Source organism: Chrysemys picta, chromosome 8 (assembly GCF_011386835.1).
Source record: "Chrysemys picta bellii isolate R12L10 chromosome 8, ASM1138683v2, whole genome shotgun sequence".
In the NCBI taxonomy this organism is placed as follows: Eukaryota; Metazoa; Chordata; order Testudines; family Emydidae; genus Chrysemys; species Chrysemys picta.
Genome location: NC_088798.1, coordinates 2,302,825 through 2,869,072, shown reverse-complemented (window position 1 = coordinate 2,869,072; position 566,248 = coordinate 2,302,825). Strand labels below are relative to the sequence as shown.

General features: G+C 50.8%; 9 protein-coding genes, 13 non-coding genes and 1 pseudogene across 46 annotated transcripts; 10 read left to right on the top strand and 13 right to left on the bottom strand.

Annotated features, from left to right (window-relative positions):
• Positions 1 to 662: 662 nt before the first annotated feature.
• DYNLT4 (dynein light chain Tctex-type 4) lies at positions 663 to 5,631 on the top strand. Of its 4 annotated transcripts, none has more exons than XM_065555341.1 (3): positions 663 to 778; positions 2,332 to 2,388; positions 4,773 to 5,631. In XM_065555341.1, the coding sequence occupies exon 3, from the start codon at positions 4,795 to 4,797 to the stop codon at positions 5,515 to 5,517; it is 723 nt and encodes a 240-aa protein (XP_065411413.1). In that variant the 5' UTR covers positions 663 to 778; positions 2,332 to 2,388; positions 4,773 to 4,794; the 3' UTR covers positions 5,518 to 5,631. The 4 variants fall into 4 exon arrangements, with proteins under 4 accessions (XP_065411413.1, XP_065411411.1, XP_065411412.1 ...); XM_065555340.1 differs by having other exon boundaries at positions 682 to 778; positions 2,315 to 2,388; XM_065555339.1 differs by lacking the exon at positions 2,332 to 2,388 and having other exon boundaries at positions 678 to 778.
• Positions 5,632 to 8,807: 3,176 nt separating this feature from the next.
• PLK3 (polo like kinase 3) lies at positions 8,808 to 20,313 on the bottom strand. The gene is made up of 15 exons (XM_065555335.1): positions 19,989 to 20,313; positions 18,448 to 18,555; positions 18,206 to 18,322; positions 17,184 to 17,313; positions 16,981 to 17,068; positions 16,379 to 16,474; positions 15,229 to 15,427; positions 14,546 to 14,672; positions 13,881 to 13,990; positions 13,562 to 13,679; positions 12,821 to 12,904; positions 12,175 to 12,337; positions 11,396 to 11,525; positions 10,946 to 11,056; positions 8,808 to 10,370 (listed from the first exon to the last, which is right to left on the bottom strand). Exons 1-15 carry the CDS (start codon positions 20,187 to 20,189, stop codon positions 10,176 to 10,178), a joined length of 1,977 nt encoding a protein of 658 aa, XP_065411407.1. The 5' UTR covers positions 20,190 to 20,313; the 3' UTR covers positions 8,808 to 10,175.
• An 11,356-nt stretch (positions 20,314 to 31,669) lies between these two features.
• Positions 31,670 to 41,317, top strand: LOC101932994 (uncharacterized). Of its 2 annotated transcripts, none has more exons than XM_005303030.4 (2): positions 31,670 to 31,830; positions 39,856 to 41,317. In XM_005303030.4, the coding sequence occupies exons 1-2, from the start codon at positions 31,812 to 31,814 to the stop codon at positions 41,100 to 41,102; spliced, it is 1,266 nt and encodes a 421-aa protein (XP_005303087.2). In that variant the 5' UTR covers positions 31,670 to 31,811; the 3' UTR covers positions 41,103 to 41,317. The 2 variants fall into 2 exon arrangements, with proteins under 2 accessions (XP_005303087.2, XP_042707427.2); XM_042851493.2 differs by lacking the exon at positions 31,670 to 31,830 and adding an exon at positions 32,374 to 37,518.
• Positions 41,318 to 48,457: 7,140 nt separating this feature from the next.
• On the top strand, positions 48,458 to 64,267 carry BEST4 (bestrophin 4). The gene is made up of 10 exons (XM_005303046.4): positions 48,458 to 48,535; positions 49,832 to 50,009; positions 50,601 to 50,695; positions 53,191 to 53,424; positions 54,683 to 54,837; positions 54,992 to 55,069; positions 55,809 to 55,967; positions 57,634 to 57,714; positions 58,954 to 59,108; positions 60,304 to 64,267. Exons 2-10 carry the CDS (start codon positions 49,858 to 49,860, stop codon positions 60,704 to 60,706), a joined length of 1,512 nt encoding a protein of 503 aa, XP_005303103.1. The 5' UTR covers positions 48,458 to 48,535; positions 49,832 to 49,857; the 3' UTR covers positions 60,707 to 64,267.
• A 2,156-nt stretch (positions 64,268 to 66,423) lies between these two features.
• Positions 66,424 to 66,555, bottom strand: LOC112059351 (small nucleolar RNA SNORA35). The gene has a single exon (XR_002888621.1). It is a non-coding gene; the product is annotated as a small nucleolar RNA SNORA35 (small nucleolar RNA).
• A 956-nt stretch (positions 66,556 to 67,511) lies between these two features.
• Positions 67,512 to 73,423, bottom strand: RPS8 (ribosomal protein S8). The gene is made up of 6 exons (XM_005303031.5): positions 73,267 to 73,423; positions 72,573 to 72,679; positions 72,054 to 72,153; positions 70,314 to 70,489; positions 68,971 to 69,100; positions 67,512 to 67,676 (listed from the first exon to the last, which is right to left on the bottom strand). Exons 1-6 carry the CDS (start codon positions 73,268 to 73,270, stop codon positions 67,567 to 67,569), a joined length of 627 nt encoding a protein of 208 aa, XP_005303088.1. The 5' UTR covers positions 73,271 to 73,423; the 3' UTR covers positions 67,512 to 67,566.
• Positions 67,915 to 67,985, bottom strand: LOC112059343 (small nucleolar RNA SNORD38). Its single transcript, XR_002888613.1, has one exon. It is a non-coding gene; the product is annotated as a small nucleolar RNA SNORD38 (small nucleolar RNA).
• Positions 69,936 to 70,008, bottom strand: LOC112059342 (small nucleolar RNA SNORD38). Its single transcript, XR_002888612.2, has one exon. It is a non-coding gene; the product is annotated as a small nucleolar RNA SNORD38 (small nucleolar RNA).
• On the bottom strand, positions 72,236 to 72,341 carry LOC112059344 (small nucleolar RNA SNORD46). The gene has a single exon (XR_002888614.1). It is a non-coding gene; the product is annotated as a small nucleolar RNA SNORD46 (small nucleolar RNA).
• Positions 72,750 to 72,834, bottom strand: LOC112059341 (small nucleolar RNA SNORD55/SNORD39). The gene has a single exon (XR_002888611.1). It is a non-coding gene; the product is annotated as a small nucleolar RNA SNORD55/SNORD39 (small nucleolar RNA).
• A 3,798-nt stretch (positions 73,424 to 77,221) lies between the features above and the next one.
• Positions 77,222 to 77,337, top strand: LOC112059335 (U5 spliceosomal RNA). Its single transcript, XR_002888605.1, has one exon. It is a non-coding gene; the product is annotated as a U5 spliceosomal RNA (small nuclear RNA).
• Positions 77,338 to 80,727: 3,390 nt separating this feature from the next.
• Positions 80,728 to 80,891, top strand: LOC112059355 (U1 spliceosomal RNA). The gene has a single exon (XR_002888625.1). It is a non-coding gene; the product is annotated as a U1 spliceosomal RNA (small nuclear RNA).
• A 1,895-nt stretch (positions 80,892 to 82,786) lies between these two features.
• Positions 82,787 to 82,959, bottom strand: LOC112059333 (U2 spliceosomal RNA; annotated as a pseudogene).
• A 2,632-nt stretch (positions 82,960 to 85,591) lies between these two features.
• On the top strand, positions 85,592 to 85,755 carry LOC112061663 (U1 spliceosomal RNA). Its single transcript, XR_002890340.1, has one exon. It is a non-coding gene; the product is annotated as a U1 spliceosomal RNA (small nuclear RNA).
• Positions 85,756 to 90,710: 4,955 nt separating this feature from the next.
• On the bottom strand, positions 90,711 to 90,904 carry LOC112059331 (U2 spliceosomal RNA). Its single transcript, XR_002888603.2, has one exon. It is a non-coding gene; the product is annotated as a U2 spliceosomal RNA (small nuclear RNA).
• Positions 90,905 to 92,043: 1,139 nt separating this feature from the next.
• LOC112061762 (U5 spliceosomal RNA) lies at positions 92,044 to 92,161 on the bottom strand. The gene has a single exon (XR_002890365.2). It is a non-coding gene; the product is annotated as a U5 spliceosomal RNA (small nuclear RNA).
• Positions 92,162 to 101,352: 9,191 nt separating this feature from the next.
• On the top strand, positions 101,353 to 149,347 carry KIF2C (kinesin family member 2C). Of its 6 annotated transcripts, none has more exons than XM_065553702.1 (22): positions 101,353 to 101,482; positions 106,372 to 106,517; positions 108,904 to 108,998; positions 109,542 to 109,649; positions 109,968 to 110,016; positions 113,641 to 113,763; positions 117,147 to 117,260; positions 118,789 to 118,889; positions 121,255 to 121,350; positions 123,331 to 123,385; positions 123,480 to 123,642; positions 124,005 to 124,095; positions 126,896 to 126,959; positions 127,918 to 128,009; positions 128,258 to 128,400; positions 131,278 to 131,482; positions 137,027 to 137,137; positions 137,823 to 137,890; positions 144,332 to 144,443; positions 145,333 to 145,449; positions 145,829 to 145,949; positions 148,673 to 149,347. In XM_065553702.1, the coding sequence occupies exons 6-22, from the start codon at positions 113,664 to 113,666 to the stop codon at positions 148,750 to 148,752; spliced, it is 1,833 nt and encodes a 610-aa protein (XP_065409774.1). In that variant the 5' UTR covers positions 101,353 to 101,482; positions 106,372 to 106,517; positions 108,904 to 108,998; positions 109,542 to 109,649; positions 109,968 to 110,016; positions 113,641 to 113,663; the 3' UTR covers positions 148,753 to 149,347. The 6 variants fall into 6 exon arrangements, with proteins under 6 accessions (XP_065409774.1, XP_008164941.2, XP_023959672.2 ...); XM_024103904.3 differs by lacking the exons at positions 101,353 to 101,482; positions 108,904 to 108,998 and adding exons at positions 103,323 to 103,515; positions 112,490 to 112,537 and having other exon boundaries at positions 106,423 to 106,517; XM_005303032.5 differs by lacking the exons at positions 101,353 to 101,482; positions 108,904 to 108,998 and adding exons at positions 103,324 to 103,515; positions 112,490 to 112,537 and having other exon boundaries at positions 106,423 to 106,517; positions 145,826 to 145,949.
• Positions 149,348 to 151,352: 2,005 nt separating this feature from the next.
• On the bottom strand, positions 151,353 to 174,459 carry ARMH1 (armadillo like helical domain containing 1). 7 transcript variants are annotated; one of them, XM_065553704.1, is made up of 12 exons: positions 174,383 to 174,459; positions 168,214 to 168,432; positions 167,618 to 167,686; positions 166,614 to 166,780; positions 165,533 to 165,729; positions 163,753 to 163,837; positions 158,856 to 158,978; positions 157,426 to 157,498; positions 155,513 to 155,642; positions 154,694 to 154,771; positions 152,586 to 152,703; positions 151,353 to 152,245 (listed from the first exon to the last, which is right to left on the bottom strand). In XM_065553704.1, exons 2-12 carry the CDS (start codon positions 168,417 to 168,419, stop codon positions 152,226 to 152,228), a joined length of 1,266 nt encoding a protein of 421 aa, XP_065409776.1. In that variant the 5' UTR covers positions 168,420 to 168,432; positions 174,383 to 174,459; the 3' UTR covers positions 151,353 to 152,225. The 7 variants fall into 7 exon arrangements, with proteins under 7 accessions (XP_065409776.1, XP_065409775.1, XP_065409777.1 ...); XM_065553703.1 differs by lacking the exon at positions 174,383 to 174,459 and adding an exon at positions 174,232 to 174,346; XM_065553705.1 differs by lacking the exon at positions 174,383 to 174,459 and adding an exon at positions 172,142 to 172,275.
• On the top strand, positions 153,626 to 153,789 carry LOC112059356 (U1 spliceosomal RNA). Its single transcript, XR_002888626.2, has one exon. It is a non-coding gene; the product is annotated as a U1 spliceosomal RNA (small nuclear RNA).
• Positions 159,975 to 160,091, top strand: LOC112059337 (U5 spliceosomal RNA). The gene has a single exon (XR_002888607.2). It is a non-coding gene; the product is annotated as a U5 spliceosomal RNA (small nuclear RNA).
• Positions 162,489 to 162,681, bottom strand: LOC112059332 (U2 spliceosomal RNA). Its single transcript, XR_002888604.2, has one exon. It is a non-coding gene; the product is annotated as a U2 spliceosomal RNA (small nuclear RNA).
• Positions 174,460 to 174,595: 136 nt separating the features above from the next.
• On the top strand, positions 174,596 to 182,510 carry TMEM53 (transmembrane protein 53). Of its 4 annotated transcripts, XM_065553700.1 has the most exons (4): positions 175,546 to 176,268; positions 176,680 to 176,792; positions 177,137 to 177,216; positions 180,634 to 182,510. In XM_065553700.1, the coding sequence occupies exon 4, from the start codon at positions 180,670 to 180,672 to the stop codon at positions 181,288 to 181,290; it is 621 nt and encodes a 206-aa protein (XP_065409772.1). In that variant the 5' UTR covers positions 175,546 to 176,268; positions 176,680 to 176,792; positions 177,137 to 177,216; positions 180,634 to 180,669; the 3' UTR covers positions 181,291 to 182,510. The 4 variants fall into 4 exon arrangements, with proteins under 4 accessions (XP_005303092.2, XP_065409771.1, XP_065409772.1 ...); XM_005303035.4 differs by lacking the exons at positions 175,546 to 176,268; positions 177,137 to 177,216 and adding an exon at positions 174,596 to 174,751 and having other exon boundaries at positions 180,634 to 181,450; XM_065553699.1 differs by lacking the exons at positions 175,546 to 176,268; positions 177,137 to 177,216 and adding an exon at positions 174,828 to 174,846 and having other exon boundaries at positions 180,634 to 181,450.
• A 26,274-nt stretch (positions 182,511 to 208,784) lies between these two features.
• On the bottom strand, positions 208,785 to 532,859 carry RNF220 (ring finger protein 220). 7 transcript variants are annotated; one of them, XM_065553696.1, is made up of 16 exons: positions 532,671 to 532,856; positions 525,568 to 526,307; positions 396,608 to 396,682; positions 328,794 to 328,923; positions 307,174 to 307,219; positions 291,691 to 291,786; positions 281,670 to 281,712; positions 271,354 to 271,475; positions 270,196 to 270,328; positions 249,576 to 249,672; positions 248,312 to 248,398; positions 246,429 to 246,484; positions 244,163 to 244,241; positions 226,167 to 226,275; positions 224,752 to 224,826; positions 208,785 to 212,287 (listed from the first exon to the last, which is right to left on the bottom strand). In XM_065553696.1, exons 2-16 carry the CDS (start codon positions 526,190 to 526,192, stop codon positions 212,216 to 212,218), a joined length of 1,845 nt encoding a protein of 614 aa, XP_065409768.1. In that variant the 5' UTR covers positions 526,193 to 526,307; positions 532,671 to 532,856; the 3' UTR covers positions 208,785 to 212,215. The 7 variants fall into 7 exon arrangements, with proteins under 7 accessions (XP_065409768.1, XP_065409769.1, XP_005303095.1 ...); XM_065553697.1 differs by having other exon boundaries at positions 271,432 to 271,475; XM_005303038.5 differs by lacking the exon at positions 396,608 to 396,682 and having other exon boundaries at positions 271,432 to 271,475; positions 532,671 to 532,859.
• Between the last annotated feature and the right edge of the window lie 33,389 nt (positions 532,860 to 566,248).

The following is a 566,248-nucleotide window of genomic DNA, read 5'->3' as shown; positions in this document are numbered from 1 at the left end:
CCTCAGGAGCAGGGGGCTGGTCCCTTGAACATCTGGACTGGTCCTGGTGCAGAACTCTCCTGTTCACAGGGTCTGTCCACACAAACAGACACCAAAGCAGGGCTGGAGGAAGGCGAAAGCACTTCAGGCTCGTGCCAACTCCTGGCCCTTGGGGCCAGATCAGAATCTCAGCATTCACTAGAAAAAAAATGTCCCTCGCCCTCATGGCTGCAAAGAAACGTTTGACATGTGACCTGTCTCCTGGCTAGAAGGTGTCACTTCTCCCAACCCCCTCCTGGCTCAGGTTACAGCTCAGGTAGCTTCCTTTCCATCTCCAATGGAACCCCCCTGCAACATTCCCAGGTCAAATCCGCCCCGCTCCCTGCTCCGTCACAACAGGCCACAAAACAATCATACGCCATAAGAGTTGGTTCTTTTAGAGTTGACACCCGCAGTCACTCCCTGTGTTCAGGGAAGTTTGTTCACACACTCGATGCTACAGGGAGCTAGATTTGGTAGCTAGACAGGTATAGATTTGGTGTCGGGATTTGTCACTTTCTTAAATGAATCCCCAAAGAGAGAAGGCGTGTGTTCGGCAGAATGCAGAGGAGAGCTCCCGGTACCGGGCAGCGAAGAGTTAAAGCTATTCTGCATGAGGGCCAAAGGATTTCAGAGTCACATAGCAACACCTAATGTTTCACTACCAAATAAACACAATGCCTTTCATTTTTGGGCAGCGTCCCTACTACACAATGTCCCGGCCCCTCCTGGAAAGTCACACGGGAGCGGAGGGGGAAAGGTAGGTCTGGCGGTGAAGAAATCAGCGGCTAGGCAATGACTCCAGCTCAGGAGAGTCATGGTGGGACGAGGCGGGGGCTGAGACTGGACTGAGTGGGTGGGAGCAGTGGCATGGAGGGGACCAGGCAGGTTGGAGCATCAGAGAGGACCGAGGTCGGGGGATGCAGTGAGGGAGGGCAGAGAGGCCGCAGGACAAAGCAGTGTGGAGAGTCAAAGGACAGTGTGACCAAGCAGGAAGGATGCGTGGGGTGATGTCTGGGAGGATGCATGGCACTAGTCCTGGGAAGCTTTGCAAACCAGGCCGGGCAATTCTGAATTGGATTCTGACGGAGGCTGGGGTGAGAGGGTCCAACAGGTCCTCAGAGCCAGAGATCAGTGGGGTCGCGACATCCCGAAGCCTCTGAAGTGCAGAGTGGAGATAAAGGAGACCATGAAAGGTGTGGTGATAGCCAGGGCAGGACGTGATTGAGAGAGGAATACGGCTCTGATTAGAAGCAGGGTCGAGGCCAGGATCCCTTCCCGAGAGAGGCAGGGGACTCAGAGACCAGGGACAAGATCTACCAAAAGTGAGCCCTGGTTTTGGGTGCCCGGCTTGAGACCCCTTAAAGCCCCGGCCCTCTGGAAATCAAGGCCTTTGTATCCACTCGCCCCTTCTGACACTGTTGGCCAAAGCAATGAGGGAGGAAAAAGGCGTCTGGGGTGAAGTGGGACTCCCAGGTTCCTGCCCTCCACTATGGCTGGGCAAGGAGAGGGGCCAGGGACATGCGGGCAGTAGTGGATATTTAGGTCTATGGCAGAGACGTAAGGGAGCGTCTTGATGCAGGGGAGGGCCAAAGACAAGTGGTGAGTGAGGAGGGGGCCGATAACAACCCCCCCGGGGTGCTGGGAAGAGCTGGTGGAACTTCCTTGGCTGCCAGCCCCAGACACGTGACATGGGTCAGGGTACAAGACAGCGGTACCCCCGGCACATGGCAAGGGCTGGTATCGGCTCCCTCCGGGGGCTGCTGCCCCTTTAAAAAGAAAAAAAATTGCAAATAAACCTGCATCTCACCCCAAACCGAGGCCCCAATCCTGCCATTAGATCTCCGTGGGTCAAGTCTAGCCCCGGGGGTGCCCCATGGGCGCAGGGGGTGCTGCTGGGATCCGATTCCAGGATCAGGGCTGGGAGTCAGGGCTGGAGGTCGAGGTAGGTGATCTGTTGGCCCCTGCCAGAGGAGGGGATAGGACAGCCTGGCCTTGCCTTCTAGCAAGCAAACCCTGCTGCCCAAAACGCCACAAAATTCAGGAGGGAAAGAAGGAAAAAATCCCAGGGCTTCAGAGAAATCGTACAGGCAACACAGTCACGGATCGGAGCCTGCCTGCCCTGCCCCCGTCCTTTTGAAAACTCTTGCATTGAACTGTCACATCAATGAGCCAATGATTTACCGCAGCGGGGGGAATTATTAAGCCAGCAGGCAGGGGCAGGGGCCTCCAGGGGAGCGCACAGCAAGCCAGTGCAGGTGCTGGCGAGATAATGGGCATTAACACTCTTTCCTAGGGTATCTCCGCTCACAGATCCGGGGGACGGTGACCAATCCCACAGCCCCCCATCGGAGCGGGTGGCACTGCCAGGTGAGAGCGCGCCGGAGGCTTGCCTGCTGAAATGACCCCACACATTCCTTTCGCCCCACTGCATTCGGGCTGTTTCCAAGTGAAGGATCAATTATTAATGGCAGGCTCGTTTATTTTCTAGCCCTTGCAAAGGAAAAGCAAATGACAGTGAAGCTCAGAAATAATATTGCCCCGGCTTCCATTGTGACTCGCCTGCATGCAGATGGAGCCTCGTGTTCTGTGAAAACGCCCCAGTGCAGATGGGACGCGGGCAGCGAGGTGTCCCGCTTGTTTATTTGTTCCCACTGCATTGCTTATAGTACAACTGAGCCTTCCGGGACCGGGACCGGGACCGCCCACCCACCCCCATGCACAAGGGACGTGAGCTGGCACCCGTTGGCGTCAATGGTGAAGCTCCCGCTGAATTCTCCGGTGGAGGATCAGGCACTGGGAGATCCCGCCGAGGTGTGGGTGGGGGCTGGGTCCCAGCCTACAGCCACACTCGGAGCTGGAGGTGGGACACCCAACTCAAGTAGGGTGAGAGCGAGCCGGCTCAGCAGGATGGTGAGCCGTGGGAGGGGCTAGCCGCCCCAAGTACAAACCCACTGAGACCTCATGGGTAGCTCTAGGACAGCTAGCGCGAGTATGTCTCCTGGGGCTGGGAATCACGCCACCAGCTCCAGTGTAGACACAGCCCGGTGGGGTGTACTCACCTGCTCACCCGCCCCGTGAACCAGGGGCACTGCAAGGCTGGGGTCTCTGCCTTTGTACCCAGGGCACTTGCACCTGACTCAAAGAGCAGGGAGACTCCTGCCCCTTGGAAAGATGAAGCAGGCGCGCTTTAGTGGCTACATATTCTCTCAATGGCGCCCCCAGAAATGAGCAGGCTCTTTGCATGAGCTGGACAAAGCAGTGGAGAACGTGTGTGCCTTGATCCCAGAGGAACGTCCTTCCTAGCTCCTGTACGTCTCTGGCTGGAATTTGTTTCTTATTAGTCCATTTAAAGGGGGAAACCCCCAAGCGTGCCCATGTCGGTAACGGGGAATGGCACTGAAAACTTGGAGAGACGTGTTAACATCAACCCCATGCTCGCAAGGGGGTGACGGGTGAATTTCAGTGAAGTTTTCGGGTGTGGTCCAGCTCGGCCCCCAGAGGCTCCGATCCTTAGTCCGACTCTCTGGCCGGGGCTCTCCTGACACCCGGCGTAGGGGTGAGAGACTTCCCGTATCCAGCGAGGCCAGAAACAGCCCAGAAAGCCAGCCTCCCTCCTTGTCAGTTCTGCTTCTCGACTCTGGGCGGCAGTTGGGACGTGCAGCCCCAGGGAGGCCAGCCAGACTCCCCCACTCCTCCACGGAAAGGAGAGTGCACGCCGGGTCGGGGCTTGTCCCGGCCATGCCAGTTTTCTGCCAGTCACAAAGGCACCAGATACCACGGGGATGGGCCCGAGGAGACTAAAATAGGAAATCTCTTGTCAAAGCCAAGGGAGCTGGTGCTCCGTTTAAAATGCCCCAGTCACATGCAACGGGACCATCCTCCGGGCCTTAGTTACATCCCTTTGACTGAGTAATTGGCCTTTCTTGGAGGCCCTTGTCTTTGCTGCCCTTGGCACAGCTACTCTACACATCTCCCAAAGGGAAAGGGGATCGGCTCTCGGTCATCCTCCCACCGGCCCAGCCGCTGGGACTCTTGCCGGGGCCTCTCCGGAGCCGTTTGGCTCGCCGTGGAATGCAGAGACTTGGGGGCAGAGTAAATACTAGCGAACCAGAATAGAAACAGCCTTGAGCTCACCAGCTAAAGCACAGTGGCTGGGGAGTTCAGAGCGGGGTTAGGGACAGGCAGAGTCTGATGCTGCCAATGGCTAGACACAAGGGGGGGAGAAAGCAGCCGGAAGGAGTTCATATGTGTCTGTGAATTAACTCGGACCTTCCTGGCTTTTGTGGGCGTTATCCCCAAAGCACCACCGCAGCACAACAGGAGAGCGATTCCCAGGGAACTCGCTTAGCGCAGGCCAGGGCACTTGGCGGGAGGCAGCTCCGGCACCGGGGTTCCTGCGCTACGCGGGTTGGAAGCAGGAGCCGCTCGCTCAGGCTCGCTGATGGTCCCAGACACTTTGCTAAGAGCATCCGGGGCTATGGAACGTGCCTCGAGCTCTCGCTGCACCAGGGAGATGGCCCCTTGTTCCAATGGTTGTCAGTACCAGGTCCGCCCAGATCCCCGTCCCCATTTGGTGTTGGAAGCTCCTTGAGCGTAGCAGGACAATGCCATTTCCAGCACCGCTACGGGAAGGCGTTAGTCGCCATAACCCTGAGCCCCGGGGTCCTGCCTGCCATCGGCCAGGCAGGCGGCGAGCTGGGTGGGTGGTGGAAGCGGGGTAACCTGACAGCACAGCTCTTCTCTTTGCCCAGACCCAGGTGTCACCCCAGGGCCATGGCAGGCAAGCCGCTAGCACTGTCCCAGGAGGCTCTGGCCCAGTTCAACCAGGCGGTAGCGTCAGAGAACCCGGAGGCCGCACGCCTGAGGGCGGGCTCGCTGTCCACCCGCCGCAGTTCTCACTCGGTGGACAACCCGCCCAGGCCCCTGATGCGGCTGAAGAGCATAGAGGAGGGGAAGCCGCCCTCCCTGCACTCCCGGAGGAGCTCCGTCATGAGCATCGCCAACGCCCCCTTCACCAGCCGAAGAAACTCTGTCTCCATGGCAACGGGAGGGAGGCGCCTCTCCATCGGCCCCTGGATGCACAGCGGGCGGGTGAGCTTCTCGGGGCTCCCCCTCTTCCAGCCCATCCGGGAGACGCAGTATGAGAACACCTACAAGACCCGGCCAGACGAAGGCTGCAAGTTCGACGCCTGCCGGGCCCAGCGGGCACTGGAGTCCATCCTCACCAGTTACCTGGGGGATGCCAAGTACAACCCGGTGACGAGCGGGCAGCTGGCCCAGAGCCTGTCTGAGCTCATCCGCAGCCGCCTGAAGGACCTCACCCTGCCCCGCTACAAGCTGGTCTGTAACGTCTTCCTGGGCCAGCAGGGCCAGCAGAGCCTGCAGGTGGCCAGCCGCTGCCTCTGGGACCCGGAGAACGACAGCGTCGCCTCCGCCACCTTCGTCAACGCCTCCCTCTTTGCCGTGGCCACGGTGCACGGGCTGTACTTCGAGTAGCGCCCGGGCCAGCTCCTGCCAGGATCGGAGTGCCACACTCCGCCGACGGCACGGCAGGAGAGGCCCGGCCAGCAATAAAGAGAAGCCCGCCCTGACCTCTGGGGCTTGTATTAACTCATGTGTTTTCTTAACCAGATGTGGGGCTGGCCAGCGGCACGGGGAAGCCTGGCTTTTGTGCTTTGCTGGCATGGCCGTTCCCCAGGTTCCACTCACTGTCGGGGGGTTGCGATGGGGACTGCCGTACCACCTAAAGGCTCCAGCGGAGTTCGGGGCCCCACTGTGCCAGGCGCTGTACGCCAGAGGGAGAGCTCAGTGTGTGCACTGACCAGGCAGGCAAAGGGGCAGGAGCGGGGACGTTCTGCCCCTTTCGCAGAGAGAGGAAAGCTCAGATTGTTACACCTGCCTACAAGGTTTCGACATCTCGGCCTAAGGGACTTTCCCCAGGGCACATGGGGAAGCTGTAACAGAGCCGGGAATTGAAGCCACAACTCCTGCATCCCCCGCTGGCGCCTGGATCGGGGCCTGTCCTGCTGGGAAAGTGAGGGCGGAGATTGAGCACCAGAGCTCTGGCTGTTCTGAGCAAGTCCCTGGGGCCCTCCCAGCCCCAGCTTTCTGGCTACTCCTGCGGTAGGAGAGGCCACTGAGCCCCGTGGACAGGGGCGCATTGGAGGCCCTCCTGCCGCTCCACCTCCACCCAGCCAACCACAGCTCGCCCAGCCTGCCCTGAGCCACAAGGGACTGGTCTGAGCCAGTGGTCCCGACTCGTCTCCATCGGGCGAGAGGGTAACTAGCCCCTAAGGGCAGGCCAAGGACCAGCACGAACCGGAGGGAAGGGCGCTCATGGGCAGATGTTAACACCCTCCCACCCAAGCCCAGGCCTTGGGAGCCTTCCAGAGGGCACGAGTGGGAAGGTATGGAGCGCCACCCTCGCCCCACGCAGGGCAGGGAACTGGGCGCCAGAGGACCCAGCGGGTCTGGGCTCGCCGGTAGCCCTGCCTCCCACTCCCACAGCCACAGCAGGGCCCTGCAGCTCTGTCAGCACGTGCCCCCATTGGCGCTAGGCCCCAGCTCGCTCGTGCTGTGCCTCCGGGGGGGCCCAGACTGAGAGAGTAGCTGTGTCACCGCCAGCAGCCTCCCACCCACAGAACAGCCCCTTTGTCTGGACGCTGACAATGCCAGCCCAGTCTGCGCGGGCGCCCACCCGGGAGGAGGCAGGTGCAGCTGGCGCCGGCCGCGCTAGTGGGGTCTGCAGGAGCCAGCTCCGGCCAGGAGGGCACTGGAGGCAACAGGAACGGGGCAAGGGGTGGCTCAGAAAAGGAGAATCCTGGGGGTGCTGTCAGAAATGGCTGGAAAGCTGCAGAGGGAAGGCGCACCCTAGGGAGGAAGGCTGGGCTGGTACTTGGGGAGCGGGGCTGGAGGGAGCTGGGTTCAGGGCCCAGCTCAGCCACCATTGCCACCTCTCACCTTTGAGGGCCCTCGGAAAGCCCCAGCTCCTGGAGGCACGGGGGCGTCGCCGCTTCCCGTTCAAAAAGGCAGAGGGAGTTCCCAGCCCTCGAGAGCGTGGAGAGAAGCTCAGAGAAAGGAGCTGAGGGGACCCCACAACTCAGCCGGTGGAAGGCCAGGTTCAGGTCTGAAATCTGGGGACCTTAAGCCAATCTCAGGGTTTTTGACTGCGTGTGGTTGGCAACCTGCTCTCCGCTGGTAGCACCCCAGCTCCCCCTCCACGCAATGGGGCGAGTTCTTCCCTGCCTCGCGGGGTGAAGCTGTTAACCAGCGGCAGGTGCTCACATTCTAGTGGCAAGGAGCCCCTTGCTAGCCCCTGCCCAAAACTCCCCGCCCCGCAAGCACCAGGCAAAGGAAACTGCACCGTGGGGGGCTTTTTACTTCCCTGGGGGGAGCAGCGAGCACCTCCTTGAGCCAGACCTGCAGCCAGGCCACACCCACTGGGGAGGAAAGCCAGCAGCTGGGGGATTTAATGCAAGGCCAGCTGTTCTCAGGCCTCTCACTTTCAGAGCTCAGGGGTCGGGCACGGGATTAAAGGACTGCACGTTCTTGGCTCCTCTCCCACCTGCTTTCACAAAGGCTAACCCTGTCCCAGGGGCCCCATTGTGTCCTACCAGCCCTATGAGCCATGGAAGGGGGCTGGCTGGACCTCCCCCTCCCCCCAGAGCTGCAGAAACCAGCCCGCTCTCAGCTGTAAGTCACTGCCTAGCCTCTCCACCAAGGCAGAGTTCAGGCTGACAAGCCGCGCCCGCTGCCTTGCCAATGCACCAAGCACCATTTCGGCTCACGCGGCACCTGGCCCCTGTGCCTGCCAGCTCACCTCGCTGCTGCGGATTGAGGGGGTTCTGAAAACGTCAAGCGGCTCATAAGGAGAGAGCAGGTGTCTAGGAACCCAGATCCAACCCTCTGACCTCCACCCCAGCAGCCCACATCCGAGACAATCTTCCTCAGCCCCTGCTTTGAGAGCGCTTTAACCACCACTCCTTAGTAGGCCATGGGCAGGAGGTTTCTCTGCTAAGAGCTCTCCTCCCTCCAGCCCCCCTTCGCACCTGGCCTCAACCAGGTAAGGTGGCACCAGCCCGACCCTTGCTCAGAATCCTACAGTAGGTAAGCAGGGGCGGGAGCAGCGTTTTGGATAGGGGCACGGATTGATTTTGCTCCAGCAGGGTGGAGGGACAGGAGTTGAGCTTTACTCCGTCACCATTAAAGCAAGAGGGGCCTAAAACCAGTTTCTCTTCTCCGCCAGCAGCGACAGCCCCTTGGGGGTTGGCGGTGACAGCCCAACCAATGCCCAGCAGCAATCAATCCCGCACAGGTGGAAGCATGGCTGTGGTGTGTCAGACCACATTGAGAATCAGCACTGGGATGGCCCTGATTTTAGGGTGCTGTCTTTCCAGCACCCCTTACTCCCCCCCACCCCATGGGAGCACTAATGCTAGCCCGGACTCCGCTGACACCCAGCACTCAGACCAACCCCGTACAGAACAGCTGCTAAATAACAGACTAGGGTACTGCCCCCCTGCTATAAACACACCCCTGCACCCATCCTAGGTGCCATGCTCACCCTCTTGGGAAGGGGCAGCGTCCCACGAGCTCCAGGAACTGGAGGATACATGCGAGTCGTCTGCCTAGGGAAGGTTAATGTCCTCAGTGCACATGCACACAGGCAACCATCTTCGAGCCGGGGCTGCCTGAAGGTTGCTGCCCTGCTGCGTGAGATGGCCCTGCCCCCTCCAGGGCCAAGCTGCCCAAGAAGGCACAGAGAAGGGCGGTAGCAGGCCCTTGTGTTTTATAAAAGGAACACTTTTATTACTGAGCGAGGGACAGAGCAAACGGGGCCCTGCACAGACAGGAGACCAAGGAAGGGGTGAAATAAATAATTCACTATAAATACAAATACATAAATAATTTCATCAGGCCAAAGCACCGGTGTTTGGAAACAAGAAAAAAAAAAAAAAATCAACCCTGTTTAGGGCCCAGCTGGCCGAGGGCTCGTGGGGTCCCTTAAAGCATTTTGTGTCTGTACCGTGGCCATTCACATTCCCTGGCGCACGCTGCAAGACAAGCAGGGGATGCGCCCGCACCGAGGACCCCGCCCCCTCATTAGTGTAACAATTCTGCAGGGCTCCTGTTCCCCACACATGGCCAGAAGGGGGGCCAGCCTGGGCTGACAAAGGCTCTGCCTTAGAGCTCTTGGCAGTGGTAAGATGGCAACACCCCACGCCCTCCCTCAGAGCGAGCACGGGCATCATCATTCCCCCCGCGCCAGAGCCATGAGGCTCTGGCTGCACCTTGAGCATTACGCTCAGATTTTTTCAAGTTGAATAAAGTATTTCCTGGTAGGCTGGTCTGCCCCACAGCACAGCAGGCTCTCCCACCCTCCTGGGGGGCCCCAGCCCCCGTCCAGCTCTCAGGCCTCTAGGCAAGAGGCTCGCTTTAGCCAAGATCCCATGCCCACCCCGAGAGCCAGACAGGGACATGGACGACGCCCTTGCAGAAGAGTCCCTAAGGGTAGCAGCTCGGCCTAAGCAGCTTCCACTTCACCCCAGCAACCCACAGGCTGGGCAGGTTTCACGAGGAGCCTCCCCCACATGGCCAGGCAGGGCGGGAGCAGGGAGGTTCTAACCAAGCCCAGATGGAGCAGGGTTCTCAGCTCCCCCCCCAGCTCTGAGGCCAGACAGGCATGGGGCTCTTAACATTTAGACAATGGCCAAAGATTTCTCTCCTCCTTAAAAGTCAGGTTTGTTCCTTCTCTCCTCAGCTTGCTCTGCACAGGAGGAGAAGGAAGAGCTGTCCCCCGGAGATTCCCCTTCCCAACCACGTGTACGACTTAAGCTGTGTAAAGATTACACAGGAGTAAACTGGATGTGTACCTTCACCCCCCCACACACACACACCTCCCCTTCTCCTCCATGGATTGAAGCAGTCAGCTCACAGACGCCAGGGCAATGATTTCAGTATAAACAGCTGGCAGGCATCCCAAGATGAACGATGCTGAGGCCAGCTGCTGATAAGCCAAAATATCCAGATGCCCCTATCTAAGTTCCTTCCGCCCGGCAGGAAAGTTCTGGTGGGCAGCCAGCGCGGTCACTCATTCCATTGACACGACAGGGGAAGGCTTTCGACTCCAAGGAGGCCTCTCCCATGGCCCCAGCTTAGGTGTCGGCCCTCTCCTGGAGGAGCTTGAGGACATACTTGAGCCGGTACTGGAGCTCTGGAGAGCAGCCCAGCTCCTGGATGCTGCTCAGCTTGTAGGTGTAGGAGTTGCGGTCCTTGGTGACGTAGGTCAGGAGACAGGAATGGTCTGGCTTGCTGAGGATCACCTTGGTGTGATCGTTGTAGAAGTTCACCTAGGAGAGACAGTCGAGTTACTTCTCCAGCCTCAGGCCTCAGCCAGCCCCTTCTCCCTGAGCTGGGACAGAGCTTTGCCTGCTCCACACCCCATCCCACGATCAGGAGGGCAGCCACGTGCCACGGCCGGGCCCAGCAGCAGGGAGCCTCCAGGCTAATGAAAGCTGGGAGGGACGCCCGTGGCTAAGGGTCCCATGCTGGGAAGCCCTGGGTGGGCTACTCAGCCAAGGAGCCCCCTTCCCCTTACAAAGGCTTCCAATCAAGAGGTTAGCCGAGCAAGAGACCAAGCGGATGGTGCTCTGTGGCTGGTGTCTCTGCCTAGGAGCCCCAGAGCTCTGGGGGAAGACTAAGAAATCCCCCGTAACTAGAACTGGTTCCTAAGCCCTGGGGTGAAAACTCCAGCCCTGAAACAGATTCTCTGGGGTAAGTGGAGAAGCACTGAAAGCCGCCATCAGCAGAGGCGTGGGGGCTAGCTCTGTAGAGCCAGCCTTGGGAACCCTACCCAGAGACCTAGGGACCGGCAAGCCAGGCAGACGCCATCTTCCCTCCTCGAGCCACAGGACCCCACACGTACCTGGAGCGTTCCGTTGCTGAAGAGCATCAGCAAGGCCTGGTCAGTTTTCACCCACTGCAAGAGCAGCAGCGCAGGCTGCTCGATCTCGTCGATGCTGGGCAGGTCTCCCCCCTAGGAGAAGAATCCGCATTAGCCGCTGATCCCTGCCCGAGCGGCCGCCTCTGCAAGCCGGGCCAAGGACAAGCCAGCTAGCGTCTCCGCCATGCGCTGGGTCCGGGTTTCTGCTGCGGTGAAGCTTTAGACAGCGCCTGGGCCAGGCACAAGCCACCAGCTGAGCTCCCCACGGAGGACTCCCACGGTGCATTCCCGGGGAGCACCCCCGGCCCTGTGTCCCGGTAGTTATGCGATGCCACCTGCTGAGCGGCAGACTCCCCCTTTCAGCAAGCGAGTGCGCTCTGCCCGGAGACCACCCCCCAGCACCTGCTGCTGGACAGCCCGGCGGCCACTCACCTTCATGAGATGCTGCTCCATGTAGGAGGCGAAGTACCGCAGGACGCCGGTCTGGCTCCGCAGCTGCTCTGGGATGGCCGACATGGGAAAGGCGAAGTGTTTGCTGTTGGTCAGGTTGTAATGTACCATCCTGTGAAGGGGAGGAGACCAGGTGAGCTTCCGTCTCCAGCAGCGCGTCCCTGCACTGCCACCAGTGCAATACTCATGGGCTCCACCATCAGGTTCCAGACTGGGGGGAGCCCAAGTCACCCTCAGCTGGCTGGGGGGTGGGGGGGTCTAGTGTAAGCGGCAAAGCCAACAATAGTCTTGGTGCTGCTCCCATAGGACAGTGGCCCTGCGGAGGAGAGGAGCTGGCAGCCCTGTTAGAGTCTGATCTTAGACCTGGGGAGAAAGGCATTGGCTCCCCGGCCCAGCCCAAGCCGGCTTGGAGTCTAGGAACAGGGCTCACAGCCAGCCAGGTCTCCGGCAGCCATGAGACTCGTGGGATGGAGCAGTCGTATCCCCTGGGACCTGAATGTGCTCCTTGGAGTTCACACCCTTCAGCGTGTACAGTTACTGCCTCCCGCTCCCCATGGGCCTGTAGCCATGCTAGTCCTTGCTCGGCCCAGCCCCTGGGGAGGGAAGACTGCTGTTACGCACTCACTTTCTCCTCCCCTTCTCACTTTGAGTTCTAAGTGCCCTGCAGCTGCCCAGTGGCCAACGCAGAAAGAAAGCCAGGAGATCCCTCCCGCCCCCCACATGGAGCAGAGACATCCAGGCGGCCCACGGCCTCCACTTACTTCCGATCGGCCGACAGAGCCATGTGCGTCCCGTCGTTGAAGAGGACCCCGATGCGGTGGTTGGACAGCTGGTAGCCGAAGCCGTATTTGTTAGAGTAGTCCACCCACTTGCTCACCCAGGCGAAGTGCTCGTGGCAAGCCAGAGAGGCAGGGTTCCGCTGGGCTGGCGGGGGCAAGAAGGGCTTGTGAGTGGGGTGACACCCGGGACGTGGCTCACGAAGGAGGATGCTAGCAAGCACCGGGTGGCCTGAACCTCCGCTGGTCCTAGCAGGTGGATTTGGAGCCAGCCAGATCTCCAGAGGCCCAGTCCTCTGCTCCAGCCACATTACCCACCCCAGCTACCTTCCTCCCTAAGCCTATTAGGCCGGGCAACACCCCCAGGCTTGAAGATAGCACCAGAAGTAGCCGGTTCCCTACAGGAGACACCAGTCTCCATTCTGAGTGTCTTACAGATGCTGGAGTCCCACAAGTACCACTGGGCAGCCATGGGGACACATCCCCCCCATAGGTGTCACACTCCAGGACTTGGGAAGCCTTTTCTGACCAAGCCAACACCAGCCTCGAGGAGAAGCGACTGCCTGGCCCATACGCAGGGTTAGCAGGGGGATGCTTGGAGAACTGGCAAGAGCCCGAGAAGCCACGTTACCTGGTGGCATGGCAGACAGGCAGCTCTTCAGAAGCCCGATGGCAGAGTCGGTGACTGCAGAGGCGGTGATGCACTCTTCAAATGCTGCAGGGGAAGACAAAGCTCCATCCGTCAGGCCTGAGCTCCGGAGGCAGCTGAAGGCACCTACTAGCCCGCGGAGAGCCGCCGACCAGCTCAGAGGCTGAAAGACAGGAGCCCAATCGGCTGCTGCCGCGGGGCACGCGGTGTTTGAAGCCAAATGAGGTTCCAAGACACAAGAGGACGTCCCCTCTCGTCCCGGCAAGGGCGGGGATTGTATGGCGCTGCCACAAAGAGCTACTGTTCTGTTTGAATTCACAGCTCTAAGGTCAGGAGGGGAATAGAGGGGTTCCATTGAGGCCCCCCCGTCTTCACAACAGGAAACCACATCAGCCAGAACCAGGGAGTCAAGCATGGGAGGAAGAGATCTGGGGTCTACAGTAACTTGGCATTCAACCCCCCTGCCCTCAGCTGGGCACAACGTGTTCTCTAGACAGGGTCCTCTCCTTGCTGGGAAGAGCAGCGTCAGCACCAACCCCCGTGGGGCAGACGAGGATCAGCGCCCCTCCCCCAGCCCAGTGCAACACTTCGGCAGCAGCTCCTGGGTCTCCCCGCCACTCCCACCCGGCAGGCCAGCGGCGGGACTGCAAGGCGCTCGAGAATCTCCGCACAGGACAGCGCTACATACAGGGGCCGCTCCAAGCAGGCTTCCGCCTCTCTCACCTTCACAGCTGCTGGCTGCTGTCCCCCTAATGGACCTGGAGACGGACTTCCGCGAGCCCTCTTCTGCCAGCGTCTCCACGGGGTTGCAGCTGGCGCTCAGACATGTCACGGGAGTCACCTGGAGAGAGGTTGTGCATATCGACACTGTGCCACCTGGGCCCCGCTCCAGGAGCAGCCCCACCTCCTCCCACTTTGAGATTCCACCTCACCCCTGCTCCCCTGCCAGGACACTGACCCTTAGGGAAGCACATCCATGTCCAAGGAGCCAGCGAGCGTCCAAGATACAAGGAGTTACTCCTTTCACAGCCTCCATTCTTACCTCATTCCCTTCCATGGTTTTGTAGCTCATCTGCCTGCAGATAGAGGTCTTCATGAGGCCAACCACCAACTTGGAGATGTCATCCTTCTCTTCAGAGTGGCCCTTCTTAACTAGAAGGAAGGAAGGAGATGTTTAGTGAGCAGACCCAGCAGATGTCAGGGAGGCCAGCAGAGTTGGTGGGTCAGAGGATAGATATTTAGAGTCCTTCCGCTGGCCCGGCCGAGAGCAGAAGCAGTTTGACATCTTGTTTACATTCTCCCACCCCCTGATTCTGTTCCAGTTTGGCACTTCACTCAGCTGGACCAGCGAAACCAGGCTGGGCAGTTTTAGTCAGTTTCATTTCCTGGTTCTCATGCACCCGCTGACCTTGCGAAGTTGCGAGGGAACATTTGCATCCCCAGGGAAAGGGATTGGAATGAAAACGTCAGATCTGAGCACGCCCTGCAGCATCTCCGGAGCGGGGCCTCGCCTGCTCGGAGCAATGCTCTGTTCAGAACGCCGGAATAAGAGCTTCCGGGGGAAGGTCAGACCCCAGATTTCCAGAGAGCGACTGAGCTCCAGGCAGCTAGGCATCAGGCGTGCCATCCTCCACCAGGTTTAACTGGCTTCATGCTACCTGCTGGCCAACAACAAAAGCCAAGACAGACGGGAGGGAGAGAACTTACTTTGGGGTTTCTTTTTCCCAAACAGCGTCTTGGTGACTTTTGCAAATAGAGTCTTTGCCGGGTTGGGAGGATTGAGCTCAGGCACCATCACACAGCTGCTGGGTGGGAGCTTATCAGGTGTGTAGCCCTGGGGAGACAGAGTGTCATGGTCTGGTTCACCTTCCTCAACGGATCACACATCATACAGCAAGACAACAGCTGCCCTGGGTTTGGTGGCAGTGGCACTTTCTCTCCTTTGACAGCCAGGGGCAGCTCACTTCTCCAGGGAGCTGCATTGAAAGGGCTACACTTGGGAATCGTCCAGCCCTGAGACGCAGCCTCCGCTCACGTGGAACAGCCACATGGCCCAGGAGTGCAGAACTGCCAAGAGCGAAACAGCTCAAATGGATACAAGGGGATTTAGACGGCACACAAAGGCTAAACAGCCAGTGATGTTAATGGCCAATAGGCCAGGCTCATAGACAGCTGTCACTTGCAGGTTGGTGTCTCCAGCAGACTGGTGTCCTTTGCAAGGGCACTGGGTCATGGGAAGAGCGCAGTGTACTGAGACATACACCCTGGGAGGTTTGCCACCTGAGCAGAGACCAGGCCCACCCTGCTTTTATTCTCCTTTGACCGGTGGGGGTGGCGGGGGGGAGGGGAAGGTGGAAGGGGGGATAGCTACCCGCAGGAGAGCCACTCACTTTGGTGAAGAATTCATGGTCCAGGATCTCCTCCAGCGTGAGGCGGTCAGACGGGTTGCGTTTCAAGATGCCTGTGATCAGCTGCTTCGCTGGCGTGGAGAGGAAGGCCGGGAGGGTGTATTCCACCTGCTTGATACACCTGTACGTCTCCTTGAGGTCCGAGGTCTCAAAGGGAGGGTTCCCGCACAACAAGGTATACCTGGAAAGAGAGGTGGTGGGGGTGAGAGCTGGGCACACGTCCCCCTGGCCACACCCCGGCCTGACTCACCCCCGGCCCAGCAATTACAAGGCACGGAAGTTATTCAGGTGCTGACAAGAGGCAGCACCTGGCTCCAAGTGTCACCTGTGACGAGCCTCTGAGCAAACACCATCCTCTGGGGAGCAAGAGGCTGCAGTCACATCCGGAATGCCCCAGAGATAAGGAAACCTTGGGAACCAGGAATGTCGGTTGAGCCACGTCTATATTTAGCAGGGGCGGGGCTAAACTCTGCCCGGGTCCCGCCCCCCGGCAGCTGAGCTCACCGCTGTGAGAGCCCACCTTCTGTCTGCATCTGTCCAAGCGGCTGAGTGAATGGAAAGTTCAACAGGAAGCCTGTGGCTTACCAGGGTGAACAGCCACGCGTGAGATGTTTATGATTCGCACTGCGGGGAGTGATCACCGCCCATATAAATAGATCAGTGATCGGCCCCCGCGCCTGACATTTTCCATTGTTTTGAAAGCGCTCTGAAGAGCGGTGTGGTCTGCAGCAACACAGGACTCGGTAGCACCTGGGGGTCCTGTGTTGCTGGGCTCATTGGAGGACACCCCAAGAGCCAGCCATTTACAAGCACGGCGGTTCCCCCCTTAACTGCCAGCCCTGCAGATGCCCCAGGATCAGTCCAGCTGGGCTTTGCTTCCAATCCATGAGAAGTAAAAACCTCTGCAAGCTAAACTCGGCCCTCGGCAAGGCCTGAGCAGCTCCCACTGCTCTCAGTGGCATCGGACCGGTACTGGTGCAAACCGCAGGCCAGAGTAGAGACCAGCTCGCTCATCTGCACTGGGGAGTGGCTCTGGCTGGATTACCCAGGGAGCTGCTCAGGACGGCCTCATTCTTCCAGCCCCTTTTCCCGCCAGCCCGGCCCTGCTTTGCAACGAGAGCTGGGAACTTACACGACACAGCCCAGAGACCACACGTCCGACTCTGGCCCGTGGCCCTGCCGGTGGAGCACTTCAGGAGCGAGGTAGTTGGGGGTGCCACATATCGTCCTATGGGGAGAGCAGAGCACGGTCAGCGGCGCGGTAACAAACCAGAACACAAGTCAACTCTGCCCCAGCTGGTGTCCTCCTCCATGCAGCCCCCTGTCTGACAGGGGAGGAGAGCCAAGCCCTGGGCTCCAGCATGTCCATTCTGCATCCAGAGCAGCAGAACTCCATCACCCCCATGCTCAAGGGAACGCACTAAGCACCCCGCCCCATCCCTTCAGGGTCCACTTTAACCCCCACAATCCCTCCACACTCTGCTGACCCAGCACCAAGCTCCCTCCAGCCTCAGATCCCCACACAGCTGCCCTCACCACCGCCTGGGTGCGGGGCCAGGACAAGGAGGCACCATCTTCCCTGTGCATTCCCCTCCGCTCTGGCCAGGCAGGGCCACAGTTGATTACAGCAAGGTAAGCGATGGAGGGAAGTGCTGCATTTCCCAGGCAGGGTATGGGGCCGAGAGGAAGAATCAAGTATCGGGTGGAGGTGAGCAGGAAAGCCTGGAGACTTACTTTTTCTTCTGGTCCATAGACTCACGCCGGGTGGCAAGGCCGAAGTCTCCAACTTTCAGTTCCATGTTGTCATTGACAAAAAAGTTGCCTACAATGGAAGGGAGGCGTTAGGATACCAGCGCAGGGACAGATGCTACCCAGGATTCTCCTCCACACCCCACACTCCCGAACAGGCGCTCAGGGTCTGAGGTCATTGTACACACCCAGTTTGAGGTCCCGGTGGAGGATGCCTTTGAGATGGAGGTACTTCAAGGCTGATATGATCTGTTTGAGGTAATACCGCACCTCTGGCTCCAGCAGCGTGTGCCGGGCTTTCCAGATGTGAGCCAGGGACTGGAAGAGGAAAAGCAAAGCTGTTAGCGACACTGGGCCAGAAAGGCATGGAGGATGTTTTCAGAGGCCTGAGACACTAGTGTGAGCAACAGTTTGCAGCGTGCAGACACCTGATTTTAATCTGGCTCTGGTACCACCAAGGCTGTGTGAGTAAGCTCCGGTTTGTTCTCCGGCCCAGACTAGATCACCCCAGCAATTTCTTCCGGCCTCAGGCTCTAGGACCAAGAGGTGCTGCCTATTCCTGGAGCACGTTTTGTCAGGCCAGAGACTCTAAGTACCACCTCGGGTGAAGCTGTGGCCGTGAGCTGCTCATTTTACACAGGGACTGTTCTGAGAAGTTGCCAGCGTAACTGGCTGGTGAAAGCCGGAATTGATCCAGGCAGGCCCAAAGATGCCACCTTAGCAGCCTTGGGGTACTGAAGGATTTTGGGTCAGCCCCATTGGTGTTTACAAGAGAGTCCATGAAGGGAGTGAACTGCTGGCAAGAGAGTCAGACTAGAACAGTTCGTAGAGCCTGTAAGTTGCTCGAACAGCCCTGCCAGAAGCCCAGTCACAAGGTTAGTGTGGTTATGCAAGACCAGCACGTGGCGTTTACCCAGCCGATGACACATGAGGCAAGGACTGGAAAATGAAAGGGGCACATCTGACAAGCAGCTGAGTGTGAATTCAAGCATCCGTTAGAAAGCGAGATTTGCATCCGCGCATGAGTGGTGAGTCAAGAGGGGCCTGCTTGGACTCCGGGAACAAAAACACAGCTACGGCCTTGTCTACACTAGACAAATCGGGTGCGTTTGCTGTACAGTTCCCCCCCCCTAACACGACTGACACACTCCAGTGCTCCCAACAGCGTCACGCCAGCCCTGGTGTCATACGGGGCGAGCCCACCACTTACTTTCCTGCTGCAGTGTTCCAGGAAGATGTAGATGTTCTCCGAATCCTCAAAGTAATGCGAGAACTTGACAATGTGCTTGTGATGCAGGCCTCTGTGCAGCTCGATCTCATTCATAATCTGAAAAGGAGGAAGGAGCTCATCAACCAGCAGCCCCATCACTCTGCAAAGACCTTGCTCCGGGCAAGCTTGAAATCTCTGCTCTCCCCCAGAGCGGATCGCTCAGCCATCACCTCCACACATACCTTCTCCCGTTGGTGTGGCTTAGCCACTCGGCTGTGAGGAATCACTTTCACTGCATAGGTTTTGTTGCTGTTGACGTCTGTCATTTCATAGCATCTCGCAAATCCGCCCTGCAAAGGAAGAGGCAATCATTACCCCCGTCACCAGTTCTCCAATCCTCCCCTCTGCTCTCAGGGAAGTCACCAGAGCATTCAACACATGTCACTGACTCACTTAGTCACAGCTCCACCCGGTCCGGATAGAACAATTGCCATTTGACTTCCTGGAGGTTTCCCCGGGGACACATGGGCTTTGAAGACAGCCAAAATATCTGGTTTCCTGTCATACTAGAAGCCCCATTATTAAAACCTGGAGTGACAGCCCTGAGTCAGGCCAGTTTTTAAAATCAGTTCCTGTAAAGTCTGTAGCGTGTCTCGCCTCCCACCACACCATCAATACTGCGAGTCTGCTCCCAGAGAGCGACTGGAAAGTCCTGCACATGGGAGGGAAGTGAGAACAGGCCGAGATTTTGGACCACGGGGAGAGAGAGAACCGTCCAGGCAGGTTTTTCTGCAATGATGCAAGGCACAAAGCCACAGAATCCCACACCATGCGCCTTGCCATGGGTGGAACAATGCTCTGAAGGGTAAGGAGAAGGCGAGCTGCTCTTTCTTGGGGGATCAGCCTCTGCCCCACAGCACCAGCAGCCAACGGGCCCAACCATGAGGCACTGGCCAGGGGTGAACAAAGAACTCAGCACTGTTCAGTACTTCCCCTCCCTCCGGCTGTGAGGTCCGGGGCAGGGCTTTGAAACAGAGGTGCTAAGAGGAGTTTGCAGAGCTGGGCTGAAGGCAGCATTTCACCAGAGGCCTCCAAAAGCCGCAGGGGGGGAGAAGGGGGTGTCTCTAAACATGAGTTATGGAGTCACAAGGGTGAGAGGATTGAGCCAGGGACACCTCCCTCCACAAGCCAACTGGGGTCACCCCAGGCAGGGGAACGTGGGTGTGTCTCAGCCAAACACCTGCTCCAGCTCCTGGATCCGGGGGCGGCTCCCGGGGCAATGAAACCGGAGGCCGTTTCAGAAAGAGACACAGGCACCGCAGGGGCTCACCGGGGGCGGGGGGAGAGACCAGGAAGGCCCGGGGGAGATTTGCCGGGTCCCACCCCAGAGCAAGTCCCTAAAGCTGCCAGCGGGCAGCCGAGCCCGGGGAGAGCCCGAGTCTCCCGATGCCCAGTGCCGGGGAGGGGGGCGGGAAGGAAGGGGTGACTCACCCGCTCACAGCCGCAGCACCCCCCCAGGGCCGTGCACGCAGATAGCGGAGCCAGGCTGCCTACGGAGGCCTCCACCCCCCATCGGCAGGTAGCCCACGAGCAGCTCCTACCCGCGCGGGGGCTGGGATCGGAGAGCCCAGCCAGGCCTCGGGAGTGGGTCCAAAGCTTCGCCCCACGACCGCACGGAGAGGCCAGGGGAAGGGCCTTCTGCCCCCCCTAGGCGCCGACCCGGCCACAAGGCCCCCACCCCAGCAGGCCACCCCTTGCCGAGCGCCCCCGCGACAGGCGGTACCTTGCCCAGCAGACGTCCCTTGCAGTAAAGCCTGCCCTTGACCGGGTCGGCGATCATCCGGGTGGGCTCGGCCGCTCTGGGCTGCGGCGGTGCCGGCTGGTGGGGCTGGGCGGCCCCGGCCGCGGGGAAAGGCGGGTGCGGCTCCGAGCCCATGAGGCTGCAGTGGAAGGGGTGATGCTGCGTGTAGCAGGCGAGCTCCATGGGGGGCGCCGGCCGATCCGCCTCCAGCCCCTCACACGTGGCGAGCCGCCCTGGAACTTTCACACACTGGCGCCGCGCAGCCAGGGAACCCCGGAGGCTTTAATCAATGAAGGGACCTGACGTCACCCCCGGAGCCCCGCCCTCCCGCTGGGGGCGGGGCTGGCTCTTAAAGAGACCGCTGCGCTCACAGGCGGGGGCCGAGGACGGGCGGGGAGAGGGGTTTCCCTCGAATTCCGACCGAATGTGACTTATCCCGGGGACACGAAAATCCCCCGCCCGCGCCTCGAACAGCTGGCGGGAATGTTAACCTCCATTGGCTGTGCTGCTCCCTGCTTTCCTTCCCCTTCCCCCTGGACCCGGCTGGGGGTGAAATCAGAGCAGCCGGGTCCCTGCTCAGGGTCTCCTGCCCGCCCTGGCGCAAGTGCTGCGGGGTTTGGGTGGCAAAACCCGCGGGGTATTTCCACTGGCATGTTCAGAAAAGCGTTAAACAAACTAACCTGCAGGTGGGGGGTAAATCTGACCTGACACCCCCCCCAACCCAAAGAAGGGCAGTTCAGCTCACAGGGGCAGGCCTGGAAACTCTGAACCACTTCACAGAAACCAGCACAACAAAGGCTGCAGATTCGTTCCCTGGAGGGTTTTGGTTTTGTTTTTAATTTGTTTGTTTTAGTCCTTTGGGCCCTAACGCTGGCTGCCGGGTGTTTGCTTCCCTTGGTGGAACGGCCACAGCCCCTCAGAGCCCTCCTTGTCCCCGGCCTGTTTCCTAGACGAACAAGAGATGGAGGTTTCTTTCCAAAAGTATTTTATAACCAAATCACTCCGCTATCCTGCAGCAATGGCCCCAAATACTGCAGCAACGCTCCTGCAACCTGCTGCGTTTGGGTCTATTCGGGTAAGATAATGGCCCAGGTGCTCAAAGGTATTTAGGCACCTAACTACTGGGATCCGGGCCAATGTCTGACGGGCCCAGGCCTTAGCTGCCATCCCTGTGTTGCCGGCTCAGTAACACACTCACACATCTCTTGGTGGCGCGAGCATTGGTGTCCTGCTGGCAGACGCTTCCTTGCCTCCTTCTCCAGCTAGGGAGTTGTACAAGATCTCCAGGGGGTTCTTACTCTACCCGGCCCAAGATTTTGTCACCAGCAAAGCTAGAGTCCCAAGTAGCAATTCTTCCAATGCACTGAGCTGACGATGGCATGCAGATGCTGCCCTCCACTAGCGAATCAAGGCATTGCCCTCCCTGCCATCAAGAGCTGTCTTTCCCAGGCAGGCTGGTTTTCCTGCTGCTGCAGTTCGCACCCTGGTGGGACTTCTAATTGCCACAGCTGGCTTCGAGATTAATGACCCTCCAGAAGGAATCAGAGAGGGAAAGGGGGGTGGCAGGTTGTAGAGGAGACAAAAGGGGCTTAATTGGCTTCCCAGTCACGTATCAACATGGGGAGCGGGCTGGTGGGGTCCCAGGAATCTCTCTTCTAGGGTTCAAAGAAACAAGACTTCTCAAGGGAGCATCACTTACTTCACCCCCATCTCCCCAACCCCGCTGTTCTCCTCGCCTTCCTGGACCACCCCAAGTTTCCCTCCAAGGATCCCCTCCAAAGAAACAGACCCAATGTTGTGGCCCAATGGCCCTTAATGCAAGCGAATGCAAAGAACCAATTCCTTTGTCTTTCCCAGGCTCTGCCCCTGACTCCCTGTGTGATGCCTCTTCCCTGCTCTGTGCCTCTGTTTCCCCACCTATCCACTAAGGGACATGTTACCCACCCACCTCCCAGAGGGGATGGGAAAGCTTCACTGTTCTTTGAGGCTGCAGAGAGCTACATACTAGAACGACTTTCTGCCCAGCTCCAGCATCCAAGGAGCTCAGCACTTCACAAGCACAGACGGATTTAGCCTCACCCCCATTTTAGAGATGGAGAAAACGAGGCACTGAGCGTTAGCAATGGTTCCTTGCTGTCTCTCCGCCTTGCTCTGTTTCTCTCACATTTCCAGCTGTCACACAGGAAACAAACATACCAGCCACCACCACAACAAATACAAGGGAGCTCCGCCCTTGGTGAGAACAGATGCCGAGGGGAGGACCTTCACCACTTCACAGAAACTAACCCTCTCCACCCAGCCGTAACCACCCCCAGCCCCTGTTTCCAGGCTTGGGAGGGGGCAGGAGGCGTCACGGGGCAACCCTGCACTTTCCGTTGGAAGCCCCAGCTTGCGTGGAACCTTCTCCACAGGGAGCTGACTAGACAAGACAACAGAGCCCAAGCGCTGGAGGAGCCCCAGTAGAGCTTGATTGGCCGTAAGGGGGCTGGAGCCTTTCACCCTTACATTCAGGTTGGGCCTATGTCTGTGGCTGCTCAGTGGCCTGTGGGGGATGGGAGACAGGGGGTCACAAGCCAGCACCTAGGGGCAGCAGAAAGGATGGCCTGGTGCTTAAGGCACTAAGCTAGGGCTGGAAAGACCTGAGCTGAAATCCCTGCTCTGCTGCAGCCTTCCTGCGTGACCTTGGCCAAGTTACTTAAGCCCAGATCCTCCAAGGTAACTAGGTGCCCAGCTCCCATTGGGGTTTAGCCTCCGTTCCCCATCTGTTCCCTGCCAATGATACCACTGCCCTGCCTCACAGGGGTGTGGGAGGGTTAACAGCTGTCAGGTGCTCAGATGCCCCAGTAATGGGGGTACACGGAGAAGTACCTAAGCCGGAGGCTTGTTCGCCAATGTCCCCAGCAGGGAGGTGGATGGGCCGTGGAGACCGAGCTTCCCTCTCCCTTTCGTGGGGATTCCTCCGGGGCAGGGGTGCGGCTCACCAGGGCATGGGCTCAGGTCGGAGCCCTGCAGGCCTAGGCAGGAGGAGGGGCCCAGCCAGCCTCACGTCGCAGCATTTGGGAAATGCAAAAGGTGCCACTGGATCGCCCTGGCTTGCCCAGCCCAGGAACCGCCCCCAGACAGGCTGGCCAGCCAGGTGCCTGCAGCCCCCAACGCCCCCGTCAATCGGCCACTTGGCAGGAGGGGGTGACCCTGATACCATCCCCCGGTTTGTTTCCTGACCATGGCTAACTGGGCTGGGTTCTGAGTCACAGGCCTTGGGAGCCCTCTGCTGGCTGCTCAGAGCCCAGCAGCTGCGCTCCGGGTTTGCCTCCCCGTCTCCTAGTCACACACGGCTCGGGGTCCTTCCTCCTGGGTGCGTGGAGCCCAGAAACACCCCGCTCTGCTCTTTGCCCCACTGGCGTAGCCGCTGGCCAGTCGGCGCTGATCCTGGCTTGCAATCGGGACGCTCCCCTTCTCCTCCCGGCCACAGCTGGGGAAGCAGTTTCTTAGCCCCGGGGATGGCAGAATTTCACACACCCCAGTCATCCCTGCAAACCATGAGCCTCAGCCAGAAGTGAGTGTCCAACCCCGGGGCCCAATCCTTTACGTCAGCGGCAGCAGGACCAGGCCCCAGAACACAGGGCCGGCTCTACCATTTTTGCCGCCCCAAGCAAAAAAAAAAAAAAAAAAAAATAGCCGCCCGGAGTGTGCCCCCCAAGAATGGACGGAGTGCCGCCCCTTAGCATGTGCCGCCCCAGGCACGTGCTTCCTCCGCTGGTGCCTGGAGCCGGCCCTGCCAGAACAGCATCTGTGACTGCACAGCCCAATAACGCAGGCTGGTGTCAGCATTTTGCCATTGGCTCTGGACTCCTGCCCTTGGGGGTTGAAAGCTGGAGACAATTCGTGAGTGTCACTGGGGCCCTGGCATGCAATTCCCCTGGGAGCACCCTGGACAGTGCTAGGATAGGACAGCAGGTCTGGGGCCGCCCCCCAGGGCTGAGAAGTTCCAGCCCCCCAGCAATGTGGCCTCCCCAGTTAAAAGACGCCAGCCGTGCCCAGAGGCCAGAGCTGGGTTCATTTAGGGTGGGCCGGTTCTTGACTGCAGAGGCCAGACCAGGACTTAGAGAGGCTGTGTGGTGCCACCATGCAGCACAAGATGGGCTACTCAGAGAGCGCCACAGGGTCGGCCCGTATCCAGCAACCTCAGGAAAGATCCCTTCTTGCATTCGCTCCACCTGCATCCTGTTGCTTTTCCACCACGAGGCATACTGCAGACACTAGCCAATGGATGACTTGGCCTGGGAATCTGGCTGAATGACAAGGGGCGGTTTGGGTGAGGATCCCGCTCCTGAAAGCAGGAGGACAGAGCTCGGCGGGGAGCCCTAGGCCAATGGAGTTGTCACTGCACTGATCCCTGCCACGACAGGACTGAACCAGGAGATAGGCAGCAAGCTCTGTGGAGTGGGAGCAGCCCGGAGATCCGCAGTGCCTTTAAACATATGGCTTCTAGTTTAGTCAATAGGTTTTTTTCTGTCCTAGGAGCCAGTTTTCGTTCATTTTTAAGCTACATTGCGGCCTCCCCTTCTACTAGTCCAATCGGTTCCCATCGACACAAGTTAAGGGGCCGTGTTGTTACCCACCCCACCAGCAGGGGGCGTGGCACAGCCGGCAGGGCACATGGCAGTGCTCATGTGTCAACGACATGCCATGGACAGCGTTTCGTTCCCGACGTCGATTTCCCTTGGGTTATGTTGAACCCTTTCATTCAGCACCTTTGCCCCTTCTTCATTAGTTACATGCCAAGGGGCATTAAGACTGTGAGGAAGGGTGGCCCAGCGGCTAGAACAGTAGCCTCTGACTATAGCCATCTTGGTTCAAGTCCTTGCTAGCCACAGACTCCCTCGGCCAAGTCCCCTGCCTGTGCAAAGGGGATAACTGCGCTGCCCTCCTCCCTGGGGTGGTGGTAGGATAAATACATTAGAAATTGTGAGGCATTTGGCTACTCTGGTGATGGGACCACAGAGAGATTGAATTAAAGGCTCACTGATTGAATCAAAGGGGTCCAAGCTAATGAAAACAGAGGATGGAGTTTGTATTATTATTGATGCAAATGCTCAGTTCCTGAGGTTTTGATCAAACTGGCTGGAGGCTCAGATAAACCAGGGGCCGCATGACAAAGCATGGCTGACCCAGGAGTCCTACGAGAACAATAGACAAGGGTCTAGACAATCCATGTACCAGCACAGGGCCTAGCACCTGCAAAGCACTTTCCATCTTCCCAGCCCCGAACAAGTGTTACCTAATTCAACCCCACAGCCGCCTCGGAGGTAAGTATCAGTGTCTCCATTTGACAGAAGGGGACAATAAGGCATGAAGAGATGAAGTGATTTGCCCAAAGACAAAGCGGGACCAGTGCCAGGCCTGGGCTCCCGTCACTAGGACTCACCTCCCCATACAGCTCAAGGGCAGAAGGTGTAAAGATCTGATGATGTTTTAAGTGAACCCGGAACACAGAACCGGGAGGTGACGTCTGAGTGTTTGAAGGGTCACACGTAAATCCCACCAAGGTCAGAGGTCACGCCATGTCTTCGGAGCAAGGTCTGTCCCCCCGATTCGCAGTAAGGATTTGGATTTGACCCATGGCCTGAGTGTCGGGTAACTATCAAATTCCACATTAGGAATAATTTCTTTGGTGGGCTGACTTGGGGTGAGGGCACTTGGTTCTCTAAGGCTGCTTAGAGGCTTGGGGTGTTAGAGTAAGTCCCAGGGGAAATGGACGGGTGGGCAGAGCGATGCAGAGGAGATGGTCAAAAGCACCTGACTGCGATCTCCATTGCTATAGGGGTTTGCAGTGTATCATCTGGATAACACCATGTAGGCGATTGTATGCATGAGACAGCACATAGGCCGCATGCGGGGCGGACTCTGCTCCTGCTTGATATTTGTGGGTACTGCTGCCCTCTGGTGGAGGGACATAGATGTGACGTGTGTGTACACACACACACACACACACACACAGAGAGAGAGAATGGACTCTGACCTGCTGAGTGTATGTTTGCAGAGCTGCTGGGGCCGTGTTGGTCCCAGGAAACGAAAGAACCCGGGTGGGTCAGGTCATATCTTTAATGGGCCCAACGTCTGGTGGGGAGAGAGACCAGCCTTCGAGCTCCACGGAGCTCTTCTCCCGCGAGTCCAGCTCCTGTCTTGTTGGGGAGGTGCCCCCGCAGCTGGGAGGGTAAGGCTGGGTTTGGTTTTCTGCCCCCTGGCATCACACTGGGGCAGTGAGGTCTGTATTGATTCAGAGGGGCCAGCGCCTCGTGTGGCGTCACCCACCCCCTTCCCGTCAGCAGCCTGAATATTCTCCTGGTCATCTCCCATCCAAGGGCTGCCCCTGCCCAGGCCGGCTTAGCTTGTGAGAGCGGACAAGACCCCCGCGTGAGGTCGAGGGGCTGCACGGTACACCAGCAGGCCATGTCTATATTCAGACGTAGCAACAACCGGCTGGAAGGTGCCCTGGGGAGCAGGGGGGCTGGAACGATTTGTATCGTGGGGGTGCTGAGAGCCATTGAACTAAGCTGTAAACCCTGTATATGATGGAGACCACTTCCAGCCAGGGGTGCGGCAGCCCCCCGAGTTCCAGCACCTAGGCCTGGGAGGGGCGTTTACAGAGTTGTATGCTGGACCTGGACTCTGGCCTGGTCGGACCGGCCCCCATTTCATAACCCACCTTTGCTCTTGCTTCACCAGTTTCCACACATCCGTGCATCGGCCCCAGGGTCAGTGACCATTAGCTCCCTCTGCTGGACACGGTCCATCCCAACCCATGCAGGGCCCTTGCAGTTCATCAGCCCCCAGGGCGTGAGGGCAGAACCGTGTTACAATCAGTTTGTGGCAGGAGAACTGGGACATAACGCAGGGGGAAGGGGGGGCCTCGCCTGAGCCACAAGCATCACCAGACCATGGGACCTGAGCGAAGCCAGCGATAGTAACAAGGGGGAGGAAGAAAGGAGGAGTAAGAGAGATGAGCCATTGGGCCCAGCTCCACCCTGTCAGCCTTTAGCAGGGCCCATGCAGGGGGCAGTTAAATATCCCAAGGCGCAGGTTGAAAGGAGGCAGGGACCAGCTTTTATTTTAGAGTCAGGGGAGACCAAGAAAACAGGAAAGGGAAAGTGTCCATGAGCGCAAGGGGGCAGGTAAGGGGGCGTGCATCTCCTTGGCATGGCTGGGATCCACCCACAGCTGCCTGGAGCACTACGCTGCCCGCACCCGGTGCATGCAGAATGGCGGTCGGGGCCTTCAACAGGATGTGGTTTCAGCCACTCTGAGCCCCCCTCCAGGCACCCGATTTCCATGGGAAGGACACAGGGCATTACAGACCAGGGCTGAGGTTTTCAGGAGGGAGTGCCCCTGTCTCAGTGCCCAGCTGTCATGGAGAGAGCCGACCAGGAACCCCTCTGGCTGGGAGGACAGCCTACAGAATGAGGGTAGTACCCGGACTCATGCAGCGCTTTTCACTCCCGGAGCTCAGCGTCCCTTGCAAAGTTGGGGCAGGGTCACTATCCCCCTTTTGCAGCCGGGGTGTGAGTTCTCCTGGGTCACCCAGCGACAGAGCTGGGAATGGCCAATCAGGTAGAGTAGAGGGGTGGGCATCACCTCCGGATACAGCATCAGCGAGGCCATTACTGGCTGTTGCATCCAGCTCTGGTATCCGCACTTCAGAAAGGATGGGAACCAATTGGAAAGGGTTCAGGAAACAGCTACAAGGACAATCTGAGGTCTGGAAAACCTGCCTTCCAATGAGGGTCTGAAGAAACTCAATCTAATCCCCAAAAAATTAAGAGGGGACTTACTCATGGTCTACAAGTACCTCAGAGGGGAGGAGATTTCTGAGACAGCCGAGGGCTCTTTAACCTAGCAGGAAAAGGCAGAACGAGATCCGGTGGCTGGAAGCTGAAGCTAGACAAATTCAGACTAGAAATAAGGCCTGATTTCTAACAGTGATGGGAATTAGCCATCAGAACAGCTGACCTCAGGGTGGGGAGGAGTCTCTGTCATTTTAATTCTTTAAATCAAACCCAGATATTGTTCTAAAAGATCCGCGATAGCTCAACCGCATGTCGCGTGCGCGCGCTGCCGGGATCGCTGGGCGAGGCTCTAAGCTCTGTGTTGTCAAGGAGGTCAGGCGGGATGATCTGAATGGTCCCTTCTAGCCTTAAACTCTAGAAATACCCAGGGTCTGGAGTCCCAGCCAGGCTCTGACCACTAGACCACGTTTGCAGGGCTGTGGGGAAGGCCTCTCTGCTTCCAGCACTGAGTATTGCATAGCAAAAGCCGTCCATCTGCAGTCCTTGTCTGGTCCCCTTCTCCATAATATCTGAGCCCCTCACAATGTAGTGTTCTTACCCTCGCAAGACCCCTGGGAGGGAGGGCAGGGCTATGACCTCGTTGTACAGATGGAGAACAGAGACTAAGGGACATGCCCTGGGTCACACAGGGAGACTGTAGCAGAGCAGAGACTTGAAACCAGGTTTCCCACACTAGCGCCCTACCTCATGCACCACCCTTCCTCTCTGCACCCTCTTCCTGTAACCTTCAAACACTCGTTCCCTGCATCACACCCAACAAGGAACTGTGTCTGTTTCTGTTTCACCCGCTCTGAAATCCCCAGTCAGGCACGCTCGGCCTTTTGTTGCTATGGAGTTTGTTTTGTTTGCTGCCTGCTGCAGACAGAGCCCGGCTGCCTTTTCACGAGGCCCGTTGCTCATCTGCTGCACTCAGCTCTCGCTGCTGACCCACCTGAGCTCACGAGGGGATCGCTCCGGGTGTGTCGGCAGAGTCTCGTGGGGACAGGCACAGGGTCATTCAGGCAACGGGAAGAGAAGTAACACTGGAAAGGCAGGCGGGGGGGACTCCAGTGGACTCCTTACAGTAATGAAACCTAGTCCCTTTTCAAACATGAGTTAAACGCCGTTTTGAGACCGGGGTCTCCCTGCCAATTTCTGCGGCTTGACAACCACATTTTCCTGTTTTTCAAAAGTGTTTTTCTCACCCTCACTGCTGTGAGAAAGAACCATGCAGACAAGACGGGAAACTGACAAACCACCTGCCTCTGCAAAGGAAACCGTGAAACTGAATAGACCCAACACGAGGGCAATGTACAAAGCTAACACACTGGAAAACTGAGAGATTCTGCCTCCCCCCCCAACCTCTTTCAGTTATAGCGATCTTAGCTGTCACTTGTAACAGCAGTGAGGGGGAAGCCATGGACCATGGCCCCACTGCACACACGGAACAAAATCTCCAGGTACTGCACCTTTTTAAGTGGGTTACATTCCTTTAATCGTAAAAAGCTCAAAAGACGAACAAACCAGCGTAAGCGCTAAATACTATTACAACTTGCAGGGGTACCTCACATACGTCAGGTGAGAAAAGCAAAGAAATAAATCCTTTAAAATATTGGCCCCTACCTACCTTTGTCTTAAATGATGAGCCATCCGAAGAAGTGGGCTGTAGCCCACGAAAGCTTATGCTCTAATAAATGTGTTAGTCTCTAAGGTGCCACAAGTCCTCCTGTTCTTTTTGCGGATACAGACTAACATGGTTGCTACTCTGAAACAACCTCTCAGCACATCTTACGGCACCGTTTATTCCAGGCATGTTCTGTGATCTCTGGCAGGCTTACTAGGAGCTCAGGAGGCAGAGGGGTTGGAGAAAAGGCCGAATACATTTATTAGTAGCTGTAGAAGCATTCAGCTCACCCCAAGTCTCCTCAGGCTTCTGGAAACATTTAGCTTGCACTGAGCATGCTCAGATACAGATCTCACGCTAGGGCAGGTCTACACTTAAAAGTTTTGCCGGCATGCGGTGCTGGTTGGGGTCCCATCGTTTTTATGATGTAGCTGGGCCGGCAAAAGCCCTCGTGTAGACGCAGTTATACTGGCAAAAACCTGCTTTCGTCTGATTTCAAACTGGGATGAGCGGTGCCAACAAAAGCTCCTTTGTGCTGGTATAACTGTGGCTACACTAGCCGGATTTTGAAGGTGCAGCGACAGCGGCAGTGTTTTCAAGTACAGACAAGGCCTGTGAGTACAGTCAGACCCACACCAGTATTATACGGGCTCCATCACACACTCACTCCCCGGCTAGTCAACCGAGATCTGATTCCCTCCAGTCTTGCACAGTCACTTACGTATGTGCAAAGTGGGTGTCAAACGCTACTGGTTTGATGCACAAACTTTGCACAGGTTTAAAGGATGGTTTAAGGTTGAGGGCGCTGGGGCACCCCGAGCCTCAGTTTACCTAGCTGTATGGTCATTTTTATCTGCCTCCACCCAGAGTCATGGTGGGAATCAACATTCTATGACTTGCTGGAGCAAGGATTTATTCGTTAGCATGGCCGATGTTTCAAAGATGTTAGTTGCCAAGCCTCAGTATTACGGATTAATAATTTTCCTTATTGTTCTGCTTTGTTTCCTCAGCCTGGGGCTCTTTTATCTCTCTGGTTTCAAGTGCCCCTGGGCTTTCGCTTGTACTGGGAAAAAGAACATTCACAAGAGACACAACGGGAGGAAGAATCTTTGATCTATTTGGCCCCGATCCGGCAAGCGTTTACATTCACTTTTAACTTTACCCACAGGAGTTAGGCCCAGATCCTCACAAGGCCTAACTCTCTTCACTCAGCACCTAAATACCACTCAGGCCTTAGTGCCACTGAACTCAACAGAAATACTCGTGTGCACCAAGTTAAGCAAGTGGGTGTTTGCAGGATCACGGCCACAGACAGAAGGACACCCCTTGGGTCAGCAGCCAGTCCGATCCTGCCCCCCTGCATTTCCCAGAACCAGGAATGGAGGGAACTAGAGATGGATAACCCCCCTCGGAGCTCCTCCTGGCCCTACAGCCCAATTACAAGTGCTCCATCCAGTTGGTCCATCCCAAGTGATGGGGTCCCAGCCAGGCCCTCCCACAGGGCCGCTATTGCCACACCCCAAAGCCCCAGCGTAAGTGTTCCCCTGCTCAATTCCACCCTAATCGTTCCTAGTTACGGCCCTTTGCACAGGAACACCAGTGTACACAGAGACGGCAGCGGGGCCCCGGGGGTTAGTTAGCCTCCCCGGGGCAGATTCTCTCCAGGGCTCCTGTTTTTACACACACTCTCAGTCACGGAGTTGTGCGCGTTGCCTGGGCTGGTGTCTCCAGGCGGGTTTCCACTGAAGGGGAAACAGACCCACAGAAACACACACAGCTGCTTCCCACCATCCACAGGGGGTGGGGGACTTCAGCCAGGTGCCTAGCAGGGCCCTGGGGGCTGGCGGGAGAGAGGCTGGAGAGTTGGGGGGCTGGAGGCTGAAGTTGAGGCATTCGGGGGGGGGGGGCTGGAAGAGGAGAATGCTGGGGGCTGGGAAGAAAAAAGGGTGCAAGATATGGGGGGGTTGAAAAAGGAGGGTGGTGGGGCTGTGGATTAGGGAGGGGGCTGGATATTGAGGGGCTGGGGAACCAGAGGAAGACTGCATCCCGGGGGTGCTGGGGACTGAGGGGGGGATATGGGGAGGCTAGATGGGAGAAGGGTTAGGGAGGAGAAGGGGAGTGCGGAGAAGGGGCTGGAGAGGGGCGGCTGGGAAGGAGAAGGGGGCTAGCTCTGGGGCACGGGACGGGGAAATCCCGGAGGGCGGGGAGTTACTTGCCTCTGTTCCGCAGGCGGCCCGAGCCGAGGCGGAGCCACACCCCGGGAGGGCCGGCCCGAGCGAGCGCGGAGCGCAGCCCGGCATGGACACCTGAGACGGGGCCCCGCCGCTCGGCTCCCCGGAGAGCCCCCGCGGGAGGATGGGACCCGCCGCGGGAGGTGAGTGAGGGCCGCCCGGGGGCTCTGTCCCGGGACCGGGGTCCGCCTCCCTCCAGCCCCATCTCCCCCGGCTGCCTGGGAACTGCGCGCCGCCTGGGGCTCCGCGGGCGCGGACTGGCTCGGGCCAGGCTGCCGGGGAGCGGGTGCGCTGGGGCTTGGCTGGGTCTCCCGGGGCAGGGGCCTGCGTTCCCCGGGCTCCATTCGCAGGGGCCACCGGGTCCCTCCAGCAGCCCGGCGCGGAGCCCCCTCTCCCCCGTGCCACCCTGGCCGGGAGTCCGCTCCGCGCCCCCTGCCCAAGCCGAGCACCACCTGCCTTCCCAGCACGGCCCCCTTGGGCACTCGGGTGCCCCAGCGTTTGGGCTGGTGTCTCAATAGGGGGCGCTCTTCCTCCGGCGTCAATACCGACTTCAGTGCCCCAGGCCAGCGGGGGGTAGTTTGCTGCTAGGGAGGAGATGGGAAAAAATCGTTCCTGATCGTCAGCGGGGTTTAATTTGTGCCAGGGCCCAGCACCTCTGGGCCTGGGGGTTCATAGCCCGGCACCTCTGGGCCTGGCGGTTCAGAGCCCCTGGACTTGCTGCATCAGTTATGAATGTAAAAACAAAAAATTGCTTGAGCCCCCGGCACCTCTTTCATTACAAATGAAGCCCCACTCCCACTTCTGCCGCTGACTCATTTTGTAACTTGGAGCAAGTCTCCAGGAACGTGGGAAGTCTGTTCATTTCCTACGTCACAGGCGGATTTGAAGCTAAATTCGCGAATGTTTGTCAGGTGCCTCGAGACCCTTGGGTGGAAGGTGCTGGCGACGTGCAAAGTGCATCCTGGCTGAAAAGGGATGTGGGACTTTCGGGCTGCAAGAATGGAGCTGTCAGAGGCCCAGATTTTCCAAAGGGGCTAGTGATTTTGGGGACCCAAGCTGAAACCCCTCAGGGGGCCTATTTCTCAGGAAGCGCTGAGCAGCCCCTGTGAAAAACTGGCCCCTTCCAAAGAAATTGCAAGTTAGGTGCCCAAATCACGAGTCCAGCAGTTCCCAGAGTGTGCCACCAGCAGATGGGGTGGCGGCGGCCCCTCATGTATGGAGGACGCCATTTTGTGACCTCGCACGCACCATCCATGTGAGACCACAGCGCACGGAGGAGACCATTCTGCTCTACAAAATGGCGTCCTCCATGGTGTCTGGGGTCTCGGGAGGAAATAATGAATTGCAACAGGGTCATGCTGGCGACAGGTTTGGGCTGGCCTTACGGCACTGTGGTCAAGAGGCAAGAAATAGGGCAGGCCTGGGCTCCGAGGCCACAGAAAGAAGTTCGAGGCAATGTGTGGGGGTGGCAGCAGAGCCTGGGGGCGATGAGGGAGCCAGCAGGGGCCGGGGGTGACGGGCAGGGGAGCCCAAGAGCCAGGGGCACCGTTTTCCCTAAGGCCGGCTCTGAACCCCTGGCCTAGTCACTGTTGAAAATCTTGCCCAGAGTCTGTGAAATCGGACGCTAACCGGGTGACCGCCTTAATGATTTTCCATGTGTACCCATGCACGAGTCGGGCAAACGCTGCTCTCAGCTACACTGGTGTGAACCCAGGATCCACGTTTTCTCTAGAGCCTCTGTAACAATGGGTGCGCGCCTGGGGGGGAAGGGGATGCAGTGAAAAGTAAGTGCAAGAAGTGCTTTCCTCAGCTCAGCGCCCAGGCCCCCCGGGATCCGAGAGAGGAGCAGCAGCGCAGCATGCTGTAACCAGCCAAGGGGAACGGGCCGGTTCTGCAGTTGCACAGAGCGAGTGGGAGTTCCAGTTGGTGCTTCAGAGGCAGGAGGGAAGGTACCAGGAGCCGGCTCCACTCCCCCTGCTCTGGCTGGCTGTGCTGGGGAGCGGTGGCACACAGCCCCACACGGGGCCTACAGAGACAGAAGGGACTGTGAACAGAGCAGGAGTTGTGCTGATCACCATGAGCTGGGGTCCAGCTGCACTCGGGCTGGATACCCCGTTGCTGCTGGACTCTCTCCTGCTGTGTCAGCGAGCTGCTTGTAGCTGCTGCCATCCAGGACCCTGCTGGGTGTGTGTGCCACTCTGTGCCACGCATGGGGGGAGAGTTGAATTGGCAGGGGTGTCCCTGGGCTCTAGGAGAGGGGATAGCAGTTCCAGGCTTCTCATGAGCAGGGCTCAGAGAGGAACTAAAACTAGGTGCGGGGCCTCGGTGAAAGCTGCTAACCAGGCTGAGCTGCCGCTCGGCGTCACAGAAGATCGGGGGAGGGCTGCCCAGATGGTCTGACCAGACCCTCAGTAACAAGCACCTTTCTCCCGTCCATTTCCCTGCGGTATCCGGTGCGTTCTAAAGCCTTCCTTCAGGAGGTCTGCTTTGTATCACCAGTGAAACGAGTTTGGAGGCCTCAGCCGAGAAACATCTCCCCCGCCGTGTAACGCAGTCTCCCTTGAGTGAACTGGGGATGGGGGGATGCGAGTTAAGGCTGAAGTTTGTTGCCGGTAACTGCTTGGAAAGCCACAGCACCAGCCTCTACCATTGCCAGGTGCCAGCTGCACAGAGCGCGTGTTTGGGACAGTCACAGAAAACAAATGTTTCGAGGCAGGGCCGGTGCGCAGTTGGCATCCCAGGGGCCAGGCTTAGCTCTGTCGGCTGAGCTGGGTGACCAGTCCTGCCGGCACAGTGCCCCGTTCAGGTGATCACATCCAGTGCTCGGCCCTGGGCCGTTGCCAGGGGACAGGCCTCGCCAAAGCACAACAGTGTCACTATAGCAAACAGAAAGCCAGTGCAATGAAAGGGACATGCCTTGTGGCTGAGAGGGCTTCCAGCGCTGCCGCTGGCTCTCCCCTCCCCTCCCGGGAAAGCGCCTCGCCTTGAAAAGCTGCTAACAGGCTGCCCTGGGCCCCACATTTCCTGGGAGAGCCTCAGTTTTGACAGATTTGTGTCACAGCCTGCGAGATCCAGCCCAGAGAGGAAGAGAGCAGCGCTGGGCCATGGGGCCTGGTTCTCTTAGGGGCAGGACAGGGCGGGGAAAACACCAGGAAGGCAGCTCAGGGTCCCCTTTTGGAGCCCATCCCCACGGCTGCTTTCAGTGTGAATTTCCTGCCGGTGAAAGGTGCTCCGCTGGCAGCCCGGGGGTCTCGGGGTATCCATGGCCAGGTACAGCCAGGGCATCGGCAAGTGGGCTCCCTCCAGCCGTGACAGCGTCAGTTGCTCTCCTTGGCCTTTTGCTGGGGCTACCAGCGAGGGGTAGGGGGTGTTATTGCCAATTGGCCTGTGCTGGATTGGAACAAGCCACCTAGTGGTGAAAGACCCCCGGGACCCCCGGCCTAAATGCCATGTCCCCCAGCCTCAGACTGGACTGGAGTTGGAGGTGAAGGTCTCTGCATCCCATCCTGGTCCCCTGAGCCATCCACCCCCCCAGGCGCACACACAAATGCACACACCCCATGCACACTGCCTCTTAACTAGCTGAGCAACACACGGTCCCTCGTGAGACCCCCTCACAAGAGTCCTTCCCACAGCTGGGACCAGAGCCCCGTTTTCCCACATCGAACGACCGAGCCCTCGTCACCCCGGCTTCCAGAACAGGCCTGCTCAGGGTTTAAGCCGTACAAGGCTCTTGGTTAAAAACCAGGCCTGGGCCTTTAAGGAGAGCAGGGCGGGGAGGTAAAGCCGACGTCACGGGCAGTGGCCAGGAAGGGCCCAGGGAGTGTCGGGCTGAGCAGGAGTTCCGCTGGGGATGGCGTGGCTGATAAGCAGAGATTGTTCATTGTTCCAGCCCTGCTCAGACCAACTGACGGTAACCGGAACACGGGCCAAAGTGCTGCCGTTTCCTGTCCCGCACAATGGCAGGGAACGGAGCCCGGGGCCCTGTAATGTCTCCAGCATACAGTATTATTCCTATGCACGTTACCGTAGCGCCTAGGACTGGGACCCCATGGTGCTAGGCGCTGTACAGACGCAGAGCAAAGGGGCGGCCCCTGCCCCAGAGAGCTTACAATGTAAGCCAAGAGCCATCAGGTGGGGAACAGGTGAACAAAGGAAACACTGGCCCGTGTGACAGGCAGGGCTCCCCGCACACCAGCGAATTAGCTGTCGTCCGTAGGCATCATGGCAATGGAGAGCTGGGAGGGACTTAAAGGGGGAGAATGAGTTTGTTTTGCAGCTGTTTCCAGGGAGCTCCTCCTAAGCACGAGGGGCAGCCTGGGGGAAATCCCCAGGTCCTCATTTGAACGCTAGCTTGTATGGGCAGCACCTCTGCTGAGGGCCTGAAGACACAGGCCGGGTTGTGTATCAGAGACATTCTGCGTGGACCTGCCGTCAAAATTCCCTCCACCTGTTGTGCCTTGGGGCTGCCAGGCCCTCTGAGCCTTGCCATAAGGAGGCGTCATGGACTCATGGCAGAGAGTCAAGGGGGAGGGCATGAGAACTGAGGGAGGGGCAAGGGGAGAAGGGAAGCGCTGGGAGCAGAAGGAGAGAAAGAAGGGGTGAGAGATGACTGCAGGGTGGGGGAGGAGAGGCAAGTGCGGAACCAGGACCGCCAGGTAGAATCACCGTCCCACCAGCCCAGGGAGTCATGGATTTGGGGGTGGCGTAGTGGGGTCTCTGGTAACCCCACTGCTGAGGGCCATTCCTGGCTGAGAGAGAGCCGGGAGAGAGGAAACAGCGACTGTGACTTGGGGCTCGGGTTACCTTCAGCACCGCAGCTGTGGCTGGTCTTTGTCTCCAGCCCTGGGACTGACACCCTGGCCCCAGCTGTGCTGATGGCTCTGGGGAATGAGCGGATGCACCACAGGTCCCGGTGCCTGGGGCTTTGATTCCCAAGGAGCTCCCTCCTCGCCCTCCAGCGGTTCGGCTCCTGAACCTTTCCTGCATCTCGGGCATTGTAAAGCATTTGGACGCCTCCCTCGGCACGTGCTCCCCCGGAGCCCAGCCTGACAGCCCAGGGAACTGAAGTCCCTGCTTCTCCCCAGGACATGGGTAGCGACAGGACGAGCTTTCCACACACACCCTCGACCCTGACCCGAGGGGGGAGTTCAGGCTCCTGGACTCTGGACTAACACCCACCAACCTGTTCTGCCCAAGCTGCTGACCAGTCTCCAGGAGGTACCCAGGCTGGTATCTGGGCAGGATTGGAGCTGGAGGCGGAATCCTGAGTCACCCAAGCCCCCTGAATGCTTCCTCAGTAAACGTCTGACCCTTAAATGGGGAACGAGGCCAGGGCACGGGCCTCCCTCGCCCCACAGCCGTCGCAATGCACCAGAGGACCCACTAGGTGTCGCCGATTACTCCAGACAAGGGGAACCAAGCAGCGCCCATCTAACTCCAAGCCCTGCATACAGCCGCTTCCTGGGTGGATCGAACCCCCTCTCCGGCAGAGACCGGTGGGGTTGACTTTTTCTTACCCTGCAGCAAAGCCTGCATAGCTTGTCCTGCCAGTAAATTTCCACTGAATTGATTCGTCCTGCATAAAGCCTGGCATGTAGATTTCAACACCCCCTACCCCGCTGCACTGCCGTGGCCCATCAGTACAAAGGTCTGCCCACTGAGTTGGCAGTTTGTCCGTAGCAGGGCATTCTGGGATAGCTATACACGGTCCTAACAGGCCGTGGGGTGGAAGAGAAGGTAGGGTCGGACCTGTTTGCAGTGTTGTCGGTCCCAGGATATTGGAGATTCAAGAGGGATGAGGTCATATCTTTCAAGGGACCAGCTGCCTGGTAAGAGAGAGAAGCTTTCGAGCTTACCCAGAGCTCTTCTCCGGGTCACTGGGGTCCGACCTGTCAGACTGGAGTCCTGGGTGGACTTTTGTTAGACGAGCTTTGTTAATTTCTCTGGTCCTGTTGTTGCACACGCAGACAGTGTGACGTCACCTCCGGAGGAAAGCTCACCTGTTCCAGATCCCTGCCCCTACGCCCTCGCTCCTGCGTGCTGGGGTGCAGGGAGCCCCAATCCAGGACACTCTTGGGGTGCAGACCCCTCTGTGCAGTTCCCCATATTGTGCCCCGGGCTCTGTGCAGCAGGATCACACCGATTCCACTGTAGTGAAGGCCCTCTGCACCAAAGGAAGGGGAGCAGGATTTCCCCCCTGTAGGCTGCGTGGGGAAGTAACCTGGCTGGCTGTCCTTCAGAGAAGTGGCTGTGCTGTATGGAAGTATCCTAGAGAGATGCCTCCAACCACCTGAAAGAAAGGCCATAGGCGTGGGAAGGAGGTTATGCGGCATAAGAGGAACAGGCAGATAGCTGGGGCTCTGGTGAGGATAGTGGAGGGCATCAAGTCTGAAATCCCTGGACTCCTTGAAACCAAAGGTTTCTCTCCCAGCAGGAACTAACTCAGCCTGGCATCTTTCTGCAATTTACTGTGTGTGTGGATGAGCCCTTTGAGTCCATGGTCCTGTCGGTGCAGCATAGACGCCGCCGACACCCCTCGTCCTAGGAATCTGGATCACTCGTTGGCCAAGTATTGCAGGGTCGTGGGTACCCAGTCAATCTCTGTGCCTTAGGGCGGGTGATTCCCACACGCCGCCTTGGTGGTTTGCCCAACACACGCCCCTTTTCAGTACGAGAGCTGACAATTGCCCAGCCGTTGCCTGGGGAACTGCTCTCCTCTGGAGCAGGTGTAATCAGGGTGCTCTTGAGCGCCGAGCTGATTACCTGGTGCAGGTAACCCTTCGCAGAGCAGCAGGATCTGGCCAGCTCAGAGGCAGGGCTCCTGCCCGTGTTTGTTTGCGCCAGGGCTGGGTTGCTTCAGACACTGTATTAGAAGCTTGACATCAGCTGCCTGCCAGAATCAGCCCTGGTCTCGTGCTCAGTCAGAGGGAAGTCCTAGATGGACGCAGCGTGCGGGGGGCAGGCGGGTTCATTCTCGGGAAGGGGTTAGAGCGGGTGGGTGAATTTAGTTAGTGGCTGAAAAAGGAAAGTCCCTCCCCTCACCTCTTCCCTCCTTTCATGCCAGATGCAACTGGGAGATGCTAGTGGGTCACAGATATTTAGGGCTCAAAAGAAGGACGGGGGGGGGTCACCCCAACCCTTTCCTCTCCCCTGCTGCAGGATGTTTTAATGTGAGATGCTAAAGGTGGCACAATCCCTCGAATTACCTATAAGTAGCGATAGTGGCTAAACATGCATTGCCAATAGGGGGCGGTGTGCTGCTGCTGGGGGGTGCCATCTTTCCCACGACACATACAACGGCGGCTCTGAACATTCATTGTTGTTAAAGATCCCATGGCAGGTTTCAGAAGAGCAGCAGGGCCGGCCTTTGCTAAGTTCTCATCTGGGTACCTGCAGGCTGTTTCCCTGTATTTCAGTTAGGGTAGGATTCTTTTTCACCGCCTAGCTTAAGTCGCTTTGCAGAATGACTGTACGCTGTGGGGTTCCACCCCAGAAACGGCTACTTTTCAGGGCTGGGTGAAGTGACCCTTGTACAGATAAAGTTTGGAAAGTTTTTGAAGAGAGAAACTATTCCCCAATAGTTAAATTGACCCATTAAACGCAGGGGTGGCCAACCTGAACCTGAGAAGGAGCCAGAAATTACCAACGTACATTGCCAAAGAGCCACAGTAATATGTCAGCAGCCCCCCAGCAGCTTCTCCCAGCACCTCCCATCCACCGGCAGCCCCGCCGATCAGTGCCTCCCCCTTCCTCCTCGCACCTCCCCATCAGCTGTTCTGTGGCGTGCAGGAGGCTTGGGGGGGGGGGGTGGAGCGAGGGCACGGCAGGCTCAGGGGAGGGGGCAGGAAGGGGTGGAGTGGGGCCAGGGCCTGTGGCAGGGTCAGGGATTGAGCAGTGAGCAACCCCCACACCTCCCGCACATTGGAAAGTTGGCACCTGTAGCTCCAGCCCCGGAGTCGGTGCCTAGACAAGGAGCCGCACATTAACTTCTGAAGAGCCGCAGGTGGCTCCGGAGCCGCAGGTTGGCCACCCCGGCATTAAACGGATCGAACTGCAGCTTACTCAGCGATTGGTGTTTGCTGTACAAGAAATGTTGTGAGTTAGTTACAAACCTTTTTTTACTCAGAAGAAATCACTAATCTATTTTCCTCTCCTCTTTGCTTTAGGTCGCGAGCTGTGGGCATTCATCCTCTGGGCTGGGCTGTTGCTCACCACGCAACTTGCTCTAGGAACTGTGGAGGAAGCCTGCAACTGCAGTACCGCCGTGGCCTTCTCGGATTTTCAGGCAGCTCCGGCCCGCCAGACATGCTGTTTGAACTTCACCGGGGCTGAAATTGGCTCCCTGGACTGGAGCCTCTTCGGTGGAGTAACAGGCCTGAGAGAGCTATACCTCTCGCACTGCGGCGTGGTGGACATTGTCAATGCGCCCGGTGCGCCCGGCAGGCTGGAGATCTTGCACTTGGATCACAATCAGTTGGAAAAGCTTCCAGAAAGTTTCCTAGAAGACGCCCCGCGATTGAGGGTCCTTCGTTTGGACAGCAACAAGCTTCGCAAGCTGCCCAAATCCTTCCTGAGAGCTTCCACCCAAATCCAAGAGATTCACCTTGGCTTCAATGACTTGGCCTCCCTTCCCGCCAGTGTCTTTAAGCCCTCTCTCACCAGGCTCGGCCTCGCCAACAATAGCTGGGATTGCACCTGCGCCTTGCTTGGTGACCTGGAGAAGTATCCCCCAGAGCCACCCAGCGGGGACATGCAGGGCCCTGTCGTGGTGTGCAGCACCCCAGAGCGTTACCGCAGCATGGACCTCCGAGACATCCGTAAGCAGGAGCTCTGCCGGGCCCACAGCTTGACCGCCCTGTTCATCTGCTTGCCCCTGGTGGTCGTTTTAGCCCTGGTCGCCTGGTGCTTTTGCAGGCAGAAGAGAAAGACGGGCTACGCCCTCAGCCGCAGGCCGGAGTGCCACCTGGCCACAGTGGAGAGGAACGGTGCCAAGGGGCTGGCAGAGCCTCACCGCTACATCCAGTGTGAGCCGCCCACTGCCCCAGCCGAGAGCGAGAAAAACACACTGCTGAGGAACCAGGTCCTGCTGAAGCCCTCCACCGCCCTGCTGGGGAGCAACAGGGACCTCTACGAAGAGGTGGAAATCAAGCTGGGGGCCTTGGAGGATTCCTTTGTGCTGGTCAACCAAGGGAGCCTCAGCCAGGAGACGGGCCCCGCGGGGGCACCGGCGGCAGAGGAGCTGGCGGGCAGCGACCCGGAAGCGGAGACAGTGAGCGTGACGGACGTGCTGAAGGACTCGGTGGACCGAGAGAAGCTCTACATGGGCCAGGCGGTGGATTATTACAACCTGGTGCCTGCCATCGAGCTGGAGGACTCCGACCAGCAGGAGTACGAGACCATTGACCTGCACTGAGGCTTGGCCCGTGAGGGGTGTCCCGGGAACCTGGGGCCGTACCCTGCCCTTGCTGACACCCAGCGCGCTCCCAGGGGTGGGAGAGGGTGGGAGCTAGCGCGGGATGCGGCTGGAGGGCAGTGAATTGAGCTTGTCACTCAAACGACCGTTGTCATGTCGATCCATTGGACTGGAGCGAGAGCGATTGTACGTGAGGTATAAATGTCTGGAAATGACTTCGGCTGGCTCATTGCAGAGCGGGACGTGCTGCCTTCCGAATTCCCACCCCCTTGGCCTGTCACGGTCCGGTCTTCCCACACACTCCCACCAGGCAGGAGCGTATAACGCCGTCTGTCCCAAATGCGGAGCCTGAGTCTCACCAGCCCATCATAGGCTCCCGCGGCCGCCCACGACTGGCGCTCAGGGCCAGCCGTCCTTAGCAGGGCTTTGTGCTGCTCCCTGAATGCCCTGGAAAACTATCCGACCCTCTCAGGCACGGCGCGGCTCCCCTCCTCCTGCCCAGGGGGTTGGCACCGCAGCGGCTGTGTGCCCCGCTCCTGCCGGCCTGGGCACGCAGCGGAGGAAGCGTGTCGAGGAGCCGCAGCACCTCTTGCTCCACCGCATATGCACCAAGCAGGGGGCACGGAGCTGTCAGTGCGACCCCGTGGGCAGGAGGCAGCTGGAGACAGGTCACGGGCATGGGGAGCGGGAAGCCCTTGCCCAGCCGAGCCCCAAGAACGAGGTGGTGGCACTGACACGGGGTGGGTCTGAAAAAGGCTTGGGACAGGTTTTCGTCTCCCTCAGGCTTGAAAATTAGACCCAAGCAGGCCTCTGCCACGCTCCCACCCCTGGCCTGGGGTCTGGGTAGAGGCCAGGGCACTGGTTCTGCTCCTGCCTTCGGGGTGCAGGTCGGGAATATCTCCATCAAAGCCACTGGGGTGACCCGGCAGCAAAACTGGCATGAGTGGGAGGAGAATCAGGCCCTGGAAATCCAAGGCTGCGCTGCTGGGGACAGAGCAGGGTCACTGGGGGAAGAGGAAGGACCCAACGGTGAGGTGTCTTCGCGGCTCTTGCTGTCCAGAGACGGGCAGAGTCCCTGCATTTCCCTGCAGGGCAGAGAGGGAACCGGCCACAGCTCCTGGGCCCCCAAACCCAATGGCGCTAATAAAGAACAGTGTCCCGGGGCACGAGGGCGGCCGCAGAGCTGAGCTCCTGTCCCTTTAACATCTGGGAGGCGAGTCAGTTATTGCTGCAGGGACGTAAAACGCTGGGAAGACGCAAAGCAGAACAGGCCAGCTCCCCTCTCCCCTTGGCTCGGGCTAAGGAGCTCAGGATTTGGCCCTGCGTGTATTGTTTATGAGGCAGCCGGTCACCACGCCCACCCTGCTGCCGCAAGGGTCGCTGACGTCAGCCCCACATCCTGTGGCTCCAGGGCTCCCTAGGCCTGAGCATGGCAGGGGTGTGGGCTAGTGGCCGGAGCACAGGAGTGGGAGCCAGGAACGCCACAGTCTAATTCCTCTTCTGCCACTTCCTGTCTGGGGGGCTGTGGGCAGGTCTGCTCCTCTCTGTGCCCCCAGCTGCTGTGTGGGGTAAAGCTGACATGGCCCTGGGGCTGGGTGGGAGGCTTCATTCAGCGTGCAGAGCGCAGCGTGAAGCTGAGAAGTGCCGAGCTAAGCAGGCTTTGCAGCTGGCCGGCCCTGCTGCTGGACCACATGGGTGTCGGCCTCAGAAAAGGGCCAGATCCAGCCACAACCACCCAGTCCCCAAACCCTTGTCTGACCTCTCTGGCTCATGCTTCCAGGGGCCCCAGTGCAGAGCTGTGTCAGGGCCGCTGGCTGTGTGGGGAGGCAGGCGGCTGGTGAGGGGCATTTTTATCCTTGTTGGAGTAATGAGGAGCTCCTGGTTTTCCTCCTTTGAACCCCAGCCTCATGCCCACCCCTCCTTGCTGCCACTTCCTTCCCGCCGTGAACCAACCCTGCCTGCAGCCAGCTGGCATGCTGCTGGAGCCAGGGCAAGCCAGCAAAGGGGACCCCTCCCTGAGGCCCACAGGCAAAGCAGCTGAGGATGAAGGATGGTTTTATGAGCAGCCATAATCGCTTCAACCCGAGGCCAACTTTTCCTGGCGATCGACTCCACAGCTTATCTTTATGAGGCCCCTGACACTGTAACAGCCGCGGCCGCTGCTGGGATCCCGCCTCCTTTCCCAGGGACGTGTGGAGGAACCCCGTTTCCACTCGGGCCAGCCCACGTCGCTCTGTGCAGGGCAGCGTCCAGAGCCAGGCCGACGCTTTCACAGGGGGTTCGGCCTCTCGGGGGACAGCGTCAGCAGTGTCCGTGTATCCCTCCCACCGCTGCGGACTTCTCCTGGGCCGCCCAGCCCGGCCTGGCCCCGCCCTGCAGTGGGTGATTTGCACCCTTTGCACAGGGAAGCTGTCACCGGAGCAGGCCTGCTGTAAATCAGGGCTGTTTACCACCCTCTCCTCTGAGCTGGGCTCCAGTGGGAAAGAGGAGAAGGGAGCAGAGGGGTTGTAAATCATCCCCTACCCAGTGCAGGGCCAAGGCAGAGTTCAAGGGATACGTCCGCTGCAGGCAAAGGAAGACGTGAGCATAGGCTGTATGAGTGCTGACACTCCTACCTCAGCCCCTCACCAGGGCCCTGCCCTCTGCCTGTGGAGTTTCTGCCCAGCTAGCCCCACCCCCGGGCAGCATTGGGGATCCCCCTGAACCCCAGAGTCCTTCACTCCAGCTGCCACAGCTCCTCCTTGGAAGAGTCGCTGCGGCCAGTGAAAGAATCCGGGCACACAAAGGCTCAAGGAGGCAGAGGCTGAAATGAGACGGGAGGGAGCAAGGGCTGTGCGGGGGACAGAGCAGTGGGTGGCAGGGAGTTAATTCCTTCCTTTCTCCAAGGTCACCAGGCTCTGGGAACTGAGACTTCCCAGGACGCCAGGGAAAGGAGCGGTCTAGGCTGGCGTTAACCCTCTGTGGAGGGACGTACTGGCCCCAGGAAGGAATGGCAGAGTTACGGGGAACGTTTCATTAACATTCACTCAGCCTCAGCACTGGAAGGCCAAGCAGGTTCACCGGACACACCCCAAACCTGACGCCCTCTCCTGGGAACCGACTAGCTCCCAAGGTGACCTGCTCCAGCGTGGCCTGGATCTCCCCTAACCGTCAGGCCAGATTCTCCCCTAGCTACCACAGCTTCAGCGGGTGCAAAGATCTGAGTGGGGACGGGGAAGAAAGGGGTGCAGGATGCTATAACTGGCCTTATCAGACATACCAGCACTAGAGGTAAGGCAGGACTGGGAGATGAGAAAGAGATCCAAGGAACACATTGATATCCCCGTTAGAGGAAGCAGCATTTGCTGCAAAGAATATCGCTCCGAAATCTCTGCTTGGCAAGGAGCTCCCACCCCATATGTTGTTGCTTTGTTTTGATTTGAGCATTTATTTATATCCCACCAATGCTTTCTTCCAGGGGGGTACTTCAGGGTAAGTCCGAAACACGCAGCAGCAAACTTCTCGGCTCTTTGAGCTGTGGTCAAAGTGTTAGTAGTCTCTTGGTCTATCCAAGGCCGTGATCAAGTGTCTTGATGTTTTTGGTCTTTTGGCCTCGGGATGAAAACCTTGCCTTTGCTTCTGGGACCTTGAAGTGAAAAAATTCTCTAAATTACTCAACACCAAGGCGGGATCAATATCCACCGGGGTATGAAAGTGAGGGGGATTAGCACAGCCAAGACGCTCAGGTGATACACGGTTTCCTTCCAGAAGGGTTTGAGGAAAGGAGAGTCTTTTAAGCCACAGCACCTGGATAGCTCAGCCTCTTCCCCACCTTGTGGAAATAAAAAATGGTTAACAAGATAATGCATTTAGTTTTCTCAATGCCAGTTAAATATAGAAGACCCAGAGGGGCTGCAGAAAAATATACTTAATCTGCATATGTAAATTAAACAAAGAAATTGAACATCAGGCTTTAATCTAACATGTTTCAAAATATCTTCATTAACACGCCCTGACTAGCAGGTCAGTACCCCGAGGGCGGTCCGGGAGGATTCCAGCAGGAAATGCAGCTGGAGGACACATCCAGGCAGGAAGGTGAGAGCATTACCGGGACATGGATGCCACGCTCGAAAGCAAACCCCAGAAAGCTCCTGGGAGGGCCGGACGTTCTTTGTGCATCTGCCTGCAGCTGCAGTGCTGGTCATCCCAGCTTGACATAAAGAACAGGAGTACTTGTGGCACCTTAGAGACTAACACATTTATTAGAGCATAAGTTTTTGTGGACTACAGCCCACTTCTTCGGATGCATATATATGTTCCACTCTATATGCATCCGCAGAAGTGGGCTGTAGCCCACGAAAGCTTATGCTCTAATAAATGTGGTAGTTGCTAAGGGGCCACAAGTACTCCTGTTCTTTTTGCGGATACAGACTAACATGGCTGCTACTCTGAAACCTAGCTTGACATGTTAGGTTTCCACCACGCCTGCTTCATGACTTTGTGTTTTGTTATCCCCCCGCCCCGGCAGAGACAGAGCATTGTAACTAGTTTAGCTGTGTGGTAGCCTCACTCAAGAGACTGGAAACTATTTTACGTCCCATTGCAGCTTTCCTTTTGAATCTCAAGGGAAGTTAGTTCAAATCCACCATTCTGTGAGAAACTGGCTCCTTTCTAGCATTGAACAAACATGGTCACGTTCCCACCAAGGGCACTCACCTCAGTAATTCAATAAAGAGATGCTTGAGGAACGCCGATCTGGTCAGAGTCTCAAAGGCGGAATGGTTGCCTGTGAACAGAGCAGCCACCTCTTGGGCACTCCCTCATGGGCTGAGGTCACTCTGCTGGCACCCTGCCTCGGTTTCCCCACTTTCAGGGCTCGCTCACTCACTCAAGCTACCCAACAAACTCTTCTCTGGTTCAGCTACTGCCCTGCCCCCCAGGCTGGGTTTCTTAAAAGAACAAAACCATTCCCCAAACAAAGTTTCTTAAAATCCCCATCAAGTCTGTACTCCCCATCTTTCCTATGATGACAGGGGGAGGGGGGTCACCCAGGCTCTCCCGGCCTGCAGCCTCTTTCTGAAGACTCAGGACTCCCTACGGGGAGCCTACTCACTGCCCCCCTCACCCGAGTTCTCTCTCCCTGGGCCTCCCGCTCTGTGCAGTTCGGGGAACCAGCCCCTCCCGACTCAGCTGGTTCTGCTGATTAATCTCCCAGGTGTGACAGGCAGGGCTAATTAGATGGGTCACACAGGCCTGGTCCAGCTCTTAAAGGGCCAGGCTGCCCCAGCACAGTGCAGAAGAATTCAATGCCTTCAGGGTTCCCCCATCCGCTGTTCCCGGGCAGAGAAGCGGAGAGGTTGGCTGGAGTTTTTCTCTTGTGTTCAATGAAGTGAAGGGAGGTGATTCAGGCTCACCAAAAATCATGAGATTGGCTATAAAATCACAAGATTATGTAAAAATAATCGATTTGGGGGTTTGTTTTATTTGCCTTCTGCTTTTTGACCCTTTAGGGTGTGCTGGGGGTCACATTTTGAAGCTTTCTCCTCAGCCACGAGGGCTAGAAACTTACTTTTTCTTAAAGAATGGAGGCTGAAACCGTCACAGATCCACCTGACTCCAGGCGCTGGGGCTTGAAGGAAAACAAGAATGGTCATGAGACTCCTGACAAAATCATGAGAGTTGGCAACACTGAGGAATCATATGCCCTAGTGCGTTAGAGCTAACGCTGTGGATGCTACTAGTACATTTTCTCTCTCTAAGGCCTTGTCGACATGGGAACGTTACACCGGTTTAGCTGATCTCATTTTTAAACCAATGCAAACCCATGTGTGGGCACAATTACTTCAGTATAAGAGGGACTTATTTTGCTTTTGCTTATTCCTGTTCTCACTTGAATTAAACTAATACAGCAGTTCTCCAGCTGTGGGCTGGGACCCCAAAGTGGGTCGCTCATGACCCCATTTTAATGGAAGTGCCAGGGCTGACGTTAGACTTGCTGGGGCCCAGGGCCAAACCCCAAGCCCCACTGCCCGGGGCCAAAGCCCAGCCTGAGGACTTCAGCCCTTGGTGGTGTGGCTCAGGGTTACAGGCCCCCTGCCTGGGGCTGAAGCCCATGGGCTATGGCTTCCCCCCCCACCCCACCCCAGGGTGATGGGGCTTGGGCTTTGGCCCTGGCCCCCTTTGCCCAGGGCGGGCTCAGGCTTCGGTCCCCACCTCCTGGGGTCATGCAGTGATTTTTGTTGTAAGAAAGGGGGTGCGCTGCAGTGAAGTTTGAGAACCCCTGAGCTAATACAAAAAACAAACAGCAACAACCACAAAACGGTTGGTCTGGAATAAGAGGTTTGTTGAATTAAATCAATTGAAATTCTCAGTGTAGGTTAAACTGGTGCAATTTTAAATCATTGCTTAAAACCAGGGCTCAGAGTAGGGGGGAAATTGGGCTGGTCACCTACTCCAGCTCTGCTCCTAACCCCAAAATCCACCACAGCCCCAGAGGAGCTGGATGCTTTGGCTACATTAGTCAGCAATGAAAGAGTTAATGTTCCAATGTTCACTGTTGTCATTAGGCTCCAGAATAAACCCCCCATTCACTCCCTTAGAACCATTGTCTCTGTCTCCTTGCAGATAGAGGGGGGGTCAGGTTACCTTCACAAGGTTTCTTTGCAACAAGAAAGGCTAGAAACTTTAATTAAAACAACAACAACACCCACATCTTAAATTCTGCTGAATCTTATGGGAGCAAAGAGACGCAGTGGCACAGAGCAGTTGCCTGATCTCTCTCTGCATGACCCTGCTTGGAATGCCTTGAGCCTGCACTGTCTGCACACCACACGCAATCAAAACCAGGCGTTTTCCAGGCCTGGGTTCCCCATAACCAGAGCCAGCTGCCACGGTTTCCCTCCAGCGTGGATGGAAGCTCCAAGCATTGCCTCTGCGTTAGGTTCAGCTGGTCCTCCCAACGCCAACCCACAGTGCAGCGCTTCATGTGTGCAAATGACCCAGAGGTCCCTGTTCCTGGCAGCAATGCCAGGCGCTACTGCGGAGGTTGAGCAGGAAGCCCAGGATGCATCTGTGCATGGATCTCTCCCGAATCTCTGCTACACGGGGAGTTAGCAGGCAATGCCCATTTGATGTTAGCGGCCATGTGCCACGGGCCAGGCAGGCCTGCGTGAGGACAGCAGGACGAGCTGGGAGCGCTGGGAGTCGGAGTGCTGGCTATACCTCGCCAGAGGGGCTCAGTTAAATTCAGGACACAGCTCTACAGTGGAAGAGGCATAGCTGGTGTGACCCTCCCTGTGAGTTCCCTGTTCTCTGCCTGGCGATAACCCCCAATCCATCACCCTGAGGAATGTGGTTTATGGCCCTGGGGAGGTATTTAAAGGGAGAACGTAAAGGCTCTCTCGCTGCCTGGACGTTGGTGGGACAAAAAGGGACAGGCTGGACTCCTGGTGCAGGTAGGAGGCTCTCCCATCAAGGGGAGCAGCAACTGGTGTGGGTAGGAGCGGGGGGAGCGAAGGCTGCTCATTTGGGGATGTCACCCTTGAAGTAGTTCTGGACTAGCAGTGTCTTGTAGGGGAGCGTATGGGAGAATCACCTGTTACCACTGAACCGGCTCGTGGAACAGAAACAAATCGTGTGTATTCTCCATGCTAGTGTCTGAGCCAAAGCAGCACCGTTTTCCTTCAATGGTTTTCAAGGGGGACTCTGGGAAGCAAGGTGGGAAGGTGGAGGGGTCACCACCTTGTTTGGGCTGCATCCCCTTCTCTGGATACTGCTAAACCATCCCCGGCAGGGGCTGACTTTTACCCTGCCTGAAGAGCAGGTGTTCACCCAACTGCACCATACAGCATGGGTATTCCCCAGAGCAGAGACCCCCAGACTAAGGGCTTCTGTGCCCGCCAGCCTCCCTCCAAACCATTCGGTTCACACCGGGCCCTGCACCAGCTGTGGGTTTACATGTTAAGCAGGGAGAGTGTCACTTCTATAATGGGCCAAGCTGCAGCCTAGAGCGATCGATTATAGGCGTGTTAGATGGGATAGTGCGAATCCAGACCTGGGGTGAGTGGCTGTAACTCCACTGAGCTCAGCCCAGTTCTATCGGATCACACCTGGGCTGAATGGAACCAATCGGTATTAATAAAACTGGCATTATGAAGAGACGCATCTGCTCAGCTGGTACTGTCTACTAACAATGGGCGTATGCACTCGCCCGTGTATCGATCAGCTGGTGCCATCTAGTAACAGTTGTTGCTCTGGGTGTGTATGCGCTTGCACGGGTATGGTTTCCCCACCAACACCATGGGATGGAACACAGGACCTCTACCACCTGAGCTAAAAGAATAACTATCACATGGTAGATGTAGTAGATTCTTACCCTCTGATGTGGAACAGCCACTAGAGGGCGACAGAGACATGCACGCCTAGCGTGGTTTACACATGCGCCACCCACTGTATGGGGGGTGTCAGGCGGTGTGCATCGAGGCGCACGGCTGCCCCTTGGTGGCTGAACGAGCATGGGCTCGCAGTTGGCTGACAAGTGTGGCGTCTGCGGCCATGGATGATTATGGGGCCTGCACTGGAAATGCGTGCTGGCCGCTGGATCCCAGCCTGATGGCCCGAAGTGGGCTCGGGCTCGGTCTGTGACCTCCAGCCATGGCACTGGAGACAACAGAGCTGCCTCAGACTCGCAGGCGGAGCTCCAGCGAGGCGGAGGGGAAATCTCACTCTAACGCCGTCTCTCCCCGCTGCAGCCCGGAGGGGGCGGAGGCAGGCAGCCATGACAGTCTCCTACACGCTGAAGGTGGCCAATGCCCAGTTCGGGGGCTTCTCCAAGCTGCTCTTCAGGTGGAAGGGGAGCATCTACAAACTGCTCTACAAGGAGTTCCTTGTCTTTGTCATGCTGTACGCGATGCTGAGCATCACTTACCGGTGAGTATGTGGAACGGCTTCCCCACATGGGCTGTCCACACTCCAGGGACAGAACCCAGGACCTATGGCAGCCCTCTGCCACCTGGGAGAAAGGATTGATTTCACGAGCCAGCAGCAGTAGTAGGCTGTTCCCTTTTCGTGCAGCAGTCAGACTGTTTCACTTGCACATGGACTTGCTGGAAATACCTGTGTCCTTTACCCACTTGCTGTTGCTGCTTCTCTTTTATTAACCCCGTTTCTGCTGATGGACAGTGCCTGCCATTAGAGTATCCATCCATTTAGCTGGAGAACATCTGGAAATGCTAGTCTCAGGGAAAATCTGTCACTGGAGAGATCCTGCAGGCGCCCATCAGTGGAAGATCCCTGGCTTGGGTGACAGCTGGAGTGGGAACTCTTTAAGAAACATACCACAGGCAGGCTGGTGGGGGGGGGGGGTCACTTGGGCAGGGATAGAGCCGGGAGAAGTAAGCGCTCCTGTGCAGGGCAGTGAGGGGAAGAAGAATCTCAAGATGAGCGCAGAGGAGTTGGAGGTTCCAGGCAGTAACGCACACCGGGGTGAGCGCCTGATCCTGGCTCTTTGTGTCCCTGCAGGCGGTTGCTGACCGAAGAGCAGAAGCGTGTCTATGTGAAAGTGGCTCAGTACTGCAACCGCTCCACGGACCTCATCCCCATGTCCTTTGTCCTGGGTAAAGTGCCCCCTCCTGGGTCTCCTTCTCCTTCCTTTTCCATCCTTAGTGCCCGGTTAAGGCTGGAGCGAATGGATCAGATGGGCCAGGGCGTGAGTCTCGGAAGGGACCCAATTCTTTGGCTCCAGGCCCCAGAAACACATGGGCAGTTAGCTCAGTTCCAGCATCATTTGCACCTTTGACCCCAGGATCTCAAAGCACCTGCCACAGGAGGGGCAGCACTATCATCCCCATTAGATTACAGATGAGCAAACCGAGCCCCCGGCAGGTGAAAATGACTTGCCCAAAGTCGCACAGCATATCCAGGGGCAGACCCAGGGACAGAACCCAGGCATCCTGCCTCCAGCCACTTGACCGCACTTCCTCCCACTACAGTCCATTCGGCCTCTCTATTCCCCCTGCTGCATTCTCCTTCACACACTCTGCTAAGCTGTTATGTAGCACTGCTGTTCTGCCCCAGAGGTGGCTGCAATTCAGCGACCCCTGTGGATAAGTACCGCACATTTAGGATCCTCTGGGGAAGAGAAGTCCTGCAAAAACGTGAGAGACGGTTGTATGTGTGAGCAGAGGGCACAGATAGAAGGGAGGGGTGGGAGAGGGCACCAAGCAGGAGTGGGGAGACTGGAGACTGGAGCAAGGAGTTAATGATTAGACATTTACCGGCTAAAACAAGCCCTCGCCCGGCCAAAGCTTCCCAAGCTGGGAGATGTTTGTGGGAATGCAGTGGCACTCCTCAACAGCTCTCCCACCCTGCTGTGCCCTGGGAACGGGGTTATCTCTGACAGATGACTGGTGCATTATTTAGTGGCCCCTGCCCCTCCCTTGTGCAGGAGAAATGAGGAACTTCTTTGCTCCTTTCTGAGAGGTGACTCCTGCAGTAGCTAACCTGATGGGCTGGGGTGGCTGCCTGCCCTCCGGCTGCCCCCTGGTGCCCAGGCCTGATATTCACAAGAGCTAGAAATTCACCCCTGTGCAGAGCTTTGCTGGCACAAGGCGTGCGCACCAACAGGGTGAATTTCACCCTGTCTGAGCATCCCTGAAAGTACCAGCTGTTCCCTCGGGAATTCCGGTCTTTTCACTGCTCTTTACAAAATCTCCTCTAACGAATTCAGCCAGAGTCTGGCTAACTGCTTGAGCCGTTCACTCAAGCCCAGCTGTAGGTTATCGGATGTCAGTCCTGAGCCTTCCGCTATTGCCAGGGGAAATGAGTCAAAGGAAAAGCACAATGTCCCTCCAAACCGCTCAGCTACTCTTTATCTCTCCTGCCACAGAGAAATCCGTCTCCCACGGAAACCAGACAAACATGGTGACCGGGTGTCTTCCCACTCCTGTCTCTTTTCTAGCCACAAACCGCTCGGGGACCGTCTTCTGGTTACCTCCCGGGTGCAATTTATATACAGCGTTCTCCTCACCAACCTTACAAACGTGGGCAGCTCTGGACTGACAGCTGCATGCACTCCTTAGCGCACACAGCCATGGAGGGGGGAGACAGAAGGTTTCTGAGAGGCAGAGGGCTCTGGCTCGGAGAGTGGGTAGGTGGGTGGGTCAGTCATGTTGCTTCTCTCTGCTCTAGTCTGGCCCCCTGTTCTTCCTTCCTGTGTCTCTTCAGCTTTCTGGGCTCATGGGTTAATTAGCCTTGTCGTGATTTCCTGCCCATCCCCAGTTAGGCCCAGCTTTGCCCCTCAGGTTTCCTCCAGAGCGCTGTCATTGGTGGTCCAGGGATCAGAGTGCTGGTACAGTTGTCACAGGTGAAAACTACCTGCCGAGGGGAAAATCTGTCTCTTCTTTATCGTGTGTAGAAAGGGTGGAAAGAGCTCCTGGGCCTGCCCCCAAACACCAGCTTGGTTTCTGCGTTGGGAATATGAGCTATGCGAGGTCTGCTTTGCCCTGGCTTTGGTGGGAATAGTGATTCTTTAACAACGAGCGTTTTCGCCCTGCTGTTGCTCAGGCGTGGCTTAGACTTGGATTCAACATGGGGGCTAACACCTTCCAAGTAATGCATTGGAGAAGTCTTCTAGGGTGACGGGCTCATACATGCTGAAGGGGGCACGTTCAAGCCAGTGGAGGAGGGTAGGTTTTCACTCACCTCGTTTAGCGGATGTTGAAGGCAATGGGCCAGATTTTCAAAGGGCTTGAGAGAGGGACCTAGTGGGATTTTCAGAAGCACTTGTCAGTCTCTCTAGGGGCCTAGATCCCCTTGGAAATGGGGCCCCATGAGCCTTGTCTGCACTTGTCTTTTAAAACCCGTCCGTTAGCACACGCGAGCTCCCGCACACTCACATCCCATCTAGACAAGGCAACGCAGCAACGTCCCCCACTGCAGCTCTGCCAGCCCCTCACGCTCAGCACAACCCGCACGTCACCAGACGCCATCCCTAGTTAATGACCCCGTTTGCTCCTGCCTCTCATTGCTGGGTCTCCGACGCTCAGCTGCGGCTGCCGGCACTGCCTCCCCAGCTGGTAACCGTGCCCCCGTGGGCTGTCTCCGTGGGCAGGTTTTTACGTCACGCTGATCGTGAACCGGTGGTGGGCCCAGTACACCAGCATCCCACTGCCTGACCAGCTGATGTGCGTCATCTCCAGCACCGTCCACGGGAAGGATGAAAAGGGGAGGATCCTGCGGCGCTCGCTCATCCGTTACGCCAACTTGTCCTCCGTGCTCATCCTGCGCTCGGTCAGCACCAGGGTGCTCAAGAGGTTTCCAACCATGGACCATGTGGTAGAAGCAGGTGAGCTCGTCTCAGGGCCGGGGCAGAGCACTGCTGCGTTGGTTAGTTTCCAGGCTACGGCCAGCAGCCTTCTGCCTACGGAGCAGCAAGGGCTGGAGTTAAGGTCAGTGTCCAGGGAAAGCCTAGCGTGGCAGGGTGTTTTCTTGCAGGGATGATTTCCTGGCCCCCTCCCATCCTGAGGGACCCACTTCTCCCTCTGCTTCGTACTCTTGTGAGGCCTGATTTGACGCCTGCCAGCAGCCCTTCATCAGCCGTGGAGCCACGCAAGGCAGTCTCTGCGGCAGCTGCAGACTCGGAGCCAGCAGGGACTGGAAGCTGAACCCAGGTCGCCCACGTGGCTGAGCAGAATGCTAGCCACAGGGCCCCCCATCCCCCGCCAGCCCAGGGAGCAACGGGGTGGGGTGGGGCCTGGCAGAAGTTAATGGCAAAACTCGCCTTGACTTCCACGGGGCCAGGCTTTCAGGGTGGGATTGGAAATCTCGGGGCTCCTGCTGGGAATCGGCCTCCCCTGCTACAATCCCAGCAGCAAGTCATGCCGTGCTCCGTGACGGCCTTGGAGTCTCCTACTCCCGCCACTGACCGGAGACTCTAGGGGCCATTTCTCCAGGGGTGGAGCCTTCCTCTGGAATCTGTGACCCTGAGCGGCTTCCTCCTGGGCAACCAGGAGGCCAGGTTAGCAGTGAAACCACATGGAGTTTGTCACCAGTTACTGAGGCAGATGGTTCCAGGAGCTCCCCATGGCTGGCTGAGTCGCAGAAAGGGGGCTGGACAGCTCCGGGGGTGGTGCTGGGAGGCAGAGCTCAGATCCAGCCCAAGTCGGTAGTAACTGGGAGTTGCTGATGGCTGCCTGGTGGCCTGTGTGAAATGAGCTTTGGTCTCAATCCGGTTCCTGCTAAGAACAGGGGTGCCCATCACAAAACCCACCCCACACAACCAACTCCCTTGCTGGCAGCATCAGCAGAGAGCTCAAGGACTGAGCGGGTCATGGACACTGATCTGCCTCCTGGAGCGGGTGTCCCCGCTCTCGAGATGGGTGCATATTGACGGGGCACCGTGTGGGGGGCTTGCCCTGCTGCTGCCCGCGACGTATCTGTTCTGAGGACTGAGGGCTGCTGCAGCCAGGCCAGACAGTCTGGTCCCTTTCACCAGTGCTGGATTCATGGGAAGCAAACCCAGGAACCCGCTGAGCAGGGGCCAGGCAAGGGGGTGAAGAAGGGACCCTGAATCTCTCCCCTACCTGCCGTCTCCCACGCTGCAGGCTTCATGACACAGGAAGAGCGCAAGAAGTTTGAGAGCCTCCACTCGGACTTCAACAAGTACTGGATCCCCTGCGTGTGGTTCACCAACCTGGCTGCCCAGGCCAGGCGAGATGGGCGGGTCAGGGACGACGTGGCCCTCCGCTTACTCATAGATGTAAGTTTGGGGGGGACTGGAAGGTCAAGGGATGGGAGGGAGTGTGGATCTGGGAGCTTGTTGCTGGGACCTGGGGTGTCAGCTGCTGGTGGCGGGAGCTTGTCCAAGGCTGCTATCACCCAGGTGATAACCCCGCTTTCCCCTCTCTGCGTAGGAGCTGAATCTGTACCGTGCCAAATGCAGCATGCTGTTCCATTACGACTGGATCAGCATCCCGCTGGTGTACACACAGGTCAGTGAGTGCCCAGCCTTCAGCTCACCCTCCATTCCCAACCCTCCAATGGCATCCGGAGGTGGGAACCACATGGCCCGTGGAAACTGACCCCTCCAGCCCCTTCACAGCAAGGGAATCAGTGACAGTTCCTTTCCCTGCCAACCACACACCCTTCACATGTAAGCCGCTTCGGGCTAGTTCTACAGGGTAGAGACGACCTTTTACATGTAGCATCTGCAGAGAGCTTATGGGGCCCTGGCGGCTGACCCATGGTGAGGTAGATCCATGTCTTCCTAGATACAACTTGAGTTTCTCTATCACTTTTCATCTCAAAGCACTTGGCGCTTCACCCACCACTACACTGCATCCACCTCTGGGGTGGGGTGCAGCAGCTGTTTAACAGCACACCGCAACATTGGACAAGGAGAGGTTCAAACAGGGAGGGAAGAAGGATCCCGTTTCTTAATGAAACTGTAGGAAGAGTGTAGAGCGGCAGCATGGAATCACCCCGAGTTGGAATTTGGCAGGGATACCAACTTACACAGCACGGCTACTCTTGTGAGACGTGCCACAAGACTCTTTCACGCTCACCAGTGGCAGGATCTCAGTGTTACTCTCATCTATCTCCGTCTGTCAAACTGTATCTAGTCTCATTTTCCAAAGCACTAGTTCCCCTTTTAGGATTTCCCATGTGCATTGGGACTAGCCAGTGGCTCCTCCACACCCAACTCTGGCTAACCGAGTGTCTCTGATGCAGGTAGTTACAATCGCCGTCTATTCCTTCTTCGCCTTCTGTGTGATTGGGCGGCAGTTTCTGGAGCCCCTGGACCCAGAGCAGGATCAGGACCGGTATCTGGATCTGTACGTCCCTCTGACCACCCTCCTGCAGTTCTTCTTCTATGCCGGCTGGCTGAAGGTGAGCACGTTCCTGGCGCAGGACCCTGCCGGGCACCAGCTTGGTGGGAGAGCTGACCTTGCCCCCGGTTGTCGGACTCCCCTGCAGCCCCTGTCCCCTCTGTGAACGTGACGTAGGGCACTGGGGCATGTCAGGGGAATCAGTGAGGAGCTTTTCACTTCTAGGTCACTGTGACGCTCCCCAGGCGCACCCACTGCCTGCCCTTAGCACGAAGCAGCTTTGTCTGTCTCCGCCGTGGTTCAGCTCCCTGAAACCACCCACCTCTGGCCCCGCAAGCCCATACTTCTGGGTCTCTGCAGTCTCGCCCTCTCTGTGCAGGCTAGTGCTAGGTTTACACACAGCCACCCCCAAGTCCTCACGGCGCTCCTTGCAGCCCCAAGTTCGCTGTCCCGGGAAGAGAACAGTGCGCACGTCACCTTGGTGAATCCAGCCGAGTCGTCGCACTTCACTTGACACCACAGCGCTACGAGTTCTTTCTAACCCAAATACGATTATTGACAGAGCCCAGGTCCAAAGAGCCAAATGTGTCATGAGCAAGAATATTAGCAGCAGAACAGTTACATGGAAAACAGCCGGATACCAGGCTTAGCAAAGTCAAAACGACTTTAACTGCTCACGTCCTTGTCTAAAGCAGTTTCTCACTTTCAGCGATATTCCCCAGTGTGACCAGGTCAGATTTTCAGTATATAGACACAAGGATTAAAATCACATCGGTATATGCATTTCACAGTGATATGAAGGACCAACATGATCCTGGCTTTCACTGGAGACCTTACAAGGCCCCAGGGCCGTCCTTAGGCATACGCAGCTGCACCAGCCCCGGTGACCAGCCCTATCCCTCGGCCGGCCCCCCCTGCAAGGGCCATCCCTAGGGGGGTGTGGGGCCCCGCACAACTCCCTCCATCCTGACTCTTACCTGGCCCCCCGCTAATCCTCCAGGCCACTCTGAGTCTGTGGGGCTCCCAAAAGTGCCCCCCCACAGCTCCTGCCTCCCAGACCCTGGGGGAGGGGGGGCTGCATAGGGCACCCAAATGACTAGGGACAGCCCTGCAAGGGCCGGTCGTTTAGGGATAAATCCCATGAAAGCGATCTGTTAGGCGCAGCGAGTTTTTCAGCCGTTAGGCGTTGCTGACACAGAGCTGTGAACCCTTTGCCAACTGGCACCAATGAGCTTGTGTCTCACAGTCACAGGTGTGGTTGCAGCCCAGGTGAGTGAGTCTTTCCCAGCTGATGGACTCAGTGAGAGACCTGTCCCCCTCACACAACTGAATTCTCTGACTGGCCCCCGCTTGTGGACCCTTTGAGCAATGACAGAATGGGCCACTGGGACTGAGCTCCCCTCTCTGCCCTAGAAGGGGTCGCTTCAGCTCAGGGCAGATGTGTCTCAGCATCGGGTTTCAGAGTAGCAGCCGTGTTAGTCTGTATCCGCAAAAAGAACAGGAGGACTTGTGGCACCTTACAGCGCCGCTTCCCATCTCTACCTCGTCTGCGGGCAAGCAGAGGCCTCCAGGGCGGCAAATCCCTGCTTACGAGGCTCCTTTTTCGGTAAAGCCTTCAAGTGAAAATCCACCGCTGTTAGTGTAGCGTGTTTCACAAGCACCGGAGAACCCTTAGCCTGGTGTCTGAGTGTGTGGGTCTCATGGGGTCTTCTGCCTTCGTTCTCCAGGTTGCAGAACAGATCATTAACCCATTTGGAGAGGACGACGATGACTTTGAAACTAACAAGCTGATCGACAGGAACTTGCAGGTGCGCCCCGTCCCTCCAAAGAGGGTGTGGTGTAGAGACAGGTGTGCCGGCCGGGAGCACATCTTCGATGCCTCGGAGGCTGTTCTATCAAACTGGAATAATCAGGACCGCACAGAGATGCTACAGGCCAGGATTAGGGGCAGGACAGGGAGTCTTTTGCCTCCAAGTCAGATTCAAATCCAGTCCTTGTATAGGTGTTCCGAGGTTCCTAGATCCAGTGAACTGGGGCTCTCCGCAGGCAGATGTCCACATCACAAAACTGACATCACAAGTGACCCTCATTGGCATTGCAGTAGAGAAGACACAGAATGAATGGGCTGTATCTGAACTTCAACTTTGGGGTCTCTCCAGAACAGGGGTGAAGCCGAGCCTCAGGGGATGGTGCCCGTGTGACAGGGAGAAGCTAGCGCTGCTAACGCCCATGCGGTGGGTGGCAGACACCAGCCTCTGGGATTAATTAGGCTGGCACCATGCACCAGCCATAAAAAAATCCACAGGAGAAATGGAAACAAATAAAGGAGAAACGCTAGGAAAGTGTGGAGCCGGAGGATTGTTCCATCACAGAATGCGTCTCCCTGGTGCCCAGTTCTGCACCTGCTGCAGTTGGCTGGAGTGGGTACAGGATGAGACCCTGTGCGAATGCAGCCTCCGGGTCTGACTCTCCCTCAGGCAACATCCTCGCTGGAGTGAGGGGGAGTTTTGCCTTTGATGCACGAAACGCATGTCAGGGTCACCCTCGTGGCCTGCCTGCCTTCTCTGTAGCACCCCCGCGTGGGCACCGCTAACAAACTTAGACAATAGTCCCAAGGGACATGTAAAATAGAAGGGTCTCTGCCCCTCCCGAGATCCCCTTCCGCCTGCTCTCTGAGTGCTGACCCTCCCCACTTCCTACCCGAGCTGCTGATCCTCACGGCTCCCTCCCTGGAGTCTTTCCCCCAGTCTAGATCCTTATTCCCAATCTCTCTCCAGGCCCCCTGCCTAGGGTTGGGCCCACTCCTCTTTCCCTCCTGCTACCCTCTTCCCTCAGGGCCAGTCACAGAGGACAATCCCCCCCCAACCCCTTTCTGGAACTCAATCGATGCTTCCCCAGCTGGCTCTGATAACTGAATTGAAACCCCTGATGCCAGAGCATCAGATCAGCTGATCCCTCACAGGCAAGACTGCGCCCCACTCCCCTGAAAGACCCAACCAGCCTGTGGCATGCTCTGTTCCTCTGAGCCTGCCCTTTGCCACCCTTAGGTGTCCCTGCTCTCCGTGGATGACATGTACCAGAACCTGCCTCTAACAGGGAAGGACAAATACTGGAATGAATCCACAGCTCAGCCGCCATACACCATCGCCACGGCTGCTGAGACCTTGAAGCCCTCCTTCCTGGGATCCACCTTCGATATGCGGTAAGGTCAGCGGGATCATTCCGAACGAAAACAGCCGCTACGGCCGAGAGCCTCTGGGATTGCTCTGAAGGGTGGTTTGGACCTGAAAAGCCACTCTCAAAAGGGCCGGGCGGGCTCCCCTTTCTTGCCCCTCAGACACGCCAGATCAATTTACTCAGTTTACAAGTAGGAAGGTGATTTGTCTAATAACTGCTTGTGTCACAAACTGATCCTGGAATCTAAGAGGCAAGTTGGGGGGTGGGAAGTTCTAGCTTGTGCCTCATCCATTTCTAAAGATCTGCAGGTCAAATTCTGCCCTTAGTTACACCTAAGTGAACCCCGTTGTCTGCAGGGGGAATTGAGGGCAGAACATGACGACAATTGGGTGCACTAAGGTAAGTGAGGGAAGACTCTGGCCGGAATCATCTGAATTACTTACCAAGCTGCATGAACTGGGAAGAACCCAGCCTGCAGTGAGATTGCTGGGCTTGTCGTCAGGGAAAAACATCTCTTACTTTACCAAGCAAATTTGGTGCAGAATCGTCTGGCTCTGCACTTGGAGTGTCTCACTCCTGATGATGCATGAGCCAAAAGAGACTCCAGCTCCCTCGGCGTTGAGCTAACAGGAGTAAAGACCGTCTCCTAGGCAGCAGCTCTGGCTCCAGGATGCACAGGAACAGGTCTGTGAGGGAGATGGGGCTACTTCCCGTAGGGTGACCAGATGTCATCCTACCGATTTTATAGGGACTGTCCTGATTTTGGGGTCTTTTTCTTACATAGGCTCCTATTACCCCCCCCCACCCCGTCCTGATTTTTCACATTTGCTGTCTGGTCAGCTTAACTTCGAGTAACAATTTTTCTTACGCGAACCCCGTTAAATTGTGTTCGGGAACTTGGTTTGTGAGGCGAAGGGCAACAGCAGCCCTTGCTCTGGTTACCAAACCCAAGCTCAGATATTAAAGCAGGGGACGCTGATGCACTAGCCACGTTTTAGTGCTTTCTTTCAGCCCCCTTGCTGAGGCAAAGCTCCCAGGAGCGTCCAGGGCAGCTTGGCTGAAGGTCTGTGCTGGGTGGGGCCTTGTGGTCCCAGGAGCCTGTCCCAGGCACGCCGATCTGACGCCGATCTGAAGCCCTTTTACATCAATGGGACCTTTTCCCCTGCCTTCCAGTGGCTCTGACTCGGAGCCTGCGCCCTAATCCCACGCTCCTTCCCCAGGATGAGCGACGACCCGGAGCAGAGCCAGCAGGTGGAGGCCTCGCCCAGCCTGCCCCGCATGCACACGCCCTTGCTCAACCGCTTCCTGACCGCGGCCGCCTCCCCCGCTGTCAGCCTGAAGAATTTCGGGAGGAGCAACCGGGCCCACCACCACCTTTTGCGCCTCAGGGGTGAGGGCGGCTTCCCCTCTCCCAACCCCCGCTCTGGCGAGGACCCCGAAGCGGTGGGCCGCATCGAGGAGGAAGAGACGGAAGATGAGGCCAGCGAGCCCCCCACACCCGGCACCCGCCTCAAGATACCCAGCCGGCTGGAAGCCTCACAGGGGCCTCAGAGGGAGAACCCCCAGATCCGCGTGAGGCAACCCTCCGACGAGAGCATTGCCACCGACCAGTCGGCTGCCTAGAGGCAGCGAGCTCAGCGTGCCTCGTCACTCCACTCTCAGTGCGAGCTGCGCCCCGGCATCTGTCCTCTAGGCCTGGCAGCTCGTGTGATAGTGCTGTCAGCTAAGGGCCTGATCCAAAACCCACTGAAATGAAGGGCAAGACTCCCCCTGACTCAGTGGGCATTGGAGCAGGCCCACAGGGCCAGAAGCCAGACTGTAGCGATCAGCTCAAACGCTGCAAAGGGTTCGAGAAGGATCGTGCTCTACAGAAAGCCCCGTCACCAGTTCCCCATCACACCCCTCTGGTTGCCATGGCCCAACTGTTGGATTCACTGGGTGACAAAGAACCAAACTGAGGGACACAGGAGAAATATTCATACAGGGAACTTAAAATGCTGCAAGACGCCTCCCGTGAGGGTAAATAAATCTCTCCCTAGCCTCAGCTGTGTGATCCTTTATTGCGGATGTCAGTCGTTTTCAACAATACAAATGCAGGGACACCAAGCGTGCATGGCACACGGGGAGCAGTGGGGCTAAAATAAGACAGGCAAGAGGGATTCTCTTCTGAATCATTCAGACTTTCAGCTGGAGCCGTCGTTTACTGAGTTGCGCCTCCCTCACACCTGCCTAGGCAGTTGTTCGGTCCGAGAGGGTAAGGTCAGAAGGGACCACTATCTAGCATGCGCACCTGCACCCACCCACTAGCCTCACAACCAGAATGAGACCAAACTATTCCAGCCCACAGATCAGCTTACATGATATTTAAAAACACAAAAAAACTTTCCAACCTGGTTTAAGTGATTTGGTGTTTTTGTAAGGGGATGACGTAGTGATCAGAACAAGTTCCATGAAAATAACACAGTGATCACGGATGAGAAATCAAGCCTTCAACGTTTGAAATGCAAAGTTCAGGCTGAAAATCCCCCTCCCTCACCCTCCAGCTTAAAATGAGCTATTTTTCTAGCATACAGTATGGAATACCCACCCCCAGAACCACACATCGCTACACAGGTGATAGGACATAATCTCCAAAGGGGATTTTGTAAAGTCTCAATTAAATCTACAAAAAACAAGCCACGTTGGAAGAAAACTGGTCCATTTGTTTAAAAGCTACAAACATTTAAAGGTAACAAGGTAAAATATTTCCATTTGGTTCCTAGCATAGAGCATTTCAGGGCAGCTGTCTCTTTTCCCAGGCTGTGTGTAAATGTATAGGGCTACTTCAAGGCTCCGTTATTAATCAACTAGCATCCCCTACAGTTTGCAACAGGGTACACACATTGTGTGACTTTCGGGAACTGCACAGTGTGCCCCCTAGAGGCTGCTGCTGCAGTAGCCGCACCAGCCTGGTCCCATTCCAAATTCCCAAGCCTCTTTGGGGAATCTGAGGTGGATTCTCTCTCCTGTATACCCTCCCATCTCAGGACATGAAGAGACCAGTTAATCAAGTGCCAACTTCACATTAATTCAGAGATTGCAAGGCCAGAAGGGACCATCGTGATCCTCTAGCACGGTGGTTCTCAAACTGTGGGTCAGGACCCCCAAGTAAGTTGAAACCCCATTGTAATGGGGTCACCAGGTCTGGCATTAGACTTGCTAGGACCCAGGGCTGAAGCCAAAGCTCAAGGGTGACAGGCTTGGGTAAAGCCTTGGTAAATTGTTCCAATGGTTTATTACTCTCACCTTATCTCTCGTCTGAAAGTGTCTGGCTTCAACTTCCAGCCGTTGGACCATGATAGACCTTTCTCTGCTAGACTGAAAAGCCCATTCATATTTGTTCCCCATGGAGATAGGTTGTAATCAAGTCACTGCTTAACTTTCTCTGTTAAGCTAAATAGATTGAGCTCTTTGAGTCTATCGCTACAAGGCAGGTTTTCTAACCCTTTAAACATTCTCATGGCTCTTCTCTGAACCCGCTCCAATTTATCAGCATCATTCTTGAATTGTGGGCACCTGAAGTGGACACAGCATTCCAGCAGCGATCGCACCAGGGCCAGATACAGAGAGAAAATAACTGACCTCTCTGCTCCTATTCAAGATTCCCGTTTATACATCTCAGGATCACATTAGCTCTTTTGGACACCGCATCACACTGGGCGCTCAGGCTCAGCAGACTATCCGCAACTGTCAAACCTTTTCCAGAACCACTTCCTTCTCCACAGTCTCTGCCTTCTGTAAGTATGGCCAACAATCAAACGGGCTGTCTCTGAGTGAAGCTCTCTACAGCATTTTTCAGACAGGGAAATAAGCGGAGGATGAAGTGAATTGCTAGGGGAGTATTGTGGCCAGATGGATGAGACATAATCCCACTCAGCAAGAGACCTGGTTTCTATTTCCCACCTCACTACTGAATGTGATCATAAACAAATATTTGCCTCAGTTTCCCCATCTGTACAACAGGGAATATCCCATGAATGTTCTGACCCATTTGCACTTGCATAGAAAAGAGATGGGGTACTGGCTATGACATTTTTCTAGGATGCCTTTTATTATCTTAAGCCCACCTCTGGCATTTCTTTGGTGGTGGTTGGGGGGGGGAGGGAGGGAGGGAAGAAAGTTGATTCATGCGATATGGTGAAGAGTGCTTGTGTAAACTGTATGGCAAACCTCCAGGCCAAGTTCAGGTCTGCTGTAGGCAGGCACAAGTCTCACTAACTTCACAGGAAAGGTACCCAGTTACCTCACCGGTAAATTTGATCCTCCATTGCCTGCCACGTCTCAGACAGCTGCAGTTAAGGGAAACATGGCCGAACATGCTGTAGTACTAGAGTTTAGACACACCAAAACCAGCTGCACCTCTTTGTCTGCTATGTGAGAGAATGTGGTGGGCTGGGCACGGAGGACACTGGCTGGGGGTTACATGAGACACAGCCACTTCTTTTGCACATGCTCTAAAGTCAGAATCCTTTTTCCTTCCACACGACAGGATTTGGTTCTTGTGCACCTAAAAGGTCTCTAGAGAAATAAGTTGTATAATCACCATTTTATACTGCATTGAAAAGCAATGTTTTAAGCACATACGCAAATGTTTTTGGTTTAAAAATATGGGTGGTTTAAGCCCACTGTATACATTTGCACCTATTCCCAAGAAAAATCGGTGTAGAGGGAATTAGTAGTTCTCTGCTTTTGAAACTAGTCAACATTTGAAAGGGAAAATAAATGTAACCAAGGGCTTGTCTACACAGGGAAGCTACTGAAAAACAAGCTGGGGTGTGAATTTAAAGGGCAATAGCTTTTCTAGGTTATTTCCCCATGTAGACAAGCCCTAATTTCTTGAGTGTATGCAAGTGGTTACTCAATTCTTCTCTGACACTATTTCAGACTGGATTTGAGGACACTCTTCTCACTGCCGGCAGTTCCCTCTACAAGCTCTCTGTGCATCCTCTGTTAGAACAGCTCAGCCACGCTCGTGACTGTCTGCTCCCTCCTGGTTAACAGTATTACTTCTCATTTTGTGGATGGCCGAGCTACATTTGCAATCGTGACCTTCAGGGTTTAGCAAACATTAAGGATGCAAGTGCTCCCTGCTATGGGGTGCTCCCAGTGCTAACAGAGGTTTGTACAAAGACCAAGAGCATGGTTATACTTTATAGGTAAAAAATAGGAAAGTGACACCAGCAACTGTTTATACGGCCATTTTCACATGCAGTTATTCCCTCTGTGTACACACGTTACTGTAACTAGCCGCACAACTAACACGGGGGAATTATATGAAGATCTGCGATGTCCGGTATCACACTGAAGCATAAAGGCAGAATACCTCCTTGTGAGGAATAAAGCCAGAGCCCGTCTTAGAGCTATTTCAGGTTGTCTGCAAGCAGGAAAACAATACAAACAGGCTACACTGGTTTAGTAGCTTCTCTTTAGCCACGGGGGCTGTGAAATCTGGCACATGGGCTAAATAAAAGCTTTATGCAGCCCAGACATTTGACACCAGTTGTGCGCCTTCTCCACTGCCCCCTAGTGGATGGAATAGCTCACCACCAAGAAGGTGGTGGTCACCTTGCTAGGACAGAAGAGCAAACCCAAGAAATAAGGAGAAAGGAACAGACTTGCATAGAACAAAACACTCGTTGGGTGAATTCTAGTTATGCATCAAAGAAGTCTGCACCTTTCTTAGATTCAAAGGCTGAGTTGCATTTCCAACCTGATAACCTACAGGAGACCTAGACAAACACGCTCAAGCAGAAGACTTGTTTAGTTTGATGCAGATGGGAATCTTGTGACTCGTTTTTTCCTTCAGCTGAAATGACCCTATTAGGGAATGAAAACCAATAGGCAGGGGTGCATCTTTTCACAATGGAGAAGTGACACCGGGGTCCCCCGAGGATCTGTACTGGGACCAGTGCTGTCCAACATACTGACAAGTGATCTGGAAAAGGGGGTGAACTCCGAGGTGGCAAAATTTGCAGACAATACAAAATTACTCAAGACGGTTACGTCGAAAGCTGACTGCAAAGAATTACAAAGCAGTCTCACTAAACTCGGAGACTAGATAACAAAATGACAGATGGAATTCAATGTGGTAAGTGCAAAGTAATGCACATTGGAAAATATCCCAAGTATACCCTGTTTCCCCGAAAATAAGACAGTGTCTTATATTAATTTTTGCTCCCAAAGATGCGCTAGGTCTTATTTTCAGGGGATGTCTTATTTTTCAGAAATGAAAAATGCCTTATTATCGGTGGATGCCTTATTATCGGGGAGGTCTTATTATCGGGGGGATGCCTTATATTACAACGAGAGGCAAAACTGTAAGTAGGCCTTATTTTCGGAGGATGTCTTATTTTCGGGGAAACAGGGTACATCAAAACGATGTGGCCTAAATTAGCTATTTCCACTCAAGAAAGAGATCATGTGTGGATATCGACAAGTCATGTTGTATATGTCTCTGAAAACATCCACTCAATGTGCAGCGGCAGTGAAAAAAGCTAACTATGTTAGGAACCACTAGGAAAGGAAAATATTGTAATCCCATTATATAAATCCATGGTACGCCCAAGCCTTGGATACTTTGTGCAGTTCTGATAACCGATATCCGAAAAGATATATTAGAACTGAAACAGGTAGAGAAGGGCAACGCAAGTGCCTGGGGTAGGAACAGTTTCCATACAAGGAGAGATTAAAGGCTGGACCTGTTAAGTTTAGAAAAGAGACAGCTAAGGAAGGATACGATAGAGGTCTATAAAATCACTTTCTCTACGCCATGTGTTATTTACCCCTTCACATAACACAAGAACCAAGGGTCACCAATGAAATGAATAGGCAGCACACACATAAAGAAGTACTTCTTCACACAACACAGTCAAGCTTGTGGAAGTCATTGCCTGGGGATGTTGTGAAGGCTAAAAGTATAACCAGATTTAAAAAAGAATTAGGTAAGGTCACAGATAGGTCCCTCAATGGCTACTAGCCATGAGGTCAGGGATGCCACCCCATGCTCTGGGTGTCCCTAAGTTTCCAGGTATCCCTAAGCCTCCAACTGCCTGAAATGGGATTGGATGACAGGGGGATGGTCACTTGAAATTGCTCTGTTCTGTTCATTCCCTCTGAATCATCTGGCATCAGCCTCTGTCAGAAGACAGGCTACTGGGCTAGATGGACCATTGGCCTGACCCAGTACAGCCATTTGTACGTTGGAAAATAATTTTGTTCACCCATGTCCAGGGTCTGGCACCTCAGAGGCACAATCGACAGCAACCTCCTCTCCACTGGATGGTAGGTGAAGAGAAAGGGAAGTTTGTACCCAACCATCGAAAGAGACAGACCACTGAAATAGCCTGGCCCTTCTGCTAGAAGGGAGTTCATCTTGCACTGCAATGAGACTCAGGAGGTCAAGGAGAAGACCAACCAGCCACTTGGCAGTGCAGCACCAGTTCTAACCAATGGCTAACTTGAAACAGAAACAACTGAAATTGTAGAGTAACTTCTCAATCAAGCAGGAAACCGTAAATGTGGGTTAAATGTCCAACTAGTTCAAAATAAGTACTGGGTGTGTGGCGTTTGGAGGAGCACTCCAGAGCACTCAGCTGCAGAATATTGACTGAAATAGCGTAGTAAGATTTTAAAAGTTACATTTGTGAGTTAATAGCACACAGTACCTGCTACAATAGAAGTTACAGTGTCCAGATAACACAGTGATGGGGGTAGAGGAAAAAAAGATAGCCTGGCTATCAGTTCTCATGTTGCAGTGTCTACGCTGTTCCACAAACGGACGTCTGAAAGGAAAACAAGTCAGCCGGTCTCTCTTAAGTAAACCCTATTAGCCAAAGCTCTCTGTACAAAATGTAAATCAATGTACAGATCGGAACCAGTGTCCAAAATGGGCAATGTTTCCAAATCGAGATTTTCCCAGCACCCAGTAAAAAGACCCCATTGGTGCCGTATTGGGTTAGCAGCTACAGGTTATTAACACCTCCTGTAATGAATCAAGTACAGGAGACAGAAAAGACTAGATAGACCACAGGTCTCCTCCAGTCTAGGAATCCCCATTTACAGCAAACACCCCTTTACATCGGCAATGGAAGTTCTAGATCTAGAACAGCTAGAACTGCACCAATGGTGCAGACTACAAGCTGCTGCACAAACCAAGCCACTAACAACCCCCCTTTCTCCACACTTGTGTTTGCCTCATTAAGTCACTCCTACACATTTCCTGCTAGGTCCTATCTTAGCACTGGGGCGTGCAGGTTCAGCGCTTTCCTAGGGCTGAAAGCATGGAGCGAGCAGCAAATCCTGATTATAGCCTCTTTGCTTTCAAGTCTCTGCAGGAGAAAGGAGCTTCCCAAGCCCTGCCTTACTCCACACACAAATAAGCACACTACCCTTTTATAACAAGACTCGGGGGTTTTTATTCGGTCTTTTAGTTGCATATCGTACATTCATTTGCCTTTCCTGGCCTTGATCTTCCTCAGGTAGAATTCTAGTTCCTTGCCTTCCAGAATATAGCCGTCTGCTCGGCCACACTGTCCAGGTCTGGAGGCGATGCAAGCTGCAATGAGAAGTCAGCCATTAGGTCAGGGAAAAAGAAATGGGAGCGACACTGCTATGGACTCTCACATCACAGTGTCCATCCAAACAAGCTGGACTCTTTCTTGCCCTCTATGGTCAATCTTTCTTGGCCTCTTCAAATAAATCAATGTGTTAGTGAGCATCTCCCTGAAAGGATCCCACTCAGGCACAGCTGTGGGGCTATGCAAGTGTGAGGGGAAGATCTGCACTAGTGAAGTCCTCTTCAGATTTCCAATTGTCATCATTTAAATTCAGTAGCAGAACTGGACAGTGTTCTCATCACCAGAAGACTTCAGAATACCAGGCCGCCCATGCACAACGGCAGATGGGCTTAACAAGTAACGCCTTTCACCTAAGAAAGCTGCTCACTGCAGGGGATGCACAAGCAGCCTTCGGGCTGGTCTTCAGCACCGTACTGAAGACACTACTAAGCCAAAGGAGAGCGTCTCCCACTGACTTGGCACTGTCTACCCCAGGGGTTAGGTTGGTATAACTACGTTGTTCAGGAGAGTGGATTTGTCACACCCCTGAGCGACGTAGTTAGTACAGACCTGGCCGTAGGCTTTTCACAACACTGGCAAGTCTTACCAGAGAAAGGCCTATAGAGAATGACCACTAGCCAGGGCTGAGCAATTCCAGGAGCTGAACAAACATGCCAGCTGTGAGTGGGAAATTTTTCCTTTCCACCAGGGCCAAAACTGCTGGACCTTCCAGAATCCAGACACATGAAAGGAAAGCTGTGGCTAATATCCAGTAAAAACATTTTACAACTAGGCGTGGAAGGATTCGTTTTTTTTTTTAAATATTGGTAGATGTCTATTTCACCATACAAGCACAAGCTGATGAAACAAACATTTCCAGCTAACGCTATTTTAGAACTTAACAGTTTGATTTAAAGATATTTACTTGGTAGAGTTTGACATGTGATGCTCATAATTTGTGTTTTAATGAATCTCAACATCTACGGTCATTAAATAATTACTACTGGCTAACACCCCCATAATTGCCTGCAACTGTGAAAAATTTAAAATAGATAAAAATAAATACTTAAAAACAAACACAGATAACTGTCAAAATTATAAAAATCGAGTCCTGCCAAGCCTTACAACAGATGAACTCCCCCCCATCACTTTCAACCTGCACCTCTGTATGGCTGTATCAGGCTGGCTAATCCAGACAGGATTTTAGAAACACGAATAAGAATCGCTTCTGCTCTGGCACCTTCTCTTTGTGCCTGTATCGCCCACCGAGTTCTCCCTCCCCTGGGGACTCACCAAGCAGCTTTCCCTGCTGGAACTGCTCCTCCAGGAGGCTGCTGATCTTGGCGTTCTTCTTCCGCTCGTCATATTTCTTCTGGATCTTCTTTGAACGCTTTTTGTTTAAGATTTCCTCCTCTTCAGGAGTCTGAAACAAAGCCAGAGAAAGGACTGAACAGGCTGCATTTAACGTATAGCTGTCCACCTTTTGAAGCCTCCCACTGCATTCCCCTTTTCTGGTCCACGGCATCATCTCTATGTTCCTTCCAAGTCTGGAAAGGAGCAGAAATGGTTTATGCAGGAACAGGCAAGATTTTAGAGCATAGGACTCAATTGTCATGTCAGACATAAACCCTTTGTATTTCCAGTACCATTTTGGAGAACACTACAGTGCAATAACCCTGGTTACAGTCCTAGCCCAAAACATGCCTGATCACGTATGGAAAACACAGGGTAGGAGAGGTGGCGACTAACAGTGAATGAGTGAAAGCAATTGTCCCCCATCTTCCAGCAATGACTGCTATTAGTCATTGTCCACTCACATAGAATAGGCAACCTCTGCTAGCCAAAATCCTTAGCTACGAGACATGAATGCAGATATAACTCCAACCAGCCTTTGCGGTTAGTTCACAGGGCCAGGGATCAGGCTCTGGAAGGGATATGCACTACAAACTCTTTCTACGGTTTGTCCTCTTGGAAGTCTGAACTACCCTCCTCCCCAAAAATCAACTTAATCTCCCTTCCCCCAACCACACAGTCTGGAGCAATGATCTGAATGTGTCTCCAAACAATCAGACAATGAGAACAGGTCAACCTTCACCCACTATCCAACAATAAACCGAACAGTCCTAACTATGCCCCCACCCCCCAAAACCATTGCAGGCAGGACCCAAATTCCTATGTAACGGACTAACATGCAGGAATCTGTTCTAGAAGCAGAAGCTTTCTCCCTACAGTGAGGGCCCAACCTCCCCCTGCAAAGTCTTCTTCAGCGTCACAGGTTGTCATCGCTCTCCATTCAGTAGCAGAACTGGACAAAGTTATCATCATCAGAAGACCAAGGAAGCTCTCAGGGGCAGATCCCTCCACTAATCTAACACAGCCAGGTGCAAAAGCCATGGGGGTGGCTCTGTGGAGCAACGGTTTTAAGGAACCAGCATTCCCTTTGGAACGGCCATGTGACTCCAAATGAGAACATCTCAAATGGCTAGAATTGGTCCGGAATGCAATTCTGAGATACTTTGTTTAAAATTGCTAAGAGGCAGAACGGACAGCAGTGCAGACTATGTAATCCCTGCCCAGTAGGCAGACTGGCATGATTCACACAGCATCAAGAACAGATTGCCCAGCCCAGCACATACCAGTTTAGCGCCCTTCTTGCGTCCGAGGGGCAAGGCATAGTGGGCTTCATACCACTGTCGGTACGGCGTACTGTCAATGAGAACAATGCAGTTCTTCACCAGGGTCTTTGTCCGCACCAGCTCATTGTTGGAAGCATTGTAGACCACATCAATGATTCTGGTCTTGCGGGTGCAGCCTTGGAAAACAAGGGAACTAATTAAACCCCACACAAGCCAGACAAGCTTTTACAATGGATGCATCATAAACACGCAAACGGACAATACAGCATCTTCAGTGCTCAACCCACACTGGGAGCCACAGCTCTTCAGAAGTTTATCCTCCAACTACTTGGCGAGTCCTTTCAGTATCCTTCCCTCTCCCAGGGCAGCCTATATGGGCTCAGGAAAGAGACCTGCAAATGGAGGGCTACACACGCTCTAAATAAAACACGAGATGCACAGGGCCATGCTGGAGTTTATCCTCCTCCTCCCCAGGTCTCATCTGTGGAAATCAGACTTCTCATCCGAAAGTTATTACCACACAAGTTGCATAAAAGGCAAATGCAGAGAGTCAAGGCCCAATCTGGTGAAACCTTCCCAATCAACCCCATGGAAGTGAATGGGACTCCCCCTGCAGCAAGCACTACACACGGTTTGCAGGATCAAGCTGGGTTTCCCACCCTCCACAGGCCTCTAGAGACCACAGATCACTCCACAGTGGGGTAAAACACCACTTTATGGTAGTCGTTTTGCTTTAGTAAGGTTAGCAGTTGCCTTCCCTGGGGACTCAAGTCTTTAATTTGTCCACAGGACAAGCACAGCAGCAATGCTGGCTTTCCCCACACTGCTCAGCAGTGCTGGCTCATGCCTGTTGGTTAGGGGGAAGGCGCAGTCTTCATGGCCCATTCAATTTTTGGCCTCCCTGCTGAGATTGCTAACAAGGGCTGGTGATTTTCACAGTACGGATACTTCTCCACTAGAAGAGACCATTTCCCCTCTACCTCATGTCAGACAAGCCACCTTTCAGTCATCATTAACCTGCACCAGATTTACTATTTATTATTTGTATTACAGAAGCATCCAAAAAGACAGCCAAGATTGGAGTCCACTGGTCTCAGCATGGCACAAGCAAAAGACACTCTGCCTCCAGGAGCATTGATGACTGCAGTAGAAGGGTTACAGATCCCCCTCCTCTCACCTTAATGCCTGACTCCTTTTTAAAACCTCTTCCCCACCCTCCAACCCTGTTGCAGGGTATTCGCCTTCCAATCCACCTGTTCCAGCAAACTGTTCTTGTCAAAGACCCTCACGCTCTGCTTTACTGTTTTATCTTGCTTTATTTAGATAACAAACACTTGGGGACAGGGAGCACATTCTGCTGAAAGCTGTAAATCTACACCAATGATTTGACAATCAACATTGTTTTTAATGTGAAAACTCCATGAGAGCTGCTCCCCTCCTGAGATAAGAGCTTCTGTGAGCAATGTACTCAGTGTAACTATGACATTCCTATCACTGTGAGCTTTACAGAAGCCTCCAAGACTTCTAATAAGTCCACCTAAGGTCAAAGTTATCATCATTATTCACACTGCTCCAGAACCAAACACTGTACAGACAACTACATTGCTGAAGATCAGCATCCAAGCTGTTTGCTTGCATCATTCCTCCAGTCCAGCAGTAGCATGGACGGCTGACACAGCGAGAAAAAGACACGGTCGCTTTCCAGATGCAAAAGGCCCGCATTCTCATCTTTCTACTTACATTCAGAGCCCCAAGAGAAGTTGCCCACATCCAAGCGCAGAGCACGATATTTCTTGTTACCACCACGAACCCTCACTGTGTGAATTCGGCGTGGGCCAATCTGTAACAGCAACAAAACCAGAGCTGCTAACAAAACAACATCCTCAGGGGAGAGCAGACGGTGAGTTTCAGGTTGAAAGGCAATATGGTCAGTGTAACTATGACAGATCCTAGCATTGGCAGGTGCAGTAATTGCGACCGAAACGGTCCATAGTACCCACCTAAGGCGAAGTTCTCATCACTCCAATTGCCGTCTAACCCAGTAACACTCTGAACTAACATAATGCTGAAATCCCACAGGCAGGGGGGGAAGTGCCACTGCTCAGAGGAGCACAGGAAGAAATTAAGAGTACTGATTGATAAAGCAGGGCATTTTCACAAGCCCTTATCACCGGGACATGAAGCCAGAAACTAACACAGTGTTTTCTAAGCTGGCCAGGGCAGCAACATCCCGTTATCCCCAACGGCCAAATCCCCCACCTTGGTGTTGGCGGGAGGTCGCCCCAACTCATACTTCCTCTTCTTATGGTAGGGCTTCCTTTTGCCCCCAGTCTTGCGACGCTTGTGCCAGTTGTCCCTAGAGATACCTGGGTTAAACCAAAAAGCAGCAGGTCAGAGAGGCGGACGAGCCCACCCGATTGTACGACAGCAAGGCTGGGAGTACTCAGCTCTCCAAGGTTGATTTCCACATGGTGCATTCGGACTAATGCAGCAATTAGAGAAGCTTCATCACAGATACTCCAGAGCCCCCCGCCCGAAGCGTTCAGCAAAGCCAGCACATGGCACTAAAGGAAACTGTCCCAGCCTGGGGCCTTTGCGATCACGAGCCCCGCACCCCAGCCCGCGCTCACACCCACCTGGGTGCAGGGCGAGTCAGGCGGCGCTGAGGCCTCAGGCCCGTGCAGGGCCCCCCAGCCGGGGGTAGGCGGGGGGAGCTCTGGGGCTGCAGCCACCCCACCCCCAGGAAGAGGCAGCGGGCCCGCCCCAGCCCCCACCCCCGCCGCGCTGGACCCCGGCCTCCCCCCTCCTCCCGCCCCGCAGCAGCAGCGGCCGCCCGCCAGCGCGAACCCCGCCGGCCCCGCAGCGCCCCCGCGCCGCGCCGGGTCCCGCCCCGCCGGCCCTGCGGGCGGATGGCGACGGATGGCGGCAGGCCCGGAGCCGCGGCCCCACTCACCCATCCCGAGCGGCGCCGGCTGCAAAGAGGGGCCGCAAAGGCTCACGGGGCGGTTTGTGGGGCCGAGCTCTCGCGAGACGGGGACGTCATGCCGCCGAGCCCGAGGGGGCCGCTGACTGACGACATCCCCCGGCGACCTGCGCACGTGACGCTGACGCGCTGGCCTGGGGACTGCGTAGGTTCCGGGGGGGGAGTTGCTGGGAGCGGTTAGTTCCCGCCCCTCTCCTAGGCCCCGGGCACGACCCACGTGGTGGGCGGGCCGCGCTCCCTGGGCACAGACCCCCCCCCCCCCAGGCCCGGGGGATGGACCCGCCGAGCTCCCCTGTCGCCTCGGGCCAGGGCGTGACCCTCGGATCCAGACCCGCCCCTTGCCCACAGTGCGGGGCACGGCTCCGTCCCGGGCCCCGGGAACAGCCCCCCCATCTCCAATGACTGCCCCATAGATAGACCCCCCCGCGCGCCCCGGGAACAGCCCCCCCATCTCTAATGACTGCCCCATAGACAGACCCCCCCGCGCACCCCGGGAACAGCCCCCCCCCCAATAACTGCCCCTTGGACAGACCCCCCCCGCGCACCCCGGGAACAGCCCCCCAATAACTGCCCCTTGGACAGACCCCCCCCCGCGCACCCCGGGAACAGCCCCCCCAATAACTGCCCCTTGGACAGACCCCCCGCGCACCCTGGGAACAGCCCCCCCAATAACTGCCCTTTGGACAGACCCCCCCCGCGCACCCCGGGAACAGCCCCCCCAATAACTGCCCCTTGGACAGACCCCCCCGCGCGCCCCCCCTCCGATAACTGCCCCTTGGACAGACCCCCCCGCGCGCCCCGGGAACAGCCCCCCCAATAACTGCCCCTTGGACAGACCCCCCCGCGCGCCCCGGGAACAGCCCCCCCAATAACTGCCCCTTGGACAGACCCCCCCGCGCCCCGGGAACAGCCCCCCCTCCGATAACTGCCCCTTGGACAGACCCCCCCGCACCTAGGCCCTGGGAACAGCCCGGACTCCAGAAGAGCCCCTTCCCCTAGGGACTGCTGCAGGGACTGTCCAGCTCCATCTCAGCCTTGGGAACAGCCCCTGGACCAGGCCTGGCTCCCCCCAGGCAGCGAGAACAGCCCCATGCACAAACATTGCCCTCCAGGCCTCGGTAGCAACCCTGTGACGTGCCCCAGGAACAGTCCCGCCTCAGGAATATCTTTACACACCCCAGGGACACTCCTGCTAATAGCCTGCCACACTCCCTCCACGAGCAAAAATCTCACAGGGACGGTTGACAGCCCCAGACGCTAACAGCAGTAACAGCCAGAACAGGTTCTAATCTCGAAGCAGGGCCGGCTTTAGGAAGTGCAGGTCCCAATTCAAACATTTTCGGCGGGGCCCCAGAGCGGGTCTGTTCCCGTGTTTAAAAGAAAACAACACGTTAAAAAAAAAACCTTTCATTTCTTCCATGTATTATTTACTTTCCATAACTATATACATAAAAACAAAATTATAGATTACGTATATTGCTGGCTGGAGGCAGGGCAGGGGCTGAATGGAGGTAGGGTCTGGCTGCGGGCAGGGCAGGGGGTGCGGGGCTGGCTGCAGACGGGCTGGCTGCGGGCAGGGCAGGGGGTGTGGGGCTGGCTGGAGATGGGCTAGCTGCGGGCAGGGCAGGGGGTGTGGAGCTGGTCCGGGCAGGGGGTGCGGGGCTGGCTGGAGATGGGCTGGCTGCGGGCAGGGCAGGGAGTGCGGGGTGTGGGGCTGGTGCGGCCAGGGGGGCGGGGCTAGTGTGGGCAGGGGGTGCAGCAGGGGCTGGCTGCGGGCAGGGCAGGGGGTGCAGGGCTGGCTGGAGACGGGCTGACTGCGGGCAGGGCAGGGGTTGCGGGGATGACTGGAGACGGGCTGGCTGCGGGCAGGGCAGGGGGTTCGGGGCTGGCTGGAGACGGGCTGGCTGCGGGCAGGGGGTGCAGCAGGGGTTGGCTGCAGGCAGGGCAGGGGGTGTGGGGCTGGTGCGGGCAGGGCAGGAGCTCCCCTGCTTCTACCGCCCCAGCCCTTTAAATAGCTGCCGGAGCCGCCCACTACCTCAGGGCTCTGGGGGCTATTTAAAGGGCCTGGGGCTCCCCTGCTTCTACCGCCCTGGCCCTTTAAATAGCCCCCAGAGCCCTACCCCACGGCTCCAAGTCTGTATATGGCCCTTTCTCAGGAAGTGAAGGCTGAGCAAGTGGCAGCATTCTGTCTGAAGAGTCACGGCTTCATCAGGTTCTGTGTTGCTTTTAAACAAATGGAAGGTGAAATGTTCTTTATAGTCCCCCCTCTTTTCTGATCTAGCACTTCGCATGAGAGGCTCGTATGATAGTGGCAAAGAGGCCTGTGTGACCTGGGTTGTAGAATAGAGTGAAATAGGCTGAGGGAACTGAGCTTGTTTAGTCTGCAGAAGAGAAGAATGAGGGGGGATTTGATAGCTGCTTTCAACTACCTGAAGGGGGGTTCCAAAGAGGATGGAGCTCGGCTGTTCTCAGTGGTAGCAGATGACAGAACAAGGAGTAATGGTCTCACGTTGCGGTGGGGGAGGTTTAGGTTGGATATTAGGAAACACTATTTCACTAGGAGGGTGGTGAAGCACTGGAATGGGTTCCCTAGGGAGGTGGTGGAATCTCCATCCTTAGAGGTTTTTAAGGTCAGGCTTGACAAAGCCCTGGCTGGGATGATTTAGTTGGGAATTGGTCCTGCTTTGAGCAGGGGGGTGGACTAGATGACCACCTGAGGTCCCTTCCAACCCTGATATTCTATGATTCTGTGTCCTGAAAGGCATGTCCTGGCCTCAGTTTATATGGAGCTGATGTCATATCCTTTTGATGTCAAAAGAAATCACGAATTAAGCATCTGGCCTTTAGCGTTTCCATATTAGCTCCTAATCTTTGATTGTCCTGTATTTATTGGGAGAAATGGAGCTGCGATCTTCCAACCCCATTCAAATTCTCCCTAGGCCTGGAAACACACACTGTCATCAACAATTCTAGCTGTAGGTTAGTTACCAAACGGCTGAGCAGCAAAGAAAGCACCAGCCCTGGTGGGGTCTGGCACTTCGTAACCTGATTTAAGTAACACTTCAGATTCTCGCAGGCAGTATAGTTGTAGCCAGGTCCAGTCCCAGGAATCCAGGATATCAGAGAGACAAGGTGGCCCCCACCTTCTGCTGGGGAAAGAGTGCAGCTTGCATTGTGCTTCTCTCTCTCCCCACCAGAAGTTGGTCCAACACAAGAATTACCTCCCCGCCTTGTCTCGCGTCAGTGTCTTGTCAGTGCAGAAGGGCAGGTGTTGTCACCCACTGCAGAAACTGGAAGGCCCCTTGATCCCTTTTGTTACCTGCCGAACGAGGCTGAGTGCACAGGCAGGCAGCGCCCTTTGAAGCTGTTCCCGTGTATCAGGTGAGCTGCAGCGCAGCGAACCCCAAGGATCTGAGGCCGACCAAGCAGCAGGTACAACGCGGGGTCGCACCCGGCTGGGGGATAGACTCGCATGTCCGAGATCCCGGCTCCTGTTACTTTGCAAGGCGTGTGCGATTGCTCTGGGTTTTAGCCGTGGGCCAATTGCCCTCTGGCTTCTCGGCCGGGCTCCGTCCTCTATGCGCCTGGGCGTCAGCGGGACTGTCCCAGGAGAGCAGCTTCCCCAGCCCCCGCCGCATCCCCGTCTCCGCCCAGCTGGGGAACGAGCAGCGGCAGCCCTGAGCGAGGATGGGCTGGAGAATCTCATTTGCATACCCACAGTGCCTTGCGCGCAGCGAAGCGAGTCCCTGGTCAAGGGGCTGGTTTTGCTCCCAATGTCTCCGGTTCCGATGCTCCAACTCGGGATGTAAACCGGTTCAATTACATTTCCTGTAAAAGCGAGAGCTTTAGCGGGCAGTGAGTGTAGTCACCCTGAGGTGAGATGAACACGCTGTTGCTCCCACCCGGCTTCTGCAGCGTAGTCTGTATACTCTGGTTTCTCTTCAGATCGTATAAATCTTTCGCCTTTTACTAAAGATTTCCGTGGAGAGGAACATTTATGAGTTTCTACCCAATTTTTTGAGGCTTCATTTCGGTGAAGCTACCTTTTGTTGTGAAAAATAGAACAATTTATTGAAAGGAACTTGAAATTTAGATTGTTAATTAAGTCAACATTGTTGTACTATGTGAATGCGTGAACAGTTTGAGAGTCTTAGTGACACTTCTAGGAAATTAAGAGGTTGTTTTTGTTTTCTCTGCTGTTAGGTACAGCGTAATCTTTTTTAGTTTCTATTTGCTTTCCCAGACAACATCTGTAAGGTGTTTTTTTATGAAAGCTTTTTCTGACAGTTCTTTACGTGTTGTTTCTTCTTTCCTGTGTTCGTTAATTTTCAGATTAAGGATTCAGGACATTAACTAATCCCCAATCGTGGTTTTTTTTTACGCACACTCTCTACCTTGATCTACAGATTTTCTATGTTAATATTTTATGATAGAAAAGAAAGCACCCGTAGTACTGTGTATGGTTGTTCTAAATGATGTAAACCAAAGAATTTGCTTGCAACTAGTGGCATTTCCCCCCATGTTTTTCTATATTTGTGGTAATTCATTCATCATTTTAGGTTTGTAACTCCGATTTGTAGCTGAAAAGATGTAAAACGGAAGCAGTCCTGTTCAAATAACCGCTGCTGTTCCTTTTTAGGTCCTAACTTCCTTCTGATTATTTGTGGCAGATTTATTCGGGTCACCCTGAATTCAAAGCGGAGTGCTTTAGCCCTGGTGGTGTTTTTGGAGGCACATTTATTGTGCTACCCTGGTTTTTCGTCATAGAGTATAAAATATGTTGCTTTTTTTTTTGTTAAAGTGTTTTTTGTTGAGAAATTCTCGGCTCTCTGAGCTGTGGCGCAAACATAGTTTCTGAGTTTCTTATTGTTTTTTTCCAGCTTTGTTTTCGTAAAATTGTTCCCTGGTATGTACAAAAAAAAAGATGAAATGTATTAGAAAGGATGTAACACATGCTAAATCTTTTTTATTATAATTTTCTATAATCAATATTGGCTGAGTTCTGTGTTAACTTTTTTTATGGGGAAGTTAGAATGAAGTCGCTTTTTCTTAGGGGTCTCTTTTTGCCTCAGGAAGCTGAAGCCTGTAGGGAGCGAAGCCTGAGATGAAGTGTTTGAACAGACGAAGCAGCCGGGTGCAATACCAGTTTGCACCCCTACAGGGCTTTCCTCTGACGCGGGAGGATTGCACTCGGGCGCGTATTGTCGGTGCTCCCCAGCTCCACCCCGGGTCTCCGCTGGTGGGTTAATGAGGGGCGCGGTGGCTGCAGGCGAGCGAAGCCCAGCCCCGGGTAACCAATGCAGGCGCTGCTCAGAGGCCCGGGCTCCCCTGCGCTCTCAGACTTACAGATGCCTACCCATAATGCACTGCGCATCGTGCCCTGTATCCCTGGTCCCTGGGCTGGGTTTGCTCCCAGAGATCCTGGTTCCGAGGGTAAAAGCCGGGCTTTAAGCCGGCCAGTGCAATAGGCTGTAGAAGGGGGCGGATTGGCGGGCTGTCCGTGGAGCTCCGCCCCTCTGCGCTTATTTTGTGAAAAAAACGGAGCGTTGGTGATTCATTCATTGAAGTTGTCTTAATGGTTCCATTTCTCAGACATCTCTACTGGTTCTTTACATGTAACTTCTCTGGAGAAATACAACAAAATACTGTTTACAATATGTTTAGAGCTCAAATGAGATGTTTTTCCAACAGGGGGTTATTTTGTGTTCTGTATTCATCTTCCTGTTTGGTTTCATATGTTTTTAGTACTAGTGATTTGCTGACACCTTGCATACTGTAGAAAATAACTTTCAGGTATGTATTCAAATGTCATGTTTTTCATGCATGATCTCATTTCCAAACGAAGGGATTTGAATAACTAATCCCCATGTTTTCGGTGTTAATATTTAATGGTACAAAAAGAGTGTTCACACTGGCCGAGCTGGTTATTCTAGATGACTTTATGCAGCAGAGCTCATAATTCATAAGAATAATTAATTCTTTCAACCCCATGAGATCCTGTAAGAAGGCTGGAGTGGGTCAGACCAATGGTCCACCTAGCCCAGTGGAGTATACAGAACAGGTCAATTTGGAGTGATCCACCCTCCTCTTCCACTTCCGGTCTCTGTGTAGTCATAGATTTGGGGCTTTCCTCAAGCATGAGATTGCATCACTAACAACTCTGGAGAGACCTAGTCTCATCTCATTCTCTGTGGAAGCCACTTCTACTTTTTGCCCTCACAACATACTATGGTAGGGAGTTCTGCACGTTAATTTCGTCAGGTGGGTTCCCCCCACCCCACCCCTTTACTGTATTGTGGGAGAGGGTAAATAACACTTTGCTCTTCACTTCAGCCACATCATTCATGGTTTTATAGACCTCTATCATAGGGGTTCTCAACCTTATTTTACCAGAGGCCCTTAAAATTAAATACACAGCCCTGCAGATCCCCAACCAGAGGGGAAGCGGGGGGGGGGCACATGGGGTCACCTGCCCCCCCCCAACGTTCTCCCTTCCATTTTGCTATGCTCCCTGAAATGCTAATATACCAGGGCAGCGCAGAGCAATGGCACGTCTCCTTGGCTAGCTGCAGCCTGCTCGTCGAGTCAGGGGCTGTGAGGCAACCCTTGCTGATGGCAGGGGGGAGATCTCTCTTCTGCAATTTGTGATGACCCTCCCGCCAAGCAGGCTTGGTGAGTCCCTGAAGTTAGTCGGAGGTGGATCAAGGCCAGGTTTCTTTGGGCAGACACCTGGTTGAGAACCAGTGCGGTATTGTATCCCTCCTTAATCATCTCGTCTAAACTTTGGGAGCCTGGTATTTCTGGTGGGGAGAGAGAGAAGCACAATGCAAGCTTATCTCTTGCCCCAGCAGAAGGTGGGGTCCACCTTGTCGCTCTGATATCCCGGGTTCCTGGGACGGGACCCGGCTACATGCAAGAAACTGCAGTGTTATTGCAATCAGGTTACAGCTTTGTCGGGCCCCGCCTTTTCAGAGCTGGGCTGCAGCACGTGACGCAGCGGCCCGGCCGCCGGGGAGACCGGGCTCATCACAGGTGGGGGGAGGGGCGACCGGGGCAGCACTACGGCAAGGACCGCTGCTGGGGCTCGCTGCGGGGCTCTTACCGCTGACGAGCCGGGGGTGGCCAGGGGAGAGAGCCGGGCCTGGGCAGGCAGGGGGAGGGGCCGACCGGAGGGGCGGAGCCGCAGGAGCACGTATGCAGATATGGATGGGAGCATAGCATTGTGGGAGCGGAGGCAGGCTGCCCAGCAGGGCCCGAATTTGGCAAACGAGGCTCGGCGTGGAGAAGGAAGGACCCTCGGGACAGGTCGAGGCAGGTCACGACACTGGGGGCCGGTGTGGGCGAGACCGGCGGTCGGGGCGCGGCGGTCCGCACCGCGGGTTAAAAGTAGGAGGCGAGCGAGGGCGGGCGGCGGCTGGGCGTTAGGAACTCATACTTACCTGGCAGGGGAGATACCATGATCACGAAGGTGGTTTTCCCAGGGTGAGGCTCATCCATTGCACTGCGGGTGTGCTGACCCCTGCGATTTCCCCAAATGCGGGAAACTCGACTGCATAATTTGTGGTAGTGGGGGACTGCGTTCGCGCTCTCCCCTGGCGATTGGTTGCAAAAGAAGATAAGATTTTTAGCAGTATTGTTTAGTGGCCTTCCTGTTCTTTTTTGGCTCATCTTGAAGCTGTGTCCATGGAGGGGGGGCTTTAGCCATATCCCTTCCTAATTGTCCTTTCTTTTCAGGAGGAAGGTTTGCTCCGAGGGGCACAGCTAGCTACTTTAGTCTTCTTTGCGCGCCTTGAGTAGCCCTGCTGATGTGTCCAACAGAGAGGAGAGGAAAACAAAGCTCAGCTCGCAAACTTTGGCTTTCGGCTTATAACACTCTCGGCTTTCTTCTGCTCTGTTGCTTTCCTGTCCTTCCCTGGGCTTTTACGTCTGGCCTGCTCTCTCGTCTGCCTTTGGGGGGGCTTGGACCAGTGCTCTCTTTTGCCCCCTGGCTGTTCTGCCTCTTTCGCTTGATCTTAGCTCATAAAGAGCCAAGAACGAGGTACGCAGACCCCTGCACCCAGCGATTTCTATCTCACCCTGACGAGCTCCCAGACACGCAACAAACACCACAACTACTCCAGTGGAAAAATTCAAAGCAAGAGCCCATAACACACAATTCTGTTCAATTTATAGGGATAGTTGGGATTATGTTTTCCAATGTGCATTACTTTGCATTTATCAGCACCAACGTCCATCTGCCGTTTTGTTGCCCAGTCACCCAGTTTTGTGAGATCTCTTTGTGGCTCTTCGCAGTCTGCCTGGGACTTAACTATCTTGAGCAATTTTGTCATTTTGCCACCTCACTGTTTACCCCTTTCCCCAGACCATTTATGAATAAGTTGAACAGTGCTGGTCCCAGTACAGACACCTGGGGATAAGAGGGAAGATCCTCTTCTGACACTGGCAGACCAGGTGCCAGCTCATGCCAAGGCCCCTAGGCCTTACTGAGAAGTGACAAACGCATGGCTGGAAACTAGTCTTGCTCACCTGTTTGTTAGTGTTGTTTAAAACAGGCATGAGATTTATAAAAATGTGTTTTGTGTTTAGATTTTATGAAAAGCTTGTGAGTTGCTGTGACTCCATGTTCAGGCTGTCCTAGTGCCTGAGGAGTTCACACTTGATACTTGGCGGGTGAAATCGAGATGCGGAACACACAACCGTGAGGAGCCCCGCTGCCTGCCAGCCCCAGGCGCCCCCGCGGGGCTCCTGCTCTCTGGGGCTGTGGCTGCACTAGAAAGGTACGTTTCTAGCTTGCCTGGTTCAGAAAACTGGAAGGGAAATAAAGAGAACCCACGTTACATTTAAAAAAAAAATAATCCTCATGGTTTGTAAGCCACTGTCATGATTTTGGGGAGTCTGACTCATGATTTCCCAAGAGTGAGGGTGGCAACGCTGAGAAGTTAAGGGTTATTATTTACCATTTAGATGACAGTAGGTTTGGGGGGAGGAAATCAGGATTGGGACCCCTGTGTGCCGGGTGCAGCACGACACCTAGTGCCTTGTCTTGATCTTACGAACCGAGATACATAGAACGTAGGCCGGGTGGAGAGAAGGCTATGTAACTCATGCGGTTGTTGATATACGTGTGACCTCAAATATTACCAACCGCCCCCCCAAAAAACAAACAAACAAAAAACTAACCAACCAACCAACCAACCATCTCCCCAACAGACCCAGACTCTGGAAAGCATTTGTCCCTCATACTGTTGAAAAGATTCACAGCAGAAAAAAGGATCCCAGCTTCTTAAATAATCCTCTAGCAAGACAAAGAACAGCCTCACATCTATTGACACTCAAAACACTCCCAAGAAATTGTAACAATAGTTTGTTTATCATAAAGAAACCAAAGCACAACAAAGACTTCAGATTTTTCTGCTACTTCCAAAAATCTGCTTTAAAGAAGTACCATCCCAGTTTTCTGTTTTTGTAACCAGAAGATTCTCCCCAAAAAGGGAGGTGCACCGTTCCTGGAGACACTGCAATACCAGGCCGATACATAGGGCAGACAGTGCAAGCTGCTGTTCTAACCCCCTGTTTCAAAAATTAATTTAATATACAGTCCTTAAATAAAGGACATATCAGATTTAAATTTTATTAGAGAATATTTAGAAAAAAATAAATGATACAGAAAATTTGAAGCGTTAGTTATTGGTCATTGGGGGTAACATACAGAGAATAGGGGTATGTTGGTGATTTTGGGGCTGGGCAGAACACATAGTGTATACAGACTGCAATGTCCCCAATGAGGGGTGGGTAACCGTTGGGCGGGATCAGGAAACAGTCGATAAGCGGTGAGGGTCTAACACCCATACGGGAAGTAGAGACAGTCATGGGTATAAGTAAGCGGGCTGGGTAATGGGGATGGGGTGACCCTTACGTGGCGGGATTCAGCTAGGTTTTATTAAACTGATAAGAACAGGTTTAAATTTTATTAGAGAATATTTAAAGAAGTAAACGATACAGAAACTTTGAAGCGTTAGTTATTGGTCATTGGGGGTAACATGCAGAGTAAGGGGGTATGTTGGTGTTTTGGGGCTGGGCAGCACACATAGTATATACACACTGCAATGTCCCCAATGAGGGGTGGGTAACCGGTGGGCGGGATCAGGAGACAGTCGATAAACGGTGAGGGTCCACCACCCATACGGGAGGCAGGGACAGTCATGGGTATAAGCAAGCGGGCTGGGTAATGGGGATGGGGTGACCCTCACGTGGCGGGATTCAGCTAGGTTTGGTGGGTTTAGGGCTCAGGGGATAGGGTCCAGCAGGGGGTGTGTGTGGGTGCACGAGGTCTCCCCGGCTCACTCTCGGTATTGGCGGTGGCCGGTGATGTGCTCGATGTAAATGTCCCGGGACCAACGGATAGTGTCCGAGACCATGAGGCGTCTCATGAGCCGCGCGTAATGACGGCCCACCCCACAGGTCCTCAGCACGCGTTCGTTACACGGGTCCCAGGCACCCAGGGCCCCAACGAGCAGAGCGTCGACGTGCACCTCGTAACCCTTAGTCCGCAGGGTGTCAGCCAGGGGGGCGTATTTTTCGAGCTTGCGGGCTCGGGCTTCGCGGAAGGCCAGGGTTCTGTTCTCGAACGGAATCGTTACGTCGATCAGGATGATCTTTTTCCCCACCTCGTCCGTGACGACGATGTCCGGGCGCAGCGGGCTGTCAGTGCCGGGGACGGCGCGGTTGACGGTGATCTCTCCCAGACGCGGGTTGATGGCCTTCACTAGACGGTCCTGGACGGCGTTGTGGCGTAGCTGCCAGGCTCTGGCGTGGGGCTTGCAGCAGCATAGGACGTGGGGCAGGGTTTCGTTGACGTACCCGCACTTCCTGCAACGTTTGTCCCGGTTCCCGTGGCGGATGGCACCGTTGAGCGGGACGCAATTCAGCCGGGCGCGGTGAATGAACTGCCAGTCGGCGAACCGGGTGAAGCTACCTGTGGGGAGGAAGTGATTGCTGGAGTCCCACTTGCTGGTTACTTCGAAGACTTTACCCTGGTCCGGCTTTTTCTTCAGGGTGTCCACGTAGAGCGCGTGGACGGCGGCCTTCAGTGATCTCTCCAGCACGCCTCTGGCTCCGGGGGTGACGATGATGTTGTCCTCCGTTCCGATCCGCGGTATCAGGACTCCCAGCTCCTGCCGTTCCTCGTTCCATTCCCAGCGGCAGCCCAGGCGCTTTCCCAGCCGGCGCGTGGCATTGCGGGTGCGGGTCCACAGCGAGGCGAAGTCTCCCCTGTCCCGGGCGAAGTCGCCATCCAGGGAGCCGCTCATGAAGGTGGCCACATCTTGGTCGGAGGGAGGTCTGCCGATTCGTTTCTCGGTGGCGGCGTGGAGGGCGGAAGCGATGCTGAGACTCTGTGACGCACACACACCCCTGCACCCACCGATTTCTATTTCACCCTGACGAGCTCCCGGACACGCAACAAACACCAGAACACATCCTCTGTCGCTAGGTTGCCTCCCTCATTCAGTAAGGTCCCACACTTTCCTTGACTTTCTTCTTGTTGCTAACATACCTTAAGAAACCCTTCTTGTTACTCTTAACATCTCTTGCTAGCTGCAACTCCAAGTGCGATTTGGCCTTCCTGATTTCACTCCTGCATGCCTGAGCAATATTTATTTTTATACTGCTCCCTGGTCATTTGTCCAATCTTCCACTTCTTCAAAGGGCGCTGCCTGCCTGTGCACTCAGCCTCACTCGGCAGGTAACAAAAGGGATCAAGTGGCCTTCCAGTTTCTGGAGTGGGTGACAACACCTGACCTTCTGCACTGACAAGACACTGACGCGAGACAAGGCGGGGAGGTAAATTCTTGTGTTGGACCAACTTCTGGTGGGGAGAGAAGCAAAAGGCAAGCTGCACTCTTTCCCCAGCAGAAGGTGGGGTCCACCTTGTCTCTCTGATATCCTGGATTCCTGGGATATGGGGCGTGCAAGAGCCAGGGCTGGGCAGGGGAGAGCGCGGGGCCCGGGCAGGCAGGGGGAGGGGCCCGACCGGAGGGGCGGAGCCGCGTGAGCAAGTATGCAGATATCTGTTCGAGCCGAGGATTGTGGGAGCGGAGGCAGGCTGTGGAGCAGGGCCCGAATATGGCACCCGGGCTCGGCATGGAGAAGGAAGGGACCCTGGGGCCGCGACGGGGCAGCTCGCGGCATTGGGGGCCGGTGTGGGCGAGGCCGGCGGTCGGGGCGCGGCGGTCCGCCCCGCGGGTTAAAAGTAGGAGGCGAGCGAGGGCGGGCGGCGGCTGGGCGTTAAGAACTCATACTTACCTGGCAGGGGAGATACCATGATCACGAAGGTGGTTTTCCCAGGGTGAGGCTCATCCATTGCACTGCGGGTGTGCTGACCCCTGCGATTTCCCCAAATGCGGGAAACTCGACTGCATAATTTGTGGTAGTGGGGGACTGCGTTCGCGCTCTCCCCTGGCGATTGGTTGGGAAAAGAAAGAAAAGTTTTTAGGTATGCTGTTTTGTGGGTTCAAGGTTCTTTCTTGGTCCACCCTTGAGCTGTGTCCTTAGTTTTTCGAGGGGGGTTTTACCCACATGTCTTTCTGACTGCTCTCTTCTGCAACTTGTTCTTGAGAGAAACCCGATAGTCGGTGTCTATTTTTTCCGTCCTTGTAAGTCTCTTTTGCCGTACTTGTAAGTAGCCCTCTGCACTTTGTCATTCCCACTGGTGATGGGTCCAACAGAGAGGAGAGCAAAGCAAAGCTCAGCTCGTAAACTTTGGCTCTCGGCTTTCTTCTGCTCTGTTGCTTTCCTGTCCTTCCCTGGGCTTTTACGTCTGGCCTGCTCTCTCGTCTGCCTTGGGGGGGGGCTCGGACCAGTGCTTTCTTTTGCCCTAAGGGGAGCTGCCTGGCTGTTCTGTCTCTTTCCCTGCTTGCAGCTTTTTGCCCGTCCCTCCTTCTTGGGCTCTTCCTCCTTTGATGGGAGCACGGCCTGTCAAAAATGCCTGTCCCACCTGGTCCCCTCGTCCAACGTGCAGGCTCGCCCCCTGCCCTGGGGCCGCTTTGGCTTTTGCTGTCTGTTCCCGTCTCTCGGTGGCCACCCTGTCTGTGCTGCGGAGAGTAGGCTGGCACAACCCCATGGCAGAGGAGGTCTTTCCGTCGCTTTAGGCCCACCGCCTCCCCGAATGCCCTTAGCTATGCTGGGGGTTAGGTCGGCGTGGCCGTGTCGCCCAGGAGCGGGTTTCCCTTTGGCACACCCCCTGACGGACGGAGCTGTTTTCACTTAACTGTTCAGCGCGCACCAACCCTCAGGCCTAGTCTGCACGGGGAACGTAAGTCGGCACAGCTACATCTGTCCGCGCCGTGGACGGAAGAATTCTTCCGTCGACCTTGCTCCCGCCTTTCGGGGAGGTGGATGGCCTGCGCCGACGAGAAAAACCCTCTCCAGGCAGGACCCTTCTCCGGGAACAGTGCCCTTCCGTTTGGGGAGACTATGCTGCTTAAAAAAAGGGAAATAGTTTCACTGCATTTCTCTGTGACAAGGTTGACTTTGTATTGCTTCCCTCGTGGCTCCTTAAAGCAGTTGTGTTCTGAAATCTTTAGGATTTTACTTCATTTATGATGAAATCTTGCTGTAACTTTATTCTACTTTTGAATGAGTAGCGAGACATGAGCTTTTTGGTGTGTTATCGGAGGATTGTTTAAAAACCTGGGATTCCACTTTCTGCTGCCTTTCAGTTGCATTTCCTCTGAAAGCCCACTTAAAACCGCCACTTCCCACACAACTCTCTCATCAGGCATACATAAGATGCTTATGGTTTCACTCCAGACCAGTTCCTTGCTGTTTCCTGTCTAACCACTGCACACATATGGTCTCCCCTCCCTACCTGGAGCTGATTCCCGGCTTTTGCGCTCAGCACAGGAAAACGAGAATTGAGAGGTAAGCTGTGCCGGCAACTCTTCCTCAACTTGCACTCCACTCCCCGAGGGACTTTCGGGGTCTTCTACGGACTTCAGGTTTCATTTCATTTCCAAGGTTTATGGTCTCGTTCATTAGCCATCTCCCCTAATGCAGGGATCCTACGTGTCAGACCAAAGATCGATTGCCCAGAAGAGCTAGCAAACAGAAATAAAGCTGAGCGCTAGGCGTTACATTTAGATGAGTATCCAGAATCTGTGCGCGCCCTGGCGTGTTCGACGCGGCCGAAAGAAATCAGAAAGTAAGGTGCTCGTCGGGTCCCTCTGCTAGCACCCAGATCTGGTGTCTAGTCAGTCTGCTGGGAAATAAGGAAAAGAAAATCAATAAAGAAGTCAGGCGCTAACAAGGAAATGAAGAGGTTTGTCGAATGGGTTTCTGTCCGATTTACCATCTTCCCAGCTACCCGTCAAAGTTAAAGACCTAAAGTCAACCTATCGGCATAAGTACAGATTGTTAGATGGAAATTAAAAGGAGCTGCTGTCACGAATGTGAAGTGCCTGCAAGCAGCATGCAGACTGTTTAAAGGCACCGTAATTAGAGGCTCGGATGAAACGTATGCCCTAAATCAGAAACGACAATAGGAGGACTGGAAGAACGCCACCCTAGGTAAATGGCTGAGTAATGGAGGCCGTTAGAAGCAAAAAGTCATCCTTCAAAAGCTGGAAATCAAGTCCTAGTGAGGAGAATAGGAAGGTGCACAAACTCTGGCCGCTTAAGTGTCAAAGTCTAACGAGTCAGGCCAAGAAAGAATCTGAGAAGCAACGTGCTAAAGACACAAAAGCTAACCATAAGAATGTTTTTAAGTACATCAGAAGCAGGCAGCCTGCCAAAGAGGTGGCGGGGCCACTAGCTGACAAAGGAGCACTCTAGGAAGACGAGGCCATTGCAGAGAAGCTCCATGCCTTCTTTGCAGCGGCCTTCACTGCAGAGGACGGGAGGGAGAGTCCCACATCGGAGCTGTCCTCATTGGGTGACAAATCTGAAGTACCATCCCAGTAGAAGAGGTTTTAGAACAAATTGTTAAATTAAGCAGGAATAAGTCACCAGGACCAGATGGCATTCGACCACGAGTTCTGAGGGAACTCAGATGTGAAATTGCAGATCTACGAGCCGTAGTACGCAAGCTACCGCTGAAGCAAGCCTCTGTTGCAGACCACTGGCAGGTAGCTGACGTAACGCCAATTTTTAAAATGGGCTCCTGGGGCGACCCTGGCGATTTCAGGCCGGCGAGCCTAACTTCAGTAATGGGGAAATTGGTAGAAACTAGAATGATCAGGCACCCAGATAAACAGGATATATTGGGAAAGGGTGAACACAGCTTTTGTAAAGGGAACTCGTACCTCACCAATCTTGTAGAATTCTTTGAGGATCTCAACAAGCATGTGGATGCCGATGATTCAGTCGATATAGCGAACTGGGATTTTCAGAAAGCCTTTGACAGGGTCTCTCACCAAAGGCTCTAAAGAAAACAAAGTGGTTATGGGATAAGAACGTAAGAACGGCCATACTGGGTCAGACCAAAAGTCCATCTAGCCCAGTATCCTGTCTTCTGACAGCGGCCAATGCCAGGTGCCCCAGAGGGAATGAACAGAACAGGGAATCATCGAGTGATCCATCCCCTGTCCCCAATTCCCAGCTTCTGGCAAACAGGGGTTAGCTAGGGATACCGCTGGCGAAGCGCCATCGATGGACCTATCCTCCATTAATTTATCTAGTTCTTTTTTGAACCCTGTTATAGTCTTGGCCTTCACGACATCCTCTGGCAAAGCGTTCCACAGGTTGACTGTGCGGTGCGTGGAGAAATACTTCCTTTTGTTTGTTTGTTTTAAAGCTGCTGCCTATTAATTTAATTCGGTGACCCCTAGATTTTTTTGTTTATGAGAAGGAGTAAATAACTCTTCCTTATTTACTTTCTCCACACTGGTCATGATTTTATAGACCTCTGTCGTATCCCCCTTTAGTCATCTCTTTTCCAAGCTGAAAAGTTCCAGTCTTATTCATCTCTTCTTATACGGAAGCTGGTCCATATCCCCTCAGCATTTTTGTTGCCCTTTTCTGAATCTTTCCCATTCCAGTATATCTTTTTTGAGATGGGGCGACCACATCAGCACGCAGTATTCAAGATGTGGGCGTACCATGGATTTATATTGAGGCGCTATGATATTTTCTGTCTTAATGATTCCCAACACTCCGCTGCACATTGAGTGGATGTTTTCAGAGAACTTTCCACAACGACTCCTGGATCTCTTCCTTGAGTGGTAACAGCTAATTTAGACCCCATCGTTTTATAGGGATAGTTGGGATTATGTTTTCCAATGTGCATTACTTTGCATTTTTCAGCACCGACGTCCATCTGACGTTTTGTTGCCCAGTCACCCAGTTTTGTGAGATCTCTTTGTGGCTCTTCGCAGTCTGCCTGGGACTTAACTATCTTGAACAATGTTGTCATTTTGCCACCTCACTGTTTAACCCTTTCCCCAGACCATTTATGAATAAGTTGAACAGTGCTGGTCCCAGTACAGACACCTGGGGATAAGAGGGAAAAGCCTCTTCTGACACTGGCAGACCAGGTGCCAGCTCATGCCAAGGCCCCTAGGCCTTACTGAGAAGTGACAAACGCATGGCTGGAAACTAGTCTTGCTCACCTGTTTGTTAGTGTTGTTAAAACAGGCATGAGATTTATAAAAACGTGTTTTGTGTTTAGATTTTATGAAAAGCTTGTGAGTTGCTGCATGCATTATTCTCATCTATAATAGCCGTATCCCATGTTAGAAGGTGATATATAAGCGTTGGCACTAAAACTGTAAACCCCCTTGCCGCCACCCCGCCACCAGTCAGGAGCGAAGCATTACCCAGTGTGAAATGCTAGTTTACCAGAAGAGGAGACATCTCCTTTCCAACAAGAGAAGGCCCTGAGACATCAGACAAGCCACTGTGGATCATCTGTGGACAAAAGACTCGGCTGATTGCTTCCCCTCACACACCCATCCACACCCACGAGGAGGCGGAGACCTGCACAAAGACTTGCCCCCATCAGCTTGAGCTCTGGGGGAATGAAATAAAAATCTCTGTCAAGAAGAAACTGTTGTGTCCCCCCCCTCCCCCCCCCCCCCCGATGCTGCTTGGACTTCAGGGAGACGGCACGCCTTCTAAGCATAAGCAAGGGAGCCCGGCTGTTTGGCTAGGGTTAGCCCTAAGGGACATACAGAGCTTGCATGTTACAGCAGCTTCTACTACACCTGGGTGGCAAGATAGAGTCTGGGTGCCCAAGGGGGCTGTCTGTGACTCCATGTTCAGGCTGTCCTAGTGCCTGAGAAGTTCACACTTGATACTTGGTGGGTGAAATCGAGGTGCACAACAAAGACTTCAGAGTTTTCTGCTACTTCTAAAAATCTGCTTTAAAGAAGTACCATCCCAGTTTTCTGTTTTTCTAACCAGAAGATTCTCCCCAAAAAGGGAGATGCACCATTCCTGGAGACACTGCAATACCAGGTTGATGCATAGGGCAGACAGAGCAAGCTGCTGTTCTAACCCCCTGCTTCAAAAATTAATTTAATATACAGTCCTTAAATAAAGGACATATCAGATATTAAACTGATAAGAACAGGTACTACGCTTGATCTTAGCTCATACAGAGCCGAGAAGCGATGCTGAGACTCTGCGACGCACGCACACCCCTGCACCCACCGATTTCGATCTCACCCTGACGAGCTCCCGGACATGCAACAAACACCAGAACTAGGGAACTCTAAGTGAGGGTCATTTCCCCGAAATGACTCCAGTGGAAGAATTCAAAGCAAGAGCCCATAACACACCATTCTGTTCAAAGACAGACAAGTCTTGCAGATGCCTTCCTCTCGCTGGTTTCCCTGTATACTCCTAATTTGCATAAAACCACCCACTGACCTGAGACTAGCAATCTCTCACTGTTAACTCTTACAGCAAAACTGGGCAAAGAAAGCCCATGCAAGCGCTATTCCGCAGCCCCAGTGCTCTTTTCTGCTCCTTCCCACAGAACTATCTCAAACATACAGTCAATTGCATCAAATCAATTCCTTGCCATTGCAGAGCCTGGAGCATTGCCGCTCTGAGGTGATCGGCTGGTTCCTTCTGGCTTTAAACGCTATGAATCTGACTCAAAGGGCCACAACCTTCCTCCTCTTCTGCTCCTATGAACTGTCCCTCGTCTGGGCAAACCATTTACAGAGATTGTTTCCTAAGTTGAAACAGTGGCGTTTTCCCAACGGGAAAGGGATGGAAAAATGTATCTTCTGTGGGGAGACGAGGGAAACCATGCAATCCCTTCTGGAAGGTATGCTAAGGAGAACGGTTTCAGAACCTACACAGAATAGACTAAGAAAGCAGCTCTTTAATTGACCTACCAACAATGACAAAGTAAAATCTGCACGAGCAGCCTTTCAACTCAGGGGCCTAATAATAAAAAGTAACCAAAGAGTTCCCCAAACGACTCAAAACCATCCTCTTCGTACAATCCAAACGTTAACAGGGACAACAACGCATTTCTTTGCTGCTCTTCAACCCTGATATAGTCTCCTCCACCCTTCATGCCAGAAACCTATGAAACCAAACAACTAGGTGAATACAGATCGCAAAATAGCCCCTGCTGGGAAAAACATCTCACTAACACATCAAGCGCTAAATACATCGCAAACAGCTGTTTTCAAAGCTCTGGTCTTCTTTCAGACAATACAGAAGCTTCAGCTGTCAACATAAGCTCAAGTAGCAAAGTCCAACCACCTTTCTACTTTTCTCACAACAACAGGGAACAGCCTCACCGAAGCAAAGCCTCAAAAAAAATTGGGTAGAAACTCTTAAATGTTCCTCCCCACGGAAATCTTTAGTAAAAGACGAAAGATTTATAGGATCTGAAGAAAAACCAGAGTATAGCAGGGATATGCTGCACAGGCGCTGCCGGGGCAACCGCGTGTTCATCTCACCTCAGGGTGACTACACTCACAGCCCGCTTAACCTCTAGCTTTTAGAGGCAATGTAATTGAACCGGTTTACATCCCGCGTTGGAGCATCGGAACCGGGGACATTGGGAGCAAAACCAGCCCCTTGACCAGGGACTCGCTTCACTGCGCGCAAGGCACTGTGCATATGCAAATAAGATTCTCCGGCCCGTCTCCGGCGCTCAAAGGAGTCTTTTCTCGGGGCTGCCTCTGCTCGTTCCCCAGCTGGACGGAGACGGGGATGCGGCGGGGGGCTGGAGAAGCTGCTCTCCTGGGACAGTCCCGCTGACGCCCAGGCGCATAGAGGACGGAGCCCGGCCGAGAAGCCAGAGGGCAATTGGCCCACAGCTAAAACCCAGAGCAATCGCACACGCCTTGCAAAGTAACAGGAGCCGGGATCTCGGACATGAGATTCTATCCCCCAGCCGGGTGCGACCCCGCATTGTACCTGCTGCTTGGTCGGCCTCTGCTGCAAAGTAGCTCACCTCAGATCATAGATTCATAGATTCATAGATTCTAGGACTGGAAGGGACCTCGAGAGGTCATCGAGTCCAGTCCCCTGCCCTCATGGCAGGACCAAATACTGTCTAGACCATCCCTGATAGACATTTATCTAACCTACTCTTAAATATCTCCAGAGATGGAGATTCCACAACCTCCCTAGGCAATTTATTCCAGTGTTTAACCACCCTGACAGTTAGGAACTTTTTCCTAATGTCCAACCTAGACCTCCCTTGCTGCAGTTTAAACCCATTGCTTCTGGTTCTATCCTTAGAGGCTAAGGTGAACAAGTTTTCTCCCTCCTCTTGGGATTCGCTGCGCTGCAGCTCACCTGATCATAGAATCATAGAATATCAGGGTTGGAAGGGACCTCAAGAGGTCATCTAGTCCAACCCCCTGCTCAAAGCAGGACCAATCCCCAACTAAATCATCGCAGCCAGGGCTTTGTCAAGCCGGGCCTTAAAAACCTCTAAGGAAGGAGATTCCATCACCTCCCTAGGTAACGCATTCCAGTGCTTCACCACCCTCCTAGTGAAAAAGTTTTTCCTAATATCCAACCTAAACTTCCCCCACCCCAACTTGAGACCATTACTCCTTGTTCTGTCATCTGGTACCACTGAGAACAGTCTAGATCCATCCTCTTTGGAACCCCCCCTTCAGGTAGATGAAAGCAGCTATCAAATCCCCCCTCATTCTTCTCTTCTGCAGACTAAACAAGCCCAGTTCCCTCAGCCTCTCCTCATAAGTCATGTGCTCCAGACCCCTAATCATTTTTGTTGCCCTCCGCTGGACTCTTTCCAATTTTTCCACATCCTTCTTGTAGTGTGGGGCCCAAAACTGGACACAGTACTCCAGATGAGGCCTCACCAATGTCCAATAGAAGGGAACGATCACGTCCCTCGATCTGCTGGCAATGCCCCTACTTATACAGCCCAAAATGCCGTTTGCCTTCTTGGCCACAAGGGCACACTGTCGACTCATCTCCAGCTTCTCGTCCACTGTAACCCCTAGGTCCTTTTCTGCAGAACTGCTGCCTAGCCATTCGGTCCCTACTCTGTAGCAGCGCATGGGATTCTTCCGTTCAAAGTGCAGGACTCTGCACTTGTCCTCGTTGAACCTCATCAGGTTTCTTTTGGCCCAATCCTTTAATTTGTCTAGGTCCCTCTGTATCCCATCCCTACCCTCCAGCCAGTTTAGTAATCTACCACTCCTCCCAGTTTAGTGTCATCTGCAAACTTGCTGAGAGTGCAGTCCACCCCATCCTCCATATCATTAATGAAGATATTGAACAAAACCGGCCCCAGGACCGACCCTTGGGGCACTCCGCTTGATACCGGCTGCCAACTAGACATGGAGCCATTGATCACTACCCGTTGAGCCCGACGACCTAGCCAGCTTTCTATCCACCTTACAGTCCATTCACCCAGCCCATACTTCTTTAACTTGCCGGCAAGAATATTGTGGGAGACCGTATCAAAAGCTTTGCTAAAGTCAAGGAATAACACGTCCACTGCTTTCCCCTCATCCACAGACCCAGTTATCTCCTCATAGAAGGCAATTAGGTTAGTCAGGTATGACTTGCCCTTGGTGAATCCATGCTGACTGTTCCTGATCACTTTCCTCTCCTCTAAGTGCTTCAGAATTGATTCCTTGAGGACCTGCTCCATGATTTTTCCAGGGACTGAGGTGAGGCTGACTGGCCTGTAGTTCCCCGGATCCTCCTCCTTCCCTTTTTTAAAGATGGGCACTGCATTAGCCTTTTTCCAGTCATCCGGGACCTCGCCCGATCGCCATGAGTTTTCAAAGATAATGGCCAATGGCTCTGCAATCACATCTGCCAACTCCTTTAGCACCCTCGGATGCAGCGCATCCGGCCCCATGGACTTGTGGACATCCAGTTTTTCTAAATAGTCCCGAACCACTTCTTTCTCCAGAGAGGGCTGGTCACCTCCTCTCCATGCTGTGCTGCCCAGTGCAGCTGTCTGGAAGCTGACTTTGTTCGTGAAGACAGAGGCAAAAAAAAAGCACTGAGTACATTAGCTTTTTCCACATCCTCTGTCGCTAGGTTGCCTCCCTTATTCAGTCAGGGGCCCACACTTTCCTTGACTTTCTTCTTGTTGCTAACATACCTGAAGAAACCCTTCTTGTTACTCTTAACATCTCTTGCTAGCTGCAACTCCAAGTGCGATTTGGCCTTCCTGATTTCACTCCTGCATGCCTGAGCAATATATATATATATTTTTTTACACTCCTCCCTGGTCATTTGTACAATCTTCCACTTCTTCAAACGGCGCTGCCTGCCTGTGCACTCAGCCTCACTGGGCAGGTAACAAAAGGGATCAAGTGGCCTTCCAGTTACTGGAGTGGGTGACAACACCTGACCTTCTGCACTGACAAGACACTGACGCGAAACAAGGCGGGGAGGTAATTCTTGTGTTGGACCAACTTCTGGTGGGGAGAGAGAGAAGCAAAATGCAAGCTGCACTCTTTCCCCAGCAGAAAGTGGGGTCCACCTTGTCTCTCTAGTATCAGGGGGTAGCCGTGTTAGTCTGTATCTACAAAAACAACAAGGAGTCTGGTGGCACCTTAAAGACTAACAGATTTATTTGGGCATAAGGTTTCGTGGGTAAAAACCTCACTTCTTCAGATGCATAGAGTGAAAGTTACAGATGCAGGCATTATATACTGACACATGGAGAGCAGAGAGTTACTTCGCAAGTGGAGAACCAGTGTTGACAGGGCCAATTCAATCAGGGTGGATGTTGTCCACTCCCAATAATAGATGAGGAGGTGTCAATTCCAGGAGAGGAAAAGCTGCTTCTGTAATGAGCCAGCCAGTCCCAGTCCCTATTCAAGCCCAGCTTAATGGTGTTAAATTTGCAAATGAATTTTAGTTCTGCTGTTTATGTTTGAAGTCTGTTTCTGAAGTTTTTTTGTTCAATGATAGTGACTTTTAAATCTGTAATAGAATGACCAGGGAGATTGAAGTGTTCACTTACTGGCTTATGTATGTTACCATTCCTGATGTCCGATTTGTATCCATTTATTCTTTTGCGGAGGGACTGTCCGGTTTGGCCAATGTACATGGCAGAGGGGCACTGCTGGCACATGATGGCATATATAACATTAGTGGATGTGCAGGTGAATGAGCCCTTGATGGTGTGGCTGATGTGGCTGGGTCCTCTGATGGTGTCGCCAGAGTAGATATGGGGACAGAGTAGGCAACGAGGTTTGTTACAAGGATTGGTTCCTGGGTTGGTGTTTCTGTGGTGTGGTGTGTAGTTGCTGGTGAGTATTTGCTTCAGGTTGGGGGGTTGTCTGTAAGCGAGGACAGTATTATGTGTTATTATACTGTTATATATGATGTGCGCTACATGTCGTCTATATTGAATATATATAAGAAAAAGTGATATGGCCTCAAAAGTGAAGTTTAATTATTTAAAGTTTACTGTACTTCTTTATATGTAGTGAGTCCTTTCCTTTCACCAGTTCTTCAGTTTTCTTTCTCCTCATGTGCCCACACATAGATCACATTTTTCTCAGCAGTGGTTGATTGCTCTTTAAGAAGGCATGAAAGTCTTTACAATAAGTTTGTCTGAAGTTGTACTGTACAAGTAGAATTCCTTTCAGCGACTCAACATTCAAGTTGTTCCTTTCCTTTGTCCACTGGTTTTGCATCAGTGAAAAAATTCACTCTACATTTGCATTGTGAGAAGGAATAGCAAAGAAGAACTGTGCAATCTTTAACAGTTCTGAATGACACTCAATGTTTTTGGATTTCTCAAAATATTTGGTCCACTTCTGGTGTGCTAGCAAATAATTACTGAACTCTTCATCACTGTTACAACTTTCCATAAACTTCTTCAGGTTGCTGACCTGATCAAAACACTTCATGTCATCAATTTGCACCCCACTATCAATCAGGTACTTGATAAAAGGTTCCACATCACTCCAATTCGGTGTTTCACTCAGTGTAATCCACCTGAAACAAAAGAAGTCTTCCAGGGGTCTAAACCACTTCTCCAAATATTCTAAGCATCTGCTGTACATATTATCTACTTCAGCACAGAATTTGTCACACTCTTCATCAATTCCTTCCATGCACTTTTGTGCCAGTAGTCCCTTAACTTTCAGGGACATAAAGTTGTGAGTCTTGTCTTCAAGAAGGATAGTGCGAACCGAGTTCAAACTTTTCAGCACTTCCACGACAGAGTTGCTTTCCCTTTCAATTTCTTGGATGTAAGTTTGGAATACACTCATGAGTGAATGCATGTGCCAGAGGTAAATCTCACTTAATTCATACTCAGAAAATGTCTTAAGCACTGTGGGTGGTTTGTCCTGTGACAGAAAGAATGACTTCAAGGCCGGAAACATCTGTATCAGCCTTGTAATGCCTGGAAATAATGACAGCCATCGTGTCTTGCTATGAGAAAGCAGCTTTCTCTATTCAACATCAACAAACTCACAGTACTCCTTCAGCCGCTCAGTTCGGCCAGTGTAGATATGAAAGTACTGGTAAATTTTAAAAATAATGTTCTCAATATCAACGTTCATTCTTTCTGCTGCATGGTAAACACAGTTGTTCAAAATGTGTGCTGGGCAACCCACACCAATTAATGTTCTCTTCTGCAACAACTTCTTTAAGTTTGCAAACATATTCTTTCCATCTTCATCATGCTGGAGTCCTCCAAACATTGTATTGCAGTTGTCACCTGTAAATGCAATACACTTCTCGAACAAACCATTTTTTCAAGCGTTTCTTTTACGTAATGAGCAATTGTGTCGGCAGTCTCACTAGGTGTGCTCTGGACCTCAATCAATTTTGACTGCAAACCACCATTTTTCCAGTCGAAATACTGAATAATTACTGGAAATATTTTCACTGAACCGTGATTGCTTCCATCTGTAGCAACTCCACAGTAAGCTATGTCATTTTCTTCAAACGTTTTCAGAACATCATCAACAGAATGCAGTGAAAGCACAGAGATAACAATTGCTTCTGTCTTGGTGCTAGCACTTGAAAATTTCCATTCTACTTCTGAATCAGGGAATGTCTTCTTCAAGAAGACAGATGCGCAATCCACTGACTTAAAGCTATTATGTTGCTTAACGGTGTGACATGCAAAAGCACCCTCTGCTGCAGTAACAGCATCCTCTGATTCACTGCCTGGTTTTACAAAATAATCTGTCAATTTTGTTGATAAGCTCTCTCCTCGAACTGCTTTTTTGTGCTTGTCTGAGTCCACATGAGTTTGTAAATCATTAGCGCCTTTATTTTTCACAGAGACGTAAGTACCAGGTCTACATACCAAGCACCCAGCTTCCCATTCTTCTCTACCACTTCAAAAACATGGGAATTTCATCTTTAGTTCTGCAGTGAATTTACACTTTCATTTTGGCATTGTGTTTAGGGGTAGTAAAATAAAATATCAAATAAAGAGCTCTGGAGGAAACACTACCGTGCACGGTACAGACTCCGAAAAGAAACTGAAATTGTTGACGTTGCACTATCGCCACTATGGAAAAATGATCATACATATCTGGAACCATAGGGCTAGGCGCCAACTTTCCTCGGCGCCGGTGGGAGCTCGCGCCCCCCCACCCCAACTTCACCCCTTCTCCGCCCCCATTTCAACCCCTTCCCAAAAGTCCCCACCCCAACTCCTCCCCCTCCCTGCCCCATTGGACCCCTAACCCAAATCCCCGCCCCGGCCCCGCCTCCCCCCTGAGCACGCCGCATTCCCCCTCCTCCCCCCTCCCTCCCAGCCATGTGAAACAGCTGTTTCGCAGCACAAGCGCTGGGAGTTAGGGGGGAAAAGCGGGCACTCTCTTGAGTGATCAACATTCACTTTCTTTCTTGAACGATCAACATTCCCTCTCTTTCTTGAATGATCAACTCTTCTTTGGGGAAAAATAATAATGGCAAAATCCCGAACGTTTTTAGATATTTAAAAATTCCTCCCGGACGGCGATTTAAGAACCAAAAAGCTGGACATGTCCAGGAAAATACGGACGTATGGTAACCCTAGTGTCCTTCCTGGGATTGCGATCGCCCTCTTTTCCCTTCCCCTTTCCCGCGACAGGGTGAGAGGAGATGGCAAGCAGGGCCCCCTGGCAGCTAGAGGCCGGCACTGCACTCTCCAGGCCTCCATATCCCCTGCCCCTGTCCCCACTGCAGTGTACAGACGTACCTCCACATATGGATGTCAGAGCTTCCTACAGACGTACCTCCACATATGGATGTCATAGCTTCCTCTGATGCAGCTCCTGAGTGCTGTTCTCCAGTGACCCTCTGGCGAGTTGCAGAGGGTCACTGTTTTGGGTAATGGGAACTGCCAGGCAGCTTGTTGGAGCCCTCGGAGCAGGAATGGGAATTTTGATGCTATTTGCGAATTGTGTGGATTTGTTCAGTGAATGCAGCAAAGTGAATGGAGAGCAGGGGATGCGGCGCCTTCTCTCAGAGATCTTAAACTCAGGTCCCTTCTGCATGTGGCCAGAGGAAATTAAAGGACACCTTTTCAAGAGTCAGGGAAACCTTCATTTTCTGACCCCCATCCTGTCTCAGTAAAACAGACTGCAACGTCCCAGGCTGTTTGAGTTGCTGCATTAGCCTGACACAGTCGCTGAGCAGCGAGAGCTCCTTGTGATGCACTGGGCTACAGTACATTTGTGTGTAGATTCCCTTAGGGATGTTGCTCTAATCTCACACATCCTCTTTTCTTCAGGTGCTACTGCTCTGATTCCCCAGGTTATAACTCAAGCTTTCTGGCAGAAGTATGGCTCTAGCCGTAGTTTTCATCCTGTCTAATGTTCCCCCATTCAGACCCAGCCACACTCCAGCTTCCGGAGCCCTTGTCGGTGTATATACAGCAAGCCGCTGCAGCAAAAACCATCGGGTAAGAAAATTCAGAGCAAAATACAAAGGGAGATTGTAGGAACCAGGCGGGGAACCAGGCCACCTCGCTACTTAAGTCAGGTGAGTCGGGGAATTAGCCTGTCTGTGCAGCAGGCAGCAGCTCAGGCCCTCAGGCAGGAGCTGAGCAAACGGTTTAATAACAGGCCCAGGCCCAGGCCCTGGGTCAGGGCCGGGCAGTAGAGAGTCAGTGGCCCAGGCCCTCAGGCAGGAGCTGAGCAGACAAGTTTAGGAGGCCCAGGTCCTGGCTCCGAAGGAGCTGGGAGAGGGGGAGACGGCCACCCGCACGTTGGGTGGCAGGGGGGGCACAGGCCCACCCACCCCACTGCGTCCCGGCCCGGGGCTCTAGACCCGCTGCTGCGTCAGTGGGGATCCTGGCCACAACACACTGACATGGGCTCTGGATGTGCTGCAGCCAGACGAGGGTTGGCTGCCCCCGGGCTATTTCCTACCTCCCCCTCTAGAGGTACCTGCGTCTGGACGGAGTCTTCCAAAGAATCAAGCACCATGGGCTCCTCTGGGTACCCGGCGAGCGGGAGGCTTGGCAGCTCCTCTGGGTAACTTGCCACAGGCGGGTTTACCAGCTTCCCCAGGGTCTGGTCGGCGTCTGGCCAGTCCTCGGGTCGGTCGCAACCTGCAAGAGTCTCCCAACCGGGAGCTAGGCCACAGGCGTCTGGCTTCTCCAGCGGCCAGGCCTCTAGTGAGCTCTGGGGTTGGGCTTTTGTAGTTCCTCTCCTGCACCCTGACCTCTGGGGGGCGGGCGCAAGCTCCACTGGCTCCGCCCACTTTAGCGTCCAAAGGGGCTTGTCCCCCTCCGGGGCGGCGGGGAACCAGTCTGCCTCGCTACAGGGATTTATACAGCATTTAGAGAAGCTGCTTCCTTCATGGAGAAAAGGTCAGTCGTTATCCTTCCAAGGGAATCTTTAGCCCTCTGCCATTGCTGTCTGAGTATTTCCCTGTGGCTCTGCAACTCCTCCATATAGACTTCGGGGGCTTTCATCCATCCACAACAGTCCTCAGGAACTTAGAGAGAAGCACTTCCGCTTGGGTAGCAAAATCCAGATCCTCCCCTGAAATTATTCAGAGCTTTTATTATAGGTGAAATATAATATCAACCTTTACTCCGGCCATTAATACAGAGTCAGAATGTTCCCTCTGTTTCCAGGCCAGCATAGAGAGGGACAGTGTTAGCACCTTGCCACAAGATGGGCCAATGCCAAATTGCTCCCTTTAAAAGCAGAAGATGACACAAAACACCGGCCATGTTGCTTTCTCCAGTGATGTGCTCAATAATGAAATAATGTAATTTACTGTTCCACCCTGGATGCTGCATTCTGTGGGGTAACGTAGTGGATTTGCTGGGATTTAATATGTAAATCAGATGTTTTTTATTGTCAATCGTTAAAAGAATTGTAGAGCCCCAAACATACATGTTAAAAAGTTCACATGCAGCCATGGGCTTCCTGTTCAGTTTGAGAATAGCATCCGTCCTTGTTCATTGGTGTTAGTCATTCGCTAGTGACATGGAAAGATGGAGGCATCACGTTGCACTTGGATCAGCACCACACCTAAGGCAACAGGACTAGAATCTGTCCCTCCAAATGGCTAGACGTGGCTCTTCCATTTCATTCCCAGAAAGCTCCTGTGGTTGTGGGAGTCTTCTCCCATGCAGAAGAGCCTTGGAGCCTGACTGCGTTGATTTCCTTGCAGCGTTCTAGCCAAGGACTCCACCAAACTGGCCGAAGAGATGATCCAGCTGAGAGTGGTGCACGGCCTTATGTGTGCTATGGGGAACCAGGATCACACCACCTGCCAGAGACAGGCCAGCATCACTCTAGAGGTGAGTATCTCTGTGGGGGGCAATGTGTATTTTAATGTGGATTCCCCCTAAGCTCCTGAGCAGTGGGTGTTATTCAGATAAAGGGGATCAGGCACACTGGGGCAAGGCTGGAAAAAAAGGGCATTGATGATACAGCAACGTCCCTACGGGTTCTGTGTCCCCTCTGCTGTTAGTGCTTGAGGACGAGCTTATCCAACTCCAGTTCTCCTTCTGCTTAACAGTCATGATTCCCCGACAAAAAACGTTCAGTGAGGTGGAGTTAAGGGCAGTAAATAAATGAGAAGAAAGCTTGAATGAAATGGTGGTACCCGTCTGGTGTGTTCCCTATAGTCTGCAGGACATTGCAAGGTTGGGGAGCAGTGCTTGACCTTTGTCACAAAAGGTGCTCCAACAGCGCTGTTTGAGTCTGTCTCATGTCCCTTTCCGAGGCCATGCACTCTACTTTGATGCTTTGAGGTTGCACCAGGAAACCTTCCCTCCAAACTTCTGCCTTCAAGGTCCTCTGTTGGGATGCAATCACTAGTTCCTGGAACATTTCCTCTCTTGTCCTTTTTTTTCCAGCCTCTCTGCACGTGCTAACTTCCCTCTTCGCACAGGCCGTGGCGTTACAGGTGCTAGAAGAAACCAGAAAAAACACAAGGCCTTACTATCCCCAATCAATGCTGGGACCAGCTCCATGAGTGTCCCCTCACCTTCACTCCTCTGGCAGTGTCTTGTACATGTGTTAGTTCTGGTGACTCATCTCCAGATGGGACTGGACATGCTGCTAGCTCTCCAAAGAGGACTTTGTGGAGTCTCTAGCTTCTCCTCTTTTAGAGTTAAAAACTGCTGGGGAAGGATTTTTCTTTTTGATTCCCCCCCCCCATTTTTGATGGGAGGATTTATTGGGTAGCGGGGGTGTCAGTGTTGGGAGTCAAGGGGGGGAGGTGAGGTAATATCTTTTGTTGAAACTACTTCTGCGGGTGAGAGAGACAAGCTTAGAGCTCTCTGTAAGCTCAAAAGCTTGTCTCTCTTACCAGCAGAAGTTGGTCCAAAAGATATTACCTCACCACCTTGCCTCTGTAATATTCTGGGACGAACAGGGCCACAATAATACTGCATACAGTAGTGCTGGGAGCGTCATTCTGAAATACCTCTTGCACTCTGGAAGTTAATTTCACAGCCCGAAATGCCTGAAGCGCAGAGGCCCTGTTCCACACCACACCCACAACATGGGGATGCAGTTCAGCCCTGTGTGGAGGCTGAGGGCTGCAAGGGCATCGTGCAGGTGAACTTCCCCTTGGCCAGGCCGAACCCAAACAGCTGCTGGCGCTTGACACAGGGAAAGACACCGCTTTACAGCTTTCACTGTAAATACATGGAGGTGTTTGTAATGTAACCTCCTGCTCAAGGAGAGAGCAAGGAGTCCAGGCTGGGGATGGAAGTGGGGTGGCCAGTGACTGTCCCCTCTTTTCCATTATCCCTGATTATTTGGGTCCTACAGGCAGGGGCAGGGGCGGGGCAGGGCCTCCCCCCCGTTTCCCCATTTCCTCCCCTCCGGTTGCCCCTCGAAAGGGAACCCTGCCTGGCGTGTCAGCACCACGTGTAAGCTGGGAAACTGTGACCGCCCCGCCGCAGGACTACATCTCCCAGCGTGCACCGCGCGTAGAGGCCCCGCAGCGCTCTGAGAGAGGGGCCCGCGGCATGATGGGAGTGGTAGTTCCCAGTAGGTGCGCTAGGCCGGAGTCCCTCGGCATGCTGGGAGATGGCGTTCCCTGTACACGCACAGCATGCTGGGGGTTGTGGTTCCGAGGCCGCGTTTCCCGGTAGGCCCCGCGGCACGCCGGCGCGCGGAGTTTAAATCGGCGGCGGTTGCCGGGGGCCCGCCATTCCCAGCTGCTGATTGGACGCGGTACCGCTGGGACCACAGACCTTCACGCCTCTCCGTTTCTAGCGGCCCCGAGGAACCCCCCTCGCTCCCCTCCGCGCTATGGACTCCGCGGTCTGCAGCCGCCTCCAGCCCGGCCGGCTTATTAAGATTCAGCGGAGCAACGGTGAGTGCGGGGGGAGCGTTCGGCGGGGTGGTGGTGGGGGGTCTGACAGGACTGACCCCCGCCGCTTTCCGTACCGCCCCCTTAGCGAGGTGTGTGTGTGGGGGGGTCTGACAGGACTGACCCCCGCCGCTTTCCGTACCGCCCCCTTAGCGAGGTGTGTGTGTGTGTGTGTGGGTCTGACAGGACTGACCCCGGCCGCTTTCCGTACCGCCCCCTTAGCGAGGTGTGTGTGTGGGGGGGTCTGACAGGACTGACCCCCGCCGCTTTCCGTACCGCCCCCTTAGCGAGGTGTGTGTGTGTGTGTGTGGGTCTGACAGGACTGACCCCGGCCGCTTTCCGTACCGCCCCCTTAGCGAGGTGTGTGTGTGGGGGGTCTGACAGGACTGACCCCCGCCGCTATCCGTACCGCCCCCTTAGCGAGGTGTGTGTGTGGGGGGGTCTGACAGGACTGACCCCCGCCGCTTTCCGTACCGCCCCCTTAGCGAGGTGTGTGTGTGTGGGGGGTCTGACAGGACTGACCCCCGCCGCTATCCGTACCGCCCCCTTAGCGAGGTGTGTGTGTGTGTGTGGGGGGGTCTGGCTGCGGGGGGGGGGGGGGGGAGGCAGCTCCCCTGCAGGCAGAGCCCGAGACGTGTGGGCTGGACGGGCCCCTCGGGCTGAGGCAGGAACCCAGAGCCCATCGCTGGTTACTGGGGCCTAAATCTCCCCTCGCGGCGTGTCCCGGCCTCAGGCGATCCGGGAACAATGGATTTCCCCCCCCCCCCCCGCCGGTCACGCCCTCTCCCGTCCCCGGGGCCTGTTCTCCGGTCCCCGCCCGCCCGCGGCTGCTCTTCTCCGGGCTCCGCACGTGCCCCGCTGTCCTGCCCACCGTTCTCAGCTGCGCTCTGGATGCTGCTAATGCTCGTCTCCAAAAGCAGGTGCCGCCCCGCCCAGCTTGGCCTCGTTTGCGCACGTTATAAAAGTGTGCGGAGTCTAGGCTGTTCTCCAAGTCCTTTATGAAAGTTTTGACTAGACCCAGGCCAGATCCCTGCAGGTCCTCACTCCATAGGCCCTTCCAGCTGCACTGTGAACCAGTGATAACTACCCAGGAGTATGGTTTTCCAACCTTATAATAGGTTTGTCTAGGATCTATTTCCCCAGTTTGCTTATGAGAAGGTCACATAAGACCGTATCAAAAGCCTTGCTAAAGTTGAGAGAGATCACATGTTACTCTCCTAAAGAAGGCTATTAGGTTGGTTTGACTTGATTTTTTTTCTTGACAAATCTGTATTGACTGTTACTTATTACCTTATCTTCAAGGTGCTTACAATTCATTGTTTGCACCGTTATTTTTCCAGGTACCGCAGTTAAGGTGACTGGTCTATAATTCCGTGCGTTATCCTTCGTCCTCTTTTTATAGATGGGTTCTATATTTGTCCTTTTCCGGTGCTCTGGGATCTCTCTCTTCCTCCACAAATTCTCAAAGATAATTGTTAATGGCTCAGGGATCTCTTCAGCCAGTTCCTTAAAATATTCTAGGGTGTATTTTGTCAGGGCCTGCTGACTTGAAGACCTCTAACTTGCCTAACTAAGGCCTGGTCTAGAATAGAAAATTGGGTCAGTGTAACTACATCTCTCAGGGGTGTGAAAAACCCACACCCCGTGAGCAGCATAGTTACACCAACCTAAATCCTGGTGTAGATGGCGCTAGGTCAACTGAAGAATTTTTCTGTTGCCATAGCTACTGCCTCTCAGAGAGGTGAATTACCTATGGCAACAGGAGAATCCTTCCGTTGCCATAGGTAGCGTCTATGCTGTAGCATTTTAAGTGTAGACATACCTTAATTCTTAACTTGTTCTTCACCTATTTTAACCTCCGCTCCTAATCCATGTACGCTAATGTTAACTATGTTAAATTACAGCAAAATGAAGTCTGGAGTCACATGGGCAAGTTCCTGCATACTTTGCTGAGTCTCAAGGCATATTTGCTTTCTCTCAATGGGTCAGTTGTATAGCTGATGGTCCTTAATGGGTCATCAAGCAGGCTAGGCAGAGCTGACACCAACTTGTCTGGGGTCACCCAGAAGCATAGCAGAAGTTTGAAATACAGACCGTATAGAGCCAATATTCATAACTTCAACTACAAAAATGATACCCATATACAGATAGCATAACCATAACCAGCAAACCATAAGCTTGTCTTAGACACCCTATTTGACCTCCTTTAGACCAGATTTGGTGCCACTACAGGACCTTGGTTGCAACCATGTTCTATATGGTCCCAGTTTAAGTCAATAATATGATACAATGCAATTTAAAAAGTGGTTTCTGGTCCTAAACAGACCCTTGAACTCCCCCAGGCAATCTTTGTGTGTGGCTTTCTTTTTTAGGGGACTTTTTTTCCACTTAAAAAAAAAAAGTCTCTTCCCTGGTTGCCGTGTAGGAAAACCCAAATAAATGGGAAAACGTATACAAAGTGCTGTCAAAATAAACTAAGTAAGTCAGAAGTCTTTCAGTGTTCGGGCTCTAAAAATAGCACATTGCATCCCTGCCAGAAAAGGAGTTGTCTTTAATGCCACAGCAAAGGGACAATAATAGCTTAATTTCCTTTGGGCCGCTGCGTCCTCAAAGGTATTGGCACTCCTAGGAAATTGCTGGCTGACAGCAGAGTTAATAGCTTCGTTGCTTTTTTGTGTCTTGAATGTTTATCCAATATTTATAGTATGTAGTATGAAGGCCATTCCCAGATTTTAACAATGGCTCATAGCTTTGGATACGGAATACTGACAAATTCCTCTCTGAAAAACTAGCCTTCTAATCTTGAATTGGTATTACAGAGCTGAATATGGGGACTTGTTCTCTTCAGCAAAAGTTAAGTGTGTTGTGTTGAATGACCTGATGAAATGTGAACTTATCTTTAATCCTTAGGCTTAATTCACAGTGCAATTATAAAGACTGTAAATGTCGAAAGGCTGTCTGTCTCGGTAGAATGGTCAGAAGGGGACTCAACCAAAGGAAAAGAGGTGAGTGAGAGAGGTGTTCCCACGCTCACTCTGTCTGGAATAAAGCAGCAACTTTGAATTGCATAGTTATAAAGCATGGGGCTGAAATCCATGACTCTATTAAATAAAGATCCTTTGGGCTTAAAGCCAGTTTTCTTACGTGTTTCATAGAATTCTGTGGCTCATTAAACAGGGCTAAAAATATAATCTTAGTATTTCTGTCACCTAGGACAAGGAGAACAGCTTGGGCAGTTCACTTTTTGCTTGTAGTATGTTCTAACTCTTCAGATTCAAATGCATAAAAGTTGTAATTTGGTTTGTAAATGCTGCAGATGAAGGTCTATCTGTTGCATTACGTTCCAATGAAAATTAAGATTTTATTGGCCTTACAAAAACTAAGTCTGTTTTTTACAAATCCTTAATTTTGGGCCGTGTTTGTCTTTGGCTCTTTAGTTTGAGGGTAGGAAAGCTGTGAAAACCCCTTATCGCTCATTGCTGTAAACTGGACCCCTATAATCCAACTAATCACAAATAATGATTACAATAGTATTGCTGACACACAATGCCTCTGAGGGCAATATTTTTTCTAGTAAGAATAGTTGATTCAGAATAAAACTAAATGTTTATGTATTTATATACATACATTTGTTTTACGACTCATAAGTGGTGAGTTACGACTTCTTCATTAGTGCTGTACTGTCATGGTCTTAACAAAGCCCCAGCTTATGCAACCTTGGCAGCTCTATACTGGTATTCAGCACCTTTAATGATCTCTTAAAAAATTTCTGGAATAATTCCCTGACCTATGGCAAAATGTGAGATTAGTTGGATACTTTGGGCATTTCCTATCCAGTTATGCATTAAAACCATACTTAAACTTGGTGATCCAATAAAATATCTCCATTGTCTTTGAAAGACAAGCTGAGAGAGAACTGGAGGTATTTCTAATATTCTGACCGATATCTTCCCACTCCATTGGCTGTAGAAAAGGGTTTTCCTTGTTTCCCATTTGGTTTGGACTCGGATTTTGTAAATCTCCTCCCAGCTTCCATAATTTACCACATTCCTTTCTTTAGTTCTGCTTCTTTTATTTACACTCTGGGAAACTTTTGCTTTCCCTGACACTTAGTGTCTGTGTGTAGCGAGGAGTTTGCTCATGAGCTTGTTGCCGGCCCAGAGGGCCCGAGGGGGGCAACAGGGTTCGTTGCCCGGTGTGCGTTGCACCAATAGACACACTAGGGTGGAGAAGCAAACCAAATTTATTTAAGAGCTTTGAATAGGCACTAGGAGACCAGCATGTTTTAAATTAAGCGCAGCAAATACAAGCAAGTGTGTTATTTTATATTTTAAGCTGTTTTGAGTAAGCCTTTGTTTTTTTTTTTTTACCCCTGTTTTGGTTACAGCAGGCATTACGCCCAAATGCATGCCCTCATCCCATCAGTAGGTGAGCTTGCAGCTCCTCCGTACTCCCATAATAACAAAAACCTGGCTGACAGGCTCAGCCTTCAGGAAAAGGAGGGATGGCTTTATTCCACAGAGGGAAAAATCCTCCTAGTGGCACCAACAAGCTCCCAGATGTCTTTGCAACAGATGGGGAATTAGCCGTGAAGTTTGGGCCAGAGTCCAACTACTAATTGCATTGTCTGAGACTTGAAACTCTTATCAGATCTATGCTAGTCAGAAGTCTAAATATGTACTGGCAGCTAGAGGTAGATTTGAAAGATGAGGTGGCGCTCTGACATTGAAGCTGGGTATGCTATGTCCTGCATAATCACCATTAACAGATGTTTTGCAGGCAAATTAGTTTGAGCTCTACCAGTGCAAATCCCTGAGCATAAGCTCCATGAGGTTGCACAGGTATCATGGGGGCCTAGGTTTTTTTACTTGCAGAACCTCCAGAGTGATCTGCCATTGTAATGGGACGAAACCATGACTGTCAGAGCCCAGGTGAGTTTGAGGGACTGGCATTTAACAAGGTTTTACTTAAAAGTGAGTAAACTTGATGATGATTGTCCTGGGTTTCCATAATACTTGGGGAGACCATCACACATCTATAAATCTATTCTAAAAATCTGGTGAATACTTTAACTTTTGTATGAGAACAGTTAATATTGTATTTTTGCTCATTTTACAGAGGATTAAATCACATTTTTACCTAAAGCCTCTAAAAGATTAATATTTAATATATAAACTTAACTTTCTTGTGCAGAATAGGTGCTATTTCAATATCAAAGGCAGTTTAGTTTCTGTGGAGGATGAAGTGATAATTATACAACTACCTGGCATACAAACTCAGTGTTTTATAAGGTCATCTTTACACAGTAAAAACGAGGGAGAGAGGCTCAGTTTGTGCCTATGTTTTCTCCTTCACAGCCCAACTCCTCACTACCCCCCTCTTCCCCCACAGACACTTGTGACATCACACTTTTCCAGAGCTGCAGAATGTTGTAGATAAAGGATTATGACTTCACTACATGGTAAACCAGGAGTTTGGAGGTTGAGGTGAAATCACTTATTTACTCCTACTTGCAAATAGCAGGAGGGTGAATATGGGGAAAATGCAGATTAACTTAATTGTTTTGGTTTAAATGCTGAATGCTTCATTTACCTCAGTGTGAGTAGCTTTTTAATAAAATTATTTCAATAAACACAACTATATTGTAAACTCGTAATGCTCTCCTAGAGCAGAAATCATGGGGTGATTGAGAGCTTTACTAAGATTAGCCACAAGAGATTAAAACAGTGACAAATGTGCTTTGCTAGTGTTTTCAGAAGTGCCCAATAGCTCCTGCGGCACTGAGTGGTGGTTGGCAGACACTGGTAGATGGTGTAACTAGCAGATTTCTATTACAGTCAGATTAGACTGCTCAAGTGGAATTTAAAATACTACATTATTAATCAAGGCAACCCTAATTTTTCATATCAAACAAATGAATGGCTTATATTTTGCTGTCTTTATTTAAAGTTTATGTCAAGCTATTTGTCTTCCATTGGGAGTTAGAACAGAAATTGTCTACTATCTAAATCTTGTCTTTGCTTTTGTAGATTGAGATTGAAGATGTGATAACAATAAATCCAGAGATTTTAGAAGAAATTCCTTCTGCTTCTGATGTGAAAGAGAACCTGCCTCTGCAGGAGAATGTAACTGTACAGGTATGTAATCCTTAAACTCTTCAGACTCTTGTTATAGTACTAAAATTCAAACAGCAGCATATTGGAACATAAATAACTACAAAATAAGTACAGATTATTTTAAAAACTGCTTTGATTCTTTCACTTATCTTCCACTTTAAACTTTGAGGTCTCTGGGTATGCATGTTTTGTTCCATTTGGATTTTTTTGGGCTTCCTGTGCTGTTTTTTATAAAAACAGGCACATTCTTGTATTTGTTACCATATCTTAATTATATAATGCAAAGAGCATGGTAGATGCGTCAGATACTTACTGCAGTGGCTTTTTAACTTTTTGCAGAAACAAAAACGTAGAACAACCCTTTCAAAAATTCCTGCTCCACGAGAAGGTAAAAATGACAGTCTTCATTCTTGTCTATAGTCATAAGACAAAAATAAACTATGCTGGAGATTTACTCTAATTTAGGCAACACAACACTACAAAATGTGCTAATTAAGCAACTGTACTTTATGCTGGTTCCTTATTGAAATTTGAGTCTTAAATCATAGTCCTAAGGCATTCTGAGGTTTTTCTATGTCTTGGAGGCTTCCTACCTTGGGTACCCTAATACAGGCCTACCGCCAGCAGGAGGCTTTTGTGTGTTTGAGCTGGCAAGTTGGTAATCACAGTTTGCCTTTTATCACAACAGTTCCTCCTCTCCCCCCCCCCTTCTAAGTTGTATAGTTCTACAGGTTTCAGGGGAATTCTAGTAAATTCCACTTTGCAAATTCCATATTCCAATGGAAAGTGAATGTGTAGAGAGGTTCCAGAATACGGTCAATGGTTCTTGTGTCAACAGAATAAAATGTTTTGAACAAAGCTAGTTGAGGATTGGGATGTTGCAAGGGAAGGTGTGGTCCATAAGAGGTTATTCTTCCTGGGCTGGCAGGTATGGGGCTGGCTGGGAAATACTTCCCTTCCCATATCTAACTTCAGCTTTCAGATTTTAGTTGACTAATGTATTCCTTGGGGCTTTTTGTTAGTTTGGGGAGGAAAGATTACTAGTGTGTGTGCAGTTTGCCATGTCGATGCTAATAGTCACATTTGTGACCATTAGCAAAGTTCTGAATTAGCATCCTAGGCTAGCTATGTTCTCCTTGCCCCCTGCCGTGTTGGCTCTGCCTTCCTTCCCTCCGAAAGTGCAGCAAGCCTCCTGCTTGCCACCATTTGTCCTGTCCCGTATAGTCTGACTAAGTTCTGGAACCGGAGGCTTCCACCTCAGCTGCTACTGGCTTTCTAAACTCTCTCCCTCTCTTGGTTCTCTGTGATGCTGGAGATGGAAGGCAATTCAAATCTTGTTGCAGGGAGTGGCAGATCTGATAGGAACAACCCAGGCATCCCAAACTGACACAAATTCACGTCCCTGTCACTAATCCAGGGAACTCTCCATAAAACTGGTAGACTGGAAATTCTACTAGGAGTTAAGTAGTGATTGTCTCTAGGCTGGTCACTCCCTGGTAGTGAATGGCTAGCTGACCAATCAAGTGCTCTTAACCCAGCCAGTCACTGACAGATGGGCAATGCCCTCCCTAGAGGTCACTGTTGTACTCTGAAGCATAAAATATAAGTGAAAATCTGCAGTGCATGTTGCCTGGCTATTGTCCCAGTGTTTTAGTGCAATGGTTCTCAACCAGGTACTTAGAGGTCTTCCAGAGGGTACGTCAATTCATCTAGATATTTGCCTAGTTTTACAACAGGCTACATTTAAAAAGCACTAGAGAAGTCAGTATAAACTAAAATTTCATACAAACAATGACTTGTTTATATTGCTCTATATCGGGGGTCGGCAACCTGCGGCATGCGTGCCAAAGCTGGCACGCGGCCTGGTTTTTAATGGCATGCTGCTGCCAGCTGGGGTCCTGGCCACCGGCCCCGCTCAGCCCACTGCCGGCCTGGATGGACGGAACCCGGGCTGGTAGCGGGCTGAGGGGGGCTGGGACCGGTGGCCAGAACCTGGGACCGGCAGCGGGCTGAGCCGCTCAGCCCGCTGCCGGTCTAGGGTTCCATCTGCCGCCCATGTTGCTGGTCTGGCTCGCGAAACCTTAAATTAATGAAGACTTGGCACACCACTTCCCAAAGGTTGCCGACCCTGCTCTATATACTAGACAGTGAAATGTAAATATGATATTTATATTTCATGATTTATTTTATAAATATATGATAAAAATGAGAACAAGCAATTTTTTGCTCAAATTGTAAGCAAGTAGTTTTTTAAGTGAGGTGAAACTTGGGGGGAACGCAAGACAAATCAGACTTCTGAAAGGGCTACAGTAGTCTGGAAAGATTGAGAACCACTGTGTTTGTGCATAAAGAGAGACCAGCTCCGAATCCAGCAGGAAAGCAAAGTAGTCTGTGTTCCCTTTTGCTAAACATCTATGCTACAGCCGCAGGGAACAATATTCTCCTATTTTGAGTCCTGCATTACATTGGTTAGAGAGTTCAACACTTTCAGGTCCTGCAGACCTCTTAGTCTAGCACATAAAAGGAAGCAGAAAGTCCCCATCAGTGTGTAATGTACTACTGGATCTGCTAGTGAGGGAAGCTAAAATAAATGGTAATTTTTTCAAAGTTAATTGTAAAGCTGGCTCTGCCTAAACTAATTTTGCTAGTGTTCTGAATTATGGTATTCTGTCCTGCTAGGGAGCAGTGGTGTCACCATACTGCATGCCGTTTCTTTCTGTAATGAAGTGATCAGAGTGCTGGAGACACTGAGAGTGTTTCTGGTGAGCTTAGGTTTGGAAATTGTTACACTTCACAAAGGACATAGCATTTAATTCCATCTCCAAGCATAATGAAAGTACAATTCTTTTTTGTTCCTAAAGTGGCAACGGTAACACCTAATATGTCTGCGCCCGAGCAGCAGCAACCAGGTAAAGTGTTCTGGTGTGATCTGCACTGAGCTTCATGGGCACAATTACAACTCCTCTGCACAGGGTTTATCCACAATTCTAAGAAACATTTGGTGTGCAACAGAAATCTTGTCTTCACATGAAACTACTCATTGCTCTATTCTGGATAAATTCCTACAATTGCTAGAGGTGATAATAGATCTAATTTTTATATTGCACTCCAAATTTTTCATGTCAGATTTGCTTTCTTCACAAAAAAGGCCTATTTTAAACTATTTGAATGGGTGCTATAGCCTTGGCATAAAAGCTCTAAAAGAATTTCCAAGTAAGAAGCTGGCCACTATCTTAAAGTAATAGATACCTAAATGTGTGACTGCTAAGACCTTAATTCCCTTGCAGCTTGCATGGTAAACCTTGAGAGAGTGCAGCTTTTATTAGACAGATGCTGTAATCATCGCTTTTAAGTGAATTTAGCATTGGTGGAAGTTTCCACGCTGGCTCTAACTGTACTTAGGTACCATGGTGATGGGCATGATACCTCCTCAACCCTCACCTGGGGAGACAGTGATCACAAAGAAGCTGTCTTCATGCTTATGCTGCCTTTGGAAGTCTCCACAGAGACTTTAACCAAGGTGCCAGTTTTGTGATGTGTGGACTAAGACAGACAAATTCCTGTCAAATAGTCACTGGATTTACAACACCTTCATCAAGATTGGTTGATCCAGTGACCAGAAGCATGAAGATGAGCCTTCTGGTCCCTTTCAGGAATGGTAGCTCAGGAACCTCCGCATAAATTAATTAAAAAGAAAATTAGGATTAATTAAAGTGGAATAGGAAAAGGAATCCATTGGAACTGCAAATCTGGAGTGAACTATTTATCTTGCACTAGTGGCATTTTTCAAGAACACTCTTCACCAAACTGATGACTTTCTAGCACTCTGCCTCACCCTAAACTTCTCTAAAGGTTCTGAGATCCTGCTGTGAATGGTATCTTTTTAACCAGGCTGCTTTCCTTATTGTTCTGTACTTTCATGAGCATACTGATCTATTTTTTTTTTTTAATTAAGAAACTGGCCTGCTGTTGTCAGTGCTCAATACTGACCTTGAATTTTTTGTTTCCTAAGTATTACGTAGCCGTTCTACCAGAATGTCTGTTATCACAGAGTCCCAGGGCAGCCTCCAAGATAATGAGATGGAGGTGGATCCCTCCACTTCTACACAAACAAGAAACCATTCAACAGTGCCTGGTGAGTGGAGACAAGCCCAGTAAAACGTGATTAAACTGAACTGAATGTCTTATGTGTTTCTAAATGCTTATCTCATGGGTGTGCAAACTGTAAGAGCAGAAAGAACTGACCAAAATCTCTTCCCCTTTTAAACAGAGAAGGGAAGAGACCACAAGAGGTCAGTGATCGTGCATTTTACATAGGGCTTCTAATTAAGAAGGATCTCAAATCACTTTAGAAATTCTGCTGATGTTGAAAAAATAAATCACTTAATCCACCACATGCATGTCTTGGGATGAATCTGACATCTGTTTAACAGTGCACAATAGCATACGTAATGCTAGGATGGGAAGTGAAATATCTGCTCTCTTGGAAGTGCGAAGTGTATTTTTACCCATATGGCAATTTGGTTTGAGTGGCAGGGTTAATGGCCCTACTCTTGCTAAAAGAGCTATTAATAGTGCATTTTGTATCTCATCTGAAAGACTTAGCAAGGATAACTTAAGATAGGGACAATATTTGGGGACAAAAAAAGCTGGATTGCCTCTGAGCTGTACTGGGTGGACCGATTCCATTAATTGGGTATATGGATGTACTTGAATGTAACTAAAGTACTTCAAATTCTGCATCAGTACTGATTACAGGTACAGTCACATGTATTTACACCTATTGGGTAAGGAAAGAATTTGAGCCCTGCTTTGTTCTTTTGGAAATGCAGACTTAATGCTTTATTGGTAGTTATTGCTGTTAATTTTCCTACACCACACAGCAAAAGCATGTGTGCTGCGTGTTCCATATTAGTTTTCATGATGGGCCCTGAACTTTAGAGAGGTTGCCTGTTAAAACTCAATCTGTTCCATGCAGACTTTGGACTGTGGCTTTGAAAAAGTAGTCTAAGTGTAACAAAGTTGATTTTTTATTTTTTTTTAATTGCCTGTTGCGCATGTGTGACAAATGTGGGAACTAGTAATTGGAGTCCTATGTGCCTCAGTTTCCCTCTGTGCTTTGCATTGCTATGCACAGACACTGGAAGGTTAAAGCAGCACTTGGGCAGAGCAGGAAACATGAGGTGCATTGTATCACATAACAGTCTGGGTGAAATGAATGGGTGGTTAAAGGTCTGGCTGAAACAACCCAATCAGTGGAGGATCCAGAAGGACAATGAGAACCCAAACAACTGAACAATTGACAACTATCCACAGGAAACTCTGGCAGGCAGAACATGTGAACTCAGCATGAGTCTGCAGGAAGAAGGCAGTGTCCTGAGGTGACAGGAGGCTAGGGTAAGAGTTGGCCTTTGGAGAGACACAGGAGCTCACCTAGGATGGACAGACAGGTCTGATCTACATCTAAAACTTAAGCTGATATAACTACGTTGCTCAGGGCTGTGAAATTTTGCACCCCGTGCTCTGTATTAGGTCAACCTAATGACCACTGTAGACACAGCTAGGTCAATGGAAAAACTCTTTTGGTCACCATAGTTACTGCTTCTTGAGGGGGGATGGATTTACTGCAGCACAGGAAAAAAACCTGCAATCACCGTAGTAAGTGCCTGTGCTACAGCAGTGTAGCTGCAGCTGTGCCGCTGTAGCGCTTGTACTGTAGACATAACCAGAGAGAGGAAACCAGTATGGGAGCTCTGGCTTGGCCAGTATGGACTGTCTTACCTTTGCTTCTCTACGGTAATGGAAGGACTTCGCAATGCTGTGTTCCAGTTGAGTAATAAACCCTACTCTGCTTTGAAAAGGCTGCCTGGTGTCACTACAAATACATGCTGAGGTTCATTGATCCCTGAAGAGAGCAGAGAGTCTCTGAACAGGAGTCTTCCCCAGTTAGACTTGCTGGGCAGAGCTCATGGTGTGAAACAAAAAGGCTGGAGCCCGGAGGCTCAGTTGTGGAAGAGTTGGACCCCTTGCTGGTCTGGTACATTGAAGGTTCCTCCAAGGGACACTGTAAAAGCTGGGGCATAGCACAGATCCCGTGGCTCTGAAACAGCATGTATAACTAACTTTAAGGCTAGACATGCATCGCTATGCAGATGCAAAGCATTTTCTTAAGCACGGTTCTCAACTAGTTTGCTTTAAAGTTACACTGCTTATAGTAGGCAAATGCCCTACTCTTCAGACTTATATCAATGAGATCTATAAACTGCAAAAACTTAGCCAAGGCTGAAGATACTGCATAGATCTTGAAACTTGATTTCATTTATATCTCAGACCTCTAATAGGAGTCAAGCTTGAGGGGGGAAAAATTAATAAAACTACTAAAGTTATTCACATTTTAAATCAAGACCACTCCTCCTAAACTGTGATGTGTATAAATAAGGTAGTCCTGAGCCTACAGCTCTTGCCAGTTTCCTCTTAATAGGCTATTTTTCCCCTAGCCAGTACTTTTTTGTAGCTTCCCAAAATCTTTTTAAGAAAAAATCTAAAGGTCCTACCCTATTCTCATTGAAATAAATGGCAAAGTCCCCATCTACTTCAGTGGGAGCAAGATCGGGTCCTAAGGCTACTCAAGCATCATAAATTATGTTAAGGCTTAAGGGAGACCCGGTGGGTGAGGCAATGTCTCTTTTGCCGACAGAAGTTGTTCCATTAAAAGATATTACCTCACCCATTTTGTCTCTCATATTTAAGCCTTTACATGAGTTTATGCTGCCGAAATCTCTTAAAGACCTCTTGCTGGTAGAGGAGAGATTGGTATGGGGTGAGAAGCACTTGTGCCTCACTTAAAAAAACAAAACAAAAAAAACCTGCTCACTATGCATTTAAATAACCTTATGTAGAAATATGTACTTGGCCTGCAATTCTGACACTGGGCAAACCTTGATTTTAAGAAATCCGTGCAAAAGATCTATCTGAATACAATGTTAAGGCTGTACAGGTAAGTAATAAAGATAGAAATGCAGAAGCTAAGGTACAGTGCATAGATATCTTCACTGCAGTAATCTTCAGTTCCATAGTCAAGTATTTAAGTAACTTTACCTTGGATCAAATACATGCAAAGATGTGATCGTATAATTGGCAGTACCATAGTGCACACAAATGGGAATAAAGCTAAGGCTTACAGCAGAGTTCTGCAATATCCGAATACAGTGTTATATGTTGGCCTATTAAAGGAAACACTTACGAATTGTGAACTATTATTGGATTGGCAGTTTTTTTTATACTAAATTACTATGAAGTGGCCACTGGGTGCCTGCATCCTGTGCAAGTGCTCTCCCTCATGGGTTAGCCCGGTCTCCCTCACCTACCATAGAATGGGAGAGCAGGGCAACTCATGGCCTGACTCCTCTCCCCCCCACGCTCTATTGTTGTCTTGGAACCCTACAAATCACAATTCTGTTCTCCCTCACTTCTGAGGTCTAACAGATACTGTTCTATTGACCTGCTTCCTTTCAACAGCTGGCCGAGCCCGAACTACCAGGCCACATTGTGCTACAGAACCCTCACTGACAAATGTACATGAAGTTCTAGAAGAACATCCATCTATCAGAAGCAGCTCCTCAGCAAATCCAGGTAAATAAGGACTATTGTCTGAGGACTGGCTGGCTCAGTGACCAGCATTGCATCTCTAAGCAATGTTGGTTAAGATTGTTTCCCCATATGCTCATAGGTTTAATGTGACTTCCTGGAATGTGGCTTAGCAGCAAAAGCAAACCTCCTGATGACTTCAAATTTAAATATGGTACAGTTTTGATATACAAATAGGTCTGCTTGGAAGGACTGGCTCCACCCCAGAGTAGCAATACAATGGCTTTCTAACTAGCTTCAGTAGCTGGTAGCTATGCACTGAAGACACCACTGGTCACTGTGATTTTTGTTGGGGGTGAATCGTCCATACCAGTAAGGTGACCTCCTACCTTTTAGCTTTAGGTGCCTTAATGCTGTGCTGCTATGGCTTGGAGTCCTGACGCTAGTAGCCAGCCCACAAGCACAAAGTTCTCCCCTGGCTTCCACCAGCCTAGTTACTCCTTGTTGGGTGACCCCAACAGCCCTTCCAGTCTCAAGTCTACTAAGTTCTGTAACTGCCAGGCACTCTGACTTCCCCTCTGCTTGTCACCCCCCCAAAGGTCTGAACAGCCCCCAGTTATCAGTTCACTTTGGCATGCACACGCCTCACAGATTGCACAGTAGAGACATGCTTGAGGTAAAAAATAAAGTTCACTTAATAGAAAAATCACAGATGAACTAGTAAGGAAAAGGCAAACACAAGTTACACAAAATAAACATAGACACAACTTCAGGCTTTACACTTCTATATTGGATAAATTCCCTTTGCTAATACAGTTACCCATTGCCTCGGAACAGCTTCCCACCATACTCCCTGTCGCAGAGGGGATCCAGTGTTTCATGGACCTGCTTCCTGCGTAGAGGCTGCCCCTGTTTCTGAAGCCTTTGTCCTCAAACCCCTTCCCTTTTTAACAGGGTTTACAGCCTTTTTTTCTTTCTCTCAGATTATGGTTATTCAGCGTGTGGGGAATTCCCTCTCTACTTGATAGCTGGGGCGTCTCAGTGTCTTCCCATTAACTGTAATGGTTCTGTGTTTCTCTTCCTGGGCTATATTATGGACCATCACTTTTGTTTGGTTCGATAGGAGCCCCTGCCTGCTGTGAAGTGTATTTGCAATTGTAGTGCAGTGTATGAGCACAATACTCTATGTACAGAGATTCATAACCACAGTCTGTATAAACCTCTCCTAATGACCATCCAGTTCAGAACACTACAAGCTTTCATGAGACCTTACTTGTATACAAGGTTGTTAATAAATATATCAAAACCAGATGATTCAGTTGCCAACTCCTTGGGATTCAGACCCTTGTGGTGTCTGTACCTGGATTGTCACAACCACTGGACACAACTGATAAGGAACACTATCTCCCGGACAAGACTCTAGGTCATGATATCCCAGTTTGTACAGAAGAGGGTTTTGTATGTCCATGGGTGGGAGGGGAGGGGGTGTAGCTAAAGAAATTATTCTGCTTAAAAGAAACTTGTTTGTGGTAACAACTTCACAAAAGTGATGTAAATGTCTGTCTTTTTCCAGTGCGGAGGAAATCTAATATTGTGAAAGAGATGGAGAAAATGAAAAGCAAGCGGGAAGAGAAGAGAGCCCAGATAAGTGAGATCAGAACAAAACGGGCACAGGTGCAGTATTTGATCAGGGAGTAACCCTTGGTTCTGCAGAATAAACTCAAATAAGAAAAATTCTATAGGATAGTGTGTTTATGGTGGTCAAACTAAAACACATTTTGGACCAACATGGCCAGTGTTTGGTTTCAATTTATACTCCGTGTGGATTTTGTTTTAAAGTGTCATGCATAAGGGTGTAATCAGAACCGGTCTGATCTCTCCAGACTGAATTTGTTTAGGGGTCTCCTGGGTAGCTGTTTCTGCAGTTGAAGGCTTTTAAACCCCAGACTTGCTCTTTCAGTTGCAGGTGGCATTTCTGAATCGTAGAATCATAGAATTGTAGAACTGGAGGGGGACCTTGATAGGTCATCTAGTCCAGCTCCCTGCACTGAGACAGAATCAAGTATTAGACCAGCATTTTTCAAACTGGGGTCTGTGGACCACTGGGGGTCTCTGAGGGTACTCCAGGGAGTCTGCTGGCCCCACTGATCAGCTGTTCCCCAGTGTGCAGGAGGCACTGGGAGGGAGGGGGAGGAGCAGGGATGGGGAGCGGTTGGGGGAGGGAGCAGAATCATGTCCAGGGCTGCTGGCCCCGCTGATCAGCTAGGGTTCCACCCTCTCAGTTTCGCCAGGAGTCTACTGGAATCAGGCTCTATCTCCCAGAGGCTACTGAAGGCAAGCTGGGAGATTTTAGGTGCTAAAAGTCTGGCGGGGCTAAGGCATGCTCCCTGCCTGTCCTGGCTCCGCGTTGCTCCCGGAAGTGGCTGGCATATCCCTGCCCCCCTTCAGGGGAGGAGGGGGACAGGGGGTCTCTGCATGCTGCCCTCACCCCAAGTGCTGACTCCACAGCTCCCATTGGCCGGGAACTGCAGCTAATGGGAGCTGCAGGGGTGGTGCCCGCAGGCAAGGGCAGCATGTGGAGATTCCCTGGCCCCCCTGCCTAAGAGCCACTGCCAGAGGGATATGCCGGTCACTTTCGGGTGCCACCTGCGGTAAGCACTGCCTGGACGGAGCCCTCACCCCTTCCTGCACCCAACCCACTGCCTCAGCCTGGTGAAAGTGAGTGAGGGTGGGGGAGAGCGAGCAACAGAGGGAGGGGAGGATGGAGTGAACGGAGGGTGGGGCCGGAGTGGGGCCTTGGGGGGAAGGGGTGGGGCGGGGTCTGGGGCTGACTGGTGAGGTTTGGAGGTCCCTGAAAATTTTTAAATCAAAATGGGGGTCCTCCGCTTGCTAAAGTTTGAGAACCACTGATCTAGACCATCCCTGGCAGGTGTTTGTCTAACCTGCTCTTAAAAACCTCCAATGAGGGAGGTTCCACAGCTTCCCTTGGTAATTTTGTTCTACTGCTTAACTACCCTTACAGTTAGACAATAGGAAAAACTTCCTAACTCCCTTGCTTCAACTGAAGCCCATTACTACTTGTCCTCTCCTCAGTGGATATGAAGAACAATTCCTCCTCTCTATAACAACCTTTTATGTACTTGAAGACTGTTATCATGTTTCCCCTCAGTCTTCTCTTCTCCACACTGACAAAACTGGGCTTGTTTAATCTTTCCTTGTAGGTCATATTTTCTAGACCTTTAATCATTTTTGTTGTTTTCCTCTGGACTTCCTCCAATTTGTCCACATCTTTCCTGAAGCCCAGAACTGAACACAATGTTATTGAAACTATCACAGTATTTTACTGAAACAGATTTAATCACTTTTTTGGATCATTGAACTAAGCATAAATTGAACAAAATGATTGGCCACTAGCAATGGAAAAGAGGAGTGGTGACAATTGCAATACTGGGACTCGTTGACAAATGGTAGCGTAGGCTGATGACAAAGTAATCGGCCCATAGATAATCCTAGATTACTGTTGAATGGTCTCTCCTCTTCCCTGTCCTGTGAATCTACCTCAGGGAGTGCAGACATAATGCGGTATTCTTATTCTCTTCTCGCTACGCACGGGGAGGAATTTACTATGCTTAAAACGTAATGCTCTTACTGTTCTGCATTGTCAAGTCTTGAAACTCATCAGTATGGCAGTCAGAGTAAACTTCCCAGCTTGATTGAGGTGCTACAGCGCAGACACAGCACACAGATTTGGTACTACAGAGAGGAAAATTGGGGTACAAATGGAGAAATGTGAGAGAAGGCAATGGATGGGTAGAGAGGAGGTGTGCTTCTCCGCAGTTGAAATGAGTACTGAAAACTCCTTCAGCTCTGTCCCTCCTGCCGTATAGGAAGATTCCCCCTTCCAAGCAAAATGAGATTAGAGTCCTAATCATTCCATCAGGTTACTTCTAGATGCAGAGTCTTTCACATGTCTTTGCAGCATGAGGACAGAGTAACAATATACTGATAAAGTACGCTAATGCCTGTCATTGCTTTGCAGGAATTTGATAGCAGCTGTCCAAACTGGGAGTTTGCACGGATGATCAAGGAATTCAGAGCTACTTTAGACTGCCAACCAATATCTATGAATGACCCAGTAAGTAAATATTTGGAATTCTTGACTGCAACGTACCAATATTGCCTGTGTGGGTTTTTTTTTTTCCACTCATTGAACACTAGTGCTTAGATAGTCATTATCGAAGACATAACCAGAAATACCTTGACTTGCCTAGTTTAACTTGGTGTAGGTATGGATAAGCAGGAACAGCGCTACATCATGGCTTAGTATTGAGTTCACACTACAACATGGAAAATGTAAGTTCAAAGCAGATCAGCAGAACAAGCTGTGAAGATGGTGGTGGAAACTGCCACCACTGGAGTTAAGACTACATTAAATGCCAGAATAACTAAAGTATCATCCTACCCTTGGAAAAATATTACTCTGATCTGTCAGTGACAAAACTTGAGTCTGGAGAAGTAAAACGTAGCTTGCTAGCTGTCAACCCGTGTTCCAAACTCTTGACATGTTGGTCAAATGCCTCTAACATGAGGAGGCTGAAAACGAAGTGGTGATGTTGTAAATGCCACTAAACTGCAGAATAGGGATTTGCCCAGTCAACAAATTCTTTAAATACCTCTTCTGGCTCGGCTCAGCTCAGCCAGTGACATATGCGGAATGCGGTCTTTCCCAAACAAAATGATCCTATATCTGGACTTCAGAGATTTCTAAACTTACTGCAGTGTTAATGAAGAGCTCTGATCTAGTGAGGTCACTATGTAGTTGACCAGATTTGCATATTGCAAAGTTATTACATCCAAATTCAACCTTAGTGTCCCACTGAAATCAGGGGAGCTACTGGAGGGCTGAATTTGGCACATTGATTATAAACATTGCAAAATATCATGTCTGGATTTTTAATCTGTTTTGGACCAGGCTCTCATTAGCCCAGCACACTATGTATAGATCTTACAATATTTGCAGCAGGGTGAGTTTTCTGCAATAATAGGATATGGTCATGGATAACCTGCCAGCAATTGCTCTCCTCTGATCAGTAGTGTTAGAGAAAACTCTGGTGGTTTTCACAGAATAGTGATGGGGAGTGACATTTGGCTATTTCTACGCTATTGACTTAAGTTGACCTACATTAGGCTAACTTTCAGCCATGGCAGTAATTACTGTGGTGGTTCATGTTCACACTATCTTCCTTCAGTCAGTGGTGTGCGTCCTCACCTTGAGCACTTCCACTGACTTAAGGGGACAATGTGGGGGGCTGAGAGTCAGGGCTCTCAGCTCCCTGCCAGGCTGCCCCTTTCCTCTTCCCCCTGGCTCCACGCCAGGAATGGGGGCAATCGCACCAGGCCTCTTGGCTCCCCGCCAGGGGCATGGCAGCTAACCGGACTCTAGGTGCAGAGCTCCCTGCCAGGCATAGCTGAGCTCCTGGTGGGGAGCAGGGGCCAAAACCCCAGGAGGGCAGCCGGGCTTCGGGCGGGGAGATCCATGCCTGGAGCCTGCTGCAGCTACCCCATTCCTGTTGGGGAGCCGTGGGGGGCAGCTGGGCTTCCAACAGGGAGATCTGCACCCAGTGTCCAGTTGGTTGCCCCATTCCCAGCAGGGAGCCGGGAAGCCCGCTGTGGCAGTAGGGCTCCCTGTGGGGAGCCTGGGTGGCAGCCCAGCTTGGAACAGAGCAGGCAGCAGCCTGGCTGCCAAGTATGGAGCCATGAAATTGACAAGAATGACAGCCAATAGATGCAAGTAACGCAGTTTTTACAGGGACACTGTCACCCGAACTACACCGACATAATCCCTGCACCTCTTGTGGAGATGTCAGTTCTTGACCTCTTGATGGAGTTATGTCGGTGTAGTAGGGCACTTACGTTGGCAGGAGAGAGGCTGTATTATGTACGCTGACATAATTAGGTTGACGTAAGCTGCCTTATGTCAACCTAACGCTGTAGTGTCGACCAGGCTCTTGTATCCTTACAGCCTCCACTGCGACACTGATTTAGCACAGGTGTGGTTGGGGGGAATAGGGATACTCTGGATTCAGTCTTTCGGTAACCTATCCTTCTCTTAAAGATAGAAGAGCGCAGGATCTGTGTTTGTGTAAGGAAGCGCCCTTTAAATAAGCAAGGTAAGTGTGCATGTGTATTGGCAAAATTTACCCTGGACTCTGACGCCAGTTTGACATCACTGATTCATGTTACAAATATTTTTTCCATCAACAGAACTTCACAAGAAGGAATGTGATGTGATTACAGTTCCCAGCAAGTGTGTCCTGCTGGTGCATGAGCCGAAGTTGAAAGTGGACCTAACAAAATATCTCGAGACCCAGGCATTTAGATTTGATTTTTCATTTGATGAAACTGCTTCCAATGAAGTGGTTTATAGGTAATGCATCTTCTTACATAGTGGGTGTGAGCAGCACAGGATTAACATGGTCACAGTGAACATTTAAAGGGTTATTACCTCAGATTGTCTTAGTTTAAAGGGATTGATAGTTTACAATACAGCTAACCATATTTGGTTTTGGTAGAGACCAGTGGACTGTGAAACCTCTAACAGGAGCCCTTAGCTTGGTTTCTGTCTGATCTTAAAGTTTACTACTTGATCCAATTCCATTTGTTGGGATTCCTGGAAATTATTTGAAGATTCTAGACGTATAGTGATTACTGAAGCCAAGTATACGCTAGTCAGGTGTCTGCCTCCTTTCTTTGTGCCTTATTCTTCTTTTTATACTTTTGAATTCCTAGGTTCACTGCGAGGCCTCTTGTACAGACCATCTTTGAGGGTGGAAAGGCTACGTGTTTTGCGTATGGGCAAACTGGCAGCGGCAAAACACATGTAAGTGGCTGACTGGCTGTCTTCTAAAGGCCTCAGATATCTCAGTTTAGATAAACTGATTAAAGCACTTCGGGATATTTAAGGTAAATAGCCTTTCATCCAGCATTTGGATCTTGGTTTTTGATCGTCCTTTTGAAATGATAATGGAGAGAGGTCACTTATCTTACCAAGAGGTGAGTTAGTAACCACTAAAACTTCAGCAAGCGAATAGCTGCTTCCTTTCGTATTGCACAGACAGTCATGAGGCTGACTCTGTCAGTGTTATTTAGTGGTTGAAGACCAGGCCCAGGCCCTGCTGACTTGTAATCCTGGCTCTGTCCCTAACCTCAGGCAAGTCTCAATCTGTCTCCGTTCCCCAGCCTGTGAAATGGGGGACTAGCCTACTCAAAGGTGTAAGGATTGTTTGTATCATATTTTGAAGATGTACACTTTAAAGGCTCTCTCAGCTCTTCCAGTAATACTTAATACACTTACAAAAATAAGCCTCTTCTCATGCACAAATACCCCCTGATCTGGATATTGCTTGTGGAGTGGGCAGATCTTCGTTGCTGGGAGTTGGGTATCTTAAGCTTTTCTCTTTCACTTCAGACTTTCTGCAGATGTTCTGTGGCATCACACTCTGGTCCTGGTTCACTGCCTCCATCACACCAGCTTTTAGGTTGTGGAGACCTTGCTAGTGTGGACACTTTTTTGCCTACAGGATACTCAACACTAGACTTTCAGTAACTGGAACCTGTTTCCTTCCCCTGTAGCTTTCCAATTATTGGAAGCTAAGTCTGAATTTCTCTCCCCTCAGGTCTGTGTTTTTTAGTAATGATTTTCCCCAGGTCATGTAGCAGAGTGGTCTAACTCAAACCTTTAATCGGTTAGTACTAGTTGATTAGACACATGACTAATCCTGGTATAAAAGATTGATGCTAAGGAAGATAAAGGTCCAAAAAGTAGCCTAGGAATTGTCTTGTGGCTTGTTACTTCCCATTGGTGTTACCCAGACATGCAAAGAAAACAACTCCTTTTGCAACTTTTTAAATTTCTCATAATGGAGGTGATCCCTGGTTGTGGCCACTCCCTATATACCTTACTGATTGAATTCAATGGGCTCATAAATGTTTACACCTATAAAATGAGATTTATTAGCTTCATCTAAAAACTTCCTCGTCATCAGTTTGGTGCTGCTACAGTCCAGCAGCAGAGTCTGATTTCACAGGCAAAGAGCTTAGGCCACTTCAATTAGCGTGGAATGGGCAGGTCTGTCCCAGCAGTGATCTTCAGCTAAGTAGATTCTGCTAGGAGATCTAGGTACAAATTATAGGTAAGAAAACTACATTTTTCCATTTTTGATCACTGATCCAGGATCAGAACTAGTGCTGGAAAAAATTGGCTGCTTGTGGAAGGACTTGTACTGTACATTGAACCCTGGCAGACTAAGATACTGGATCTTGTTAGGCTAATGGTTTATATTAAATAACTCCAGTTCCAGGCTTTAGAGGGTGTAGTGTTAATAACGGTTACAGCAATTAACTTCAGCAGCTCCCTTCGTTTTGTTGGAATTGAAAGTATTGTGGATGGATGAGCCAGATGGTAGTCACAGTGACACTAACAAGGTTCTGCCAGGTTTGGAAACAAAGTGAATTCTGCCTTTTCAATGCCACATAGAAAATTTTGCTATCTTGGAGTGCAATTTTTTTCCTCTCTGAACAGAGGAAGTCAGGTTACATTGCTAAGATCCCAAATTCTTGCTTGTAGATAAATAGTTGGCTGGAACTCATGTGACTTCCCCTTACATTTCATAGCACCTAGAGGGTCCCTTTGTCCCAGGCCAGGGGTTCCTAAACTCCTTGCTGGTATGACCCCATTTTAATGAATTATTTCTTCCTGGGACCCCAGATGGCATGAAGGACACAATTTTGTAGAGCAAAATGATGCCCTCCACACAGTGTGACCTCTCATGCATCATATATGCACTACATACATGCTCTCCAAAATGATACCCCCTGCACAGTGTGACCTCACACACACTGTACATGTGAAGTGACTTTGTGCAGAGCAAATAGTGTCCTCCACACATTAGGGATTGCTATGACCCCACGTGCTGATGGCATGACTGTCCTTGGAGTAGGGTTACCATATCATAGAATATCAGGGTTGGAAGGGACCTCAGGAGGTCATCTAGTCCAACCCCCTGCTCAAAGCAGGGCCAATCCCCAACGAAATCATCCCAGCCAGGGCTTTGTCAAGCCTGACCTTAGAAGTTTTTAAGGATGGAGATTCCGCCACCTCCGAAAGAGCTGGCTCTGCATCCTGAATGATTTCTCCTGCTGTGTCCGCAGCTGCCGGATCCTACCCATCCTGGCTCTGGCTTCCAGCCCTGGGAAGGGGGAGATAGCTGTCATTGTATCCCAGGCCTGCGCCAGCCACCATGACCAAGAGCGACATTGCCCCCCACCTCGAGAGTGAGGCCACAGGCATCCCCTCTGCAGTGTCCTCTTTTTGGGAACCTGAAAGATAATCCTAATTTGGGGTTGCAAGCCACAGTTTGGACACTGTCCTAGGTGCTGGGAAAAACGTGGTTGTCACACTGACGTGTTAACTCATTTTGAATGTTTGGAACTAAACTACATCAAGCTGTAGTTTTATCCTGAATTACATTGCGTAGCATCATGTCTAGATAGTCCATTGAGATCACAGGCTGTTCATGTGGACTCTTTTCCTAGAATATTGTTGGAACTACAGTTGAGTGATAACTTGGCTTGCTTGGACTGCACCTCTATAATGGCTTGCTTTTTTTTTTTTTTAATAGACTATGGGAGGCGACTTCTCCGGGAAAACTCAGAATGTCTCAAAGGGGATATATGCTTTTGCATGTAAGCTGACTCTTCTTTGTTTTCAAATCCAAGTTGTGTATAGTAATTTTCCTTCATAAAAGACTTCAATAACTTCTCACACATCTATATAAAATAAAGGCCTTATGGACTTTACTAAAGTTCTTTATGAATAAATATTTAAAGAATTCCTATAAACCCTGATTATCATATGTTGTCCCCAATAAGCACTGACAAATTTAGTTGCAATATTTATGTAAATTACCAACTATAGATATTACCCAATATATAGCTTCTGGATATAATGGTATTAACAGTAACTTTTATTAGAGCAAAAAAAATTAATCAAGATCAAAACAAGCTCTCTGAGGCAGAGACCTATGTTCTTTGCTTAATGTTTGTTTAATGTGCGTAGGGTAGTGCTGGTTCCTAGCAAATTAGTAGTAGTAGTAGCCTGGCCCTGAAGGAAAGTTGGTGTGTATTTTTTGGGGTTTTTTTGGGTGGAGGGCGGGAGGGAGTGGTGGAAGGAGTTGGATTTACTTTTGAACTCTCCCTTTCAGAAAATAGAGGAAGATTCTAGTTTTGAACTCTACCTGCAAGTCTCCTTGTCTAGGAATCCCAACTAATAACACTTTATTTAAAAAAACCAAAACAACCAAGTGATTCAAAGCTATAGAGGATTGTAACGTTATGCCAAGTTAAAACTTGTCTGTGTTAACCAAGCCAGAAAATAAAATCTTTGTTCACGGATAACGTCAGAAGTAGCAGCTCCCATAATCCCTTTCTTTTTTCAGTCCTAATGAGGACACAGCTGAAATCAGATTCACTTGGAGGTGTCTTACTGTCCACTACTATCTGGCTGGGGCATTTGTCATTCCAGCTACTAGATACTATAACTGCCTTGCTGTGAAGCACTTTGGAAGGGGCAGAGTCCCAGAGGCAGCTGAAATTGTTGCTCTAAAATCTGATTGTCATGTTTTTTTCTTCCTTTCCCCATCAGCACGCGATGTCTTCCTCCTTCAAAGCCAACCCAGGTACAGGAATCAAGACCTGGAGGTCTATGTGACATTCTTTGAAATATATAATGGAAAGGTGAGATCTTGTGTCTTGACTTTATCCTGAGTTTTTTGACTCTGCATTTGATACATGGTACGATTTTTATTTAGCGGTCTGCATGTCATTGCTGGATCATGGGCCCTTTGCGCCTCTGGTATTGAATTGGAAAGTCTGGAGTATGCATTTCTCATATGCATAATTCCATGCTATGTACCTGTCCTTTAAACGAGGAAACTGAAATAGAGTCTTTACATGTGCCTCTCCATCTTCTTGCTCAAATACAGGTGTTTGATCTCTTGAATAAGAAGGCAAAACTCCGAGTGCTTGAGGATGGAAAGCAGCAGGTCCAAGTAGTTGGCCTCCAAGAAAGACAAGTCAGCTGTGCAGATGATGTGATCAGAATGATCGAGATGGGCAGTGCCTGCAGGTTTGTCTCTCTGGGCTTCTGCTTCCTTAATGATTTTTTAGCTTTCCAGCCTTTATTTCCTATTACAAGTTTTTATAGGCTATCTATATAGCCAGGCTTAAAATAAGGGGTAATGAACATTGTCCCCCAATAACGAGCATGTGACTCAGCACCTTGACTCTAAGGGAGAGGAAGAAAATCAGCCAGTAGACCCAATCCCAGAGATGGGAAAGCATGGACATGGGTGTCTTACAATAGGTTTTAAACATGGCTAGCTCATGCGTAATATTCAAAACCTATCAAGGTAACTGTCTGGTTAACAGTACCATGGGATGTCTGGGACAGCACCTGTGCACTACAGGGTTCTGAGTGGGAGGCAAGGACTGTCTAATGCAAATTGCTGGTCATGGAACAAATCTGAATTCTTGAAGGCTCTTCCTATACCAGGGTTGAAAAAACAGTGGTGACAGCATGGCTGTGCACTGCTGATTCCACATGTTGTGGTGGCTTTTCTGTGAAGCTCCCCTTTGGTAGCTAGTTGAGTTTTTAGAGAAGTTTTTCCTCCAGTTCAGTAGCAAGCAATCTTGTCATGACTCTGAAGAGGCTGGAAGTGCAATACAAAACTTAGTTTAGAGCAGGCCTTGTGTATCACACTGAATATCTGCATTGATCTACCCTAACCCATTCTTAGTCTAGAACTCCCTAAACACATTCAACTGAACTTGACAATTGGATTTTTTTAAAATCTTTCCAAACTCTAATAATTCCCACAGCAATATGTTATGAAGAGTTTTTGTCTCCCTAAAGGTTTGAGGGGAACTTGCCAGCCTTTTCAGAGTGTAGATGGTAATGGAGGTCAGGGGAGGGTGGGGTTATGAAGGTAGCTTATCTACCATCATGCTAAATGTCCACACCCATATGTGACCCTGTCTCAGCATGCCCAGGATTGTATGTCACCTTTTTATCCCCAGCCTCTGGCATGAGGGAGTTTATCTTGTGGTAGCTGGGTGTCAGCTCTTGTACACAACCAGCCTTTCAACCACTCATGCTCTCCTCAGGATTCTGCCAGTCCTGTTTTGCTTTGCAGGCTATTAGATGCACCTCAGAAGTATCAGCTTGTAGTGTCCGGTCCCATGCACAGTAATTACCAAGTCTGCTGTCTCTCCCAAAGGGAATTGTTTGATTCAATATAGGATTCACACTTTGCTTAATACCACAATACTGAGATGTAGTTATAATACAAAAAAGAATCCGTTTATTAATAAAGAACAGATTCACATGAGTAGTTGAGTAAGAATATTAAGATCAGGTTACAAATAAAACAAAATATCAAATGCAATCCTAACTGTACACTGAATAATGGTTACCTTTCCTATTCAAACAACTAGCGGTCCTCTCCAGAATTCAGTCTTTGACAGAGCTGCTGGGTTTTCAGTCCATAACCAGGGTCCAGATTTTCATGAATCCTCCTGTGTCCTACAAAGGGGTTCTTTTCCCTTCTTCAGTAGTCCAGTAAATCTTTGTAATGCACCCCCAAATCAGACTTCTTCCCAGTTGCTTGTTCTCTAGTATGCTGGTGCTATGTTGAGTTCACATCCCCTCCCCATCAACCTGTTTTTCCTGTTGACTCTGCATGCAAATGGGGCTTCCTTTGTGTCAGCTTTACCATGCTTAATTTGCATTGTACAGAGACTTGCCTTCCCTCCTGTCTGGAAGAGAATCTGTTTCTCTTTGTTTAGTTACAGACTTTAAAGCATAGGCACACACAATTCATCATGTAGTGTCAGTGCATACATTGCACAACAATAGTGCCGACCAGTGTGTCATCCGATTCCATTTGATACTGCACAAGACGCTTCTTGGGTAAAAACTCTGAAAGCAGTGTTAGGTGTAGTGGGTTTGTCAGGCCTGATAGGAGTTGCTGACAGAACAGAGAGCCCTTTCCAGCTGGCATTGAGGGATTCTTAGGATCACACCATATACTTGCTGAATACGTGTAGTGCTGCCTTGCAGCAAACCAAATCTGGACCTGTCAACCCTCCAGGGGTTATTAATTAACATACTTAAAAATCTTTAAGGATTTCAGAGCATCTACAGTGCATCAGATAGCATTAACTGCTGGACTAACTTGACTGGTACCCAAGTGTGAATGGTACTAAACAATGGGTAAACTGTTCCAAAATAAGGAACCGGTCTCATCTTGCAGTGTAAACACAAAACATGATATGGCATGGTGTGTGGTCTATTCCAGGGTATAAATGGTAGGGAAACGGAATGAGGGTTATAAGGCTTCAAGAGAGGGCAGGTATCATTCTAGGCATTGAATACCTGTGAGCAATCGGAGTGTAGTCAGTCAGAGGCATTCTAGCTAGGCAAGCTGATTCTGTACCCTGAGACCTCTCTAATTGCTGGCAGTGCACACTCAAACTACAAAACATCAAGGTCAGACTTCTGAGGCACAGGGGTTGATGTATTTCCTGTTACTAGTTGGGATTGGTGGTAAACTGCTTTCTGAAGCATTTTTCTCCATGCAATCTGGAAAAATGTTCCTTAGTAAAAGTGACAGCCTCCATATACAGCTTCAAAGTCTCTTCAAGAGATGTTTGATTTGAGTCTCAAAGTGCAGCCAATAATGGGAGTGTCTGCAAAGGAGTATAGCAGAGAAGGATTAGGGCTTGATTAAATCAAGCTGTGGGAATAATGAAATGACTTTTTTTTAATTCAGTTGGATTAATGTCTGAAAGGTTTTGTTAAAACCGACCAGATAAACTAGACTTTTTACTGACTTCATTTGTGAATAGCTTATGAATGTTCTTGCTTAGTGCTGGGGAGCTAGGCATGAAAGATGCTTTGTGATATCTAAAATTGTAATAAACTTCATCCATATCTCCACTGTAGGACATCTGGACAGACCTTTGCAAACTCTAGCTCCTCACGGTCACATGCCTGCTTCCAAATCATACTACGCAGAAGAGGGAAATTACATGGCAAATTTTCCTTGGTCGACTTAGCTGGAAATGAGAGAGGTGCAGATACTTCTAGTGCTGATCGGCAGACACGCATGGAAGGGGCAGAAATAAACAAGAGCCTTCTGGCTTTGAAGGTAGAGTAGAACTCCGAGCAATGTCAATGTGAATCAGCAAAGGTTGGATGGAAATGCTATTGGATTATCTAATCCATCTTCTTGCAATGCAGGGCTGTTCCTTACAGGATGCTCTTTTAGTCTTTTTTTTTAAATGGACAGTCCTCAAAGGAGGCCAACTCTGTACATTGAAAGTTATGCTGCACGTCTTTCCATTCAGAATCCTTTTGTCAGGAGTCTAATAGCTTAAACATGCGTCTGACGAAGTGGGTATTCACCCACAAAAGTTTATGCTCCAATACATCTGTTAATCTTAAAGGTGCCACAGGACTCTGTTGCTTTTTACAGATCCAGACTAACACAGCTCCCCCTCTGAGCTTAAACCTTGTTGGCCCAGGGACTGCTAGAACATTCTCTGAAGCGCTACCCAAGTAGTGTATTTAAAAATCCAAGCAGTTAGGATTGTCTAAGGTGTTCCTGTAAGAGTCCAATAGCTAGAAGCTCTGAGGCAGGGGCCATATCTTCCTTTGTGTCTGTATAGTACTTAGCAGAATGTGGCTTTGACCCTGCTTGAGTCCTCTAGTTGCTGCTACAATAGCTTATTATTGACTAGTTCTTAGAGTGCTTGCTCATGTTTGTTCCATTCTAGGTGTGCGTGTGCCCACGTGCACAGCTGTCGGAGATTTTTGCCTTAGAGGTATCCCGGGGGTCGGCTGGGGTGCCCTCTTGAGTGTCACGCTCCTGCGTTGATATATTAGGCGCCACCAGCCCTACACCCCTTCAGTTCCTTCCTACCGCCCGTGGTGGCTAGTTGGCTCGCCTTTTCCTTGGCTAGCGGTTTTTCGTCCCTTCTGACTTCAAGCCTTAGGACTGTGTAAATAATTTGTTTATAGTAGAGTCCCAATGAGGATTTCTGCTTGGACTGCAACAGGCCTATGCCTGTTAGTGACCCCCCAGAGCAGCTGCCTGAAGTGCTTGGGGGAGTCGCATGTGAAGGACAAGTGTTGCATTTGCAAAAACTTTCAGCCCAGGACCAAGAAAGAGCACAACATCCATCTGAGGGCCCTTCTCATGGAGACTGCTCTTTGCCTGGCTTCCGAGCCTTCCTGTCCAGACTTTATTCCTAGTACTTCGGTCTCGGTGTGTAGCGCACCGGGGTCAGCCCAGCACCACTTTCCATCACTAGTGCCCAAAAGAAGGCCAAGAAGCATGTCTCCCCGGCACCAGGCAAGAAAGATCATGGAGTATCAGGCAAAGGTCCCAGTTCAGGCTGCCCGCCCACACTGGAGCCACATGGACATGCTTCCCCAATCAGGGCCCCTAGCCCCCCAAGGGATCCACCACTGACTCCCAGGAGCTGCAGGGGACCCAGACTTGTGGTGGGGCCGACTCCTTCCCAGACTCCACTGGCGCCTAAAGAGCAGAGGCCTCTACCAGTGCCGACTGCACTGCCTGTGCTGCAGGAAGTGGCAAAGGCTCCCTTCGAGGGCAAGCCAGCCATCAGGACGCCCCAGAGGGCAGTTGAGTGGGACGCGGCTGACTTGGCGGCGAGGGTGGTCACATTGGCGGTGGTCGTGAGGCGCAGCTCCTGGCTTCAGACCGCTGGCCTGTCCCAAGAAATGCAGGCGTCAATTCAAGATCTCCCATTTGATGGGAATGGCCTCTTCACAGAGCAGACTGACTCGTGGTTGCATGACCTAAAGGACACTTGGGCTGCCTTTCGCTCCCTGGATCTGCATACGCCGCAATAGTCGAGGAAGCCGTTCCGGCCGCTGCCACCAAGGCCTTGGCAGCCTTGACAGGGGTCTGCAAGGAGAAGGGATAGAGACACGAGCTTTAGTCATTGCTGCCCTTCCTCCTCCCGCTAACCTGCGCAGCCCAGCCCCCTAAAACATCCCAGGGGCCAGAAACGCTCATTTTGAAGGTGTGCTCGAGAGCAACGTTCCAGTCAACTCCCCAGATCCACCTTGTTCTTTTCTCAACCATCTTCGTCCCTACCATTCGGCCTGGTCGCGGGTCACCGCAGTCACCCCTCCCTTCCATCCCCCCTCTTCAGGGACCCTTCTCATGAGGTCGAGAACCTCCTGGACCTGGGGGTGGGGGAGGAGGAGGTCCCTTGGGACATGAAGGGACAGGAATTCTACTTCAGTTGCTTCCTAATCCCCAAAGCAAAAGGGGGCCTCAGACCCATTCTGTACCTACGATGCCTCAAATATCTCAGGAAGTTGAAGATTTGCATGGTCTCCCTGGCCTCCATCGTCCCCTCCCTGGTGTAGTAGGAAGAGAGACTGAGATATAACCCCTTGTATTAGAGGCCTGGTATGAGGCAAGACCTGCTCACAATCTGGCAAAAACAGGGCTGATATTGCAGAAATACACATTCCTAAGAAGTGCTAGTCAGATTATTCATGCAAACTGATATCAAGTGGTACCAGAACATCCCGATAGCAATGATAGTACAAAAACATTACCCAAGGATAACAGGAACACGCTGATGCCTCCTAAAAGATAAGGTCAGGATGACCGTATGTAAAGGAGAGGTTTTGATCGAAGCAACATGTACAAGATGATGGGTGATAACTAGTGATGTCAGGGGGCAGTAACTAACTTGTTTGTCTTGGGGTATAAAGATGTATCTCAAAGGAAGTATCTGTCTGGCCTTAGGGAGGAATGGAAAGTCCCGCCGTTCACTGAGCTGGTCAGTTGTTACGGGCATATATGTATTAGTGGTCTAGTAGAGTCTGTGGGATACTACTACCATGCTTTGTCGACAATAAACCTAGCTGGATGGCTGTCTCTTAATGGCTCTTGTCATTGGACAGTTCACTCATGGTCTGCCGTGCCAGCTGTCTGCACAGAGCTGGGACCACACACCTACCTAACCTCACTGGTGACCCCCGACTACTGATCAGGTAAGTAAACAAGCAGTCATCTGTAGGAATCGTGATCTAACATAACAAAAAAACACCCTTAACCCCTCCCTACAAATCCCCTGGTTTTTGAAAGGTCTGGAGTGCCTCTACCTGCACATCAGGGATCCCATCTCTCCCTGAGACTTGAACCTTGTGCTGTCGTGGCTCATGGGTCCTCCCTTCAAGCCTCTAGCTTCCTGCTCCCTCCTCCTCCTGGAAAGTTTCTTTCTTGGTCGCGATAACATCTGCCCATTGGGTCTCTGAGATCAGGGTGCTTACTTTGGAGCTGCCCTATACGGTGTTAGACAAGGACAAGTCCAGCTGCAGCTGCACTCAGCATTCCTGCCCAAGGTAGTTTCCCAGTTTCATACTGGCCAGGACGTATACTTACCTGTCTTCTTCCCAAAGCCTCATAAATTGGAACAGAAGTGCAAATTGCATGCTCTGGACGTCAGGAGGCACTTGTTTTCTACATCGTCAGGACTAAGCAGTTTCGTAAGTCAACGCAGGTGTTCATTGCAGTGGCAGACAGGATGAAAGGTTGCCCAGTGTCTGCTCAGAGGATTACATCCTGGATCATGGCCTGCATCCGCTACTGCTACGAGCTGGCAAAAGTGCTGTGACAGGTTGGATCACAGAAACCCCCTGGGGGTTGCCACCCGATGTGCCAAGACTACTTCTGCCCTTGCTTTCCTGCCCTGCAGCCTGGGACTTCAGTGCCCTGCCTGGTTTGAGCCAGACCCGCTAGCCTGCTGCAAACCCGGACCCAGGATCTGAACCACGTCCCCTAACAGCTATAGGCTTAAATGAAAGCAATTTACAGAAGTGTTCCTGTCTTTAACACTCAGATGTCCAACTCCCAATGGGGTCCAAACCCCAAATAAATCCGTTTTATCCTGTATAAAGCTTATACGGGGTAAACTCCTAAATTGTTCGCCCTCTATACACTGATAGTGTTTGCCGTCCCCCTTTTCCCCCCCCCCCCCCGGTATTAATACATACTCTGGGTTAATTAATAAGTAAAAAGTAATTTTATTAAATACAGAAAGTAGGATTTAATGGTTCCAAGTAGTAACAAACAGAACAAACTGAATTACCAAGCAAAATAAAATAAAACCCGTGAGTCTGTCTAATACAGTAAGAAACTGAATGCAGATAAAAACCTCACCAGTTACAGTAAGCTTCCTTTTACAGACTAATCTCCTTCTAGTCTGGGTCCAGCAGTCACTCAGACCCCCTGTAGTTGTTGCCCTTTGTTCCAGTTTCTTTCAGGTATCTTTGGGAGTGGAGAGGCTCTCTCTTTAGCCAGCTGAAGACCAAATGGAGGGGTCTCCCATGGGTTTAAATAGACTTTTTCTCTTGTGGGTGGAGACTCTCTCCTATGCAAAGTCCAGCTCCAAGATGGCGTTTTGGAGTCACATGGGCAAGCCACATGTCCATGCATGACTCAGAACTGCAGGTAGCAGCCATTGTTCACATGCTACCTTGAACGTTCTCAAGTAGACTTCTTATGTGGATTGGAGCATTCCAAGATCCATTGTTCTTTAAGTGCTTCTTGATTGGGCACTTAACTTTGCAAATTCCTTTCTAAAGAAGCTGACCAAATGCCTTACAGAGCTTACTTAGAAATCAAGCAAGTATACAGCCAATATTCATAATTTCAAGTACAAAAATGATGTGTACAAATAAGATGAATAGATTCAGTAGACCATAACCTTTACAGAGATGTTATATGGCACATGTAGCATAAAACATTCCAGTTATGTCATATTTCCATAAAGCATTATGGGATACATTGTCACGAGTGCTTCCACCGGTGACTGTGACTGCTCACTCGACTAGGATGCAGGCTTTGGCAGCAGCCTTCCTAGCCCAAGTGCCGACTCAGGATATCTGCAGGGCCGCTACCTGGTCATCTAGCCACACGTTTACATCTCATTATGCGCTTACCCAGCAAGCCCGAGACGATGCTGGCTTTGGCAGAGCAGTGTTGCAAACCAGACGACCGTGAACTTTGAGCCTGCCTCCAGGGATACTGCTTGAGAGTCATCTAGGATAAAATCGACATGAGCAAGCACTCGGAGAAAAAACAGTTACTTACCTTTCGTAGGGGGTGGGGAGGGATAGCTCAGTGGTTTGAACATTGGCCTGCTAAACCCAGGGTTGTGAGTTCAATCCTTGAGGGGGCCACTTAGGGATCTGGGGCAAAAAATTAATACTTGGTCCTGCTAGTGAAAGCAGGGGGCTGAACTCGATGACCTTTCAAGGTCCCTTCCAGCTCTGAGATAGGCACATCTCAATATAATTTTCAAGATGTGTTGCTCATGTCCATTCCATTACCTGCCCTCCTGCCCCTCTGTCGGAGTTGCCAGCAAGAAGGAACGGAGGGGGCATAGGGCTGGCGGCACCTAATATACTGACGCGTGAACATGGCACTCAAGAGGGTGCCACAGCCAACCCTACAGAGACTGCTAAGGCAAAAATCTCCGGCTGCACATGTGGGCACGGGCACACGCACACCTAGAATGGAATTGACATGAGCAATGCATCTCGAAGAACAACAGTTACAAAAGGTAGGTAGGAACTATTCTGTGGAGACTTGTCAACCAAGATGGCAGACATTACATTAATGGGATCTATTTTGCCCCTTCAGGAATGTATCCGAGCACTAGGTCAGAACAAATCTCATACACCTTTCAGGGAAAGCAAGCTGACCCAGGTGCTGAGAGACTCATTCATAGGGGCAAACTCCAGGACCTGTATGGTAAGTGTAAATGCTTTGTGGGCACCTTAAAATGCATGTTCTAATTCTCTATCAATTTATCATCTTTGAGGTTCATAATACTTAAAGTGTGGGCCAATCTGACAAGTGACTTTCTAGGTGACTCTGTGGTTTCATATTTGTCTTGGTGACTCCAGGCCAAATTGGATAATTTCACGAGTGAAAAGAGGTTTACCTTCTTTCCTTGCATCAGAAAGCTGGTTCTTGGCTGGTGATGAGCCAGAAAGGCTGTGCATTCAGGGTGTAGATATTGCTTTATAAATACATGAACCAGAAAGTCAGTGAAATCCGCTGCCCATCCCACAGCTTTACAGGGATAAAAGCTAGTGAACTTTCTTGAGTCAAATCCCTGATGCTTCTGAGTAACAGCCGGGAGCAGGGCCAGAGTAAATTGCTGAGTAAACTTGCACTTCCTACTGGATGCTGACTGATGCAGCATTTTACTCTGATAGAACATTAGTGCCCTTTCAGAAGCCCAAATGAGCCAGTGGCAGAGCTGGGAATAGAAACCAAATTCCCAGTTTTAAGACTTTCTGTAGCAGTCAAAACTTCGTGCAGTTTTTCTAGGAATAGTTTTGCTTTCTAGAGAGCCTTTGTCTTGTCAGGCAAAGCATTTATCAGTAAGCAAAAGCTTGACACCTGCTTATTATCTTCCATTTGTTTTCAGATTGCAATGATTTCCCCAGGCATGAGTTCGTGTGAGTACACCTTAAACACCCTGAGATATGCTGACAGGTAATGGCCTTTCTCACTTGTATCAGAGGGGTAGCCGTGTTAGTCTGAATCTGTAAAAAGCAACAGAGGGTCCTGTGGCACCTTTAAGGGCACATCTATACTTACTTCCTGGTCCGGATGTAAGCAATCGATCTTCTGGGATCGATTTATCGCGTCTTGTCTAGACGCGATAAATCGATCCCGGAAGTGCTTGCCGTCGATGCCGGTACTCCAGCTCAGCGAGAGGAGTACGCGGCATCGACGGGGGAGCCTGCCTGTCACGTCTGGACCCACGGTAAGTTCGGACTAAGGTACTTCGACTTCAGCTACGTTATTAACATAGCTGAATTTGCATACCTTAGTCCGAAGTGGGGGGTTAGTGTGGACCAGGCCAAAGACTTGCATCTGAAGAAGTGAGGTTCTTACCCACGAAAGCTTATGCTCCCAATACTTCTGTTAGTCTTAAAGGTGCCACAGGACCCTCTATTGGTTTCTCACTTGTGAATTTCTTCTCCCATTGCAATGGGGATCATGACTCTCTAACTCCCGAGCAAACATTTTTATCGCCCGCCTTAGGTCACTCTTCAGAGCAGCTTGGTTTTCTATGTTTGTTCTGACTCCGGGTCAAATCTGCTCAATCAAAATGGGTTCTAAAAGCCAACTTAGAGCCTTCCTGGCTAGGGCATAATTACCAATAAAGAGAATGCATTGAAACCTTGGTTAGGTTTCCTAGCTTTCAGGTTAGGATTGCACTTTAAAAATGGCCTGAGAAGTGAAAACAGGATTTGTTCCCTTTTCTGCTGCTTGCAGTTGTATAGAAGCAAAAGGGGAGAGTGGAGGGTTTTAAAAAAATCTGCCTGCCTTTACCTTAGAAGGATCAGGAATGTGAAGTCTTGCCTTCCCTGGCCTGCTATCAGCCTTGGAGAACTCAGAAATGCCCAGGCCATGTTTGGTTGGTTTTTCTTCCTGCTATTTGTCAGGTATTAGTAAAATGAGTGTTTATTTTAAGTTGCTTGGATACAAATTGCTTCACTTCGTATACAATGTTGTACCAACTAGCACTTCAGGCTATTTTCCAGGGAAAAACAGTTTGGACAAGACCTGAATTTCTCTGGTGAGAGAAAAAGCAAACTCTTTTGGAAAAACCCAAACCTTTCAGGCCCTTTATACTTTGTCAAAAAGAAACAAAAGGGCAAAAACTCTAGTGTTTCCTTGTTGCGGGTCATCAAAGGCAAACTGCAGAGCGACTATCTAATTTAAAATTACATTAAATTTATGTACCAGTTGTGTTGGGGTACTCTTGCAAATAATGCCAAATCTCCTGAATGGTCCCTTTTCCCTACAAAGCTGGCTAAAGGGATGTGTAGCCCATAAATCTGTATGTTAACTTGCCAAGCTGTCTGGAGTTTTTTTAAGTTGTAATTGTTGGCTAAGGCATTAGGCAGCGTCTCATTTGGTTGGGAGATGTAGTTGGTAGAAGATCATCAGTAGCTGGTGATTAATGTTGATGGCACATCTGATCAAAGTACTTTAGGTCCTGAATGCTACTGACTTTTAAACAGTAGATAGTATCCCACAGACTTATTAGTGTCAACCCTGCAGCACGAACTTAAATATTTACGGCCCTCATTACCGTAGTATGAGTGCCTCACAATCTTTAATATAGTTGTCCTCACAATGCCCCATTCAGGTGGTAGTATTCCCCCTTTAGATGGGGGGAAATGAGGCACAGAGCTGACTTGCCTGTGATCACACAGGAAGTTTGTGGCAGAACAGGGAATTCAACCCAGGTCTTTGTAGTCACAATCTAACCCTAGACACTGGACTATCTTTCCTCTCTTCCACTCAGTTTAGTGACTTGTTGAATTCTTATTTCTCTCTAATCTGAGAAATTTAATAGTACTGCATTCAATCTCATAAAGTGAGCACTGTACACTTTGTATTCTGTATTGCAATTGAAATCAATATATTTGAAAATGTAGAAAATATCAAAAAATATTTATAATTTAAATTGGTTTTCTATTGTTTAACAGTGCGATTTTAAAACTGATTAATCACGACTTTTAAAATCTAATTTGTTTTGTGTTAATCGCTTGAGTTAACTGTCATTAATTGACCTCCTGATTAGGAGCCATTAGGAAAGGAATAAATAATAAGACCGAAAATATCATAATACCACTACATAAATCCATGGTGTGCCCACGCCTCAAGTACTGCATGCAGTTCTGACTGCCCCATCTCAAAAAGATGTTAGAATTGGAGAAGGTACAGAGAAGGGCAATACAAATGATTAGGGGTTTAGGACAGCTTCCATATGAAGAGATTAAAAAGGGACCTGTTAGCTTAGAAAAGAGATGACAACTGAGAGGGAGGATATGATAAAGGACTATGAAATCATAAATGGTGTGGAGAAAGTGAATAAGAAAATGTCCCCTCCCCTCCCCCCCAAGGGTCACCCAACAAAATTAATAGCAAGTTTAAAACCAAGAAAAGGAAGTACAATGTTGCCAGGGTGTTGTGAAAGCCAAAGGTATAACTGGGTTAAAAAAAGAACTAGATACATTCATGGAGGATAAGTCTGTCAGTGGCTATTAGCCAAAATGGTCAGGGATGCAGCCTCATGCTCTGGGTGTCCCTAAGCCTCTGACTGCCAGATGCTGGGACTGGATGACAGGATGGATCACTTGATAACTGCCCTGTTCTGTTGATTCCCTCTAAAGCATCTGGCACTGGCTGTTGTCCAAAGGTAGGAGATGGGCTAGATGGATCATTGGTCTGACCCAGCTTGGGTTGGACATTTTTAAATTCATGGGTCCAAATAACCTGCAACAAGAGTGGTTTTTTTTTTTTTTTTTTTTTTTTTTTTGGAGCTTGCTGGTCTGTTGAGTTTTTTTTTTCAATAAGTCTTGGGGCACTGGGGAAGTCCCAGAAAATGGGAAAACGCTAATATTGTGCCAATTTTTAAAAGGGTAAATGGGCTGACCTGGGTAACTATAGACCTGTCAGACTGATGAGGTGGCTAATGGGGGACTCTATTTTTAAAGAATTAAAGGTAGGTAATAGAACTAATGCAAATCAATGTGGGTTTATGGAAAATAGATCCTGTCAAACTCACTTAATTTTTTTGAGATTACAAGTTTGATTGGTAAAGGTAATTGTGTTTGATGTAATATACTTAGATTTCCGTAAGGCTGTTTAAATGTCATGCAGTATCAAGTAAGATTAAAAAACCAGAACAGTACACATTAAATGGATTAAAAACTGGCTAACTGATGGCTCTCAATGTAATTGTAAAAGGGGAATGGTCTTTAAGCAGGTGTGTTTCCAGCAGGGTCCAACGGGCACCTGTTCTTGGCCCTGTGCCATTTAACATTTTTATCAATGACCTGGAAGAAAAAATAAAATCATTGAATGTTTGCAGATGATCCAAAAATTGGAAGTGGTAAATAATGAAGAGAACAGATTACTAATTCAGAATCGCTTAGTTAACTGGGCACAAGCAAACAATATGCATTTTTAATATGGCTAAATGTTATTGCATAAATCTAGGAACAAAGAATGTAGGCCATACTTACAGGATGTGGGTGACTCTCTACTGGGAAGCAGTGATCCTGAACAAGATTTGGGGGTCATGATGGATAATCAGCTGAACCTGACCTCCCAAGGTGACACTGGCCAAAATTGCTAATGGGATGTTGAGATGCATAAACCGGAATCTCAAATAAGAACAGAGAGGTTATTTTACTTCTGTATGTGGCGCTGGTGTGACCACTGCTGGAATATTGTCCAGTTTCTGATGCTCACAATTCAAGAAGGCTGTTGATAAATTGAAGTTCAGAGAAGAGCCTTCAGAATGATTAAGGCATTTTTTCTAATCCTTTGAGCTTCTTGAGTCTATCCCTTTAAACTATTTAGTTTAACAAAGGGAAGGTTAAAGGGGGACTTGATTACAGACTGTAAATATCTATGGGGGAAAATGGGCTTTCCAATTTTTCATGAAAAGGTCTAACATGATTCAGTGGCTGGAAGTTGAAGCTAGACACGTTCGGACTGAAAATAAGATGTATGTTTTTTATTGGTGAGAATAATTAATTAACCATTGGAACAATTTACCAAGGGCCGTGGTGGATTTCTCCATCTCTGACTAATTTTAAATCAAAATTGGATCTTTTTAAACAAAAAACAAAACAAAAAAAATCTGCTCTAGGAATTATTTTGGAAGTTCTCTGGCCTGTGTTATACAGGAGGTCAGACTAGATGGATCAGAATGGTTTCTTCTGGCCTTGGAATCTGGGGTTGAGGGAAGAAATCCCACTGATGCAGAACTTGTCACTTTTGGATGATGCCGGATGTTAAAGATCAGGCACCTGCTCTCCACAGGTTTCTATTCCTCTGCAGTCTTCCTTTCTGCAACTTTCCCCAGTATCCCATGAAAGGCCATTAATTATCAGAACCTTATGAAGGGAGCGGTCTCTAGTTCATAGATGTAGATCTGCTGCAATCATTTTCTACTGAGGTGTTAAATAGCGTTTTCTTTTGTCTTGGATAATCTCTTTGGGTAGACTGACTATTGCTAATCTTGACACATGTTCCTACATGCTTCCAAATCTGATGTTCCACTTTCAGGTCATTGATCATAATACCTCTTTTCCCCAGTCTCTAAATTCCTATGTTTCATATATGGGTGTTGGGAGGTGATGGTAACAGCTGCAGCTGCTCTGAAATGGAATCTTCTTTCACACTGACCTTATTTGGGCCTGGTCTACACTACAGAGTTGGGTCGCTGTAAGCTGCCTTACGTTGACCTAATTACGTCAGTGTCAACACTACAGCCTTGCTCCTACTGATGTAAGTGCCCAACTACACTGATGTAATAACTCTGCCTCCACGAGAGGCATAGTGCTTATATCAGTGTAGTCAGGGCAATCCAGTGTCTACCCAGACACTGGCTTACAACTGCCCATGTCAATTTCACAGCTCTGCTCTGCAGCAGGGGGCTCACAGCTGGAGCCACGAAATTGACAAGAAAGGCTGGTAGGCTCCCTACTAGGAAATTGAGCCCTGCATGGAGCTCACAGCTGCCCTCTCCCTGCCAGCTGGGCTCACAGCTGGAGTCTCCAATCCCCCACCCTGAGGTGACAGCCTCAGCTGTAAAACTGGCACTGGGCTCGGCTCAGCTCAATTTCACAGCAGAGAGCCTACCAGCCTGTTGTGTCAATTTCACAGCTTCAGCTGTGAGCCCCCTGGCTGCTGTGAGCCTGAGGCAGTCATGACATTGACAAGAAAGGCTTGTAGGTTCCCTACTGCGAACCCTATGCCGTGCTCACAGCTCAGGCTGTCACCCTGAAGTGGGTGGGGGGCTCCAGCTGGAGCCTGGCTACTGCCTGGGCTCTCAGCAGCCCCCCCTCCCACCCCTGTCTGTTAAGTCAATGCAAGGGCTCCTAGTGAGGATGCACACCACCGACAGGAGGAGGGTAGTGTGGACATGAAAAACTGCAGTAATTACTGCAGTGGCTGTACGTTGACTTAAGTTTGTAGTGTAGACATTCCCTTAGTCCAGTTTCCTTATGCCAGCGCCAGTCAAACAACTTCTAGGTGTAACACTGGAGAAAGGGCACTGCACTATAACCATCTAGTGCCTGTTGTGTGCCCAATTGCATACTGGGGGTGGGGAGGGGAGTGCCGTATATGAAATATACCATGGCAGGTTTAACGGCCATAGGTGGCTTTAAAGCTCTTTAAGGAAATACCTAAATCTGGATACTGACTGCATGGAGCTGAGAGAAGCAGAGTTTTGATGCCTTTCAGCCGTCCGCCTCGGAGCCATAACCTTTGAATAAATGGTTCCAATAATCACAAGTGTCCCTTGCTCAGATTATTCATGGTTATGGGAAAAAGGAGCTGGTGGGTTGATTTGGTGACCATCCCCCCTTCCAGGTAGGTTACAGCTAATTTAGTACTGAGTATTCAAGTCACAGCCTCTGTCTCGAAGCAGCTCATAAAGCAAATGTTTAGCATTTAGGTCAGCTAACCCCAATGACTGCTTAAAGTCCTAGCTGGTAATGACATGTCAGTTTGGGAAGTTCGTCTACAGTTAAAGTTCAACTGACAGTTTTCAGTGTTGCCAACCACCTTGGCAGTTTGTCTCTGATAGAAACAGTGGCTTGATTAGACATAAGTCCTAGAAGCCAGGTAGACCTATACTGATGAGGCACCTTGGGAGAAGCACCTCCCAATTGTTAAGGAATTTAACCTCCCAGCACCCCTAGGAGGGTTTTTGCTACCCGTGTGTGTGCTGTGTGGGGAGATAACGTTCAAGGCTGTCAACATGGCATCTTTCTCCGAGCCGAATGCTGGCTTGGAGAGATCTGGAAGTAGCAGTAACTATTTAAGGTGACCCTTACCAAGTAACAGTTTGGGGCAAAGCAGACTTTGTCATAAAGCAGTCTTCCTCCTGTGCAGAGTGAAAGAGCTCAGTCCTTACAATGGTGGGAGTGGTGAGATGCAGAATTGTATGGAAACGGAGAATGAGGAACTGGACAGCAGTGAAGAAGAGTCAAGTCTTCAGCATGACGTATGTTGTTACACTCTATAGTTAATGGCTTTCCCACACTTCAGTTTATGAAATCTGCTTCAGAGACCAAATAACCAGCGCTAGGTACTATGCTACCAAAAGCTAGTAATGCACACTTCAAAGCAAAAACTATGCTCTTGATGCAAAATTGCAAAAGCATCTAAATAGGTATATTTGTGCTAAAAAAAATTGGAAAAATAAAAACAAACCATAGATTGTAGTAAATGATTTGGTCTCTTACTTTATAATGTAAGTTCATCTGTGTATACATTTGGGTTACTAAAAACAAACTTTATCACGGGGCATCGCACAAACCAAAACATCCAGAAAATATCCGTGTACAGATTAAAAAAAAATCCTTGGGCATCTAAATTACAAACTCGTCCGTTGCATGCTAGTTACCCATATAGGGTAGATTGAAGTGCAATCAACTATAGAGATGTTCTAAAGACTACTAGCCAAGCCAGGTCTAACTGTTATTAAACTGATTTTGCTTAATATACACCCGTGGTTTAAAATTTCCCATTAATATATGGCTAAACTTGATTATTGTGTAAAAGCAAATCTATCATTATTGTATACTTTGTTAATATAATAGCATCTTATCACAAATGTGCACAAAATTCAATGAATGGGCAAAAATCTATTTTGCAGTCTAGTATCTTTCACACTAAACTTCAAAGTTTAAAATTATTGGTTACATTTCAGAATTATTTAAATTTGCAATATCTACTTAAAGCAGGGATAATAACCCCCCCACTATTTTAAGCCTCAGACAGTGAACATAGCCAAGCAGCTAGGAGTAACCGACTTTGGGAACAGAATTTGGAGGCTCAAAGAACAATTTCTCTATACTTATCAGGGATTTGTTTCTTCCCATGAACACTAGCTCTCCAAGGAGGAGGAAGAGGAGTTGTCTCCCCATATGTCCAGTTTCCGTGAAGCCATGACTCAGATTAGTGAACTGGAGGAGAAGGCTGTAGAAGAACTCAGAGAAATGAGACAGGTATGTTTGACGATTCGGGTGAGCCCAAGTTGTCTTCTGCATATTGATATCAACTTGCCATATTTGAGTAAACTGTGTTTGGGCGTTCTAGGAACTGGGATTGTGATGCACATGGGAATTAAATGTTAAAGAATGTTCACCTTTTGCTCATTAGTGACTTATTCTAGCTGTTTCTTTCCCACCCTCTCAAGGTAAACTGGCTTGTGGTAATGTCTAGCCGCTACCAGTTACAACCTTCAGGTGGTTGGTGCTGGCATTGGCAACGGACTGTCTTCAGAAGCTCCGATCTGCTTAACAGAAGCATAGGACGTGCCATGAAAACATTCCGAACTTGCACAAAGCCACTTCCTAATCAATGTCACTTTTCTAAATCTAGAAGATGACTGAACTCAATGACCTGTTGGAAATGACAGAGCAACCAGACTATGATCTGGAGACATTTGTGAGCAGAGCCAGATGCTTCATAAAGGAAGGATCAAGAAATTTCATCAGCATGGGAGGTAAGCTGGGATTACTTCAGAGCTTGCTGTCAATGCATACCTTCGAAGCCCTGTTAGTGGGACTTCCTTGTAAAATATTCTGGGATCCTTCTGGATGCAACTCATCCTCTTCCACTGCCTCCTGTGGTGGGGACAGAGCTGAGGTGATTGTCTAAGCAAATGGTATGTCCTGTTGCCTATTCTTTCCTAAGCAATATTCTGGCTGGTGTCGTCCACTCACTAACCAGTTAGTACAGAAAAATCCTTTCCAAGGGTACAATGTAACTCTGTGATCCACAGTACCCAGTGAAGCCTAGCCAAGGATGCTGAGCGTATCCTGACTTGTCTAGGACATGATCATACGTTTTCCCTTGTCGGAGGGACCAGTGACCGTTTCAAGGTATAGGAATGGATGCTGTATACCCCTGGAAAGCTTGGGATCTCTGCCTTCCATTGATGTATACCAATTATTTTGGTCACTCCCAGGAGAAGGAACATCAGTTTAGACTGGGTCTTGAGTCTAACTTGTAACAGTTGCTGATATGCAGGTTCTAAACATGGCTTGTGGCCATCTACCACAAGGCAATATTTGTAGCCACTGCAGCGAGCCATGTATTTCCAGCACCCAGGGCTGGTGTGCACACTTTCCTTTTTTTTAAATCCAGGCCATAACACTTGCTGTAGGGACTCAGTTCCCCCCTCTATGTGCATATAACCCAGCTCGCTGGCCCTTCTTCCCAGATCTGTGCAGAATGAATTGCCTTGTATGCTTCTGATACTGTTCTGTACGTGTTCCCTAGGCGCTATCTCAGCTACCTTGATTTTTCCCAGAATGCACTAATAGCAACAGTGAGGCAGGCAGCATAATGTGAATACACACGGTTGACTGGTTGACACGTGGTGATGTTGCGGAGCTATTTACATTTTAGCCATGTTTATACCCAGGCCAGACTAACGTCAGACTGGCTAAACAGTATTTGGAATACTCTTGTCTTTTTGTCCCCACTTCGATATCAACTTGGCTTTAATGGTCCCTATTTGGAAGTACTGGGGCTACATCAAACCCTGAATGCCTTCTGAAGGGTGGAGGCATTAATCTCTGTCCAGGAGCACATGGGAATACTAACTGCTAACTTCATGAGGGACTTGAAGTGAAATGTTTGGGGAGCAAGGTGGTTTCTGTACACAAATATCCTCGCCTCAGTCTGCAGCCCTGTGATGTATGGCAGGATCCTGGGAGTCCGCAAGTGGAGCTGATGATTTGGAAGAGGATAAGAACTGCCCCTAGTCTAGCCTCCTCCAGTCCCTGGAGAGGCCGGAGAGGCATGGCATTCTGGGGGCTGCTTTGTGTGGCACAGGTAGAGGAAGTAATGTCGATTACAGCTGGGAGATGAAGCTGCTGATGGGGGAACAGGAGCAGAGGGAAGGAGCCTCTCGGGCCAGGCAGAGAGCCAGATCAGGAGCTGAGGGAGTATGACATTTCATGGTGCAACCCAGAGCAGTGAGGGGCTGTCACCACTTGCCCTGCAACTTGGAGTGCCTTGGTGCTGCAGCTCCCACCTAGGCTTCTGCAGCTCACAGCCTGAGTGTCTGTAAAGCCACAGCCCTGAACCAGCAGCCTGTCAGCAAACACCAGCCACACTCCGGCTTCCACCAGCCTTGGAGGGTGACCCAACATGCTCCTAGTCCCAGATTTCCCCCCAGAAATGTCTTGCACAGTACAGATATATTAGGTCCATTGCCCTCTATGGGGATCAATACATAACAGCTTGCCACCTTAAATGGAGTTACCTAAATGAGTCACTACACTAGATAAACTTGTTTGGTTCTTTAATCAAAATTAAACTACAAAAAGACCAAGTACAAGTAATGAGGCATAAAAGTTAGAATTGGTAACCAGAAAAATAAACAGAACACTTTCTAAACTTGGTTCAAGGTGAAGTTCTTACTATGTTGTCAGTACATTGCTGACCAAACTCTCAGACCAGGGTCTGCTCCTGAAGTCCATAAGAGAGAGAGGCTGGGAGAGATCACTTGGTATTTTTGCCCTTATTTTTATAGTTCAGTCACCCTTTCAACAGCACTTTCCTGAGAGTGACCCCTACTTACATTTCTTGCCAGCTGAGAGCAAGGAGACATGGAGTCTGGTGGAGGACAGAGGCTTCCTGCTTTCTTTTCCCCTGTGTATGTTGAAATGCAGATTTTCTTTATCCTCTTTCTTCTCTTGTTGTCTGAGGACTCTGTTTATCTCAGTTTGCATATAAGCTATAAACATGCACCCCTTTGTTTGACAGGCCTGTTAGGCCCAATTAGGTAGAACTGGTCAATGTGGGTTTGAACATGTGCCTGTAACATTACACATAATGTTGCTATGTACATTTCACCATGATATCATTGACCAGTGAGAAGGAGTTGTTCAAACAATACCTCACAAGGCATATTTTGTACAAAGAGGATCACAATAGTGTGTGTGGGGGGGTGAATACCGGGGTGCATTTCCTTGCAGGCGGGTAGGGATAGGAGTCAGGGACTCAAGGTTCTCACCAACCACCCAAGTTCCTGCTGTATTCTTACTTCCCCACCTCCTCCCTGCTCAGCTCCTAGCTCTTCCTGTCCCCTTCAACCGCACAAAACCCAGATTCCAGTCTCTGGGCCCAGAACAAAGGTGAAATTGAAACTGTCTCAACCGCTGAAGTCAACGTGTGTCCAAGTCAATCTGCCCCTAACTCCAAACTTCATTGCAGATGTCGTGGAGTCCCTGGCGCTTGCCCTGCAGCTGGAGGAGCAGGCCAGCAAGCAGATGAGTAAGAGGCGGCCTCAGTAAATGTACCAAACCCCGATTCATAACCACCATTTTTCTCTTCTCTGTATGTGTCTGTTAACTCTGCCTATTTTAAATGTGATACAATAAAGTCTACTTCAGTCAGGTCTACCTGAAGACAAGAGGTCAGAATAGCAGCTTTTGACCATGCAGTAATTGTTCTAGAAATGCCCCCTTGACAGTGGGGGAGGGGAAACTTGTAGTTCTTCCTGTCATTAGATGCCTCTTCCCCTCATTTAGTGACAATTATCGGCTCTGATGTAACTAGATAAACTTGTGTATGCTAGTGTACATAAACTTTTTTTGCTTCTAGATATATTGTGAAATGGTTTAAAAACTGCAACTCTAGCTGCTTTACAAAGGAAATGGACTACACTTAATTGTAAAAAGAATAAAATAAAGTCTGTATTTTTTTAAGATGTTTGGCTGGTAGATAAATATTCCTGGATTTATTAACTGACTTGTGGAAAATTCTCTGAAGACCTTCCCTCCAGAACAGACTGGCCTTTATGGCAGAGACTGGCTTTTGGGACTGGTTGGTCATTAAAACCTTTTGACGTTTGTAATGTTTGTATTTAAGTAAAAAAAATCAATTAAAGTATCTTGTCTCTTGGTTTTTGGAAGGGGAACAGGGGATAAGTCTTTGGACTAGTGAATCTCAGCTACAGCCCAGAGTGCCTCAAATCCACTTTATAGCACTTAGCAAAAAATTACTTTTTGAAGTACATCAGAAGCAGGAAGCCTGCTAAACAACCAGTGGGGCCACTGGACAATCAAGATGCTAAAGGAGCACTCAAAGACGGTAAGGCCATTGCAGAGAAACTAAATGAATTATTTGCATTGGTCTTCACATCTGAGGATGTGAGGGAAATTCCCAAACCCGAGCCATTCTTTTTAGATGACAAATCTGAGGAACTGTCGGAGATTGAGGTGTCATTAGAGGAGGTTTTGGAACAATTGATAAACTAAACAGTAGTAAGTCACCATGACCAGATGGTATTCACCCAAGAGTATTGAAGGAACTCAAATGTGAAATTACAGAACTAACTGTAGTCTATAACCTATCCTTTTAAAATCAGCTTCAGTACCAAATGACGGGAGGATAGCTAATGTGACGCCAATTTTTAAAAAGGGCTCCAGAGGTGATCCTGGCAATTACAGGCTGGTAAGCCTGACTTCAGTAGCGGGTAAACTGGTTGAAACTATAGTAAAGAACAGAATTGTCATTCATGTGGATGAACATAATTTGTTGGGGAAGAGTCAATATGGTTTTTCTAAAGGGGAAATCATGCCTCACCAATCTACTAGAATTCTTTGAGGGGGTCACAAGCATGTGGACAAAGGGGATTCACTGGCTATAGTGTACTTAAATTTTCAGAAAGCCTTTGACAAAGGTCCCTGACCAAAGGCTCTTAAGCAAAGTAAACTGTCATGGGATAAGAGGGAAGATCCTCTCATGGGTTAGTAACTGGTTAAAAGATAGGAAAAAAATGGTCAGTCTTCAGCATGAAGAGAGAGAGTGAGTGGTGTCCCCCAGGGGTCTGTACTGGGACCAGTGCTATTTAACATATTCATAAATGGTCTGGAAAAAGGGGTAAACAATGCAGTGGCAAAATTTGCAGATGATACAAAACAATTTAAGATAGTTAAGTCCCAGGCAGACTGCAAAGAGCTACAAAAGGATCTCTCAAAACTGGGTGACTGGGCAACAAAATGGCAGATGAAATTCAATGTTGATTAAATGCAAAAAAATGCACATTGTATAGTTGATTATGTTTTCCATATAAAATGATGGGGTCTAAATTAGCTGTTACCACTCAAGAAAGAGCTCTTGGAGTCATTGTGAATAGTTCTCTGAAAATATCCACTCAATGTGCAGCAGCAGTCATAAAAGTGAACAATGTTGGGAATCATTAAGAAAGGGATAGATAATAAGACTGACAATATCATGTTGCTTAAGTATAAATTCATCATACACCCACATCTTGAATACTGCATGCAGATGTGGTTGCCCTATCTCAAAAAAATATATTGGGATTCAAAAAGGTTCAGAAAAGGGCAACAAAAATGATTAGGGGTATGAAATGGCTTCTGTATGAGGAGAGATTAATAAGATGGGGACTTTTCAGCTTGGAAAAGAAACAACTAAGTGGGGGATATGATAGAGGTCTGTAAAATCATGACTGGTGTGGAGAAAGTAAATAAGGAAGTGTCATTTACTCAAACACAAGAACTAGGGGTCACCAAATGAAATTAACAGGCAGCAGGTTTAAAACAAGTATTTCTTCATAGTCAACCTGTGGAACTCCTTGCCAGAGGATGTTGTGAAGGCCAAGACTACAACAGGGTTCAAAAAAGAACTAAAGTTCATGGAGGGTCAGTCCATTGATGGCTATTAGCCAAGAGGAGCAGGGATGGTGTCCCTAGCCTCTGTTTGCCAGAAGCTGGGAATGGCAGTGGGATGGATCACTTGATTACCTACAGGCCACAGGTAGTACCCTCTGTTTGTAGCATTACATTTCAACATAGAAAACATGTGGATTACACTAAATTAAGTGCATAGAAATTACTAGCTGGAAACAAAACAATTAAAGAAAATGACATTTGAAAATGTCTCTGAAAGTTATTTTCAACAAGCCTTTATTATATAAACATTGAATTGGCAAGTAACTCGTGCTAAATAAACATGTTGAACCAACGAGCAGGATTAATATCTGTGACAATGTACCCACTGGAAAATATTCTCACCAACATAATGGGAGCCCAAAGCATTCCTAGGCTTAATTTGATGGTTTCACACAAATAGCAAAAAAAATCCCTCCTTTTACATTTAAAAAAAAAAATTAAATCTAAATAATTTAAAAAACTTTCTTAAACTCCGCAACAAGACTTCCAGTTTCTTTTGAAATGTATTACAATTTGACACTGATCCTGGGCGAGTGGCCGGGACACTGGGCAGGGGGCTGCTTGGCTCCACACCTAGGGCAGGTGGAGGGTCCTCTGTGGCTCTCCACAGCTGCCCACCCAGCTCTTGCTGTGGCTCAGAGCCGCCCCCACCGGCTGGAGCCAGGTCAGGGAGAGCAACGCTGGTAGCTGTGAGGAGCTGCGGCAGGCCCTCCACCTGCCTTGGGTGGAGGGCCCGAGCAGCCTCTGGCCTGTGTCTCCGCCCCACAGCTTCCTTGCCCAGCATCCCTACCCCCTGCCCAGTGTCCCAGCCCCCCACCCAGGGCAGGTGGAGGATCTGTGCTGCAGTTTTTCACAGCTGCCCACCCAGCTCTTAACATCAGAGCCCTGCATGGATACAAAACTTGTATCTGCATCCACGCTGCTATCCACAGAAATGGTCCAAAGATGCGGACATAAAGCAGATTTGCAGGGCTCTAGAGACGGGCATGGCCCAAGAGGGAGGCAGAGGGCATGGAAGAGGGGAAAGAGGCGAGGCAGAGGAGCTGACCTCATTCTGTTGTTTGAAGTTTTCATTCCGTGCTTCCTTCCTCTGGAAGAACAAAGCAGAGCCATGAGTCGCAGAGGGGCAGTGACACCAAGGAGCTCTGGCTGCCCCTGGTGTTAATGCTGGGCAGGGTTGTGTGGGGAACCCTCTGGCATCCAGACTCTTACATGGGACGGCACCTGAGCTCCATGCAGGGACCTGGATTCACCCTCTGCTCTGGCCTCTTGCTCCCTGGGCTGGCCCCACACCCATCTGAGGCTCGATTCTCCTCTCCCTTCCACTGGGGGATCCCCACTGACTTAGAAGGGCTGACTCTTGATTTATGCCTGTCTAAGCGAGAGGAGAATTGGTCTCTGAGTCAGCCTTTTCATGACCCCCTACACACCTTCCATGGGCGGCATCCTTTCTGGGCTTGCTAAACTTCCTGGGATGTTCACTTTATTCGATGCCAGAATATCAACCTGTATTGCATCCATGTTCATGTACAAGGTCTTGGCATCTCTCTAGAACCAGCAAAAAAGGTAAGAGGTTAGCAGCTCGCAGGGACTTGAGCAGGCAGCAAGGACACGAGAAGGGCCACCCAGAGAAGAAGGGAAGTTCCTGACAAGCCCCCTCAGAGGGGCAGTCTTGGCAATAACAAGCCAGTGGAGTCCTGGCAGTTTCCTTTTGCCAGTCTCCACACGTCATTGCACTGAGCATAGCCCTCAGCCCGGGGGCTGGCTGGTGTGACTGACTCCTGAGTAGAGAAACCAGCGAGGGGACTGGGAGCCTGTGTTGGATAGTCTTGGCACTCCCCGGTAAATGACTCCTGCTCTCAATGGTCCCTCTTATTTTTTTACATCCATGTGTGGAATGAATTTTGTTATGTGCACCAATATGGAGGTGATGTGTGGTGGGGCAGGGGGTTGGACTAGATGACCTCTTGAGGTCCCTTCCAACTCTGATATTCTATGATTCTATGGGGGTGGGGCCGAGGTGTTCGGAGTGTGGGAGGGGGCTCAGAGCTGGGGCACAGGCTTGGAGTGCAGGGGGGGTGAGGGCTCTGGCTGGGGGTGTGGGCTCTGAGGTGGGGCCGGGGATGAGAGGTTTGGGGTGTGGGAGGGGGCCCAGAGCTGGGGCACAGGCTTGGGGTGAAGGGGGGGGGTGAGGGCTCTGGCTGGGGGTGTAGGTTCTGGAGCGGGGCCAGGGATGAGGGGTTTGGGGTGCCACGGGGCTGCGGTGGGGAAAGAGGACTCCCCCAGCCCTCTCACCGCAGCAGCCTGAGGCTGGGGGAGAGGGGTCTCTCCCCACTGTGCCTCGGTGCGGCCACACGGCTGCACAGCTTAGAGGGAACTTAGCTCTCCGCTGCTGCAAGGTAGAGGCTGTTCACATTAGAACTGTTTAAGTGAGCCGTTGGCTGTCAGGGCAGGCCCACAAATCAGGGTGTAACCTGTGCTGTAGGGGAGATACCATGATCACGAAGGTGGTTTTCCCAGGGTGAGGCTCATCCATTGCACTGCGGGTGTGCTGACCCCTGCGATTTCCCCAAATGCGGGAAACTCGACTGCATAATTTGTGGTAGTGGGGGACTGCGTTCGCGCTCTCCCCTGGCGCTCGGTTAAGCAAAGGAAGACGAAGTTCAACAGCCATGCACGAGAGGTACATAACAGTCCCAGACTCTCTTCCCTCCATCCCCTCCTGAGGATGGGCCTGGGCTATGAGCACCGTGCAATCAAACTTACAGAGCCAGACACCCACAGGGGGTAAATTGGCACGGCCCTTCTGAAGTTAACGGACCCAGCTGTGTCTCTTTTCGCCAGCTGAGGTTGCCATCTACCACTTCCCCCAAAAGGAAATAAAAGGGAACTGGGAAAGTCTTATTAGGCCCCATTGAGTCGAGCTCGGCCCAGGATTGTTGCCTGCAGGACATTTCCTATGGCTTTGTCCTGCTCAGGTTTAAAGGGCCCATGTGACAGGGCTTCCGCTGATTTACATGGTGTTCAGTCCTGAGCTACCTCAAGGCAGGAGAGCTCAGATGCAGACGGAGGCTCAAGCCTATCTCCTCGTTCTGGGACACTGCTAGCCCTGCATGTCTCACCACTTTTCCAACATCCCCACGCAAATGTGAGTCCAGACACGACCTCAGTGTTACTCCATTTACACGAAAGATGGGCCCCAAGTCAGAAAAGAACCATCCCCTCTCCCCAGACTTCAGAACTCAGGTCCCGCTGTGATTTGCACCATTGTCCCACCTCATTAGTACAGATGGATAGTGCAAGTGCACATTGATATCCACTGCATGGAGTGAAGTCTTTGGGGGTGTTGGGCCAAAACCAAAGCAATTCATTTAACTGAGGACATTGTGATTGGACCCCAGTGGTCTCTGGAGTCTGATCAGGAACTGGAGCTCCACTGCGGCTTTAGAGGAAAGAAACCCAGTCCCCATTATCCCTGCAAAATGGACCCATGTTCCAGACCAGTAACAAGCCCTGGCAGTTAGAGAAGCCCATTTACCATAAAAAGCTGGAACAGAGTCTCTCCTGTTGCCTTCCTCACGTGCTGCTCCACCATGGGAAATGTCCGGACAAAATACTGCAACAAAACACTCCCAATAAGTGCAAAAGGAGGGAGGGGGTGTCTGGCTCCACTGAAAAGCAGCACCCTCACAGGATGGTAAAGTGCTCCAGTTCAGTGCTCCTTCCCACCTGGATTTATCTGTCCATTGCCCCCATTCTGCTGTTCACCTCTCTGAGCGCCAACACGGCTGGAGGCCGGGGTTAACTAGCTGGGGAAAGGGTTGGTACAACACCCAAGCCCCACCCATACTGCTAGAGCAGCTGGATATTTCAGTTTCTGTGATCGGCAGGGGTACGGTTAACCATCACACCACGGGCTTTAGAGCCGACGTCCCCTGTGGACCGGAATGGAGGACCTTCACTCTGGATTTCTCTAGGTTGCAGGCTTTGGGTTGGGTTTGAAGCCTGGTCTTTATGTTGAATTTCCTGATTTTGTATTATTCAAAACTGCAACCCATTCCATGAAGGTTTCTTCTCATTTATTTACTGCCCTTAACTGCACCTCAATGAAGGTTTTTTGTCGGGGAATCATGACTGTTAAGCAGAAGGAGAACTGGAGTTGGATAAGCTCGTCCTCAAGCACTAACAGCAGAGGGGACGCAGAACCCGTAGGGACGTTGCTGTATCATCAGTGCCCTTTTTTCCAGCCTTGCCCCAGTGTGCCTGATCCCCTTTATCTGAATAACGCCCACTGCTCAGGAGCTTAGGGGGAGGAATCCACATTAAAATACACATTGCCCCCCACAGAGATACTCACCTCTAGAGTGATGCTGGCCTGTCTCTGGCAGGTGGTGTGATCCTGGTTCCCCATAGCACACATAAGGCCGTGCACCACTCTCAGCTGGATCATCTCTTCGGCCAGTTTGGTGGAGTCCTTGGCTAGAACGCTGCAAGGAAATCAACGCAGTCAGGCTCCAAGGCTCTTCTGCATGGGAGAAGACTCCCACAACCACAGGAGCTTTCTGGGAATGAAATGGAAGAGCCACGTCTAGCCATTTGGAGGGACAGATTCTAGTCCTGTTGCCTTAGGTGTGGTGCTGATCCAAGTGCAACGTGATGCCTCCATCTTTCCATGTCACTAGCGAATGACTAACACCAATGAACAAGGATGGATGCTATTCTCAAACTGAACAGGAAGCCCATGGCTGCATGTGAACTTTTTAACATCTATGTTTGGGGCTCTACAATTCTTTTAACGATTGACAATAGAAAACACCTGATTTACATATTAAATCCCAGCAAATCCACTACGTTACCCCATAGAATGCAGCATCCAGGGTGGAACAGTAAATTACATTATTTCATTATTGAGCACATCACTGGAGAAAGCAACATGGACGGTGTTTTGTGTCGTCTTCTGCTTTTAAAGGGAGCAATTTGGCATCTTGTGGACTCTGCAGATCTCTAACAGGAAGTGAGCTACAGAAAAGCATGGAGACAGAGTTTCGGGATTCACTGGGTCAGACACTGATTTTGGTTTCATGCATTACGCTGTCGATGTCAAATTGTTAAGTCGAGGCATTTCACTACAAGAGACTCTCTGCTCCCCTGAGAATACAACAGGCTCTGTACTGTTATGTAGCATGGTTTGGTCCAGGTAGGTGGCAAGGTGCTAACACTGTCCCTCTCTATGCTGGCCTGGAAACAGAGGGAACATTCTGACTCTGTATTAATGGGGGGCCGGAGTAAAGGTTGATATTATATTTCACCTATAATAACAGCTCTGAATAATTTCAGGGGAGGATCTGGATTTTGCTACCCAAGCGGAAGTGCTTCTCTCTAAGTTCCTGAGGACTGTTGTGGATGGATGAAAGCCCCCGAAGTCTATATGGAGGAGTTGCAGAGCCATAGGGAAATACTCCGACAGCAATGGCAGAGGGCTAAAGATTCCCTCGGAAGGATAACGACTGACCTTTTCTCCATAAAGGAAGCAGCTTCTGTATAAATCTCGGTAGCGAGGCAGCCTGGATCCCCGCCACCCCGGAGAGGGACAAGCCCCTTTGGATGCTAAAGTGGGCGGAGCCAGTGGAGCTTGCGCCCGCCCCCCAGAGCTCACTAGAGGCCTGGCTGCTGGAGAAGCCAGACGCCTGTGGCCTAGCTCCCGGTTGGGAGACTCTTGCAGGTTGCGACCGACCTGAGGACTGGCCAGACGCCGACCAGACCCCGGGGAAGCTGGTAAACCCGCCTGTGGCAAGTTACCCAGAGGAGCTGCCAAGCCTCCCGCTCGCCGGGTACCCAGAGGAGCCCATGGTGCTTGATTCCTTAGAAGACTCCGTCCAGACGCAGGTACCCTAGAGGGAGAGGTAGGAAATAGCCCGGGGGCAGCCGACCCTCGTCTGGCTGCAGCACATCCAGAGCCCATGTCAGTGTGTTGTGGCCAGGATCCCCACTGACACAGCAGCGGGTCTAGGGCCCCAGGCCGGGACACAGTGGGGTGGGTGGGCCTGCGTCCCCCCTGCCACCCAACGTGCGGGTGGCTGTCTCCCCCTCTCCTGGGCCTCCTAAACTTGTCTGCTTAGCCCCTGCCTGAGGGCCTGGGCCACTGACTCTCTACTGCCCGGCCCTGACCCAGGGCCTGGGCCTGTTATTAAACCGTTTGCTCCATAAAGGAAGCAGCTTCTCTAAATCCTGTATAAATCTCCCTTTGTATTTTGCGCTGAATTTTCTTACCCGATGGCTTTTGCTGCAGCGGCTTGCTGTATATACACCGACAAGGGCTCCGGAAGCTGGAGTGTGGCTGGGTCTGAATGGGGGAACATTAGACAGGATGAAAACTACGGCTAGAGCCATACTTCTGCCAGAAAGCTTGAGTTATAACCTGGGGAATCAGAGCAGTAGCACCTGAAGAAAAGAGGATTTGTGAGATTAGAGCAACATCCCTAAGGGAATCTACACACAAATGTACTGTAGCCCAGTGCATCACAAGGAGCTCTCGCTGCTCAGCGACTGTGTCAGGCTAATGCAGCAACTCAAACAGCCTGGGACGTTGCAGTCTGTTTTACTGAGACAGGATGTGGGTTTCCCTGACTCTTGAAAAGGTGTCCTGGGATCTTTAATTTCCTCTGGCCACATGCAGAAGGGAACTGAGTTTAAGATCTCCTCTGAGAGAAGGCGCCGCATCCCCTGCTCTCCATTCACTTTGCTGCATTCACTGAACAAATCCACACAATTCACAAATAGCATCAAAATTCCCATTCCTGCTCCGAGGGCTCCAACAAGCTGCCTGGCCGTTCCCATTACCCAAAACAGACAAAGCTGATCTCTGCAACTCGCCAGAGGGTCACTGGAGAACAGCACTCAGGAGCCTGCATCAGAGGAAGCTCTGACATCCATATGTGGAGGTACGTCTGTACACTGCAGTGGGGACAGGGGCAGGGGATGTGGAGGCCTGGAGAGTGCAGTGCTGGCCTCCAGCTGCCAGGGGGCCCTGCTTGCCATCTCCTCTCACCCTGTCGCGGGAAAGGGGAAGGGAAAAGAGGGCGATCGCAATCCCAGGACGGACACCCCACGTGCTGGGACTGCACCAACCTACCCATGGAGCTCAGCTGCCCTGATGAAGTGGGGAGGAGAAAAGATGGAGATTCCCTTCTACCTTGGCCTCTTGCAAGGCAGAGCTTAAGGGACACATGGTTTCTAGGTCCTCCTGGGAAGGGGACGGGGGCGCCTCGCCCCTTGCTATGTTTCCTGTGGCGGTGGGCATCAGCCTCCCAGCTGGACCCAGCACCAGCCAGTTGTCGTCCCCCCCCCACCCCCCATAGCCAACCGCTGCAGGTGACCTCACTGCTCCCTGGAGAGGGGGTCCAGGCTGCAAGAGGAGCACACAGGGCCCACTGCAATGGGTACCATGCCCACTAGGAAGAGATTTCTGCATCTCCTCTTCTGAATCGCCGACACCATCTCAAATCAGCCAAGAGGTTGGCTGCAGCATCTGACCTCTGCCAAGGTAGCGCAGGGATGGATTAGCGAGGGCCGGTTCCACCCAAGGAGACTAAGGTACCAAAGTCGCCCACCAGTGGCCGACCAAGCAGAGAGAGCAATCCACTTCGCAGCACTCGGCAGCCTCCAAGCAGACATGAAGGGAAACTGTTGTGACCTCTTACCTTCCGGGGCTTTACCTTTCACTTTAGCAGTCTCTTTCCCCGGTGGTTTAAGTAATTCAACCAGACCCTTCAGCAGCACTGGCCGGACTTCATAGGCCATGAGATCCTTTATCAGCTGAATGGCTAGAGACAAGGAAAGAGGCCAAAGTGCCACCTTGGTGCTCTAACAAGGCTGCACAGCAATCCCAGCAGCAGGTGAAACATCAGAGACAATGGTTTGAACGCTGGCTTCTGAAAGTGCTGTATTTTCCTTCTGCCTTAAAGTAAACCTCCTTGACTAGGGTTGGATTCTGCTCCGTTCCCTTCTGGAAGTTGCTCGGAAACAGAACAGGAGGCCAAGATATGCTCTGTGCATCTGAGAGCAGAAACATGTTCTCCTGGGCTCATAGATCCTAGGTGACATTATTACCCCATGGCTGGCCAGCAAGAGTATGTGGATGGTAAGGAGCCCAACCAAAACATGGCTAACTTTCTATTACGGCATGAACCTCTGTATTGCATAGAGCTCTCTGGGACACAGTGGGAGGGTGCTGGGGTATTGGACATGTGAGGGTTACATACATTTTACACACGTGCACCATTGAAAGCAGCGCTGGCCCACAGCAGGCTCCAGGTGGAAGGGGCAGGAGCAGCTTCCCCACACACCTTTCAGGAGTTTCACTCTGGGAATGTTGGGAATTTGGAAAGTGCTGGCACACGGAGGCAACAGCTCCTGCTGGGAACTCCCAGGCCCTCCACCTGCAGGGGGCCACACTCAATGTCCCCCTCAGCTTGCAGCCACCTGCTCTGATGCCTCCAACAGCCGGGCAGCAGAGCCAACCACCCCCAGGGCAGCCGCTGAGAGGCCACAAACAGCTCCGCACCAGCACTTCTCAGCTCCGCTCACAGTAGAAGGGAGATGCTGGGTCTGGTCTGGGAGCACCAGCTCATTTGCATACCCACAATGCATTGCACATTGAAAAGCCTTTCTTTGAGCATTTCAGTGTCCGTGGAAAGATGTGCCAATTTCTGTTCCACCTCCCTTATGAGGATTGGGCTGCACAGAGCACAGAGCTCTAAAATGAAAAGATTTGTAAGAACCCTCAGTTCCCCTCCAAAAGTCATCCTACTTTGATATTTAGGATCTTTTTTCTCCTCAGGGGGAATAAATCTTTTGCATTTTACTAAAAATTTCTGTGGCAATAAGCTTTTCTGAGTTTACATGCAATTTTTCGAAATGTTCTGTGAATGAGTCTAATTTTTGTGGAAAATAGATAAATTTTTTATTTGAGGTCTATAAAAGCTATGAGTCAAATGCTTTGTTTTCATAAGCCATTGAAAGTTTAAGTTAAATTGTTTTTTCTAGGGGGGGGAGAAAAAACCTAATTCTTTAGAAGTTGCATAAATCCCCATTCTGTGTCCTTGCATCCCCAGTCCACATGCGTCCCTCTACCCCCACTCAGACACCCACTCCCCCCATCCCCATGTGGCCCTGCACCCCCTCCCCTGTCCCTTTGTGGCTCTGTACCCCCTCCTCCTATCCCCCTGTGTCTCTGTGCCCCCACCCAGCCACTCCCCTATCCCTATGTGTCCCTGTCTCCCCTCCCCGTTCCCCCCATCCAGCCATTTCCCTGTCCCTATGTGTCCCTGTCCCCCCTCCCCCTGTCCTCATGTGTCTCTGTGCCCCCACCTATCCAGTCCTCTGTTCCTGTGTCCCTGAACCCCCTCCCCCTGCCCCATGTGTCTGTGCCCCCACCTATCCCTATGTAGCTCTGCACCCCCTCCCCCATCACCATGCACCTCTCTCCCCTCTGTGGCTCTGTGCCCCTGCCCCAGTCTGTCCTCCCCCACTAGCCCTTATGAGTCCATCTGACTCCCCCAGCACCCCACGCTGTCTGTCTCCTGACCTGGCATGACAGGCGCTGTGAAGAAGTCAGTCTTTCTCTTAGCTGGCCAGGAGCTGTTGCTTTGTTCCATCACCAAGCACCCTCTGGTGGGCAAAAGGTGGAACTACAACAACATTTTGACAGAAGCTTTTTTCTGAGCAAAAATTTTTAAAATATGTGGAGCTCATTAATTAATGATGCATGCAGTAGCGCAGAATTCCCCCAGGAGTAAAAGAGAAATGGTGTAACTCTGGGCCTTTACAAAGTTGCTACACTAGGCAAATAGATGAGCTGCTGGCTCTGCAATATCAGTGCTTCAGGCGGAATTCACCCGCCGAGCTGTTTGCCCAGAACTTCTCAGTCATGAATTCCAGAACTAATGTCACCTATTATCTAGAACGTATAATCTCATTCCAAAATAAATAGTTTTTGAGCAAGGCCTTTCAGCATCATCAGAGTTAAGCTAAAAAGATCCACCACAAAACCCAACCGCCATCAAGTGAAACCTTCAAGCACAAACTTTGTTCCTTTCATTTTCTGCACAGACAATAAACCCTGTTAAATTACAATAAAACACCTCAAATCATTCTATTTTTTACATCAAAAAGCAACCTCAGTAAAATAAGGCTTCCTTTGTGTGTATGTTTACCTGCTTTAACCTGGGAAATAAGTTTCTTATTTCTTTTCCTAGTTAATAAATATTTAGTTAGTTTATTATAGGATTGCCTATGAGCATTGTCTTCGGTTTGAGATCTCAGGTGCAATTGACCCAGGTGAGTGACCAGGAATGACCTGTCACAAAGGCAGGCTCACCTGGGTGGCAAGATAGATTCAGGGTGCCCAAGGGGACTGTCTGTGACCCCATGTTAAGGCTGTTTTAGTGCTTGAGGAGTTCACACTTGATACTTGGTTGGTGAAATCGAAGTATAGACCATACAACTATGAGGAGCCCCGCTGTCTGCCAGCCCTGGGCACCCGGGGCTCCTACTGTCTGCCACCCCCGGGCACCTGGGTTCCCGCTCTCTGGGGCTCTGCTGTACTAGAAAGAAAGGTACGTTTCTAGCTTGCCCGATGGCAGAGAAAATGTTGAAATTGGGACCTGAGAGCACCTTAAAGGTTCAGAAACCGGAAGGGAAATAAAGAGACCCCATATGACATAAAAAACAAAAATCCTCATGATTTTTAAGCCAATCTCGTGATTTTGGGGGATCTTACTCATGATTTTCCAATGGTGAGGGATGGCAACGCTGATAAGGGTTATTATTTTGAATTTACATTACAGTAGGTTTGAAGAAAAAACCCAAACTCATCAGCACTGGGACCCCTGTGTGCTGGGTGCAGCACGACACCTAGTGCCTTCACTTGATTTTACAAACCAAGATACATAGGACATAAGCTGGGTGGGGAGAAGTCTATGTAACTCAGGCAGTTATTTATAGACCTGAGACCTTCAATATTACAAAAGAAAGAAAGAAAGAAAGAAAATCTCCCTCACAGACCCTCCAGTCTGGAAAGCATTAATTCCTCGGATTGTCAGAAGGATTCACAGCAGAAAATAAAACCCCAGCTTTTTAAACAATTCTCCAGTAAGACAAAGAAACTGACATCTATAGACTCCCAGAATGCTACAAGAAACTTTAACACTATTTCATCGTAAACAAACCAATGCATTTTAACTACTGTAAAGATCTACTTCAAATAAGCCATACAAAACAATCTCCTTACAGTGAAATTCTTTCTATCTGTCTAACCAGAATTTTCTCTCCAAAGGAAAGGTACCATTCCTAGAAATACTACCATAGCATGTTGATACATGGGGTGGACAAAGCAAGCTCCTATTCCATCACCCCATTTCAAAAATTAATTTGATGTACAATGCTCAAATAAAACACATATCAGACATTAAATTGAAAAGATTAGGCATTACACTTGATTTTAGCTGAGAGCAGCAGAGAAGTAAGGTGGAGGCCCTCGGATGCTACATAGTCCCCCTGCCCCCAATACTTTTATGTCACCGGGAACTGGGTGTCTGGGTGCTGGAGACAGATAACCTGCTGAGCAGTTTTCACTTAAAGCCTGCAGCTTTGGGGGCGTGGTCCAGACCCAGGGTCTGTGTTGCAGTAGGCTAGTGTGTCTGGCTCAACAAGGCAGGGTTCTGGAGTCCCAAGCTGGCAGGGAAAACGGGCTCGGAGGTAATTTCAGCACATCAGGTGACAGTCCCAAGGGGGTTTCTGTGACCGAACCAGTCACACCCCTGTTTCTACAGCCTATTGCTCTGGCCCAATTAAACCGTGAGTTTGCTCCTCGGAACCAGGGTCTCTGGGAGCAAACCCAGCCCCTGGACCAGGGAGTCGGGATGTGGGTCATGATGCACAATGCATTATGGGCATGCAAACAAGCATCCCGGACCTGCAGGGGATCCCATCCCACCCCCTGCGGTCAGTACAGCCGACCTGGGGCCAGCAGAGAGCGGGCGGCTTGTCCCCAGCCCCTGCCGCCCCCGGGCTCTGCCGCCAGGGTTGGGCTTTGCTGGCCTGCAGCCACCGCACAGCTCGTTAACCCGCCCGTGGAGACCCGCGTCCCCAGCCCCGCTCCTGCCTCCTTGGTAGAAGAGGAAAAGCTGGAAACACGCAAACCTTTGCACGAGCAACACCCCTCCCGGGCCGGGCATGGAGGCTGGAGCTGGAGAGCGGCGCGCTGACAACACGCAGCTGGGTTACAAACCACCCACCCCCATCAGATCCGGTATTGCACCCAGCTGCTTGGTCTGTGCAGTAACGGGCACTCCGCCTCCGGGCCTTGAGACTCGCCTGTTTTCCTTTCCTGTTGCCAGGTCAGTTAAATTCCTTAGAGCCCAGTGAGCAGCCGAAAGGCAAATACACCCAGCCCGGTGCTCACACTCTCCGCTTCGGCTGCTGCCTTGGAGTGACTCTTGACAGGCTCACTGAGAACCTCCCCACGAATGATTCAAAAGTCTGCGTTCCTCCTCAGTAGACAGCACAAGGGACGTGCAATACAGTGATGGTTCCTACCTTCATACTGAACTTCCAAGTGCATTGAGCTGAGCACGCCCAGCACAGCGTCCACAATGCCGGGATGGGCTGCTCCCACGATCGCCTGACAATGAAAGGAACAAGAGGGGTGTTACTCCTCCCGGGTCTCACATCTGCAGCGCACTGAAATGTTCACACGTGTTTGATCCTCAAGATACAGAGAACTGCACAGCACTTCGCTCTGAGAGACTCGGGGAAATGGGCTCTTGGGGCTGATTCTGCACCCATTACTCAGGTCCGTGAGCACTAGGACTCCTCGTGTAAGTGCTCACCAATGTAAGGGCTGCCCAGTCTAGCCTATGGTTCTCAGACTAAGGACTGCAGTTATTGGGGGGCAGCAAACTATTCATTACTATTATTTAATATTTTTAATATGGCAGCAGCCAGAGGCTCCAATCAGGATCAGGGCCCCACTGCTCTGGGGCTAGACAAAGAGGTAGAAAAGTCCCCTGCCCCAAAGAGCTTACAGAGAAAGAAGACAAATGTTCTACAAAGTGTGGGGAAAAGGGGAGACAAAATCTCGCCTCCTCTCAGGACTCCTCAAACGTGAGCATGAGTTCACTGATCTCCTGCTAACTGCGGCACTAGAACAGCGTTACGATTTTAATAGTGCTCTATCCGGGAGCCTCTCTCTCTCATGTGGTATGTAACAGAAGAGACAAAGACATAAAATGTATGTTCAAAGGTCAAGGATCCATGATCCTGCAGATTTGGGGGGGGGGTGGTGGCCACCCCCACCCTTCCTTGCTGACAAGGGACTGACATTTCAAATGGGAGATTGTCGGAATTAAATTCAAGAGCATCAGACTGCATCAGAGCTGCTACCCACCTACCTCACTGCTTAGCTCTATCTTAGTCTGGGTACTTAACATATAGCTAGAATTTGTTATGCAAGTGCATATTTCCAGGCCAGGGAGAATTTAACAGGGGTCAGAAGACCACAACCCCATTCTCTCAATTAAAAGAACAGCACAACCAAAGTGCAGGATTTAAAACAGTAGCACTAAAGGCCGTATAGTTAATCCTGCATGCCATTCCCTTTGAAGTTCCCCACGGAGGAAGGGCAGGACATGTCTTTAGAGGCATATCCTCTCCTACAGCCGAGGTCATACGTTTTCATACCAGGCTTTCACAATAAGTAACAGACCGGAGGAGAAGAGGAATGATAAAATATCTTTCATATTCAATTTATTTAAAAGCAGCATATTAGATCCTGATGGAGCATGGCCTATGTAGACAGAAGTAGCAGCCTTTATACACTCAGCACTGGCTCACACACAGCCTTGGAGTCTAGCATCTGTGTTACTGAGAGGGAAAAGTCGAAGGGGGGAACTGTTCATGATTCCGTTATCCAAATCAGACAGAAAACAGTTCTGTGCACCCCATTGATTTTCAGTGTGTTCTCAGAACTCAGGCACAGGAACTTGAAGAGCGTACTCTGTGCTGATGACATGCAACTTAGCGCAAAAGGATCCTGGCTTCAGGCTTCTGTTATCCAGTATTACCTCAACAAGGCACTTTCAAATCGGGTTGGCTTATCCACACAGGGTATGCAGCCTTAGGACACATCAGCTGAGTACATACTGGGTGTGCTTGTGGATGCAATAAGCTCTTCTCTGGGCTCCTTAATAAGGCAAGAACTGTAGCAGGATTTCCACACACCTCTAGCCTCCGGCTTACGATAGATTCACTATGAAACAGAGTGTTCTGATGAAACTAAAGACTGGGCTAAAGTTTGATTCCATCCCGTTCTGCTCACCTGCACAGTTCTGAGTGTCTGCAGAGACAGCTGTTGGGCTTTGGGGGATGTGCATGGCAGCAAAGCAATCAGGCCTTTGTATACTTGGTTCTGATACTTGGGATTGCCGTGGCCTAAAGAATCCAACAGAATTTGCACTTGTTCTTGAGTCTCTTCAGACTTGGAATTGGCCAAGAACTCAGCTATTGATCTCACACCTGTGTATAAGAAAGCCCAAGTGGTTACATATCTGAGGTTAGACGACAACTTGGTAATTTTATTGAAATCCAGAAAGAATCAAAACCACTGTCCCATTTTAATCACTGCTGCTGGAGAGGTAGAGATGGGGAATAATCTTTGGCAGTAGCTATTACGCTGATTTTAAAATATAATGGGCCAAATTCTCAGCTGGTCTAGAAGGGCAAAATGCTGCTGAAGTCAATTGAACTACATGCATTTACACCAATAAAGAATCTGGCCCCAGGAGGTAAATGGTGCATACTGAGTCTCACTTTACTGATTCCATCACACTCATCTCACTGCTGAGGAAGTTGTTCAAACCTTGAGCATCTGTCACTGATTGTACTGATGGGTTCCCCTTAATAAATGCTTTTTCCATTGTATTTTTCCAGTCTTCAAAAACATCTGAAGAGATCTAGCTTTCCCTTTTCAGAAAAAATTCCTGATTTTTTCAATAGATACCAATCAGAGACAATTTTAGCCCCAAGAGGGAAGGTTTGGAGAGGTAGCAGTGGGTGATCACAGCAGGTTATAATGGAAACTTTTGCAGCCTTAGCCATAGCAGTTGCAACCAGCATGATTGCTGGAATACATCAAAGGAAAAACACTGTACAGAAAGTAGGCTCATTAAAAATGAGAAGGGGGATGAAATGTAACTACTCAGCAATGGCTGAGACTCTGAACTCCTTTCAACAAGAAAAGTACTAAAATAATCTTCCATCACTAGGACTCTCGTAGAGTGAAAGGAACAGGTTCGGTTCTGTAAGGAGCCCTTGACGTTTGGAGGTCAGAGAGTACAGACTTGCCTAAATGGATGGAAGCCCATTCCACTGATAAAGACCATGGATGGCACGGCACTTACCATAACTTTCACAGATGAGCTCCTTATACTTCCTGCCAGCGTTTGCTACGAGTTGGAGCAGCTTTATCGACTCCCTTTTGTCCTCTTCCTTCAGTTGCTTCAGCCCTAGTATTTCCAGGAGAGTCAGGACACCTCCAACCTCCAGAAATTCAATAAGATACCTGTGGCTACAGAGATGAGCAGAAAATGTAACACTTTGAACCAAATCTTCCTTCCTTGGATCTCCATATTCCTGGGAACCTTCTTCCTACCTCCTTGCCTCAGTTTGTGTCTAAGTTCCTGGACAGAGAGGACAGGTACTAGAAGCTTGACTTGGAACCCAAATGTGAATGCCTCACCTGGCAGTATGATGTGCTCCCAATAGGCTACCAGGTGAGATATTTACCTCTGAGTGTCCACATTTGGATACTGACCTACATGCACACAGAACTAGGGGCTCCATACACAGGGTGCTCATCGGATCCCTAACGAATCAGACCGCTCCTGGGAAACATGAGGGACTCACTGAGCAATTGCATAGCATGGGCAACATCATAAAATATTTACAGTATTCTTGGGAAGCACAAAGGGTCTTGGCTTTGACCAGCCTTGTGTGAAGTAACATATGCAGCACCTCCCACCTGCCCATGACTGATTTATCTATTTCTACAGAGTGCTCATCACCATGGTATCTGACCTCCCCAAACAGGGGACACAATTCAAAACAGGTCCAACTGCACAACCTACTAAGTGTGTGTGGGAGTCACCAGGCATGAAGGAGGCTCACAGACTGTGGGGATCCAGAGAGCTGCAGAGGAGAGAGGAGAGGCTTGCCCAGTTATGGGTACATGCAGACAGCAGGGTGCTCAAAAGCACAGATCATGGACAGTTGTCTCTGTTGCCCTTTCCCAGACCATCCCTGTAGTAAAATATTAATACCGGCCCCCCTCACCCTGGGCTGGCACAACTCTGGGATGTTAAAACCCCCCAAACAATTCTTGTTGAAGTGACACAATAGTACTCACCTACTTGCAGCTGACAGAAAGATGCCAATGGACTTTAGCTGCTGATCTAGGTATATTCCATACATATAGCTGTTTGACAATGTTAAGGAGCAAATACTGAGACAATTTTTCTCATTAAAGCTGGTCTGGCTGGTAGCTTGATGGCAATGTGTGGCACTGCACCTGGGGAACCTGTCTTTGGGAAAGGGCACAGGCCTTAATTTTCCAGGCCAGCTGGGTTGCAAGCCACTAAGGAGGCAGCATGCTCATCCCCAGAGTAGGCGTGAAGTGGGTGCCTGCGGCATTGATGGGCTTGGCAGGGAGCTTACATTTTGTCCTCAGCTAGAAGGATGGGATGTCCTGATGTAGGACCTATGAGAGGGGCCGGAGAAAACAAGGGGAATCTTGCAGAGCAACTCAATAATACCCTTGGTGTGGAACTTCCCTCAGATTCCAGCTTTCATGGCTGAGCTCTTCTCCCTGAACAACTTAGCTGGACTCAGGTATTTCCACAGAGAGGGGCTACCTTCAATCGTATTGGGGAAAAGAACGTTTGGGAGAGAATCTTCCCCTCGATCGCCCCACCACCTCCGCTGGCATCCCGAGGAAGTAGATACGTCAGCCTCAGCCATGATGTTAGGCGGGCCAGAAACAAGCTGGCTCCCTGTGAGAATTCCAGCTCCAACTCTGGCCCTGTCTTTCCTTGATTTGCCTTAATGAAATTATCCAGCATGTGGCTTCGAGCAGCTTTGCTAGCATTGTCCCATTCCTGCAAGAACCCCATCAGTCTGCTGATGGCTGCCTGCTCCTTTGTGGAAGTCATGATCAATACCCTCCTATAGGGGAGAGAGAGAGGTTATAGAAACCCTTAAAGATAAATGTAGGCTGTACAAATGAGTAACACCAGCACTAATTATACTTTCCCCTTCATTAGTGCTTTCCAGCTAAGGATCACAAAGCACTTGACAAACATTGATTAATATAATCTTATCTTCCTTCATTCCCATTGCTATCTCCATTTTACATCTGGAGAAACTGAGACATAAAGAGATTAACTGATTTACCCAAGGCCACATGGTAAATCTGTGGCAGAGCTGGGATTAGAATCCAGATCTCCTGCTTGAACCACAAGATCATCTTCACAAGAGCAATCTCCCTCCCAGATATGAATAAAGCACTATAACGTTGCAAATGTTCTTAATCTCAGATGTTGCTAGCTTCCCAGGATGGATACTTGATCCCATGCCAGGCCCTGCCAGAGGGTAAGTAGGATGAAATAAGAGCAGAGATGCACAGGACCTTGACGATGTGGATTTGGGAAGCTTTTGCATTTTGAACCTTTTTGTCCTAGTTCATGTCTTATTATTTAATTTCTCTTCGAGTGCAGAGAGCTTTCAATGGCACATTTTAAAATAAACTCAGGGGGGAAATGAAATAATAATCCAAGGAATAGGGCAGCTACAGAAAACCCCAACTGACCCTGTGACAGTGATCCCCATTTTGCCGAATTTCTTTGACATATTTGGGCACTCTCTGTCTCCCCCTCCCCCCTTTGTGGTGTAATTAGTTCTGGCAAAAAGTGCAGATTGACAGCTCTGAAAGCTAAAGATGGTTTAATCACATAGGTCCCAATCTTGCAAATACACATGCTTAACTTTAAGCTTGTGAGTAGTCCCAATGTGGGGCTTAAAGTTAAGCACGTGCATGGGTGTTTGTAGAATTGGAGTAGGGTGACCAGACAGCAAATGTGAAAAATCAGGACGGGGGTGGGGGGCAATAGGAGCCTATATAAGAAAAAGACCCAAAAATCGGGACTGTCACTATAAAATCGGGACATCTGGTCACCCTAAATCGGAGCCAAAGGAGGTACAACACAGGCAGCAATACTGCAAGCTTCTCTCCACGCAGCCCTGTCAACATGCTTCATCTGTGTCCTTCTGTGTTCAGTCTTTGCCTCTTGCAGTTCTTGGCCCCTTTGCTGAGACGGAAGCCTTGTCTAAGTGAGAAAGTTGCATTGGTTTAATTTAAGGTGTAATTTAAAAGCAAATTAGTTAAACCAATGCAACCCCCTGTCTGGACACTTATTTCAGGGCTTCTTTCAGTTTAGTTTAAATCGATTAGGTCCGTTTGGGTCTATGCCTATTTCCTATCTGTAAAGTGCCTAGCACTTGTCTACTAGGAACTTGACTGAGATTCCAAATCCATTTCACAAAAGGCACCAGATGGCTGCCCAATGGTCACTTTCTGTCACTACTGCCTGGGCAGGATGGAAACCAATGACCTAAAGGTGAAATGCTCTGTAGTTAAGTGTATTAAAAAAAAATAAAAACCAAAAAACCCACCACCCTAGAAAGTTGGCTAAAGAAACAATTCTGTGGTGTTAAGAGGAGTTGGCATTTCATTAGGGAATTAACAGTCTGTGGTTTGTAGGAGTCTGTGTCCTTGGCAGAGTGTATTCAGGATCTCCTCTGAGGGAGGACAAGGTTTAAAATAAATCAGTTTTCCCAAAATAGTTGTGATTGAAAGTGTTATTAGCCATAACAAATGTTAGTGCTGATGGGAGACTGGCCTGTTAGGACCCCTTTGTCGAAAGTCGTATTTCACAGCATCATGAGCTTTTCCCAGTGATTTACAGAATATTTGTGAAACATTATGTGCAAGGCTCACGATGAGAGAACAGCTAGTGTGTTGAGGGAACGAGTATTTCACAGAGACCGTTTGCATAAAATTTACAGTCCCATAAAGAGCTCCTATGTCCTCTACAGAAATCTAGTTAAAAGAACTTAACAGTCTGAAGCATCCCAAAATTGATTCTAAATTAACATTTCCATATTTATGTTTGAGACGCTGATGCTGTGCTCTTATCCTGCTTTTATTAAGAAGCAGCAATAATCCTCACTGTTCAGAAACACCATCACCAGCCTCTGGACAGCAGGATTTGAGGAATAAAGGGTGCTTTCCTATTATCCATTCCAGCCAGGGAGCACAGTTGGTCTGAAAACGATCACACAATACAACTAACTGAGGACACAACGGTACCAGACTTTGACTGTTATAATACTATGCACCTATACGGTGCTCTTCACCCAAAGAGCTCCAAGTGCCCTATAAATAGGGGTAAGGATTCTTATTATCCTTATTTTACAGATACAGAAACAAATTCACAGAGAGGGGAAAAGACTTGCCCCAAGCTCACACAGTAACTCAGAACAGAACCAAGTCTCCTCACTCCAAATTGTCCGTTCTAGCCACTCAATGAACTGCCTCACTCATCTCGCTGGCTCGGGTAAGCTTAGAGGGTTGGACACCAAGTCAGTACTTTGTTGGGAGGACTCTAAGGAAAACCCAGGTGATTTAGGAACTGGTGTTGGCCATTCACTAGGTAGCACTTTTCCTTTTGAATCACTTCTGAATCGAGGAGTCCAAGTTAAGGGCCCGGGAGCACTGTGCTGCCAGAGGTGCCCGCCTCAGTTGTGAGTGGTGCAGCCCTGGAGGAGTTGGGAGACGGGAGGGAAAAGGTGGTTTTAAGATATCTTGGCACCCACCAGATTCCAAGCCTTGCCCAGCCCCTGGCACAAGTTGGAGCCTGCTTGGCCCATCCACCTATCACCATGGCCCCCGCTCCTGCTCGTCCTCTTCCCACCGAGGCCCTGCCCCCTGGCCAGGCCAGCAGCTGGAGACGGGCCCTGGGAGCCCAGGCAGCTGTGGAGAGCCATGGATCCCATGGGTGGAGACCTGCCCAGGGGGGGGGGGGAGGGCCTGCCCAAGAGTTGCCCCTGGCCCGTGTCCCTGCTCCCCGGGCCCTCCGCCCAGGGCAGGTGGAGGGTGCGCGGCTCCCCACAGCTGCACTGGGCAGATCTTACCATGGCGCAGCTCCGAGGCCCTGCCCCCCGGCTGGAGCTGGGTCAGGGTAAGAGCCACGCAGGCAGCTGTGGGGGCCACTGACCCTCCACCTGCCCTGCACAGGGGACCCAGGAGGTGGGGACACAGGCCGGGGTCTGCTCTTGGGAGCCCCCCACCCAGGGTAGGTAGAGGGTCCCAGGCTCCCTAGCCCTGCTCTGGCTTGGCTGTGGGTGGGGCCTTTGGGGGAAGAGGTGGGGCAGGGGCGGGACCAAGGAGGGGGGCTTGTCCCCTCCACTTTTGGGAAGGCTCTGCGCCCCCCCCCCCCCCCCCACCAAACCCACAATCCCCACTGATCCAGCAGGCCCCTTCCTTCCTCCCTCCCCTAAAGCTCTATGACCCTTGCTCCTTCTCCAGACCCCCTGCTCCAGCAGCCCCCTCCAGGCACCTACTATTCCCTCTCCTTGGTCCCACTGACTCCCCCAGCACCCTTTTGCCCCCAAACCTGGTACCTACTCTCCCTCTAATCCAGTTAGACCCCAAATCCATCTAATGCTAGTTCCCTTGCCAGCTCTGTGAAACTCCATTTCCGCCAATGCTCACCCCACCCCAGCTGCGATGCCCCTACACCCTCTTCAGTTCCCCCATGGCTCCCAATAGCTCTTTGAGAAAGGGGCTGTGTGAGATACTGGTCATTCCCCCTACCCATGGTTGTCTTCTGGGGGTGATTGGCTGGCTCTCACACCATGCTCATTATGCCATGAGGCACTGTGTCTCCTCCAGTCCTAAAAGAATCTCTTTGCCTTACTCCTCCTACACAGCCAGGCCAACAGCAAACTAAGGAAAGGGATAGATCATAAGACAGGAAATTAGATACATTCACGGAGGCTAGGTCCATCAATGGCAATTAGCCAAGATAGTCAGGGATGCCACCCCACACTCTGGTTATCCCTAGCCTCTGACTGCCAGAAGCTGGCAGTGGATGACGGGATGGATCACTTGATAACTGCCCTGTTCTGTTCTTTCCTCTGAAGCACCTGGTACTGGCCACTGTCAGAAGACAGGAGACTGGGCTAGATGGACCATTGGTCTGACCCAGTCTGGCAATTCTTATATTACACCTCTACCCTGATATAGCGCGACCCGATATAACACGAATTCGGATATAACGCAGTAAAGCAGCACTCCCGGGGCGGGGCTGCGCACTCCGGCGGATCAAAGCAAGTTCGATATAACGCGGTAAGATTTTTTGGCTCCCGAGGACAGCGTTATATCGGAGTAGAGGTGTATTATATTCTTATACACTGACCAACCCCCGCTGCCCTCCCCCACTGCCTGCATCTACCCCATCCCCCCACCTACCAACCCTGCCCCCTGCACCCACCCACCCCACCTACCCACCCCCCCGTCCTGCCCCCTGCCTGCGCCCCCCCACCTACCCACCCCCCGTCCTGCCCCCTGCCTGCGCCCCCCCACCTACCCACCCCCCCGTCCTGCCCCCTGCCTGCGCCCCCCCACCTACCCACCCCCCATCCTGCCCCCTGCCTGCGCCCCCCACCTACCCACCCCCCCGTCCTGCCCCCTGCCTGCGCCCCCCCACCTACCCACCCCCCCGTCCTGCCCCCTGCCTGCGCCCCCCACCTACCCACCCCCCGTCCTGCCCCCTGCCTGCACCCCCCAACCCCATCTACCCACCCCCCGTCTGCACCTCCCAACCCCATCTACCCACCCCCCGTCCTGCCCCCCGCCTGCGCCCCCCGTCCTGCCCCCTGCCTGCACCCCCACCTACCCACCCCCCGTCCTGCCCCCTGCCTGCACCCCCCACCTACCCACCCCCCAGCGCTGCCCCCTGCCTGCACCCCCCAACCCCATCTACCCACCCCCCGTCTGCACCTCCCAACCCCATCTACCCACCCCCCCGTCCTGCCCCCTGCCTGCACCCCCACCTACCCACCCCTGTCCTGCCCCCTGCCTGCACCCCCCACCTACCCACCCCCCAGCGCTGCCCCCTGCCTGCACCCCCCAACCCCATCTACCCACCCCCCGTCTGCACCTCCCAACCCCATCTACCCACCCCCCGTCCTGCCCCCCGCCTGCGCTCCCCGTCCTGCCCCCTGCCTGCGCCCCCCACCTACCCACCCCCCAGCGCTGCCCCCTGCCTGCACCCCCCACCTACCCACCCCCCAGCGCTGCCCCCTGCCTGCACCCCCCAACCCCATCTACCCACCCCCCCGTCCTGCCCCCTGCCTGCGCCCCCCCACCTACCCACCCCCCGTCCTGCCCCCCGCCTGCGCCCCCCCACCTACCCACCCCCCATCCTGCCCCCTGCCTGCGCCCCCCACCTACCCACCCCCCCGTCCTGCCCCCTGCCTGCGCCCCCCCACCTACCCACCCCCCGTCCTGCCCCCTGCCTGCACCCCCCAACCCCATCTACCCACCCCCCGTCTGCACCTCCCAACCCCATCTACCCACCCCCCGTCCTGCCCCCCGCCTGCGCCCCCCGTCCTGCCCCCTGCCTGCACCCCCACCTACCCACCCCCTGTCCTGCCCCCTGCCTGCACCCCCCACCTACCCACCCCCCAGCGCTGCCCCCTGCCTGCACCCCCCAACCCCATCTACCCACCCCCCGTCTGCACCTCCCAACCCCATCTACCCACCCCCCGTCCTGCCCCCCGCCTGCGCCCCCCGTCCTGCCCCCTGCCTGCGCCCCCCCCCCGCCTACCCACCCCCCGTGTAGCCCCCACACGCCTGGGGGCGGGGCGCTGTCCCGCGAGCGGCTCTACAGCCTTAGCTACCAGCCCGGGGCTCAAGCGAGAGCCGCTGCTGCACTAAGCTCCGGAGGTCCCCGGTTCGATCCCGCCTGCCGATGCCCTGGGTCTGTGGGCGTTACACATCGCCCCGGGGCCCCCTACACAGGGGTGTCGATTGCACGCGGCTCCCTCTCACCTGCCCGCCAGCGCTTCAGTTTGATTGACATCCCAGACGAACCAACCACAGACCGCGCTCACCTAGCCTTCGACCAATGGGTAGCCTCATTCCGACCCGGTGGGCGGGGCGCTGGCGAGACAGCGGTTGCTAGGGGCGCGGGTTCTGTTAGCCCCTGAGAGGCGCGTTGCTAGGATGTGAGGTCACAGGGCGTGGGCCTCGATCGCTCCTATTGGCTGGCGTCTCAGGAGAGGGCGGTCACTTCCGGTGTGGAGGGCGGGCGCTTCGGCCCGAGAGTGCGACGGCGATCGGCGATCTCCCCCGCGCGCCCGAGCATGGGGGGCAGAGAGCTGGACTATACCATCGAGCTGCCGCCGGGGGGGCGGCCGGGTACGGGGCTGGCGGCGGGGCGGGGTCCCCATAATCCTCGCGGGCGTAGCGGCTCCGGGGGGCGGCGGGTGTCTGAGACCCCGCGGGGGGCACAGGTGGGGGGAGGGTGAGGGGAGGGGGGTGTCTGATGCCCCTGGGGGTGGGGGACAGGCTGGGGGGGGTGAGTGTCGGGGGAAGAGGTGAGGGGGGGACAGGGTGAGGTGGGGGGAGGGTGTCTGATGCCGGTGAGGTGGGGGGAGGGTGTCTGATGCCGGTGGGGGGGGGGGACAGGGTGAGGTGGGGGGAGGGTGTCTGATGCCGGTGAGGGGGGGGGACAGGCTAGGGGGGTATCTGATGCCCCTGGGGGTTGGGTGGGGGGAGGGTGTCTGATGCCGCTGGGGGAAGAGGTGAGGGGTTGGGGTGAGGCGAGGCAGGTGTCTGATGCCTCTGGGGGTTGGGGGGGACAGGGTGAGGTGGGGGGAGGGTGTCTGATGCTGCTGGGGGAAGAGGGTGAGGGGTTGGGGTGAGGTGAGGCAGGTGTCTGATGCCCCTGGGGGTTGGGGGGGGCAGGGTGAGGTGGGGGGAGGGTGTCTGATGCCCCTGGGGGTTGGGGGGGGGACAGGGTGAGGTGGGGGGAGGGTGTCTGATGCCCCTGGGGGAAGAGGGTGAGGGGTTGGGGTGAGGTGAGGCAGGTGTCTGATGCCCCTGGGGGTTGGGGGGGGCAGGGTGAGGTGGGGGGAGGGTGTCTGATGCCCCTGGGGGAAGAGGTGAGGGGTTGCGGTGAGGTGAGGCAGGCGTCCGATGCCCCGGGTGGAGGGGTGCGAGTGCCTGATGCCCCCAGGGGCTGTGCAGTGTTGTCCCTAGTAGCCCAGAGGGGCTTAGTGGCTGGGGTGTTGCTATTGCAGGACTTGCCCTTACTCCTTCTATCTCACATTCCTGTTAGCAAACAATCCTGTGTGGATACTGGGCTGTGCTCCCTGGTGGCTTCAGGGGAGCTGGGGATACCCAGGGCTCCCGCCTCCTTTAAATCACTTCCTCCATTGTGCCTGGGAGTGTTAAGCAGAAACAGTTATTCGCGGCAGAATGGGTGGCAGGGCCAGACCGTCACCCTGTAAGCTTATTGCCTTCTCCAGGTCCTTCTCCAGCTGGCGTCTGTCGCTGTCGTTCCACTGTATCGGATATTAGATTGGAAAATCTTTGGGACAGCGACCACATCTTTTTATGTCTTTTGAAAGGGCCAAGAGCACTATTGGGGTGGCTTAAAAATAAGACAAAACTAATATCTTTGGGCTTGCCTACACATGGAGTTATTCCTGATTAACTCCCCATGTGGACACTCTTATTTTGGAATAATAGTGCCTTGTTTCTGTTTAGCTTATCCCACTTTCAAAGGATCAGAGCTAACTCCATGTGTAGACAAGCCTTAAGTAACTAACTGAGCTGGAAACTTTTTTTTAATGCAAATGTAAACTTCTCCAAAAATCAAGGCGCCTGTTTCCCTCCCCGTACAGTGATGGGAAAACTGCCATTTGTCACTGGTAAATGGATTTTTTTTGAAACCTGAATTTTAGAAACATTTATAATGTGAGCTTCTAGTTTTTAGCATCTTTACCCCCTTATTTGTGTCCTACCTTGGCCTGTAGCCTTTTTGTCCTTCTTTACACTATAAGTTGTTTGGGGGCAAGATTTGTCATTTTATTTTTTGTACTGTGCCCAGTACAATTGGGCCCCAGTCTCGATTGTTTTGTAACACAAATAATACGGCAATAACAGCTAAATGATAAACTGATAGGCTACAGAAGGAATCCAGTTATAAGCGCAAGAGTTGCAGTACAGGCTTTGGGTGGGGTTAAAATCGCTATCCTTATTAAGTAGGTAGGTTGCAATTTCACTCTGACTCTAGTGGACTGAAGGGCAGTTTCATTTTTTAAAAATCTGGTTTATTTCAGACACTAGTCCAGAGATGGGAAACAAAAATAACCGGCCTGTGGTAATTCTGCTGGGGTGGGCTGGCTGCCGTGATAAACACCTGGTGAAATACAGCACCATCTACCATCAGAAGGTGAGTAAATCATTCATCTTTCTATGCCAATATAAAGCTGTAGCAAGGCTACCGGAGGAATTTTCTCCCCTGCACTCTGGTGAAAAGACCTTACCCCTTCTTACGACTCCAAAGACGCCCTAGAAGAAAGTGCTGGGCTTATTTTTGTGTGAAAGCTCCTTGCATTTTCAAATAGCATGTTGACATTCTCTGCACGCTGTCTTTAAGACCCTGGTTATACTGTGTGTACAACGAAGAGGCAGGAAGTGCTTCCTAAAAGGAATTCCTTTTTGCCTTTTTCAAAGTTTCTGAAGTTTTAAAGATTTGAAAACCGGTGTAAATCTTTGTCCTCCATTTATCCACAGACTATGTATAACATGGGCAGTGAGAGTGCAAGCTGCATACGTCTGTACAGAGCTGGCAGGGCCAACTTTAAGGGTCAAAGGCAAGTTCAACCATGACTTATTCAGCATCTGGCCTTTCTTCTGAGACTAACAAGTGTGCTGGTTATTGGTGGCTTTTGTGACCAGGTTGCCTAGCTACTGGGGATTGATTTGATGCCCCTAAACTCATTTCACACATTTATGGAACAGCCATCAGATGGTAACAATGTTCAGTCATTACCAATCTGGACAGGATTTGATATAGTGACCTAGAAGTGGAAGTTTCTGACAGTGTCTGTCCCATTATCAGTCCCCTTTTAAAATATCTTGCTTTGTTGGTCCACGGAATGATGGAAAGTGTGTGGCTTTTGGACCTAGTGGAATTTAGGCCCATTATGTGAGCATGGACTTTGTTTTGGATCCAATTTGTTGCAAAGATAGATGCCAAAGTTCTCCTTTGAATACTACCCAGCATGACTGCCTCACATGGCAGCCTCTGAACTGTTGATGATTAACCTGACATGTGAGATCCATAAATTAAAGTGCTACAGAGAGTCCTGTGGCACCTGATAGACTAACAGATGTATTGGAGCATGAGCTTTCGTGGGTGAATACCCCTGCGTCTGACGAAGTGAGTATTCACCCAAGCCTGACGAAGTGGGTATTCACCCACGAAAGCTCATGCTCCAATACATCTGTTAGTCTATCAGGTACCACAGGACTCTTTGTTGCTGTTTACAGATCCAGACCAACATGGCTACCCCTCTGATACATAAATTAAAGTGTGTTCTAGTACAGAATGACTTGTGACTCCATGTCTCAGGATTGATAACAGCTCGGTTGCTACTGGCCACAGCATTCTGCAACTGCTCAGTACCCTACATGAAATGCATTTGGTGTCTCAATCCCGTTGCCAGAAAGACAGGTGTCTGCATTCGAAAATACACCGTTTCATTTAGTCACAACTAGTTCCCTTTTAAGCAATCCTAGTGGAGACTCTAAGGATGGAATGAGCCATGGAGAATGAACTTCCTTCTGACCCTTATATCATGAATATTTAGCACTTTAGAAGGATTAAGCTACACAACTGTGTCTGGCAGAAAAATTTCCATTGCAATTTTAATGGAAAATGGAGTTTTTCACTAATTTTTTTGCAAAAAGCATCTGCTTTCTGTGGATTTGTTGTTTATTACCTCAAACACCCAAACCCAGAACATTTGATTTTCATGTGGGGTACCCCGGTGCCTTATGAGGGTTGTAGTTCTTTTATGTCATGTACCTATTCTCCTCTGTGGGCTGAACGCCCCAGCTAGGCGGCACCTGCCACATGCTGATCTCTAGTTGGAAAAATTAAACAGCTCTTTGCCCCACGGATTTTATTTCCTAAGGGCTTGATCACTATAAATGCTAGCGGTGGGTGTGGTGCTTGCGTAGGGTCAGTGTAACCACTATCCCAGATATACAGACCTTGAGAGAAAGTTTCAAATCATAAGGTGTTGGAGGGTTGACGAGATGCGGGAGGGTTTGTTTTTTGGTGTGCTTAGCTGCAGTTATTTGAGTGGTTATGTTACCTTGGCGTTTTTATTATTATTGGTTTTTATTTCCCTAATTCTGAGATCTCTTAAATGAACTTTTTGAATCTTTACAAATGAAGCTGAAGCCATAGGGTGGTTATGGACTCAGAAACTGAATGGGGAGGGTACACCTGATAATTTATCGTGGCTTTATGTTCTGCGATGCCATGTGGGAGACCCCAACTCCCCTGCCAGCCTCATGCTATGTGTGGGTGGGAAGCCCAGCGAAGGCTGCAGGCTCAGCCCGTGGGAGAAGATGGGTAATGCAGTACTTTTTATTGCCTGGCGGCCATCAGTCACCCCTGCTGGGCAAATGAGCGTTTTTGACATGCTGCCATGGGACTCTTGGCAAGTCTTCCCTGGCCAGAAGGATGATGGGCAGGATGCAGACCCTCGAGGGTAGGAAATCCAGGGGAAGTGAAGGGTTCTAATAGGGATATGGGTGGACCTTCCTTCCCCTAGGAAGAATGAATGCAAAACCCAGATGATTTAAAATCTCCTAGAATAGGTGAAGATTTCTTCCTCGCTTCTCCCCAATCCCCTCTGGACATAGCTGTTTTCGTGCCTTTTCTCTGCATTTCTCAAGCGGAAATGCCAGTAAATGCCTTTGCTGAGCTAATGTGAAAGATTGAGCATTTATACAACTAGCTTCACCCACGTTTATTTAGAAACTTCTGTGGGGGCCCATTGCTTCAGCACCTGGGTGCCTGCCATCATTAAAACCTGCCATTAGTACAGGGAATACTCGGAGTAACACAAGGCATATATCTAACTGTGGGGTCTTAGCTATATAGCCAAGCGGCCCAAGCTCTTAGGTACGTGGTTCCGCTTATGAGCAGTTCCTCAGTTACCAGCAAAAGCTGCCATTAGCCATCAGTTGGTAATAAGTGGAAAGCAGATTTGCAGGGCTGCAGCCAGGGAATGAAACACTGGGCTAGACCTTCTCTGGCTGCAAGCTTGCGTGCAGGGCAGCACAGGGAGGGGGCTGCAGCCCAGATGCTGGGGCTTTCTACAGGGAGCCGGGCACTGGGGGCCTGTGGGGTTGCATGGTGACTCTCCTTGGTCTCCCTCTGGGTTGGGGCTCAGCATGTCCTAGTGCTTCCTTCCCTAGGTGCAGGTAGAGGTACTGTGCAGCTCTGGCGTCTGGGCTGCATCCCCCCACTCCTTCCCTGCCCACAGCCCCTTACCTCCTGTGCTGTCCCTGGGCACAGGCTGGTTTACAGGGCTACAGTCCTAGAAGGAAGCACAAGGGCAGGGTGAGGGCTGGCTGGAGGCAGGTTTGCAGGGCTGCAGTGAGGGGCGGTATGTCCCAGCACTTCCTTCCCTGGCTGCAACCTTGCAAACCTGCCTACAGTTGGGGTCTTTCTTCTAAAACATGTTGTTTAATAAGCAGCATGGTATTACCAATATCCAAATCCTGTTAACATTAAAGTCAATGGGACGGGATTGGTTCCCACCCAAATGTTGCTATTAACCAGAAGTTGTCAATATCAAGGTGGCTATTAAGTGGAATCTACTGTGACCAACACCCCCTCACCCCTCCCAATCTGATCAAATAGCTAGAGGTTAGCAAGCTTCAAAAAAGGATTAGATGTAGGCCACCCATACAAATGGCTTCTATATGGGATCTTGGCTGGGGTAAGTATTACCAGGTCCTGATGGTACTGTGCCCAAATGATCCCAGCCAGGGACAGGAGGAAATTCCTCCTCCTTCACCAATGTTGTGGATGATGTTATACTAAAGATACACGAATGGTGAGCCAGCACTGGCCAATTTCTGATTCAGGAAGAGGGACCATTGCTCTGTCCTTTAGGGCAGAATGAATGAACACAGTGGCAGATTGGGATCCTGAAGGAGCTTGTAACATGCAGCCCTCGATGGGTGTGTCTCTCTGTTCCTCCCAGGGGTGCACAGTTATCCGCTACACAGCTCCATGGAAGATGACGTTTTTCGCAGAATCCTTTGGCATCAGGTCCCTCCGGACCCCAGCTAGGAAGCTGCTGGAGCTGCTCTTTGACTATAAAATTGAAAAGAAACCGCTGCTGTTTCACGTGTTCAGCAACGGCGGGGTCATGCTTTACCGCTACATCCTAGAGCTCATCCACACGCACAGGCAGTTCAGCAGCCTCAAGGTGGTGGGCACCATTTTTGACAGTGCCCCCGGCAAAAGAAACATGGTGGGGAGCCTGCGTGCCTTGGCAGCTGTCTTGGGCTCAACTAACGTGCTGCTCAAGTATGGCCTCCTGCTTGTCTTCGCCATCCTGGTGGTGGTGCTGCGGATCTTGCTGCATCCAGTGACTCGCTTCTTCCATGAGACCCATTATGATGCCCTGCTGAATGGGCCTTCGAGGTGGCCCGAGCTCTACCTCTACTCCAAGGGGGACAGGATCATCCTGGCCAGTGACGTAGAGCACATGATTGAGGCCCGGCGGCAGCACAACGTTGCAGTGAGAGCTGTGGACTTCTCGGACTCTGCTCATGTCAGTCACTTGCTGGCATATCCCTCCTATTACATGAGCCTCTGCACCTCTTTCATGTATGACTGCGTTGGATGCTCGTAGGTTTCACACCGGCAGAGGTAGCAAGTGCCTGTGTAAAGACCCCCAGCAGATGCTCCCTCTTCACTGGGATCACACCGGAAACAAACTGCTCTCTCTCTATCTCTCTGCCTCTCTTTCGTCATCATCTCTCTGCTTACAATAAAATCCTGAGCCCAACATCCTTCCCCAGAGCGTGGAGGCACAGAATTGCTGATTTCTCGGCATCCCGTACACAGCTGGATGTCTGAAGCCTCCAAACCAGTTGTTGGGCTGGGCAGAAGTGAGGGTGCTAAGTAGAGCCAAGAGAGTCTAAATGAATGTAACTTACCTGATAGGGGTAAAATTCTGACCCCACTGAAGGCAATGGGAGGTTTGCCAGAGGTGGAATTTCACCAGAGGAGGCTGGAGAAAGGAGTGAAGTACTGACTGGAGGAGCATTGCATCCCCCTTTTTATACCTGCTTCCTCTTTCCCTGCTGCCCTCCACTTCGTAGTCCCTGGTGTACAACTTGCATCACCATCCACATCCGCTCTCCGTCTTAAGAACAGGAGTACTTGTGGCACCTTAGAGACTAACAAATTTATTAGAGCATAAGCTTTCGTGGACTACAGCCCACTTCTGTATGCATTCGAAGAAGTGGGCTGTAGTCCACGAAAGCTTATGCTCTAATAAATTTGTTAGTCTCTAAGGTGCCACAAGTACTCCTGTTCTTTTTGCGGATACAGACTAACACGGCTGCTACTCTGAAACTCTCTGTCTTGTTACACTGGAGCAATTCTGTGACCCAGGGCTCTCCAGTTAGCCTAGGTTTTGGGTTTTTTCTCTGCTGCTTCCTCCGGCCCACTGTTGAGTCAGTTGAAGCTCTGCAGAGTCCTCTCATTCTCCCACTCCCCACCCCACCCTTCTATTTACACTCCTCCGGGCTCAGCCCTGCATATAGTCCCATTGAGGAGGACAGAATGAGACTCTTGGCAGAGTCTTTAATAGGGCAGACCAATGCGGGTCCCTCCCTATCCCTGCCCTCAAGGCACTGCCCCTCAGCCCTATTCCTAGCTGGAGATCAGCTCCAGGAATCAAACGCAGGGTCTCCGAAAGGGCAGTGCAGGTAACCGCACCCCAATGTGTCAGCCTGGTTCTGTTTAACAGAGCTGGGGCAGAATGGCCAAAGGGCTGCTCCCTTGCTGGTTGGCTCAAACCCCTGTAGGTGAGTTAATTTAAAGCTTTATCTGTGAAATATCTAACACGTCTCAGTGTCTGGTCTTTGTTCTTCTCCCCTGACGCTTCCCTCTCATTGCTGAAATTGTTGGGTGAATAGCTGTGCTTCGCTGGGTAGATTTACCGGTCTGTTAAGGTGTGTGTCTAGGAGTGCAGGGAGGTCACTTTGGGTATCTGTAACCCCGAGTTCTATCTCCCCTCCTGGGCCCAAATTAATTGGGTCTTTCAGAAAGTGCTTTCTCTCTGATCCTCTAGGGGAGAGCCTTCATTACCAACTAGCCTCATTTGTCACATTCCAGAAGACTTATTGACTAGTCTACACACGCAGACACTTCAAAGTGTGTTGCTTACTCCCTGTACAGACGTGTTTGATGGGATGAGCCAAGCTAGCAAACACACTGTTGTTCGGGTTTTCCTCTGTGGAGGGGGAGTGAGGGGTTAAAGTAGGGGAAGGGCTATACTACACTTTACCAAGGGTGAATTGGTTGAATTCTAACTGATCTGACTTTCCGTGTGTTCATGGAGCCTGATTTTTTGGGGGAGGGCGGGGGGGTAGATTGAAAGCCTGCCGCTTTCCAGTGCAGCATGATTTAATCTGGGGCCTCTGAAATGATGCTAGTCCCCTGAAGGTTCCAGTGCCTTGTGAACACCTGTACAACTGGCTGAGGACACAGTACGTCCCTGTGGTTTTCTGTGCAGCCTCCCCTCCTGCATACAGCCGTCATGCTGACTAGAGGAGGTTCATGAGTTGTTCCCCCAGCAAGAGCCACTTTGTAATGTCCTAACTTTCCTCCTCTGCAACCCCACAAATGTGAATCAGAGCTGAGTCGTATAGTACCCTGTCACTTCACTGAGGGGTCCAGGAGCAGGGGTGGGAGGAAATGCTTATTCAAATGCACTTGAAATGGGGATTTAGAAACGTATTCATACTGTTTATAATGTGTTTTTACAATCTGCCTCAGTTTGCAAGCAGAAACAACAGTCCAACTGCAGCTTTTTTCAGCTTCCCAAACCGCTCAGAGAGAGGCCTTACAGCCGAACTGAGGAGTCCTTCTAGCTCTTCTTTTGACATGTACAGGACTGGTTTTGTTCTTCATAGAGCACAATGTTCTGCCTATGGACGCTGAGGATTGCACATCATGTTTCCTGAATCTCCTCTGTTAAACTGACCCCAAAAGCCTAACGCTGTGGCGAGGAATTAAAGAGGGGAGGGGAAAATAAAATATCAAACTTACAATGACTTAAAAAAAAAAATCACCATTTCTGCCAGTCACCATGCTCTAGAGGCTGTCCAGTGAATCCCGTGTAACACAGACACTGAAACTCACTCCTGCCGAACGGAGAAGCAGATTGTAGCATCCTGTTTCCAGGTGTTGAGCTTTTGGTGGAGATAAAAGCAGTCTGTCAGTACGTTTCCCCCTCCTCATCACTTCTCTTCCCCCTCCCCCCCCCCCCCCCCCCCCCAGCATTGCAAGCAAACTACAGGCACAATGGGAGGGGAGAATGCAGGGTCCAGGAGCAATGGAAAGCTCTAAAATCTCTCTGGAGAGAACAACTTGCACTTTTAAAAAAGTGTCGACATATCATGAGTTGTTACCAATCCCTGAGATTGTAGGAGGGACAATGAGGTTGCTTTTAGGTGAACTATGAAGGAAAAGAATAACACACAATGTAGCCACACAACCCTGTCCTTACATGTTGTGTATAAGCGGTGTGTGTGAATTAACTGGAAAGATGACAGTCAAGTGCTGACTTAATTGGGTTCATTTTAATGAACTTGTTACAATTTTTTTAATTGGTAGTTTTCTCCCAGCACTGGGGACATTTTTCTGTGGTTTGCGTTATCTTCTCCCCCGTCAGAAGGCTTCAACTCAGATTTTTCCTCCCATTCTGCTTGGACATAACTAAACCCTCCTGCCTGTATCCCAAACAGTGCCTTCAGAGCAGTGTAGAGACAGGAACCTTTGTTTATGGTGTATTTTTAACTTTAGATGCCAAAAACAGTCCGGAAGCCAATCTGGATGCACAGTGTTCTTTTGGTAGCAAGTTGCTTTCTCTAGCATTCTTGTTCACCAGGGGAATCCACGTAGCCACGGCTCTATTTTTGTTTCTGAACATCAAACCGAAGAGTTGCAGAATTGTAAAAGCCCCCTCTTAAGGAGCGGAGCTACTAAAGAAAGGTCATTAAACTAACTAGCCCTTGCCTCAGCACTGATTGCTGTAGGTGCAGCTTTTATAGAAACGTTTAAGCGCATTCCAGTGAGCACAACTCATGAATTAATACCAGCATAGTGAGTGGGAAAGGTAGTGCTCACATTTGACGACTCAAGTACTGAACATTGTGGAGGATCTATTGGTGTGGCTATTCCACAACATGGCCAGCAGGTGGCAGCACTAAACCAACTATTCCTCTGCTCTATTGTCTATAGAGAAAACGGCTGAAATCTATTTACAGGAATTTCCCTGATTAATGAACCCTGTTTAAAATTAAGGACTAATGTACACACCCAGATATCCACTTGAACATTAGGCAAATGCATATCAAGCCAACTGAGTTACAGAATAACCTGTAACCACAAAGCTTCAGCGGTGGGCTCATTTTTCCACACCCCATGAGGGACCTATAGTTTTACTTGTGCTCAGGTGTGGTATAATATTTGGTATTCTATATGGCTTAAAAATCGATGTTTGTCTCTTCCCCCCTTTTCAGCTATATAATACATGCCCCTTTTTTGTCCCCTTGTGTTTCTGTTTGCTGTTGTTTGAAACAGTGGGTTAATACACCGGCTATCTGTGACTGGAGAGGTACATTCAAATACTAATCAGATCACGAGTGAAAAATGGTTTTAGTGTGTAATCTGTCTTATTCCCCAGTGGGCTGGACGATCCTGGCACTAGACTGATGTGGGGTATTGCAGGTCAAAGCTAAGGGGTGATGCCTTCACAGCAGGGGCTGTGGTCACAAGGGGGACCTAGGTGCCCAACTATCTAGGGGCCTAAATCCAACTGTTCGATGCCACTGGATTCACAAAGCGTCTGCTCAGCCGCTGTCTAACCCTGTAGCCACCTAAATTCCCTCTGTGCCTAAGTTTCCACTGGTAAAGTCCCCATGGCCCCTACATTTCTACTGGGGTCCTGCACACAGCAGCCGTGCTCCTGACCCATGCCTAAGCCCCACTGGGATTCCCAAAGCACGAAGAGGAGAAGGTGGTGATGGCACCTAAATCTCCCTTGCGAAGCTGGCCCTCGCGGGTTTTACCGGATAAGGAGTAGTGCGTGGTATTAGCACCTTGCTGCCACGAGCGCCAAATTTACCTACAAACTAAAAAACGAAACAATTCTTTTCACTAGACTTGAACCACCTGCAGATCCAACCCATCACATCAGGTCTCTGGTAGCAAATGAAGGAGCCTGGAGCCCTCTAGAGGTTCATGACAGTAATGCAGATGGCCCAATTTTGATTAATTTCACAAGTGCAGACCTGCAGGTACATAAATCACAACAAGCTTGTCCCTGTTAGGAGACTGGCTGTCTATTCAGCCAATCATCCCATGTGTGGCTTTACCTCTATAGCCAGTAAGGAAGTTAGAAAACCTGTCAACAGAAGAAAGGTTAGTGTGGTAAAAATGGATATATACTTCCATTGCAGTATGTAACCCACGGTGACCAACTATATATACTCAACCCTTGATCAGTGTATTGCAAATTCTAGTCCTAAAGAGGATTGCTATTGAGAGGATACTTAGAGGTTCCAGGGTGGTTATTCCTTTTATACTCTGCAGACCAGGGTGCTATTTGGTTCAGCTTACCACCAAAAGTCACTGCAGAATTTGGCACAAATGGCCAGCCCTGCCCCACCGAGCCACGGAACTGGAACAGTAGGGGGTGTGCAGAACAGACTGGAAATGCAATGGCAAGAGCTGTTCTCTGGGAATTACCTATGTAAAACGTTCTCCTAACGTGTGCTTCTGGCCTTTCACATTTGATGATCACCACATTCACCCAAGCTTTTGTGTGGGAGAGGTGGATGGGCGATGCAATTTATGCATCCGAAGAAGTGGGTTGTAGCCCACGAAAGCTTATGCTCTAATAAATGTGTTAGTCTCTAAGGTGCCACAAGTACTCCTGTTCAATTTACAGTGCTTTATTTGTTGAGATGATGCGATGCATAAATGTTAAACTGCAACTGAAGTTGGACAAAGGGAATTTCCATGGATCTAACTTCATATTCTACATTTACAATAATGGTATCATCCAATAACTAACAGGCCCTGGAATTATGACAATATATTGCATGCACAAACATTTTTTGAAATCACTGTTCTCATGCTTATTGTTTTGATATAAGATCATGATCCCGGAAAACACGTAAACACGTGCTTAACTGTAGGCATGTGAAGTCAAGTTAAACATGTGCATAAGTACTTGACTTGATCAGCACCTAAATCTCTGTCCAGCAGAGCATGTGCCATAGAGACGGTAGGAAGCGTAAAAAATGGATTAAGTTTTGAAGTGGTGGAAAGATTGTTAAAGAGGCAGGATTTAAAATAAGGCAAATAGGTGAGAGTTAAACTATGCACACAACTAGGGAAGGAATTTTGAAAGGTCTTCTGTTGCATTCCCTTCCTCTCCTCCAAACTGCCTTTTGTCTATTTATTTGGACAGTAAACTCTGTGGACTGGGGCCCTGTCTTCATGTGTGCCTGGAAAGCTCCATCCAAGCCAGAGGGCTATATAAATAATTTAAAAAAGATAAATCATGGATGACCAAAAAACCTACATAACCCGCCCTCTCCCCAACAAAACAAAGCTCTCCCGTGCACACACCATTTCCCCCATGGGAGAGGATTGGAGAAAGAACGAGCCAAACATGGCAGATCTTCATCACGTTGCTTAACGCACAGCTGGAAGGTGCTCTGATACAATGGTGGAGGAGGTAGGAGAACCCATAACGGCTAGAACTGTACTATAAATAATGGCAATTTATGAAAAAGATACCTGTCGTTCCAGAAATGAGCAACAGGTGGCAGCACTACACCTTCTATTTCTCCTGTCTTCTACGGTGTGATTGATGTTCACACTATAACCAATTTTTCTGCAAGCCAGACATCAAAAAAAAAAGTTTGATAACATTCCTAAGGTGACTCTTGCGAGGTCACGTGCTTTCCTTTTGCATCTGAGTAGCTCCGTGGCAACAGAGCGCTATAGATGTCATGTTTGCAGGTTGCCAAGTATCAGAGGGGTAGCCGTGTTAGTCTGTATCACAAAAACAACGAGGAGTCCGGTGGCACGTTGAAACTGAAAAGGTTTATGAGAGGCAAATAAAACATAAGAGGGCCTTCTCCAGGCCCAACACGCTACCCGCATGTCTGAGGACAACCACCTGCAGTGGGTGCTCTGTGCACTGCCTAACAGGAACTGCACAGGTGGCAAATCTGGGTTCAAAAGTGATGGAGCAGGCTTTGAACTGGGTGAGAGTTGGGAAGCTGTCACGTCACACGGGTGATGGGGCCTGCATATCCACCACCGAGAATAAGGAAGGTGGGATTGTTCCGAAATAGAGGAGAAGACTGGGATTGTTTAACTTAGAGAAGAGATGAATACAAGGGGGCAGGATAATAACGAATGGCCTGGAGATGGTCCATCAGGAGCTTGCATTCACCCAGTCTCATAGCACCAGAATAAGGGGACACATTCATTGGAACTGAAATGTGGCAAATTTACACTAATAAAAGGAAATACTTTTTCGCGCAATGCATACTTAGCTTATGGAGCTCGCTGCCACAATATCTCACTGGGGTCCAGAACTTGGGGGCTTTGAAAAAGGGTTGGACAGTTTAGATGGAGAACAAGGGTTATGCTGATATGGATTAATAATAACCAAGAGTTTTGGCAGGGCTCTAAACCCTCTCGGTTCAGGGCTCAAACCCACCTCTAACTATTGGGAGTTAGGATGAAGTTTTCCCTACAGGCAGGTTACTCCGTAACTGCCTGACACCGGGTTTCTTGCGCCTTCTTCCGAGGCATCTGCTGTTGATGATGTCAGAGACAGGATTCTGGACTAGGCCGATCACTAGTCTGAGTCAGTCTGGCAATCCCTGTGGTCCTAAGCGTAGTCCTGTAAAAAGTGTCTTCAGAAATGCAAGGAGCGGGGAAAACCATCCAGAATTACAAGTGCTGCGAAAAAGGGAGATCCTGACTTAGTTGGAGTAGCTGGGATATTCTTAAGGCTTGTCTGCACTTGAAAGTTATTTCAGGGTGTGGTTTTCGGTTTTAACTAATCAGGAATAACTTCCCACAGTCGGGCATCCACCCAGCTTCGTTTATGCCGGTTTAAGGTATTTCCTTTTTGAATCATTGTGTCCACACAGCGCTGCACTATTTCAGAATAAATGCATAGCATTCTGAGCAGATAGATCAAAACCGGGGATAGCGGAAACACCGGGATCTGCGCCCAGAGAGAATTTTATCTGCAACAAACAAACCCAAAAACATGCAGCATCTCAGAGGTTCCTAGGCCACCCGGTGCAATAGTAGGCTGGAGTCACCAGACGGCGCTAAGAATCCTAGTTTGACAAGGTCTGGAGCTCTGTGTGTGTGTGTGTGTGTGTGTGTGTTGGGGGGAGTCTGTTCTGTGCCTCAGTGGCGGGGGCTGTGTTCAGAAGCAGTTGCAGAAAATTTGGCCCTTCCTGAGTCTCCCTGGTGAGAATCATTTCACAGGTGCAGAGCTGCTGACCAGAGCAAATCACCCCAGTACTGAGGGTCTCTGCAAAGACACAACAGGTGCCCAAGTCCCATGAGAGGCTGCGCTACGGGGAGGGACTGGGCTGTAAGGGGAGGGGAGGGATCTAACAGGTCTTCTCCATCTCTGTACATGTCAGTAAGGGTTTTGTCATTGTGTGGGTGCTTGTGTCCGTGTGTGTACATGGCCGTATTCTGCCTGCCTGCCAGCTTGCAGCGATGCAAGTGAGCGTGCGTGCGTGTGGCTGTGCAGGCGTTTGTATGCGTAGGTGTGCAGGCCTGGATGTGTGCAGGCTTTTATTGTCATGTACGCAGCATAGGGGTGTGTGGAAGGCACACAGGAGCTCACAGCTCATGTTGGGGCCCAGAAAACACACAGCTGCAGACCCCTCCCCTGGTGATGTTTTGAGATTCTCTAATGATCAAAGGTAATTTCAGTTTCAGTTACCGTCTAGCCCAGGCCTGGAATAGCCGGGGAGCCCTGAAGCGCCGGGCCAGAGCTGTGTGTGTGGAGGAGGCAGGGCTGGGGGTGGGCCTGCGGGTGGGGATTGAGACGCATCAGCAGAGCTGGCGTGGGGCGGCCAGGCCTGGAATAGCAGGGAGGCCGCAGGCGAGGACGGAGACGCATCTAAACACTCGACATTGGCCATACCCCTCAGCAGACCATAGTAAACGGGAAAGGCTGAGGTTCGCCATGTCCCCAAAGTCCTGCCATGCCATCATGCCTCAGCACTGCCACAGCCTCTGACCTCCTCCTTTGATTAACGAGCTGACAATAGCGTATTGATAAGGAATTAACCTTGAGCCCTTGCTGCCTGAGTGTCAATAGACCAGGAGCCAAGTACATGCATTGGTTTGGAAATCTGTGTTTAGCCTCTCGGTGCCTCTGCACATTGATGTGTGAGCCCATGAAGCCGAGGTCTGGGGGCCAAGGGTTGGGGGGGACGGGACGAATTCCAGTCTGGCGTGATGTGCATGGGAATGAAGTCATTCTCCCCCAGCTGCCAGGGAGCTCCACAGACCCTGCACAGGTTCTCCCTGTCCCCCCCCCCCGAAGGGGCCGGCTTGAGCCATAGGGCTCCTTACCCGTCTGAGTGTAGCCCTGTTCTGTGATTATAAAGCAGCTTCTGCCCCGGCAAATCCCCATGTGGATACAAGCGAATACACAGGGACTGGCTTCACCCACCACTGAAGTGCAGCCACCTCTGGGGGTGGGACGCAGCAGCAGGTTAACAGTTGTGCAGAGAGGCTGCAGGAAGTGGTGACTCCTGTTCTCAGGTAGACGTGCAGGGGGATTTAGGGAGGCTGAAGGCCGTGCCTGGGGCACGGGGGATCTCTCGCCTGGGTTGAGAGTGAGCATGGCCCTCGGGACTGCCTCACTCTGCAAGGTGTCAGAGGCTGGCTGGGGGTCAGACTTTTGGGTACCTCATCTACACTTTGTAGCTGGTTTCCCCCCTCCCCGCTCAGGGATCGTCAGTATCCCTTATGAAGCGCGAAGTCGCTCCCCCATTTTACCCCCGCATTAGAAACCTCAGCCCATCAGCCAATACGGGCGACATAGGGCGCCCTTTGGAGCCAGGCTGTGCTGTCCCTGAATCAGCCAGAGGGGTCGCTGTGGAGCACGCTGGGCAAAGCACCAAGTGTGGGCCAGAGAGCGGGTCCCTTTGTCCCATCAGCTCCAGCACAAACCCCTCAGCGGTTCCCCCACAGAAGCCTCCTACCAGTCCCTGGTGGGTGTGTTGTGTGTGCGTATGCGTGTGCTGTGTATGGGGTGCACGGGGTGGGTTTAGACATGGTGTGGGTGTGGGGTTGTGTGCATGCTGGCTGGGGGATGTGTGTACATACACAGCTGGGCGGGTCTATGAGTGCTGAGCTATGATGATTGTTTATATTATGGTAGGGCCTACGGGCCCCCATGGGGGGTGGGGCTCTGCTGGGCATTGTATGACCCTACAGCCTCAGACCAGCTGCCAAGTCACTGCCGGAGCACCGGGGACATGACGGCCTCTCCATTTGCCCCAGCGCTTGTTCGGAGAGACGGGGGCTGGGCCCCATCCAGCCCGTGACTCCACTTGGAGGCCGGGTTGTTTAATGAAGTGTTTTGCCTAATGGGACTGCCTTATTTCCATAACAAACTGGCGGGCTGTCGTCCGCCCAGCTCCCTCATTCATTACTGTTAATTAGATATGGATCCCCCAGAAGGCGGCGCGGGGTGATGGACGAGCCCCCTGACACGCACTAGTACACATTAGCATTTTCTCAATACATTCAATACATCACTGCCCTCCACTTTTTAAAGATATTTTAAATAAAATATTAGCAGCCCATTGGGGAGAGTCCTGCCCGCAGACGGGCCTCACGGCCTCCGCCTGGCCTGGAAGCAGGTAGCCCCTCAGATTGCCTCCCTTTGCAGCCCTTCCCCTGCCTGCTTGCTTCAGACCCCCACACGCCCTTTCTGATCTCTCCTTCCTGCTTTGGAGTGACTCCCAGCGGGTAAAGGGGGGGTGCACTGGATTCCTCTGGCCGCAAGTCTCAGGGCATCACCCCGGGCCTGACTCCTGCCTTGGAAGGATCCACCTCTATGGGGCAGAGGAGAGAACCCATCATCTCATTTTAGGTGGGCAACACCTTCCAGTGACTACCGACCCCTGCCAGCTGATGGCCTGGAGGTTTCCCTTGCTCCCTCTGTCGTTCGCTCAGGTCATACCGGCCCCTGGCACATCCCGCACCTCTCGGGGAAGCGGGGCCTGCTCTCTTCAGATGGAAACAGAGCCATTTATAAGCCCAGACCAGAGGCAAGAAGGAAGGTTGCACCCACAAGCCCAGTGCTACCAGCGAACCCCAGCTGATGCCCAGAGCAGCTGGCAGGTCATCCAAGGCAGACAAGTCACTCGATGAACCACTGGAAGGAAGAGGCCCAGACACCACAGTGATGGGGCTATTTAGTGTGTTTCTTAAAGCCCCAGCTCCTGGAGTCCTGTGATGATATGAGAATCTCAGCTTGCGTTTTTTTTTTTAAAGTCAGCTTCTAACCCTCCTAGTTGTGCGGAAAAGCTTGAAAACATGATGCAAGTGACACCTCCGCCAACAGCCCAGAAATTAGGCAATAAAGAAAACGACCCAGTTTATTATTTTATGAGAGTCTCAAACCAAGCTCATCAATTTGGGGGGCCTGGCTCCTGATTTCTTGTGCTGGGGGGGGGTGGCGGCAATTCTGCGGGCGAAAAACCTGAAAAGGATGGACCGGCCTCCAGCAGGCTGGATGAAAGGGCAGGGGAACCTTTCACAATCACATGCTACTGACAGAGCCCAGCGGAGGAGCTAAGGGAGAACAACGCGGAGCCAGGATGGCCATAGCTCTCCTCTAGTGAGTCCCTTCCCCGGTGTCCCTCCACGCCCCCTCACTTAGCAAAATGGGAAGGATTCGAACTACCCTAGTCTGCTCCTCAGCTTTCTGGCCATTGGCTTTTGGCCCAGAGGCTGTTTTTCCCTTCCTGTTTCTAGCCTGCTGCACTGTCTAGTTTGCGCACGCTATCCTCATGCAAACACCACAGAGGAAAGTTTGAACCGGAACAAACTGTAAAATTAATAAAACCAGTCTATTTCAACTGAAGTAAAAAGATCCTGAGAATATGTTTATTCATATTGCACTGGGTGTGTGTCTGCCCTCTACTGGATAGAGTCAGACCAATCATTTGTGTGTCATAAGCCCTGTACTGCAAAGAGCAACTGAAGATTCTCCTTGCCCCCAGGGCCTGTGCTTTTGGAACAGGCCGATCTGCATTCCTGTCCCCGCTGCCTGGGAAGTTCAGACTTCAGCATAGCCGCAGCAGAGCCGTCTGGGTTGGCTATGGGTTTGTGACAATACTGCTCATTCACACTGCAAGTGACAGACAGCTGCTCCCTTCACGTGGCCACTCAGTGGCCCCTTGTGTGACATGAGTTGGAAGGGCTCAGCCCTGGTCCCAGGTGTCCTCCTCACGCTGCTACTCCTGTCCCTGCTCGGTGGAGAACGACAGCGCAATCCGGATCAGGTATTTCATGACCCCCAGTACCATGGCCTCTGAGCACATTTACCCTCCCCTGCCCTCCCCCGCCGAGACGCAGGCCGGGGCTGCTAGCCCCTTCGTGCAGATGGGGCCCTGACGCACCGAGAGGCTAAGTGACCCACCCAAGGTCACACAGAGAGTCTGTGACTGAGCAGGGAATTGACCCCAGAGCACCTGAGTCCCAGGTTGGTGCCCGACCCCCTGGGCTAGCCTGGGCATTTCCAGGCTCTCAGTCCAGTCCCCACACTCAGTTATGGAGCACCACGTTCTCCGCTCCCAGGGCTGGGCCTGCCCAGCCGGCGTGTTCTGCCACTGCCCCTTCGCCCCACGGACACAGACTGGCGACGACACCCTCACCTGCGCAATCACAGCGCCCCTCCATTATGACAGGGCTGGGCAAGTGCCTGGCAAACAGCGAGGCAACGCCACAGCTCCCCTCTGAGGAAGGTTTTACAGCAGGGGAAACCGAGGCACAGAGCGGTTAAAGTGACTTGCTCAAGGGCACCTGGCAAGTCAGCGTCAGGGCTGGGAATAGACCCCAGAAGTCCCGGCTTCTATGCCCCCTTGCCCTCCTGGAGCTGGGAACAGGACCCAGGAGTCCTGCATCCCAATCCCACCCTACACTAACCACTGGATTTCATGGAAAGCCCCCACCTGTCAGGCGAGGAACATGCACCCTTGGGGAGTGATGACAGAGCCGACTCCCCAGCTAGGCGAGGGAGCCGGGGGCGAGGAGCTGATGCCAGATTCCAGTGTGGGGTGGGGGGGCGCTTGCCTACTGGCTGGCATAGCCTAGGCCAGAGGCAGTGGGGAACGGGGGGAGTGGGGGGGGGGAGTGGCTTGATCGACCCGTCTGCACAATGTTTGTAAACTAGCAACTCTGGCGCCACCTGCATCCGCCCAAGTCAGCAGAGCCGGTGACCTCCAGCCCCATGGCCCGGCCTGCTCCCCACGGCCCTGGCACTGAGCCCCCGGGTGGGGGCGGGGGGGAACTTGACACCAGGGCCTGTGGTCTCCTAATGCAGGCGTATAGATCTGTTTGGGCTGCACCCCGGCCCCCCCCTCTGGCGAGGGAAAAATGACAAAATAATGCAGCTGCTCTGACTTCATTAGCAGGGCGTTTAACAAAGCCGACACCCCATCCTTCGCCCTCCCCGGGCCGTGGGCCGTATCGACGGGGTCAAAGGGCAGCCGGGACACAGACACGCTGGTCAATTCTAATTGGGTTCTGGGCTCCTGGCTGGGCTCAGGACGCACGCCGCTTGCTGTGGGGTTCAGACAGTGACGGCGCGGAGGGGCTGGCCAAGCCCAGGCGATGGTGCCAGCTGGGCCGTGAGCAGGACAGGGACTCGCCCACGCCACGGGACTGGAGCAAGGGCCAACGGTGATGCTGCGTTAGCAGCTGGATTCCTCCGGGCTGGGAGGTGCCACCCCACATCCATCAGCCCTCTTGGGGATCCCTGGTGCCGCCACTAGCATTGCCAGCGGCACTGACCCCCTCACAGTGCCCCATGGGGCGAGGGAAGAGCCGGCGCGGAGGCAGGACCGAGGGCTCAGGTGTCAGGCTGAGAAACAAGGGGGAGCTGATTGCCCTGCTGGGGCTCACGCTGCCCGGGGACCCCACTTCAGCACCAGCGGAGTGCCGCTGGGGATTGAGCACATGGGCTGTGGCTGCCATCTTCAGGTGCCCACTTCCCCCCATGGGGACATGGGGTGCCCACCTCCCTCCGATCCCTCCCTCGGGGTGCCCACCTCCCCCCCCACTGGGACATGGGGTGCCCACCTCCCTCCAGTCCCTCCCTCGGGGTGCCCACCTCCCCCCCCACTGGGACATGGGGTGCCCACCTCCCTCCGATCCATCCCCCTGGGGTGCCCACCTCCCCCCCCACTGGGACATGGGGTGCCCACCTCCCTCCAGTCCCTCCCTCGGGGTGCCCACCTCCCCCCCACTGGGACATGGGGTGCCCACCTCCCTCCAGTCCTTCCCTCGGGGTGCCCACCTCCCCCCCCACTGGGACATGGGGTGCCCACCTCCCTCCAATCCCTCCCTCGGGGTGCCCACCTCCCCCACCACTGGGACATGGGGTGCCCACCTCCCTCCGATCCCTCCCTCGGGGTGCCCACCTCCCCCCCCCCACTGGGACATGGGGTGCCCACCTCCCTCCGATCCCTCCCTCGGGGTGCCCACCTCCCCCCCCCACTGGGACATGGGGTGCCCACCTCCCCTGTCCTGGATGCTCCTGAAGACTCAGCCGCTTGGCTCAGTAGCACTCAGATCTGCCTCCGCTGCTGGTGTCACCCTAGCTCCAGCCCCACCCGCTCCCGGGAGAAGGTTCCAGCGTGTGGGGGTGCACTGTGACCCCCCCCAACACACACACACACGTGCGTGCAGGCTGGCACGGCTCCAGCAGGCGGTGGAAGAGGGACCTACAATGTCATTTGCTGTGCGGTGGTGAAAGGTACCCGCTAGGACCAGGGCAAGCAAAGGCTGGATCTGACCAGGTCACACGATGCCACAGGTCAGAGGTTCAAGTACATGTGAGAGAGGTTCTCTCAGTGCCCAACGGATTGGGGTCACCGCCCGTGGGCGTCTCGGTGCTAAGCGACCCGGTGCAGAGCACGGCGCCCCCCGTGGGTGTCTCGGCGCTAAGGGACCCGGTGCAAAGCACGGCGCCCCGCGTGGGTGTCTCGGCGCTAAGGGGCACAGTGCAGAGCATGGCGCCCCCCGTGGGCGTCTCGGCGCGAAGGGGCCCGGTGCAGAGCACGGCGCCCCCCGTGGTGTCTCGGTGCTAAGGGGCCCGGTGCAGAGCACGGCGCCCCCCGTGGGCATCTCGGCGCTTTGAGTGTCTTCCCTGGAGTCAGAGTGGGATGTTTTCAGCCAGACGTGTCACTCAGAGCAGGGATCTGTTGCAGGGCTGGGAGCCCAGGAGCCATGACAGCGCAGAGGTCACGCCGAGCCCTTTCCTGCCCAGCCCCAGTTAGCAGTTCCTGGCCCTGTTTCTAGCTGGCGGCCTCGCCCGTGCGGCTCCTATTCCTCCCTTGGCAAAGCCGGACTCCAGCCATTTGCACCAGTGACACTGTCTGCCTCACCAGCGCCCCCTCCCCTGGTTCAGTGCAATGCCAGGCTTGCTGCTCGCTGTCACGCCCGGAGCACAGTCCGGCCTGGGGCAGAAACGTCTCCCTGCACAGACACCTCGCGCGCCTTTCGCTGCCTGTCAGTGGCCTGCGTGGGGCTGTGGCCCAGGGCCGCGTGGCGAGCTGAGGAGGGCTGCCAGCGACGTCTAGAGCCGGGTTCATTGGGTTCGTGACAAGCTGGCTGCCCTGAGCGCCACTTCCAGCCACCCTGAGCTAGTGAGATGGTCGCTATAATGGGGGGGGGGGTCTGCAGAGGCAGTGCCTGGGACCTCCTGGGTATTGGGGGTGGGGGGGGGGTGTAATTTATTGTCTAGGCTTTAGGTTACTGCAGCTGTGCCTTATGGCCCAAGCTGCCCATGAGCTGTCAATATTACGCCCCTGTTTCCCCCAGCAACTTCCCTCCCCCTCAACCCCCAACATCCCCCATCCACCCCACCCACACATCCTGGGGTGCGCCGTCATATCAGCAACTGCTCCAGGGCCAGCAGCGAAAGCCGCCAGCGCGTTGTCCTTAGTAACTCAGCGTGGGCATTGCGGGGGACCAGGCGGCAGGACGCCTGGGTTCTTTCCCAAGCGCTGGGGAGGGAGGGATGCTGTCTGCAATCAGCGCAGGAACTCGGCGCTCTAAGCCGGACTCTGACACTGCCTCAGTTTCTCTACCCGTAAAGGACACAGACAGGGCAGATGGACTCGGTGCAGTTTCTACCTGAGACGGGACTGGCTCAGGACTGGGGGGCTCTGAGCAGTTACTAAATGAGATGTACCAAATTCTGGTGCAAAAGTCCCTCGCCCCAGGCACTGAAAGGCGAAATGAAAGCGTCGTCTATTTATAAGACAAATAACAACACAACAGCCTGTCCCCCCCATGGTCCCCTGCTTACTTCTGTGCCATTTCCAGTAATACCTGCTCCCACCAGGAGGTGTCAGCAACCCCCCACCTGCTAGCAGCAGCTCTGCGCCGAACCCAGCGCCCTGTCCCTTTCCCTGGCGAAGGGCTGCAAAGGCCGCGGCTCATTGCGAGGGGCACCAGTGGCCTGGCGGCACCTGCCCAGTGCAGGCCCAGGTCCTCGGGCAAGGAGGGGCTGCCAGGGACGAGGCAGCGGCCACCCCCTGCCCCACAAGCCCCTCAGCGCCAGTACCACGGCGAAGGTTCCTTCACCGTCTCTGCCGAGCTTGGGCTGTGAACGATCAAGTCGTGCTAAGGAGCCGGTGTCGGGTCGCAGCTTCCTCCCCCTGTGGCCTGGCAGAGCCGGGGGCCCAGAACCCCCTGCTCCCAGCATTCACTCGGCTGCCGCCCTCCCATGCACCCGGAGGCCACCCTAACGACCCAGACAGACCCACCCCGCCCAGGCACAGGTCACCAGTGCAGCCAGAGGCGGGACCCAGGCATCTCCTCCCGCCCCAGCAAGCGCTGGTCCCTGCCTGCTTGGACTCAGACCCCAGATCGGGGTCTCTCCCAGACAGCACATGGGAGAAAGTGGTGTCCAGCTGCTCAGGGAGGAGTCCGGACTCCTGGGTTCCATTCCCCAGCTGGCCACTTGTCTATCACGCTTCGCTCGTGAGCTCTTTGGGGCAAGGATCGGCGGCTTCTTCTGATTGTACAGGCCTAGGTACCGGGGACCTGGTCCCTGACTGTGTCTCCTAGCCACTACCCTACTACAAAGTGCAACAGCCAGGGCACCCAGCACCGTGCTACCTGTGCACCAGAACCACACACTAACTCAGTGTCCCCACCTGTGAAATGGGGACAATGATCCTGACATCTCTCGGCGGTGGGCTGTGAAGAGTCTTCACGGTGTATACAGTGCTTTGGGACCCTGAAATGCCCAGTGAGTGCTAATTATCCAGGCGGGGGCCGGGAACCACATGACTGCGTCTCCGTTAGCCACGAGGTCTGTTCTCTAGCACCTTGGGAAGGGGAAGAAAACAACCTTGTGCAGCCGCAGGCAGTGGGGCTATCAAGGCGGCTCACGCTAGAATTAGCACAGCGCAGGGGTGTAATGGGCCGTCAGCCATAGGGAACTACAGATTGACATTGAGCATATGAATGTGAATGGGAAAGATGGGTTCTTTTTATGACTCCATACAGTTTTTATTACAGGGAATTAGGTCTTCGAGATAAACTCCCTGTCCTGCAATACCAGGGGCTTAGGGGGAAATAGATCATCTCAGCCTGGAGCACGTGCCGCACGCCGCAGAGCTCGCAATGCAGGTGGAGGGAGCCAAGGACTGGGGCAGACGTACCACTTTCAAAGCCCTGAGTGTAGGGCATATGGGGGGGCTTGGCTTATCCCCAGCCTGAGCCTTCCTGGCTGGTGAGGGGTCGACCCAGGAATGAGCCCGACCCCTCTGGCTGCAGTTTGTAGGGGTGTCGCCTCCCCCCCCAGCTGTGCTCTCTGGACAGGGCCGGCTCCAGGTTTTGGGCTGCCCCAAGCAGCCAAACAACAACAAACAAAAACAAACAAACAAACAAACAAGCCGCGATCGCGATCTGCGGCGGCAATTCAGCGGGAGGTCCTTCGCTCCGAGCAGGAGTGAGGGACCGTCCGCAAAATTGCCGCCGAATACCTGGACGTGCCGCCCCTCTCCGGAGCGGCCGCCCCAAGCACTGGCGTGGTAAGCTGGGGTCTGGAGCCGGCCCTGTCTCCAGATGCTCCCAGCAGCTTTGGTGGCGGTGACTAGCGGGGGCATTGCTCGTCGCACCTGCTCGAGCTTTGCTACTGCAGAGAGCTAACCCCCAGCACAGCCGGGGTGGGAGAGCTCCCCGGGGGCACCCTGGCTCAGCGAGCGATTTCCTGAGCCCAGAGGGATGCACCGGCTGGCATGAAAGGGTGGGTACTTTCAAAGCGATTTCCCGGGGAGACACCGCCCTCCCCACCCCATGGGCTCTACCACACCCGCTGGCAAACGGCTTGTCCTAAGCCCCGATCAGCGGCCCGGGGCGTGTGTTTAGCCAATAGCCCCCCTCAACCGTGTCCCAGTCGCGCTCCTCTGTCCTCACACTGCCATCCCGAGGCCCGTTCCCAGGGGAAGGCTCCCGTCTCAGCTCTCCCTCGGGCCCAGGCTCAGCCCCCGACTTGCCACTTCCGTAGCCGCTCTGCAGATCCTCCCTGTGATGCCCCGGTCGTTACGACCCCTGCAGCGTGTCGCTCCCACACAGCGAGGGAGGGCTGCGTGGGACCAGGCTAACGGCCCCGGCCGCGACCGGGAGGGGGCAGCCCTTTCGGTGCCCGCCAGTGGTGGCTCTGAGGCGCTCCTTAGCACAGGAAATCCGACCCCGCTCAGCAGCCCTCTGGCTTGGGAGCAGCCAGGCGTCGGCCAGGCCGGTCCAAGCGTCGGTGCCCAGGTGCCCCGCGGGCTCGGGACCGTGAGGAAACAGATGCGGAGACGAACGGCTGAGACGCAGCGGCCTGGAGTGTCTCCTGCTCGCGACAGCGGGATGGGGATGTGTGGGCAGGAGCCAAGGGGGTTCAGTGAGGCTACATCCGGGGGGAAATTGTAGGGAGGGGGCTGCTGTTCCCAGGGGAGAGACGTCCCTAGCGAGACCCACCCTGCTTTCCTCTCCCCACTTGGAGTCGATGGGCGTGGGACCAGGCTGGTGCCTGACTGGCTTCCAGCCCAAAGCTGCCCCGGGTCCCAAGGAACCTCAGCCCCACACGGCTCCTCTAAGGCGAAGTTGGCCAGGCCAGGCGTTACCCCACAGCTGTGTGCTGCGGGGTGGGTGCATGCAGCCGGCACCTCCCACCCCCCGAAAAACCAGCCACCCCCGCAGCCCCTGCCCCGCTGAATAAACGCGTCGCTCACCCAGCAGCCAGACGGCCCCCAGACAGCAGCAGCTGCCACCTCCCCCAACTTTAAGGGCCGGCTGCAGGAAGCGCTGCATGCTGGGACAGGCCCCCCCCGGGTGTTAAAAGGGGGGGGGGGAAGTGCTGCATGCTGGGACAGGCCCCTGGGTGTTTAAAGGGGGCGGGGGGGGAGGAAGCACTGCATGCTGGGACAGGCCCCCCTGGGTGTTAAGTGGGGGGGGGGGAAGCACTGCATGCTGGGACAGGCCCCCCCGGGTGTTAAGTGGGGGGGGGAAGCACTGCATGCTGGGACAGGCCCCCCGGGTGTTAAGTGGGGGGGGGAAGCACTGCATGCTGGGACAGGCCCCCCGGGTGTTAAGTGGGGGGGGGAAGCACTGCATGCTGGGACAGGCCCCCCGGGTGTTAAGTGGGGGGGGAAGCACTGCATGCTGGGACAGGCCCCCCGGGTGTTAAGTGGGGGGGGGGAAGCACTGCATGCTGGGACAGGCCCCCCCTGGTGTTAAAAGGGGGGCGTGGGGGGGATAGCTGGTGGCAGCTAATGTTGGCCGAGCTGGGCTCCGTGAAGGGCTCCGCGCTGCCGGCTCCCAGGCTAGGTGCCTCATTTTGGTTTTAAGGAGAGGGACGTTTTGCCAACGCGGCTGTCCAATGAGATAAAGGGCTCTCTAAACCCAGCCTCAGCGCCACCCCCCCGATCCCTCGTCACCCCCAGCTCTCATTCCCCTGGGCCCCGCAGATGGGACCTTTCTCCGTGTCCGTCTCTCGATTCTGCCACACCAGCTCCCCTCCAGCCCCAGCGCCCGGCCTCGCTGCAGCAGCCTCTCGGCTGGCAGAGCAAGAGGCCGATGCTGGAAGGGCGCCGGCGTCTCCTGCGGGGGCTGCGGCCTGGTGTCTCCGTGGCCTGGCCGGTCCTCGGCCCCTCCGCTGCAATGGCCGTACAGGACGGGGAGCGTTGTCGTGGACACTTGTCCGCCCCAGGCCTCCGTTTAATTTCTCAGTCACTGTCAGCCAGGGATCACCGAAGGGATCCAGACCCCGGTCCCACCCCTACCAGCTCTTCGACCGTGCCATCGGCTGGCCAGCTCCACCATGGTTAACGCATGTTTAAACCCTGCCCCAGCCCCCAAGAGCTGGCCTATTAAATATACACAGGCAGCGAGGCCTAGCGCGAGTTCTAGGCCCTACGCTCTCCTGCAGCGTGACCTGGGGCAAATCACCTCCCTTTCCTACTTGTCTGTTTCGACGGGAAGCTCTTCGGGGCAGGGACTGTCTGCCCCGTGCAGCGCCGGGGAGCTGAGCTGAGCTGAGCTGAGCTGGGGCTGTTACCGCAATGTTTCTAAAGGCACCGAGCCCACCACCAGGCGGCTGAGCCACCTGCGGGATTTGCCTTTGCTTAGGACCGGGCCAGAGTGACGTGCCTTGAAGCTCAGTTCTGCGGGGTCTCTGGACGGGCGTCTCACTGCACCAAGCGCCCCTTGTGCAGCGACGGCCCAGCCCAGCGCACGGGATCCAAGGAAAAGCTATTCACCCTGTTACCCTGCCTGGGAAATGCAGGGCCCTAAGAACAGAAGTCCCGTTAACCTGCATTAGGCCAACCCCCCTCCCCCGCTCGCTCTCTGTATCCATCCGGCTCCCAACGGTGCTCCGGCTCACAGCATGGCAATAGGAGCCGTCGCTGGCTCCCTCCGCCTGGCTCGTTCACATCCCCGGCGCAACAAATAAATAAAGGAGCAGCCTGGAAGACAGAGGCAATTAGGAGTTTTAAAATCTTGTTTGTTTGCAAAATACAGTGCCCAGTTCATTGCCTGCCACGGGAGGCCCTGCCACGGGAGGCCCTGCCACGGGAGAGGCGTCGCCCTTTCCGTACTGATTTCTGGGGTGGGAGCGTCGGCCGTGCTGCATATTTATGATCTGGCGAGTCAGCGGCTGGGTTTTGGATAGCTGCGTGTGAGGATTCTGGCAGCGGCTGCCTGCGTGCATGAGGCTGGAACGAGGATGCTGGCAGTTGTGTGCTAGGCCATTGCAGGGGTTTCTGCGCAGGGGCAGTGCCCAGGCAGACGCAGGTACTGCTCTCGAGTCTCCTGCCGACACCAGCCTGGGCACAGTGGCTGACAGGCCCTGCTAGGGTCACGTCCCTGCCACCGGAGGACAGGGCACCTCCCAGCCGTGCCGAGCACTTCTCTTCTTGCAGGGCGGCGCAGCGGACGCTCTCCTGGAGAATGGGTTCAGGTCCCACTTTGCCTGGTCTTATATGTTGTGACAGGTGCCCAGAGGCTATGGTGATGGGCACACTGGAAATGCAATTGGATAGCCAGCTCGTCTGCATAACAGCAAAGGTGGCTGCCCCGTGTCACCCTGGGGCTCTGGTTCCTCACCAAATATAGAGTTCCAGCCCACAGTCCGTGTTATTCTACTGCCACGGCATCCTCGCAGAGCAGTCTTCCACCGGGATGCTGACACGGGCCACCAGGTTTGGGGAGACAGGAGTGTGAAGCTGGGGGGTTGACTGTGGAACTCACTGCCCCAAGACAGAAGTGACCACAGGCCTCGCTGCACGCAGACCGAGCTGTGAAACTCAGCTCTGAGACCTAGCAGCCCCTGAATTAGCTCTACATACACCCACAGCATGAATACTAATCTAGTAGAGCTCTGTTCCCCTGCGAGCATCCCCGTGCCAGAAGGCAAAGGGCTCCCTGGTACCTAGCAATGCGACTGGCCGCACCAGCTCTCTGTAAGCCAACTCCCTGATGTGTGTAAACGGTGCCATGTAAAGTATCACTGGGAACTGGTAACACACTGGGGGGCCATGAATATTATTACATGGCGTATGTGCAGGTGACATATCAAATGATAAAGATGTCTGTCGTGGGGTACTAGGCCAGAGGGGAAACTGGGGTGGGGCAGGGGGAGGCCTCACCTTCTGGGCAGTGAGTCACTAAACCTGGGCCGTGGAGCCTGGGGTAGTGGTGCCCAATATTCCCAGTATGGGACAGTTGCACCTAAATCTCATGGGTGGTCACCACACACTGTAATAGGTGTGGGAAGGGGTAGGGGGACCTGGGCCCCCCCTACTCCATCGGGTCCAGACCCAGGGCCCTGTACACCTGATTTCAGGTTCCTGTCTCATTAAACACGTTCCCTAGGCGGCTTCCTACCTGGGACTCCAGCTCTGGCAGTTCCTCTTGGGGCGGCGACCGCCGGCCACTCTCTGGCTCTGAGGTTGAGTGGGGGCCCGCTGTGGACTCGGTCTGTTCAGCCTCTGCAGTTGGGGGCTCTGGCAGTTTCCTGGCAGGGGCCGGTACTGTGCGTCTGCTCTCCTCCCCAGTCAGCCCAGCCTGACCTGGACTGCATCCTTTTATACCCTGCTGCCAGCTGGCGCGTGCCTAGCAGGGGTGGGGGGCGTGGCCTCCTGAGCCCACAGCGAGGGCTTAACCCTTGCTGACCCAGTGTGGGGTTGATACACCCCGTCACAATGTGCCAGAAATATGGTCTGAAAAAATGTGTCTGGCAGGTAGGGCTTAAGTCAACGCCTAGACAAAGGAATGCGGTGCCACCTGCTTGACTGTGTCTCCAGTGTAAAGGGAGCAATGGAAGTACGTGTACCTGAAATGGTAAACAAAGCCATTGAACTAGCAAGTGGGGGGAGACAGCCACCTAACCATCCCAGCCGGGCTGGAGCCTGCCAAAATTAACATGGTGGCAGCTCCCTCGTGGACACAGCAAACTGAGCCCCTCCTGGGCTGCCTGACGCTGAAAACAAAGAGAACCATTGAGGCTCTCAGCAGCCAGCGAAAGCAACTTCGGCAGCCTTCAGCTGTGGTGCCAATGGAGCCCAGCGCTTCGAGCTCTGTGCTGGAGCCTGGCTGAGGCCTGACCAGCCACGCTGGACGAATGACTGTGGGGAGAAAACGACACGAGTTTGTTAAGTCCAGTTTTCCGCTTTGCCGCGTATTTCTCCTTTTGTTTGTGTGTAACCATTTCGCTCCCCACTCCTGCTTGGGATCCCTTCCACAGCTACTCTGAATACACCGCGGCGTGTTCTAGCGCACACCCAGCTCAGAGCGGTGTTTCAGACTGATGCGGAAACGCCCCAGCTGAACGCACAGGCTGGGGCCGTGCACCGGCTCGTTAAAGGACCCGGGTCCATAATAAGGTTTTGCGAGTGTCACCGTGAGATGGGCTGAGCACAGCAGAGGAGTTGATTTTGGGGGAGACAGGACTGGAAGGTGCTGGGGCCAGGGTGAGGTCATGGTCTGTGAGCAGGCTCCTGGCCCCAGGGCGCTGAGCCAACGCACAGCACAGACACACCAGGGTTACAGGGCAGGTGGCGACAGATCCCCTTTCCTGCCTGGCTGAACCCCCATGTCCCCCACTCCAAAGGGGACCCTGGCGTGGCCCTTTCTCTTCAAGGGCTGACCCCGTCAACACTGGCTCGCATCCAGTGAAATATACACAGCCGCAAACCGTTTCTCTCCCTCTCCGGTACCTTGGAAATCCATTGCCGTGCCGTGGCCAGGCAGCATGGCCGGCACGAGAACCAAAGGCCACGATGGCAGTGGCCGTATTTAGGAACCGGACCACGCTTCCCTGACCTTGGTCTTGGCTCATTCCTTGCTTGGTGCTGAGATGGTGGCTCTGAAACGGACATCGACGTCTGTTTCCTGCATATATATATATATATCTTTCTACTGTATTTTCCACTGCATGCATCCGAAGAAGTGGGCTGTAGCCCACGGAAGCTTATGCTCAAATAAATGTATTAGTCTCTAAGGTGCCACAAGTACTCCTGTTCTTTTTGCGGCTACAGACTAACACGTCTGCTACTCTGAAACCTGTTTCCTGCAATGCTGATGGCTGGGTCAGTGTTCCGGCTTTTGAATCTAGATCCATTAATGGACACGAGCACATGCAGTGGGGGCCCTGTATTTGTCCAACGTGGCCTCTGTCCTGCTCACATGCTGCAGGCCTGATCCTGTGAGGTGCTGAGGTGGCTCTCGAGGGCACCCAGCATTGTACACACTCCCCAAGTGTTCGCAAAGTTAACCCGCTCAGCCTCCCGTCAGGGCAGCCATGTTGCAAACACGTGTTTCTCTCCCCCTTATTCTTTCCAGTATGTAGTTTAATAGTAATAATGAGTAGTCTAGCCTGGGTATGTCACCCCTGCCCTCTACTGCCTGGAATCAGAACTGATTGCTTGTGTGTGTCCTATGCCCCATACTGCTACCCGTTCACAGTGCCGGGCCTTCAATCTGCCATCGAGGCAGGGGCCTCTGCTGCTGGCTCTGACATGCTGTCACCACTGTTGCTGTGATGTTGCCGGTGACCATGAGGTGCTGCAAGGTGACGTGCGAAGTCTAGGTTACACTTCATGTTGTTACTCCACAGCCCGTGCAAGGGCTGAGCGAAGGTTATGCCAAGACTCCCCGCCATTCGGCTTCTCAGCGTTTGCATCCGTAACCTTAACAGACAACTTGGTTTTCTAATGCGCCATTTTTTGGTCACGTTCTCTGCGCTCTGTCACGTTCCCCCAGCCCAGCGGCTTCGAGCAACCCTACGATAACAACCCAGCACACGCAACTCGGTGTGGGTGAGCGATCAGGGGCTGGGTGGGAGCGATCTTCGGCATGACAACACCCCAGTTTCAGGGGGGTTATTCTTAACAGTGTGAAATGTACCAGTGGGATTGAATTCCCTCGCTAACAGCCTTTGAGCATGTGGAGAAATGACAGGGTTCAGGCCTGCGAGGGTTCAGGCCTGCGTGTTCTCTCCTCGGCAGGTTGAGTCCTTCCTGCTTGTGTCCCCCCCCGGCCCCAATCGCTCCTAACTAACCAACACGGCAGCTTTATTTTCTCTCTCCTTTTGTTCCTTTCATAGTGACATAAGTCTCCCCATGACACGGAGCCATTCTTCATCCCCACAGGACATGATTGATCTCGGCCGATTACCATTTTCCATTTATCTGCGCAGGAGTTAACCTCGTTTTCTTGGTAACCGCATTAGACGTTTCATGAATCCTGACTTCGCGGGGAGTTTCTGGGAACGGGTGGGGAGCACAGGGAGGGATTCGATTCCAGGGGAAGGGGGGAGGGGAGGAAGAGAGCTAATTGGCAGGAATTGACGACAGGATGAAAGGATCAGATTGGTGCCTTGGCAGCTCTTCCCAGAAACCACCCCGCTGAGAAATCCCATGTTCACATTAGCTGCCTCCCAGCACCGCCCCCGGAGTTCTGGTCTGGGGGGAGCGACATGCCCACCCTGCCTCTCGTTCCAGGCGGCCTCCCAGTTTAGAAGGCGGGCGACAGCCCAGAACGCAGGGCTCCGTCTTCCTGACGAGTGGTAACAATCCTGTGACATTTTAAACCACATTCCAATGGCAACCGTTTAGTCCCTGCGGTTTGGTGTCGCGGCCCCGGAGCGGGCGTGGACCCCCAGCACCATTGGCACCACAGCCAGAGAGCCGGGTGCTAGCCTGGTACTCCTGAGACCTGGGTGTGGCGCCCTATTGGGCCACAGGTGCTGGGCAAGTCACTTAGGCCCATCCCCAAAGGTATGTAGGTGCCGAACTCCTGCTGAGTTCAATGGAACGGAGGAGCTGGCCTTGGCCTCCTTGTGCCTCATTCCCCCAGCTATACGACAGGGATCAGAGCTGTGCTCTTAACACAGGGATGTGCTGAGGATACATGCGTTAAAGCGTGCGAGGGGCTCAGATATTACAGTAAAAGAGGCTAAATCAGTACCCTAGGTAGCCCTCGATAGCGTGAGCTAAAAGGAGCCCACTATCTGCTAGCACTAGTAGACCATTACCCCTGCATGAGATATCTACTGGAAAGGGGACACGGTGCACATGTTACAAGCGTGGTCTATTTGCAACTCCCCGCAAAAATGAGGTAAGTGCAATTCTGCCTCAAGCCAGTCCCTGCACCTCTTTGTGCTGGTTCCTTAGAGGTATAGACTGACCGGCCACCTGGGGCTCAGGTCATTCCTGTGCGCACACAATTCTGAGACCCTCCAGTGCAATGAGCCAGCGTTATCCCCAAACATCGCACATGGCCTCACGCTGCTGCATGAGAGCTGGAAAATGAAACTGACTCGTCTACTTTTCAGTGTTTGCTTTTTTGCATCTCACTCAAAGTTCGTATATGAAACTCTTCAGTGGTGGTGATAAAAGTGGTAGGAAAAGTCTGACCTGGCTCAGGAGACAGGGCCAGTTCTCACGGGAGATGCGGTCTAACCTCAGGCAGGTCAGGGATTGTATTTTTCTCACGTATGCCCAGCACTTTGCAGAACAGGGTCAGATCCGGCCGCCTAGTCCTACCTACCGTACTAGAAATAAAAGGTCAGTGCTTGGGCTGGGCAAAAACTGGACCTTAATTTTCAAAACTAAACTGATTTTCTTAAACACACACAGACCACTCCCTTCCCCTGCTCCAGTTCTTCATTACTGGGGTATGGAGGTTCTGGGCATCTGCACACCACAGTATATTTTGCTGTGGAAAATCCCATTAGCACAAGCCTAGGTAAGTTACCTGGAGCACAGAACTTTGTTAGGGAAAAGAGCACAACTGGACTGAATATGCCTCTCTTCTGCACCGGGGTGTTGTTTGGAATGAGAATTTGTTTTATTCCCCTTTGACCAGCTGGGAAATCTTAACAATTAAAAAGCAATTTTTTCAATCTGAAACTTCCGCGCGCGGGCACACACACGCACACACACCCCACACACACAGACACACACACACACACGGCAAATCAGGAAATCTGGACTCAAGAACTAAAAAAGTAGTTTAAAAAAAAGATCAATGAAGTAGTCAAGCAAAGAGCAACTGCCAACTCCACTCACAGGATATGAATATATAATATGGATTTTGCACTGTTGGCAAATCTAAGGGGAACTGGTGCATTGTGCGCTGGGATGAGCTAAGGAGGAAGAATGCCCACTTAGTAGTATGTGCTGATACATCCCGGCCCTCTGCACCGGAGGAAAGGACGTACGTGGGGAACAGACATTTAACAATAGGCTCTCCAGTCTAGCAGAGACAGGTCTCACGTGATCCAATGGCTGGAAGTTGAAGCCAGACACTTTCAGACTGGAAATAAGGCCTATGGTTTTGATGGAGAAAACGATTGGACCAATTCACCAGGGTTGGGGGGGGGGGGGTACTCTGGGAATTATTTTGCGGCTGGCCTGTGCTCTACAAGACGAGCTCATCACAATGGTGCCTCCTGGCCTGGGAATCTCTCAGAGGTTTGAATGGGAAGCTGTCTGCTTATGATCATCTCCATTCTGCTTAGTCCAGAAAAGAGACAGGAGGCGGCTGGAGAAGTGTCCATCTCCCACTGTACTGCTGACACCCATTCCAATTGAGGAGTGGCCACCTCTAGACTCTGCAGAGTATTGCTAATATCCTCCAACCCCACAACTACCGTGTGCCCGCACCTAGAAGCGGCAGCTCTCTCAGTGCTCAAAGCCCTTGGCCACAGGCCAATACCGGGTGCAGGAGCATCTTAGTCACATCCCCACCCGCTCCAGAGCGCCGAGACAGAGACCGGGAAGGAAGGAAGGAGAGACCGGGAAGATTTATACTCGTTTAATTAATGTCAAATGTAGTTTACAAACGGGAATGACAAGTACCTTTTTATATAATATACATTGACACACAATCATTGACACAACTGGAATATCACCTTGTGCAATTGGGATTCTTTGGGCAAAGAGAGTTAATTCCTTTTTTTGTTTTTGTTTAAGCTCATTGTGGAAGAGGAGAAAGCGAAAACGCGGCTGGCTCCTGAGAAGGCCAGAACAAGACTCTTCTCTCTCCATTCTCCCCTCAGATCCCCACCCTTCCTAAAAACAGGGACGGCTTTACATTAAAAAAAACATTACTGGTTACATATGGTTTTACAGCTACGTACACAGCACACTGCTGCTCCACAACACACGAGAGAGATCCTGGCTCTCAGTGCCTCCTTGCAAGGCAGAGCTCGGGCCCTGGGGACCCTGCCCTCCCCACTTCCCCATTCCCAACTGCCTTTAAAAAAATAAATAAATCACTGCGCATTCTCCAATTCCATTCACAGAGAGATCACGGCTCTAGTCCCAAGGCCACCCGCAGCCAGTGCTGGGCATGGCTGCCCCACCAGGCGGAGTTTATTATTCCAATTTAAAAACCAAACCTGCTGACTGCCTTTCCCAGGGCTTAAGTGCTACAGGCAGGGCTACTTCCCAGCATGACAAATGGCATTCATGTGCAGCCCTTCTCTCTACTCTCACAGGTCTGGGGAGAAACGTCCCAACTTGGAATGTCAGAATCGCAGATTCTTCTCCATCTCCCAAACACTGCCCAGGAAGGTACATGCGCACAGCACGTCAGCTACCAGGGAAGGGCCACGGATGCCCAAGATAGACTCACATGGGCAACAACTGTACGGTAGGTAGAGATTGCTGCTTTGAGAGTGTAAGGACCCAGGAAGCTCTGACTTAAGTGATATCGTCTTTGTTGGGGGGTGGGGAAGGAGGAATATAATTCCATCAGGAGACAGATTGATTTTGTGCAACAGGGTCCTTTAGAATTCAAACAGCAAGACACTGACCAAAATGGCAGCTCCCAGGAGAAGACATCATACACTCAGGCAGGGAAGTTGTGATAGAAATATCACTACTGAGACAAGCTGCCTCATCAAATCTTCTGTTACTGCAAAACACAAACCACCTTTGCAGTGCTGGGGAGGAGTCCTAAGTAGTAAACCCTCTTGGTGTCAACACACCCTCTGGTGGCCAGGTGTCCTACACCAAGAAATCCAGCAAGTAGGAGTGACCTTGGCTTCCAAACAGCCTTCAAATAACCACTGACGTGCAATGTTCCTGTGTCTAGCTTGTTCTGGTCTCTCCCCCAGGTTCATGAAGCGAGACAGCTAGTGAGAGAGAGCTGCCTGGAGAACAGCAGCACAGGGTTACCTTCACCAACTTCCCTTCTCCCACATTTCAGCGCTGGGCTACTGCCCTGCAAGGGCACCACCCTGGCAACAAGAGCCACTGGTGAGCGCCTTTAAACAACTCATGCAGCCTTGCAAAACTCAACTGGCTCGAGAGGCGAACGTTGCTTTTTGGTAGGTAAAAGCGTATTTGTTTCTTTGTTCCCGAGGTAACGGGGGAGTAGATGGCAACCCTCAGCCGGTGACAGTTGTGTGCGCCTGTGGCCCTGGAAGCTAAGGACAGGTGAGAGCGGCTGTAGGTGCCGCTGTGGAAGAAGCTAGGGGGAATCTCCCGGGAGGAGGCCATTGGGGATCACTGGCACTGACTGGAAGTATCTGAATCTTTGCTCATCTTAGTCAGTTCAGTGAGGCTGGGTTCTCCTTGCCAACTCACTGGCCTGAGAGGGGGGCCCTAGCATCACCCTTTACTTAGATGTGGAAGTTACCTTGCATTGTTTTAAGAGGAGGAACGTGCACCATGTCCTAGGAACCCCGGCTCAGGCAGGCTCTGGAAGAGATCGGCGATCTCAAGCAACCTTCCACTCTAGCAAAGAGCTCGTACCAGTGCAATTCTGACGCCTCTCCCGGCCAGTACTGGCAAAGCGGCAGAACAAGGCAGCAGGATGGACGCAGATGGCAAAGAAGGCAGCACAGCGGCCTCCCCAGAGAACACCTCGAGCAAGAACCTTCCTTCCCTGCACTGTAGTCGCCTCCTACTCCTCAGCCCGTAACGGTCTCAGCCAGAAGGGAGAACAACCGGAAGCCTTGGCCCTGAGCCTGTGCCACGGCCCCACCTCTCCTGCGGGCAGAGGCGGCGCTCCGGAGCAGAGGGAACCCCCTGGGCCGTTGGGCAGTGAACTCCTTTCCAGTGGGAACAAAACAAGCCAGTGGCAGGGGCACGGCCTTTGGGTTTCGGGGACAATGGCTGGGTTAACTGAAGCTTTGGACTGCAGATTCCCAACCCCTGGAGACAGCGGCACTTGGCCATATCCATTCCGGCCTCCTCTCTAATCTCAACTCCTGCCCCTGCCCCATGTGGAAAAGAGGCAACCGCGCCTGAGCCAGACCTTTCCAACCGCCCCCCTTCCCCGATGAGAAACTAAACGCCGCTGGCTTTCAGTGGGAGAAAGCGTCTATTAGAAATAGCCCCATTAGCGACGGCTAATGACAAAACCCAGCTCCCCTACTCCCCATAAGTCTTGTAAGTTATGGGCGATGCTACAGCCATTACTAAAAAGCTGTTAACTTCATATCTGACCGAGGAAATATACACCACAGAACATTAAACCATTTATATTAGAGATATGTATAGATATATATACTTTTTTTAAACTAATGACTTTAATGCCAAAACTTTGCAGAACCAAGAAAAATATGGGTTTAATGTTCTCCGCTCATTTTTTTTCTTCTTTAAAAAAAAAATACAACCAAAAAAAGGGCAACTTATTAGTATGTAATGTTTGTGTCTATCCCATTTATACACAACATTGTAAACGTATATAATCTATATTACATGTGCTTCATTTTCTGCCTGTGGGGTTTTTCTTTAAACCTTTTTTTTTTAAATCACTAGAACACCACCAAAAAAAGAACAAACAAAACAAAAAATAAAATAAAACAAACCCAAAAAACAAACAAAAAACAAAAAAACCCAACCAACCAAACTGAACAAAGAACACAAGTTACAGGTTATTTAACATCTTTCTGTCAAGGGTCCCTTCCCAGTCTTCTGGGGTTGTTGAGTGAACAGCACAGTCCAAAGGAAGGGCTCACAAGCCATCCGCGATGCACAGCCAGCTCTGGGGAGAGGGGAACACTGGTTTTAAAAAAGGGTTTGGTTTTGCCCGCTGTAGAGTCGCCAAAGGAGGTCCCAACATGAGAGACACGGAGGCCGAGGCTTTCCCGCGGCTCCTTTATCCTTGAGTCCACGTCTGGAGTCTGTGTGTTTGAAACGTCCTTTCTTGTCGTTCTTCCCCCCCTTGGTGTGATGAGCTGATCCGGGTAGCTGGGTCCCGCCCTCCGGCTGCGTCCTTCATAAGTAGATGCGCCTGAGGTCTCCGGGAGATGTGATGGTGTTACACTGAGGGCAGAGCTTCTTAGCGCCCTGCAGCCGGCGGAGGGAACAGAAAGAGAAATGTCACCTGGGAGGACGCAGGACGACGGCGTGCGTTTCCCCTGGGCTGTGATGCTGGGGATGACAATATGGAAGCAGGAGAGGCCAAGGCCTCCCAATACCCAGGACCCCTGCCATAAAGGAAACAGACCAGAGAGGCGACACCTCCGAGCAGCAGGTCTGAGCCCTCTGGGGGAATCAGGCGCTCCCTTCCCCAACGCAGTCCCTACCAACCCAGAGTGTACCTAGGAGGTCCCCAGCCACGGGCACAAGGGGGAGGACAACCCAGCCTGAGTGCCTCTCGTTAATGCTTTGACTCATCAGGACCATTCATTCTGCAACCTTTTAACACCCCCCCCCCCCACGCCAGCTCTTCTCGAGAGTCCCCATCTCAGATGTGCTGGAGCAGCACCTGCTCCGAGGAAACAGCCAGGAGGCTTGGAGCTGGATTAGCGCTCGGCAGAAAACTGAAATTCAGTGCAACAATTAGCCAATTCGCCTCCCATCCCCTTCTTTGCAGCACCCACTTTGGCTCCAACTGTCCCTCTCTATCCTTCCCACCCGACCGAGCTGTGTGCGCTGCCCCCGGGTGTCAGATGTACCCACACTTGGCGTAGCTCTGTCCCCAGCGAGGGCAATACCAATTGCTTCCAGCCTTTGCGCTAGCGGAGCAGGAGAGGTGCATGTTTTAGCAGCAGAGGGCCTGGGTCTGACCCCCAGCAAGGGGCGTTGTGTCACGCAGAATGACGCTTTCATGGCAGCTGTGGCATTCCCAGAACAGGACGACGGGGAGCGTGGGGAAAAACATTGCTTCTAAAGCTTCAGTGCTCCTCTAAGCAGGGGGAGCAGCATGGGGAGTGCCAGCCCCATGGGGAGTTCTTGCTTTGCCCCTGACCCTGCAGAAGCCCCTTCAGGGGATCAGGAGGGGATGGAGCGGCTGTCTGCAGATAGCGTCCCTAGGCCAGGGCTGCTCCAAGAAGAGTTAATGCAGCCTCCACCATCGCCCCCCCGCTGTGCAGTGTTCCTGTGGGTGCTGTTACACCTGGGAGGTGGGGGGCCAGCTCAGCGTCACGCAGCCTCCAATGCCCTGTGGGGCTGGACGTTCTCTCCCTGATACTGCGGCCGGGGGCCTTTGGAGCCACCCAGGGCCTCTCAAACCCCATGTCCAGAGCACAACACGATCCACGATTCGGAGCCCCAGAACTATACAGACCGAGGGCCTGTTCAGCCCCCCAGCCTGCCTCGGGCAGCCAACGGGAACAGGGATTCCCAGCCCTCTGCACCACGCTACAGAGTCTGTATCTGCTGCCAAGATGAATGGAAACGCGCAAACTCCAAACCCAGGCGAGGGAACAGACGGAGGACACGAGCACTGCATGAAATGGAACAATGGCTGGTGCCATCTGTCATGGATCCTGACAGGTAGAGGGTGTTAATAAGCCTCAGAATCGGGGTCAACCTAAGCTGGTCATCATTAGATTGGCAGGTGTGACAGACGGCTGATGAGAAAAATGACAGAAAGATGGCTCTGCGGCACCTGATCCTCCGCTCCCAGCGAGCAGGGCAGCAGTCCCGCAGCAGACCTGGCAGTCAGGCCGCGCTGGCTTTAAACCCCGACAGAACAGAACCTCCTGACGCCTGCGTCAAAGCGGCAAGCACAGGCTCCGTCTGAGCACCCCGACTCTTCTGCTTGCCGCGGTCAACCCGCTCCCCAGCAGCTCCTTTCCAGCCCCGCTCCCCAGCCAGCATGCACGGCAACAGGTCCACGGAATCAGATAGGCCCCCAGGGCTGCACAAAGCGGGGAATCCCAGCCGGCTGCTACGGCTCGCAAGACTGACCCAGAGGAGGCAGAGTCTCTCGGGAAGAAGAGCAGTGCTCCCAAGAGAGGCTTGTTTTGATCTCTGCAGCCAGGGCAGAAAGTGGGCGTTAGGAGCAGGGGGCTCGGCAGGTTTGCAGGAGCTGGGCTCAGTGGAAGGGCAGGTTCGGATCTGGTCACGCTGCACTGATTGCCACCAGTGGCAGCTCGGATTACAAGAGAAGAGATGGATGCTATCCCTGATGCTACAAAATATCTGTGAAGATATCTGCACAATGAGCACACACGGGGCAGGGAACTCCTCCGACTGCCAGGACAAATTCAGGCTGCGTCTACACTGGTTTATAGCCACTGGTGCAAACCCCTCAGTGAGGACAAATTACATCAGTGCAAAGGAATTTGGACCATTGCAGCTGACCCCAGCGTCAAACAGGCGTCAGGCGTGTCTGTCCTGGGGCTTGCACCTGTGCCACTAAGAACCCAGTGCAGACAAGACCAAGTCCGTTCTCCTCTCCCTCCTGGTGCAAGCTGCCGCTGACAGGCCTCCAACCTCGTTTTCGGCAGTGTAGTGGGAGCCGTGATGGCCCCAGTACACTAGAGACAAGGTGGGTGAGGGAATACTGATCTCTCTCCCCAGCAGAAGCTGGTGCAATAAAAGATATTACCTCACCCGCTCCTCCTCGTTTGCTGACCTTCTGAAGGATCAGGTTTCAAGGGGCTGAACACTCCATGCTCGGTGCCTCCCAGTCAGATCTAAGGTGTCACCAAAACCCCCCCAACCTGCCTTGGAGGCGAATAAAGCCACTAAACCCCCTCAAATCACTCCTTGTGGCTTGGGCAGTAGACTGGGAGTCAGGAGAGCTTGGTTCTATTCCTAGCTCTGCGGCGACCTCAGGGAAGTCCTTTCCCCGCTCTCAGCCTCCGCTTCCCAACCTTTGTCTCATCTCTGTAGATTTTAAGCACTTCAGGGCAGGGCCTGTCTCTCATTATGCCTGTGGAGAGCCTGGCACAAGGGGGTCCATGACGCAAGTACCTTCACAGAGCCGAGTTGATCTCTAGGCGCTGCTACCACCACCCCATTATGGCGGGCTGACTTAAAAATCAGTATGTGCACTTTAAAATGCCCAGGTTATAATCCAGCTTTTCGCTTCTCTCTCAAGACCTGTGTTCTGGAGTCTAGAGCTGCCAAGAAGAGCACATTTCTTGGGCTGAATGCTCGTCTACAAAGCAGATCCCTGTTCTTGGGGGTCAGGGCAGGTCGGCACGAAGCAGAAGAGTGACCGATTTTTAAAGCTATTCTCTGTCACTTCAGGCTGGAACCTGTTGCACTGCTGCTGAGATTCAGAAATCGGGGGGCTCACGCTGCGTGCATCGATATGATGTATTTCAATGCACAGCCGACAGAACCACTGGTCTGGCTGTGCAGATTCTCTGCCGCCTCGGGGCTCCCCACTGTCAGCAGGAGGGCAGGGGGCAGGATCTCCGGAGCAGAGAGGTTTATGCGCCGCAATCAGTGTTACACAGGGTGGTGGTTGGCAAGTTCTCAACTCTGGACTGCAGTGTGCCCCAGCAAGCAAAAGTGAGCATGCAACTGGGAGTTTAAGGATTCCAGATGTGGCTAGCTCTTGAACATCTGGCTCGACCCTTTCCTTCCCAAGAGGCACGCCAGAGAATGGGAGCAGTTCGTGCAGGAAAAGCCAGTGAAATATCTGTCCAATCACACCTCACTGCTGATTACCCAAGGGAAGCGGATTCTTTCTGCAGCTCCCACCCCCTGGAATGGCTTGGTGCTGTCACTCTGCCTCCAGATACGCCCTGCAGCCTCACTGCAGCCAGTGGGGCTGCCTGGCTGGAGCCGAATGCCGCCAGGGGAAGAACTTCAGTGGAACTTTCCCTGCTCGGTTCGCCCCATAGAGAGGACCCACCGCCTCCCGGCGTGTCCCGAGAGATGGGGACCAGCACACCCTCCTGGAATACAGAGACAGGCCCCAGTGGGGGGCAGATTACAAACGGGCAGGATTCTCTGGAGTGACAGAGCATTGTCTGAGCAACACCTGCAGACACAACTCCTAGGAAAGGGGATTAGCAGCGGGGGGCCCCCACCTGAGAAAGGCAAGGGAAACTCTTTCCATCAAGTGCACCTTATAGAACGGAGGCGTTCCCACCGCACAGCCAGACCCGGCCCTCGCTAGGCCACCCACTTCGCTGATCTCCAGAGCTTGTGGAGAAGAAAGACAAGGAGGGAAAACGCAATTCAACCCCAAGATCACTTTGCTGCTCCAGCCTGAGCACAGAGATGTCTCCCAGCTCCCTGCTCTTCTCCGGGAGATCTGCACTACCTACAGATCAGACACCTGAACGCTGGGAGCTTGAGAGGGACAGCGAAAACCTTCCCGTCTGAAAGCCATTTGCGTATCGTGTGCGCACCGTTCAGCTCTCTCCACACACTGGACCCAGTATGCAGAGTGCCCAGGGTGCCTGTCAGTAGAACTCGTCCTTCAGGTGGTGCCATTCCACCGCTCAACGCCCACCAGAGCATAGGACGGAGCAAGGGCCAGGAGTCTCTAGGAATCATTTGGGGACAGTTCTCTGGCCAGACTGGATCCCAGTGGCCCCTCCTGGGGTTGGAATCGGTCCTTTCCCTACTTAGAAAAAGGATCTCAAACTCAATACCCTGCAAACCGAGGGGGGCTGCTTTGAATTGCTGGCTCCAAACAGGCCCCTCAGTTCTGGTTCCTTGAGGAATCCCAACCCAAAAGGGTTTGTGCTTTCTGCTTCCAATGCAGCTGGGAGCTTGTGGGAACTGACCTCCACGCATGAGATTACAAGAATTTCATGAAAACAACTTCCAGCCACATGAGCTGGCAGAAATCCAACCATAGGTGGTTTCTGCCATTTTGACAGTCTCTTATTCCAAGATCTAGTCCTGATTAGCCCTTGATTTGAACCCTACTCTGGATCTGAATGGAGCCTCAAAGTGACCCAAACCAGAGAGATGGGAATAGCCATTCCAGTGCCCCAAGGAAGGCTGAGACCACAGACACGAGAATCCAGCCCTTCCAGGTAGGGTTAGTATTTCTCTCGTTCTCACTTCAGGAACGTTCCTACGTCAAGGCACATAGGTACTGACTACGCTGCAGCAAAGTCCAAACCAGCAAGCTGGCTCCCACCACGAGAAACACCCAGTGTGGATCATTCTGTGATGGGGGAGGATGCTGGTTCGCTGCGCTCAGACAGGACACCTTCTTCTGGCTCACAGGGCGGGGCGTACCGGAGCGTGAACAATGCCAGCTTAGCTACCTTCTGCAGCTCGCACTTTAAGCAGGCTGGCTGCACACACAGCTGGAAGGCCCGGGGTCTCTGGGTCCCCCTAGTATTTATGTTTGGTGTTAAACAGTCCAGGGAAAAATAATGACTTTAGTCTCCTGGGAAGAATTATGTTATTTAAGCTGACGTCCCTGCATACATCAGCACGTGCGCTACATTCAGAACCCCACGTTCTAAGCGTGGAGTTGTTTTTTTAAGCACTAAAATCACTTACAACCTCGTTCCTTGCGTTTGAGCACATTTTTGGTGGTGTACAGTATTTATTACTATAGGCAATTAAACTATTCTCTCACACACATGCCCTGGCACAGGGACAATGGAAAAGTATTTGTTTCCCCCTCCTCACCTGCCAGCTGGGGTTACTAAACTTTTCCCTTGAAATAAAAATGGTGTGGAATAATAAGTCACACCTGTCGGCCAGTCCCTCCACCCCCCGTCCTTCTGCTCCTTTCATCATTGCTCCATGGAAAAGCCTTGATGTGTTATAGCAGCGTGTGCTACAGTAACGGCCATCTCAGCTTTTCCGTTATAAACCTCAGTTTTCAATGGTTTATAAAACTCTACTGCAAGAAGTTTGCTCCGGGGCTGAAACACGGTAGAGAAAAGGGGCTGGGATCAGGATGGGATTTATTTTTCCCTCCCGTCTTAATTAAAATTTGGCAAGTGATTGATCCACAATATGGGCTAATCACTTCGGGTCGTCTGAAAAATAAATTAACGAGAGCTGCAACGTTGAGAAGCTGGTCCTGGCACTTGGTGCCAGGAAGGACTGGAGCTTTTTGTCTTAAACTACCTCTTAAAAAAGAATTACACTACATTTGTTTTCAACCAGCTAAAGGCAGCAAACTCGAAGTGAGGGCTTGGGCCGCTCCTGCTATCCTGTTAGTCTGTGAACAGTGATCAGTCTCCAAAGAGAATGCACTCCCCAGACGCAAAGGAGATGAAGGCAAATAGGACTTATATAGCCACTCACAGCATTCGAAGCGCCTCACCACAGTACCCCTATTTTACAGATGGTCAAACTGAGGCAGAGAGGGCTGCAGGAAGACGCCCAATGTTATAAAGAGAGCCACTGCCAGAGGTGGGAACAGAACCCAGGTTCCCCTGCTCCTGAACTAGACCATACTTCTGCCCCTACGTATGGGTGTGTGTGTTTGTGTATACAAAATGTGCCCACACACTATAGGCCATATTTCAAAGCGTACCACTCATCTGTGCTGGTGTTTTTTCATTTATTTCCACAGCAGGGATGCATGTTGCTTTGCGGACCAATATAAAGCGAGGTCCAGGCCCTAAAGAGGATGGAAGTGGGGAGAGTTGCTGCCCCATGAGGCTTCAGGAAAAATCCACAAAGGATGTGGCGCAAGCCAGTGAAAGGCAGGAATGAGTTACAGCTTTCCAACTGTTACGGCAGCTTTGCAATACGTGGGCTGGATTTTGGGACACGTACTAGTTACCTGAGGAAGGTTACCAGGCTCCATAGTAACTAGTACCATCTACAAGAAAAATATGTATTAAATCAGTGAACAAGGCTTTCCTGACAGATCAGTTCAGAAGGCACTGTTATGGGGAGTTCCAGGAATCTCAAGATTTTTTAAAAGCTCATTTTTGGTCTTGCAGTGCCATCATTTACTTACATTCAAATATGCCTTAGTCTGAGAATTGCTAACCAGATGATGAGTGAATATGCAAAGGAGGTGCTGGGTCTAGAGGCACAGAACCCAGAATAAAAATGCAATTCCATCCAGAATTACAACACAGCTACACCTCGTACAGTGCTCATGTGCTGAGAGACAGACAGCGGTCTTGGAGCTGTAACTCATGTGAATGATAACTGGAACTCATTTAAGAACACCTAATTAGATGCTGAAAAGCCACAATCCCACAACCGAGGAAGGAGGGGATGGTTAAAGGGGGAGAGTGAAGGCAGAACTATAGAAAGAAAGAAAGGAAGTTGCTAGTAATGAATATAAATCAGAAGTTAGAAATTGTAGAAAATTGATAAGGGAAGCAAAGGGACACTATGCCAGAGAAATCTATGGCCAGCAGAATTAAGGACAATAAGGAGTTTTAAAAATATTATTAGGAACAATAAGAACAAATCATCCTGACAATGGGATTGGTCCATTACTAGATGGAAATATTAGAATTATCAATAATAATGCAGAAAAGGCAGAAGTGTTCAATAAATATTTCAGATCTATGTTTGTGGGAAAAAACAGGTGATATAGTCTCATCTTATGGTGATGATAACAGTCTTTCCATTCTACTAGTATCTCTGGAGGTGTTAAACAGAAGCTACCAAAGTTAAACATTTTATTATCAGTAGCTCCAAGTAACTTGCATCCAAGAGTTTTAAAAGAGCTGGCTGAGGAGTTCACTAGACTGTTAATGCTGATTTTCAGTAAGTGTTGGAGAACTCAGGAAGTTCCAGAAAACTAATGTTGTTCCAATTTTTAAAAAGGGTAAATGGGCTGACCCAGGTAATTAATCCCGGGCAAGAAAATGGAGCAGCTGATATGGAACTCAATTAATACAGAACTAAAGGAGGATAACATTAATGCAAATCAACATGGGTTTATGGAAAATAGATCCTGTCGAATTAGCATGATACTTTTTTTGATGAGATTACAAGTTTGGTTGATAAAGATAATAATATTGATGTAATATACTTAGACTTCTGTAAGGCGTTTGACTTGATGCCTCATGACATTTTGATTAAAAAACTAGAATGACGTAAAATTAACATGGCACACGTTAAATGGATTAAAAGCTAACTGATAGCTCTCAAAATGAAACTGAATGGAGAATCGTCCTCGAGTGGGCCTGTTTCTAGTGAGGTCCTACAGAGATCGGTTCTTGGCCCTACACTACTTAATATTTGTATCAATGACCTGGACGAAAACATAAAATCATCAATGATAAAATTTGCAGATGACACAAAAATTGGGGGAGTGGTAAATAATGAAGAGGACAGGTCACTGATTCAGAGCAATATGGATCACTTGGTAAGCTGGGCGCAAACAAATCATGTGTGTTTTAATACAGCTAAACGTAAATGTATCCATCTAGGAACAAATAATGCAGGCCACACACATACGATGGGGGATCCTATTCCAGGAAGCAGTGACTCTGAAAAAGATTTGAGGGTCATGGCGGATAATCAGCTGAACAGGCGCTCCCAGTGTGACGCTGTGGCCAAAAGGTCTAATGCAATCGTGGGATGCATAAACAGGGGAATCTCTAGTAGGAGCAGAGAGGTTATTTTACCTCTGTCTTTGGCACTGGTGCGACCGCTGCTGGAATCCTGTGTCCAGTGCTGGTGCCCACAATTCAAGAAGGATGTTGATAAATTGGAGAGGGTTCAGAGAAGAGCCTTGAGAATGACTAACAGATTAGACAACCTGCCTTCTAGCGACAGACTCAAGGAGCTCAGTCTATTTAGCTTAACAAGGAGAAGGTTAAGGGATGACATGATCACTACATGTGGAACAAATATTTAATATCGGGCTCTTCAATCTAGCCGAGGAAGGTCTAAAATGATCCAATGGCTGGAAGTTGAAGCCAGACAAATTCAGACTGGAAAGCAGGTGTAAATTTTTACCAGCGAGGGTAATTAACCACTGGAACAATTTACCAAGGGTCATGGTGGATTCTCCATCACTGATAATTTTCAACTCAAGTTTGGATGCCTTTCTAAAAGCTCTGCGTGAGGAATTCTTTTGTGAAGTTCTCTGGCCTGTGCCACACAGGAAGGCCCGTCTGGCTGCAGACTATAGTAATACTTTACTTGGAAATTCTCAGGCGAGGATTTGCAAGATCCTGGACAGGCTTCCAGTGTGACTTTGGGAAAAAAAAATCACTTAATGTTTGTACCTTGGTTTTCCTGTCTGTAAACTGGGGACAACCATACCTCTTCCTTCCCTGACTCGTGGGCCTTGCAATTCGAACACTGCAGCGATGAGCCCCACAGAAAAGCCTATAAGTAAAAACTAGCCCACAAATATGGTCTGAAAAAAAACAAAACAAAAACTGCAGACAAATTAAGCAGTAAAGGTTAGACTGATTACACTGGAAATCCAGGCAGGGCCATACTGGCCCTAGGATATGGGCACATGCTTCCCACTCACTGTCCATCTCCCACGTACTCAGAACCATACGATGGTATGACAGCGGAGAAAATGCAGACCCAGAAGCATGCCGACTGCTGCCTCTTGGGCCCCGGTTGGTTTGGTTATGCGCAGGCAGTGGGATGAACAGTTAAGATGGTCACTTGTTTAAAGTGCTCTGACTGTTCGTGTCTGCACAGATGGTTTCTCCCCAACTCAGAGTGGCCTCTGCAAAGCAGCATCTAGGTGGGCATCTCCCATTAGCATTAAGAGGCACTGACCAAATCCTTGCGTTTCTCACCCTTAGGACGCACCCGTAAAGTACAGCTCTATTCTGGTGAGTAAGTAGGAAGGGCTCTTCTTACTAACCTGGCCTGCATCCTGTGTGTATGCAATCAGATCTGCTGACTTGAATCACTAATGCAAGCTAACACAGCAATGGGACGGAGAGCTGGAGTTTGCGCTGCTCAGGTCTCATTCACAGAACTGTTAGCTATGTTCCAAATGCAGAACATTCGTGTCAATGACGCTCTGACCCCGGGGGAGTCTGTGGGATCAGCTGGTAGAAAGCCATACCCAGGTGTTCACTTATAAACTCAGCAGATCTGATCTGAAGTCAGACACACACACACAGCATGAAGCCCCATGATGCCATTTTCAAAGTGCCTCTTTTTCAGAGCAGGACATATTAAGGGCCCAATGCTGAGGACTGCCTGGGACACAAATGGAAGTCAGTGGATGCTCAGCCCAGGACAGTCTGGCTCTAGAAAATCTTCAGACCCTATAAGTTGTTAAAATTATTTCACCCTCCCTGCCCCATGGAGATTGATGTGGGCAGCAAGTGCCCTCCTGCGTGATGTTAGAAGCTTTGTCTCCCACTTTGATCCCTTGTTTCTAAGGCCTTAATATATAACATAAGAAAATCTAATCTAACATTAGGTGTCAGCTGTGCATATTAAAACACAGGCATAGAAAATCTGGACTTTTCACTAAGGGGGATGGCAGATCTCCAGACTGTTCAGAAGCGGCCGGAAGCCCAACACAACTCACCCCCCCATAACTCCTATTAACTCCAACAAATTGTTTATTGCACAACAGAAGAAAAATGTTGCCCCTCTCCCCACATCAAATCTTTCCATGTGTGCTGCACGCGCAGGGTATTTCTGCTTTCCCTGCCACCCCCACGGGGAGCTGGCTTTATATCCAGGGAAAGGTAACAGCAGCAATTATTACACACACTATCCCACAGCTCCTCGCTTGTTAAAGAAAACAAGAGTCTCTTTTGTGCCCGAAATAAAAGGAGATACCTTAATTAGAACAGTGCAGGTTGGTGAGTATTAAACACTGAGCCCAGCTGCTGTATGCCATTAAATTCATAAAAAAAAAAAAAAGGGGGTGGGGGTGGGGGAGGGCAGTCTTAACGAGATTACACACATTGACTTTGATCAAGACACAAAAGCACCAAGGCGTTCCAGGGTTTTTATTGCTGTCTTCGGGCTACATTTTAATGGCTACATTAGAAACATGCGAATGCAGGCTGGGAGATTTGGGTGAAGGGAGAGAGCCCGAGCATGCCTCGTGAAAAGCCCTGGTTTAATCAACTGCGGGCTGCAGGAAGAGGGTAGGGCTGGGGAACAGATGAGCGGCCACTTATTAATTGCTTCCCCCACACAAGTGCCAGCACCTAACCCTACGTCCTGCTGGAATATTCCCTTCCCTCCTGCCTGGTCAGAGCCAGGCTCTGGGCGTGGCCAATACACAGCAACCCAGTCCCCACCTACCCCACCACACAGCAGTGTGGGGAAGGAGGGGTGAGACCAAATCTAAACACTCCTCTCCTTGGAGAAGTGAATGTTAACCCCTTAATGCCAGGAGCGCAACCTTCTAGGGGTTCGGTCTTATTGCAGGCTGCTGTGACGCTGTCAGTGGAGCAAAGGGGCTTGACAGACGTTGAAGTGTGCCTGAGCCTCACAAGGGCTCACAATAGGTGCTGCTGGCCTAAAAGACCATCTTGGGATGGCGGGGAGCAGAGGGGTGAAGGACATGGAGGAATAAAATCCAACACGCTCTATTCTCCATTTGCAGCCAGCACCGCAGAATCGGATTATACCTAGGAGCAGTGGGGCATATATTCATCTGAACACCTTACTGCTACGTAGCTGTGCAGGAGTCTTTTGCAATGTGCTGCTAAATGCCTAAAAAAGCCTGTGTAATCTAAAGAGCGACAGGGGTGTCGCTGAATAGCTAGAAAATACAGCCTGGGGACAGTCGAGTTACTGAGGTTGCTATTAATACCCAATGCTGCAGGCATTTCACCCTCCCAGTAACTCTTCTCAGCCGAGGGATTTAAGAGGCAGTATCTAGAGGCCCATCGCCAGGTTAGCTGAAGCTCCAAGTTTACAGTGTGGTCTGTAAAAATAAGATGTTGCAGGACCTAACAGCAGCAGCTTTTAGAAGAGGGCGAGTCCCCGTACATCGTTTGCAACCCAACCCTGCAGCAGCCTGCTAATGCCTGAGCATCAAAGTGAAAGTGACTAGCTCAAATCTCCATTGCCCAGGCTGCGCGAAACAAAAACGTTGTGGTCAGCATCACGGGGGAAAATAAAAGCCGAGGAAACACCAGAAAGTCAGGGTTAGGAAAGGAACCGGCATCACTTTGTTTAACAAAATATTAATTGTAACACAAGCGTGTCCCTTTGAAACGAACAAAAAGGCAAATCCTGGGGGCACTGGGCCACCTCTTCTACACTTCCGATAGTGCCCAACTTTCCAGACAACCAACCACACTAGTTCCAAATTGCATGACGCTGTTTCAATTACTCAGAAGAGGGGAAGGAAACCGCACCGATGGGTGCTGCACAGGTCAGCGGATCCCAGCTCAGTGGATCTCAGTGCAGCTGCACAGTGCATTAAACTCCTTTGGAAGTCGATAGGAATTCCACACGCGGTGCTGTTCCAGCCCTGAGCCCTCCCGTCAGAGAGTAAAGAGTGAGCAGGACCACTCTTCAGTGAGGGTAACTCAAACCCAGCTCCGCCCAATGAAGGACTCGAATCTGACGGGCGTGTTTAATAAAAGGTTGGGCACCCCACATACGCAGAACCCCACTTCATATCAAGCAAGAACCCTGTCCTCTAATGTAAGTACACGTCTGGGGAGAGGGAGACGTCTACACGTCAATGAGAAAGTAGCCGAGTGCCTCACCAGAGTCCGCAGCCAGCATTCTTCACAGTGCACATGCCAGCACTGAATGGAAGTCAGGGGCATCGTGTAAGAGTCCTGAAAAGAAAAAGCAAAGACATTCTTGTCAATAAAAGGCTGGCGGATTGCCAGCCTACAATTATGTCACCAGGATACTGGCGTTGGGGAGGGGGCAGCAGAAGAGGGCAGATCCCCAGAGTCAACACTCCCCATTATTCCCCATCTTAATAAGAACACAGCTCAGGAGCTGCTCCTTATACAGTGAGCAGGTGCGACGCATCGGACAGAAACGAAGCACAGAAATCAGGCAAATCTCACTGACTTCAGGACGGAGTGAAAACTAAGCAGGGATCTAAACTTTAGCTCAAGAGTAACAGAGGTAGAAAGTCTCCTGTAGGTCATTGCTTTGCCTGACAGAAGCCCATAACCCACCTGGTGGTGACACAGCTCAACCTGGTTAGCTAGAGGTACGTCTACACTGCAATTTTATAGCCCCCCGAGTCTGAGTCAGTTGACCTGGCCCAGCCACGGTTATTCCCTGGGTGTTTTATCGCAGGGAAGTTGTGACCACGTATCATTATTCCAATGGAAAGGTCACCAGATTGCGCAAGAGCAGAGATAAGGGATAAGATTAACTCTCCTCGCAACTGCCCACTCTGCTGGAATAGCGTAACTATCTACCGAGAATAATGCTGTCATTTCAGCAGGCACGTGTTCGCACTCAAGTGATTTATTAGTGAGGGCAGCAATCAACAACAGACCGTACGTCCTGCCTAGACTCAGAGATGGGAGTCTGTCTGATCCAGCTAGTGCCCGCTGTTCCACTGGCAACTCCAGCATCCCAGCAACGTTTTTCTCTTCTACTGAACCATGGGACAAACAGAGCTCGGCAATAAAACCAAACGCGAGAGGCAAAAAGCTGCAGGTTGTGAGCCATTAGAGGGAGCTGCAGCCCTTCTTTAGGGAAGCCAAAGCAGCAACACACACATAACTAACAGGACACAGGCAACTTTTAAACGCACAGGCAAAAATCTTGCCTTCAAGCCACATGGTGGGTCTCAAATCAGGCATTCTCCTCTCCTTACGCATGTGCAACTCTGCACCTGCAGGAGGAGAAGAACGCAGGCACTTGGGAGCTCTGCATGGTCAATCTGAAAGGGGAATGCTGTCCTATGAAGTTAGAAATTTCTGCTCCTACAGACTGCTACGAACACCAATGAAATGATATAACTGATACACACACACAGAAACTGGAAAGAAACTTGCAACACATTTACCCAGAGAAAGGAAGAGATTTTTCCCTTGTGTAAGGACAGGGATGCATTCACCTTACCAAAGTAGTAGGATTCGCCCCTTTCCCCAAGTCAAAGGTACGGAGACGTTTTCTGATTCATTGCCACAACTGAAGTGCTACTCACCATGCAAATGAGACATTTATAGCGGTCTCCACGGGAAAGCTGCCTTTCTAACTCCCGGACACGAGCCTTTAACGCTTCAAATGTTGTCACTGCAGAGTCTTCTGTAATTCTGCAAGAGATGATGAAAGTCAGGGTAAGGCTTTACAAAAGTTAAATTTATGGTCCTTTTGGTAGGTGCAAAAAGATCCAAAGAAACAAATTCAGCATATGCAAAGGACTATTTGAAAAGGAGGGTTATTAAGAAGCCCATGGTCTGCGGAGATCTGAAAACGAGAAGGATTGTGGGTGGGTAACATTATACAGAATGTGTTTCAGCAGAAACTAAATGGTGGAAACAGGAATCACGCCCCATTACTCCCTTCTTTCCCTATCACTGCAAGAGGCCCCATGTCAGCGCCATCCCAACAAAGCTCGAAGTGCTGCTCCAGAGCTGGGAAGGTGTGTTTCTCTCAAGAGCAACAGCAGTCATATCACATGGTGATGATAGCACTCTTTCCTTTCCACTAGTACCTAAGGAGGATGTTATACAGAAGCTATTAAAATCAGACATTTTGAAATAAGCAGCCCAGATAACTTGCCTCCAAGAGTTTTAAAAGAGCTGGCTGAGGAGATCTCTAGACAGCTAATGCTGATTTTCAATATATCTTGGAACACTGGAGAAGTTCCAGAAGACTGGAAGAAAGCTAATGATGTGCCAATAGTTAAAAAGGGTAAACGGGCTGACCTGGGTAATTATAGGCCTGTCAATCTGACATCGATCCTGAGCAAGATAATGGAGCAGGTCACAAAGAACTTGATTAATGAAGAATTAAAGGTGATTATAATTAATGCTAATCAATGTGGATTTATGGAAAAAGATCCTGCCAAATTAACTGGATACCTTTTTTTGACGAGATTACAAGTTTGGTTGATAGTGTTAATGTAATATATTTGGCCTTCTGTACAGCATTTGACCTGGTGCCACATGACATTTTGATTAAAAAACTAGAAAGATATAAAATTAACAGGACACATGTTAAATGGATTAAAAGCTGGCTAACTGATAGATCTCAAAATGTAATTGTAAATGGGAAATCATCCAGCAGGTGTGTTTCTAGTGAAGTCCTGCGGGGACCAGTTCTTGGCCCTACACTATTTAACATTTTTATCAATGATCTGGAGGAAAACATAAAATCATCCCTGATAAAGTTTGCAGATGACACAACAATTGGGGGAGTGGTAAATAATGAAGAGGACAGTTTACTGATACAGAGCGATCTGGATTGCTTGGTAAACTGGGCACAAGCAAACTGTACATTTTAATATGGCTAAATGTAAATATATACATCTAGGAGCAAAGAACATAGGCCATGCTTACAGGCTGGGGGACTCTCTCCTGGGAAGCCGGGACTCTGAAAACGATTTGGGGGTCGTGGTGGATAATCAGCTGAACATGAGCTCCTAGCATGCCGTTGTGGCCGAAAGGGCTAATGCGATCCTGGGATGCATAAATAGGGGAATCTCAAGTAGGAGCAGAGAGATGATTTTACCTCTGTATTTGGCACTGGTGGAATACTGTGTCCAGTTCTGGTACCACAACTGAAAAAGGAGGTTGATAAATTGGGGAGGGTTCACAGAAAAGCCTAGAGGATGATTAAAGGATTAGAAAACCTGCCTTCCAGCCATAGAACCAAGGAGCTCAGTCTATTTAGACTAACAAAGAGAAGGTTAAGGGGTGACTTGATTACAGTTTATAACAGAGGTGGGCAAACTATGGCCCGGGGGCCACATCTGGGGAACAGGGGGGTTGAATGGGGGTAGGGGTCCCCAGGGGCAGTCAGGAAGGAGAGGGGGGGTTGGATGGGCAGTCAGGGCGGAGGTTCTGGGGGTGATCAGGGGACAGGGAACGGGGGGATTGGATGGGACAGGAGTCCCAGGGGGCCGTCAGGGGGCGAGAAGCAGGAGGGGTTGGATAGGGAGCGGGGGCCGGGCCATGCCTGACTGTTTGGGGAGGCACACAATTTCGGAAACCCGATGTGGCCCTCAGGCCAAAAAGTTTGCCTGCCCCTGGTCTATAAGTACCTATATGGGGAACATATTTGGTAATGGGCTCTTCCACCTAGCAGAGAAAGGCATAACCTGATGCTATGGCTACAAGTTGAAGCTAGACAAATTCAGACCGGAAATAAGGAATAATTTTTTAACCATGACAGTAACCAACCCCTGGAACAACGTCCCAAGGGTTGGGGCGGATTCTTCATCATCGTCAATGTTTAAATCAAGGTTGGATGTTTTTCTAACAGACCTGCTCTGGGAGTTATTTGGGGAAGTTCCATGACCTGTTTTATGCAGGACATCAGATTAGATTCTCAGGGGTTTTCAAACTTCATTGCACCGCGACCCCCTTCTGACAACAAAAATTACTATGTGACCCCAGGAGGGGGGTAGGAGTAAAGCCTGAGCCTGCCCAAGCCCTGCCACCCTGGGTGGGGGGGCCGGGGCCAAAGTCCTAGTCCCACTGCCCCGGCAGGGGGCCTGTAACCTGAGCCCTGCCACTCAGGGCGGAAGCCCTCAGACTTCGGCCCCGGGCGATGCGGTTCAGGCTTTGGCTTCGGCCCTAGGCCCAGCAAGTCTTAAGCCAGCCCTGGCAACCCCATTAAAATGGGGTCATGACCCACTTTGGGGTTCCGACCCACAGTTTGAGAACCCCTGGGCTAGATGATCATAATGGTCTCGTCTGGCCTTGGAATGTATGACTCTAAAAACAGGCGCACTGCCTCTGCTGGGATGCTGGCCCTGGTAACTCAGGACACGAATGCCACAGGTTGCACCAGGACAGACAGGATGCAGCGGTGTTCTGCTAAATGAAGTCTCACTTTTCAGATTACTGGCACTGAAAAGGAGACGGGATGGAGTGCAACACGAAAGCTGCAGACGCCGTATCAAGGAGCTAGATCTAAAAGCAGCTTTGCAAACCTGGCTTGCCCGTTTGCCTGGGGTCATTTTTGACAGGCAGCATTATATGGTCACACAGCCACCGTCATAAGGACAGGCAAGGACGTGTTGGTGATTCTGCCAGGCTGACAGAAAGAGTTAGCTAGCAACCGAGAAACGGGCAGACGGCAACAGCAACCCTGAGAAAATGGGATGCATGATGAGAGCTACCGAGAAGGGTGTCTCACTCCAGAGGAAGAGGAGAAACACTGGCCTTTCCACTGTGTAGACATAACTAAGCTCCCTTTGACTTTCCTCTTAAAACCTCTTACAGGATATTGCAGTGGGGCTGGGGCTAGAAAAGGAGTTCGCCGCTGAGGAACGGTGGCGCACTTTACAATTCATTCTAAGTTCATTTCAGGTCAAATCTTTGCAGCTTCCATGTCAGAAGAACGGCAAGAAAAACCCACGATCTGAGACTGTAGAATTTATTCTACGTACCCTAGTAACACCAGTAATAGAAGCCAGTCCCTGGGCTAAAGAACTTATTTAGCAAATCGTGAGCTAACAGGTGGACACAACAAGTGGTTTGAGGCAGGGGCCAGTGAAACCATCATGATTGGGATAAGCAGCAGCAGTCCCAACACACCCACGTACTTGATGCTTTGTGTATTAGTAATCACCACCTCTAGTCAAGGCTCTGGAAACACAACTTAGACGGCCATTCTGTTAACTCTTCATAAGCAGAATGGAGTCTAGCTAGTTTCTCCCACTGCCATGTTGGCTGGGCAGAGCCAACGTGATGAAAAGCCTTAGGTGTGGCAGTAAAGCAAGCAGCCAGGAATTACAGTGGAAATGGAGCTGGGTAGTAAAGGAGCTTCAGAGTCACTTGCAGATGGAAGGGGTGCTGCAGGCCTACGTGGGGTTAGGAACAATCCTTTGGACACAATCCGTGCACAGCTCACACAGCTCCAATTCTAGCCTGCAACGCAGGACGGACCACCAACGTTAAGGCTGCCAAGAGCCTTCTCACTTGCCCACCTGACCTGGGCGCTGCTGCACTGGAATGCTGAAGGATACAGCGAGACGACGTTGGAGGCAAATTCTCCCCTCTATCTCGTGAAAGGCATAAGGGGATTTCTGATGGCATTTGAGCTCTGCCAGAAACCAGAGTCTCGCAGGTAACCAAGCAGAGGTGGGTGACAAGGAAAACTTCAGTGCTAATTGAACTCTTCCATGTTCACATTAAAACAGAGGGTTTCTAGCTCAGTCCCAGTCCGACCAGGGTCAGAGTCTGAAAGGGAAATGTACCAGTGCAACTGGAGGGGATAGCAAATGGCTTGTTGGCAGAAGTCTAAAGGGCTGATCCCATCAGCCAATTTTGGAAAGTCGCAGAGATAATTGCGCCTGTCCAGTAATAAATGACTGAAATCAGAAAAGGACGCTGACTAGAGGTATAAGCAATAGCGCTCAGAGCCTGCCGGATACAATGGCCAATCAATAGTAGGGCTGTAGATCAGGGCGCTAGTTAGCTGGAAAATTACCGCATGGCTGTGTGCGTCACGCTGTAGGGATCCTGGACAATCAATGTGGGAGCTATCGATTTAGTTATTATCACTTCATACGCTCCAGACATTGTTAAATATACATTTATTAACAAGGCTGGGGTGCAGTCGGTAGATGGAGTTTTAACAAGTGCAACCTCTCCTAGCTCTGCTCAAAGCTCAGCCACTAGTCTTTAACCTCCCTGTTCCTCCCCGTCAAGCTTTACCCCAGAACAAATCCTAAGGAGCTAGTCAGTGGATAAGACCCTGCCCCATCTTGTGCTTCGAGAGAAAGTATTTGCCCATAAGTGCCCGTCTCGCGGTTGCGATTTTGGGAAAGCCTCCTGGAGCAGCAGAAACAAAGGACACGAGGCTCAGGGTCCAAACAAAACAAGAGCTACTCACACCGCTGCTTCCAAAGAGAGGGAGGAAATGAGGTCCAGGGAGAACCTTAGTACACAGCAAACTGAAGCGTCTTCCAAGGAGGGGTAAAGAGAGGAGTCGCTTCCCACGTGCCTGGCTCCAGCAGTGGCCATGCCACTCAGAACACCAGCTGTTCCACTGACATATTTTACCATTAACCGGCTGCTTGTATCTTAAAATTAAGCATCACTCAACAGCAATCCTTCCTGCAACAGGCAAGCTGGGAGCTCCATCAGACATTCCCCACCCCTTACACTTGTTTGTCTGGAACAGGCTGGGAATGGCTTGTGCAATGCTTAAGAAGCAAGTAATACCAGGGGTAGGGAGTCAGCCACTGAAGGGGCATTGCTGGGTGAAAGCAGGTCATGTACAATTGTCCTGCTGGCCAGGGGAAGCAGAATAACTAGCAGACAGTGCACGGGGCAGGAGGTCAGGACTCCTGGGTTCTATTGCTAACTTCCTGTGTGACGTTGGGAGAGTCTTCTGACCCGTCTGCATGTCCGTTCTACCTTTTCACACACGTGGACAACCATGTTCCTCAGCTTTGGTAAACTACTTAGAGATCTAGGACGTCCTATTGCTACTGCAGCTGTGAGGGCATGTCTGGTACGGCCTCTGGCACCAGCATTTCACCTAGTCATCACTACGTATGCACACTGCTGAGCTGCTGCGTCTCCCTTTGCCTCTCCCTGTGGTAGGTATCCAGAACACACTTGTCTCTTGCATCCTGTAGCCAATAAAGGCCAGGAGCACCATGAAGCTGGCTCACTCAGTTTCTGCCCATTGGCTGGAGAACCACAGCCATGTGACCTGTAGCAGGGGAAAGAGGCACCTAAAGCTTCCTTGAAGGTGAAGCTTTGGCCAATGCCATTCATGGTCTAGTCACTGGATTTCGTGGTCAGCCACGCAGCCACCCATGGCCAAGGTGGCTGTATCTGTTCATAGAATCATAGAATATCAGGGTTGGAAGGGACCTCAGAAGGTCATCTAGTCCAACCCCCTGCTCAAAGCAGGGCCAATCCCCAGACAGATTTTTGCCCCAGATCCCTAAGTGGCCCCCTCAAGGATTGAACTCACAACCCTGGGTTTAGCAGGCCAATGCTCAAACCACTGAGCGATCCCTCCCCCTCCCTGTTGCAAGACCGGAAGCAGTTCTATGGAATGGGATACAGAATTTGGGAGAGTAACTAAAAACAGCATCAGAAGTATATTTCTGGAGCTGTTCACAGCAGTTTTCTTTCTACACTGAAAAAGAGACACACTCCTCCCCACTACTATCTCGCAAACCCCAACAGAACACCTGCTCTGTTCAAGTACTGGAGACCAGGGGGACATAGATGCACTACGCAAGAGAAAATGATCGGTGTGTAAGTCAATTAGCATCATTATTCAGCTATGATGGGTTAGGAGAGTCAAGTTCCCCCCCCACTCCTTGGTCATTGTCAAACATTTGCATGCATGCAATCTTTGTTTCTTCAAATTAAACCGAGCAATTCCCACCTGACGTCCCAGTGGGCAATCACAAGCAATTCCGTTAATTAAATTATCTCTGATTCTGCAGCCCTGGACTCTCTCAATATCCCGAGGATTGTGATTTCTCAACAAAATACTTGACCAAAAGAAAAATAATGCTGATGTCAGCGTGACTCACTTCTGTTAACCCTTCGCAACAGGTTACTACAGACAGCCCTTTGGGAAAAGCGGCAAGAGATGTCAGATCAAGATGGGCTCAGCAATCAGAGCTGTGTGTAGCAGGAAAAGCCTTCATCCCTGCAGGATGCCTACTGCAGCAGTTCAGGAGGGATTCACTGCACAGGACAGTTACACAGAACAGACAGAGAAGAATGCCATTGCATTCAATTCCCTGGGTATTCAGGGTGTGATGCAAACCACAACAACATGAGGGACAGGGAAGCCTTCGGCATGACAGGCTCTGAAAGAGGGCCCCACCTCCCTGGGATTTCATTCAAGGAACTCGGTCATCGAGTGCTCTCCATAAAACATCCCTCTGGTTTGTTTATTTCAGCTGGGTATAAATTTCCCCTTCTTCATAAATGGTCACACTGTACATAACATTCCATCAATTTTTACAGCTCCGGTTTGTATGCACCTTGTACAAAACATTTAGCGCTGATTAAATGCACCACCAATAAAATTTCATGAGCTACTTTTGACACTTGATATTCTGACCTTCCCTTCTCTTCCTTACACATTTATTTGTGTTTTCATTGAGGGCAGGTGGGAGAATTTACCGTACTTCAAACAAACTCCTGGGCAATTGTTTTTTAAATAGACTATTCATTCTTCTCCTCAAGAAGCTGATAGGGACAGAAAACACACTCCATTTTCTCTCGCTAAGGGCAGGGGTCAGGTCACTAGCCTATAATGGAATAATTTTGGGGGAAGGGAATGGATTTGATTCAATGGAATCATGATGCAACCAACAAAACAACGCAAATCCGCAAGCACATCGTTGTGACCTTCCTTCCTTGCCCCACCCCCTTCTTTCCTACCACTCCATTTACGTCTGAACTCGAGTGCGAGTTCTGTGGAGCAGGGACGGGGTTTTATTAGTCCGTAGAGCCCCTGCATAGCCCTGGTGCTGTGCAAATAGTAAGGGAGGTACTTATTCAGCATCAAGGAATGGTACAGCGTGAGGAGGTAGCTTTGCCTCTCACTCCCACGTCAGACTCAACACCAGCCAGTCCTGTACCATCTAAAGGGCACAGCCTATTCATCTGGTTAACGGTGAGGCTCAGTTCTTGGGGACCAAAGAGTTGAAAACATTTCAGCTAAGAGGCTAGCCTGTCACCCGCTTTCAACGTTACTGGTGAGAGTGCGAACCAAGGCCCTGATCCTGCACTCCGATCCATTTGGGCAGCCCCATGCGGAGTCCCGCTGAAGTCTCTGGCGCTCTGCGCAGGCACTCGTGAGGACAGGACTGCGGGATTGGACACACAGGTAAACCAGCGTGGGACCAACAGCAAGGCAAAAAGGAACTTTCTACATTCATAAATACACCTCTACCTCAATAGAACGCTGTCCTCGGGAGCCAAAAAATCTTACCGCGTTATAGGTGAAACGGCGTTATATCGAACTTGCTTTGATCCGCCGGAGTGCGCAGCCCCACCCCCCCGGAGCGCTGCTTTACCGCGTTCTATCCGAATTCGTGTTCTATCGGGCCGCGTTATATCGAGGTAGAGGTGTACCTTTTTAGCCAGAGGGTTTTAAAAGGGGGCAAACGTGATACAACCACACAGTTTAAGAGCCTCAGGACTTTGCAGGAACTCCGGTGTCAGACATCTGTGGCAGACTGATTACATGCCACCCCGGAAGGTGCGGGCTACCAGTGTGGCAGATAAGCTGGGATTTTATTTCACTGGCTGAGCAGCCAAGACAGAAGGGGCCAGATCCCTAGCAGGTATAATCTGCCTAGCGATGCTGAAATCAATGGACCACCACTGACTTGCACCACCTCAGGATCCAGCCTGTCGTCTCTGGGAATGCCAGCGTGCAAGTGGCTCTTCTGGCAAGACGTCAATATTTGAGAAGCTAGCTTCCCCATCCCCAAACCGAAAACCTCATTTATTGGGTTTGTTTATAAACTAGCCTCCCTTAAAAAGGCTGATTTATAATCCCGTAAAGGACTGTCACATGTACTGGCACGGATGCTAATTTATTGTCCTCTAGGAAAAAAAAAAAAAAGCCCTCTTGCCTTGATTCATGTATGTTTTTGTATTGTAAGATATTAAAGAATGCGGCTTCACCTGTAATTATAGAAGATCGTTTATTTTGGCGAAGTGCCCTGGCGCCTGGTTGCCAAGTTATGAATAATACAACGTTCCGCCTTCTAATTTCCGTGTTCGAAGTTGTGGATTCGGAGTGGGTGCACGCAAGGGCACACACATGTGGGGCCGAGGCTCTATTTTATACTTGCTTGCACAACTTGTTAATGCCAGCAGCTGCTTGCCAAGCTTGGAGTTCGCTGCTGACTAATTTCATCTTGATGCAAACCAAAAACATTGTCTCTTTTCTCCCCGCAAAGGAATTCTCTCTCTTACACTTGCATGCACCATCACAATAGCACTGAAGGGGGCTTACCATCGTGGGGACGCATTCTAAGCCGCAGTTAGTTGGGACCTGGGTAGAGATTCCCCAAACAATTACGCTTCAGAAGAATGAATTACGCTTTCACACTTCCCCTGCACACAGAGCCCGACGACGTCTTTTCACAAGCAGGGAGTAAATTCAGATGCTGGCTCAGTTTTTTTGGCTTGCATTTTATCAGGACACGTGCCCAGCCCCAATCCAAACGGAAGCAGATGGCACTACTGATCATTCCGAACGTAAGGAGCCTACGAGTCAGCATGTTTAGAGGCCTCTGTAGGGCTTCATAGTATCCACTGGCCACTGAGAATGATTTAAACGGGAGGTTAGAGAACCGCTGAGCCTACGCCAAAATTCTAAGTGCGCCATTTGCGTGATTACGGTTCTACATGAAATCTGGGAGATAGACTCCAGGGGTCAGCCTTATTCCGATTGACAGACTACGTCCCCTGCTCCAAAGAGAACATAAATGCAATTGCATTGCTCTACCGAAGAAGCTGCAGCTATCAAAGAAAGATCTTACGCCAGACGACTGTTCTGATGCAGCAAGATTCTCTACTGAAGCAGCAATGGTCGTTTTAGGAAATGATTTTCTAGGCAAAATTCCCAAACATAGCTAATGTTATAGCTGATATTTTAATATGTCAGGTCGCCTTTCAAATGCGTTTACCATACTGGTGGTGCTAAAAGTATTTCTAGCGGGGTTCATGAATGGGTCAAGCTCCCTGTTGCAACACAGAGGAAGCCTCCAAGGACAGCCTGTGCGGTTTGAAAATGCAGCCCTCCTCTTTAATGCGGGGCCATGGCACACGGAGACGACAGGTTGCAGCAGACAGCATTCAATCTTGTTCTAAGGGTATAGCTAACATTGGAGCTGGAGGAGGAACTTCCAGCCTGGGTAGACAGACATGTGCTATTTCTGACTGAGCTAAAATAGCATAAAAATAGCAGTGTGGCTGCGATGGTGTGAGCGGTGGGATGAGCTCGCTGCCCTGAGCATGTACCTAGTGTTTCTGACAGGATTGCACTTGGTGTAGCGGCCCCGTCTCACTGTTCAGACATGCTGATTTTTAGCGCACTGGAATGTGGGTATATCTGCCAGAGTTGGAAATTGCACAACCAGCTCCAGTGTAGACATACCCTAAGGATGAACCTATTTGGATTACAACGGGGCACGTCACGCAGAGATCTGTAGTCTAAACAGGCCGCGCTTCTATCTTAAAGAACGAAGGTGGCCATAATCTACAATTGTATGTAGACTGGATGGTTGGCCTTGTTGAGATGAAGCATGGATGCCCCAAAGTAAAATGGGGATGGCCAGTTCCTGGGGCTAAGAGAGGTTCTTCAGAAAATCAGGCACTTGGCAGAGTCTTGTGTCCACTCCCTGCACAATGAAATTCTTCTGACAGAAATTCTTCTCCGGGGACAGAATCCAACAGCTGAAGGAAACAAGAATTTTCTAGGCTACTACAGTAGCATCGTGAATTCAAAGAGCTCTGCAGCTTTCTAAGGGCTTTAGCCTCTAGTTGATACATTCTGCAGAACTTCCAATTAATGATAATTGATTGGGAGTTACCAGGGCGTCACGATAACATCTCCCCAAGGTAGTTTCCTGGAATCACACAGCCTGCCCTGGAACTTTTACACATAAGTTATTGAATGTCTCCTTGTGTGCTGAACGAATGGACCAGAATTGGTGGCATTTAAGCTAGCCAGCCAGCTCCCTTGCTGTGAAAAGAAGGCAGCATAAAGCCACTGAAGGGGCCAACTGTATTTACATTATGTTTCCTTATATTGCATTTTAACCAAGTGTTCGGCAAAAAGAAACCAGAAACCATCAGAAAGAGACAAAGCTGAGAGCAATAATGGGCTACCCATAGGGCCATTTCCCCACCTGCCCCAACTACTCACTTCCCATTTGGGATAATATAGATTGTTCCAGTTAGAAATGTATTAGATGGTAAACTCTCTGGCTCAGGGACTCTCTTTATGAGTCTGTACAGTGCCTAGCACAATGGAGAGCCTGACCGTGACCTCTGAACAGTACCATGGTAGCCATTAAACAGCTTAGAGGGCCAGAAATCCATAGTCTAAGCCCCTTATTTTTTGGAGTTAGTACAGGCAAAACTAAAGCACTATTTTATAGAGTGGCCACATAAAAAATTGGTACCTAACAGGTAAGCACAGCCAGGTCCGCTGAGGAAGCAGGGCCTAGCTGACAATGTATCGCCCAGGACAGGGTGTTTGGTCACACCCTGCTGAAGCCTCCATCCTCCAGTGAGCTGAATGAATATGGGAACATTTTGATCAAACTCAGAATTCAGCCTATGATTAATAATAATCCTTATTTATTATCTATATTACAGTAGGGCCTAGGCGCCCCAGTGTGTGAGGCACCACACAAACCCTCACAAAGAAGGCAGTCCTGCCCCATCAAGCTTACAATCTAGGAGAAAACATTCAATCAAATCCTTGAAATACTAAAAACAATGCAATGGGGTCAAGAGACCCTCATCAGAGGCATCATTAAGTGGAAAAGGCTGATTTTAGGGCCAGCTTCTCTCTCGGACAAGCTGCTCACACATCCAAGGGCAGAATTAAACTGCAAGAAGGCAGCTGTTTGTGTTTTATAAGCTAAAGTTTCTCTTACCTATGGAATAACCCCAATACTTCACAGGGAATCATCATCCATCTAACTGAAATACCCTCTAACGGCCCATCAGCCTCATATCCCTTTTGAAATAGCACAGCTGAGCACTTGCTGGGCCACGATTTATTTTTTACCTTCTCAGACATCTTGCTAACTCTATAGCTCAACAGTGACAGTCGAATTTCACACTGTGATAGCCCCCCATCGATTTTTCACTCTCGAGAAGCAACTCCGCAAATTAAAGTTAACAGCATTTCTGAAACTTTAAAAGAAAGGGGAGAGAGGCTTGAAGGGCAAAAATGCCTGAACTGCACCTCTGACATAAAAACATCCTTCCTTGATTAGTTGTGGCAGGAGGAATACAAGTGTCCCAGAGCCAGGCCCTGGACTCAGGGAAACTGCAGCTCTGGCCCCGGACTTGCAGCCTGAGACCTTTAGGATCTAAAGCAGGAGTCGGCTACCTTTCAGAAGTGCTGAGCTGAGTCTTCATTTACTCACTCTGATTTAAGGTTTTGCGTGCCAGTCATACATTTTAACGTTTTTAGAAGGTCTCTTTCTCCAAGTCTATAATATAGAACTAAACTATTGTTGTATGTAAAGTAAATAAGGTTTTTTAAATGTTTAAGAAGCTTCATTTAAAATTAAATTAAAATGCAGAGCCCCACAGACCGGTGGCCAGGACCCGGGCAGTGCGAGTGCCACTGAAAATCGGCTCGCGTGCCATAGGTTGCCTCGTCCGATCTAAAGCATTATATAGTTCCTCCATTACGGGCAGCTGCAGAACGGGGGTATACAGAGGAAGTGTACCCAGGGAAGCAGATTCTCCGGGTTCCTGGGTGCACCTAAAGTAAAGGGACAGCTCGGAGTTCCCTTGGTTAGTTTGCCTGGCTGAGTTATACCGTGCCAGGCTGCAGATGAATTGCTATCTAAGACTAACCAGGATTTAGATAGAGCTAGGTTGGCCTGGTGATATTATTGTTTTAAACTATTACCTGTACAGGCAATTTCTCTTCATAGCTCGAAGACAAGGGGCTGAGTTAAGAATCTCAGCCCGGCTCTCTCCTCCCTGGCAAAATCATTCTGAACTTCAGCCCCATGGGATACGCTAACACAGATTAACGACTTTACACGAACCCTGAAACCTATTCACCAGCCTTTCTGAAGAGCAATGTTACACAGTGGCATAAGTTCTGTGCACTTATTACGTACTGGTGACGGCATTTCAAGGGAGAACCATAACCTTTAAAAAATCCACACGCAACCCCCCAAGACAGGTGCAGCCCTCTGCCCAGTGACTGCATGATTCAGCCCCAACCCAGCCCCACATGGGGCACTGCTCTTGTTTTTGTCTTAACTTGGGTTTTAATCCTGCATTTGACTCAGTGCAGGCAAAATCCCTGGGGAACCAACCGCAGGATCAGGCCCTCCGATGGTACATTCTTCCAGGAAGGGACCCTACCTTTATTTTGTAGAGCCCATGTGCACTTATAGCACCACCTCAGTATTATTTTTACTCTTCTCTATGTGCTTTTTTGCATTGGCATCCAAAACCCATTAATGGTTCGGTATCTACGGTGCCGGGGCTGGGAGAGATTATCCTGATGTGTGAATTCATGGCATCTTCTCCCCTGTCCCCTCCAACACGCTGATTTAAGGGTAGATCTGTCTCTTTAGGCCAGCGATAATCCTCTGGCTTCACACCCACCCTGCTCCCAGCTCCAGCGCCGTGTCTGAGCAGGAGAGAAGTCCCCTGAAGAGAGACATTGCGATTTCATGTGCTGCTCTCAGCGATTACTCTTCAGTCCACCCCAAGCCAACACAGCAGCTTCGCTTGCTTCAATATTAACCAATTCCATTAGTCTTGCCAGGGCCGCTGAGCTCCCCTGGAATTGGTGTTTTTCGAAAGCTGCTTCAGAAAGGTGGTGGGGGCGGGGGGGCGGGGGGAAGAGAAATGAAAATAAACCAAACGCAATGGCTTTTCTTCTCTAAAACCCTCTCCTTAACCCAACAAGCAGCTCGTCCAGCGGAGCGTGATGAGCATGAAGTGTTATATAAAGAAGATAATTATAAAGGGATTTAATGCTTGGTGGGCTTAAATCAGAAGGTTTATAGCAAAGGTAGCGTCCTTGCTTAAACAGCCGGGTGCTCTGGTTTGCTATTATGCGAGCAGCACTGATGGGGCTAACTGGAATCCAAAACAAGATTTGTTTTATGAAAAAAAGAGCACAGCCCCTTCCCACCACGGATGGCAGCTCGAGTCCCACCTCCTTCCAGTTCTGTTCCATCCCTGATTAATGAGGTTGTCTGCCTGATTTATGACCCACCCCAACAGATTAGAGTTTCCCCCTTCAACCTCCCCGCCGCTTCCCCCCCCAAAAGGCACAGCTACACTCCGCTGGAAATATTAGAGAATTATTAAATAAACATTCATACGTCATGTCTCTTCCCATCCTGAGCTCATTGCAGTCAACACTCCGCAGCCTGGGCCTGTTTGCTTTCATGCTGACACCAAACAGCTGGAGTGATTCATGGAGAGGCTGGCTACAATGTTTCATGTCATATATCATGCTAGCAGCGCTCCCTGCCCTGACTGAGATAAACTGATCAACCACAACGGACTGGAATGAATTTATGACAACACAAAATTGAGGAAAACAAATGGGAGGTGACCCAGTGGGCCACTAACCCAGACTCTTTTGCTGGCCTGCAATCTAGTTTGGTGGCAGAAAGCAAAATTGAACATTGGCACTCTGAATTAAGATGCTGGCTTTTAACCCCTGGGAACCTTGATTTCAAAATGGCGCCAGGTTACTTGGGTAACGTCTTGGGAGGGAGGGGGAAGGGAGAAAAGGAGGTCACAGCTTCTGCCGCTCATAGCTAGTCGTGACACACAACTACAAGACCCAGCACAATGTCACCGCTAGTGGAGGAGACCGGGCACATGTCTGAACAGTTACAGGAATCGATTAATCTCTCCAAGCCCAATGCAAATCCGTGTCTCCAGTACAACCAGAGGCGTGTTTCACGTCCGGAAATCTGTCCATCGGCTGAGGACTTAACCCACCCTTCTCCCTACCCAATCCCCCTTTACTAACCCTTTAGAACTAAACAGCATTGCTTCAGAAAGTTAATGGAGTCAAGATTGGAAAGTCACACTAGATCCCGACGTCCCGAGTGTAGAGGGATTCGTCCCCAGACCAATCCTAGGTCCATCTTGTCAACCAGGGCTACCATCTGACGTTCAAACACAAATGACGCAAGGGATCTGACGTTCAAACACAAATGATGCAAGGGGCTAGGTCACTGGTATGGGAAACAATGGAGACCTGTCAAGGTACATGGAGGTAGGGAAATCAGTGTGGACTTTCCTTGCATCTCTAGGCTTGTCAATTTGCTTGCAAGAGAGTCTTCTAAGGAAGCCTGAAGTGCAAATTCCATTAACTTTCAACCAAAGCACATTAGCGGCACGCCAAAACAAGGACAGTGCATTGTATCGTATTAGCTAATTAAAAAAATACTCTCCATGCCTAGACTTATTTTTGGAAAGGGGGGAAGGAATGTCATTCTTATAACAGTAGGATCACTAAATGGAATCACCACTAACTCTATTACCCATTGTTCTAAATGGAGAGCACAGCTGACACAGGTGATAAACCATGTGCTTCTAAACTTTTTAAAATGCTAATCAGATGCTACATGGAGCTTAACACACCAATCAATAACACCCAGATTTAAAAGCAAAAATTAAAGTTATGAACAACGGAGCAAAGTGCTTCGGCCTAGAACTTGCTGCAAGCGCCATCCAAAACAAGAAAAATGAAACCAATTTAGCTCCAGATTAAGAAACAGGAACTGGAGATGAATCAATTTAGCCTGTTGGGCTGGGTCACCATATATCACGGCTCCTCAGCAGAGTGGGAAGCAGCCAGACAGTATGAAACACCTCCTCCCCCGCTTTCTGTAGGATTCTAGGGCTGAGCGCTGTTATCAATTAATTTAACACAACCCCCCCTACGCAGACAAACATGCAGAGCATCCAGGCTCCTTAAACAGCAGGACAGGAACTATTTATCACACACACACATCGCACGGGGAAAGGTGGGAATCCACCTCCAACACCATCTTACTTTCTGATCCTGACAGAAATAAAGGGGGGGGGGGGGCCTAAGTGGGGCAATTTGCCCCAGATCGCGCAGGGACCCCCACGAGAGTTTTTTGGGGCCCCTGGAGCGGGATCCTTCACTCGCTCCAGCGGCCCTGGAAAACTCTTGTGGGGCCCGGGCCCCAGAGCTTCTTCCGCTCTGGGTCTTCAGCAGCAATTCAGCGGCAGGGGCCCCCGGCCGCCGAAGACCCCAGGCCCCCGAATCCTCTGGGTGGCCCTGCTCAGCTCTCCTCGTTCCTCTAAATGAGGAATTTCTTGGGGAGAGTCAATAAGCCAGTAAGGCTTTACCTGTCATTTCTAAGGAGTTTTGCCTGCCTTCCAGCAGCTCCAGCAGGCCTGGGAGTTGAACTGGGGCAGGGTTATGATGGGACAGGACGGATACACATATTTCACAATGTAGTTACTCTACGCATCATCTGGAAAGTGCTTGGGGATCCTTCCAAAGACTCTAGACCAAGCTTTAATAACCTGATCAAGGAGGCAAGGTCAATTTATCACTTGAGCTCAAGTGTTCTGGAAACGGTCAAATCCTTTCAGCTTTTCAACAGGAGTGGATTTGGGAGGGTAGAGAGTCACTGACTCTAAGGAGAGCTTAGGAGGCCCTACGAAGGATGAGCAACAAACCAAAGGAGGGTTGAGACAGAGGATTTCTGCTCAGGGATTCAACACCTCTGACACAAAGCACGAGAGTGGTTACTCTGAAAAATAGGCCTCCTATTGCGGTGTTGTCAAATCCCCAAATTCTGTGGTCTAACTTTCAACCCACTGATTGATAAGTATGAAATCAGAAGCTATATGTAGAGTATGAGCAGTGTGGATCACCCATGTCTGGGACACATGGGTAGAGAGGCTTTAAAACAGAAAAAAAAAGGTCCAAAGACCAGAGGTCAGGGTGAGCAGGGAATTACCTCAGCTAACACCTGACCATGCACTAGTGCTTCTTAAAGCTGCTTTAGCTGTTAGAAGTCTCCAGTCTGCAGGGGACATAGAACCCTGAAGTCGGGCCTGGGCAGGTCGATGAGGAGAAGGAACTGGATTTCAAACTAATCCGAGATAAAGTTATTTGGAATCTTCGAGCACAGAGATGGGAGATGCTTCTGTCTCATTCAGAGCCGGTTTATTCCTTACCCGATCAGAGTTGATTTTAGGCAATAACCAACTCGCTCTTTTTAAAAAGGGAATTAAAATGATCCACTGCAGCCTTGGAGGATCTTGAAACTACTAGGCCGGGATTCCCAGAGGCACTCACGCGGCTAGGCGTCCAACAGCCAGGGTTTCCCCACAAGCCTTTAGGAAGAGGGTGGGAAGGGGCAAGCCACCCGAAGGGGTGTGTGTGTGTGTGTGTGTGTGGGAATCCCCAAAAGAGAAATCTGAAACAAACAGTGCCAAGAACATGACCTGGCTCCATCCTAGGTCATGCGTACATGCATGCAGTGACTGGAACTAGCAGGAGAAGGAGATGGTGACAACCCCCCATTATCAGCAGCACAATGGGCTTTCACACAGCTTAAACACTGGGCTGCAGGCTCTTGAATCAGGGATGGAAGGATGCAGATGAAACATGCTCAGATCCTGGGAGATGGAGGCTCAGGGTGTCTCATATTAGTGACTCTCTCCGGCTCTCACAAGGACCAATGCTGACTGCTCCACAGGGAAGAGTATTCAGTGTTTGCCCTCAAAGTGCGGCCTTTGGGCTGCTCCGAGTCCTTCCCACGGAGAGGAGGAGGATGGAATATGTAGGTTCCAAGGCAGAGTCTGAGCGGGGACGAGGAGAGAGCATAGGGGGCTTCCTTTAGGAGAGAGATCCTGAAGAACACGGAGCTTACCAACAAAGCAGGCGGCCCTCCCCGCTCCACACCACATGCCTGCTGGAGATCACCGCAGTGAGCGCCAAGACACAGAGGTGGGGTGTTTCCTTTGTGGAAGAGAAGTTGCTACGGAGCATGGAAATCAGAAGGCCTAACCCCATGATGATGGAACCCCCCTGTTATCAGCCACTTCAGACAGCGGGAGCTAGGAGCGGAGATAATGCAATGCTGATGTTTGGGACGGAAGTAGCTTATTTCAAGGATAACTGCTTCAGTGGTCAAGGGTGCCAAAATATGCCTGTGTGCGCCTGAGTTCCCCTGACGCTCAGAGAGCTGGGGGCAGTTGCTTACTTCCACAGAGTGGGCAGGGCGGTGCGCTTTATACTCACTTTTCGATGTCGCTGTTCTTACAGGTCTTGTGCAGAGCCTCCTGTTTACTGCTCTCCCCGTTACTCGTCGAGGGCATTTCTGTGGAGGGAAGGCACAGGGCATTTAGTCTAAACGTGTAACAGGTGCAGGAGCAAAGGACCCAGGAGTCACTTTCCCGGAACTAAGATTTATTTCAGAAAAGGTTTGCTACAGCAGCCATGCAGAGCGGGTTTCCAGCAAGGCAGGACTGGACGAAATTTGCCCCACAAGAGGCAAAAAAATAAAAAGCCAAGATTTTCCAGTGATTGAGGGATTTTGGGCACCCAGCCAGAGATGCCTTAAAGGGTCCAGACTGAAATTGCTGAGCACTGCCCTCTGCAAATCTGGCTCCTTCAAGGGATCTTAAACGGGGCACCCAAAGTCACTAGCCACTATCTTGGCCAATGAGTCTATGCAGAGCAGCTTGTGATGTGTTTGGGTGACAAGAGCTGTAGAAACCCAAGCTAATACCAAGCATTAGTGCTGTTACTTCTTCACCATCCCTCCAATACATCTACTGAAGGAGAGCTGATTTATTTAATTCACCGTCTGTGGTAAGTACTCCAATTTCCCTTATCCAAGACAGTTTATTCTCTCTTCTCTTAGGAAGCTATGTGGGTGCTGTGTCACATACAGGAAAGTGATTAAGAACAGAGAATATTTAATACACTTATTTATAACGTCCCCGGTGAGACCGCCATTCCTCAACCTTCTCTTCCCCTTCCCAGGTCCAAGCCCCACGTTGGTTTGGTACTGTGCAGTTGCCCAAGCCCCTGGTTGTGGACTCTTATGAGGCCTGGGCGTCAGGCACCAAGCATTCTATTCCCAGTTCTGCTACTGCGTTCCCTGGGTGACTGAGGGCAAGTCTCCTAACTTTGTTCTGTCTCGGTTCCCTCTTCTGGAAAGCAGGGACAACAGCACTTACCCAATGTTGTGATGTGCTTGGGGCTCTACAGCGGGAACGTGTGAAGTTTTATTACTGGGGGGCTGCTCACACTTCCCACTAGTTTGTTATTGTAGGGATGGGTATGTGCCCGGGGGCCGCTGGCTTTTAAAAATAAAACCACCCCCGATGGGTTTAAAAAACCTCAAAGAACGACACATGCTTTCAATTGAGTATCAACGTAAGTCACAGCTCAAACCATTTTCTTTGTCGCAGATCATTATTGTGGGCAGCTTCCACCGTGTATCCTCAGCTGGGACAGAAGCCAGGACATGCCATGCTAAAAGCTTCTGCCACTTGGGCTAAAGGAAGAACTCCATGGGAACAGCAATAGGAGGCATTATTCTCTTATGCTGACACCACAGAGGACAAGATCTACTTCGGAGGTTGCATTATTAATCTCATATGTCCTTTTAAAAATGGGACGGCAACAAAAAAGGGGCAGCATGAACGTGTGTCTGGGTCAAGCCCCCAGAGACTGAACAGCAGCACTGGGGAGTGAAGCTCGAACAGCTGCTTAAGTGAACGGAGGAGGAGGAGGACCCAAGACAGTGTGGTTTCTGCTGGGGAGGGAGAACTTCCATTACATGTCCATTATTGCGCAGAGACCTCCTGACCAGCTGGGCAGGCTCCTCCGTTACCCTGCTCCTAGACAATCAGACCACAGAGGGCAGTGCCCCCAGGACACCACCCTCGCTATTTGACTGCTGGCCTTAAAACTCCCTGTTCTCTACAGATGGGATCTCACTCTGACTCTCAACGTCAAGAGACAAGATATGGCTCCCACCACAAGAGACCTCACTGGCTACCAACTGGCATCCTGTGGCACCAGGCCAAACAGTCACCAGCTGTTTTTTTCCCTTTCATTCAGATGCCATTTTATGACATCATTCAGCTCAACAGGAAGTTGGTGCCCTAATGGGCAGCGCCCAGGAGTGGGAGCCCAAAATGCCAGAGTTCTAATCCTGTCTCTGACAAGTCTCCACCTTGGGGTCAGCCCCTCAAAGGCCCAAGAGGAGGAATACGCGTGGGGCCCTCTGAGATCCCCAGAATAAAGGTGTTCTGCCAGTACCGAGTATTGTTAATGATACTGTTTGGGGGTCAAGGGGCTATCTATACACAAGATCACTGCCTGCTTTTATTGACATGCAGTTACCATGACCACTACAAAGGCAAGTGACTGCAACTCGAAAAAAGTGGAAGATCAACCCACTCCCCCGGCACCCCCCTGCCCTCCATCCAAACCTGCAGGAGAAGATCTGCCTGTTCAGGATGGAACAGTAATTTATGGATCTAACACTCACCATCACTGGCCCATTTGGAAAACTCTGGCGTTATTCGGGTACTGGGCGTACCACCACTAAAAACAGAGAAGAGAGAATGCTGAAAGCAGGTCACGGGGAGTCCGTGGCCCCTACAACACACACAAGCCTCACTGGTTTTTGTAGGTTTCAACAGCTTAAATACCAACATTCCCTCCCACTTAAATCTGGGCATCAAAGCAAGGGACTAGCCTTCTCTAGAACTGGGCTTTGTTCCCCGCACAGCTCTCCCAATGCTCCCAACTCCTGCTGTGCCCACACAGTCTGTACTGAACCACTCAGTGGTTGTGATGTAGACTGAAGGCTTTGGATCCAAATTCCTTCCCTTGTAACCTAAGGCTGAGTTTTGCACCCAGGATTCCAGAGGCAAAAGGCTTCTCTCTACGTACAACAGACTCTCCCTCCAAGAATAACTGCCCCTTCTCACAGGCGGGGCCTTTTAACGCTTCACATTTGGGACACCCATTACACTAAAGCATATAGACCTGGCAAGCGTGACCAGTCACTTGTGAGCCAACAGAATAAAGGAGGCAACAGCACAAGAGAATCTTTAAAGGCGCCTGGGTAATTATGAACGCTAAGTGACATTTCCAGCTCTGCGAGCTAAGAGGGTTACATTAAAAGGGTAATCTAGCCTCCTGCTTCAGGGCATGAGCTAATAATTACACTCTGCATTTCTCCGGAGCCTTTGGTCAGAATTTCAAAGCACTTTGCAAATATGAAGTATAATCACCCCCATTTTACAGATGGGGCAAATGAGTCGGAGAGGGTCTCAAGGACTGCAAGGCAAGACAGCGTTGAGTGACAGAGCCACATATGGGACTGTGACATGGTAGGTTCCAGGCTCCTGCTGTAATCCCCACACCACACCTCCCCACTACTGTCTGCGGGCACTGGCGAGGGATTGCCCCCCCATGGTTCTACCTCACTCTGAAGCAGAGGGATTGGCTGCTGCTGAAGGCCCAACGGTCTGATCCAGCCTGGCAAATCCCATGTTTCTACAGAGTGGAACCTAATTTTGAGCCACTGTTTGTGACAGGCTAAGCAGTAAGAAAGCTTCATTTCACTGCTTTATCAATCACTTCACCCTTGACCTCACAGGATCACTCAGTCTACGAGACAGAGGGGAAATTGAAGCCCTATTTCCGTGCAGGGCAGAGGGCTAGAAAAACAATCCTAGGTCCCTGTTCACAGTCATTTTGTTATTTGCCTGAAGCACTTCCCCCAGCGCCTGGCTCACATGGCACCCTGGCTGCCTGCCTGCATTTCACAGCCTGGAGCAAGTGAGGCAGGGCTCTCGGTTCCCAGTGCAAAGGCCTGCCCCACGAGGGAGCGGCACAGACCTGCCCCTGATCAGTGCAACATGCAGAGGGGTCCGCTGGCCTGTTCTACCCCACCCCGGGCAGTCCCACGCACGGTGCTAGCCGACACATACTGCACCCAGCGCTGTGGCATGCAAGGGGCAGCTGCGCAGCTACAGATCTACCCAACTCCAGTCCGCTCTGGGGGGTGGCAGAGCTCAGGGCCCCCGACCGTGAAAGGTCTGCCCAGAGGGGGATTGCAGCACCAGTGTCTTCTCCACCCGAAGTTAGCAGCTGGCCAATGCTGCTCTCAGAGTAGGTGGCCCTTCTGGGGAGTGGGTGTGGCCAGAGTAGCTGGGGAATGTGCTTAGCAGGGGCTTCTACGAATCCCTAACCATATCCTCATTTGCCCCTTCCTACGCCCCGGGTGGGGAATTCAGCCCAAGCCACATGACTTTGCCTCTCTCTTGCCACGTCTCACACACACACAGCTGAACAGGGATTTCCCCCTCAACTCTCACCCAGCCAGTTTGGTGAAAACAATTCCAAAGCCCAGGCGCTTACTTTAAGACGGCACCGCGGAGTGCCTCCCGCTCTTTGGCTTCGCCCGGCTCTTCCCCGGTGCAAGGGATGATGTCTGCCTCGGTATACCTGAGCACAGAGGGTTAAGGAGCAATACAGCCTCGTCGAGGGGGACTGTGTGCGCTCGGTGGTGCGCCTATTTCGCGGCACTGGGGGCTCAGCCAGCCAACTTTGGCTCCAAAGGATACACAGCGGGGTTCATTCGGACAATCTACCTCAACAGCTCGCTTCCCGAAGCTTTGATTTCAAAGGCAACATGGTAACAAACTTAGACAGGAAGGTAACACCCTGTGCCATGTGGAGAGAGTCCTTTGATAGTAACATACGGGAAGAGCTGTTCTGAGAAAGAGAAATTCTCCATCTCCTGTTCGGTTTTGTTTGGAGAATACCAACTTTAGGGCCGGATCCTCTGCAGGCCTCAGTCAGCACACTGCCCCTGCCTCTATGAGAGAGATGCTGACTCACACCAGCTGGTGCAGGTTTAATTAAATCCCAGAATAGAGACAATAAGCCTCCCCCCCCGAATGTCAGAGTGGAAACATTGCCGTCAGGGAATTCAAATCGCGTGCCTGTCCCCCTCTTGCTAGAGGCCTGCACTGAACAGCCGCTAGAGCTGCTTGGTATAGTCCAGTTGCTCTGGCCCAAATTTCTGGATGGAAAAGCTCCAGCCCTAACCAAATAGTTGGAGCAGAGCAAGTGAACCGGAACAGGGGGCTGGGGGGGCCATGGCCCCATTACTTTTTACTGGCCTTAATGGTGAGCAATGGGAGGGGGGTGGTGGAGAGGAGAGAGCGGGTGGTGGGATCTTAGGGGGAAAAGGGGGCTTGGGAGCAGGGCCTCGGGGACGAGGCAGTGCAGGGGCAGGGCCTCGCGGGAACGGGAAGGGCCACAGTTCGGCTTTTAGGGAGCTTCGGACACTCCTGGAGCAGAGTGCATTTTGGGAAAATCTGAGCGTATGAAAAAAGGAGACACAGAATGATTCGCTTTCGGTGACGTAGAAAAAGGTGGTGTGGACGAAGGAGGCACATGCCAGGATGGGGTATAGGTAACTAACAAGGACAAGGAAGTGTTGTGTCAGAGACATTAGGGAAATAACCCAAAGGATCAAGTGTATGATATGCAGTGTGGGGAGCTGCTGGCATTTCTCACGGGGGCTGGCTCACTCAACGTTACACAGGGCAACGCTGTATCACGGGGTCAGAAGCATCAGACCCACAGCTGAGTACGAATGTCTCAAAAACGATACTGTGGTTTCCCGTATTCCAGTGTGTCATCTCCATCCACGTCGAGATCAGCGTCGCTATCCGGATTCTCCTTGCCACTGCACATAATGAATCCGGAGCCTGGAGGGAATAAAATGGGTGGACTAGTATCACGAATCAGTGCGCTGTAGCAAAACATCTCACAGAGCAACACAAGGAGATCCCTGGAAAGAAATCCTAGGACAGAGGCTGGGCTGCGTGGACCATCCTTCAGAGCTCAGCCATGTATTTTAAACAGATTAGCAGCAGGAACCAGCGCCAATCAGAAAGAATGAGACAGTTTAATTTTCAATTATGAAGGGAATTTTAGAAATTTCCATCACCCTCATCATAACTTTACTTTTTGTAGCAAGGAAAAAGGGGAGCTTAAGGGCTATAGGGGGTGGTTCAGAAATTGGGATTGTCTCTCACTCCTGGCTGAAAGCTCAAACATCAAAAGAAGTTAGTGGGTGTAGCTAAGTTTGTTCATCACATGGTTTCTCAGCCAAACATGACGAGATAAGGCCACTGGGAAACATGAGGACTATCAGTGGGGACAAACAGACACCAGGATAATAAAACACCTATTTTTGTAACGAGCGTTGGCCTCTGCTTAATTTTGTCCAATATTAAATGTTCATGAATGAGAATAAAACGACTTCCAGGAAGCAGATAAGGAACACACTAACGTTAAGGGCCCTAACGAGCACTTCTTACGCAGGCAAAATCCTTGCTGAAGTATGAAGCGCTGCGTAGGCCCAGATCCTGTGAAGTGTTAAGCACTCCTGATTAACTCCTAGGGGAGCTGAGGGTGCCCAGGCTCTCACAGGATTGAGTACCCCCAAATACTTAGTAGAAAGTATTTAGAAAGCCACATAAGAAGTGCTAATCTTTAGGAGAGAGCCAACACAGGCAAGAAGAACAGGAGTACTTGTGGCACTTTAGAGATTACCAAATTTATTTGAGCATAAGCTTTCGTGGGCTACAGCCCTCTTCATCGGCAAGAAGCATCTTTGAGCGTTGTTGTTATTGCTTTGTGGGCATGCCAGCCAGGATGAGGTTCTGTTGAGCCAAATGTTGTACAAACCACAGCAAGAGTGTTCACACCAAACAGTTACAATTCAACATCTCCGTTGACCGATGGGGAAACTGAGGCCTGAGTCCCAACCCAATGCATTAACCGCAAGGCCATCCTCCCTCCATGTTGAAGGGCTGTAGCAGAGTTAAAACATTTTGGTATCAGATCACTAACTCTGGCTCATGTCAGTTTTAATTGGGCTTTGAGAGCAAAGGCTTCTTGTGCAGTGTGATTGCGCCCAGGAAGGGAGGAGATGGTGAGTTTCAGTTAGGGATATTAATTTTGGGAAGGATTATTAATTGCTCCTCATAAAAACAGAAGTCCCCCCATCCCTCGAGTCACCCTCTTGACAACACAAGGGCCTGACTCTTCTCCCAGTCCACTGTGCTCTCCACCTAGTTTATGGTGTCAATACCGGATCTGTGTCCCCCTCCCTGACCCCCCCATGTTGGTGGAGCAGTATTTCTAGCTGGCTATATCCCCAGTGGGAGCTAGACAGGATACAGATCTCTTTCCAAGGACACCACTCGAATGCAGTATGTCACTGTCAGTCTCTGAGAACGTACAAGTTATCAGTTAAGCTGCTAATAAAATTTGTTTATAAAGACTTGATCTCTCTCTTCCCCCATATAAAACGAGGGCCTTTAAAGAGTGGCACTTTCAGCACTCCATCAGGTTTCAGGATCGCCTCTCCAGATTAACTCAGCCAGCCCCCGCCCCCGAAGCAACGACCAGCTACCAACCTGCCATTATTGACACCTGTGCAAGTGCAGCACCCAACACCGGCTTCTGAAAGCAAGGCACTGCTTTGTGACAAGGGGCACAGCCTTCAGAAGCATACAGGGCAGCGCCCTTGCCAGCCGAGCCCGTCGGAAGCGTTTCAAGTACTGGCTGAGTCGTGTTATATGCTGGCAGCCAAAGTACAATCTCAGCTTCCTTCTCTCACAGCAATGGCTCATCCACTAAATCTTGACTCTTTCAGTTCATCCCAACGTTTGGGAGAAGATTTAAAGGAATACGAGAGACCTGTCAGAAGAGCTGGATATTCTTGCAATGCTGCCTGAGAACTCGCAGCGAGAGAGGTCGTGGTAATTTACAAGCATGACATTAAACCTCCAGTAACACCATTTTCTGCACCTGGCATTACTGTAGCCCATCACTTCTCAAAGGCCATAAGCTTTGGACGTACAGGTCTTCATTTTTCTTTCCAAGAGGTGGGAAACACAAATCATGCAAAGCTGGAGCAGTGACTTGGCCAGTCCCAGAAGTGATTTGAATGTTAGCCAGATAATGAATACTTGGAACGAGTGCTTGAGGGAGGTGGTGGTGGTAGTGGTGGTGTCGTCGGGGGTCAATTGAGTGTAAAAGGGATTTCTCCTTTGGTTCCACTATCTGCAAGGATGCCATGCACAGGGGAAACAAGCATGTTTTCAGCAGTTTGGTTTCTAAATCATCCAAGCCAAAGAGTCTAGTGGATCATGGTCAGCGTTTAAGAGCTATAGCCTGGCTTCGGTGGTGTAGCTTACCAACATTAAGGCATCTGATTTCAGAATCCTAACCCCACCCTCACCGAACTCTCATTTGTGTATGGGGAAATCCTTTTTAAGGCTAATAATGGCGGCACTAACACCTCCTTTGCTACCTCCCAACTCTGCCCAGCTTTGGAGAACACGAGCTCAGAAATGTTCTCTATCGCATTCACAGTAAAGGTCTTATCCCTCCCCCGAAGTCTGCCCTGCAGTACAGCCAGAGAGAGAGAGCACGCGCCATTTTGGCAGTTTTTGCTGTGACTTTTTCAGTTATGGGAGTTGCTGATGGAGAACTGGAGGAATCAGTGGTGATATTCAACACCTGCGATACTGCTAGGTCTGGGAACTTCCATTCTGACCTCGGGGATCTCAGTTTGGCCCCCTATCTCAGCCCATGGAATAAGCCGTTTGCTCAGTCAGTACTGAGTTACTAGCCCTGGGGGGAGTTTTGTAAAGTGCAATGCCAGAGCAATAAAGGAAGCTGGACAATTCAGACCATAGGACAAAAAACTTTCCTGAGATGTTTCTTGGATGAACACAATCCACTCATCCTCCTTGTTATATAACCTCACTCCCTTCCCACCAGAGCCTCCTACTACCGCAACATGACGTGCAAAAGAGCATGAAAGCAAGTCTCTTCTTTGATCACCAGTAGGGAAACAACATCTGTCTGACACTGCAATAAGAACGGGCATACTGGATCAGACCAATGGTCCCTCTAGCCCAGTCTCCTGTCTGCCGACAGTGGCCACTGCCAGCTGCTTCAGATGGAATGAACAGAGCAGGCAATCATCAAGTGATCCATCCCCTGTCACCCATTCCCCAGTTTCTGGCAGTCAGAGTCTAGGGGACACCATCCCTGCCCAGCCTGGCTAACAGCTATTGATGGACCTATCCTCCATCAATTTATCTAGTTCTTTTTTGAACCTTGTTATAGTCTTGGCCTTCACAACATCCTCTGGCAAGAAGTTCCACAGGTTGACTGTGTGTTGTGTGAATACTTCCTTTTGTTTGTTTTAAACCTGCTGCCCATTAATTTCATTGGGTGACCCCCTAGTTCTTGTGTTATGAGAAGGAGGAAACAACACTTCCCTATTTACTTTCTCCACACCAGTCATGATTTTATAGAGCTCTATCATATCCCCCCTTAGTCGTCTCTTTAGTGCTAGTTGAGTCCAGACTAACCCCAAGAGACTAGTGAGTTTGGATGCCTCAGTTTAGGGGCAGGTACTCGGCGCTTCCTGCAAGTCAGGCCCTTTAAGCCACATCGAATTTGGGTACCCAAAATTGCTAGTCACTTTTGAAAACCTTGGTTTAATGATACTAATGGGAGCAGTGCTGGCCAGACACGGTGACAGGTAGCAGGGGCCAGCCAGCACCAGCCTGCCTCGTGGGGAGGGGAGAAGGAGGATGGGCGTGGGAAGCCATGAAGATGTGTTACGAAAGAAGATACTTTATTATGATGTGACGGAGCTAGAAAGCCACGTCAAGCAGGGCAGCCTCCTCAAACAAAGTGAACGGTTTAAACATTCAGATGTGTTGCAGCACAGGGCCATTCAGCGAAGAGGCTGGAGGACATGCTTTCCAGACTGATCAGCTGAGGACTCCCAGTTCTGGGCCTGGAGGGGCAGCACTTCGAGGCTAATGCCAGGTAACCCTGCCCTAGGTATTTCTCCAACACACAATCCTGACTTCACCTAACTTTACCAAATAAGAGACAGGATTTTTGTAACAAGAATGTGAGCTGTTACAGATTATGCGTTGTCAACAAAATGGAGTCCGGAACTGTATTTCTCTGTCTGTGGAACAAAACCAAACCCCCTAGCTAGTGGGCAAGTCAAAATAGAAGCAATGCTATTGATCAGTTTTAGAAATTTACAGGTTCTTGTTCTCTGAAGGAAAAACATGTTTCTGAGAGATGTCAAGATTGAACAACAAGACCATCGATCCTGGAATCGCCACTACTTAGAGGAGAATGCTAGAGAAGAGAAGGCAACGCACAACCTGACCAGAGATCAACTTGTGAAACCAATGACCCATCACACACTCTTTCAAAAATGTTTCACCCACGGGAAGGTTAGTTTTAAGGCCGGTTCTGATAGGTCAGGGTTTGAAGCCAGAGTTTTAACTTGTCCCTCCTGATGTAACTTTTCTGGTGTTGCCTCTCTGAACAAAGCCAGTGAAAACACCCAAGCAGCTGTTCAAATATTTGACGTCTGAACCGCTTGACATTAATTATTCATCTCAGGCTCATTCAAACCAGATTTCTGGACAAGTGCTGTTATAAATGGATTAAGAGGACCACTAAATGCAAGGAAGGCCTGATAGAAGCAGGTGTGATCCTAACTCACTCAGAGTGTAAAAAGGACTCAGAACTCCCACCTCCTGCTTACCCTTTGCCATGGGCACGCTGCCATCCAGAAACAGGGAAAATATGAAACGGAGCGCGGGGATGGCCGCAGAGCTAGCTTGTACTCGGTGGTACTTGTAAGTGCGGCTGTTGTACTAGAAAAAGACGGGAACGTCCAGGAGACACCACATCACATTGTTCCACCCAGCTGATCTATGGCTCATTGCAATGCGATGGAACACGAGAGGAGTTATTCTGGGCTGGCTTAGTTGTCTGAAGGCGACACAGTAATTCACTATTATCAGCAAAGCTGCCTACAGAGGAGGTTTAACACCAGTGCCTCCCTCCTCTTCACAGAGAGGGCAGTTCTGAGGACTGAACTTTATGCCAACATGTGAATAAAGTCACAGCTGTCACCTGAAAGTTAAGGTGCAAGTTCGATCTGGGAATTCGTAACAGGCCCGATCCTGCAGCCATTACTCACAGGGGAAGCCAGGGATTATACAAGGAAGGAGAGTAGGATAAGGCCCAAAGTGCATTGTAATTACACTGCTTTCGGATTAAAAATGAAACCTGCCACATCATTCCATTTTCTAGCTGAAGCATTCTCTGCTCATGCTGTGTGTTCTGTCTGCAGCAGACCCGGCCTATGCTGCCCTGTGTGAGAACACTAACCCTCCAGGAGCTAATGCAGTGCAATTCTCCGACAGTCTTAATCCCAGCTGCCTCTTTAAGGGCCAGACAAACAAGAGTGAGCAGGCAGGTCAGACGCCGGGGCCATTAAGCCAAGAAAAAACAAAGTTACAGTTCTGTCTCCTATCCCCATTGCTCTTGGAGCCAGGTGCGCTGACAAGCAATTCCAGCACTGTTGTTGAGTGGCACCTTTATAAACCATGTGACAGTTTGGGAGACAAACTCTCCCATCAATCAGAATGTACCTATCAAGATCACTTACCTAGAGTGTCTGCAGCCCTCTGGAATGGCGTATACAGCGTTACTTTGGCTGGCCTCAGAGGAACTGCCCTGAGCACAAGAGTCAGTTCTTGCTGAATATTCAGAATAAGCAACACTGCCACTGAAATATGGATGTGAAGCTTTGCAATGTAAAAACAAGGAGGCCTATTTCATATGCCTCTTGGCCAACATGCAGGCCGCAGGCTCGAAGGAGAATGGAAATGCTTCCCATGGCCTCCTATACGTGGAGATGAAAAACGGATATCCTGGCAGAAAGGACTCTTTTCTCCTCACACAAGTTTCCACAGCACCCCTGTGCCTTCTCCCAAGCCCGGGGGCTGTTCCTTGTATCTGGAATGACTTTTCTGACCTTGCCTGTCACATGGCCTTCCTTCAAATCCCACCTCCCTCTACATGCACTCGGAGGACAGCTCACCTCGCATTTTCAGTGTATACAACTCAAGCTGCCTAAGATTCCGTCATTAACTGAATATCGGATTTAGACTATAGATGTAGAGAATAAAGAGATTTTACAAGGGACCTGAATTCAAGCTTGTGTGTTTCTCCTGTAGGAGCTGATAACAGAGGTCAAAGTGACAGCGTACGCGGCTTCACTTGTTTGCAGCATCAGCAGCAGCTCTTGCAGGGAGGAACCCTGCATCTATGTGGAGGCTGGCGAAGCTGGAAACAGAAAGGCAAGAACGAAGCAAAGTTGCACAGACTGAGATGACCACAGCCCAGCAGGGCAGGCAAAGCCCTCATTGGCCCAGGCTCCACTGCTCAACTCCGTCCTGGCGGGTGAGCTCGTTTTCTCAGTTTTAAGTATATTTGTTTGGTGTGCGCTACAAATGCAAACCCAACAGGAGACACTAACCCTTAGGTTCTGTGCTCCGTGCCACACTGTAGTTATGATTTGTGTTCCTACTCAGGGACCAGGACCTCACTCCGCGAGGCACCGTACGCCAACAGAACAGAGACTGGACTCGTGAGGACCAAATCCCTCCTGGCATTTATTCCTGCTTCCTGAAGGGTCTCACTTTTCATCTGCATTGCTCAGACCCTCAGCAAGCTGAGCTGCCAGGGACTGCACCACCCCATTCTTAACCAAGCAGAGGGACTGGGAAAGGCAACAGCCCACAGCATGAAAACTGGTCTGTAGGCTAGGGTCGAGCTGGTGAGCACTTGGGACACCCTCTTGAAGGAGATCTGAGTTCTAGCTGCTGGGCTCCAAGGCGGGAGGGCTGGAATGCTGGTCAGGAACATTATAAAATTCTCAATTCCTCCTTCAAAAATAAAACATTTTACAAGTGGGTCTGACTCCAAGTACAACTCTGTAGTGCGCAGGCTTGATGGGGGCTGGAAGAGAAGCTTTTGAGCTGCTCACAGGTGATTTACACGTGTTCAGGAAGAAAAAGCCTCCCGTAAGTTTCCAAGACTGTAGGTTTGGCTAATTACCCCCCACCCACAACACCCACTGCAATAACTCGCCTCAGCACAGCCTGCCCTTCTAGCACATGCAGTGTATTTTCTTAAAGAAATGTCACTCACTGGCTTCTTGGAGAGCAAAAATAAAGAAGCAATAAAAACATTTGGTGCAGAGACACTACCAGGCCCTCACAGGCTTCCTAAGAGCAGCTCTACCGCGGGTTTATTTCCTCAGCTGCTGAAATACCCCGAACTAGTGCTAAGAGGACAAGATGGCACAGCCGTGGCTTTATTTTTAAAAAGTGCATTGGAAGGAAAGAGAAAGCTTTTTCTTTCTTTTTACAGAGGGGAGCAGAAGAAGAGGCCATCCTAATCAGCCATCTTTCTCCAGATCCGATTATCAGTCAAGTGGTTCCTCTACTCCCCTGTACCATAGGAATTCTGCTAGCAGCTTTCACCAGGGGAAATGTACATTCCAAGCTCATGGAAAGCTGTTTGCAGGACAGAACTGTATTTCCAAGTGATGTCAGGAACCCAAATCCAGTTCACAGGAAATTGCAATTGATCAGGGAAATGGACACAGAAGAGCACATCTGCACAGGCCTGTCCAGTAGAGGTGTCCCTCCCAGGTTACCCCTGGGCTGGTAGGTAAAAGTGTGCAATTTGGTCAGTAGACTGAAAAATCAGTGTCCTAGACACCGGCAGTGATCTTTACTAACAACCCGAAGAACAGCTGGCTTTAAAGAAAGGGCTGCAAAGCATTATGACCACTAACGACATTTGGTAGCAATACATGCCAATGTCAGGGAAATCAAACATGGTTCAGGACATGAGCTGATCACTGAGGGGTCGGGAAGGAGTGGTTTTCTCCCGCCCCCTACATTGTGGCACTGGCTAGGGATATTGCAGGGATTTCTTTCATGCCTCCCTGCGAAGCATCAGCTGGAGGCGGTGGCTGGAGGCAGTGAAGTGGACATTCAGCCCAGTGGTCTGATCCAATATGGCACTTCCTGCCTAGCATCCTGGAGCTTTGTGCCTGTGTAATGCACTGAGGGACGAGCCTGCAACCTTGCCTCTATTTGGAAGGCTGCAATTCAAACCTCGCTGCTGCAACACAAAAGAAGAATCAGAACCACGGTCTGAGCAGCCATTGGCTTGATTTCCATGATCGAAGGAGGGTGGCTCTGAAAGCTTTAGTTCCCGTAGAGAGTGGGTGGGAACAAAAAAGGGACGAGGGGAATTAAAGTAATCTTGAATCACTAAGCAGATTCACATCACCGGATCAATAAGCACTGCTGACAGGGATCACAGGAATGTCGCAACTTTGCCAATAATAAAGCAGCACGGAGGAGCCAAGAGAATGCCTTTTCTAAAACAGCCGAGCATGACGCAGCGAGGCTGGTGAACAGCTGAAAGTGACACCCTGGCTTACCGAGGCCATCGCCAGCCGCAGGCCCCATTGTCATTTGCTTTAAGTAATGATAGGCAGAGAGATTTTATTTGTGGGTAGAGGAGGAAGAGTGGGTGGAAATGGTCACGGGCTGAAATAACAAGGCCTAAATTTCATAAGCCAAACCCGCATGCTCTACTCCAAACTAATTCTTTTCTAGGCCAGGAAGAAGAAAGAAAATCAGTGTTAATTTAATCAATTGATCAGCCTATTGATTGCGAAACTGGAGCTGCTAGTTAGCCATGTGCAGTAATGCCCTCAAATCTGAAACCACAAAACACACCATTGATTTCTTCACTTGCTGCTCCAAAAGAAAAGAAAAAAAAAAAAACCAAAAAAAACCCCCAAGACGCACTTTCAAAGGAAAAAGCAACTTCCCAGCCCAGGGAGAGGATGCAAGTGAATCAGAACACAAGCCAGGGAACAGGGATAGCGGTGTCTTGCGAGTTTCAAACTGAAATTAGTTACAGATGCAGTCACGGTGTCTTGTGTAAACTCTATCGATTGGGTAGCTGACAGCCTTAGGAGCCTCGATGCTAGGACAATCAATCGGGCTGCAGTGTCACCTGCCACTTTGCTGAACAGTTGACAATGCAATTATCCAGTGTGGAGGCAGGGAGTTGGCGTGTGTCAAACGCAGTTAGCCACTTTCCGGGCACTACTCGATAATGCGTTTCACCGCCTAGCGTAAGAGACGACATGCAGAGACAGGAGCTGTTTAGAGCCATTGAGACCCGCACGCGCTTTTCCTTTAGAAAAATCTCACTGCCCCACACTTAACAGCTGTATTCGAAAATGCTATTAAAATCACGTCAATCAGCTACTTGGTGGGTAAGGCTGAAGTTTGACCTGAGAGCCCAAGAGGTAGGCTGCAGTTCTAGCAAAACTGCAGACTGTTTGAAAAATTATCAAATGACTGTCTTAAACCCTGGGAATTTCAAAGCTGGACTGGACAAAGCACTAGAAAAATGGATTGGAGGGAGCAACTCTGTGTGTGCAGCAGATGGGACCGGATGAGCTTATACGGTATGTCTAACATCTAGGAAAATAGAAGTTTAAAGGGATGCTGTCAACTTGAAATCTAGTCAATTTCAACAACTGAGTAGTTTCAGGTGCTAGGCCTGCCCCTTGACTCTCCCTGCCAATTCTGGTAGTTTTACAACCACTTTTCCTTTTTATTTTTAATTAATTTTTCTCCCTCCCTTGCTGCTGTGTGACAGACCCACTCACACACAACAGGGGAACCGACTGCACTCAAAACACTGTCAAATGAGCCGAGCAAGTTGAAGGAGAGAATATTCCCCCTCCAAATCTCTTCCCAGCTACAGTGATCTTAGGTGTTACACACGGCAGGTAAATCATTAGACATTAGTGTTTAGTTGATTACGTCCCTTTAAACAAACACTGTACAGCAGTTTGAGCAAAAAAGTTAGGTTCTCTTAAATTGAATAAAGACTAATATTAAACTGAAACTTGTGTAAAAAAGTCAAACACCATCACAGTAGAAACAGTCTATTGAGATGTAAATCCTCCCTATGCATTGGGTCACTGACCGAGAACCCCAAAATGAAGCCGACTAGTCTAGTTTCATTATAAAAATTGATGTAAACGTACTGCATCAAATGCTGCAGAGTACATAGGACTTTAATATTTTAGGATATGCTTCACCTTTGTTAGAAGAATTGGAAAAAGAGATTTTTACTTTGCAGTGTCCCATTAACAAAGTATGTAAGCAGAGTCAAGTACGAATCTCACACATTTTGCATAGCGTGTTCCAGAATGAGTGTTACTAATGTTTGTGAAGCGAGACCTAAATGTTATCGATATGATGATATATCAATTACTGTGGGTTAGACAATGCTCTCTTTATGTAAGCTAGGGCTTCGGACAATCCCTAAGCCCCTCCCCATATCTCTTTGTCCTCCTCATTAAAACCAACTCTTTCAATACTACTGCCTGGCTACTTTATGGCAGAAAGGGTTCAATGGCCACTGAACAGACCTCTCCCTCAATTCCCACACACTAATAAAACCCTTCCGGGAAAGCTTAACTCTTGCTTGTTAATTACATTCCTACAACAAGGGTCCACAACAAACCAGTCCTTTTCTGCATTCTGAGATCAAGAACCACCTCATGGACAAAGATCTGCCTTTGAGACTTTTCCATCACTTGGAGCAGTGCAAAGAGAAATGTCATTTTACACAGCAAAGCTGGAGATGCAGTGGGAAGCTGTGTTAAGAACTGCGTCCCTGGAAAGAGCACTCACTGGGGAGGGGCACATTTAAAGCACCAGTGGAGTGCACAGAACTATACAACAGATCCTCGCCCAGAAGAACGTAAGAGTCTTAGACAAAAGCAAAGATGACAAAAGGAGTTTGGGAGAGCAAGAGTTTTAACAGATCATGAGAGTTGCTTACATGTACATACTGTGGGAAGACGTTTTAATTGAGGGGCAAAGCCAAGAGGGAGGCTGGCGATGAAAAAAAGTGAGGGGGGGGGGGGGGGGACCGGACATTTCAAGCCGGGATCAGGAAGGAGGGGGAGATTAAAGACTTCATATCCCTTCCTGCACTCTTCTGCTGGTGACTCTTGCATCCGACTTCAAGTTCACTCTACCCTCTCAGCGGGTACCCTGTCTAGTCAGTGCAGAAACAGGGATAACGATATTGGTTACTAATTCATTCATCCAGAGGGCTCTGAAGACACTACAGACACCTTCCATTTCCTAGCCCGTCTCCTGGGAAATTTCACTCTCTCGCCACTCATGCACTAGCAACGTCACGGCCAAGTCTCTCTAAATGTATTGCCCTGCTTACTCTCTCTTTGGCTTGACCTTAACTGCAACTTTAACTCGTTGGGACAGATGGAGGGAGGCAGGGTTGGATCATTTTTGCAGGCTCTCCTGTATGCCAGGTTTGGTTTTGGTTGAGACAGGAGAAGCTGCTGATTGCTGGATGGGATGTAGGTCAGGAATTGGAGGTGCTAACCCCGGCTCTGCAGGCATGACCTGGGGGAAGTCACTGCTGTGTGCCTCAGTTTACTCATCTGTAAAACAGGAACGATAAGCACTTCAGTGAGATGTGAAACTGAACGTTTTGAGATCTTGGGGTACAAAAATGCTTTGGAAGGGCAAGAGATCCATATTTTCTCCTCAATTTTGGAGCCTGCTCTCAGACTCCATTCTAATTTAAAACGGTCAGAGATGGAGCTACCAGACAGGTGCAGAGTGCTGTTCAATCATCTGCTTTATGGTTCACCTCAGCCCCCATGTGTGTCTGTTTGGAGTGCAAGATGATTTGGGCGGAGACTTCATCTTGCTCGCACTCTTCTAGTACAACGCACATTGAAATAAAGCACAGGCTGTGGAGAAGCCCACAGCTACTGTAACTGCACTTCCAGACAAGCAGATCGGCATTTGTTTCAGAAAGGCTGTCCTAACGACAGTTGCTGAAGCACGTCTTGCTATTGCGAGGATTGACCGAGAGCTGACAGTGGGACTGCAGCCATCTGCTGGAAACTTTCAGGCATTTGTATTTTAATAAGTTCCACTTTTCAAGCAGCTGCACTGATTGCATGCGACACAAGAACCAAAGCAAATGAGCACCCCGGAGTGACTTTGGTTTGTCACAGTATATCAGGCTTCATCAAGCCCCCTGCCTACACTAACTGCTGCTGTGCACAGGGAAGAGACCCGGACCGCCTGTGGGGGCGGGCTCGTCTCTTCGTAAGGACATTACTGGAGCTGGCTATAAATCCTGTGCCATCTCAGAAGGGGGGAAACAAAGAGAAGCTCAAGAATTAAATATCCCCTATGGGTTTCCCCTCAGTCTTGCAATCTGTCTTAGTCAGGTTCCTGTCTGGTTGATCTTCGTTAGAAAGTATCCTTCCCTGAAAATGCCTTGCTTACCGTTGGCATGAATTCCAAGGCTTCCCCATTACGTTATTTTCTAGGCAACTGAGCTGCTCGAGGAAAAGAAATCCATAAAAGCACTGGGTGAGCGGCTCACTACTGTGCCCACCGGAAGGGCGGGGGGAAACGGGCAGGTGGAGAGAACTTAGCTACAATTCTTCAATTCTTTCATATCTAAAGAGGACAGCAATCTCTGTTCTATCAGACAGGGCGGTTCGTAGTTTAAATGGTACTTGCTGCTAGCTTGCTTTTCCTGTCTCTGTCTCTCTCTCTTTGAAGTTGACTGGACAGCTTCCTCAAGCTGGCGTTATCACTCCCTCTAACCACTCTTGGCAGGCAATCTAATTCCCCCTGAAAAGGTCACCGCCATTTTAACTGCCTTTCAATCACATTAAGCACGCTGCCGCTCCTGCTCAGAGCACTGTGCCTGCAGCTCTCCTGGCTGAGGTGCGATCGATAAACTGACATACCATCCCCCCTCCCTGGCCGGCATCCCCAATCGCTCCCCACCTTCCACCCCGATCCTTCCCCTCTCAGACAAACCCCTTGTGCTGAAGGAATGACAAGAGATGCCAATTGACCAAAATCCCCCCGAAAACGCGATGCAGACAGGAGCTGCTAACCCATCACTCCCTGATCAACTTGCCCCATCTGCTAAGAAAAGGGCAAGGGTACATCCCTCTCCCATAGAGTTATAGGAACGGTGACTTCCAGAGGACAGTTTGCTCAGGCATCAGTCCAGGCACCTTTGAAGCTGCTACAAAGAACCAGCCTCCCTCAAGCTTCCCTTAATGCAATCATTACTGTTATCTCTCCCTCGCTCTCTTTTTCCCCCAGTTACCAGTTGTGTGTTCCACCCATCGATCCTTGTGTAAGACACTGTTTTAAGTCTGCTTGCCTTTTGACTGCGTTAAGCCGTTTAAGAGACGACAGCGGCTTCTATCAGTGCGAAGCTGATGCGATTCTTTTCAGATAAAGCACTTTTTTCCTCTCCCCCCCTCCTCCTTTCAAGTAACAGACACACACACACACACACACACACACACACACACACACACACACACACAAAGAGACACTGAATGTTTCAAAGAAAACCCCCCTTTTGAACTTCTCTTAGGAATTCTTTAAAGGGATAACTTTGCAGTGTAAACACTTGGGGTAATGTACATCCATGCTGGAGAGGAACAGCAGAACTGGTACAACAAATATGCTGAGAGTTAAAAATCAGAGAAGGAAACGCTCAATGCTTTCGCTTGCTGAGCTTTGGCTGCTGCCTAAATACAGACTGGCTCGAAGCTTATTAGACACAGATTGCGTGAAATAATCCCTTGTAACAAAGAGCAACAGAAATGGAAGATGTAAATGACTAATGCAAGAACCTTTCCCCATTGATCAGATGGGTAGTCAATGCTAGGATATTTCAAAACAAGTTTTCGTCCCATGACACTAGGGATGAGATCTCCTGATATTGGGCAAAATCTCTTACCACAGTATCACACACTGCTCTTCAGGAACACGTGTTCAGACACCATTATTGCTGGGGGAAGGGGGTGTTACACCTCTTCAACAGTTTCACTAAGATGATTTCTATTTATTTAATCTCTCACTTACAAGGACCTGATTAGAAGCAGCATCTGGAAGATGTTGCACATTTGTGGCTTTCCCCCCAAATACCCGGAGGCTGCAGAGGGAGGAGACAAAGGAGAAAGAAGATTGCCCTTCCTGTCCAAGGCAGATTCCTAGTTTAAACAAAGATCTCTCCCTGAAAGCAGCACATGACCTATACCATGTCCCATTACTGCAATATCTGACCTGGCCCCTGGGAGAAGAAAAAGAACTAGAATCCTGTGTAGTTGTTAACATTCTAGATTCACACAAGACAACAGTACCGGGTTTTAGCAAACAGATTTAGTGATGACAGTTGCCAGTGTTCTAAAAAATGTGAAGACAGCTAAAAATGCCAATGAATCCCTATATGAAATGCCCACCCCACTCTCCAAGACCAGAGAGCCAGCGTGCTGATTGTAACACCTAACAATCACGTCACCGTTACCTTCTCCTGGGCTTCGGTTTGTTTTTTCCACCTGTTGTTTCTGGACATACGCTCAGCTCTCTGGGGCAGGGACGGCCTTTATTCCATGTGTGCCCAGTGTCTAGTGCAATGGGTCCGGATTGGGATCCCCAGGCACTACAATACTAGTAATGTACAAGCTACAGAGGAGTCCGATTCACAACGACAGCCTCTCCAATCACAGATGAGACGATTCCCAGTCAGGTTTAGAGAGCGCAAGAGCTCTGGCCCAGGAAACGGCACAGACAATATGAATAGACGAAGACACTACAGCTAAGTACGCAGCTTCTAGACAGAAAAGCCGTGCAGGCCAGCACTAGGGGGGTTCAGTCACACTTGCTTTTTGGTATTTTCTGCAAAAAGCAGAAAACTCTGGAATAGGAACACAAGATTGGCCATTCTGGGTCAAACCAATGGTCCATCTAGCCCAGTCTCCTGTCTTCCCACAGTGGCCAACGTCAGCTGCCCCAGAGGGAATGAACAGAACAGGGCAGTTATCGAGTGATCCAGCCCCTGTTGTCCAGTCCCAGCTTGTGGCAGTCAGAGGTTTAGGGACACCTGGGTCATGGTTTTGCATCCCTGACCTTCTTGGCTAATAGCCACTGATGGACCTGTCCTCCATGAACTTATCTAATACCTTTTTTGAGCCCCATTATAGTTTTGCCCTTCACAACATCCCGTGGCAACGAGCTCCCTAGGCTGGCTGGCTGCACTGTGTGAAGTAGTACTTGCTTTTATTTTAAACCTGCTGCCTATTAATTTCATTGGGTGACCCCTGCCTTGGGTTACATAAAGGGGTACATAACATTTCCCTAGTCAACTTTCTCCACACCAGTCATGATTCTAGAGCTCTGTCATATCCTCTCTTAGTCTCTCTCTTTCCAAAGCTGAACAGTCCCAGTCTTTTTAAACTCTCCTCATAGGAGAGTGCCATGCCTGTAGTCGTTTTCGTTGCCCTTCTCTGCACCTTCCCCAATTCTAAGGTGCCTTTTGGGAGATGGGGCGAGCAGTATTCAAGGTGCGGGCGTACCATGGATTACGATACATTCAGTCTTGTCTCTCCCTTTCCTAATGGTTCCTAACATTCATTAGCTTTTTTGGCTGCCACTGCGCTGATCTTTTCAGAGAATTATCCAGGATGACTCCCAGGATCTCTTTCTTGAAAGGTAAGAGCTAATTTAGACCCCATCATTTTGTATAAATAGTTGGGATTATGTTTTCCACTGCACATTACTTGACATTTACCAACACTGAATTTAATCTGCCATTTTGTTGCCGTGTCACCCAGGTTTGTGCGAGTCATTTGTAACTCTTTCCAGTCAGTTCTGGTCTTAACTATCTTTCTTGAGTAATTTTATCCCATGTGCAAATTTTGCCACCTCACTGTTCGCCCCATTTTCCAGATCATTTATGAATACGTTGAACAGCACAGGTCCCAGTACAGATCCCTGGGGGCCCCTCACTATTTACCTCTCTCCATTGTGAAAATAGACGGCTTATTCCTATCCTTTGTTTCTTATCTATTAATCGGTTACTGTTCTATACTATACACCTCTACCCCGATATAACGCGGTCGTGGGGAACCAAAAATCCCTACCGTGTTATAGCTGAAACCCCGTTATATCGGGGTAGGAGCAGCAGGGCTCCAGTGGTGATTTAAAGAGCTCCGGGCTACGGCCGCTGCGGGGAGCCCGGGCCCTTTAAATCGCCAGCAGAGCCCCGCTGCCGCAGCCCTGGAGTAGGGGTGCCAGGGCTCCGGCGGTGATTTAAAGGCCCTGGGCCCCCTGCAGCAGCTGGAGCCCCGGGCCCTTTAAATCGCCGGCGAGCCCCGCTGCCGCAGCCCCAGGGGAGCCCTGCTGCTACCGTGCTATACGCGAACTCGTGTTATATCGGGTCGCGTTATAGCGGGGTAAAGGTGTAGTTTCAACCAATTTGCCTGGTACTGAAGTTAGGCTTACCAGCTTGTAATTGCCAGGATTGTCTCTGGAGCCTTTTTTAAAAACACACGTTACCTGAGCTACCCTCCAGTCATCTGGTACAGAGGCTGATTTAAGTGATAGTAGTTCTGCAATTTCATATTTGAGTTTCTTCAGAACTCTTGGGTGAATCCCATCTAGCCCTGGTGACTTATTACTTTTTAATTTATCAGTTTGTTCCAAACCCTCCTCTACTGACACCTCAATCTGGGACAGTTCCTCAGATATGTCACCTAAAAAGAATGGCTCGGATGTAGGGATCTCCCTCCTATCCTCTGCAGTGATGGCTGATGCAAAGAATTCATTTAGCTTCTCTGCAATGGCCTTGTCTTCCTTGACTGCTTCATTAGCACCTCGATCATCCAGTGGCCCCACTGACTATTTACCAGGATTCCTGCTTCTGATGTACTCAGACAATTTCTTTGCTGTTATATTTTTGTCCTTAGCTAGTTACTCTTCAAATTCTTTCTTGGCCTGCCTTATTATACTTTTACACTTGACTTGCCAGCGTTTATGCTCCTGTACGTCTGAAGAGCGTGATCACTGATGTGATTTTTGTACATTCTGACCAAAAAAACTAATTAAAGGCTACGAATTGTTCCCAGTTTGGGGGCAGTATTGCAATACTGCCTGCTAGATCTGAGCTGGAACTGCGCAATAAACGCTGGCCACAGTCTCCTATCCCCCCGGGCTGTGACATCTCCTCAGAGCAACACACACGATTAAAAGGGAAATTGATGAGACACATGGACATCTATTCTCCCTCCAGTTTTATGCATTTCTCCATGTCATCTCTCTAGACACTAGCGACATCCATGTAGCCTAGCAAGGTCTGTTTGGCATTAAAAAGGCCTTTGATTTCCACATCACTGATCCTTCTCAGCCAAGGGAATTGGGCCAACTATGGGGTCTGGAGTGGGAAGGGTTAATAACAGTACCACCAATTCTGCATGAAGCAGTTTTTATCATTGCAGGGCATCTCCAAAATGCTGCACCACACCGCTGGGATACAAACGAAGAGCCCTTTGTCCCAGAAAGGAGGAGTCAACGTTAATACAGGGAGAGGAAAGGGTGAGTTGCATTTAGTTCCCCTGAAACCACACACAGCAGGTCTATCAAAGGAAGCCTCAGCACCCTGGCAGTCAGAGCGGCTTGGGGCCCAGACAGGAGGGAAAGGTTTACATCACCTGGTACCTGTTTCAGGCTAAGAAAAACACACACACCCCTTCCAAATTCAGGGACTGGTCCAAGCCAGGAGTTCCCAATGCCTAAAACAGGGATATCCAGCTGGCAGGCTGCAGGCATGTTCTGGGGAAGCCTACGCAGAATTCTAGGGATTCTAGGCAGAGAACTGGTGGTAAAACATTCCCCCGCTGAGCGGAGAACACATCTCCCTAGGGGAGTGGCCCACTGGTGCTTGGCTTGCCCTGACTAGTACACGCAGCGAGAGTGGAGCACTTTTCACGAGAGACGCGCAGAGAAGACAGACCCTAGGTGGGAACTGCTGAGTCTGATGAGAGAGGGAGTATGTGCCGTTGTAGGGATCCCCTCCCCTCTTTGACTGGGGAATTCTTTCAGCCATGAAAGAACAGAGGTTTCTCCTTCTCCAAGTGCAGAGAGAGGAGACATCAGAATGGAAAGCCTCTTGTACTCAGCCTGGCCTTTTGGTAAGAACTAGATCGGTCTGATGGCTGGCCGGAGTATCAGGGAAACGGAGTCCACAGTCGAGAGGTCCATTGGTGACTACTGTGATCCTGTGAAATATTCCCAGCTTGATTCCCCCCACCTCATCTAGTGACCATCCCCCAGCCACCTTCTGCGCTCTTTTACCAACCAGCATTCGCCACCCCCCTCGAAGACGTGGCGAGGTTCTCCAGAGAGCAGACGGAAACCCTGCATTCACTCAGAGGATGAATGCAACATGGGACGTTACGATTATATCGGTGTTGGATACTTGTGTTTGGAAACGTCCATGCACGCTAGGAGCAGCCCTCTACAGGGATAAGAGCATGGCCCTCGTTGCCGCGATAAGTTGGCTAACCTCTAACCAATTCACACAATGGAGCTATTGCATTTTCAAGACCCCTGTGCAGCTGACCCCTTTAAAAAGAGAACAATGAGCAAGGACCCTGCATGTTCATGAAGTTTAATCATATGGGCTGTAGAGCTCTCTCCCGACCTGCAGCGTCATTTGAAATACTGTCCCCGTGACTGGGGTGGGACTGAAAGGTTAATACAACACTCCAGTTAATTAGCTAGAAAGGACTGGGAATATTATCGGAGTGAAGTGACCCAGCGATAGCGTCAGGGCCGAGCGACGGAGTCTACCCTGCTCACCAGAAGAGCCCATAGGAACCGGAGCGGTTGAAGAGGAGAGGTCACACAAGCACAGAGGGGCAGGAAATAGGGCAGACTGGTCATTGTTCATTTAACGCAAGATGATAATCAATACTGTAGCACTGATTGGACCACAGGAACAGACCAGCATCCCGTGCCCCATACTACCAATGCCAATAGTTATGTTAATGAACAAAGTCTAACAGTCTGCACCGCCTCTCTAGAGCATCATGTGTAGGCCTGCGAGTAAGCAGATGAAGCTGTGGGTTTGCAACGATTATTTCCAGGAGTCAGGAGCGTGCAGCATTGCCTTCGCTAGAAACACCGAGAAGCTGCCCCATGTTCCGGAGCATCTGCTCCCCTATTCCAGAGTTACAACTGAATTCCGGAGCATCTGCTCCCCTATTCCAGAGTTACAACTGAATTCCGGAGCATCTGCTCCCCTATTCCAGAGTTACAACTGAATTCCGGAGGAAGGCAAGAGTAGCTCAGGAGTGCCGGGGCATCACTTAACAGCCGGCAGGTGCTTGGGCATGCAAGTCTGACTCGTTCCCTTGGGAGTCTCTCCCCTTGAGACATTTTAAATTAAAATCCAAGCTGACGTCTGAAGAGATAGCATCCCCTCCTCTTTATCGAATGGCCAGAGCCGGCATTTCTGGTCTCATTAGGGCTGTGTGTGTGTGTGAGAGACTCTCTCCTTCGCGCTGGCAGTTCACACCAGAGAAGAGTTTAGTAAATCCTGCTGTTGGAGGCCAAAGGGCTGAGTGTAAGAAAGGGCCAGGTTCCCAGCTACAATTACATTCACCAGTAAAGCTCACACGAGGTCAAATTTTGCTATAACTCTCTCTCTCCTCTGTAACTGGTTTCCCCGTCACTGGGGAAGGAACAGAAGGAGGAGGGAAAATAAAATGTGTTTGTCTGGGAGCCCTGAGGGCCTGCAGCGCTGGAGGTACACAGCAGGTTGCTGGATTCTCATTTATCAACCTTAAAAGGGATGGAGTGATAAATGCATAACCGGCCCTTTAATATTTTATGCAGGTGTTAAAGCGACTCCGTTGTCACCTTCAATACATCACCAGCAGCTGATAAACCAGCTTTCGTCACTCCAGGCTGGGAATTTTTACAATTTCATTTCTCTCTCCCCCCCACCCTTCAAATACAGCCATGTATTTCTTAATGTGTGCAAACAAGGAATTGATTCCTTCCCAAATGATCTCCCCTCTACCTGCTCCCAATCTCTCCCCCTGTGCGGCTACGTTTCCTGAATACTAAGTAAAGCAATTCTTCTGTATTTAAGATCAGTACAAAATGTTACCCTTATTTTCCCAGGTGTGGTAAGATCTGAAATCACTCCTGTGTAGTGCTGGCAAAACTTGAAGTTCCCACCCATCTTGAAAGGCAACCCTGTGGATGTTTACGCAGCTTGAACCCCTCCCCCTGAAGAGAAGTGACTGACTCAACACTCTTTTTTAAAGCACAGCAGAACTGTCCTCTCTGCATCTCAGATGTGCCTCAAGTCAGGGCCCCCCGAAACGCCACCCGTACCTCGGAATCCCCCCTCCAGGAGGGTGGTGGCACGTATCCTCTTCTGCCCACACCACTCGTATTCCTCGAAGCGATTGCCATTCTCGTTCTCGATGTCCACGGAGTCGTCCTCGGTCATGCACGAGCCTTCTCTCTGTGCCGGGCAGAGGGTGCAGAGAATAAGACACCCTAAATTCCCTTGGGGGTCAGGACTGCTCCCACTGGAGCGCTATCAGGAGTGGGTAGCAGCATCTGCTTCCCCACAACGAGCCTGATCCTGAGAGTCAGTGGGAGCGGAGAGCGCTCAGGACCTCTTAGGATCAAGAAAACGAGCAGCAGTGGTCCCATTTTATACAGGGACGCTTAAGCTTTAGTTCCCAGGACAATCCTGGCATGTGTCCAAATGCAACCTGTCTGGCACCATCCCAGCTCGTGAGCTGCTGCCCAGGAACTGAAACCAGCAGCTCCCCTGGTCCAGGGGCATAGGGTGGCTCCCTCAGCAGGGCCAGGAGCGGAAGGATTTCTCAGGACACCTGGCTCAGGAAGGCTGGTCAGAAACCAGTTCTTTTAAACCACGCTTCACTTGGGACGTTCTTGCTGGGTGTTTGACTGGCAGAAACAGGAAACTACAGAAAGCCCAAAGCGCCCACTCTCCCCCTTGCAGCACGTCTGCGGAGTTTACCCCTCAGTCGCTGGGAAGGCTAACGAAGAGACAGGGCTTACAGTCCCACGGGAAGGTGGCAGAGGAGTTTTTAGAGCCCCTAACTCCTGGTGTGCAATGCTCAAGTGGCATTTTTAACAAATCCATTTTAAAAGGGCAACATCAAACTGGCTGTTAAAGCAGAGAACAGAAAAGAAGAACTCTTGCTGTGCTAGGCAGGAATCTTAACACATTACACAAGGCTTCAGATGGCCAAAGACCTGCAGAGTTTGGTCTATTAAGCTGGAGTTCATTAACAGGGCTTGGGGGACAAGAAAAAACAAAGCTTCTCGCATGAGGCAGGCAGGAACCTATATGGAGCAGTCTTCCAGGCATGAGGTGACTGCAGCTCCCAGCCAGCGCACCCTGTGCCCTGGCCTTTAACCCAGCAGGGTTGGTTTCTGCCCTGGGTGGGAAGGGCAACTGCAGAGAGAGTAGGGAGAAGGGAATGGCAGCAGAAGGTCCCACTGCGCCTCTACCTTTGCAAGGCATTGTTCCACATGTCTACTCATCTCCTCCTCGGATCCTGACAGAGGCCGGCTGCAGAGGGGACATACCTGCCCTTCGTCTTGCTTCCTCCGTTTCATTTTCCCAATCCGAGCTGCATGGAGAGACCGGGGAGAGAAGAAAAACACATCACCTTTATAATTGCCAGAGCGAGCCTCTCTCACCTGCCTGCTCCCCCAACAATAAACTCCTTAGCAGAGGCTGTGAGGACACAGGAACACGGATTCACTGACTTAAGACCAGAAGGGACGATTGTGATCACTCAGCCTGACTTCCTGAATAGCACAGAGCAAAGAATTTCTCCCCACACTTCCTGCATCAAGCCCATATCCAGGAGCTGAGCTAGGGCGTGTTTTTTAGAAAGACATCCAGACTTGATGGAACGACTATGTGATGGAGAATCCACCATGCCCCTAGTTCTTCCAGTGGCGATCACCCTGACTTATGTGAGAGAATTAAAGCACTGGAGGGTCACATCCGAAACCGGGAATACAGAAGTTGTGTGAGTAGCCTGCTACGTATAGATAACAGCATGGAAAAAACAAGGGAGTGAGGGTGATGGGTAAAATAGACAATGCTGCACAGACAGATAAAACGGAGGAAAAAACAACAGGAGAATACCTAGGCTGAAGTAGTAAGCCACGTAGATAACAATATGAGTGAAGAAATGTGTGATCAAGACGTGCCAAGAAAATGTAACCCATTCAGGAAAAGGAGTGCTGTGTGACAATGGGGCATGTATACAGCACAGAATACATCAAATACGGAGAAGGGTGATAAGTGATCAGTTAGGTAACATGAGGACGGCGTATATGTGATGGTAAGTATATGAAGCATAACAGTATAAAAGAATGTGGACTGTTGAGCACAGATGGAGAAATGCAGGACCTCCACACGATTGGACCAGCATGCACCTGATGATGACAGCTACATTCTACCAGTGTCTCAAGATGGGGTAACTGATCACTGCCCTATTCTGCTCTGCTTTACTTATTCTTGATTGTGGTGGGGACAGTATCCCCAACATTCTTTTAATAAAGCTTTAAAACTGATTAATTTAATAACTGGGTGTGGACTGTGCTTTTTGCCCAACAGTTACAAATTCACACCTTGTTTTCTAGCCTGGACTATCCGGTGATTGGACCTTGTTCTGCCTTTATTCTGATGGATCGAAGAGCCCTTTGCTATCAGAAATTTCCTCTTCTTGTAGGTACTTGCTCAGAACCCTGCAAGACTTGAGGTTTAGTTGCCTGAGGTGTCCTGCTTAAGTTACACAACAGTCACTTTCAACATCTCACGCTCCCATGCATGCCTGAATAGTCCCTTCCTAGAATGTCAGATACAGGTAGGTGCCACATATGCAGGGTAGGCAGGTTGGTTTTGGAAGAAAGAAAGGTATTCTGCATCCCAGGATAGGGCTTTTACTCTCCCCTGGTTCTTAATCTGATTTGCATTTGTGTTATTTTTATTTAAAGTACATCCAAGCCACGTAGTGAAAACTTGGAAGCTGCACTGTGCACACAAGAGCGCAATCTGGGTAAAAGACACAGAGTCATGCTGATTAGGAAAAGCAGCTGAGAGAGCCTGTTACTTAATCCAATCTCTGGTTAATTTGAGCCATCGTTAAACGTGATCAAAACATCTGGAACCAAATCATTTGCATTAAAAAGAACTTCTGTCCTTTATTATGATGGCTTTAGGCAGGTATTACTGGATAACTCAATCACTGGCTGGAGAAAAGTCTCTGTTTAATTAACAAGGAAGGTCAAAATTCTGAACACGAGACAAGTAAGAGCCTAAGGAAAGCCCATGTGGTAATGAGAGATGACACCACTGAAAAGTTGTGCTAGTCAGAGATTGGTATTGACATTGTAAGCAATACCACGTGCTCCGAAAGCGGCGATGTTCATGCCAGCGTCTGGATGGATAGCAATATCAAAGCGAGAAGGGGAAGGTGCTGTTGAACTAGCTAGGTGATGGACAACAAAGCAGGGAGACAACAGACCTAGAATTGTCACCCGTCCAGTGTATCCATCTCACAGAATGAGCTAAACTAAGCTAGCCGCCCTAGGGATGTAAGATTCCTGAGCGTTCTAGTAGGGCTTTCTTGGTTTGCCTGGACAAACTCACCCCTATATCCGGGTGCCCGACTTCCAGAGCTCTGGGCCAGAAATACTCACTGCACTCCATGCGTTAGGGCAGAATCAAGGGTCCCTCAAACCTGTTCCCTGGGAAAAACTTCTTCTCAAAGATACTCTCCTTGCTCTGCTAGAGGAGATTAGGAGCAGTAGTTGCCTTTGCACAGCGTACCATATAGCAGCCTGGAAACGACAATGGAAGGCCTCCAGGGACCAGATCCTGTTTACAACGAGGATGTTCCCTAAGCTAATACACAATGGTTTCAGCAAACATCTAAAATCCATCCACCCTTGCTGCTCCAGAATTCTATCCATCTGCTACAGTGGGGTGTATCTCACGTTGGCTAGGGGTTATTGACAGTTTAACAACATGCCTGCCTCCCAATATAAGCTTCAGATGCGTCAACATTTCTGGGGGGAAGCGCTCTTCGAGTTTCAGCATCTGTTTTGTCTGCTCTAAACCAGATGTTTCACTCACTGTTATCACCTCCTTCCTCCCAAGGGAAACTAGTATTTTAAAGTAGCTTTGCCCAGAGAAGTAACTCCAATAAGGCACCACAGGGCCTTATTTATGTTCTCAATAAGTCCACATCAACTCTGCTCCATTCTTAAATAAAGCAGAGTTTTTTCTAACTGCCTGCTAAGCAAACTCCACCTGGGGTCTGAGAGTCAAGCGGGGCACACTCTAGCTCACACTTCATCACCCGTTAGAGCGATTTTTGCAATCCTGGTTAGGTTTTTTGGGATGATATTCCATGCAGATTAGAATCCAGCTGCCTCTCCCATAGCTCTGCAGAGGCAAAACAGTTAACAGGGATAGAAAGAAATAGCATGAACTTCGTATAGTCAGAAGATGTGGCTACACATGCAGATCAGTTAAGGGAAAAGATAATCAGCAGTCATATATAAAGAAATCCACTCCGATGAGATCCCCAGATCTCAAAGCACTGTGTACATACTGGTGTCATTCCTCTCTCCCATCCACCTTCACTTCTTTAAAAACAGTAGGGAAACGGAGGTACAGAAGAGTTAAAAGCAGCCTTGCGAGTTTCCCCTTGCCCAATCACCCTAGGGAAACAAACCTGTTTGCTGGGCACGTTAAAAGTTATTAAATATCTTTTTGTTTTTCTCATTGCCACCATTATCCAACCCAGGCACTAACAATATACCTAACAGGCAGGCAGGCAGTTTGTGTGTCTGGGCTGGTAAATTAACCCAGCCTCGCAAAGCGGTCATGAGACAGTGACTTGGGGCAGGTGGAGTCAGCATCGAGATTGGGAATTGAATCCAGGTCTCTCCCAGCACCATGCTAGATCCAACAGACTGCACCCACCCCAGTCTTCCTCACTCCCTAGCAGAGACAAGCGCTCTTTTCCTTTACATTATAGTGCCAGGAGTGAAACAGCCACTAGAGGAAAGAGGTGTTGAAACCAAATTCCTCTGCCATTTCCGTTCTGTGGTCATTAGCAGCGGCGTGGTGCTGTTGGAAGCGAACAGTGCCCCTGGTGAGGGTTGAGAGCAAAAGGGAATGCTGCATCCTAGAAAGCACATACCAAGCAGCATTTCCTATACACGCCACGGAGCTTAGCTATCACTTCCAATCAGCGCAGAAGGGCCAGAGCGGCCCCAAAGGCAGGGGGTGATTGTGGAGCTGTCCCGAAGGGGAACGGCTCAAAAGAACACGCAAGTGAGACCACAGTATTGTTAATTAGTGCTGATAGATGCGATCATTTCTAATTAGCTCACTAATCCCTCTCCCCTGTGCTCCTGTCGCAAGAGCAAAAAGGGGGGCCGGAGTTTTTTCCTGTCCTTAAGCCAGTAAGATAAAAGCACCGAAATCCTGCAGTAAGCAAAAGGAGAATGGAGGATTTCACTCGAGAGCCCCTGAGTGCTATCAAGAAGGTGTGTTCTAGACAAGAAGCGGCCTCATTTCAATCTCTGATTGAACAAACCCTCTCCAGTTATTATTCAAGACTTCTGCCAAGAAGTGAGGAGTTCACCAATTTTTATTAGTATTAATAATTATTATTAGGCCGTTAGAGGGCTTTTCAGCACCACGGTGGCCTCAGTTTTAACTGATGTGCTTGATCAGTGTTACCCCAGACTATACCACACGTGCTCTCACCTGTGCGGCGCCAAATAACCGCTTGGTTTGCCCTTTCACGGCAGCCGTAAGTGGCACCTCAGTACTGCCACTCTCGCAAGGGAGCCAACGGACACATCCAGGAGCAGAGACAAGGGCACGTCATTCTCAGGTGGACTAGGATTGCCCAGCTGCTGGGCTGGGAGCCTGTCCCAAGACGACAATTCCTTCCCAGAAGTGAGAGCGCCTCAGTAGTTTGGGGGTTAGCAGGCCACAGCACACGGGCAAGCAAGTGGAATAGTGAAGGAACTGAAGCCTCATCCCTCTGCTAGACAGGGGGCAAGGTCAGGCCTTTGGATCAGCACCCAGAGGCAACACAGGCAGGTGAAGTTGCTTTTCTCTTCTGCTACTGGTCGCCCTGGACTGGCCCAGCTGAGATGCTGCTGCCAGCGTGGAAGGGAGAACCAAAGACCACTGCTTGCTAGTATCCGCTCTGGGCACAGATAAAGACATCTGGCAGAGTGCTGGATTCAAAACTGCTGTTGCTATTATTGCTCAGTTCATGCCCTCCCACGTGTACGGCGGACCCCCACCCACTTCAAGCGACTAGAGCATGCCCTCCGGCACCTCTTGCTCCTTGACTATCAATGGTAGCGAGGGATGCTGGGCAGGTGAATTGCCACCTTTCTGTAACAGGGTCTCCCAGATCAGTGGCTGCTCCCCTCCTGGCCTAAACATTCCTAGTCACTTCTGATCACATCTCCCACAAAGCATCTCAGCTGGAGGGTGAAGTGAGTGACCTGGTTTTACTTTTCACTACCACCTTTGTAAGATCCTCAGTATCAGAGAACCTCCTGTAACCAGGGCTGGGTGTGGTTATTATATCTATTTATCTATATGCCCAGCATATATATCACATCATCGACATATATTTCATCACACCACATACATTACTAAGCATTAACTATACAATATCAATAGAACATTATATTGTATATGTATTTCTACCAGTTACATGGCCTGAAGTGGCCTATGTCTTTCTATAGCTTGTTCACTTATGCTAAATATCCCATAACACTTTGCAAAGCTGATGCCAGCTTTGGCATTAGAAAACAGAAAAGTTGTCAAAGGCAAAATACATTAACCTTCTGCGCCGATACAAGCGGGGGAGGGGCTTTCATAGACCAGCACCTGGAATGCTAGTATCCAAAATAAAGATGAGGAAGATACAGAACAAGTAGTTAAGGAACCCAGATGAACTGGTGGGTTGGATTTTAGTGATGCGTCAAGAGTTTTGTAACTTGTAGAATTATTCTATAAATACTACCAGCTGAAACGTGTAACGTGTACCTGCCTAAGGTGAATCTAACAATGCTGCATGAGAGAGCTTCCCAGAAGCTGGTATTGTATTGAACCTTTCTTCCTGTACTCTACTATTACTGACTTTTAGCAATAAACCCGAAGATCCTGGTTATTTGGTTTCTTGTATATGTTCCATAACGAATCGAAGTGCAGTCCAGCAATTGAGTACAGAATTTATCCACAACCAGGGGAAGATCTAGCCTACCTGAGAAGCCAAAGTGACGAGCACTACATAAAACACTAAAATACAAAGTGCCAAAAAAGATCAATGGTACTTTGGGCAGTCTGGCGGTTCACTGAGTGCAGACCTAATTAGCAGCAGTTACTTAGGACACACTACTACAGCCCAAACAAAGGAAGTACAGGTACTGTCTATATTCTCTCCTTTAGTTTCATTGGGCTGTCATTTTTTGCCCTAACTATGGAAGCAAGAACTGCTAATGGCAGCTTCAGTCCTGCAACAGACACTATGCAGTGGCGTGCCATGCAGGTGCAGAAGACCATGCACACAAAGCCCAACTGGCTTCAACAGGCATCCATCAGCACAGAGTCAATAACAGGTTTTGGGTCAGTGTCAGCATAGGACTCAGCCAGACTCTCAGACTTACCTGGGAGAGGGAGCTGTAAACAAGACACCTTTTACAGCTATACTGAGGCTTTTACAAAGATCATAGAATCAGAGGGCTGGAAAGGTCCCCAAGAGGTCATCTAGCTGAGCCCCCGGAACTGAGGCAAGACCAAGTAAACCTAGACCAGTCCTGACAGGTGTTTGTCCAACCTTAAACACCTCAAATGATAGGGATTCCATAACCTCCTCTGGAAGCCTATCCCTATCCCTATAACTAGGAAGGTTTTCCTAATATCTAATCTTAATCTCTCTTATTGCAGATAAAACCCATTATTTCTTGTCCTATCTTCATGTTCAATAGCAGTAAAAAAACAAAAACACATTTAAAATATGTTGGTGTATTAGCTGGCACCAGGGCTGGAAACACTTTGGTGAGACTCTCAGAACCTTCTGGGGCCCAGAGCAGACATTGGGAAGAAAGCTTGATCCAGGAGAACATGGACAGCAACGGTACTGGTAAAGCCAGCTCAAGAACAGGAGAGCGCAAGAGAATGGAGAGTTCTCTAGATGGTCAGAATTTAAACTGTTTGGGATCTTGTATACATTCTGAAGGACGCATAATCCCATCTCCAAAAAGTGTGCACAAGACCCTCCCGAACAACAACACAACACGAGTTTATCACAGGTGAAAGGTGCTGGACTAATGCACAAAAACCAGTTGGAAACTTTAGTACAGAATGTAGATTTCCACTTGGTGTCTCCCACATGAAGCATATTAAACTTGCAAAAAGAACAGGAGTACTTGTGGCACCTTAGAGACTAACATATTAAACTTGGGTTCCAGAACCTGCATCAGCTTCCATCCTGCTTGCAATTCAAAGGGTTTGACCTATAGAACTAAACTTCTGGACTATCAGGAGTTTTAGGTTAGGCCCCAATCTACTCTAACTGTAAACCCTATCATAATTTCATCAGGGATCAACTATGTTGCTACCAGGTCTATAGCTGCAGTCTAGGTTTACCCCTAGAAGCCATGTTTCTCTCTTGTTACTCTTCTGTGACAACTGATATTGATAACAGACTGATTAAAGAGCAATAAATCACCAGAACCGGATATGTATCGAAGAGTTCTGAAGGATGTAGGAATGAGATGTCTGAGCCGTTAACAGAAATAAATGCTAATTAAAACCAGCTACTATGCTGTAGGACAGCAAATCTTTTATTCCTCTCTGTAAGAGAAAGCCACTATAGATGATCCTGCAATTAGATCAGTGAGTCTTACCTCAGCACCAAGGTACAAACTGGTTGCAATAACAATTACAAATAATTTTAAAACATCTAGATGAATAGGGATAATAGGGACACATTTGTACGGTTTCTGCAAAGGAAACATCGGACTCTCTAATCTATTAGAATTCTTTGAAGTGTCATCAAAATGATGGAGAAAGGAAAACCAGATGACAATATATTTGGATTTTCAAAAATCTTCTGACCAAGTCCCACATAAGAAGCTAATAAGGAAACTAACTTGGAGTTTGGATGCTAAATTGTCATATGGTGAGAAGTTATGTTCTCTTAGGGATTAGAAATTGGCCAAGAGATGGAAATCAAAGATTAATAAATGGTAAATGTTCAACATGTTTAAAGGTTCTCTATTAGGACTAGTGTTTAGATATGTATTCATCAATTATCTGGAAAAGGGAATGAATTGTAAGGTGGTAAAATATCACAAAAACATTTATTAATACAAGAGAAGACTGAGCAACTCTAGAGAGAAAGATGATAGCAGGTGACATTCAGTGTTGACAAATGCAAGGTAATGCACTGTGGAAGGAATAAACTGAAATACTCATGTGCACAGCTGGGTTCTAAGCTAACCAACTACTTGGAAAAAGGACCTAGGTATCACTGTAAACCTCTGCTCAATCCCCAGCAAAGGTTAAAGCAAACAATATTAGGATGTATAAAAAATGACTAGGATGTACCAAAATTATAATACCAATATATAAATCAACAGGACACCCTCACGTGGAATACTGTGTTCAGTTCTAGTCACCATGCCCCAAAAAGGATATAGCAGAAATAAAGGAGATTCAGAAAAAAAGTGACAAAAATGATCTACAAGTCTAAAAACCCCGTTTTAAATGATCAGCCCAAGTTCATATAACCAGCCAGTAGCAGAGCCCACTAGAATTTAAGAGCTTCAGGTTCCTTATCCTATACTTAGATAATACTGCAGCCCTACCTTGGGCAAAATCCTGGCTCTACTGAAGTCAACAGCATAATTCTTGTTTTGTCAGTAGTCTTTTGCTAGAGATAATGTCATCATAACCACATAGCTTGGTTCAAAAATTTTGAGTACTTAGAAGATGCAAAATTTAGGGGTGTTAAAATCTCTCTCTTAGCAAAGATTTCCAATGCTTATTCTCAGTCCAAACATGATTCGTGCGGCAAGAAGGGTTGATGGAATTCCATCTGAGATTCCCATGCATGGGAAAGAAGTCTTTTCCATCACTGAACACTTATCAGATTTATTTTTTGTACTGAATTTTTTTTTAAATGTTCATGCTTCTTGCCCTGGATTCAGTTGACAATGACAGCAAGTGCACAGGACTCTTTTTTTTTTTTTTTTTAAAGACTCTGGGTTTAGAAATAAAGTTTTAAGATTTTGAGATTTTGCTTAACACACTTTTCATTTCTTTAGCACAATGCTGAAGTCCAATACTCCAGATTATACATATACACTAGTACCCAAAATAGAGTTTCAGTTAGGATCTTCTGTTATTTTGTTTAAATCCTCTATTTGCTTAGAAGCAGCACAAGGAAATTCAATGCAAGAATCAGAGGGGTAGCCGTGTTAGTCTGAATCTGTAGAAAGCAACAGAGGGTCCTGTGGCACCTTTGAGACTAACAGAAGTACTGGGAGCATAAGCTTTCGTGGGTAAGAACCTCACTTCTTCAGATGCAATATAAAATTAGACATTCAAATATTACTATTGCTATGTGAATAGTAACTTTTGAATTTTCTGATCTTAGTGAGTTCAAAGTTTCACCATGAGGTTGTATTGAATTGGCTTTGGTTGAATTAAACAGAACAAAGAATGTTCTACTGACTTATTTTCATGCACTGAGATGGAAATTTCTGTCATTTAAAGAAAATAAATGTTCGAAATATTTGATTTTTAAATGTAAAAATGTTTTTCACTAAATAAAAATATTTATTATTTTCCAAAACACACTCAGAAGTACAATGAAACAGGTGGATCAACATCGCTAGGGGGTCGAGGGGAGGAAATCAGAGAATCTGTATAGACACCATAGACTCAAGTACACTGAAAATTGCTAGTATAAACGTTTATTGTTAAGGCCTTGACCCTGAAATGTGGACCATACAGCTACAGCGCCCATCTGCATTAATCATAATGCAGGACTGGGACCTAAGTGACATGTCATAACTAAGATCCTAAACCTGGAAGATGTTCTATGCATGCAGACTATAGAAGAACTTGTAGGAGTGCAGCCTAAGTGATATACCCCAGTATTAAATGCTACTTTCAATTATTTACAAAGCAAATACATAAAAATATATAGAAACGACTTAGTGCTCAGCAAAAGTTAGATTACTGTTCATACCTGCATTTCTTCATTGTGATAATGATAATGGAGTTAAAGGAATCAGAAATTGTTCGTATCCTCTAGAAGAACAGGAGTACTTGTGGCACCTTAGAGACTAACAAATTTATTAGAGCATAAGCTTTCGTGGACTACAGCCCACTTCTGTATGCATCCGAAGAAGTGGCCTGTAGTCCACGAAAGCTTATGCTCTAATAAATTTGTTAGTCTCTAAGGTGCCACAAGTCCTCCTGTTCTTTTTGCGGATACAGACTAACACGGCTCCTACTCTGAAATCTGTATCCTCTGGTTTTTAGGGAGAGGGGTGGGAGGAAAGTAACAGGGCTGTAAAGCTGGCACCATTTGACTGAGGGAGATGATAGAAACACAGTTTTTAAACGGCAGGGTGAAAGGAACCAATTAATGCTTCAAAGTAACACCGAGGGAGAGAGAAAAAAAGGACAGGTTGAAAGGCCCTGCCTGTGCCGGTGAAAGACACAGGTGCCCCGTCCCCGCTGCACTCACCATTCAGCCTGGTCTGCCTGTTCGCTCTCACTCTCAGGAAGGTCTGCAAAGGGAACAAGAGCAGAGCAGTGTCAGGGCCCGGCTGGGGAGGAAGCTGGGCAGTGCCCCCATCCAGGGGCGACCCGCGGCCTTAGTCCACCTCAGTGGCCGGGGAGGGGGAAGGCCAAGGACAGCGCCCCCCCACGGACCCACAGGGAGAAAGAGACCCGCTGTTTGGGTCACTCCCCCCCATGTAAACACCCTGCTCGCTCCCCGCCTCCGCAGCCCCGATGTAAACAAACCCGCCTCCCCGCCCGCAGGCCCCGCACCCACCTCCTCCCGGCCCCCGCCGCAGGGCCCCCTCCTCCCGCTCTGCATAGCCGCAGGCGCCGCGGCCGGCACGCGGCGGGGCGGGGATCCGGGCCCCGGAGCGGAGCCCCCCGGGCGGCCGGGGGATGCCGGTGGATGCAGCGCGGCCCAGCCGGCGCCTCCGCTCAGCTCCCAGCGGCCGCCGCCATGTTGGGCCCGGTCATGTGACCCGCCGCCGAGCGGGGTGAAAGTTCACGAGGAAACGGGGAGGGGAGGAGGAGGTTCCCATAGCAACCGGCAGGCGGCGGAAGGCCGGCCAGTGGGGCCAGGGGCTGCTGCACCCCCCACGCCCCCCAACTGGGGGTGCAGCCCCGGAGCGGGCCCCCCTCAGACTGGCTCCCCCAGCCAGCCCCCAGCCATGCAAAGTCCTGCCGGCCCCTCCCTGCCCAGATCACAGTTCTGTCTGCAGGCTCCCCGGGGCCATGCTGTCCAGCCTCCCCCCTCCCACCCACCGGGCCAGAAACGTGCTCCAGTCCCATGGAGCGGCCTGGCGCTGGGAGCTGGGGCCTCACCGAAACCACCAGTCAAATGGCACATGCCCGGCACACCCTTACAGTGGTGCTACCTCTCCCCCGCCGGCCCGGCACAGAGACGTGCCTGCTGCGTATTATTAAATCTAGTCATAGGGCCCAGAACTTGTATGCGCCCGGAAACCCGCAGATAGCCACACCTAGATTCATAGATTCATAGATTCTAGGACTGGAAGGGACCTCGAGAGGTCATCGAGTCCAGTCCCCTGCCCGCATGGCAGGACCAAATACCGTCTAGACCATCCCTGATAGACATTTATCTAACCTACTCTTAAATATCTCTGGAGATGGAGATTCCACAACCTCCCTAGGCAATTTGTTCCAGTGTTTAACCACCCTGACAGTTAGGAACTTTTTCCTAATGTCCAACCTAGACCTCCCTTGCTGCAGTTTAAACCCATTGCTTCTTGTTCTATCCTTAGAGGCTAAGGTGAACAGAGCCCTATTCCAGCAAACCACGCACGCAGAACATGTATTTCAGTCGGCTGGCACTTAGGCTCTACTCCAGCCGAATAATTTCACCAACTAGGTCCTTTGCAATTAATCAAATGGTTATTATTCCGATTCCTTGCTTTGAAGTCACAATTAATGGTTGCAGAAAAGACTCATGCAAACAGGTGTTCTCTATTCCGCTGTGTAAGGCCCTGATCCTGAAAACACTTCTATACATCATTAACTTTACTCACAGGAGTACTCCTGTTAAAGTCAGTAGGAAGACTTGTATGCTTAAAGTTAAGTAAAGTGAAAATGTTTGCAGGATCAAGACCTAAATTGTTGAAGGGATGCTGAAAAAAAACAGGTTAACCAATGCAAGAAAACCCCTTTTAAATCTTTAAGACCCTCCAAATGTTCTCCTAAAACTCAGTTTTTTTGAATTGCTGGAATATAATGGAATCTCCCCCACTGTGTTCCCAATGCACCCACTATAATAGTGGGAGAATAGCAACGTTTTGTAGCATTTTGAAATACACTATACAGTAAGCTGGAGCTGGGATACAGGATAAGATGGCAGGTCAATACACTGCAGAGTGTCTAAAGAGTCCTGAAATAATTGACCCTTTGTATATCTTTCCTCCTTACTCACAAATAGGAAGGGGAAAAAATAAAAGGAAACATTTGGCGTTCAACCGAAGTTTATTTTCATGTTTGTATGTAGAGCAGTTTTATGCCAGTAACCCCAGTACAGACAGGTAAGAGAGGTGAACATACCCTGAATTCCAATTCCATTAGCATTTACGCCCATGCTATCTCACTAAAGTCAATTGGGTTGGGGCGGTGTAACAGAGATACAGAAGTGGGATCAGCCTAGATTTGTGTGGGAGGAGTTTTTTCAACCCCCTTTCAGATTTCTACCCTCTATGGCAGCCACCAACCATCCTAAGCAATGAGGCCTTACTTGTTCTGTTCTGATTAATGAGATAACCAACAAATGACATAAGAATGTCTCTTGAGTGTGGCTGCACCCACCACAAACTGCAAAGTGAATGAAATTCTCTCTAGTTCATAGATTGGAAGACACTGGTTTGGGAGGTAAAACAGTTGTAAAATGTATATTATTGCGTTTTTGAAAAAGGGTAATTCTTGCTTCAAGCAAAGCCTCAGTTGCCAGATTCATTCTAGTACAGTAAGCCTCCTGCGGGTGTGTTTTATTGGTGTCTTGTTAGAAGCTTTATCCATATTATCTGATGCACACAGGTCGTCGGTGGAATCTCTCTGAGCGACTAACGCCAGAACCCAGAGCATCACAAGTAGCTAATATTTGTCCTTCTGTGTATAGAAACCTCTAACACAACTTGGAGTTTAGTGGGCACCAAAGGGAATTCATTCACACTCTATCATTCAAACACACATCTGCCAGGAGGGTTTATGTGTTATCCTTGAGTAGGGAGAGAGAAGACCATGGCCTATAAAAACTAGACAGGTTGGACCGATGGAGCTGGGGAGAGGAAAGTGGAAACGAGGCTCTGCAATAATAATACAGGATTCCTTGATCTCTTTGTCAGAGGCCATCAAAGCAATATTGGTAGTTGTGGCTGTTGGAACATCAAAGGGGCTGTTAGACTATCAAAGCCGCTCGTATGAAGGCAGAGGGAGTTTGGCTTTTTAGAGTTTTTAATGCAGATGCACCCCACTCAGATGCCAGCCCATTTTGCTCTGTTTGGGGCTTTACTCTGCAAATCCCTGGGTTAGTATATTAGGACCTGGACCCGTGAAGTGCTGAGCACCACGTGTTAAGCATTCTCAAACGATCACTGACCTCAAAGGGATCTGGGGTCACTGCGGCCCAGACCCTCAAAGGTAGTTAGATGCCTAACTTCCATTGAAATCAGGAACCTAATATCTTGGAGGTGTTGAGCCTCAGTGATGAACAGGATCAGGCTCCTAGCTGGTTTGTGTGTGAGAGAGATGCCAACAAAAACATTAACTGGCACATTTCCATCCATCTGTCAAGGCAGATATACAGACATGTAACTACCCCCTATTGAAATGCACAGGGTTAGACATAAGGGGCACAGATTAAAAATCCTATTTGAAAGCAATATTTCTTTCCCTGAGTTGCTAACAACACCTCAGATTACTAAAACCCAAACAACTGCAATCATCTGATTTCATTTTCTGCTTTTTTCTCCTTTTCTTTTTTGCATTGTGCTCAACTTGGACACTCAAAACTGACTCCTCAGTTTCCTTCCTCCTTCTAGTCAGTTTCACCTGGCGGCTCTGGTAGAATAGCCAAAGGCTGCAATATGTGGGTTACCAATGAAGCTGTGGAAGGCGTCAACCTGAACAAAATCTGCTGCCTACCCCAATCCTTTAACTTCACAAAAATGGTCATATTAGCGTTTCTAAAAACTACTGCCCTTTGTTTGTTTGTTTAAACCAAACCTCCATTTTGTGCCTACTTTATGCTACATTTCTGTCTTTCATTTTTCTACGTAATTTTTTTATATATTTTGCCACATAAATGCTTAGGGAGAGTTAGCAACTTAGCTTCAATCTTGCATGGTGCTAACCACTAAAGCTTGCTGCAGGTTCTCTCTGGGATTTGCAAGGCAGTGGCCATGTTTTCACAGCACACTCAGTGACCAAATCAGAGTTGCTGATTCTTGTTTCTACATCTTTATTGAATTAAGCTACAACCTGTTTCTGGGTAGACGCTCACGCTTGCGGTTCAAATAGCAGAGAGAGGTGAGGCTTTGCTGGACAAGGATTTCAGCCACGCATTTTTACTTACTTCACGTATTATTCAGCCACAAATATTCCACAGCAGGCTTACCTAACCCATTCAGGGTGTTCTTGCCCCCCAGAGAAGGCGCCTGACATGTTATCCTTAAGACAAGAGGAGCGTTTCACTCTAGAGGTTTTTTTTTCTTTTCGTTATTCTCCCTTGGCAATGCTGGTAGATAGATACTAGCAAGGAAACTGACATGGCCTGATACCTACTCGCTATGCAGGCAAAACTCCCGTTGAATTCAGTGGTAGGGGGATTTGAGTGCAAAAAGGGAATTGGATTGGGCCCAAAGCAAATGAACAGGGCTGAAATGCCTGTGACAGTGGAAGGAATGAGACAGCTGGGAAGAGATTTGGAGCCGCGATCATCATCTCAAGTCATGCATGAACCTTCCCTCTCAGGGGCAGCAACACAAAGCCTCTTCCTTCATCTGCCCAGGCTTCTCATCTGACCGCTCCCTTTATCTCCTTCATTCACTCCCAGCTTTGCACCATCTTTCACACCTTCTCCCTACCCAACTGCTGTGCTTGGAAAAGCCTCCTGGCTTGTATTTGCTGCCCTCCCCTCCTCCAGAAAACACCCAGAGAGCCACTTGTTCACAGAAGCATTCTATCTAGAAAGACCTCACATCACTGTATGGCCACGTCCTGTACTATACCAGCTTGCAACATCATGGTCAAGCCAAAGGTCCTGCACCAAGCTCCAATCAATGGGCTTGGCACAGGGGGATTCTGTGCTGGGCAGTGTTTGGGGCCAAATCCAGTCCTCAGACCTTGCAGCCACTCTGTAGCCACTAGCGCCTTTGCGGCTGCTCTCCCCGGGCATGTCTTCACTAGCAACGTTAAAGCGCTCCCAGCACCGGTTCACTGCCTACACTGCCACTTTACAGCGCTGAAACTTGCAGTGCGCAGGGGGGTGTTTTTTCACACCCCTGAGCGAGAAAGTTGCAGCGCTGTAAAGTGGCAGTGTAGACAAGGCCCCACTCAACAGAGGAGAGTGCATGAAAGGCAGGGTGGTGTGTCTGGGAGTGTATGTGAGAGGAGCTGAGAGTGAATTTCCTGAGGACTGTTTATCCTTGGTTCTCCATGCATGATCTCCCCAAGGTAAAGCCTTTCCCAGATATGCAATCCTAGAATCAACAACTTTCTTTGACGCAAACCTGTTCCCTTTTAGTTCAAGTTCCAATGAACTGCATTCAGAGTTAGTCTATTTTCCTGTCTTGGTTTGGCTGGGGCATCAGCTCAGAGGAGGGATATTTTTAATAGTTATGGGCCAAACCTTAATTTTAAATCCAAACCCTTTAGCTTTCCAGGGTGATTTAGGTTTGGATTTGGTTCTGGGCCCATTTTCCAGGTCAGATGCTGCTGAAATCTCACAAGAGAATAGCTGATCCCACAAGATTTGCCTGGCAGAAATTGTGCGCAATCATCTGATGATTAGGATCATTTGCTGAGCGCCGACGTTCTCAGCACTGCATGAAACACAAGAGGAGACTGCTCCTGCCCCAAGGAGCTTAGAGTCTAAAAGTTCTCATGAGATTTCCACCATTTGGAGCCAGGGCCGGCTCTAGGATTTTTGCCGCCCAAAGCAAAAACAATTTTGGCCGTCCCGTCCCCCCCCGTTCTTTAATTACCCCACCCCTGGCCCCGCCTCAACTCCGCCCCTTCCCCAAATCCCCAGCCCTGCCTCCTCCCCCCAGGCTCTCAAGCCTAGGAGGGAGGGAGGGAGGGAGGGGGAGAAGCGGCGCCGCGCCGCGGCCACTCGGAGTCTCCCCCCCATCCCAGGTTTGAGAGCCTGGGAGTCAGGGGGAGACTCCGAGTGGCCGCGGCGCGGGCGCCGCTTCTCCCCCTCCCTCCCAGGCTCTCAAGTCAGCTGTTTCGCGCGCCGTGGCAGCAGCAGCAGAGGTGAGCTAGGGCGGCCGGGGCACATTTTTAGGGGCGGCATTCTGGCGCCGGCCATGCCGCCCCTAAAAATGTGCCGCCCCAAGCACCAGCTTGTTTTGCTGGTGCCTAGAGCCGGCCCTGTTTGGAGCCAAAACCCTATGAGTTTTCAGTACCATGAACCCGAACCTTTGAACCCAGCCTCCCTAAACCAGCTTCAGATCCAACCACTGCCTCAGTGGCCCATCTCTAGTCTGTGGTAACGGCTCTCTCTCCAGGCAGAATGAGAGGATACTTATGGTTACTCCTAAGGTAGGCTTCTCATCTATGCGCCAGGTAGGATCCTGACATGTTCTAACTGCCAAAGGCCAGCAGCTCAGTGGCTGTAGGCTGAGGCTATGGCTGTATCAAGGAGCACGAAGGAAGGTCTCAGACAACACCAGGGCCCCAATTCAGTGGTGTCACAAAGATGATGCAAGTTACACACTGCTTGGCAAATGGATGTAAGAAGGAAAGCAAGGCAACCTGCACTGACTGGCCATTCAGTGGGGACCAAATTCAGCTTGTGGCAAAAGAGGGTGCACCTTACATTCACATCAATAGATGTGCCTGTTTACGCTAATGCTGGATTTGGCCCTGTGTGGCTGAGGGGAGGAAGAAGGGGGCACGGTTTGAACCTCTTTATCACTCTCATGTTAGTTGCTTTACCAGCTGCACTCCTGTTCAGTGTGTAAGTCACGCTCGTTCTTCACACCCACTGAATGCCAAACTGGTTCAAGTGACACCACCTTGCCGCTTACTCCTGTTTTCTGATCTCCTTACACCTGCCGTGGATTGCACCTTACCATTGTATCCCGGCTGAACTTGATCCACGGACTCTCATGGGAACTGCATTTGCTTCCTTCAGATTCTGTCTGGAAGAACTGGGTCCTCCATGGAAGTAATCAGCTCAACCTTCCCCCCAATATTTCTTTAACCTTCCTGTTCCCAAATCTCCATCTCCACTAAACATTTGCTCGTCAAAAGGACCAGAGGGCTATTAAGGCCAAACCTTAGGAATTCACCTCTGAAAATCCATAGAGCAGAAGTCTGTGCTCCAGCATTTTACTAATACATCGTATATTCTCTATTACATCGTAAATAACGCAAGGAACTTGCAATGCAAAATTACTAGCACTGCAGCTCTAAGAAACACGTATCATCACAGCACACAGCCGCACATGAAGAGCTCAGTTCTGCAGCCCTTCAAGTCACTGGGAGATTTTTCTGCACAAGGGCCGGTAGATCAGGCTTCACCACTCTTGGACTCCTGCGCATTTACTTGTTAATGCAGAGGGGCCAAATTCTTATTTACACAAAGGATTGACACCGCTCTGGCATTCACTGGAAGGTCCCTGGACGCTGCCAGAGTGGCATGCTGCAGTGCAAATGAAAATCAGGCCCCGAGGTCTTTTCTCCCTGCAGCACAGAGTTATAATTCCCATTATGCATTTGCATTAAGGGGCTGCAACCCCTCATAAAACACACTCACAAACTTCACATGTGGCAGGCAAGCTAGACTCAGCACATGGAGGAGGGGTACAATGCGAATCCTTGTACTGACGGACGGGAGAATAAAAAATTATCTTGACAAATTTCATAGAGCCTAAAGCTTCTGAGACGCTGAGAGAGTAGGGTGCCCCACATCCCCCAGGACCAAGTTGATATATCACAAAAAGGACCACTGAGAAAATTTCATCCAAGCTCTGTTTGAAAGTTCACTATTTATTTTAATAGAAAGAAGTTGTGACAGGAGAGAGAGCAGCATATTTTGGTTTCTCGTTCATACCCAGGGCCTACTTCTTGGCTGCACGGCTCCATGCACCGTTGCTTTCACCCAGCAAAGGGGGTAAAAAGTTCTGCTAAATCAGAATGGAATTGTCTGACACTCCCTTTGCACTGGTGTACGTGAGTCAGGGCGATGGGGCGTCAGGCTCACATTTGATAATAGATATGGAATATGTGACTGCATTGGGCGGGATGCAGGGTATGTTGGTCTGGGTTTGAGATGGGCCTTCAAGAAGTGACGGGCAGAATGGTAGCCAATGAATATTAAATGATAGATAATAATAATTTGCACAGTCATGATGTGTGCATGCCTTGGGCCCTGATCCTAAGACAGATTCCTGCATGATGCTTCATTCAGTGGGGATCTGCCCACGCGGATCCATTTGCAGGCGTAACCTTGTGATCGTATTGTCACCATCCCTTGTCCTTCCTCTCTCCTGCCCGCCCCCATCACCCTTGACATTTACTTGTTGCGTAATATCAAACCAAGGCCATCTACTCCTGTGAGCAGGGTGTCTATCCTTGTGTGACGAACTGGGACTGTTCTTAATGTGGTCTTTGAATGCTGAGTGGGGAGTGTTGGCTGGGAAGGCAGGGGAGGTTGGCTAGGACGGTCTGCATTGCGGGATGGGAGACTGACCGATGGAGAATACCTGAGTGTGTAACATGAGAACCCAGGAAGGGGTTAGAGGCCAGGTGACACCTTTGCCCGGGAAACTGAACAAAGGCTGTGGGAGGGGTCGCTGAAGGGAGAGTTTCGGGAGCTGGCTGGTGGAATGGCTGGGAGGCAGATGGGGCTCTGACCTCCCAAGGGGGCTGTGGTGCCCCTGGGACCCCAAGCTGGACCCAACTGGAGGGGATCCTGTTGTCTGTGCCTGCAAGACCTGTCTTGGACTGTGTTCCTGTCGTCTAAATAAACCTTCTGCTTTACTGGCTGGCTGAGAGTCATGGTGAATCGCAGGAAGCCGGGGGTGCAGGGCCCTGAGTCCCCCCACACTCCGTGACACCTTGCCTGTCTGTGATGTGCACAAAGACGTTTCTGGATGCTCAAGAAATAACTATCCGATGACTCAGAAGCCGGAGGTGAGTTCTGCAGGTCAGCCCAGACCAGTGTCACTGAGTTGTTTGCACCACTCCACACTGGCATGTGTTCTGTGCGTGCCAAGTTGCGGCTCTCACCGAGAAATCTCTTTAAAATGATTTAGAAAGTTTTAAAAAATGTTATTGGAACTAATTTTTGTATCTTTTCACATACAGGATCCTTGCAAGCCGTGAGCCCAACCGTACAGGGCTCAGAGGGAGAGAGAAGGTATGACAAATACGATTTTAGAAACCACTACAAATGAGCTAAGCTAGATTTTTCCCATTCAACGTGGTAATGTTAAAGTCAGATTCCTCTGGACCTTCCACGGCAAGAAGCAGGTGCTGTTTATCTAATTAGAGTGCTGGAATTCTCTGCTTCCTAATGAGGTAGAGCTCCCATTCCTAGAGCTCTGACGGGGTGTGAGTTACTGGATCTTAAACAGACCATTGATACATGGCTGAATGTTACCTTTCTTGAGCCTTTGATTAGTGTCATTTTGCAGGGAAATTGTAAATTGGGGAGGCAGAAGGAACATTTTCCATGGGTATATGGCTATACATTTGAGTCATATGTGCATGATTCAGGCCTGGCTATATACTAGGCAGAGAGGCCACAAATTACCCTCAGTCCACACCAATGAAACACACAACCGAGGGTACAATATGTCTCTTAACTTGCACTGTATTGCACTAACCCTGTAGGGTTGTGTTCTGTTGCATTCTGAGCTGTATGCCCACACACCATGATGCAATGCAGCCAGAAGTCCCAGACAGTTCTAGGGTGCGTAATCATGCTTTGGGGGCATGATTTTTGCTAATAATAATAAATAATATTACTTAGATGACTTACTTTTTCTAATAATTTCCATGTCTACCGCCCTTTCTATCAAAGGATCTCAAAGTGCAATGCACACCTTAATGTGTTACGCCTCACAGCTCTTCAGTGAGGGAGGGAAGTATTAATATCCCCATTTTACACACAGAGAAACAGGGGCAGGGAGGTTAAGGAACTAGGCCAAGGGCACGGAGGGACCTGGGAGTAGCTCTTAGGAGTTCTTGGCTCCTAGTCCTGTGCTAAGACCAGCGGATTGCGCTGCCTGGCTGTTTCCTGGCTGCTCTCTCACCTGGTATCTGTCTGAGTGATGGATATCATCTGAGGAGTGAGGCGATGCTGTCCGAGAGTCTCCTTCCCGCTTGATTGAGGCTGACAACAAAATTGACTGCAAGAGAAAGAGAGGAAAGGAGAAATTTACACTGTGAGCAAGGCAGAGCAATGATACATCACAGGCAGTGTCAAGGTCTTTCCCATTCCCAGCAGGAATGTATTGTCTCTGGCCAATAAATACTGTAACAGGCCCAGAGGGGGCATGTTAGCACCGGCTGACAGCGCGATGCTTTGGCCTCTCGGGTGTGGGAGAGCACATGCCATCCCGCCTCACGGAAGGGCTGGGTCTGAGAGAGCAGCAACAGCCGAATCCCAGTCCCTGTACACAGCCCGTTCACACAGGAGCTACTCTGCCCTGGGGAGGGCTGGGATCCTCCTCCCCATCCTGGGGCCAAGGAGCAGAACATCCTCGCAGCCCTTCGGCGACCATCACTGCAGCCTCAGGGCATGCATGACCTGCATGCAGACCCTACATGTAGGAGGAGAACGGTGGTGCAATGTCATTGGGTTACGCTGTGACCTTCACCCATCCTGCCCTCAAATCCCCTCTTTGTGGGCCTGCTGCAGAGGCTGCGGTGCAGCGGGGCCCTATGACCCCTTGCCCGACCTCTCCACACCCTCCTTTTCATGGAGCTGCGCTGATTCCAGGGTTCACGGCCTTCCATGTGGGACGGGCATGTGGCTGGCAGTGCTGCAGAGGTAATGCTCGAGCTCTCCAGCAGGGGCAGCAATGGGCAGGTAGGTGCCCATTGCTTTCTCACTACCTCCTAGTGAGTGTGCGAAGATGTAAGCGGCACAGCAAAGCGCTGTGTGGGAGGAGAGGAAAGGAGTCTGAAAAGGGAAAAGGATAGCCTAGAATGATATGCACCATCCTAGCTTGGGGTCCTGTCTCATAGTCTCCCTATCCGATGACCTGTTTACAGAGAAAACACATCCACATGCATTCATGTAATGTGAAGGTTGCACAATGGACACGGTCAAATGTGAGAGTTAAGTCAGCAAGTGCAACCTTAACTCTGCCCCCTAGTGCACTGGGAGAAAGTCTTTAATTTTAGGATCAGAATAGATGATCAGGTAGTTTATCTAAGGTTGTAAAAAACATGGTTGTAGCATTTTGTAGCACTGAATAGACACAGAATGCATGAAACCCCAAACCCACACCAGAAAACATCCCCAAACAGGATACTACAGATGAAAGCATAACAATGCACAGCAACAATCAAAAGCATTGTGTGTTAGCGTACACTTAAATGACACTAAATGTCTCAATAACGACACATCACTAACAAAGATGCTTCATTAATACACATTATATTGTCATTTACTGTTACTCTTGAATACATTTTAATACCTAGCATCTGGAAAAACACAGATTTTTTTCACCAGGATATGGAAAAAATCAGAAAATTATTTTTATTGTGACTTAAGAAATATATTGATAGCCTTCAAATCAACAGTGGGGAAGTCTAAAATTCAGTACACCCAACGCTTATGGGAAATCACAGGACTGGGGTGACAATACTTAAAGGACTTACATCCAGTAATAATTTAACTTTAGTAGTAGGAGAGTTTGAGGAAAAAGTCTATGAAAAATGCAAATTAGCTAAGGGTTGGTCAACACTAGAAAGTTACGCTGACCCAACTACGTTGCTCAGGGGTGTGAAAAATTCATCCCTCTGAGAGACGAAGATTAGTTGACGTAAGCCCCAGCGTAGACAGTTCTAGGGTGATGGAAGAATTCTTCTGTCAACATAGCTACTGACCCTCGGGGCGGTGGATTTACTACAGTTAGAGGAGAACCCCTTCTATCGCTGTAGTAAGTGTCTCCACTACGGGGCCTGCAGCAGTGCAGACGCAGCTGTTCCGCTGTAGCATTTCTAGTGTAGACCCAGCCTGAACCTCTCCATCAGAGACCTAGGAAAGCAAGCAATCTTCAACAATAGCCACTGAAAATCCAGCTCGCCAAGGGTTTGTTTCTGAGGACCATCCAGTAGGATGCAACAATGATTGCTCAGAGGCAGGGAAGTCTGCAAAGGGATAGAAGAATATCATCTGAAATGTCCAGGCCAACTGTTAAAAGACCCAGTTCCTTAGAGGGAGGAGAACTTTCCCGAACCATTTGCCTTTGGGCTGACATTAAACATGGAAAAAATGGAACCCAAAATGTGACTTTTTCGGAAAGGTATGAGCGGCTGGGAACAGCATGTAAAATGACTCAGCAGAAAAAGATAGCCATTTGGCAAGATGTGATCCTCAAGGGCCCCATGGGGCCCTGATCTCGTTTGGGGCATGTCTGCACTGCATTATAAGCCTGGGTCTGGGGGACCTGGGCTTGTGGACTCAGTGTTTCCAAGCCCATGTCTGAGTGTCCACACTGCATTATCAATTGGGTTTATAATTGCTGGATCCAGTTCTCACAGCCGTGCTAATACGTCCACACTGCATGATGCAGAACTTCTCACTTGAGCTGCGTCCACACTGAAAAATGACAGGGCTTGGACTGGGCTCTGACCCACTCCCTTAGAAGGGTCTTTTAGGACCTGGGTCCAGGGTGCTCGCTGACCGGAGTCAGACTGATTTGGGTGTGGATGGAAGGGGGGCTTGGGCTCAAACCCGAGTCAGAGCCCGGGTGTAGTGTAGACACAGCCTGAGTGGTCAACCTAGGGGGGGATTCTCACATAGCCCTTCCCTGAGCACCTTGCCAGGGGAGAGGGAAGCTGAGCTGGAGTTAACCCCTTGTTCATCAGGGAGCAGGGAATCATCCTGACCCAAGCAGGGTTTAATGGAAAACCCTGATGTAACCTTAATTCTATTGGGTGTTTGCGTGGATATGGCTGCCCTGAATGAGGGATGTTTGTTCATTTCAGGTGATCCTGTGACTGAGGAAAGCGGGGCAGGCTTGGCATATGGAGGGTCTCTAGGCTCGTGTTTGCCACAATGCATTGCCTTGTCCTGGGCTGCTAACGTAGCTGTATAAGGCCGGATTTCCCTTTCTCCTTCTTAGTGCCCAGGTTAATTATTTCTGCAGCAGTTCTTTAATATTTCCCAGGAGTTGCAGGGGGAATTCTGTTGAAAAACACTGAGTTCCTGTTAGAAAAAAAAAGGAACCCCCTCCCCCCTCCCCCCCAAACGGGGACAAGGAGGAATTTGAAAGGCCTGAGACTGCAAATGGTGCTTTAAAATGAAGGGCTGGGGTGTCGGCCTGCCTCTGAGAGCTCCGAGTCTGAATCAGCCCAGCGATTCGGAAGCAAGGGAGCCTCCCGTTGCAGTGGAACACCCTGTCCCTCCTGAAATAAGCTGACCGTCCTGGTGCTGGGGGGGTTAAACACGTCCTCCTCCAGGCGAGAAAAATACACTGCCCCCCCTTGCCTCCCCCGCCCCAGCAGACCAATCCTTCCGCCCCCCACTCCGCCCACAGCCGCCGGTAGCGCTAATCCAATATGATTATGTGAAAAATGGTCGGGCTAGCTCTGGAGACAGTAAATTAAACGTTATGTATTAGTTTTTAGCGTGCGGTCCCGGGAAGCACGCCGGCCCCATTTATTCCACAGCCCTCCTGAGCACCATGGCGATGACCTCTGGAAAAACGCAGGGCTAAACTAATCCCAAAGATGTCAATCTCGAGGCCTCTTCTACATACACTTGCCGTTTAGATTAATAAACTGTCTATTTTTAAATTGTGTGCAAGCACTTCAATTCTAAACCCCTCGCCGGCATGTTAAACACGGCGCTCGCGATGCCAAGTCACACTTCCCCTTTGCTGGTAGCAAACTTGACTTCATTTGGTTTTCTCATTTCCCCGAGACGGCGAACACTTTGCCTTCCCGGCCGCGTAGGCAGGACTGTCACCGCTGCAGACAGGGGAAAGCAGGCGCAGGGCCTGAGGATTAGGAACCCGCGTGGTCTGAGGCCAACCTTATTTCTGCATTAGGCCGACCTCGCTGCCATCCAGTTTTGGCCTCTCGTTTCTAATCAGTCATTTCAGGACTGTCTCCTGGCATTCGGGGGCACTGTCATGGCACCAGTCCCCAGGGCCATCCGCCCTCTGCAGGCAGAGCTCAAGCCTGCCCCTCTAGCTCAGCTAGTATGGAGGGGAATTGTAACCCTGCTCCCCCCCTTGCAATGCCTAGTGGTGCTAGCGTTGCCCTAGACTTTGTGCTCAGGGCGCAGGACTGTGGCTGCTCTATGGGGGAAAAGGCTCCTTTGTGCTCTCTCTCCCCAGCCCTTGGACATCCCCATCATCTGGCTTCTGGGAATTACAGCGCAGAACGACCAGCCTCAGGACGACGCAAGACAGCCCGTTAGGGAAGATGAAGCAATTGCTCGTCCTCCACGTCTTGGGCCAGACCACTGGACTGTGATGCAAATTCTGGTTCAGGCTTTCCATGGAGAAAACAACCAGCAACGCTGAAGTTGAATCTCATGTTAAAAGCACCCAGGCTGGAGGTACCACAATCACTGGATCCATCAAGGGGCCCAGAGACAATGGGTCGGATTCATGGCAGTGAGTCTGAGTGCAGGGGATGCGATCCTGATTCGCTAGGAGGTCAGTAACAGAGAGAAAGGCCCAATCCAGAATGCTGAATCCAGGCCCCTTTGAATGTCAGGGATCAGGGTGGGGGACGCTAAGGAATCAAAGCCTTCGGTCCATCCTTACGGGTTTGGTTCTAGCTCAGATCAAGAGCTGGAAAGGGCCTGTTGCCTGGTTTAGATGTGGCTAAAATCTCACCTGAATTCCTTGTGAGTTTTTCACTATTCAAGATGGTAGGAAACGGCTCTAGTAAAAAATGATACTTCACATCTGAGGCCTGACAAAGCGCTAACAATCATTAGAAAACTCCCAGCTCCACCCACCCATATCGGAGCTTGTCCCCCGGAGCTGTCTCTAGAAACACCTAGTTTTGGTGACAGTCACCGAGTCATCCACAGTATGTAGCCAATTATACAAGCCGTGTTTTCCTGTAACTACTGAAATCCTGCCGCTATTGCTAGAACCATTTGTTATTTTCTCTGCCTCACCCAAGCGATGCTTGCACTTTACAGAGCAGGATCTATCATGCTGGGGGGCACCTGGCTATAACTGAGTTCAACACGGTTCTGTCTCGCAGTGCCACCTGGGTCACGCCACATTTCATCTGTCTCCCCGACTTGCACTACAGTCCCGGACTTTTGCATGGCAGGCGCACTGCTCTGGTAACACAGATGACCTGTGTTTCAATCCTGTCAGTGGCCGATCTGAGTTGTAACGGCATTCCTTCGCTATGGCGCAGATGGGACTGTCATTTGTGAGAGAAATCTGTCTTTTTGGGAGGGCATAAATCTAACTCAATCCCCTCATCCCTGAACTAATCCCTCACACATGACTCATCTATGCCTGATTTCGTTCTCCGGCTCTGTGGCACGCATGACCATGGTGTGTTTGTACATGTGAAACAGGCAAAGGAGATGCAGACATGGCCCAGGGATGTTGGATATTTCCAGCGGGGATGGTAACACGTCACCTTTCACCCCCATTGCTCTCTGCCCATCACCCCGGCTACACTGATTCCTTGCCTCTGAGGCACTCTGTGCCACTCCCCTTCCTGGGGGGGAGGGATAGCTCAGTGGTTTGAGCATTGGCCTGCTAAACCCATGGTTGTGAGTTCAATCCTTGAGGGGGCCACTTGGGGGATCTGGGGCAAAATCAGTACTTGGTCCTGCTAGTGAAGGCAGGGGGCTGGACTCAATGACCTTTCAAGGTCCCTTCCAGTTCTAGGAGATGGGATATCTCCATTTATTATTATTATTATTATATGATGAGGGCAGGTAGATATGCCCAGGCACTTCCCAGCGGGATTCCTTGCTGCGTGGACAATGGACCTATACATTGACTTGTTCCTTTTCTTCCTGGGGAAACGGGTACTGGAGAGCTCAGCCCTGCCCCATCCCCCAGATACTGGCCTGTAACTCAGATCAGATCGTGTTTGACCAGGTTTCATCTCCCTGGGCCAAGCTCCTCCCCCACCTTCCCAAGGCAAGCCAAGCCACCATTTGGGTGTTGAAAGACACAGCAAGGGCCTTGTGCGAACGCCAGCCCAGCCTCATATTTCTCCCTCCCCTTTAAATCATCTCTCCGTTGGGTAAAGGCGCTCTCGGTAGAGGTTATAAACCCGAAGAGGATCAGCCGCAGCATTGCACCTGGGGCAAGCTAAATAAAAAAAGGTCACCGGCGCTTTTTAAACATGGACAAAAAAGCAGTAAAATGTGTTTGGAAAAAAAAAATCTGGCATTAAATCATGACTTTTTGCCTGGCTCGCCTCATTAAAAGTGGCCTTTTGGAAGGTAAAATTATCATTGTAAGCGATAAGATCTTTAAGAAAATAATTCACGGCTTCTTCACCCTTTAATATGATAGCCGCCATCGGCTAATTTTTTTCTTAATGGCAACGAGGCCATCAATCTTGTCCAAGCCGTGTGCTCACCCTCTCCTCCCTCCCTGCTGCCGGTCTGGGCAGCCATGTCTCCGGCGTGGCTGTCAGGAGCCATCTTTTACTTTCTTCTGCCTTCCCCTCAGATGCTTTGCCTCCTGCCGCCCCCTTCCGCAGGACACTGACTTCCAGGAGCCGGAGTGGCATGGGCGGCAGGTATCTCACAGGCCTCCCCCAAAGCCCAGCGTGGCCCACTCCCGCTCCACCCCCAGGCCCTCTCCTGTCTGCTTCCAGTTCCCGTTCTTCCCCTGGGGCCCAGGCTGGGGCTGGCCGGACTCGGGGCGTCTGGAGCCAGTGCTTGCGCTGCCAGCGCTCAGGGGCTGGGGGGGCTGGGGGCTGTGCCGCCGGCTGCTTCGGGGCTGGGGGGCGCTGGGGCGGAGGGATGGTGGCCACAGTGGGGGTGCTCTGGGCTCCGTCAGGAGAGGGGGGTGGAACGGGTGGGGGAGGGTCCTCGGGCAGAAGGGGAGGGGCCGGGGCCTAGCCTCTCCCAACGGCCGGTTCATGCGCCATCCATGCGGAGTGGGAAGAGGGTTTGCTGTGTTTTTGGGGGAGCGGGCGCAGGGGGGACTTCATGGGTGCGATCGTGGGCATATGTGAACGTGTGTGCGTGCATGGAGCTGGCAGCTGTATCTGTTCGTGTTCATCGGGGGGAATTCAGTCCCTGGGCGGAGGGCTGAGCACAAGGCCTAGGTACCACGTAAGTCCCAGAGGGGGTCTTGACCATGTGCTGGCCCTCTGCCCAGGGCTGAATTTCACCTTCTGCGTGTGTGGACCTGACCTCTCCAGGGATTGTGCAATTCTGCAGAGCTCGGGGCGGTGACTGGAAAGGTGGCAGCAGCTTTGTTTCAATTAAAAAATGCATGCTCTCAATTAATTAAAAATAATACCACCAGCAGCACAGAAGCCCCGTGTTTAAAACTCAATGCTGTCCCGATCCTACGGCGAGGCTGGGCACAGCGGCTCCCCCATGCTGAATTAGAGCAGCCCGAGGGGAGCTCTAATTTACACGGCCTGAGGGCCCAAAATGTAGCGAGTCATCAGTGTGTTCTGGCCACGCCCCTGCTGCACCAGTGTGGGGAGGAGGGGAAAGGGAGTGTCATGTAACAGCCCCGAACAGATCACTTGTGCAGGGATCTCCCTGGGCTAGCGTTAGGGTGGGAGCTGTGCAAAGCAGCCGTATTACATGAGAGGGCCAGGCCCTTCGTTTGTGTAAATGAAACCTGAATCCCCAGACTTCCAGAAGGGGTGACTTCTTCCATGGGCGACCATGGGTGTATCTGGGTGTGAAAGGACTGGTGTTCACGTGTATGCCGCCTGTGGGAGAATGGGTGTTCCTGCACGTGCGTGAGTGACTGTACATGCGTGTTTACACAAATATGTGTTCCTGTGTACGGGCATACCTGTGTGTGCAACGGAGAAAGCTGCATGTGAGCAGTGCATGGTGCCTACAGGTGCAAACAGACCTCTGGGGGCCTGCTGTGTGAGTCTATGTGCCTCGGTTGGCATGCGTCTGACTCTTGGCCCTGCGAGAGGGAGGGAGTGGGGTACGGATGGGAGAGAGAAGGAGCTGGTTCCTGTCAGGGTGCAGCCCTCGCACCAAGGAAATGGATTGAAATTGCCAGCACACGCTAACCGTCGCCTCCCCCTCCCTTAACTACCTTCTCCCTGTGCCGCAGACGGGTCAGGAGTCAGCGCAGGGAGAGGCTAGCAGATGCCTTTGACATTCCCTTTCCTTTCAAGGCCAGCCATTTGAGACTATTAAGTGCTGGACTCTTGCTTTCTGATAGCCCCAGAAAAACACAGGGAGTCTATTTTTCTTAAACAATCTATCACAGCGGCTGTCAGCAGAACAAATACCCTAGCCCTTCGTTTTCTATATCTCGATGGCCTTTTTTTATTTTGGCACAAAGTGTTTCCTGCTTGATGCGTTCAGCCTTAACTCTGCCGTCTAAATAGGTACTTATCACTTAACATGGAGGTGAGAGCTTGACATGTTTGCTGTCTCCTGCCCTCCCCTCCGTGGTAGGGAAGCAGTGGAAGTGTTGCTAATAGCTGTTATCACTTGGGAACTGTAACCCCAAAGCAACGACTGATACCAGGGCTGGGCTCCATTTCCTCCCCCCGCCCCACTCGGCAGGCGGGTTTGGATGTTAGTGCTGGAGGATCTTGGACGCAAAGATGCTAACGCCAGAGCCTTTAGGCCTAGAACTAGGGTGACCATACGTCCCCTTTTGGCCGGGACAGTCCCATTTTTAAGCTCTGTCCCGATTGTCCCGACATTTTGCTCTTCCCAGCTGATCAGTTGGCAAGAGAAAAACAAATGCCCAGTTTGCCAAAACAGTCGGGTGTGGGCGTGGGGGAACGTTGCGGGGGCGGCAACGCGAGGTGCTGGCAATGGAGCCCAGGGACAGTCTAGCCCCAGCTGGCGTGGATCTGCAGGGGGTCAGCCCCAGCTGCAGGCAGTGTGGAGTTTGGGGGGGGGGTCAGCCCTAACCACAGGCGGCACAGGGCTTAGGCACTCAGCCTCAGCCCCACCCGCAGGCGGCATGGAGCTTGTGGCAGGGTCAGCCCCAGCTCTGGTTGGGGAGGGTCAACCCTAGCCATGGGTGGGAGGGATGTGTGTGACTCTGGGAGGTTCTGCAGGTGTGTGTGTGTGTGTGTGTGTGTGTGTGTGTTTGGCTCTGGCAAGCCCCATGGGTGGGGTGTGTGTGTGTCTCTGGCAAGCCCTGCGGGCGGGTGTTTGACTCTGGCGAGTGCTACGGGCGGGGGGGGGGGGGGGGTGTGGCTCTGGCGAGCCCTGTGTGTGTGTGTGTGTGGCTCTGGTGAGCCCTGCGGACAGAGGTGTGTGTGTGTGTGTATGTGTGTGTGTGTGTGTGGCTCTGGCGAGTCCCAGATGTCCCATTTTTACTTTAGGAAATATGGTCACCCTATCTAGAAACTTTCTTACAGGCCTGACCCTGCTGCCAGGAAAGCCAAGGGGAAAATCTCCGATGGCTGCAGCAGAGGGGCAAGGCTGGGGTCTTGGTGGTGCGGTGGAGTTGGGAGCGAAACGTGTAACGCAGAGCCAAACCCTTAGCCAGGGCTTAGTCCTGACAGACAGATTGCGCTTGTAAGCGTTCTTCATAAGCCAGTGCTGCAGCTGGGGGAGATGTGGCCCAGCTCTGTTCAATGACTTCCCCCAGTGACACGGCTGAGTGAGGACTAAGAACACAGGAGTCCTGACCCCAGTCTCTCGTTCCTACCACTAGACCGTGCTCCAGAGGAGATCACTGGCTCCGCTTGCCATGGCATTCAGAGGGAGGCAGCTGGGAAGGGTTTAAAACAGAGATTTTGTCAAGGTTTAAGGCTTCCCATCTTGCCTGCCTTCAAAGCTCTTTTTCCTTGGAGGGCTTTAGCGGTCAGATTTCCCAATTGGTGCAGTAATTCTTTTTCAATCTGCTCTAGGAGGCTGTAAAAAAATGGGAGGGGGGGGAATCAAAGAAATCTGGCCCTGTAGAGGAGTTCCAGCGCAGCTGGGCTCTGGGCAGGACCCTCACTGAAGCTGGGCACAGACCTAAACAAATCAGCCACAAACATTCTTTGGAATAAGAAATGGACGTTGCTTCTAGTCCTTCTCCTTTGCCGTCAGGTTGCAACGACGGCCAGTTTACAGGCTGGAGCATTAATGGAAAGAGTAACTTTAAAGTGAATATTAGAAAATGCTGCCGGGAAATAAATTGTGAACTCACAGAACAGATCAGCCCAGCTTAGCCCAGGCTCCTTCAGTGGTCAGGACCAGCTGCTCCAGAGGAAGGTGCAAGAAAACCCTAGGGAGCAACTATGGAATGATGTGCCCATAGGGAATGTTTCTTCCTAGCCCCCATCCTTTAGACATTGGTTAATACCCTGAATCCAGAAAGGTGAGATCATTTCTATTTACCTGTCCCCGCAGATGGTCTCATTATCCATATAAATGTCTAATCCCTTTTTGAATCCTATTAAGCTCTTGACCTACATGATATCCTGTGGCAGGGAGTTCCATAGGTGAATTATGCATTGTGTAAAAACCAGCTCGTTCACCGGGATTCACATCAGCAACCTGGTCCACAGAGTTACGCTCATCCAAACAAGGAACAGCAGTAATAGCATGTGACTTATGTGCCCAGTAAAAACTAACCAACGCAGGGTTGCTTTTTGGATATCAAATACTCAGAGCGAACTGCCCATGGACAAGCCCTTCCCCAGGAAGGAACTAGTCACAGAGACGATTCAGTGGAGAATTACAAACGGGGGAAATGTGAAAAATCAGGAATACAAATCAAGAGACTCGTAATCTATTTGCAGGCGAGTTGTGATCCAAAGGAGCGACTAGTCGATTATTGGCTGAAGAGCAACGCATCCCCAGCTCACATGCCTGTGGACTTCGGGCTTCAGTGTCTCCTTTCTCGTTGCTCGAGGCAGCACCGAATCCGGGGGGCCACGGGCGAGGAAGCAGCTAATGGAGCACACGCGCCGCCAGACCCTGAGTATATGTTGCCTGTTATTAGCCTAATTATCGTTTCTATTAGGGTAGCGCTAAGAAGCCCAATCAAGCACTGGTGCCCCATTGGGACGGGTGCTAAGCAGCCAAGCCGCACAGAAGCTAGTGGGGGGGACCATGGAAGGGTCTTCCTCCTCCTGCTGCTTCTCTGTGCCACCTTTTCCCCCAAGCTCACTCCTCCCTCGTGAAGGATGCTGTGCTCACCGTGGTCAGGAGAGTCGGCTGCTTCCTCCGAGGCCAGCAGGGTTGCCCCAGGACTGGTGGGAGGAAAGGGCCACCGGTCGCCTCTAGCAAAGGGTTGGGACTAAGAGCACATATTCCTAGACCTGTGGAGCCGGAGCATCACCATGAAACATTCTGGCCTTTAACACGGGGCCAGTGAGAGCCACCTCCCTCCCTTCCTCTGGGTCCGATGGGTCCGTTCCATCACCGCTGCAATATCCCCCATTCAAAGACTTTTCCTCCAGCCAAGCTGTCCTCCTTTTCTCGGGACAGCTCACCCCGAAAAACTGCTCCTCGGGAGGAGAAACCTGGTAAGAACCTATGACCGTGTGCTGCTGTGTCACCAGGGAGTGAGGGTGTGGGGCGCCGGGGCACTCCTTAAAGCCCCCTCCTGAGGAAGACCCATCCTCAGATGCAGGGCAGATGGGGGGGAAGGGGCTTCAGATCTGTCAGCATCAGCAAGTCCTTTCCTGGCCCATAGAGACCCAGCAGGTGGCTCCATCCCTAGCACTGAGAGCTCTGGGAACAAGACATCCAGGGACATCACAGGCAGGGTGGGCTGGAGGGAGAGCAGCAGAACCAAGGCCAGCGGGGGCCGGCATGGATTCAGGACCAGGAACAGCGCCGGGGAGCAGAAGGGAGGAGACCAGGACAGTGAAGAGCTCCCACAGGCTTGGAGCTGGTAGGCATGTGCCAGGGAAGATCCGCTCTGAAGCAGAAACAGCTGTTTGGGGCTCCACTGAAGGAGGCTAAGCAGCAGCTGCTACTATCATAGATTCATAGATTCAAGGACTGGAAGGGACCTCGAGAGGTCATTGAGTCCAAGCCCACCTCCCACTCACCTGCTGGTCTAGTCTCAGGCGTGGTAGAAAAGTGCCCCCCCGTCGCTTGTCCAGGCGGCTACCTACAGGACAGCGCTTGCTGATCGATCAGCGCTGGTCTCTCACAGAAGGAAAAGAGGGAATCCGAGCTGCGAAGAACCATCTGGTTCTCAACACCGCCCTTCGCTGCAGCTGCACGGTGGGGAGGGAGAGTGAATTTGCGGCCTGGAGCCCTGCTCTCGGAGCCCTAGCCCGGCCGTCGCTGTCTCTGCCAGCTCCAAGAATAGAAGAATCCGATATAATAATCTTGGATTCATCACATACCATGTTGAGTGATTGGATTTTCTTTGACATGTTGCCATGAAAATTGACCCAGTGCGGTGAGTGACAGCTCGTAAGGGGCAGGGAGCCAGTGAATGAAAAACACGTGTTTACACCAGGGATTTTATTTCCAGGCGAGGTCTTTGCTGGGGGAGTGGGGCAAGTCTGGGGGAGTGCAGGGCGAGAAGGAAGCACACAGAAGGGTTCTGAATAAACAACAGACTATTGGAGACGGTCTGGAGTTAAAATAACCCACCCCCGCCAGTCATGACAGGCCAGTCCCTGCCTCACCCGCCTCAGGACAGGAGGGAATCAACTCTGGTTCTCGACGGTCTCCTCAGAGATCCCACGGCACTTTCCAAAGCTGCAGGTCTGGTGCCAATGACTGGGTAAGTAGCGCACACCCAGTCCATGCCCACCACTAGCGCATACGGCCTTGAGTCAGACCCTCTTTTATGGAGAAGGTGACCGGCAGCCAGGCCACTGAGGTTATATTTCCTACGCGTTATCAAATGTGCACAGCAGGGACCGGCACAGGGGACCCTGGTTTAGCCACTGGCCCCTCCATCGCTGTACCAGGCCCAGGACTGCCGTGCCAGCACTGCGTAGGAGCCCACGGCAGGACGTACAGCCAAGATCTTCTGGCCGAGGGGGAAGATTGTTGCTAAGTGAGTCAGACTAACATTGAATCCATCCCCTGTTGCCTCATCGCATGCCTGAGAGCGGACACTTGGAAAAGGCCTGGCACGGCCCCCGCCCCCCTCCAGGCTGTGATCCTGGTTCACCGCACAGTGCTCCTCACAGCTTGGATCCGGCCCGCTGGCCTTATTCCCCGCACACAGGTGTATCAGACTGCGCTCCTGCAGCATGCACGTCCTGTTCTGCCAGGGTGCACCAGGCCAGGAAAGCAATAACTCAGCCAGCCACAAGGAGACGGCGCAGCTTCATCCCACAACCGCCTCCTGCTTAACTCCAGCACCATTACAAAGGGGCCTTTAATACCAAGCTAACACGAACCGAGAGCGCTGTGCCTTTCCACCCCACACAAGACTTGTCTCCCAGCAAAAGCCACCTAGAAATAATGAATCCTCCAGGGCCAAGGAGCTTGCAGGCTTTCTGAGAGGGGAATGAAAGATTTCCAGATTTCACCCTCTCTCCCCCCACTCCCAAGACTTCTTGAAGTTAATGTTCTTAGGCCTGGACGTGACGGGCAAAGGAAAAAGATCCATGTGGTGACAGGAGGCGACTGATCTCTTTTACATAGAACGACTCTCCAGTCCCAGTTTAATCCCCTCTCTCAAGGCAAATGGGATTCTTTGTCAATAGAAACTTCAAAAGCCCAGCCCTGCCGAGAGACGGACCCTTCTTCTTTATCTGGTGTCTGTCACTGACTCGGTGTATTTACCTCCAAACAGCTAATCTCTCTCTAGCCCTCACTCTCCCTCTTGGGCTCTGCAGTGGGGCCGCCGAGTTATCAGCATTCAAACCTGACAACCAGGGAGAGGGGACCCTGCAAAGCACAGGTGCTTTTATTTCACCTGCTCCCTTTCCTGCTCCTTTGTGATGTCGAAAGACAGCCTCAAAGATTCTGGATTTTCAAACACACTTTGGAGTTTTTTCAATGCTTGTTTTTCACATCAGAAATATCAGGGCCTGACTTAGCCAAGAGATGCTGAGACAGCCATGTTTCACTCTCAGCATGCAAGCTGGGAGCTCCCGAGTTCTAGTCCTGGCTGTGTCACTGACTTACTTTTGACCTCAGGCAAGTCACTTACCCTCCCTGTCCATCAATTGCCCCAGGTGTAAAACGTGGGCCTGTGAGAGTCAGTAAGTTCTACTGCAGGAATGCGTTTTGAAGATGCGAAGTGCTATCAGAGTACAAAGTAGTATTATGATCTCTTTTCCTGGAGGTCTGGGGAAATCGTTGGAGGATCTGGAAGGTAACATCCCCGCCAGAACCGGCACTGCAGCTCTCCCAGCCCCATCTCGTGTGGGTGTGTGATGGGTAAGAGAAGAGAAATGACTCCTTAATGTCACCGTGCTAGTCAATGACAAAGTCGGCCCCAGGATCTCCGACACCCAGTTCCATGTGATTGTCTTACCCGATTACACGGCAACAAGTGTATTTAGATGTTGAACAGGGCAGGGCTAAAACCCAACTGAGACCTTTTCAGCTCTGGGTTCCAATCTTGCTGAATTGTCCAACTACACAACGGAGCCGCTGCTGCCTAGTGGATTGAGCTTGGCAGCCTGGCAGTGGGTTCTGCCCCTGCCTCTGCCACTTAATCTCTGTGACCTTGGGCAAGTCACTTGACTTCCCTTTGCCTCAGTTTCCTAATCAATTAAAAGGGGAATAGCGCTGCTCAGTGGCTCCGGCAGGTTTCCTGGAGATGTAGCTATCTGTCTAGGTACTTGTTGGGCCCCCTTCCCTGGAGTATTAATAGTAACAGAGATGCTGCATTTTGTGGGTGATAGAGGTGGCTCTCAGAACTCTGTGCTGGGCTGAGGGGGTGGCAGGTCACTGCCAAGGGAGGGAAGGAGGAAGGGGGCTACAGTACCTTGGTACCATTTCAACCTGGAGCAGCGGCTCTTGTTTCTGGTCTGTTTCATTTCCCCAGGGTGTTCTGACTCCCACCTTTACAGCGTCCGCCTGCGGCTCTGACTCCAGTAACTCCAGCGCAGGGCTTTGTGCTTTGGGCGCCGGCAGCACAGACAGCTGTCACGAGACAGAACCTGGGGTCCCGGTGACCGGCCCACTCCTCGGCTGCAGGGAGGAGTGGCCCGGCTTGTGCTGGGACCTGGTCACTCCAGAGCAGCAGGCAACCTCCTGGCAGCTGCCCAAGTAGGAGCAGCTTCCCCCCATCCCCTGGTTAGTCTGGTGTTTGAAAATGAGCCCAGAAACTACACAGCATTTCACCTCTAGGGGAGAGTCACAACAGACGACCCCATTCAAGAGCCACCCATTATCCCGGGGCCTGGTGTGCGAACCTCACCACCTGGGACGGGGAGTGACGCGTAGGTGAGGGGGGAGCAGGTGTGAATCAGGTCACTTTCAGGGAGCGTGACAACAGGTGTCGCCTTTCCTCACTTACCTTGGGGGTGCCAGGTGCCATGGGATCCTTCAGGATGGAGTTCTTACTGCCAAGAGAGAAAAGCAGAGAGTGAGTGGCCTGGCCACTGCAGGACAGCAAGGCACAGGGGCGGGAAGTGGGGAGAGAGCGTGCAGGGCAAATAAAGGAGGTTAAATACCAGGGGGCAGGGATCCTGGTTCTGATCAGAGACGGGGCAGTTTAACCAAACTCTCCCAAACGGGAAGGGTTTGGATCAAATGGGGCCTAGAGTGGAGCCAGTCCTGGCTTCACAAAACCCAAATCCAGCGGATGAGATTTTGCAAAGTGAAATCCGTTCCCTCCCCCTGTTGCTGCTGCCCACCTCTCCCTGTGACCACTGCCACAGCGCCGAGAGGCCCGATCCTGCCGAGTGCCTTCTGAAAGGAACGGAGGGTGCTCAGGGCTGCGTGGGAGCGGGCTCGAGGGGGAGCAGAACAAGAGGAAGTGAGCGAGATTAACCCCTAAAAAGAAGGAGATGAAGAAAACTCCCCATCTTCCAACCAGTGCCGAGACAGCAGCAGTTCTGCCACTGGCTGGAGTCATTTGTTAATTCCGCTTGTTTCCCATTTAGCGGCGGGGAACGAGATCGCTGTCAGGGCCCTCCTCCCCGGCTGCCCCTCCCTGGTGTGAGATGCCGCAGATTTAATAACGCCTTCCCCCCTCCAGACAGGTTAAACTTGAAACAATTACAGATCAAAGCCGACATGGCGGGGAGGCCCGCACTCTAATTTTTTGGTTATTAAAGTAATCTCTCTCATGTAAATTCTCCCGCTAACACGCTGCAAACAGCATTAGGAAATAAATTATTTCCCCGTGATTCGATTTGTCAATGCAAAGCACCTGCAGCAGGCAAAAGGATCTTGAAATATGATGCCAACCCGATGCCTGCACTTGTAAGTACATTGTGGCGGGGCGGCTGGCTCCCACCTCTCCATAGCCCCGGGGAGATGATGGATGGATGGACGGGTGGATGGATGGGTGGGTGGAGGGGGGAGGTTAGCGGGGGGAGGCGGAGGTTGAGGGGGGGGAATGGAATTGTGTTTAATAACAAAATTTGTATGCAAGCCTGCATCCCAGGCTAAGGATGAGTGATCGGCAGCCAGAAAGTATTAAAAAGCCTTGCTAAACAGCTGCTGACAATAGAACAAGACATATCAAATCAGATCTACTTCAGAAACATTAATATACACACGCATCCAGACCCACACGCGGGCGCACACACACTCTCCTTTCTTCCCAATCACAGCAATATGGGAGACATCAATACATTTTTATGAGACTTTTAGAAGATCAACATGGTACTAGATGTGACAAAAAAGCAATGTGGCTGTCATGTTCGCTTTGTCGGGGACACGTTAGCCCCAGATGCCGCGCTGCAGTGGCAGTGGGGAGAAATTGAATTTGGCCGGCTTTAATCTGCCTTGATTTGGCAGATGGCTGGGTGTTATGAAATGAGAAGGGATGGAGGAAGGTGTTTTCTCCTCGGGCTACAAACCTCCGCAACCCCACCACACACGCCCGGACCCCTCTGTGGGCCTCAGAAGGGCTGAGATAAGGAATTATTTGTCATGATCGGGTCACCAAAGTGCAAGAGATCAAGGCTTTGCTGCCTCTCCGTTCCCATCCCTAACGCACAGAAGTCAACGAGGCACTTTTAAAACATGATTCTTAGCCAAACAGCTGCAGTTACTTGGACTCTTTGATGGACATGAACATGGATGAGCGTCTCAGTCATCGTCTCCCTCCCACCTATCCCTCTCTGGGATTCCTGATGGTAGCAGCATCGGTAATGGGGGTGCTTTGCCTTCCACAACCACTTTCACAGCACAGCTCTGACTGCAGCTGAACAGGGGGACATGCTGGAAGCTGTTTCTCTCTGTTCTCTCATGCGGAGATTTCAGCAGCACGGGGTCTGGACCACCCCGCTCCACTGGGACATATTCTACCCACACCCTGTGCAGAACAGAGGCAGTGTTGCAGCACAGGGTGAAATGCAGGGGGAGCCCACACCAGGGTTCTGCAACCCATGCCCATCCTGGAGCACAGTTCTGTGGGTCATCAAAGGGTTGGTTTAGGGGGGAAGGCTGGAGCTGACAGATTTGCAACCACAGGGTAGCTACTGCCGGCGCTGCTGTCATTCCACAATCTGGGGTGGGGGTGGGGGGTGTCCCTTCCCAATCAGACCCAGCAGTTTTCCCCTTTGCACAAGCCAGTTACTGGGGCAGAACATTGCTTACCCAGTGTCTCCAGCAAAAACATGGTGTGTGTTTTCCCTCCCGCAGGCACACTCCGTGTGTGTTGGGGAAATAGGGAAGGGGGGGGGGTACACAGGCAGGACAGTGTGGGGTACTGTCTGTGCTGTACCCATCCTGCCCATGGGGTAGGCAGCGGACATCAGTCTCCAGCGCTGTGAATATGGCAGCTTGGAGCAACGCAGGATTCACAGAGAAGTTGTGAAGTTGATTCCACCTTTTTGTCTCTGCTCATTCATTCCAATCTGGTGCAAGCAGAATCTGGCCCTAGATATTATGCAATTGGCTTGATCCCTGCTTTTCAAGGTTATCTTTTTATTTAAATCATTCTGCCAGGTGTGAAACAACTTCTTCCCCTTTTAGGCAAAATATTATATTTTTAAATAAAACAAGTTTAATTCCCGCTGTTGTTAATGGTGCTTGAAATGATTCAACTTAAAAGCAACACTGAGAATCTCATTTATTTTTCACCAATGATACCCTGGTTTGGCTCTTCCAAAGCCTTCCACCTTTCACAAGGAAAGATTAGTTAGTTTCACACTTTTTCTAGTCAGTTTCATTTGCTGGTTCCCCTGCTCCAAGGCTGCAGCTTTGAGTTGCAAACACTACTGAACAGGGGTGTGGGAGGAGGAATAAATCTTTGTTTGAAAAAGTTGTTTCTGTAACCACTGGCTCAGTGTGTCGCATGCGCCCCTCTCGTAGACAGTCCACAAAGGAGAACAGCTCAAATCCATGCAGCTGAAAATCCAACGTTCCAACCCTAGAGATAACTGGGGGCTTGTTACATTTTCACTGGATTTGGGTTTACATTTTATGGCAAGGTTTCTATTATTCTTAGTTTTAGTAATTTTTCAAAGTAAAACCCTACGTTTTGGGCCAAATTTAGTCCTGTTGCATTAGTCCTTTTAATATTAAAAATGAAAAAGAAAAAATAAAGGGAGGGAGCGAGCGAGAGAGAGATTTGGAATGGACATAAACTCTCATGCGTCAGGGCATAAGCCAGTCTCCAGCTCTTGGAGTTTAGGAAAAAACTTTTTCTGGAACAGATTGTTGCAAATGTTGTGGGGTTTCTTGTACCCTCCTCTGAAGCATCCCGTGCTGGCCTCTGTTGGAGGCAGGATACCAGAGCAAATGGACCTTGGGTCTGATTTAGTCTGGCAATTCCTTTGCCCCTCTAAATAATAATCTACCATAAAGGCTTAGTAGCGCTCTCCTTCGCGGGAGGCTGTGCGCTTCCAGGCAGTGAACTGTTAAGAGACGCTAGCAATGGACTGAGAATCGAAAGGCCATCAGCAAAGAGAAACCTTCCATTCCATAAACACCGCAGACGAATTAAAAATGGTAAAAGGGAAATCAAGACCTTTAAAGTTCAAACACTTTTCGGTGCCTTTTAAAGTTTTTCGCTCTAGGCTCTTGTGGAGAGCACAATCTTTGGAGACCTCGGAATTCTCTTTAATCACTAAGCAAGTCTGCAGTGGTCTGAAATGATTACACATTTACATAGTAATAACCCCGACACTCCCCACATTATTTCATGGCTAGCATATTTCCACTCGGCGAGTGATCCATGTGTTTTAAATTATTACCTGTACATAGGAAATTAGTTACTAAGTATGATATTCACAGGCTCCTCTGACACTTCTAATTAAGGTGATTTACACAGAATTATCCTTTGAAATAAAAAAATGGTGTTTTGCTAGCTAATAAAATATAATTACTACCCGTTTTTATAAGTTACAGTTAGTTTTAATCTATTTGGGGAATTGTTTATCTAGTTCATTACAACAAAACAACTTCTTTCTCTTTTACACAAAAAAATTATGAAGGAGGAGAGAAAGGGCATATGGGGGGCGGGGACACCCCACTAATGCCCAAGGATTCGGGGGAGACCTGAATTTTTCATCGTTGTGGCTTTTTGTTTTGATCAGCTACATGGAAACTTCTATGTGAATCCATTTTTAGGGGCTATGCACTTGTACACATAGCGTGGTACAGAGAGTGTGTTTGTGTATGTGTGTGTTGGGTTGTGATGGTCTCAGGCTCCAGGATGGAAAGTCACTGACTCAGATGGCTGTTATCCCCGGAGCTAAAACCCCATCAGGGTGCCTATGCCCTGAGATCACTGTGAAGGCATTCAGCTGCGTCACCTGTATTAGTGTTAATGGGAATCAGGTGGCCGGATACCCATGTGCTGCTGGGAACCCATATCAGCTCTATGGTGATTTCTACCCTCCATTGATTATTTCACACCAGCTGTTAAGAGGAGCGTTCCCTTTCAGCAAAGCTGAAAGAAACAGGCGATAAGGCATGGATGGGCAGCATCCTTTTAAAAACAGGCTCTGACTTCCTGAGAAAAATCCCCAGTTAATATGAAACAACCCCCTGACGTCCCCAGGGCTGCTGCTCTATTACCCAGAAGCCCAAGGGGTGGTTATCCACATCCAACACCGCATTCCCTGCAGTCCCAGGGGCGTCACTCCAGAGCCAGGGCCGCATTCGCTGTCGCGTATAGTGACCTTTGCCCTTTTCCCTTCCAAGTCCATACAAAAAACAGGGGATGCCATCTCAGGGAGTGGCTGTCCTCCAGCTGCCAACAGACAACGCGACCCCTCCTGATTCCCCGAGAGGACACTTCTCTGCAATGGACATGAAGAAGATGCAGTTCTAGGAGTCTGGCAGGATGAAAACGTGTATGCTGATGTGGCATGTGTTTCTCACAGAGCATCTCTGGGGCACATCGTGCTGACCCGAGTGCCGGGGCAAGCGAAGGCCAGGCTGCCTGCAATAGCAGGAGATTGGAGGCCGTGACCCAGGAGGCCCCTTTGAGTCCTATGACCTATGTTCCTACGATTCCAGCCCATGGAAGATGAGCACGGGGACAGTGGGCTTAGGGCAAAATGGTTCAAACCCTGGGTCCCTAAAATTAGACACATCTATAGTTAGGCACCTAGATAAATGTGGCATCATTTTCAAAAGTGCTGATCCCCTCAAGCTTCCATGGATTTCAAGATGGTCCGGGACGCAACCCCATGCTCTGGGTATCCACAGCCACTGACTGCCAGGAGCTGGGAATGGGCGACGGGATGGATCACTTGATGATTCCCTGTTCTGTTCACTCCCTCTGGGGCACCTGGCATTGGCCACTGGCGGAAAACAGGAGACTGGGCTGGATGGACCATTAGTCTGACCCAGTGTGGCCGGATACTATCAATGTTTATTTTTAAACATGTTTTAATGTTTATTGATTTAAATTTTCATAGTTGCAGGAAATAATGTGGGAGGAGGTCAGACAATTATTAAATATAGTAGATGTTGAGATTTGAAAAGTTAGAGCTTTATAGCCATTAAAGCACAAATTGTCAATATCATATGGCAAAATATACAAAGTAAACAACTTCCAATCCAACTCTAATAAGTTCCCAAGCAGCATTTGTCTTACTTTGCCTAGCTGTACATTTCAATGATTATCAATGGAAATATTTGTAGTCAGTTTTTGTGTGTGTTGAAACCAATGTTTCCTGACATTTACCCATAAAAATCGAATCTTCCAAGCCTTCCAATAACTGACAAAATAGAGGGAGAGTTGCTTGTGCTCACTTTTTTCAGCCCAAGTCCCTTTTTCTGGTGCAATTTGTAACTCCAGCAGGTACCATGTGTCCAGGCAGAAGCGGGGGGCGGGGGGGAAAGGAGGGTCAAGTTCAGAGTGTCCCTTTGAGAGACCCAAGTTGGAACATCGTGGGCAGCTTTCCTTGGGAAGCAGAGTGGAAGCTGCAGGGCTCCACCCCTGGCTGACTCATAGAGCACCAGCTAAGGACCTTTATGGAGAGAACTGTTTGCTCAACATGTTGGCTTCAGCTCAGGAGGGTGGACTGGCCGTGTGGTTATGGGCCTTAAAAACAGATATGGGTTGATAATTAAATTGAATCAACAGGCTTAAGAAGGCTGGGCTTGTGGCTAAGGTACCAGGCTAGGACTTGCGGGTGGGGTTCAGTTCTCATCTCTTTCTTTGGGCAAATCATTTAATCTCTGTCTCTCTCAGTCCTCCATCTGTAAAATGGGGATAATGTTCCTTTCTCTGTAGAGTGTCAGCTCTTTGGGACAGGGATGTCTCTCATTATACACAAACAATGGATAGCACAATGGAACCCTGATCTTGGTTGGCTTCTATTGCAAGACAAAGTGTTCTGCTCCAACCACTAGTCCATGCTGCTGTCTAAAAATCTTTAAATGCTTTGCGAACATCAACTGACTCTCAGGAAAGTGTATTCAAGTGAGATCATGAAGTACCCCCAAAAAGCAGGTTAAACATAGATGGTCGTGAAGAATGCTGGTCATGGCAAGGTCTGAGATCATTAGTGTGCAGTACAATGGGTCTGGAACCCTGGGGCACCACCACTGTGCAAATAATTATAAATTATCACTTTGATGGAAGAAGTTCCTTGTGCTTGGGCAGTTAAGATCGTTTGTGTTTATCGCTTAATATAAAACTTCAATGAGAAGATATTTAAGGAGATGGGTGAGGATGCAGTCAACAACCGCTGATTGCCACATACCTGTTATTCTTCTCTTATGAAACCATTCCATAAAATAATTCTCATCCGGGCTTTGGCTGGACAGAGACCCTGCCAGCTCGCATTTGGCTCCCAAATTAGATTTTGTAAAAATAAACTTGAAATATAAACTTGAAATATTTCCTTTTAAAAAAGTTCCAATGGAAACGATTTATTTTTAAAGCAAATAAACGGCCCCGGCAGCAGGATTTGCAACACAAACACCTCAGCTCTGGGGCAGAAGCACTTGAAAATGAAATTTGTCAGAACCCAAAACAACACGGGTCACTCAGTTTGCATTGCCCAGTCTGGGAGACATGCGAAAAGGAAAGAAGTGGTGGTGGAGGAAAGTGAACTGATTTTTTTTTAATGTCAGTTTAAATACATGGAGGCGTCATTTAAAACCTAAATAGAGAAATTAAGATTTTTAAAAAACTACATAGGGCCAGATCCTGAGCTGGTGTGGATTGTCATAGCTCCAACAGACTTTAAAGGAGCGACAGTCCATCAGCTGAGTGACTGGCCCGTGATTTTTAACTTGACAAGGCCCTGTCAACATCACCCGCTCGGTACTCCAGTTAAAAGATCACCTAACACCTGATATGTGGGGCCAGAGTCCCAAAGGCTTAGTGCCTACAGTCAGGTCTGGACCGTCCCAAGTGCTCACCACTCAGCAGTGACCACGGTGCCCCTCGTGGTTAGATTTTCACAAGAGCTCAGCCCCCCCAGTGTGCACCTGGCTTGCGGAACGCTTGAAAACGTGGCCTGTGGGGCCTGAAATCCTTCTCCCTGCTCCCCAAAATAAATGGACCACCGGCAGTATTGTGGCATCATCCGGATGGCATGAAACCCTGCCAGGAGTCACCTGACCCCACTCAAATCCTGCCGTCTCTCCGTAACCTCACGCCCTCGGCCCTGTGACTGCGACACCCACCAAGAGCTTGCAAGCCAAGCGTTCATGGCTGAACCTCTGCCTGCATGAATCAACTGGGGAGCCCAGGGGGCTGCCTCCCTAGCTCTGGTTAAACAGGGCAGCGTCTGTGCATGGAACTTCCTCCCTGAGTGCACCTTGGTTTTAATAGCGGCTGAATGATGGAGTGGAGGTTTGGGGGGCGGGGAGGGGGGTGTTCTCTCTACTACAGGGTTTTATTTTCAGCTCAGTCCTAGCTTTGTGTTTGTCACACACGCTGCTTAAAACCCAGGCAAAAAAGGAGGCTACAGAAAAAACCCATAAAGGGAAGATAAAAGTCAGAGGGAAAAGTAGGATGTGAGATTGATCTTGGGGGCTCTTTGTTACTGCTGGGGTAATGGAGTGGATAATTATCCCCCGTTGGTGGTACTAGCGCAGAAAAAGGCTCCAATATCAGATGTACACTGCTTAGGGGGGAAAATGGATCCAAGATTTATTCCCCAGCTCTGTTTTTTCTAGGTGTTCCTTCCATTTCCCCTCTCACGCACAGAACCAGGCTATTTGAAGGTGTGATAGGATCGTCTATCTAGTACATACATGGCCCCTGTTGACAGAGTATCGGAGCCCCTCCCATTAATGGCTTTATCTTGTGAGGTAGGGAAGTACTAGCCCCATTTTACAGGTGCAGAACTGAGGCACTGAAACATTAAGAGACTTGCCCAGGGTCACACAGGGAAATTGTGGCAGAGCCGGGCATCAATCCTAGGTCTCTGAAGCCCCAGACCAGGGCCTGAACAAGACCATCCCACGAATTTGGGAGACTTATTTTAGGCAGCAAAAGTTTTGAACACGGTGGCTAATTTAAAGAGGAAATGGACTTCAGGAGAGAGCCACTACCGCAAAAATTCCCCACCCACCTCCAGCAAGATGTTTGGAGGTCAGTGGGAGCAGCTTCAGTTTTAGCAGGAGTACAGCTGGGAGCCAGCCTGCCTCCCCTGGGGTCCCAGAGTTTGTCAGGCGTGGAGAGGAAAGGGGCGTCTTTCTCTGGGCCAGGTGGCTGTATTTCTCTTCCTTCCCTCTGCACTGGAGAAAGTGTCCAGGGGCGTGACGGTTGTCACCCTCTGACAGCGTGGGGACGACTTTCTTCTCTTTCTCTCCCTCCGGGGTTAATCTGCCACGGCGAGGGGCAGGGGCACAAATCAGAGGGGGACGAAGGAGGATAAATCCACAGCATTGGCAGCACCACGTTTGCCGGGTAACAAACAGCCTCCTCTCCTGGTAAATTTCTCTCCTGCCCCCACCCTTTCCCCTGGGTGGCAGAAAGCAAGCCCAGGGCAGAATGCGAGTGTCTGCCTAGCTGGCCTGGGTGGGGGGGGGGTGAGGGCAGTGATGGTCAGTCTGGGCAGATGGCTCTTTGCTTCCGAGGGCTCAGATCCTGAGAAGACTCACGCACGTGCTCAGCTGTAAGTACACAAGCCGCCCGGCTGGGCTCAACGGGATCACTCCCACGCATAAGTCTTTGCCGGATTGGAGCCCTCGGTGCAGCCGGCCAGCACAAAACCCACACATCATCTACCCCACACTGACGCCTACAGGGGGTGTGTTTGTTATCTAGGAAATGTGCCACGGCTGCTGCCTTCCACTCCAGCACAGGATGTATTTCAGTGGTGCAGGAAGTGATCCCTGCACATATATTACATGTCGGCCGGTAAAGCGCTTTGGGATCCTTCAGGATGGAGGGAGCTCGGTAAATACAAGACGCTGTTTAATTTAATTACATTTCCACTCCCCATCTTCCCCTATAGCTTCCACCACTACCTGCCCTCTCCCCCCGAGCTTCATCTCCTGTGCCCCGCTTTTCCTGCTTTCCAGAAACATGTGCCCCAGATCTCCCAGCACCCTGGTTTGGCATCGTTGAGAAGTTCTCACTTCCCGGCTGGCCCCCTAGTTCGCACACTGTGGGTCTAGATTAAATCTAGTCTGAACCAGGCTGTTAAGGAAAAAGCTGGCTAACGCAAAAGGCAGGTTCCCCAGGCAACTGGAGATCTAGACATGGGCCTGAGCCGAAGTCCCGAATCCAGACACCTTTGAATTTTGGATGCTGAAATCCAGAGCTGAATCTGGATTTTACAGCTGGTGACTGACTTTCTCTCTGATGAATCCGTGCAAGAGCTGGGATTGGCAAGGCCAGAGCAGTCAACCTCCAACTCCCTCGTTCTGATCCAGCAGGAACAAGTGTCTGAAGTTCAGCCCCATCAGAGCGAGAGCTGATGTGCTGACACTGCTAGCGAGGGGGCTCTTGGAGCCAGCCTGTGGCCGCTGCTGTGACAATTGGGCCTACAGACAAACCCAAACTGTGAGCTCAACTGCAAAAGGGATGTAAAAGTTCATAGGACGTCACAGTAACTTCTCATAACAAACGTTGACGAGAAACGGTGTGAAAGGGAGATGGAAACGTTGTACTGGGTACAGGGAAAAGGCCTCCTGGGATGATTCAAGGACTGTGTTGAAATTACGCTGGTTAAAAACAAGGGATGTGGAGCCAGAAGTTAATGAGCCACAATGAGCGTGTTGGCTATTAAGCCTCATTGGTGAACCAAATAACGAGGGGATGGGCTATTCCGCCCACCATGCCCTTTGGGGGCCTAAAGAGACAGATTTCGTGGCGAAAGAAAGAACAAACCCAGGAACAGACAGGAAGAACAGCCAGAAGCTACTGGAGAGAGCCAGCCCACCGTCTCCTGGGACCCCAGGCCTTTCTCATCCTCATCCATAAGGTGTCCTGACCAGAACGGGCTGGAGAGAGAAAGCCCCAGATGACATCACCACCCCTGCCAGCTCCAGATGAATCCCAAGCCCCAGCTGGGGTGCGGGTTAGTACCAGTTTTGATACCAATGAAGCAACTGCCAAACAAGAAGGGGTTTTTTCCTTCTAACCACCAGATAAAGGGAAAGGGAACAAGGGATGCTGTTAAAATGAAACGCTTATTTAATGCTTTACCTTTCAACGGCTTTAACTGATTTTCCTTCTTTTCTGTTTTTTAATAAAAGGTTAAAAGCATTTTTAATGATGTGTTTGCCATGGTGCTAGGCAGGTTCAGGTCTCTGTACACCTTATTCACCACGCTTCGATATTGGACAGTGACTGGGTTATGTTAACACCTTTGGCCCATTTATTCCATCTCAATTAATACATCACCACCTACTGGGAGGACACCACAGTTATCACTAGGCTGCACACCAGCCTTGCTTGGTGTTTCTCTAAGGCATCAGGGAAAGAACTCAGTCCCCTGCCATTTGATTAAAAGGGGATGGGAATCTCCACTAGTGTTTTGTAGAGCAAGGTATATGACACACGGTCAAGCAATTCTGATTCGATGCACTAGAGGGTGGTGGTGCCCATAGACACCAGCCAGTTCCTCGCACCTTTTTGCAGGTTTCCATTCGCTGCCTTGCAAACAGCCCAGAATCGCTTCATGCAAACGTAACTGGGCTTTGAGGGTATCGGTGTGCTTCCTATGAGGCTGCCTTGGAATCCTGACACTAGAGTTTTGACTCTCCTTTATGTAGGGAACAGAAATGCCTGGGCCGATTACTCACAGGAGATCCCGACAACAGGCAGATAATCCACTGTAGGGCTTGGGAACTGGCCACCAGACAAAGCCGGCGCTCAGCAAAGATCCTGCCCTCTGGCTCACTAAGGTCAATGCTCGAAAGCCGCAGGGCAAAGCAAGCGGCATGGATGTGGCCGTCCCTTCACGATGCGGCGAGAGGATGGCAAATAGCCTCGTTGGGGACTTGTCCTGTTCTATGGGAGCTGAGCAGAGGCGGGGACAGAGAATGTAGGCGTGTGCCCATGACTGCGCGAGCAGGAGAGGCAGCGAGCACGCGTGGATCTGTGAGCCCGTGTCAGCGTTTCACAGCACGTGAACATGTGAAAAGGGACGTATAAGCGCACAGGTGGATACATGGGATATGCACGTCTGGGTGTAAGGGCGAGTACGAGTGAGCGAGAGGCCATGTCTACGCTCGGGGGCCGTAGTGATGCTGCTGTCGCCCCACAGTGCAGACACAGCCCACAGCGATGAAGTGGCTTTTCCGTTACCGTAGGAACACCGCCTCCCCGAGCGACAATAGCTAGGTCAACGGTAGCTTTCATTCATCGATGTGGCTGCGTCTACCCCCAGGGCTAGGTCAGTGTAGCTACAATTTGTTGACCTCAGTTTTAAGTGTAGGGTAGGTTTGTGTGGATGTATCACAGCATGTGTCTGTGTGTGTGTGTGAGAGAGAGAGAGAGAGAGCGCCCATGGGTGACAGGTTGAGTGCATGTGTCAGGGGGTGAACACGTGTGTTTCCATGTACATGTGACTCCACGTGAGCATGTACGTGGGAGCGTGTGACCACAGGACCCACTGGAAGTCCATCTGAGTGTGGACGCGTGTGGCGGTATGAGTGAGTGTGTCTGTGTACAGATGTGTGAGGGTTGTGAGCACGCTTGCAAATGTGTGTGTGACGGGGACGGAGTGAGGCTGTTGGTGTCTTTCCTTTGGCACAGGGACGGCGTCAGCCCTTCCACAAGACTCCAGCCGCCTACACGCCGAGCTCACGCTGGAAACCCGTCTGTCCCTTTCAGGTCTGTTCTACTGACGACGGGGCAGCAGGGAAGCACGGACAGGGAAATCGACTCGGATGCCTCTGACGGTGAAGTCTGCTGCCCCACAAGCACACAGCGCTGCCACTGGCGCCGGCGAGCTCCTAGGTGCTGTCTAAAGGAACCAAGGGGTGAGACCGCAGACAGGCGCAGTTCAAGGTGTCCATCCCTCGTCCCTTGGTTGTGAGTCTGGACTTGTAGGGAACCCAGGGGACCCGGAAACAACAGCAGCCCAGGGCTGAGACATTTACAGCTAGACTGGACGTAGGCCTGGAGAACTGCCTGGGGGGAACAGCCCTGCCTTGCCCGCAGCGACGGCCCAGGGGAGCGCTAAGAGATCTCTCCCCACCCCACCTCCATTTTGAACTCGGGTTCTGACGTGGAAGCCAAGGAGATGCCAGTCACAGTCCATTAGAGCCCTGAGTGAGGGCCAGACCCTGAGCCAGCAGCCTCCGCTCCCACCGACCCCATTGAGAGCTGAGCACCCGGCAGGATATGGCCCTAAATGTCAAGCCCTTTTGCTAGGGGAAGTTTCAGCAAGCTCCCCCAGCCCGGCTCCCTGCGTCAGCTGCTCGGCTCCAAGCTTTGGACCAGGCCGAGCGGCCTTACACAGGCTGTCAGGCAAGCTTCTGCGAAGATCAATCAGGAGATGGGGAGGGTGTCCTCGGCCGCCTGGCAGAAAGTACTGTGAGGCACTTAATAGTACCTGTCCCCAGGATCTCCCAGGCGTGGATTTATGCCTTGCGAGGTCACTTCTGTTGAGACTCTAATAACATGACTTTATTAGCTTTCTTGTTCCTTCTTTAAGATACAGTAGCGGGGGGGGGGGTGGTCATACCTGGGAGGGGGGGTTAGATAGGAAGCATCTGCCCTCACGAATCCCCTTCTCGCTGACAAGAGGGAGAGGGAGAAAAATGATGCTCCTTCGAAATTTATCATGCACCCAATTACAATGTTAATTGGCAAGTCCCAGAAATCAATTAATTCGCAAATTTTTTTCAATTAAAAATTAAGATAAATCATAAAAACGTTATTAAGCAAAGGCCAAACTCCATGAACTTTTTTTTTTTGTAGGCATCTGGATTTTTTTTTAATTTAAATAAAAAAAAAGAAAAGAGCTGTGTTGCCAAAGCCCGATGCCCTTGAGTGTCTTTGCTGAAGCGCAGGGGGCTGTCATCAGCAGGACTGGGCTGAAGACAGATAAAAAAATATCGACCGGTCGGACACACTGCTTCTGTTTTATTGATCAGGCGGGAATTTAACTTGCTGTGCATATCCACCGTGTCAGCAAGGGCCACAGGCGAAATTAAAAGTACTTGGCTTGGAGATGTCGCCTTGATATGGCGGAAGGGAGGGGCGGGGGGACGAAGGGGAGAAAGGGAAGAAGCGATGAAAGAAACAAGCAGATGGGGAAAAAATAAGATGAAAAAAGAGGGAAAGAGCCTGGAAAGAAAGAAAGAAAGAAAGAAAGAAAGAAAGAAAGAAAGAAAGAAAGAAAAGTTAGCCCACGAGGGAGAGAGAAGGACAGGTTTAGATGTCTAGTTCTCCCTCTGTGACACTCATTCAGTTTCGGCCCCCCCGAGCTATGTTCACCTGTCTCACTGCTTTTAAGGGGAGAGATTTACTATGTATTTCAATGGAGCTTTGTAAAAAAAAAATCTCACTCATAAATGTCTCTAATCTCACTCATTCAAAGCCTGGTAAGTGTGAGGCATTGGCTGCTCAGGGAGTGGAGAGGCAGCGCCTGCGTGCTGGCTGATGTGTTTATGTCCCTGGGCATAAATCTGGGAGACCGGAGGCGAGAGCCATGACCCTGACATGACATGTGCCAACAGAACTAATTTGGGTTTTACACACTCTATTTATCCTGTTGAGGCTTGGGAGTGCGCCTCGCTTGCCCCTTGGAGACCGGCAGCTTGGTTTGATTCTTTTGGGCGGCTGAAGGGAGGGGCAGGGCTGCCAGTCAATTTTTGCATCATGCAGGCCTCTCCCTGGTCCATGCTAGGAGCCGTCTTTGGTGACATAAAGCCCAGGATCTCGCTCTGGAATTAAACCAGCCCTGTGCACGCGGGGATCAGAGCTGTGCAAGCGGCAGCCCGGTTTAAATGCTCTTGTAGGAGCAGGATCCCCCTGACACCGCCCTGCAGGTCCCTTCTGCACCACATGTTCATACCAGAGGTAGGCCCCACTTACAACACAGCAGCCCCCCAAGATAACTGAGGCCGGCAGTGAGGATGGGACTGAGCCGTATTTGAAGCATGTTCCCAGACTCTGGTGTTCTGGTCCCACCGGGGACAGGGCCCCCTCCAGCTTCCTGGAGAGTGTGGAGATCTGTAGCTCTCTCTTTCTTTCCCAGCAGCCCCGAGAGACAGCCCTGGAACCGCTGCCAGGAGCCGAGGCAGCAGATTCTGCTCCCAGCTTGCCTGCCAAAGGAGGGAAGATAGCAAGAAAGGGAAAAGATTGCCCACAATAAGGGGAATGAGGAGGGAAGATTTAAATCCTGGCAGGATTCACTGATAGCCTCCGTAGGCGTGGAAGCCACTGAAGTCCTTGTGTCTGGCTTTTCCTCCCTCACCATGAATCAAAGCTGGCACAATGGGACGAGCTGCGCTTCCCCCGTGAGCACTCACCCTGCTTTGAACGGGACCTTCCTGCCACCCCACTGCATCCTGTTCCACTTCCCTCTCCCCAGCAGCGTTGGCTCTCCGCTTCCTGCCAACTGGAAAACCATTGGGAGCATTTTCCCTTTGCACCCAGTTCGAAGGAGCCGAAGGAGCCGGCCTCAGCTGTATTTCGGGAAATGCCTTGCAATCAGCTAGGACGTAGGAGAGCTCGTGTGCTGGCTCTGGGCACACTGGGAGCTCCGCAAGACAGGTCTGTCTCAATGGGGCCCCCCCGTTAGCCCATAAAATGCTGTGCACACAGAAACCTCACCCCACTCTCTTCATGTGGGCAACAAACCAGCCAAATATAAGAGCCTATTAACCAGGGAAGGTAGCAGCTAACGGAGGCTGCCCGGTGGGATTTGAAAATACGGATTTATTCAAATAACTTGAATAAAGATGAACTGTGTTTGCTCCATAGTTGTTATTGTTTCCGGTGGACAGAGATACTACAATGATGGGTGCAAGAAAGAAAGAAAGAAAGAAGCACTGGAGCTTCTTTAAGTAACTTTGTATCCTTGTTCAGAACCTTTTATCCCAGGCAAATATCCCAATGCCTCACACATCAGACGGTGCTTTAGGAAAGCTACGTTGCCTTTTTTGTCCAGTGTCCCACGCACATCCCTGTAACTAAAGGCACCGGTTGAGCAGCCCCTACAAGGTGTTAAGCGCTGCTTATGATCAGCTGTTTCATGGTACATCTAAAGAGTCGTATGTCCTATGAGCCTCGAGTCTAGCCCTTTGAAGAAGAAATCTAGCAAGTCTCCTGTCGAATTCTCCCAAAAGGCCGAGGCCACTTACACTGAAGTAATATGACTAAAGCACAATTAGCAAGACTCCACATTAAACCCAACCAAACTACATGAGACGTAATCGAGCCCTCAGACCAGGGCAATGCCTGAGTGCTTGATATCACCAGGATGGCAGGACACAGAGAGACCCGATGGACACGGCTGGTTACAGTGCTGCACCAGAGATGTCAAAAGCTAATACTGAGCTAATGCACACACAGTGAGAGAGTCTCTATCCCCAAGAGCTAAATACAGGCAAAACAAAGGATGGGAGGGGAGAAGTGACCCATTTTAGCTTAAATCCCCCCCCCAATTCAGTTTGAGACAGACACCCAGCGTGGGAAATTTCAGTCCATGTGATTTAAGCTTGGAAAGTTATAAGCAACTAAAAAGAAGGGTGTTATAATGGGAAGTGTTAGGCAACCTTAATTCTAGGCGTGTCCTGACCAGCTCCACCTGTAATATTCACCCAGACACACATTCTATAGCATATTCATTCATATATGTACATCGGGGCACGTTTATGTACAAGGGGCCACCACACGAGTGGGCTGGCTGCACATGGAACGAACGGATCATCATTCTGAGGGCCCAGCGCTCAGCTAGCTCCATCAGGAACCGTGTGGACGGGAGCGTGGTGGAGGCTGGGATATTTTAGTGAATGGCACACGGTGAGGGTGTGCTGTAATGTGCCCTGCATTGTCCGGAGACCCCAGATTCACAAATGGCAGTCAAAGAGTGGGCTGCCGTTCGCCCCTTTCCCTACACCACTTCCTTCTGCACCCTGCTGGGGCCGCACGTTCCAGGGCGATTACACCAGGCGCGTTCTCTTCATGTGGAGGGATGGGGAGCGTAATGCTTCCCTTGTGTGCGTGCTCACAGCTCCCACTGACATCAGCAGGAGCACGAGGCTGCATGCAGGGAATGGGATTGCGGGAATCTGGACCTTACGGAGATGCTTTTGATTCCTCAAACGACCCCCACCTCCTGGATAGGAGATGGAGATGCAACCCACGCTGCACCGAGAGACACTCAGATCAGCTTCGGGATATTACTGCCTGCCGAATTTCACAATAGACTGATTGCTGCTTCCGGGCTACCCCAGAGCTGGTGTCAATAAATACATAACTATGGGCAAGACAGACAGGTGCAGGGCCTGATCCGTGTATTCTGTACAGGCTCAATGGGGCCTGGGGCATAAATACGTGCCATGCACATAGGTCTGACGTGGCACTGTTATTATTCATTATTTCTATTGTGTGAATGCCTAGAGGCCCAATCAAGGATCGGGTCCCCATGGGGCTGGGTGCTGCACATAGATAAAGGGCCCCTCCCCTAAAGAGTTTCTGGGACTGGTTCCACACCCAAATCCTATTCTTCACAACTGGCCTTTGGCTCCTTGGAATGGGTACTTCCCAAAGGTAAGCTCCTACTTCATTTCTCTGCAGAGGGAGAGCATGAATTTTCTGGCACTGAAGGAGTTAATCCCATAACGCTGAGGCTTGTAGTTTTGTTTACTTTCAATTTATATCCTTCGCTTAAAGAGGGAAAAAAAAGAAAAAGGGGGGGGGGGAGAAAGCCAGGTGACATATTCTAAGAGGGAGCACCGAAAACGTGTTAAACACTTCAAAATCTCATATATTCAATCGGCCTCTGGCAAGACATCTGCCTAATGTTAGCGCTTAAATATCCTTTTCCATTTTACATGCATTCAAGTCTCATTTGAGCGAAATGAAACGGTATTATTAAAGGGAGATTTTGCACAAATGGCCTGAATTTGACATGTCAAGTTCAATGAGGCTGTTACATATGTAACGCCGAGAAGGGCTCCGAGGCGGCTGGCTCTTGAAACAGCGCCAGTGGCTCAGAAATGAAATTTGCATGCAGCCCTCTCCCTTCCCTCCCTCCCTCGAAACGCTGAGCTGGGACTGGCGGGGAGGGTCTCAGGCCCCAGCCACTTTAAGGAGGGGTTTGGACCCAGATCCAATGGACCCATCTCAGCTCAAACCCACTCAACATTTCAAGAGGCTTCTGGTAAATTCCACTTCACTACGTGCTCTGTTTCAATGACTGCCCTCAATGCTGTTTCTCCCACCCCTGGTCTCTTCTCAACACAGGTGATTGCAGTCACAGCTGGTTGCCAGCCCCTTGGGACGGCATTTTCTGCCTGCCCTGGCCACACTGGCTCAGTTGTGCCCCTCCTTGCCTGAGAGTGGCTTTTTTCTGCAAGCCTCCAGCACTGAGCGCTCTCCCAGCCTGCGGGAGCATGGCTGGAAGACCTTGAAAAGCCCCTGCTGACATCACCACTGGCTATGAGACAGGAAGCTACGGAGCATGTAGGGCTGCTGGGCCCCACCCTGTGGAGACGGTTCCACAGCCCGAATGATCTGGCCTGCAAGGAGCCTTTTTCTGCAGTTCGGCCTATGCTCCATCCCATCCCTCCTGTGCATACCCTGGGAATTCCTCCTCTTTCCACTGCTTCCCACGCTCCCTCCAGTATGCCACTAACTTCCTGCTGAGACGGTGCCTAACCTCAAACCCAGCGTGCCAGGCAAGGTCGCTCCATACCCAACGGTCTGCTCCTTCCAGCCCAGTATCCCCCCTCTGGAAGCAGGCTGGCCCGGGCGCTTTGGAAGGAGCCTTGCTAAGCCTGGGTGATGATGCCTGCAGAGTGGGCCTGAAGGGATCCGCCTTGCCTCATCGCAAGCGCTGGACATTTGTTTTTGTTGCTGCAAAATGATTCAGGTTTATTAAAACGTCACCACACAAACCATGACTGGCCGTGTCCTCTGTTCAAAACCGAGCCCCCCCCGGAAAGCAACCCCTGCGCATGTTTCTCCCCATCGGATTGATCAGTAACAGCTACTCAGCTAGTTCCATAACGACTCGGCATTGCCAGGGAGCGGGCTGGGCTCCTGCCCCGATCCCCATCACGTCTGGAGCCCTGCCTTTATTTGTATGGTTATTGGATTATTTGAGATCCTCGTGAGTTTCTCTCTCCTCTCAGGCTAGGTCTACACTACCCGCCTGAATCGGCGGGTAGAAATCGACCTCTCGGGGATCGATTTATCGCGTCCCATTGGGACGCGACAATCAATCCCCGAATCGAAGCTCTTACTCCACCAGCGGAGGTGGGAGTAAGCGCCGTCGACAGGAAGCCGCAGAGGTCGATTTTGCCACCATCCTCACAGCGGGGTAAGTCGGCTGCGATACGTCGAATTCAGCGACGCTATTCACGTAGCTGAATTTGCATATCTTAAATCGACTCCCCCCTGTAGTGTAGATGTAGCCTCAGTGATGTGTTTCAGGGGTAGCCGGGTTAGTCTGTATCAGCAAAAAAACCGAGGAGTCCTTGTGGCACCTTAGAGACTAACAAATGTATCTGGGCATAAGCTTTCGAGGGCTGGCCACGTGCCACAAGGACGCCTGGGTTTTCTTCTCGGTGACGTGTTGTCCTCTTGCTCCCGGCTCTTCCTGTGGCCAGGCCTCCGGGGCAGGGAGCGGAAGAGGGGCCACTCGGATGGTTACAGCCAATCGGCCCTGCCTGGCTGGGAGAGGTTCCAGGTAAGGAGCCACATTTGTGTCCCGCTCCCCGGAGCTCCTGCTCACCGCCCTGGCAGGAGTTTCGGTGGCTCCCTCCCCGGCTAGGGCGGCCGCGGCCAGGAGGCGGGGAGAGAGCGGCAGGGCGATGAGCGGCTTTGTTGCAGATTAGCCTCTCTTGCCTGAATCCATAGACTAGATTGACTGTTATCTGTCATGGCACGGTGGGAGTCGTTATTTAATAATTAATAAAGACCTCTGATTCTTCTTCACCATGCGCGGGGCCGAGCAGAGCCGGCCGGGGAAGAGAGGGCGAGCCACAGAGAGCTGTCTGCTCTTTAACTGCCGCTGTTATTGAAAGGAATAATGCCATTCTTTTTCATTTGTCAGCTGGCCCACAATGGCCCTTGTCACGCTTTATGATTTAGGGTTTCCTTTCCTTTCCCATTAAACGCCACCTTCCCAGCACCAGAGGCTGCTCGGCAGTTTCAGTTTCACTCTGATATTGGCCCAACTTCCTTGATGGGCTGCTCTGACCACTAATTGCTTCTCTTCATTTAAACCTGTTCACTAATTTGCAGTGGCCCTTTATTAAGTTGGATGCAGCCCAAATTACACCATAAATTACGCACACAAGGGGACTGGGTGTCGCGTGGGATAAATGGATTGGCTGTTTGCTTTTTTCCCCCCTCCTCTCTCTCACTGTCTCTCTTTTAAAGAGCCATGGAGCTGCACTCCACCTGAGTGCCACCTGGGTGATGAATCTGGGAGGTCTCCATCCAGCCCACATTCAGGAGGTCTCTGCTGAGGTTCCCTCCATTCCCCCTTCCTCTGCAGCCGATCACAGTCATTGCTTGGCTGGAAAAATATCCCAGACCAAGCTGAGTCTGAAATGGGCTCTCTCCAAAGCTCAGCGGTGGTCTGACCAGGTGCTATGGGGCAATTAATCTGAGCCACTCCCCCGCCGCCCCCAACTCCCTTCCCTATCCCTCGGTGATGTAACTTAGCTTCCCGTCGGCAGTTTGATTCTTTTTCTCACCTTTTAATGACCGGGGAATTCATTAATAATTGAAATAAACACGCTCTTTTCCGAGGCTGCTGAGTTTTATTAAGGCAGGGGCAGGGATCTGCCAACCCTTGGCTACAGTCATTCCCTAAATAACTGCTAGCAGTTAAACTGCAATTAATTTTTTTTTAACTAGGGGACTTTGCTGTGCTGGGGAAAGCAGCAGGCAGTGGGAGCTGAAAGGCAGCCCAGGGCAGCAGGCTCTCTGCTAAATACCTGCTGCCTTGGGGGGGGGGGGGGTTGGTTTTGCCCCCTTGAGCCCCAAACCTGCTGAAGCAAAGTACCAGGGAGGCCTCGAGCTGACAGCTCTAAGTACCTGCTCGCCCGAAAGCTCGCATCGCAGTGGGAAGCAGCATGTCCCTGCGTTTTAGCAGGGCTGGAGAACATAAGAACATAAGAACAGCCAGACCGGGTCAGACCAAAGATCCATCTAGCCCAGTCTCCTGTCTGCCGACAGTGGCCAATGCCCGGTGCCCCACAGGGAGTGAACAGAACAGGGAATCATCAAGTGATCCATCCTGTCACCCATTCCTAGCTTCTGGCAAACAGAGGCCAGGGACACCATCCCTGCCCAGCCTGGCTAATAGCCATTGATGGACCTGTCCATTAGTTTATATCTAAGGAGTGCTTCCGAATCTCTGCCATCCAATTGCAATGAACATCAGGGAGACATTACTCAGTGGAGTGTATTTAATGGCCGCGGGAAGCAGAATGAAGGGCCAAGGGCTGGGGGAAGGAGGCATCTCCTCCCCCGGAAGGAAGGCAGGTGAAGACCAGCTCTGAGCCCCAGAGGTGCAGTGAGCGTTGCTGGGGACTCAGCGGGTAAACGCACTGGCCCTTTGTTCTCTGGATGTCTGGGTTTTATGGTGGGCACTGCGCTCCACTCCCAGTCAAGCCAATGGACAGACTCCTGCTGACTTTGACGGGGGCTGGATCAGGCCCTGGGCTCCCATGTGAAAATGAGTTTGCTGGTTTTAGCCCAGTCCCCTGGGTGCTTCACGCCCACAATCCCCCCTCCCCATACACACACCGCGTTCGCTATCACTGGCAGGGCCTGCTTGGAAAGCGCCCATGGCCGGCTGGCCCTGGGGAGGCTCCTGCTCCCACACCTGGATTTTAAGCTTCGGCCAGTTGGCCGCTCTGGCGGAGAGAGGATGGAAAAACAGGGAAGCCCCTTACCTGACGTTCAGCTGAGTGAGTTTCTCCAGCTCCTGCTCCATGTGCTCCTGCAACTCGCCAGGGCGCAGAAGGACCTGGCAGATGGGGCAGATCGGGGCCTGGCTGTCGAACAAGGTTGCTTTCTTTTTGCCTGTGGGGAGAGGAGCGGAGAAAGCATTAACCCTCGTGCCTGCGTAAGCCCAGGCTTGGTTTTAACTGACATTAGCCCAGCCATGTTTCTCTGCTGGCCACACTGTAGCGCGTGGACCTGAGAGAGACCCCATGACACACAGATGTTAAAGGGGGTGGGTGGATGCCCTGCCCAGCCCCACGGCACAGCAACCCTGACGGGAGCAGAAAGGAAAGGTGCAGCTTTGCCATTCGGTTTCTATCGCGGCAGCTCCAAGCTTTTCCCGTGAACAGCCAGGTCAGACACAGCTTCTGGGTCCTATTCCCTTGCATGACTGAGACGGGGTGTTTGGGGCCAGGGCTGGGGGGGGGGGGGAATTGCTAGTGTGAGTGACACGCTCCCACCTGAGGCTGGCTGAATTCCAGCGTGATGATCTGAGCACGACTAACAGAATATGGGCTAATGGGACAAGCTATTCCATAGCGTATTTTCTAATGAATGTCATTCCCTGGCAGCAGACCCAGAGAGAGCACCAACACCCCTCCAGATTTCGGCTCTTCGGCCCGGCACCCTGTACAGCTCAGCACCAGCGGGGTCTAGTGAACCGAGCACTCCTCCATCTGTCTCTCTCTCTGTATCCGTCTCTCGTCTGTGGCAGGGCCCGGCTTTGTTCTCTTTGCACAGCACCTCGCACGCCCAGCTCCTAAATAATATTCTTGGCTCTGCCACTGCTTCCCTGGATGGCCTAGGGCAGGACCTTTTCCCCGCTCTGTGCCTCAGTCCCCCCAGCTATAAAACATTGCTCTGCCACTTGGAGATGGACGGACGATAAAGCGCTAATTATTGTTGTTAAGCCCGACAGCCCCCTGTGTGAGGTGGGCCAGGATCATTACCCCCAGAGTAGAGAGAGGGGAATTCCCCCAGCCCACGCAGGAAGGCAGCGGCAGAGCGGCCTACAATCCAGGACACTGCTCCCCTCCTCCCACCCCGCTCAGGGATGAGTAAGTCCCACTGAAGGCCATGGGAATTCCTCATTTCCTGTGGTGAGAGGAGAGAAACCCCCAGAGCGCCTGCCTTGTTCCAGCTCCGGACTCAGAGTACACGCCTCTCACTCCCGCCCAGCCCCACTCCTCCAGTAACAGGACGTATAAAAGGAGAGCTCAGCGCCATGTGGGAGCCTGGCGGGGGCTCCCTCCCGCTCTGCAGCAGCTTCTCATTACCAAATCCCACCCTGCGCTCCCTGGGGCGCTGCACCGTGGCCACGGCCACACGCCTCGCCTGGCTTCCGGACAGCAGCTCCCCAGCGCTCCAGGACGAAGGCTGGCAGCCCACCTGAAAGGTCAGGGTCCAGATCCTGGCTTCGCTGGGCTGAAGTTCACAGCATCACACCAGGGACGTGGTTCGTCTCCCCATAGGTTGATGTTATCAGGGGGCCGATCCTGAGAGGTGCTGAGTGTCTCCGACTTCCCTGGGAGTTGAGGGCGCTTAGAACCCTGCAGGATCAGCCTGGGGAGAGCTCAGGAAAACTCGTGCGGCTCGCCCCAAACCTGAGAACGCTGCCTTTCTATTTTCACTGTACAACCAGATTTCTCTGTTTAAGTCCCTGTTCCTAAGCCAATTTCCTCCAGCTCGGAAACTTTATTGCCCCCTCCGTTAGGAATATACAGCGCCTATTTAACATAAAATAAAACTCTAAAGCAAACAATGAAGCTACAATAAAGGAAAAAACCCCACCGGCCTCCAAATCCCTATTTCCCAGCTGTATTAGCGACTGTGCTCATAAGGGGGCGTGCCGAGTCCAGGTCTGAGCACTCCTGCAAGGGGAAGCATGCTTTATGGCTGCCCGTTGTCATCTAATGTGAACCCTCCTGCTGGATTATTTATTTATGTGTTAGACACGGATCAAATTGGTGAAATCCAAGCGAGAGGCAGTAATGCACAATAAAGCAGTCTGCGCTGGCTACAAAGGGCTGCATGCAACATGGCCTTCCAATCACAAGCCAAAAGGTGCCATTTTATGGCTCCTGAGAACGGCGGAGCCCAGCTCAATGACTCCCCGTTAAAGGAAGGATGAAATGTTGGTGCAGGCAGTTCTCCGGGGTTCCTGCTGCTCACCGTATAAACGGCCCGTGCACACATTGAACGAGAGGCAAGGTCTGAAATAAGTGTGTGACTAACCTTGGCTCCCCCTTGCCTTCCAAGGGCACAAGTAGCCAGTGATGGTGCTTCCGTGGGGCTCGCAAAGCACTTTAGACAAGGCCGTTAATTAGCCGTGGGGCAGTTAGCTAGCAGCTCACTTTTCCCATGAGGAAATGGCGACAGTGAGAGGGAAGGCGCTTGCCCAAGGTCAGAGCCAGAGATCGGAACAACACCATCAATTGACCGTCTCTTTACAGCCCCTCCTGCTCTAGCCACTAACTCATACTCCCTTCCCAAAGCCAGGCAGGGAACTCGGGAGTCCTGACTCGCAGTCCCCCTCTAGCCACGAGACACAATTTCTGCCTCCAGCCCAGAACTGACCCCAAGAGTTCTGACCCCTCTCCCACGCCTCCCTGCTCCATCCACTGGACCCCACTCCCCTCCCGGCAGATTTGCAGACATGCAGCTTTGCTATCCTGGGATGTCTCCCTCTCTCTCAGACACAAGCTCTCTCCTCAGTCTCTCGTGTTTAAATAATGCCCCGAAACCAAACCAGAGCCAAACAGCCAGCGCGCGCTGACCCCGGCGGGAAAGGCCGGCATTTGAGCAATTCCAGCTTCCTGTTGGAGCCTTTCCACTTTTGTGTGGCGGGGGCTTGAAATAGCCCAGGAGGGACCCCCACCGCCTGCTATTTATAATGTTAGCCCCAGCAACAAAACAATGGCGTTGTCTGAGTCTCCCTCCCAAAATAAACAGGCCGTCTTCGAGCGGACGGGAAATCCTGCTGGGTCCCCGCTGGGTAAACACGCTGCCCTCCTAGATCCCCTCCCCATCCGCCTGCGCTGGGCGTGCACCCTCTGAGACCTAGGCTGCCTGGGACGTGGAACGGTAGCGGCTGCGCTGGGATGGGGCGGGCTCCCTTTCCTGCCATCGCCACTAGGGGCGCTCTGGAGCCACCGTCTCCAGCCGTGCTCTCAGGGCCGAGCCCGGGGGGCCTTAGGACAAAGGAGGGAAACTCCCCCGGGGCCATGCAGCAGCGGCACTGCTACAGCCGCCTCCAGAAACCAAAGCAAAACATGCCCAGCAAGTGCTAGGGGCGGCTTTGCTACCCTCAACTGAACGGCCTGTTTCACCCGCTCTGTGTCAGCACGCTGGGGGCATGCGGACACTGCCCTGCAATGAGCTCCCCTGGGCAGCTACGGGTTAAACCGGCGCCGTTTCCCTGGCACGGACCAGAGCTGTAGGCTGTAGGATCCTTCCTCGAACGCTGGGGGCTATGAAATGGAGCCTGCCTGGTCTCCAAGGGGCCACGTGGCTTCCTCTCTGCCAGGAGACCGCCCCCCTCTTCCAGGGCCTGAGCCAAGCGTCGCTGCCGTTAACGGAAAGACTCTCACCGACTACACTGGGCGCTGGTGTTCCCAAGCCCAGCCTCTCTGTCCAGGGTCCAGCCGGCCAGGCCAGCAGGAGCAGTGAGCAGTGCTCCCCTTAGCTGCCAGCTACGCACACTGTATTGTAACAAAGCGGTGCCAACCAAGCACGGGGCAGCTGTCCCTACTCGGACCGTGGTGGGGACAGCAGGGCGAGAGCTCCCACCCCCTTGCTCCGGTGAGCACAGGCGCCTTCCACGGGAGGTGTCGGGGGGCATCCTCCATCAGGGTTCAGCAGTGCGGGGCCTGTGACACACAGCTGCGCTGGTGCTTCGTGGCAGAGAGGGCAAGACACGGCCACTGCCCAGAGGAGCTGCCAGTCTCACTACGAGCAGCAGGGAGGGGACCCGTTCTGACGCCTACACACGGCTCCCAGGCCTGCAGGACTGACGGGAAATAGGGAGCGCTAGATGTGTTGTCGGTGTGCAAGGCCAACTGAGAACACACCCCGGACCGTATTCCCTGGCCTCAGAGCCCAGCCAGACTCCCACCCTTTGATCTCTTCTGTCGTCTGGGGATGACGCCCGGGCATCGTGCAATGCTAGAGAAGGGTGCAGCGACTCCTGAGTGCAACAGCAAAGCAGGGCGGAGACATCCCCAGCTTGGCATCAGCCCAATCCCTAGGTAGAGGCCGGCAGGGCACTCACCACCACGAAGGAGAGAGTCCGGCTCTGGGATCTCAAGCCGGTCACTGACCCAGCCCACGCCACTGAAAATCAGAAGCCGCCTCTGAACTGAGCTAGGCGGGTAAATCTATTCCACTGGGTACCTGTGACAGGCGCTGCCCAGAGTTCCCATCCTGGGTCAGACCTGCCTGCCCATGAGGACGCAGCCGGTGCCCCCAGCTCCACTCTCCGACCTGTGCCAAGCCCGCTCCTGCGAGACCCTGAACGGCTCTTTTCAGGGTTTGTTTTTGGCAGCTGTGTTTTTGTTTTCCTCGCCTCTCTCTCCCCCCCCACTTCAGTCCCTTGTAATGCTGTCGGGCTCTGCTCCAGTGTTTACCTTCCTCGACTCCGCTGCGTTTCCCCGTCGCTGGCTAGTGCCAGAGAGATGAAAAGGCAGGGCCCGACGCTCCTGCTGTTTGCAGGGTCTCTGAGGCTCCGAGGAAATGTTTAAATGTAAGTGTTGAAACTGAATATTTCCTGCCCTGAAAGCAGAGAGTTCTTGATACACAAATGAACTCCTGCACCGTGGAATTTTTCCACGGGCCCCTTCCGAGGGAGCTTGCAAATGGATCACAACCCAGGCGGCTACTGAATTAATAGTAACGCACCCGCCTCTCCCTTCTGAAGCCTGAGAGCTAGATCCTTGTCTTGGTTACATTGATGTCAATCCAGAGCAACTCCACTGATTTCCATGGTGCGACTCCAGATTGACACCAGCGTGACTGACAGCAGGATCGGGTCCCTGGGCTCCGAACGCAGCTTAGAGATCCGTGAAATGAGTCTGGCAATCGCAGCTCAGTCCCCGACGAGCTCCATTGTTATAAAACAGACACAAATACAGCCTGTGCCCACCTATTAAATCTGAAATAGTAGAGAGGGTTGTGTCAGGATTGAGGGGCATCGGCAGAGCTGCGTGGGGGGGATCAGGGCTGGGATACCAGGGGGCTGCGGGTCGGGATTGAGGGGCATCAACAGAGCTGTGAAAGTCTGTTGCTGAAGTCATTCTAAAAAGAACAACTGAAGGAAACTCCTTCACTTCAAACAGCAAGAGAAATGCAAAGGAGGCAACTCCTCCTCTCAGAGACTTTGGACAGCGAAGTTCTCAACCTCCTTCAGCTCCCTCTGAGCTGTAAATCGCCCCCAAACGCCAAGTAAAAGTTCCTCCGCTCAGCTTTAAAAAAAAGCGGGCATCCCCGGCAGCGAATGCAATGGAACCGACTGGCGGGTAATAGGTGGGGTCAGATGACTCACCAATAGCGCATATAAGGCAGCTGAGACCTCCGGCTGAATTCCCACCGGCCCTTTCCATTTCCCACGGTGAAGATGAGCTGGGTTCCTCGGGCAGCATTATTACCAGATCCCAAAGAGCAGGATCTGGTAACAACTGGGGTCGCACCAGACTGGGGAGCTCAGAGCTAGGCCGGATCAGCGCCAGCTCTAGCAGCCAGCTAAAAACACAATCCCTAGCGTGTCACGATGGGAACCAGGCAACCTCCAGAAGTTCTTTGCCAGGGTGGGTCAGTGTCACTATCCCCACTGCACAGATGGAGAAACCGAGGCATTCGGCGGTGAAATGAATCCCACGGTGAGGCAATGACTGACCTACGACTGACTCCCAGCCTCCTGCTCCAAGCACCAGATCTCACTCGCTCCTTGATCTGGAAATAGATCCCAGGAGTCCTGACTCCCAGCCCTTCCCCCCACCGCTCTAGCCACTAAACCACAGCTCCCTCCCCAGGGCCAGGAATCCTGAATATTATCAATGTCCATATTATGTAAAGGAGCCCCTCAGCTCCTAGCGCCACAGGCAGATCAGATCGACCTGAGCTACAGATGGATGGGAGAAGAGACGTGGCTGAAATGGCACTATAGAAAACCCTAGACTAGTTTAGACGCACAGAGAAGACCCCACTAATCCCCTAGGAAATTCTGCCATTTCTATGGTACTTCATGTGGGAACGGCTCAGATCCCGCCGTGATGGCCAACAGCACAAAACCCTAAAATAGAAAGATCAGCAAAAGGAGAGCTGGGAACAGCCCCGTTAGGAAGAGCTGGGAGAACACTGCAAACGATGCCCTAGAAGCATCGGCTAGATCCTCACATCAATTTACTCTGGCGGACTCTGCCCCCTTTTGTGCCTGTGAATGGTGGTGGGTCACGTGTTATTAGCACCGGCACCAAGGAAAGTCAACTTCAAACTCCACCCCCGCCCAGTGCACGCAGAAAGCAAACCCGGGAATTCATTTTCGGTGAGCGTTAGACCAGAACGACCGTCGTCCAGTCAGCAAACAGAAACGATTCCATGTGACTTACGGAACAAGTCACCACTGGGTAAGAGAAATTCACACGCAACTTTGAATCAACAAAGTTGAGAAGAATTATGCATCGGTTCATTCCGGGAACTCAATAAGATGCAAAATTAGTTGAATACATTGTTTGGAATTGGATTATTTGTTCGGAACTACAACCTGCTCATCTAGCCCCTGCCCCAGCCAATGCGTCTCTCCGGGTCTCCCTGGCTGGGTATGTAAACGGGGCCCATGTGGTATGTTCAAGTGGGCAGGGCAGCAAGGAGGAAAAGCAGGCTTGTTTGTTACAGGCTATTTGCTAGTGTTTTGCCCATTCTACTTTGAAGCGTCCCAGCAATGGGGCTCTGACCCCCTCCCTAGAGATCGCCTCACCAGGATGGCTTTCCTTGTGCTCAGTTGCTTTTCTCCCTGGCTTTGTCTCATCCCACTGAAACGGGGCGATGAGACAAATGATCAGAAAACTCCTTCCCCCCATTTCATTGTTGTAGCCCAAGTCATGTTCCAGGCGTGTGAGGGCAACTGAGACCACTCTTCCATTTCCTTGGCTTATTTTCGCCTTCTTTTTTTTTTTAAATGCCTCTATCACTTAAAATCAATCCAAATCATTTGACCTGAAACGCCTCTGAATAAAAACAACCCCATGCTGGGACCTGAGGCCCAACAGTTGATGCTGCGCCCGTCGGGCTGCGCTGAAACCAGGTGGGTGGGAAGGGTCACGCTGACACAGCCTCCCTGGGGCCGTCACCGCTGCAAGCGCCGATGATACACCCCCCACGCACGCCTACACACGTTTCCGCAGCAATTTGTTTCTGGTCTGTGATGGGCCTGGTGTTATTTGTGTCCTGATAGCAGGTATCTTGCGTGACAGGCCTCCTTTCCTTCCAGCTCACAAAACAATCATTCAAAGCAAGCCCCATATTAGCTCTGAAGCAGCCAAACGCTCGCTCTCCTCCCCGTGAACTGGGCAATGCCGTCCATGGCACGCAGCTCGGCAGTGACAGTAAGTGGTGGGGAAGGGGCTGTGGTGGGCTGATGGGCGGAGGATAAGAACCCAGCGATTAAAGGGGAGATGGTTTATGTGTCAGCGCAGAGTATCTGCAAACAGGCAGAAAGACGTGGGGAAGCAGAAAGTATTTGGTAATGAAGTGACAGGACGTGAATAATGTTGATCTTTGCCTTCCGTATTTATGCTCTAATCAGCATATCCCTGTCTGTGGATTTGGACCATACCAGGCTATTGACTGGCCTGCTTTAGGGCCGGAGCACTGCTTTCGTGGGGTTTCCAATGCTTCCCTGAGGGCCCGATTCTGAGGGGTGGGGAACGTTCGCGGCTTCCGCACATCACCGGATCAGGACGCTGAGCTCTGAGTCAGTTTCAGAGCACTGCCTTATGAATCTGAACCCCCCCAAGCCGCCTCTCAGACCCGGGCAGGCGAAGGAAACGTGGCCCTAGAGGGAGGCAGGCTGCTGTGGGTGAGCGCTGGCCGAGTCTGGAGGGAGGGAATGGTAATGGGCGTAGGGAAGGCTGTTGTGGTCACAGCTCTCTCAGGGGTCGGAGGGCAGGGCTGTCACAGGGCAACGCCCTCAGAGACGTGCCCGCGGTTCTTTGTCCTGCCAGAGCTGAGCCCTGCGCAGTGGCATTTCCTCTGGCTTCCATCCCCCGGGGGAGATCGGACTCTTCACCCACAGGCCCAGGTTGCCCAGAAGACACCTTGACTTCTCCACCATCTGTGCTCTCCCCTTCTCCCGCTTCCCCTGCAGGAGGCCATTGCGCGGACACCAGCACGTCCTCCGGGGGCCTCTGCAGAAAGGCATCATCCACCTGACTGAACCCCATAGGGCCACCAACTTTCTACTTTCTGAAAAATGAACCCCCCTGCTCCACCTCTTCCCTCGGCCCCACCCCCTGCTCCGCCTCTTCCCCGGCCCCACCCCCTGCTCCACCTCTTCCCCCGGCCCCACCTCCTACCCCGCCTCTTCCTCCGGCCCCACCCCTGCCCCGCCTCTTCCTCCGGCCCCACCCCTGCCCTGCCTCTTCCCCCGGCCCCACCCCCTACCCCGCCTCTTCCTCCGGCCCCACCCCTGCCCTGCCTCTTCCTCCGGCCCCACCCCCTGCCCCGCCTCTTCCCCCGCCCCCACCCCTGCCCCGCCTCTTCCCCTGGCTCCACCCCCTGCTCTGCCTCTTCCCCAGACCCCACCCCCTGCTCCGCCTCTTCCCCCTGCCCCACTCCCACTCCCTGCTCCGCCTTATCCCCAGACCCCACCCCCTGCTCCGCTTCTTCCCCCGGCCCCACCCTCTGCCCCGCCTCTTCTCCTGGCCACACCCCTGCTCCGCCTCTTTCCCCGGCCCCACCCCTGCCCCGCCTCTTCCCCAGACCCCACCCCCTGCTCCGCCTCTTCCCCCGGCCCCACCCCCTGTTCCGCCTTATCCCCCGACCCCACCTCCTGCTCCGCCTCTTCCCCAGACCCCACCTCCTGCTCCGCCTCTTCCTCCGGCCCCACCCCCTGCTCTGCCTCTTTCCCAGACCCCACCCCCTGCTCCGCCTCTTCCCCCGGCCCCACCCTCACCCCCTGCTCCACCTTATCCCCAGACCCCACCCCCTGCTCCGCCTCTTCCTCCAGCCCCACCCCCACTCCCTGCTCCGCCTTATCCCCAGACCCCACCCCCTGCTCCGCTTCTTCCCCCGGCCCCACCCTCTTCCTCTGGCCCCACCCCTGCCCCGCCTCTTCCCCAGACCCCACCCCCTGCTCCGCCTCTTCCCCATACCCCACCCTGCCCCGCCTCTTCCCCAGACCCCAACCCTGCCCCGCCTCTTCCCCCGACCCCCGCCCCGCCTCTTCCTCCAGCCCCACCCCCTGCCCCGCCTCTTCCCCAGACCCCACCCCCTGCTCCGCCTCTTCCCCTGGTCCCACCCTGCCCCGCCTCTTCCCCTGGCCCCACCCCCTGCTCCACCTCTTCCCCATACCCCACCCTGCCCCGCCTCTTCCCCAGACCCCAACCCTGCCCCGCCTCTTCCCCCGACCCCCGCCCCGCCTCTTCCTCCAGCCCCACCCCCTGCTCCGCCTTTTCCCCAGACCGCACCCCTGCCCCGCCTCTTTTCCAGACTCCACCCCTGCCCCGCCTCTTCCCCCGACCCCACCCCAGCTCAGAATCTAGCCTTGCAAGCACGCACACTCTGACCTCAACTATCCAAACGCCAGGCACTCAGCAAGTATGTTCAGACCCCCCTCCTCGGGGGTCTCCATGTGACTAACACATCCTGCCATGGATAACTGAGGCTGAACTGCACATTCATTCTGGGCAGGTGGGAGAGTTGGTTTTGATTTACAAATTCTTTTGAGGAGTCACTTGTTAGTATTAATTATTTCGGTACCGGAGCAGCGAGAAGGCCCCAGCAGAAACTGTCTTGACTATGAAGGTAGAAGACAGCAAGGGTGGGTGAAAGGAGGCATTCTCCCCCTTTTACAGATGGGGGAATTGAGGCCCAGAGAAATTAAATGACTTGCCTAAAGTCACACAGAGCTGAAAACTTAATCCAGGTCTCCTGAGGCCCAGTGCAGTGCTGCGACCATAACCCTATCCTCCCTTTGTAGCTTATCTAGCTACGGCTCTGATTTCTCGAGACAACATCTGGGTTCCTCTTGAGACAGGAGGGCTATGGAGAGCTCCAATGGGGAAAAGATTGCTAAAATACTGATTTTATTACTGCACTAGTTTGTTTCCATCTTCCCGTACTTCACAGGTGGGTTCCCAGTGCAGCTGCTGCTCTGGGTAAACGCGGTCATTTAACTGGAAGGCCCCGATTCTTAGCTGGGGTAAACCCAATTAGCACCAGATGAGGACCTGGTCCAAAGTGACTATATGTGACGACTATAAATGAGAAGAATGCTTGGTACTTCTATAGAGTGATCTGAGGACCACCGGAACTGCCCAAGCGGATCAGACCCTAGGTCCAGCTAGGTGACCAGTACCAGATGCTGCCGAGGAAGGCGCTAGAAACGCCCGGGTGGGGAACAGCACCCAAAGCCCCTGCGCTCAATCTGCAGAGAGCACAGCTGCCCATCGCAGGAGAGAGGAAGATGGATTGCGCTGGGCAATAATTTAAGAAACGGAGTGAGTCTGTACATCCAATCACTTTACAAATCAGAGAAAAGGGAGAGGGGAGGGGTGGGGGGGAAGAAGTGAAAAGGCCGCGCAGGGAAATGCATCACAATTACTGTCTGAGCTCTAATGAGGAGCCTGTCATGAGGCTGTCATCCTGCGGAAAGCCACCTACTCAGAAAGATTCAATAAAAAAGTAGCAGAGAGATAAAAAAGAGATATATTTCAGCCCTTGCTAATATTCTTTTCATTTGTCCCAGCACAAAATAAGATACTGCACTTAACCGGCTCGGTTAAAATGAAAAGGGGGGGGCCCGCGTTGATCAATACCACTAAAAGCCGGGCGACACGGTGATGGAGTGCAATTTTTTTGTCTGTGCTGAAGCAGAGCAGAAAGGCCCGGGCGGTGTAATTTATGATTCGCACGCACGCCGGCTAACTAGAGGCTGACAAGACAATGAATTCTCGATGAGAAGAACGCAGGCCGCGGAAAGAAAAGAGAGAGGAAAGGGAGAGTGTGGCAGGGATGGGAAGGAGAAGAGAGGAAAAGGCCACTGGCGCTGGGACAGACTGCCGCCCCATCTCACCAGTGCTGCTTTGATACTTGGCACAAGGAGCATCTTAGCACCGGAGCGAAGCAGCAACGCGTCCCCTAGATTTACAGGCAAGAAAGAGACATGTTAAGAAGAAACTTGGAGCCTGTTCTAGTTTCCCCTGGTTATTGGCTTGTCCAGCTTTTCCCCTGCGTGGCCTACATCTCTCAGACCCCCGAGGCCAGACTGCCTTGTGTGGGTGGCATCCTTGCCGTGTTCTGTCAACGGCCAGCAGTCCACTCCCCGTGGGCAGGTGAACTCTCCACTGCTGTAAATCTGGAGGAGGCGCCTCTTGCCTGTAGCTGACTTCTCCCCTCCTCTGCACGGAGCAGAGCTCAGACGCTAGGGAAAACGGAGCGCCCCCCCCCCGGCCCCTCGTCTTCTCTAACTAGCTGCCTCAGCACCAAAATATTTACACGCCCTGAGCAAAGTCTTGGCTCCACTGAAGTCAGTGGGAGCTCTGCTATGAACGTCAGTGGGGCTAGGATCTCATGTCCAGATGGGCTTGCCAGGAGAAATGGGGGAACTGGTTTCTCTGTGAAGTTAAAAACGTTGGATTCCTTCCCCCAACCTGGCTTGCCAGCGTATTCTGCTAACAGGGTGCCCCTGATTCTATTCCGCTCGGCCGCAGCGCCTCTGGCTAGGACAGCAGAAGACGGTGCACACATGGGGAGTCCCTTGCTGAGTCAGGGGTTGGTTGTCGAATTCAGGCTGGAGATCTTCAGCGGGGCAAAATACAGGAGAGTCCAGGACAATAATTAAAGCCAGCAGCCGGGGTGTTGAGCACCCATACGCTGGGTGTCTCAGGGGGTCGGGAATGGGCTGTGATCCTTTCACCTCTAAGGCTGCCGTTTCCAGCCTGGCTCCAGAACACTGGTGACTAAAAGTTGTTGCTGTCGGAGGCTGATTTCGTGGCCCCATGTGAAGCGAGGTGGGGCTCAGGCCACTGCCTGGGGGGCAGGTGTCGTTGCTGGCAGTTCCCCCCGGCGAGGCTAAGGATTAATGCCACCTGTCCTCCTTCACACTCCAGCTGGGGTAGGTAGAGGCAGGCAGAGGCAGTTGCAACTATCCCGCGAAGGAAGGAATTTGAGTCTCCAGGGATGTCAGCCAGGCAACCGTCACCAGCCGGCTTGTTTTTGGATGGCGAAGAGCCACGGGCCACAGAAGAACCTTCACTCATCACCAGGGTTACTTCCATGACCTCGTCTGCCACACCATTGAACAGCGGCACCTGCCGAACCAGCTGGGGGCTGGGGGGGGGTCTGCTTAGCTGCGCCGCCCAGGCGGGAGGATCCAGTTTAATTTTCTGTGTTTGGTCTCTTGTTCTTGGGCCAAGGTTAAATGGTTATGGTCCAAAATTCCTCTGTCCGTTCCATAAAGGCAAAGGCAGGAGGAGCGAGAGGCAGGAGGTGGAAGTTTAATGTGGAGACCGCGCCTGGCCAGGAAGCACTCACAGAGGCTGGAATGAAGGACAAGAAGGTGCCCTGCAGAGTAGGAAGGCAGGCGTGGAGAGCAATGCTAAGGTCACAGATGTATGGAGACTCTGAGCAAACAGGATCTCAGACTCTTGGTTCAGGGCTGTCATCTTTCTGGGAATCCATTTTCTGACCGGTGCGGGCACTTCCCCATGCACGGTATAGCTATCTCTTGGGTCCTTGGCTGGCCCGCATTACCTCAGTATGGATATCCCGTCCCTTTCTCGGCAGTAGCTTGTGAGACTGTCGTTCTCAGAGCTGGCTGAATGACGCAAAAGTGCGTTTGTGGCCACTCCTTCCAATCCTGGACAGTTGGGCTCTCCTGGGCTCACACCCCTTACTATTCAGGGTGTGCTGATCTGGGGAGGCCTGGGGAAAGCCCAGATCTGGGAGCCAGGAGCTTCTGCTGACGCTGTGGCCTTGAGCAATTCACGTAGGTCCTCATTTTCCAAAGAGCCTACTAGCTTTGAGCACTTCCATTTTGGGGAGTCCCACTCGAGACCCCTGGGGCTGCAAGAGGTGCTGAGTGTCACGGAGTCCCCAGGCGATGCTCTGGAACTGCTCCCCACAAAGCCTGTCAGGACTTTGGGGAGCCTCCTCTCCCTCGGAGCAGATCATCTTCAAGGCAAGAAGCTCACACGGCTTCACCTCCTGGGTCTCTCCTGGGAGCATTCAGCACGTGCCCCTCCGTGCGCTTCCCACAGCGAGTCCGCCCCGGCGGGGTCCTGGGGAAGCCAAAGGGTTCTGCACCCCCCATTTCGCAGTCAGACGTGACTCTCAGCCAGCCAGTAAAACAGAGGTTTATTAGATGACAGGAACACGGTCTAAAACAGAGCTTGTAGGTACAGCGGCGAACGGGACCCCTCGGCCGGGTCCATTATGGGGTGCAGAGAGCCAGACACCCACGTCTGCCCTCACTCCTAGTCCCCAGGTAGCTCCAACTCTCAAACCCCCTCCAGCCCCTCCTTCTCTCGGCTTTGTCTCTTTCCTGGGCCAGGAGGTCACCTGATCCCTTTGTTCACCTTTAGCTATTTCCTTGCAGGGGGGAAGGGGCCCTGGCCATTTGTTGCCAGGGAGACAGAGTGTCAGTGATTTATGCGCACTGGCCTTTCCCCACTACCTAGAGACTTAAGAAATACATAGGGGAAACTGAGGCACCCACACAGTATTCAGAGGAAACATTAAGAACAGTCCCACTTTGTCACACTGAGCACTTGCAATTCCAGCCAAAGTCAGTGCTTAGCGCCTCTGAAAACAAGGCTCAAGGGGACTCAAGACCCCCAGAATGAGCGGCCACTTGTGAAAATGGTGGCCGTGCCCTCTGACTCCCCATCCGTCCAACGGCGCTAATGAGACTTTGCAGGGGGCTCAGTGAGGCCAAAACCATCAAGGGGCCAAAGCATCACTTTGCCACGGAAACAGTGGCACAGGTCCCCCTTCAAGTGACAGTGACGCTGGTCCATGAGCCAGCCGGTGGTAGCCACAGGTTAAGGGAATTGAGGCAAATTAACCAGCACCTAGATGGGTGCTGGTCTCCATGTCAATTGCTTGATATAAGGAGGAAACTCCGTTTTAAAAGCTGCCCTGGATGCAGCCACTAGCAAACGACCCTGCATCGGCTCCAGGGAGGGACTAGAAGGAACTTTTCCATCTCGTTACTTCCAGGGGTCTCACTGCGGCGCTATCTGAGCTCTTCTCTAGAGCCCGCGGGGCAGATTTGAAAGGAATCATCAGGTGCCCAGCTGTTGTGGCATTGAGGTCCGCGTAGCCGAGTCCTGGTTTCCCCGTGTCTCTGGACTGCCCACTAAAGGAATCGAGCGCACCCGCAGAGACAGAAACAGCCTGCAAATGGGGACTCTCCATTCGTCCTTTGATTTTCAAACGAGAGCCCAGGAAAAGTCCTGCCCCCCCTTTGGGAAGGGGTGATTAGCACCCGCTCTCCTTCCCTGTGCCTGCGTGAAGCCTGGAACCGTGCAAGTCGTGCCAAACCACCAGCACCTTTCACCACAACCCCATCCCTCTCCCACAACGCATCCTTGCAGGCAGGCTCACAACGCCCGTGTCCTTGACTTGGAGGGCAGCCTGTTCAGTTGGTGATAAACTGATATGCCTATAATTTGAAAGGGTGACGGGGCAGAGTCTTTTCCTGCCTCCTGTCCTCTCCTCCCCACTTTCCTGCTCTGTGCCCTCCTCCCTCGGGCGCGAGTGTGGGGGGGAGGGGGGCACATATCGAAAACACAGATATTGAACTGTCAAAACTGTTTCCTACAAGAAAATAGATTCATCAGCTTGCAGCAGGCAGGGTCAATGCCACGTTCTCCCCCCGCGCCAGCACCCGCACATGCCGGCGCATACCCAATGCCTCTTCGCAGCACCGGCACTTTAGCTTGTAGCTCAGGGCCCTTAAGTGACTTTGAGAAATGGATAATCGATTATAATTCCATGGGCCTCTCTGCAGATTTATCCGGAGAATGTATAAAAGCCAGGGCTTGGGAGAAGCAGGTCCTTCTGGCCAGCACGTCAATTGCCTGCACTCTCTTTTGCTGGCTCGGAAAATCGCATCCCGAGCACGACTCTGTTTAATCCATCAGTACACAATCAATGCACTCTGTAATCAACTCTTGATCACTTAATTTTACACATGTTGGCTGAATCCCTTTGTTTAATCACTAGATCAGGCTGCATTGTTCCGCTGCACCCTCCCTGCTGTCCCCTCCCCAACCCCCCCACCGCGGCACCAAACACAACCCGGCGCCTTCATTTCACCTTGAGGAAGAGCTACTGTGAATTTAGAGAGCCTTTAGATCGGCTGGAAGGGGAGAAAGAAAGAAAGAAAGAAAGAAAGAAAGAAAGAAAGAAAGAAAGAAAGAAAGAAAGAAAGAAAGAAAGAAAGAAAGAAAGAAAATTTTCCCCCAATGTCATATTCTTCCTAGAACTTGCCCAACCATTTTTACTTGGATACAAAAATATCCACTGAGATTTAAAAATATAAAAATACCCCAGTTGTTGGGCCTGAAAAACAAAGGCCCAAAGGCTCCAAGAGACAAAAGGGCAGCTGCTCCCTGTGTGGATCTGGGCATGACACGCAAACAGGTGACAGCCAATCTCATGTGGACTTCCATGGCTTAGCACGACACATCCAGCTTCCCTGCCCATTATTTGGCTACACTGTGTTAGTAGCCAAGCAGCGGCAGATGCTCTCCCAACGCAGTTCCCTGCCCCGTGGAGTTCACTATCAAAACCAACATCCCACAGGGATGGTTCTCAACCCATCGCCGACTGGGGCAGCCTCAGAACACCTCTGGTCCCTCTGCCGTTTAGCAATAAGGGAAGAGCGGGAGGTCCTGAGAACCCAGGTAATGCAGCTAAGCAGCATTTTTGCGTTAGTTGTACCTCCAGGCTGCATCTGACAAACGCACACCGGAGTCAGTCTCCAGGAGGATGCTAACGGGCTGAGATGCCTGATTACTGTCACTGAAATGTGTTGGGTTTATTTCTTTAACATCCTGGAGGTCACATAATCATTTCAGGGGGTGTCTGTGACAAACATTTTTAAAACACGATTTAATGAGCACCTGAAATCTTAGCAGAAGGCAGACCGAGTATTTGCTAGTCAAAATTTGAGGTGTTTTGATTGGATAGGTAGATCACATGGCAAGTTTCTGATGCCTGATTGGAGGAGTGATGACACTTACAAGCTTATTGCCAGTGCAAAATCGACCTTTTTAAAATGACCTCAAGTCTGCCTCTAGGTTTTGCATGTGGAATTGCTGCTCACACTCATATGCAAGCACAAATGATAGACTCTACCTGAGCAAATAGGATCTGTGAGCACAAATGCCAAGTGCATGTGCAAATGTTAGCTTTGCACGGGAAACTCACACACAACACAACAGCATGTTTACAAGGAGAGGCCATGGCTTGAAAAAGCAGGCCCACATGTTTAAAGAGAATTGCAGTTACTGTTCTACAGCAAAAGGTCTTCAAAGAGCCCCTGCAGTTACTCATTCTCAGCATGGAAAGTTTGTACAAGATGGAACACAAATAAATAATTGACGGTACAAAAGATCATGTGATGCCAAGAGTTAGATGCAAAATTTAAATCTCACATTAGCCAGCTGTGCTTTTATTGGTCCCTAAGTATAAACTATAAATAAAATAAGCCCAACCTTTTTATTGTCAAACTGCATTTAAAAAAAATATTTAATTGGATTCAGCACACCAAGGGAAAAAACAGTACATGGTACATTTCACATCAGCCCAACGGTCAGTTAGTAGCGGATTGCTGGACAAGTGGAGTTTTACCTTGGGATTCTGCTGACTGGTACAAACTACTCACACTTTGCTTTTGTGGCTTATATCCTCACCAGAAACTCTTAACAAAGCAATAAGTCATAGATCAAACAGGGCACTCTGGGATGCTCACATGGGAAGAGAGGAAGGATGGTGTATTGGTTAGCAACTCTGGAGACACGTTCAATTTCCTCATGCACCACGGTCTCTCTCTATGTGCCCCATCTCCGGGGGCCAGGGGGGTTAACAGTACTGCCCCAGATCACAGAAGTGTTGTGTGCATTGAAGACTGTGGTGAGGTGGTCAGATACAGCACTGACAGGAGACTTAGCCCTGAGATTTTAATAGTACATTGACTTTGTTGTTTCCCAAGCCCAACCTCTGCTTCCTGGCAGCCGACAGGGACGGGCTCTGATGATGCCCATGTCAGGGTGCAAAGACCACAGCGGCTGGTAGGATCCCAGGCTTGGGATCCTTGTCCACAAAACCCTGTTTGCAGGGCTCAGGCCCCATGACCTGTTTGGGGTCCACGATAAATGCAAAGTGAAACTCCATCAAGCTGGCCTGGTTTCCACCTGGAATCAGGCACTGGCCCGGGCTGGTTCCAGATGGGTGCACCTGGCCCGTGTTTGGGCAACTTTCACCTGCTTTGGGTTCAGGGGCAAATTATGGCTGCCCCACGGCAACTGAGGTCCCTTCCCCATCCCTCACCCGCTCCACTTCCCGCCTGGAGACCACCCGGATTGAGTGTCTCTGCTCCTAGAGCGTCGGTGTGGGCAGGCAGGATGGGGGAGGGGCCCCTGGCTCCACTCGTGCAGGGACGGTACTAATAAATAATAATAAATAAATTAATGGAGATATCCTATCTCCTAGAACTGGAAGGGACCTTGAAAGGTCATCGTGTCCAGCCCCCTGCCTTCACTAGCAGGACCAAGTACTGATTTTGCCCCAGATCCCTAAGTGGCCCCCTCAAGGATTGAACTCACAACCCTGGGTTTAGCAGGCCAATGCTCAAACCACTGAGCTATCCCTCCCCCTATACTGACTACATACACCTTCCTGACAAGTGCCGCCCAGGCTACTGGGGCCTGGACTCACGCACTGCCCTGGAGGGGTCGCGTCTGCTCCCTGGCATGCCTCCCTCCAGCGCCACTCTGCCCGCCGGGGCCTTGAATGGCCGACAGGTGACTTTGGGAGGCTCATGGCATGAAACAGAAACACCAAATAGTGTCAGGCGAATACCCAGCACGGCCCATGTTTACGTTTCAGCAGTAGTGCCTAGAGACCCCGGCCAAGGTCAGGACCCCACCCTGCTGGGCACTGCACAGACACATAGCGAGAGTCCCTGCCCCAGAGAACTTACCATCTCAACAGACAAAGAGCGAGTGGGGAAACTGAGGCACGGAGTGGGGGAGGGACACAGTAGGTCACTGGCAGAGCTGTAAATAGAACCCAGGTCTTGTGACTCTCAGTCCCCTGGGCCCAAGTGACCCCATTCCCGATAAGGACAGAAATAACCAGGGCCAGCAACAAACGATGGCCACAGGGCAGAGAATCCACTGCGTCCAAGGGGCAAGTCCTTCTTGCGACCCACAGCCGCATTCCCATCAGAGCCTTCCATTGTTTTCTAGTGGGGGGGAGTAAGGAAAAAAACAACCTGCCAAGGGCTAATTAATATTTAATTTACTGCAAAATGTACTTATTATTCCCAAGTAATTGGCCGATTGCACAGCTGTGACCACTAATGAATACAGAGAGAGGGAGGCCAGAAATCAGGTGGAAGGGGGGGAAGGGCAGATAGGGAAGCACAAGGGTGTTGCTATCTTTGATCAGACCACACTGCGCAACTTTAATGTGCATAATAAGAAAACTTAAATGGCTTTGATTGGGGTTTTTTAGATCTAAAATGGCTGCATTCCCGCTAATGGCTTGCGTTTAGCTTATTGCACTGTAATTGCCCTATTACCGTGGCAACTCTAACGAGGGGAAATGGGGGGAAAAAAAGGACTTTGGAAATAGATGTCATTTGCAAATAGGTTGTTGAATAACACTGCGAGGCGGCCCAACGCAGAGAAAACAGACAATGCCTGCTTGTGATTCCCGCATAGATTCCCAATAACTAAGGCACTCAGTGGCCCTGTCTCTAATTCTGCTCCTCATTCCACAATTGAGCTATTGGCTCATTGAACTCTGAGGATGGGAAATATTGTTTTCGTTGCTAATAGAGGAGCGGCTCGCTTGTGACACCGTGTGGGTTTTAGATCGGTTCTTCTTGACGGCTTCTTCTGCAGGGAGGGTTCATTCCCCCTCCCGTGCTGAGTGTCTCAGCCGGATGTATGTGGTGCACCAGCCTTTTGCTGGCTCTCTCCACGGGGGAGAGTTTCAGAGCCCCGATCCTGCCAATCCTCTGAGCTGTGATGCACACGAAGGATGTGCCCTGGTGTCGGTGCCTTCCAGTTGGCTGGTGAGTTTTGCTCCCTTTGGATGCCGTCACTTAACACACAGCCCAGTCCTGTGCATACATGACCAGGCGTTTTGGGACAGACGGCTGCTCTCACCGGATGTGTGCTGAGCCCGCCTGGCTCGAGGGAGCTCGGCCCAGAGCACAATGGAGGGGATGGAGAAATGCACCATCCCTGTTGGAAGGACCTGGGGGGATGCTTGGAGAGGGGAGTGCAAGTTCAGTTAGGTTCTCATTCCCTGCAGCAGCTCACACTCCACATCCCTGATCTGCCTGTCCCTGTCCTCTTCTGCTGGGTCACACAGGCAGCAGTGAGGGTGGCCTTAGCGTGCAGCAGGAGGAGAACAGGACTGGGGCTATTTTCCTCTCTCTCTCTCTGCCCCAAGTGTGAAGCCAGTTCTCTTTCCTAACACAATTCAAAGCCTGGCTTTGCATCCTAAGGCTCCTGCAGGTTTACAATGGCACGGAAACCTCAGGGCAAATTCCCAACTCGGGGTAAATCTGGAGAAACTCCACTGACCCCAATGAAGTGACGCCCAGCGTGAGCAAGTCCAGCACTTGGCACCTTTGTGCTTCTCGGCATCCAAGCGTGGAGAGTGTTCCTGTCTGGAGACACCCCGTCCCGGCTGCCCCCGCTTCACACAGATCAGGCACGCTCAGGGGGACTTTGTTTCTTTGGCTAAAACAAATAACTAATCAGACGCTGTCCCGGGAAGATCTACGTGGTGGCAAGGCTCCAGGGCACTCACAAAAGGAGGCTAAAAACATGGGGGAGAGGGAAGGGGAGTTATTCAGTGCTAATCATAAAAGTAAAGACCCCCTCTACTGCATTCATCCCCGAAAGAGAGCGCCAGACTGGAGGGGGTTCAAAGAAACACAAACAAAATGATCATGGGAATGGAGGGTGAAAAGAGCTAAATCGAGCTGGCTACGTGACGGCTTAGGTCCCAATCTGTAACGTCTGTCTGCATGGAGCTCATTGGAGACTGAGGTTTAACAGGTCTTTGGGGGAAGGAGCTTGTCTTTGGTCTGTGTTTGTACGGTGTCTAGCACAGTGGGGTCCTGAGCCATGACTGGGGCCTCTACATGGTACCACAGCACAAAGAATAACAAAGAGGAGGAGTTTCAGAGTAGCAGCCGTGTTAGTCTGTATCCGCAAAAAGAAGAACAGGAGTACTTGTGGCACCTTAGAGACTAACAAATTTATTAGAGCATAAGCTTTCGTGGACTACAGCCCACTTCTTCGGATGCATCTGAAGAAGTGGGCTGTAGTCCACGAAAGCTTATGCTCTAATAAAAGAGGAGGAGGAGACAGGACTGCTGGCTACGACTTGCTCAAGCGGCTAAGGAAGGAGAGGAGTTGGACGGGGGCTCTAGGCAGAGAGCTTGGAGCGGTGGGCTAAACTAAAGAAAAGCAAAATGTTGGGTGAACACCAGGGAACATTTCCCAACGGTGAATCCTATTAGGCAGCTGCCCGGCCTCTCTGAGAGATGGAGGAGCGGGAGCCCCACGGCCGGGAGCTTTTCAAAAGTAGACTGAGCTGTATGGCCGGTAACGCAACTCTGTGCTGATCCTCAGGGAGACTACAGCTGTGCCGGTGTGTTTGCAGGATCGTGTCCCCCGGATTTGTCCTGCAGGCAATGCGGACCATGCAGTCGCACCCTGGTGAGGGCTCCCGGCTAGAGCCTGGCTAGGTCTGAGGGGGATCCAGGGATGGAAAAGGTCGAGAACCATTGGTGTAGACGAGTGGAATACATTTTAAATGCCCGTCCTTGGCGGTCTCTGAAATGGCTGGATTTAGTTTGGAAAGCAACTCTTCCTCTACTTTCTGACTACACGTTGTGTATTATACCCATAGTAAAACTGTAACGGCAGCAGAAAACTCCACACGAACTCCATAAATAGTAACAGGCCCCCCTGGAGGCATTACAGGGGAATGTGTCAGCACGGAGTGGTGTTAACACTGAGGAAAATACACAACGCTGCGCAGTCAAAAGACACAGTTCTTGGCTTATTTCTTTTCTGTACGAATTAACTGAAACCTCCGTTCCTGCAGAACTGAGGGGGGCAAGGGCTGAATGTGGAGCAAAGGAGCAGGTAGAAATCAGTGGTTTGGGACAAGGACCCCTCCTTGCCCTTTGCAAGGTCAAACTGATGCACTCTGTTACCCTCCCCGGGTGAAATTCCCCCTGTGGAGGGCCTGGGCACCACCACGTTCTGCTCATGCCCCGGATGTAACAATGGGAGCTGAGCATTTTGGCAACTGGCCCCAGTCGCGTGTGCTGAGCTCTTGAACATGTGGCCAGTAGGGTTCATGACATGAAGTTGAGCTGCTCCTATCAGATCCAGTAGAGGATAGGTAGGGAGGCCGGCGGACAGACAGACCTGTTCCTCGCACACATACACCCTACTGCCAACACAACAGCTAAAACGCAGAAGGATTTGTGAGCACCAGAGCTCCCCGGCTGAGACACACGTTAGTCACCCGCTCTGCAGATGGAAAGAAAGACCGTGATTAATAGCCACAGGACCCCCTAGACGGATCTGGGAGAGAAGAATGACTCACAAGGCAGCGATACAACTTGTCAACAACAACCGCTCCAAGCGGAGAGGAGGGTCAGGTGGGACCGCAGCAGCCCCAGTTGTTGTAGTCCCCTTCCCAGCGTGTATGCTGTCTTCTCCCAGGCAAAGAACTTGTTCCTTCCTCTCTTTTCCCCCTCGACTTTTTTTGCTGGCTGGCCCAGAACAGCAGGTGCTACCAAAAATGTCCCCCTTCAAACCACGTTTCTATGTTGTTACCGAAGAGGAGATCTTGCAAAGGATTCATCTTCCTCTGATGTGGAAGGGGGAAAATAAAGTTGGTTTGGCTCTTGGCGGACTGAGCTGACATTTTGCTTTCTCCATTAGATTTTCTTTGCTGTCTATTACTCCCTCCCCCCTCAACCTGAGTTTTATTTTATTTTTTATTAAGGCTGATCAGAGAGAGAGACTCCTTCTTTTTGTTCTACCTCAAGGCAGCAACGAGCCAAAATAATCCTGACTTTGCACTTGATTAGCACTTTACGTGTGGGGAGCCCAATGTGCTTTGCAATCAGGGATCAAACCTGACAGCTTCCCTGGGCAGGCAGGTCAATACTGTCTCCATTCTACAGCTGGGGAAAGTGAGGCACGGGGAGGGGCATGATGGCTCCGTATAGAAGGCACTGGCCTGGGGACTCAGGAGAGCTGGGTTAAATGACTGGCTCCACCAAAGACCCCCGGTGTGATCTTGGGCACGTCCGTTAAGCTCTTTGTGCTTTGGTGCCCGCACAATCCTTCTTTTCTGCCACTCTTTGTTTGGTCTTGGCTTTCTGGACTGGAAGCTCTTGGAGGCAGGCACCAGCTCTTACATATGTGTGTGCAGTGCCCTAGCACTGGATCACAAGGGGCTTTGCATCACAACTGGGGCTTCGGTATGTTCTCATCATACAAATACTAATGGCAAGTGACTTTTCTCCAGGCCACACAGTCAGCTGGGAATAGAACCCAGGAGTCCTGCCCTCCAGTACTCTGCTCTCTCGATCAAACTATCTCCCTCCGGAGTTACCCAAGTCACTCTCTGCCGCTGACAGGGACAGAGGCAAGACACAGCTGGGTATTCCAAGCCATGCGTTGTACCAGCGTAGCAGCCGGGAGATGGGGAGGGGAGATACTTGTTTCTCGTTCACACCTCCTGCACCGCCTTCTCTCAACCACCTGCCCTCCCCCTCCAAAAATAAACAAAATCCTAACACAGACCCCCCCAGAAAAATCCCCCCCCGAGACATTAAACATCTGATGAGACAGGCACTATTGATGTAGAAATATAACTGTTTCTATCTCGGTGGCGGCTTCCAGGGCCCTAAACCTGAACTGATTGTTGGGTTCGATTTGTCAAAATCAAAAGCTGGCAAGTTTGGGCAGCTTCATAGACTGTGTTTTATAGAACCTTTCAGCAACCCTCAATAAAAAATGTATTAGATTAGTAATTTGAGTCCCAAATGACCAATTTGAAACGATTGCTTTCTTATGATTTTTCTGAAAGTGCCTGTTTCATGAGAAATTGCTGGAAAACTCAGACACAGTTTTTAAGAGACCATTGTAGCAGTGCACGTTAGAGGTTGAGGACAATGGGTTATGTGATTGTGTTTGTTTAATTGTAAGAAAAAAATCCACACTTCTTTGCCTCCCCCTTATCTCCCCCCATGATAACTTTTTCATTATAATAATGCCTAGCGCATAGATATGACCATTCATGCACAGATCTCAAAGTGCTTTGCAAAGGACAGTAAGAACCATTATCCCAACTCTACAGAAAGTGAAACTCCGGCTCAGAGAGGGGAAGAGACTTGCCCAAGATCATGCGTAGTGTCTCTGGTTTGGAGTGACTGCCATCTGGCACCCAGACGTGATGTGCCGCAAGGGGTGTGTGAATGAGCTCTGTATGGGTTTATATTCCATAAATATAAGATAAGATATTATAATACATATATGGAAAAGCCAGCTCCAAGTATTTAAAAATCATAATATTGGCATGAGAGGGTTTGATAACTATATATACACGTTGGAAGCGTTTTCTTTGCCTTCTGGTTTCCAAGCCATTGAGGTGCACTCAGAGCAGGTTTCCAAACGTTCCTGCCCTGAGGCTGGATGGAAGGTGAGATTCTCACCTAATCTCAGGACTCCAGGGTCTGGGGCTTTAAGAAAAATACCAAATATTGTGAGACTCGTGATAAAATTGCAAAAGTTGGCCACACTGATTAAATCGCCTGGAGATCCTGCGGAATGAAAGATATTTAATGGGCCCTAGTCATTGGTATTAGATAGGGGACAGGTCTGGTCTGGCTGGGAAAAGACAGACAGAATAAGAACTGAGCAACCCAACTTTAATGCCTCTGTCCTCCATGCGCCTGTATCTTTTCCACCTGAAATCTTTGCCTCCCTAGGCCCTATTATTTTTTTGTTTTCCAACCTCGTGCTGCTATTAAGCTACCCCCTGCAACAGTCCTCAATCACCTCACCCTGCCTCCCCTGAAATAGATCCATGAATACATTTTACGCCATGTAGTAACAGGATGTTTGCCACCCATCACCCTGATCCCTCTGCTTGTATGTTGCCCCATCCTTTGTCTGTCTTGTCCATTTAGATTGTAAACTCATCAGGACATGGGCCGTGTCTTCTTATGTGTTCGCATAGCGCCCTGGGTCCCCAGTTCTGATTGGGCACTGCTGCGGTATGCAATAAAACCATCTGGGCAATTAAAGTCGCGAAGTCATTATTATTGCAAAACATTCAACCCGTTTACATTTCCACCGTAGGCTCCAATTCTGCAGACATTTATGCACATGCTTCACTTTAAGCACACGAACAGGACCCTTACTACCCGTGTGTTTAAGTTGAAGCATCAGCACAATTATTCACAGGATCGGGGCCACACTAGGCAGCTCCTGTGTGGGGAAGGCAAAGAGACAAAACCCAGAATATTTTTATTTTTCAGGTTAGCATCTTCATTAGTAATAATGACGTATAAACTGACTCGTCAAATATTATTCCCATTCATTGCTCCTATTGAACCACTATTTTTTTAAAAGAGTGATTTTTTGTAAAGCTAGAAAAAATACGTCAGTAGGTTTTGCATAAATGGCAATTTGCAAAACTTAAAAGGTGACATTTTGACATGAACATTTAACAAAAAATTAATATTTTGTCCCTTTAATAAATGGGTATTTGCAAGAGAGAATCCATTATAAAAAAGGGAGCTAGCGGGAGGTTCTTTCAGCCATTTCCATCAGTTGCTATAAGATTTATATGTAAATATGTTAATGGTACTATTAATAATTTAATGGGGGCAAGGCAAGCTGTGTTTACATAATAAATATGATTAAGTGTTTCCCTCGAATGAAGTTGCTGAACTGTCATGCTACCCCAGGTTATTATCAACATGGCTTTAAAATGTTAATCAGACAATCAGAAGGAAATATTTCCACATCCCCGCTGGACTGGACAAGTTCTTTTAAAACACTGCTCACAGTTACGGTGACAGAACGCTGCCTGTAGGAAAACTCTGCAGATTATCACAGTGGAACTGCGGGGGATTGGAAATTTGCTGTAGAATATGGGGGGATTTATTAAAGGTGCAGCAATACCATTGAGTTGGATGGTCTGAGTCCAGATTTACACCAGTGTTGCTGAGAGTAAAATCTGGCCCGAGGTAATTAAATCACTGACTATCCCCCCTGCTTCTTACGTACACTCTGAAGGACACGCTGCGCAGAGCAGCACAACTGCAAAGAGAGAATTAAACCCAGAGGTGTATGCAACAAACAGGAAGGCCACTCAAGGTTAAATGCTAAGGCCCTGGCCCTGCAAACTCTTACACACTTGCTTAACTTTACCGACCTGGATTTCAATGGGATACTCGCATGCTGCACGTTGCCACGTAATTATGGGTTTGCAGGACTGGGGTTTTAAGACACTGAAGAGATGGGTGCTACGGAAAACCCTAAGTTAAAAGAAGCGGGAGTTAGATCAGCAGGGATTTATTCCTGGCTCTGCCACTGATTCGTTGAATGACCTTGGGCAAGTCATTGCTCCGCTCAGTGCCTCGGTTTCCCCAGCTGTAAAATGGGGATAATCAGACTGAGCTTCCGCAGCGCAGGGTTGATCTGCTGTACTTGTAAAGGCCTTCGAGAACCTCCGATGAAAAGAGGATAGTGGAGGGGACATTGTTATGACGACTGAGACTAAACCCTCCCCAAATCCCAGGGCAGGGAGGGTGGACTATAAGCCTAGCAAATACATAGATAAACAAAATCAAAGAGCAGCCACCTGGCTCGTCCATCCTGGGGCTCCATTTTATAGTAGCCCGTTGGTAGCTGTCTCTCCCGAGATACCCCACTCTGACCAAACAACTTCAGCACGGGGGCATCGACTGCACATCACCCACAGAGAGGTTGCTGTTGCTTCAGAATGGTTCACAAGACTGAACCAATCAATCCTGTCGCAGGCCGGCTGGACAGAGCTCCCTCCAGAGAGATGTCAAACAGCCCAGGTCGGCACCTCCAGCACAGGCCTTTATCTCAGGCAGGCAAGGGAGAGAAAGGGTTAATTTAAACCCAAGGCAAGGCCAATCGTGTGGAGGAGTCAAGCCATAATTTTATATTCGGCCCTGTAATAGTTACTAGAGTTTTACTACAATAACTACATGTCCAAGCAGAGTTTAATGAGAAAATCTATAGTTTTCCTATGGTATTTTCTCTTAGTTTGCATAATTCCCTGAATGCAACTCAGTAAAGCTTTTGACCCAAGGTAATAAAAAGGTGATAAAAATGGGCTGTAAAAAATGGCTTATGTATATATATTTTAACAGCCACTACAAAATTATGGATCCTTTCCACAAGATAAAAGAAAACAAAAAAGCTTCTCTAGACTGGAGTAATGCCGAGGGGAACATATATACATATACCTGTACATTTATTCAAGAGAAAAGAAAACCAGAGACTGGAGGTCTAAGGACCTGATCCTGTCCCACAGAAATCACGGAGAGTTTTGCCACTGATGTCAATGGGAACGGGATCAGGCCTTCACAGAGGGGAAAGTTTTGCTTGTGGGTGGGCTTTGATGGGTTTTATTGGTGAGAGTAATTAACCATTGGAACAATTTACCAAGGGTCCTGATGGATTCGTCATCACTGTTTTTCTAAAAGCTCTGCACTAGGAATTATTCTGGCCTGTGTTATACAGGGGGTCAGACTAGATGAGCACAATGGTCCCGTCTGGCTTTGGGATCTATGGATCCATGAATCAGCCTGAGTGGGAAGCTGGAAGGGTTTGAAGCTAAGGATTAGGTGGCAGACAGGCAGCGATCTGTAACCCAGAATCTTCGAGAAAGCAGAAACAACTGCCCAGGAGCGCAGATGAGCACGGCCACAGGTTGAGAATTGTATGTGTTAGGTTCGTGGGAGCATGATAAACTGTGTGGGAGAGTGTGTGTGAGGCAGAGTAGATGTGTGTGGATCTGACAATGAGCATGGTCTGTACGTCAGGGTTCTGTATGGAGACGCAGAGCATGCATGGGGTGGGACTGGTACAATATGTTCCCCTCCCATGAAGTTGTGTGTGGGTGGACGAGGACTGTTATTTGTGAGGGGCAGGGCTGTTGCGGGTGTGGGAGGAAAGAGGAGGACTGCTCTGTGTGTGTAGGTGTGTAGGGAGGACTGTTGACGGAGGGAGCGGACTGTTGTGGGTATACGTGTGGGTGGGCCATTGTAGGGGTGTGTGTGACCAACCAGCTACAGTCCGGAAGTCACAAAGAAATCCTCCTCCCTTTTGTTTTGCTGCCTGGCATGCTGTGTATCCCAGACGGGAATGATCTAGGAGATCAGATCTAGTCCCTCCCTTGGGATTGTAGGGCACGGTTGCTCCTTGCTAGCCATGGTGAACAAGGCTGACAATTTTGAAGGTTTTCAAACAATTTCAGTTCTCCGGGGTTTGAAAAGTAAACATTGTTTGAGGGGTTTTTGCCAAGTAATTTTACTGAAAATGTTTGGATTTGTAAAAAATTTCAAAGAATTTGTTTGTTTCCCCTTCCTCTGTCATTCCTTTCTACCCCACTTCCAGTTTTCCCCCTTTCTCCATCTTTTCTCCTTTTGCCACTGAAAAATGGGGAAAGGGAGGGACAAAACTAACAATATTTCAGCCCCCCACCCCAATTGTCCATTAATTGAAAAATGGGAAAATTTAGAAAAAACAAATAAAAAATTGCAAAAATGGTTTTGTAAAAAGGCTATTTTTTGTTTTTTAGAAAATGTGTCGAACAATTTGCCCAGTTCTCTGTATGTTTCCTGGTGCTTCATCCAGCCTTTTCCCAAAGCTTCCCAAGCAATAGGGCTTCCCCTTCCCCTTGGGTAATTAACCCGTACAATCCCGCAGCTCGGGGTAGGAAGCCTTCCCTGTTATTCAGCCTGGACTGCTTTGCTCAAATCCATTCCAGTCCCCTGATTATACCCTCTCGACACAATTCCCCTGCCACTTTGGTGTCTTCACCTCTCAGACACTTATAGACAGACACAACATACTTTCCCCGTACCCATCCATTAACCAAGCCATTGTATCCAGCTATTGTACATACTAAGTTCCTTCAGACAGGGACTGTTTCTTCCCTGAGATGCGTACAGCTCCGAGTGCTCTGTCAGCGCTCAATAAATAATCAACATAAATTTAATCCTTCTTCAGGAGTCAGACCCTTGTGAACACGACGACGGATTTGGGATGTGGGTAGACATACGTTCGCCAAACTCCTTCCATTTGCGAACTACGGCAAGAGTTGAACCCACATCTGTATTGACCCACTTCTCCAGGACCTGCCACTCCTAGAGCGTTATTTTTGACAGTTTTTGTTTTAGAGACAAACCATGAAGTGAGGTGAGGCCCACATGCAAATAATAGCTGGTGATGCTGCCGATGGAGCTGGAAGGGAAGCTATGCGTACTGCATGTAAGAACTAGAGCACCTTATCCTCTGAACCCCAAAAGCCCCATGCAAAGATCATTATACTCATTTTACAAGCAGGGAAATAAAGGCACAGCAAGGGGAAGTGACTCGCGCAAGGCCACACAGAGAGTCAGCAATCCTGAGAGCTAGGATCTAGCTACTTGATCAGCCATCCACCAAAGCGACAGCATCAGCTCTGCCAAGGAGTTAATGTCATTGTCAGTCTCCTAGGCGAGTACCTCTGATCTCTCTGTCTTGGGGCAGGCTGTGCACATTTGCCTTACTGGTTTTTTCCCCCAAAAAAGTTTTATTTAAAAAAAAAAAAAAAGATGGCCAGGAGAGCTGAGATGCCAGCGTGGATGATGACCCTGCAGTCATTTCAAGTGACCACTGCAGTGAGAGCTACTTGTAATCACCTTTCATAACACCCAAGTGGGACAGATGGGTGAAGGGGAGGGGCAGCACGCAGGAAGGTGTGGAGACATAAATCCTCACGGCGGCTGCTACAGGGCAAATTGGAAGCAGACTTGGCTGTGTCCGATGCAGCGTATGTCCATGGGCGCTTCGTGCTCTACGCGGGGGTAGCTGTTCTGCTGTTAGAGGGTGTGCATGGGTGTTCGAGGGATCAACGCAGCACAGAAAGATTTATTCCCATCATTATTCCTAGGAGTACTAGTCCTTCTGCATATAACTTACATTTCGTAAGGGGTACAAATACTCCAGCGACAGATAGATGCAGGAACCTACAGAGCGGTAGCCAGATAGAATTTAGCACTTCTATAGGATGTTTCCTCCCCCTTTAACATGCACCAAGTGTGTAATTTACACTTGTCATTCAGATTCTCACCCTGAACCGGTCACACCGCAGTATCTAGATGTCAGTCTTGTGCATTTCTGACTGCAACCATATGAATGATATAAATTACAATGAACCCTCATAGTCCCCTGTGTCGTTATCACCATGGGTAAAGAGGGGGAAACTGAGGCATGACGAGGGCCTGTGACTTGCCCAAGGCCTCATTACACCATCACCTCTTTATAAGGTTCCCAGACTGAACATCATCCTGCACAAGGCCTAGGATCTACTTAACTCAAAAATATATATCATTGAAAGCCTCATCAAGGGAGGAAACAGGATCTGGGACCCAGGACTCCTGGATTCTATTCTCACCTCGGCCCCTGACTCCTTGTGTGATCTTGAGTAAGTCACATAGCCGTGCTGTGCTCTGTTTTCCCCTCTGTAAAATGGGGGTGATATGACTGATCTACATCGCCTGAGGGCTGGCAGCCTGACTTGGTTAATGTTTGTGGAGTAGAAGGAGATCCTCAGATGGAAGATGCTAGAGAAGGACCCGCTATGATTAAATCATCACACACTCTTCTCTGTATTTCCTTCCCATCCTGCCGCTGGTTACGAGGCTGTTTGGACTGTAAATACAGCAGTAACTTTCTCCATAAAATCCGCCTCCTCTTTCTGCCAGAGCCATCAAGGGATACCACAATCTGGTGCTTATCATCTAATCACAACAGTTATCTTTCAATTCTACAGCAACTCCCATCCTGAAGTCTTCCAAGGTCCTTTACAAACATACCCTCTGCGGTTGGATCTCATCACTTACCACTGAAATACACCCACCTCTAGGATGGAGAGCAGCAACTGTTTAACAGCCAACAACAACACCGTACGATGGTTGGGGGATATATTTATCCAAAAGAAACTGCAAGGGGAATTCAAGGAAGCAGAATGGAATTACCAGGAGTGGAATTTGTTCAGGATTAACATCAAAAGCGCCTTGGGATTTTGAATAAGCAAAAGTGGGGATGCCCTTGGGTTTTGGTGTCATTTTTAACATGACACCTCTAGCAGCCCAGGGCCCCCGAGCCTCATTCCAACAGCAGGAGTGAAAAGCGCCCCCCGTTGAACCATCCCTTCCTGCCACACCAGCACTTTCCTTGGCGTGCTCCCATCCAACCCAGGGTCACAGCCGACTGACCTGGTTCTGACGCCGCTCTCCTGGGCTAGACCATGGTCGCCGAAGGAGAGGCTGAGCAGAATGGAGGGCTCTTGGGTTGACATTTGGCAAGCAGGCGGCGTGAGTGCACTGCAGGTAAATGGTACCAGGAGAGATGAGCAAGGCAGGTTGAGTTTGCCCGTCTCCATGCGCCCTAACCAGTGGCCCTTGGGGTCCATCTCTGTTGGGTCTGTCTCTCTGGCAGGCTCCGGGCTCTCTGTCACCCAGCCAGCACTGCGCTGTCCCTCTCCTGTTGCCCCATCAATCAGCCACAACGGGGATGATGTGTTAATGTTTTTCCTATAGACAGACACATTATGTTTCCACACTGCCTCTGCACACACCGTGTTTACGCCCCTTCTCCCTCCGGGGAGTAAATCAACCAAATTGATGCGAGCCATGATTAATTGTGTATCTCGGACCAATCTTTTACCGAGTCCCTCACACAGGCAGGATCCCCCCCTCCCGACCGACAGAGGAGAGGAGCCCTGCTCCGTTTGCTCCCTCTCGCGCAGTTTGACGGATAGAGCCTGCCCGGGACACGGCGAGATAAATTTGAAAGGCCTGCGCTGGGCTGTCAGCGTTAAAGATGATGAATGGGGGAGGTGAGGCGGGAGGGACCCGGAGAGCTCGGCGTAATGGATAAGGTTCCTCGGGAATGGATGCTCGCCCGGTGATTCGGCGTTAATCTCCGGGCGCCGGCGAGGGGCCGCCGACTGATAACAAGGAAATAGGAATGACAACAATTTTTAGCTGAAAGATTCTTCACAAAAATGCTGGGCTGCCGGAGGTCTGACAGGCCCTGATTGAATGGGAGCGGGGACGAGGGAGCCTGCGGACGCCTCCTGCCTAACATGCAAAAGATGGATCATTTCATTCCCCCGCCTGACCATCTACATTTATTATCATTCCCCCTAATTCCGCCTCGCTTAGCTGCTTGTCACCACCGTTTCTCTTCTGCTGGCCGGCTGATGGGACCTGAGCTGGGCGCCAGCCCTCCACGCCGCCTCCCCTTACCGAGAAGCAGAACCGTGAGCGGGGGGGCGGGGGGTCTCTCCCACCGGGAGTCACAGAGCAGCATCTCAGCTGTGTGGGTCTCACCCCTAGAGGTGAAGAGAGCCGGCACGTAGCCTGCACCTATAAGGTTTAAGTGGGACATAAGTATCCAGGCCTTGTGCCGGCCCCCTGCCCGGAGTGATTTCGTATTAACAGCTCTGAGATGGCCTCCTCTCCCGCCATGGGCCTGTTTACTCCTGCTGCTGTCTCGCGTGGCGTTACGCCTGCTCACCCCCCGTCCGAATGGGGCTCTTTCACCGTCCGGGTGGTGGGGCAGGAGGCCTAGCTAGAGCCTGAGCAGTCTCCTTCTGCGCAGGGTGGGCTACTGGGCCGGTCCCCTCCATCGCAGGCCTTCCCAGCTACCCCGGGAGCCTGGGTGGCGATGAGTCACACTGGGAGCTTCCATAGAGAGGCGGTAACCGCGAGAGTCCTTAGTTGCTCTTGTGCTCAGACTGCGCAGTCTGATGGTGCTCTGAGCGCCAGGGGCCGTTCTTCAGGACACCCCAAACTGGGGAAAGCTGTCTGGCCCTGGCAGACCTGGCACGTGGCCCATGTTAGTCTAGGGTTGCCACCTTTCTAATTGCTGGCCCCGCCCCCCGCCCCGCCTCTTCCCCCAAGGCCCCATCTCTGCCCCACCTCTTCCCCCTAGGCCTTGCCCCAAGGCCCCATCTTTGCCTCACCTCTTCCCCCTAGGCCTTGCCCCTTGCCCCACCTCTTCCCCCAAGGCCCCATCTCTGCCCCGCCGGCCCCATCTCTTCATCTCGCTGAATTTGCGTATCTGAAATCGATCCCCCCCGTAGTGTAGACGTAGCCTTAGAGGAAAAAAGGACTAAGTGGGGAGAGTAAATGGAGACGGGCCAGAGCAGAGACTAGCAGTGCAGAAAACGCCCAGCAAGGCAGAAACAACCTGCAGAGAGCTCGGGAAGCTCTTGATAACACCACCCTCAGCTCCCCATGGTGCTACCGCGTCCAGTGACCGCAGCTCCTGCCCGCTGCAAGGAGGGACTGCCAGGCAGCTCAGAGGGCTGCTGCACAGGGGCTCCCTGCTCCATTGCAGAGACCCTGCCGGGCTGTGTTTGGGGGGAGGAGCAGCAAGACACCCCTGTGTCAAGCTCCCCCTTGTGCACCGCCAGGGCCCACCCCCGTTTAAGAGGCCCCTCAAAACGAGTGGTGTTACCAGCCGGCCCCCCGGGCTCGCAGGCCACGCAGTTTGGCAGCATAGCCCCAGAGAGGGGAGCTGGGCCCAGCCCCACGGGACAGGACCTGACGCCGTGGGGTGAGTGTGGGGCAGGCTCCCTTCCCTCCCGGGGCCTCCCCTCAGTGTTTTTGCGCCCTTTGTAGTTTTGGAAGGGTGGGGAGCCCTGAGTTTCAGATTTCACCTGTGCCCCCAAAAGCCCCTGTGCCCCCCTGCCCTGGTGGCCGACCTGCGGAGCGCCAGGCTCTGCGAGGGGGCTCCCGGGAGGAGTGGGGTCAGCACAGCCTCCCCCTCTGAAGCCAGTCGCCTTTAGCTCATCGACGAATTGACCTGCCTCCCCTTTAGCAAACAGTCCGCACGAGGTGTCAAATCCACCAAGGGTGCTTAAACACAGCCCCAAGCCAGACCCCCCCATCCCATCTGCCCTGCGTTTCCAATGGGGCAGTGTGCTTTCCGACGCATTCTGGGGCTCCCTGTCTGTGTCTGCGGGGTTCCCAGGAGAGAGGCACAGGGCAAGGTTCTGTGATCAGGCCAGACTCAATGGGAGTTTGGCCGGGAGATTAGGCCCATGATTGTTAATATATCCCATCCTCACGCCTCTTTGGCCAGCCGCCCTCCTCCCTGCCCAGAGCCAGTCCCCTTGTTGTGTCTCTTCTTGTGGCCAGGGAGGAAGAGGGCCAGCCTATCGGGAAGGATTCCCGTTCTACACTGGAACAAGATCCACGGATAAGACACCTACCTGGAAATCAACAGACTTCCTAGGGAATGTTGGTTAAGACCAAATTCCGGATCTGAACATTGTGATGCTGACAAATTGGAGTAGGAACTTCTCCCAGGTTTGGGGGGGACTGGATCCAAGCCCTGTATCACACCCTGTTCTTTCCCCAAGCCCTCCCCCATTATTTACCCCCTTTTCTACTGGGCTCGACTCACACCATAGCCTGTCTCTGCCAGCTTTCCAGTGTCTCAAGTCAATTTCCCATCACTAGCCCTTGGGCAAGTGCTGGGTCAGGCTCACGTTGGCTCCTGGACTGGTCCACATCCCCATCACCTGCATGCACCTTCCCTCTCCACTCCTTGTGCCTCTCCCCCTCCACAAACAGCAGCGTTCCCTTAATCACCCTGATCATGCAACTGTTTTCTGGCCACACATAGCCACTCTCATCCCTCCCCCTGCCCCCCTCCTGCCGGCGCTGTATTAAAAAGCAACCCGCTGCTGGGAATATATTAGTGACTTGCAGCCGATCCTTCTCCACAAGGATAATTACAAAAAATAGAGGGACAATAACTATTAATATTTTATTGCAGCATTTAATGAGCTAAAGCAAATCGCCTTGCACGCCACTGGAACGACATGCCTTGCCATGCTTACATTCCCTCCACCACATTCCCCAGCGCCCCATCGGAGAAGCCCTCCCTACTTCCCACTCTCCTCACTCCGTACAATTTATATTTCCTTTCAGCTGCCTTCCCCCACCTTGAAAAAAATGACCCGGCTGCTTTCCGAGGCCTGTTTGCTCCCCCCACCCTGCCCCCAGTTCCACAGGCGGTTCGGCCTCGTTGCTGAAATGAGCTCTGGGTAAGGAGCAATCGCCTGGATCTTGAACAGAGGATAATGCCCTTTCGTCCCAAGTGGTTACTCTCTCCCTTTCACATGCGGGGAGACTGAGGCACAGGGAGGTGCTGGATGCGATTTGCAGAAGTGCGCTGAAAGTCACCGGGACTGGTGTTCTGAAGATCGCACGTGACAGACACACCCGAAGCCAGACAGTGAGCCAGAAACAGAACCCCCCCCCCTCTAATTCCTGCCCCAGTGCCACGTGCGATGGACCGGGCAGCCTCTAAACAACGATCAGCCCTGGAGTATGTCTGGTGACAGGTTCTTCGAGACAGCAAAGGCCAAATCCTGCTCAGCGCACTCAGGCCAGGAGATGCATTAAGGTCAATGCGAGCAGTCACTAGGGAGAGCAGGGCTCGCTCCCAATCAGCTCATCACGCACGCTCCACATGACTGTAGAGAAGCGCAGGAGGTTCTGGGACAGTGACGTGAGGCCCCAAGGAGAATGTGAGCGGCCAGGTGCCTAAGCAAGGGATCTGAGTGTTATTCCCTGCTCTTCTACATCAGTTAGAGGCAAAGCAGCAAGCGGGATCCCCTCTACTTTTGGGTGCCTCCATTTTTGGATACCCAACTCGAGACAGTTGGGGCCCGTTTTCGGTAGCGCTGAACAGCTGCCGATCCCACCGATTTCAGCTGGAGTTCTGGGCAATCAGGCCCTAGTACTTAACTTAGGCACCCAAACATGGAGGAGCCCAAAATTGGGGGAGACTTTTGCACACGTTGTCCTGACCTGCCGTGCCTCAGTTTCCCCCTCTGTAAAATGGAGTCAAGGATACAGATGCAGGTTTCTAGGTCCTTTTTTTCAGGGGGGTGGGGCTGAATAATATTAGTCTCTTATTATTACTGTTATGTTTTTCTAGCTTTTCATCTCCTCTGACTCCTACTCTCTCTACTGAAATGTTATAAATATATATTCCGTCCACAGACGCCTGCATTTATTAACATAAAGTCCCCGTGGGCTCCTGCTGAACAGCGTTGGGCCCTGAGTGGGCCCATCAGTCCATGCGGGCAAGGCCCCCTCACCCCCCTCGAGCCTCACTAGGAGGGTGGTAAAGCACTGGAATGGGTTACCTAGGGAGGTGGTGGAATCTCCTTCCTTAGAGGTTTTTAAGGCCCGGCTTGACAAAGCCCTGGCTGGGATGATTTAGTTGGGAATTGGTCCTGCTTTGAGCAGGGGGTTGGACTAGATACCTCCTGAGGTCCCTTCCAACCCTGAGATTCTATGATTCTATGATTCTCACTGACATTGGCTTTATTATTTTTAAAGTGTTCTACATCGCTTTGTGCTGGCTCCATTCTCCTCTGTGCACCCAGTGCCCTGCGTCTGAACTGTCCAGAGCGTGTCTCTTTATACTGGTAAGGCAAGCTCCTTGGGGCAGGGACCAGATATCCTCCAACTCTGTGCAGCGCTGAGCATGCTGCCGGCTCTCAGGATAAGGCTCAGGCAACACTGAAGTGTCACTTAAGCCCCCTACCTATCCATACAGGGCTGAATTTTACCCACCGAGATCAGGAGCTGATAGAGCGAATGGGATTGTTCGAACAGAAGAGGACAATGTGGAGATGACTGATTTTGCTATCACTCAGATCTTTATTACTGTACATACAACACAGAGTAACATGGAGAACAAATGAAAGGGCAGTTGGTCTAAGAATACAAGCAGCCTTTTCTTAACACCCATAAATAAAGTTATTTAATTTAAAAGGACATTGTCAGCTCAAAATGAGCCCTGAATTCAAGTTTGTGTTAAAACCACGACCTCTGACAATAAATACATCAATAAAAAGACTAACAGAAAAACCTTCTGAGAGTATTTTTATTTTGTTAAAATAAAATAAAAAATTATTATTCTAAAAAAAGTCCCTGGAAACAAGTCCCTTTTAAGCTACAGTTCTGTGGTGTTTACCCACAGCCATCGATGTGGGGCGACTGCCTCAGAAAGCAAAACTGACAAGAAACATAACCAAAAAAGTCCGACTGGCCAACCAGGTTTCATTGTTCAGAGTGACGTGCACAAAAGCCAAGAGCCAGCGTCAGTGGCGAAAAGTCCAGGAGCGGGTCCCAGGCTTTCAGCTGTCGTTTGTGATGCCATTATTAACCCCGCAGGTCAGACATGTGGGACCAGATCCTAGCTGGTGTCACTTCGATGCAGCGTCCCTGGAGCCGTGCCCATTCGCCCTTGCCGAGGAGCTGATCCTTGAACTTTAATCTGATGGGACCCCTTTAAAATGTATTCCTGCTAGTTGTTATTGTTGCTAAGTGACCAGGTAAGCAAGAGGGTTAAAACCACTTTCACCAACTCCCCCGCACACACGTGCCGGCAGGTGGCTGAGCTAACAGGAATTCGGGGGCAGTTTGCTCACACCACAGAAATAAATAATCACTCCCCCAGCCTCTGAGAGTGGAGGCGAGATTTAATGTGCTGACAGGCTGCATTTTTTACCTTTAGTCAATATGAGAAAGGCCCCAGGACTATGATTCCAAACATCTGGATTCCATCAATATGTGATCTGTCACCATGTATCGGCATTCCCCCATTCCCCCGATTGAGCAATGCGGCTGGTTTTATTAATACGTCAAATACATTATCCGTGTAATACACTTGTCTGGCTCGGCCCCCCTGCTGCTCCTGCGCAGCGGATTTGAATGTATGATGAATCAGTTTGTATTACACGTCTGTACGTCATAATTTGTCAGGATTAATAGAACCGCGTGCATTGGGGAGGGGAACGAGGACGCGGGAGCTGCATCATGTGTGTTTAGCACAGGGATGTCTGTTTCACTTATTTATCTCTACCCAGCCCTCTCAGTTCCCGGAAAACAGCAAGGGCAGCACATCTCGGAATCGCGGAATGACCCAGGCTGGTTTCACACACGCATCCCCGTCCCTCAGTAACTCTCCATGCACAGACCCAGCCTACAAGAGAGGCTGTTCTTTTTCGGATGCTTGTGACACCCCATGTTTACATCCCATTGCCTGACAATGTCAAGTCACTACACAAGGCATTAGGCACAAGAGGACAGCCAGGATGGGGTGCTGGAGCGTTAGACTGCACGTTATGAGATCTGCAGGCCAATGGGGGATAAATGGAAGAGCTGGTAATTTCTTCCCTATTTCAAGACACTTTAGCCCCTGACTTTAGCCCCAGGGTGAAATTTATCACTGTGCAGAGGGCCGTCTTTTGAGGGCTTAAGTGAAACTAAATGGTAAGTAGGCCTCATGCTGTCCCACAGCACAGGTGGTATTTCACCCACTGTCACTGGTTCTTTACACTTCAGAGCCCCAAGCAGAGACAACGCCTGATGAGAGAGTGTCGGTGTCTCTTACACAGGCTCCTGGACTGTCCTGCTCTTCGTGAGTCAGGTCTGTAACGGTGAGTCAGGGCTCCTGGGCACTGTTGCAGGCTCAGCGGATGTGCGACCTGGGGGCAGAGCCATTTCACCTTTCAGGCTGTTCCACCCTAGTTACTATTCCTGCCTCTGCCACTGATTTCCTATGTGACCACGGGCACATCACTGACGCTCAGTGCCTCAGTTTCCCTGTGTGTAAAACAAAGACAATCAAACTTCCCTGCCTCGCAGGGGCTGTGAGGTCTGGGGGCCCCTTCTAGATTTAACCTCTCTGACTGCTCTGCTGTTCCACCCCTCACCCCGCCCACGACACGGGCACGCCTGTTACGGCTGCACTGTAGCCACAGAATCCTGCGGGACGTCTGATACCCGCTCGTGGGCTGAGGCCGTGTCTCCCGTGCCAGACGCTTGCACATGGGTTCTTTACAGGGTACCTGAGAATGCCAAGGCCCCACAGTCATTTAGGCAAAAGCCCCCGCAGGGGGCTAGAGGAAGGCTGCTGTGTGCTTTGGTGCTCAGGAGAGTCACGGACTGTTGCATACCCGTTGTCACGCGAGCGTCCCTCTCACGCAGCCCTGCTGATGCGTCTCACTCCTGACCTGATGCATCTCTACCTAGATTCTTATATGACCCTTATCACTAGGCAGTGAGTGCCCCCTCTCTCAGCCCCCCCACTCAGCTCTGGGGATGGCCCTCTGTCCTGACCCCTCCCCCAACGTACACCACCAGTCCCAACCCTTGTTTGAGGGGGCAGAGAGGCTGCTAATCACAACAAACGAAGAGCAGGGATTTCAGAATGTGGGAACACAACCATTAGGGTGAAGCCAGGTGGCTCATCTTCCTTATCATTTCAGCATAGGTCTCAAAGGGAAAGGCTAGAGAGCTAATCCCACTGTAAAAAGTAGCCCCTCCCACTTCTTCCTGTAGCGCTGGCAAGCCCCGCCCCTTCCATGAGAAGCCCCTCCCCTTCTGCTTCTTGAATTAGAAGGTGTGAAGCCTCAGCCTTGAAGACTTTTAAAAAATCATCATCATTATTATTAGTTTGCTTGGAGGGAGCATCAGGAAAGCAGAGACCTGAGTGCAACACACTCATCACACTGGTGACCTGTCATCTCTGAAGAGAAGCCACATGGGTGAACAGTCAAGTCACTGATACAATGTGGATCTCGATTTCCATGTCACTTAGGAGACCACAGCTCCCGCAGAACAGGAGAGCAGGGCAGTAGCACAATACTGATCACAAGTGCTGTCGTATTATTTATTCTACGTCTTAGGGTAGCATCTAGAGGCCCCTCCCCCTTTTCCAGTGGGAGAGAAAGGGGAAAACCCCCCGAAAGAACTAAATCTTTCTGATGTTCAAAAACTGAACCATTTTGTCCAAAGAACTGAAAGTTCCAGGAATTTTTTTTAAAAAACCCTGTATCTTCTGGGTGGGTGGAATCCCTCCCCTCCCCCTTTTTGTTTGACCAGCCTTACTCAGAATCTTCCTAGGAGATGGGTGAGAATCATTATCCCCATTTCACAGAGGGGGGAAATGAGGCACGGTGGGGAGAAGTGACTTACCTCAGCTGCCCAGGGAACAGGGCTGGAGGAGAACTGGGAACAGATCCCAGGTCTCCCAGCTCCCTGCCTTAAGGTCCTGTTCACAGCAGCTGGGAAGGTGCTTCTCAGAGTGGAGGCAGACATGCTAAAAACAGCAGCGTGGCTGTGGCTGTGGGCTGGCCACCCACGTACCTTCCCAGGGGCTCAGACTGGCTTGTGCTCACACTGCTAGCCCGAGCCGCTGTCCAGGCTCTCACAGCCACACTGCTGTTTTAGCACGTTAGTGCAAGAAGAGATAACCAATCTGTGTACCCACACTGGGACGCGCCCTCCCAAACTGCTGTGTAGACATCCCCTTAGCCGCTAGGCCAGCCTCCCTCCCTGCCTTCGAGCAGGTTATTGCAAGGTGCTATTATTTATTATCTGTATTACCAGAGCACAGGAGCCCTAGCCATAGGCCGGGACCCCATTGTGCTAGGCGCTGTCCAAACACACTGCCGGCCACAATATAACTGCAGCTGGTAACAGATTTCCCTCCCTCCTACTCCAGTTTTACAACACTGCCACGCCACTGACTTGAGTGGCGTTCTCCCGGATTCACCACGGCGGAAGTGCAATCGAATGCGTTCCACGCCGGATGGGCCAATGCCTTGCTGGTTCACACACCTGGCCCTTACTTCTCAAGGCCTGTGTCACTTCTGAGCCTAAAGTGGATGCCCAGTCCAGCCCCCTGTCCATCCCCTGGGGGTTCAGCCAGGCTACCTGCATCCCTCTCCACTCCATGCTATTTCTAGAGCGGGGCTGGAGGAAGTGACGTCATTTTCCCTTAATGGGCAACAGTCACGTCGCCTTAATAACGGCTCCCAGAAACAATTGTACATTTACAACCGAGCGAGCGAGCTTGGCACGCTCAGCCCATTCCCGTTCCAAGGCTTAATTTGATTTTGACATATTGGCTCGAGATTAAAGGGCTCTCGTAAAAAAAAAAAAAAAAAAAAAAATCCAAACACACACACACACATCCAGCCCCCCACTGCCCCCTCTTCAGGGCTCAGGCAAAAGTGCTAACATTGTAATATTTTAAGTAGAGAAAATCCAAGTGTGCTTTACCCCCTGCTGGTTCTTATGCTGGGCTTATAAAAATTAAGTGGAAACCTACACAGCTGTAGGCTATAAATCCTTTGTCGCTAACTCAGCCAGGCCTGGTACCTGCTTTCAAAAAAACAACCCAGAACTCAGAGCTAGAGAGACACACATGGTTAGTCGGGGATGGAAGGGCCTGTTTTGAGGTGGAAATCACAGCCTGGGGGGACGTCAGACGCTCCTCGTGGGGTGTGCCCGTCGTGCGGCCGGTTTCCAACTCATGGCCCACGTATGAGGGGCTGGACGTGAAGAGAGAGCAGGGCTGCCAGGGAGATCTCACGTTGCACAGGAAGGAGGAGAGAGAGAGCAGGGGGGGAAAGTGCTGAAAAGATGGGTAGCGTGCAGCGACGCAGTAAGAACCCTCTCGGCTGAAGATCAATTAGCATCAATTACCGACTTCATTTAATTGTCGTAGAAGATGAATTTGTCATTTTTAGTCTTGAATTAATGGGAGACCTTCAACTTTCCCTTGGCAGCACCAGCCGGTCATTGGATTTTTTCTCTCTTCTTGCATGGGGGGGGGAAAGCTTTTGGTGTGGGAACGAAAAGTGAAAGCAGCCCCGGTGCCACAGTGACAACACAGCCACGAGCCCAGGAGAGGGGCAGGCGGGGATTGTGGAGAGTGGGCTGAGGGAAACACGACCCCGAATCTCATGCCATGCTCTCCCACCAGGAGGCAGGAGCGCCGGCTGGGAAGCGAGCCGATGGCTACTCCAGTCCTGGCCTCTCCCAGCAGGAGGTGCTATAAGGAACGGTTTCAGTTCGCGGGCTGTGGGGGGAGCTCAGAGGCGCTGCAGTCCCGTTCTCCCCCAGCAGGGAGTGCTGCAGGAAGCAGAGAGAGCTGGGTGAGAGGAGCTCACGGTAACGCGCCCCCAGCCGGTCTCAGCAGCAGACACTACAGTGAATGGTTTCATCGTGCAAGCTACGGGGAAGCTCCCAGCTACACCACCCCCGGTTCCCAGCTGGAAGGAGAGAGGCGGGGGCACTGGCTGCCGGGACAGCTTCCAGCCACTCCAGTCCTGGCCCACCCCAGCAGCAACAGCAGTGTCATTATTCCATTGCTACGAACACCTACCTCGGGACTTCTGCAGCCCTCAGCATAACAGTGTCTGTGTGCCAAGGGCTGCTTCCTCGAGCCAAAGCCAGAATTACATTGGAGCCATCAAATACACCACCCTGTGTCCTATGACAGCAGCAAACCTAGTTACAGTTACAGGCCAGGTGAGAGTCTAGAATAGAACCAAACTTCAGGGCCAGCCCCGAGTCCCTGCCAAACACAAGTCACTTTGCGTTCTTTGTTTTCTCCTTCTTTCCATCTTACACTTTTCCTCTCCGTTCCTGTTTTCAGCCAGAAATTAATTTCGCAGCCGAGGGCTGCAAAGTGTTTACATTTTCCGGGCAAACAGGCGACAGTAAACAATGAATGCTCGCAGATGAAATTGAATTTATAACTGCATTACGGCGTCAGATAACGCCCTAAAATAATACAATGATAAGGAAATTCGATTTGATTGCCGCCGCGAATCAACTTGGGCCCATCTGCGGCCGGGCCTCCTGTAATAATTTTAAATTGGGTTTGTAAACCTTATTTGTCCTTAAATATTTCTGTCATTTTTCATTGCCAGCGACAGATACTTGGGCACGTGGCTGAGGACCGGCCCTCTTTAGGTCCGCTCTTTATGGCTGTGAGTGTGTGCGTTCACGCAGGAGGGTGAGGGTGCATCTCAGTGAGTGTGTGTGTGGGGGTGGAATTCAGAGCAGGCGGTGACAGCTGTTCGTCCAATCAATCACATTGTCGACAGTTAGGGAGGAATGGTGCGCAGAAATTGAGTTTGCCTCACAGGGGACAATTGAACAAATTAATAGACCATTAGCCAAGCAGTGACCTGAGAAATGAGGGTGCTCTGGTTCACTCTAGCTTTGGGTGGAGGGAGACTGGGACAAGAGGTTTAAAATGCGCAGCCCCTCAAATAGAGTTGGATTCTTATATACGCCAATGGTTCCCCCACCACCCCATTGATGTTTCTGAGCTGGGTTGATACAGCTCCTACCCAATTCACGCCACCACAGAACGCGCTGGGCTTGGGGGGGCTGAGAGCCTGTTACACTGAATACCCATCTCGGCTTGCAAGCCACACAGCACAGCCTCCTCCAAACCCGCCTCGAATGACTTCCTGGAACGCAGACTTTATAGCAGTCGGGAGGGAGCTGGGACACAGAGCTCATGAGGTTTGGTAAACCTACCACATGGCAATGATAATTACAGAGATGATTCATAATAATAGAAAGGGTCATTCAGATAGCAGTAAAAAACCAGGGTTAAAAAAATTATGAGCTCTTGTTTCGGAGAATTCCCACAGAGCAACAGACAATGTGAAAAAGTCCCGGACACCCTGGGTGTGTTTTAGCGTCAATATGGTAGTCCAGGGCCATTAATAAGGGAACTCTATTAAAAGGAAGGGAAAGATGGTGGTTACAGCACCACACAGGGAGCCAGGAGACCTGGGTTTAGTGCCAGCTCTCAGAGGGAATGCGATTTAATGGTTAGAACAGGCAGCCTGGAGTCAGAACTCTTGGATTCAATTTCCACCGCTGCCACCAGCTTGCTGTGTGACCTCACGCAAGTCATGTTGCCTCAGTTTCCCCACCTCTAGCGAGGGCAAAGGAAGATGATCTACTTCAAAGGGGAGTTGGGAAGTTTAACGCATCTTCATTGGCCAGGGGTTAGAAAGTGCTTCAACGGCTGCACGAGAAAGGGGCTACAGAAGGAAAAAATCAGATTCTTTTTGAATATGAAATAATAAGCCAGTGCCCTTCACTGGCACCTCTCCTTGGAGACTCGGCACGATTTGCTCCCATTGTTTCCCACCTGCGCACCCCTGTGAAGGAAGTACATTATTATCTGAATAATTGTGTTTATAACATGACCCCTACTAAGGCATTATCCAGGGATTGGTAACAAATACTAAAAAGACAATAAAAATCACAGTGTGATTTAACCCCCCCCCCGCACAATATAATCAGTAAAACCTTTCGCTATTGAAACAAACAGGCTGTAGGAGTCAGTGACTAATTCACAATTACCGTTTCTCTGATGAATTTCATATTTATTCGTTATTTCAAGTGATTCAGTATTGCTTTAAATCAGGCTTGACTCCTGAAGACATTTACACTCATACTCAATTTTACTCACGCGAGCAATCCGTTGTCTTGAGAGAGACGGAGCGTGTCTGTAAAGTTAAGCCCGTGTAAATGTTTGCAGGATTGGGGGTTTAGACCGTAAGCTCTCTGGGGTCTGGACAATAGCCTGCTAGGTATTTGTACAGCTCCGAGCACAAACAGTCCCCAGTCTCAGTTGGGGGTGCTACATCCTACAGTGAACCTTTCTTTCCACGTTTATTGTTAACGAAGGATTGATCGTGAATCATTCTCTCCACGTGTCAACGAGCTGAGCTGCTGTTCAGCTGAGATTGGCCAGGTATGTGACACAGCATCTTTCTGGCCCTTGATTGGCTGAGCACACAAGCAGAGTTAAAAATCTGTTCACATTCATGCCAGTACAACAGGACCAGGTGAAAAGCGAACACCAGAGGGCGATGGAGAGTGGCTGGAGCAAAGAGAATATTTGCAGAAAAAGTCCTTGAAGTATTTGCCCAACTCTAAAAGTAACAAGGCTGCAGGAGCATAATACCTCTCCTAGACATTTATCGGGCACAGATTGCTCTCGGCACCAAAGCAACTGCATCCCAAGGGGCGGCTGCAAACCCCATTCGCATGGTGCTCCCCGGGTCACACGACTGCTCAACTATCATTTTTAAGATGTTATTTTAATTGTATGAAATGTGGTATTTTCATTTGAGGAACTGGGATCCCTTTGCCTCCACTAGAGATACTCAGGTCCGGATATCATGTGTATTATATAAAAATACACACACACACTAGTTACCTTTTTTTCTGAGAGCTGTAAGGGTTTCAATTACCGGATTCTGGGATTCAGTGCCCAGGGCTTTGTGGTGTGTGTTAGATTTATTAGAAGGTTTAGTATCAGTGGAGAATTCACGCATTTACTCCCAGGAGCCCAGCTTCCGTTCAGAGACCCTAAATCAAGACCTAAGATGGGCTATTGTCACTTACAGCATTAGCATCGTTAGCGCACTCGGGGGATGATTAATCACAACACACACGCAGACGCCCAGCCTCTCCCCCCCCAACGCACGCACGCTGCTGCCACCCCTGCCCAGATCCTGATCTGCCAGAGCTACAGCGGGAGTCCCAAGTAAGGGCCTGATCCTGAGCGGTGCTCAGCTCTCGCTGACTTCAATGGGCACTACAGGTGCGCAGCACTTCCCAGGATCAGCCTGGAGGGGTGGGAACGGCTCCGACCCCTTTTTAATGGGCAGACTTTTATAAAATGAGCTGTTTCAAAGACTGGATGCTGGGAGGGGCTGAAGGCTTTCTCCCCAGGCTGTGCACTGATGGGAGCCTTCCCCCACTTGCTGCCTTGAGCCAGGGCAAAGAATTCTTGTTCTAGGAATACCATAAGCTCCCCTAGCAGGACAATGCTGTCCAAGGAATCCCTTGGAAATCTCCTCCTTCAGATTTGCCACCAGACAAAAGAGCGCAGGAAAGAGCCTTTATCAAACAGGGAGTTGGCTACACCGGGGAGCCCCTGAGCAAACGCTCCCCTGGAAGAAATGCCGAGCTCAGAAAAGCCCCATTAGTCCCCAGCTGGCCTGGCGGGATTTATCCGAGCCCTTCTGGAGGTAGTGAGTGCAGATATGCCGCGTTCCCCAACCAGCTGGGAGACGCATCTTGCAATCACATCCTTCCCCTCTTATAACCAACTTCCTCTCCAGGACGCAATTGAGGTGGCAACCTCATCACAGGCGTGATTGGCACTGGCCTCTGGCATGCGGCTGGCTGGCTACTGCCCTGGTATGGCTCGGGGAGCCTGAGTAGCTGAGGCTTGGGGGCAAAGCTTTTCCTTTGAAGCATTCCGGAGGAGACAGAACCACGCTCTTAATGAGTGAGATCCCAATGGCTTTTGTCTTTTTTCCAATACACCGTTACTTCCATTCTTTCTTTTTTAATTAAAACATCCCCAGCTGCTTTTACAAGCTTGCCGCTGCTTCTCTCCCCGTCTCCATGTCTCTCATATGCTTGAGTGCTAGTATTAATTATTAGAGCCAATTTACTGTTTATACTCTGATGTTTTAACTAATTACCACTAATGGCAGACACCAGTGGGCAATCAACTTCATTTAGTTCCCACTGCAAACCACTCATTACCATCCGGGAGAGGGGGAGCGAGTGTGAGGGAGGCTTGGAGGGATAAATAAAGACATAGCGACAGGGGCTGGTGCCTAAGACTTGTTAGGAGCTACAGTAGCAGGAGATATTGTTGCTTCGCACTGAATTTCCTGCTGGCAACATCCTGCTGGAAGAGCCCCAAATTCAGTAGGTGCAGATGGAGGGAAAGGAAGAGACATCGATCCCTAAGTCTTTTGCATCCCTCCCCCTCGGCCCGGGGTCTCATCCTGGGAATTCTCCCCCCGCTGCACATGATGCCGGCGTTAGCATTCCCAGCCCACGCTCCGCACAGAGTCGCTGGGACCATGCAAGGCACAGGCATGTACCATATACCATATACGCATCCGAAGAAGTGGGCTGTAGTCCACGAAAGCTTATGCTCTAATAAATTTGTTAGTCTCTAAGGTGCCACAAGTACTCCTGTTCTTTTTGCGGATACAGTCTAACATGGCTTCTACTCTGATACTCTGAGGGCCTCCAATATCAAAGCTGCTGTCTGGGAGGAGGACGATACAGTCGGCAGTGCAAGCAAAGACTAATTGGGATTGGAAGGCCCAGAGCAGGCCTCCATCACATCTAGAGCAGAAATCCGGCTTCAGTTTTATCCACACCTGGGGCTCAGATTCAGTGCTATCCTTTCCTTCCCATGGAGCCAGCACCGAACCTTAGCCTAACCCACAGCCAGTTCTTCTAATTCCGTCTGGAAACCCAGGAAACCCATTAGGGAGCCTACAGTCAACACCCCACAGACAGGATGATCCAACATCAACACGAGAGGCCACGCTGCACATGCCCTGTAGATGATACAATGGCCCTGGCCGGGCTCCTACATTCTTTTCTGTTTTGGCCAAAGAAACAAATGCAGCATGCAGAGCAAGGCCTGAAAGGAGGAATGTTGGCAGCAGAAGACAGGACGCTGCCTCAGAGCGCGTGAACAGGTGCTGCAGGGTGACTGTCTGCTTGGGAGAGGAGCTAGGAATTGCCTGGCCAGCTCTGCCGGGATCAAGCCCGCTTCTGGCCAGCCCAGGGCTAGGCAGGGATGAAATGCTCTACCCGAGGTGTTCGCTTCGCCTGCTCTGGGATGCCTACAGGAGAGAACTTTGTGGGGTTAGCTCAGAACGGAGCACGTGGGACTCTGCTTTCCTGTCCCTGCCCCGCGATGGGATAGCGCTGCTCAGTTTGGTTCCCAGGAATGGCCCAAACCTCCGTGCTGAAGTCCATCCACTCACAGCCTTTGGGATTCCAAGTCTCTGGCAATCTGTACTAATCCGGTGCCTGGGAATGCACTGCTGGGGGGCAGATGTCCTGGCTAGGGGCAGCTATGGCTCTAATGACCTGCCTGCTCATTACCAGTGATCAGAGCCCTGCACTAACAAAAGGGACTGCACTGTCTTAGACGTTAATATTGCTCTGACGTGTGATCTTAGCGTGGTTTCACCAGAATACCTCAGCTGGGGATCTTAAAGGAGGGCAAGAACTCAGCTGGTGGGACCGAGCGAGCCACTGCGTTTCCAAGGGGAATGCAGAGCTCTCGCTCTCTCTCCCCCTCTCTCTGATTTGCTTGGTTGAAACCATAAAAGTTGCCTTGCTTTGGAAAGAAGGGGGAACCCCTCTGCCGTGGTGGGGATGCGGCTGGCTGTCTCCCGGGGTGTGTGTTATAATCGTGCACACATCTGAAATGTAATTGCTGTCAGCTCTCTCCATTCTTGCGGTGCGAGGCCTTTAATCTCTCCCACCAGACCCATCGGCCCTGATATTGCAGCTCCAGAAAGGCTGGTTTTATGTACTTTAACCCCGCGACCTTTACAAATCCCATCATTCCAATCAATACGTCTCATTAGCGCTAGGTAAATGTATGGGACGGATGGGGAGCCGGGCTGGGAGGAGCCCCCGGAGGGTGGGGTGGAGAGAGATCCTGCGTGCCCATCCTGCTGGCTAATAGGACTGGCTACTGCCACGCCCCCAGGTTGGGGTCCTGATCCCCAATATCCACATGGCCTGAGTGCTGGTCCCATCCAGCGAAGGGGGGCAGCTAATGCAGAGCCCGAAACAAGCTCCCTGCCAAGCGAACAGCAGAGTCAAGAGCCCAAGCTGTTAACCGGACCAAGCTGTTAAAGTCATTTTTTTTCTCTCCTTGGGAAGCAGACATATGTTTTACAGTTTTCCACTATGTCAACTAAATGAAAACATACCGGGTCCTGTAGCAGGTGATGGGAATACAAGGCCAGCTGCATCGCAGCCCCCCAGCCCCAGGCAGCCTGCACCCCTTTCCCCTTGGGGAGGGCCTTGGAATGGAAGGTGCTGGCTAAGATGGCTACTGCAAATGGCGAGACAAAGCAGTGGAGTTAAAAAATGACGGGGCGGGAAGGGGCTGTCCCGTGGGAACAAAGATCTCAGTCCCTGGCTGGTGTGCTGATGTCAATGCTGGTTTCCACCAGCCGAGGATCTGGCCCAGAGATTTCCATGTGGTGCATGCAGCGTAATATGGCACCTTCGACCAAACATCAACAGAGCCAGCGTGTGCCACTGGGAACCTGGGACGCCCACACACATCTGAGCCCTGGGAACCCCGGATCTGCCAGGCCAGATCGAACCACTGGTCCATGGGGCACTGGTCAATATTTGATGCTTCAAAGAAAGGACCGAGCCCATAATGCAGCTGGGCAGATGTGCAGCGTGGTGCGGGGCAGTGGGAATTGCGACCCCTGCAGGCGATCAGTTCACACCCCGAAGCAGGGGGCTCACTGGCTCTGGCATAATTGGCTCAACCTGCGTCACTTCAAATGTTATCACTGCTCATAAAACCACCCAGCCCTCCTCCGACTCCTGCTCAAGCACTTGACTCCGCGACCCTCCTGCAGCGGTGAATTCCACGGAGGCGAAGGAGCAAACGGTCTCCAGGGTGCATCCCACATGTGGCTACCACCTTCTGTGCCACTCAGGGCACGGCACTGGCTGCTGAGAGAGGCCAGTGCCAGAGGGACTGGGTTCCCCTTTCCCACCTCCACCAGGCGTGACACTGATCCAAAGGCCAGGACACTGTCCGCCCCGAGCCTGCTTATTACAGGACATCTCTTGGGCTCTGGCAGAGAGCACTGTGCCCTCTGGAGTTCCCACGGACGCTGGCGGGCAGAACAGCAGCTGCTGGCAGGCAGCATAGCGGGCATTCCCTCCCCTACGCTGGCATTAAGCACCTGGCACCCCTGCACCCCACCAGCCTGCTCCCCCACCCCTCAGGAGCATACACAGCTCAAACACCCACCACTTACCAACTTCGCCCTTCCTGCCCACCAGCATCTGGCATCACCGCAATGGGTGATTCTCGATGGGGACCAGAGGGTTGCGTGAACAGCCGGACACTCAACGCAAAACCCTCCCTGACAAATTCAGCACCCGATGAGGAAACAAACCAGGGGCAAGGGTTCCTCCTCTCTACCCTCAGTGGATTGAGTGACTAGCCTGGCTGGTCTAGCGGTGTGAGCTTTGCTCTGAGATCAGCAGGCAGATCATCCCCCAAACCTACTCCAGGAAATCCCACCCCGGCCTCATCATGAAACAGGGGCACTCTTTCAAATGGGGATCGGGACCCAGGCGACCCTCTGGCCTCCTTCTCCCGAGCAGTGCTCGCCCCATTTGCAGACCCAGTGCAAGGTGGGAATATGCGTTACCTTAGAGGTTAGCTAGGTGGTGCTAGCACATACCTGTGGGTGCAGCACAGCCCCGATTGTGGGTTAGAAATTCCTGGAATCAAAACACTACGCAACATGGCCCAGGTGCTCCGGCCTTATCGGTTATTATTAAACACCGCCGACGCGCTCAGCATTGGGCAAGGCCCAGAAGTAAAGGCGGCCCTTGCCCCTGAGCACTTGCCGTGTAGCAGCCGTCTAATTATCACAGCATATAACGTTCACCGGAGGTGTGGGGGAGTGCAAAACGAGTTCTGTAGGGTCTGCAAAAACAATGGCTTCAAATATATGGGAAGGCTCTGGTTCTTAAAACAAACATCAGTGCTTCTGAGAGAATTCCTCAGGGCTTGTCTACCCTGCCACTTTTCTCGCTATAAGTTATGTCGCTCGGGGGCGTGAAAAAACACACACACACCCCGAGCGACAATAAGTTACACCGACAGACGCGTCGGTGTGGCCAACGCTGTGTCGGCAGGAGAGTTTCTCCCGCCAACACTGCTCCTGCCCCTCCTGGAGGTGGTTTTATGATGTCGAGGGGAGAGCTCCTTCCCGTCGGCACAGAGCAGCGACACGAGCAGTCTCACAGCAGGGCTGCTGGAAGCTCGCTAGTGTAGACGAGCCCTCAGACTCCAACAGTTTTAAACTAGCTCAGATTTGGGGCTAAATCACCCTTTAAACCCAGAGGGCAGCAGCTGAATCTGGCCTCCCCTGGCATGGGTAAGTGATGCCCCATGTGGATCAGTTCTGACACCTCCTTCTGCCCACAACCCCGTCTCTCCCCTGCACTGATGCCGGCAACGCTCCTCTCCCCGCTGCTCTGTTTGTCTAGGAGCTTTGGTGAGATCTCAGGCTGTTGACAAGCACTAAACTCCACAGCGGCCAGAAAACCATTTAAGCCTTAAGCCCCCTCGGCTTTAGCGAGATGACTGTGCAGCGTGGGCTCTTAGCACAACACCTGTCGGGCGGCAGAGGGAAGGAAAAATTAATAAATCCACTAGCCGGCCAATTTCATTCGACCTGACACGCTGCTCCTCCTGGAATTAGATGAACAGCTCCCGAGGCGCCTCTCCAGAGGGGCAGGCTACTCAGACATGCTGCACCAAGATGTCATCCCACCGCCTCCACTAACACCAAGCTGAGAGCAAGCATCAAGCCTCTGCCTGGACTAGGCTCTGCCCTTGGCCTGCAGGGAGGAAAAGTTAAGCCCTGGCTTCAGAATCGCCCCCTCCAGCGAAATAAGGAAAGCTACAAAGCTTCACAAAGTTCTGCGCAGCCAGACCAATCTGCTGTGTAGGGCCACTGCCTCCTGATCTGGTGTCTCAACTGTAATGTGCCCGTCTCACCACGCTGTAAGTGCCTTGGGCCAGGGACCTTGTCCTACCCCTGCTGGATTTGGGTGAGCTGGGTTCCTTCTGGCTGGGGTCTCACCCCCCAGCAATAAAGGCGCTTCAGGAAGGATTTAGGTCTGCAACTAGCATGCGGATGATCATTCTGATGCTGGTGCATCAATCCGAACAGAATCCAGCTCCCCCTCCCAGTGCCGTGCTGGCTGCACGTGGCTCACAGGAGCAAGGTGGAGTCAATACTTGTTTTTGACACACAAGTCAGCAGTGTGCAAATTACTGAGTAAACCACTCTTCAGAGTGGCATGGCTCTGATCAGCACAATGGTCCCTCGCTGGCAGGCTCTGCACAGAGCCCACAACGAGGAATCCAAGGGCACCTGCAGCCGGGCTTGTCCCTGTCTTAGCGTCCAGGGAGCTAGTGTGTGTGTTGTGGGGAGAAAGGAGGAAATGTGGATCTCCACCCAGATGACTCTGTCCATCCAGCAGGTCCACTTGGACGGGTGCAGATCTCAAAGGAACAGATCAGTGAGACTCAAGGGCCAACACGCTGCCTCGTTAGTATTCAGCTGGGCAACACAAGAGCACGGCTTTGCTCCGGAATGACAGATTTAAGCCCGGCAGGGCTGCAGAGACTTGGCAACCTCGCTATTAATACACAGGGTCTGTTCTCCCTCTCTAGCACCCAGACATCTACGTTCTCACGGAGCAGGTGGGCACACACGGCTACGTAATACCCAGCACACTCTGTCCCACATGCGGGCTTTGTCTATGCTAGAATCACTGGTGCCGGTCCACCAGTGACAGCAACATTGGGTGCGCTAGTGTAGACAGAACGCTGGCATTTTGCCCACCATGTTGTGTAGCCCTGCTCTGAGCAGGAGGATCAGAGCGCCAGCGGGCGCCCTGTACTAGCCCTGGCAATGCCTCAGTGCCACCAATAGTGTGAGGCTTTTAGAGCAAAAGGGTCTCACGTAGCCCCAGCCCCACGCCCATCGCAGACAGTTGTATCCATTTCACATGTGGAAGGGTGATCCTTTACAGCCATGATTTCCCCTGGGGAACAATGCAAGAGTGCCGAGCATTACGGACCCCTGCCTGTGTCCCATTGGTATCTTTGACGAATGATGGGATTGCTACAGTATCGTAGTTAACCTTCCTGGACTCATCCGATTGAAATAAACTTAGCAGAAGGAGAGATACCGTAGACAGGCAGAGATAGACGGACCCAGATACAGCGGAACAATAACGTTGCTAGATATTATCCATGTACCTGTATTGTCAGATGACCTTGGAATCCCAATCAACAATTGCTAACAAACTATCGGATGGTGACAACTCGGGTTAAACAACCGCTGTCTAGTTATAGGGGAACAGACTGATGGCTGGAAAAGACCAGACAGGCCTGTTGTGACCCTCTCGTCTGACATCCTGCAGAGCACCAGCCTGGGGATCTCACCCAGCCACGGCTGCAGTGGAGGGATCAGTCACAGACTTTCTTCTTTTGCCAGGCAAAGAGCTGCTCTTGGGGGTTTTCATGGGAGCAATGGGCCCTTACAGCGGTCTTGAAACTGGGTGTGACGTTGTGCAGTCTATATGGTTTTATAAAAACATGATAATAAGTGAATATAATGTAACGGGGATAGTTTTAGAAAAATATGGTAAAAAGTGAATATAACGTAACTGGGATATGCTTCATGCAAAAGGTCTCTTGTAAGGTATCATTACAAAGCTTATAATCTACTGAGTGTGATCATCCGATTTGTATAAATGTACCACTCTTGTATCTAAAACTAGAAATATAAAATGTAACTCTGAGGGCCTATTGTAATTGTGTAAAGTGTGGACCATTAATGGTGGTTTGGAATCTTGATGACTCCCATTGTCTGCAGATGGCTGTATTTACCTGTGAGTCTTCCTGTATATGTGTGTGCTGGCAAGTGAGTAATAAAGTCTTGCAGTGACATGTGATCATGTCACCTGAACTGGAATCCATCTTTAAGCTGGTGCTTTTCCAGTGAGGGGGGGTGGAAACCCAGAGGGACAAAGGATTCCCGCCTTATGCAAAAGATATATAAAGGGGTGGAAGAGAACAAAGGGGAGAGAGGAGCCATCATGAAGAATCCCCTAGCTATCACCTGAGCTGCAACAAGAGCTGTACCAGGGGAAAGAATTGTGCCCAGGCCTGGAAGGTGTCCAGTCTGAGAAAAAACTTACTGAAGCATCTCTGAGGGTGAGATTATCTGTATTCAGTTTGATTAGACATAGATTTGCGCATTTTATTTTATTTTACTTGGTGACTTACTTTGTTCTGTCTGTTACTACTTGGAACCACTTAAATCCTATTTTCTGTATTTAATAAAATCACTTTTTATTTAGTAATTTACTCAGAGTATGTATTAATACCTGGGGGAGCAAACAACTGTGCATATCTCTCTATCAGTGTTATAGAGGGCGAACAATTTCTGGGTTTGCCCTGCATAAGCTTTATGCAGGGTAAAACGGATTTATTTGGGTTTAGACCCCATTGGGAGTTGGGCATCTGAGTGCTAAAGACAAGCACACTTCTGTGGGAGGTTTTCAGGTAAACTTGCAGCTTTGGGGCAAGTGATTCAGACCCTGGGTCTGTGTTTCAGCAGACGGGAGTGTCTGGCTCAGCAAGACAGGGTGCTGGAGTCCTGAGCTGGCAGGGAAAACAGGAGCAGGGGTAGTCTTTGCACATCAGGTGGCAGTTCCCAAGGGGGTTTCTGTGATCCAACCCGTCACACTGGGAGCTCGGGTTCCTGAGCCAGTCAGACCTGGAAATCACCTCTGGATGCCTGTGGTGGGTGTGATAACGCCGACACTCCCCCGAGAAGTGAAAGGGCTGTCTGTCTAGCTAGGTTTGCACACTGTGCCCATCACCATGATATCTGGGCAGCTGAAGATCCAGTTTTCAGTGCAGGATTGCTCCCTGCGTTTTCCAGCACCTTGGCCAGGCCAGCTTTAAAAGCCCCCGAGGGATGGCGCTTCCAGCCCTGCCCCAGGGAGAGGATTTGGCATATCTCACTACCAGGAAGCTTTTTTCCTCTGCTTAGTTTCATCCCACCCACTCCTGGTTCTACCTCCTCTCCCTACCCTAAATACCACCTTTGGGGTAACACTCGCCTCAGAGGGCCATGGGTGGTGACCATGTAAGCTGGGACCTGCATCTCCCATTTTCTTTTTCTGCAGCCATCCTTCCCACCAGCAGGCTGCTCTACCCCGAAAGGACGCAGTGAAGGGGAGAATATAACCCCAAGGGTCAGCCCCCGGAAGGACAGGTGACGGGAGAACCAGACATGGTCATTACCGGAGAGAAGGTCTGATATTCTGGGAGACTGGTCCCAGTCCCAGAGCAATCTCTGCGTGGGTTTGTCCCTGGCGCAGCCCCCTTCCCCCCGCCTCAGTGCCCCTTGGCGGAGCTCAGACCCCAGCCCCTGCCCAGCCCAGCATTTCAATCCCAGCCATTACAATGACAATGGTGATAAGAGATGCTTATCACTCCTGCTGGAGATGGATTTGCAGCTGAGCCCCTCCCCACTCTCGCTCTCCCACTGCTCAGGACACCTGAGTGGGACCTGGGTCATGCCACTGGTTCTGATCCGTTCAGAACTAGTTCCTGCAACCTCCCTAACAAGCAGCTTCGGTTCCACCCCTCTCGGTCCAGCCAGATCACGGGGCCTGGACGCTCGGGTTTTATTCCCAACGTTGCTACTCACTCGCTGGGTAAGGCACGTCCCGGCCCTGTGCCTCAGTTTCCCAGGGTGCAAACAAGGGAGAATCCTGACCCCCCTGCTGGGGGTGGGGGTGGTGACGGTTAATTCCTTAGTGTTTGTCCAGCAGACGGCGGGGCAAAGGATCCTCACCGTCAGAGCCTGTTACAAACTCATTAGCCACCACGTGAGGCAGGCACCATCCTCCCTGGTGTTTGCCACTGGGGGACCAGAGGCACAGAGAGAGAGAGGGCAGGAGACATCTCCAAGGTCCCGCCAGGAGTGAGTGGAGAGCTGGGACCTGCAGGGACCCAGCCCCGTGCTCATTCGCTAGCCCAGTCCTCTCGGGAGCTGTGTGTGTTCAGTAGTCCAACATGGCAGGCCTCTGTTTTCAATTCCCCCGAGCTGATCCTACCTCCTGGACATCCCAGGCTTGACCCTCCTGAGCATGGGCGTCGGGCACATTGATTCAACATGGCTGCGGGTCCAGCGGGGCTGTTTGCAGCCGACACTTCCAAACAGCAGTGCTGGGTGGCCTTCCTCTAGGAAGTTTATGTCTGTGGCCCCCAACTGTGCCATATTAGATCAGGGGAGAGCATGTCAGAATTCCCTCTCCGCCGTCTATCCAAATTACCACCCGCCCTTTGAAGCCAAGTCATCGCTCCTCGCGGGGAGCTGTTTGGTTTCTCTTATAAGGAAGCAGATACTGTACAAAAGTTTCACTGAGGTTAGGAGTGAAATTAACAAAGCCTTCCAGTGTCTCAGACTCCCCTCCCTCCCCCCACCCACGGCCGAGATTCACAAGGAGAACTCAGTTCCCCCAGCCACCAGCCTCAAAACATGTCTGATTCCCTGCTCGGACCAGCCCTCAGAAACCCATGCAAAGCAAGACTTCCATCTTTCACTTCCCTGTTCCCCATCCCCAGGATGGACAGAGGGGTGTTCTGCGTGGGAGGAGGGGTGGGGGGTGACAGCTGAGGTAGGCGAGTGGATTGTGACAATCAAAAGGTAGAGAAAATCGCCCCCTCAAAGCTAACCTGGCCTCCAGGGTGTCATTACAGCTCACCAGACTCTTGTCTTTAGCCGCTTAGTACAAATACTATGCACTCGCATAGGCTTTCCATCCAGAGATCCCAAAGCGCTTGACAAAGGTGGGGGTAGGATCATTAGACCCATTTTACAGATGTGGAAGTTGAGGCACAGAGCAATTGCAAGTCATATGACAGGACCGGTAAAAGACCCCAGGAGTCAGAGGTGACGTGTGTGTGTGGGGGGGCAATGCAGGGTCACATCCCCACTCCCAGGTTTGCAGCTTGGCTTGTACCGAGCATGCTCAGTAACGCTGCGTGAAGCCGGCTGCCCTCACTCTACCCCCAGCCAGTAGGCACAGGTCGTCTCTGCCGGGAGTCATGACGCGCAAGCCACTAGAGCACTGCTGGCGCCTTTAAAATTGTCACCCAAGCCCAATGAAATCCAAAGGGCTCTTGACACGCCGCAGTCGAAAGTTCTCTCTTTGTTTCTGGTTAATAAAAGAAACACAAGGCGGCGGCCGGGAAAGTGTCCGAACAATCAGCGCTTGTGTGCCAGCAAAGAAAGGCAGCTTTGTGCTGGCTGGTGCATTCAGGGCGAGCTCAGGGGTGCCTCGGGATGGCACTGCAGGTACCCCAGCGGTGCCAGTCGGGACAGGCTCACAGAGACAGGCCTGTGCCGGGCCCAGCCCCTGGCACGGCATGTTACTGCCTGCATTTATTAATAGAAATGCTGCCTATGTCTTTGTGTGTGTTGGTTTCTGCTCTGCTGACCCGCCTCGCGCCTGCTATCGCACCATCCAGCAGCACCGTCAGCCCCAGCAATTCCAGGGCTCTGAGCCTTGATTCCCAGGGGGTCAGGACTTTTCATGGGGAGGGAGAAGTGCTTTCCCTTCCGGCAAGCTGCTAGTCTCTCCATTCTCTCTGCCTCCCCAGCTCAGCTGGGGGCTCTCTGCCGCAAACCCCCGCCCTAGAACAACGGGTCCAGCTGGAAGGCACATCCCACGCTGTCTGGGCAGAGCTCTCCGGAGGGTGGAGCCACCACAGGGATTTGACGTGAGCCCATCTCCGTGGCCTCTGGGCACGGAGGTCAAGTTAGGCAGGGAGGGGCAGCCCCATTTGAATTGTGTGTAGAGAGGGAGTCAACTGGGCGAGTGAGCCCAGCTCCAAACCTTCCCCAAATAAAGGGGTGTTTGGTTCCGAGTTCTGAGTTGGCCCAGTCTGGAGCTAGAAGTTGATCACAAAACCTGAGCTTTCCCTGAGGCAGGGGGCCACGGCTGAGGATAACAGAGGTTCTGGTTCTGCAGCTAAGGGAGAGATGGCCCGTGTTCTTTTTTAGTCAGTCTGATCAGCTCGGTGTCCCATAGGCTGACTCTCTTACCAGTCCTACACTCCGGGTTGTCACCCTGGCCTCCAAGATCCCAGGCGCTGCACGAGGGCTCTGGGACTGGCCCAGAAGAGTCAGGCACCAAGCTGAGATCTGGAGAGGTGCTCTCATGCCCAGGCTGCAGAAGCCCTGCCCAGAACTGATGCCCTCTGACCCGGGACCAATGGAAAGGTCCGAGAGCTCTGGCGGATCATCCACCTGGCCGGAGAGCGAGCCGGGATGAAGTCACACCCCAGGCTTGTGCATGGATTCCAGAGACGGGTGTACGGCAAACAGGATGTTACAGCACTGGAAATACCGATTCACCCTTCCAAGAGAAAGGAGGAGCCTGGGGCTCCCAGGGTCGGTCTCCCCCGAACTACCCCCTGGCCAGGTCCAGGTTGCACTGCCAGTGCTGATGGTTACCCAAGGTCTCTGCAGAACGGCACGGGCCGCTGCCCTGCAGGCCTAGGCTAAGATGGGGGTTGGTGGGGATAGGCTGGCAATCAGAGCCCATCGTCAGACAAGAGGTGTCCGGCCGCCTCCCAACCAGAGCCAACTTCCACTCGCTATCGGGAGCTCCACCGCTCTGCTTCCTACACGCAGACTTGTACCAGGAGGGAAGGGCGGGGCTTAGGGGCAGGGCTAAGGGGGAGCTGTAGAAGCCCAAAGGAGACACCGTGGGGTAGGGACCCTAAGTCCCTCCTGCAGGAGGTCCTTTCCTTGGCATCTCTTCCTCCTCCTCTCCCTTGGCCCCTGCAATCCCAATCCAATAACAGAGACATCTGCCTCACCTCTTCAATCAATACCCAGCTCTTAATAGTCCTGACGATTCTCAAAAAACCACGGGCATTAAATGTTAATTATATCTATTTGGATTCAAAAAATTTTATTACTCAAGTTAATTATAGCCGGAGTCGTAAAAAGGTGCAGAGCAAAAAGGCCGCTGCCTTGCCAGGCCTGAGAGACGCCGCCGGAGGAGGCTGCAAAGGGAGCTGCTCAAAGCCCTTCTCGGCCGGCTAGGATGCCAACTGGTGTGGTAAGGGGAGGCCGGGCTTGGGGGGTGCAAAGGAAGCGAGCACGGCCCGGAGAGACAGCAGGGAAAACCCTTCCGAAGAGGGGAGAGCCCATGGGAGCAGCAGAAACTCAGTGGGCGAGGAGTGCTTTTCCCACCCCCAGCTACGAGGAACCAGGGCTCTACCAGCAGCTCAGAAAAGGCTTCTAGCCCTGGGCCCCTCCTCGGTGCTAGCCCTTCATCCGGGAGCGGGGAAGGGATGATCCGCACAGCTCCACTGACCACACAGCTGGGGGGCAGCAGGGCAGGTACCCCAGGTAGCCGCGGCTGGGCCTGCACCAAGCCCGGGGGCCTCTCATTTACTGCTTTCCTTTTACCGTAAAACGGAAAGGGGAAGGTGCACCCTTTAATCACTGCCTCCAGGGCCCCGCCTGAAACCACCCAGAGACTGAGCGAAGGCTAGGAGTTAATGCTCCCTCCGACACCTCTTTATGATTCACGGGCCTGACCTTGAGCTATAAACTGCTCAACCTCCCTGACACGCCGGCAGTATTTACAGCCTACAGGGGCCGGTCCACGCACGCCGCCATGCGCATACATACAAATACCCACGGGCCGGGCACACACACAGAGATACATGTCCACACCCATACACCCAGGGACATACCAACACCCGGATGTGAACATACAAACACACGTGCGCACATGCTGCAGTGCCATGTGCCATGGGAGCCATGCCGGACAAGGGGAGGGGAACGCAGAGATCTCCCCCACCTGCTGCTGTGGGGTGAACCCAGCAGAACAGGGGCAGGGGCTCTGGCCACTGGCAAAGCAGTGATGCTGCCAACTCGGGGAAGGGAACAGCCCCCTTAACTCCCTAACTAGGGTGTGACACTACAGCCATCAACATGGGAGCTGACCCTCTTGCTCGGAGTCTCGCCTGTCCCCAAGCTAACTGGCCCCCGCTCTCTGACAGCCAGTGCCCTCTCACTTCTCTCTGCAAGCCCCTTGTGCGGGCGCTGCTCTGATTACCAGGAGGAGGGGGGGGGGATCCGTACACCCAATGCCCTCAAGTCTGGGCAGGTTCAGCTCTCAGCACCATCATGCCAGAGGCCATGGAGTTCATCTGGCTGCGTTCCCAGCAGGGGGGAAACTGAAACCTCCTCTGCATTCAGCTCTGCAGGATCAAAGGCTGGTGACACATCACCAGTCCGGGTACAGCTTGGGAGGGCGTGTTAGCGGAGCTCAGGTAACTAGAGCCCTAACGAACCGCGCTGCTCCATCTCGGACACTAGGCACGAGGGCTGTGCTACTTCACTAGAACTGAACAACCTCTGTCTCCTCGGGAGAGATACAGGAGTTCCCACTGGGGTGTCCACCTAGGGCTTCTCATGGGCATTCCAGCAGCTGGGACACTAAACAGGAGGGAGGCCGGCTTTACAGAGCCCCAGACATACTCAAGGTATCTTGCGAACAGGACAGGAATGTTGGCTAGTGGTTCGAGCAGCCAGGAGACCTAGGCTCTATTCCCAGCTCTGCCAGTGATTCATTACATCATCTTGGGCAGGTTACAGCCCCTCAGTTTCCCCATCAATATAATGGGGAGAATAAAACCAACCCACCTCGTTTTAGGGGGGTCAGGAGGCTAGGAATAATCATTGTAATTATTAATATTAGATCTTGTGTTAGTGAGTTAGGGAACGTTGGCCAGGCTGGTCAGGTTCAAAAAGTGCCTGGGGTACTTTAACTTCCACTTTCACCTGGGTGGTCCCGCCCACAGTGCCCCCGGCAGGGCCCACACCAGCTCTCTGCACAACCCCGAGTGGGGGACCAAACTCAGGACTTTCCAGCAGAGAGGTGATCACCTGGGATCCGTGTGAAAGGTAACAGCCAGCCACCCCATCCAAAAGCCCAGGAAACTGGGTGATGTATTGCTAAGAAAATAATCCCTCACGTTTTTTTGTTAAGTTTACAGGTTGTCGGAGGTGATTTTTTTGGTTTGGTTTGTTTTGCTCGCCTTACAAAACAAAAGAGGGAAAAACCGCCCTTATCTCGGAAAGCAGAGTTCAGGAAAAAGCTACTGGTCTTTTGGACTCAGTAAGTCCCCTCGGTAGCCTTGCTTGTCATCGAGAATTTATCAGCCCAACACAGATCTGGTATAATGTGCCATATAACTAGTGCATAAACAAACTTCAGCATGATAAATGCCTTGCTTTGAAGCCATAAAGTTATTAGCTAGTGGCTGTTAGCTACTGCTTAGCATGGGGCACGTTCTTTCCGTTAACCCCTGACTGCCCGCCCTGCGCTTACCAATCTGCCGGCCCTGAGGAGGTCTCAGTCTGGAGCGGGGGCAGGGGACCACGGTGAGACTAAATGCGGTGAAAAGACCCTCGCTTGGCCTTGCAAACCTGCTGCCAGGTTTGGCTGGGACAGATGCCCCGTGCAGACTTATCAGTGCACTTTGTACCTGCCGCAGGAAAAGGCTGCAGACTGAAAAGAGGAAAGCACTGCCGGGAAATGAAGCCCTGGAGAAGCTGGTCCTGATCCACCTCTCACCTTTCTCCTGCAGCCCCAGGAAGCCAGTGGAGAGGGGAGGCCGAGGCTGTAACTGAGCTCTGGGCTGGAATCCAAACTGACCTACGCATGGAGAACAGGTGGCTTTTCAGGTGGCTCTGTCCGGGTTTAGTCCCCACTACTCCCAGCCAAATAACAGGGACTACCCGACACTCAGGGCCTTCTGCTTCTGAAGCGCATCACAGACATGAACCAGCAGAGCCCAGGAAACCGCTGTCCACACTCCTGATCAGACAGAGACACCCTCAAACCGATTCCCCAGCAGCCAACCCTTTGGTGAGCTCGCTGTGTCTCCCCGCAGGCCAGGGAGAGGCGCAGACAGGAGACACAAGGACGAAGGGACAGCAGGGGGCAAGGAGGCCAGGTTCTCTCTCCAGCACTACCAAGGATTTCCATTACGAGAAGCGCTGATGAGGTCTCTTAAGCAGAAGGGCCCTAAATCACGGCTCTTCTTCTTTGGATCAGCCGGAAATGGCCAGGAAACAAAGTCACACTAGACTTTAAAAATCCCCACGGTTAGCAGCACCAGGGCAGCGCCCCCAGGAGGGGTGCTGATACAGAGCAGCACAGGTCTAGATGGTTAAAATGCCTCTGGCCCCTGGGGGTGTAGTGGAAACCGCTGCATTGGGTGAACCTGCATGCTCAGCCGTCGGTCCATGGCCGCGGTGACCCCGAGACTGGCCAGGAGCTGCTCCACTGGCCTTCCCTTCCTCACTGACTGCTTAATCAACGGGCGAATGAATTGCAGAGTGAGGATGTGGGTGGAAGCACAGTGGATATGGGGACCTCCTGTTCCCATTGTGGGGAGCCCTGGTCAAATGGTAACTCCTCAACTCCCAGGGCACTTCTTGACCCCGGTGGCTGGGCTTGGGGAGGGAGATATCCTAGCCGCTCTTTGGAGCGAATTCTCCGTTGGGCCCAATGTGGGCTCTGCAGAGCACAGACAGCGGAGGTACTTTGCTGGGCCCCCTGCTAGCTGAACGCAGACCCGTGCGTCTAGAGCACAGCCCACAGTCTGGATGGAAGTCACCACTGGGCAGTTCCTGACACGCAGAGTTCAGGTTGCCCGATCCAGGCAGGGGGAGAATCCCATTAAAGGGACTTCCTGTCCCATCTCTCACCCAGACCCTGCCCCACTATTGAAGAGCATCAACATCTAGTAGCACTTAACTGGGCATCAGGACACCTGGGTTCTATTCGCTGCTCTACCACCGACCGCTGCATTCCCTTTTCCCTTGTCTGCTTAGACGGTAAGTTCTTTGGGGCAGGACTCTCCCTTACTGGGCACGCAGCCAGTGAGGTCCCAGGTCTTGGTTTGGGGCTTTTAGGTGCTATTGTAATACAAAGAGCAGCCATGGAGCTACTGCAGCAAGGGATTAAAAACCCCCGAACTTTTCAGACTCCCTAGTAACTGACCAACTGCTCCCGGGTTCTATTTTTTTTTCTTTTCTGCCGGAGCAATAAAAAAGGAAAAATCAACATCCAAATGATCTTGTTTATGGTGACTAAATAAGCTGCATGTGCTTAATCCGTTAGAGTTTAATGAATTTACGACTTGCTTTGGAATTTGACAAGGGCCGTAAAAGAGTAATTAACATTTATCAGTGTGTTTTTTACACACATCCCCACCTTCCTCCCCGACGCGAAGCCGCATTGGGTATCGGGGGGGATATAAAAGAGATCAATTAATTTTTAATAATCTCGGGGAAAGATTGTAGAGTTGAGGTATGAACTCAGGGAGTGTCAATAAATGTGCCAAAGGTTGGCCTGGTATCTGGGCTTCCTACCACCCCCCTTCCTTCACATGCTGTTCAGAGGGATGGAGATGGCAGTGGGGGCAGGGAGTGGGGAGACAGACTGCTACTTGTATCACCATGGCTGGGCTTGGTTCCCTGCTCCTTCGCCATTTATCACACTGCGCAGCGGCCCATTTATCATCTCATTCAACACATGCTCCCTACCCCAGCTGCTCCAGGGACAAACCTCTATGCCCCCAGGATGTGATGGGAGAAAGCAAACTGCCAGGCGAGCTGGCCTCACTGCCGTTTCTCATGTAATGCAGCAAGGGGGTCAATTTGAAGGGGAAACCACAAACACAAACTCCACCCACAATCCCAGACTCAGCCCACAGTCTCAGAGTCGTTGAACATTTCTGCTCAAATGATCAGAGTCATTAAAAATGTCAGTGCTGCTCTAGTCTTCATGATCGTTAACTGTAGAAATATTCCACAATACAAGCATTATTACACAACTGTCATTAGGGTTCAGAGTTAACGGCATTGAGCTGACTGGGAGATGCTTACACTTCACTTCTGATCTGATCCTTGGAGGTGCCGAGCACCCGCAGCTCCCCGGGGTCTGTCTGCTACAGCAGAGGCGGGGTGCCAGACTAGATGGGCAACTGCTCTGTTCCTGTGCGGCAAGAGAGTGGAGGAGATGGACCATTGGTCTGCTATGAGCTATTCTGACCTCGAACAGGGCGAGCCCTGCATTACAATCCTCTCCGCCCCAGGCGCACCCAGCACATCCTGGTGGAAGCTGCTGCTAAGAGCAAAGTGGTGATTCAGGAGCTGCTGGAGGGGCCATCAGGACTCCATTCCCACACCCGCTTCCTGCACCAACCCCAGGCCAGGCCCGGGAATCTGCACTTCTGGAGACCGAAATCCAGGCAGCCTTTGGAGCAGCTCAGCTGTGAGCCCGACGCACAAGCCGTGTGTGTGTGTGTGTGTGTGTGTGTGTGTGTGTGTGTGTGTGCGCTAGTCCCCTCCCCCGCCGTGTGGGGGGAGTGGAAGGGCCCTCTTTGTGTATGCGGGGGAGAGACTGAGAAAAGGGCCTGTGGCTGGTCTGTGGGGCAGAGGGTCCTGGAGCCCCACAAACAAATGCTCGGGATGATGAATTCCCAAGAGGCCTGAGACTGTCCGGGCATCTGCTCTGGACAGAAACAAATTTTCCCTGTCGAATGTAATGACCCAGAAATAAGCAATGAAGTGGGGTCTGGAGCCAGGGGGTCTGGAGCATCTCTCCCCTGGCTGCCCCCGGCCCGAGCACAGCGCCTGCACCAGCCGCCTCACCCCCTTCCCGCTGCTTGGACTCCTCAGTGCCAGGAACCGCACCCACGGGCCGCTCGATGGAGCAGACAAGCACTTGGGACGTGATGCTGGGCAGGTGTGTCTAAATTCAGCTCCCTCCTGTCTAGCTGGATGGGCATGGGATGGGAGGGATGGGCGGGAAGGAAGGCCAGGCAAAGTGGAAGATAAAAACCACAGCCCCGGCCTGACCCCTTTCCAAAGGCCAACTGGGGGACTGCGTGGGCTCGGTGGGATGCTCTGCTCAGCCCCCCCTGCCTGCGTGGCCCCTGGGCTGAGAGGACTGGAGCCTGCCCAGGAGAGACAAGGGCATGGATGGGGTGAGGTAATCTCTTTTATTGGACCAATTTCTGTTGGGGAGAGAGACAAGCTTGTGAGCTACAGAGAGCTCTTCTCCAGGTCTCCCTCGCCAACCAAAGCTGGTCCGGTAAACGAGATCACCTCACCCAGCTTGTCTCACTAATATCCTGGGCCCAACACCCCTGCAAACAACTGCTTGACACTGGACGGTCCTGCGACCCCCGGCAGGGTTCCCGGCTCCAGGAAGTGCTGGCAAAGCTCCTGGAAGAGGGGGTGGTGCTAGCGCAGTGACCCGACAGCGGGCAGCAGCCTCGGCCGCCGGCAGGGAGCAGAGCAGAGACACCGCGCAGGGGAGAGGGAGCTCAGCTGGGAGGAGGCCCCCTCAATGCGTCAAAGCTCTTGGGGAGCAGTTGCAGAAAGCCCTCGCTCCTTGGCTTCCTGAGGGGAGAGCGCCAGCCCCCAGCAGTCTCTCAGGGCCAGGCTCTCAGCAGTGATGCCCTCGGGCCTGCCTCAGACAAGGAACTAGCTGAACGTGGCCGGGCCTTGCTCACCAGGGGAAGTGCCCGCCGTGGTAGGCAGCCGAGCTCTCTCATCACTGGCGGGAAATAAACAGATTTAAATTAATGGAGATATCCTATCTCCTAGAACTGGAAGAGACCTTGATAGGTCATTGAGTCCAGTCCCCTGCCTTCACTAGCAGGACCAAGTACTGATTTGCCCCAGATCCCTAAGTGGCCCCCTCAAGGATTGAGCTCACAACCCTGGTTTAGCAGGCCAATGCTCAAACCACTGAGCTATCCCTCCCCGCAATGAAGGGAGGGATAGGGATGATAAAGGTGACCGCTCAGGCTCCCGGGGTGAAAAGGGAGTCAGGTTGCGGAGGATGGTTTCCTGAGCAGGGTCCAGAGAAGGGGTGAGAGACTGCCTGGCTCTGGGGAGGAGACATTAACAGCTCAGCACCGTGCTCTGCCCTACTCTAGGGCCTTCCTTGTGCAGAGCTCCAAGCGCTCTAGAGAACCTGATGATCACAATGATGATCTTATCATCCCCATTTCACAGAGGGGGAAACTGAGGCACAGAGGGTTGACAGGATTTGCTCAAGGTCATACAGGGAGTCAGTAGCAGAGACAGGAATAGCCCTAGTAGACCTGACACTGGCTCCACTGCTCTCATCTCTAGAGACCCCTGCCTCCCAGCATGGGGTTCTCTCTGCTGCATTACCCCAGCTTTTATTAGTGAGAGTTGCTGGCTAAGATGTCCCTGACGGCACCCACAGCCAACCAGCCAGGGCCCCACTGTGTACCCCAAGCCCACTGGTGGAAGGGTCAGCACAGCTTTCGTCCCTGTTCATTGCTCAGTGGCTGCTTGAGGATGGAGAGAGCTTGTCTAGTGATTAGCACACAGCATTGGCTGCAAAGAGCTCAGGACTTTCGTGAGCAGGTCACAGCCCTGCTCTGTGCCTCAGTTTCCCCATCTGTAAAATGGAGATAACGGTATTGGTCCATTCCCATCAGAGGCTGCATGACTGGCTAAACGGGGCATGACAGGGCCACTCGCCACTGCTACACCTCTGGCTGCAGCTACGTCCCGGCAACGGCTGCTCACTCCTGCCTGCAAGGGCTCAGCTGTGTCTGTGTCAGTCTGTTTAAACATCGTCTCCTCCCTCGGAGACCCCAGAGACCTTGAGCTGGTGGGTGGGATTCCAGTGTCTCTGGGATTCATCACTGCATCTCCAGAGGTTATCGAACCACACTTTGGAAAAGGCACCCAAAGGAGAGGAAGGCTGATGGAGCGGATTAGAGCAGGGAACTGGGAGCCAGGACTCCTACTTTCAGCTTGGGAGGGGAGTGGGTTCCAGTGGTTAGAGCGGGGGAGAGGGCTGGGAGCCAGGACTTCTGAGCTCCCTCCCAGCTCAAGGAAGAGCGTCAATCTAGTGATTATAGCAGGTGGCACTAGGAGCCACGACTCTTGGATTCGAGTCCTGATGTCCAGCCTTGGCCACCTCACGGCCCCTCTTTGTGCCTCAGTTTCCCCCATCCGGACTATGGAGATAAGGATACTGCCCCGCCTAGCCAATGGCCAGTTGAGGCTCCCCCCTGTGAGAGCTCCACTCAGGACATGTGAGTTTAAAAGGCCACAGACAACCTCGCGAGCACGGGGAAATTGTCGAGTCACGCTGAGGACTGGCCATGTTCTGAGGGTTTCAATTGGAACAGTAGGGGTCATGGAGCCAGGAAGGGGACCGGTGTTTTGCTGCTAGGGTTGGGAGCAGGGTCTGCCCTCCCGCAGACTGCTAAGAGCCACCCTGATCTCTCCTGCCTGACCCCTCCTGCTGCAGGCTCCTGGCCGATACTTCAGGGCGAGGGAGGCGGGGGTGTGTGGACTGCACCAGGAGTGAGAACCCCAAGGGAGCTGGAAGAGGGCGGGATCTGGGGGAACCCTTCGTGCTCACCGGAGGGAACAGAAGCGACGAGGAAGGTGGCGTTCCATGGGGGGCAGGCGCGGGTAGGCCAACGGACTCATCTTTAGTGCTCCAAGGGGGAAAGTGCAGAGAAGGGAAATAAAAGGAGGAAGCCAGCATTCCAGGCACACAGGGTGGCTCAAGGCCCTGGCGCTGGCTTGGGTCACAGGAGAGCTGGGCTCTGTTCCTGGCGCTGCTACAAATGCCACGCATGGCCTGGGGCAAACTGTGTCATCTCTCGCAGTGCTGCCTTCCTGCCCGGCCTCACGGCTGGGGGTGGGGGGGCAGACTCCGTTCCTTGATGGCGGAGGGGTGCTTAGATGCGACAGGAATTCCCAAGATTTAAGAGGATTCGGATACTATAAAATGAACAGAAGTGCTGTGATGATTCCCTGTGTCTGTCCTTGCACACGGTAACAGAGAACCCTATTCAGATGGATTTTTAGTTCTGTCTCTTTCTGTTTCCCGTGTCTCCCAGTCAACTAAGACAATGTTAAAACTAATAACAAACTCCTACCCAGCCATTTTGTAGGGTTCTTTGACTCCAGACCTCTTAGGATTTTGGTCATGCTTTAATTATGGTTCCCTTTATAAGTAGTTGACAAAGGGTGAATCGATGATATTACAGGCGTGTTACCGATAGGAGCAGCATGTGTGATACACGGCTATAAGCACATGAGTAGAAGCTGCCACAGTGAGTGATAAGCTATGATTATAATAAACCTGTGACCTCTTGGACTCTCTAACGACAGATTAACCATTAATTAAAACAGCTATTAATCATTATTAACCCCTTGTAAGCTAGTTATAAACGGAAGTACGACCAGGAAGTGTCTCTTTCTTTCTTACTTTTTTCAAGTTTGTCTCAATAACAACAACAACAAGAAGAATAAAATAATGAAAACTTACAGAGGGGCAGAGCTAAAACCATGCGGTGGGTGGTGGTCGCAGACGCTTGTGGCCCTCTTTGGCTGTCGCTTCTATCTGGCAATCAATTGACAAGAAATTGAGATTATGAAATATTGCCACTGTGACCGGAGGAGGAGGGTTTAGTTCCCAAGTTCAAGGAGGAATTGCCACTCCCATGTTGGAATAATTAACAATTAACATCAGCTAAAGGAGCGAAAGGGTTCCCTAGCTATTAACTGTGCCTGCCGGGGAGCCAGTGTCCACTGCACAGATGGGCCTTCTGGGAAACGAAACATGAAGGCGGAGTTTCCCCAATGCACAAATCCCATTGACCTTCACAGGTGCCCAGCCAGCATTTGTGGCTGTGAAAATCTGTGCGAATCCTTCCAAGATTAAAGAGATCTCCCAGCGATAGGCACCTTAGCAATGTCATCAGAGACTGGGTGGGCAGAGAGCTAGGGGAGAGATGGGGGGCGAGAGACAGGCAGACACAGATCTAACGACACTCGGAGGAGAGCAGAAGTGGTGGGTTAGGCTGGTGTTACCTCTCTCTCCCTGTTGGGCTAAGGGACCCCAGGCCCCAGGGGGTCAGACCCTCAGAACCCTCATCTCCATCCATTTGTGTGTGTGCTGGGCCCTGCTTGAGTGTGGGGCACGGAACTGGAAGCATGACCGTGCGTGGCGGCAGGAGTGCGGCATGTGTGTGACCCTGTGTGTGAAGCCTGTTGCATAACAGCCTCGGGGGGCTCACTTCCTGAGCCCTTGAGCCGTTGAAGCCTCAGAAACCACCAAGTCCCAGTTGGGTTAGGAACTGCCGTGGGGCCTGTGCTTCCTGCAGGTGCCCTGGGCCCATGAATCACACCTTGTCAGGGATCTGGGCCTGGGGCTTTGTAACCGCCAGCTGGAGCGAAGAGGAACAGAGCTGTGTGCAGCCTGCAGCCGCCGGGCGGCCCAATGCTGCTCTGGGGCTCCTCCGAGGCGGGCTCTCCCGCCAGGCCAGGGAAGGGTTAAGCAGGCATTAATCACGCTCTCTGAGAGACGTTTCAAAGCCTCTTCCAAATATTATAAAAAATGTCTTTAATCATCTAATTGCGCGAACTCTACTGGTGATGGATGGGGAGATTTCTCCTCTCTCCTCCTGATCCGAACAGATGAGGCTGGAGAGCCCCTGCTCTGGGGGGGTTATGGGGGGGGGGAGAAAAGGACGTTTCTCAACCTCCCACCAGAGCAGTTATAAATATGAGGTCATACAGCGAGAGATGATAACGCATTAAGGGCTCTTGAGATATTAGTCTGTCAGCCTCGTTAGACAGAGCTATTTGGGGCTGACTGCATAATTAGAGGCTGGGGTACCCATAACTCACTGGTGTTTATATGGCAGGAAGGGGCTTCGCTTACCATCACCCTTTGCACACTAAGTCATCTTGCAGCAGGCATCAAATTCCTCTCCCCTCCGCAAAAACCATCAGATTCTCTGCTTCCCTGGAACAACCACCCCTCTGCTCCCCCCGCCCCCCGCCCGCCCCGAGGAAGACGCTCTCCTCCATCAGACTTTGCCCTTCCAGTAAACACCTGGGGCTCTGCATCTTCAATGCACTGCACAAACACTCCTTCTCACAACTCACCTGTCTACAGGTGGGGAAACCGAGGCCCAAGGAGGGGCAGGGCCCACACTTACCCAGGGAGTTTGTATCAGAGCCGGGAGGAAAACCCAGGACTCCTGAGGCCAAGCCCCTGTGGCTCACCCACCAGGTGACCTGTCAGGAGGACACACGGGAACGGCAAGGAAATCCCCAGCCGTACGTAAGAGAAATTCCCCACCTCAGCTGTGGATGATACGACCCACTAGGAAAATAGACCCCCCGCTCCAGGCCTCAAACAGAGGCCTGAAGTCACCATCTCAAAGGCCTCACAAAGTGGGCTCATTTGCCTTGCTGTCCCATGTGTGTGACCTGAAGGCAGCTTCAGACTGTGATCCCCAGCGTTCCCTGGGAACGGTTTGGGAAGGGTAGTGCAGGGAAAAAGCTGGAGGGGTCGGCGCTCAGATCCCACACCGACAGGCAGCGTATGGGAACCGGAACAGAACAGAAGGAAAGGCGAGAGTGCTCCGCTGAGGGCTCTCAGTCCTTACCCAGCCCTGAGCACCACACACACACGGCTTTGCCAGTGCCTCTCAATCCCGACCTGCACCTTTCCCCCACCCTCAGCCATGCTCGGCTGCTCAGGGTGCTCACTGGGGTGGACAAATCTCTCTGAGGAGCTGGGTTGAGACTAATCAAACTCCCTGTAACCACAGCAAAGTTCAACCGCAGCTCTGCAGAAGTGAAAGCCTGGTGCATTCTGCACAGCACCAGGGCTCTCCCACCCAGAATAGGGATGAGCCCTAGAGGACTCTAAGTGCCCCCCGAGCTGACAGGCCCAAGTGCCAAGAGGAGTTTGCCAGGCAGGCCACGCGAGGGAGGGTAACCGTGGAGGAGCTGGGCGTCCAGAACTTGCACAGGTTTCTCCTCGCCACTGGAGGATCAGCCCAACGTCACGAGCTGAAGGGACGCTTCAAAACCAGTGCAGTGAAAAATAAAACAAGTGAAACAGGGAAGAGGTGCGTTTTCGTTCTGGGTCCATGCAGAGGCAGGGCACCGCGCGGCAAGGAACAGAGACTGCAAAGCACACAGGACTTGGATCCTAACCCTGACCCGCTCCCACCCCGGGGATAATGCACAGACAGTCACACCGCCAGGCTCCCGACATGAGCCGTACGTACAGAGAAGGAAGCTAAGGCACAGGGAGGTGAAGTGACGTGACGTGACGTGGCCAAGGTCACAGTGACTCCAGAGGCAGGGCTGGGATGAGAGCTCTCACAGCTACCTCTCATCAGCTAGGCCGCTGAGGGGCCGGCATGGCCAGGTTTCACCGGTCTGGGCTGAAGAATGGAAGACACTTGATGTCTCATGAGCCGATCTCTTGGGAGCTGCTGGATGGACCAACAAGGAGGAAACCACAGGGGCCAAACACATGCGTGATCTCACTCTGCTGGGGTCACTGAGCCAGTTTTCCACTTGTTGTGACCTCTCTGAAGTCAACAGAGTGACCCAGCACAGCCACTCAGGAGACTCCCACCCCGCTCCAGGACAATCCGTCGCGTTGTAGGCACAGCTAAGTAGCGCTGACGTCACCCGGCGGAGGGCAGTCGGACCAGCCTGTGAACGCAACATGAAGAGGCGATGTTCCCCTGGGACTGCTGACCTGGAATGGGAGATGGGGCCAGCACCTGCCATCTTTCCATCGGAACACGGCCCAGCCGTTACCCTCCCATCCCCGCCTGCGGCCTCTGGCACTACTGGCGCGGAAATGATAAGCGGGGTGCGTGACAGCACCCTCTAGTGGCTGCTCCACAGAGAGGATACAAGACCTGCTACTAGTGCCAACAGAGGGAGATCCCCGTTACCTGGAGAAGCCGCAGCCTGTGCTTCTGGAGCTGTGGGGACCATGCTGACACTGCTCGGTTTCCAGCCCTACCCATGAAGCTTCCTCATCCCCGCTCTCAGCTTTCCAAATGCCTCATGGGAGGGGGCAAGGGGTCTGGTAACCCTGTGGCTTCCTGGGCTGAAGCAGGATAATGAATCCTGATGGGAGAAGTGACCTTTTCCAAATGCCACATGCCATTGGATTGTATATCACACCCGGACAATGTGCCATGGGTATTAAAATCGTTTTTCCAATAGAGGTTTGTGTGTGTGAGAGAGAGAGAGAAAGCGAGAGGGAGAGATGTGGGGAAAATAAAATTAAGACATGAAAATGAGGATGCCTCTAACGCACAGCCTTCAGCGCAGACCAGGGTCCTAGCAAAGCAGAATTGACCCAAACGCTTAACGCATGTGACTCTTGAGACCTAGGACGATCCCATGGTTAGAGCACAGGGCTGGGTGTCAGGATACCTGGGTTCTTTTCCTAGTTCTGCCACAGACTTTAGGCAACTCGCTTCCCCCTCTCTGTGTACCCCAAAATGAGCTGGAACGTCTTGCAAAGCCTTCCAACTCCATAAGCTTTCCCTGTCCTTAAGAGATGCATATGTAGTGTGCAGAAGGTATGCACGCTTGCACAAACATGCACCGAGTGTAAACTATATGCACGTATGCACAAGCACATGCATACATGAGCATTATTGTGTGCTGCACACGCTCAGGAAAAGCAGAATCGTCCACGGTAGCAAAATCCAACATCTTTTGACTCACCTGGGTTTTAAGAAAGTAAATATACTCCACCCCAGTATAAATATATTTATCTAGACTATTTTCTGTCTATACACAGATACACACACACACGCATACGCAAGGACAGATTCCCATGAGAAAACACAATACGAAAGGGAGGCACTGGGAGCCAGCTTGTTCCCTCGATCTGCAGAGCAATTGTCCGGCTGAAATAACAACACTGGGACGAAAAAAAGAAAAGAAAAAGGGACAAGCTGTGTTTGTTTATTCAGCTTCTTTCTCCCCTCACCCCTCGACAATGCCCTGACACCGTGTCCTGCCGCGCCGGGGCTGCAACCCCAACAGGCTAAATTTATCCCAGCTGGAGCGCTGTTTACAAACCCTGTCCTGTTTACGGTGCGGTCCATCCCGCCCAGAACCAACCGCAGGCGTTTCACAAGACGCGCAGTCCGTTCCCCCCTCGGTCTGTCTCTGGCGTCCCAGGAGGGGTGGAGGGACGAGGCCGAAATGGAATGCTGATGGGCTTTCGAAGGGAGTCCGAGACACAGGGGCGATGTGAACAGCAGACACCGTGCAAGCAAGGGCAGCGAAACTGACCTGTGGAAGGGACCCAGGTGTCCTGTTCTTAAGTGATGTCGGAGCATTCCAACCTTAATGTTTCTGTCTTTGCCTTTTTAGTTCGGGATCAGATTCTGCTCTCTGCGTGTGACAAGGTGCAAGCAGACTGCCCCGGAAGGCCTCTCTCTGCCTGTGCGACGCGGCGCTCTGCCAAATGAACCTCCCCAATTGCTTGGCTGAGCCACCCAACTGGGGGTGCTCCCGTGGCCCGTTCAATCCCCTGCGGAGAGGGGTGGCTGTCGCGTGATTTGCGTTTGCCTGTGCGCACACTGAAGCCCTTCGCTGGGAAAAGTCCCCGACCGCTCCTCTCCTCTGGGGCAGAAAGGTGGGTGCAAACCATTGGTTTGCCGGGAGTCCCCTGCCATGAGGTCTATGGGCAGCAAGCGGCACTGCCAAGTCGCTGGCCCCTAGGACACACCACAGAGCCAGCGAAGGGCTAAGGATCCAGACGGTCTGCACCTGTCCCCATGACCCTGACACGCCCTGGGGGAAGGGAAATCCCGGCATGTCGCCTTGAGCTCCCTGTGCTGGATGAGTAGCCACCAGTTTTATGGCTCCATTGGGCCCTTTCTCCAGCAGCCACCTCCCCTGCGATGGGCCAGCGTCCAGATGCTAACCCCAGGGGGCCAGGGGCTCCTCCGCAGAAGGAGGGGTGGGGGGCAGAAAAGCAGCTAGCTAAAGAGCCAGAAGAAATGGGGTTGCTGCCCTGCGAGGGCTCTGCCAGAGGCTGCTGGATGTTTACTGGGTCCCGCGTGCCCCGACGCACAGAAGTTACATGGGAGGGGATTCAACTGCCAAGCTCAGCAACGCTGGCTGGCTTTATTTCTTCCTGAGCACACCAAAGCGATGGGCGGCGGGAGGCTTGGAGGGGCGGGTCGCGGGGATTTTAGCCCGTTCCCACTTTTTCACTCTCCCCTCTGAGGCTGGGATGCGGCCAGCCAGGGGCTGTCTGGAGGGGATCAAAGACAGGTGCTAGGTCCCTTGGCTGTCAGCTCATGTGGCCACCCCGCAGGGCAGGGCAGGGCAGGACAGGCAGGGCGGCCCACGCTGCCGTCGCCTGGGCTCTCTCCTGCGCAGATGGGCCTTTCCGAAGGGTCGGACGTTATTTCATGAATCCCAGTTAACGAATTCTGATGCGCAAAAAGAATCTTCTCGTTAACCCTTTGGTTCCCTCTGCCATGTGATCCACAGCACCTTTTAATCGCTTCTGCGATGCTGGCGAACGGGAGGGCAGGATTCTCCTGGCCTGGCCCTCCGGGCAGGCTCTGCTCTCACCTGGGTCCCGCGCACACGGCTGGCAATCAGCATCTCAGCCTATCGCGCCAGGCTGCAGCTGGCAACAGCCGGGCGCCACTTCCCGGCTTCTGCCCCATCTCACCCCCTAGTGGCTGCAAAGGGGATCCAAGAGGTGCTGAGGACACTCTGAAGGGGGCAGCTCCGACGGCAGCACTGGGCCCTGTCCTCTCTCTCAGCCGGGGCAGCAATGGCCATTGCTCGGCGATAGTGGACCCTCTGCACCCACGCACAGGCTGCCTGGGCTTATGCCTGATCAGCCAACAGCCCTCCCCCTGTTCAGACTCGGTGTGGGCCAGAACCGAAGTCTGTTATAGTCCAGGGACAGCCTCCCACCGACCCTGGGCCTGATATCACACGCGGATGGTGTGCGTGGAGGAAGGAGGGTCTCGTGGAAAGGGAGGACTGGAAGACAGGGGGCTGTGTTCTACTCTGGCCATCTTACCCTAGGCAAGGTACTGAAGTCTCTGTGCCTCAGTTTCCCCATTTGTAAAAGGGCGGCAGTGCAGGGTGAGGCGACGTTCATTGTTTGAGGTTGCTGGTTGGAGCGGGGAAAGGATTATTACACCGTAGGAGTGGGAAGTGTGTACATGCTACACAGAGATGTGTATACACACAGTCTATATACACACTCTGTGCCTTATGGATTCTATTCACACACATTCCTTTGTTTAACACTCTTGAGAGATGCTGTTCTTGTTACAACTTCTAAGTACAAATTACAGTAGCTTTTGCAATCAGAATCCGAGACCCAATGAGCTGTAATTACGAATGTTTTCATGATAGCCATGTTCTCTCATTCGGCCTTTCCAAGGTCCCCTCTCCTGCACTGCTCTCAAGAAGCTTTCTTTAGCCTTCCGCTTCTTCCCCACCTAATCTGTCTTGGGGCTCAGCTCCTTTGAGACAACGAGATCGTCCAGAAGGAGGGTCAACGTGGTGTTCCAGGTGGAGGCAAATCACATGCAGAACCACCCTCCCCAAGGAGCTGGTGAATGCGCTATCACTCTCCAGTCTTATCTCCCATGCCTAGTCCCTTTGACCCAACACACGTTTCAGATACTCTGGCATCCGGGGCTGGCTGGAAGCTCTTCAACACTGCAGAGCATGGCCGGCCCTAGATCTCAGACAAAGACACCCAAAGTCGCAAACCATAACTGATCAGGGAGGTCAGAAGGACGGAGAGCACCCCGCCCAGTCCAGCTCCCCACCTGGCGTCTCCCAACAGAGGGCAGCAGATCCGCATGTGATGCTGGCGATGGCTGTGGTGGTGCTGATGAATCTGAGCTTTAAGAAGAAGAGGTAAGCGAGAAGAGGTAAGCATGTGTGTGTAATTCACATGGGTGGCTCCTCATCTCCGGAAGCGGATCCTCCAGTCAGGAAGTCATGGCCCTGATTACTTTGTCTTCCACGTTTAAGAACATCCCTAACTGCTCCTTGGATAGCTCAATTAGTAAAGTGAATATATTATATAAAGTCTAAAAGATTAAACTCTCATAGGCAGCCCATAATTTCATGAAGAAGTCAGGGGAGCATATCCCTCTTATTAACTCTATAACAAATGTGATGAAAATGTTCAAATAGAATGTTAATGCAATGTTACGTGTAATTTTCCCAGGCGATTTTCTGCTGAAATATTTCTTTATTAATAGTAATTGAGGGTATAAATTATGAATGAGGCGATTTTCTCCTTTCACTGGGAAAGACATACTAATGGCAATAATTCTTTATAATAATTTTTGGGGGGAGAGTGGGAGGGAGCTGGGGCAAGGGGTTTAAAGAAAAAAAAACCTTTAAAGGGATTACAAAATATATAGACTAGATGTGAGTGTTTTATTGCCGTGCAGAGGATTTTACACCTGTGTAGGCTGAGTGCTGTGTGGTGGGCACGCAGCAGGTCTGTGTGGTGTCCGGGTGTGAAGAACAAAATCCACTGCCACTTCTCCACATTGCTCTCCTCATCTGTCTCTAGGCACACGGCGAGTGGAGGGGTTTTCCTGACATTCACACTTTGCTCCCTGTGGCTCAAGCCCCGGCGTCCTTACTCAGCCAAAACTCCCCCTGACTTTCATGGGCCTGATACCTACTGAGTAAAGGATTGGGTCCTATATTTGTATCCTGTGGGTTTAGTTCTTCAGGAAAGGCCGGATTCCGCTCACCTTCCTTTGTGAAAGCAGCAAAGTGTCCTGTGGCACCTTATAGACTAACAGACGTATTGGAGCATGAGCTTTGGGGGGTGAAGTGGAGCTCCTGCTCCAATACGTCTGCCACAGGACTCTGCTGCTTTTACAGATCCAGACTAACACGGCTACCCCTCTGATACTTCCTTTGTGAGTAATCAATGGGAGTACAGTAGCACTCGTGTGAGTTAGAGAGGGCAGAATCGAGCCCTCAGTGCTTGGAATCGGCTGGGGTTCGGTAGGACTGAGCTCTCGTTACCCCTTTCTCTTTGGAGTAGAGGGGGGTCATCCAGCTGTTTGCCTCTTGGGCTAGCGCCGACGGGGTTCTGTTGGCAGGTCTGTTTGGGCGTACAGGTTCCTGCTCTTGGGGCACAGTCTGCACGACACCTCTCTGTCTTCCCTAGCCCGGCTGGGTAGGGTGGGGAAGCTGTTTCTTTGCTCTTCTGATTCTTTAAAGCCACCAGAGACGAAGCCACCCCCTCTGACCTTGGCCATTCAGCACTCTCCAGGTGTAGCTTCAAGCCAGGGGGCCTGGGAAATCCAGCGGGAAAGGCTAGGGCTCTAGCCTGGATACTGCACGGAGACACTGAGCAGTCTCCCTCTGCTACGGCAACCCGGGGGGAAGAGGGTGAACCGCTGGGGAAAGGGCCTTGAGCCTTTCCATACTCTTCTGGGCTCCATTCAGACCATGCATGAGATGGGGGATGTGTCTACACAGCAGCTGGCAGCGTGATTCCTAGAGTGGGCAGACAGACCTGCGCTAGCTCTTCTTGAATGTGGCCACGGTGGCAGCTCTAAGTACACACCCAGAGGTCAGGCGGGTTTGTACTTGGTGGCTAGTCCAAGCCACCGCCCATGCCCCGGCCACACTGAGATTTCTAGCACACTTCCTCAAGCAGAGCTAGCGTGTCTGTCTGTCTGCCTGCGTGGGGATGCGCGCTCTCAGCTGTTGTGTGCAGATGTGCCCTGTCAGGCAGAGGCTACAGGAATTCACTCACTCTGACACAGCCTGCCAAGACAGCGGGGCTATCACTAGGCAGCACCCCAAGGCCATTCAGGACTCGCTAGCACAGCTGGTCAAAACAGATTTGTCTGTATATTTTTTCAGTGATAAATAGCTGTTAGACAGAAACAGACATCGCAGGTAAATCAATCAATCAATCAATCCCTTTCTGCTGAGATTTTTCTATTTTTTGACCAAAGTTTTTCAAAAATTTTCATTTCATTTCCATTCAAAATGCTTATTTTGGTTTGATTTTTCACTTTCCCCTCCCTTTTTTCTTTTGGAGAGGAAGAAGAAAGCGTGCGTGTGTGCGGGGGAGGGAAGGGGAGGAGACACAACACACAACGTGGTTCTTTTTCATTTCATTTCCATTTGCTGAAAAATCTGTGAAAAATGTTAACCAAAACTAAATGTTTTAATTTTGCTTGAAACGTCCCAGAAAACACCTGACTCAGAAAGCCCGGGAACAGCCCCAGCCCCTCCTGCTCCCAACCCACAAACTCTTGCCACTGGAGCTAAAGCAGAATCCCCGTAAATTCTAAGCATCTGAGGGTCTCTGACACACGGCTGAGCGGTTCTGATTCCATCCTGTAGGCTCAGGGCTGTCACGCCCACGAGCCAGGGCATAACAAGATATCATATTAATGGCCAAGACTTTTAAGGGTCAAAGGCTCTTGCCCATTTGGAAGAGAGCAGCAGCAAGGGGCAGCCCGATGAACAGGTAACTGGGGAGCACCTACGCCAGGCCCGGGTGAACGCAGAGGGACAGATGGGAGCAGCAGCCAATATCAGAGGGAGAAATGGGAAGAGCGTCCACTGCCAGATCGGGAGGGGAGTGGCTGCAGCGAGCCCAGGGGCAGAGGCTTATTTGGAAAGGGATTCTCCTGCTGCATTCCCCCAGCCCCAGGGCTGTCCCTGGGGACCCTGTATCCACTGGGGAGCCACCGCCACCAGGGACAGATCCCGGCTGTGCTTGGCCCCCTGCCCTCGTGGTTAGCAAGGCGGCAGTTCAAACTGAAGACAAATTTGAGCTGATGATCAAAGAAAGAAGGGCAGGGGGGAAGAAATGCACAGGGCAGGCACATAATCAGCTTCCCGTGACCTCACGTGCTGCTCAGGGCACCCATAAACCAGGCCAGCGGCCACCCCTTGACCACTGAGCAGCTGCGCTGACCCCCCTGGAGCTGCGCCAGCCCCGAGGCGCTGCCGCGGAATCCACCCGCACCGAGCGGCTGAGGCCCAGGCTGCACAATGGCTGACGAGACCAGCACGAGCCGTCACCGACCCACCTCAAAATGAGGTTAATAATTGATGATGTTAAATGGGACAGTTAACAGCTGGGCCAGACGCTTCTCCAGCTCATATAGAGCATGAGCCGAGTCCTTGGAGAGTTCATTACACGCCACGGCCCGAGCACGAGGCCTCTGGCTCCAGAGACGCCTCGGAGAGGCTTTGGCTGGTGCCGCTGGCAACCCGCCTTAGACCTGCCCCTCATCAATTAAAAAACAAGAAAGAAATCATCAGGAAAATTGATTGGAAGAGAGACAATGTCTGGGACACCTTCACAGCACTCAGAAACCGCTGGGCTTACCCGTGAGGCTCACGGCCTTGGGAAGCGACGGCATTTGGTCTTTTGCTACGCAGAGGGATGTTTGTTTCTGGCGTAGCTGGGAGATCACTGTTGCAGGAAGGGGTGTGGATGATTGAACAGGGGCACTCTTGCTTCTCGGTGGTTACTGGACCGTTCCTCGGTAGGGGTGCTGTGCTGGCTTTTGACTGAGATGCAAAACAAAGATCCCTGATGGCCAGTGCTCACTAAAGATCCTTTGGCAACCCCAGCATCCTGGCTAAATTCCAACTCAACGTATCACTATCTCCCCACCCACATTTCCCCCACAGGTTTAAAGAGAAACAATATTCTTTGTCACTTCCAGCGTTACGGTGCGCTGTTAAACAGCTTCCATATTCCACCCCAGAAGTAGCTGCATTTCAGGAAAGCGGTCCTGTCTATTTTATGTTTATAAAGTGATATTGCCATACAAAATCAGGGTACTATTAATAGGGCATAATTCTTCCTCTGTACTGGGTATGGGGCAGATCTTTAAAAGATAACAGCCCTGTGATAGAATAAAGGCATTATTGCTACAGCTGTAAGGAATCCCAGGGCCGGAATAGCAGGAGGGCTGCAGGTGGGGATTGAGGGGCACTGGCAGAGCCTGTGTCTGGGTAGCTCAATGCTGGATCAGCCGGGAGGGATGTGGGGCGGGATTGAGGGGTAACAGCAGTGTTGGTGGGGCGGGTCTCACAACTGGAAGAGATGGAGATTGAGTAGCAGATGCAGAGTGAGGTCCACTATAAAATCTAGGAAAGACAAGCAGAAGCAGCACCTACATTAAAATTCACAACAATCACCCCCAAATTAAACACACACAGCTCCTCGGCTGGGCTGATGGGCAAATTATACACCCAGGGAGTCGGGGAGCGTGTTGGACGGGACAAGGCGGTGAGCGCTCTGAGCTTACACTGCTACCCAAGGAACGTCCAGTGGGTGTTTCGCTAGGACATCGATGTGTCTTTTCCATCACATCCTGGATCCATCGCGTCCGTCAAGCTTTGACTGGCCAGAGCTTCTCTGGCTCAGTTCCAGTCCAAGAGGAGACCAACCTCCGAGTCTGAGGGAGCAGAGTTTGCTGGAGATGAAAACAGAGCTCCCCTTTGGAACCTGTCCATGATTTCTAGCCATCTCGTCTATCCACCCCCCTCCGGGATCTACCCCTGACTCCGGCATCCCCCTCCAGTATCCAGTTGCCATACACACAATGAGCGAGCAGGGGAACAGAGCAGAAGCAAACTCCTAGAACAAGACAACAAACAAGAGGTCCCAGGTGCTGGCAGTGACTGATTTAAACCCCTCTCACCGTTCCCCACCCTGTGCCATGCAGTGATGCCCCCCCATACCTAGTGGAGCCCTCCAAGCCCCTCCCTCCTCCTCTGAGCCCCTCGCTCTTCCTCTGGGTGTCACTTTGTTACTGCAGACAAGCTGGGGTGGCTGGAGACGCTGTGTGACTTGAGCCTGGGAGAAACCCAGGATGCAAAGCAAGGGTCGCAGCCCTGCCGTAGATGGCCTCTGGGCTCTCTTGGGAGCAGGGTGTCCCCGCGCAGAGCGCTCCTCTTAGATTGTCCAGTTCATCCTTTTACCCATTTTAAGGGGATTTCTCTGCACTTTGCCATCGGATTTCCCGGCGCTGGTGAAAGAAGCCAGCGTCGCGGCTGCACCAATGGCAAGGCCAGAAGGGAGCGTTGTGCTCTCTAGTCCGATCCCCTGAATGACACAGGCTGAAGAACTGCCCCAGCGATTACTGCACGGAGTCCAGGACTGGTGTCTGGCCTGGAGGAGCGCTTTTAGGAAGAGGCAGCCAGTCTTGATTTAAAGCCTGTCCGTGATGATGCATCCCTTACACCCCTGGGTAAGTTGTTCCGATGGTTAATGACTCTCACTGGTAAAAATAATTGTGCCCTGTTTCTAGTCCAAACTTGTCTAGCGTCAGCTTTCAGCCATGGGATCATGCTCTCCCCTTTTCTGCTAGATGAAAGAACCCCCTGCTAGCAGAAATCTCTTCTCCACATAAGTACTTGTAGACTGTGATCAAGTCACTGCTTAACCTTCCCTTTGATAAGCTGCACCCTAGACCTAAGCTAGTCACTGACCCACAGACTGATGTTCAAAGAGGTGCAGTTCCCCCCACGCTTGCCACAGGTGAGCTCCTTCCCTGCCCTGGAATGACCCCTGTTTAGGCAGAGAGGGGCGCTCAGTCTCCATGGTGTCTCAGCATCCAAACCGCCTTTGCCCTCACCTTCGCCGAGCTAAACCCCACACAGCAGCATGTCCATCAATAACACCGTTAATCACACTCATTAAAACAACCCTACCAAAACAAAGCACCCCACTGCACATACAATTCTCCCCTCGCCTGTCCCACCATGAACCGGACTGAGCCTGATCAAACTAATTTCACACGTGGGGTCTCTAAGCAGCCGCCAGATTTAACAGCTTCCACTTGCTACCGACTTAGGCTGGTGTTCAAGTCGCAGCCCGGAGGGGAAAGGTCTGAAGCCCGCTGCCAGTCCCCTGAGTCATCCAGCCTCCCAAACCCATTCTCTCTGCTTCCGGCGTGTAAGCACCTTTCAAAGCCCATCCACCCGGATCCCCCGGCTGCCCCATTAGAGGAAGCCAAAGAAAACAAGCAAGAGCAGGTCTCACCCGAATGGATCTTCTCCACCCTTACTGAGATCCCCCCGCCCCCAGGCTATATGCAAAGAGGGCTTTGGCCTGGGCCCACGCAGGATTCACCTGCCTCCAGGTTTATCTCGTCTCTCTTTGTTCAAGGGCCTGATCCTGCCAGGAGCCCAAAGTCCCCGTTTCCCTCTGAAGCCCATGGGACCCGACTGTACTCACACTTTGCAGGACAGCCTCAGAGACGCGACTGCTGTGAACAGCTCTCCGGTCCTGGGATGGCCCCACAGCAGCCACACACGCCATGTACGGCACCCTGCTCCCACCTGCCCCTGCCGGCAGAGATCAGCCCTCGAGCTCCAGACATACTCTGCGGAGCACCTCATCAGAGAGCTGTGTGACACGACACCAGCTCTGGTTCATACCAGGAGGAGTCTGATCACATCACCCCTCTTGTCGAAAGGGTAAATCAGACCCTGCACTTACACAGAGGATCTCAAAGCATTTCGCATGGGGTGGGGGAGAGAGGAGCATTATCCACTCCATTTTACAGATGGGGAAACTGAGGCACGAAGAAGCCACATGTCTGGCCCAAGGCCACACGGCGAGGCAGCAGCAGATTTGGGAACAGAACCCAGGACTCCCAACTCCTAACCTCTGCCACCTCTAAGCTGTTGCCCGCACTGCCCCATCGCCCTGTGGCTCCCAAAGTGTCACACTGCTCGGTTATCGTGGCGCACTGTGAGGCAAACAGGAGACCCGTCCTCCAAACAAACCTAGTTCTGCATTTTTCAGCTCATCTGGGCAGGGTCAGTCCAAAGGAATAACAAGTGTGGTGTCAGCCCAACGTCCCCTTGGGGGCGGGGGGGTCTGTGCCTGTCCTTATTGGGAGAGGGCTACACTTGGTGCGGCAACGGTCTTTTCCATCTCCACTCGCTATGGGAGCTTCCAATCCCAGTGCTGGAGCCAGATGTGCACTGATGACTCATGCAGATGTTGGCCCCTCCGAGGGTCTGGTCAGTATTTCCCCTTCTCCCTTTCACATTCCTGTTGTGCCAAATTCAAACCATGCGCAGTGAGAAGGGATTACCTACCCATCATTATAGCTTTCACGCGCCGGGCCTGTTTCACACGACTGGGGAGGGGACGACTGGCAGTAATGACATCCAGATGGCTGTGCCTCTGGAGCCAGTCCCCTCTGCCATATTTGGAGCCATCTGGTTTGTCCCTGTCCCCCGTACACACCCCCAACGCACGCCGAAACCACCTCCTTGCCTTGCTCTTCTCAGTCTGGGACACAGGGAGGGCGGGAGCCCCAGCACGAAGCTGATCGGGAGACAAGGTCACTTCCACTTCCAGCCCCTGCCCAAGAGCACGCCGGAGAAATGACAATTAGGGGGACAACAAATGGGCCTCTGGGCCCCAGGGGGAGAGGAAGACGCAGGGACGGGAGGAGGGAATGACACGTGTGTGCAGTAACTGGAGGCTGAAGCGGAAATAGCTCCAGTCGGCCCATTTAGAAAATCATCATTACTGTAAAATTTATGGCCGACGTGAGCTCGCCTGATAGATATGACTATTTAAAGGCAGCCAGAGCCTCCATTTATAACCGGGTGGAAGCCTGGGGGGAGGAGGAGGCACACACCGTGGAAGGAGGTGGGGGACCAGAGAGGAGGCAGGGGAGGAGAGGGAGGGGCTGTGGCTGGCATCTGTATGCGCCAGGGCCCAGGTGGATGCCAGGTGGGTGAGCAGGGTTTGGGATCCGGGTGCTTGGCACTAGGGGGGCTAGAGGGGTTGTGGGCTTGGGCTGGAAAGGGACTCCCCCAAAGCACGTGGCCTTGTGCAGATCATTCCTTAGCATGTGGAAAAGGGGTGAGAGACCCCAGGGGTGGGAGTGTTGGGGGAAAGGTGCCTGGCCCGCCGCAGCACTTCACAACAGCAACTCTGCCCTTCAGCTCCCCCGGCCATCCCTTTCTCCTGAGCCCCCCAGGGTCACTGGCCTTGGCATGCCGATGGTGGTGGTGGTATTTTAAACCCTTGTCCCAGCCCCCTAAAACAGCAGAATCCTGCGATTTCCTCCCCAAATAAGGAGCTGCTTCACCATGAGAGGAGAGAGGCCACCTGGGGGGTGGGGGGGATACAGCATAGGCATCACAGGCTTGGGTCGGGCCTCCTGGAGTCTATTGTAGACTCCTGCTAATGACTCACAGAGCGACCTTGGGCAAGTCCCTTCCCCTCTCGGCGTAAACCATTATCACTCTGCTAACAAATCTGCAGCCAGCTGGGATTTTAGGGTTCTTCTACGGTGTCTGTTGCGGGGCACCTGAACATCTCTGGGCTGAACGTTTTAAACTTCTTTACAGCAGGGAAAGAACGCCCACCCTCTTGGTCCAAAAGCTGAGGCCCCTTTCCACTTGAACTAAAGAAACTCTCCCCGTTAGATGTGAGCAGTATATGGCCCATGACACACATCTGAGTAGTTGTGGATTCCATCCTGTGGGGAAGTGGCAGTGAACAGACAGCAGCCCCGGTCTTTACGTTATTAGGTATTAACTAGGAGCTGTGTTTTAACTTGGTTTAAAAAATGAGACACCAAAAGTAACTTCTGGAGGGTGACATATCACTCCTTGTGTCTTTAGACCTGATTGATTGGTTCGTTTGTATAATGGGTGAGAAAAATGGGAGTCTTTTTTGCACTGGCTTAGACAAACGACTGGGAAACGGGGCTAGGTAGCATCAGTTGTGTCATCCATGCATGCCGTGTCCTTGCTGCTCCACGCAGAGATAATCATCATATCCAGCTCTTACATCGCACTTGCCATAGGAGATCTACGGCTGGCCATAATGAAGGACAGGGAGGAGAAGCGATTTTCCTAAGGTCACCCAGGTGGTGAAGCCAGGAATAGAACCCAGTACCCTGCTCGCTAGCCTGCATTCCTGGGCCCTCATCTGAAGTACCCTGCTTTTGGGGGGTTGCTTGCCACGGAGGTGCACCATGGCTAGCATTTGGAAAGGGTTTCGTTTCAGGCGTGTCGAGGAGGACACAGAATTACTGTAATTAAAAAGAAACTAATAAGGCTGAAGGCTGAAAGAATTGGGTTTGTTTAGTTTGGAAAAGAGAAGACTGAGAGGGGACATGATAGCAGTTTTCAGTATCTAAAAGGGTGTCATAAGGAGGAGGGAGAAAACTTGTTCATCTATCTAAAAATAGAACAAGAAGCAATGGGTTTAAACTGCAGCAAGGGAGGTCTAGGTTGGACATTAGGAAAAAGTTCCTAACTGTCAGGGTGGTTAAACACTGGAATAAATTGCCTAGGGAGGTTGTGGAATCTCCATCTCTGGAGATATTTAAGAGTAGGTTAGATAAATGTCTATCAGGGATGGTCTAGACAGTATTTGGCCCTGCCATGAGGACAGGGAACTGGACTCGATGGCCTCTCGAGGTCCCTTCCAGCCCTAGAATCTATGAATCTATGAATAATACTAGAGACACCAGCTATATGTTGGAGAGATTTTCTAAGGGTGGGGGTGGAAAGGGAGAAGTGTCTACCCCTATAAGTAGGAGCTCTCATTAATAACCAGTACAAAGCTATTCATAAACATTAATTCCCACTGCTCGCTCAGGTGGAAACACGGGAATTGGAAGGAGACTGGATGGGCGCCAGGACTCCTGGGGCCTATTCCCAGCTCTAGGAAGGCAGTGATGTCTAGTGGTTTGAGCAGGTGGGCCTTGGCATCAGGACCATTGAGCTCTGAACTGGGAGGAGAGGAGGGTCCAGTGATTAGAGCAGGGGGCACTGTGAGCCAGGACACCTGGGCTCCATCCCCGGCATTGCCACAGATACAGTGTGTGGCCTTGAGCAAGTCACTTTCCACAGGTGTACAGTGAGGTGGCCGTATATCACGGTGAGTAATGCGATAGAAATACGCAGCCATGCAGGGCAGGCCGCCTGTGCCAAGCGCTCGGAGAGGGGCAGCCGGCAGGTTGGGGGAATGTTATTGGCAGGAGACAGGGCAGGGTTCTTTGTGGCGCTTTAAAGGCCGACCAACACCCTCTGAGCGAGGCGTGACCGAGCGGTGGGCTAACGGTGGGCGCCCTCCCCATGGTGGGAGCAAGAGAAACACTCCCCTCCGGTTCCACCACCACCACTGCCGGCACACGGAGCATCCAGCCGATGGGAACATCTGTGTCTTTGGGGACCGCGGCAGCCTCCTCACCTGATTGAATTTCCAGGCTATCACTTGCTCTCCCTGCAGCTGCGAGGCACGATCGGCCTCCCGGCAACCCCGTGCTCACCCCGTTGAAGGAGGGACTAATTCAGTTAGCCCGGTGGCATTAGCTGCCGTGAAGGATAACCCGCCACTGCGGCCCTACGAGCCTGACACAATATTAAAGACCCCGCTGCCCTTGCTCGGGGCAGATTAAGCTGTGCTCATCGGTTTAATGCTGCACTCCTCACCCGGGCTCCCTCCCAGGCTCGGCACCTTAACTCTATTACCCCAGCGCTGAGGTGCTTGACCTGCCAATATTGCTCCCACTGATAATTCACCTCCCAGGAAACTTTGCCTTTTTGACCTCCTCCTGGAGCAGGCTCTGTCCCCACCCAGCAGGTCCACTCTATGCATCCCCCAGCACGTGGGGGGCCTCCGCCCTCTGCTTGCCTTCCAAACAGGGCTCTCTCACGCCCAGGCTCCCTTGCCAGCTTCCCAAGTTCATCCCCCCAAGCTTCCCATCTGCTTCCGCCACCAAGGCCTCCCAGCAAAACTCTGGCACTAGGGTGATTCTAGCGGCCTGGCCACCCTGCATGGGACGGGCAGACATTCCCACTGCAGGGAACGGTGCAGGGAAAGGCACGGTGATCCCGGGACGGGGCAGCAGGGACGGGCAGACATTCCCACTGCAGGGAACGGTGCACGGAAAGGCATGGTGATCCCGGAACGGGGCAGCAGGGACGGGCAGACATTCCCACTGCAGGGAACGGTGCACGGAAAGGCACGGTGATCCCGGGACGGGGCAGCAGGGACGGGCAGACATTCCCACTGCAGGGAACGGTGCAGGGAAAGGCACGGTGATCCCGGGACGGGGCAGCAGGGACGGGCAGACATTCCCACTGCAGGGAACGGTGCAGGGAACAGCACGGTGATCCCGGGACGGGGCAGCAGGGACGGGCAGACATTCCCACTGCAGGGAACGGTGCAGGGAAAGGCACGGTGATCCCGGGACGGGGCAGCAGGGACGGGCGGACATTCCCACTGCAGGGAACGGTGCACGGAAAGGCACGGTGATCCCGGGACAGGGCAGCAGGGACGGGCGGACATTCCCACTGCAGGGAACGGTGCAGGGAAAGGCACGGTGATCCCAGGACAGAGCAGCAGGGACAGGCAGACATTCCCACTGCAGGGAACGGTGCAGGGAAAGACACGGTGATCCCGGGACGGGGCAGCAGGGACAGGCAGACATTCCCACTGCAGGGAACGGTGCAGGGAAAGGCACGGTGATCCCGGGACGGGGCAGCAGGGACGGGCAGACATTCCCACTGGAGGAACGGTGCAGGGAAAGGCATGGTGATCCCGGGACGGGGCAGCAGGGACGGGCGGACATTCCCACTGCAGGGAACGGTGCAGGGAAAGGCACGGTGATCCCGGGACGGGGCAGCAGGGACGGGCAGACATTCCCACTGCAGGGAACGGTGCACGGAAAGGCACGGTGATCCCGGGACGGGGCAGCAGGGACGGGCGGACATTCCCACTGCAGGGAACAGTGCAGGGAACAGCACGGTGATCCCGGGACGGGGCAGCAGGGATGGGCGGACATTCCCACAGCAGGGAACGGTGCAGGGAAAGGCACGGTGATCCCGGGACGGGGCAGCAGGGACGGGCGGACATTCCCACTGGAGGAACGGTGCAGGGAAAGGCACAGTGATCCTGGGACGGGGCAGCAGGGACGGGCGGACATTCCCACTGGAGGAACGGTGCAGGGAAAGGCACGGTGATCCCGGGACGGGGCAGCAGGGACGGGCGGACATTCCCACTGCAGGGAACGGTGCAGGGAAAGGCACGGTGATCCCGGGACGGGGCAGCAGGGACGGGCGGACATTCCCACCGCAGAGAACGGTGCACGGAAAGGCACGGTGATCCCAGGACGGGGCAGCAGGGACGGGCAGACATACCCACTGCAGGGAACGGTGCAGGGAAAGGCACGGTGATCCCGGGACGGGGCAGCAGGGATGGGCGGACATTCCCACTGCAGGGAACGGTGCAGGGAAAGGCACGGTGATCCCGGGACGGGGCAGCAGGGACGGGCGGACATTCCCACTGGAGGAACGGTGCAGGGAAAGGCACAGTGATCCTGGGACGGGGCAGCAGGGACGGGCGGACATTCCCACTGGAGGAACGGTGCAGGGAAAGGCACGGTGATCCCGGGACGGGGCAGCAGGGACGGGCAGACATTCCCACTGCAGGGAACGGTGCAGGGAAAGGCATGGTGATCCCAGGACGGGGCAGCAGGGACGGGCAGACATTCCCACTGCAGGGAACGGTGCAGGGAAAGGCACGGTGATCCCGGGACGGGGCAGCAGGGACGGGCAGACATTCCCACTGCAGGGAACGGTGCAGGGAAAGGCACGGTGATCCCGGGACGGGGCAGCAGGGACGGGCAGACATTCCCACTGCAGGGAACGGTGCAGGGAAAGGCACGGTGATCCCGGGACAGTGCCGCCGGAATGTATTTACACTGCCCAGATACGTGCCCCAGCCCAGCATGGGATGTGTGTGTCAAATAGCCCACTGGTCCCAGTACAGCACAGTGTTGAGATAACAGAGAGAACCATGGTCCTGCTCCCGTTCCCATGGATAGGACTGACGTCCAATCCAGTCCAGGCACAGAGAGAGAGAGCACCCACTCCACGGCCCCCCAGTGGGGCACCACACAACGACGGGAAACAAAAGGAAGAGCAGGGCACTGGGTGAGGTTGGGGGGCAGACGATCCACCCTGCCCAGGGGCATGACCAGCACTGGCACCTCTACCCCACTGAGCTTTCAGCATCTCCTGCTTGTTCCACTTGCTGCTTCACCCCACTGCTTGGAATTGTCAGAGGATCAGTGACTAGAGACAGGCAGTGCCTCTTAGAGGTGTTAGAAAAAAACAGAGTTTTCCTTCTATGTAAACATTTCAGAAGTGCTTGCTCCTCTGAATTGGTAGAAAAGGTCACACTAGGGACAATTTCTGCAAAACGAAAATTTCTGAAACATTTCTAATCAGAAATGTCAAAATGGAAAATATCAACGTTTTTGATCGAAAGGAAACAATTCAACACGACAAAACCAAATGATTCGTTTCTATTCTCCCAATTGGAAAATCAAAATATTTAGTTGAAATTGATGTTTTCCTGCCAAAAATATCAATTTTTGATGAAATCACATTTTTCAGTAAAGAAATGTCCCTGGGCTCTCCTGTCCATCCAGTCAGGTCACTGCAGCCTGGGATCGGTGTGTTACATAGGGAGAGAAGCAGAGACCCGTAGTCTGCGCACAGGTTTGGATGGTAGCGAGCTGTAATTCTCGATCTCTTCTCAACTCCTACTGTGACCTTGAGGAAGTCCCAACCTTTCTGTGCCTTAGTTTCCCTGTCTGTAAAAGGGAGGTACTAATACCTGTCTCACAGGCTTAGTGTCTGCACCGTGCACTGAAGATGAGACACACTATGTGAACCTTAACTAAGATTACTGTTACTGGGGTGGGGAGCTGCTCGCAATAAGCTACGAAGCAGACACTTAGTCCAATTTTGTTTTCTTATTTTCTGCTTTTATTGTTCTAAGGGCTTTTTGGGGCGTGGAGGGAAGGGGAGTTTAAATAAAACAAAACCCAAAAAGGGAAACCTGCCCGAACTTCCACCCAAACCTCAGACCCAAACTTTACTAGAAGCCTTGGTCAACTTCTCCTGTTTGATTCCACATGCCCTAGGCTGGGACAGGAAACGGAAATACCACCCAAAAGGAGATTGGTAGAGCATTTGAGGGGCAATGCAGTCCAGTGGCCAGACCATGGGACCAGGCGGGCAGGAAACCTGGTTCCACCGCTGACCTGCTATGAGACCTTCTCCTCCCATCTGTCCCTCGGCGTCTCCTCCCACTTTGGGGCAGGCACTGTCTGTTGCTATAATGGGACTCTGATCTTTGTTGGGGCCGCCCCACACTACCATAACAAACAACAACCAGATCTGCTTGAACCTAGGAAGCCAGAGAAATCTCTCCCAAGGGCTTACGTTCACACAAGCCAACTCTATTTCCAGCTCTGCACTGGAAGTGTTGTGCTTTTGGGGGACTATCACTGATGTTCAACACAGAAACGGACTGGATTTGGGCCTTTTCCTAAAGAGTTCGGCTGGGTTAAAATCAAAGGCAGACGTGTTTTCAAATGCAAGTGTTCCCAGATGAAGCATTACAGCAGAGCACAGCCCTGGTACAGTTAAGGTTATCCAAATAGGAATGGAGCTTGGACGTGTAATCACAGAGGAAACACGATGGTTTATTCTTTATAACTTATGCCAGCTTCTGAAAGAGGTATTCTAGCTTTCATGCATATTGCTGATCTGGGACTAAATTCTGTTCTCACTTGCCCTCCACTGACGCTATCAGAGTCAATGGAGTCCCTCCAGATTCACTCTGCAGCACCCAAGAGCAGAATGTGCCCTCGGTGCAGATCCAGACACGCTGAAAGCCGGGAGGGGATGTAAGATTTTATGGGTTTGGGGTTTTCTTAATTCTTTTTCTTTGAAGCGGGAGATCGTGTTGGGGCAAATTTTGGCCCAAAATTTAGGTGTTGGAAAAAGCAAAGGTCCATGGAAATGCCCGTTTTGCACTGCAATGAAATCCAAGTCAAAGATGTATCCTGCAGCCTTTGCAACCCGAACCCGGCAGTGCGGTGCGAACTCACGCCGCCTGAGTGACAGCCATTGCTCCCTTGGCACTGCCCACCCGCAGGGAGATGCAGCAAGCGGACAGGCAGCAGAGACAGGGCGAGTGCAGTAGATGGCAGCAAGTTGGGGCATTGCTGGTAACTGGGGGGGACCGTTTTATCCTCGCCGGGGCCCTTCAGAGCGTGCCGTAGAAGGGCCAATTGCTTCGGTGCCCAATCTCACCGGGTGAGTCACACTAGCACACAGGAAGTGCTCTGGCAGGCAGCGGCTCAGGAAGGAGCCAAACAAGTGACTGAACAAACCAATGAGATCAGCGCAAAGAGCGTCCCACGAGCCCCTCCTGCTGCGGGTATTTCCTCAGCCACCTCTCCACAGCCCCTGGCCTCCCCACACTCCCGTGCCTCGGCCCCTCCCACGAGGGGGAGATGGGAGGCACTCCTATATCTCCCCGCCGTAAATGGCCTCATAAAAGTGACAGAAAGACGCTCCTAGGGATGCTTGTTAAAATTTTATTACTAATCACCTCCAAAGTCAGCCACTCTATTTAACCTGGGCGTGGGGGGAGGGGGTACCGCTTGGGCAGGATGGGGAGATCGTACCTGGAATGCCAAGGGGAGGGGGGTGGCTGGCCCAGAGCTGCAGCAGCTGATTCATAAAGCCCGGGGCCTGTCGGTATTGAGACAAATAAAACCATCCACCTTTCGGTGACAGTCACAGCCTGGACTCTACCAGCTTCAGTGTGGTCTTGTGGTAAAGTGCTGGGCTGAGAACCCAGGTCTTCTGAGTCAATTCCCACCTCTGCCACAGACTCCCTGCACCGCTCTAGACCTCAATTCCTCATGCGTAAAATGGGGATCATAATCCTTCCCATCCCTCTTGTCTACTTAGACCGTCAGGTCGTCAGAGCAGGGACTGCCTCTCTCTATGCACGCGCACAGAACCGACCACCATGGGGCCCCGTCTCGGCTGGAATACGAATAACAATCAAATGTAAAAAACTAGTTCCTTTCCCATGGAAATTACTAGCCAGATCCTGCACTCCTGGCAGGTGGGAGAAGACTGTGGTGAAAGAGAAGGGGAACTGCAGAGGGACCTATGCAAACTAGAGAAACAGGCAAGGCAAGGGCAGGAGAAACCCAGTTGCGGTGAATGCAAAGCAATGCGCATTGCTGGGTTCTAAATGAACTGCCAGCGTTCGGGGCAAAGACCTGCACATCAGTGAGGAAAGCGCAGTGAAAACCGCTGCTCTACGTGCAACACGGGTCAAGAATAGCGAGCAAAATGTTTGGCCGCATTAAGGGATGGGCTGGTGAACAACGCAGAGACTCTTCCCATACCATTATACAAACCAGTGAGGCCACCTTTTCTGGAACACTGTTCAGTTCTGGTCTCCCCATCTCAGGACAGAGCAGAAAATAGGGGTTCAGATGGGTGATGAGAATGACTCGAAGCGCAAAGAGACTGGAAAGACAGGGACTGGTTAGTTCAGAGAGGAGACACAAGAAATACAAATTAATGAATGGGACAGAGAAGGCCCATCAATGGCTATTAGCCAAGATGGGCAGGGAGGGTGTCCCCAACCTCTGTTTGCCAGAAGCTGGGAATGGGCGACAGGGGCTGGATCACTTGAGGATTCCCTGCTCTGTTCATTCCCTCTGGGGCACCTGGCTCTGGCCACTGGCGGAAGACAGGACACTGGGCTAGATGGACCCTTGGTCTGACACCGTGTGGCCGCTCTTATGTTCTTATTTCAGGCCAGCGGGGGCTCCTCTTTACTCATAATCCAGGAGCAAAGAGCATTCCGGTGTGAGGTTAAGGCACTACGCTGGGACTCAGGAAAGTTGGGTTCGGTTCCCAGCCCCACCACACCTCGAGCACCTGGGCACGTCCTTAGAGTTAACTTGTGACTCGGTCTGTGTGATCTGATCATTCCCATCCCGTAACAAGCTGAATTATCTCTAGGCACCCAGAATTCAGCAGACAACAGGGGCCGGGGTGAAGAGAACAGACCCTCTGAACCTGCAGGGGGATTAACCAAACAACAGGGAGCTTTGATGAGACGTTAGCAAAGGGGCCCTTCTGCGCTTTGATAATAGAAAGGCCCGTGACGGCTCGTCCGCTTTGCTGTTTGTCCTGAGCTGTTAGTGGTAGAAAAATATTTGATCGACACAGCGAGGAAGGGAACAGAGGGAGAACAGCTCTGTAGTGAAAATAAACAGATTGGAGCTGTCTCTTCTCGCTGGATAATGGCATCCAGGTGACTGCAAGTCTCAGTAGCCCAGAGGGACCTTCCAGTGCTCCACACTGGCCACAGCCCCCCGGCACCCTCATCAGAACAAGGGGCAGATATAACACTGCACTGCCACCCCTTCGGGACAGCGGAGGGGAGAAAGGAGATGAACAGCTGATCTCTCTCTGAGGACATGTTTGACCAATAGTTGGCCTGTCTATAGCACTCCCATCTGCGCCGCCTTTCACCCTATTATTTCCCCTGGAGCTTTCCCCCCATCCTGTTTTTTTAAAGATGCATCTTCCTCCTTCTCTCACCACGGAGCATGAACCTGACAACCTTCACCTTCGAGCCACGCTCCCCTGCCCAAGACAGGTTGGCGAGGAGACTAACCCGAGCTCGTCCCTCCCCGACTGATTTCTGACAGACTCTCTCGCAGTCACTGCCAGCGGCTGGCGATGCTGGGGGCCGCCCCGCCCCGCCCCGCCCCACCCCTCACACTAGGGCACTTGCTGCCCCCCAAGTTAGGACAAAGGTCCCCCACCCAGCCACTCCTTTGCTGGCACCTTACATGGCAGGGGGCTCTGGCAGCTGCTCAGTCTGTCTGTCCATCCATCTTTGAGGCCTCCATATAAATCTGCTAGAAGCCTCTCTGCTCCTGATAGATCTGTCTAATTAATGTTACTGTAAGCGAAGTGCAGCCTTTTCCCCTTAATAAGCAGAGTGCTGCCTTTATTACAGGTTTTCTTTTCACTTATCGCTTTGGCGCTTTAAATCATGCTCAGGAAAGCGCTTACCCAGGCAAACGCTCCCTCCTGGCCCGCGCGCCGCGCCAGTCAGCACCTTCGCCCGTGCTCGGCCGGGGGAGAGGGCAGGTGGAGGAAACGCAACAGGATGCGTTCCAAAGCGCCGAGCTGCCCGGCGACCCTGGGGCAGGGGAAAGGTCAAAGGCCACCGATGTGTTGTCTGGCTGGAGTCAGAGCCCAAGCAAAACAAGGTGTTAAATGTCTGCTAATTAGATGTGTCAAACTATGGCAGCCAAAGGAAGACAGCCTGGAGGGAGCGAGGCGAAAACGTGCTAAACCGGGCATTGGCAAAGGCCAGCGGGAATTCCTGGGGTTCCTGGACTGAGCGCCAGGTGCACTCAGGGAAACAGGGGCTGTCACAGGAGGTGGCAACATGCAGCCAGAACAACTGAAGTCAGCTCCTCCTTTTCCAGCAGTCAAGTGGCATGGGGGCAACAGGGAGAGCAGGGCTGCACGGACGCTGCCATGGAGTTCGGGGCTTATCTGACAGGTTTTTGATTGATTGTAAAAAGTCCTGACCGTGAGACACGAAGAAGATGCCTACAGCATTGCTCTGTGAGGCCAAGTACTGCAGGTTCCCTGCACACACAGCGCTGCCACTGCCCTTCAATCCCGACCCATAGCCGTGCTGCTGTCCCAGCCTGGGGTTCCCACCACAGCTCTAACCCTCAACCCCGATCTCAGGCTCTTCTACACAGAGACCAACGCACCAGATGAACTGGCCATGTCTGTGAGGACAAACACCGTCTGGACACCAGGATGAAATGAACAAACTCTTCTGCCAGGTGTTCTGAGCCCTCATTCCATCCCCCCCCGATCTGCCCACCCCTGCCAGGACACTGGTCCCCATCTTTCCAGCTCCCAAAGGAGGCTTCTGCCTGTCTGCTCGGGTGCCCCACATCCCCAGGCATGGGGGGAAGGAGCATGGACACGTCCGCCTCCCAGACAAACAGCTACACCTAGAACCATCACCAAACCGTAACCCTCCCCACACTACAGCCCCCTTGTAGCCCTCCAGAGCCACTGCCTTCCCCTGTCCTGTTCACCAGCAAGGTGAGCTTTGCACAACCCCGCGCAGCTCTGTTCACCCTTTCCCCCTCCCCACTAGCCAAGGGCCGCAGGGTTTAGCTGTTGTTTGGCTGGCAGCCTAATTCCTCCAAGGGGCCCAAAAGCCAGAGAAACCTGAGAGAGTAGCCTTGCCACTGTCACTCGGGAAGCCATACCACAGCAGGGGTTCGGCAAAGTTTCACCCAAACATGAACGTTTCCCTGTTAAAACAAAAAAAATCACAAACCATTTCCCATCCTTACAGGGACGTCAGCACCCCAGAGCACTTTCCCTCTTTCTTTGCAGAAGTTAAACTTCTGGAGCTGAGTGACGTGTGCGCATCACTGGAGGTTCCCACGGCCCAGGGATGGTGGAGGGAAGGAGGACCTTAGCTCTTGAGCCTTCACGAACACGCTCTTCAGATGAAGTGACTCACCCGAGGTCATGCAGCACGGGAGTGGCAGAGAATAGAACTCGGGAGTCCCGACCCACAGGCCTGCTCTGAAGGATGACTCAGTTGTCCTGTGACTCCGAATCTCTCCGCTAAACTGGATGGGAGGAGGCAGATGGGGCTCCCTCCTTTCAGCACCCGCTCTCCATCTGCTCTCTGTGAAGGGGACGCTAGTACAGCAAAACCATGATCTGTCTCCTCTACCTCTTGCACCGACACCCTCTGGAGCCTGCTCAAGTATGTAACCCAGGAGCAAACGCCTTGCCTCCCACACCCCAGGGAGACTTAAGACCAAGGTTGCTCCTGGCTTTGCAAACCTTATCCCAGACCAGGGAGGGCACAGAGATAAATGGTTCTGGTGCTGGGCCCCCACCACCCGCATTGCTGGAGTGGGCCATAATTGGCCAGGTTTTCCACCAGGGCTGGAGTCAGAGGCCTGCCCTGAAAGGGTTAATCTTCCCCGTGCGCTGGGTGTTAAGGTGAAAGGGTTAGCCGTGTTGTGCTCGATCCTTGGGCCGTAATGTGATTTCTTGGCTCTCACGTCTATATTTATTCGGTTTTGTCAACACTCCCATCCACTCCCCTTGGCCTCCCCCCCATACGATGGCTATTGATCAGCCTAATGGAAGGGATCCAATTGCACATGCTCTGACGTGCTTCTGCATAGCCTCTCCGATTCTGGCCCAGCCAATCAATGCTGCGGTGCCCCCGAAAATTTGCCATAATCGGATTTGAAAATGTGTTATCACTTAATAAAATCCACGTTCACCCTTCCTCTTCCTCCTCCTCCCGGGCTCTTAAAGGCACCTGCACAGGGACTCAGACCAGCTCCAATCAGCCATCTACTGCACTGGCCTCAAAAGGGGGAAGGCAGAGTGGCCGGGAGACAAGTGTTAAAAATGCGATGTGTGGTGCGTGTGGGTATCTGAGAAAGAGAGACAATACTGGCCTATCCTGGATAAAATCAGAACTGCCCTGCTGTGTGTCATAGACCCTCTATTGCTAAGAGCTCCTTTAGCTCAAAGGATGGGGCAGTAGGTTTGGAATGCAAGTTCTACCCCGACAGAACAAGGAGTAATGGTCTCAAGTTGCAGTGGGGGAGGTCTAGGTTGGATATTAGGAAAAGCTTTTTCACTAGGAGGGTGGTGAAGCACTGGAATGGGTTACCGAGGGAGGTGGTGGAGTCTCCTTCCTTGGAGGTTTTTAAGGTCAGGCTTGACAAAGCCCTGGCTGGGATGATTTAGTTGGGGATTGGTCCTGCTTTGAGCAGGGGGTTGGACTAGATGATCTCCTGAGGTCCCTTCCATCCCTGAGATTCTGTGATTCTATGACTGTTACTGTGAAATAGCCATAAAGCTGGTTGGGATTTTTTAATGAAAAACATTTTTATCGAAAACATGATTGGGGTTTCAGTAAACAGAACACCTCACTAATCATTTCTATCACATTTCTGGGGAGGGGAAATCGCAAACGTTTTTGAAAACAATGGCGGTATTTTTGTGAAAAAACATTTTCATTTTTTAATCGGCTCTCACATCAGTGGCAATAGGAAAGCCCGAGCTGGCCACAGACAAGAAGCCAGCAGGGCCTCACACTGGACGCCCCCTTCTCTTAATCTAACAACGTCCCCTCTACAAGCTTTGTTTCGCCAGTAGCTAGCGCAAGCCACAGGTTTTCCGCACTGCAAGAATTCAGAATACTTCTTCGTCCATTTCTACCACCTCCCAGCAGAGACTCTTACAGCGCTTTACACATGTGAATTCACTCAGCCCCACAGCCCCCTGGGAGGCCAGGTTCATGACCCCCATTTCACAGAAGGGGAAACTGAGGCACGGATAGGGGAAAAGGGACTTGCCCAAGGTCACGGTGAGTCAGCGGCACAGCCAGAAAGGGAATCCCAAACTCCTGACTCCCAGTGCCTTTCTCTAACCACAGCCATCTAATTAACGCGGGATAGGAGCTGAGACAGTAGAGCAATGAGGCCACACAAGAACATAGATAGATGAGAATTAACTCCTTCCATGCCTTATTCTGACGCTCCCAGTCTTGCCAGAGGCACACTGACTATGCAATGTGTAGCCACTGGGTCTAAGCGAGCCCTGGAAGGGAGGAAAGCCTTGGACATGCTCTTTTTCCTACAATCCTTCTCACCCCCTGTTTTTTCCTTAGTGTTTTCTGTATGAGCCACTGCTGGGTCATCCTGTCCTCCCCTCCCCCCGGAGCTGGGACACTCCACCACCCCGCCCATCGCTTGCTTTAGTGGGGGGGATTCCTCCCCCGCTAAAATATCAGGGGGCCCCGCCCTTTCATGTGGCATTCGGTCTGAGGCCTGCACAGATGCAGGGAGTTTAAGGCCGGATGAGACTATTGGATAATCTCACCTGGCCTCCGGTTTATCACAGGCCAGAGAACCTCACCCCTGTACTGAGCCCGACGACTTGGGTTTGCCTGTAGTATAACCTGTGTTTGGCTAAAAAACGACAACAGATCTTGGGGAGCAGGGTGGAATGGGGGTATCTGTGGAAGTCAGCCCCCCACCCACACTTTCACCCTGCCTCCAGGTCTCTCTGTCCCCCTTTCCTTCCCCTACCAATCCCCCTCCCCTCCATTGGGGATTTGGCATATCAAGGAACAACAGCAAATAAGTCCATGGTGAGGAACTCATTCAGTTCCCACAGAGTAGGTAGGGGGGTGATGATGCGGGGAGGCTCCACCCCCAGCCCAGCCCCACAGGGAGCACCCACAGGGCAGGGGGAAGAGGTGAACACCCCTGCGGAGGCACCAGAGGCAACCCCCCACCCCTGGCCCCGGCAGCGTTTCCCCCTTCCCCCACAAAGAGCCAGGATCCGTGCATTCCTGCAGACCGCAATGCGCGTGGGGAGCTGGGATCATGCCAGCAGCAAGCTGAACCTGAGCCCTGTGAATCAATGGTGCTCCTCACAGCCCCGTGAGCGTCAGGGCTGCTCCGCTGGGGCCGAAACCCAATGCTGAGGTTCAATAATTCAGAGGGAGAACTATCAATGGCTTCTCAGCTCTTCAGAGGGGAGAGCAAATTGAAAGGCTTGTCAGGAGTCAAAACAGAGCAGGGCAGAGCTGGGCTGAATGTCAGAGAGGTTAAACAGCCAGCAGCCACAGACAGGGGTACAGGCAGAGGCACCACCGGCCACTGCCCAGGACATACGCTGTAGGAAATTGCCCAGAGCACAAACAAGCAGGCTGGGACTCTGAGCCATGAGCTCCCATGCGGCCGGAGCTGTGAAACCATCCCCAACGGTGCCTCCTTCTGGGAGACGCTAGGACCGCAGCAGCGGTGATCTCCCCCACGGTGCGCCCCGGGGAACCGTCCCATCCCGTGCTCTGACTGGGAGAGACTAGAATTAAAGTGGCTGCAAGCTCCTTACACCTAATACTCCCACGTCATTCGCCTCCTGCTGGAAAAGGCGGGCCCGGGAGTAGCTGGGAATTTGCCTACAGCCAGCGCTGTAATAGTCCCTCTCCAAAGCACCTCCTGTGAAGATGGGCTTGCAGAGCTGCTAGTCCCCACAGCACCTCCTGCTGGGAGAGGCCGAGATGGACTGAGCGGTGACTCGTTTTCTACAGCACCTCCTGCTGCGAGGATAGGACTAGACTGGCACAAAAGGAGCCCTCTCGTCCCAGGCAGGACTCGGCGCCAAGTGTAGGTGATGAATAATGGTGATATTTCAATAGACACAGGTATGATCAGGAAGAGCTATCCTTCTTTTGCAAAGATCACTGGTAGAATTAAATATTTATAAATGATATTTAGACTCCCAGCCCTGTAAAATGCCTTTTTTACACAGATAATATATGTTGACTTGTTGGAGAACCAAACTAGTTTGATATGATTAAATACAGAGCCAAGTGACATGATTCATGCCCCTTCTTCCCCACTCCCCTGTCTGTAGCACAAGCAACACTCTCGCCATATATTTCCACAGACATCCACTGAAAAAAAAATAAATCCCCTACCATCCCCGCTGCAAACTGCCCTGAAACCCTGCCAATGCTTCCATGACGCGTGCAGTGTCTGGCTTGTGACATGGAATATTTTACCTTATATCACACTGGGGTTTGTATGGATGGAGTTTAATTCAGGTGTTAAATGGAACTTCTTGTGGGGAACCAGGGACTGAACTGGCAGAGATTGGGGGGAGAAGTAGTGGCACTAGCCCAGACTCCAGCCACAAACCTGCCCGCTTTAGATGCCAAAAAAAAAAAAAAAGACATCACTCACAGGAGAGTGTCACCCGTGTCTCCTTTCTTGATCCTTTGGTGAAAGAGTTAAACCCTGTTGACATTTAAATTGTCATTAGGCTTCAGAGTGAAGTGAATGGGCATTTCCCATTTGCTGTCCCAGGCTGCCTGCAGACTCCACACTTCATAGAATCACAGAATCTCAGGGTTGGAAGGGACCTCAGGAGGTCATCTAGTCCAACCCCCTGCTCAAAGCAGGGCCAATTCCCAGCTAAATCATCCCAGCCAGGGCTTTGTCAAGCCGGGCCTTAAAAACCTCCAAGGAAGGAGATTCCACCACCTCCCTAGGTAACGCATTCCAGTGTTTCACCACCCTCCTAGTGAAATAGTGTTTCCTAATATCCAACCTGGACCTCCCCACTGCAACTTGAGACCATTACTCCTTGTTCTGTCATCTGCTACCACTGAGGACAGTCTAGATCCATCCTCTTTGGAACCCCCTTTCAGGTAGTTGAAGGCTGCTATCAAATCCCCCCTCATTCTTCTCTTCTGGAGACTAAACAATCCCAGTTCCCTCAGCCTCTCCTCATAAGTCATGTGCTCCAGACCCCTAATCATTTTTGTTGCCCTCCGCTGGACTCTTTCCAATTTTTCCACATCCTTCTTGTAGTGTGGGGCCCAAAATTGGATGCAGTACTCCAGATGAGGCCTCACCAATGTCGAATAAAGGGGAACGATCACGTTCCTCGATCTGCTGGCAATGCCCCTACTTATACAGCCCAAAATGCTATTAGCCTTCTTGGCATTGGTTACACTTGGATCCCAACAGGAAGGCATTCTTCGCAGCCATATTGGCTAGTAGAGACGTCATAAGAAAGCCAGCAAGCTGGCAGCTGGTGAGCAAGCTGAGATCCCGGGGAACAAGATGACAGCCCCTGAGCTAAGCTGGAAGAAGCCAGCCCAGCGGGACAGCGCAAACCCACCTGACTTCAGTGAGAAGCGAGAGTGCAGAATCAGGCCCTTATTTCGCAAAGTGTCTTTCATACAAACCAGATCCAGAAGGGGAGAGAGACGGAGGCAAGGCAGGGAAGCCATTTCAGCCTGGTTTGGGAAGGGAACGGAAGGAGAGTCCACGAGGCGGGGAGGGAATGAGACGATGCTGAGCGCTGCGGAGGGGAAAAGCTGTTGTGCCCACAGGTGAAGCGAGTGGAGGAGAGACCAGTGATAGGTTAGTGGAGGGAAAGAGCCAGTGAGACCATCTTGAAGCAAATTTTATCCGCGAGGAGAGAGATTTGAACTGTCTCCCCTGACAGCAGGAGGGGCTATCTCTAGGATGGCCGCAGGGATGAGCGTTAGGCTGTGCGGACCAAGGTCAAATCACTAGGAAAAGAGAAAAGGAACGTGGACGCTTTCATTGCTGAGTGCCAGGGCTGAGAGGGACTAGCCATACTCCCAACCTTGGGAATGGACGGGAATGGATGGTAGGACTGTGCAGTCAGAAGGGTTAAAAGGCACAAGCGGCGCGACTGGAAGGAGAACTTTCTGTTAATTTGCAGGTGTCGGAGGGGAAGCCAGGTGCTTTTTGGAAGTACCCCCGCAACCTCCCCCCCCAGCCAGTTTCCATCGTTTTGCAGATGTCCCACACGGCTCTGCCAAGGGGGTTAACAGACCCAGGAACACGCTGAGTGACGGCAGACACCTTATAAAACGCCTTGCAGAGCGGGCCTGGTGCCCTGCTGGGAACAGCCGTGGCCAGCCCCCGCGTGCAGGTAACGAAGGGGGGAGTCACACATCAAAGGCTCTGGTTTTGCAGGGCACAGCACGCAGGAGGGCGTGAATTATAGACTTTGATGTCTCGGCAGTGGCGGAGGAATCGGCGTGAAGATCGTGTGTAAATCGCCATTAAATGCCAGGCAGGCCCTTAGAGTAAGGGATCAGGTTTAACTGACGGCTGCTGGGGAGAGGCTGCTGCCGCTGCCGGAAAGCCAGTCATGCCTCTGGCTGGGCTGTGGGGAGAGGGACATTTTTCAGGTGCATTCTCTTCCTCGGAGGTGGGCATCCCGCAGATCCTCTTGGGGTCCAGTCTCCTAATCTCTCCCACACTCTTCCCCTGCATTGCTCACAATGCCCCTGGGATCAGAGCTCCTCCAGCTAGTCGCCACAGATCTAGCCACTGGAAACTCCAGGGGAGCCCCGGCAACAGAGGCCTGCCCTCTGCAACTTGAGGGGCTCCCCCGGGTGCTGCCTATGGAGGATGCGGTGGGGTGGGGGGGGGAATCTCCTGACCCAGCCCCGGTTCCTCGGGGCTCCTTCTGATTCAGCCTTGTTCTTGATTCAGCTGGATGTTACCCGGCTCCCTACGTACTGTATGCTCCCCTTTTGCCCTCACCCGTCCCCAGCAGGCTCTGACGGCCATGTTCCTCCCAAAGCAGGGGCCGTGCCACAAACCGACCAGCATCGCTGGCCTGCCGTGCTCACGGACAGACCACGTACCAGAGACATCTCCGGACCACGACATCTCCACGTCATGCATCTCCCTCGCCATCCCAGCGAGGAGAGAGGCGCCAGCCGCTAGCGGATGCAGAGGACCGGTGGGTTATATGCCTCACGTCCGGGATTCACTCTCTGCACTGTACCGCTATTGAGGCAAACCTGCGGTCACCTAGGACTTCACAGACGTCACTATGCTGCACATCAGGGCCACTTGGCACCTAATGGCAGCAGAAGGGAGAGAACTCGGATCCTCCTGCTCCAACGGCACAAGGACCCTGGTCTTTGAGCTACAACTGAGTCTCTGCAAGGCTAGCGGTATATGGTGCGGTCGAGCAGCTCCGGTTCCATCTTGTGGAGGGCAGGGCGTGCACCCGCTGTTCCTTTTGGTACATGCAGCGTCCGTGTGCACAGATACTGGAGACGCACCAGAACTGAACCCCTCACAATCCTGGGGTCATGAGAGGCTCTGATTCAAACCCCTCGATCCTAAACCACCTATCCGGCAACGGCCTGGGTCTGAATTGGATCTGAACTCGGAAGGGCCCTGACTCCCGCTCAGACGTAACCTGCGAACAGCTAATTTGGTGACGTCCACCCCCCACAATAGATTTCAGAGTCATAGAATATTGGGGTTGGAAGGGACCTCAGGAGTCCAACCCCCTGCTCAAAGCAGGACCAATCCCCAGACAGATTTTTACCCCTGATCCCTAAACGGCCCCCTTAAGGACTGAACTCACAACCCTGGGTTTAGCAGGCCGGTGCTTAAAAATAGCAGAAACTTTGCAGCCCGCCGATCCCTCAGAGCAGCTGCACACACTACCACAGCTGCATCCTTACCTCTCAGAGCATTTCTTGAGTGGGCAGCCTGCTTTACGCAAGCATCAAGCGATCAAACAAATCCACGTTAGCTCTGAGGGCACTAATAGCACAATATCGCCCAAGGAGACGGCCAGTTCATCTTTGTGCTGCTTCTCTTTCACGTCACAGAGGCACATTTTCACCACTAGAGTAAGGGGCATTGCCCTTATATTGACAGTAGTGAAACCATGCGCCTGGGAAGACCTGGACACCTGAGCTCTTCAGCGACACGCTGTGATGCCCACAGGTCCAGTGTGGATTTTTAGACTAGGTCCTTAGCACACAACAGAGCCAGGTGTCCAGAGCGTGAAGAGCAAAACACTTCACCAAGGGAGCAGGATGGAAATGCCCACACACCGCACAGGAACCTCTGCCTGATCTAATTGCTCTGGGGTTTCAATGGCCTCGTACGACACGGCTGACCTTCGAGTGAGCGTCATGCTGCTGAGAGGTGCTGTATTGACAGCCCTGGAGCCCAAAGCCCTCTGTCTCGCCCCAGAACTGGCACAGCAGCAGTGCAACCTTCTGCCTGCCCTGCCCTGCCCTGCCAATGTACCTTCAACCCTGCACTCGGGAATTAGGGTTTAGCAGCTGAGGGATCTAACTGACGCTGCCAACGAACACCGGAATTGGTGCTGTAATGTGGAGACCTGCCCTGATACGAACAGAACAATGCCCAGCCAGCTGATGGTAATGATGACCCTGCTCCAAACCTGATACAGCACAGACCAGAACCCATATTCCAACGTGCAGTGGACAGATGGGGCGGGGATGGGAGAGAAAGACAGACGGACACAACGCCTCTATGTCTGCAGCCCCACTGCACTGGTCTGCTTTGCTGCCATCTCTTGTCGCAAACTCCTGCCCCATGCCTCTCTCGGCCGCTCCTGCTTCCCGGGATCCTGCCTCCCAGTGAGGATCTGGCTTTGGGATTAAATCTCATTTTGCTATTTCCTGCCTATGCCTCCCTCTATTATATCATTTCTCTGTCCTCACTGGTGCTCGCAGCTCCTTGCAATTCCGTATCGCCAGCAAACTCCAGCCACATGGCCTTCACTCCCTCTTCCAGATCACTAACGAAGATGGTGAATGAAACCGGACTTAATGCTGATCCCTGCCTTCCCCTGCTAGACACCTCCTGAATGCACAGGGCAGCATTCACAGCCCTGGGCTGTAAGTGAAGTCTGTCTCCTTTATTACCATTTAAACACCGTGAAACACAACTGCCTTTATCCTGTATCTTCTACAATGCACAATCACACAACGAACAGCCAACCTGTGGAACTCCTTGCCAGAAGATGTTGTGAAAGCCAAGACTATAACAGGGTTAAAAAAAGAACTAGAGAAATTCATGGAGGATCGGTCCATCAATGGCTATTAGCCAGTGGTGTCCCTAGCTAGCCTCTGTTTGCCAGAAGCTGGGAATGGGCGACAGGGGCTGGATCACTTGATGATTCCCTGTTCTGTTCATTCCCTCTGGGGCACCTGGTACTAACCACTGTCGGAAAACAGGAGACTGGGCTGGATGGACCTTTGGTCTGACCCAGTACGGCCGTTCTTATGCTGAACAGCATTGGCATTTAGGCCACATTTTTCAAGAGCCACCACTTCATTTTGGGTGTCCAACATAAGGCACTTAGGGCCAGATTTGCTGAGAGCTCCTAACTCCAGTGAAAGTCAGCGGGAGCTCCTCTTTCAGAGGTTGGCATCTCTGAAAACCAGGTCCACAGTGTCATCTCAGGATGGGAACTCAAAAATTAGGGTGCCCAAAATCAGGGGCCACTTTTGAAGATTTGGCCAGGAAATAAGAGTAGAAGAAAGGAGTTTCAATCCAGGTTTCAGTTTTGCCCTGTCCTGGCCTTGTGGCATCTGGCAGTAGCCATCCATGCTGGGTCCTGCACATTCCTCACACACCCACGCGCAAACCCCAGTCGAGGGGCGCCGCCTGAGCATTTCTCAGGGCTGATCCTGGCCCACTGACCGGTATATCCCAGCTGCTTGCCAATGTGCAGCCCCCGCCGTCCCAACTCAAGACGGGGTGAACGGGGGACAAGGCCCCACGTTACCCAGCATTCGCAGGCCGACTTGCCCATTCCTCAGACACAGTCACTTTTATGTCTGGGAATATTTATATACTTTTCCCAACCGTTGTTTGCAGAATCTCTCTTGGCGGCTTCCACACTTCACCGCAGCCCCAGTTTGAAGTTGGACCAGATGGGAGCCTGGACCAAGGATAAATAAACCAATCAAATCTGAGAAAACAATCCCCCGACCATCCTGCCCCCTGTCCAAGCCCAGTGTGAAGATACAAGTCTGGGCGGGGGGCGGGGTACTGCTCCTATGCTAGCCTATTCCCCTCCATCCACTCGTGAAGCCCCTTCCTCTGGGCAGAGTTCAGTCTGTGCTGTTTGCAGGGGGCTTGTTTTTCTAACATGGTGAACACATGCTCTCTCCCGAGAACCATTTATTTTACATCAAAGATCCTGGGGCTCTTGACCCAGGGTTTTGCAAGATGGTTTTGTGCTCTCTCTCTTAAGGAAGGAAGAGGCATTCTTCCAGCTACCACTGCACCAAAGTCAGGTCCCGGACATATCCTCCATAAGCCAGACTGCGCCTCATTTCCCTCCCAAGCGGGAGGTTACAAATTACGCACTGTGCTTTGAGCATCTCCTCTTTTTCTTTCGCTTCCGATTGTCTTCTGCAGCTGTGGGGCCTGAAGATAGGGTCTGGCTGGATCAGGCCGAAGGGATACGTTGGGAAATGTGGAGTGTGGTAACAAAGGAACATAGGAATTGCCAGACTGGCTCAGATGTGTAGTCCATCTACTCCAGTATCCTGTCTCTAGCAGTGGCCAGCAGCACCGGATGCTTCAGAGGAAGGTGCAAGAAACCCCTCAGTTGATCGATGAGATAATCTGCCTGCCATGAAGGTCTTTTCCTAGGCCCTAATAGTTATAGCCTGCAGTCAGAGTACCCTCAGATCTCAGCCAACCAAGCAGGGCTGGGCCAGGCCAGTACTTGGATGAGAGGCCCCCAGGAAACAACACAGGATGTGCTGAAAGTGGCACTGGCGATTCCGAAGATGATGCTCTTCTCCCTGCTGAGTGCAGTGCTGCACTACAGGGCTGGGACAGAGGCCACCTAACTGGAATTGTCCCTTTTTAGAGGACGGGTCCCAATCACACCTTCCTAGCCCCACGGAGCCCCATGGAACATCCCTTTCCCCTTCATTCCAACAGTAAGAGCCACCATGGGCAGGGAGCCGTCGTCTCCCACTGCATGAATCCCGACGTCCGCTCTCCTCCCGGGTACGTGTGAAACAATAGCACAGGAGAGCAATGCATCTTTGAGTAACCCGATCCGTTAACACGCAGCTCCTCTGATGTGGGTAGCTTGTGCTTTACAGCATTAGGGGAGCAACATTTCATGGAAAATTCAATAAATACCCCTGTACAGCCAGACGTCTGTAAACAAAGGCTTCCAAATTCAATCAGGCTGTGGGCTCGGAGCAGCATTTATGGGCTATAGCATGGAATATTATATAGGAGAGCAAAGGGTACGGGGGAGGGGGTGGATTCCTGGAAAATGAACGCCCTCATAGCCCTCTTCCCTACCTACCCAATCCTCATGCGATAATAACCCTTTCTGTGCCAGGTCCGTGCCACGTCGCAGTGCCAGGCGCGGCCGGTCTCCCCTCTCCAGCACACAACGCTGTTCTCAGACTCACAGCATGCAGGCTGCCATGTGGAACCAGCTTTCAGCACTTAGACACAGCGACGGGCACTATAGAAAAACCAGGGACAGGTGGACAGGCCATGGGGCAGCCGCTGCCGGCAAGCACCGGACTGGAGCGCGTGGATTCCATCTATCCTGCAGGATCTCTGGCACTGCAGGGAGGTTGGCCTGAAGCACAAAGCTTAGATCTGGATCTAACTGCTCCCAAAATTGGAAGGTCCTTGGAGCTGGTGTCTCTCCTCAAACCTATTTTGGGAGCATGGAATTGTATTCCCGCTCTGTTCTTTGTGGCTTTGCTCACCAGTGGTCTCAGGGAAGGGAATCTTCCAACAGGTGCCACTGTCAAGAATGACAGTTTTGTCACTAGTTCAAACTGGCTGTGTTCCCTGTTTTTCGGTCGGCAAAGCTAGGGAAGGGGACTTGCTAACAACAGGATAACGTAACAAACACCTAAGCCTATGTTGCACCCTGTGGCCATATGGAACTTGGTAGCACTAGGAGGGACAGAACGCAGCTCCAAAAGCCCAGGGTCTTACCGCCTGTCCTAAAGGAGACTCTCTGTTAGCTGAGAGGAGTATAAGGCCCATGACACTCAGCTGAGCAGTCCTGAGTCCACCCAGTAGAGGGCAAGGGCAACCTAAATCGCTCACTTCCGATCTGAACTCGACGTGACTAGCTAAATTTCCTCCCAGGGCGCAGAAGATTAACACATGGAAACTCCAGCGAGGGAGATGTTCCAGGGAGACCAAGCACCCCGGAAAAGAGGAGCAGCCCAAATGCTCACAGCTCTGTGGCTCACAGCAGGGGCCTGGAGGGGGGATGGGGAAGGAGCAAAGGGGCGAGAGCACAGGGCAAGTGTGGACGCTGATCGCTGCTACCTTTCGTAATGGGTATAACAGGCCGGCGCTGGCAGAAATTGGGTAACTCGTCCTCACCGCAGTGACCTGTGGGTCTGGCCACAGGGCAGAGGCAGAGCTGAACATGGTTTGGTGTGGACTCGTCAGAGCCACCCATATTCTCCTACAGCTGCACCATCGCAACGGCTCTGAACTCCCTCTCCCTGACCCCAGTTGGCACCGGCCCACCTGCTCCTTGGCGATCCCTAAGTTGCACAAGTTTTGTAAACACCCCCCCCCCCCCGCTTGCCAGGGATCTCTGTACTTGTCTAGGCACACGGTGCGAATGAGGAGAGAGCCACAAAGGGGCAGGCCAGAGGCCCAGAGGGAGGCAGTAGCTGCATTTTCACACTTGTAAGTGTGACTGAGTGTAACCCCACCCCCTTGCTCCACTGCTTGAAATCTCGGGGCCAGCCCGAGGGCACGGGAGAGGCCAGTAGAATCTGGGATAGGTACCTGGGAAAGCCCCACTCAAACCGGCACAGGAGGAGGAAGTGGAGTGGTGGGGAGGATCTGTCTGGTTCTGGTTACAGTTTGGTTGAATCTCCACGAGCAGCCTGAAAGCCCAAGGGTCAGGCCCTCGGCAGCACGAGCAGGGGTTACGCCCATGTGCAGGGCAGGCAGAACCCAGCATTCATCTCCTCCTTCCCCTCGAGTGCACTTTCCCCTACAGCTCAATCAGGCTTTATGAACACAGAGACACACACACAAGCCAGCCTATGTAATAAATAGTGCCTAGCGCAGAGGGCAGCAGCGGTAAGATATTGCCCAGGGGACAGGAAGGTTAGTGGGATTGTGATCTAATACCCGAGGCTGGGAGCTCTGAGCTCCCAGGGGAGAGATTTTCACCGCTATTGCGGGGAGAACAATCACCGTTTTGGTTATTACACTTCATTTACTGGCTTGGTCAAAGAACACGATCAGGGAGGCCCCTAACTCAGGGATCCTTAGAGCGAAAGGGACCACCGGAAACCTTGCTCCAGCACTCGGGAGAGACGGGGGTGGGAGAGGGCTGACAAGGGAGGGGGGGGTTGACACCAATGAATGTAAAACCTGGTACCAAAGGGTGAAGAAATAAACAGCCCAGACACAGACTGGAGAGTTGTGACAAGCAGCCGGCCCTACCACACTGGTGCAAGGGGATTTGCTTCCTTAAGCCTGTTCTAAGAGGCCTTCTTCATGTAACCAGGTCCTTAAGCTGCCGGGAAGGCCTGCGAATGGGACTGGAAGCATCCATGCTGCTCTTTGCTGAGAAACTCACCAGCTGTCTAGTTCCACCATCCCAGCTGAGCAAAGCTGTCAGGAAACTTAGGTGGGAGATGCTGCAGAGTTTGCCCCTCTTCCTGTTCGAATAACCCACGGGATCCTTACCAACACAGGTCAGGGAAATGCTGGTTAATCGCTGCCCCTGCTCCACGCAGGGAGGTCTCTGGAGTGGGATGATTGGTGCTGCTCTGGGTTTGGTGTCAGAGCACGGGCATGAGCGGTGAGCCCCGTTCCCGAGAGAGTAACGCAGAACGAGAAGCGGTCAGGCTGTTTGAGCCAGGCGCACCCCTCGGTCCTACAGCAAAGCAGCCGCTGTCCCTGTAGCCCATGGAGATGAGCACTGGTTTGCGGCTGGGACTCAAGACACAAGGGGGCCCTTTCACCCCTCCCCCATGCCAGCTGTCCTGGAAGTGTTCCTATAAACTCCTATTGATTAGTTGACACTTGGGCTGTCCAAACACCCTCCCCCTCCCCCGAGGAAGCAGAGCTGGAGCAGGGAAGCTTAAGTTGGAAGTCTTGGGCACATCCCTCCAGTTAACAGCCCCCTGTTAGGAAGGAAATCAAGGCTGGCGTCTCCCCCTTCCTCCGCTCCCCTCCCAAATCACCAATGCTAAGTTGACAACCAGGCTACTGTCTCCCCATCCCCTTGCAAGTACCTGTGTGGGATCCAGGAGAATAGATCGTCCCTCCCCACAACCATGGGCCATGGCTCGGGCTCAGCTGTAACCATGCTAGCGGCTGGTCAGTGTGTGCGTGTGTCCCTGTGCCCCATACACAGAAGCTAGGGGTCTGTTACAGCTCTCCCCTAGACTAGAGCTGAACTCTTTACTTCAGCTCCTGATTTTAGTTCTAGAGATCCCCAGTTCAGCCCCAGGCAGGTCAGCCAAGATAGTGCCCATCACACGGCTAGGGCTCATCCACGGTTCAAACGGCTGCAGGCCTCCGGTTCTTGGGTCTGATGGCACCCGAACCATTTCCATTGAGCTCAATGGAGTTACTCCGGTGTAAACTAGGTCTGGGTAAGATCGGGGCCAGGCTCAATGGAGTTACTCAGGATTTTGATGGGTACCACAGAGCGGTGTCCAGGCTAAAAAGTCAGGAGTCCAGCTGTCTTTGCAAGAAACCGCCACCTGCCTTTTCAGGAGAACGAATCAACCCAAAGCTTCGGCAAAGTCATCGTGGTGACCTAAAAGTCTCTCTAGAAACCTGGGTTCAAATCTGTTTTGGGCCCCTGATTAAATAAATTTGGCTGCTGGATGTTTTCCTGTGTCACACCAGCACCGAACTTAGCACATTTCAGCATGATCGGCCATTGATGCTCACAAAAGGCCCATGGTTAGAATAACAGGAGTGGATGGAGGTCAAAACTGAGGCGCACTGGCCTGGCTGTGTGGAGGAGCAGGAATACAACAGCAGGGGGGATTTTCAGATCAGGACTGAGGCACATAAGAGCTGTGCGTTGGGCATGCAGGATGGAATAGTGGGGGGTCGGGAGTTACAGAGAACAGACTGAGGGGGCAGGGACCCCATCACTGGAATAGGAGGGGAGCTGCAGGTCAGGACTGAGGGGTATTGGCAAAGCTGTGTCGAGAAGGGGACAATCTTTCAAAACACAACAGCCCACACAAAGATGTGTTAGCCTCTAGCCAGCACTGACAGCCCTTCACGTCCACCCACATCACATTTAGCCAAACCCGCCACACACAGAAAGGAAAGGCACTCAGGACTCATTCTCCTTCTCATTTTAAAAAGGAAACCCTGGAGCCTGGGCCTAGATAACTGTTTCTGATAGCTTCAAAATCAAACCAAGCCCTATCCCCCAAATACAAACAAATGCACGACGCTGGGCCCACTAGCAACACCAGAGCCATTTTCTCTTTGTTTAACCTATTTTCTATTAAGCCCAAGACAAGGGGGGAAGATTCCGGGATGAGCTATAAAGCATCACCCCTTTAGGCAAACTGGAGTGGTTGTGGAGGGGCAAGTGGGTGGACTGAACGTGCAGATTGGAGGCGAGTTCATAATTCTCCACAGATCCATTATTTGATTAATTCTCTTTCTTTTCCTGCTTGTGAATTCCCAATTTCGTTAGCCGTCAAAAATCACCTCCCTGCCTCGTGTGAGTGAAAGGCTCCCGGGCCACAGAACAACCACCAAGTGTTCACTGCCTGGACCCGATGGTCAAATACGGACCGGCGTGGGTTACCTTTGGGGGCTTCCGCACCATTTCTTCCCATTCCAAGTCAATCAGAATCAGGTTTGTGGGGTGAATGCTTGTGCTTACATTTCAGAATTCCTTTCGGAGAATAACCCCCAAGAGTTGCTTAAGATCAGTTACTTCTGCAAATGAGCTGGTGGGTGAGCTGGAGCACGGAGTGGGGTGGAGAACGAGCCATACGGGGCATGACACGGGGCACACCAAAGTCACTTCAAAAGTTAAACGGATATTTGTAAAAAATCTCTCCCTCTCTCCCCTCCTTCAGCCGGCTCCCCTTCCCTTCCCCCTCCCTCGCTCTCACACACAGAGCTGTTAGGATCAGCCCCCATAGAAAAATGCCCAATTTGTCATGTCATGTCCAGCTGTTAACCTCCCGTTGCTGAGCCATAGGGAAGATTTGCTTTCTCCTATTTATTTATTTGCCACTTGGACAATGGAAGGCCCCAGGCCTGCTGAGCTCTACATAATAAAGCCACCAACGATCTCTTCTCCCCGTCCTCCGCCCCATCCCTCCCTCCCCACCATGTCAACAGCACCAGCCAAGCTGCAGGTGTCCCTGGGTATTAACCCGTGCTTAGCTACCAGCTCCATTGAAAGGCAATCAGGCCCTGTTGAGGAAGCAGCCGGAGAGGGAGGGGCAGGGCTGGGAGGTCTCCTGGGCTTGGCTCACGTGGACGGCTCAGTACAAAGAGGAAGCGGAGGAAAAGGCCAGCCGATAACCATCGCTCCGGAAAGCTTATTGGGCCGCTTTGGGGACGCTTAGCAAGGGAGCAACCAGGAAAAGAATGGGACTGTCCAGCCACCCAAAGAGTTTCCTGGGGGAGGACCGGGGCCTGGCGTGCTCACCGCAGCTCTGGGGACACTTAGCAACGGTGTCCAGGAGTTGGGAGCCTGCCAGCGACTAGCAAAACCAGGGTGTGGGTTAGCACCTCGCAGGCCAGTCAGGATCCCCAGGGACTAGCGCAGCCCACGCCTCTTTGCCTCCGTCGCCTTGGGAGGCTCCTGCTGCCCCACTCACCCTGCTTTGTTTAACTGGGGCCCCGGGAGGGCCGTGATTCAGCCAGGCGCAGGGCAATCAACCACAGGGGAGAAGAGGTGATGCTATGTGCTAGCCTCTCAGGGTACGTCTACACTGCAATTAGACCCCCACAGCGGGCTCGTGCCAGCCGACTCGGGCTGGCGGGGCTCAGGCTAAGGGGCTGTTGCACCGCTGTGCAGATGTTCAGGCTTGGCCTGGAACCCGGGCTCTAGGGCCTTAGCATAAGCCCAGAGCACCCGTCAGCTGACACGGGCCAGCCATGGGATGTCTAAATGCAGTGTAGACATGCCCTAAAATGGGGGAGGAGGGGCAGAATGGGACTTCTTACAAAGCCAATCTAGGACTTTATACCACAGCAGAATCAACATTCCCCTCACCTCACCTTCAATTCTCACTCCCCATCACCCGCTATCCCCACTTCCTCCTGCCCCCTTTCTCCGCCTCGTTCTGTCTCAATCAGCACAGCCCCAAACGCCATTTTCACCTCCCCACCCCCTTACCGCCGGCTCAAACATACACTCCCCTCAGCCTAGGGTGCGACGGACCCAGGCCAGCCCCTGTTCAGACCCACAGGGCGACGGAGACAACCCAGGCCTAACCTCTCAGGTAGGCCTCCCCTCTCCAGACAGATAGACAGAGTGACTGTGTTTCATATGGCACCTGGCAGAGCCCAGGGCAGGGAGCGTGGAGGCCCCAGGCCCAGGGATATTTGTTATGTTTGGAGAAAGCTCCTAAACACACGTACGTTCCACCTTTCCTGTTTGGGGACTCGGTCGTTTTCCCCCCAATATTTACTCAGAGCAGCTACTGGAGCATGAACACAGAGGCCTCGGAGGGGTCGATGGAGGGAAGGGAAGAGCTTGCGCTGGGTGCACCGCGTGGGCCGTTAACCCTTGCGGGCGGTTCAGAGACACTTCACGAGGAGCCGGCTGGACAAGGACGGCCTAGCCAAGCCCCAGCTCATTCTCTTGGCTCACCAGTCGGTCTCCAGGGTCCTTCCGCTGCTGCTGACGTCTGGGCTTACACAGGACCCTCTCTCCCACACAGCCATCAGATTTCAGAGTGCTCCGCCAAGGTCTCTCTCTCCATTTTACAGACAGGGAGACTGAGGCTGGGAGTGGGGAGGAGTATCATTTTCAAAGGGTCTGGAACCCAGACGTTCAGTCTGCACTGAGCTAAGCACACAGAGCAGGACTTCCAGAGGTGCTGAGTCACAGTTAAGCTGACCTAAGCCCCGGTATAGACACTGCTACGTCAACAGAGGAATTCTAACGTCGACTTAGCTATGGCCTCTCGTGGGGGTGGATTTGCTGTAGTGACAGAAAACCCCTTCCATCGCTGTAGCAAGTGTCTACGCTGCAATGCTTGCAGTCAGGGCCGGCTCCGGCATTTCTGCAGCCCCAAGCAAAAGAAAAAAAAAGCCGCGATCGGCGGTGGCAATTGGGGGGGGGGGGGGGGAGCCACGATCGGCGGCGGCAGTTCAGTGGCAGGTCCTTCACTCCTATAGGGAGTGAGGGACCTGCCGCCCCCGAATTGCCGCAGGTGCCGCCCCTCTCCCTTGGCCGCCCCAAGCACTTGCTTCTTAAGCTGATGCCTAGAGCCGGCCTTGCTTGTAGTGCAGACGTACCCTCAGACACCACAATGATAAACTCAGTATAAACAACCTAGATAGGTACATGTAACAATTACAACTGTGGTGCAAATGGCCAGGGAGATGCACACTTGCCCACTGAGGTGCATAGTCAGGGAATTTGTACCTGTGAACTTTGGGAAAAGCAATCCATGGTCACTTGCCCAAGGTCATAGAGCAAGTATGGTCCAGAGCTGGAACAGTACAACTTCATTGCCAGATCAAGCAGGCAGGGATGAGGTGTGAGTGGAATCTGGTTCTGAGCTCTGATCATTGGGGATGATTAGAACACTGGCAAGAAAAACACTTCTGCTACAGAAGTCTCCTCTTCTTAACACACTCAATAACAATGAATTTCCACCTCTAGAGCATGCCCTGTGCAGAGTCAAGCACCCGGCTGGCACTCAGAAAATAGTAACAACATTTGGATCCCAAATCACTGTACAAGCTTTAGATGTAGGCTGAAATGCAGCCACTTCTGGAGTGGCGTGCACACAGTGCAGTGCACAACAGAGAGGTGACATTTCTGGCAAGGGACTTCAAGCAACTCCCTTCTCCCCTTTGTCCCCCCCTCAAGGAAAGTGCTCTGGAATCATTAATGTCTGCTCTGCATGGATACAGACTCCAATTTTAAAGCATTGTGCCCATGACTCACTGCAAGGAACTCAATTCTTTGATGGCAGGAGGACTGTGAGCTCTGTCGGGATTTGAACCCTTGTTTCTGGGGCACCTATCTGATTCCAGCTCCATACCTCCGCTGAAAATAAAGAGGAAGCTGGAACCAGGATTTTTTTTTGCATTTGCTCCTCTGACAATAAAATGCCTCTCCAGTTACTGCAAAGGTAACGGCGCCGCGCAGACGAGAGAGGAGCACACACGGGCCAGTAACTCCTTCCTGTCTGCCTGGCTGGCTCTCGGGCCTCCCTCCCTCTGTCAATGGCACTTTATTTGCTGCTGGGGTGGTGGGGCGATTACCATTAAAGGCACAAGTAGCAGACGTTAAAATGCATTTCAGTTAGGTCGGGATAATAAAGGGGGCGGGGGGTGAAAAGAAGGAAGTTTTAAGTCACTAATAAAAATCAAATGCAGGCAGTTTGCAGGGAGTGAGCAGCTCGGAGCGTCACCATTCTCTTGTTAAGGGCCCGCAGCCATAAATAACTTCCCTGAACGAAGCAGAGGAGAGCGGGAGAGCAAAGACGCAACAACACAAAATTTTTCATTTTTCTCCATAAATCATCTCAGCGTGCGATAATATTTGTTTTTTCTAATGAGTCTCCTGTGATCCATTCCGGGAGCTAACATCAGGGCCTGTCAGGGGCTGATGTGTGGTGTACTTCAACGCTTTACAAAAACTGCCGGCTACACGGATTTTTTTCCCCCCCTCTTCCTTATGCTAAGTATGAATGTAGCCAATTTTTTTTTTAGGGGCTCATGGCTCTTTCTACTTGGGCACTGAGCACTTCAGTATCCAGGCGTGAAAGAACCCCTCTAAGAGACACAGGTTAGGATCTCTCTCTTTTCAGTCTTGTTTATTGCCACCACTTCGATCCCCTTCTGGTCACTCCGGTTTTCCCTTTCCCCTTTGGAACAGCAGGTACCCCAGATGGGTCAGCTCAAAATGCCAAAAGCAAAGTGAGAAAGCCAGACACAAAAAGAAATGATCAGAAGAAAACTGAAAAGGCGGGTGCCTGGGTAGGAAGGCGCTGGGAGACTGGAAGTACTCGGACTGCCCAAGGACCTGTCAATTCCCCCTCGCGGTGACATGCACCCTGCCCCAGCAGCCCCCACAATGTCGAATTCAGCTTCAGTTCATGTAGATCTCTTCTCACTCTGTATGCCAGCTACCTTCCCAATCTTCCCAAGACCAGGCTACAGGTTCCTCCAGAAACACTCGGAAGACCAGCTGCACATTTTTAGTCATGGGACGCCCTGTTTGCAATGTTGATAGAAATGGGCAGTCCTGGGCACGCTACACTTCTGTGTTGATGACCCTCACTCCCAACCCACAACCCCGCCTGCTTATTCCAGTCTTGCGGCCCCTCACGGCCACCCAATGAGTCAGTGGCACAGCAGGGTGTTCTGAAACGTCTTCAGAGCTCAGACCACGTCTTCATAATCGAGAGACTGTACGGTGGACACGTCTCCTCCCGCGGACACTCACAGAGCACCCATGTGTCACTTACAGCCATGGCCTGCACAGCACAGGCACATGAGGAGAGGACTTCATGTGTTTGGTGCAAGGAGCGTTTTGTCCTTTAAGAATAATGTTGATCACACTCTCCGCCTTCTGCTCTTCGATTCATCTCCCCTGGCGCCATGAGACCAGACAGCTTTCTGGGGACCAGTAGCAAGTGCTGCAGCCCCCCAGTGGTCCCAGAGCCACAGGTTGGGAACCCCAGTGTTAAACCATAGGGCCTCTCAGGTGAAATCCCAACGCTTCGGTGCTGGCATGTGTGGATGAGAAGGAGACGGGTCAGTTGTACACAAGCGCACGGGGGAAAAAGGAAGGAGGGGTTGATTCTGACTCGCCTTCTTCATTAAGGTTGCACCTCCCTTTGAAACTGACCGCTGCCATCACCTGCAAATCTGCCTCCTTCCCCTCTGCTATGTAACAGCCACAAAGTCCTACACCCTGAGCGAAACCATTCAAACAACCTAACACGTCCCAGGGAGCAACTTCCACTAGTGTGTGACACCTCCAAAGGAAAGAGACAGAGAGCAGGGAAGGCGGGGTGGGCCAGGGGAAAAAGGGACATGGCGCCTTTCAGCCGCTGGGCCACCAGATCTATTCCAGCCTGGCTCATGGTGACTAGAAGTCAGCTCTTCGGTGTCCTAGATACCAGGAGCTGATGGTTCAGTCCTTGTGGACATGTAACCTCCCATCATCAAAATATCGCAACAACGGTCATCCTGCAGGCAGTCTGAGCAGGGAGGTCAGCACACCAGGGAGGCTGAATTCCGCTCTCACGCGTAGCTGAGCTGTGTCTGGGACAGCACCTGGCCAGGGCAGTACGGGAGATGCTCCCACTGCCGTGACTGCCCAGCGGATAAGCCAAGGGTTCCAGTCTCCATGGCGCTCAGGCCAACACCAAACGCACGTTAGAAAAGAGAGGCCATCCCAGTGCCCTTGTGTTTGAGAACGGGAGAAAGGATGCATGTATTTGCCACATGAAGTATGCAATACAGCGAACAGGAGGAAAGATGGATGGTATCAGAAGCAAACTGGAGCCGAGATCTGTCCGCTCAACAGCTTGGGCATTTCTAAAGGGTCCAAGAATGCTCTGTGCTCAGCCAAGCCCATCTGGATTCCTGACCCTGAAAGAACAGGAAACACATTGCCTCTTGGGCTAGACATCTCCAGAAGAAGGATGCCCCAGCTAGGTCTGGAAATCAGGGCCAACCTGGGAACAGCCAAAGTGCTGCCTACGCGGGGACTAACCGTAGTGGTTTTGCTCTGGTCTCTCGCCTTGTTACTCTAATCACTGTCATTGCTGCCAGAGCCACGGTTGCTCCCAGCATCATCACCATCAGCGTTATTATTATTATTAACATCATTGTTACGGCGCTTCCAGGCGAAGGCTCTGAACGCCGGTCGCGGGATAAAGGCAAGCTGGGGGGATCTTCAGGGAGCCGTAACATTGCAGGACCCGGCTCTGTGTGTGTTTACTCTTTGCCAACGTATGTGAGAGAGAGAGAAAGAGAGAGGTAGTGAGATAAACACTGTCATGGGCCGTTTCCATCATCTACTCACAAGAGCATAATAAAGCCCTTGTAATATACTAGAACTTGTGTGGTCCTGGGGTCTAATTTACATACTAATTACTCAGTGCAAATGGGAACGAGGGGTGGGGGGGAGGGCATGCGGGCGAGGGGGACTGGACTATTTGCTCTGCCATTTCATATCATGCTAACAAGCTAATCCGGCGTGCAGTTAGCTCCTGATATATAACTGCTCATTAGTATTATAATAAAGTACATGAAACAACCATAAAACGTTATATACTGCACAAGTGTTGTTTTCTTGCCAATTATCTGCGGGCGGATTTATCACCGCAGTTGTTGCAAATTCCCCTTGGTGAGGTTTGGGTCGAATAAAGAAAGGTGTTGCGGGGGGAGTAGGGGGATTGCTTTCAAGGGGGAGAACATGTGTTTTCTTAAGTAGCACTTACCGATGCGCCATTTCATATGAGAGAGAGAGGGAGAATATTGCATCCTTAGGAAACTGAGAGGGGAAAGGAACCCAGTGCTCTGAACTCAAACCAAAAACTTCTGTCCAATAGGGCAACAGGATACAAAATCCTCCAGCAGGGACCAGATCCTGCTTTCATTTCTAGCAAGCAAAAATCTGAAGTATTTCTGTCAACTCCAGTGGAGTTACTCCAGGTTGTAGTCCAGGATCCAAGGCAGAATTTGGATCCATGTTATCATATGCTCCATAAAATAATACTTAATCTGTTTTAATTAACCCACTTAGCTCCAACCATGATGGGTGCTAGACAAACTCTAACACAGACACAAGACCTTGTGAGGGAGCGGGATTCTTACAGATGGAGAACAAAGGTGCAGAGAGGGCAGCAATCTGTTGAAGGTCATAGAATCAGGCAGAATCAGGTAGTGAACCCAGGAGTCCTGACTCCTGTGCTCAGACAGCACCTCTCATGCATGGTTGCAGTTCTCACTGACAGATATTGTGTCTAGTATTACTCATTAAGCACTGATGGCTACAGTCAAATACCAAGGACACTGTGCCTGTTCCAAGGGGCTTACAGTTTAAGGGTTTCAGAGTAGCAGCCGTGTTAGTCTGTATCCGCAAAAAGAACAGGAGTACTTGTGACACCTTAGAGACTAACACATTTATTAGAGCATAAGCTTTCGTGGGCTACAGCATATGCATTCGAAGAAGTGGGCTGTAGCCCACGAAAGCTTATGCTCTAATAAATTTGTTAGTCTCTAAGGTGCCACAAGTACTCCTGTTCTTTTAGTCTAAGGGTTGGATCCATCCCTCACTGAAGTCAATGGACAAATGCCATCAACTTTAATGCAAGGTAGACTGGGTGCTAACATAGTCTGCATTTGACAGATACCAGTGCTCCGGACACAGTCGATAGGCTTTAATCCTTATAACATCAGGAGAGGATGACACGCAGTGGGGGGAGTGAGGAGGTGAAGCTGGGGGTTTCCTGTCATTCTCTTTAACGAAAATTACGGTTGATTATTTACTGTCACACCCACCCTGACACACAAACTGCAGGCATTTGGATACGTTACCGCAAAGGTTCCCTAGATCCCTGGAGCTTCTGTTTGGTGTCTCTCTGTCCTCAGTCTCCAAACACTGGGTTGTAACGTGAGAACAACACAGCTCCTTTAATCACCACAAATACATCTACACCTCCTCCAGCACACATTACACCGGGCAAGTGATTTTCCCATTTCCTGATTCACAGAAATCAGAGCCACTGGCTGCTTTCTAGACTCCTGCAGACTCCAGCCGTACGTAAAACTGAAGTATTTGTTAATAGTAATTTGCCATCCTTTGTGTTCAAATTGCTTCATAAAGGTGGGTAAACCTTATTATCCCTATGTCACAGAGGGGGAAACTGAGGCAGAGAGCGAGGAAGTTACCTACTCAAGGTCACACTGCCAGTCAGCAGCAGAGGCAGGAGAATTGAACCCAGTGCTTGATCCCTTTCCAAGCTGTCTGTAACCACGTCCTCAGAGGCTCATATGGTGAAATCTGTAGCGGAGGCCACTCTCCCTTCTTCAGAGGCCAGCCCCAAAGCATCCCCAAACACACCACGCAGGATTCTGCTGCAGTGTATTAGGAGCCCTACCTCTGCTCGGCAGCTGACGCTTGTGGGTCACCTGAGCTCTTGTTGAGGAACGTTTCTCTTTCTCACGTGGTCTTAGAATTCGTCCACCTTGCCCTGCACTATGGTGTTCGGGAAGTTTGCCTTCCCGCTTCATTTTCGTTCGCTGAGACGGGCAGACACTGGAGGACAGCTCCTCTCAGCCAGCACACGGCTGATACCAAGCATCTGGACTGGTATGGGGAATCAGAGAAAACAGGCACTCTCCAGTTTGGCCAGGGAGCAAGGAGTCCCATGCAATCTCATGCCACGTGGAATGAAGCATCGTGAAGGGCCAAGGGCCTGGGAAAATGTTCCCTCTCACCTGTGCTGTTATCTTCTCGTATTACACACTCTCCACCTCTCTGGATGTCACGGCTGGCTCAGGTCCCTCTACACCTGTCCCAACCTGGGGGTGGCCTCCAGGATGGTGGCTGGCCTGTCACATGAGAATGATCAGCTGCTCCATTCAGGGTAGCAACGGGGTGCTTCAGGATTGTTCCCCAAATCCGTTCCTCATTCCGCCCCCCAGCAACATAGGCTCTGATCTGCAAGCTGCCGGGACTTGATCCTGAGAGGTGCTGAGCACGTATGCGTCCCCCAGACTGCAATGAACAGCACTTCTCGGGGTCACGCCATTACTGGCTGCATGCACGCTGCTGACTCTGCCCTTCCAGGTGACCCGGTGCTATGTGACTTGCTTTGGGATACCCAGGTGCTGACGAGCTCTGTACCAAAATCCATTTCTAACCCACTCTACCCTGCGGCAGGGCCATAGTCAATAGCCAAGAACCCCCTGCCCCAGGCACGAGTGCTAGACACGAGCTACACAGAGAGGTCGGTTGATTGATGTGTACCTAGTGGGTTGCAAAACATATCCAGGTAAGAGAGGGCAGGAGAAGCCATCAGGCCCCAAGGGTCAGTGGCACCACAGCCAACCAACAGAGACAGGGTGCTTTGTGTCAACCCCTGGTTCGCTCTGAACGTGAACGGTGACAGATCCATCCCACAGCTTCCCCGGCACTGCCCTCTCAGGGCTGGGGCACTTCACTCTGACTGACAAGGGCTCAGCAAGACTGTGACAGGGTCAAAAACCCTCCCCACCCATTACAACCCACTGGGAAACAGGGAGCCCTGATTCCTGCCAATGGCTGCTTCGAAAGGATGGACACGCTGGAGACCTTCACAGCCTCTCATAAAACTTGCTGACCGTTCACAGACACACCCCTCTCTCTGAGATCAGCTCTCCTCTGCAAACCTCCATGCAACACCCAAAGTCACTGCCACTTTCTTGGCATTGCTGCTTTTCCTCCTCAGTCCCAACACACACACACACACACACACACACACACACAGTCAGATCCACAGATATCTCCTGTAGTTATTTCTAAGGCTCCTACCGCCTTGCCGTATCACCATCTATTCACTCTCAAATTTACACGCACAGATACACAGAATCCCACACATACCTACACTTGTTTACCAACATACCCTCGCTCAGACAGTTCCACACACACACTTATATACACCCCGTCACTGACACAGTCCCATCCATATACCCAGTCTTGCACACGTAACACACACACATAAGGTTACATTTTCACACTCACACAGATTCTCTCTCACACACACACACACACACACGCCTTTGCTGTGAAGCATTTGCTTATTTATGGCTTTTTTGTTGCTGTCAGCGAGAAGCCGGACTGACAGCTCTCGGTGATGGGGCTCTGCCTGTCTAACTCTATAATAAGGGGCATGATATCCATTCTGCTGCCAGCAGGGAGCGAATCACAGAGACACAACCGCCCCCTCCCCAGCACTGTGAGAGGAGTGCTTTTGCGTTCACTAACTCCACTGCTTGTTAGCATCACAATATCGGGAGCAAAGGGCGACCCCAGCACCATCCCCCAGCCTAAAAGGAGACACACACACACACAAGAGGGAGGCTCACATCCCCACTGGGGTTTTATAGGACTTGAAACCATTTTAATAAACTCATTAGGGGGGCAGATTAGAGAGAAAACCACCCCCCGGCTCGCCCTCCCTCTGGGAGATGGATAGAAAGCCGTCGCCATGCACCAAACGTCAGCACTTACTGTGTCAGACTCGGTGCCCGGCACATCGGAGCTGATCTGAGGGGGGAATGGTCGGGAAAGGGGCACCAGCTTCCCTTCTAATCTCGGTCTTATAGGGCTGGCTCAAGAGGGTGCCCTTTTACCACCCTCTCTCTGTTCTTCACTGGGCACGCTGGGGGAAATTCCCAGAGTGAACCACGATTCAAGCACCCTTTGGCTGAGCCGGGGGCAAAAAGCAATATGTTGAAGTCGGCATGAAGCCCTGGAAGTCCGAGCAGGAACTGGAGCGCTGGTTCCGCAGAGCTTACAGACCCTGAAGTCCCAGAACTTTCCAGCAGGAGTCACTGCAGAGAGCGATGAAGGGGCACTAGGCTACTTTAGTTCGAACCTTTCCTGCCTGCAGTCCCCAATACAGGCCACTGACCAGTAGGGGAGCTGCTCGTTACAGTTTTTCCCCCAGGAGATAAATAGAGGGCAATAAAAAGATTGCTACATCCTTTCAATAAAGATTTTTTTCCCCTTTCCCAGACAGCTTGTGAAATGTTTTAAAAGCTTCTCACATTTCCAGCGAAAGCCACAGAGAAGAATTTTGCTTGTTATCAGCCCTGGAAACCCCTGATAGACGGATGACATTTTCCCCCTCCTTTTTCTCGCTCTCTCTCTCTTCTTCTTCTTTTTTTTTTTTACAAGCTGAAAAGAAAGTCACAGTGTGTTTTATAACCGGCTCTCTGCATTTCAAAAGCTCAACGAGAGCTCTCTGCTAACCCCGATAAGCCCAGGGCTCTTAGAGTCTTAAATACCTTTGACAAGCTATACATTACAGCGCTAATAATTTGCCAAATTTGCGCCCATAATATGATATCTGTAAAACGTCAAGGGCGGTAATGCGATTAGCGGCCTCAAATGAAATATCGAACATTCAGCATTTAGGCCCTGAATAGGGGAGAAAGGAAAGGAAATCAATTTCAAAAGCAGGAGGGAAAGAGGCGATAAGCGTGTAATAAAAAGGGAGAGAGGGGAGAACGGGCGGACAGAGAGAAAGAGCATCTTGTTTTCCATTCTTCCCTGTTTGGCATTCAACGCCTTTAAAAAAAAAAAAAAAAGAAACTTTTACAAATGAGTCAAATGCAAAGCTGCGAAATAACATTTGGTCGCCGTAACAACCCCAGGATTCGGTTGAGGGAGGGGTGGCCATTTACTCTTTGACCCCCACCCCCACTCAACTCCCCACCCCAAACAGTTTGGGTCCATAAAACACAGGATGTGAAATTACAAGGAGTCTGAGGGTGGGCTGCCCCTCCCCTCTCCCCCGCACAAGGTGGGGGAATCATAATGTACTAATTATCTGAAACCACTCTGAGTAGAAAAGAAACTGTCACATACCAGGCCGTAGACTAAATAACAACATCCCACACCTGTGGCTTTATGAGCCGTCGCTGAGCGGGAGGGGGGGGAACTCCCTGCTTCCCCGTGACACGCCGGACAGTCTCCAGCAAGCAAACGCCAAAGCATGGCGTGACCCATCGCTGCACAGGAGTCGTGGCCTCCTGAGTATCAATCTGCATATGCAAATCCCATTGCATCTGGGGCGATTTCCTTACATTTGCATCAAGCCGGAAATCCAGCTCTCTCCAGGACCGGGATCTCCATGTGACCTATGAGCCTAGAAGAAGGCGGAGTCGAGGGTGCCAGAGAGAACATGGGGACTTCTGACCAACAGAGCCAAATTTGGCCTCTGGAAACATCAGGGTCATCCCAAGACCCAACTACTCTACGACTGCCCCCTGCTGGCCACGCTCAGCACAGTGATCGCTAGGATGCTCAAAGAGAACAAACAGGCAGGTATCCGCCCACAATCCCGTGACTGAGACAGGTCAAGTAAGTGGGTGCAACTCTGCTGACGTCAGCATCTGAATCTGACCCCTGGCGTCAAAGGGGATGGGGGAAAGAAAACCTCCCTTCTCTTCTCTGAAGAAGACCTGAGGTTCTGCTTGATGCCCAGCTCCTCAGATCTCCCAGCCTGCCCATCCCTCCATATCCAGGCCCTCTTCAAGCCCAAGAGTGAGCTGCTGCCTCCTGAATCTGCAGCGCTCCAATGACACGTCTGCCCCTTGCAGAAAGCCACATATAAACCCATCTCCAGGGCAAGGAGTTGCAGAGAAGACCTTGTGCCAACAAGGAAGGGAGAGTTCTTAGATTCAGAGAGTTTAAGGCCACAAGGAACTAACCGATCATCTAGTGTGACCTCCTATTTATCACCGGGCTTTTAATTTCACCCAGCTACCTCTCTGCCACCCACCCTCACGTGCCCAGCCCTGAGACCCTGAAGAAAAAACGTGATCTCCCTGTGCTATATCTGGGGCACCGAACCCATCTTGGAAATTTGCACAGTGAGGTCTTGTGACTCCTGTAGCGTATGGCTTCATGAGTGCCCAGCTGTGGCACGCTCCTCAGTGACACCGGCGCTATCTCTACACTCCGACTGGAGGTGTGACTGCAGCAAGTGTAGACATATAGCACGAGTGCCAATAGCAATGAAGCTACGGCAGCCCAGACTTCAGCACAAGCTAGCCACCTGAGTAAGTATCCAGGGTCCCAGGTGGGCCTGTCCAGCCCACGCCAAAGCCAAAATGATTAGGGGGCTGGAACACATGACTTATGAGGAGAGGCTGAGGGAACTGGGATTGTTTAGTCTGCAGAAGAGAAGAATGAGGGGGGATTTGATAGCTGCTTTCAACTACCTGAAAGGGGATCCAAAGAGGATGGATCTAGACTGTTCTTGGTGGTACCAGATGACAGAACAAGGCGCAGTGGTCTCAAGTTGCGTTGGGGGAGGTCTAGGTTGGATATTAGGAAACACTATTTCACTAGGAGGGTGGTGAATCACTGGAATGGGTTCCCTAGGGAGGTGGTGGAATCTCCTTTCTTAGAGGTTTTTAAGGCCTGGCTTGACAAAGCCCTGGCTGGGATGATTTAGTTGGGGATTGGTCCTGCTTTGAGCAGGGGGTGGGACTAGATGACCTCCTGAGGTCCCTTCCAACCCTGATATTCTGTGATTCTATGTGCTAACACAGCTTCACTGCTATTGGTACTCACACTAGCTACACTGGAGCTAGCTCAGGTATGTCTACACATGCTGCGATCACCCACTGCAGTTTAGATAGTAAGTGCAGTGTGACCAGTCAGCCAACGGGAGTAAAAATACACAATGGGAATACAGTGGTGGTGAAGGAGGCAGGTTGCCCACCTCCGGCCATGGAATGGAGAAAGCCCAGGTGGCTGCAATGTCAGAACCTGAATCCTGAACCCAGAAGTGTCCCTTCTAGGGGTCAGAATTCAGTCTCCAACACCCCTTTTGGTCTTTGGCCTCTCTGTCCAGGCTGCCAACCAGGGGGCAAATTGTGCAGGTGGGTTTTTGCAACATGGGCACCGGTCCACTAGGAACTGGGCTGAGACCCACCAAACTCATTTTGCAGAGGATTAATTATGGCACTTTGAAGATATAAAGGGCAACGGAAGCAGAGTTGTTATTAGACACCACCGAATTGCCATCAGAAGACAGTAACTTCAGGGCTTAATTTGTAATGAAAGAGGGGCTGGGGCTCATGCAATTTTTTTACATTCATAGCTGATGAAGCAAGCCCAGCGGTGCCGGGCTCTGAACTGCCAAGCCCAGAGGTGGCACAGCTTGGCCCTGGCAAGCCCTGGCATAGGTGCTGACTCCGTGGGTGCTCCAGCCCTGGACCACTCACGGAAAAAAATTAGTGGGGGCTTGGTGGAAGGGGTGGGGTGGGTTGGGGGCGGGATCTGGGGCGAAGCAGAGGGTTGCGCACCCCCTGGCCCCAGAGGAAGCCAGCGCCTATGAGCCCTGGTCCAAATTAAGCACTGGGTAACTTTCAGAAACTGCTGACTTGGTTTGAACCGAGGAGGTGCAAAACTCCACAATCCATTTACCGTCAGCTGATAAAACGGCCACGTAACACTCCACGGCTGCTCGAGATGCTGACTTTCAAAGAGAAGCTTCGAGGTTTAAGCCATTTCTAACTATTCTAGAGATGGAGGAGGCCTACACACCTGCCTACAGTGGGGGCTCTTACACCTTTCTCTGGAGCATTCGGTGCGGGTCACTGTCGGAGCCACGGACTAGATGGACCACGGGTCTGATCCAGAATGACCATTCCTATGAGGGGATTTTACATTAAAACTGAATTCACATCTACAGACCAATCTGTTAGAATAACGTCACCTGTCTGGGTGAAGCGGTCTGGCCAGGTGACCCACTGGTCAGTCAGGGAGGGCCCTGGTCTCTGGGAGCAGAGGCACAAGGAGGTGAGTTATGAACCTAGGGCCAAGTTCAGCCCGGGTGTAAGTGAGCTCATACCCACTGAAGTCAAAGGAGCTCTACCCACCAGAGAGCAGCCTGCTGAAAGTTGTCAGGTCCTTACAAGGATGTAGCTAGCACTGTAAAAACTAGTGGCCCATTGCCATCCCCATCCATAGTAAACCCCTCAGCCATCGTGATCACTAATGGGGACATTCACCCCCGTGCAGAGGCCTTATGCACTACTTATGTCATCCTAACAACGCAGGTGTGGGAGAAACCCATCGCTGCATTAATACAAGGCCAAGAACCTGCCAGTGCCTCTAAGAAATAGTCCTTCCCCTTCTCAGGGAAATCCAGCAGTAGGCCCCGTGTGGCACATAAGCAGTGCTAACCTCCACGACTGCACGTTTGGCTCTGGGGTTTGGATCCAGAGCTGGAATTTGGGCACCCCCAAGTTCAGAGCCATTTATTCATAATAAATAATGGGGGGGGGGGAGGGATAGCTCAGCAGTTTGAGCATTGGCCTGCTAAACCCAGGGTTGGGAGTTCAATCCTTGAGGGCCCCACTTGGGGATCTGGGGCAAAATCAGTACTTGGTCCTGCTAGTGAAGGCAGGGGGCTGGACTCAATGACCTTTCAAGGTCCCTTCCAGTTCTAGGAGATGGGATATCTCCATTAATTATTATAATGGTCACGTTTGGAACCTTCATTCTAAAGAATGTTGTTGGTTTGAGAGAGACAAGGTGGGTGAGGCTATATCTGTTATTGGACCAAGGTCTGTTGGTGAAAGAGCCAAGCTTTTGAGCTCCACGGAGCTCTTCTTCGGGTCTCTGTCACCAACAGAAGTTGATCCAATAAAAGATATTTCCTTACCCTACCCTGTCTCTCTATCATCCTGGGATCGGCACAGCTCCAACAACAGTGCAAACAACACTGGTTTGAGAGATTGGGGAGCTGGTCCTCTCTCTACAATGGGAAAGGACTTGTTAAACGAAACACCTTTGACATTATGCGGAATTTTATTCATAGATGTCAAAGCTTTGGGCAAGAAGGGGACCAGTTTTATTTTATTGCACGGGTGGAAAACCGTAGCCCGGACAAGGAGACGTGACCAGCCTGAGCACACACCGATAGTTGGCAGAGCAAGGACTGACTCCAGAAAGCCTGACTCCTAGTCTGATATTCTGTTCGCTGGCCCACTCAATCTGCCAGGCACCAGCCCCTTATGGAGAAATCAATCCTTTGCAAAGTTCAGCTCCAGCTCCAGATGTGCATTTCACAGTTTGGGGGGCTGATTTCCAACAACCCAACTGCAAGACACTAACCAGCGGACCAGCCATTTCACAGCCTCTCTCTCCAGGGTTAATGATTCTTCCCTTCCCCCCTATTTCTGAGGGCAGGTCCATACTCTGACTTGTCAACATTGGCACCCCCAGTCTGTATTCCATTAGACTGCTTAGCCAGCTCCTAGGATCCAGCGAGTAGGGAGAGCTCACTCTGGCATGGTAATGCTGGTGGGCATAGCAGACAGCCACACAAACACCAGGTGACTGTCCCCCCCGCCCCCTCCCCATACAAGGGCACCTCACTGCAAACTGTAAATCCCTGGGACCCCTCAGCGAAGAAGCTGGAGGCTCCAGGCTGCCTCGCCTAGGGCAGTCCGACAGCGGAAAGTGCCGATTCCCCAGTGGGAATGAGGAAACATGTCTGCTCCAGGGCAGAGTCTGCTCTACTCCCTGGGCCAAGCATGGAATGGCCATTACAGGGCCACTTCTTGCGGCATCACGAGTCATTAAAGCCAAGAATGCTTGGGGAGCCATCAGTGCAGGCCAAACGACTTCCCCAGATGTGGCTGGTTCTCAGGATGTGGGAGTCCCCACAGACACCCACCTCCGATCCCAGCTCCTCCAGACAAAACATTCCCAGCGTTCGATCCTCCACCCAGGACCCCACTGGCAGGAGATTTCTAGCCCATTTAGCAGGAGGCAGTGTTTGGTTTTGAACAGATGTTTCTTCCCCCCAAATCCCTAGCAGCCCTGCTGCCTTTGAGCCGAGAAGGCAAACGACTTTCACACACGTTTACGGTCAGGCAGGTGTGCACACAGACACACAGACAGCGCACCAATACACATACAGACACCGGCTCTACAACATGGCTCTACGTGTGCTTGCACACCACAAAACAAGGGCAGATAAGCATGAGGATCACAGACACATAAACCGTCAATGCTGAGAAGTCTGTCTTTGCCAATCCTTACCACACAGGCTCGTTAGGATGGTCCCATGGTTAGGATACTAGCTTAGGACTTGGGAGACATCTGCCACTTGCTTACTCAAGTGATTTGCGCTGTGTGAGCTTGGGCAACTCACTTAGCCTCTCTGTGCCTCAGTTTCCCATGTGTACACTAGGGATAACAGCACTACCCTGCCTCACAGGAGTGTGTGAGGCTCTCAGTATGGTAATATATTAAACAACAGTAATGGGGGCCATTGAGGTACCTTAGACCAGTGGTGCGCAAACTTTTCCAGTCACTCCCCTGTTACCATTTACGGAATTTGTCCCCCCGCCACATCCCCCATTACTTGTAATTTTAAGTAATCCTTACTTCTGTGCTGCTGCCGGCGGTGACGCTACCTTCAGAGCGGGACGGCTGGAGAGCAGCGGCTGCTGGCTGGGGCGTTCATGTTGTTTGCGGTGTGAGAGAATTGTTTTTTAAATCCTGCTCCTGTTCCACCCCCAATACCCACTCTATTTTTATCCCGCTTTATGGCAGCAAGTCCTGTGGGACCCACAGGATCCCAGTTTCTTCATGCTCCCGCCCCAGAGAACCTCTTGCACCCCCTCAGTTTGTACACCAGTGGAATGTGAGGTACTGGACAACAGGGGACGGATCACTGGATGATTGCCCTGTTCTGTTCATTCCCTCTGAAGCATTGGCCATTGCCTGACCCCGTATCACCATTCTTATGTTCTGTCACCACAGTTTTGTCCTATACTTAGAATAAGAAATAGCTACATGGGATCTGCTGGCAAGGGCTGAACGTCTAACTAGGTCTAAGCAAGAAGAACGTGTATTGACTGCACCAGGAGGCACCTTTTGTGTGCCGCAGGCTAAAACGCACCCCCCTCATAAAGCCACGTCAGGGTGGCTTACACATATTTTGCCTGCTCACTGCTTACTGTATTGGGTCACGTACACCAGTTTTTGATCAGTTGGTGCACGTGGACCCATTTTCTGACCACTAGCTGGCCACAATTTGGCCCACAAAGCTGTTGAGTCTCAGTATAAGAACAAGAGCCCTGTCATTGAGAACCCCGTTTTCAGGTGCTCACCACTTTAACCCACATGGTATTAATTATGAATTTCTTATGTCTTCTTAGGGTGACCACATGTCCCGATTTTATAGGGACAGTCCCGATATTTGGGGCTTTTTCTTATATAGGCTCCTATTACCCTCCCCCACCCCCACCCCCTGTCCTGATTTCTCACACTTGCTGTCTGATCACCCTATGTCTGCCCTTGGCCCAAATGTGGATTTTTGTGGGTCAGAGACAGAAAGTTTAGGAGAGCTCCATTTGGTCATTCCTGAGAGATCCAGATGAAACATCCTTACACAGTATGTGTCCGTACCTCCCTCTAGGGGCAGATCCAGAGAGGATAACAACCTACTTCTGCTACTAGCTGATGGGATTAGGGAGTCCTGAGCTGGCTAATTAGCCAGGCTTAAAGCCCCTTTGCATCTGCAGAATGATGGAGAATCTCGACCTATTTTTATTTTCTTTTAAACGGATACTATTAATTCACCCCTCTCTCCACTCTTACTGCCCGTGTCCCTTAGTGCCACGAGTCCAACTGGACGGGACTCAAAGAGAGAAGGAAGCTGTCATTCAGCACACTTTAGAAACATCTAAATATTTCCTGAAACAACTTTGCCATCTATTATGGTGTCAACAACTTTTTATTTAAAAGAAATAGCTCCCTGTAGCTGCTAGTTTGGGGAGCAGGAAGTAGTCCTGAGGGTGTCGGATTAGTGGGCAGAGTGCAGGGCAGGAGGCCAAAGATAAGTAATCAATGTAATTTGTCACTTGCAAGTCCCCACCCTGTGTGTTAAACACACACACACACACACACACACACACACACCTATTTAACCTATTGTGCTAAGTCATATTAAGAGGCAGGCTCTGTCTCAAGAAGCTCATAATCTAAACTACACACACCCCTGGATACATATCCAGACTCCTGTTAAAGTGACAGCAACAAGCACGCCATGACTCCTAGAGAAAAGTAATCTGACCGACAGGTAGCGAGGAAGAAACATACGAAGCAGCGATGGCTGAGAAGGAAGGAGGCATGCTAGGAGACAGCCTGCTAGACGTGACCATGCAGCGCGACACGGCAGCACACGAGGGCAGCGTGCTTTCTATGGGGTGCTGGGGCAGCTAGACGTGGCCCAGGTTGTTCTGCACTGGACACTTCAATACCGGAGAGAGGCAGACAGACAAACCGGAGGGGGATGAGGGAAGAGCAACAAAAACGATCCAGGATCTGCGTTATGAGGAAAGACTCCAGGAGCTGACTATGTCCAGGGGATCTAAATGACCACCCGGTCCAGGGATGTAGAACAACAACAGAGGACTACTTGGCACACATACAGCACCTTTATCCAAGTGTCCGACAGACAAGAAGGGTTATATTGTGCTTTTAAGAGACTGGGACCTGGTGCAGAATCACTCGGGCCTCTGGGCCACCCTTTACAAGGATGCGGGCTCCACTCTCTTCCCTGGCCCCTTTGGAGTGCAGGGACTTCCCCTTGCATGGCGACTCAAGCAGACTGGTCAGGGTGGAGGGAAGCAGGGCTGTCCCCCCATTGGGAACTCGAGGAAGTGGGGGTGGGATAGGGTGGGAAGCTATGAATAACGTCCTGGGGGTGTGCATGGCGCCCTGTCTCCCACCTGCATCCTGCACACAAGTCACCTCCTAGTATTGGACTTCATTCCTGCAGCCTGGCCCCACGCTGAGCGCTTCTCCTCTGTTATTGGCCCACCTGGAAATAACTTCGCAGCTCCCCGTGCCCCATTTCTCTCCCAAGAGAAGTGCAACAGCACTGGTTTTCAGCACCTAACCCGGCCCTTTAATCACCAGACAATGAGCTGCAGGTTCTCTTGTTAGGGGAACTCGAGTTTTGGCGTCGATGAAGTGATGGACATGAAAACACACACACAGAGACACAAACATGTTGCCAGGGCCCATCCCTGGAGGAAAGAAGAAAAAAAGAGAGAGAGAGAGAAAACAAACAGCCGTTTCACCCCCCAAACCGTATAATTTTGTGTAAATTTTTACTTTAAACATCTCTTTTTTTCCCGAGCCGTGATATAGGTCCTGTCAAAACCAGGGCCAATTACTGCCATTAGGTTCCCATTATGTCACTGCTTCTCCCCCCATTATGAAGGTCTTCAGCACACAGAGCTATAATCTTCACTCACTCTCGCTCCATCACTCCCAGAAGGAACAAAATTGTTTAAAAAAAAATAAAGCCTTTATTTTGCCCCTGTCAACTCTGAAAAGGAAGGGGGGGGGAGGGAGGAAAGAAAGAAACTGGTAAAGTTTTTAACTGTGAGGGTGCCAAAAGGACCAAGAGAAAGCAGATGGTGAGACGAGGGCATGTTAAGAGCGGAGCAGGGCGGGCTAGCAGTGGGGCACCTGGAGGAGTTTCGCTCTTTTTCACTCACTATATCGACGTTTGCTTTCCTTCTTCCCAAACTAACCTTGAGCCCAGTGCTATGGAGAGAGACCCCAAGAAGCATCTCCTAGAAACACGCTGGAAGCTACGTGGCTCATGAGAACCTTGCTGACGTTCTACCTGCTACTCAATGCCACGGGCTCCACCTACCCAATGCTATCACATTGGGGTCCACAGCCAGCCCCATCACCCAGTACCAGGACGGAGGCTACGGGAGGTTTTGAACGTAGAAGGAACTGCGATCTGCCATATCTCGCTGCCAAGACACCGTCCGTGTGACTCTAGGCTCAGGAAGCGTGAACAGCCCTGGAGCATGTGTGAGTGTGGGAACGACCCAGGGCCCGGCGTGGCAGAATGAAGCTGAACGGGGACAGCAAGCAGGCTGGCCTCCTGTGTAGTGACACCCAGGGCACTACAGGCTCACTGTGACTTGAAAGAGATACACCACACCCGTCCGCACACCTGGGCAGGGCTGGCCCATGATCACATGGGGCTCTGTACAAACATCAGAACAGGTGCTTCTAGGACCCTCCTCAAAAGCCATGCCAATGTCACCAGCTTGAAGGCCTATTTCCACGGCGGGACCTTGGGAACTGGGGTGCCCCATGCCAGCAGGTAACTGAAGCCAGCCCCACATCTGTCAGTTCAGAGCTGAGCTGGAAGGTGAAATGGAGGCTGATTCCAGATGCAAGCAGCCAATAGCGCTACTTACAGTGGACCCATCACCGTGGGTCTAGCCCCCTAACTGCTGTCTTTGCTGCTTGGATTTTGTGCAAGGCACAGACAACAGCGGCAGCTCCACCTCGGCCCAGGGCAGCACAAGCACTGGAGATGGTGAGCCGGCATCAGCCGAACGAAAGGGCAAGAGACCAGGCCAAACGGCAAAGCTCAACCCTGATCCCAATTCCCCAGAGCCTGGGTAGCTCAGCTCCAGAGCTCTGGTTCAGGCTGGGACTGGAGGCAGAAACCCGGTGGGAAAAAGCGATTCTCTTGCTGTCCCCAATGCTGTCAAAATCAGCGTAGCAGAAAGGGCCTGAGAGAGCCTGGCCTCGGGCTGGATGCTGGGGAGTCAGTCACCGTTTAGCACCCAGTAATCATGCGGGATAAACCTCCCACCTAGAGTTAATAGCGCTTCCTCTTGCATTGCTTCTAGATCCATGGCCAGGCATCTCGATCCCAATGAAAGCGAAGGCTCACATCCCCTGGGCCCCGGACACAGCCAGAGCGTGCACTGGGGTTCATGGCCGCAATGCCACCATCACGAATCCTTGAGCTCCTGTGCTGCTACTCAACTGGGACCAAAGCCCTCACTCCTCTCCAGTACCCCTGCTCCCTCCCACAAGCACACCCTGTGAAACTGGAGCAGGCACCCCCCCCTCCCCCCCGCATGGTTCCCCCAAACCACGGCAGATACCAGCATTTGAGGCTGTGGGCTGGCAGAAGAGGTCCCTCAATAAAGAAACGTCATCTCAGCTAAAGTAACTTCCCTCCCTCCCCCCTCGGACCTCACAGAACCACCCCTGCTTTGAATGCAAAGGTCTCGCCCACTCCTCCGCGAAGAGAGGGAGAGAAAGAAAGAGAAAAGAAAAGAAAACGTGACAGACACTTTGGCTTCCCCGAGCGATGGGCTGAGCCAGTGGAATGAAAGTGCTTAACGGCAGCCCAGTGAGCTGTCACTTATGTGAGCCTGTGTGTGCGAGACACAGAGCGGGGCCTGGACTGCCAATCGCCGGCTTTCCACCAAACCCCCTTTTGTTTTTGTTTAAATCAAATCAAGGGTCGCTTTAAGTTGCGCAGCAAAGCAATTTGCTGAGTATTCTTTCTCTCCGTCATGCCAGCAGCAACCCCTGGTAACTGGAGGCGGCCCATGTGAAGCGGGGGGGGGGGGGGGATCAACCCACTCACTCAAAGGACAACAAGAAGGGGAGGGCGGCAGAGGAACTGCTCCAGGAACACCATGGGGAAAGCCGCTCAGATCCCACCTTAGCTGAACTGCAGGCAGCTCCTCTCCCTGGTTCTTTGCTAATCCCCGGATACCGAGAACTGAACCTCCACCTGATGTGCGAACTACCCTGACCGGAGGATCTGGGTGGGCAGGAGCGCTCTGCCCGGGGTTGGCTTTCTACTCTTGCCACCCAGACGCTCCTGCGAGGGAGACGGTGCTGATGGACGCAACACAGAGCAGGACTGGGCCGTTGCCTTCCCTGGGAGGGCCAGCACCCGGCTCGGCCTGGCCACAGCCAGCCTCTGTGGCTTGGGTCAGAAGCAGCAGCGCACAGCCTGTGATGGAGGGACTGAGTGCCAGAGGCGCCCTGCAGCAGTGGGACTGTCAGGATGCCCTAAGGAGCCCCGGGGGGCACAGAGTGGAATGGGAGCTGCATGTCCCTTGTGCTGGCTTGGCTCTGCCAGCCAGGTCAGAAGGGAAGGGTCACAATCTCATCTGCAGCCCACGCTGCTGCTGGAGATGCTAGTCTGCCCGTCAGGGACAGCGACCCCACAAGTGAAGGGCCCCCTGTGTCCTAGCCCCCTTCCCCTTCCCCACTGCCCACACCCAGTGCGGGGCCAGGCCCAATCTGGTCAGGAGGAGATAGGGATGGGGGAAGCCTAATAGCGCATCACATCCATTTCTCTGTGGCCCATGCGGGATCATCATGAAGGCCTGAAGAAGGGAGCTAAATGAGAGGGAAGAATGGGGAAGAATGGGGTTGGAGAACAATCCAAAGGACGCCTGGATTGCTGGGGAGCAACGGCGGAAGATAAGAACATTGCTGAGAGGCAAAACGATTCCTTTGCCACACAGGATGTTACCCTTTGCAGGCAATGGAGATGAGGGACTGTCAGGGGCTGAGGTGTAATAAAAGAGGAGGTGCTGGGACAAGCTGGTAAATGAAAGAGCAGCAAGTCCCTGGGCCCAAATGAGACACCCCCAGAAGTTCTGGAGGGATGTTAGAATGGAAGGGCTGAGCTGCTACCACAAATATCCCCCCTCTCATTAAAATCAGCCACCTCACCAGCGGGCGGGGGCATAGCAAATATTGGAACGGCATTTTAGAAAGGTCCTATGGGTGATCTTGGGAACTGCAAAGCGGGGAGCCAGCTCTCAGGAGCAGGTAGATGGATTGAAACAATGAAAGAATTAAACATCTCACCTATCTGTAGGAATTCTTTGAGCAAGTCAGCAAAACAGTGGATAAAGGAGAACCAAAGATTACAGAATTTATTTGACTTTCAAAAAGCCTTTGAGAAAGTCCCTCACAAGAGGCTATGAAGAAAACTGAGGCCTGGTCTACACTAGCCAACTAGGTTAGCTTAACTAGGTCACTCAGGGGGTGTGAAAAATTCACACCCTTGAGTAGCGTAGTTAAGTCAACCTAAGTCCCCCCGTAGACAGCGCTAGCGAATTCTTCCATCAACCTAGCTCCCGCCTCTCAGGCAGGTGGATTAATTACAGCGATGGGAGAACCCGTCCCGTTGGCGTGGGTACTGTCTACACTTGAGCACGACAGCAGTGCAGCTGTAACGTTCCAAGTTTAGACAAGCCCTGAGTGACCACGGGGTAAGAGGCAAAGTTCTGTTGTGGATTAAAAATTGAGTAAGAAACCGAAATGGAATAGGAATAAAAGTGAAGAGGTGTTAATTATCTGCCATGATTAAAAATGAGGTGTTCTCCTAAATGCCACACAAATATTTCAGAGGGACTTAACCAAACTAGGGGGATGGGCAGCACGATGAGCGATGAAATTAAATGTTAACAAATGCACGGTAACGCACATTGGAAGGCATAATTTGCATTCCTAATACCCATTTCCGGGTTCTAAATTAACGGTAGCCACTCAGGAAAAAGACCTGGGCGTCACTCTGGCAGTCGAGAGAGTGCTCAGCTCAACATGCAGCAGCAGGCAAAACAAGTAAACAAAATGTCAGGCTGCATAAGAGGAGGGATGGAGAATAACATGGAAAATCTTGTAAAACAATTGTGTAAATCAATAGCACGCCCTGGGCTTAGGATATTGTGTTCAGTTCTGGTCACCCCATTTCAAAAAGAAAACAAGGGCTTCAGAGAGGGAAGACAAAAAATGTTAGAGGCCTGGGGGGGATCACTGTATATAAGGAGATTGAAAAGACAGATAGTTTAGAGAGAAGATGAATACGAGTGCCCATGATGGATGTATCAAAATAATGAATGGGATGGAGCAGGTAAATTGGGCACTCCTATTTCACACATTTCCCCTGAGAGAAGAGTAAGGGGACAGTCAATGGAACTGAAAGATAAATTTAAAACTGATCAAAAGGCAATACTTGTAAACACAAGATATAGCTAGCCTGTGGAACTCACTGCCTCAAGGTATCATTTGAGCCAAGATCGTAGGAGGATTTTTAAAAATGACTAGACGGGTATATGGAGAATGAGATCATCCACCGTTACATTAGTTAGGCTAAAAACTATTTTTGTTTTTTAGACTCTTCTGCTTCAGGGTATGAGCCAATCACTTATCAGGGGGTGTAGGAAGAAATTCTTCCTAAAACCAGTTTATTCCAGAATCCTATAGATTTTCTTGAACCCTCCTCTGACGCATCTGGTGCTGGCCACTGTCACAGCCAGGAGACTGGACTTGATGGACTGCTAATCTGATCCGGTGTCTCAATTCATACATTCCTATGACCTCCCCGCCCCCACGAGGAGCAAAGTCCCCAGTGAACCCAACCCCTGATCCATCCTCCTAACCCAGTGGTGTTAAAAGGGTTAAAATAAAACTTCCACACAACAGGAAAAAAGAGCCCGAGAGAGAAAGTTAATTGAAAATGCTGTTTAATTTTTCAGCTCCAATGGATTACACCCCAGCACAGATGGTTCCTCAAGCCAGTCTCTGTCTGTATCGCTGTCCATCCCAGTCTCCCCCCCCCCCCCCGTATATAAGGGAGGGGGAAGGGAAAAAAACACAGCAGGCAGTAGTTCAAAAAAAAAAAAAAAGGCAACTTAACACAAAAGAGCATTCTGTGCAGCTCTTTTCAAGGCACTGGGACAATGCTCCCAACTTGATCCTTTCATCAAGGGAACGTTTCGGGGTCAGAAAACAGGACACATTAAGCCTGGAGAGGCAGCGCTGTCCATTTTACTGCTGACTTTGGTGGCCGGTAAACGGTTTGTAGCAGAGTTGGATTGTTTTAGTTATTTTTATAAGGACCCATCTCCTTTAGGAATACTCCAATTTGGGGGATCCTAGGGCCTGAGTTCTAACCCCCGCTCCCCCCGCCATACCCCATGCTAAAAACAGCCCACCATCTTTCTCAGCTGAGAAGAGAGCATCTAACCAAGATGAAAGGCAACCCCTTTAACTGGATTGTCCCAGCAAGCCACCACACTAGAGACCAGCAAACATCTAATTAAAGATGTTCAGACACACAGAGTAAATCCTTACCCCTCCCGCCCCGCCTTCACTCAGCCCATTTCATTCCTATTTCCACTCATGGCTTTTTATTAAATACTCTGTCGTCGTTCGGGGAGAGGGTTGGGAAGAGGAGGGGGCGAAAGGGGATCAAACCTGTTCAGGGCTCTGATTTTCAACATCAGTTTGCTCTGTGCCAGGACTGTGACCCATTGATTTGTGAGCTGAATTTGATGATTAGCACTTTCTGATTAAAATAACCCCTTGCCCCTTGCAAAAAAACAACAACACCCTCTGTTGTATAATAATTTTGCTCCACTAATCATGCCATTTCCCAGAGAGACTCAGGTAAGGCAGAAACCCTCCTTCTTCTAATTTCCAGTAAGTTTTGTGCCTCGAGGTGAGGTGAAAAGTTGGATTTTTGTGCAAATCAAACTTCTCAGCCTGGTCGCTGTTCGGATTGGATGGTGCACTTCTGATACAGGCTACATCCAAACCTTTGGCCAAAACTCAAACCAAAGCTATTTCAAAACTAACATGCCCTGGGGGTTATTTTTGTTCCTCTGTACTTCCTGGTGTTGGGTGGGAAGAGAGACAGAAGGGTCCAGATAGAAAGGCCAGGTCTAAAACCAGGAAAACTCCTGGAGAACTCGAGACTGAGACCAAAGGAAGACTGGGAGAAGTTTGAGAATGCCTTTCTAAATCGAATCCATCATTGACACTGCTTTTCCACCAGCAAAGCACTCATGGCCTCAGCCACTGCTTAACAGCAATTCATGCCATGAAAAGACCCTGAATGCAAACGGAGTGGGAACAGGACCTTGTGCGGTCACCCAGCAGTGGCACTTATTGGACCCAAGAGGTAGTCATTTGTTCTGAAGCAGATAAAACCCCAGATAAACATGCCGCAAGCACGGGAAGTGGTGACTTGCCAACCAACACAGATTTTCCCCCTGATCTAGAGGACAGCTGAACCTTGTGTAGAAATCCATACAGCTGCGGTGGATGAGCAAGCCACAGGTAACCAGTGACCAGAGATTAGCCCAAACGTTGCATTTCCTAGTTTCTATAGCCACTGGCTCATCCATTTGCTTGATTTTAAATAAATCATTGATCTTCTACAACTTGGCTCTGATTTATTATAAGACGCCATTGCAGGCCCGCATTCCTCTATTAAAGCCATTTACAGATGTTTATTAAATGAACCAGGCAGGTAGGTGGTAATATTCCCCAATATTATTCCCATTTACAAACGGAGAAACTGGGACACCAGAGAGGCAAAGTGACTTGCTCAAGGTCACAGAGAGTAGACGCAGAGTTGTGAATGGAACCCAGGAGTCCGGGGCCTGTGCACTTAGACCCCTTTTCTTTCTATCAGACCTAAGCTGCACAGAATCACAGACCTAGGTTAACTAACAGGACCATGGAATGACTGAGGTACCATTGGGTTTGCTCCCGCTGCAGAAACCATCCATTGTGTGTAGTCCAATTGAAGCTGCCTTTTATGATTCAGGGGGTGGAAAGGGAAGCTTTGCATTAAAAGGATCAGAAATCCACATTTAATTACTCCTAACAAGGCAAATATTGTGCATGTCAGAATGGCACAAACCCTCACAAGGAGTCAGCACCTAACGATGGTGGCTTCAAAAGACACCTGTCACCGTGACCCACTCCTCGCCGGTCCGCGGTGGCGTGGGCTCAGAGTCCAGGCGGCGGCCATGCCACTGATGGGGGCTGAAGACACTTGGGAGCATCCCTGGCTGTGGTGCACACAAACGTTGCCGGAAACGCAGGAAAGGAATCATCAGTCTTGGGTTGGGACAGGCCTTTGGATCTCAGCCTGAAACACACATTTGGCTCTGACTAAGGTGGCACTTTCCACCTTTATTTTTTCTTTGCTTTAGAACAGGACCTGCCGGCTTCTGCCTCCAATCTCACCTGCCCTGAACAGGATGCAGAGAAGCCAGCAGCGGCGTGATAACCAGAGAGGCCAAGAAGCAGAAGAGGGTAGTGGGGGGAGGGGGAGCAGAGATGACTGGAGGGAGGTCGAGAGAGGAACGAAGAAAGAGAAAAGAAAAGAAAAACCCAGCAGTGCACCATGTTGCATTGTTCACGCTCAGACCTTCAATTTGCTCTCTGCATTCTCCTGCAGCGGGGAGAATGTTACGCTGGCTTAAGAGACAAATCGGACACAAAATAAAGACCAAGCACTCAGCAGTAAAGCAATTACCGCAACATTTTATGCCGGGCCTGTTCCTTTTGAAGGCAGCCTGGTGCTGCCCGCATGTACCTTAACCCGTTCCTAATAACCATAAAGTCACCATTATTTACGGTACAAGACATTAAATAAATAATGAAAAAGCTGCCGGCGACGGAGCGAGGCAAGTGGGGGTGGCAGGGGAATCTCCTGAGACCAAAGCCGGCACTGGCTGAATCTGCCCTGCAGGAAGCAAACAAAAGCAACTTTACTAAACCTGTGGGGGCTTTTTCTTTGGAGGGGTCCCAGACGTGGGAATCGGGTTAGTCCAGGAGGCACAGAGTAAAAAATAATATTCTTTTTAAAAGGCAAAATCAAAACAAAGTTGCAGGAGAGACCCAAATCAAACAGGCCCTGAGCTTCAAACCCACTGGCAATCGCCCCAAGCAGATCAAAGGCGGTGGGGCCAGATTCTGATCTCTGTTATGCTGGTGTAGATCCAGCGTAACGGCACTGTTATGTAAGTCAATGGCATTTCTGCAGATTGACACCCTGGCATGACACGGACCGGAACTAAGCCATGACTGGTGGCCGTTCATTCACACCTCAGTTAAATTCAGAGCTAGATCAAAAGTCAACTGTGAATATAAATACAGGTGTCGAGAGGAGTCCCTCCCACCCCTTCTTAAATAAAACAGACGCCCACTTCCAGCTGACAAACAGCCCTTCTTGACTCACCGCCTGGCCTCTGTCCCAGGGAGAAAAAGTTTTGATTAAAGAAGGAAAACACCCCAAAACCCAAAACCAAGCAACACTTTGCAGCACGTTCAGGACAAAGTCCCAGCCAAGGTTCTCGGTAAATTATCCAGGTTCCTATTCACTTGATCACACGAGGAAACATTCTGGTACGCCTCAATCCTGCAACTGGATCAGCGTGGGCTGACCCACACGTCCACACAGCATCCCATTGGAGTCAAGTGTCTCTGCAAGCGGGTCTGACTGCAAGTCTGGGACCCTAGTATCCAGGTTTTTAATCACACAGCAATTTCCCCCCTTCAGAGCCTGTTGTTTTTTTAAACTTCCCTTATTGTAAAATCTTCTCCCCCGCCCTGGGTGCATTTTACTGTGGAAATCCAAAAGCCACCCAAAATCATCATCAGCTTGAATTTGTGCAGGTGGTTCCTGGTCTGATAGGGATTGATCCTGCTTTGAGCAGGGGGTGGGACTAGATGACCTCCTGAGGTCCCTTCCAACCCTGATATTCTATGATACGCTACCTTTGCAGGTTGACCGACTGACATAACTGGGGGAATTTATTCGGCCACAGCTAGCAGCAAAGTGATCAGACCAGCTGCAGGGCTACGCCCTTCTTCCTCCACTGCTCGTGTATTGGGTGACACCAGATCTCAGTGGCAGGCTTCCCATCTCAGCCATCGTGACACTCCTTAGCGCTCTGCTGCTGAACTAGTTGCATAGGACACCCATCCTTGGCAGGACAAACCCACCATATCAACTGGATTTTCCCCACCCTTATTGCCCTGGTTTTACACACAGTGGGAGACCTGTTGCTGCAGCATATGACAAAGATTTTGCCCCAAACAGCCTCAAGCGCTACCCCAGGCTGTGAATGGTGAGGTGTGCGAAGCACAGGAAGCTTAGGAAAGATTCGCCTGACCAGAGAGCGGACTGTTTTCCTTTTAACCATGTACTTGGACAGCAGGTCCAGTCCCCTGCCTTCACTAGCAGGACCAAGTACTGTCCCTGACAGTCCCCCTCCCGAATTCCTAAATGGCCCCTCTCAAGGATTGAACTCACATCCCCAGATTTAGAAGGCCAATGCTCAAACCACTGAGCTATCCCTCCCCCTTTAGATAGTTGGAAGCATCAGCATGAATAGGCAGAAGCGGCCAGCAGCAAAGGCAGGTAATGCCATGGTGCTGCTGTTTATAATAGGGCAGAGGAAATAAAGAAGGTATTCCATCGGTTTCAGCAGCACATACACGTACTGCAGAGACAGACACGGAATATATTCACAGCATACTTTATGCACACATAGACCATATAGACAGTTGATGTCTTAGTCAGGAATGTACTGCCCGTTCTATGCAGGACCCAGAATTAAGGATTTCTATCAATTTCTCGTCCCGTTTGAATAATACCCACCCTGGGAGACTGTTTTGTTCCTCTTAATCTTTTCCATTAACCCTTCTTCGTTTTAAACTCCGTGCTGGTCCCAATGCCATACAGTAGCGAGTAAATGAGTGGCATTAGGATTGCGCTCAGCACAGGAGTGTGAGTGAACGGGGTGTGTGTCTGAACACACAGGATTGGAGAGCTCAGAGGATGTCTTTGGTTTTTGCTTTTTGTTTGTTTTTTAAACAAGTCTACACAAAACAAAAAGGAAAATAATGTCTCCTGCCACTGAATGGAAGAGTCAAACACAGACACACACAAAGGAGAGAGGGCCATCTGCACTGTGCATCTGATACAGCCCTTGGCTGGTCCTAGTTTCATAGGCTCTGAGGCAGGCGACCAGGAAGTGGAATGTTTACAGCCTTGCAACTTACAGTCGAGTGAATGCTATGAGATGCGTATGCCTGAGTGTGAATGACAACAGTTACACATTAAGCTGCACCTCCTTCCTGCACCCCATGCCCTCCCCAAGCCACCCGACAACAAGGTCTGGCTATGGAGAGAGGGCGCTGGGTTCTCCACTTTGTCTCTGCACTGGAAAGGGAGCTAGTGGGGCAGGATGAACTGGCACATGAAGGTCCTCCTCTTGGATCTGGGCTCCCTTGTCACAGAGCGGTGAGACTGGAAATCCCCTGGTGCCCGCCCAGGGGTTTTGGAGTGTCAGACCAAACAAGCCCTTCTCACGCCTGCTCCGGGGTGGTAGCCATGTCCTCACGCAGGGGGCTACACACTTCACTACCCTCCACCCCAATGGAAGGGGAGGAACACACACAGCAGTGCGACCCGCATGCTGGAGAACCAGGCGGCTCCGGGGAGGTGCACCGCAAGGCGGACGTCGCCCTACAGCCTCGCATGTGTTAATTCTCCAAGCTGTTGGGGGGGTAGAGCGTACCAGACCTGAACTCTGAACCTGCCTGACACCCTATGCCCCCCTTTCATCCAGAGGTTATAAAACAGAGCACCAGGCCAGGCAGCTGCTCTCTCTAAGATCTGGTCCGTTTCATTTCTCAATAAAGAGGAGAAGGGGTGGGAGGCAAGGGAGGAGGCGGATTTCTAGGCATGGGTGGGTTCATTCTTCCCCAGCTTACGCAAGTCAAAGCTGCCATGGAGGGGAGTGGGAGAGGAAGTCTGGTGCTTTGAGCGGGACAGGCCATTCAGAAAGGCCGGTGTTTCAGACACGATGCATTACATCTACACGCCCACCGTTAAAGTCACGAAAGAAGCAAATGAGGCACTGCCCAGCCCCCATGTGTGCCCAGTAACAAGGAGCCATGGCTCTAAAGAGGACACTTTTTTTTGGATGACTAGCCACAGAGCCACACTGAGTGTCATTAAAGCCACTGCAAAAGAAACCCTCCCCGCCCCCTCCCCAGCACCCGTCCGCCAGGCTCAGCTGAAATGTAACCCCCCACCACCACGCGCGCACACACACACACACACACACACACACACACACACACACACACACACACACACACACACACAACAAAAGCCAAACTCTTTCAAAGCCAAATCTGATTGAAATTCAAAAACTTCTCAGCCCCTCTCCCTCCTCCTCACCTTGAAAAGAGTGTGTATAAAACAGCAGGACAAAGAGCCCCCCCCCCCAGCCCACCCCCTGGCATTGTGTCCCTCAGCCTGCTTAGGGCCAGCTACAAGGAAAACCCAGCCCTGGGCTCGCCCCATTGTTCTTTCCCCCATGGCCTCTGTGGGCCTGGATGGAGCAGAGGCTCCAACGAGCCAATACACACCCCACACGCACCAAAACCATAACACTTTGTGCCTTTGTGAGGGGCACAAAGACGGGCCCTGCCATGATAGAGCCGGGCTGCGTGATTTACTCACCTGCCTCTCGAGAGCCAGCGTAGAGGTCTATGGCCAGGGCAGGCAAGCGGCCATTGGTTTTATACCTGGGGCTATTCTTGCTGTGATCGGCCTCCATCCCCCTCTCTAGGGGCAGCACCTTCAGGGTGATCCTTTAACCTTTAGCTAGCTGATGTTCCTCCCCTGTGTACCAGCCCCCCAGTGCCACGGAGCACAGCACCTTTCCCGTCAATCGCAGACGCTTGGGGATCTTCCTCTTGAATTGTGCATCGCTCTTCTTTCAGGCAGAACAGTCATCCTTCTCTCTGGGTAAAGGCTCTCCGACGTCTGTGCAGTTAAGGGGTGTCCCTGTTTAAGCTTCATGCCTGAGCTTCTGGTTCCCTGGGTGGCTGCTTCAGGTAACCCTTCCCGTCCCATCCCTGCTCCATCTAGGGAGTGCTGCATCTTTTTGGAACGTCACCACCTTCACAAACAAAGACAACTGCCACCCTCAACACTTCTACAGCCCTGCTCCTCTTCAAAGCTCTTTACAAACATGAAATCAATCCTCACAGACTCCTCCTGCCCTCCCAAGAGGCAAGTCCCCAAATGACGGCTGGGAAAACTTAGGTTAGGGATTAATGGATTTGTCCAAGGCCACAGAGGGAGTCCATGTCAGATCCAGCATTAGAAAGCAAAAGCTGCTGGTTCCTAGTCCTGAACTCTGACTTCGAACCCATGTCTCCCTGCGCCTGCTTTCTCTGATCTTCTTTCTCCATGCAGCCAGTCTCCGGGCAGCCTGCCAGGTATCCCCCACAACTCACAGTAGGGAAAGCTAGCTGGTGCAGGACCAACAGTTGCCTGCCCATGTCTGTGCCTCACTGGTCAGGAGATTCCCCGGCTCTCGTTAAATACCCTCTGCAATGTGGTGCAACAGGAAAGCTGTAGCTTCCAGTCTGTCTCCTCCACAGTTCTGGAGACTCGGGCAATTTTGCCGCCACACAGCTCTTGGGGTAATCTTGGAGGTAACTTGGTTTTTACCAAAAAGAACAGGAGGACTTGTGGCACCTTAGAGACAAACACATTTATTTGAGCATAAGCTTTCGTGGGCTACAGCCCACTTCTTCAGATGCATGCAGTGGAAAATACAGTAGGAAGATAGATATACACACAGAGAACATGAAACAATGGGAGTTACCATACACATTATAAGGAGAGTGATCAGTTAAGGTGAGCTTTTATCAGCAGGAGGGAAAAAGAACTGTTTGTAGTGGTAATGAAAATGGCCCATTTCCAGCAATTGACAAGAAGATGGGAGGAACTGGGGGGGGGGGGGTGGAAAAGCATGGGGAAATAGTTTTACTTTTTTCGTTTTCACCAGCATCTCTCATCTAGACCTGGTGGGCGTGGGCTTGAACGACACTGTGGTAAACACAGTGAGGCCAGGCCTGGAAGGAAAAGAGGGTCCTCAAGAGCCTAGCAAGAAATGGATGATTCCTACTAACACCCAGCTTGAAAGAAAATGAACAGAGAGCACAGACTATACAAGAGCCCCCGGGATGTCTCTGCCCTCCTCTAAAGAGCACATGGAAAAGCTACGGTGACTTCTGCCTGGGGAGTTTCCATTCTCCTCTGACAGCCTGTGAAAAGGGGTGTCCTCCAAGAACAGGGGGTTCTCTGGGCTAGTGCACAGAACACTGACTGACAATCCAGAGTCCTAGGTGCTACTCTCAGCTCTGCTGCTAGCCTGCACCTTGAGCAAATCACTTCCCACCTCTCTCTTTTTCCTTCCACTTTCCGTCGGTCTTTTCGATTGAGATTGTAAAGTCTTTGGGACAGGGACTCTCTTACACTACGTCCCTGTAAAGTCTGCTACACTGGAGCCCTGATCTCAGCTAGCTGCTCTGGTAATTCAAATAATACTTAATCAGCACCTAGAGCCTAGCGGACGCAGTATAGATCCAGGAGTCAGGACTCCCAGTTTCTAACATAAGAACGGCTGTACCGGGTCAGACCAAAGGTCCATCCAGCCCAGTATCCTGTCTGCTGACAGTGGCCAATGCCAGGTGCCCCAGAGGGAGTGAACCTAACAGGCAATGATCAAGTGATCTCTCTCCTGCCATCCATCTCCACCCTCTGACAGAGGCTAGGGACACCATTCCTTACCCATCCTGGCTAATAGCCATTAATGGACTTAACCTCCATGAATTTATCCAGTTCTCTTTTAAACTCTGTTATAGTGCTAGCCTTCACAACCTCCTCAGGTAAGGAGTTCCACAGGTTGACTGTGCGCTGTGTGAAGAACTTCCTTTTATTTGTTTTAAACTTGGTGCCCATTAATTTCATTTGGTGGCCCCTAGTTCTTGTATTATGGGAACAAGTAAATAACTTTTCCTTATTCACTTTCTCCACACCACTCATGATTTTATATACCTCTATCATATCCCCCCTTAGTCTCCTCTTTTCCAAGCTGAAAAGTCCTAGCCTCTTTAATCTCTCCTCATATGAGACCCGTTCCAAACCCCTAATCATTTTAGTTGCCCTTCTCTGAACCTTTTCTAATGCCAGTATATCTTTTTTGAGATGAGGAGACCACATCTGTACGCAGTATTCAAGATGTGGGCGTACCATCGATTTATATAAGGCCAATAAGATATTCTCCGTCTTATTCTCTAACCCTTTTTGAATGCTTCCTAACATCCTGTTTGCTTTTTTGACTGCCGCTGCACATTGCGTGGACGTCTTCAGAGAACTATCCACGATGACTCCAAGATCTTTTTCCTGATTAGTTTTAGCTAAATTAGCCTCCATCATATTGTATGTATAGTTGGCGTTATTTTTTCCAATGTGCATTACTTTACATTCATCCACATTAAATTTCATTTGCCATTTTGTTGCCCAATCACTTAGTTTTGTGAGATCTTTTTGAAGTTCTTCACAGTCTGCTTTGGTCTTAACTCTCTTGAGCAGTTTAGTATCGTCTGCAAACTTTGCCACCTCGCTGTTTATCCCTAGTCCCGGTTCTGACACTTACTTGAGGCAGTTCCTTCCTCTCTGTGTACCCCATTTCTAAAATGGGGATAATGATTCTGCCCCACCCTTTAAACCACTTGGAGCTCGATGGCAAGATGCACTGTATAAAGTGCAAAGCGATTGTTCTGGAAGCAGAGTTCATACACACTGCAGCTCTCCAGCTCACCAAGGTGAGTGCTAAATTATGCGAAACCTCCAAGCAACCACACTTAATTGAGTTTTAATTTTAGTCAATTAAAAGTGTGGGAGAGGTGAGGTCTGCAAATGTTCACTCCCGGATCTTGGATATTTATTTGGAAATAGGGCACCTCCTTATACAGTGACTCCCGGTAAGCTGATCTACTCAGCAAAGGTGAACAGGGGCAGGGGACTGACAGAGAAGAGGGGCTAGGCCAGCACCACGACGGCCTGATTAAGCAATCAACCCTGAACATAAAGATGGGAGGGCAGTCTCAGCACTAACCAGACAGCACCCTACCGCCTCCTCCAGTCCTCCACCCTGGGAATGTTACATGGGAACTCTTAAAACTATGCTACGGTAACAGCCCTAACCTTGCAGCATCGATATTTGCAGCTTCAATTCTCCAGACCTTTGCCATGGGTTGTGCCTTTGTGGGACACGTATAGATCTAGGATCTCCTTCATGAAGTGTCCTCCTACCCCCTTGCAGTCTCCACTCTCAAGGCAGGGAGGTGTAAACAGGGACTGCTAACAGGGAGTTTCGCAAGGGATAGAGGGCTGGGGTCCTGAATGCAAGGAGTGCAGACCTGCTAAACCCTAAAAACAGGATTTCAACCTTCAAGAACAGGCCCCATCCCCAGGGAGATGTAACCTGAAGACGGACTAATTTCCTCTGTCAGTGAGAGCACCTTCCGCGGCGATTATTATTATACGCACTGCAGGTACCACTGTTTCCACTCACTGTGATCTGCAAAAACAACAAGGAGTCTGGTGGCACCTTAAAGACTAACAGATTTATTTGGGCATAAGCTTTCGTGAGTAAAAACCTCACTTCTTCGGATCCGAAGAAGTGAGGCTTTTACTCACGAAAGCTTATGCCCAAATAAATCTGTTAGTCTTTAAGGTGCCACCAGACTCCTTGTTGTTTTTGTAGATACAGACTAACACGGCTACCCCCGATACTTGTGATCTGCAGGCTCCAGACCGTCGAAAAGCTGGATGCTGAGCCATCTGTAAATAAATTTGAAAAGGCAGTTCCCTTCCTAGCACTAGGAAAGGCGTCAGGAAGAGATGGGATTCCAGCTGAAGTACCGAAACACGGAGGACAGCTTGCGTTTAAACATCTGCACGATGTCTTCCTTCCCTGCTGGAGGGAGCGGGAGACAGGAAGGTCGCCACCATCATAATGTTGTATAAAAACAGAGGTGACCAGAGTGACTGCAACAACTACAGAGGAATTTCTCTCCTTAGTGCTGCTGGCAAGGCATTCCCATGGGTCACCCTCAAAAGACTGCAAATTACTGCTGATCTTGAACCTCCAGAGAGTCAGCACAGCTTCCTCGCCAGTACATTTACCATCGACACGGTCTTTGCACTAAGGCAACTGCAAGAAAAGTGTCAAGAACAAGGAAAAACCTCTCTACATGGCCCGCACAGCTCTTACAAAGGCTTTTGATCTGGTCAGCAGAAAGGGCTTTTTTCAATTGCTTGGTAGAACTGTTTGCCCCCCACCCAATCGTCCTCAGTCTAATTGGATCCTTGCACAGCATAGCATGAAGGCTGCAGTCCAGTATGGTGGTGAGCAAGCCGACAGCTTTCAAAGCCACAGGGGTGTGAAACAGGGTGTGTTTTTGAACAAACACTCTTTGGCATATTCTTGTCTCTGCTGTTTCGTTATAACATAAGAACGGCCAGACTGGGTCAGACCAAAGGCCATCTAGCCCAGTCTCCTGTCTGCCGACAGCGGGCAGTGCCAGGTGCCCCAGAGGGAATGAAGAGGGCAGGGTAATAATAAAATGATGCATCCTGCATTGTCCAGTTTCAGCTTCTGGCAGTCAGAGGTTTAGGGACACCCAGAGCATGAGGCTGTGTCCCTGACTTCCCATTTTTAAAGAATGCCTTTTTGCCGCTAATCACTTCTTTTACTCTGTTTAGCTATGGTGGCTTTTTTGGTCCTTTTTTTTTTTTTTTTTTTTTTTTTAATTTGGGGTATACAGTTAGTTGAGTCTGTATTATGATGTTTTTAATAGTTGCCATGCAACTTGCAGGCATTTCACTGTTGTGACTATTCCTTTTTACTTTTCATTTAACTAGCTTCCTCATTTTTGTGTAGTTCCCCTTTTTGAAGTTAAATGCTATTGCAGTGGGTTTCTTTGGTATTTTCCCCCACAACCATGTTAAATTTCATTACATTATGGTCACTATTACCAAGCGGTTCAGCTGTATTCAGCTCTTGGACCAGATTCTGTGCTCCACTTAGGACTAAATCAAGAATTGCCTCTCCTCCTGTGGGTTCCAGGACTAGCTGCTCCAAGAAGCAGTCATTAATGGTGTCTAGAAATGTTATCTCTACATCACATCTTGAGATGGCATGTACCCAGTCAATACGAGTTGAAATCTCCCATTATTATTGGGTTTTCTGTGTTTGTAGCCTCGCTAATCTCCCTGAGCATTTCACAGTCACTGTCACCATCCTGGTCAGGTGGTCGTTAGTATATTCCTACTGCTAGACTCTTATTATTCAAGGATGGAATTTCTATCCACAAAGATTCTATGGCACAGTTTGATCCGTTTCATTTTTACTGTGTTTGACTCTATGCTGTTTTTCACATATAGTGCCACTCCCCTCCTCAGCATGACCCACTCTGTCATCCATATATATTTTGTACCCTAGTGTTACTGTGTCCCATTGATTAACATTGTTCCACCAAGCTTCTGAGATACCTATTGTATCATCATCTTCATTTAATGCCAGGCACTCAAGTTCACCCATTTTAGGATTTAGACTTCAAGTATTTGCATACAAGCACTTATACAATTTGTCAATATTCAGTTGTCTGCCTTCACGTCATGTAACTGAAAGGGACTCCTTTTCATTTGACTGTTTCTCTTCACTTCCTGCCTGTACTTGATCAACTTTGTCATGCTTTCTATCTAGCACTGAGGGTGTACATCTCCACACAAGATCAGATGAAAAACTCCTCAGCATTGGACGTCTAAGAGCAAAAAGCAAAGTCAAATACCTGCTGATGAGAACTCTTTTCACTGACAACACAGTGCTCGTCACACACAGTTAAGAGGAGCTTCAGCAACTTTGCAATAGCTTTGCACTAGCTGGTGATGAATTTCGACTAACCATCAGTCTAAAGAAGTCTAAAGAAGACAATGATTGGGGCACAAGGTGCGTTGACTGCACCAGAGGTTTCAGTAGCTAACACCGTTCTAGCAGCTGTGCACAGATTCCGCTATCTAAGATCAACTGCATTGGATAACTTATCTCTAGAAGACAAGGTTAATTCTTACATCTGAAAGGGAGCTACCGCATTTGGCCAACTGACCAAGCACATTTGGAATAACAGGAAACTAACATTGAACGCCAAGGTAGGTGTGTACCTGATGTGTGTTTTGAGCACGCTGATGTACGGTGGCAAGACCTGGACCTCCTATAGAAGGCAGGAGAGAAGGCTAGATGCCATCCATATGTGCTGTCTTCATCGTATTCTAAAAATCCAGTAGGAAACCAAAATTATTGACACCAAATTACTTGAGAAAGCAAAACTGACAATTCTAATCCGCACTTTCAAACACAGACATCTCCCTTGTGTTGCTGGATGGAGGATGGATGAATTACAAAGGATCTCCTGTATGGAGAACTTGCAGATGCTTCAAGGCTACTGGGCCGACTGAAACTCAGGTTCATGGACATTTGCAAGACAGGGTTGAAAACTTTCAGCATCAACATCGCAGGCTGGGAAGATGCAGCTGGCAACAGGCCACGCTGGAGGGCTGCATCCGTGGAGACGAAGAGCCAGAAGAGAGGTGATTGAGAGAGAGGAAAGCAAATAGAGTGAAGGAGAAAGCGCAGCAGGACTCAAGCGCTAGCAATGCTCCAGTTTCACCCTCCAGCCCTGCGCTATTTGTGCGCTAGGACGGTTGCTCAAGAATTTGACTTTTTAGCCACTCACGATGCTGCAGAAGGACACACAGTAACTGAACTGCTTTGGCGTCTACACCAGAGGTTCTCAAACTGTGATCCGTTTGGTCAAAGTGAGCTCCATTCAGGTGGTCCACAGATGAGCCAACTCTCTAAGGTGCGAGCCTGGATGGCCACACACGAGAGAATGAAGGGCCACCCACCTAATTAGTGGAGACATGCAGGCGTGGCTCCACTAATTAGGTGCCTGGACCCTGGAGAAGATGCACATGTAAGGTGAGGTGGTGGCCTTGGGGGGAATAGGGGGTACGTGGGAGAGGGCAGTGGGGTGAGAAGAAGGGGTGGGGGGAATTTGGGACATGCAGGGCTGTGGATTTTCCCCAGCTCCAGGGCTGCGGCTGCTGGGGAGAGACGGCCTTCCTTCCCAGCCCAAGCTCTGTGGCGGGAGAGAGACCCCCTCCTTCCCAGACCGAGCTCGGGGGATGCCTCGGTAGGGGAGAGAGGGCACATCCATCACATTAGAAAGGTAAGACTACTGATATTAAAATATGAGTTGTGTGCTTTTATTTGTAGAACCAAAAAAAATGTTAATTATTATTAAGGTTTTTTATATAGCGCTTTTATCCAAAGTGCTTTACAATAGTTAGCTAACGGTACAAACAAGATCATTACGTGGTCCGCTGAGACCCTCAGCAATTTTCAAGTGGTCCACGGAAAAAAAGCTTGAGAACCACCTGGTCTTCACCATTGTCTTTCAAGACGGGTGGTTGCCACCTCATGTATCGCAGCAGCGCCTAAGAGCCCGAGTCATGGCCTGGACCCCATTGCGCGAGGCGCTGTATAAACAGAACAAAAAGAGGATCCATGGCTCAGAGTTCATAAGCTACCTAATGGCCACTCGATTTGTGGCTGAAGCAGAGGCCAAGGAGTCAGACCTCCCTGGTTCTGAGGCCAATATGGCTCCATGCTGAAGAGCAGGCCCGCTATGCAGAGCCGCCAAGCAGGAAGAGGAAGGCGAGCGGCCTGCTTGTGTGGGTGCCTGTCGTCGTTCCAGTCTGACCCTGTGCGCCTCCTTGCAGAGGGTCTCCTTTAGTAACAGACGAGCCAACACAGAACAAACAAAACTTTCACCCCCATGTCCTCGTGAGGTGACTAGGTCAATCTTAGTCTAACTCCCTCACCTGAGTCCAATGCTCATCTCTACTCAGGCTCTTCCCCTGGGGGGCCTCTTCATTTCAGGCTCTGCCCCTGAGACTAGGCCTCTTGACCAGAATAACATCCTTCATTGGACTCAGGGGAGATTCTCCCACTGCAACTCTTCTCCGGGGTCAGCGGCTGAGACCAGGTTCTCTCTGACGCCTGCTGACTGCAGTCCTCCATCTAGCAGGCTCCCCATCCGACTGGCTTCTCCAGAGAGCTCATATTCTAGGCTCCCTCCTCAGCCCTCTGGCTCAAGCTTCTCCTGCGAGCGCCCCTCCACAGGACTCTCCTGTCCCCCTTCGGAGTCCCCCTCTAACTGAGTTTGGGTAACCTTTATTAGGTCCAACTGCTCGTTTACCGATCAGCCACCTGGGGAAGCCAATTACCCCCAGGTGGGGCCTTCTTAAAGCAGTCACAGGCAGACTGGGCCCTAGCTCCCCATAAAGAGCAGCTGCCCCTGACATATCTCCCCCAAGGTCGCCCCCCCCCTTTTTTAACCTTGCTTTTCCCCATGCAGATTCTGCAGGAAAGAGCGGGATTAGCCAACACCAACCTGTTGACACAGAGCTTGGGAAGTTCCAAGCCACCACTGGTAACTTCCACATTGCAGTAGGTGTGGCAGCGGGCCTCTCTGCCCTGCCACGCTGCTGGTTTACTTTCAAGTCTGTATTTTGTCACGGCCCACCAGCATCTGGAGCGGACATACCAATAACTGAACCTTATAGTTCTCAGTCGCTGCTTGGCAAATGTGTCCACTTTGCATTTAACGATAGCGTGTATGTTTGTATTCAACCAATCGTAGTCTTTCTCACGGGGCCCCCAGGTGTCGCATCGAAGGTCGGCGAGCATTCTGCTCTCTAGGGGCCGCACACCCTCTGCTGGGGCCCAGCACTTTAGCCTTACATGGATTTCCATAATGCAGTCTTGGTCTGCTATTCCTCTGCCTGATTGCTTCTGGGGACTTACTCTGGGCTAGTCTTCTATGCCTCCATCTGCCTCAGTGAAGTACTAGAGTCACATGTCCCCATGTGGCCACATGCTGACTAAAGTCTCTCATACTCTTCAGCATATTGTAATTCAGGATCACATGTATGCCCAGCAGGTTAAGCCTCCTAGGGGTGACCAACAAGATCAGACTTTCCCCCTTGGTGAACCGATGGGAGGCTGCCCCGCGGAGCCTTCAGGAGCACCCTTCTTGAATACACTCTGACAAACACCCTGCTGAGTCAAGGTCATGTTTTACCCAGCCTATCTTTCTGTTAGTATCTCCAGTTACAAGGGCTCAGAGCTTACTGCCTGTCATCCTCAATATAGAAGATCTGAGATCCAGTTTCTGATCTTCCTGTATGCACATACATTAGAGAACCCTCCAGTCCTTGGGAGCTAGTCTCTTCCATTTGGGTGAGTCTTTCCACCAACCCAGCCCAACGAGGGTCCTCCACTACCATCTCTGCCTCTCCAACCATGGAGCAGAATCCAGCCTCTCGCTTTTCCAGTACAGTATCAGGGGGTAGCTGTGTTAGTCTGTATCCACAAGAACAACGAGGAGTCCGGTGGCACCTTAAAGACTAACAGATTTTTCCAGTACAGCTTCACCTTGGTTGGACATTTCTATACCACTAACACAGGGGGTCTCCCTTTCAGAGAGCTGGGGTACTGCCTCTCTAGGATAATCCACAGTGGTCGGTCTCCCGTCCAACAGAACCCAGAAGTCTTTACAGCCAGTCCCCCTCTCTGACTACTAGGCATTACTGCCTTCTTTTTTACCCCCCAAAAATGGTTTCATTCTCAAACATTTGTTTAAACAGTTTCCCTTAGACTCAGTGGAAAATGGCAGCAGGACTGGGATGGTTTTCTGAAAAGTTTATTCCAAAATATCAGACAGGCCTAATTTTACACTTAAAAAAAAATCCCTGGTTAGTCAACTCAATTGCTACAGCATTAAGTAGTTTACGGCTTAAACATTCATTGGGAGAAAAGAAAGATTTTGGTCCTTTTATAAATCAGATCTTAGCAGCTGAATTTTAAAATATCTAACCAATCTATAAATCTCTCTCTCTATATAGCCAATCTTACTAATTCTTAGGTGTATTCTCCACCGCTGTGAAAAAAATCAGAAGTCTAGCTCCATATGTCAAAGGTCAGGACAGGAGATGGCTGGGTGAGACCGAGCTGATCAGATTCTTGTTTTTCCTTTAAAAAAACCAACTATTTGGATTCACCTAAGCCCTCCAGTGTGAACAGCTTTAAAAAGCCACAGTTGCAAAGCCCTGGTTTTGCTCAATTTGGCGGCTGACTTCCACCCTCACTGGTACCCCTGAGGGAAATCCAAGAGATGATACTGTTATTCTTTCAAATCTGTTCCATCGCCTCTCAAATTAAAAAAAAAAAAAGGTTAAAATAAAAGTCAACGCTGTATCCTTAGGGCTCCAAACTAATAAATAAATAAATAAACCAAGTGCTTATAGCCCACAAAGTCTGACAGCTTAAAGTGTGTGTAAAAGGGAAAAAAAACAACTAGCGAAAGAGCCAAAGCCATCCTTTGAACTTCGGCGCCCGAGCGCTCTCAGAGACGACGGATTTATGCATCTGCTCCAGCAAGCCAGTTCAGAGAGCCCCTTTCTCAACATCTTGCCCTGATCTGATTCTCAGAAGTGGCTTGCTTTTTTCCCCAGCTTTTTGCTTTTATTGTTTAAACTTTCACTGTTTACTTCCAGAGGAGGAAGAAGAGAAAAAAGGGGAGGGTGGCGTGGAAAGGGGAACCAACTTAAACTGTTGCAGTTATTTACAACAAAAAAAAGAAAAATATATTTTTCTCTCCAGAAAGAAATGTTTTCATATTATTTTGGGGTTTTTTTTTAATAACCTGACTTTGAAGGAACTGGGCCCACTGCCTCCCTTGAAGCTCTTCAGATTTTTCTCCGCCTGTTGCGTTCAGGAAAGGTGAAGAGGAACAACTTGTGTTAGGCTGAGGAGAACAAATCTCTCCGTTTGTTCTCTGGGAAAGGCTTTGCTAATTGCTATTGGCCACACTCTGTGTTCTCTCTTATCACTCCAAGAGGAGGAGGGCAAAAGCAGGTTCAAAAAAAAGCAAAGGGAAAACATTTTTCTTCTCTCTCCGTGTGGCTGGAGAGAGGCAGAAACACCGAGAACGAAGAGAAGAGAAGAAAGCGCGCGAGCGGCCAAAAAATAAATAAATGACCCACGGCTGCTTTGGAGACCCCCTTCCTCTCCTATCAGCTTTTACAGGGGGCAATACATTTTATTCATTGCCAGGTCTGACTTATCGCAGCCTTGTTTTTAATGAGGTATAATAAGGGGAACATTTTGTAACAACACGGTTCCTCTATTTTATCCGACAAACAGCTGTGTCATGGCCGTCGCTGAGAGAATGAATCATATCTCCCTGCCTGCATATGCTAACTCCCATGTAATTACCCTCGCATCTTAAATAAAGCAGGCCCTAAACCTGTCGCTCAGATTACAAGCAAACGGTGCAGACCTCGTAACTGGGGCCTCTATCATTACAATTAATTTATCACAGGAGCCGCTGAGATTAGAGACTAGAATTAAAACACAGAGCATGAAGGGTGCTGCAGCTCTGACAGCAAGAGAGAGGGACAAGAGCTTTACTGCTATGTCTAGGCAAGATGAATCCTTAACTGGAGCAATACAAGGGTTTTTTCTCTTGAAATTATTCACTCCGATATTTTACTGAGGCTAGGTGAGGGCATCTTTCTCCCTGGAATGTCAGGAAGTAGAAAGTGAAGGGAACTTTGCCCCATATTGGGCCTATTAATGAACCATAACGTAAAAAAGACTCCATTCAGGTATATATATTTTCTCATATATATAGTTGTGTGTGTGCGCACATGTGTACGTGTATTGCACACACTGTGTGTATAATTATATATACACAGTGCGTATACATACATAGATGTGTATATGTGTACACACACACTCACACACCCTCAGAACTGAACTCTTGAGCCCATCTACACGTTTCCTTTCCTCCACTACACATGCATGGGCAGCCCCATGGTCCATCTCGTCCCACAGTGGCCAGCACGAGATGCTTCAGAGGAAGGTATAAGAACCCCCCAGAAAGCAGATATGAGATAATCTGCCCCCAGTGAAGGTCTCATCGTAATCCCTACCAGAGACTGGTTTAAGCCCTGAAGCATGACGTTTTTATCCCTGCCAGTACTCTTTGTTTGCATTAACTATAGCAACTCTGGATATTCTTGTTAGCCATATAAACCTCCAATTCTTCTTTGAATCTTGCTAAGCTTTCGCCCTCAGCAACACACCATGGCAATGAGTTCCACAGTCTAATCAGCCACAGAGCGAAAAAATGTATTTCCTCTGATCTGTTCTGAATTTGCCACTGTACACTTTCATTGAGCGGCTCCTTGTTCTTGTGATCTCCTCTTGGTGATTCATTATTTTACAAACCGCTATCCTGTCCCCTCTTGTTCGTCTCCTTTGTAAGGTAACAGTCCCACTTTTTTCAGTCTCTCTTCCTATGCAAGACAGGCTCACCATACGGTTTCCTGTTATGCTTCCCTGCACTTGCTGGTTTGTTACTGCAGGGTTTCTTCGGAGCACAGGGCTGCGCACACTGGATTGCATTCACAGGGCTGCTCTTGAGTGCCTGAGCGCACACGCTCATTTGAATGCCGCCCTTCACACATTAGTTTGTTGTTATAGGTTCTTAGGGGTTCTGGCACTGACACTTCATCCCCCTCCCCCGAAAGGAAAAAGAAAAGAGCACTGAAGCAGATTCAAACCTCGGCCTAGTCTACAAATAATTTTTGTACTGGTATAACTACTTTGGCTAAGAGGGTGATAGGGTACTGAAACTGAAAGGTGCCTGATAGCAGTATGGCTTATTGTTCTTCCCGTACATATCTTAAACATCTTTATACCAGTATAACTGCCTCCGTACTTCGGGGGGGGGGAGGGGGAGGGGACTTTCCCACTTTTGCTAAACCAGTGTAGTTAAAGCAGCACAAGTTTTGTGTGTGTAGACAAGACCTTATACGATATAAAGATTTGCAATGACACAGCAAACAGATAGAAGCCGAAGAACAAACAATCGTAGGCTTCCTAATGCTGACCGTACCCTTTCCACTTCTTCAGAATGCCACAAAAACCCCAGAGCACAGCCTCGGAGATTTTATTCTAACCAACGCCATTGCCCAAGGCGAGTCCAGCGGTTGACTTCTCAATATGACAATCATACCCGTTTAAGGCCAAATCCTGAGACACTTAACTCAGCCCTAAAGCAGAAAACAAAAATCCCATTAAAGTCAAGGGTTATTTCACATGAATGTAGCACACAGAATTTTGTGCCTGGCTTTAAAATATCAGATGTGATGCATGTGGATATCCCAGGGCCCTTCTTGTCAGCATGGCCTGGAGTTGAGACAATAACCAATCACTGGACACTATCTATCATTCATGTGTTTATTACATCCATTACAAAAACCTGGCACGAGTCAACCCCCTTCCACACCTGCACAGAGATTGCTCGTAGCGGCAGTCCTTTGGCTCCTCCACCAGCACTAGAACTGCCAGAAAATTTGTAGATCCGTGACTTCCGCTAGGGCAGTTCACAATATCCCCTCAGTGGGGGAAAGGGGGCATCCTTGTGCCAGCACAGACCCCCCACTGGGATTCTTCCCGTGCCAGTATCTACCTGTATAGATCCTATTGAGTCTCAAAGCCTCGGTCAGTAAAATAATAGAATATAGGGCAGGCATAAAGGGACACAGTCTGGTTAAAAAAAAAAAAATCAATCAATCTCCTCACCTCTGTTCCTAGTAATGTGTGAGTTTACGGCACCGGAAAGATTTTTGAAAAATTATGTTTCTTTACATTACTAATGCTGGTGAGTTTGGGGTTTGGGGGGGGGAGAGGGGGAGGGTGGGCTGAGAGGGGTGCATGTTTTTGGTTTTTGCATTTTTCTCAGTTTGGACACTGAAAATAATTTAGTTAGTTTCACTTTCTTTCAAGTCACTTTCTACTCAATTCGACTTTGCAGAGGGTTAAGACAGTAGTGTTTGAATTCCTTACATTGTAGAGATTCAGGGAAGGGTTCTTTAAAAACAAACAAACAAACAAACAAACAAACACACACACAAACACGAAAAAGAAAGGTGGATTTCTATTGGACTTATTTAGGCATTTATTTTAAATTACAGGGTTTTTTTGTTTTTTACAAAACCAACATTTGGAAATGAAGCTGACCTTGCTGTGTCTTGGAACTTCAAAGAAATAGTTACAAACACCTAACTCCGAGCAGGCAACGCTGAGAGCGGCCGCCCGGCTAGGGTGGTCACCGCTTTGGAATAGAAGAATTGCTGCACTGGGTCAGACCTGAGGTCCATCTAGCCCAGTCTCCTCTTTGTGACGCTGGCCTGTGCCAGCTGCTTCAGAGAAAGATTAAACAAAAGTGAAACAAACAAACAAACAAACAAAATCACACCAATCCACTAGAATGGAAAATTATAGAATAACCCACCCATTGGGGAAGTTTCATGCTAAACGCTGTGAGTTATTGGTTTATTCTGGGCTGCTGAAGAGGGAGTTTGAGGGGAGTATAGGCTTGGAGGCAGCAAACACGCCTTTTTATTTCTCTCACAACTGGCAGAGTTCCCCCCACCCACCCAAACAGACTCTGCAATGTTTTTAAAATGCAGTCAGCAGCTAGAAACTAAGGAGACTTCTGTCTCCTATTGAAAGTCTCCCAGCAAAGCTGCAGCCTTCCCCGGACCACCCTGGGTCATGTAAATTCAGCAGATTATCCATCTAACTCTCCTCATCTATCACCCGCCTCTGCTATCGATCCGTTCCTCTGAGTAAGTGGGGCCCGGGCTGTCCATGGCTGAGTCCTGCAAATCCAGCCAGACGCATGTGTGACTGCCCAGGAGAGCCAGAAGGACAGGTTCAATAATGCTGGGTTACTGTCACTGCCCAGGCTGAGCCAAGCTGATCTGCAGTCTCTGCAATGGGAGGATATGAAACCAGGAACGTGACGTGGCCACAAGAGTCACTATAAACCAATCTTACCCATACTTCAGGGCAGGTTTGCCAGCCACCAGCTAGGGCAGGGAAGTCACTTCCATTTCAGCATACAGTAGGGTTACCATACGTCCGGTTTTTCCCGGACACGTCCGGCTTTTCGGCACTCAAACCCCCGTCCGGGGGGAATTGCCAAAAAGCCGAACATGTCCGGGAAAATGCCGGCCAGGCACTTCCCCTCCCGCAGCGGCTCTGCTCCTCCCCTGACTCTTCGGCTCTAAGAGCCGAGCTGCCCGAGCACTATGGGCTTCAGGCAGCCCCCTTGCCTCTGGACCCCAGCCGCCGGCCGGGCACTTCCCCTCCCGGGCTCCGGTGGCACAGGGTCCGGAGGCACGGGGGCTGCCCGAAGCGGGTAGCGCTCAGGCAGCTCGGCTCTTAAACAGAGCCGAAGAGTCAGGGGAGGAGCAGAGCCTCCGGCCGCGGCGGCTCTGCTCCTCCCCTGACTCTTCGGCTCTGTTTAAGAGCCGAGCGCTACGGGCTTTGGGCAGCCCCCATGCCTCCGGACCCTGCGCCGCCGGAGCCCGGGAGGGGAAGTGCCCGGCAGGGGGCGCAGGGTCCGGAGGCATAGGGGCTGCCCGAAGCCCAAGCGCTACCGGCTTCACGGTTTGCCGGGCAGCCTCCAGACCCTGCGCCCCCGGCTGGGCGCTTCCCCTCCCGGGCTCCAGCTGCACTGGGGAAGCGCCGGCCGGGGGCACAGGGTCTGGGGGCTGCCCGGCAAACCGTGAAGCCGGTAGCGCTCGGGCAGCCCTTTCGGCGTGGCTGGGAGTGGGAGGGAGGAGGGGCGGAGTTAGGGCGGGGTTGGGGCGGGGAAGGGGCAGAGTTGGGGCGGGGCTGGGGGTGGGAAATGGGCGGGGGCAGGGCCCCATGGAGGGTCCTCTTTTTTTATTTGTCAGATATGGTAACCCTGGGATACAGCATCACACAACTAGCTAAGTGCATTAGGAGCAACAGACGGCACTGATCACTGCCAAACACAGCCTCTGCCCCCAACTAGAGGGAACAAAATTCTGTTCCACCATAGTAATTCTTGGGATTATGGTCATGAAATTCCCTACTCCCTGTGCTATGGGATTTATTATTTATTCGGGATTGACCACAGGCTATCAGCTACCATGCTCACTGGATCTCAGGACTCACACTCAGTGCTGTGAAATTCACCAATTCTCAACTAGACTAAATCCTGCTCTCAGTTGCACGGCACCTGTGCAAACCCAACGACTTCAGTGAAGTTGCACAGGAGAACTCAGCAGAACATAGCCCCCTGCTTACAGGCCCTGAGAACTCCACAGACAGACTTTGCCACAGAGTTCCCCCCTTGCCACAGAATTATCCCATAGGCCCTTAGCTTTCATTAAAAATAAGTTTCTAGCCCATCATTTTACACAGAGAACTTTGAAAATTGAACCAAATGTAACCAGAACAGTGTCATCTTCCGGAGCCTATGGACAGCCTGAAATAGCAGCTCGGGGAGGTCTGAACTGGTCCATTTACCCTAATGGAGTGTTGACACTAAAACCCAAAGATGACATTTGAAACGGCAACATTGTTAACATATTTTGCAGGGGTAGTCTATTATTTTTTGTCAAGGTCCAAAGTTCTTGGTCAAGGTACAGTCTAGGTCCAGACTCCAGAGTAAATAATAAAAATAACAACAGCAATGATAATAATCAGTACATAAAAAGATTTCGGGGTCCATTCAAAAGCGTCTGGCGGTCCGGATTTGGCCTGTGGTCCGCCTATTGACTAGTCCAGCTCTAAATACTGTATGTAAGTATTTATTATGTGCTCCTCGTAGTTATATCTGAGCCGAAATGTCTCCTGACTCCATCCCACTGCTCTAGCCTATGGTGCGCACTAATCCCTCTCCCCCTTGGTAGTTACAAGAGTCACAGTTGCAAATGCCTAACGGTTCCCCAATCTCTGGTTTCAAGAGAGAAACAGCCATTGCCAGAACAGGGGACTCCCGCCCACGAATACAACGCCTTGTGCACCATACAAATGCTGCCCTTAAGACGACAACAACAACATGCACAGGAGAGTTCCCTTCTCCATCGATCTGAGTGAAATCTGAACTTTGGGAAGAAAAGGCCCCAGAACGCAGGAAAGTGCCCAAAGCCTGGAGCAAAGAAACTGGCAGGGTTGAAGATGTAAAATAAAAATTAAGCAAACATCAAGTTATTATAACAGCCCACAACAGAAGCTCCAAATCTCTGGCTGGGAAGGGATGAAAAGAGAAAGCTCTGATGCATCCCTAGCCCTTCTCAAGGAACATGAATAACAAGGGCGAGGAGGAGGACGAGGAAGGTCTGACTTTAATTACAAAGACACATACTCACCAAATGCCACTGAAACCAAAACCAAACCAGGCAGCCCCATATGTCATAAGGATTAAAGGCACAGTTCCCACTTTCTAATGATGCTTTTACAGAAACCGTTCCACTGTAAAACTTTATGATTTGAATCTTTATAGCCGCCAGCAGAGCACATGTTCACTGCCTTAAATTATAACTTAATCTCAATAGAATTTATACTTTCCAGCCCTCTTTAGATAAAGAGAAAGAGAAGAAGTAGAGCTCCCTGCCCTGCTGCCCACCTGTTCCCCTGGACCCCAGCCTTGGGAGGTGCCACATGTTGGGGGATGGAACTGCAGGCCTTCCGACCAGCACACATCTGGAGATGCTCTCAAGCACAGACACTTAAACGGCACCGTTCTGGCTCTGTTTATCATTGTGATTGCTAAAAACACTGAAACGCTAATAGAACAATGAGGATATCAACAAACATGGCAAAAGGGTGAGCAGAGGCAGCTGTGGCAGGGATCCCAGTGCCAGCGCCCCCGCCCTATAACTGCACAAGTGCACCCCAGGTGGGAAGGGTTTAGGGATCTGCACACTCAGGGACAGCTGGAAGAGAGAAGGATGATGCCTTCAAGGCAGAAAACCTTGTGCGAGCCACAGGGCGCCAAGGAATCCTCCAGCTAAGGTCACGGAGCTGCTGCTATTGCAGTCTTGGTGTTTAATAGCCCCGACAGCTGTTGGACTCTTCCACCTCCTCACAGGGTGGGGTGTATGGCCAGTGGATGTACATACTCATGTGTCCATTAGCTCACCCCCATGCCCTACTGGGGCACAGGCAGCCCCCTGCAGAGCTGTGCTTTGTGGTACGCCAGAGGTACCAATCCTGCCGGGGTCCCCTGACCACCCCCCACCCCGCACAGTGGAACGGCACTGACTATGCTGCCATTTGAGCCTAGCGTACCCACATCTGGGATGCAAGATTTGTCTCAGCGTGATTAAAGCAGACAAGGCCATTTGAGTTGCAAATCAGTACGATTTCTCACCCGAGTAACCCTTTCAATAAAAACTCATGTAGGCCACACAATACCCTGGGAGAAGTAGACCGAGAGCCAGGCTATCCGTTGACAGGGTGCTCGCCCTGCTCGGGTACAGTATGAGGGAGTGTGTTTGTATGCCCATCTGGGACTGTATTACACATGGGGCCCATTGGCAGAAGTACAAACGACCATGTATCCACACAATCCATAGGTGTTCAGTATTAGATTTTATTCAGCAAAAAGGACCCTTCCAAAAGTGTTTAAAGGGAACTCTACTCCCGCGCTTCATCGTAAAATTGTACCTTTTGGAAGACCAAGCGTGTGATGCTTTAAAAGTCTGGCAGCCTTCTCCTCCCTCCAAGTGATGGCCCACTCCACCACAGCTGTTCACTGAAGGGGCACTTTCAAGGTCTCTGGTTCGCCTCGGCTCCCTGAAGCCAGGACGCTGGCTTCTCCTGGCCTCCCCCGTGGCTAAAAGGCAAGTGCGGCAGGGATGAAGGACTGCAACCTCCCCGGGCACAAAGTCCTGGGCTTGTGACTGCTGTGATTTGGCTGCTTTGGAAAGGGTGGCACACTCAGACTCGGTCTGGAAATGCACAGGCCTTGATTATGCAGCCTCCATGCAGCAGACAGGCCCACCTGCACAGCTCCCAGGGCAGGGACAGAGCCGAAGTCATTACTCATTGAGATGGACGACCCCAGATCTCAAGTTGTACGATTTCACCCCATACCACTTCCCCTCGACGCACTCTTCATTCGTGCTCTTCTTTTCTTCTCCTCTTTCTGGTGAGCTGCCTCCCCTCGTCTCTGATTTGACCGTATGCCGGTGTACTGACCTAAAACCAAATAAAAACTTCTGGGATACTGACTGCTGGTCCTGCCTTTACATTTCTAAACCCGTTTCGAAAAGCAGCACAGCGTCTGAGTGGGCTCTTGAGCCATGTGGCTCTCACAGATTCCGACTTGTTATTTCACAGTTCTTAAAGTTAACCTGACATTCTAGATTCTGGGTCTGTGAAACAGCAAGAACTTGACCCACAGAAAAATGGAAAGGGAGGTCCAAAGGAGACCACACAGGCACCGGGGTGGGGGGGGACTAAATCCAGACTCTGAAAGCTGAAGGCATTTGTTTAAACCTGACCTAAACCTCTCAGTCTTACTTATGGTTTGGTTGTCCAGGTACCACTGTAACAACGCACAGCACAAGAGCCTAGACAGTCGGGTAAGGAATGGAGACTGCATTGGGTACACACTGGCTGATTATTTCCTCTTGACAGTGGATAAAGATGAAGCATCATGCTGATCCTTTAGATCTGTCAGCATCCTTTGATGCCACAGCCCATGAGGAACTGTTGACTTGACTGCAGACCCTGGAATAGGTAGACAAGACCACTTGACAGATTAAAACTTTTTCACCCTAAAGAGACCTCAGAGATGGCACGGAGCAGTTACTCATTATCCCAGAGGGCTCTCCTTTTTCAGGCTTCTATTCTCTCCTCCCTCCGGTTCAATGGACACGGCAGGACTTCATGGGAGACAGTGAGGCTGTTTGGCTGCCGTACCATCGCTCTGCAGGTGGCCTGCAGCTCTGACCCTTTTTGAAGAGCCCAGACAGTGCAGGATTTCTCCTTTCCCAGTGCCTGGTCCAGATTGGGGGTCCTTCATGAGAGGGACCTAGCTGAGGCTCAGGCCTGACAAATATAGAGGTGATGCTTCTCAATGGGGCAAAGAATGTAGTGGGACTGGCAGATTCATGTCTACTCCCTTATGGAGGGGATTTTCTCATCCTTTGTTATGGGGTTTCACAGTTATGCAAGTGGTTTTGTATCCCTGACTGCTCCTGAATTCTCTGATAGGCTCAGTGGCCAAAGCCCCTTTTTCCACCTGAACATCCTCTCTGTAATGTCTGAGATTGTACCCATTGAAGACCAAGACTCCACTTTGCAGATCTCCTCATAGGCAGTGAACGGCTTCTCTGCTCACAAAGTGCCTGTATTCTCAGTCTGATGAGCCTTTATTCAAGCAGGAGAACCCTGTCCTTCTGCTTTGTGCTCTTCCTTTATACAGATCTTACTAGAGAAGATGTTGGTGCTTGTAGCAGGGTGGACACCTGCTCCCGCCTGGAAGGGCCTGAGAGAGCCCAGGGAGCAGGCAGCGTGAAGGCTGAGCTGATCGGGGAAAGTGGTTGCAGTTGGGGCCACGCCCCAATCAGGCCTCAGCTGGCCCTATATAAGAGGCTGGGGGAGCCAGGAGCTCAGCAGAGTCTCTCTCTCTGCCTTCAGAGAGAGAAGGGCCTGGCTGCAGGAGCTAGACACAGGGTACCTGGGTGGAGCAGGGCTGGGGAAAGGCTGAGGAGCTGGGGAGCTCCAGCCTGGAAAGCCCCAGGCTGCGGCCTAGTATTAGGCTAAGGGGTACTGGGGGTTGCAGAGGGCAGCTCAGGGCTAGGCCAAGGCAGCAGGTCCAAACCCCCCTTGCCAGTGATGAGTGGCCTATACTGTAGTCTGCCCCAGGGAGCGGGGGCTAGTTGGTGACTGGCAGTGGCCTAGTGCTGAGGCAAGGTGGGGATAGTGGGTGGGGTTTCCCCAGGGAGGGGAGACCCAGATCTGTGGGGTACTGCCAGGGGGCAGCATCCCAGTAATAGGGGCACCGGGTCCTGCGAGGGACCCGGGTGCCAGAAGAGGACAGGCGGATCACCGGCCTGCAGAGGGCGCTCCGGAGGCTGGACGAGCTGATTCCCCGGAGTAACCAGCAGGGGGTGCCGCAGGGGTGAGTCCGGACCTTTTGACCGTAGAAGCTGTGCAAAAGCTTTTCTCAATGACTTTGCCCTATTCATTTGGGCTTAGACCGGGACATCCAGGTGAGCTTCCAGAGGATACTGCATGTCCCAATCCGTACCAGTCTCTGTATGTCAGAGCAAAAGGGAAAGTCTTCTGGTGGTGGTCAGCCCAGCCGCATCTGCTGCTGGGAGTGAGATGTGTACGCCAAGTGTGTGGTCTTTTAATCAAAAGGCTAATCTGCCTTGGAAAAACTCGGAAACGTGACCAAATTTGGCTGACCTGGTCTTTATTTTCTTCTCACCATATGGATACCTGAATCATCTCGACTCCATTTGCACTCACAGGTTGAGGATTTTTTCTGAGAGCCGGTAGAAAGCCTATTGCTGGAGAGGAATCGCTTCGTTTCAGTATCAGTCTCTTCTTAACTTCCAGGCAGTAAGCCAGTCTCTTTGAGTCCAGGTGGCTCAGGGACCGGACCCTTATTGGATCTTTCAATTCAGTAGGCAGAGAGGAGGTTGGGAGGCCATGGCAATCAAGTCAAAGAATCAGGGCTTCTGTGATCAGGATGGGGTTTGTGAGATTATGAGCATCTTCTCTTTTCTGACTGCCTGAGAGACCACAGAAAAAGGAAGAAAAAACATATAGAGCTCTGGGTGGGATGGGGAGGAGGAGGTCAGGGTTGAGACAGGAAGCCCCAGGCCAGAGCTCCCTGATTTTTGTGTCTGAAGAAAAAACAGCTGACCCCACCATTCCTCTTTGTTACAAAGAAGCCTACCATGGAAGGTCTAAATTCCAGGATCAATGGTCTCACTCCCTCTGCTAGATGCTGATCTTGTCTGCTCAGCCAATCTGAAGTCGAGTCAAGCTCTCCCTTGACAGAAGTACCCAAATGAAGGCCCAGTTCTTTTCCACCCAGCTCAAGAGAGACATGGCCTCTGGGTTGATGTAGCCTGTAGCTGAAGCGTCCATCATCATCAGGAGGAAGCCACCAGAAAGGATGACAGGCAGTCTTCAATTCCAGGACTGCACAGAGCAAGTCTAGAGAGCCCTTTACTTACTGAGTCAGGCTTCCCCAGTGATCTTATCACTTTCCCCAGGGTATGATGGGGGTACAAAGCTCTTCTGTGGAGGATGACATCCTACACTTTTGGAGGATCCTGTCTCGCCTCATCTGGTTCAAGCTGGACACCTAGAATCTGCCAGACCTTGCCTTTCACGGTGTCACATTTAACTGTAGGATAAAGCTGCTCCTGCGTTTCTACTTCTGGTTCCTCTAGGCTGGAGTCCAATAAATTTACTTCTTCAGAGGAAGTTCAACGTGATCTTTATTTCCTGGTTTTTGCAGCGTTTTTCCTGCGCTCTTTTTGATGTATGTTGAATTAGATGTCTCTGGAGAGCAGGGTGAATGTCTCCCCTTGTCATTTGGTTCCTGGACTGCCAGGATTTGATTCTTTGATATTATTTTTTGTTCAGTGTAATCAGATAGAAAGAATCTAACATGGAACCTCTTTTAGGCCTAGGAAGAGAGGTGTTTCTCTACCTCTCTGAGGGCATACTGATCTGTGTCCAATTCCATGAGCTACCGTTTAAGAGATCAGGGTCCTCCAGAGAATCTCTTGTAGACAGGTATTTGAACGTCCCTGTTCTTCCAGAGAAGGATCCAGTGGAGGGGCTCCAGACAGTTGAGAGGGGCTCCTGGCATCTTGCTGTGGGCCACAGATGGGGGTGGAGAAGTCGTGGGTATTTGGTCAGAGTGCTGAAGCCCATCAGGAGAGATCTGACGGGCCCTGGGACAGCAGTCTAACCATTAATGATCCCTGCTGGCCCCACCCACAGAGGAAAGGCGAAGGAGAGTTGCGGACTCACTGGGGCCCCAAGAGAAGGTATCTCCAGTGTCGGGGTTCAGTCTGGGAATTCCCTCGGCTGAGTGGAAGACGGAAGGGCTGGACGTTGCTGTTCCCAGGCCTGCAGCGCTGGCTCTTCATGGCAGGCTTCATCTCCACAGGGGCATGGAGGGCCAGCCACAGAGAGCACAGCAAGGAACCCTCTCCCAGGCCCCTCGCTGGAGGCCTGGCGTGTTAGACGGAAACGGCCCAGTTGGGAATTCAAAAGCACAAGGGGAAAAAACACCATTATTCTGAAACTAGGCTCTGAGGAAAAGTGACCCCCAGGTGGGAGGAGCCCGTCTGGTTGACAGGCCTGGCCTGTCCTCCTATGCGGCTGAGAATGGGAGAAAATCCATCGCCAGGCTGATGAGCATGGAGGAGTTGGGATCCGCTGGGATGCTCACGCTAACAGGCCCTCGATCTGAATGTAAGGTGCCTCCAGGTCTGATGTTCGGGTCCTGCCAAGTGGATTGACGCAGCCCAAGTCTGTGGGCACTCAGGACATGGCGACAGGCTGATCTCTGCGCGCAGGCTTTTGCCCGAGTTCAAGGGGGTGGGTTATGTTTACAGCTTAACCCAGGATTTGAACTCTTCCCTGAGGATCAATACCTGGCTGCACTGAAGTCAATGGCAAAACAAAGCTTTATTTGGAGGTTAGTGAATTGTGTGTATTTTATTATGTTTTATGTGCATCCAAATATTACGTGATGTGGATCTTTTACAGATGAAGAAACTGAGCCACAGAGAAATTAACTGACCTACCAAAGGCCACAAAGAGTGTCGGTGTCAGAGGTGGGATAACAACTTAGGAATCCATCACGCCCAGCTCTGTGCTCAGATAGCACCTCTATAGGTATTTACTGAAACATGCAGGCGATTATTCTGTCTCAACATGTTCTATATGGTAGCCAGTTCAGCAGAAGAATTCTGTCTACAAAGGGGGCTTAACAACGTCGCTCAGGGGTATGTAACTTTTCACACTGCTGAGCAACGTGGCTGGGTCAACCTAACAGTTTACTGTAGACCTGGCCTCACTTGGTGCAATTTTCACCTTTGACCAGCTGCTGGTATATAAGGGCTGGTCTATACGGGAAAGTTACATCAGTGTAGCTACCCCTCTGAGGGATGTGAAAAATCCACACCCGGCGTGATGCGGTTAAGCCGACCTAACCCCCGGCATAGCCAGCACTAGGCCGACAGGAGAATTCTTCCTTCAACCTAGCTACCACCCGACAGGCAGGTGGATGGTGAGATGGGAGAACCCTCCTGTCGCTGTAGCAAGTGTCTACACTGAAGCATTACAGCGGCGCAGCTGGGCCACGGTAGCATTTTAAGTATAGGCACCAACCCAGACTCCTCTGTACGTGAGCAAAACTTCACCCAAAGACCCTGCCCCAAAGCACTTATGCTCTAAACAGACTGGGGCCTAGAGAGAGCCAGAAAGGCCTCACAGAGCCAGGTGGCTAGATGTTAGACCATCATTTGCTTTTTTTTTTTTCTTTTTTTTTTTTTTTAAGTGTTTCTGCTGAGACTTTGAGTGGAAGAACTGGAGGAAGTGTGGGAGACGATATTATTGGTTCCGATAAAGGACTTACTTTCACTCTCCTTGTGCTCCCATAACTCCCTGTACCCGTCAACGACAGCTACACCCACACAGGGAGACAGCTGGCCCCCAGAGAGACACATTCAAAAAGGAGGCTGAAGTTAAGCTCTGTGCTGAGGCAGGAACAGAACATGTGGGTGGGCTTTGAGACGCCTTTGCGTTCCTTGTACTCTGGGGCAGCCGGTGGCCTGCTAGGACCCTAGTTTAACTATGAACAGCCCTGAGGTTGCTCTGAAGTTGTGCTCTGTTCCCCATGGGAAGCAGAGAATAGTCACTGTGCAGTGCCCTCTGGCCATACTCCTGCGGTGCCCCGGGAATGCTGGGGACTAGAATGCTACAGCTGGGACCTCCACACTGGCCAGGGAGGGACCTATGCACAGAGAGCATTTTCAATTGGGCTGTTTCAGCCCATTTTAAGGCCTATTTCCATTGCCAGAGTGGTGCAAAGAGGTCTTAGTTTAAATGAGAATTGACCCCTAAATGTTTAAACACAGTACGCTGATCTTTCAGCCTCCAACGATCTTGAATCCTCTTTGTGGTTCTGTGTATCTGGAAGTGAATCTAGGCAAGAAAACCTGTCTACAGAACTATGTTCATTTCACGTCAAAGACTTTTTTTAGGGTATTATCGTTCTTTGTTGTCAGGAATTTGTATAAATGTGTGACTTGCAGCAGGCAGCCTCATCGCTCTCTGCATCCAGGCTGTTTGGAAGGCGAGCTCGTTTATTTACAATCCATGGGATTGTCTGGTAACAAATAAAGAGCAGACAAATTATAAATTACCTATAATTAGCTGGTAATACAGATACTGGCATCAAGTCACATTACCCCATAGCACAGCCAAGAGGAGAAGGAGGAGTTAAAGTGCAAATATAAATGATTTTAAGTACACCTCTACCCCGATATAACACGAATTTGGATAGAACGCGGTAAAGCAGTGCTCCGGGGGGGCTGCGCACTCCGGTGGATCAAAGCAAGTTCGATATAACGCGGTTTCACCTATAACGTGGTAAGATTTTTTTGGCTCCCGAGGACAGCGTTCTATCGAGGTAGAGGTGTATATTGAAAACTGTGCTCTCAGACCATAAAGAGAAGGGAACAGGCAAGTTATTGGGCCACGCCCAATGTGCCCAGTAAGTAACTGAGATGTGCACATTACAGCGATGCTGGGAAGCCTAGCAATACCTAGGACAGAGAGATCCATTACTCTGGTAGCAATAACCGTGGGGTAATATTTGTCTGTAACAACTCCACAGTGGACCAACTATGCATTTAGGGACTAATCCAGGGCTAGTCAATTATTTTTTGTCAAGGTCCAAATTTCTTGCTCGAGGTATAGTCAAGGTCCAGACTCTAGAGAAAATAATATAAAAAAGTAACAACAACAATGATAATAAGTAAATAAAAAGATTTCGGGAGTCTGTTCAAAAGCCTCTGGCGGCCTGGATTTGGCGGTTTGTCTATTGACTACCCCGGGCCTAATCTAATGCCCACTGAAGTCAATGAGAGTCTTAGCATTTACTTCAGTGGCAAATGAAGGGACTGCAAAATACCACAGAGCTCTTGATGTCAATGGAAGTTACACACGTGCAAAGAACAGAATGAAGAACTGCCAGGCTGAATTTTCCCCTTGATTTAATAATTAACAAACACATCCCCTGGAGTCTAAAAGGGGTTAATACTGCTAAGAAAGGGATATGGGGAGTGAGGAGTGAGTTTGTGCATACACACAGTTCCTGGCATGGCGTGAGCATGCATGCCACGTGGGAATAAGAGCAGCAGGGAGTCAGAAGTACAGGGGTGCTTTCACCCACAATATAGGTAAGCAGGTGTGTATATAACGTGGTAGAGAGTCACAAGTTGGAACATGATACTAACATGCATGCTCATGTATGCGTGTGGCCAAGTTCTGCTCTCATTTACATGGGTGCAAATCCAGAGTCACTTATCTGGCTTCTCTGGAGTTATTCTCCGTTTACACTGGTGTAAAAGAGCAGAATTTGCTTGTGTGTTTGTGGAAGTATCACAGCAGAACGCCACGAGTCCACCTATTTCTGAATGAAGATGGATATTTACAGGAGGTTCTTCTCACTGGTAAATAATTCAAAACAAACAAATCTAGGTCTGTTTGCATAAGAACAAAGTACTTTTTTAAAATGAGGTGGTTAAGCACAGGAGTGGGAGATGACAGCTGGTGTCATGATGAGTCACCTTCAGGCTGCCAGGGCCCTGTCTCTAGGAAGTATTGCCTTTTCTCTGTTCTTTTTTTAACCCTTTGAGATTCCCAGGAATGATCTGTCAGCAGGGTTATTAGCATTTCTCCCTAGATATCGACAGCTTGTCTTGCCTCCTTCCAACCAGTGAGTGATTTCTTCACACGCTCGCCAAATATAGCCAAATCACCATGGGAAACGTATCGACAGAATCATATTAACAGCTGCCGAGCGTTTACAGAGCCGTAAGTTATAAAAAAAAAAAAAAAAAAGAGGCTGAGGAAAACACGCATGGAAATAAACCAACTCTGATCAGCAGTGACAAGCATTTATTGAGGAGTCACTGGTTGGAACTATTTTTTATGCTTTAATTGCTAATTATAGGCTCCCGCAAAAGGACAGCCTTGGATCAAATTATCTACCACTCTTCCTTAAACCCAGGCATGAATGTTTTAAGATCCCTGGCTTTGAGTATGACATACCTGGACGTATCTAAAGGAAGGAAGAAGAGAAGGAATGATCTTTTCAAAATGTTGTAGAGGTGGAAATCTGGCCCAGAGTTCAGAATTCCAACGCAAAGCACAGATCTGTCTCCATCTGGGATCCAAGTCTAACCTGGAATCACTCATTTTTAAAAGCAGGGAATGATCTTTTTGTAAACTTAGTCAAAGTATCACATAATCGTAAAGGTTAGAGACAAAAGCCGACCTGCCAGTAAATCCATGCTCTAGCTAGTACAGAACTGTTCTCCTCAACAAATTTTCCAGTACTTTGCCCGGTCTGGTTTTACAATGTCTCCAGAGATGGCGCTTTCACGGCATGGGAGGCCACATCAGTGTTGGACATCTCAGCAGCCAGGGAGATTGCCCTCAGATTAAGCCTATGTTTTCTTCCTCTTAATTCCAGCCCATTACTCCTAATTATATCCCATTGCGGCAACCCTACATGATCTCCATCCTTTTCAGGGTCTTGCACCTTTCAGGTAAACAACTGTGCCCTGCATTAGTAGTTACTTTGCCAAGCTGTACACACACTGAGCTCTTTTCATCTTCCCCACCTCCTGGATCACTCTTTTTCTTCTCTAAACTCCCTCCAATCTGGTAATATCTTCAGGGAGAAAAGACTTGTCTTGTGCAGCACAAGACGAGTTTGCTCAGCGTTTCTCACCCCCTTGCCACAAATGTGAGACAGGCTCACCTTAGAATCATAGGGTTAGAAGGGGCTGCAAGGATCACCTAGTCTACCCCCTTCATGTTATAGGTTCCTACATGAAGCACTATGGATCCACTATGTCAGTATTTTTCTAGCATTTTGTCTCTTTTATATAAACGTAACATAAAAAAGATAACACCCCTGCTACAAGAAATGTCCATCAACTCCTCCACAGCCAGTGAAGATGCACCAAACAAACATCCCAGAGTTTTAAGTACTTTTGATTGGCTGATCAGGGAGGGGCGGGAGCAAGGAAGATCAAATGTTTGATGATCCAAAATGAATTGTCAATTTCATCATTACACCAATATGGTTCACTCCACACAGCATACAGCGCGTATCCCTGCTTCCTAACCCAGCAAGTCCCGCAGGACCTGTCGCAAGGGAATTTTGCCCACCACCTTTGGGCTTGCTCCACGCCACAGGGAGTCCTGCCCGGTTCTCTGGACAAGCTAGAGACCCACCAATGTTTCTGAAAGCTTCTGTACAAGGCCAAAATCACCAGGAGGGATGTTCTGTATCAGGCAAAGAGGGGGAAACCCCCGTGGAACACAACTGACTCCGGGCACTTGGGTATATATTAAAAGGAAGGTTGCCTCAGAACTGGAGCCTTTCAAACAGCACACGTCTGGAGCACCTCGAACTCAGGACTGAGACACAAATGCAGGGAGAAAGCAGGCAGTATTTCCCCCACGTTTCCTCACCAGTTGTAGAGGACAGCTGACCCTACAATACCACATTTCAGTATAATCAGCCAGGCCCAATCACGGCCACAACCGTCGGTTCATTCATCACCCCAACCAATCAGAGCTTTACTGAGAGGCGCCATGGACACCACCATTTTAGGGTATTTGTACAGTCGGCCACCAGTAGAAGTATGGCCCAGGTAGTACTTCGGGCTTCGGAGTCTGCAACTCTAGCCCAGTGAGAGCGCACAGGACGCAGCTCCAAACAGCCAGTGATATATTATGGTTTGCTGGAGTTATTGGATGCTTGTAAAACCAACCACTCGAGTTATGGGTTGTTTATTAAACCCCAATTGGGAAGGTTCTTGCAGCACTGAATTTCATGCTACTCATATCCATCCCCATGGCTTTTTCTTAGGGAGAAAAAGGAACGGGGGGATGGGGGAGGAAGAAAGGGGGAGGCTGCATTATTAATCAACAGGGAAATTCGCTGCACCCCAAAATCCAGGTACAGCTGATCAGTCTGCTGGTCCTTCAACAGTGATCTAGCCCCTTTAGAAGTAGAGGTAACCGTTTCCCCTAGCATCTCCCTCCCAAACTCCACAACGAAGGGGGAGGGATTGGCGGGGAGGATCAAGAAGTGATTTGCCGGCCTGGAACGGAGAAGACTGCTCCAGCCCGATGGACTAGGGGGTGGAATTGGCTTTATCTGGGTCACTGCCAGGTGGGTGATTTGAGACCAAAAGAACCAGCCCTAGGGAAAGGTTCTGCTGGTCTCAGCTCTCAGAAGCTGTTCCTATTCCAAACACCCAGATGTTTTCTTCTGCTGTTTTTCCAAGCCACACTGAACACTGGCATTTCAAAACCTCTGGGTGCTCAATTAACAATCCTCCCGCTCCATTCCCCCATCCCAAAACCCAACTTGGAGAGATGGGGAAAAAAATCGTGCTGTAGGTTTCTTTTTAAATTGTGTTTTAGTTCTTTATGCTTCCTCCCTCCGTCTCTCTTCCCTACTCACCTTCTTATCCTCCCTCATGTTCCTTCTCTCCCACATCCCTCTCTTCAGTCTTCAAACTGAAGGAAAAAGCTGCCACGGGAAAATATCCTCTGCCACTCTCGATCTCTCTCCCACTCTCCTCAGTCCCTTTCCCCAGCCTCACCCACCTCACACTCTCCTTTAAAGAAGCCTGCACGGTGGAGGGCAGCAGAGCTAACAGGATCACCCAAAAAGCCATAAAGAGGGGTCAGGGTATCAGGATGAATGAATTCAGTAATTCCACTATAAAAACTCTCCGTCGGAGGCTGACAGAGCCCCCGTGTCTTTCTGTTACGGAAACGTTGGTCTTTCTGTTTTTCTCATCCTCCTGTCAAATCATCAGTCGATTATTTTTACTCTAGGCCATGATTTTGTGTTGCGGGGGGGGGGGGGAGTTTATAGGGGACAGGACAGAAACTTAATTAAGCAAAATCCAGTTGTCCATGCAGGGAGAGAGAAATGAGGAACGAGCAGTTTCCAAAGAGCAGGGCCGAAGGGGCAGCAATTCGGATGGCCTCCTTGTCATTTCTCACCCCTGCTCCCTGAGAAGTGTTTCCAGGGAACTTGGTCACTCATAAGGCTTGTGGGCTTAACGAACAACATTGCAAAAGCCAGGGCAAGGGACCACTCCCCCTCCTCTGACTCCTTCGCCACTCCACCCCATGCTCCTCCCAATCAACTGGAATCAGCTTAATAAAATAAACTCCTTATGGCCCAGGGCTGTGTGAGGGAGAGCGAAACCCCCACAATCTCCCTGACTATTAAGCCTCTTAGAAGTTAGAAAGCTGCTAAAGAAAGTGAGACTGTGCCAAGCGGCTTAGAAAAGACCTAAGGAAGGGCGAGATAGGGAGGGTTAGACATAAGCAGCAGCTTTGGTTTAAACTGTGGTGGAAGTCATTGTGACAGGGTAGCGGGCCCATTCAACGAGTCAGTCAGTTCCATGGGGAGAGGGAAAGGCGGAGAGTTGGTGGTGGTGGTTCCTGGGAGAAGGCTGATGGCAGGAGAGCTGCGGGAGAGTTTGCTGGGTCCCCCCGCCAGAGAGGCAGGGCTGGAGAGGGCCGAAAGCAGCCGAGGGAGTTGGCTGCAAGCTCTCAGCTGGAGAGTCAGAGCCAAGGGTCAAAGAGGGCTGAAGGAAGGGGGAGCAGGAGAGGGGCCGACCAGCTGATGTCTCCTTGCTGGAGAGCTGGAGCGGAGGAACAGTGAAAGGAAGATACTCCTAGCAAAGAGGCTGTGGGGGTTCCCACCAGGCAGAGCGGGAGTGCACTCCAGGAGGAAAGGCTGGGGGGCTGTCCTGGCAGAAGGACAGAGGAGGACTGACACATTCTGAGTGCGGTGGAAGATGCTGGAATAGGGTATGTGTTATGTTAATGCCCAAGATGATATGCGATTTTAAGGACTATTTGCAGTGGGGTCAGAGGGACTGTATTTTGGGACTTTTGTTATGGACTAACTGCATAATGTTTGTTAATAAACTGTTGTTGGACAAGAGGGCAAGATTCCATGGAGTCACTGTGGACCTAAGAGGGAAACTGAGGCAAGGGGCCACTTTCAGGGCTGCCGCACGGGGGCACTTGAGAGGCGGCCACACATTTACAGGTACCAGCAAGAGTGTGAGGCTTCGGCCAGGCCCGAGGAAGGCCTGTTCTGATCAAAGGGCTTTCACGATTTGAGAGCATGATCCGAGAATCCTGGGGGGTGGACAGTGTGCTGCGAAGCCCCTGGTGAAGCCGACGCAGGGTGCTGCATAGGGAGCAATGGGCTGGCCACAGCCGCGCCCGCACACGGCCCAGCAGTATCAAGGATTCCAGGCATTCTGCCACCCCCTTGCCATTTCCTAGGAGTGACAGCCAGGCCCCGAACCCTCACTACCCCAGTAGGGTTAGACAGACCAAGATTCAAGAGCTCACAGGGATGGGCAGGGGGGGGAAGGGGAATCACAGCCCTCACAATTTACCCTAACCTGCTGGCCTGGGCGGTGAGTTCTATGGGCCCATGGTGCCCGGGCACCACGAATATACCTGGCTCGGGGGCCCGGCTCCAGCATTTCCCGCCTGCCCCACTCCCCACCCCCGCCCCCCCTGCACGTCCCCCGGCCCCAAACTGCCCGGGGGCTCCTGCCACCAACCGGCGGCACAGTGGGGCTGAACGGCTTCCTGTGTGTTTGTTGCATGTGGCTGCCGGCCCGTCCTTGCAGCCCGTGTCGGGGGGGCTGTGCCGCTGTGCGCTGCCCCCGCCGCCAATGGGAAGCTGCGGGGGCGGTGCCTGACAACAGCAGTGCGCGGAGACCCCCCCCAGCCTGCCCCCCCGGGAGCCGCTGCCGGAGGGGGTGCCCCAGATAACACCGAACCCCCCATCCACTTCCAGAGCCTGCACCCACACCCCCTCCCCACATAGGCTCTCTGGCCCCCAAATTTCCTCCTGCACCCCCATTGCCCTTTCACCCCCCAAACTCCCTCCCAGAGCCTGCATCCCACCCCTCCTGCACCCCCACCCCCTGCCCCAGCCCAGAGCCTGCACCCAGCACCCAAACTACCTCCCAGAGCCTGCACCCAGCACAAACTCCCTCCCAGAGCCTGCACCCCACCCCTCCTGCACCCCCATCCCCTGCCCAGACCCTCTCCCCCAACCAAACTCCCTCCCAGAGCCTGCACCCCACCCCTCCTGCACCCCCATCCCCTGCCCCAGCCCAGACCCTCTCCCCCAAACTCCCTCCCAGAGCCTGACCCCTGACCCTCTTCCCCACCCAACTCCCTCCCAGAGCCTGACCCCTCATACCCCCTGCACCCAAACTCCCTCTCAGAGCCTGCACACTGCACCCCAATCCCCTGCCCCAGCCCAGAGCCTGCATCCAGACTCCATCCCAGAGCCTGCACCCCAGACCCACTCCCCCACCCAAACCCCCTTCCAGAGCCTTAGGCCGGTGCAAGGGGAGTTTGTGGGGGAGGGGGAGTTCTGGGGACCACCAAAACTTCTATAAACCTGCCGCCCCTGCCTGCACGGCCATCCCCACTGGTACACTATTCAGGGTAGGGCGCTTTATGGGCCTACAGAAATAATTCAGGCCCCTTTGAGGGCAAGAATGTTCTGTTAAATGCCACCTCAGTCCCCTACCCCCAGCCTCCTCTGTCTGAACTTGGGGTGAAGGGGCAGTGCTGAATTCACAGCCTGTGGAGACAGAACTTTAATCTACCCACAGCACAGATGGCTTCCTCTCAGCTCCCACACGCCTCCCACTAATATCTCACGCAGTTTAGACTCTGTTTTCCCCTGAGATCAAAGAGGGTTAGGTCTGAGGTTCTGATTTAGCTCATTAGAGAGACAGGGGCCAACTGTGACTTTCAGATCCAGATCCAAACTTTCTTGAAGAACTCAGTTGAGGGTTTGGATCAGACCCATTTCTGCCTCTGAGGCCTTCCTCAGGCCTTCAGTGATCCCATCAGCCCTAACACCCACCCAGCCCCCAGGAAAGGAAGCATCAGTTCCTTTTAACAGACTCAGAACTGGTAGGTAAGGTTCCCATGAGAAGAAAATCTAATGGATAAAGGAGTGAGGAGCGCTGGCAGTTCCTTAAAGAGACAGTGTTAAAGGCACAACTGCAAACTATCCCAATGAGAAGGAAAGATAGGAAGAATAGTCAGAGACCAATTTGGCTCCATCAGAAACTCTTTAATGACCTGAAAATCAAAAAGGAAGCCTATAAAAAGTGTAAACCTGGACCAATTGCTAGAGCAGCGTACAAAAGAATAGCACGAGCACGTAGAGACAAAATCAGAAAGGCTAAGGCACAAAACGCACTTAGCAAGGGACATAAAAGGCAATAAAAAGAGGTTCTTTAAATACATTAGGAGCAAGAGAAAAATGAAGAGAAGTGTAGGTCCTCTACTTAGTGGGGAAGGAGAGCTAATAACTGAGGACATCATAAAATATCAGGGTTGGAAGGGACCCTCAGGAGGCCATCTAGTCCAACCCCCTGCTCAAAGCGGGACCAATCCCCAGACAGATTTTTGCCCCAGATCCCTAAATGGCCCCCTCAAGAATTAAACCCACAACGCTGGGTTTAGCAGGCCAATGCTCAAACCACTGAACTATCCCTCCCCCTTTTTTGCTGATTTTGCTTCAGTCTTCACAAAAAAGGTTAATGGAGACCAGATACTCAACACAATCTGAACAAGGGGGAAGGAACGCAAGTCAAAATGGGGAAAGACCAGGTTAAAGAACAGTTACTTAAGTGAGATGTATTCAGGTTGGCGGGGCCTGATGAAATTCATTCTAGGGTACGTAAGGAACTAACTGAAGCAACCATTAGCAGTTATCCCTGAGAACTCCTGGAGGACGGGTGAGGTCCCAGGGGCCTGGAGAAAGGCAAACACAGCACCTGTCTTTAAAAAGAGGAACAAAGAAGATCTGGGGAATTATAGATTAATCAGCCTAATTCAATACCTGGAAAAATATTGGAATAAATTATTAAACCATCAGTTTGTAAGCACCTGGAGGATAATATGGTTGCAAGGAATAGCCATCAGGGATTTGTCAAGAACAAATCGTGCCAAACCAACTTAATTCCCTCCTTTGACAAGTTTACTGCCATAATGAATGGGGGAAAGCAACAGACGTCATATAGCTTGATTTTACCCAGGCCATTGACACAATCTGACATGACAGTCTCATAAGCAAACTAGGGAAATATGGTCTAGATGAAATAACTCTAAGGTGGGCGCAAAACTGGTTGAAAGACCATACTCAAAGAGTAGCTATCAATGGTTCGCGGTCAGCTGGGAGGGCATATCTAGTGGGGCCTGCAGGGGTCAGTCCTGGCTCCAGTATTAGCCATTATTTTCTACGACGACGTGGATAACGGAGTGGAGAGTATGCTCACAAAACTGGCAGCGGACACCAAGGTGGGAGGTGTTTCAAGCACTTTGACAGGATTAGAATTCAAAACAACCTTGGTCTGAATTCAACAACATGAAACTCAATAAAGACGTGCAAAGTAGCTCACTTGGGAAGGAAAAAATCAAATGCGTCACTACAAAATGGGGCATACCTGGCTAGGGACAGTACTGCTGCAAGCGATCTGGGGGCTATTGTTGATGCCTATTCAATTTGTGATCCACTATGTGATGCAATTGCAAAAGAGGCTAATATAATTCTGGGGTGTATTAAGCGGAGTGTTGTATGTAAAACACGGGAGGTAACTGTCCCGCTCTACTCAGCGCTGGTGAGGCCTCGGCTGGAGCACGGAGCACCGTGCTTTAGGAAAGATGTGGACAAACTGGAGAGAGTCCAGAGGAGAGCCATGGAAGTGATAAAAAGTTTAGAAAATCTGACCTATGAGGAAAGGTTAAAAAAACTGGACATGTTTAGTCTTGAGAAAAGATGATGGAGGGGGGGGATCTAATAACAGTCTTCAAATATTTGAAGGGCTGTTATAAAGAGGGGGGTGATCTTTTGTTCTCTGCTGTCCACTGAAGGTAGCACAAGAAGTGATGGGCTTAATCCGCAGCAAGGGAGATTTAGATTAGATACTAGGATAAACTTTAACTCAGGGTAGTTAAGCACTGGGATAGGCTTCCAAGGGAGGTTGCAGAATCCTTGTAAGAACAGGTGGGACAAACACCTGCCAGGGATAGGGTAGGTTTACGTGACCCTGCCTCAGAGCAAAGGGGCTGGACTTGATGATTTCTCGAGGTCCCTTCCAGCCTACACTTCTACGATTTACACCTGAAACATCTTTGCTTTGAATTTATGAGGCTGGATCTACCCACAGGCATATGGGGAAATACCAGGGGCATTCAAGTGAAGAAAACCCAAAGGGGACTGGTCGTGGTATGTCTACACTGGAGCTGGAGGTATAATTTCCACTTCATTAAACACCTCTGGGCTAACTCTGAGCGGGCTACAGCACTAAAAATAGAAGTGTCGTCTCAGCGGCACAAACAGAGGGTTGGGCTAGCCACCCGAGCACGTACCTAGGGCCTCAGACGGGGGTATACTTGCGATGGCTCGCCCATCCCATCACCTGCACCGCCATGGCCGTGCGTCAATGTTTAGCAAGCTCTCTCAATCAGAGCTAGCACCATTATGTCTCCTCAAACTGGAAATTACATCTGGCAGCTCCAACATAGACATTTCCCGAGTCACTGGGGGACCAGGGCATTAACATCTTCTTAACGAATCAGCAATAACCAACAAGAATGGCTTCCAGAGAGGAGAAGCCCTTCCTCCTGTCAGTCCCACACGGACTGGGCTTCAGCACCTGCTCTGCAGTCCAGGTTTCCCCAGAACAGAGGAACGGGGAACAGGTGTCTGGCATCTCAACAGATGTGACTCATCTGGGAGGGGAGAAGGTTTCATTGGGCACCTGCAAAAAATGTCATTAAAAAATCCACTTCACCTGCCACCCCAGGAACCTCAAGAGGCCAAGCTGCGATCCCCCCCGTGACATTCTGTGGGCATTCCGCACCCCGCAGGGAAAGCAGCGACACACGGGGAAGCGGGTTGCTGAAAGCACACCAAGAATAAGAGGGGCTGTAAGGAGTAAAAGCTGTGTAGGCAGGCTGAGCCAACGAGCTCATTCTTCATGTAAGAGAGCTCCCTCTAGGTTAAACACATGGGTATTTCAGAAGCCGTTGCTGAGTCTAGAGTCCACATTGTGCCCCCTATTTCTATAGCTGCCGGGGAGGGTTTGTCATTCAGAAAGCTGGGAAGAAACCCCTGAAAATAGTGTTTGTTTTCTGCTTCACAAGTGCCCTGTCTGCTACCCACACTGTGCCATACAGAACACCCTCCTCCTGCTACACACACAGGCACGCAGGCCCTGGTTGAGAGCGCTTGATACAAGTGCAATGAGATTTACATTAGCGTAATAGAGATCATAATCTGGCCCATGATATACGTGTATGTCTCTCTCCCCTACAGGCCATGCACAGGCAGCATTTTACCAGACGAGCTCTTTTGATTCTCTGGCCAAAGGAGTTATGTCAGGGATGAAAGCTTGGCCCTCTTTGTCCCCAGTCATCAGCTCGGCCCTTTGCCCTGCTTTGAAGAGTGCAACTACATGCAGCCCTAAACCTCTGACTACCAGAAGCCGGGAGTGGGACACGGGTGGATCATTCCGTAACTGCCCTGTTCTGTACACTCTCCCTGAAGCTCTGGTATGGGCCGCTGTCAGAGACAGGATACTGGGCCAGAGAGATTATGGTCTGACCCAGTAGGGCAGCTCTTACGTTCCAAACCTACAAGAAGCAACACTGCACTGAGGGGTGACAGACAGACCAGCAGAGTCCTATAAGTTAATAGGATCACAGAAGCCGGAGTAGGGCAAGTCCACCCCTCTAGCCACTGCAGGACTATTCCCCACAAATATGTTCCTAGGAGCTTTGACCAAACACCTCCGCCTTTCACCACTACTTCCCGTTTTATTTTTATTTTACCTAGACTGGTATTTACTGATAAATATGCAGCTCACTATATTCAGAACAGTAGGGAGCTCCCCTTTACAGAGGTATAGAACGGACTGGGATGGTTAATACCCTTACTCGGCTATGCAATGTAACGCTTACAGTAAAATACGCACCAGATTCACAATTGCATCCACTGTTACTATTCCCCTGTATGATACGGATTAAGGGAATTAATCCAGAACCACAGAAACAAGAGTTTACCAGTTACACAAAAATATGTATTGTGCTTTTCAGCTGAGATCAAGAATAGTATAGTAGTGTTTTCATATCTGATACTTTTCCTTTTCCGCCCTTGTGGTCTCACTGATTCACTAGGTCTTTTCCTCGGTTACTAACAGCCTATACATTGTATATGGATCTCCTTAGTCGTGATGTGCTGCTTTAGTGTTTTGTTGAAATTTCACCATAGAATCCTAGAAAGTGGCAGACTGGATCCGATCCACAGTCCCTCTAGTCTAGTATCCTGCCTCCAACAGCAGCCAGTATTTGGACTTGACATGAATTCAGCAAGGACTATCGTTTACTAGTGTCTTCCTTAGGTACAGAACTGTGTCAGCAATCATCATCATAGTTTGGGTTTACACTGTGTCTTTAACAGGAGGCTCCCAAAGGACTGTGCAAAGGTGGGCAAGCATTGTCCATTTTACAGATGGAGAAAACTGAGGCACAGGGAGGGGCGGTGACCTGCCTGTCACTGGCAGAACAAAACCAGGAGGTCTAGCTCTGGGACCCCTGCTCTAAGCACCAGACCTTGCATCCTCCTATATAGCTCATCCATGGACAGGCATCCCAGGAACTACAACCCTCACGGAAGCTGCTCTCTGAAGAGAGAGATGAGGGAGCTCCGCAGGTGTCCGCTATCAGTTCTCCGTTGCTCTTCTCCCAACCAGCATGAGGGATTTTCACCTACTAGTGAGTGTTTAGCATAAGAAGGAGGGGAGAGGGCAGAGGGGGGAGCAGCAGGGACACACGGCAAGCCCTCTCAGGGAGCAGTGAAAAGACAGCTGGCTGGAGCCCAGCGAGGGAGCCGGGACTGGGACAAGCCTTTTCACATCTGGTTAAGTACAGCTAAACCCTCCAACAAGCCACCTAATTATTACAACTCTTCTGTTGAAACCTGACCGCACCCCAGTGGCCGTGCTGGGGCAGAAAGGGGAGGAAAGCAGCAGTCGGGACATGGGCAGGGACAGGAGCACCGAGGAAAGGGGCTTGCAACGTAGGCTCTGGAACAAGCAGGAGAGAACAGCAGGAGACAAAGACCTCGCTGCTCTGCCTGCATGTGAGCTGCTGGGAAATGAGCCTCTTCCCTGCTGGTCTCTCTCTCCCCCCCGCATTAGGAGCAGCGTCTTGTCAACAGTGTTATCAGTCTGGCCTAGGCATCTCCAAGAGGAGCCAGCCAGAGACTCCAGTCAGCAGGGGCAGCAGTTGGGACCTTCTGACATTCAGAGACATTGGTACAGTTCTGACTGGATTTTCTCTGCACTGTGCTGACTGGCTGTTTGCTCCCACCCTCGGCCTCCCAGTCTCCACCTCAGCTTCACACCACAATGCCTTTACCCTCTTCTCCTCGCCCCATTCACCTCACCCCTCTTCCCTTCCCTCTTCTTTCCAGTTAGCTTCGGACACCCTCCCACCCCCATCCCAATAAACCATGGAGCTCCTGCGACGTTCACAGCCACCGCATAGTTCACGCTGCTTGTGGGTTACCTCCCTTTTCTATCTTGTTTATTTAGACTGCAAGCTCTTTGAGGCAGAGACCATCTGCTACTCTGTATTAGCAGAGTGCCTGGCACAACGGGGCCCCTCTCTGGGTTGTCCCGTAGGCACTGCCGTAGTAAACAGGATTAAATAACCTGCTTCAGCACCTGCCGAGCAGGAGTACAAAGGAGTAGATTGGATTCTGAGACGCAGTGCCAGTTTCTTGAAGTGAAACTTTGCCGGTGAGCTTACCACACAGGACGCAAGCAGAGTTCAAACAGCTGCAGCAAACCGGACGTCCTCCGACATCCACCTCCTGCGTCAACTCCATGTCTTGCTTATGGACGCAAAGACACCTCTGAGCTGAGACAGAGCCCTGTGTTCTGCTTGTATTGTTATGCAGGTCTGAAACCCAGACCCTCCAACGGGCAGACTTGGAGTGGGGAGCGGCGTTCCACATGTGCTTTCAGCACCGAATCCTGAGCCCAAAGTGGCTCCACGTGCAAAATGCCAGAATCTCTCAGAGACCTGGCCTGCCTCCCGTTGCTCATTATTTTCAAAAGTGGGGTTGCGTTCTCTTCTGCCACGACACCAGGCAGGGCCGGCTCCAGGCACCAGCTTACCAAGCAGGTGCTTGGGGCGGCCGCTTCGGAGAGGGGCGGCACGTCCAGCTGTTCGGCGGCAATTCGGCGGATGGTCCCTCACTCCTGCTCGGAGCGAAGGACCTCCTGCCGAATTGCCGCCGCAGATCACAATCACGGCTTTTTTTGTTTGTTTGTTTTTGTTTGGCTGCTTGGGGCGGCCAAAACCCTGGAGCCGGCCCTGACACCAGGGTGGACAATAACACCCCGGCACATTGTGTTCTCAAACTGACCAGTTCTGACCCTACCTGGCATCACCAGCGGTGCCACCCCGGACTTTCACAGATTTGCACCAGATCTTACCATTTCACTCTACGATACCTGGTGTTAGACTATCAACCGTGGTCGCTTGGGCGTGTGCAAGGGTCCTCAGCAGACTGTGCACGTTTGATGATGATGTTGATGGTTACCACACACATTGTAGGGGACAGGTCTGAGTCCCTCAGGGAATTGTGGTGTTTTGACTTGTTCAGATTCATTTACAAATATAAATAGCAGCTGTCTGAGTATCTCTCATTCAGCAGACACAGGCAGAAATTTGTGAACTCTTGAATCAGTGTGGACCAGGGCATGGTAACACTAAAGGACAGGAAAAATAGGTCGAGCAACAACTTCAACCTTTGTGTTGCCAGCACAGAGTGCCCGAGGCAAAGCAACAGTGGGGTCCGTTGCCCGGTGTGCTTCGCGCCAATAAACACACCAGGGGGAGAAAGTCTCTGGCAAATTTAAAGTTTCTTGATCTATTCAGCACAGGGATGACTGTCTCACAACTATTTTTTGAGTATTTGCTGGCAGGTCAGAGGAGGGGGAAAGTCATTCCACTGAAGCGGTTAGTGAAAAAACTTAGCTCTAGCCAGGGCCCCCAACTCCACTTCAAATTATAATATTTTAAGTACCTGAAAATAAATATTTTGTCAGCTGTGGAGAATTAAGAAGTGGCTTCAGACTTGCCGAGAGTGGAACCCTGCAGAGAGCGGCCAGCCTTAGAGAGCCAGCTTCAGAGCGAGCCTCCCGCAAACTTCCCCACCCACTCACCCCGTCTAGCACATTCAGGAGATCTGCACTCTTCTCCTCCCAGCAGGGCTCGCCAGCTCACCATCCCCTCCAGAGTAATCCTGAATCTAGGGGGAGAAGGTATATATTTCACACCTAGCAGGTCTTTCGCATCTCTAAAGCCTATGCCAAACAAGGATGCTAGAAAAGCAATTATTAACTGTATGTCACCGCTAAAATGAGCGGCTGCGGAGCAGCAGTGTTTGCATTTCAACACTCGTTATTAGGATTCAGAGTTAATCTACCAACGTGGTTTTCATCCGACACTTCCAGCTGTTCGTTCACACGGCGCTGGGCAATGTTCAGGGGGGTCTTCTTCACAAACAAAAGAACTAGAAATGGAATTTGGGGTCTTTTTAAATGAAAGCAGACATTCTACCGAAACGGAGAGGTTCCTAAATACCATTCTGGAGGCCACCAGTGAAGCAGGCAAACCGTGGCCCAGGGAATTGGAGAGGGTCTCAAGTTCCAGTGTTCCATGTGAGGAGAATAATCCCAAATGACCGGAAAGTGGAATTAATTTTTTATAGCCTTTGGAATGGAGTCTGCAGCAAAAACACACCAAGGGGGTCTTTCCCCAAAAGCTCAATGGGACGAATGTTAAAATAAAGAACTGAACCAAGAGGAGCAGCAGAAACTAAAGCCACATGGACCTTTACTCTCAGGTGCCCAGGTACTACAGTGATGAGGGTATAACAGAGAGAGAGATGTTGGTCACTCACGCTCCAGAAAAGGAAGAAAATGCAAATAAAACAGGAGAGGTCCGTTTTGCAGCAGAGCTTCTACTTGTCCATCAAAGAGTTAAATCCACCCATCTGGCTCCTTTGGCTTGTAAATCAGCCCTCCTTGCCGACGAGGACACGCCGAAATGCCACGAGGCTGGGCCTGTCAGGAAGGAAACCAGCGCGTCCAGGGTTTTGTTGTTCTAGAGACTTTTTTTTAATTATTATTATTTTACTTTACAGCTCAGGAAGGAAGCTGGAGCCTGCGCTTCGACTCCAAGAATGTCGATTACTCATCCTTCCCTGCATTATTTCTTTTATCTCTCACTTTTATTTACCTTACTCAAAATTCTTCTCCGGTTTCTTTCCCTACTGTTCTCTAGCCACCGTTTTCAACTGTTCATCCAAGTTTAAAAAAAAAAATTGTCAACCGCTCTCTAAAGTAAATAATAATGACAATATTTGCTACACAAGCCTCCATCTCTCTCCCACACGTGGCCAATTTCAGTCCTTGCATAACTATCAAGGTACTTCTGTGGCAACCATTACCACAATCCCTGAACACCTCCCAAATATAGATGAACTTTTCCTCAGCAACCCGGTATGGCAGAAAAGTATTGCAATCCCTACTTCCCAGGCAGGCACTGAGAAAGTAACTGATTTGCCCACAGTGTCACAGAGGGGCAATGGCACAGCTAGGAAGTGAATGCAGATCTTCCAAGCGCTTGGACACTGCCTTACCTGCCAGGAGCAAGTGCGGCTGCCAGCCAAATTAACCGAATGAATTTGTCCTGCACTGTTCATATCACTGCTATGGACAGGTTAGACTGAGCTGTCACTGGCTGAACTGGGGCAGGAACTTCAGGAAGAGATGCCCACACTCTCCAGGGCAGGTTTGGGGCCTTCGAGTGCTTCTAAAGGAGGTGAACAAGTAAGGAGAACATAGCTTTATTTTATGGCTCCTGTCTTCCCGGGAGCGCAGTATAAATTCTGGGCCTGATCCCGACTACACTTACATCAGATTTACGTCAGTGTAACGCTACTGACATCACCTCGGATTTACACAGGTTCTCTCTGTATTGCTCGGTAGCTTCCACATTCAGGAGGGGGTGGGACGCAGTGTGACGTTGAGAACTCACCCGGACTATTCATTAATGCAGCCATGAGCTGCGCAAACTTCCGTTCGGCAGGTTTGCCGACACGCCTCTGTCCTGACCCACCAGCCCTTCGCTGTTCCAATCCTGGGCCCCATACATAGCTCTGCCAACTGAACTCCGAACCGACCTGCAGCCCCGTTATTCCAGTGCTGTCCCACACCGCTTCCAGCCATGCAAACAGAGCTCTGCGAACACATCTCAGTCCTGACCTGCAGCCCCCCGCTACGTCCGTCCTGCCCCATTCCTCAGTTCAGCCAATACCCTGATCTGCAAGGGCTGTCCCCAGCTATGCCAGTCGAGGCACACCCCCCCCCCCCAGACAGCTCTGTCCACATCCCTTTGCCCTGTCTGACCTGCTACCCCTTCTGCCACTGCTGTCCCACTTCCTGAACGAAGGGAGACTGGCAGACATGCCACGGTTTTGTAACTGGGACCAGGATGATACGATCAGACTTAATGCCCTGCAGGGCCTGAACTCAAATATCCAGCGAGAAAGGAAAAGCACGGCCCAGTGCTACCTGGGCTCTGGTTAATTTACTAGTAATAGTAGCAGCACTTAGAGTCCTGTGTGTCCAGGCCTGGGGTGGAGACAGTGATGGGAATAAGGGGCGAGGGGCACAGCAGCTGTGTGGGTGCCAACGCTCCCTGTCTTCCCCACGCTCCTCTCCCCGGAGCGGGGCATCCCAGGGTAAGAACTCACCCAGGCGGGCACCATGAACCCGATCGGCCGGCTCCCCTCTCTTCACCCAGAGCTACTGAGGTCACTGATGGCTCCTCCATCTCCCCATTAAAGCCGCCCGATGAGCAGAAGCTAACACCCCCCGTGGAAGGGTTAAACACAACAGCCTGCCAGCCAGCCACACAACTCATCACAGCCCCGGTGACTGGAAGTGAAACTGGTTTGCAGGCCGACTCGTCACTGGTCTCGGAGCCATGGCCCCCTCCGGGGCATTACACTGGTGTGGAGCAACCTCCCCTACACTCTCCATCCGCGGCAGCGGAGAACATTCAGCACCGTGCAGGATCGGGCCCCTGCAGACACAAGACAAGGCTGTCGAAGGCTGGCCTGTGCACGCAGTGGTGGCTCAAGCTGCCGTATGGCAGGGCCGCTCCGAAGCGTCTGTCACTCAGTCACTCCCTCGGCCCCCAGCTGTAGCCGCCAGGATGCCTGGGAAGCAGGTGGCTCTTTGACGAGGATTCACAAAGAGCCCTCTCCCCAACGCACGGGCCCACGTGTTGTCTCCTCCCAGGTAGACCAAGGAAGCCACAAGATCTCTGCCCCAGACTCAGCTGCCTGCCTCTGGAATCCCAACCAGGGTCCCAGCAAAAAACATTTACCCGCTACCCCACCAGCATTCGTGGAGACAGTCCAGTGGGGAGCACGGCTGGGGAGACAGGGCTTTCCTGGGGAAGATGACAGTGTACACAAGAAGAGAACTGTGGTTTTAACCTGAGGCAGCTGGAGATGGAGTTCTTTGGGGGGGGGGGGTCTCAGCTCTGGAACTCCTCTCTTTCCCCCCCCACCCGCCCCGCCTTTCATTTTCTAGAGCCTGAGTTTGCTGAACTTCAGGACTTGTTGCAAAGCCTTTGTGTTTTCCAGGGGAGTTTATTACGCTGTGGACGGGAGGTTGTTTTTTGAAAGGCTTTTATGAAACTCAGCTCATGGAATATTTTTGTTTCATATTGTTTGTATAACAGCCCCACCCACCCGGCGAGACAGTCCCTGCCCCAAAGACCTTGCAATGTAAATAGAAAAGAGGCACAGAGAGGAGACGTGACTTGCCAAAGGTGTCACGCCCGGCATTACAACCCCACCCTCTGAGCCACCAACCTAGGACTTCGAGAGAGCCTTCTAAAAACACTTTTAAAAATGTAAAGGTGAGGACAGAGGAATAGTCTAGTTCCCAGACGCTCCTTAACCGGTGTTACTGTCCAAACAGCCTCTTTGCTGAAGGTCTATCTTGTGGCTCCCTATAGCAGAGAATTTTGCAGGTCAGACAATTTCACATGCCAAACAGCATTTGAGCTGTGGGTTTTAGAGATGGGTGAAAAAAAAAAAAAACCAAGTATCAAAATGGAGAGTCATTTTTAAGGAGGATTGGTTTTTTAAGGGGGAGAGAGAGACACAGAGGAGTTAAATTTTATTGATCAGAATCAAAATGATTCACACTGAAAAGTCCAACAAACTAAAATGTAACTATCTGCTCATTTCAAGTTTCCTGATCGACTTCTCATTCTATTTACAAGACCTGGTGCTGCTGGCAATCAGCCTTTGTCCCATAAATGCATTGTTTTCCTACTAATTGATGTCCAATCACTTTTTGCTTAATTTTTAAAGAGAGAACTCTGAAGGGCACACTCATTCTGCGGCAGCCCCGCCAGACCTGTGAAACCACAGATTAAAGTAAGGCCGTGCGTGTAGCTGAAGCGTATTGCTGGCCTGACCGCTTTCCTTTCCAGCCGTGTAAATCAGCAACAACTCAGCAAGCCAGCGGGGTTACACCAGCATGTCTTTGCAAATCTAGAACTTTGGTTTTGGTCTTCTGACAAGAACAAGCTCATAAGGATCTATGATACCACAAGCAGTCAAACGGGTAATGTCTTTTGCATCTGTACAAAACCCTTGTATAAGTTTTTATATTTTCTCTCCAAAAGAAAGGTTTTAGTGTCTTTATTTTCTCTCATGAAAATGAATATATACCATAAAGCGAATACTCACAGGCAACCCACAAGAATAAAGTATATTTGTGCAGTGGAGGGAAGAGACGCTGGTAAGAAAGCAGATTTCCGTTTCAAGTTTCCAGAAACGGAGGACAGAGGGCATTTAAACAAAAGTGATTTTAATAGTGTCCTAAAATTATGAAAAATACCATGATGCTGTCCCCAAACTTTAACTCTAAGAATCGTTTCACCCTAATGAAAGAGACAAGAAACATGGACAGCAAGAGACTCTCTCCGTTTTCCTCTGAGCTACCAGCACTTAGAACACAAAATCTTTCTTTATCCCACCCTTTCCCAACCCTATTTTTCCCCTTTCCTGTAGCTCAGTGCATTGCCGCAGTACAAAATGACTGCAACCAGTTGCAGGAGCGGAGAGCGTTACCCTGATCTTTGGAGAATGACTGGTTTACAAAACCACAATCAATGTTTTAAAGAGGAAAAACAAAAAACCACCACCACACACACAAGATGACAGATGCAGATAGGACTTCAAAGCACTAGACCCTGCAAAGCCTTGCGCATTTAGTCCTCCCTGACCTGGAAAATCCTACAGAAGCCAATGAGCCAGATTCTCCTCTCAAACCAGTTTTGCACCGTTGTAAATCAAATTGACCTTAATGGCATCATTCCTGATTTACACCAGTGTAAGTAAAAGGAGAACACCACCCAGTAGGTCAATTCCTGTGGGTACGGTACTGCAGGATTGAGCCCTAAATAAGGACTGCAAGATTTGACCCATACAGCAGTAAAATACTTCACCACCCGGAAGTGGCGGGGGGGGGGGGGGGGGTGCGGTAATCCAACTCCTATTAGTAAATTATTCCTGTTAGTTAATTGGAAGGTCTACAGATCATATGTTGATATATACAAACATGATATACCATGCTTATCACATGTCAATGTACATACAGTGACAGATACACACAGAGAGGGGAGACAGACCAGACATGTAAATCCAGAAAAAAAGATATACGCCCTTTTCAGGGGGGCATTGCATAAGGACATACTCTCCCATTACAGGAGTTGGTGTCCCAATTAGAAATATATTTTTAGAAAGAATTTCATTTCCTCTGCACAGCAGCAAAATGTCCTCAAAAGTCCCCAAATCGGCTGTTCTCTCTTGAAGAAGAGAGAGTAGAAAAATGCATAGGCTATCAAACAAATAGACATGGAGGACGACTGTTAGTGACATGAATTGCTGGATAAAAATGGTTACAGTTCGCTTTCAGTGTCTGGTTTTTGTTGATGCACAAGTATTAAAAGAAAACTTTGCCCTCAGAAATCCTCAATAAAAATAGACTAATAGTATACAGATGGGTATAATGTATTCTCTATACAGATACTCATAGGCCGTGCTCTTTATGCAGATTAGGGGTAGGCAGATTTTAGATGGCGGTTATTTACCTTAGTCAAGTATTATACAAGCATACACAGAATACATTTTATTCCTACAGATATTAACCAAATAAGGATGGGAGGTGAATCATAAAATCTAGTATAAAACATAATTCTACCATTTTTCAGCTTCCCTGAGAGGCGAATGAAGGAGGAAAAAAATTAATTTTGCTGTTCTGATGTGATGTGTCCAAAAGACATCAACCAACCAACCCAACCAAGGGGCACCAATCAGCTCAAAGACAGCCTCAGAAAATTTCTCCCAAGAAGAGTTCCAGAAATTCCCAGACGTTAAATATACCCCATCCGTTGTAGGCTTTCAACCTTAGGGAGCAGGATCGGGCCCTTGGACTTCTGTTAGTCTGCACGTCTGAGAATTTTCTTATCCCTCAAGACAGGTAATATCCAAGAAATGCCCAGAAAAGTTTCTGAGACCAGCAAAGCTGAGAGAAAAAAAATAACGAAGGCAAAAATACTTATTTTTTCTTTTTTCGGTCTCTCACGCTTACACGCACACACAGAGCAGAACCCTACTAATTCCTTACATCGTCGATGCAGAACAAGTAGGAAACTCCACTGCTAATTCCTAAATTCTGCAAGTTAGCAAATAAAATAATAGATCAATGTTTTAACTATCAGGGATACTGACTCATTAAGTGCGCTTTGGCCATTGCCTTTAATTACTGAAGTTTAGCTGTAATGGATATTAGTAGTACATAATATTCTAACCGTACTATATTAATAACAACACCACATAGCGCCTTTTATCAGGGGATCTCAAAGCACTGTACAAGCTGCTGAGAGGTATTATCCCCATTTTAGAGATGGGGAAACTGAGGTTCAGAGACTTGCCCAAGATCACCGCACGTCTGGGGACTTCTGACACCCAATTCAATGCTTTAACCACAAGGTCAGCCTCCCCTTTCCTTTGTATAATTCTGAGAAAGCAGCTAAATCTTATTAATGAGACTTCAGTCCAACTTAGCCTCAGATATAATCTTTGTTGAGAAGCAGGATTTGGCCACCAGGGTTTTGTTTTGTTTTGTTTTTTTTAGAAACATTTGGTTTGCCAATTAACCAGTGAGATTCAGAGTTTGTCCTGTAACTGTATAATAAATATACATGCATATACACACACACACAAAGCAAAAGAGGATGATCAATATTTACTGTATGTGTGCCCATTTCTGCAGTTGTAGACAAATAAATATGTCATTTACATTTTGCTCAGAGCTCACAGAGCTGCTGTCATAAGCCCTTTGGAGTGCCACATAAGCCAGCTATCAGACGGCCGAAAGGAAGACCAGGGCACAAGAAATTGCTGGCTTTTCTCAGCTCACAGGAAATATGGCCGGGTGGCAGAGGCTGTGTGGGGAAACATTTTGGAGGAGAAAACAGCCCCGGCCCTCCCACCCAAATGATCAATTAAAAGCCATCCTTCTGCCCAGAGCTAGGCGAAGACGGCAAATGATGGCTGCCAGTAAAACGGTCACTTGGATCGGTTCTGCATGACAATTGATGGCAAGGGAAGCGGGGGCGGGAGGGTTTGGAAGAGGCAGCAGTGTCCGCTTTCTCACCATGGTGATTAGACATTCCAAGTGCGCGAGATAGCCCCGAATAACAGAAAGAGAAATATAAACTGGAGACCGACGGATCCTAGCCAGGCCAGATGGCCCTGCAGCCGGCAGGGGCTGCTCCCATCCAGCCCTTCCCCACTTTAGCTGTTCAAACATTTCTTTATCCCAACAAGACAATTAAACCAAACAGCATGAAAAGGAGTCTCGGCAACAGTTTGCCGAGGGCACAGAAAGGTTGTTGCCAAAAAAACAAAAAGAAGGAGATTGCTGTATACTCCCGCGGCCAACGCAGGGCCAGGTTCTGACCTGCATCCTACCCAGTGGAAAATCCAGAGTAACTCCACTGAATTCACTGCATTTTCACTGGTGTAACAGAGATAGAAATGTGGCCTTCTCTATATCTACCCACACACACACACAATGGAAATGTAATTGTTTCACTTGTTTTATTGTATTATTTCATGAGCTGTATTAAGCATTCGATCTCACCTGGTCATGAATGATTATTAACAACATAGTGTCACTTTGTTTTAGGTCCCTATTCTAACCTACCTGGAAAGTGGTGATTAGTGTAGGAACAGCAGCGAATATCCCCCTCAAATCCACTACTGTGCCATAGAATAATTCAAAGAGGAGACACCCCTTCCATCCACATCCTTCTACACAAAACGCACCAATTAGTGTAGGTCCTACTTTGTAAACACAAACACAGACAGGCACATGCCCTAAGAGGGGAGATCACATTGTGAACCCCTGGACTTAGGCTTGAGACCTGTTCTAAAGGCCATCTTTGTTCCATTTTGAACAATTATTCAGAAGTGAAAACTCTGGTAATAGAAGTCATGCGTAGCACCTAAACAGAGATTTACATTTTCACAGCACTTTGTAAATATTAAATCATTAGTTTAAGACGCTCGAACTAACTACACTTTAGAGATTTCAAAAAAAAAAAAAAAATCCTAAATTGAAATGAGAACCTCTCTTCCATACTGAGGGACAGCTACAATCGCCGGGAGGAGAAACGGGACCTTGATCAAATTGACAGCGTCCCAATAATCAAGGTGATTTTTAAATTTATTTTAATGTAACAGTACAAATAATAAGAATAAATACCATCACTATGTTGGATGAAAGTCGCTGGAGAGGAGCAAAGATCTCAAAATACTGGCAAATTAGCTACCATTAATTACTTCTCAGCACAACGTCAGCAGTTAGGTATTACCATGTTACAGGTGTCAAAACTGAGGCAAAAGAAGAGTGAGTGGCAGAGCTGGAGGACAAGACCCCTGGTCTCCTGACTCATGTTCACTACCTCGAGACCGTGCTTCTCCACAATATAGCAAAGAAAACACATTATAAAGAATAAGTGAATGATCACCCAAAAAAGGTTGCTGTTGCGGTCTTGAAATGCGGCCTGTGGAGTGATTGGAAGCATCTCAAGGTGCGGTGGAGACAGTCGTTTCTGGGGAGGGTATACGGGAAGCTCTGCGCCGCAACAGGCGGAGAGATCTCTGCCAAGCCAGCCAGGCTCCGGCGTGGATGTTCCCTGCCGGCTCGCTCTGCTGGAGGGGGGCGATGCCGTGGTGTTTGCAAGGAGCAATCGTGACAATTTTTTATTAGAAAGCCCAGAATAAAACTGGGGATCATTTTCACAGGAGGATTATAGATGTCTATCACGCAGGGGAACATAGCATTTACTTCCACTGCTGCTGGAAACCTACATTAATGAAGATACATATATTTAAAGAGCCCCATGAAATGTGTTTGTCAGTGTCTGTAACACACACTGTACAAGAAGCGCCTAAACTGTTCTATAAATACCATTATCTTTCCCAGCGAGCATCTAAACAGAACGGCCACGTCCAAAGCATGTGTCTAAACAAACAGTTACATCTCCTCCCTGGATGGAGTATGTCTTTTATACGCGCTTCCTATGGCACGCACAGCCTCTCTCGACATCCCGAGAGCAGCAGCCGACAGTCACAGGCAACTTGCCCAAACACAAAAAAACTCTAACAGATTTACAAAATGACTATTAACACAAACACGCTCCATCCATGCCTCGATAATTCATTAGCAGTCTGACCCGGGGCTCCAACATACACACAGAATTTGAAAGCAACCTCCTGACTTAAAAATAAAACGGTGGTTCTCTCTGAGAAATATGTGATCTCTCCTAGCCCACATACATGCATCAAGGGGGCCAGATCCTGATCATAGTGATGTAATTAGAATGAGAATGAGGTCGTAAGAGTACGTGCGCACACACACACACACACACACACACACACACACACACACACACACTATCCCTAGCTGCATGTGGATGCAGTTCTGCATAGAGTTGGCTCCGGCTGTGATACTATGCATTTATGGCTTGACATACTATTATATATTTTTTGGGTTCCTTTTTTTTTAAAAAGGGAAATTTCTCAGAAAATCATCTCTAAAGTTAGAACAGTATAAAAATATTTTAAAACCATCTGAAAATGTTTGTTTGTGATGGTACAAGGGACGTGTGTAATGCAATGAAGTCATTCACCCATCGCATGGTCTAATCCCTTTCAGGATTTTGAAAAATACAAACAAACAATTGAATCCTGCAATGCTGAAGAGCCGCTACTGAATACATTACGCCCGTCTATCCACTTTTGCTTAGAAGTTTGTCCACAGAACCCTTTCCCTGCAATGGACCCTACACTACGACCCTTCTTTCCCAAAGGGTTATGTACATTATTCACACGAGGAACCCAAGGAACTTCCTGAGGGTCAATGAGGAGAAATTTTAAAGGCCCTGAAATATATTTTTGCATACAAGCATAAAGAACCCTGCAGATATGTATGTACGTCTCAGAACATGACAGGTTCTGTAGTGCAGCCATCAGCCGTGTCATCCCTCAAGTTTTTCCTTTCTAAAAACTGCCATATAAAGATAATTAAGACACATTTTTAAAATCCCATCCCCACAGTAAATAAACCCACTGTGGTAACGTATTTAAGATTCTGACATATATAGAAAACATGCTCTTTGGTGCAACAGCTAAATACGATGGGAAGAAGGAAAGGTCAAATTTACCTTAAATTGTCCCGGTACTTATGTTATAACTTTAAGATTAATAAAACATGAATGGATGTTGTGCTAATATGCATCCAAAGTATATGCAGGCAGGGTTATAAATGGTTATGTTAGCAATTGTGTCTAAAACCTGGGGTGATATTAAAACAAATTTTAAAAGCCAGAAGAGTTAAAATTAATCCAGTCATTAGAAAGCAAAATAAAACCAGTTTCTCTCTAATATTTTGGTCAGCAATCTGTCCCGCTGGTTGCGATGCCTGCATTCATTTTGCCCTAGTGCAAAGGCTAATCACTGTAACCAGTTTCTATTTCTCTTCTAAGGAAAGGGGGGGAAAACTTTTCACATGTTCACAAGTTTTTGAAGCAACTTGCAAAGTTGTTATTCTGCCTCTCTCGTTATAATCCCGCTGCCTAATCATTCCCAGTGGGCGTGGGGAAGCCAATGCATTGGCGTGCATTCCGTTAGCAGCCTTACTCCTCTGTGAAGTACTTATTTATTTTTCAGGAGTACAGCGCCCACATAGAGCACACAGTCTTGGTGAAGACAAGATTTATCCCTTCCACACAGGAGCATGTGCCTGTGTCTGCGGTTCTGTCCACGGCTGTGCTACATGTGGTCTAATTCATTTAACAGATTTACTCCTTTAAATCAGCTATCGGACAGGATTTTGCTAGCAAGATACACAGCAACTGATGCGCTTTAAATTCATTTTGCTAGCAGACCTGCTCTTCCGCCATTATCTCCCAAAGTATTCATTTGAGCAAGCTTCATTTCCACATCCAGGTTATATTGATAAGGGGGAGAGATCCATAAAACATCAACACAGGGTATCTTTAGATATTGTGATCCCACCTTCCTTCCCTCCCCCAAAATGAAAGCTCTGCCCCCACCTAAGTGCTTCCACCTACAACAGTTATGCCTACATATTAACACTGATGAGGAGACACGGAATAAGGAAAGCAGTTCTAATGCACAGAAAGTAGTATAAGGGGGGAAAAGAGAGATCACATTTGTGCTGTGAGAAGCACAAGGCTTCTGTCTTCAGTGGGAATCGTCCCACACTTGCAAACGCTGACATAAAAGACACACTGGCAGCATATTTCAAAACCAAAGAGCGATGGATTTACAAGGCAGGTTGATTTTATGATGACTTTTATTGAAAAAGTACGCTGGGTGTAGGCAGATACCTTTTAGTGCTGGTAAGTTAACACAGTGCCTAATTCAAGGAGACAGCCTGAGGAAGCAGTGCCGACAGGGGAGAGAGAGCCACAACGTCTCTATTACTCTCCTCGGCATCATAAAGGGGAGAAGAAAAATCGTATCTGAAGGGGAGCGAGGGAGCTGGGCTGCAGTTTTCTTTGCAAAATAATAATATTTTTTTTAAAAGAAGAAAATCCACAAGAATGTACAAAGGGGTCCATGTGAAAACAAAACCACTTTGGCATCTGAATTAAGCGTTTGTGTTTAAAGGAGATCTCTCCGGCTAAATGTTGCCGCATCTTATTGCTCTGAAGTCAGGGACTGCAGGCCCTGTTCTCCCGAGACAGCTCCCCAGAATGGTGTTCCCCCACCGAATGGTTCAGCTTTTCATGCGAGGAGGGGACTGGGGTAGCCTGCCCTCCTCCAGCAGAGATACTGCGCGGGAAAAGGAGTTGTTACAGTAGCGTACGTTAGACAGGTTTTAATATCTGATCCTTGAAGGGACAGATTGCCTTTCCAGTGATCATGCAAAGGGGGGCTCCAGAGAAAGTACACAGCCTATTTGGGGGGGTCACTTATTGACCCATATGAGCGTAATCAGCTTTATGTCTCTAGGAAAGAGCTTGAGTGCCCAAAATACTATTCCGTGAAATACCGCATAAGGGAACTTTGTCCTGTTCTGAGGAGCAAACCATGAAGGCTGATATCCTAGGTACAAGAACTGAGCGTGTGAGGAAGAGGGCAGAGGAAAAATATCAAAGGGGGCAGTGTGTGCAGTTTTAACTGATAAGCTCCCTGAAAAAAGTTCTAGGTGTATACTACCGATGCACCCTTCTGTGTATACACACACACGCACACACACACACCAGAGTATCTCTCTCTGCTTTGAGGCACGGACATCTTTCCATGCTTAACAGCCCGAGTTTCAAGCAGAGAGAATGGTGTCTCTCCCGCAGGTGCATTTGAAAATGGGTTTCCTTCCAATACACCTTACTGTGAAATCCATCAATGTCCATTTAAGAAAAACAAGGCACCATTTTATCACATAACTCAGTGCGAAGGAAAGGACATTCAGCAGGAACCGCGGCACGACAAAACGACGCACCTGTTGAGCATCTCAACGAGGCGCAGCGAAGTAAAGCCGAGAGGGGTAACGGAGGTACTTACATCTGTCGTTTCGGTCTTCGGGACTGGACGAGGTCTCCCGGTCAGAAATGAGGCCAGAGACCGCAAAGATCTTTTTCCCCGTGTCATCGACTTTGAGTGAGCCAGGGGAGCTGGAAGGGAGCTGGGTTCCAAACTCATACTCCTTGCCGTCCGCGTCCGAGAAGCGCAGGTGGGGCGAGTCCGTGTCGTGGCAGTTTTTCAGGCGTTTGGCCGGCGTAAAGGCCGACTGGTAGCTCTCCCTGTCTTCAGTGGAGGCAAAGGGGCGGAAAGCCCCAACGCCGCTGTGGTTCAACATACTTATTGGCGTGCAGTCCAAGTTGGGGGGTGCAAACTGGGGGTGGAGGTGCAGCAAGGATGGGGGAAAGTCACGGTTCGCGAATGCTCCTGGCACCCCACCTTGCCGGTGATACATGGAGGCAAAAGTATACGAGCCATTGGTAAAGGGGATATGCACGTCCTTATCCACTGATACCGGGACTCCAAAGGGTCTTGGCTGCTGACAGGGGATGGAAGCGTCCCGGCTGGCTTCAGCAGTGGAGGCGAGAACCATCAGGGCCGGAGATGCCAGCGGGTTTGGAAGATAGGATGAGTTTTCCATCTTGAAGGCTGCCCGGTGTAAGTCCATCGGAGTCTCTTTCCTCAGCAGGGTCACAAGGGGAACAATCTTCCCTGGAAGGAAGGTCAAGCGAGGCCTGGTTTTGGAACAGGGAGATCACTGAGGCATCATCGCCGTCCCGAAGCTGCAGAGAAACAGAAGGGAAGAGAAAACACAAGTGGTGAGGTTTCTGCACTTGCTTCTTCTGGACACTCCATGCAGTGGGAAGGCCACATGCGTTAGAACCAACTGCCCAGCAATGCACCCATGTTCTCATTCATGAAAATCAACAGACAACTTCACACACAGGTGGAACCAACTTCGGCCCACTCCACATGACAGAGGGAAAAATCCTACCAAAGGCATTAGTATAAAGGATTTATTTGTAATATAAATAGCCCCACATGTCAATAATCTTGGTGTGGTCTAAAATTAAGAGACATTCCCCTCAACTGATCATCACAATTCAATATATGTAAAACATATCGTATCTGTTGAACATAATTACATGAACAGAAATAAACATTTATACAGTTGTTTGTACTGCCTATGCTGCATAAGGAATGTGTGTAATATGTGTATTTTTCCTCACACATTATGTATGTGTAGGTACATGCACATATGCAGGTATACATTTTACATAGTCATATAACACACACACAGTGTACACACACTTCCTTTTTTTTTTAAAGGAGCAGAGACTTCATCAATAAAATGCCTGGCGTCTCTGACAATATTTAAAATCATAATGGGTGCCTCTGCCATGTGATCTCTGCAAATGTCTGCCTTTCGGGTCGGGGACAGCGGACAACGGATCAGTAATTTTAGTTCCTAATGCACTAGCTCTTAAGTAGATTTGTAAACTGCTCTGTATGTGCCATTAACATTTAGAGGAAAATGTTAACAAAATTTCTGGCTTGCATTTTGCTGAGCCTCCTAGCTCGGCCAGATCCATTCGCCCAGCCACAAACCCCCTCGGAACAAGAGGCAGAAAAATCCTTCCTTCTGTATCTCTCTGCGCTTTCTGATTTAATGGTTTGGTCTGTTATTTTCTTTCCCAATCAACCTAGTGCCTTTTCTTTTAAGGTTCCACTGCCTACCATTCAGGCCCCAAGACCTGTCTTAAAATACAAGAACTATAACTTTGAAACAATATACTAGCCTGCCAGAGCTCAAAGGGCTAAGAAAATCATATAATAATAAAAAGCTGTTACAAATTGTCTCTCTTAAATCCAGAGGGTCAAACATCTCAAATAAAACTTACTGAAAGAGTCTCTTCCTAATGGAGTGCCTTTTGTATTCCATGAATGAGGGAGCCTAGGTTAACAAACTGTATGAAATCCAGTCTGTGACTTTAATGTAGTCCAATGATAACATTTCCTTTTTCCCATCCTGTTCCCAAACGCTTCAGTGACTGTTATTAATTGTAAAGATGAGTGGACATCATCTCTCGGCTTCCTCATGGCATTCTTCCTTATAGACATCATTGCTAAATTACCAGATTATGTATCTCACATTAACAGGTTTGCTCTCTTCCAAATTTTAAATAACTTTCCTGTCAAGTTCTAGCCATGGAGAGGGAGAGAGAGAGATGCCAAGGGCAGCGTGTAAAAGCACAGAAAGCCTGGACACGCTTGTTTTGCTGCTTTCAGGAAAGCTGATCAACACACACACACACAAAAACACAAGCACAAAACTGCATCCACTAGTGAATTTTGGGTTACTGGTTTTTTTTTCAGGCTGCTATAAAAAAAATTAACACGCATATACAAATAAATAAGCACTCACACAGAAATGAACAATCATTAATATGTAAGTGAGGCTCAGAGATCATTGGAAAATATGGTTTCCCAAAAAAAAAAAAAAAAACTACTGCTGCTCTTTGCCTCTTTTTCTATTTTTACTTGTTCCATCACCTCACGACATTAAATGTATTTCATAAATTAGTATTCTGGCCGCAACACTTGACACTCCTGTAGGATATTGTGAATCACTCCGGCCGCCTTATTCGTTTGCAAACTTCATTATGCCGGGAATAAATCAACACATTACAATATCTCACCCAGCCAAATTTAATTTTTTTTTAAACTCCCACTTCCCTTTTCACTCTCTCTCTGTCTCTCTCTCTCTCTCCCCCCATTAGCAACATGTACAGATGAGACTGCGGCGGACCAGTCATTATGAAAATCTATAGTTAATACACTCCCAATGTCAAAATGTCATGGGTTTAAATACAGAACCCAAAATAAGAAAACTAACTGACCTTCTTAATTAAAAAAATATGGATTGCAGGATAATCAGCTTGATGGACCATTTGGGCGACTGTAAGGTAGTGGGCACAAGGCAAAGTAAGTAACTGTTACTTTTCTGCCTCTATGCTGATTTTTTTTAATTTAGCACCCCGTGCAAATCCAGATTAAAATAACTCCAGCTATTGATCTGAGCAGTGGAATTGACATTAATTTTAGTTCACTTCTCACTTTGCAAAGGGATCAATAGGAAGTAATAACAGCTGACATCCCCACTGAAAGGAGGAAAAAAGACGGGCTGGAGACAGAAATCGAAAAGCAACCAAATAAATCAGTAGCTACTTTTCCACGGCATCAGACAAACTCCAAACAGATTGCAAAAAGTCTTTGTTGAATTAACTAAACAAGGAGTGGAGGGAGCAGGGGGTAGAGATCAATCTACGAAGCTACATAAACTGTCTACCAGGCATCGAGGTAAAATGGACAGACCAAAAAATATTGTGATTTTTCATTTTTTTTTAAATGATTGCTCTGATATACAAGAATTTTTTAAAGATGTATACAAGGTGTATACAAATTGGTTTAAGGTGTATACAAATTGCCAGCATATTATATGCTACTAATTGCAAGGTTAAATGTGCCAAAACAGCCTTAACTTTGATCCGTTAAAAAATATCACACCAAGGAACAACTTCTTATCAGTAATCTCTAGCTCAAGTCTGATTCCTCGGTTTATAAAAGATTGTAACACTGGTTTGAATTAGGTAAAGAGAAAGACAGACAAAAAGTCAGTCAATCTATGACGGGTTGGCTTTAGCAGGCATCACAAACATTGTGTGAGTGAAGAAAATAGAGCTGACCACTGTTATAAGCATAAAAACCTCTTTGCTAATCAGCATGGAAAGAAAGAATAAAAAACGTGCACATCTTAAAGCATTAAGAGTTTCAATCAACAAATCACTTCTCTGATATCAATTAAAATAAATAAAACACACCACTTTGTTTATTACAACAGGTTGCATTTTTGTGATCTCTCAACCATTTCTAAACACCAGGAATTAAAATAAAGGGACCAATTAACATTTTTCTCCTTCCGGGAACAAACTTCTTAAAATAATTAATTAGCCCACTATTTAAGAAGCTTAGAAACCTTAGCAAAAACAGAGAGGAAATTAGGACAGATTTTTTTTTAAATCATATCATACATTTACATTAAAGTTTTCCCCCCATAAATGTCAAGTAGGAATTTATAAATATGTCCAGTGTAGAAAAGCCAATGATTATAAAACAAAATATTGCCAGCTGTTTGGGGATTTAAGTGCTTAAATGGATTATATATTTGAACTAAACTGGATTTCCTCGTAAAAAAATAAAACAGATGCAAGCTAGAAAGCCAACACATAAGAAATCTCTTCAGTGGATTAAGATACAAAGGAAAAACAGTTCATTTTTTAATATGTGCAAAATATGCCAATTTCGGGCACCCGCAGGAGCAGCTGGTATGAAAACCGGTTTAGAAAAAAAATCTGAGGGCCACGCCACCGAGTAGAGGAGGCAGATTCGGTTGGAAATGGAAAAGGATCGGTGCAATTTTAAGGCATTAGGGACCAGAAATCACCCCATCAGGTTCGAGCGGCTGCCTTCACGCAGAAACAATGTCGCCTCGTTTCTCCTCGCGAGGGAAGAGGCTGCCCCTGATTTTGTTTTGCTACAAACTTCTTGCAAAAATTTAGTCCCGCTACCAACACGATCAGCAGGCGGCAAACGAGTAAAAACAGCAGCTGGAGGAAGAAGGGGATTTAAAAAAAAAATAAATAAAAAGATTGGTCCTCCACCACGCCCTCCCCTCCCACACACACCGCAGTTTTTCAAAATTAAATTGAAAATCCAAAGGAGAATTCGCAAGGGCGAAGAAGGCTTTAGTTTGTCAAGCGCCCAGGGCGGCAAACACGCACTGGGGCTTACAAGGGGCAAAGTGAGGGGGGGGGGGAACTCCCCACAGAAATTAACCAGGGTCTTTTTACATTAACGCTCTGCTCCGACCTGCGATTATTAGGGAATATTCCTCCCATCGCTCCAAAACCACAGACAGACCCATCTCTCCAAAGTACAATTTGGGGGTTGGTTTTTGTTTGTTTGTTTGTGTGCTCTTTGCCTCAAGATCCGCTCCTTGCAAAATATAAATATATATATTCAGCGTGGACTTCCCTGATCGTTGTGAATTTGACTATTTTCTTTATCGTTCACATTTTCATCCCCCGCAAACCCCCAACTTCCCCCCCGAAAAAACCCCTCCAAGGAGGTGTGTCAAGGTTTAGATTAGAAACAAAACAACCCAAAAAGCGGACAGCCATTTGACTTTCTCCAGTTGCAAATTAAACAGGTGTTTTCCTTCCCCCGCCTTTCCAATTTGGGGGCAAGGGTTTTCAGGGACAAATCTGTTAATTTCGTTTGGTCAGAAACAAAACATTCCCCCCAAATAGAAGAAGGAAATTAATGTGGAGAAATTCGCTTTCTTCTCCGCTTTCCTCTGCCTTTGCTATATTCTCATTAAATGCAACAAATTATATCGTGCACAAAATAATGTTATAAAGTCGGGGAAAGAGAGATCAGGGAAGAGCAGAGAAACGGAGACAGGAATTTCTTGTCTTCGGAATTATTTGCTCTTTTCATGGTGGTGGGGAGGGGGGCGCTTTTCCATCCCAATTTCTACACGCCATTAAGTGCACTTTTTTCCACTTTAAAAAAAAAAGTCAGAAACAAACTCATCAAATGTGAGGATGACTAGAGTTGTTTGAATTTATGGCAACAATCACTTACCATACACATTTCCTGTGTGGAAGGAGCAGCATTCAATACAACTCTTTAAGTAGACAGTTCCTAATGATTTCATTGTGGCAAAACAGATGGTTTTTATGTATTTAGAGCTGAAGGTGAAGAATTATTTTCCACGCTTCCAACCTATTTACAGACTTCCCTGCTTTAATTTTTTTTTAGGGGGGGGGAAGAAGGGGGAGAGAGGAGGTTTTCTAAAAAGGATTCAGAGCTTGTGATCTTTGGATAGCACTCGCGGATGGTGCAGAAAGTTTTCTCTAGGACATCAGTGAAAACATGTTCAATTCCTTCAAGCCTGCATGTCACAAGGGGAGCGGTTTGAGCCGGTGCTGCTGACTATTGAAACGGACCCGAGTCCTTTATTGTATTGTCAAGAATAAAGCCAGAACAAGTCTTTTGGGTCCCGCCGAGATTGGTGCATTTGATTCCCAGCTGAGAGTGATTTGGGGGCGAGTCTCTCGGGGGAGGGGTGGCTGAGAGGGGTCGGGGTTGGGGTGGGGGGGGAGTTGTACAAACTTCCACCGTCCCCAAAATCAGGACCAGTGGCAATTTACAAAGAACGTTTTAAAATAAAAACCCAATCCGATCCTCCATCGCGGCGCGGGCCGGGTGGTTTCTGCTACGGATTCAAATCGAAGTTCACACGGGCAGAAAGGAAAACGCGTTTGAATCGAGCTACTCCGAGTCCCGAGCCGGCTGGGTCTGCCGACGCTTCTACCGCGCAGAAATAAGTCTTGGCTTTTACAACAGATAAAAACGATGTAGACTGGGGAGGGGCTGGGGGCGCGGGGAGAGGATTTGTTTCTTTCCTTTCAAAAAGTTGTTTGGTTTGGTTTGGTTTGCAGCCCGTGGGAAATGCAGCCCGAGATCCCGCGGCCAGCAAGGACAGAACTCCCCTGGTTGCAAAAATAACAGCACCGTTTGGAAACCTTCTGCCCCGGCACCTGATTTCCCCCCCCCCAGCACCCCCGCAAAATAAACAGGGGGATGGTCCCAGAGACTCCGCAACTCTCGGGTTGCAGAAGGATGAGGCGGCGCGGGGGGGGGGGGGATCCTCTCTTTTGATCGGACTTTAACCCATTATCATGATGATCCCCACCCACCCAGCCTCCCCCCGCCACTCGACCCCCCCCCTTCCCATCCCGGACCCCCCTCACCAGCTGCCTGGGCTGGAGGGATTCAGGAGCTCGCGGCAATGCTTGCATGGAAAAATAAAACTTGCCGTGCAAAGTTTGACTCTGCAGCGAGTCCGGCTTTGCAGGGAAATCAAAAGGCACCGGGGTCAGAGTGACTGCAGCCCTGGGAGAAAGCCGTGGGAGAGCCACTGCTCGAAAGTTAGCCCCGGTCCCTGCCCAGCACCAGCTCCCCCCGCCCGCCCCCTCTCTCTCACACACACACACACCTTTGTGATCTCCAACACTCACCGTGGAAATTCCTCTGGCGGTGGTTGCACTTTTTCAGGCTCGGGGAAGCAGGAGCGGAGTGTGGCGCTTGGGAAGTCCTGGGCGTGTTTGCAGGCTGTCTTGGGTTGCATGTAACAGATCAAGAGACTCAATGGGTGTGAGAGAAGGCGCAGTGCTGCCTCTCAGTGCTGGCTCTAATCAGTGAATGAACCTCCACTCTCAGAGGGACTGGAGCTACACACACACACACACACAGCCGGGCTGAGCACGGAATACATTAGGGCACTAAGGGAGTATGGGAAATGGAGTCCACAACTGGGGCACAGAGCTGGCCGGCCCATCTTGCCCACTGACAGTGACAAAGATTTGGCTCCTGGCTAAGGGTTTGTTGCTGGCAGTAAGATTTTTTGCATACCATTTTCAAGGTTTTATTATTTCCCTTAGGAGTTGATTTAGTTCTTGCGAAAGAGAAGAATTCATAGTACTGGTCTATGTCCCCCCAATTTCCCTCACTCTCTGCAACTGCCCCTTGGTCCTTACATGCAGCCTATCCAATCCTACCCTATCCTGTATGATAAAATTATACCCTATATTTACAGAACACCTTTTACCCTGAAGGTTCCCAGTGCACCATACAACTTATGGGCCAGTCCCCCCAGCAACCTGTGCACAGAACAACTTTGCAGCCATTCAAAACTCATAATAACAAAACCCACACACCGCAGGGGCTATCATATATTCTTTTCTCGTGTCTAATAATAGACACACACTTTTTTTGTTGTTTACACACATTTCTATGGCACTCAACGTGGTGCCACCTGACCACTTCAGAAACATTAACTAATTTAACCTCACAACACCAGGGGGAGGTAGGGGAGTGTTAAAAACATTATTCAAGTGGGGAAAGACAGGCAGAGAGAGCATAAGTGACTTGCCCAAACTCATACCAGAAATCAGTGGCAGAGCCAAAAAGAAAATGCAGGTCTTCTGACTCTCACACTGTTTCATATGCACACACACACACACACACATTGGTATTTTAAGTGCAGCCGTGAGGAAAATGATTCCTCTATCTACACGCACACTCGTCCCTGTACACAAAGGAATTATTTAATTCACCTAAATCAGGAACTGACGTCAGAGACATTTATTCAGTGACGGAGGGCATCATTTTTTAACATTAAAAAATGTCAGTTCTTTCCTTTTTAAAAATAAATAATATAGTGACTGATTTGTGGGCTCTCTCTTCTCTGATTGTGCATGGACACTGTGAAGAATAATGGGAATACATTTGTTATAAACAGGGGAAGGAGGTCAGCTCCTTACGGTAACAATTTGGGTTGTTGTCTCTGTGTGTGCATGTATGTGGCGTGTGAGGGTGTGCACATGTGTATTCCTGGCATCCTCACTCTTTCACGAAGAATAGCAACAGCTTTTGCTTAAGATGTGACTCATTACTAAAGTTATCTAGATCTTCAGTTTGATCTGACTATCCCAGTGTTAAATATGAGCCCAAAGCCAATGGGAATTTTTGGGTGGTTAAGAAATGCAGGTTCAGACCCTACCTCACACTTTGAAGACCATAAAGGTTTGCTTCTCTTGTGGACTGAAATCTACCCACCCTTTTACATCACCTCAGACAGACCATATTTTTCTTAGGTAGTCAGCATGGTTGCATGCCCAATGCATGATTAAACCTTAAAAGGATAAAAGTAGCCAAACAACGCTTTCCTCCTTTTTACACTTAATATCTCAAAATAAAAACAACCTTGACATTCCAAGCCTCTGAAATCAGCAAACGTCTGTGTCTAAAGATGCTTCAAGTGCTTTATTTTGCACTTTGTAACATCCGTTGCTCTGTTGGCCATGTCATGGTGGAGCAATACAGATGTTGGTACTCAAGGAAATGTGTATGCGACTGTTTGGAGATGCTCGTTACACCGTTTGTTATAGTATGTAGTGTGTGTATACCAGAGTAAGAATGCTCCATGGACAGACAGCAAACTGCCTTTTCCATGGATTAGTCAGGACATCATGGTCCACCCACAGGACGCCAGGCTGGGAGTCAGGGATTATTCCTGGCTCTGCTACACACTCACTGTGTGATTCTGGGTAACTCTCTGTGCCTCTGTTTTCCAAGTACTTCTAAGGCACTTATCTTGTTGGGATCTAAGAGCTGATGCTTAGGTCATAGAGAATTTTAATTTATACCACAATTCACAGTATTCCCTCCTCTCTTGTTCAATGTTTTCTTGCCAGGATTCCTTGTGGAACCTGACTGGCAGCTTCCCAAGTGAGTGAGTGAATGCCTCGTGCTGTGGCAAAGCTCTCCCTGAAGTCAACAGCAGCCAGATTCTCAGAAGTGGCCACTCATTTTTGGGTGCCGCATCCCTAGGGGGCCCAACTTCAGACACATGGGTCTGGAGAGCATGCCACGCCCACTAACTTATTGGAAGCATGGGCGATTGACCTTTCGGCAACTCAGAACCTAGGTTTCTCAAGTTGGACAGCCAAAATATTAGCTCCCCAAATTCAGAGGCCACTTAAAAGAAAAGTAACCTGTAGCCCACGAAAGCTTCTGCTCAAATAAATGTGTTAGTCTTGAAGGTGCCACAAGTTCTCCTGTTCTTTTTGCGGATACAGACTAAGATGGCTGCTACTCTGAAACTAGGTGTTTTACGAGAGGCCTGGTCCACACTAACCCCCCACTTGGAACACAACTTCAGCTACGTAAATAACGTAGCTGAAGTCGAAGTACCTTAGTTCAAATTTACCGCGGGTCCACACGCGGCAGGCAGGCTCCCCCGTCGACTCCGCGTACTCCTCTCGCGGAGCAGGAGTACCGGCGTCGACGGCGAGCACATCCGGGATCGATTTATCGCGTCTAGACAAGACGTTAGCAAGGGGCATATTGACAGCTGACAGTCACCGTTCTGTGTGCTTGTGAAAGAGTCAAATACTCAATCTCAAAGAAATGTGTCAAAGTTTTGGTGTCTCAAACTCTGAGGGAAATAACTGAATTTAAGGTTTCAGAGTAGCAGCCGTGTTAGTCTGTATGCATCCGAAGAAGTGGGCTGTAGTCCACGAAAGCTTATGCTCTAATAAATTTGTTAGTCTCTACGGTGCCACAAGTACTCCTGTTCTTTTAACTGAATTTAAGGATATTGGTTTCCTACTCGCTGATCATACCATATGATACATACAGTATCATGTCAAGTAGTGTGTAATTAGACATATGAAATCACGTTCCAAACACAGAGGGCAGTGAAAGAATTTTTCAAACTCTGACCCCAGTCCAACATGTGTTTAAGTACATGTGTAACTTTACACACATGAGTAGTCCTATGTGAGTGAAGGTATATACTTGATTAAGTGTTTGCAGGATCAAAGCCACTGATTGGTATACTAGAGTAAAGATAAAGTATCTTTGCAAGTAATTAAACATTGTAATTCTGGACTCTCTAATTACTGAAGAGGAAGGACTGGTAGCTCCAAAGCCCTGGGATATTGTTCTACTATGATGTAAAAATGGCTCTTTAACCATTCCAGCTGAAGAGCTTTTGTCCTCAGACCTCATGGGTGTGTTCTCTATCCACTGAATCTAGCTATCTGTAATAGGCACCAATTACCCCTGGTTATAGTTGAATTTCTCAGACTGAAATATAGATTTAGAACAAGGTCGGGTTTTTAAAAATAAAAGTAGTGCTTTTCATATTGCATATTGCTCACTTCTGACATCTTTTTTGCAAACCTAAGTAGCTGTCAAAAAGGCTGCATAGGCAAACACACACAAATACAACAGTACGTATATAAGGCACTGATCTCGCAATAAGCCCCGACAATTGGCTCCTTAGATAAATATTCCTCTGTACTCTTATATATTAGCCATATTTTAAATAACATTAGGGCTTTGACCTAGACAAAAGTGGGAGGGATAGCTCAGTGGTTTGAGCCTTGGCCTGCTAAACCCAGGGTTATGAGTTCAATCCTTGAGGGGGCCACTTAGGGATCTGGGGCAAAATCAGTACTTGGTCCTGCTAGTGAAGGAAGGAGGCTGGACTCGATGACCTTTCAAGGTCCCTTCCAGTTCTGGGAGATAGGATATCTCCATTCCTTTATTTAAAAGGAAATCAAGTTAAAAATCAACACATATCTTCCAGAAACCTTTAAAAATATTCTATTTGAGAACTATGTTACTAATCACATTTACATTACAGCTTACAATAGCAATTATCGAATTCTGGTTTAAGAAAGTACTTTGATGATAAGGTCATGGTTTCAGGTAGGTATAACATTCTGAAAAAAATGACCCTTTGGATTTAAATTTCTTTCGCTTGTTCTCAGCCAAAAAGCAATTAAAACAGTTTATTTTTTAAGTTTATAGAAAACCTTTCTGAGTTTCTTAGTATGGAAAAAAGGGGCCAATTCCTCACCTCAGATACAGTTTATACCAGCTGACAATCTTGCCATCTGTTTTAGGCTTTAAGAAAATTGCTTTAAAAAAAAAGTGTGGGGTTTTATTTGTTTTGAGGTTGCACATAATTAGTTAAAACACTTAAAGTCAAAAATACAAACTTGGCATTTAGGTGTCTTCTGTGAGAAGTATCTGCAAAGGTAAACTTGAGAAAATTATTGAATTCATATAATCAATTTTTTTTTAAATTCCTTACCTGTGTTACCAATGAAGGTCCTAATCCTGCAATCAGATCCAGGAGCAAGGACCCTGAACCAATGTGCAGCCCCGTTGGCATAAAGGTCCACAGGCAAAACTCCAACTGAAGTTTGGGCCAAGTTAATCATCTGAGAATATTGGGAAGGAAAGAATTTTTAAAATATAATTTAGCTTTTTGCATATCATACAGCATGGGCAATAAATCTAAACTTGCGGTGTCACTTCTGTTCACTTTCAAGTCAGAGATAGCTTTCAGATGCTCATGCCCTAGCATAGTGCTGCAATGTTTGGATTGCAAACATGGCACACAGGATGCTAAAATCCAAATTAAATTAGCATATGTAGGCCCTGATCCTACAAAGATTTATGCACGTGCTTAACTTTATGCACATTGCCGTCAATGGGATTACTCAGGGTGTGTAAAGTAAGACAGCAGGATCAGGGCCTTTGATGATATAAGCTCTTTGGGGGAGGGACTGTACTTTTGTTATGTCTGTGTACCAATGCCTAGAACAATAGAGCCTGGTCCCTGGCTGGGATCTCTAGGTGCTACCATCATACAAATAATAACCATAGTAATAATTAATTGAAAACATACATGTTATTCTAATATTATGAAAATTTATACTCAATCTAGTTTAATTTAAAAAAAGAAATTTAAAGTTTGTTCCTAAACTACTGGATAGCATTCTAGAAAGAAACAAAGAAGTTATCAGTGAGTGAAAACAACATACAAGGGATGCCCTATTTTCTGCGTCAATGTAAGTGCATGGAGGGTGTGGTACCCAGACAGACATGCATCTGGGTGTGTCAAGATCTGTACCAAGATTGAGGCCACTGCCTGCCTACCCAAAACCCTGTAATTCTCCCTGCCTACTTTAGAGTGAGGTTATTGTCAGAAAAGTGACAATGTCAAAATGGCACCTGCTACTTATCAGGTGTCGTCCAATTTTTTTTCTCATGTATTTTTATCACAGCTGAGTCCCTGGTTTGTGTTTGGATGAGACTACAGCTGTATTAAAGACAAGAGCTTTTGGAAGCCACTTTGATTTGTCATGTCGGAGCCTCAGACCGGTTCAGCAGGAACATTGAAGATGAAGATTTACCTCTAAGGTTGGGAACATTATTCTGGGACACCAATACTAGCGCCATAGGGTATCAGATCAGCAGCTTTGGAGAGTCACCCTGTCCTTGCACAGGAGTTACAGACCGGATGGACGATCACTGACAGGTAACTGGACCAATGATAGCTTGGATCCAGCCTGCAACTGCACATCAGCCTTAAAGGCTGTCTTAATCAGTTCTAATTTACTGAGGTCAGGCGCGGATAGTGCTCAGAACCAGGCACGCTAGGGGCAGATGCCAGAAACCCTGTGGTAGCAATTATAGAATTGTCAGGCTAGAAGGGATCTGAAGAAGTCATCAAGGCCAGCCCCCTGGAAGAACCTGTTCTTAGGGAAAGTTCCCTCCTAACTCCCAATAGTTAGATGTGGGCTCAAGCCCTGAGGCATGAGAGTTTATATCCCTTCCAAACCATTTGTTTATTTTTAAAAATCTTTGCTAGTCTAACTCTGGATATTCTTGTTCGCCGTATATGTCCAATCCCTTTTTTTAATTTCTGCTATACTCTTAGCCTCAAAATATCCTGTAGCAATGAGTTCCACAGGCTAATGGTTCAGTGTGCAAAAAAGTGTTTCTTTTTGCCAGTTCTGAGTTTGCCAGCTTCAGGTTTCATTGGTGGTCTTTTCTTTTATAAGAAAAAGGATGAACAGAAATGCCCAACCTACTTGCTTTATACCATTCATTATTGTATGTACTTTCACAGGGGAAGGGAGGGAGGCAGATAAGTAGCCTGGGATGAGATCTAGAACTGGAATAGCTATAAATGCAAAGCATGTTTGTTTATTCCCTTTGTCATTTACAGGGCCACTGCACACAACCTCCACAACCAAACCATGGGAGATGGGCCTCAAAAAGATCAAGGAAGTTGGAAAAAAATCTGCTTAAAGCAGAGGTCCCCAAACTGTGAGGTGTGCCCCCCTTGGGAGGTGCAGCCGGGACCCAGGCCAGCCCCCACAGGGGCGGGGAGGGAGTTCCACCCAGCCCCATCCTACCCCTGTCCCCAGCTGTGGCCCCAGCCTTGGCCCCCCCTACTCCTGTCTACCCTTCCCCCACGGGCTTCAGCTCCACTCTGGGCCCGGGGAGGGGGGGCGACAGGGGGAGACAGGGGTAAGGAGAGTGCAACCCTGAAAAGTTTGGGGACCACTGGCTTAAAGGATACCCTTAAATGGTGCTTGAAGCAGGCCGGATTTATGGGCTGCTGCCGCCTGGGGTCCTGCTTCTGAGTTTCACAAGCATGGGGCTGGCGTAGGAAAATGGTCTCCTCAGAAGCCTGATGCCCTGGCACCAGCTTCCTCCGGATGGGAGTTCCCGTGGTTCTGCCCCTCTATGCCGGATGGGGTCCACATGGCTCTGCGTCCCCTGAGAAGCCCTACCCTGGGATATCAGCCCTTGGGAGCCATGCTCGAGATGTGGCAGCTAGGCCTGGAGGCTCCTTACCACACTCCGCAGTGCTGGCAACGTCCGGGCTGTGTCCACTGCCCCCATCCTCAGCGGGAGGGGAGGGTCAGGCGTGAGGCACGCGGCTGCTGGTTCGGGCTCGAGCGACGTCGGTGTGACTTTCCCCCTGGCGCCCTCTGGTTACATGGCAGGAAACCACTTCTGCCTGTCGAGGGCCAAGCTCCCCACGAGACAGTCGCCGGGGGGCAGAGCGGGCGACACAGACCTTCCCTCCGGCCTTGCCCTTGCGGGGCCTACCTCGGGCGACAAACGCCTCAGCGGGGCGCATGGAGCCAAGGGGAAAAGCAGCCCCGGGCCACAGCTGGGATGCAGAGGGACAAACGCTGGGGCCCCGCTCCCAGGCCCAGGCTGGCGGCGAGCACTGACCGAGCCGCTCTCCTGCCCAGCACTGGGAGGCTCGGCCAATTTGGCGGGAACTCTAGCGGGTGCCCATGTCCGCCCCTGGTGCAGCTCTGCCTAGAAGTACCTCAGAAATAAGGCACTGGCGGATGGCACTGAGGTCCCGTCGCAGTGGATCTGTGGCCCCCAGTGCGCTGAACAGTGGCAGGTGCCTGACTGGAGGCCAGTGGGAGAAGGCTGGCCAAGGCCAGGAGTCCCCGGGGGTGGACTGAGAGGAGGAGGGAGGGTAAATACAGCAACAAGGCATTCTACCCCCAACCAGACACCGCCAGCCGCTCCCCCGAGCTGCAGAAGAGGCAGCCACCTAGAAATGTAGGGCTGGGAGGGACCTGGAGAATATGTCTGCACTGCAGTTAGACATCCTCCCACCTCGCAGGGTCCTAGAGCCCGGGCTCCTGCCTGACCCCAAATGTCTACAGCCCCTCAGCTGAGCCCCACGGGCAGGGCTGGCTCCAGGGTTTTTTGCCGCCCCAAGCGGCGAAAAAAAAAAAAAAAAAGCCGCGATCGCAATCGGCGGCAGCTCCCCCGCGCCACTTTCTTCTTCGGCGGCAGTTCCTTCCCTCCGAGAGGGACCGAGGGACCCGCCGCCAGAGAGCCCGACGTGCCGCCCCCTCCCCTTGGCCGCCCCAAGCACCTGCTTGCTGAGTTGGTGCCTGGAGCCAGCCCTGCCCACCAGCCTGTCAGCTGGCCAGTCACAGGTGTTTAATTGCAATGTAGACATACCCGGGGAGGTCGTCTAGTCCAAACCAGGACCACGTAAACGTAGCTCCCTGACAGGTGTCTGTCCAGCCTGTTCTTGAAAACCTGAAGTGAAGGGGATTCCACAGCCTCCCTTGGAAGCCTGTTCCACAGCTTCACAACCCTGAGAACTAGAAAGTTTTTCCTAATATCTGACCTAAATCTCTCTCGCTGCCCATTACTTCTTGTCCTACCTTCAGTGAACATGGAGAACAATTGATCACCGTCCTCTTTATCACAGCCCTTCACATTTTTAAGACTGTTATCAGGTTCCCCCTTAATCTTCTTTTCTCAAGACTAAGCAGGCCCCGTGTTTTTAACCTTTCCTCCGAGGTCATGTTTGCTAAACCTTTTGATCATTTTTGTTGCTCTCCTCTGGACTCTCTCCAATTTGTCCACATTTTTCCTAAAGTGCAGGGCCCAGAACGGGACACAATACTCCAGCTGAGGCCTCATCAGTATCAAATAGAGCAGGACAGTTACCTCCTAGGTCTTACATACAACAATCCTGTTACCCCACAGTGATATCAGCCTTTTTTGCAACTCAGTGTGTGATCCACTATAATCCCCAGACCCCGTTCTGCAGTACTGCTGTCAAGACAGTTATTCTCCATTTCGTAGCTGTGGATTTTATTTTTTCCGCCTTTATTTTTTCTTGCACTTAGCTTTATTTAATGTCGTCTTGCTGAATTAAGACCGATTTTCCAATTTGTCAAGGTCGTTTTGAATTCTAATCCTGTCCGCCAAAGTGCTTACAACCCCTCTTATCTTGGTGTAATTCACAACTGGTGTAAGAGTACGCTGCACTTCATTACACAATCAGTCATAAAAACGTTGACTAGCCCTAAGCCCAGGACTGACTCCACTGGGTATGTCCTTCCAGTTTGACAGCAAAGCATGGATAGCTACTCGTTGTAGTTTAATCATGCGGAATAATTACTGGAGCTGGACAGGATTGATGAATAAAAACTTTCATATTTTTTTCTAATTTTTTGCTGACACATTCAAATATTTCTGTTGTTTTTTAAAAAAAATGTTAATGGACATTTTAAATTAAAAATACCCTTTATTTCTCTATTTCCACACTCACACACACACACACACACACATCCAATTTGCAGCGAGAGAGAGGAATATTTTATTGCCAATGTTGATTGATCATTTTAGGCAGATGCTGTGATTTCTTTCAAAAAAATTTTTTTTGGGGGGAATGGAAAAAATTGGGCCATTACGAAAAAACAGAATGAAAACATATTTTTCAATTTGCAAACGTTTTTGCAATTCTTTCCTTCAATCCTTGAGCCAGCTGTAATCCTGACACGGTGGCAAAGAGCTTTTCAACTGGTTATTATTGTCATTTTAAGACGGTTATCATTGGTATTTTATTTGTGGAGAGCTATGAACATACACAGCAATGCACAGCATATACCAGAGGGCCTGATCCTGGGAAGGTTCCTAGGTTGGACATTAGGAAAAAGTTCCTAACTGTCAGGGTGGTTAAACACTGGAATAAATTGCCTAGGGAGGTTGTGGAATCTCCATCTCTGGAGATATTTAAGAGTAGGTTAGATAAATGTCTACCAGGGATGGTCTAGACAGTATTTGGTCCTGCCATGGGGGCAGGGGACTGGACTCGATGACCTCTCGAGGTCCCTTCCAGCCCTAGAATCTATGAATCTATGAAGTGCTGAGTTCCCTCATCCCCCACTGACTTCACTGAGAAAGGAGAGTGCTCAGTTCCTCTCAGGATTGGGCCCAGGGTCTCTGGAATGAAGAGCTTATGCTCTAACACAGACAAATTTGATACACAGGACAGCAATTGAGAGAGGAGTAAGGGCTGAGAAATCATTGAGGGGGTTACGTGGATTTGAAGGAGGAGAGCGGGCAGACAGCCACACAGGACTGGGGGGCTGTTCCAGGCATAAGGGGTGGGGCAGAAGAAATTGGAAGAGCCAAGAATAGCAGGAAACCAAAGGAGCCGCTCGGAGGGGGCATGCTGAGGGACACAGAGAGAGAAGGCTGTGTGTTAGGTATCTTGCGGGATAGCCAGAGAGGTCCTGTGGAGGAGAGGATACAATCCAGGATAAAGGAACAGAGATTTGGGAGGCGTCAGAGCCCTTGGAACTGATGTGCTGTTTGAAGGAGAGAGGAAGAGAGCGCAGGGACTTGAGGAGGAAGTGACAGAGCTGGAGCCGCAGGAGGGGAAGCGGACGTGAGCAGTGGTATTTTGGAGGGATGAGCAGTGGGATGCAGAGAGTCCCAGAAAGGAGGAGGCTATCGCGGGCTATCCACAATACATAACACTTTCCACGGGACCCCCAGAATTGGGAATCACTGTTCTACTCTCAGCAAGTCACTTCACCGCCTTGGCCAGCCTGGTCTTCCGACACCTCACTGCCCCACGCGGAGGCTGGACGTACCGGATCCGTGGTGGCCCCCGTCCCCTTGGAATTCCAGCCTCGGTCAGGTAATGTCTGCTCTTACAGACAGCCATCAGCCCTGCCTTGCAGTACCTGGCAGAACCAGTCAGGGGTCCCTCTAATTCCCCCCCCCCCCGTGTGTGGAATGAATTTTGTTGTGTGCCCCAATATGGAGGTGACGCGTGACACGACCCTGTGTGACACGTCACCTTCATATCGGTGCACAGAACAAAATTCATGGGGCGGGGGTGGGGCCAAGTGTGGGAGGGGGCTCAGGGCTGGGGCAGAGGGTTGGGTGCAGGTGGGGCTCTGGCTCTGGCTGGGGGAGCCGGGGATGAGGGGTTTGGGGTGCATGCTGCCCTGGGACTACGGTCCCAGCAGGTCCAGGCCAGGCTAGGTTGGGACCAGGGGATGAGCACCTTAGAGGGAACTTAGGAACCAATCATCACTGACCACATCCCAGGTCTCGGGACTCACCAGGAAAAAGGGAAGGGCCATTCTGCTGGGAGCTGGAAACTTTTCAAGATTGGTGGCCCGGTATTTCCTTGTAGCTCGGCCCACCAAATTACAGCCGGGCAGACCTAGCAAGCTTTTATGGTGGCTCTCCCTTGTGGTTAGCTAGGGTATAACATGAGATTCCTCAGCGAGGGTAGAACCGATGGGACAACTAGTGTGAGTAAGGGCCAGTCTCCTGAATGAGATTTTGCAGGACCAGGCTCAATATCATTATTAATAATATTTGTATGGATCTATTAGGTTTGATGGTGCTTTACCACAAAGAAAAAGACAGGATGCTTATTCCAAAGAGCGTACAGTCTAAGGACCTAATTCAGGGAGGTACTAGGTGCCCTCAACCATTACAGTAATAATAAGTGACAGCTGAGGAAGCGGTAATGGGCCGTGTTTTAGACAGAAATATTCTAACCTTTCGCTAAAGGTGTTTTTCATGCTGCAGCGTAATACAAAGGGATTCCATTTTGGGATTCTGACTGCAGAGTGTCTATGGCTTAGGGATGTCGGCCAAATTCACCCAGAGTGAAATCAGGTGTAAGTGTGACACCCATGGTTTAAGTGTAAGTGACTTAAGTGGTGCCACCGCTTTTGCTGGCCCTCTGCCAGGAGGCGAATTTCACCTTACTGGAGTGATAGTCCTGTCAGTCCAGCCTTAACTACAATGCTCACTGCTGTGACTGCTAGGATAATAGAGCTGCAACACCAGTGAGATAGCACCAGAAACCCCACACACACCTTCGCCACGTTGACTGACCAGGGCTCGCATAATGGTCCAATGCACTGGTGCGGTGCTAATGAGCCAGCGTTCATGGTAGCCCACAGCGCTGTTGTCATGCCAACAAAATGATATTCATCCCTGGGAAAAAAAATAACCAACTAAATAAATAAATACTTTCTTTCTCTGGACGGATGTTTGTTTAATAAGAGTTGGAGGTTAAACCTGAAGGGGAATGGGGGGGGGAGAACCCAGGCTGAAAAAAACAAACTGATCTCTGTTCCAGTGTGAGCAAAATAAAATGTGTGGTTCACCCTCTCAGATGCTCCGGAGCCTTTCGAGAGATTCCGCACAAAGCCCTCTTTCCAAATACCCGGCTGGGTCAACCTTTCTGTAGCAAAGCTCAGAGAAAGCAGCTGAGGGGAGGAGTTCCTGCCCAATTATTCCCCATGGGGCCCACACTCAAATTCTGTGGATTATCTGAGAGTCACCTGAGGCCTAGGACATCCATGCAGCCGGCTGGGCCTCTACATTGGAGGTCATCTCTTTGAGAGGGACAGTATGCATCTCCTGAGCTCTGCCCCCACCCAACACAGGGCTGCCTCCTCCCCATCCCTGGTACATCCCTACCCCTCACAGATCCCCGGACCATGAGCTACCCTCATGGGGACTGGGAGAAGGGAAGGGTGCTCCACCAGGGAACATCCTTTCCCCGGGGTAGAGTCTGCCGTGCGTCAGCGTCTCAGCTGTTCATGGTGATGGAACCTGGAGCTCTGGCTTTGGAGACAGCTGGCATGATTTATTCTTAAAAAGTTAGAATGTTGCTGTTCTTTGTATAGAGCATCTGATAACTCTGTGAGGAAGGCAGGCTCTGAACAGTGGCATCAGCCAATGAGGGCCTGATCCGGCTCCCATTAACATCCGTGGAAAGACATGGGAGCCGGATTCAAAGCACTACAATACAGAGCACTGTGTAAGTGCTAAAGACTACAGCATGAGTCTCAAGACGAGGCGTGAATGGGTCAAGCCAGAGTTTATATTAAATTTAACATCTATCAGTCCATGTAGGTTTTTGTATGTCCTTCATCACCTTAGTATCTGAGCACGTTTTCTTAAGAGGTACAAATATCATCCCAAGGGCATGTGGCAGAACTTTCATATTGAAATAGATTCCCTTCATTGCTTCATGTGCCGGGACTCTGCCTTTTTCTGACTGCTCAGTACCTGAAGTAGTCACTCTCTTCTAGTGGTTCTCAACCTGAAGCTTTTGGCAGGTCAAGTCATAGGGAAACCATGTCTCCTGTGGAGAGACACCAAAAACAGGAATTAGGAACAAATCCCTTTGTCACATAACTGGAGCTTAACTCCTTTACTTGAAGGGTATTTGGTAAGATGGGTAGTGGCGAAGCCTTCGGTCCTAATGCGTATGAACTGCTGGATTAAGTCAGTAGTTTGTTAACAGATTTTTTTTTTCTTTAGTTTCTCATGGAGACGACTTCCTAATGCAGGGCTGGACCAGTCTGATACTCTGCCATCTATACCTTCTCCTCTCTACAAGATAAGGTAACTGTCGGCATGAGGCTGTGAATGTCTACTACTGTACCTATTTTCCACAGACAAATGGAGACCGTTGTTTATTTATTTTTTGCTCTTTCCCTTTTTATGAGATCAAGTCATGAGAATTATAAAAGAGAAGCAATAAGGCCCCATTCCTGCCATGGGATCTGCATGGCTGACGCTCCATTGAAGTCATGGGGCTCCCCTGGGGTGCAAGGGTCTGGCTCCAAGAATCCATTTGGAGGAGTTGGGACCTAAAGGGTTAAATGCATCACGGTTTTATGTACCTGTTATTTTCCATTCAATAATTGTGATTAGATCCTAAATGACTGCAGTGGGCATGTACAAGTGCCTGGATAGATGGCAAAGATAACAGGTAAGGCAGAATGAATGAAATGATATGAACATTTTAAAATCAATTAAATATTATTTTTTAAAAACCTCACCGGGTGTCTGTGACGTGTCTTTAAAGTTACTGAGACAGGGACGCTTCCCTGGCCTTGCTTATAGTTCAACCCTTCGGGCCAAATTCTCTGCTGGCGTAACTCCAGTGAACTGGAATAGCATCTGACCTCTAGTGGCAGTGGAGGTGAATTATCAAATGGTCTTGCTAAGATACACTGAACCTACAATAACCAGTTTTTGTATTTGGCTTGTGAACTCATCAGCAATTGTGCAAGACCCATCATGATTTGTAAAACACCAGGTGATTTATTAGATGTGTATACGGAGAGACAAACTGCTTCTAGGCTTCAAGAGTGTTCCATCCATCCCCCCATCTAGATACTTACCATACCTACCAGCGTCTATGGCCACCTCCATGGAAGAAATAACGTTGCCCTCTCTCTGCATTCCCTGTCATACAATCATAGAATATCAGGGTGGGAAGGGACCTCAGGAGGTCATCTAGTCCAACCCCCTGCTCAAAGCAGGACCAATCCCCAACTAAATCATCCCAGCCAGGGCTTTGTCAAGCCTGACCTTAAAAATCTCTAAGGAAGGAGATTCCACCACCTCCCTAGGTAACCCATTCCAGTGCTTCACCACCCTCCTAGTGAAATAGTGTTTCCTAATATCCAACCTAAACCTCCCTCACTGCAACTTGAGACTATGACTCCTTGTTCTGTCATCTGCTCCACCGAGAACAGTCTAGATCCATCCTCTTTGGAACCCCCTTTCAGGTAGTTGAAAGCAGCTATCAAATCCCCCCTCATTCTTCTCTTCTGCAGACTAAACAATCCCAGTTCCCTCAGCCTCTCCTCATAAGTCATGTGCTCCAGACCCCTAATCATTTTTGTTGCCCTCCGCTGGACTCTTTCCAATTTTTTCACATCCTTCTTGTAGTGCGGGGTCCAAAACTGGACACACTACTCCAGATGAGGCTTCACCAATGTCGAATAGAGGGGAATGATCATGTCCCTCGATCTGCTGGCAATGCCCCTACTTATACAGCCCAAAATGCCGTTAGCCTTCTTGGCAACAAGAGCACACTGTTGACTCATATCCAGCTTCTCGTCCTCTGTAACCCCTAGGTCCTTTTCTGCAGAACTGCTGCCTAGCCACTCGGTCCCTAGTCTGTAGCAGTGCATGGGATTCTTCCATCCTAAGTGCAGGACTCTGCACTTGTCCTTGTTGAACCTCATCAGGTTTCTTTTGGCCCAATCCTCTAATTTGTCTAGGTCCCTCTGTATCCGATCCCTACCCTCCAATGTATCTACCACACCTCCCAGTTTAGTGTCACCATGAAGCAGGCTTAGATTTGGTGGTGGTGGGGTTAATTAAGCTGTGAAAATGAGGGTGCTATTTTAGGAAACTTGAGCTAATGCAGGGTCTAATCCTGCTCCCACTGACATGAAAAGGAGTAAGGTCAGGCTAGTGTTGTCTTGGTGGCGAAAGCGTCCATGGTTACTCCCTGCTGTTCTTACCACTGGGGAAGTGACGCTGTTGAAAAGCCAGGTTTCAGAGTAGCAGCCGTGTTAGTCTGTATCCTCAAAAAGAACAGGAGTACTTGTGGCACCTTAGAGACTAAATAAATTTGTTAGTCTCTAAGGTGCCACAAGTACTCCTGTTCTTTTTGTTGAAAAGCCGTGAGCCACAGAAGCAGGACCATTGACACAGACACAAATTGTGCCCAGTCTGGAGTGATTGGTTGGAAACCAGGTCTCATTTGCTCCTTCTTCTGCACATCCCGTCTGTGCAAACCACTGCGCTGGTGTGCCACACGGACGTATTTCAATGGGCTAATTACAAATTCCATCCATCTTGCATTAACTGGATACGAGTGCAGCAAGCCCGATGGCATCAGCCTCATCTCCTTCATTCGTGCCACGCGCCGTTCTCTCTTGCTGCAGGCAAAAGTAATTTCCCCAGCCTGGAAATGTGATTTAATTTGACCTTGTTCACACAGGTTCTATGCCTTTTTACAGTTCCCACCCCCCGTTTAGCATGGTATTGAAGGGAATTACTTTGATTCACAACAATGTTCTCCCAAACCTCAGGGCTGCTCTTCCCTCCTCCGTGTGCTTCTCCAGGGAGCTCGAAAGCTCTGCTCGCTTGCTAGGAGATGTCTGGGTAAAGTTGGGGCAGGTGGGAAGGGGGGATTTGGCATTGCTGGCTCATTTCTCACCCGGCAGTGTCAGGCGAGCTCATGGGCAGGGCTTTGCAGACAAGCGGTGTCAGGAGTTGAAGGGTAAGAAGTGGAGAACGAGGAGGACAAGAGGTGGCGTTACCAGAAACACAAGGAGTGCATTAGCAGATGCACAGACATCCAGCTCGGGGGAGGGAGGAGGCTGGGGAGAAGGTGATCTTCACCCCATCAAGAGACTCAGCAGAAGAGCTAGGCAGCGCTTAAGTCCTGATTCTGGCACTAGCAGGACTTCAGTGGTGCTCGGCCATGTGGTGTAGGTGGGACTTCAGTGGTGAGGCCCTTTGCCCAGAAGTGAGTTTCACCCAAAGATGGCAAATGGGAACCTGACGGCCCGCTGTTGGGGACTGAGGGAGAGGTTCCCGCTGTCTGAGCTGGGAGAAGACATTAACACCTGTATCAGGCCTCATGACACCTGGGCACGGAGCAGAGAGGGTCTTTAACAGGTGTTTCGCCCAGCACGACCATTGCAGGAGCCCCACACCTGGCCCCACCCATAACCTCCTTGGGGCCGAGTGGTACAACAGGCAGTGATGAGCGTGTGTCACAGTTCGCCCCCAGTGCCCCATTCATGGAGGATTTCAGATGTAACAGCCCCCGGCTACAAAGGTTTGGCTCGTTAGCACAAGCTGTAGTAATGAATGCTTTTCGCTCTGGAGGTCCGCGGTTCAGCCCCCGGTGTGTTGGCCAAGAGGATGGCCGTCACACTAGGGGTCAGATCCCCTAGCACGCCAGAGTACAGGGAGACTCTAATCCTATCTCTCTCCTAGCTTGCTGTGCTGGGAAGGGCTCCTTGCAGCCAGACCCTGCTCCAGGCCACCCGAGCGGGGCACACATATAATTTCAAAGGGGAGAGCAATAGAGGGCGGAGTGACAGAATAACCTAGATCCCACTGGAGTCAATAGGAGCTCGTCACCTTCTTGGAGGGGGTGGAAATTGGGACCCTGGCGAGGACAAGAGGGGGAAGGGAGAAATCAATAAGGAGGGAGGGAAAGAGAGGACATGCAAGGGAAAGCCAGGAATGGAAATAAGAATGACCGTGCAAGACAGATAGGTTAAAGAGAGCAGCAGAGCAACAGAGAGAGATGAAAACTCACCCAACACACAGATTTATTGACTTATAATTACACAAAAGGCCTGGCCAGCCCCTGTTCAATCCGCGCATCTGGCTACCTGAAACAGATCTGCAATTTAGTGGTGATTTCTATCACCCAAAAGTGCATTAGATGCTTTGGAGAGGCACTGGCTGACAGTGTATGTTACTGTCTCCTCAGTGAAACAAGACATGGGGCCGGCAAGCCATTTGGCACCCCCACGCCCCCAGAAGCTGTACGCCATAACAGGAAACATTGGTGACCCGAAGTAATAAACTGCAGAGATGCACGGAAACACACCTGCAATATTTTTCCAATAATGGGGATGCTAGCAACTGTCACCAAGCCAGACAATCTGGCAGCACATGTGTCACTGACTTGTTAACACTGATGCTTCTAGTCTACTGGTTTTCCCTTCTCTGCTGAATTATTACTACAGACTTGGAAAATCTGCCAGAATTTTTGCCAAGTTGTGTAGCTTCTTTTCCTCCAAATTCAGAGGGATTTTCAATTAATTTCTTTCTTTTTTTAAGTATGTGTGTGTGTGTGGGCGTTTTTTAAAGCAGACCTACTCAGAAACATCTGAAGTCCCTAATAAAGAGGTTACTGGATCTCTGAATAGTTTAAATCCAGATGACAGAACAAAACTTTAATATCTGATTTTTCACACTCTGCTCTGGTGATTGAGATAAAATGGAACTTGGATCAGAACAGGGGCAAACCCAAAACCAGATTAATAAATTATAAGGCCAGAAGGGACACTTATGGTCGACTCATCTGACCGCCTGCCTTACAGCATTTCAGCCAGTGATTCCTGCATCAAACTCATAACCTTCGGTTGAACTAGTGCATTTATATTAGAAAGATAGCTGATCTCCAGTTACAGACTCCGTGTGACGGCGAATCCATCATGGGCCTAGGCGAGTTGTTCCAATGGTTAATTACCCTCCCTGTTAAAACGCTGAGCCTCATTTCTAGCCCAAATTTGTCTAGCTTCAGATTCCAGCTATTGGATCTTGAAATGGGCCTGAACCAAACCCCTACTCCAAACACCTTCCAGATCGGGAAACATTTGGATTTGGGTCCTAGATTTGCAGCTCAGGCCTATCTCTAAGCAAACCAGCAGCAAAGGCCATCAAAAGTCCTAAATAAAACTGATTTACTTCACTCAAATAGTCTTTCAAAAAATTCTCCCCACACCTCCATTACAGATGATCAACAGAGGCCTTATGCTTCTGCTATCCACAGGAGATTACCTTGTGCATGTTGGTACCAGCTACAACCCACCCAGGCTTTGTGACCTCAGAGGTCAATGGTTACAAGCAATAAGACCTTTTTCTATCCATACTGAATCACCCAACTTAGACCTAGTTATGACAGTCCTGATTCTCCACTTGGTTATACCGATTTTTTGCTGCGGTAGGCATACTGAAGCCAATGCCAGCCGGTCACCACTTGGGGATTCCCTTGTGCCTGGAAACATTCTCATTCATGGAGGACAGTCTATCAATGGCTATTAGCCAGGGTGGATAGGAATTGTGTCCCTAGCCTCTGTTTGTCAGAAGCTGGGAATGGGCGACAGGGGATGGATCACTTGATGATTCCCTGTTCTGTTCATTCCCTCTGGGGCACCTGGCATTGGCCGCTGTCAGAAGACAGGGCTAGATGGACTGTTGGTCTGACCCAGTATGGCCACTCTTATGTTCTTATGACCAATCTCTTAAGAAGAGGCCCTAGAGAAGCAGCAGGCCGCAGTGGTGTGTGATCCCAGTTCCCCGGGGGTGACTGGAAGCCCATAGCATGTTGTCCCAGGTGGCTTACCAGGGACTGCCAAATAGAAGGAGAATGTCTGAGGAACAAACAGCGCGTAAGCCACTTGTAGCATCTTCATGTATCTCCTTGGTTTAAGCAGCGGATGCTTTTCAAGAGCTGGAGCACTTGGCAACCACTGCCATCCATGAGAGTGACCAACAGGGGCAAGATCCAGAAACTCTCTGTCCTGGCATCACAAGCCAGGGTGACCAAATGTGACTGACAGCTGAGGATGTCACTTATTGCTGGGGATGAGTCAATGCACGAGGGCATAGCACTGTATTACAATTACCAGCTAAGCTGGCGCTTCACTTTGGCGTTATCTGTTTATTCCTCGCAAGCCCTGTTGTTTTTCAGAACCTGCTGCCAGACTACTCATGTTTCTTCAGCAAGATCCAAGCATGTCCCGCCAAGGAAGGAGGGTCCCGTAATACAGCACTAGACTGCAACAGGAGAGACCTGGCTTCAGTTTCCAGCTTTGTCCCAGACTTCCCGTGTGAACTTGGGTAAATCACTTAATCTTTCTGTGCTCGGTTCTCCCTTTCTCCCGTCTTGTCTGGATTGTAAGCCTGTGGAGCGGGGGGACACAGTCTGTTATTATGTTTTTGTACAGCTCCTAGCACAAGCCATGATCTTGATTGAGGCCGGTGTTATATACAGGAGGTCAGACTAGATGATCACAAGGGTCCTTATTAGTCTTGGTATCTATGAACAAATACCCCAATTATGTATCTTTTACCCATATGTTTAATGTCTGACTCTTGCTGGGACTACACGTGGGGGAGATTTTTGGAAGGGGCCTGTGCATGTCTTATAGGACCTACAGGACAGCCAGTTGGGGACACACAACATCCCAATAGGGCGGAATTAAGAAGGGGAGGTCTTTGTGGGGATCCCCTAAAATGACAAGTCATCCGGAAAGCAGCAACCAAGGAGCTGGCCTCTCTCGTGCAAACTTTGTAGGAAGAAAAGTCCCTTTATCAGTCTCCCTGTCCCTGTTCCACTGTTGTTGTTTTTAAAGGGAGACCTGTCAAGATTTGCCAGGGCTTTCAGGGGAGAGCGCTTATTCACAGGTTTATCAGAGGTGACTTTATAACAGCGTCTTGTTTTGGCAGATGGCTGTATGTTGTTTTAAATTTAAAGGGAAAGGCATAAATATCAGTAAAGAAAGAGGGTAATAAGAAAAATATTAAACTGCACAGTGCAAATCCCAAGGGAATTTCTATTGCAATAACTGACCTCCCATATAGCACCATTTATTTTAGACACTGGCAGCTTTATAGGTGCTTGTACGGCTGCAGAAGAACACCAATTTGCCACTGCAGTTTGTTTTGATAACTGAAACTTTCAATAAATCTGTATTAAAATCAAAGGGAAAATTAAATAGACCAAAGTCAGTGACACTCAAGATAAGGTAGCACATTACTACACTGGCCTCTTCAGCTGGGGGGACCTGTCTCTCAGTTCAGACCTGGGTCACAAGTGTGATGAATGTTTGTGGACTCAGCTATGTTCCTGGATGGCAGCCAGCATCGCCAGAGTGATAGTGTTTAGGGGAGATCTGGCATTTCAAACAGGACTTCTTCAAGAACATAAGCCAGGGTCCTTCACAGGGAGAAGGGCCAGCTTTGCACAGAGAGCCACCCAGGCTGGAGAGGATGGCTCTCTCGCCCTTGCCCACTTATTCTCTTCTTGGTTCTAGAGGGACACTCCGCTGGATTCAGGACAGGCTTTTCCAGCCTTCGGGGTAGCCCCCCTGGGGCGGTGGGAAGAACCCGCCTCACTGATATTCTATGAGCCTATAAGGAGGAGACAGAGGCAGGGAGGAACTGATTCTCATCTCCTTTGCACCAGCATGAATCAGGAGTCACTCCACTGGCATCCGTGTCTCCTGTTCTCCCTCTCTCATCCCAAGGGGACATTCAATTACATGGAGAGGTGGCAAATTCAAAACTGAAGGAAATATTTCTTCACACAGTGCGTAATTAGACTGAGGAACTCACTGCCACAGGATGTCATTGAGACCAATCACTTAGGAAAGATCCTAAAGGAGATTGGATCTTTATATGGATAAAAAGTATAGCCAGATGTATAGTAGCTAATGCTAACCAAAACACTGGAAGGGATATAAGCCAACATAGTCAGCTTCTAACTATTAGAGATGCAGCTGAGACCTTGGGGAGTAGATTATCCCACATCTACTATTGTGGATTTCTTGCACCTTATGCTGAACCAGGTGGAGTTGGTCACTGTCAGAGACAGGATACTGGACTCCCTGGGATATGGACCTGACCCCAGCCTGGCAGTTCATTGCAACATCGGACATTGGCCTTTGTTTGCCCTGCGATTCCTTTGTTCTTATGGTGTACGTGGAAAGCGATTCAGACCCTGTGTGTTCGGTGGAGCACTGAGCACAGTGTCTGAGTCCGAACAAAGAATGAGTCCCAAAGATTCCATATTACAGCTGGCTGAAAATTGTCCAGTGGAACAGTTTTCCCATCAGAAAATGCAGATTCAACAAAATAAAACATGTCTTGAACATATTGCTTGTCAAAATTTTCAACAGAAAATGATCAGAACATGTAGTTTTGATAACATCAATATGTTTCCCCGTGACTTCATTTTGACTTTAGAATACAATGTTTAAACAAAACATTTCAACTTTATGAAAATGAAAATATTTCATTTTGCAAAACAGTCTTAGATTTTGACTTTTTATTCTGATCCAGGATGAAAGCACATTTAAAAATCTCGGCATTTCCTGTAGGACAGAAGTCCCATTTTTTAGCCAGCTCCATTCCATATGATTTCATACCAAAGGTATTTTAAGTTAAAATCCTACACACAAAACTGACCCTCCACCTTCCAACAGGTGTGGTTGTGCTTGGGGAGACTTGCTGTATGAGAGGTTTGTTCCTCCAGGAGAAACACTTTATTGTAGATGTTTTTTCCATTTACACTTAGAAGTTCAAGACACGTGTGGAGTTGCTCAGTATTGGGTGGCCCGACGAGGCGTCAGAGCCAGTCTTTTATATGCCTAAAGCCTATTAGTTAAAATACTGGCAAAGAGATTTTGGGGCGGTGGGGTTTTTTTACACTTTAAAAAGTCCCATTTCAGAGCCGATGATACTCTCACTTTGAAACACAGCTTTCCTATGACAACATAGCTGTAAAATGCATTCAACTTTTTTTACTTACGCAGTATTTTTGTTACAGTCATTAAAATATAAAGAATAAACTACACCCAACGGTACAATATTTTTTTACCAGGATTCATGGTGAAAATATAAACCGTAAGGGTTAATCTTGATTTTTTTTTTTATGGACGGTATTAGAATGTCAAGATAAAAAAGTAGCCTGGAATGTACAATATGAATAAAGGATTTTTATTATATATTCTGCAGATTAAAAAGGGCTTTATTTTTTTTTAATAAGTAGACATCACTGATTGTCTCCTTCTAGGGCAGGGGTCGGCAACGTTCGGCACGCGGCTCGCCAGGGTAAGCACCCTGGCGGGCTGGGCCAGTTTTATTTACCTGTTGACGCGGCAGGTTTGGCCGATCGCGGCCCCCACTGGCCGCGGTTCGCCGTCCTGGGCCAATGGGGGCAGCGAGAAGCCGTGGCCAGCACATCGCTCGCCCGCGCCACTTCTCGCCGCCCCCATTGGCCTGGGACGGTGAACCGCGGCCAGTGGGGGCCGCGATCGGCCGAACCTGCTGCGTCAGCAGGTAAATAAAACTGGCCCAGCCCGCCAGGGTGCTTACCCTGGCGAGCCGCGTGCCGAACGTTGCCGACCCCTGTTCTAGGGCCTGATTTACAGGAGTTAGAGTGGGAGAAGACATAGCAGAACCTCTACCTCTAATCTAGCTCGCTTGGCCCAATATAGGATTGGCCCTGATAGGACATTTTATTGTGCTTTATTCAGTCTAGTCTTAAAAGTATCAAGCAATAGGGCTCTGACCACTTCTCTGGGGAGACAATCCCACAACCTAAGACATCTCCCTGTTCAGAAGTTTCCCCGGATATTCATCCTACATTTTCCTTTGCTCAGATTTCTCCTATTCCTCTTAGCTATGCCCCAGTGTGTCACCTTAATCTTTCCTCTCCCTCTTCTGTGCTTACACCTTCCATTCATAAGTGGGAAGCTTTTGTGTCCGTGCAGAGTCATCCCTTACTCAAAGAAGACAGAGGTAGCTCCTTTAATCTTTCCTAATCCTTCCAACTCGCCAGCCCCCGATCGCTTGGGTTGCTCTTCTCTGAACTCCTTGCCACTGGTCAGTACCTTGCAGCTAATGTGGTGCCCATCCTTGACTGCAATCTACCAGCTGTGGTCTCTCCATTGCCATGCAAGGCGGGACACTCGGCCCTGCTCCACGATGTGATGCTTCTGCGTATGCAGCCCCCAAATCAACAAATAAAAAGGAGCTAAGTGCTAAAAACACCCAGTTTTGCTGAGAGAGGAGGAGGAGGTAACAAGGAAACTGTCTACAGATATGAAAGGTGCAAACCCTGAGAAGGGACAGGAATTATGTTGTGGGATCCAAGGAGCGTAATTAGGAGTAATGGGGTAAAATTAAGGAAGAGAAAAATCTTGTTGACATCACAAAACTTTTCCTCACAGAGAGATGTATGTGTCTGTGGAATGGCCTCCCAATGAGAGTGGGGGAAGCCCTGTTACTTGGGACTCTCCGAAATAAACGAGATAGGACACTAGAAAATATTAGGTTCTGGTCCCTGGGTGATGGCCTGGACAATCCAATGTGTCTCTTCCATCAGCCATCTGTATATTTTCATAATGTTCTTATACTGGGGTTTACCAGTATCGTGTGTGTGCGCCTCCTAAGTGCGATAGTCCATAAAACAACCAACCATACCATTTGTTCTGTATTGTTTTGCATTTCATTGTACCCTCTAGTACTGGTAGACACTGGACTTTTTGAAGCAAGGACCTGTTGGTTTGACAGATTTTGTAGCGCTCAACGTACATTCAGTAGATTTTAAGGCCAGGGGAGATTGTTATGATCACCTAGTCTGACCCCCTGTATGGCACAGGAATTTCACCCAATGATTCCGGAATTGAGCCCAAAAATTGCAGATGAACTAGAGCAGATATTTTACCAAGACTCCTAGTTTTGATTTAAACACTCCAAGTCACTTAGCTACATACATTCTCTCCTAGTGCAAAGCACCACAGAGTCGCGTCACAATGAACAGTAAGCTCAGCACATGAGTCGTTGGCCAGAAATCTTCCTGCACATTTTGTGGTCTTCACACAGCCCTGAGAAGTGCACCATCCTGCATCCCAGACAGGCAGCCACGTTGCTGAACCACATTCACCGTGGGTGCCCTCTACCCCTGGCACCAGTCCCTGCCGAGCTTGCTTCGGCAATCTTCCTCCACTCATCCGACCCATGCGTCCCACACATTCAAGTTGTCTTTGTCTGATTGTCTCAATAACAGGTGTCGCTCCAGTTATGCTGTAAATGTGTGTGAAATATAACTAACGGGCAGCAATTGCCTGGAGCATTTCAATTCGAAAGCAAAAAGCTTCCTAACGTCCTGTTTCTTCAACATCTGTGTCTCTGAGGCATATAGCAAGATGCTGAAGACAAGAGACTGCAGCAATTTCATTTTACACTTGCTGGTAATACCGTTGCTTCTCTAAATGTGGCTGGGTGTCACTAGAGCAGCGGTCACGCGTCCATTTCTATGTCTGATCTCTCAATACTATTTAGCATACCTTGCAGCCATACTACCCTGATATTTGAAGTGCTCAACACACTCCAGTGCCTTTTCAGATCTGTGTAGGAATACCTTTGCCTTGCAATGGTCTTAAACGTGATCATGGTCTGCTTTTTCGTGTGATGCCTTTAGACCTAACTTCTTTGCTTCCACCACTACTCTCTCTAGAAATTTTTGCACCTCTTCTTGCAATGATCCAGTCAGGTCAATATCATTGGCGAAGCACAGATAAATAATTGTTCATCCATTGACAGGTACACACCTTCGTGTAGGCTTCCATCGGCATCTCTTCTTAGGATGTCTTCAAGATAACAGTTGAAGAGGGTCAGTGAGAGCAAGCAGCCTTGTCTAACACCTACCCTCAAGTCAAACCAACTGTGCTCACTGCCCAACCCCCAAGGCTATCGCACTCCCATAGAGCTGTTCAGACTTATTACATTTTCACCATCTACAGCCAGCTGCAGGATTGCCTAACGAGGTTTGTGCCATATGCTGTCAAATGCTTTCACAAAATCCACGACGACATGGAGCACCTCCTATTGTTCCCCAGCACTTTCCTGCATAGCACCTGCAGACTGAATGATTCCTCCACTGTCCCTCTTCTGGGTCTAAACCCAGTTTGTTCTTCAGTCAGAAAGTTCTCTATCTTGGGCACAATTCGCTTGAGGGTGATGGGTGACAGTATTTTGCTAGGATGTGTCAATGAGATTGAGTGGTATTTTCCAGAAACAGACCCTTTCTTAGATTCCAAGGCCAGAAGGGACCATTGTAATCATCTACTCTGACCTCCCATATAACACAGGCCATAGAATCCCCCAAAATAATTCCTAGAGCATATCTTATTTTTATATGCTATGAATAGGAATCATCAGGGATTATGTCCAAGTCTTGAGCCATCTTCCAGACTGCCAAATCACATTGACAAAGTTTGCGGTATGCCGAGATGAGTGCCTTGCCACCACTTTTAATTAGCTCGGCGTGTGTGTTGCCCACTCTGGGAGGTTTATTGCTCTTCAGTGTCTTCACCGCATCCTCAGCTTCTTCAGTCCTAGGAGGAAGTTCATCGGGATAAGCTGAGCTTCTTGTGTTGATCTTCTCTGCCTCTTCCACTTCCAACTTAGAATTCATTTCACTCACATTATTCAGTTTCTGGCAACATCTACCCCAAGTGTTGGGTGAAATGGAATTTTTCCTGCCAGAGAAACCTTACAGTGCCATATAAACCTAGTAATGGTAGCAGTCATTGCTGAACCCACTCAAGTCTCCCCACACACGGTCTTTCTCATAGTACCGCAAGCTGCCTCCTCACTTCCACTGGAAACATGGTCCTGATTCCGGCTCTCAAGTACCCACCGAACTGATTGTTTCTGAACTGAGTCAGCACATGGGAAGCTAAAACAAACCCCCGCTGAGTCTGCACGTTTTTATTACCGGGCAAGGAGAGCCTAGAAAAACAAAGGGTGAGAAAGTTCTCAGACCAGACCACCCTGATGAAGGGGAGGGGGAAAAGATAATGATGTTTATTGGGTTGTCTGACAAATATCTTTCAATTGGGAATGGGCGACAGGGGATGGATCACTCAATGATTGTCTGTTCTGTTCATTCCCTCTGGGGCACCTGGCATTGGTCGCTGTCAGCAGACAGGATACTGGGCTAGATGGACCTTTGGTCTGACCCAGTGTGGCCGTTCTTATGTTATGTTCAATTGCTTTTGGGATTTCTTGTCTCTTTTTTCTGGGGTGATTGTACTCACTGGGCCAGAGAAACTCTATGCCATTCAAAACCTCCGCGCTTTTTCACCCACTACCCCCATAGTCGCACGTTGCAGGCAGCCCCCAAACTTCTGGCCAAAGAGAACTGGGTGGGAATGATTAGTGCTACTCCTGAAGGGGTCACTGTTGAGCAACATGAAGCATTGCTTTCCCTTCAAAACACCCCTCCGCTGACAGCCAGACGTAGCTGTGCATGATGACAAGCCGTCATTAGCATCACCGGGGTGCTACTCTGGTGATGTGCACAGTATAAATCTTTAGAGAAAGAGAAAATCATCTGCCAGCAAATGTTTAAACCAATATATTAACTGAGTCATGGATACAAGAAACAACAACATGAATATAAAAATGTATATTGTGAATATTAGTATTCCCCTAGTATGTGTTCAAGTGGGTTAATGAGTCCCTCCGGTGGTGTTAGTAACTGAAGGATTTGGGTTGGCACATTATTAACTTGTTAAATAGAAAATAGTGATACAAGATTATTCAACGTGTGTATTATAAGACATGTGAAAGTTGCATTCAGCATAAGCAGCTAAACAGACTTAAAGACCTTGCTTTTTAAAATGAGGTCATATGGTGTTATGCTATGAGCCTGTAAGATCTCAAAGCTTAATTAGCGTTGGGTAGGTCAATCCCTGGATGGGGACTGTGACACAGGTATGCCCAGACATACCCAGCAAGCATATTACACTTATGTCTGACCAGTTTCTCGATACCTCACTGTAGCAGAGGGTCAAGTGTGGTCTCTGCCAAAAGCTAAGAACTAGCCGATTGTCATGATTATGGGAAGCAGTTTGCCTGGGAAATATTTTACGAGACGTGTCGACTCTTCTGTTCCAAAGCTGCTGGAGATGAAGCATGTCACGTGAGGTGGATCAGGTCTCAGAGTTAACTTAACGAAGAGTAAGAACAATCCACACCTTTTGACCCAGCCCAAACCTGTGTTTACAGATGCAGGCCTGAGCGAGCATCTACAGAGCAAAGAAGCCCAAGGAAAGGCTCCGAATAGCCTCAGGGCTGAGCCGAAGTGAATGAAATGCCCTGGTGATGAAAACAGAGACACAGCCTGGGATTGCCTGAGAGAAGAGGAGAAGCCACAAGATGTTATCCATTACAGAGGCAACCCCCTGCCAAGGGGAGTGTTTGCGAAAAGTGGATCCCAGCTCTCTGGACTGGATCTGCATTGTAAGGACCGATCAGTGGGTGAGAAATACTTCATTAGGCCAGAATGGAACTTCTCAAGTACAGGCTCTAGATTGCAGTGTAGGTTTTTCTTTTCCCTGCAACATTGTCTCCAAATCCCTTTACTTGCTTTTATTTGAAGCTTTAGCTCAAGCTTTGTCAAATAAACGTCCGTTTGGTTTTATGGTAGACGTGTCCAAGAGCCTTGTGCGAAGGGGAGTGTTGAACAGAGGTGAAGACAGTAAACAGAGGTGCACTGCTTCCACGCAGGCAGCCGATCGATGTCCAGAAGACAAGGCACTGGGCACTGGAGTGTAAATTGCTAGCCGGCAGTGAGAAACAGCAGAGCTTGTGAGGGCCCCGTGTGGAGCGCGTGTGTTGCCTGCAGCTGGTAGCTTCAGGAGAGCTTTCCCCAGTGGGCACAGACGAGACTCCCTCACGTCATAAGCAGGTGACAGTGATTCACCTCAGGACACCTTGGTCAACCCCGAAAAGTGCACAGAGACCCAGGGAAGAACACAGCATGAAGCAGAGCTGGTCCTTGGTAGGCAGCACCGTGCCTTCCTCATCAGCACTGAGTCAATTTCCCAGCCAGCAGTAGGCAACTCTCTGCTACTGCGGGCTCCATCTTCTGGATAACGAGCTCCCAGCCTCTTCCTGGCATTGGAGATTCCCTGGCACTCTTCATGAGACAGGTGACTTCTGACCAGAGTGATATACTGTACCTCGGGGGAGTGTCTTGTAGCCCCCACAGTCCTTATCTGTATATAAGTGTGATATTGCATATAAAGCAGGCCATGCGAGGTATCAGGGAAAAGGTTATGAACTGCTGAAACGCACTGTTCTATCTAAATATGTTTATCATAAATGCATAGGAGGTTATGAGAATTGTGTTGTATGGTTGTCACTAAAGCATGCTGTAAGTTGGGGAATCAGCCAGATTCAGCTCCCCAGAGACAACAGCAAGGAAAGTAACCAACGCCCGGCATCCTTACAGGTTTTTAAGGCTTGGCTTGACAAAGCCCTGGCTGGGATGATTTTAGTTGGGGTTGGTCCTGCTTTGAGCAGGGGGTTGGACTAGATGACCTCCCCTGAGGTCTCTTCCAACCCTGATATTCTATGATTTTTTTGATTAGCAGCATTAGGGTCAGTTCTAGTTTCTGATGTGAGTCTTACAGGCCATTCAGAATGGCACCCATGTGTATTTCCATATTATCCCCAGTCTCTGGAGAATCTGGGCAACTAACAGGACTCTTCCAAACTACCCTTTCACTGGGGAAGGGCATACCACATAGCTGCATAGCCAGTACCCTGTACTCCTCGAGATCCACTGCTATGGCGGTGCCCAGGGTACACTGCCGTATGGTAACGGCTAGGAAGGTCACTGGTTAATGATTTATTCAGAGGTCTTATTAGTAAACAAAAGAAAAATAAAATTAAACCGCCAAATTGGGTAGTTAGCGAGTATAGTCAGCAGAGTAGGGGCTCCCCCAATGCAGCATCCTCTTCTTCAGTCAAGACGCCACTCAACAGGTACCTTCAAGATCCTTTCCCCTTCCTAGAGCCAGTTTATTAACCTAACGAGCAGTTTCTCAAAAGCAAGTTCCCTGCAGCTAGGTCACAACCCCTGGTGTCAGGTACTCTACCGTCCTCCTTGAAGATTGCACCTAATAGCTCTTCAGTCCAGGCCCTGGGTCAAGTTGTCCTTCCGCCTTTGGTGCAGTTCCCCCACGGGCCTTCTTCGTTGGCTGTTCCTAGCAGTCTCGTACAGCGCGTCCAACTGAGACTTCCCAGGAGCAGGCGTCCCTGCCTGGGAGCGCTCCCTTGACAGCCTCCCTGAACTAACTTCCCCTCATACTTCGTAAGTCAATCAGAGGGCTGCCACCTGAATGCTTACTGCCATCATCCAGGGGACGCTGAGCCCAGCACCCTTAAAGTGCCAGCCTTAGAACAGCTGCACTGGGAGGTATGTGCACGCTGGGATCAGTGCACTGTCCCTGTCAACTCGGTGTCCCTCGTCTCTTGCATTGCAAACTCTTTGGGGCAGGGACTGTCTCAAATTCTGTTTGTCCAACACCCAGAATAATGGGGCCTTAACTCTGACTGGGCCTCTGGTCATACAAATTACTAGTAATCCACAAGGTGTCACCCACCAGTAAGGTCTTCCCTGGTCCATGTTCTACAAAAGGCTTAAATAATCAGACGCGTGAGCTGTCTGGCATCTGAGGAGGCCCTGGTGTGGGTCTTCACTATATTACCAGTGCCTTGTGATTTGCTACAAGCTTGAAATTACCCAGATCCTACAAATATCTTGTGAACCTCCTGCACTTTTATATGTTCACCAACAGCTCTCTCTCAGCTACCTGAACGAGGGACACCCAGACAGAACAGTGTCAGGACGGGCACACAACAAGGTTTCAATCACCTCTAACTGAAGTAGCACCCCACCCAAATCACAGCAGTTGGCATTTGCTGAAATGGTTGTGGCCTTTATGTCACAAAAGCTAGTTCTTGGGGCGGGGTCAATACATGTCCCTGTCCACTTCTATCCATCCCATCCACTCTGCTCCATAGGCCAGTCCAGAGATGTGCAGGGGCTGAAATGGCCCCACAAGAGGCCAGGGGAGAATTTCTCCGCCCCGTGCTGCTCCCACACAGTGCTTGATGCAGGAGACAGGGCCAGTGGCCAGCACATGTCAGGGGCAGGTGGGGTTTGTCCATCGCTCACACTGCAGTGGAAATTTTGGGACGTGACACAGCTCATAGGCAGGTCACAGCAAGCTGTCAATCTGAGCGACCTTTACAACTGCTATATTTTTGATGCAGCACCTGTGTAAATTAGGAGTGGCAAAAGGTGACTTAAAGCTTCCCTTGCCCCCCTTTCTCCCTTGTTCACTCCTTGTGCTGCACCTCCAGGAGGCACATTAGTGAACTGGATATATAATCTGTTAGAAGGAGTTAACCTTAAGTTTAACACGTTATCAATACCGTGCATTTACCTAACATCCTCACGTCTTGTATTACAGGGATCGCTTTACTCAGCACAGTTTAGGACAGGAAATACAGAATAAAGTCTTCAGTTGCAAGAGCAGTGAGAATCTGCTTGTGACGGGATCCCCGGGGTGCAGCCTGGGACTGTGGGACTGCTGTGTACCCTGAACTCTCTCCAGTCTGGGCTGTCTCTCACAATGCCTTGCTAGTGACCAGCAGCAAACCCCTCCAGGTGCTGTGATCACTCAGCACAACCGCATATGGAGACCCACACCCAGCTGGATTGCATGAACACTCCCACAGCCACTCATGAATCATAGGGAAAGGCACCAGCCCAATCCCCCCCGGCTCCCAGCATTATACCCCAGGAATATACCATCTTGCACTGCTCCAAGACAAGCAGTGCAGATTTATTAATTGGTTCACCACTTCATCAATGGAAAGTGGACAGACACCAGCCTTTGCAAAACCTGAGCACATTTGCCACACACTTCAGGCACACTCACTGCTAAAGATAAACAGTAAAACAAATTTCTTGACTACAAAAGATATAGTCACTTAAAATGTAAGTGATAGGCAAAAAGTCAGAGTTAGTTACCAAAAGAAAAGAAAATCTAAGCACGCAGTCTAAACTCTCAACTATATTAGACTGGGCAACAACTAGACTAAGCAGTTTCTCACCCTATTGGATATTGCGGTTCATAGTACTCAGATTTCACCCTTGAAACCTGGGCCAGTCCCCTCAGTTGGAGTCTTCAGAATGTCCTTGTTGCTTGCAGTATAGATGGGTGAAGTAGAAAGGCCAAGCCTAGGCCCCCTGTGTTCAGTTTTATACCCTCCGTCCAGGTGCTTGGAGAACACAAGTCCAGGCCTGTCTGATGGGCACTGCTGAGTCTCCAGGCAAGACTGAGCAATTCTCCTGGTGGGGCCTCAAGCAGGCGAGTCGTTGCATTGTAGCTCTCTTGCTGGACAATGGCTGTTGATGGTTGGTTGACACCCGGCCAGCTCTGAACTCCAAACTCTTGGAATATGTTACTGACAGGCCCCACCACATACGTGGGAATGGACTGGTGGCGAACAGTACAACTTGCTGAGAGAATTGTGCAAGAAATAGACTCCATCTCAGCTCTGCTGAGCTATTGGCCAACTCACTTGTCAGTCACTGGAGTAGGCCCAGCTCAACTGCCTCTGGGCTGACAGACTGGAACAAACGATGCTGCCAACCTCAGAGGGAAATCTTCATTTTAAATATCTTTGCTTCTATAGATATGAGGCTGAGAGCCTTACTTTTGATATCTATGTCTACACTAGCCCTTTTGTCGATCAGGAGTGTGAAAAAAACACCCCCTGACCAACATCAGTTTCACCGACAGGCGCACCGGTGTGGACAGCACAACGTCGGCGGGAGATGATCTCCCATTGCCATGGCTACCGTCGCTCATTGGAGGCAGTTACATGGGAGACCTTACAGCTGCTGTGCCCGGTCCGCTGTAAGGTCTGTAGCCAAAGAGGTCTTAAGCTTTCTTCTTTCACCATCAAAATGATTCTTTGTATTGTGATAGTGCCTAGAAACGACATTCATGGATTAGGCCCCCATTGTGCTAGGTGCATTACGAACAGAGCAAAAAAATGGTCCCTCCCCCAAAGAGCTTACAATCTAAGCACAAGAAAAGAGGCAACCGGTGGGGACAGAGAGAGAGTGGAGCACAATGAGACAGTATTGGTCAGCATGACAGGCAGGGGTGAGAGCTCACCAGATTCCCAACCTTGGTCATGTTTTTGAAGGAATTACAGCAAAGGAGTATTTGGAGGAGCCTTTGCGGATATTTGTGGGGAGCACCTCCCACGAGGACGGAAGCACAATTGTTTGTCCCCCACTTGTAAAACAGACAAACCCCGGTTGTTGGGATCGAACCTGGGCCCTCTGGAGGTAAATGCATGAGCCTCTACTGCGTGGGATAAAAGCCACATAGCCCTTAGCTAATGCTGTAGAGCAGACTCATTCATTTTTCTCTCCGTGGTCTCGGTGCCACTCGCTGGGACAGAGCACCACACCTAGGAGGTGTGTGGGTTACATTTGAAAGATTTAACAAGTAGGTGGTGAAGGCTGGTATTTTTGGCTGATTGGAGGCAGGAGTTGACATCTCAATAGTGTATGAGAGATGACGGGCAGGGTGAAGGACCCTGAATGTGAAGACAAGTAGCTTATACTTTATGTGCTGGAGGAGAGGGAGCCTGTGGAAGAAGGCAAAGAGTGGAATGAAATGGTCAGGAATTAGCTAGGAAAATGTTTTTTTGCACCAGCATTTTGAATGGATCTGAGCCGGGCAATATTGCATTTGTCAAGGGCAGAGAAGACGAGGTTGTGGTAGTCAGGCTGTGAGACGATGAAGGCCTGGATGAGAGTTTTAACAGTGTGTATGGATAGCAAAGGCTGGATGAGTATTTGCCAGGGGGTCTCAAACTGGGAGTCAGAAGCCCTCAGGGGGTCGTGAAGTTATTATGTGGGGGGTCGCGAGCTGTCAGCCTACACCCCAAACCCTGCTTTGCCTCCAGCATTAGCAGTGTGGCTGGGTTGGAAAGGCTGTATCTTAGAAGTGTAATGCAGAAAGAATTGGCATGATTTAGATCTACAGAGGGGGCCAGATCAAAAATGATACCCACATTATGGGTAGGGTTGTACTAAATTCACGGCCATGAAAAATATCGGATTGTGAAATCTGGTGTCCCACAGGTAAATCTGGTCTTTTGTGCACTTTTACCC

What these genes read in the sequence shown, in the direction of transcription:
- DYNLT4 (XM_065555339.1), top strand. Translation starts at nt 696, where the DNA reads ATGCCTTTCATTTTTGGGCAGCGTCCCTACTACACAATGTCCCGGCCC. An exon ending in ACGGGAGCGGAGGGGGAAAG is followed by an intron (nt 779 to 4,772) that starts GTAGGTCTGGCG and finishes CTCTTTGCCCAG; the next exon opens with ACCCAGGTGTCACCCCAGGG.
- PLK3 (XM_065555335.1), bottom strand. Translation starts at nt 20,189, where the DNA reads ATGGAGCTCGCCTGCTACACGCAGCATCACCCCTTCCACTGCAGCCTC. An exon ending in CCACCGGGACCTCAAACTGG is followed by an intron (nt 17,069 to 17,183) that starts GTGTGTACAATG and finishes CTTCCATTGTAG; the next exon opens with GCAACTTTTTTGTCAATGAC. An exon ending in TGGTCTCTGGGCTGTGTCGT is followed by an intron (nt 15,428 to 16,378) that starts GTAAGTTCCCAG and finishes CTCTCTTTCCAG; the next exon opens with GTATACCTTGTTGTGCGGGA.
- LOC101932994 (XM_042851493.2), top strand. Translation starts at nt 37,485, where the DNA reads ATGAGGTCATATCTTTCAAGGGACCAGCTGCCTG. An exon ending in TTCAAGGGACCAGCTGCCTG is followed by an intron (nt 37,519 to 39,855) that starts GTAAGAGAGAGA and finishes TCTTTGCTTTAG; the next exon opens with GTCGCGAGCTGTGGGCATTC.
- BEST4 (XM_005303046.4), top strand. Translation starts at nt 49,858, where the DNA reads ATGACAGTCTCCTACACGCTGAAGGTGGCCAATGCCCAGTTCGGGGGC. An exon ending in TCCCGCTGGTGTACACACAG is followed by an intron (nt 55,070 to 55,808) that starts GTCAGTGAGTGC and finishes TCTCTGATGCAG; the next exon opens with GTAGTTACAATCGCCGTCTA. An exon ending in GGATCCACCTTCGATATGCG is followed by an intron (nt 59,109 to 60,303) that starts GTAAGGTCAGCG and finishes CTCCTTCCCCAG; the next exon opens with GATGAGCGACGACCCGGAGC.
- RPS8 (XM_005303031.5), bottom strand. An exon ending in GACCTCCCGCCAACACCAAG is followed by an intron (nt 72,154 to 72,572) that starts GTGGGGGATTTG and finishes TTGCTGTTACAG; the next exon opens with ATTGGCCCACGCCGAATTCA. An exon ending in CCAGCAGGGAAAGCTGCTTG is followed by an intron (nt 67,677 to 68,970) that starts GTGAGTCCCCAG and finishes TTCTCATTGCAG; the next exon opens with CTTGCATCGCCTCCAGACCT.
- KIF2C (XM_005303032.5), top strand. Translation starts at nt 103,452, where the DNA reads ATGGACTCCGCGGTCTGCAGCCGCCTCCAGCCCGGCCGGCTTATTAAG. An exon ending in TCAGAACAAAACGGGCACAG is followed by an intron (nt 118,890 to 121,254) that starts GTGCAGTATTTG and finishes ATTGCTTTGCAG; the next exon opens with GAATTTGATAGCAGCTGTCC. An exon ending in TCCAATGAAGTGGTTTATAG is followed by an intron (nt 123,643 to 124,004) that starts GTAATGCATCTT and finishes TTGAATTCCTAG; the next exon opens with GTTCACTGCGAGGCCTCTTG.
- ARMH1 (XM_065553704.1), bottom strand. Translation starts at nt 168,419, where the DNA reads ATGACTTCCACAAAGGAGCAGGCAGCCATCAGCAGACTGATGGGGTTC. An exon ending in AGACACTCAGAACTGTGCAG is followed by an intron (nt 163,838 to 165,532) that starts GTGAGCAGAACG and finishes TTTCATTGTCAG; the next exon opens with GCGATCGTGGGAGCAGCCCA. An exon ending in GCTGCAGCAAAAGCCATCGG is followed by an intron (nt 155,643 to 157,425) that starts GTAAGAAAATTC and finishes ATTTCCTTGCAG; the next exon opens with CGTTCTAGCCAAGGACTCCA.
- TMEM53 (XM_005303035.4), top strand. Translation starts at nt 174,697, where the DNA reads ATGGGGGGCAGAGAGCTGGACTATACCATCGAGCTGCCGCCGGGGGGG. An exon ending in GCCGCCGGGGGGGCGGCCGG is followed by an intron (nt 174,752 to 176,679) that starts GTACGGGGCTGG and finishes GGTTTATTTCAG; the next exon opens with ACACTAGTCCAGAGATGGGA. An exon ending in GCACCATCTACCATCAGAAG is followed by an intron (nt 176,793 to 180,633) that starts GTGAGTAAATCA and finishes TGTTCCTCCCAG; the next exon opens with GGGTGCACAGTTATCCGCTA.
- RNF220 (XM_065553696.1), bottom strand. Translation starts at nt 526,192, where the DNA reads ATGGACTTACACCGGGCAGCCTTCAAGATGGAAAACTCATCCTATCTT. An exon ending in GGTTTTAGCTCTGCCCCTCT is followed by an intron (nt 328,924 to 396,607) that starts GTAAGTTTTCAT and finishes CTCTCCCCACAG; the next exon opens with GCAAAAAGAAAGCAACCTTG. An exon ending in CCTGGAGGGGGGATTCCGAG is followed by an intron (nt 249,673 to 270,195) that starts GTACGGGTGGCG and finishes TATTCCCTCCAG; the next exon opens with GCTCCGGATTCATTATGTGC.